This window comes from Canis lupus, chromosome 33 (assembly GCF_048164855.1).
Source record: "Canis lupus baileyi chromosome 33, mCanLup2.hap1, whole genome shotgun sequence".
Classification (NCBI taxonomy): domain Eukaryota; kingdom Metazoa; phylum Chordata; class Mammalia; order Carnivora; family Canidae; genus Canis; species Canis lupus.
This window is the reverse complement of record NC_132870.1, coordinates 14,759,024-15,335,739: the sequence shown is the minus strand read 5'-3', so window position 1 is coordinate 15,335,739 and position 576,716 is coordinate 14,759,024. Positions and strand designations below refer to the sequence as shown.

General features: G+C 34.5%; 3 long non-coding RNA genes and 1 pseudogene across 4 annotated transcripts; 1 reads left to right on the top strand and 3 right to left on the bottom strand.

Moving 5' to 3' along the window:
* Nucleotides 1-75,211: 75,211 nt before the first annotated feature.
* On the bottom strand, nt 75,212-76,538 carry LOC140623594 (G2/mitotic-specific cyclin-B1 pseudogene; annotated as a pseudogene).
* A 28,288-nt stretch (nt 76,539-104,826) lies between these two features.
* Nucleotides 104,827-120,467, bottom strand: LOC140623612 (uncharacterized). Its single transcript, XR_012023168.1, has 4 exons — nt 120,361-120,467; nt 114,467-114,522; nt 105,673-105,833; nt 104,827-104,968 (listed from the first exon to the last, which is right to left on the bottom strand). It is a non-coding gene; the product is annotated as an uncharacterized lncRNA (long non-coding RNA).
* An 18,534-nt stretch (nt 120,468-139,001) lies between these two features.
* Nucleotides 139,002-153,218, bottom strand: LOC140623611 (uncharacterized). 2 transcript variants are annotated; one of them, XR_012023166.1, is made up of 4 exons: nt 153,159-153,209; nt 143,905-143,930; nt 142,920-142,974; nt 139,002-139,176 (listed from the first exon to the last, which is right to left on the bottom strand). It is a non-coding gene; the product is annotated as an uncharacterized lncRNA (long non-coding RNA). The 2 variants fall into 2 exon arrangements; XR_012023165.1 differs by lacking the exons at nt 139,002-139,176; nt 142,920-142,974; nt 143,905-143,930 and adding an exon at nt 152,034-152,295 and having other exon boundaries at nt 153,159-153,218.
* Nucleotides 153,219-234,132: 80,914 nt separating this feature from the next.
* Nucleotides 234,133-552,458, top strand: LOC140623777 (uncharacterized). The gene is made up of 8 exons (XR_012023312.1): nt 234,133-234,183; nt 301,978-302,098; nt 342,273-342,345; nt 403,279-403,374; nt 475,533-475,715; nt 477,734-477,925; nt 551,970-552,110; nt 552,368-552,458. It is a non-coding gene; the product is annotated as an uncharacterized lncRNA (long non-coding RNA).
* Nucleotides 552,459-576,716: the final 24,258 nt, after the last annotated feature.

Genomic DNA, 576,716 nt, shown 5'->3' with positions numbered 1-576,716 from the left:
CTTTCAAATTTTGTGTGTCTGAAAAAGCCTTTTTTTTTATCCTTCACTTTTGAAGGATAATTTAATAAAATATAGAATCCTAGATTATCAGTTATTTTTCTCTTAACATTTTGATATTTCATTCCACTCTCTTGTATGCATGATTTTTGAGAGATCAGATATGATTCTTAATGTTTTTCTTCTATAGTTAAGGTGTTTTTACCTCGCTTCTTTCAGGATTTTTCTTCATCTTTGATATTCTGTAGTTTGACAATGATATTCATAGGTATAATTTTTTGTTGTTGTAGTTTTTTTGTCTTGTTTGTCTTAACAATTATCCTGCTTGATATTTTCTGAGTTTCCTAGATGTATGGCTTGGTGTCTGACATTACCTTAGAGAAATTTTCAGTCATCTTAATCATTATTGTTTAAAGATTTCTTCTGTTCTCCTTTCTCTTTCTTCTTCTTCTTCTGGTAACCCCATTACATGTATGTTACACTTTTTGTAGTTGTTCTGCAGTGCTTGGTTACTTTTTTTGTTTGTTTGTTTTTGTCTTTGTTCTCTTTGCATTTTTGTTTTTGAGGATTCTGTTGTCGTATCCCCTAGATCTGAGATTCTTTCCTCAACCATGTTCAGTCTACTAATAAATTCATTAAAAGCGTTCCTCATTTCTGTTAAAGTGGGGGCTTTTTTAGGGTTTTGTTTTGTTTTTGTTTTTGTCTCAAGCATTTTCTTTTTGGTTCTTTCTTAGGATTTTCACCTCTCTTGTTCCATTGTCCATCTGTTTTTGTATGCTATCTCCTTTACCTCTTAGATACAGTCCCTAGTATATTAATCATGGTTATTTTATATCACCAGTCTAATAAACTCCAACATCCTTGTGTGCTCTTTCTGATGCTTACCTGTCTCTTCAGTTGTGTTTGTTACCATTGGGTATCCCTTGAAATTTTTTCTTAAAAGCTGGACATGTCCTGCTATGTAAGAGGAATTGCTGCAAGTAGGCTTTACTAATGTGGTGGTGAAGCATAGGGGGAAGGTAGGCATTCTACAGTCATTTGATTAGGTCGTAGTCTTTTAGTGAGGTATACCGTGTACTGTAAACTTCATAAAGTTTCTCAGAACTTTTTTCCCCCCTCAGGTTAGACAGAAAGGCTAGAGTAGGCTGAGTTGCATATTTCCCTTCCCCATATCATTAGGCTCTGATAATACCACAGCATGCTATGCTTTGGATAACTAGTTTCCCCTGATGCCAGCCAGGATTTCTTAACAAAAACATGGTGTGGATATTTCAAATCATTCCTTCCTCTTCCACTACTCACTGCTCCCCGGCCCGCAAAAGCAGATGATATTTCTCTGATATTTATTATGAGAACATGGTCAAGCTTTTATAGGTAAATCTCACAGTATTTTGGGGTCCCACTATAACTAGGTCTCCCTAGAGTTTTTAATACTCAGTGTTTTGCACATTGAGCCTCCAGTAATTCAAAAATTACAGTTTAGTTTTTACTACCTGACACTGGTTCCCTTGGTGGCTTTTGTGATGTCTCCTCTGGTGAGCCATCCAACAGGCATTTGCTTGTGTCATTTCCTTTCTTATGGATCCAAGAGCTGTTTTCAGTGTACTCAATATTTTATTTGTTTTTCGGAGGGAGTGGTGACCTCCAAACTTCATACAATGGAACTGGAAGGTGAAAGTCCAGAATTTTTTTATGATTGAAATGTAAACATGATAAGCACTTAGAATAGGGCATACATTAAACATGATGTGTATTAGCTATAGTATTTTAATGTGTTATTTTATAATTTATCATGTTACTATATAGTCTTACTGTATTATGTAATATATTTTTATTTATTTATTATTTTAAAAAAGATTTTATTTATTTATTCCTGAAAGACATGAGAGAGAGAGGCAGAGACACAGGCAGAGGGAGAAGCAGGCTCCATGCAGGGAGCCCAACGCGGACTTGATCCCCGGTCTCCAGGATCACGCCCTTGGCCGAAGGTGGCGCTAAACTGCTAAGTCACCCAGGCTGCCCTGTAATGTATTTTTAAAAAATATTTTATTTATTTGAGAGATAAAAAGAGAGAGAACATGAACAGAGGGACAGGCAGAAGAACCTGATGTGAGGCCCAATCCCACTACCCCAAGATTGTGAATGAGTGGAAGTCAGATGCTTAACTGACTGAGGTACCCAGGTGCCCCATGTACTGTATTTTTTGATATATACCATTACTGTATTGCTATATTAAATATAAATATATCACAAAATATTATATAATATTGCTACTTTACATACTTACTATTTGTATAGTAGCAAGCAGCAGATTCCTTTTGAATTATACATACAAAACAATACACAAATGATAACTAAATAAACGTGACAGCTATGTTCTAATAAAGTGAACCTAACTGTGTAAAGAGTATTAGCCGAACCCCAGAAGCTCTTTTGTGCCTGCTTGTAAGAAATAGTGGACCCTCTAATGGCAACACTTCTTTGACTTCTAATAGTCTATACTAGTCTTAACCTGTTCAAAAACTCATTCGAACTCTATATTAATGGAAACAATTTTCTTTTATCACTGGCTACATTTTGTTTGAAAGATTTATTAATGTATGTATCAGTAGCTCATTCATCTTCATTGCTGAATTGTGTAAATAAACTACATACTATTTATTTATCTTTATTATTCTTCTTTCATTGGAAAAGACTGCTAAGACAGTGTTCATTAAATATACTAATAGTGGGCATGCTTGTATCATATCTAATATTTCTATAATTCATCAATTCACCATAAGGATGATGTTTATTTGGGGATTTCATAGATATTTACCAGATTAAAATTCCCGCATTCTTATCTTTCTAAAAATTTTTAAATGAATATTAACTGGTATCTGATGCTTTACTGCATCTATTGATTATATTAATAATTGATGATTTTCTTCTGTCTTTCTGTCAATGTGATGGATTTGATGACTATATAATTGAGACATTCAGGATAAAAATGAGAAAATATCTTTCCTTTGTGAAAATAACTGATATAGAAAATACGCTGTAACAAAATTTAAATTTTGATAATATTTAAGAAAAATGATTATTTGTATGCACTTTCAAAACAAGATCCACATGGTTTCCCGGCCTTTTGGCTAAGATCAAGTGCAAAACAAGATCCACTAGAAAATTAATATACTGATTAATAAAATTTATATATAAATAAAAGAATGGTTCCTAATAAGCCAAAAGAATGGTTCTGTGAAATTCAGTATTAGGCACTGTAAGAAAAAGATCAAATAATAGCTTCCATCCATAAACAAAAAGGATTGGTCTGTAAGGTACATAAAATATTATTTTTTTTCTGATCTGAGACCAACTACACCACAAAAGGAAAGTATATGCTACCAATAAAATACGCAGTTCAAAGTCATAATTTAAAGGCAGTTTTATTATGCTCACGTAAATTCAGAATGCAATATGATACTAAATTTGTGCTTTGGGATTACAAAAGCTGAAATAAATTAGAAAAAAGTATGAGCAACCTAGAATACAGAGATTTCTTTGCAGAATATGAATGATGCTTTCGATGAGGAAATTTAAATTTACATTTTTTCCCTTTTGTTAACAGTTGTTCTTTACATTTCTTTCTTGGGTATATTGTTGCATAACCTCAGTAAGCTTCCTTCCACACTCAGCATCATAGTTTTTAAAAACCAGATAACAACTATTTTATGTATTTTATACATATTATTATTATTTTTAAATATTTTATTTATTTATTTATTCATGAGAGACAGAGGCAGAGACACAGGCAGAGGGAGAAGCAGGCTCCATGCAGGGAGCCCGACATGGGACTCAATCCAGGGTCTCCAGGATCACGCCCCGGGCTGAAGGCAGCACTAAACCGCTGAGCCCCCCGGGCTGCCCTTCTAGACATATTTTTTATGTGTCAACTATCATGCTGGGCATCATGGATATAGATTAGAAAACCCCTGACCTTCTGGAGCTTCCGTTCTAGTGTATGTCTCCTAATACTCAGAATCAGGGTTTTGTGAGGGGGGCAGTAGATGGGATGAACACTGGGGTGTTATACTGCATGTTGGCAAATCAAACTCCAATAAAAAAAAATACAAAAAAAATTCCTTCACAGAGAAGATGATTAGATTATTATACTAGCAGTTTCTCTGACCTTGTCCTGGCCCTGAAGTTTCTCACGGGGGACAGTCAGGGCTCCCGGCCCTGGGGAGGCCACCATGGGGGACAGTCCCGGTCACGGGAAGACCCTTGCACAGGGTAACTAAGATAGTCCACCCAGGGGCAGTTAGCACAAAGCTTAAACCCAGTATCACTGAGACTCTCCTAAGTGACACTGACCCACTGACCCCCGAACCAGCTAAACCTCAGCTGAGGAGCACCTGTTCCGCTGCAGGGTCCAGCCGCATGGACACCGAAGCTCCGGGACAGCCCTTGCTTCATGCTCAGAGGCAGGGCTACTCTCCAGGCTTCGCTGAAACACCCTCTGAATCCAGTCGATTGGACCAGGGATCTAAAATCATATGCTCCAGGGCCACCCAGGTGGCTCAGTGGTTGAGCATCTGCCTTGGGCTCAGGGCATGATCTCAGAGTCCCAGGATCGAGTTCTGCATGGGGATCCCCAAAAGGAATCTGCTTCTCCCTCTGCCTGTATCTCTGCCTCTCTCTGTGTGTCTCTCATGAATAAACAAATAAATAAATCTTTAAAAAAATAAAATCATACGCTCCAGAATAAACAGGACCCTAAGGGGGGAGAATCAGGATTTAGCTGCAAAAAAAAAAAAAAAAAATTTAATAGTAGTAACTATTCACAAACACAAAATTTAGTTTGAACCCTTACGCAGTTCTTTAGGTTAATTTTTGATATGACTTTCTTTTAGAAATAGAAAGGATAAATTCTGATGTGATAGCCAAAGGCTGAATTTGAAATGATGTTACATAACATTTGGAAGGGATACATCTGGTGACAGCTTACTGGGTTTGAAAACATAGGTCTTACAAAAGTAACAATTAAATGCTTTCTAGATTTTGAAAATCAGTTCCAAAAAGTTGGGGTGAAAGTTCTAAAAACCCTATATATATATATATATATATATATATATATATATATATATATGACTGGCAGATATAAAAGAAAACTCTCTCAAACTGATTCTTTTGGCTTTTTGTGTTATCCACTAATCAGGAAATAAAACCCTATTATGAAACATATATATTGCTATTTTTATGACATATATTGTTCATTTCTTTGGCAAGATAGACGCATTGCCAAGTTTATATTTGGCTTAATATTTTTAAAAAAGCATTTGAGGAAAATAAACATAAAACTTGATTCCCAGACTGTACATTTTTTTGGCTATCTGTCATCGTAGGAATGGTAGATATCCTCCTGGTAAAAGTGAAAAAAGACAAAAATGCTTTTAAATATAAAAATAGCTTTGGTAAATTCAAGATACATTTGGCAGTTCGTTTTACAGAAATGAAGACCCATCCACCTATGAAAATATGTTATCAAATATTTTGTTTATACAAATATAATAGATGAGTTTTTAAAGTTACTTTTGTATTTCAATCAGGGAGTCTCAGTTATGAATTCCCTAAGCTTTTCCTTAATTCTAATGGCTTGGCAAAGAAATATACTGTTGTGGTGTGCTATTTTAATTCAGAGTGCTCAAGTTTCTGGTTTATGAGATATACAAAATTCTGACAAATCTTTCATTTTTTGTCTAGCATTTTTTATAACATATAATATGGAATAAAAATATCTTCTTAAGCCTCAATAGAGTGTATTTCTAAACCATAATTTTTCTCTAATTCAAACATGTCTATAATATTTCGTTTTAAAAGAACTCGTCAGTCATCAGAGAGATATTATTGAAATGTAACTATTTTAATGTTTTACTGCCTTGAATCTTATTTTGCCTAGATTTCCCTGAAGTGAGTGGGCCTCATCTGTAAGATTTCTTAGATAGCTTGAATTTATATTCTAGCCCTGGGAACTCTGTCTACTTTAACAGGGCACACAACTATCCTGTAGAAGTAGTGTTCAGAGATTTGTACCTTCTTTGAATATTTATTTCACATAGTTGCTGATTCTTAGGAATGTGGCATGAATAGAATTTTTTTTTTTTTTTGAAAAATGTGCCTTCAAAAAAATCTGCTTCAGGACTGCATAATTACCATAGGAATATAATGCCAATGTTTTCTTTTAAGAGAAAACAAAATATGTAAATTAACACTTTGTTTAGTCCCACCATGCAGTTGAATGAATTAAATTAATGAGAAACAATACAAGTATTATTTTCTTATCATGTTTATTTAAAATTATAAAATATAATTCCTGATCTTGTTACATTAAAGAAGTCAGTAGAATATTTGAGTTTTGAACTTTTGAACTGTGAAAACTTTGATATTTGCTTTCTTTGAAAGAAAATTGGAATTTTTAAGGCATGCCTTTAGTTTAGTTAATTTATTTCAGGGGATCATATTTATAATTTGTCTTTTGGTAATGTTGTCCTTCTGGGTACAATAAACTGTAAATAGGTTCTTCCTTCATGTCTGGCCAATTGGGTCTCAGAGAATGCATTTTCATACTATCTCATGGTACTAATTAACTTACTATGAAAATAATGAGATTCTTTAATCAATGCTAATTTTCAAGTGATTATGAGACACAGAAATACATTACAGAAAAAAGAAGGTTGTTAAAGTTTCATTATGTTCCAAACTTTAACGATTACTGATTGTATTTAATGAAATATAGAATTTTGAACTCATAAAGTTGACATTTGTTGGTTGTGAAACTTTGGGATTCATTCAGACTTCAATTCTCCATAGCCTTCAAAACAAAACAAAGCAAAACTTGTCTGTTTTATCAGAAATAAGCACCAGCATAATGGCTTTAGGAATGGCTTTATGAAGAGGCCTTGGAGCAAAGGTCTTTTCTTTTTTAGCTACAATTCTCCTTACTAAAGTTTTCTATATAATAAACCATATTTCAATATCTTATTTTCAATTTCTATTATACAACAGAGAAAAGGAAGAAATATTATACTCTTTTCTCCTTCACTTAAGACTTTATGGTAACTTCTTTCTAGTTAGCATATGAACAACTGAATATCCTACTGAGATAATTTATTTTATAAAATTATTCCTTTTATAATGTCTATCAAGTTTCATAAAGATATTTCAGCATGTTTATTATAGGAGGATTTTTTTTTAATTAAAGAACCAAATCTACATGTTCTTTTTAATCTATTTAATTTGTTATGACCAGAAGAGAATAGATTCAAATGGTTTGGGTTTTTTGGAGCCAAGTCTTTTCACAACTACCAAAATAATTACTAAATTTAGAATGAAAAATAATGTACTTTCTGTTTCCAACTATAATAAAATCATGAGGTTCAATTTTTATGTGCCCTTTGGGAGATGAGTTTGTTATTAATATTCTGAGACCATCAGAATATTAAACAATTATAGTTTTCCAGCTACATTTCTGAAACGTTACAAAAAAATTTCTAGGACTAAAATAGTAAATGCTATTTAAAGAATTTTCTGGTATCTATGAACAAGTTTCATGTTCTTCTAAAAGCAATCATGAGATAAAAACTTGGATTCAGGTACTGCATTTAGTAAAATTATTTGAAAAAATAAAAATGAGGGAATAGGGAAAATAATATTAGAGGAAAGAAAAAGCCAATACAGAGCATGTTAATGAGTTATTGAGATGTAATTCTGCGGGCACCCTCTGCAAAACTGTGTTGGATGTGCCTCAAGATCAACTCATTGAGGAATAGGGAAACAATATTTTGTCTCCACAGTTTCAGGTGAACTCAGAAGTTAGTCAAGGGAATGTGGAGTGCTTTATCACATAGAATCCACTGATATCTATATCTTGCATTATTCAGAATACTGATTCCACTGTGTCACTGGCATTTCAAAGTGGTGGCTGTCTTCAATGTCAAAAATAAAAGCGTGAAATGAGAGGGTTGGTGACATCTATCTGCTGCCATAAATAGAAGCCTTAATTAGTATTTAACACCTTCTCTACCTCCATTTTAGAGACTCATTATCTTAGTGTTTCTATTGTTCTATTTCCTTTGCCTCCTAGAGTAACATATATTCCAGAGCTTCCAGTTACATTGTCATTATCAGGTCATGATTGCTGCAAGAGCTACAAGATACACTAGGAGATATTTCAGTGAGTCTCCTACACTCCAGAAATGTTCCTTCATGCCTCCCTTTTTGTAGCAGCAACTCTAGTATTCGTTATGCCAGTTATAAGAATATGCCTCTCAGATCTCTGACTGCAGGGATACTTCATTTTCTGAGCTCTGAAATTAAACTCATGCTTCCCTTGGTCTATCCCCAGCCAATGACTGAGCATGTAATGAATCCTAAGGTAGACTCATTCCTGAGAAATGCAGGTTTCTGCTGACAAGCAGCTTTGGGTTAAGGACTCCCTGGCACCTTTGCCAAAGTGTAGAATTGTACTGTGTCTGAGATGCTTCTTCCTTGTCTTCTCTCTTCTTTACCTGGGATTGAATCTTCATCACAGCCTGATAGTTCTCTCTACTGCCTTTACAACTTTCCACTTTTTTTTCCCTACAGCAATTGCCATATTAAATATCTTTCATGGCTAATCCCATCTTAATGTCTGCATCCTGGGAGACTTCACCACACAAGTGATACCAGGACAAAAACGTTATAAAGTTTCCAGAGCAGAGATAGGGAAGGATGACTGTTTAAGGCAGGGGTACTGATGTCTCCCTCCAATTATGGACATCTCCATAGGGCTATCTCAACTTCAGAACTCCCATTGCCTCAATTGTTTGAGGTCTTTTTGGCAACATAATCATCACAGTTCAACCTCTTCCTCTTTCCAGTTCTGCTCTGTCACTGGCTTTCTGGTGTGGTTCTTGAGAACACTCTCCAATAAACCCTTTGCTTACAAATCTCCATTTTGGGGAACCCAACCTATGGCTGTGTGATGCAAGCATCTTTCATTGTCTCTACTATGGAGTCTTCTACAAAGTTTACATTGTTCATTAATGCTATTGTTTAAATAGTTTTTTTTTTTTTTTTTGGTAAGACTTTTTAGGAAAAATTGAGCTCTAGATTTGGGTTTATATGACACAGAGATGCCCTAAAGATAAAGAGATATTTGGAGAAACTTTGTGAATTTGCACAAAAGTTGATGAAGGATTCCCCCAGGCATGAGATTGGGAAGGGATTGAGGGAAGAATACCAAGCAAAGGGAGACTCCAATTGACATCAGATACTAATTTGATAATAATAAATCTATGATATTAAACTGTTAGATAATCTCTGCAAAGATTGTAATGTACTTGGAACCAGAACATCAGTGAGAAATAAGGCTGAAAATTAGACTTGAGTGTCTTTCCACTTGAAGATAACACTTGAAGCCATAAAATTACTCTGACACTCCCTGCTTTTATTTCCTGCTTTGCTATTCTTCATAGCTTTTTGTTTTTTATATTTAACATACTATATATTTTAGATATTAATCTTGTTTATTGTTTTCCTACCCTATCTGTGAGGTAATTTCTATGAAGGCAAGTTTTTCTTTTCTTATCACAATGGAATTCCCAGAACCGAGAATAACTGCTGCAAAATTGCCTGGATCATCATAGATTCTTAGTGATTATTTGAGCATAAATGAATATGAAAGGATCAATGAATGAATTTCAAAAGAGCTTAGATAAGGGAGTTCTATGACAGAAGCTGATTTTTTTCACTGAAGTATAAGGCAATTTATGTGCCTCTCCAAAAAAGAATAGTGTACTAGATCTGAAATTGAAGTAAGAAAGGTAAAGTTTCACTTTATCTTATATAAAATTTGTTGATAATGTTTTTTTAAGCTTGACTCCACTTAGAAGTCACTAACAATTCTGTTAAACTTAAATTCTGTTTCAGTTATTTTAGAGTGTGACCTGAGATTCATCATTCTAAAAAATGAACAAATGATGAGGATGCTGCTGAGCAGAGGCCATGCTTAAGAGCTGCAAGGTACTAAGGAATCAACATGTGGTGTATGTAGATAGATAGTGGTGCTTATTGAGAAAAACTTTGGGATTTAATCAACAGATTCGGCTTGTGAACAAATGATGACATGAACTAGCTCAATATTTTGTGGATCATAGTGCATGAAATTGTATTCATTTAATTGTCACCCCTTCAATTTAAATATATTTCAAATTTTTGAGGCAAATGTAGTCAGCAATATATTCAATGGTATGCCACAAACTGAGACAAAAATAATAGCAATGTCTCAGATTCTAGGTTGATGTGCCAAGTTAAAAAAAAAAAAAGAATGAGGACCAGTTAAATAGGAGAAAAATATTAAGTAAGACATGGCTATAAACTGAATGTAAAACATTGTTAGAAAAATTTATTTTTCTGAATATAAAGTTATTTTAATTCTAATCAAATTAAATGGCTGTAATTGGTTTAAAAACAGAAGCATGAAAAAAAAAAAGACAGAAACATGAATTTTCTCTTGTGAATTCCATTACAAGTCTATCATGGCAGTCCTTCTGGTGTACCCAAAGACTCGGCTACAGGGAGATTTACTCAGGTAATTATTTGAATAACATATTTTAATACAAATGCAAATTACTTATTTTTCAAGATATTCTTCATGACTCCTTAATAGTCCTTAATACTCCTTAATACTTGTTAGAATTTATCAAAAAGTGTGTTTCACTTTTATTTTTTAGTTGACACTTTGACATGTTTCAGTGATTTTACATATGATTTAAGACTAATTATTTTAATAAATTTATTATTATGATTTTGTTATTCACAAATTATTTCTTACTTCTTTCTTTTTTTTAGATTTTAAAAATTGTTTAATGGAACATAAACTCTTACTTCTTTCTTAACTTGTTACCTATATCATACAAATTGGTGAAGGAGTAAAATAGATGTAATTTCAGTGTAACTATGCAGATGCTTTACTACTTTTGCTTTATGGCTCTGAATTTGGAGACTTGTCAAAATTTGAGCTCATTCTTCTGGTTTCATAATCCAGAATAGAAGGAAGAATAAACATTCCTAGATAATTTTGTTATTTTTCTTTCCTTTTTAAACCAATTGCATTTAATAGGATGATGTCAAGAAAGAATTGAAACTTCAAAGTCCTCAGGCAAACATATACCAATAACATAATTATGGGGTTTTCTTTTTTAGTTTAATTTAAATATTGTTCACTTTCTCTCCTTTGACATTATAAAATAATTGTATTTTGAACACTATGAAATGTTAAATATGAAAAATGCAGATTCTGGTATTTAAAATCATATAGCTTTCAAGGACTATTTTGACATGATTGCAAAATAAAAGTTTGTTTCAAAGTTTGATTACCTATAATAGAAAGAAGAAAATTGAATTTCTATTGAAACAATTGAAACATTTTTATATATTTCAAGTTTATTTTCTCACCAATGAATTTTGAAATTAAAGGGATAGAGAAATTAAAGCCATTTTTCATTATTAAAGGATTAGAAATTGAGAGGTAAATTATTTCTTTAGTGCACTTAACTGTATCAGGAGAAAAACTTCATGTGAGACATTTAACAGAAATATACAATGAAGTAATCATAAGAAAATATTTTTAAAATATTTTATCCAGAGAAACTCCATGACACTGAAGAAATGGCAAATAGTTTAATTTTATTTCTTTGGCAATTCTATTTCTTTTTTTCTTTTTTCTGCTTTTAACTACTGTTTCAGTGGACTAGGTTAATATCTCAGAAACTAATTTATAGTTAAAATATGATTATTCATATTATTTCTTAGTTTCATTTATTTAATTATTTAAATGAAATTATTTAATTCATTTATTTAAGGCATGTGCAGAGAGAGATGGTAGAGAGAGGGTAGAGAGAGAATATCCAGCAGACTCTGTGCTGAGGATGGAGCCAGACATGGAGGTTGATCCCACAACCCTGAGACCATGACCTGAGCCAAGATCATGACCTGAGCTGAGATCATGACCGGAGCTGAAATCAAGGGTCAGACACTCAACTGACTGAGCCACCCAGCCAATTACATTGATTCTAAAAGATTTAAGGCATGTGGCAAAGATGAACGTCATTACCAGTAATTTTCTTTATTTTACTTTCCAATATCAAGGCATAATTGTCAAAAACTTGCAACATGACTCTCATACAAATATAGAATGATCACATTTCAAAGACTTTATTCAGCACATAAAGGAGGAAACCAGAATGTTAAAAAAGCTCTCCAAATTAGAATTAGTAGAATAAAGATTATATAGTACAGAACTGAAATAAATTTAATGAGATAGTTAACATCCTCCAGACCAATAAAACCATTACCTTTTGGGTGGTATTTGCCAGGAAAAAAATCTTCAACAGACAAGGTCAAGTTAACATTAAACTTCAAAGAGCCTGAGATCTCAAATTCTTTTTTTTTTTATAAATTTATTTTTTATTGGTGTTCAATTTGCCAACATATAGAATAGCACCCAGTGCTCATCCCATCAAGTGCCCCCCTCAGTGCCTGTCACCCAGTCACCCCCACCCCCCGCCCACCTCCCCTTCCAGCACCCCTAGTTCGTTTCCCAGAGTTAGGAGTCTCTCATGTTCTGTCTGAGATGTCAATTTCATAATAAATGGTAGGATAAAACAAAAGTACATTCTTCCGGAAATTAAATATTTTGGGGGTAATCCTGTTAAACAATGTACCAGTATGATATTGAAATAATATGCTGAGATCCCTTATGACAATTTCTGAGTTTTAGATACTTTTTCCTGACACTAACTACTAAATCAAAGCTTAAAATATTTTAAAGATATTTATTTATTTATTTTTTCATTCATTCATTCATTCATGAAAGATAGAGAGAAGCAGAAACATAGGCAGAGGGAGAAGCAGACTCCATGCAGAGCCCGATATGGGACTCGATCCTGGGACTCTGCTCAACCACTGAGCCACCCAGGCATCCCCAAAGTTTAAAATCTGATTAAAAATAAATTTGATGTGTGTGTTTGTATGTGTATATTTAAGTGATAGTATGAAGAAAGAGAAAATACTTAATTCTCAACATTCTAATTTGAGGGAAACAGTGATTTCGAGTAAATTCATTTGTAGAAAAGTAAAGACTTGCTTAAAAATGACATAATCCTTTTATTGTTATGTTGAATTTGGCTTGCTAGTATTTTATTGAGTATTTTTGCCTCTCTGCTCCTCAGAGATATTCACCTATGGTTTCCTTTTCTTTGGCATTATCAGGGTGATGCTGGCCTCATAAAGTTAGTTAGGAATTGTTCACTCTTCTAAGTTTTTGAAGAGTTAAAAAGGACTGCTATCGCTTCTTCTTTGAACATTTGGTAATGTTCACCAGTGAAGCCGTTTGGTCCTGGGCTTTTCCCTCTTAAGAGGCTTTGATGACTAATTAGATCTCCTTATTTGTTATTTGCCTATTCATACTTTCTGGTTTTTTTTATGGTATATTTATTTTATTGTATATTTATTTTATTTTATTTTATTTGAGAGAGAGAGAGTGAGAGAGAACAAGCAGGGGGAGGGGCAGAGACAGTGGGAGAAGCAGACTCCCTGCTGAGCAGGGAGGCTGATGTGGGGCTGGATCCCAGGACTCCAGGATCACAACCCAGGCCAACGGCAGATGCTTAACTGACTGAGTCACGGAGGTGCTCCATTAAAAAAAAAATCTAAGGCATCTGTTATAATGTATCCTCTTTTATTTCTGATTTTGAGTCTTCTTTTTTCTGAGTCTAGTTAAGAGTTTAAGTTCGTTTATCCTTTCAAAAAAAACCACAACTCTTAATTTTGTTGATTTTTTTTCTGTTTTCTATTCTGTTATCGAGAATACAAAAGATAAGTGTTGGTAAAGATCTGGAGAAAAGACACCCTTATGCACTGTTGGTGGGAATTTGCAGTGATGCAGCTACTATGAAAGACAGTATGAAGGTTCCCCAAAATGTTAAAAGCAGAATTACATGCTTCTATTTTTTTTAGTATTTTTCATAACAGCTAAGATATGGAAACAACTTGAGGGACCACTGATGGATGAATGGATAAAGAAAATGTAGTGTATACATATACAGTGGGATGTTATTCAGCCTTAAAAAAGAAGAAATATAATTTGTAACAATTTGCATGAACCTGGAGGCCATTATGTTAAGTAAAAGACAGACAGAAAGACAAATACTACATGACTCATTTATTGCCCATCTGTTCTTTCATACTGTCTATCCATTAGCATCCTTAATATATTAATCATAGTTATTATTTTTTAATCATGGTTACTTTAAATATCAGGTCTGATAATTCCAACATCCCTATCATGTCTGTTCCTGATGCTTGCACTGTTTCTTCAAATTGTGTTGTCATTTGGTATGCCTTGAATGTTTTTCTTGAGAGCTGTACAAGTTGTACTGGGCAAAAGGAACTGCTACACATAGGCCTCAGTAATGAGTTGGTGGGGTACTGGGGGAAGGTAGGCATTCCTCAGTTCTATGATTAGGTCTCAGTCTTTTAGTGAGCCAATGTCCTTGTACATAAACTTTATAAGGTTTCTTAGTTTATTTTTCCCCTAGGTGGGACAGAATGGCTAGGGCGGACCACTTTGGGGTATTTCCCCAAAAGGGTATTTCCCTTCCCTTAAATAAGTTCTGATAATACAGCAACATGTTAGGCTTTGAATAACTGTTTCCCCTCATGCCAGACCTTGTTAAGAAGAACAATGTGCTCTGAATTATTTTTAAATTTCTCCCCCTCCCCATCCTTCTGGAAGCCAAAGAGGCTTTTTCTCTGCTTTTTATTCTGGGAACCTGGTCAAGTTCTTGAAAGTAAACACAGAATTTTGTGGGAGCTCCCAATGATTGGGTATCCCTGTTATGTTGAACTCTTATAGTTGTACACACTAAGACTCCAGCAATTCTTTAGTTACATTTAAATTTTTCTTCTCCATGCACTGGTTCCTGAGTCACTTTCCACTCCTCAGTCTGTTCTCCTGAGTGGAAGCTCCCTGTATTAGCTAGTCTCTCCAGGGTTGAGAGCAGTGATTTATTCTGTGTCCTCCTCTCTTATAGATCCAAAAAGAGTTTTTAATGTTTAACTTTGGTCAGGCTTTTACTTGTTAGAGTGGAGTGGCAACTTCTAAGCTCCTTAGATCTGGAAACCCAAGTCCTTCCCACTGCTTCTTGTTAATGATTGCTTTATGGACAGCCAATGAGATGTGCAGTGGGAGTTGTTTGTGTGCTCTCTAAGAAATTTTAGAGGAAAATGCTGTTTTTGTCTTTCAATATGACTGTATACGTGTATGCTTTCGATTGTCGTCCTTTAGTCATGGGCAGAAAAACCTCAGATTAAATGCCCGGTTACTGGGGGATCCCTGGGTGGCGCAGCGGTTTGGCGCCTGCCTTTGGCCCAGGGCGCGATTCTGGAGACCCGGGATCGAATCCCACGTCGGGCTTCCGGTGCATGGAGTCCCTCTGCCTGTGTCTCTGCCTCTTCTCTCTCTCTCTGTATGACTATCATAAATAAATTAAAAAAAAAATTTAAAAAAAAATGCCCAGTTACTTAGGTTGGCAGATTAGAAAAATGTAAGGATCTGAGTTCCTGATGAAGTCGTTGTTCTAACCTGCTGACTTTGTATTATGAAAATAATAATTCTTGTCAAGTAATAATCCTGTGTCAAGTCAGTGTCTGTTACTTATAAGTACAGATACTTAAATTGATCCATGAACTAAAAAAATACAAGTGTAATAGCACATTTATAAATAAAATATGAGATTGTTACTTTTTACAATAATTATCTTATTAAATAATAAGCATAGGGAAAATAAATGTAAATAGGTCAAAATAAGAATTTTAACTCCACTTGTTTTTTTTTCCCCCCAAAAGAAAGACAGTTGTTTGGCCAGGTGTACTAAGTAAGAGAAATACAGATGGAAGAGTCATTATTTGGAGTTACAATCAATTAATCCAGATAAATCATGTGAATAAATCTCATTCATTATTTAATTAAATGTTGGCAGATCATTCGTCTTGCATGAAACAGATAATTGTTCAATGTTTTACTTATTTTTGTTGCATTTTCCTCTCTAAGCAGTTGGGAAACTTCAGACCTTAGCTTATGTTCCAGTTCTTTATTTCTCTTTGTTAAGTGGAGACTTGACCTTAACCTCTGTTTCTAAATACAGCATTGTGTTTTTTCCCCCCATGGCTACTGAACATAATTTTACTAACTGGTGGAAAATACAAGCCTAGGAGAAGAGGAAGGGGCAAAATGAGACTGAGCAAGTTCTAAAGCATTGATGTACTAGAATGGCTTGTAATAAGTATGGTTGCTGTGATTTCTGAATACTTATTCAGTGTTTTCTTATCAAAATAATTCCTTCATTCTTAGTTTCTACAATGTGATAAGGTTGCAGCATTTTATTCTAGAGGAAGGGAAATCTTTCTACTCTCTACACAGAAGTATGCTATTTAAAATGTTTCCAACTTCAGTGAAATTTGTACCAAGTGATTCATCTATAGTCATAAGCATCCAGTATTTTGATTACCAAAGCAATTTCTTCTGAAATTTTAGTTATACTTTCCTCTATGAGGCTGTTTAGTTTTTTTTTTCCATTATGTGAAGTATATTTCAATTTATATTTGGTAGAAGGTAGCTGCAAGAACATTATTTTAATTGTAGTGTATTATAAAATAATATTATATTATTGTAGACTCACTAAGTTCTACTGGAGAGCATTGGGGTGGTTTGTTATTTTAGAGATGTTTAATTTCTAGTATTGGAGAAAGACTTCAGGAGACATGAGATTGTAATACATTTGTCTGCATGTATCTTCTTGTTAGCTGTGATGAAATATTAGAACAACAGGACTCAAGTAATTATTTAAATGTATGATCATAAATCATTCAAAATAGAGCAGTATCCAGCAGGCTAAACATCAAGTCAGGAATTATTCTTATTTGGGAGTGATTCAGTTTAACAAGAAGGTAAATTAGAAGCTACTCCAGGGAACAGTAGGGTTATCTGCTCAGCTATGGAAGGATACAATATTCTCTCAGGAGGGAATCTGCAGATATATAGGTCTAAATGTGAGAATTTCACAGGACAAATATAAATCTTTCATGGCTCCAGATTTATTTTGCTAATTTGATATTTAGTAATTATATCATTTTAGCCCTTATAAGATTTCTCCTAAAAAATATAGTTCATAGAGTTATTCTTAATTAACAATGTTAATTGTGTTAATAAGACACAAAATTTGCATGAATACCTAAATTCCAGAAAAATTACATTTTAGTTAATAAATAATATGTAACGCTTTAATAAATTTCTAAGCAGAAATGCTCATGGGTGCAAAACTTGTAGTGTTGAGCAGTAAACTTGTAGTGTTGAGCAGTATTTTTTTAAATTGTGTCAGAAAGTTAATAAAAATGTTCAAAAGGAAGACAGCAAAGTCAATGAATGAGTGGAGGCAGAGTTCCTTGTATGGATAAGCACCAATATTTATACTTATTATACCTATGAAGTAAAAGGATATTTTTTTCATAAAAAGGTCTGAGGCATGGAATAATTGACAATCTATTCTAGGTCACATAGTAAAATTGGTTTATCAACTCCAAAACTTTCTATTCTACCAGATGATTTATGATGTAGCTCCACAAGGAAGTGCCCAGTCATAAAAATAAGGCTTTTTCCTTAAACATCAATGAATTTTCCATTGCCCTTGTACTATCTATTGTTGTTAAAATAGTAGGCCACACAAAAATTCCTTGTTAAGTGTGTATTTACATTTGGAAAAATCAATGACTTGAATTTTTAGAAATTGATCATAGTATAACTATGCAAAAGATTGCAACATGTATGACAAGATCTATGCTATCGTTCAAAGTGAAGGGTTCAAGAACATCTGTAAAATATTACCAAATATAAAACACAAGTAAAAGAGAGGCCAAGAAACCAAGATCTTACTTTCTCATGGTAACACAATATATTTTTTTCTCCTCATGTATCATTTAAAATAATCTGTGTCTAAAGTATTTTCCTTTTCTTTTTTTTTCAAAATTTTATTTAAATTAGTTAGTTAACATACAGGATAATATTGGCTCCAGGAGTAGAATTTGTGATTCATCACTTACATATAAAACCCGGTGTTCATCACAAGTGTCCTCTTTAATACTCATCACCCGACTTAGCCCCCCTACCCACTCCCTCCATCAATCCTGTTTGTTCTTTATTGTTTAGAGTCTTCTCTCTCTCTCTCTCTCTCTCTCTCTCTCTCTTTATGGTTTAGAGTCTTTCTCTTTTTTTCCTTTTCCTATGTTCATCTGTTTTGTTTCTTAAATTCCACATGTGAGAGAAATCATGTGGTATTTGTCTTTGACTGACTTATTTTGCTTGGCATAATACACTCTAGCTCCCACCACAGCATTTCGAGTGGCAAAATTTCATTCCCTCTGATGGTAGAGTAATATTCCATTGTATATACACACCATTTCTTTATCCATTCATCAGTCAAAGGACATTGGGCTGTTTCCACAATATGGCTATTATTGATAAGGCTGCTATAAATATTGGAATGTATATGCCCCTTTGAATCATTATTTTTGTATCCTTTGGGTAAATACCTAGTAGTGAAATTGCTGGATCAATTCACTAATAGGGTAGTTTTATTTTTAACTTTTTGAGAAAAGTCCGTATTGTTTTCCAGAATGGCTGCACCAGTTTGCATTCCCACCAACAGTGTAGGAGGATCCTTGCCAATATCTGTTATTTATTTATTTTTTTCCAATATTTGTTATTTCCTGTGTTAATTTTAGTCATTCGACAGTTGTGAATCTGTATCCTTGTCATATCTGAAAAAGGGTTAGTATCCAGAATCTGCAAAGAACTTACCAAAGTCAACACCCCAAAACTAAATAATCCAGTTAAGAAATGGGCAGAAGATATGAATAGACATTTTTCCAAAGAAGATATACAGATGGCCAGCAGACACATGACAAAGATGTTCAATAGTTCAATATCACTGATCACCAGGGAAATGCAGCATTTATTAATAAGAAATTCCTACTCTATTTCTTCCTACAGAGTGGGATTTAACTGTGTTTGCTCTGGAGCAATAGTAACTGTTAATGTCCAGAGGAACATCCACAAAACAATTCATGGGAATCTATTCATTGTAACAGAGACACACTTGGAGAAAAATGGTGAAATAGATGAAGATGTCCAGTCATTAACTGAAAGTTAAGAAACTGTGCAATGTTATTTTATCTGCAAACATAAAATATTGTGTGTAAGTAACTACATGTGCAAGTGTGTGTGGTTCCATAAGACAATGATGGAATTAAGAGATTTATAATTTAGAACTGGGCATGGGTGACAATGGGCACATACACAGCTGAATAAAGTCAGCTTTAACAATATTTTCCCATAGCTTAAATTACTTCAGCAATAATATTGGGCCAGTCAAAACAAATTTACCTAATTTTGAATTGATATTTTGTAACTTACTGGCTGTGTGGACAGCAGACTTAACTCTCTATAATTCATGTATAATTAATTAATGGAAATTAAATAAATAATATGGGAGTAAAACTACTTTCCATACAGTGCTTTTGATAGTTTTTAAATATAAATAATTCCTGGTGGTGTTAGGATATATTCTGCAACTGGATTGATATGTAGTGTTTGACAAACAGAGCAGGATATTTGAAATGGAAAAATGATTAATACAAAGCACAGAAAGGGAAAATTACCAGTTTGGTTGAAGTATGGAACTTATAAAGGGAACATAAGTATAAAAATGAGCTTTGGGGCAGATTGTGGAGTGCTTCATAGATATTAGTTCTCTATGGAAGTTTAACTGGTTGCTAGACTTGGGACATGGTGTGGCCAATTTACTGGAAGAAATATGCCTGGTTTAAAGGAGGAGAAAATTCTGAAGGAGGTGCAGCTCCAAATACAAGGCTGTTGCAGCTGTGCATATAGTATTGGACTGCAAGTGTTAGTTCTTAATGTATTTTGGACAGAAATTAGTCTCTCAAGACTTCAGTTTCTCTATCTATAAAGGAAGACTTTGGATTAGATGGATCATCATTCCTTATGATTTCTAAAACACTGGGAATATGATTTTCATAGATATGGATTTAAATTTGAATAGTGGCCATCTAAAGAGAATGGAAGATAAGAATACAAACAAAAAACAAAGCAAGCAAGCAAGCACACCACAGTGCAACAAAAGATATGGAACTTAGTTACTTATTGAATATGTTTTTGTCATTTCACAAGAAAAGAATTAGTAAACTTTTGCAATTACTAAATATATTTCTGATATTTCACCTTTTCTTTTTTCTATTTCTTATTTTTAAATTTCATACTTCTTCCCTAAATTTGCTCTGAACTAAAAACCAATTTTGAAAAAATCTGAAAGTTTGCCTTTGGGCTGCGACTAGTAATACAGGAGATTTTTTCAGAAGTTTATGAGAGAGTAAAAAAGGGTAAAAAAAAAAACAACTTACATCCTTACCTTGCACCCCTAGAGATTTCAAACAATATAAAATAATACTATAAAGGAAAAGCATAAGAATTTTTAGAAAAGTTAGTGGATATTATCTTCGAAGAAGGATGATTCATAATCTTACTACAGTTTTCTTTTAAAAATGAATTCTTTCTTATTATAAATTTACATAACCTAAAGATGATTGTATGCTTCTGTATAATAGCTTTAAATATAAACTCAGCCAAGGAAAATTCACACCCCTTTTCTTAAGTGTAGCATTTCTTATACCTAGAATATTTTCCATGAAGGGATGGCAGGTTACAAGTAAACAGAATTTCCTTTCTGGACTGGAGAATTCAGAGACCAAATGAAGGAAGTATGTAATGCTTGAGTGAATGGAAGATGAAGATTCATCTTTAAAAATGCAGAACAGTTTTATCTTCTACCTATACTCAGAGAGAAAAATATAAAGAGAGGTGCCTGAGTGGAAGAATGGTAGTTTCTCTTGTCATCACCAGCGCTGTATCAAGGAACTATAGCATATGTAGTTGTTCTTTTAAGACTCTTGTCTTTAGAAACAAATAATTTGTAAAAATATTCAATGTTCACTCATTTCTCAATTTTTAATTTAAGATATTCTAAAACTTAAAAAAAAAATAACTCAGGGAGCCGGGCTCAGCGGTTTGGCACCGCCTTCAGCCCAGAGGTGATCCTGGAGACCCCGGATCGAGTCCCACGTCGGGCTCCCTGCATGGAGCCTGCTTCTCCCTCTGCCTGTGTCTCTGTCTCTCTCTCTGTCTTTCATGAATAAATAAATAAAATATTTTAAAAAACCTAGCTGAATAAAGCTCTTTGGTGAAGAGCTCTATACACCTGACTTTTTGTCTTATTTTGAGAGTACTGTCTTATTTTATTTTTCCTCCTCCTTCCCTTTCCTGCATTAGCTTACTCTGGTATTATTGACCTTAGATATGTCTATTTGTCTTATAATTGGGACATTTTGTAATATTGTGGAATTCAGTGTTATTCAATTTTTTCATTAGCAGATATTTGAACTTCTGCTATGTACCAAAAACACTGTCCAAGTATTTTTTTTTTTTATGACTTTGAAAGATTGGTAAGAATACCAACATGCACAATCAGGAAAGGAGAGATTCCTCAATAAGTGATGTGGGGAAACTGGATATCCACAAGCAAAATAATGTAACTGGACCACACAACTTATAAAACTTAATTCAAAATGGATCAAAGACTTAAATTTAATGTCTAAAGGTGTAAAATTCACAGGAAAAACCATAGAAAAAATATCCTTGACATTGGTCTTGACAATGATTTCTTGGATAAGATACCAAAAACACAGGCAATAAGAGCTAGAATAAACGATCGAGTAAAATCAAAGAGCTTCTGAATAGCAAAGGAAATAATAAATTGAAAAGGCAAACTACAGAATGAGAGAAAATATTTACAAAACATGTATCTGAGGGCAGCCCCGGTGGCTCAGCGGTTTAGCGCTGCCTTTGGCCCAGGGTGTGATCCTGGAGACCCGGAATCGAGTCCCACGTCGGGCTCCCTGCATGGAGCCTGCTTCTCCCTCTGCCTGTGCCTCTGCCCCGCCCTCCCCCGTCGCTCATAAATAAATAAATAAATAAATAAATAAATAAATAAATAAATCTTTAAAAAAAACATATATCTGATAAAGGGTTAATATCCAAGGGCAGTTTTTAATTAAAAGTGACATCTGCAGAGCTATGAGAAGCTAAGCAACGACTAGCTTTTAAGCAGAGAAGCTGGAATCTCATTGGACTGGGAAAACAAAACTGAAAAGTCTACCAATGCAAATATTTTAGGACTCATATCCTGATGAGTAGCACAAACTAGTCACAGCAGACTAATTCATTGTTTCCCTTTAAGACATTTACCCTTCTATAGGCAGAGCAGCTGGGATGTGGAGAAAGCAAACGGAAAGCTGTTGATAAAATTCTGAATAGCTAAGCAGCATTATCGATGGTTCATGGTTCATGGAACTAGGAGAGAAAAATGTGTGTTTAGAATCCGGTAGAGGTTAATCCTGCTAAATAGCCCATTAATTTATTCAGGGCCCTGAGAGTTTAAATTTTAAAAGTAAGGGATAATTGGAGATTGGAGTTTTATTTAGTCTTCTAACTCATAGAAGACTAAATAAAACTCATCTGTAAACCAGTTCAGTTTCTGATTGTCTACCAGAACCTCACCTCTCCTATCACACGCAAAACTGTTCTGAAGATCATACAGAGAAACTCTGTATCTTTTCATACACAATTTCTGTCATTTAATTAAGAGCAACCAGATAAGCCTTTTGTGTTACACCATGATGCTATAAATACAAACAATTTTACCCTCCCACTATAAACAACTAGAAAACAGGGTTAAGTATGTGGGTGGCTGTATTTAGATATTGGGCAAAGACAGAACAGGACTTAAATCCTTCAAAGAAGTGAAACAAATTTAGATGTATAGAGAAAATAACAATGAGAATTACTATAGACTTCTCATTAGAAAAACTCTGAAGAAAGATACAGGGAAAGATACAGAGGGTTCAAGGAAACAAAACAAAACAAGTATCCTCTATAATTCTATATCTAGATTTACTAAAACCTTTTTTCTGACAAACAAAATTTGATACAATTTGTTGCCAACAGACCTGCATGACAGGAAATATTAAAAGTTCCTCAGAATGAAGAAAAATGAGACCAGATGGAATACTGAGTTTACACAAGGAATGAAAATGCCTAGAATGGTAAATATATACATAAATATAAAACGAACTTTAATTTTAGTTTTTAATATCTTTATAATATATTTAAGTAAAAATAATTTCGGGGGGTTTAGAACATTGATGTAAGTAAATATATATAACAATAAGGCATAAAGATCAAAAGAGGAGAAATAGAATGAAGTGTTGTCAGGTCCTTATGTTTTACGTGAAGCAGAATAACATCATTTGAAGATAGACTGAAAAGCATAGAAGTATAACCACTAGTGGAAAACACTTATATTTCACCAGAGAATTTAAATCTATAAAAATAATCAAATTTAATTCTACAACTGAAAAATGAGAATGTGATAAATGATTTTTAGTGTACATTAAACACAGTTGTAGAAAGGACATTTGATCTGGATTGTATATCAGTAGAACCATATAGACATATTTCTGTGGTGCAGAAAGAAAAAAAATAAAAATTTCAGATATGCATGTATGTATGAATATAAATTATGTTTGAAAAGGAGAAAAGCTAAAACATCAATGGCCAGGTAGAAAATGAACAGTAACATAAACTTAAAGAAAGTAGAAGGAAGGAAATAATAAAGATAAAATCAGAAATAAATTAATAAAAAAGAAACTTAGAATTGAGAGAAGCAGCAAAGCCATAAACTTCTTCTTTAAGAAAATGCATTAAATTAACAAACCACCTAAGACTGATGTGTGTGTGCATGTGTGTGTGTGTGTGTGTGTGTGAGAGAGAGAGAGAGAGAGAGAGAGAGACCAAGAGACAGAAAGACAGAGGTAGAGGGAGAAAGAGGCAGAGAAAGTGAGATAAAGAGAAACACACAGAGAGAAACATATTACCAAGATCAGGAATAAGAAAGAACAAATTTCTACTGATTCTGTAGGCAATCAATAGGCAATTCTAGCATATTATGAAGAACTTGATGCAAATACGTTTGAAAATTTAGGTGAAATGGATAAATTTACAGAAAAACACAGCATACCAAGACTTGACAAGTAGAAAATTTATGCAATTCTTTATCTATTAAATAAGCTGAATCTTGAATTAAAATTTTTCCACAATGTAAACTCTAGATCAAATGACTTCAGCAAAGACTTGTTTTGTATCTCTAAGAAATAACCCTAATTCTAAACAAACTTCCAGAGAATATAAAAACAATCTAAATTGTTGAATGAAGCCAGTATAACTTTGCTAATAAAATCTCAAGAAGATATTAAAGAAAAAGAAACTATGGGCCAGTTATCACTCTCATAAATATTATATATAAGAATTCCTTTAAAAAAGTAACAAATTTAGTCTAGAGACCTACACAAGGAGAATACATTATCCCTGATTTGGGCTTATATGAGGAAACCAAGGATATATAAAGGTTCAAAAATCAATTTGTTTTATCATATTAAAAGATTAAAGAGAACAATATTTTTTTCATTTCAACAAATGCAGATAAAGCTTTTGATCAATTCAATTCTCTTCTTGATAAAAATTCTTACCATGCTATAAATAGTAGGAACCTTCTTTAATTTGCCAAGGTTTATGTTAAACACAAAAACAGAAGTGACAGCAGCTTTGTAGATATTTTGAAAATATTGAAATTCTATACAATGTGGTTAAAAATGAGGCTAAAATAACTGCTATCACTCCTCTTCAACACTGCATTGAGTCTCCTACTATGAGCAATATGTCAAGAAGACATTTCTCCAAAGAAGGTATATGAATGGCCAGAAGGTGTATGAAAAAGATGCTCTACATCACTAGTGATTAGAGAAATGCAAATCAAAATTACAGTGAGATATCTCTTCATGCCTGTTAGAATGGCCATAGTAAAAAAGACAATAGATAACAAAAGCCGATAGATATGGATGTGGAGAAAAGAGAACCTTTGTGCACTGTTGATAGTAATGTAAGTGGTACAACCTACATGGAAAACAGTATGGAGGATCCTCAAAAAATTAAAAATAGAAATATATGAGCCAGCAAGTCCATTTTCAGGAGTATATCCAAAGGAAATGAAAATGCTAACTCAAAAAGATATCTGCTCACCCATATTTGTGGCAGTATTTACCATAGCCAAGATGTAGAAACAACTTGTGTCCATTGATGCATAAATAAATAAAGAAGTCATGGTATATACATACAATGGAATATCGTTCAGCCATAAGAAACAAGGAAAGCCTACCATTTGTGACAATATGGATGGAACTGGAAGGCATGATGCTGAGTGAAATAAGCCAGACAGAGAAAGACATACACTTAGGATTTAATTTACATGTGGAATCTAAACAACAGCAACAACAAACAATCTAACTCATAGAAAAAGAGATCAGGCATGTGGTTACCAGAAGTGCAGAGGAGGGAAGGGGAAATTGGAGGAAGGTGGTCAAAAGGTACAAACTTTCAATTGTAAGATAAATAAGTACCCGGAGTACCAGGCATGTAATGTATATCATGATGACTATAGCTGCTGCTGCTGTATGATGTGTAGGAAAGTTATTAAGAGAGTTAACCCTAAGAGTTCTCATCACAAGGAGATATGTTTTCTTCTTTCTTTACTTTTTATTGTATCTAGACAAGAAAATGGATGTTAGCTGTATCTTTTGTGGTAATCATTTTACAATGTATGTAAATCGGTCATGCTATACAGTAATGTATGTCAAATCTTTCTCAGTAAAACTGAAAAAAAAGAAACTGCAGTAGAAGATATATGTTTAGAAACCGAGGAAATGCAATCACCATTATTCACAGAAAATAAATCTATGTATTTGAAAAATCCTAAAGAATGAATCTATAGATGAAAACATTTAGAATTAATAAGTTAATTTAGCAAGGTCATCTGATAACAGGTCAACATGTATATAATGATTAATTGTAAAAATAATTAGAAAATTAATTTTAAAAATACGTCATTTTCATTAGCCTCATAAATCATTAACATCCTAGGATTAAGTCTAACAATAGATTTTTAAGTCCTTTAGACAGAACACATTACTGAGAATAACGAATTAACCAAATAAGTTGGAGGGAGTGATTCTATGCTCTTTGCAGAAGATTCAGTATGGTTAATGCTTTCAGTTCTTTCCATATAATTTATATATTAAATTTATTCCCAATGAGAACCTTAACAGGTATTTGAAACTTGAAAAGTTGACTTTAAAATATACATGGAAATGCAAATGGCCCAAAAGAAGGAGTTGAGGGGATTTTTATTACTACATATCAAGGGAGAGTAATTCTGATGATGTTCTGGTGGTACAAGAATAACAAAAAATTCTTGGAACAAAATAAAGAGTTTAAATAATGACAAAGGAGACATAGAAGTGCTATAAGGAAAGGATGTTCCTTTTAATATATTGTGCTGAGTCAATAGGATATCCAAGTGGTATAAAATAAATTTTTTGGCTCCTGTTTCATAACATATACAAAAATGAGTTATAAGTGGATTGTTGATTGAAATGTTGAATGTAAAACAGTCTATCTTCTAGAAAGTGCTGTCTAACAGAAATAAATATGAGCCACATATGTAATTGATTTTATCATATAGTTTATTTAAAACCATCTATCCACGATATTATCATTTTAACATATAATCAATGTAGAAAATTAATGAAACACATTACATTCTTGTTTTCAAAATTCTTCAAAATCTGGTATAAGTTTTAGATTTATAGCACATCTTAATTTTGACTAGCCATATTTCAAATGCTCATTACCCATTCATGGGTAGTAGCTTCTGTACTGGCAGGGCAGTCCTAGAAGATAACTGAGTATAATATCTGTATGATCTTTGGGTAGGCAAAGATCTTTTCATAATCACGGAGTCTTAACTATAAACAAATGTAGAACTTCAAATTTAAGAACTTGTATCCATCACAAAGAATTAAAAGTAAGAAAAGCAAGCCTCAGAGTGGAAGATGGTATATATTATATTAAATATAATGTAGCATATATATTTTAATTATACATACACATATTTCAGGATTTCTCAACCTTGGAACTATTGATGTTTTGGAACAGATATTCTTTGTAGTTGGTGGGCTATCCTCTTTGTTTAAGATGTTTAGTATTATCCCTGGACTTTTCCCATTGGATGATCTTAGCAGCCCTCCAGTTGTGACAAAAATGTCTCCAGACATTGCTATCTAGCAATGTTTTATCCCTAGGGAGATAAAATAACCCACAACTAAGAACAACTGATACAGAAAGTACATAAAAATCAATTAAAAATGACAGATACAATTCAATAGAAAGCAAAGGGGAAATATTTGAATATGCATTTTTCTTTTAGGGAGAGAAAGGGAGAGCAGGCTCCATGCTCAGTGCAGAGCCTGACACGGGGCTCTATCTCACAACCCTGAGATCATGACCCAAGCCAAAATCAAGAGCCAGGTGCTTAACTGACTGAGCCACCCAGGTACCCCTAGAATAAACATTTCTTAAAAGATTTTCAATTATCTACAAAGATATAAAAAACATTCTTAGTCTCATCATTTATTCAGGAAATGTAGAAAACATTCTTAGTCTCATCATTCATTTAGGAAATGCAAATTAAAACTACAATGTGATATGACTATACTGCCACCAGAAGGGCTAATTTATACACAATAACTTATACATGATACAAGTAGAGCAAATGGAAGTCTGGGACAGCTGGAAGCCTTATAAACTGCTGGTGGGAGCTTATATTTGCACAATCACTTTGGAAAACTAGCAATATCTACTGAAATTGAGCATATCAGACTCTCACCCAATAGTTCTATATACTTAAGTAGAGTCTTCTACAGATATATATATATATGACTACAAAGATGTTTGTAATAGCATTGTTAATAATAGCCTACACCTGAAAATGATTCCAATGTATAAAAATGTTGGATGGAATACGATATACCAATGGAAATAAATGCAGTACTTCTATTTGCAATCATATGGATCAATTTCACAATCATAATGTTGAGCAAACAAACCAGACATAATAAAATATGAACTCTATAATTCTATTAATAAAAGTTCAGATGCAGATAAATCCAATCTATGGTCATAGGAAGACAATTCCTTATGGAGAAGGGAGAAAATAGCATCTGGGATGGATGGGACACTTGGAACAATTAACAGGGCTGGTAATTCATCTCAGAGATGGTTATGCTGGTGTGTTTACTTTGTGAAAATTTATCATTGGTCCATTATTTTTGTTTAAAAAAAAGTCTACATTGAGCCTTCTAAATATTATCATTTAAGACTGAATGCCTTTTTAAAAAAGATTTTATTCACTTTTTTGAGAGAGGATGAGATAGCAAGAGAAAACAGGAGCAGGAGGTGGGGGATAGAGGGAGAAGCCGGCACCTGGCTGAGCCGGGAGCCTGAGATACAGGGCTTGATCCCAGGACCTGGGGACCATGACCTGAGCTGAAGGCAGACACTCAACCTACCAAGCCACCTAGGTGCCCCAAGACAGAATCCTTTTTAATAAATTATGAACTAGTATGTCTCATCTTGATCACTCTAAGTATTTATTAAAATATGTTTTAGGGCAGCCGGGGTGGCTCAGCGGTTTTAGCGCCGCCTTCAGCCTGTGTCTCTGCCTCTCTCTCTCTCTCTCTCTCTCTCTCTCTTTCTCTCTCTGTGTGTCTCATGAATAAATATGTAAAATCTTAAAAAAAAAGAAAATATGTTTTAAAAGACACATAGATAAATATCTAGAAAATAAACAAATATCTTTTTTAAGGAGTAGATGGCAGAAGCCTAAAAGAATATTGCAGAAATAATATTTCAGAAATGATAAATGTAGGCTTGACATTTTTGTACCTACCATCCTTGGAGTTTTTGGGTGGATGTGGCCCAAGGCCTGAACCACTTACTATCCTGCTTCTATAATGGGCTGCAGGCGCCTTTTTCCTCGGAACATGGTTTAGATCTCTGTGTGCTCAAGGGGCGTATGTAAGAGAAGTGTGTTCCTAAGCATGAACATACAAATCAGTAGTATTTATTTTTAAAAATAAATAGAGAAAACAGTGATTAATCTCAGTCTTTAATAAATTCATATGAATTATTTGAACAGTGTTATTCCCATGAAGCAACATATTGTTATTAATAAATGCCAAATATAGGACAAATTTTATGAAAATCTTTTAGATCACTTTTGTCTTCGGAAACCCAGAGCTTATGGGAAAAGATTAATGCAAGTTCAGTTGGAAAATTAAACATTTTATTAAATATAACAGAAAATGTTTTAATTAATTATTTTAATGTTATATATGAAGGACCAGTAGTATATTTAGCACATTCACAATAAATATATATTGAATGGCAGAATGAATGAATAAATTACACATGACTACCAAAATCTAAATCTGACCTTGGGAAGACTCCAGGGCAATAGTTCATTATCCTTGCAGGAAGCAGTCCAATTTTCTAAAAAGCAGCTTCTCCTAGTTATAGATATTTATATGATATCAATCACTTCTTTTCATTTTTGGTTTATTAGATAATTGACCAAACACAAAACAAAGCATAATGAAGCTCTTTGTCATATTAAGATGGAAAAAGGAAGCTAGGGTAAGAATTGAAACACTAAGATTATGTTTTCAACTGTGAAATCACCAAAATACTCCTGCAAAGGAAAGCTGGTAACTTTGAAATGGAAATGATTACTGAAATGCACTTCTAAAACCAAAGTTGAAAGAAAATCCCTCTTCAGCTTAACTAATTAGCACCTCCTCCCTTGAGTAATGTATTTGGTGGCTTCTTTAAACTTCAATGTCACCATTTTAAGGTGACATAAATGATAATATATAAACACTTTATCACACATCAGCCCTTGTGTTAGCAATCAGCATCCAAAAGAACAAACCACAAACGTTGGCATGAGTGTAAGAGTAAAAATTTTTTGAAAGAAATGGTTTTAATAAAGGTATGTCATATTTGTGTAGCTGTTTGCATTTTAAGCACTTTTATTTTTTATGATTCTCTTAACCACTACGTTTAGTGACTAGGATTATTATTTCTAATTTTTAGGTAAAGATATGAAGTGTCAGATAAACTTGGTGATATTCTCATGGTGTCTCTTACAGTTTCTCAGAGAACCAGCACTATGAATTGGTGTTGCATTTCTAGTCCAAAACTTTTATTTTTCCCCAATGCAACGTCAGTTCTTCTTGTTTTAATGACATAGTAGCAAGCTAATATTTATATATTTCATTTAAAAATAATATCAGTTTATATTAATACACTGGACTTTAAATGAATGATCATATACACATGATCCAAATCATTGAGTATTGGAAGTATTATCTAGTAGATTTAGGTAGATAAGACTGATAAATACATTTTGAAATCTACACAATTTTAAATTATTCAGAATTATTAAATTGATAAGAACTTAATATTTATTCATTGAACAAACAATTTGATTGAGGTAAAGTGAAATTCTACCAGTAGGTAGAGTGAAATTCCACCTCCTATAAATGGGGAAATTCTGAACTTGCAGTGGTCAGAGGCAAACAGGCAGGTATGGGAAAGGGACAGGTTATTTTGATGGGTCAAGAATCCTTCCAAACACATCCTTCTACATGGAGTCATGAGGACTGACTGCTTCTGCTTGCTCCTTGACAATTAACCTGAGTTGATAGGTCCTTCATTTATTGACCTACATTTTCTGAGTACTTGCTATGAGCTAGGCACTCTGCTTAGTGCTAGGGACATAAAAGATATGGTACAGTATGGCCCTTAATTAGCTCATAATCTCCAGGTGGAAACAAACATGTAAAGTCCAATATTTACAGTTCAATATAACAAGTGTTCTAATAGAGGTTTATAAAAATGCCATGGGAACCCAGGGGATTAAATTTGCAGCTAAGAAGTAGAGATGTGCAAATCTTAACAAGTAGGCAGCATTAGAGCAAAGCCTGTAGGATGAATATATCTCTAGGCATAGAGACAAAAGAAGCTATTCTAGACAGGGGAAAATTGCTTATATATTGGTATAGCTTGGAGTATTATTGGAAAGAGGGGAGTTGCGTATGGCTAGTGCTGGTGCTTAACTTATGCTCTGGAGACAATAGTAGTAGGATATGAACATGGATATATAGGTTGCTGTAAAGATCCCTATTTGTAATGGTGAAGAATGAAGACTTTGTAGGTGAAGGCAAACATTAGATTTGGGGAGAGTTGCTAGATAGGAATTATCATTTAGAAAAACAACTAGAGGCAAAATGCCAGATGCACTGCAAAGTCAGATGGAATTTTACTGTTTGGCATGTCAAATTATATCATATGAAGTTACAATATCTTAAATGTTTTAAAAATTTCATATCAGAATTAAAATGCTGACTATTCATCTCAAGATCACCAAGGGCTATAAGGCTTAATGAGAATGGTGAGTGCTGACACAATGTGATAGAGCTAAGAGGAACAGAGTGCAGTAAGAGCATTGCTCTAGATTACATATATATCTAGATCAACTTCTTTGTATTCATGTGACTTGTGCAAGTGACGTAAACTCTCTATACATGAATTCTTATCTGTAAAATGTGGAAAATGGTATTATCTTATTCATTTAGCTGTTTTGGTGATTAACTGTATTGTTGTATGTGAAGTATGTTAGCTGTAATTATTCCACAGTGGTTTTAAGCTAGGGGACTGTGGTGAGTTTTCCTCCCAGGGAGGAAGTGTCTGGAGACATTTTATTTCAGGTTGTCACAGCTGGGAGGGTATGTGACTATCAGTAGAGGCTGGGGTACATCTGAACAACCAACAATATACAGGATAGCCAGCCATGACAAAGAGTTATTTGTCTTATAATATCATTAGTGGCAAGATTGAGAAACTCTGCACTAGAAAATGCTAATTTTTCTGCCTGGGTTACTCAAAGGGAATTTTGGTCAGTCAGCTACGAAATAAAAGCTTAATTCACAGAATTGTTAGATCCAGATATGACACTGGGTAAAAAGATGGAAAAGTTCCCAATACAGTCTATCAGTCATAGTAATTTGCTAGAATCACAGAATTAAAAAAAAAAAATCAGAATGTAGAAAGCTTGTAGAATTTCCAGGACAGCCAGAGACCTGGGCTTTATTGCCTTAGAGCCAAGAACAAAGCAGCAAGTTATGATGCATCCAGAAAAAAAAAAACCCAAATCCAACAACACATAAAGTTGATACTGCTAACTGTTGCTTAGCCTGTTTGATACTAGGTACCAACATCCAGGTATTTCCCTGCAGACATCTCCAATGAACCAACTGCCTTTGCTGTGTGCCTGGCAGATCTGACTTTTCTCAGATGACCCCCACTTAAAAAGGCTCATTTCTTTCTTCTGGCCTTTTGTGAGTGCATCAGATCAACAGAGCAGAGGTAACATGAGAACTCTAGCTGCAAGGGAATCTTAAAAATTAGATTTTAAGCTAATCCAATTGATCTCTGGTCTATTTACTGTCTTACAGAAGGAAACAATCTCAAGTTACTTTAGTGCTCATTTAGTATCCTAAGTGTTCTTTACTTGTATTGTGATTCAAAATTTCCATCCTTAGGCATACGAGCTCCTACTGGTGCTGCCTGTACTCTTCCATTAGCTTTAATTATAAGATAAGGCATTTTTAGGACATACCTCAGATAACACACCCCTTTGCCTTAATGAACAGTTGATAAACAATATTTCAGTCATCAGACTAAACATCTGAATTTCCCATTCATCCAGAGACAGGAGGAGCTCATTTTTGAGTAAAGCATCTATGGGTGAATTGTGTCCCTCAAGAAAGATATGGTAAAGTATTAAATCTTGGTACCTCAGAATGTGACCTTACTTGAGGATAGCCTCTTTACAGAGATAATCAAGTTAGAATGTAGTTATTGGGTGGACCCTAAACCAATATGATTGGTGTCCTTATAAAAAAGGAGAAATTTAGATACAGAGGCAATTATGAACACACAGAAAATAATGTGAGGACACAAATGGAGAAAATGGGCATGAGACTATAGGGGCATCAACGAGCCAAGGAGTGCCAAAGATGGTTGACAAACTAGAAGTTAAGAAGCAAGGAAGATTCTCGCCTAAACTGTTACATAAAACATAGTTCTGCTTATACCTTGATTTCAGATTTCTAGCTTCCAGAACTGTAAGACAGTAAATTTCTGTTGTTTTAAGTTACCCATTTTTTTCGTACTTTGTTATGGTAGCCCTAGGAAACTAATACAGCATCCTTCCCTCAGGTTCCAAGGCCACTGAACCAACAGAGCCTATAATCATGAAAATGCAAAGCATTTGTCTCAGACCTATAAATAAAAGTAGTGTCCTCCAGTAGAATGGTGGGGTAGGTCATCAATTACTGTGTTTAAGAAGTGAAAGGAAAGGAAGATGAGGCTCCTCTTGAGGAATCTACAAGCTCTATGAGGGCTGGAACCTGGTCTTATTTACTAGTAAATCTTTAGAGTTTATAACCTTACCTACACATATGAGATGCTCAAAACTTCTGGCGAATTAAAAGTTGGAAATGAGAAGATGATAAGTTGCAGGTTTTGTTTTAATTTTAGAAATATTTTAAAGTTGGGCATATTTATTCATGATGGGAAGGAGACTATTTAGAGGAAGAAATCATAGATACAAACAATAAAAGTTAATTAACAAACCAAAGTACCAGTGTAAAGTTAATTAACAAACCAAAGTACCAGTGTAGACCAAAAGAGCTAGAAACAAAAGCCAGATATAGAAAAGTTAGCTTTACAAATGTGTCAGGATATTTCTTTTGGCAAATGAAGGAACAAATGAGCAGGTGAACTGTAGATATAATTCTAGAGGTGAAAATGTAGAAGTTGGAAGAGTTCATACAGGTTGGCTTCTAATTTCCTGGTAAAGTAGAGAGCTGGCAGCCTGCCAAGAATAAGTGGACAGGGTAGGGGCATAGGGCTATAAATATGGGCAGGATTTGGAATAGTCACTAAGAGAAATGAGAAAAGTTGTTGATTAGTATTAAGTAAAAGTAAAAGAATTGCCAAACAGAACTGAGGGGCCAACTGAGGTTGAAAATTAAATTTGTAATGGAGACAATCAGCTCAGTTATGTGATTTTCCCTAACAGCATTTGGCAACTTGGGAGCAAAAGCAGAGAAAATGGATGTTAGGGCTGGAGACTGGTGAGACAGGTGAGGCAGATGGTCAAGGGGATGATGGATGAGAAGTTGCTACCACAAGTGTATTCGAAATGATGGATCATGGGGTCCAGGGTGATTATGGAAGGAAGAGTTGCCAGGAGGGGCTGATGTAGTTATAGCATAAAAGGGAGTGACCAGACATAGGTTTCAGTGGGGTGAAACAGTAAGTTCATTGGGAGGAAGAGATTGAGAGGGGGGAAAGAGTCAGGGGTTGTGGTCAGTGTCCCAATTTCTTAGGGGTCACATTCATCATTATAAACAAATCTTTACTAAATGGGAAATAAGCACAGAGTCCCACATTTCTAGGCCAAAGATTGTATTCCTGTTGCTCATCTTCTTGAAGGAATAGAATTAGTGGCTATTATTTAGGTCATTATTTAGAACAGTTCAGTGAATAAAGTTTAAAAATTAGTGGAAAAGTAATTGCAAATTCCCTTCTGTGTGACTAAAAGCTGAGAACTTCGTATATTTACTGTCAAAAGTTTCCTCTTTTGTCCTAATTTCACCTTTCTAAAATACAAGCTTTTCTTTGGGCCTGCTAATTAATAATGAATTTGATTTCTACGGAAGGTCCATGTATTGCCAGAAAGAGGGTGTTTTTCTTCCTCTTAAAACAATTCAAAAAACTATTTCCTGCCCTTCGAACCTTTCTCAACTACTCACAGATAGGTTTTTTTGGACTGATTTCAGTTCCTAATGTAGATTTCTTAATCCTATAGTCTGAAATATGTTGTATCTTAGTGTTCTCAAGTAAATTGTATCTTTTGTAAATGACCATATTTCTAAAATCCAAAACTAACTGGTATAGTTGAACAAGTTAAAAACATAGTTTGTTTGAAAATTCTACTAAGTAAAAATTATTTTAAAAAACTGGAGTTACTTGTCCTAATAAGTAGCTTGGAAAATAATTAGGGTCATCAAAAATAGTAATTGTAACTTAAAGCTTCGGAGCTTATTGCCAAAAGGGTAAAAGGTTGATAGAATCAGATTCTAATAGAAACTTGCACCTTAAAGTATTGAAATGGACCAATAGAGACCAGCTGCATTTGCAGAATAAACTCATTTACCCAGTGGTGGCTAATGCCAGAAATAGTTAAATTCAATCTACATATCTCAGCTGAAGATGTAACATTGGAAAAAGAAAGGTAATTGTCTGCTCAGTTGAATCAATCTGAAACTGCTTCTTTAATCGTCTGTATATTTCTGCTCTGCAAAGTTTAGAAGGTATTTAGGATAATTTGAGAAAGCCCAAATGGAACAGAAAGGGAAACAAAAAAAGGAGGAAAAGATATATGAAACAGAACTGGAAGAACTTAACTTGTGTAATCGCCAAAAGAGAAAACTGAAGTGAGCCATGTTCACAATCTATAAATAATACCTCCTGGGTAACAATATAATGAAAGAAGGGAATTATTCATAGTCTCAGAAGACATGAGGACAAAGAGCAATGACTGGAAGCTAAAGAAAGCAAAATATAGGTTAAATATTAGGAACACAGTATGAAAGGTGACCTATTCCTGTTAGGCTAATGTGAATACAACACGTTTTGTCCTACAACATAATAATTACCTGAGAGATTATACAGTTTCCCAGAAAATTTCCTTTTCTTTTAATTGATAAAATTCTTCACCTTGATGTTAGAGCTTCATTAACCACTTAAAATTATTTATTTATTTGAGAGACAGAGAGAATAGGAGCGGGGGATGAGGGGTATGTGGCAGAGGGAGAGGGAGAAGCAGGATCCCCGCTGAGTGAGGAGCCAGAGGTGGAGCTTGATCCCAGGACCCTGAAAGCAAATGAACAACAGACTGAGCTGCCCAGGTGCTCCCATTAACCACTTTAACCTGAAAATTAACCAGTAGAACAACTCCCATTTGCAACTGAAAACATAAGCCAATTATCCAAATAAATGGGGAAAAAAGTAATTTTGAGAGATATATGCAAAATTTTAACTCAAGTCAAAAATATGTCATCCGGGGCAGGCTCAGGGCATGATCCCAGGACCCGAAATCGAGTCCCACATCAGGCTCTCTGCATGGAGCCTGCTTCTCCCTCTGCCTATGTCTCTGCTTCTCTCTCTGTTTCTCATGAATAAATAAAATATTTTAAAAAAATTTCATCCATGTTGCAGATTTACTACTGCATGAAAGCTCATAGAACACCATTCAGAAGATACTCAAAGAAAATCACTGACTCAGCCATATACAGCTAGTTAAAGTATGAAAAATAGTTTATTTAATGGAAGGATTTTTTTGAAAAAAGATCTGGGGAAGGTCTAGCAAATGGAGAGGATAACATTGAAGTTAATGGAGTAGATTTGGAATCAGAGAAATTTGGACTTGAATCTCTATTCCAGCATCAGCTGTGTGATCTTAGACATAACTTAACCTCTATTTCAGTACCACTATTGTACAATGGTGATACGTAAATCAGAGAGTTGCTGTGACTACTAAATTCCATACTCTGCTGCGTGCAAAGTGCTCCACTTGGTAGATGATAGCACTCTATGAATTGTCATCTTTGGATTGAATGTGATGGAAAATGATTAGAGGGATAAGCAGTGGATAGTCTATGCAGTGAAGACATATAATATGACCAACTAGCAGAACAAACTCCCTTTTCTACCTCAACTCTTTCCATTCCCTCTTCCCTTAGCCATTCATTTGTATTATGTAGGCAAATCTAACTGTTAAGTGGGAACCATCTGTTTGGCAGAAAATCTCTGTCAATGCCAAATTCCATCATGATCCCTATCAAAATCTTTCTGCTCAGCAAAGCAAACAAAAAGTAAGATTTCACATAGGAGAATGTACTCTTGTTAATCACGTTCAGTTTTGGTAAATATGGCTTGATATTTTCTCTTAAGATCAATATTAAAGTTACTAATCAGTGAATTCCCTACAGGTAGGAAGTATATAAAACTTTGATTATATGGAATATTTTATTCAGATAAAGCAGAGGGTAACTACAGACTTGTTTTCACAAAAATAAGAAGATATTGTAGCAAGTATCACTAAACGGAACTTTTGGTTGAAATGGGTGCCTAAGACTAGGAGTGACCATTGTCTTTATCTAAAATGATCTCTTGGAGTGCCTGGGTGGCTCAGTCAGTTAAGTGTCTGCTTTTGGCTCAGGTTATGATCCCAGGGTCCTAGGATGGAGCCCCACATCAGGCTTCCTGCTTCTCCCTCTCCCTCTGTGCTCTCCCTGCTTGTGCTCCCTCTCTCTCTGTCTGTTGAACAAATAAAAATCTTTAAAAAAAATGATCTGTTGATTTGGTTTTTGCTTGAACTATCTTTCTATAGTCATTATATGATCCTTCTTACTTATCAGAAACAAGCCCCATAGTTGCATGGACAAGAAATACAATGCTTCAATATTTTCTTAAAATGTGCTACTCCCACCAAAAAAAGAAGAATTTCAGGTCTAAAAAATTGTTTAGTAGACTGACATCAAACAGACATCAAAGAATGTGTTTAAATTTATCCTTAAAAAAAACTCATTTGAAATGTTGACACTGCTTCTGTTTAATTCTAAAAAGTATATGTCAAAAACTTAAAAATAAGCAAAAAAGAGTTAAATAAGGTAAGTAATAAAAAAGCCTATAACTTTATCTCTATGACTATGTCATTGGAAAGATCTACTTAAATAAGATGCAAGAATCACAAATAACAAGAATAAAAATAAATGATTTGATTACAACACAACTAGTAATTTCTATTTAACAAAGAGACAAAAGATACCATTACCAGATACAAGGATCTCCGGCAAAGCAATAAAATAAGACCAGAAACTCATCATAAAAAATGAGTTTATTATATGACAAATAATTCACAAACTGTGAATCCAAATAGCTAAGAAGTACTCAGAGAAGTTCTAAATTAAAGCAACAAAGAAATCCCTTATTGGATAACAATTGAATAATGGTTAACATCAAGTGTTAGAGATGTGGAAGTACTAGTGGATGAGCCTCTGCACTAACATAGGCACTAGGGAGCTATCTGGCAGCACTCTGTGACATTAAGGGTATGAAGTCCCTATGACCACCAACTTGCACTTCTTAGAAAATATCCCAGAGATTTCCTCAGGTAATATCATGAGAGGACACTCTTGAAGACTTCATCACAGATTTGCTTGTGGTAGTAGGCAATTGTATATAACCTAGTTGTTCATTTTAGGAGGAATATTATGCAAGGAAGAAAAGTAAGTGACTGGTAAGATGCACAATAAAATGAGTAAATTATAAAAACAGTAATGCAGGGCAACAGGGTGGCTCAGTTGGTTGAGCAGGGTAGGTCTCTTGATTTTGGCTCAGGTCATGATCTGAGGATCCTGGGACTGAACCTCACACTGGGTTCCCCACTCAGCATGGATTCTGCTTGTCCCTTTCCCTCTACTCCTCACCCAGCTCATCTTCTCTCTTTCAAATAAATAAATAAAATATTTACAAAAAACAGAGTGATGAGTAGAAAAAGGAGAGAAAGAAATAGACAAAAGTTTATAGAGCAATAAAATGTACACAAATTAAAATATATGCATATAGAACAATTCTAGATGTGTTTCATCTGTACACCTGTATGGTAGTACAGATAAAGGATTTATGATAAAGACATTAGTTTGTGAGGAATAGGAGAAGAGAAAGATGGGAAAAAAAGAAAGGAAGAATGAAATGAAATAAATAAATGAGAGAATTTACATTGCCATTGACCGTTGTATTTAAGGAAGTGAAAGAAATTATTAATAATTATTAACTCAACTTTCAGTACCAGGGGTTAAAAAAAGAGCAAGAAAGATGTGGTAAATTGTATGTAATGTTTATTAAAATTTGTATCTGTACTTGATAATTATTCTATGTAGAGTTTCATTGTAATGGCCTTCAGATAGCACACTATGCAAAATTGGCAATAAAATAAAACAACAGAAATTTAGAAGATGAAAAATACTGAAGCTAGTTTAAAAAGTATACTGGGCACTTCTGGATATCTGCCCAATTCTCAATAACACTGTTTATCTGACAACTGCCTCTTTCTTCTGCCCCTCCCCACTACCCCATTTGTCTCATTAACTGGAGTGAGATTCTGGCAGCCAAACCATAACCAGGAGGGTCAATAGGGACCTATCTCCCATGAATTTGGGAATTGGGATCCAGAGACAAGGACAGTATCTACATATCCAGGAGCTGAGGAGATGTGACCTGAGGAACATTTCAAGGGTTATATTCTGACTGCTTGTGTACAATGAGTTGATAAAAAAGCCAGCCTCTGCCCAGCACAGGGAGATGTGCAGAAGTACAGAGAGGGAAAGTAGGAAAAAGACTGTTGTTGGTTCCCTATTCTAGGTGGTGCTGCAACTAATTTCTCCTAAATATTCCACCCTTATTCCAATAAATTTTCCATTAAAAATTATTTAAGCTAGCTTGAGTTGGCTTCTGAAATCTTTAGCCTAATGAGATTGAGTAACCTATATCATATCTTATTTTCTCATATCTTTAACTTTCTCATCTCTCACCCTCAAGTCTAAAATGCCTAGGTCTGGAATCTTGCATGGGTTCTGGGTCTTATATTTTCATGTTTCCATGGCAGTGTTTTGAAGCACATGTTCATTTATTTAGGTGATAGAAAACAATAAAAGTGCCTTCTTCACAGGGAAAAATTTAAGAGCCGAGAGAACTTACTGACTCATACAACTGAAAGTTCAAGAGTAGTTGATTTTAAGAAAAGCTATCCAAGGATGAAATGCTTTTATCAGCAAGGTGACACTCTTTTCTGTGAGGTCTGCTTTCTTGTGTGTTGGTTTCTTTCTTTGCAGACTGCAATGGCAAAGACAATCAGAACAACTGTGTTATTATTATATTGTGATAGTGAACAAACACCAGTGAGTGCCTCTTCATAATTATTCCAGTGATTTCCAGTGGCCTGATTCGTGTCAAGCAGCTATTCCTGAACCAATTATAGTGACTTGGATTGACTTGTCTTGACCCAAAGCTCCTTCTGGATCCAGGGAGTGGTTGAGGATAGCTCTGTGCAAAACACATTGATTCAGAAGTGTAGGGGTATGGTTTCTCTAAGGAAAACAGTGTAATGCCAAAGGTAAAAGGGCAAAAGATGCTGGACAAAAACTAAAGTAACCAAAGTGATCATTTAAAGCTCTCATCTAATAAGTTTTTATAATTCCACATCAAGAAAACCTCCATTACCAGAGACAGAAAGAAAACCCAATTCAAACCTGAAATTTGTATTGGACTATATAAATATACCATACAAAATGCTCAAAGACCCATCAAATATGTATCTTATCAAGGGAAGGAGATTAAAAAAAACATGAAGGGTAATAGTAGCAGTTCTTGTTAATTCCAAGAATTATGGGAAAAATCATAAAATCTTCTAAAATATCCTATTTTGGTCTCTACTATTTTTATATTGAACATTTAAACACTTGCGTAGGAGGCAAAAAATTAAAAAAAGAAAAAAAAAACCAAACAACTCCAAACACTAACATTTTAACTTTTTTTCATTGACTACAACATTTCTTAGCTTTAATACAGTTTAAAAAATTTATTTATTTATTTATTTATTTATTTATTTATTTATTTGAAAGAGAGAACGAGTGGAGGCGCAGAGAGAGAGAATGAGCAGGGGACAGAGAGAAAAGGAGAAGCAGACTCCCTACTGAGTGGGGAGCCTGAGTGGGGCTCAATCCCAGGACCTTAAGATCATGACCTGACCTGAAGGCAGATGCTTAACCAACTGAGTCACCCAGGCATCCCTGTTCTCAAACAGTTTTTAAGTCAAAATATGTCTCAGAATCTCCTGACCAGTTTTTCCAGGTTGTTCGTGTTTAGGCTCCATCCTCACCAACATTCAAAGAGTTTTCTATTACATTTATGTTTCAATAGTGTCAAAAAATTACCCAAGATTTGAAAGCAAACAAACAAGATTACTGGGTGTGTTTTCAATTCAGTGCTTAGCCTGACTTTCGATTGTCTGGTCTCTTTTATAATTTTGTTGGGACAGAAGTTAATTTGTAAACTTTTTTTTTTTTTTACATAGAAATGTGAATATTTCTCTCCTATAGAAAAGATTAACTCCAAGGTTTGCAAAGATTCATGTTCCTATGATGTTTCACGTCACCACGTTTTTTTTCTATCATTGCCTATACATACCCAGCCTTTCAAATGCTTTTTGGCTTTTACCACTTGCTTGTTCTTTCATTAATTAGTAGGTTAAATAAAACTTATGGCACATCCTCCTTTTATATCTATATGAGTTTATGATGACTTCACCCTTTTGAAAATTATAGTTTAAAATAGTTTACTTTGCCATTTACTTATTATTTTACAGATTTTCACTGATAATTTACAAATTAACAATAAGTTTTTATTTGTTGAATTTATTTTTAATCAATTGAGTACCCATATTCTTACTTCATAATTTAAGAACTAAAGGAAAACAAAATTGCACCATGGTTTTCTTTTTTTTTTCCCTTTTTAGTATAACAATGTTTTGGGTTCAACTTGGGTCATTTGGGCCAGGCATTTAAAAAACGTCTTCCTGCAAGTGAATACATAAGAGTGAAACACCTTGTTGGCTTCAAGTTGTTTTAGTAATACAGCAATTAAAGTACACATTCAAGATTTCCTCTGAAATATTTGAAGGAGATACGGAGGTCATGTTAACACATTTATATACCATTTGTGGATATGTTGACTTCCATGTATGTAAAAAAGCCAAATAAAAGAGCAAATATAATATGCCACCTGCACTTCTAGGTAAGAGAATGTTTCAATTTTAAAAGAAATGTACTTACATATGAGTGCATATAAACAAAGGTTGTTTTTAGACTTTCAAAGCCACAATATATAGATGATTTACTATCTTCTCAAAACATCACATTAATGACCCACTTGCCCCATCTGAGGGATTCCTTCCTTTCCATAGGCAGTTTCCCTTAGTCAAATATTGTTATCCACAGGTAAACAATCTGGTTGTACAAAAATATTTATAGGCATCTTTTAAGTTTTTAATTTTAAAATTGTCTCTCTGTACTTAACTTTTATTCTTATAATATCTTTTTGTCCTACTCTATTCTTTTATTCCATATTAGATGGCCTTTACAAGAATTTTTAAAAATTTTTTATTTGCATTATGTAGTATACTTTGGGAGAATTATACAAAATAACTTATGCAATATATACTACATACATATATATCTATATGTATATACCATTTATCACATGGTGGTGACTCTTAAAACTGAAGCATAGAAGGTTGAAGCTGAACCACTCTCCATATAAATGTAAACAATCTCGGATAAAAGTTTTGAGGAAATGGGCAAGCTGGCAATTGAATATCTTGGTTATTGTATCAGCTCAGTTCTCTGTAGGATGCTTAAAACATCTTTGTTGAACTGAATCAAATAGAAACACAATATGGTATTAAGAAGAAAATATTTTTTCAAGTACTTTTCCTTAAGATTAGCGTACACAGAGCATACATCACTGTGCTTGCTTTTATTTGTAACTATTATATGATAAGGATAATTCAGATTTAAAAAAAAATCTTGATTCTTTTAGGAGCCTTGTAAGTGTATGAAGAGAGGGACTAAATTTGTTACCATTCAAGCTTCCACCCTGGAATTCTTTAGGACTTGCTTTATTTTAATTAGTGTCTAATAAATTAAAAGAGTTTATTCAATTGATATTGACTGTTATTCCTTATTATATAAGTGTTGGAACCAAAATGTGATTCATAAATAAATTGTATAAGCTGAATTATGGCTTTTATTTAATCTTTCATTTTTTTTCTATTTCTTTTTTGTAAAGATAGATTTATTTATTTATTTATTTATTTATTTATTTATTTATTTATTTATTTATGATAGACACAGAGAGAGAGAGAGAGAGAGAGGCAGAGACACAGGCAGAGGGAGAAGCAGGCTCCATGCCGGATCCCGACGCAAGACTCGATCCCGGGACTCCACGATCGCACCCTGGGCCAAAGGCAGGGGCCAAATCGCTGAGCCACACGGGGATCCCCCATTTTTTTTCATTTCTTCACCTTCTCTTCACTATACTTTATCTCTTCTCCTTTTATTCTTCAGAATGACATTATCTTAATGCTGCTTAGCGTCTAATATAAAACTTAGGTGCAAATAGGGAATGGTCATTGTACATTTTTTAAAAATGCTAACTCAATACTGAGATTATGCATGAACAGGGCATTATGTCTTTCTTGCCTTTCTTTTTTATCAGGTGTGATTTTTAACAGTCCAACTTGGTAAGATATGGATGGGTTAACCTAAAGCGGACTGTACAGATCATATCTGGAAATAAATTAAAGCATATTCTTTATTATCACTGGGTTACAGAGATAGATGCATCTGCTAATTTAATAGCACTTAGATATGCAATAACTCTAAACAAATTTTAAAGATTTATTTATTTATTTATTTATTATTTTTTATTTATTTATGAAGATTTCCTTACACCAATACAGTGAAAAGGATTCTTTATTGAGCAGAATTTGCTATAGTTGATATTAATGTATAGACTAGGCAGTCACCTAAATAGCAGAATTTGGATTCTGCTTTCAATAACAATTTCATCATCTCTCATCCCACAATTTTCACTTTATATTTTTGATTTGAGAAGCCATTTATTATCTTAAAAAGTTCCAAATTAAAAATTTCCTATATGATAGTTACATTAGAAAGTAAGCTTCATGAGCTACCACATTTGTACATATACTGTTCTAATGATTACTAACATCTAGCACACTTCCTGTCACATAAATGCACTCGATACCTGTATGAGGATTTTCTCTTTAAATAAGTGAATAAACGAACAACAAATAATGGAATAAACACATTTAAGTCTCATAATTACGAGTATGCTCTGGGCTTTGGATAATCAACATTCTGAAAGGATAAAAGGCATCTTTAAAAAAGGCATCTTAAGCACACTTGTTTTATTTCACAAATTTGCAAAATGCAAGTTCTGAATATATGTAAGAAGAAAGCACTGGTACAAGATAAATAAGCAAGAGCTACTGGATTGAGAAGGCACATGCATTTTTTTTATCTGGCTCACAGATTTATCAGAAAGTAAGTCTGAAATGAGTTATGTTTATTACTAATAATTTTTGTTTTTAGCATATGTTTTAAAAATCTTAAAACAGTGATGTCAGGCTTGCATCCAACCTTAGCTGGCCCCTATTGCAAGAAATATCAGGTATTTGCGAAATAGCTGGCTAAGTTACACATTTTGGTTTCAATCATAATGGTTTCAATCACTACAAGAATAATGTTACAGATTTAGGGGATTCTGGGATTTTCTAGAATTTTTAATTTTTTAAATAAAATTTCTGAAGTTTTGGACATCCGTATCTAATATGTGCTATTGATTCAATGCATTGTCCTTTGTAAGTCATTCCATAATTTATATTTTGTTATACTTCTGAGAATAATTTGGTATCAGATCTCTATTATAAATCATCAACATTTAAAAATTTTTCACAGCTCAGTCTTACTTTGTATTTATTTTATTATTTTAAATCCCTTTTGTGACATACCCTTAGGCAGGCATATAATTTATTTGTGCACATTTGCATGACAAAAAAGAACATTAGTTGTATGATATTAGCTCTTATCAGTTTTCAAAATATAAAAATCATTTTAGCAATAATTTCATATGTTTGTATATATACAACATAGATGTGTTATATGTGTTAAATAAATTCTATGTTATTTATATAATATATAATGAAGTATATTTTGGAAGGTATTAAGTTACAAATCAAAGTTCACTTCTTATATATTATTTGTGCAAAAGACCTTGTATGAACAACAAAAAAGGATCTCACATTTGTTGTTGAATCCTGAAGCTTATTTGTTACTTTATAACGTTTGTTTAATTATATTGGGTGGCTACCTTTATTGTAGGTAGATTTAATGTCAAATAATATGACATTGAGCATTAGACTTATGGGGCAATTTACATGTGAACTTTAAGAGGAAATCAAATAAACCATAAAATAAAACACTATGTATTTTGTCACTTGTAATTGTTAAAAAATTGAACAAGGAGAATGCAAATTGCTCATTGGTGTCAACTGCTGATTTGACAAAAAATAATAAAATATGAGTTAGAGGACAATTTTCCAAAGATCTAAATGTAAATGTAAAAATTTAGGCTGGAGAGGGAGTGCAGGTTTAAAAGATATGATGTTGTATCTGCACAACACATTTCGGCAAGTAACATATTGATGCATAAGGCCACAAGCAGCAGTTGCTTGACAGCTGGCTTCCCACACTTATTGTATAGTAAAACTGCTGGTTGTATTTCAGTTTTTCACCTGTATATACACAAACACAAGTATTGATTGTCATCCAAAGCATCTTGGAAAAGATAGGTCACTGACTTCCCCCAAGGAAAGATTACATTAAAATACTTTTCTTTTAAACTCTTACTTTTGGACTTCATTTTGACATAGCTGTCCTATACAGTTTGAATCAAAAGTCTATTTTGATATTCTTAGACTTCCAGCTAGACTCTGACATACTGATATAATTCATACCTTTCAACAATTGAATAGGAGAAAATCTTCTGGAACTCAACAGTATTAATGAAAGTGTAAATGGTTTACATATCATATCCTGCTCATAAAATTTCATCAGAACTAGTACTTTACATATAGTAGTAACAAAAATTTTAAATGAAATATAATAGTGAATAGAGGAACAAACTGTATGAACCAGTGATCATTATCTTTTGAACTCCTGTTGCCTGGCAATTCAAAGATGAAGCTTCCTCAGGGAACTTATGATATACATGTGAATTCAAGACAAACACAAAAAAATGCTAAATAGCAATATGATTGATACATAAAAATGGAATATGAAGGAAGAAATGTGAAATATAATGTGGATGTCCATGATTAATCAGCAAAAGAAAGAATCAGATCTTTAGCAATAAGAGTTCAGATTAGCCTAGGAGGTGTTACCTAAAGTTTTGTAATACAGAAAAAAATTGAGTTGACTCTAGAGAAAAGATTAGTTTGTTTGGGTAAAAAATAGATATCCTCTTAGGAGTCTAGAAAAATATTGCAACAAATAACTGATGAGCACTTGTGCACATGTACTTGTACACACACTTAGGGAAGCATGATGAGCTCTAGGAATGAGGCTAGACTTCCTTTTTCTCATTTTGCAGCAAATAATGAGCAAATCCCTGGTACCAGTAAAAAGTTGATGAGCATATTGCCTCTAAATCTAAGTAAATATATTTTATATAGTACAATATTTTTATATTGTAATTCAAGGTTGTGAAGGAGACAGATGTTCCAAACATGTTAGGTATCAGGAGAATAGATTCAGTCTTTTAGGCAATTTTTAGTATAAGTTGTGTTCTTTGAAAAAAAAAAAAAGATTTATTTATCTATTTGAGAGAGAGAGAAAGAGGGAGAGGGGACTGGGGAGAAGAGGGAGAGAGAGACTCTAGCAGACTCCTGGCCTAGCAATTCCACATCCCTGAGATCATGACCTGAGCTGAAATCAAGAGTGAGATGCCCAACCAACTGAGCTGCCCAGGCGCCCCAGATGTGTGATATTAAAACATATTCAGTTGTAAGGAAAGAAAAAACGACATACAATAGCAAGCAATACCACAAGACTACGTGGTGTTCTTCCTGTTTAACTTCCTGGTCAATAGTGAAATGGAGAACTGCAAGAGGTGACCTGACCAGAGAAATGGTAAATCTGATTCTTCAGACAACTGTCCACATTTTTTTTTAAAGATTTTATTTATTTATTCATGATAGACATAGAAAGAGAGAGAGGCAGAGACACAGGCAGAGGGAGAAGCAGGCTCCATGCAGGGAGCCTGACGCGGAACTTCATCCCAGGACTCCAGGATCGCGCCCTGGGCCAAAGGCAGGCACTAAACCACTGAGCCACCCAGGGATCCCCAACTGTCCACATTTTTAAAAGTGACATACATTCATTCTATTGAGCAAAGATAAGAATTTCATTTTATTTTTTAATTTTTTAAAACATAAGTATTTTAGTGCTTGAATTACATTTATAAAGATTTATAAGGCAGCCCGGGTGGATCAGTGGTTTAGTGACACCTTCAGCCCAGGGCCTGATCCTGGAGACCAGGGATTGAGTCCCATGTTCAGGCTCTCTGAATGGAGCCTGCTTCTCCCTCTGCCTGTGTCTCTGCCTCTCTCTCTCTCTCTCTCTGTCTCTCTGTCTCTCATGAAAAAAATGAATAAAATCTTAAAAAAAGATTTATAAATACATAAAAAGTTTTGCTGTAAATTCAACTTTCATCTCAGAAATCTAGGATTTCACCTGAGTGAAATTCCTTTGTATCGACATAGCTATTGGCATATGAAATTTTCTTGGGTATCTGGGGCTACAGTTCATCAAATGGCCATGAAGCAGGAATGACCGTGTCCAAAACCAAAAGGCATACAGTTCCTCAGAGGGATAGAAGAAGTAAGAAAGCAAACAAGTAATAGTGGGGGTCCTGTTGGATCCTGATTAGAACAGCCTCATCTAGCTAAATAATTTTGCCACTCAGAAAAGCCTCCTTGAATCCCTGTGTGACTTTGGTGGATTGAACATTGAATGCAAGCAGAAATCCAAAGTTAACACATACAAATACCCATCCATAACAAAATGAATAAACTCGGATAAATGAACAATTAGAAGAGGTAAAACTAGGGTGTTTCATTTGTTTGTTTTTGTTGTTGTTTTGTTTTGCTTTTAATTAAGCATTTTGACTACTTGGGTAAAAATAGTCAATTTGAGATGACAAGAAATAAAGACAGAATTATATACTAAGGTACAGAAGACTTGTTAGATATGATTGAAATTCAGAACCAAATAATTATTTGCATCTGGCCAGTAAGTGAAAAGAAAAACTAATGATCTAAAGGTATCTGATTTTTAAAAAATATGAAAAGTTGTGTGATGACTCAAATTTCTATTTATCTATATCCAGAGCAAAAGAATACTGTATATTTTTGTTTCACTAAAATGGATTTTAAATGAAACATAATTTGTTCAAAATTTAAAATCTTCACAGAGAAAGATAATTTAAAAAATCTCTATAATTGTGGTATAGTAAGACTATTAAATTCATATTTTTACCATGGCCCAATTGAGTTATGGAAAGCTTTTTCATTTTTAGAATGATGAACTCAGAATTTTAAAGATGGCTTATTATAATTTTAAAAAAGGGTGTGTAGGGGCACCTTACTGGTTCAGTCAGTAGAACATGCAACTCTTGACCATGGGATTATGAGTTCGAGCCCCATGTTGGGTGTAGAGATTATTTAAAAATAAAATCTTTAAAAATGGGAAAAAAATAAAAAATAAGAAGGGAGGTGGGTATAACACCAATGAGGCAAAACCAAAAAGGAAAATGAGATCACTGAGGATAATTTTAAAGAAAAAGGAGATAGAGATTACTATATTAGAAACATAATTCATTGCTAAAAAAACCAAGAAGTCCCCCTATTTTTCCTTAAAAACAGGAAAAATAAAATTATAATTCCAACATATCTATTAAATATGTATACATATTATATATAGATTTTTTAAAAAGTATATGTAAGAAATAATCATAAAAAATTAAGAAGGGAATGAGATTCAAAATCAGAGCCATCACTGTGAAACTTTCTTTTTATATGTTATTTATTACACATTGTAGATTATATAACTTTCTTAAGAATTAGATCATGTAAGTTAATGATTATTTTAAATTGATCAGTTATTTGAAGTTTATTATGATGTCAGGGAAGACATCTGATTAGACCAAAATAGAAAGCTATACTACACAATTTGTGAAATCTACCATATTTTTGTTTTTTCTGTCTTTTCATGCAGAATAATTACTGAACATCGCAGCAAGAGCTGTGACTTTTCCTAGTTACTAAACTAAATAAAGCACATTGGGCTTCCTGGGCTGTGATGAGAATGGGGTGGAATGAGGTTTGGAATTCAGTTAAGGATTTTTAAAGCCCAAAGAATAGATAATGTTCCCATTTAACCAAGCTTTGGATTTTAATCGATTTGGGGATAAGGACACAAACTCCTTTGTTTGCTGTTCCATGTCCTTAAATAGTCTCCTGGGAGGAAGTCATCAAAGTGTATTCTGTAAATGTGGAATTAACAAGGCAAAACTAAAGACACTTAGGTTTGCATCATAAATTGTGGCTATTGACTAAATTGTCTAGAGAGGTCTAATCTGTTTCTCTGATTATCTAAAAATTTAACCTTTTCCATTTCCCAGTTGGAAAATGTTGGTTTAGCTTTGTCAACATATCTAGTGCCAATCAAATAAAGGTGTAACTTCAGTTTAAAAAAATGAATTTTATGGAAGAAACAGTTCTCATTTATACAAAAATTGAGAATTGCATATGAAAGAAATTCCAATTTAAAAGAAAGCTGTTTGAGTATTTATGTCAGCTTTGTCTACACAGAGGTCTACTTTTTTATGTAAAAATAAGGTGATTATGGAAAATTATACCACTTTGGAGAGTTAAGAATTTGAAATTTGAAAAAAATACTTATAGAGCAGATTTTCTTCATAAGATGTCACTTCTTAAAAAGCATCAAAGCCTTAATCTTTCCTTATTTTTATTGAAATAAGAGTGGTTAATAGCACTTCATTGAGATTTGTGCAATTTCTACATTTATGTAATTTGACTGGTTTTTCTTATATGCAATTAACTTTTATGTTCCAGAATGATTTAGCAGTGATAGTAGTAAAAACCAGAAGTTAACTGTCAATTGTAGTAAATACCAGAAGTTAACTGTCAATTGGTACTCAGAATCATATTCTAATTGATACTTCAGCGGGGTTGCCTATTATTTGACTCACACACAAAAAAAGCTTTTACATTTTGCTTTTGAATTGGTTCATGGTAAACAGCAAAAAGCATTTATGTCCTTACCTGTCTGTGAGTCTAACAGGAAAAACTATTTGTTTATATATAGAATTCCTGAATAGAATAGTTTTATAATATTAAAGTAAGAGTGTTAAAATGTCATATAGATTTTAGGAAAATGAATGATTGAAACTAATTTTAATATTTTAATTCTGTTATACCTATTTTAAGACGAAGAACAAACATTTCTTTGATTCATTCAAACGGTTTTTGATTCATTTTGTAAGTGGGATAACATGATTTATGAGATGAAGTTATAAGGTGGTATCTTTTGCAAAATTGGGTGAAAACACTCTTGAAATGGAAGGTGATTTAGTGGTTAAAATATTTCTATTTGGACTCCTGTGGTATCTGTATCTGGAGGATTGACTCAGATCCTGGTTTTACATATTTGGAAATTTTATTTTATCAGTTTGCTCAGAGATTATTAGGGTGAGTGAATGAGGCTAACCAAATCCCTCAAGACAATTTAGTCAATTTAGTGATCTTAATTCAGGAAAACACTTACTTTACATAATACATAAAATACGTTTTATACATAATTGCATATTATACATACTATTTTTGTTTTTTAAATGTATCTTCAAAAGGGAATCAATTTGTTTAGAATCAGAGCAAAAGATTTGAATATTTTTATTCATCTTTAAACAGAAATGGGAAATCATTTCTGTTGCACAATGTGTCCACCGTGGCATGTTAAGACACAATTGAGTCTGATTAGAAGAATGCTGGATAAGCACCTTTGTTCTTGTTCTGTAACCTTTTTAATTCACAACGTATGTAGCTCAGCACCCCTCTGTTTGTAGTACAAGCTTCATGAACCTTATTTTTTTTAAAGATTTTATTTATTTACTTGAAAGAGAGAGCATGAGTGGGGGAGAGACAAACGGAGAGGGAGAAGCAGGCTTCCTGCTGAGCAAGGACTCAGGGATCCCAGAACCCCAGGACCGTGACCTAAGCCGAAGACAGACTCTTAACCTAATGGACCACCCATGTGCCCCACCCCCCCCCAGCTTCTTGAAGTTTAAAGCTCTAATATTATATCTTATTTTATTTTATTTTTTAAAGGTTTTTTTAAAAAAAACATTTATTCACAAAAGATACAGAGAGAGAGAGAGAGAGAGAAAGGCAGAGACATAGGCAGAGGGAGAAGCAGGCTCCCTGTGGGGAGCCCAATGTGGACTCAATCTCACGATTTGAGCCAAAGGCAAAATCTCAACCATTGAGCCACCTGGGTGCCCCTATATCGAATTTTAAGTGGAACACAATTTAGGATGGCTACTTTCTATTACATCATGTGAGGCATTTACCTATCAGTAATAAGCTATATATAAAAAATAATTAGGACCAGTTACTAGAGATTGTTATGCCATTTATCTCTTCTGTGTTGTTATTTTATAATTTCCATCTATATACATTGAGAGTTTCTAATCTCACCCATGAATTTTGTGGTACATCTCAGTTTTGAATTTATAGCTCTTTTCTCATTAAACCTATACAAGAAATTAGTTTTTTCCAAACTCTGGTCCAAAAACATTGGTTTTAACAAAGATTTCAGTAGTTTTTAGCAAGATGTAAAAGAGACTAAATTTTTTAAGGCTAAATATATTTTAATCTATTTTTGGCATTATAGCTCCTGTACTTTAATAAAAAGTTGTTTGTGATAAATATAAATTATAGTACATATATTTATTTTTTAGTGACCTTGGGAAAACAAAATACTAGCAATTATATATAGGAATAGCATCACTTCCTTTTTTCCTCCTCCCCTTCTTCCTCTAGGAACCTCTATTGAACTAAGAAAACTTTTCTGTTTTTTTAAAGGTTGGAAATAATCCTGTCCTAAGGTTTTAGGGATGGGTGCAAAGGGGTCACAAAAGCAGAGTGACACTTTTGAATGTCTAAGAATCATTCCCAGGAAGCAGATCTAGGAAATTTACCAGAGTTCCCAAATAGCTTAGTTGACTATTTTTCTATAAGAAGGACATTGTGGGAATGAGGAGATAATCTGGCAAGAAGTTTTTGAAATTTGGGGGAAGAAAATATAGCAAGGGCCTCAGCTTGGGTATATGAGAAATCCATACAGGAATCAATTTGTATAGCGGCTTTTTATTCCAAGGTCTCCAAATGCATATTTGCTTGGGGGACTTAGAAGCCTTGTGAGAAAAGAATTCATACTCCATCTCCCACTCATGGCAATATTGATTGGAACACTTGACAGAATTTAAGTGAATTTTTAAAGAACATTTTCCAAATGGGTGGTAGTAAGTGTCTATCACTACTTTTTATATTGTCTTTAACATTGTAGAAAAAAAAACCCAAATTTGTAAGCATTTTTGCCCTTATAATTTGGTGAAACATTTTCTGTGGCTTAAATATAGATTTCAATTTTCTTCAACATTATACTGTAAAATGTAATGTATTCTTTCTGGCATACAAGGCTTAGTGTCTATTTGTTAAAATCCATCTTTTATTTATACATACAGTATAAATTTTCATATAATAAATGATCTGATTTAGATCTGGCTTCAATCCTAGCTCTGCCATGTAAAGGCTGTATGATTGAGGGCAAGGCATGCAGTCTCATGAACCTTTATTTCCTCCTGTGTGAAATCTGGTTTCAATAGTAAATACTACATAGGGTTCTAATTAAGATCATATGAGATCATCCACAAAGTTCTCACTTCAGAGTATGGTGCAGTTAGTCGCACTTAGTGTCAGTCTAATTTAGTTATTTTTGTTGATAGCTATAGCATATTGTATTGTAGAAAAATAGCTTATTTTGAGCTCTGTCTTTGGGTAGACAATATGTCAATTTTCCTTCTAGTTTGCTTGTTAAAACTTCATTTCAGGGTGCCTGGGTGGCTCAGTGGTTGAGCATCTGCCCTTGGCTCAGGTTGTGATCCTCGGGTCTTGGGATCAAGTCTCACATCAGACTCCTTGCAGCCTCCTTCTCCTCTGCCTATGTCTCTGCCTCTCTGTGTGTCTCTCATGAATAAACTTTTAAAAAAAAAAAAAAACAACTTCATTTCACTTGACACCATTCTCAAGATGTATATTTCTCATTTTATTGATGTTTTATATATCACTTTACTTCCTTCCTAGATATAAGCTTGAGTTGCTTTCAATTTATAAAAGTTTAATTAATTTTGTCTTTGTCCTGTTACTGCTTCTGTTCTAAGGGTCTAGCTACTTTATCAAAACCTCTGTAACACTTCATCTACATCTCTACTTCTCCAAACATTTGTCTGTAATCAATATTTTTTCCTTTCCTTTTTTTTCTATTCTTCAGTAGAGTTCATATGCCTCCATTATGTGATGGGAATAAGAATACTGTTTTTTATCCCACTTCAATCACCCCTTCCTCACTTTTTGTAATGTGATTTATTTCCAAGCAGCCTTTCATCTATTATCACCTAGGGTAACAATAGCACTTAAGGATAAATATTTCTAGAAAAAGAAAAGTACATGATATAGGGAGAGTTTCTATCAGGCAGGGATATAAAGACCTTCCTATAAAAAGAAGACTACCTGGGCTTGAGAGAAAGTGTCTTGCCTTTGTGGCCTTTGTACTTTCCTATTTCCTTTAGGAAAAAAAAAAAAAAAGATTTACCTTCCATACAAAATGAGAGAATATATTTGATGCCCTGACCCTTTGCTTCTCATGCACATGTTTTTCATTCTTGTTAATTCATGTCTATTTCATTTAGCTCTTTTTTGTATTATTGAATTAGATATGGGAAGGGCAAATGCCATTAGAAAAAGAGAAGTATAGAAGATGGGAGAAGTTCTTATCACAAGGGGCAGGAAAGCCCTTCTTCAGACATTGGAAAGAGGAGTCAGGCATGATAAAAGCATGTTACACTGAGAAGGATTCCTTTTGAGTTCCACACCACAAAAGACAGTGAGACCAGGAGCAGTACCTGGTTTGAAAAGAAAAAAACAGAGGAATCTTGCGCGTTGGGCCAAAAGAGGAGAAAAGATTGGATGGCACAGTTAGGGAGTAGATCTCTGGTTCTCCACAGCCAGCATGTGGCAAGCAAAAGTCACAGGTATACAGGAGGTCTTAAGGGCCCATCAGTCCAGAAGTACTGGAGGATAAAAAAGTGGACTGGTGAGCTCACCTTGGAGGCTTATTGCACGGAGGGTAAGAATCATTATTCACAGAGGGCTGCAGGGCTGACTGCTCACACTAGGGGTTAGAGTTTGAGTGGACATTGCAACCCCTCCTCAAGGGCTCTATGGTACAAAATGATTGAAGAAGCAGAGTTTGTAGTGCACAAAAAGTCAGTTGTGCATCCTTCTAAGACTACCTGAAATGGAACCAAAGTTGTACCAGCTATGTAAGTGACACCTCACAGAGCACCAAAGCACCTACATACTTATTCAAAAAAGTGCTTGTATTATGAACCAAAAGTCTTCAAGTAACCTTTATTTTCAGGAATAACAAGACTTATACAAAGTAAAATAAACTGCTTTTGGTTAGGGAATTGAATGATAGCATCTAAATTTTAGCCCATGGGGATTATAATCCTTCTCTTGCATTTTGTTTCCTCGTAGTGTTTTATGTTCACCCTATTTGCATATCTATTTCCATTTTATGACAGTTCTTCTGGATTGTGTGTGTGTGTGTGTGTGTGCGTGTGTGTGTGTCTTTTCAAGGAACCAGCCTTTTTTTCTCCTTTTATATCCTGGAGAGGATATCAAAGGTAAAAACGTTAGGCAGGTTAAATTATATTCAGTGGCATTACTTCTGTGGAGTCTTGAGGTTGTTTCCTTTCCTTTCTACCACAAAAATAATACCAGGTTCTCAATAAATGTTTTTGAATAAATATTTGAGGGACTATATAGAGTTTATTTATTGTTTTTCAAGAGTCTAGCTACTGCTAAAAATATGAGTCACAGGAGAAGATTGATCAAGAAGTGTGACAACAAGTCACAGAGGCATAGTGAGCAGTTTCATTTGGGCTATCACCTAAATTGCATCAAACCAGCAACAGAAAGCCAGCAGACACATTAGACATTTTGCAAGCAGTTGTCTGACAGTCCCTGTTAGGTAAGCTGGACAGGTAGACAAGGCTGTGTGCCCACAAAGTAGTCACAAACAGAGCAGAGAGATCCAGAGAGGTCATCCCGTCTTAGCACAATTTCAAGGGTCTAATAAGGATGCTGAATCTAGCTATAGAAAAAAGTTAGTTGATGCGAACAGTAAGGAAAGGCTTAGTAGTCCAGGCTACCTAAAAATAAAGAAAAAAAATAAGAATGAATCAGTGAGGGATGGGATTGGTAGATATAAACAACTTGTTTTCCATTTTAATATAAGGTAATTTAGTAGGCCTGGGAGAGAATACAACTGCCTATAATTCTACATACGTGTAAAAATATGAATGCATATATACTCATATATATGTGTATATATTATATATGTATATATTATATGTATATATACACATGTATGTATGTATATATACATATAATATATAATGTATAAATATATTTATATGTATAAATATATAGTTTAGGTCAAATTGGACAAAATAAGGTTAATGACCTTATGAGAGCCAGAGTTAGGTATAATTGCAATGTTTCCTACTTATTTGAATAAAATAAATTTTAAAGTAGGTGATTGTAGTACTTATGTTCAGAGCTTTAAATAGACTTATTTTTTTAAATGATGCAATTATTGGCAACAAAAGAATGACAACTGGAGAATGTATTATTCCTATACTGTCATCATTTATTAACCTGCTCTCCTAATCACCATCTCAACATTCTACCACATAATGTAAATATAACAGTTCCCAGGAAATGCATAAAACATGACAACATCTTTAGTATCATTGTTTGTGTTTTGTTGTTGTTCCACTTATATGAAATATCTTTTTTCTAAACTATCTTAAATTGCATTCTCCCTTTGATTTGCTAACAATTATAGGACTTTGGGATGCCTGGGCAGGCTCAGCAGTTGAGTGTCGGCCTTTGGCCCAGGATGTGATCCTGGAGTCCCGGGATTGAGTCCCACATTGGGCTCCTTGGATGGAGCCTGCTTCTCCCTCTGCCTGTGTCTCTGCCTGTCTCTCTCTGTGTCTCTCATGAACAAATAAAGTCTTAAAAAAAAAAAAACAATTATATGACTGTAAGTAAAGGTAGAAGACTCCTCAGATAATATGAGATACAGGTGAGAATTTTAAGTGATTTTTAAATTAATTTCCAATTTAAAACTTTTGAAGCTTTCCCAAACATGTGCTTAAAAGAAGTGAAAGGCCTTCTTCTTTCTGGGATTCTTGTGAGACTCTTTGCAATTTTCACTTTAATTTTGACTGAGAATACCACAATAATGTGATTTTTTTGGAGTATGACCTTTACAGTTTCAACTAAAAACTAGAGCAGAGGGTATCGCAATCAAATGAAATAAAAAGCTAACCTAAAACTATCATTTTTAAGAATATTTTGCTCAGGATAAAGTTTGGGTGAGGGACTTTTTTTGAAATGAGATTATTCATTCCTTTTTTTCTTGAAGTGTACAATCATCTAGCCAAGCAGGGAGATACCAAGGAGTTATATATCTTCCCTTCTCTTTCCCTTGCTCTCATTTCTAGAAGTATAGCAGATAATGCTGCAGCTACCAAATGAAGTAAAGGGAGTCTTCTGAACCCAGTGCGTCCCCACTGCTTCCTATGTATCAGTTCAGTCATTTCCAAGGCAGGGTAGATGCTCTTAAAAAAAAAAAAAAGATTAAATGACAGTAGAGCAACTGTCAACTTCCATATAATCAGGTTCAATGAATCACACACAAAACAGCTCTCTTACTTTTCTCTTTTCATTGTTACCAAAACTCCTTCAGGTTTCTTTCTGTAGTATCTTACCACTTGAGCATTGCATTTTAGTCATTCTTCCATCAGCACCGTCATTCATAATCAATAACGATTAAAGCTCAATATCCACTTCACATCGTGCTGAGTGGTAGATTATATATGTAGAGAAGGGGGCAAGAGACAGTCATTTGGTCAAAGAGCGTACTTTTTAAAGCTTAAAGTAGAAAGTCAAGGGCAAATAATCACAAAATAACTTGTTTTTACTATATTTGCTGTATTTTTCCCCCAAAGTAATGATGACAGTTGTTTTACTATGCTATATAAAACGTAATTAATAGCTATCTATTGTTTTTTTTTTAAGATTTTTATTCATTTATTTGGGAGAGAGAGAGAGTGTATAGGAAGAGAGGAAGGGGCAGAGGGAGAGGGAGAAACAGACTCCCCACCAAGCAGAGAGCCTGCTGCTCCCTGCTGATCGGGGCTCAATCCCAGGACCCTGGGATCATGATGTGAGCTCGAGGCAGATGCTTAACTGACTGAGCCACCCAGATGCCCCACTATCTATTAGTTTTCAAAGTACAGTTGACTTATAAACATGGGTTTGAACCATGGGGGTCCTCACTTATACATGAGGCATTTTATTGTTGTTGTTGTTGTGTTTTTTTGGTCTTTTTTTTTTTTAATAAATGCAGTGGAGTACTATCTATAAATGTATTTTCTCTTCCTTACAGTTTTCTTGATAACATTTTGTTTTCCTTAGCTTACTTTAAGCATATAGCATGCAATACATGTAACATGCAAAATATGTGTTGATCAACTGTGCTATCAGTATGGCTTCCAGTCAACTGTAGGCTACTTAGTTGTTAAGTTTTCAGGATGTTAAAAGTTATAGGTGGATTTTCAAGTGTGTGGGAAGCAGTGCCCCTAATCCACGTGTTGTTCAAAGGTTAATTGTAATTGGAATTCACTTTTTTTTCAGTAAAATCTATTAGTATGTATTCATTCCCTTGGACTACTCGGCTCATGTATTTTATAATAAATACTAATACATAGAGATAGTTAATTGCCTCATTTATCTCCATTTGTTTATATATGTTATTTATATGCTTTAGATCTTTCATGCTCACAAAAACCCTCAGGAGTTTACAGATGGATACAGCTGAAGTTCATAAATCTTAAGGTAACGTGCCCAAGGGCTCACAGCTTATAAGTGTTAGAACTGGGATTACAATCATAGCAACTAGAATCCACAGCAACTAGTATGGGTCAACCATGACAATACAAAACCTATTAATTAAATGACCTTTCCTTGGTTAAAGCAAAGCTTTTTTTTTCCCTCCAAGAAATTGTGAGTAAATGATTCTTTAAAAATAGGTAGATATGGCAGATACTTGTGACTTCGTTTGAAAATGTTCTTTCTTCAATATATATTTAATATATATTTTTGTATAAGAACTGTGTTATATATATTAAATATGATATATTTATAATACGTATTTCTTATATATTGAAACCTAGAATTATTTTATTTTTATTTATTTGACAGAGAGAGAGAGAGCAGAAGCAGGTGGAGCAGCAGGCAGAGGGAGAGGGAGAAGCAGGCTCAATGAAGGGCTTGATGAGGGGTTTGATCCAGGACCTTGGGATCATGACCTGAGCTGAAGGCAGACACTCAGCCAATTGAGCCACCTAAGTGCCCTGAAACCTAGAATTATTAAGTGATTTTCTCAAAATTAGAATATTTACCATTACCTGATTTAAGACAAGAAAAGAGGTGTCAGAATCTTAGTTCACTTCTTTTGGTAGTACCTTGGACCACATTGTAAATAGTTTCTGTTAAGAAGAAGAAAACTTTACAAATGAAGTGCTACAGTGATTAGAGTTCATATGGTTATTTTCTTCCTTTTCCATATCCCTCTCCCTTTCTCTCCTCCTTTTCTTCCTCTTCTCCTTCTCTTCTTGCTTCTCTTTCTCATTTTAATCTTTGTCTTCTTCCTTCTAACCTATAGTTTGTGAGATAGAGAAATGTTAATGAGAGGAGAAATCCAGAGACCCTAAATAAACTGCCCAATGAACCCACTAAAATAGGATGTGATTTACATCCAAATACTACAAAGTTTTATTTTTAAAGATTGATTATTTATTTATTGATTGATTGATTGATTGATTGAGAGATAGAGCAATCAAGTGGGGGGAGGGACAGAGGACGAGATTCTCAAGCAGACTTTGTGCTGAGCACAAGCCTAACTCAGGCTGGATCTCAAACCCTGGGATCAATGACCTGAGCTGAAATCATGAGTTCACTGCTCATATGACTGTGCCACCCAGGTACTCCCAAGGTTTTATTTTTTAAGAATACAAAATAAGACATTAAATAAATTACAACAGGAGGGGCTCCTGAATGGCTCAGTTGGTTAAGTATCTGCCTTCAGCTCAAGTCATGATCCCAGGGTCCTGGGATGGAGCCCCACACTGGGCTCCCTGCTCAGTGGTGAGCCTGCTTCTCCCTCTCCCTCTGCCCCCTTGGGCTTCCCGCTTTTCCCCTGCTTGTGTGCTCTCTCTCTCAAATAAATAATAAACAAAATCTTTTTTTTAATTACAACAGGATTAGAATTGATCACTTGCTCACCTTGGATTAACATGTTTATGCCTTTTCATTCACTAAGAAAAAACGCTTTTAAATGCTTTAAAATTACCAATTTTCTTGGATTGATTGAGTTGTAAAATGTGATTATTCCCTCTTAGAGGAGAGTTATTTCTCTTGATTGGAGTAGAATGTTCAGCGTGAGGCTCAAGATCTTCAGAAAACAATTCTTATATCCTAATCCATATATCTCAAGTGAAAACACATACACAATGTCTATCAATTCCTCTATTCCAACTTGATAGCTTCCAGTTACCAAAGTACTTGGTGCATGGCTCCTGGGTGGTAGGAAAAGCTTAACAAATCTTAATTCTATACAGAGAATGCCAACAAGTAGTTATAACTCTAGTTGAGTTACCAATGACTTTCCTTTTGTGGAGGCCAAGAAAATAAAAGCCATTCCACCCCAAGTTTAGCGTTAGCACAAGTACAGCCATCTCAGGCCCCTGTGAATAAGAGCTGAACTTTACAAGAAAAACCACAGAATGCCCTTGACAGAGAGTCCCATATCAGAATGAGCACAGAGCTTTAATGCCCTCGACAGAAAGTCCCATATCAGGATGAAAACAGAGCTCAGAATGCCCTTGACAGAGACAGAAAGTCCCGTATTGGAATGAAAACAGAGCTTAAGAAATTCCTCCACCCCTTCTGAAAATCCCCTAGACCAACCCATAAAAACCCAGCTGTAACCCCCCTTGGGGTCCAAGTCCCTGCTCCGCTGTGTTGGGTATACTTGGACCCAAGCTCAAGCTTGTTAATAAACCCTCATGTACTTGCATCGGTGTCCTCCTTGTTGGTTTTCTCGGATTCGCAATCTTGGGCACAACACCTTTCAGGATTGTTTCTTTTTTATCTCTGCATAGAAAAGTAAGCAACAATTATAAAATTGATTTGCTTATCTTGGATTTGTATTTTATGGAAAGGACAACATTTGAGATACAATTTTTGTGTAGATTTTCTTGAAGCACATAATTTTCTCCAATATTTTAAACTTTTCAATATCCTTTCAACAAGGAATCTCATCATAATTTAGATGAGTCTCAGAGGTATGAAATTCACAAAAACCAATCGACTTAAAAAGGGCTTTAATTTACTTCAGCCTTACAGTAACATGGATCATCTTATCATTGTGAACCTTCCCTCGTTTCTATACAAACATATAAGCTTAATAACTTATGAAACTAATCATTTCATTTATCTAAAGCAAAAACTTGCTAAAGGTAGAAAAAAGGATAAAAATCTCAATTAGATTTGAAAAGCAAAGTCTATTATTTAATTAATTGAATTTTTAAAGTACTTAACACAACCTATTTTTTATTCTCACCAATATATGAACATACTTTTAATAATTTAATTATACAATTAAAACCTTTTAATGCTTTTTATTTAAAATTAAAAATAGAGGCTCAAATTACGATAAACCTGAAATCAGTGTAATCCTTTTTAAAACTTTCAAGGCAGGATGTCATTTATATGTTCAAATTTATTTTTTATCTGTAATACTTTTAGGCAAGTTAACTTTTGTCTCTTTAAAAAAAGTTAAAATTTAAACACTGATGATGTTTTCTTTAAGTAAATAATTCCTGTTCATTGGCTGCCGGAGGAAACAATAGGGGGGATGAGTTGTGTTGTTACTTTAATATAAAAATATATACATAATAGTGAAAGTCTCTCCATTTCCAACCACTCATTCTCCTTGAGTAAATGTTAATAGCAGTTTGTTATGTATCTTTCTAGACATATATCTTTCAAAATTAAACATTAACATGTACATTTAACCATTGATAAGACACTATAATTTCTGCTCCGAAACAGGCATATTTTCTTTAATTGTTTTGATAGCTGTCTCCTTCACAACGTGCTCCAAGTTTGAATTCCAACTAGACTGCTTAATAGTTTTATGATTAAGGTAAGTTCCTTTGTCTCTCTAGACTTTGATTTCCTCATTTGTAAATGGGATAATAATTGCTGAGGAGAATCAATCAACCTGGGATGAGTTAGGGGAACTTATACTCTATAAGTAGAGTTACTATGCATCCTTGCTTTTCCTATTATCCCCAATTATTAATAGTGCCCCTTTTCACTCTCAGAAATGTTCTGGTTTGAATGTTAAATGATATAGCCATACTTACAGGGTTGTTGAGAGGATTGAATAGGATAATGTCTGGTGTATTGTAAGAGTTCTATGTATTGAACCTATGATAAATTATATATATAGGGTTAAATCAACATATACATAAATCGCTTTAATGTTTTTACCTTCATTTACATATTTGACTATTAAAAACAAATTAGATATATGTAGATACATCTACACAATATATATCGGACATATATCTGACACAAAGTCAGAATTATTTCAGATCCAATAGATTTTAAAATTGGAACACATACGACAGGATCAAAACCAACTCTATGGTATGATTAAAATAGATTTCATAATACTTATTGAACAAATTTCATTATCTAACTAAAATATTGCAATATATGAACAGAAGCCATTATTGAACTGACATGCAATGATTGCACTTTCCATTTTGTCTATATGTCTTATATAAAAAAAGAAGGAATCTTTATTAGTTTACATCTCTTCATTAAAAAGTAATTTTGGTCTTCTGCAAATTTAATGTGTTTTTATTTAAATGAAAACACAATGGACAGATAATGCCAGTATTCAGGAATTAAAGTACCCATTTGGGGGGAAAAAAGGCATTAAACAAGGAAAAATGAAAGCCACAAAGGGGGAAAGTGTAATAATTAAAATTTTTCTTGGTCTGCAAGAAGTGCCTTTATTGTTTGTACCTTACAAATAGGAGGAATGAAGGGGAGACAGTGGGGAGGAGCGAGAATCCTCAGATGAGTGACATACACCTTCCCTCCCCCTAGAAGGACCCCACACCCGCCCAAATCAAACCTCACCTCACCTTAGGAGATATTTCTGTGTGCAGAAGGTTAGGTGGGGAGATGAAAACCACAGAAAGGAATTCTAAACACTTTCAGATATGGGGAAGAGTAGGGGAGGGAGGAGACGGCGGGGGAAAGAAAAGGGCAGCAAATGGACCCCGGCTGTGTCCGCCAACTAGGCCAGCACCTGTCATCCTGTGGCCAGGGAGGGGGTCCAAGACCACCACACTCTGGAGAACGAAACATGCTCGCCCTAGACATGCACACCCAGCACGCATGCACACACAGGCTCCACGTGCATCGGCGTCCCAGACGCACAGGGACCCCCACGGACACACACAACGTTCAGGGTACACACACGGACGCACAGCACTGCCACATGTTTGCCCCAAGGCTGCAGAACGCAGGACCTGGGGAGAGGGAGGGAACGAGGTGGCCTGGAGCTTCACTTCTCAGAGGCCCTCCTCAGGGCCGGGGACCCCCACTCCCAACTCCTCCACGACTCAGGCCACGGGCCCACACTGTCTGGGTGTGAACTCTGCACCGGCCGAGGCTGGCACCCTTCGCTGCACACGCAGAGGGGCGGCGGGCGGGCTGCGAGGCCAGCAACACGTCTGGCCGACTGGAGGGGAGCCCTGGCAAGGTCCCGGGCTGCAGCACGGTGAGCCGAGCCCCCAGAAGTTTCCCCGGCTTCATCCACAGGGTCAGGAAGGCGGCGTGGGGGAAGCGGGCCTCGAAGTGCCCACGCCCTGGCCCTGCCGCGTGGCCGGAACCAGCGCTGTCCCCATCCCGCCCCGTCGCGCAGCTTCCAAACACTCTCACCTGTTGCCGGACACTGTTGCTTCTCTCCTGTTGCTTTTCGCCCAGGTCGCTCCGAGCGTCAGGACAGCACGGAAGGCAGCGCCCCGGCGCCCCCCTGAGCACCTGCTGCCTGCAGGTGGGTGTGAGGCGGGTGCCCAGCGCCCCCTTGGCCGCCCCCCGCGACGCGCGTTGAGGTAATCGGGGCCGTCTCCAGCAGCTCGGAGGCCAGGTAACTCTTGCAGGCATCCAGAGGTACAGTTCTTTTTTTTTTCTTTTTTTAAAGATTTTATTTATTTATTCATGAGAGACAAAGACAGAGGCAGAAGGAGAAGCAGGCTCCCTGTAGGGACTCAATCCCAGGACCCCAGGGCATCACCACCTGAGCCGAAGGCAGACGCTCAACCACTGAGCCACCCAGGTGTCCCCAGACGTACGCTTCTTGTAAATTAGAAGTACTGATCATGTGAAACCAGGTAACACTCAAAAGTAGACTTTTAAATTAGTAAATTAATAGACTACATAAAGGACTAGAGAAATTGTCACAGCAAATGCATGAAACTTGTTTTGAATTTGTCTAATAGAAATAAACATTCAAGAAATGATGATTAATGATTTTGTAAAGCACCCAATGAGGGATGTATTGAAGGAATAGGTCATGCTTTGTAGCTTTTGGAAAAAGGAGAGACTATTCTGAGCTGACTTCTTCATTAACATTCAAATAAAGTGGAAAAGGATTGTAGCAAGAAGAGCAAAGGCAAGATAATAAAAATGAAGACAAGTGATTCAGCTTAGATTGGTAGGTTAAACATGTAAAATTTAGAAAAACAAAAGTAATAACTTTGCTGTGTTTGGCACAGGAGTGAACAATACTTCAGGGTAACTAAACATTTAAATATTAACCAATAGTTTATTTATTATTATTATTATTTTTTTTAACCAATAGTTTAACCAAAAAATCTTATTTAACTCTATTGGGAAGGCAAGGAATTGGAGAAAGATGAAGTAGAGATATAAAGGAATTAAATTCTCAACTGTCGGATCCCTGGGTGGCGCAGCGGTTTGGCGCCTGCCTTTGGCCCAGGGCGCGATCCTGGAGACCCGGGATCGGATCCCACATCAGGCTCCCGGTGCATGGAGCCTGCTTCTCCCTCTGCCTGTGTCTCTGCCTCTCTCTCTCTCTCTCTCTCTCTGTGACTATCATAAATAAATAAAAATTTATAAATAAATAAATAAATAAATTCTCAACTGTCAAAACATGAATTCATTGGATACTATTTAAGATCAAAAATCAAAACAGTAGTATAAACATGTTGGTAAATATCAGAAGAATGTAGGTGGTAGTCAATTTAAAAGATAGGAAAATAAGGCAGGGACTGCTATGTTTCATTTTAAGCATATTATTGCTCCTGATTATTATTTTATTCATATTTTATAAAAGGGAAGTATAATATAAAAAAGGAAAGCCAAGTAGAATTCTAAATAGTTAGTACTTAGATTTTTCTGCAGTAAAATTTTAGTTAAGAAACTCAGGTGAGGGACACCTGGGTGGCTCAGAGGTTTATTAGCTCCTGAGTTCAGCCCGGGGTGTGATCCTAGAGTCTTAGGATCGAGTCCCATATTGGGCTTCCTGCTTCTGGAGCCTGCTTCTCCGTCTGAGTGTGTCTCTGCGTGTCTTTTTCTGTGTCTCTCATGAATAAATAAATAAAATCTTAGAAAAAAGATTGCAAACAAACAAAAAAAAAAAAAAGAAAGAAAGAAAGAAAGAAACTCAGGTGAAATTGAACCTGGGAAAAACACTGGATCCAGATTCGTTATACATCCTGAATATTAGGATTGAGAGTTTATTTCACAGGTAAAAAAATAGTAATAAAAAATTTGTTATATTAAATATGTTTTAAAAGAAATTTCTCAAAGTCACAAAATACTTTAGTCATTGGTCTAAATTCATAACGTATTCCATTACTTCAGCAGTAGCAAACAAATCAGTTTTTATGTTTCTTATAAAAATAACTCTTTTTATTAAATTTATGTTACAGATTTGAGTATCTAGAACTTTGGAGTTTATTTTATATAATGGTTCCTTGTTTCATATAAGTTTTCATCATCAAAGTTAAAGTTTTGTAAGATCGAAGTATTTCTAGGTCACGGTAATAAGCAGAATGAAACACATCTGGTACAGGACAGTTTTTCCAGATATAATAGTTCAGAGTCAGACAATCTACAACCATAACTGCCCAATGAGAGATTTATCCACTTAGATAGAAGAGCTAATGTGGTGACCTGCATCAAATCAATCTGTATGTCAGATCCTTTCCATCACAGTAATGAAACATTAAAATAATATACTGCAAGTTACTGTATGTGACTTCTAACCTTTGCATTATTATCCAGGATTAAAATGTAATCATCATTATCCTCCTACTTATCCTTAAGTCTCTCTTCTAATGTCCTTTGCTGCCAAACAATTTTCAAATTTGTTGTTTAGTCAGCTTCTTTATAACTTTGAATGTCCCACTTCATCTTATAACTGTCATTAAGGTGTGATTTCTGCCCTGATAGGAATGGGGTCTGTCAAGTTAGTATGCAAGGTCTTAAAAGAAAAGAAATTTTGATGGTCTCTCATGGACATTCTGCATAGAGAATTTGAAGGCATAGGTAATGTCTCAAATATTTCTGCTGTTTAATTTTATTTATAATTTATATTCCATATTCAGAACCCCTCCCTCATAATTTTTGAATCACTATCTTATTCTTCAAATGTTAATGTACTTTAAGGGTCAGAAATAATTTTAGTGATTTACCTTCTAAAATGCTGTTATTTCATGTAGTTTCTTAGATAGACTCTGTTCTTTGTCCTCCTCAATTTTGCGGTTCTAGTTTAGATTTTCATGCATTATTTATACTAGATCAAGTTGCCAGGACAATTCCATTAGTAATTAGAAAGAAAAAACAATTATTTTGTATATGAACTTGTTTTGAATTTCCTTTTGAAGATTGCAAAACACTTTTAGTTCTTAAATCCTTACCATATTTCTGGAGTTAGATGGAAATTTGTTATTAGTACTTTACAAATTCAGTCACTGAAGTACAGAAAAAAATCAGTAAGTTGCTCAAGGCTTTGACGTTCCAAGTAGTATTTAGGGCTCATGTCTTTATATATCTCAATGAATCCACAGAACCCCAGCTAATCATTGAATTATTGAGAAAATTATAACTTATAATGCCAACTTATTATTGGGAATCTCTGAAAATAAAAAGGGTTACAGATTTCTAGATAGTTTCTTTTTGAAACTGAATTCTAAAAGGGAACTGACTCAGTTTCTACTCAGAGATACAGAGATCTAGAAAGATTATCATTCTTAAGCTTTTCAGCAACAAAAAAGCGAAAGGAACAGGAAATTCACAACTTTTTTGACCTGTCAGAGTGTGGAGGTGCAGAGCACAAAATCTTTTTTCTTTTTTAAAGATTTTATTTATTTATTCATGAGAGACACAGAGAGAGGCAGAGACCTAGGCAGAGGGAGAAACAGGCTGGCTCGCTGTGGGGACCCTGATGTGGGACTCGATTGCAGGACCCTGGGATCACTCTCAGGACCCTGGGATCATGACCTCAGCCAAAGGCGGATGCTCAACCACTGAGCCACCCAGGTGCCCATGCAGGGCACAAAATCTAAAGACAGACAGTCATTTGCAGGTATGAGACAAAAACAAACCACTTGCTTAATTGAACAAACTGTTCCTGGACTCCTATTAAAAAAAGAAAAGGTAGGATGCTTGCCAAATTGCTGGATACCAGATATGCACAAACTCCATCTAATACAAAAAGACAGGGAAAGACTAGGGAAATTGCAACATGGGAAAAGAGAACAAAAGCAGAGGACACAGAAGAGCACAGAAACCAATGTTGGAGTAGGAAGGAACTCTGAGACCTTTCTCCATTATTTCCAAGGAAAAAGAGCTTTCATCTGTTGGATAAGGACAAGTTGTCACCTTTAGACACTGGTGAAAATGCATTGATTGTAGCTGAGGAAAAGGAATAGGCAATGAACCTTCTAACATGGGAAGTTAATGCTGGCTCAAAGCTGCACTGGAAGGGAGAGGGATGTTGAGGAAATTGCAACCTGGAGACTCAGAGATAGACCTTCTTAATATTTAAAATTAATTATGGGCACCTGGGTGGCTCAGTGGTTGAGCATCTGCCTTTGGCTCAAGTTGTGATCCCAGGGTCCTGGGATGGAGTCCCACATCAGGCTCCCTGTGGGGAGCCTGCTTCTCCCTCTGCCTATGTCTCTGCCTCTCTCTGTGTCTCTCATGAATAAATAAATAAAATCTTAAAAAATAAATAAAATTAATCAGAATGATATAGACTGTTTCTACCCCCACGACCAAATGAAAAGTGTTGAATAAATGAAGAGATACTTGCAGGAAACAGACCATCTTTGAGGTGTAGCACAAAGAGAAAGCCTAAAGCTCAAGTGGAACAGATATTAGGGGGAAAAATTTGGCAAATTAACTCCTACACTAAATAAAATAATCCCTGAAGGAATTTGAAGCCTATGGTTTACTGAAATTAACCATAGCAACAACAAATTTAAAACCCATTCAATTCCTGGTTAGATTAACTCAACTCCATCCACTGAAGGCCAAGCAGAAGGAAAAGCATTACCATTAAATGACATAAAAACTCTGTTACAATGATAAAGAGTTTGAGGTTCTACCCTACTTGTAGGCCAACAAGTTAGCTTGTCAAAGTTCATGAATGCTGGCAGAAGATACAAGATTTCTGGTCTGAGCAATGGTAATCTTTTCAACACATGGTGATTATAGAATTGGATATCCATATGCAAAACAAACAACATCCTGTAAACATGCTTTATACTTTCCAAAATATTAACTTCAAATGAATATCTGTGTGACTTTCAGTTTGGCAAATAGCTTTCAGATATGATAGCCCCCCAAAATATTCATAACAGAAAAAAATGATAAACTGCATTATATTCAAATTAAAGACATTCTTGTTATAAAAGACACTTGATATATAGAGCAACTGGAACTTTCATACATTTATGGTGGAATTATACAACTACTCTGAGAAAATAGTTTGTCTATTTCTTATAAAATAGTTTGGCTATTTCTGACCCTATAATCCAGCAATTTTACTCCTTGCTGTTTGCCCAGGTGAATTCAAAATTACTCCATACAAAAACTTGTAAAAAAATATTTGTAGCAGCTTTATGGATGATCACTAAAAACTGGGAAAAAAAAAACAGAAAAAAACTCTGAAGTGTTTAAACAAATTAACAGACCAATGGTACCACTCTATACAGTGGAATACTACTTAGCAACAAAAAAGAATGGATTGTTTTAAACAACATGAATGAATCTTAAATGCATTTTGGTAAATGAAGGAAATAGGCCTTCAAGGCTTGATATTTTGTGATGTTTTCATTTCACTATGAAAAGGCTAAATTAAAGGGATGTATTATTGATTTCCAGAATTTGGGGTAAGAAGAGCACAGGGTAATTTTCGGGGTAATGGAATTGTTTTGTATTGTTGTTGATAAATACAGAACTCAATGAGTTTGTCAAGCCTATAGAACTGTACAAAAAGGTGAGTGAATTTTACTCTATGCAAATAAAAAAATCTACCAAAATATAGAGGAAATGCAAGGAGGAATGTAGACTGTGACAAAGGAATCTAACATTATTTCATATAAAGAACATAACAAATTATGGGGGTGGGAAAGAAAGAATCTTATCTAAGTAGCTTTATAAAATAGTGTTTTGATTGGATGTGCAAGCTAGAAACAAAAATAATGGTATACAAACTCTAACTCATAAAGCTACTTCTCATAAGGGCATGGGTTAGAAATCTTGAAACTACTTTATATCTATATTTGAATGAGTAAACAAATATATTATAGATAAGGAATATTGCTAGAGATAGAAGTAAAAAATAAGCAAAGAGTAAATAGAAAAAAAAAAAAACACCCCTGTGGTCCCGAGGCAGATCAGAAGTATTAGTATGGGAAAAAAATTATATATATATATATATTCATATATATGTGTGTGTGTATGTGTGTGTGCAAGCATACACACACGTGTATGTATAAATATATGTACATGTTGGGGATTCAGGGGTTTGTATGCATACATGTATTTCCTAGCTCTGTTTTCTGAATGAGCCTACACATAATGACATTCCAGTCCCAATCAGTGAACATATTGCCAGAGGCTGATTTCTAAATAACATTCTACAATAAAGGACCCAGGGCTTCTTAGAAAAGTGGTGGATTTTAAGGATGATACAAGGAAAATATGTTATTTCTGGAACATTTGTAGTCCTAGAAAGTATGGGAATTTCAATGAAAGAAAGAATGGGATCTGTTAAAAAGACACAGGAACCCATCTGAAAGAGCACCAGTGTTCAAAGCTGGAATGATTAGATCAGTGAAGATATAATGGTAATATTTAATTGAAACAAAAAAATAAAAGAAATACTTGTATGTCTAAACTAATGACCAAAACAAATGATGTAATGGTGAAGGGCCAGCTCTTCCTTACAGATTTCCAATTACTGAATTTAGAAAGAACAAGGGAAGTAGAAAAGGTCATTAGAATACCACAGTGATAATCACTATAGACATGAAACACCAGCAGTGGAAATTAAGGAGAAACAATATATATTTAAGGAGAAATGGGATATGAGCATTGTCTCAAAATATTTCCCCAAATAAATATTATTTAAGAAAAATACAATTGTAACTGTACTAGGTAGACATCTGGCAGATACCACCTTCACCAGGTAATAAGACATATTATCCGCATGCATACCTGATATTCATGAAGCGGTGAGGATACCTCATTGATGTGGTGTTCTTTCTCCAAATCCATAATATCAAAAAGCATCCAAAACCCCAAATTTGGGAGCATTCTATAAAATACCTGAGCAAAGCTTTTTAAAAGTGCCAAGGTCGGGGCACCTGGGTGGCTCAGCGGTTGAGCATCTGCCTTTGGTTCAGGTCACAATCCCAGAATCCTGGGATTCAGTCCAGCATGGGGCTTCCCGCAGGGAGCCTGCTTCTCCCCCTGCCTATGTCTCTGCCTCTGTTTCTCTGTCTCTCCATGAATAAATAAATAAAAGATCTTTAAAAAAAAAGTGCTAAGGTCATAAAAAGCAAGAAAAGACTTAGGAACAGTTACATAATGGAGCAGAGTGAAAAGACAAAGCAATGTAATGCAGCATAGGATCCTAGATTGGATTTGTGAACAGAAAAGAAATGTCATTGAAAAACTAGTAGAAATCCGAATAAACTCTGTAGTTACTAGTATTGCACCAATGTTAGTTTCTTACTATTAATAACTTCATTATGGTTATGTAACCTATTAATATAGGGTGAGCTGGGAGAAGGGAATATGGAAATCTCCTTACAATTTTTACAACTCTTCTTTAAGTTTAAAATCACTTCAAAATAAAAAGTTAAAATATTAAGTTTCTCAGTGCTGAATTTACTTTCAAATGAGAATCTTTCAGAATCTGCTGTATGCTCTTCTGCACAAGGCACTCTGTATTAAACATGATAAGACCATAATGTTCTGCAGTTAAAGGACCATGCATTTAAGATAAATATTTAAGTCTATGCAATATTTTGTTAAATTTTAGATTATAATAGCATACTTCATGCAACTCAAACCATGTCTTTGTTGACTATATCATTTCAAGTTGATCTGGATATATAACTTCTTTTTTTTCCCAAAGTTTTTATTTAAATTCCAGTTAGTTAAGTGTTATGATAGTTTCAGATGTACAATATATTTATTCAACACAAATACCTGGTGCTCATAACAATAAATGCCCTCCTTAATCCCTATCACCTATTTAACCCATGCCCCAAACCACCTCTCTTCTGGTAACCATCAGTTTGTATTCTATAGTTAAGAATCTGTTTATTGGTTTTCCTCTCTTTTTCCATATTATGTTCATTTGTTTTGTTTCTTAAGTTCCACATAGGAGTGAAATCTTGTGGTATTTGTCTTTCTCTGACTGATTTATTTCACTTAGTATAATATTCTCTAGTTCTATCCACGTTGTTGCAATGGCAGGACTTCATTCTTTGTTTATGGTCTCTTTGAATTGGTATTTTTGTATCCTTTGGATAAATACCTAGTAGTGCAATTGCTGGATCATAGTATAGTTCTATTTTTAACTTTTTGAGGAAACTCTATACTTACCAATTTGCATTCCCATCAAAAGTGTAAGAGGTTCCCCCTTCTCCCCATTTTTTTCCTTTGGATATTCTTTCCTGCTTTGTTGAAGTTTAGTTGACCATATAGTTAGGGGTACATTTCTGGATTCTTTATTCTGTTCCATTGATCTATGTGTCTGTTTTTGTTGCCAGTACCATACTGCCTTGATGAGTACAGTGTTGTAGTATAGTTTGAAGTCTGGAATTGTGATGCTTCCAGCTTTGCTTTTCTTTTTTCACTTTGGCAGTTTGGGGGTCTTTTCTTCCATAAAAATTTTAGTTTTGTTTGTTGTAGGTCTGTGAGAAATACTGGTGTTATTTTGATAGGGATTGTATTGAATGTGTAGATTGCTTTGGGAAGTATAGACATTTTAACAATATTTGTTCTTCCAATTCATGAGCATGGAATGAATGCTTTTCTACTTCTTTGTGTTTTCCTCAATTTCTTTCATAAGTGTCCTGTAGTTTTCAGAGTATATTATAGCTTCTTAAGAATGTATCATGACTACTATCCACTTTAAACATCAAGGCTCGCTGAAGTCAAAGAACATTGGATTTGAAGTCAACAACTGAAGTTTTATTCCTACTTTGCTGCTGATATGAACTGTCACATGATTTTGCTTTAATGAGTTTCAAATTAATACTGAGTTGTAAACTTTTTTTTTTAATTGAAGGGGATTGCAATGATCTTTCTTGGTCACTAAAGATTTATAAAAAATAAAAAGTATTTTCCCAATTATTATATAAGATTTCTGAAAATATGCAAAACCTATAAATATAGAAAAAAAATCACCATGTATTTATTTATCTTTGTTCTCATGCCTATGTTTACATTATAGGAACCACCCTACATAAATGACTTTATTACTTACTTTTTTCCATTAATATTGCAACAGAAAAATTTCCTGTTATCACAAGATTTTTGCAAGCAAATTTTAATTGCTATATAATAAATACTAGTACAATGACACATGCATATATGTGCACTGTTGACCCTTGAACAACAAGGTCATTGGGCATACTGATCCCCCACTCAGTCAAAAATCCTTGTATAACTTTTGACTTCCCAAAACCTTAAGTACTAATGTCTTACTGTTGACTAGAAGCCTTACTGATAATGTAAGCAGTCAATTAACACATATTTTGTTTTTTTTATTTTATTTTTTATTTTTTTAAAATTTTTATTTATTTATTCATGAGAGACAGAGAGAAGCAGAGACACAGGCAGAGAGAAAAGCAGGCTCCATGCAGGAAGCCTGATGTGGGACTTGATCCCAAGACTCCAGGATCATGCCCTGAGCTGAAGGCAGACACTCAACCACTGAGCCACCCAGGCATTCCCCATATTTTGTATGCTATATGCATTATATACTGTATTCCTACAATAAAGTAAGTTAGAGAAAATAAAATGATACAAAGGAAATCATAAGGAAGAGAAAATACAATTATAGTACTGTACTGTATTTATAATAAAAACTGTATATAAGTATACCTGCATGGTTCAAACCTGTGTTGTTCATGGGTCAACTGTATATATCTATAACCTCTGAATATTTGAGTGTTTTCAAGCTTTTTCTTATTCTAAGCAATCCCTCAGTGAACCTGTATATATTTTTCTGTAGTTGGGTTATTATTTTCTATTTGGAATTAATTAATCAAAGGGTGTTACAGATGAGTTTCTCCAGAAAGTTGGCTTTGAGACAGACTGGTGTTTAGGAAATACCCCTGTGGGGCAGCAAAGGGAAGGGTATAAAGTGGAGGGAGAAGCTGGGTTGTGGTATATTTTTAAAGTAATTTCAGGAAAATTAATATCAAACTCTGAAATTGAGATGGCCCTTCAGAGTTGTCCTGAGTTGGGGTGAGGGGCCATGCCTTTATATGAGAGAATAAACTAGTTATAGATACAAGTGCCCAAAGGAAGAGAATGAGACTAGGCAGCAAGTTTTCTTCAACAGTTAGTCTTAAAGAGGATTGTTTCCTGGCAGCACTTCTTTTCCTGAGGGACATACTATACCACAGGGTTCACCATAAGGGTTGTCACAAGTTTCAGAGTTTTTTTATACCTTCCAGTAAGTAGTTCTCCAAAACTATTGTACAATTGCAATGAGCACTGCTGTATTAATTAACAGCTATAAGTTGCCTTAAAATAATTCACATACATTTCTTAATCTGTTTAGTTTGTCTATGGAATTTCATGTAAGTATTTTAAAATATTACCTTTCTTTTTTATATACTCACTTTTATTTGCATTTTATGAAATTTTTAAATGTACTTTCTTTTTTTTTTAAAGTAGTTAACAAAAATTTATTCAACTAGCCATCAGAATTACAGATTACAACAGCCAACAAGATAGATAATTTTTTGCCAAATTCACAGAAATTGAAGATCATTACCTTCAGTTCTGGCAAGGACGCAGAGAAATCCAGCGCTTTTTGTACATTGCTGAGGACACTGAAAAGTCATTTGGCAGTACCTGCCAAAACTTAGAACATACATAACCAGGAGAACCCAGTGTACAGAAAGGAAAGTGTGTTATTTAATGAAAAATACTTTTGTCTGTAGGAGCAAAGAGGAAAAGCAATGTGAAGGTCACCAGAAGAATGGTGGAATACACTGCAGTATATACGTATGATGGAATGTAATGCCCAAATCCAAGCAAGGCCTATCTATGTTAAAATAAATTGTTTTTATAGAGAATGATCCCGTTTCTTAGAAATTCCTATAACAATTTAGATGCATGTCTGTGTTTATAGAAGGCATGAAGGATACATCCCAAACTGTTGGTACCTTCTGATGGATGGGATTGAGCTTGTAGGAGAGGGGGGTAAGGAGTAAATTAACTTTTTAAGATACTTTTGTATGTTTTGAGGATCCATTTTTATTTGATCAATAAAATGAAAAAGTAAAGTAGGATTAGAATATAGAGTTCTTATTTTTCCAAGTGAAAAAATTGATACTAGCTACAATTGATAATTTAAGAAATAGTGGTAGAAGTAAAAACTACCTAAGAGTTATGGCAGCAACTCAGAAGAAACAGAAAACGGGGGTCTAGGGGTTAAGTGGAAGACTTTTAAGCAGAACGAGGCTGCATATTCGCCATGCTTGGGCTTATGAGCAGTATGCCCTACAGAAGGGCTTTAAATGCCTTCATGACCATAGTAATCCATATTAAGAAAGCAAAGCCAGATACGTAAAACAGCCACCACACAAATAACAATTATGTATGTGATAAATTGAAAAGCACTTCTTATACTCCCCATCAGACCTTTAACACAACTTTTAGGTTATCCTCAAGTAGAAAAGTAGCCACATTCAAATAAGTTAAGGTATAAGTAGTTAAAAAGGACCACAAGCTTTATTAAAAGTAAGTAAAGGTAACATAATATATACAAATGGCACATGGTGCCAATTTTATTTGCAGATATTACAATACTCCAATGCATGTTTACAAGTTACACCTTTGCCACAGCCTCGGTTAAATCTTGAACTCCTGCAGAATTTAGCTGTGTCAGAGTGCTGATCTTAGCATGCTTAGAGATGGCATACTTGTTCTTGATAGTCATGTGCTTTGTAAGTCCACGATTCGCCATGACTATATTCTTAGCCAGGTGTTGCATAACATTTAGAAGGGATTCTTCAGTGTATGACAGATAATGCTGTAGAGTTGGTGTCCATTCACCGTTATCGAGAATTTTCAGCGCTAAGCAGAAAGCTCCTGCTGCAATCTGAGAAGGAGGAAAGTGCACCATATCGTAGTCCAACATAGATATATGTTCCATCAGGTATTCGGCCAAAGTATGTTGCTCAACATCAACTTCTCCAATCTTAGGTGCTCTCCGAAGGAAATGCAGGGGTAGAGGGCGGCCCAGACCAAAATTTAAAGATCTTAGAATCTTCATTTCCATCTGTCTGATTTGGTGTTTAGTGTGTTTTCAGTCACAAAGGCAAAGTCACCAATTTCTGGAGGGTACATTTCCTCATATTTGCTTGCAATAAACATGGCAGTGACACCAACCAGCTGCAGCATCTTCTTGGGCACACAGTTATTCTGCATGAACCGATCAATAATGGAAAGAGTCATGTACATGGTCTCCTGCAGTAACCTGAATTTCATCTGAACCTGTACTAGCCAGTCAATTAGGATGGCTCTCATGTTTCCAGTGACTTCACGACCCAGTAGGTGTTTTGGTTTGACTGCTTGTTCTTCCTCAAGTTGTCTCAGATAAGCATAAATATCTTTCACATATTCACTACAAAGGTTTGGATCAGCTCCATCTTCTGCACCTACATCGTTCCCTGCAAGAATTACATCAGAGAAAGCCTGACACAGATATTCTTCTGCAGAGGCACATCCAGATGTTTCCATTGGGCTTGGAGAGGGAGTATCAACCAAAATAGGCTCGGGAGAAAGTTTTTCTTCTTTAACCAGCTCAGGTTCTGGCTCTGGTTCCAGCATAGGTACAGGGACAGGCTCAGGTGCCTTCACCAGAGGCTTTGGTATTTTTTTAGCAATGACTTTTCCAGGAACCAAAGTTTTTGCTTCCTTTTTCAGAGGCAGTTTGGCCTGTGGTTGTTCACTGACTTTGTTACCAATATCTCCCAGAGCAGTTCTTGGCCTCAGGCCGGGCTTGGAGGCTGCAGTAGAGGACAGAGGCACCCACTTTGCCCCTGCCATACCGATCTTCGCCTTATTTTCAACATTTACTTTTGTGTTCCTGGTGACCCAGAGCGCCATGGGGAGAGGAGAGCGCGGGAGCCACTGACGAGCCAGAGCTGAGGCCTATGGGTCAACAGCCATTCCTCCGCAAGTACTAAATATGCTTTCTTATCCCAAAATTAGAAAAAAATATCTTACTATATCTTTACTACTTTATAGTTTATTTCCATATATAATCTCACAGAAATTTATTCTTGTATGTAATATAACATAGGAAATATATCTTGTTTCCAAACAGGTAGCCATTTCATGAATAACCAAACCTTTCCATATTGATTTGAAATGTCACCTTTATTACATAGTAAATTCTCATATACACATATTCTCTATGCTTTGCATTGATCTATTTGCCTATTCCTCCATCAGTACCACACTTTCCATTAATAAAGATTTATGGTGCAAGTCTCTCTACATTATTCTTCTTTTTTTCTCATTATTTTCTCAGCTACTTCACACATTTAATCTTTGAGATGAAATTTAGAATCAGTATGTCAAGTTATAAAACAACCACAAACAAAAAAAGCAAACAAATCAAAAAGAGATTTTGGATGGATTTTCATTCAATTTATGTATTAATTTGGAAAGAATTGGCATCTTTACAGTACTGAGTCTTTTCCTTCAAGGACATGATATCCATTTCATTTACTCAGGTCTTCTTTTATTTTGTCATGGAATTTTTCGGCTGATTTGGTATTCAGCTCATGCATAGATGAGAAATAGAATAACATATCTGTATAAACTGATTCTAGAAAGAGTTTGTGTCAGGATGACCTAGAATGTTGGCAGTCTGTTTCTGTCTAAATGTCCAAACTATAACATCTGTACCTTTAAATGTTTATATAAACTTTAGTCACCCCCAAAGTATAATCCTTCTTCACTTGCTTTGTTTGTTCTTAGATTTAGTATTATTTTGCGTAATAATTTTTGTATACAGCAGTATTTTGGAATCTCTTAATTCAAGAGCATTCACTGATTTAATTAAACTCAAAAAGCATAATAGGTTACTTGAATCCAAGGTTTCTTTTCTATAACAGTGTTCTTGGAGTTTTCTTATTCACAAAGGTAATTTTTAAACTATTATCCCTCAAATCTCTTCTGTTTCAAATTTAGGATAGATATGATTCCCAAAATAAAGTTTAATGTTCAGTTCTGTTTCCTTTTAATAATTTATATTTTATTCTAATATTAAATTATTTACTGTATTTTATGATTACACCATCAATAGGTTTCTTGTGAAAATTTTGGAGAATATAAACAAGCTCTTACCTCAAAATAAATTTGCTAATAATAGCAAACTTGAGAAGCCATTCTTTACAGATTGGAGTATTTCTCTATCATTCTTATATACACATGAATAAGGAGTTATTTTTGTGCCTTTAATAGTTTTTTTCACCTAAAGGTATATTACAAACTTTTCTATGACACTATTTTTAGACATGATCTTTTAAATTGATACATAGTATTCTACCCTATATTGTCATCTTTTATTGAGCTAGTCCACTAGATGTGGCTATTAGGTTGTTTTCAATCTTGTTTCTCATAAACAATGCTGGATATGTTCAGATGTTTATTTCATTAGTATCACTTCCTAACATTGAAATTACCAAAAAGAGAATATGGTCATTTTGTGCTTTGGATGTATATTGCCAAACTGTTCGCTGGGAATTTGGTATCTGTTTACAGTTTCATGTATATATATTTGAACTCTCATTATGTCCCAGACTCTTTTGTAGCAATAGAAACATAACAGTCAATGAAACAAACACATCTAGGACATCTTGGACATCTTGGAGCCTGCATTCTAGGAAGGAGAAGGAAACAATCAGATAAATAAGATTCATATATACCCACATTATATAATTGCTATGGACTGAATTGTCTACTCTCCCCAAATTCAAAGTTTTAATTCTCAATGTCTGTATTTGGAAAAAGGGCTCTTTGGAAATAATTAAGGTTAAATAAAATCATTAGAAAGGGATCATGACAAAACATGAGAGACTCCTAACTCCGGGAAACAAACAAGGGGTAGTGGAAGGGTAGGTGAGCGGGGGGATGGGGTGACTGGGTGACGGACACTATGGGGGGCACTTGATCGGATGAATGCTGGGTGTATACTATATGTTGGCAAATTGAACTCCAATAAAAAATATACAAAAAAATTTTTAAAAAGCAAAAAAAAAAAAAAAAGAAAGAAAAGAAAAGAAAGGGGTCATGATCTGACTGGATTGGTGGCCTGATAGGATGAAGAGAGAGTTATCTCTTTCTCCTTGTGTTCACACTGAGCAAAGTCCATGTGAGTGCACAGTGAGAAGGAAGCAGCTATCTGTCTGCAAGCCAGGAAGAGGAATCTTACCAGAACTTGACCATGTTGACATCCTGATCTCAGACTTCCAGCCTCCAGAACAAATTATCATACATTGGGTGTATTAAACACCTGACATTTTCTCACAATTGTGGAGACTAGAAGTCTGAGATCAAAGTGTCAGCATGGTCAGATTCTGGTGAAAGCCCTCTTATTGGCTTGTAGTCAGCCACCTTCCTCTGTGTTTGCATGTCCTTTCTTTAATGCATTTAATGCATGCACATAGAGTGAGCTCTTCTTTTTATAGAGCCCATCATCAGGGCCTTATCCTCATGATGTCATCTAAACCTAATTATCTCTCAAAGGCTCCTCTTCAAACATAATGACATTGGGGTTTTGGAAAGAAAAATAAAAAAACAAATGTTTGTATATGTTATATTTGAGATGCTTATTTGACATTTAAGTAGGAATGTGGGTTGGATATATAAGTCTGGGAATTAGTGAAGAGGTAGAAGCTGGAAGTCTTCAGAATATAGAGCGCAAACTGTGACACTGAATGATCACTAATGGAGAGAATTAGGGTAGAAAGGGTAAAATATCCCAGTGATTGAGCTCTGGTCCACCTTTATATTTCTAGTATGGAGAATTGAGGAGGAACAGGCACGGAGTAGGAAAGAAAGGCCAGCGTGATGGTAGGAGTGAATCCAATGAATGAAAGATCTTGGAAGCAAGTGAAAAAAAAGTGTTCCAAAGAGAAATGGCCAAATGCTGCTTGATAGAGCAAATTCAATGACCATTTCATTTATTATTCATTGGAGGTTATCATTGATAACCCCTATAAGAGCAGTTTCAGTGAAGCAGTGGCAAATCCTACGTGAGGTGGATTCTAGAGAAAATGAGAAAACACATGTATAGACAATGCTTTCAGGAAGTATTGCTGTAAAAAAGCACTTGATAATTGGAGTCAGTATCTAAAGAGAAATATTTTTAAAAAGTGATGTTTTAACTTTTTTTCTCATGTGTTTGCACATTTTTTATTCCTTGAGATGGGAAGAAATATATCTGATAAGAATGATCCAATGGAGAAGGAAAATGGATGATGTAGAAGAAAAAGAAGTATTGTCCTCAAATAAATGAGAGAGATGAAGGGACGATTTATTGGCAAAGAGTATTCATCCATAAAAACAATGAGACAAGAAAGAGTATATGGGTTCTGATGAAATCAGGTGAATGATCATGCTTTTCTTAAATATTTGGCAACGTTGAGAATGATTTCTTTTAAAAAATAGGTAAAAAACTCAAGTCATCCAGTTGGAGATAGGCCTTGAAGCTATAAAGCCAATGATCTTGAGATTTGCGCCAACATTTGGTCAAATAAAGAAGTAATCAGAAATTTGATGCCTTGCATTAAAAAATGAGAGAATGAAGCAAATTCACAGAAACAGCAAAAAATCCCCAACACTTTAAAAATTGACTGTTCAAACTCAGAAATTAATGACTTTGATACGACATTCTCAGCTCTTCATTGTACATTTAGCAATTAGGTTCCATAAGAGTCCTATGTATCCATCTAAACTTGAGCTAATTTGCCTAGAAGTCTATGCTTGATATCATATGGCCCAAAACTAAGTCATGTGGTATGTATTTGTGTGTGTGTGTGTGTGTGTGTGTACACATGCATGCCCAAATGTTGGTTGGTCTTTAAATTTTATTATGGAAACTTCTGCTTCTGACTATGACAAAATAGAGCACACCAGACCATCTTAATGACAGCAAATATAAAAACTAGAGTTAAAAAAAAAAAATCTTCAGTTTGTTTGCAGACATCAGAGAGCAATCAAGACAGCCAGATCTTGATAGGTGCAATTTCTGCAGAGAAGGAAACATATTGAGATGACATCTACATTTCCTCTTGGAGCACTTGCTTATTCTAAATAATGGACATAAATGCCAAAAATAAAGATGTATCCTAGAGCCTGTGGCAATCTCTGAGGGCTATGTAGATAAAAATTAGAGCTCAAGCCTGCCAAAGCAATCATGATATGAAAAGTCAAAATCTTGGGTAAAAGAAAAGTATTAAAAAGTTAGCCTGATATCTTTCCTGCAATTTTACTTTGAGTCATTTGCAGATTTTTAAACTGCATATGCCCAGGGCAAGTTATTTGGAATCTAAACAGAGCATAGTTAATTAAAGGATAAAAAGTTAAGCAATGAGTGCAAGAGATTATTTGTCTGGAGAGACAAAAGTTGAGCTCTCAGGACTAAGTATAGGAGACCTGGTAAGCAATCCAGACTTTCAGTTGAGATTTCTTCTTTGGTATTGCCCTAACAATAAGAGAAATCCCCAAATATGTCAGTTTCCACAAAACAAGATATCTAGCTAGAACTAAGTCATGGTGATCCTCCATATTCTATGCATTTTCCAGAAGTAAATATATCAAAACCAAAGCCAAAGCACAAATTATAAAATCATCCATGGACAAAAGACCCATTACCTTCAAGGAACAATAATAAAATTAAAAGCCAACTTTTCATCTGAAACCATGGAAGCCAGACAGCACAATGACATCTTAAAGTGCTAAAAGAAAAGAACTGGCAAACTAGAATTATATGCTCACTGAAAATATACTTCAAAGATCAAGTGAAATAGACATTTTCAGAAAACAAAAAAAGAGAAAATTTGTAGTAATAGTCTCTCACTAAAAGAAATATTAAAACTATTTTTCAGGAAGAAGGAAGATGATTTTGAATTGTTGTAGATTGTAAAAGTGGCCAAAATGTTGCAGAACCTCCCATCAAGGTCTGAGTCGATTTTACCCCAAAGTGAATCTATTTGCTAGGTTGTTATAAATTGAATTATGTACTCTTCCAAGTTTATATATTAAAGCCTTAACCCCCAGTACCTCAGAATGTGACCTCATTTGGAGACAGTCTTTTTATAGGTTATCAAGCTAAAGTGAGGTCATTAGTATGGTCCCTAATCTAATATACCCTTGAATAAAAGGGAGATTTGGACACAGAGGTATGGAAAGACCATGTAAAGAGACACAGGGAGAAGATATTGACAAGCCAAAGAGATAGCCCTGGATAGTCTTCCCTCACAGCTCTCAGAAGGAACTAACACTGCCAACACCCTAATTTGGGGCTCCTACCCTCTAGGATTGTGAGAGAATAAACTTCCATTGTTTAAGCCATCCAGTCTGTGGTACTTGGTTACAAGCAGCCCTAACAAACTGATATACAGGTGCACTGCTTTTGGTCAATGGAAACTGACAGACACAGAGGCTAGAAAAAGGACATGAATTGCTCTCTTGCCATCTTTGAAACTCTGAAACCAGCATGTGAAAACTGGTGGGCCAGCCTAGTGGAGGATGGAATTCCACATGGAAAAAAGTCTCAGCTACAACTTTCCAACTGAGGCATATCCTGATAATTTCTGGACAGGAAACAGGCCATTCTCAATCACTCTGCAATCAGTTGACCTACCGACCACAGAAGCATAAGAATAACCTAGCTGTTAGCTAAGCCAGGTCACAATCAGACTGATACACAGAAACTTGAGCCTAATAAAATAATTGTTTTAAGCCAACCACTAAAATATGAGGTTGTCTGTTTCATACCAAAAATCTAAGAAGTACACAGGAGTAAGAAAATTCAGGAAAAGGTGAAGATCTGTGGAAAAGGTAAATAAGTAAGTAAATAAAATTATTTTGATTGTCTAAAATAAATTAATAATGTCTTGTGGGCTTGAAAATATGTATCAAATAGGATAAAATGCAAAATGCCCTCAAAGTGTCAGGATTATAAATAAATGGTAAAGTGTTATTAGGTTTTGCCTTTATGAATTCTGTATTTGTTTGTGTTTTTAGGAAGATTTTCTCTGCAATGGCATAAATATTTGGCTGTTTTTGGTTTTTTATTTATGTGATTATGGGAAAATATATATATATCTAGATATTTTCTTCTAAGACATCTATTTTGTGTATCTGTTTTTATTTAAATATTCAATAATCTTTTTCAATTAGCTACAGCTTATTTTGAGGAGTGATATAGAATGCAGATGTTTTCAAATAGTTAACTAATTGTCCTAGTACTTTTAAAATATCATTCTTTTTAAATACACTTAAGATATCTATTAAGATATCTATCATATCTATGTATATATTAAATTTTATTTGTAGGGGTGATATCATTTAAAAACATTTCTTTTACTCCCCACAATAAGCCATATGTCCTACTAGTAATACTGCACAATTTCCACTGAATTTTCTAATGAACTTCAATTCTCACTGACATCATTTAGGAACAGACCCTCATCACTTCACATTTTATATTCTCTACCGGATCTTCCTATTAGCAAAAGGCTAAAATAAAATACTCTTCTCCTTCATATGCCATCTCTCAACTTAAAAACTTAACTCATTCTAGATCATTAATTAGGCCTACCCTTGAGGTGCTTGCATAAATTTTGCTTAGCTTACCTGTTGGAAGCAATTCCTCCTGGGTCTGTCATGTTTCTGTATGCCTGAACAGAGGATTGGCAGTTTTTGTTTCCAGACTATTGTTTCAAGGATATTTGTATAGCAAACAAACTTGAAAGATAGAGATGGTATCTCCTGGGGCAGAAATAGGTGTGTTTGTTGTTTGGGATAAAAAGGATAATATTCCCCTCTAGAATGAAATTTAGGCAGGTATTCTAGTAGCCCCCTTTAAAGATTAGAGTTTCCTAGGTTCAGGGTTTCTTAACAGTGACATAAACTCACTGCATCTACCTGGGCTGTTCACATTATATCAATGGGACTGGGAACAAGCAGAACCAAAGCAAACATGAAGTTCAAAATCCTGTTACATGAATAAAAAAAGTCTTTTTTCTCTGACTCAGGAATCTTGTGTCTTGCCAGGAGCCATAAAACTGTAGTAGGCTAACTTGTTAGCTTGCAAGTAGGGTATAATTCCAGGCTACTTCACTCAAGTAATAATACTCTTATCTGTGGAATTAGTTTCATAGTCTACTATTGGACTTCTAAAATGGTATGTTCAAAATCATTAGGTTCCAAGGTTGAAGGACACTACAAACATTTTCTTTTGCCATTTCTTTTTTATTGAGTTATAAGTGCCATATAACTGCAAATTTAAAGTGCACATGTTGATTTGATACATTTAGATATTTCAGTGTGTTTACACTGTAGAGTTAGTGAACCCTCTATTGTGTCACATAATTATCATTTATTTTTTGTTGTGACTACATTTAATGTATTTCCTTTAGCAACTTTGAAGTGCATAAACAGAGACAAATAGGCTCATAGCACCTTCCCTAAGTTCCCAAGCACAGTTTGGTATTTCAAACCAGGATAATTCAAACATGCAACAGCTGGTCTATTAAAATGATGCATTATTAAGATAATTGTTATGGATCTCTCTGGCCTTAGATATTACATTCATTGCTTATTTCAGCATTACCAATCTTCTGATCCTTTTGTTTTTTTTCCTGTTATTCTTTACATGATATTGTCTCATACATTTGAGATGATTTCTTAATATTCTCAAAGGCATAGCCTGAATTTACCCTCAAGTGCTTTAAAGTCTTGACTATTGATGGCATACATTCACCTTGCTCAGGTCCTGAGACTACACTTTAGCATTGACCACATGTGGTACAGTGTGCTCTATGTTCTTAGGCATTGCTATCTGTGAAAATAGTTTGTGTGCATATATGCATATATGTGTGTACATATATTTAAACCATGTATAGTTATAAATGCAGTTATAGTTATATAAAATCCTTAATATATTTAATGAAGACTTTTTACATGGACTTTGTCACTTAATTAATATACCACCAGTAGAAGATTTTATGCTCCCTTTTACAAAAAGGAAGGATTATAAGGCTTAAAATAATTGTTTTTTCAAAGGTATATAGTTATTCAATGATATAGTCTTGAATATAGGACCTCAAATTCCAAATGTCAGAGTTAAATGTAATCATGATTTATATTAATTACTTTGTACTAAGCATTATACTAATGGCTGAGGATACAAAGAGGAATAAATCAACCTCTTTGCCTTTAGGAGATATTGGAGAGTGTCTTCCTAATCTATATTTATCCATTTATATCAGCGACAAGTTTTCCTTCACAAATTCTCAACAGGCAGCCTTTTTATTAGAAGAAAATATCTGTATTACTTTCTCTGAATCATGTAGCATTTAAGAGTGAATATGAGTGAATAGTAACATATTTGTGAGCTGTGAGTGACCAGTCACCAATCTTGGCTTCGAATGTAGGTGTCTTATCAGCAAATTGTGTGGTCCTGACCAAAATCATAAAATTTCTGAGTATCTTTTATTCTTGGTGACAAATATGAATAACTACTAGAATAGTAGTTGATCCCTGCACAGGCAAAGATGGTCTCTGCCTCAAGGACTTGATTTTAGGTTAAACAGGGTATGTGGATTAAGGAGTGCACTTGTGATGAGCATCGGGTGCTGTATGAAAGTGTTTCATCTATATATTGTACACCCCAAACTAATATTACACTGTATGTTAACTAACTGGAAGTTAAATAAAGACTTGAAAAAAAATAGCACCTCCTGGTACACTTTTTCATTTTAAAGCCCCTTTCCCAGTTAACAGAAACTGCATTGTAAATATTTTACATGTCTATTTTCTGTTTTCTAGAATCTAGGTAGGCATCATGAGGCTGGGACTTTGTCTAGCTCTATTGTTTTCTCATGCACAGAGAAGTGTTTGACAGATAGTAAACATTCAGTATAAATGTGTTGAATAAACAAATAAGTTGATATATGTAGAAACTAAATGAAGTGTATACAGGATGCTGAAACACTTTCATGGTATTTTATTCTAATTTTATTCTTCTCTCTCCTTCTCCTTTTATTACAGATGAAGAATTATTCACAGGTGGATAACATAGGCAAAAAGATTATAAATAATAATAGAATATTATGGAAGTATATCATTTTTAGTCTTCTGTAATTTCATTTAGTTTTCACAAATATTTCTTTTCTTCTCCTTCCCTTCCTTCTGCAAATTTACATTAAGTACTCACTGTTCTTTTGTGGTGAGCAACTTCTCATTGCTAAGGTTTCAGTATGCTGATGTGGTTTTTAATTAAATGAATTGGGAAGTTAGACAAGTCAATGATGCCAAGTAGGACCAGTAAACAATCCCAAATTTCTCCAGGAAAAGGATTTGATGCAATTTCAATAGCAGCATAATGGAGGTACAAGAAACAGAGGTTTCCCAATGGGAATAAAGAAGTTGGAACAGAGGTGGAAAGTATTTTGTATGTTCTAGAAACTGTAGTAAGAGATGATGGATTAAATGGTGAAGACCCAGGAATGAAAATGAGAATATTTTCCCACTCCACTATTAAGATGAAGGATGTACTATTGGCAACCTACAGTAATGGACCCCAGGATGGCCTGAGAACAAAGCACGTGATTGAGGACCTGGCAGACGTAAGAATCTGGTATTGGTTTTATGGAACTACACTTAGCCAAGGCTTTGGCAATTTGAGAAAGGAAAACGTCTGTACCCTGAACAACATGAGTCACAGAGGTAAACATAATATTTTTTTTAAAAAAAGAAATATTCATTTTCTGTGTGTAATATCTGATGTAATATTTTAAATTATCACCATCTCTTAAAATACTTCTATAATTTTTGTTTTGTTTTGTTTGGAATTCTTGCTAGGGAGTATGTTAGTAATATCTCAGCAAAGAGCCTTAGGTATAAATTCTATTCCATTCTTTGTCTGGAACTAAGCAAATGTTAGCTAGTCACTCTCCCTTCATTACCAATTTAAGTTTGGAACTAGGTTTTGATTTAGAGGTCATTAAATTTGTTGGTGGTCACAGAACTTTTAAAGAACTGTTTAAGCAATACCTACTGGTTTTGGTCCAGGAAAATTCATACACACAGGCATAACTTTTGTCATATAATTTCAGAAGGACTAGAGACCTTTTAACACCTATCCATGAACCTAACGAAGACTCTAAAATGTTAGTTTCTTCTGTGGGAAAGGTGAAGTCCATGATGCTTTAGTTGTGATTAAGCAGTTACACCCCTATATGTCTTGTCAAGAGGTGATTTCTCCCTTTTGGTATCATCCTCTAGGTTTCCTGAATTTCCCAGGACATTGTCACTTACACTTTTTGTTTCGATGGTCAGTTACTTGCTCTATTCCTGGATTGTAATTTTTGTTCCTCTGGCAAGATGTCTAGACCCCTTTTAAGAGTTGGCACTAATAAGTATGTACTATTTTATTTTTGGAATCTGGATGGAGCCTCATAAGAGGGAAAGCAGGATACCCCAAAATATTTAGGCTTTAGTAGATTATTATGAAATCTAGCAATTGTATACACATGTGTTAACAAGCTGTCTAATATGGTTGTGCAGGATGTTTAATGTATAGAGTAAATCCCCATGTAGGACTATGTATTCTAGATTACTCTGAAATGTTTTCTGCTAAATCGTGCAACTCTATTTTGTCTGTTCAGCCAGATCTATGCATTTTTAAGCCAGTATTTTAAACCATAGACATAAGAATGAGAGAATGAACATTATATTTAATAAATTCTTTCTCATTGACTAAAACTCAATACTGTACATTTCACATAATATATTTGGTGTCATTAACTTTTACTTATAGTAATAACTTCAATAAACCAAAGACACTTCACTTAATTACAACAAATTTTTCCAGGTGGTTAAAAAAATAAAAATCAAAAACAATTAGCAAAATCCTGATTATTACATTTGTTTTTTATTTTTCCCTTAGCAACTAAGGTTAATCTTTAGCATATCATATATTTCATATTGGATCTGTTCATATTATTAACGTATTCCTTTTGATTTTTATGTCCTTTAAAGTGGCATTAAACATGAACCGTGAAGGTGCCTGGGTGGCTCAGTTGGTTGAGCATTTGACTGTTGATTTCAGCTCAGGTAATAATCTCAGCATTGTGAGAATGAGCCCAATGTCAGGGTTTGCACGCAGGTGGGAATCTGCTTGAGTTTCTCTCTCTCTCTCTCCCTTTCCTTTTGTCCCTCTCTGCTTGCTCATGTGTGTGTGTGTGCTCTCTTTCTCTATAAAAAAAACAAAAACAAAACAAAACATGAACCATGATTTGTATTTATGGTTAAAAAGCATCCCTGACCTTCATCTGTCACATTTACTGAATGAAAACATTTTAACATTTTAACTCAAAATGTTTACCTGCTTTTAATCCAATCTAATAATAGATTTATTTGGTATGTATGAAAGCTGCTTATCATAAGCAGTGGTAGTAAGTGTACAGGGAGATAGTACAGAGAATTGGATTTGAATCCTAATTTTGTCTCTCAAATAATGAGAACTCTTTGGGTGGTCACTTACATAAAACCCAACTGAAACTGACTCAAACAAGAATGTAAAAAATTAAAATGGAGGAGGTATTTATTAGTGTTCATATTTTAGCTACAACTCAATTTAGGAGTTCAAATGCTATATTTATATATATTTTCCTGTGGTAACTTACTTTTCATCATTGGTTCAATTTCTCTGGCTTTGTTTTCATTAGGCAATAGCTAATAGCTCCTGGATTCACTTTTGTGTTCACCGGGATTAGGAAGAACATATTTCTTTGGTAGATCAAATAAAATTTAGACTAATTCTTTTAGTGGTCACAAAGTCCTTTAGTTTTTGTTTGTCTAGGAAACTCTGAATGATAGCCAAAAGAGAGTGACACGATATATTCCATGAGCTGAATGGGAAAAATATGCAACCAAGAATATTTTATACAGGAAGGTTATCATTCAGAAAGGTAGAGATACAGAGTTTCCTAGATGAACAAAAACTAAAGGAGTTTGTAACCACTAAATCAGCTCTGCAAGAAGTATTAAGGGGGACTCCTTTGGTGGGGAAAAAAAGATCAAAAGTAATAAAGACTAGAAAGGAACAGAGAACATCACCAGAAACACCAGCTTTACAGTAAGACAATGGCACTAAATTCATACCTATCAATAATCACTCTGAATGTAAATGGACTAATACTCCAATCAAAGACATAGGGTGTCAGAATGGATGAAATGAACAAACACCCATCTATATGTTGCCTATAAGAGACTCATTTTAGACCTAAAGACACCTGCAAATTGAAAGTGAGCGGATGGAGAACCATCCATTATACTAATGGATGCCAAAAGAAAGCTGTAGTACTAATACTTATATCAGACAAACTAGATTTTAAACCAAAGACGACAATAAGAGATGAAGAACCAAAGACAGTAATAAGAGATGAAGAAGGGGATTATATCATAGTTAAAGGGTCAATCCATCAAGAAGATCTAACAATTGTAAATATTTATGCCCCTAACTTTGGAGTACCCAAATATATAAATCAAGGTAAAGAAACTCATTGATAATACAGTAATAGTAGAGGACTTTAACATTCTACTTACAGCAAGGACAGATTATCAAACCAGAAAATCAACAAGAAAACAGTGACTTTGAATGACACACTGCACCAGATGGACTTAACAGATATATTCAGAACATTTTGTCCTAAATCAACAGAATTTACATTCCTTTCAAGTGCACATGGAACATTCTCTGGAATAGATTGCATACTGGGTCACAAATCACCTCTTGACAAGTACAAAAAGATTGAGATGATACCATGCATCTTTTTAGACAATAACACTATGAAACTTGAAGTCAATCACAAGAAAAAAATTGGAAAGACCATGAATACATGGAAATCAAAGAACATCCTACTAAAAAATGAATGGGCTAACCAGGAAATTAAAGAAGAAATAAAAAATACATGGAAGCAAATGAAAATGAAAAAAAAAATCATAGTCCAAAACCTTTGGGATGCAGTAATGGCAGTCCTAAGAGTGAAGTATATTGCAATACAAGCCTACCTCAAGAAACAAGAAAAGTCTCAAATACACAACCTAACTTTACACCTAAAGGAGCTACAAAAGGAACAGTAAATAAAGCCTAAAGCCAGCATAAGAAGGGAAATAACAAAGATTAAAGCAGAAATAATATAAAAACAAACAAGAACCAGTACAATAAATCATTGAGTTTTAAAACTGGTTTCCTGAAAGAATTAATGAAAGTGATAAACACCTAGCCAGACTTATCAAAAAGAAAAAAGGACCCAAATAAATAAAATCACAAATGAGAGAGGAGAGATCACAATCAACACCACAGAAATGCAAATAATTATAAGAGAATATTATGAAAAGTTATATGCCATTAAACTGGGCAATCTAGAAGAAATGGACAAATTCCTAGCAACATACAAACTCAATGTGTATAGCAGCATTATCAACAATAGCCAAACTATGGAAAGAGCCCAAGTGTCTAGTGAATGATTAATGGATAAAGAAGTGGCATATATATACAATTCAATATTAGTCAGCCATCAAAAAGAATGAAATCTTGCTATTTGCAACAACATGGTTAGAGCTTGAGTGTATTAGGCTAAGTGAACTAAATCGGTCAAAGAAGGGCCAATAACATATGAAATTCCATATGTGGAATTTAGGAAACAAAACAGATGAACATAGGGGAGAGGGAAAAAAAACGAAAGAGGGAAAAGACATAGGATACTCTTAACGATGAGAACAAACTGAGGGCTGATGGAGGTAGGCAGATGGGCTGAATGGGTAATGGGTATTAAGGAGTGTACTTATGATGAGCACTGGGTATTATACATAAATAATGAATCACTAAATTCTACTCCTTAAACCAGTATTACACTGTATGTTAACTAAATATAATTTAAATTAAAATTTGTAAGAAAAAAATTGAAATGCTCTAATTGGATATGCCCAATTACCCCCACCCCAAAACTGAGAGAGGTGGGAGTCAGCTCTATTTAAAGTTCATGGAACTGATGAATTGAACCTGGGAAGCCACAATCTCCAGAGGAAAATTGCTTTAATAGTACTCAAAAACAAAGCAAGAATGATGCAGGATTTTTTCTTTCTTTTTTTTTTTTTTTTTTTTTTTTTTTGCCAATGTATTCATGCTACAAACCATTTACTGTCTGTGACTTTGGGCAAGTTATTTAATTCTTTGAACTTCAATCTTTCTAACTATCCAATAGAAATAATACTACATATCTTTATGAATTTTTATGACTATTATATGAGATAGGTTTTATACATCCATATATATATCACAATGATTAATATATAACAAATTCTCAATTAATATTAGCTTTCTCTTTTTATGTGTACTTTCCTAAACTGTCTGCTCTCTTATTTCAATGTCAAATGTATTGTGTGGTTATATTTTATCCAAAACATAAAAATCTCTTAGAATCTGGATTAAGCCTGTTAGAATATCCCTTTATCTCATCATCCTTTTTTCATTTTCCTTCCTTTCTTCATTCACTTTCTTTCCTTCCTTCCTTCCTTCCTTCCTTCCTTCCTTCCTTCCTTCCTTCCTTCCTTCCTTCCTTCCTTCCTTCCTTCTTTCTCCTCCATACTATCTCTGTAATAGCTATAATTATTACATTAATTTTTGAGAGCAAAGAGGATGAATTACAAGTGCTAATCACAAATATTGCATACTTAAAGCAGTCTGAATATCGAGTTTAGTGTTAGTTTTTGTGAGCAAGAACATTTAGAATCATCTCCCTAATTTGAACAACTATAATACCAATGTTTTCTAAATGAATAATTTCCTGTTTTAATATAATATTATTTGTACTTATCCTAGGTCAATTCATGGTAGTTTACATTATACTTAGCTTAAAATGTTCAGAGAAATGACCTAAATTAAATCAGTAATTCTTTCTGTGCCACTGCTATTAGGTTCAATTACTTGAGGACAGAGAATTAACATTATGGCTAACAATAGTTACTTATATAACATTACATCTTAATGAGGTTGAAGTGTTAACATTGGCCAGAGTTATGCCATGAAACTAGTACACATTAATTGAAAACTATGTTATAATCACACCTCAAATCAAATAGTCCAGACTCTGACAAGGGCATAATTCAAAAGTGAAGTCTCATCGCATCAACTGAGAACACTGCAAATGAACCTTGAAAGTTTTCACAGATTCATTAATTCTTTAACACAATTATGTGAAAATTAGTTTGAACTTCAAACAGCGATTTTTAACAAAACATTGTCCATGCTATATGAGAGTTACTATGAAGGGAATGATAGATACAAACTATAAAAAGTAAAGATTTTTAAAAAAATATTTTATTTATTTATTCATTCATGAGAGAGAGAGAGAGAGAGAGAGAGGCAGACACAGGCAGAGGGAGAAGCAGGCTCCATGCAGAGAGCCCAATGTGGGACTTGACCCCAGGACTCCAGGATCAGGCCTGGGCCAAAGGCAGGCGCTAAACCGTTGAGCTACCCCGGCTGACCTAAAAAGTAAAGATTTTAAAAAGATAATCTTTGCTTACAACAGTTAAGCTCACTTAGTTTTAATTGCATAAAATAATGTAACTTGAATTTGAGCAAAATATCTACCTATTGAGTTTAATTTTTTTCCTGGATATTTTGAATGTATATTTTAGCAACTTGTTTCTTCATATTATGCATATCTTCTAAGAGAATGCTTTAATACATTACAAAAACACAGTTTTTAAATAAAGTGCAATTCATTTGTTAAAGTATTGTAAAACTTGAAAACTCTGACTTTATAAAGTGCAGAAAGACTTGTTTTTATGTAGAAATATATCTTAATTCCAAATCAAATGCCATTTTGTTATACCTCTTTTACTTTATCTGCAGAAGAATGAACTATCACTCTTATTTTTAAAAAGATTTGCAATCTCCTGTATTTAGAACAGCAATTTCATGGTGATTCTGCTGTTATTTATTGATAGCATTAAAGGTGGGAGTGGGTGTTGAGGTATAGTTGGGGCTCCTTAGGACCTCCTTAAAATTTGTCTGTGATTGGCAAGTCTCTGTTTCTTTCTATGTGTTATTTTTCAAGAAACTTCTATATTGGGGAATTTATACCACCTGATTTGATAGCCTATATCTCTTCTTTTTCTCACTTTCTTTGGTCTTCATTTTTAAGTTCTATATTCTAGCATATTCCCTTGCTTTTGTCTCCCGAGCCGTCTACTGATTAAAAATAAAAAGAACTAACAAACTATTCTGGAAATTTTTTTTTTAAATTTTTTTTTTAAATTTTTATTTATTTGTGATAGTCACAGAGAGAGAGAGAATGAGGCAGAGACACAGGCAGAGGAGAAGCAGGCTCCATGCACCGGGAGCCCGACGTGGGATCCGATCCCGGGTCTCCAGGATCGCGCCCTGGGCCAAAGGCAGGCGCCAGACCGCTGCGCCACCCAGGGATCCCCTATTCTGGAAATTTTGTTTTAAAACATGTAAGATCAGGGGATCCCTGGGTGGCTCAGCGGTTTAGCGCCTGCCTTCGGCCCAGGGCGCGATCCTGGAGTCCAGGGATCGAGTCGAGCGTCGGGCTCCTACATGGAGCCTGCTTCTCCCTCTGCCTGTGTCTCTGCCTCTCTCTCTCTCTATGTCTATCATGAATAAATAAATAAAATCTTAAAAAAAAGTAAGATCAGGGGGGGTGGGGTGGTCCAGTTAGTTAAGTCCAGTCTGACTAGGCTTAGGTCGTGATCTTTGGGTCTTGGGATAAAGCCCCACACTATGCTTCTTGATCATCAGTCTGCTTGTCCCTCTCCTTCTGCCCTTCCCCTTTCTCTTCTTGCTCTTTCTTTCATACAGATAAATAAATAAAATCTTAAATATATATATATATGTATATATAAATGTAAGATCAGAATAGCCAAGTCAATCTTCAAGAATAAACTTGCTATATTGATAGTATCAGATATTAGTACCTAGTATTAAGCTACAGTAGTGAATATAGTGTGATACCAATAGAAGAGAAGACCAATAAATAAGGACTGATATTCTACAAAGAGACCCACACATACATGGTTATTGATTTATGACAAGATAGTATTGGAGTGTCAGGAAATGGGATATGTTTTCATTTACCAATAACTATAAATATTGAATATTTATGTGAAAAAATGTTGATCCTACTTGATACTGTATTGCAGATCAAAATGTGATCAATTAAATTGTAATGTTTCTACAAGAAAACAATGAAAGATATTTTAATACATTAGGATATGTAAAGATTTTTTAAGAAAACATAAAAAATACAGGCAGAAAATTGGTAAATTGGTCAACATTGAACATCAAGAATTTTTGTACTTCCAATGTCATCGTGGAAAGAATGAAAATTCAAGCCACCCATTGGGAGAAGATATTTGTCATCTATTATATGACAAAGAACTCATATCCTGTATATTTAGAGAAAAAACTCCTACAAATTACTAAGAAAAAGAGAAAATTCAAAAGAAAAATAGCAAATAGTATGACTAGATACTTTATAAGTGGCCATCAAAATGACTGATAATCATATTGACTAATGGTAAATTTGTTAGTCCTTAAGGAGATATAAATTAAACTCCCATTATAATACTACCATATACCTATTAGAATTACAAAAAAACAAATAAACACACAACAAAAAAGCTGACAACAAGTGCTGACAAAGATGTGGAGCAAACAGTTGATGAGATTATAGTTATTACAATCATTTTGGGAAGCAACCTCGCAGTATCTCCTAAATTAAACATTTGCATATGCTTCGAAGCAGCAAATCTCCCAAGTATCAATGCAACAGAAATGTGTGTAAATGTGCAAAGACAAGCTTAATTATGTCCACTGTTTATAATGGCTCCAAACTGATAGCAAGTCAAGGGAGTAGAAGTCATAAATTGTGGTATATTCCTACAAGGGATTACTATTCAGCAATGAAAGTGAACAAAATGATAACTGAGCAACATAATATGAAATACAAAAAGTATTAAGCAAAAGAAGCCAATCACAAGAGTTTATATTATATGAATACATGTAAAATGAAAAAAATAGGCATATCTAATTAGCATAGTAATATTTGCTGGGAAGAGAGAGATACTGGAAGGGAGGATGGCAGGAACTTCTGTGGTCCTGATAATATTCTATCTCTTGATGTTCATATCATTATAGGGATGTATTCACTTTGTTAAAATCATTGATTTGCACAGCTTTTGATTAGAGCACTATTTTGCATATATATTATATTTGTTTAAAACATTATATGAATTTCTAAGACATCTCTTTACTTATTTCTTTTTATTTTTCATATGAGCGTGTTCTTGTTTTATAGATGTACTGTCTTTTGGATCTCTTGTGCAGAGTGAAATTTTAAGATGCTAAACCCTCATATATTCTAGGATTTTGTTTCCTTCAGCTTTTTTCTATTTGTTTACCTTTATCATTTTTTTCCTGCAGTCTACATCAGATATGTGTTGATGTACAATTTCTATTCCTATTTAAAATGAAATAGTGGGAAGCATTATAATGCACTTAGTGTACATGGGAAGTCTTATTTATCTGCAAAGATGGGGTTAGGGCAGATGAGCAATTAACAAACTATTATGTTGGCATTTCCCAAGAATACAATTAGGAAAACTTTCCTTTGAAACACATTCACGTGGACTCCTCTGTTTCTTCTTCCTAAAAAAAAAATAATAATAATAATTTTGAAAGTAACTATGTTTTTGCATTTGTCCAAGATTAATGCTTAGACACTGTTTCCTTCCACTCCTGATAGTGAGTGCTGGTTTTATATTTAGGTGTAGGACCTGTAGGCAAGAGACTCTTGAATATTGTTGCAATTAATTCCCCAATTGTAGTCCTACATCTTATGTTTGCATGACAGCTTGTCCTAGAAATTTTCCAAAAATTTTATTGGGAGAGCGGTTCTCTACTTTGTTATAATCCCTGTACTCATTCTAATTTACAAAACCTTCGCTTTGATTCTTAGTCACTGCAATTCCATTCATAAGCCCTTTCCAGAAAATATTTGAAATCTTTCATCTTTTGGTAATCTTTCATTATTATAGGTTTATACTTCTAGTATCTTCTTACTATTATCTTTATAGTATTGTTGGAAGGAGAGTATAAATGTATGGACTTTATAACCTTGAGGGCAGCCCTAGTGGCCCAGCAATTTAGTGCGGCCTTCAGCCTAGGGTGTGATCCTGGAGATCCAGGATCGAGTCCCACGTCAGGCTCCCTGCATGAGGCTGACTTCTCCCTCTGCCTGTGTCTCTGCCTCTATCTCTCTCTGTGTCTCTCGTGAATAAATAAATAAAATCTTAAAAAAAATTATAACCTTGAATCACAAGGCAGATAAAAATATGTTTAAACACACACACGTGTATGTGTATGTGTTATAGTTAAAAGAGAATTGTAATTAGTCAAAAGATAAACCTGGATTTAAGCTTCACTATAGCCATATATCAAGTAGTCAATCTTGACTAAGTACCTAACAGTTTGGAGCTTAATGTGTTAATCTAAAATATGGAGATCTAAAAAATGTTAATCTAACACATGAAACATAATGCATAAACTTTGAAATGCTGCGTAGTTGTGAATGACTTATTTTGTATTTGTTGAAAATGAGTATCATTAAGCAAAAATATAAAAAAGCACCATATTGTGTAATTTAAAAAAATTTTGGTTCGTATTCAATACAGTAGTAATTGGTGAGTCATGCAGATTTTATTCTTCCTAACACTACTAATTATAATAATGAAGTTATTCTATCCATACCATAATATTTTCCTAAACCAATTAAGAAAAAATATTAAATTATAGTCTCTCTATTTCTGTTCAGTGTATTCAAATACCTTTACATATTGCAAAGCTCTTAAGATTAAAATTAGTGCACCATGTTTTTAACTCAGGAGATTGTCAGTATAAGAATAAAAAATATGACATATTTAATACATGAATAATGTGGGGGCTTTGTACTCTGTTAAATTAGGTAAAGGAGAAGTATGCTTCCTAGAATTCTGTCCCCTGTGTAGCTCTAGATTAGTATTGTTCACAGGAGAAATATCTGTAAAGTTTGAAAGGCAAAAGGGAAACAGCAGCCATGTGCAGCCTTGGCAGGTTAGTGTTGGCACTACAAATTTGAGTTGTCACACCTTTGATTAAAATACTTTTGTGACTTCCCAGGCTTTTAAAATATTGTACAAAATCTTTTATAAATATTACAATGGATTTCACTATCGATACCTAAAATCTTGTTTTAAATTTCCCTCCCAATCAGTCATTGAACTCTAAACAACCTGTCCTTAATTTAGTTCCTTGTATAAGCCAAGCATTTTGTCACCTCGGTTCTACAGTCACACATTTCATGGTCCTTCTGCCTGGAAAGATTTTATCTTCTGTTTTTGTCAGTCAGTCTTACTCCTGGAAATTCTTCAGGACTCAGCTCTGGACCCCTACTCTAAGCCAGTTTCTATTCCCTTGTTATACAAGGTATAGATCTCATTTATGGCACTTTGTAATGAGAAAAAATTGTACAATATTTTGTTTTATATGTTCTTCCTTCTTAGAAGCACAAATTGAACTGGAACTGTGTTTCATAGCAACATCTTCATAAGATTTGCTATACAGGCAAATAAATGAAGAGTTTCACGTCTACTCAGACTAGTTATAATTGTTAGAAGTAGAAAGATACATATATTTCCCATAGTGTTATGTTATATAAAAATACTGGGAAATTGTGTCTTTCTATACACACACATGCACAAACATATACACCATACCCTAAAGTTCTGACACAATTAAAATATAGAAATAGTGTATTTTTCTGTTAACACAAAATACACAAAAAGTCATAATGAGGAAGGGGAGGTTTTTTTTTTTTTTTTTTTTGGAAAGGGAGGTTTTAAAAACAAATATGCTAATATTTTCAAAGGAAAATAAACATAATAGTAAAAGATCATGCCATAATGGATTTTAATTTCATGTTTTATATTATTTTATAATAGCTTGCATGAACTCCATAGCACTGACATGCTAATTAACTTCGCATTGTATTAATGTTATGTAGGTAAAGATAGCTCATTAATTAAAATTAAATGAATATAGCCAGTTACCAAGTATCAATTATGAAAAAAATTATGAAAAATACCTATCAAACATACAAACTTTGTTTTCAATAACTACCTTTATCTTTGAATATTTATTTCAATTTTTCAAGTTCAATAAACTGATACTCTTAATATGTGTTGGTGGATCTCAAATCAATGTCTTATGAAAAAACACATTGTATTTACATTATAATTAGTTTCTACTACATGACTCAAACTTCATAGAATATGTGAATATAAAGAAGACTTAAATACATTTCCGATGTCCAATACTTTATATTAAAATTAAAAAGCTATGACTCCCATGTTGGAGAAACTAATATATTGTCATTGGTAATGGAATAATTTATAGTTTCCAGTTAATAGGCTCATAGTTCAGGAACTAAGCAAAATGGACTATTTTCAAATGCATTGCTTTATAATAGTGAGAAAATTTTCTTTCTCAATGAAAGTATACCAAAATCCCCTAAAATCAGATAAAATTCTTATAAACATTATATTTGTGTTGCTTACAGAAACAATTTAGAGTCTATAAATTATTCATATAGTACAATCTACTTGATTATTCTTTCTATAATACCTCCTCCTTATATAAAATTAGGACTTCATTATGGTAGTGATTCAATGCAATGAATTTCAGTGCCTGAATGATAGTGTGTCTTTAATTATGACCCACGTGTAGGAAATATTGCATGAAGGTAATTATTTGTCTCACAATGAAGAGGTTTGAGATGATCTAATTGATAGTAATGTATGTGCATTTGAGGGGTTTGATTAACATTTTTATTGATCAGCAAGATTGGAATTTAGTAACTGACTTGACAACATCGATTCCACTATAATTTACTAATCACTGCTGTTATTCTAGAAATGTTATTAGTAAGTTGTGGCACCATATATACACCTGTAATTAAGTCACTCATTCAATAAACAAATTTAGCCTCTACCACTATATTAGATGCTGTTTTAAGTTCTGGAAATACAATATTAAATAAGACTAAGAAGTTCTCTCTCACAATAATGCTGCCAATCTAATAACATATACACATAAAGTTTAAATAATAATGTAAGAAAAATGAAAGAAATAAATATTGATAAAAGGAAATACAATCTTGGGAGATGGTTCTAAAATTTGCCACAATACTTGTTTTCTTTAATTCTGACACATTATATATTTTTTAAAAATTTAAATTCAGTTAGCCAACATATAATACATCATCAGTTTCAGATATAGAGTTCAATAATTTATCAGTTGCGTGTAACACCAAGTGCTCACCACATCACATGCCCTCCTTAATGCCCATCACCCAATTACCCCATGACCCCCTACCTCCCCTTCAGCAATCTGTTTGTTTCCTATAGTTAAGAGTTTCTCATGGTTTTTCTCCCTCTCTGATGACTGTCCATTCAGTTTTCCCTCCCTTCGCTTATGATCAGCTTTGCTATTTCTCACATTCCACATATGAGTGAAACCATATGATAATTGTCCTTCTCTGATTGATTTATTTTGCTCTGCATAATACCTTGCAGTGCCATCCACATCAATGCAAATGGTAAGTATTCATTCTTTTAGATGACTGAGTAATATTCCATTGTGTATGTATCTTCTTTGCTCATTCCTCTGTTAATGGACATCTTGGCTGTTTTCACAGTTTGATTTCTGTGGACATTGCTGCTATAAACCTTGGGTGCCTGTACCCCTTTGGCTCAATACATTTGTATTTTTTAGGTAAATACCTAGCAGTGCAATTGCTGGGTTGTAGGGTAGCTCTATTTTTAACTTCTTGAAGAACCTCCATACTGTTTCCCAGAGTGGCAGTACCAGCTTGCAATTCCATGAACAGTGTAAAGAGGGTTCCTTTTTCTCCGCATCCTTACCAACACTTGTTGTTTACTGTCTTGTTAATTTTAGCCATTCTTACTGACATGAGGTAGTATCTCATTGTGGTTTTGATTTGTGTCTTCTTGATGCCAAGTGATGAGGAGCATTTTTTCATGTCTATTGGCCATTTGTATATCTTTTTGGAGAAATGTTTATTCATGTCTTTTGCCCATTTCTTGACTGGATTGTTTGGTTTTTGGGTATTGATTTTGATAAATTCTTTATAGATCTTGGATACAAGCCCTTTATCTGGCCTGTCATCTAAAAATATCTTCTCCTGCTCCATAGATTGCCTTTTAGTTTTGTTGACTGTTCCCTTTGCTGTGTAGAAGATTTTTTTTTTTAATTTATTTTGATGAAGTTCCAAAAGTTCATTTTCACTTTTGTTTCTCTAGCCTTTGGAGATATGTCTAGCAGGAAGTTGCTGTGGCTCAGGCTGAAGAGGTTGCTCTTGTCCTCCTCTAGTATTTTGATGGATTTCTGTCTCACGTTTAGGTCTTTCATCTATTTTGAGTTTATTTTTGTTTCTGATATAAGAGAATGGTCCAGTTTCATTTTTCTACATGTGGCTGTCCAATGTTCCCAAAACCATTTGTTGAAAAGTCTGTCCTTTTTCCACTGGATATTCTTTCCTGCTTTATCAAAGAGTAGTTGACCATAGAGTTGAAGGCCCATTTCTGGGTTCTGTATTTTGTTCTATTGATCTATGGGTCTGTTTTTGTGCCAGTACCATACTGTCTTGATGATTATAGCTTTGTAATATGGCTTGAGGTCTGACATTGTGATGCTACCAGCTTTGGTTTTCTTTTTCTGCATTCCTCTGCTATTCAGGGTCTTTTCTGGTTCCATTCAAATTTTAGCATTATTTGTTCCAGCTCTGTGAAAAATGCCAATGGTATTTTGATTGAGATTGCATTGAATGTGTAGATTGCTCTGGGTAGCAAAGACATTTTAACAATATTTATTCTTCCAATCCATGAGCACGAAATGGTTTTTCATCTCTTTGTATCTTCCTCCATTTTTTTTCATAAGTGTTCTGTGGTTTTTAGAGTACAGATCACTCCTTTGGTTTGGTTTATTCTTAGGTATCATGGTTTTGGGTGCGATTGTAAATGAGATCAGTTCCTTAATTTCTCTTTCTTCAGTCTCATTGTTAATGTATAGAAATGCAACTGATTACTGTGCATTGATTTTATATCATGCCTCGTTGCTGGATTCCTGAATGGGTTGTAGCAATTTTGGAGTGGAGTGTTTGGGTTTTCCACATAAAGTATCATGTCATCTACAAAGAGTGAGAGTTTGACTTCTTCTTTGCCAATTTGAATGCCTTTTACTTCTTTGTGTTGTCTGATTGCTGAGGCCAGGACTTCTAGTACTATGTTGAACAAAAGCGGTGAGCATGGACATTCCTGTTGTAATCCTTTTTTAAAATGTATTATTTATCTATCTATTTATTTATTTACATTCAATTTGCCAGTATATAATATAACACCCAGTGCTCATTACATCAAGTGCCCTCTTTAATGCCCTTAGCCCAGTTACCCTATTCTGTTGTGTTCCTGATCACAACAAAAGCTCTGCTTTTTCCAACTGAGAATGATACTTGATGTGGGCTTTTCATATACAGCTTTTATGATATTGAGGTATGTTCTCTCTATCCCTACACTATGGAGAGTTTTAATCAAGAAGGGAAGCTGTATTTTGGCAAATGCTTTTTCTGTATCACTTGAGAGAATCATATGATTCTTGTCCCTTCTTTTCTCAATGCGATGTATCACACTGATTTATTTCATGTATTGAACCATCCTTGCAGCCCAGAAATAAATACCAGTTGGTCATGGTGAATAATCCTTTTAATTACTGCTGGATCCTATTGGCTAGTATCTTGTTAAGAATTTTTGTATCCATGTTCATCAGGATATTGGTCTGTAATTCTCCTTTTTGGTAGGATCTTTGGCTTTGGGATCAAGTTAATTCTGGCCCCATTGAACAAGTTTGCAAGTTTTCTTTCCATTTCTATTTTTTGAAACAGCCTTAGAAGAATAAGTATTACTTCTTTCACTGTTTGGTAGAATTCCCCTGGAAAGCCATCCACCTTTGGATGTTGGGACTTTGTTGAGATATTTTTGATTACTACTTCAATTTCCTTGCTGGATATGGGTCTGTTCAGGTTTTGTATTTCTTCTTCAGTCTGGTAGTTTATAATTTTCTGGGAATGCATCCATTTCTTCCAGATTACCTAATTTGTTGGTATATAGTTGTACATAATATGTTCCTAAAATTTTGTTTCCTTGGTGTTGGTCATCATGTCTCATCCTTCATTCATGATTTTATTAATTTGGGTTCTTTCTCTCTCTCTCTCTCTCTTTTTTTTTTTTTGTGATAAGTCTGGCTAGGGGTTTATTGATTGTATTAATTCTTTCAAAGAACCAAGTTCTAGTTTCATTGATTTATTCTACTGTTCTTTTGGTTTGTATTTCATTGATTTCTGCTCTAATCTTTATTATTTCTCTTCTCCTGCTTGGCTTAGGTTTTATTTGCTGTTCTTTCTCCAGCTCTGTTATGTGTAAAGTTAGCATGTGTATTTGAGGCTTTTCTAATTTTTTGAGTAAGGCTTGTATTCCTATATACTTCCCTCTTAGGATTGCCTTTGCTTCATCCCACATGTTTTGAATAGTTGTGTTTTCATTTGTTTCCATTAATTTTTAAAATTCTTCTTTAATTTAGTGCTTGACCCATTTATTCTTTAGTTGGATGATCTTTAACATCCAAATATTTGAGTTCTTTCCAAATTTCCTCCTGTGATTGAGTGCAAGTTTCAAAGCATTATGATCTACAAATATACAGGAATAATCTCAGTCTTTTGGCACTGTTTGAGAACTGATTTGTGACCTGGTATGTGATCTATTCTGGAGCATGTTCCATGTGCACTCAAGAAGAATGTGTATTCTGTTGCTTTAGGATGGAATGCTCTGTATATATCTTTGAAGTCCATCTGGTCCAGTGTGTCATTCAAAGCCTTTGTTTCCTTGTTAGTTTTCTACTGAAATAATCTGTCCATTGCTGTGAGTGGGCTGTTAAAATAATCTATTATTGTATTATTATCAATGTGTTTCTTTAATTTTGTTATTATCTAGTTTATATAATTGGCTGCTCCCAAGTTAGGAGCATAAATATTTGTACTTGTTAGGTCTTCTTGTTGGATAAACCCTTGCTGTATGATATAGTGTCCCTCTTCCTCCCTTACTACAGTCTTTGGTTTAAAATCTAATATATCTGATATAACAATTGCTACCCCAGCTTTCTTTTGATGTTCATTACCATGATAAATAGATCTTCATCCCCTCACTTTCAATCTGAAGGTGTCTTTGGGTATAAAATAAGTCTCTTATAGACAGCATATGGAGGTTTTGCTTTTTTATCCAGTCTGATACCCTGTGTCTTTTGACTGGATCATTTAGCCCATTTACATTCAGAGTAACTATTGAAGGATATGAATTTAGTGCCATTGTATTACCTGTAAAGTCTCCATTTCTATATATTGTTTCTGTTTTTCTCTGGTCTATATTTATTTTGGCCTCTCTCTTCACTTATAGGATCTCCTTTAATATTGGTTGCAGGGATAGTTTAGTGATCACAAATTCTTTACGTTTGTGTTTGCCCTGGAATCTCTTTATCTCTCCTTTCATTCTGAATGACAACCTTGCTGGATAAAGTATTCTTGGATACACATTTTTCTCATTTAGTACCCTGAATATATCATACCAGTCCTTTTTGGCCTATCAGGTCTCTGTGGATAGGTTTTCTGACAATCTAATGTTCCTGCCCTTGTACATTAAGAACCTCTTGTCTCCAGCTGCTTTCAAGATTTTCTTTTTATCTTGAAATGTGCAAGCTTCATATCATATGTCAGGGTATTGATCTATTTTAATTGATTTTGAGGGGTGTTCTCTTACCTTCTGGACTTGAATGCCTGTTTCTGTACCTAGATTAGGGAAATTTTCAGCTTGACTTGCTCAAATATACCTTCTGTCCCTCTCTTTTTCTTTCTTCTTCCTCTGGGACCCCAAGAATTCTAATATTATTTCACTTTAATGTATTGCTGATTTTTCAAAGCCTCCCCTTATGTTTGTTTGTTTAATTGTTTCTCTCTTTTCCTCAGCTTCCTTTCTTTCCATCATTTTGTCTTCTATGTCACTGAATCTCTCCTGTCTCACTTACCCTAGAGGTTAGAGAAACCATTGTAGACTGCATCTCAGTTAAAGTGTTTTTTTTTTTATTTTGGCCTGGTTATATTTAATTTCTACACTAAGAGATTCTCTAGTGTCTTTTATGCTTTTTTCCAAGCCCAGCTAGTAGCTTTATAATAATTATTCTGAATTCTATTTCTGACATTTTACTTATATCCATATTGGTTAGGTCTATGGCAGAAAGTATTTACCTCTGATTCTTCTTTCTTTTTTTAAGATTTATTTATTTATTTATTTATTTATTTATTTATTTATTTATTTATGATAGACAGAGAGAGAGAGAGAGAGAGAGAGATTGAGGCAGAGACACAGGAGGAGGGAGAAGCAGGCTCCACGCCAGGAGCCCAAGGCGGGACTCTATCCCGGCACTCCAGGATTGTGCCCTGGGCCAAAGGCAGGCACTAAACTGCTGAGCCACCCAGGGATCCCTTCTGATTCTTCTTTTGCTGTGAATTTCTCCTTAGTCAGTTTGTCCAGAAAGGATTAGGTGAACAAGAGACAAAATAAAAAAATATCAATCGTGAGCTCAGCAAAATACACAGTAGACATATCTGAAGAAGTCAGAAACCAAAAAAGCAAAGAAAAAAGATAGGGAAAAGAGAGAATAGAATTACATAGGTGGATAAAATAGTGTGGTCCAGTTGGTCCTGGGTGTATTTTGGTCTGTTTGTTAGAGGACCACTAATTCCAAAATTGTGTGTGTACACACACACACACACACACACACACAAAATAACATTGAATACAGTGAAAGGAAGCCAAAAATGAAGAATAGTTATAAAATTTATTTATAAAATTTAAATGTAAAAATGAAAATTTAAAAAAGACTTAAAAAAAATGTTCCTGCTGGTCTTCTAGGGAAAGAGCCTGGTGCACTGATTCTCAGGTGTATTTGTGTGGGGGGAGTTGCACCATCCTGTGCTAGGGGGCAAGGTATAAGCTGCTTCATGTTGCTTTACATAGCTTTTGTTCCCTGGAGGTTTTCCATGCTGCTTTTAAGAATGGAAAAAAAAAAAAAGTAAAATGGTGGTGCCCCAATCTCCAGCCCCATAGACCAACCAAGATCTCAGCTCCCATTCTTCAGTGCACTCTCAGGGAAAAGCAGTTAAGCACCTTTGTGTGTGCTAAACTCTGCAGATTCCTGCAGTGTGCACCTCTGCTGATTCTCCAAGAAGAGGGAGAGAGGTCTCCCCATGGCCCTGGGGCTCACTGGGCCCTTGCTCAGGGAGCAGTTACCTGTTTGTGTGTGTACCCACACTGCTCCTCCCTGGGAAGGAGCAGCATCTCCCAGGGATTGTTGCTTGCTGGGCCCCTGCTTGGAGAGCAGTTGCCAATCCTGCTGCAGTTCATGGTTTATGGCAACACCTAAATGAGAGGCCACTCTGGGGCTTACTAACTCTAGACAGCTTCCCCCACTCCAATACTTGGGAACTCTGCTGAACTTACACACTCCCATTCTTTCTGTGACTCTGGGGATCCTGGGAACACACTGTCCCACCTAGAAGATACTGCCCTGTTTTGCCACCTGAGCACATTTCAGGCAGTGATGTCCCTCACAGGAGCAGACTTCTAAAAGTTCTGATTCTGTGCTCCACTGTTATATCACTTTTCAGTAGCAGGTTTATGGAGGCTCCCCCACCCGTGGTTTATCTTCCCATATAACCCTTCAGATTCATGTCTCCACACCACCTACCTTACAAAAAAGTAGTTGTTTTTCTACTTGTACAATTCCAGCAATTCTTTTCTTAGATCTCAGGTTGAATTCACAGGTGTTCAGAATGATTTGATAGATGACTAGTTGAATTCAAGGGACCAGATGAAACACATGTCCTCTACTCTTCTGCCATCTTCCCCCTGTCCAGCACATTATATAATTTTAAATGAAATTTCATTATGCTCACATTTTGTATATACAGTTGACTCTTGAACAGCATGAGTTTGAACTATGTGGGTTCACTTATACATCTTTAATACAGTTCAGTTATGTAGATGTATTTTCTCTTCCTTATGATTTTATTAATAGCATTTTCTTTCCTCTATCTTACTTCATGGTAGGAATACAGTAAGTAATACATAGAACATACAAAATATGTGTTAATCAAATTTTTATGTTATTGGTGAGGCATTGGGTCAACAGTAGGTTATTAGTAGTTAAGTTGTTGTAGAGACCAAAGTTATATGCAACATCTAACCTCCACATTAATCAAGCATCAACTGTATATATATATATATATTTGTATATTTCCATCTATATTGAATACAATCTCAGATGGATCATATCATTTACATTGTCTATCCCTGGTACTCTCTTGAATGCAGAAAGTACTTAATAAAATCTAATTCAGATTTAAATGCTTAGAATCCTTGGGCAAATGTGTGAAAACCAGAAATATGCTTACAAAATTACTTATGTAGCTAAGTACTACTATATTAGTACATCAGCTATGTGAACCTACAGCCATAGGTTGATGATGCATTATCAGTATTATCCTTCTTTTTTAAGGAGGGTAAAGAGCAGGCATAGAGTGATTAAAAGATAAAATTTGGCTGAAGTTAGGTTGTAGAGAATTGGAATATGAAAGACCCACATAAAACAAGGGGAGATACTGAGCTTAAACAATAGGGCTGATCAAGAAATGATAATGAGGAAGCCAGAACAGAAAACAGTGTGGTATCTAGCAGGGGCATCAGGGGTGTTGAAGCTAGGTTTAAAAACCAGCCAAAAATGTCTAGTTATTCTGGGTGATACTTTTTCTAGATTTTTAGGGCTTAAATTTTTGTGATGGAGTCCTAAATATTTTCTTTTGAAATACCTTATGTATTATCCTCCCTTAAAGAGAGGAAGTGTAGAATAGTAGATCCCTTGTGGTCTTTGGAGTCTATAGACTTGGGTTTGCAGCCTTGTTTAGCTCTAGGGATCCTTGGCAACTCTAACTCCAGTTTCCTTACTCATATTATTATGTCTAAAATTATGTTTTGGGGAATATTATTGGATTTAAGTATTCACATAGTGACTTGCATAAAGCTGCTATGTGAAATTCTATTTTTAAACCAGTTAAAGAATAATTTATTAAATACTTTCTGTATTGAAGGACTTATCTTAGATATTGGCAGTTGCTCAATAAATTTTTATGAGCTATTTTATTTTTTGTATTCATTTTATGTGCAGCTTCCCTGAATAATATTCATTGTGAGTTCACATATACTTTGTTTTGTTTACTTCATTTTTTACTTTGTTTTTATTATCATTTATTTATTTTTTAAAATTTGAGTATAGTTGATACAATGTTACATTAGTTTCAAGTGTACAACATAATGATTTGACAAGTTATACATTTGCTGTGTTTACCACAGATATAGCTACCCCAAGGGTAGCTACCATTATATCACTATTACAAAATCATTGACCATGTTCCTTATGCTCTCCTTTTTATTCCCATGATTAGAAGCCTGTATCTACTACTCCCTCCACCCATTTTGTTGAATGACAAACCATCAGTTTGTTTTCTGTATTTATAGTTCTGATTTTGCCTTTTGTTTTTTTATTCATATTTTTAGATTCCATTTATGAGTAGAATCATGTGGTATTTGTCTTTCTCAGTCTGACTTGTTTCACTTAGCATAATACCCTCTATGTCCATCCATGTTGTCTCAGATGGCATAATCTCATCCTTTTTATGGGTATGTAATATTCCACACAGTTTTAACCCTGAAGTATTCATAATACATCTAGTTTACCATCCATATTCTCCATCCTTTTAAGACAAAAGAATATACAAAAGAACTTTAAATATAACTGGGATATATTTCAAAAAGATATGTAGGAGTTTAGAACTTAATTTCTTCTAAATGTTTGTACATCATGATAAAACACATAGGGAAGAATATGAACAAATGATGAGAAGCAGGATAATTTATTAAGAACATTACCTAATCAGAACAGGAAATATTATTTTATTTTATTATTTTATTTTATTTTATTTTATTTTATTTTATTTTATTTTATTTATTTTATTTTTTTAAGATTTTATTTATTCATGAAAGACAGAGAGAGAGAGAGAGAGAGAGAGAGAGAGAGAGAGGCAGAGACACAGGCAGAGGGAGAAGCAGGCTCCATGCAGGGAGCCTGACCTGGGACTAGATCCCAGGACTCCAGGATCATGCCCTGGGCCTAAGGCAGACACTAAACCACTGAGCCACCCAGGGATTCCCAGGAAACATTATTTTAATTGTTCATTAAATCAATTTCCAAGTAAGGAAAAAATACGTGTGCTGAATTAATCATTTTAAAAATACACTTCAGTTTTTTTCTAATTTTTTTTTTGTAGACCATTACAGAAATTAGTGTGTAGTATTCGAACTTATGGTTAATTTAGTTATTAAGGACAGGATTCTCAGTGATTCTCTGTGAAGTCTTTATCTCTCAAAAACTTGAGTTTTTGCTCCTTAAAGACCTCATCTGAGCTTTAATTAGACTGCCAATGATCATCCATCTACATTTTTAAAATAAAATCATTAACACTGATGTTAACTGGGGTCTTGTTTGTCAGAAATATTCTTTCTTTTCTTCTCCTCAGTACTTTGTTGATTTGTGTTGGACACCAATTTTATCCCAATGCTACTGAAATATTTCATTAGAAAATTTTGATATCTTAAGTGTACTATAATACAAATAAATAAATGCTTTCATTTTTACCTTTCCATGAACTTGGAAAGGGAAGATTAGTAAGAAATCACATGAAATTAGGTATTTAAAAATATTTCATCAAGTTAAATTACAGAGAAACCTTAGAAGGCCTGGATTTGGGTAATTCAAATACCCTCGTACCCACATCCTGCTCTAAGAAGGAATTATGGTAAATTCAAGAAAATGAAAAGTTTCAATGAACATATGTAGATTCAGAAATACTTTGATCCTATCTGCACTTTACAGTGCCTTTGTATTGATAACAATGAAACTGACATCTTTAAAACACTTTGCACCAAAAAATATGGATACTTCATTTGGAATGAAAGAAGAATGAAAGAATAAAACATAGTACCAGAAGGTGGGACATAAAAATTTTATTCCTAGCTTTGCCACTAACAGATTTTATAAGATCTAATTTATCAGGCCTGAAGACTGGGAATCTTCATTTTTAACAGACACTTGGGTGATACTGAAAGAGATGTATATTTATTTATACATAATTATATTTACTTCTCCTTTGCTGAAGGAAATTGCCTTACCTGTCTTGCTAGTTAATTCTTTTCTTTTCCTTTTTCTTCACCTCTTTCCATTCTTTTCTTTGCTTTTCTCTCATTTTTAAGTAATCTCTATACCCAATATGGGATTTAAACTCATGGCTCCAAGATCAAGAGTTCCACACTCTTCTAAATGAACCAGGCAGGCACCCTGCTGGTTAATTCTTTTTAATTTTTGAAATTACAAATTAGGAAAAGGAGAATTGAGTTATATGCATAATTCAATCAAAAATGCCTTGAAATACAATTCTCAAAGAAGAGAGTTGAATGTGCAATCTTTCAGTAATCCTAACTTCCAGCAGACTTTTAGCAGGATCACACTTATTAGATGAAAAATGGGTGACTCAAGTCTGGAAATATATTATCAATATATATGAGGTGAAATTAGTTATACTTTAAAGAAACTCTTCCGTTTAATTTTTATGAAGGAATAAAAGTCAAACAAATAAAAATGTGTTAAATATTTGCACTTATTACTATTAGTAAGTGGACATATTTCTGGTTAAAATTTTCTGTGTCAAAATTTCAGTTAGGGAGGAGCTTAGAAGTCATTTAAAAAAATTCTTTCAACAGTACATTTGGTAAACATCTCAATTCACTTGCATTTTTGATGAATCAGTAGAATATAAAGTCCATGAAAACAAGGTTTTCTTTTAAGAAGCTAACAGTTGAGAATTAATCCCACAGGCTATATTAGATCACCTAAGGCAGGTGGTGAGAAAATAATCTGAAATTTAAGAAATTGAATCAAATTTTCAGTGTGTCTTCTCTGTAGTTTTATGAAAAGAGTAGATTGTCATGCTCTTCATTGGTCTTCAAAAAAAATAGAGATAGCTCTTAGATTTAGTTCAGAAATAAAAGAGGTCTAAAGTACACAATTAACCTATTAAGTGTAGATGCTGAGTATGTTAGTATGGTCAGAGATATCAAATTCAGCATATTCATTTTGGATTTTATGATTACCTAAATCATAAAAGTTCCATGAAGATTTGTATATATGGTTCTCAGCATTTATTACGGCTATTGTTAAATACATATTTGATAAGTAGATGAATGAATGAATGATAAGTAGATGAATGAATGTATGTATGTTATATACATACATACACACATAATCTGCAATTTGGGAGTGTCTGAATCAAAGTTACTATTAACAATATGTCTTATGATTTGTCTTATTGATTTTAACCATATAAGAAACATTAATTTTATTCCAGGGAATACCTTAATAGTAAATGAGATTATAGGGATGTTTGTTGTTTAGTTATTCTGCTGCGATAATTACACATGTTATTTTCTATAGTTTACTAATGAAAATGGAAGGTAGACTCAATAAAACTCTTTTAAACCCAAGAAGTAAAAATTGTGTTTTATTTCTATTGTATTAACATAATATTTGTAGGATATTTCCAGGTAGACACATGTTTTAAAATCATTCATGAATAACAATAATCAAAAAGAAGGAACAAAATATTTTGTCTTCGGGGGATGTTATTTGCGTTATTTTAGGTTGTTTATTTAAATTATATAGACTGCAGGTCACATGTTTGTTCTGTTTTATTTTCTACCGAGTCTTATATTTTTTCTCCTCTCTGTGTAAATTAGCAGCTTTCAAATAGTGTAAATAATATTTTTGAATGAGTTAGTAGATCAGTAGTGGGTATATTAACACCATTGGGTGACTTAATAGTTAATATATTGTGGCATCTCATAGACCTCTTATCAAGCTATAAAGAACTAAGTTTAGACTCTCAAAAATAAAGTTGATATGCAGTTTACACAACAATAAACTTTAAATAAGCTTAAACATAAATAAATTCTATGAATAAAAAGAAAGTTATAACATTTTACTTGTCTAACTTAACTCCATCACAGAAAGACTGTTTTTTTTTTTTTTTCTTTTCTTTTCTTTTTTGAATTTAGTTATCACACAATGCAACATTAGTTTCAGGTACACAACATAGGGATTCAACAACTCTATATGTTATGCCATACTCATCACAAGTGTAACTACCATCCATCGCCATACAATTCTATTACAATAACTCTGCCCATATTCCCTATATTGTACCATTTATTCCCATGACTTCTTCCATAACTGGCAGCCTGAATCTCTCACTTCCCTTCACCCATTTTGCCATCCCTCTACTCCCCTCCCCTGTGGCAACCATCAGTTTGTTATCTATATTTGTAGGTCTGATTTTGCTTTTTGTTTGTTTGTTTATTTGTTTTGTTTTTTCGATTCTATATTTAAGTGAAGTGGTATGGTATTTGTCTTTTTCTGTCTGACTTATTTTGCTTAAAATAATACCCTCTAGGTCCATCCATGTTGTCACAAATGTCAAGACCTTATCCCTTTTTTATGGGCAAGTAATATGTATCACATTGTCTTTATTTATCTATTGATGGACACTTAATTTATTACTTACATAAAAACAGAATTATAATATTTAACTTCTTGTTATCTTATTTTCCCACACATAAAATAATTAATTCACTGTATATTTACTTTTGTGTATACATGAGGTAAAAGGAAAATAAATACTGGATTTTTTTCTTCCTATTTTTCATTTTGGTGAATTGTTTTCACTGGCAGAAAGGTCCTGTAAATTATTTGTACAATATAGTATAAACAAGTATGTCTGGAAAAATAGATGATTATTTCACATGAAAAAGTGTTCAATTTATTTCAGTTTATTAGTCATCAAGGACGTGAGAATTAATCCATAATATGTTTTCATTATCCACTCATCTGAATAGCTAAAATTTAAAAAGTTGAAAACAACAAATGTTAACAAGAATGTGGAAAATATGAAACCAGCACACATTTTTGGTAGAAAAGTAAATGGTACAGTAATTGTTACTACATTTTACTTTCATTTAGCTGTTTAGTGGTTTTTTTTTTTTTTTTTTTTTTGATTGTATAATGTTGACATTTTACCTTGCATTTCCCTGAGAACTGAATTTGGAGCAATTTTTAAAAGTTTTTTTTTTTAACCTATTTTCTCTTTATGCTTTCTCTTCCTGTTTTCTGTACTTTTTAAAATTAGGTTTTCTTTCTCAGAGATCTTTATTTATTTTGAATAGAATTTTTTGTCAGATGTATGTACTGCAAATATCTTCTAGTTTGTGGTTTGTAATTTTACTCTATATGTTAAATACATTGTATTTCAATATATTATAGTTTAATGTATCAATATTTTCTTTATAGTTCATATATTTTGCGTCCTATTTAAGAATTATTTGCTTATCTTACTAAGAAAAAGAAGGAATCTTTTTATGTTATCTACAAAAAAGCTTCTGGTTTTATTTTTCAGTTTTAAATCTACAATGGAGTTAATGCAGTTGGCATTGACATTTGTATATGGTGTGGTAAGGGGCTGACATAATGTTTCACATATGGCTATCCCATTTACCCAGCACCATTGTTGGATCAAAGAACATCCTTTTCCCATGACTTTGTAATGCATCCTTCATCATAAATCAAGTGCTCATATGCATGTTCTGGATACTTTATTCTGACCCATTAATTTATTTGACTTTGTGTCAAAACCCACAGTGTTTTACATATTAGATATTGTAATAAAGCATAATTTCTGATAATAAGAGATCTTTGACTTTGTTTTCTTCAAGATTGTCTTGATAATTCTTGGCCTTTTGGCATTTTAATATAATTTAGAATATTTTGTCAATTACCAAGACTTGTTTGGCTTTTTATTGTAGTTACATTGATTATAGCTAATGTGGAAAGGACAACTTATTTCCAATATTCCCACCACACGTGTTTATTTAGTCTCAGTATTTAAAAGTTTTACATGAATTTTGTTAAGATGATGATGATGATGATTATGTTATATTGTTATTCTTTTAGATGGAATCTTTTAAGAATTTTTTTAAAAATCTTTTAAGAATTTTACTGTAGCTTATTTTGATCTCATAGAAAGAATTGGAAACCATTAATATTTTTTCTAGAAAGAATTGGTGCATGATTGGTGCTATCACTTTCTTAGCCATTTGCAAGGATTTCTCACAGAAGCCATTCAGACCTGGAAGATTTCTGGGAAGATTTTTCTTCCTCTCTTTTGAGAAATAAAGATTCAGTTTCCTTAATAAATTTAACAGTATTCAAAGTTAGTGATTTTTCTGAAAATTTTCTATTTTTATTCTAATTTTCAAATTTTTTATATAAAGTTATTTAAATTATATAATATATATTTAATACCTGTGGGGCCACCTTTCATTCTTTTTACTCCTAATTTTTAGTTTTTTCTCTGTCTTTTTTCTTCCCTCCTCCACTCAGTTTCTGTGTCTTTTTCTCTTTCACTATCTTCTTTCATTCCTCCTCCACTTCCTCCTTCTTCCCTCCCTCCACCTCTCTTCCTTTTCCTCTTCCTTGCTATAGGAATTTTCTGTTAATTTTTGAAAGATTAATTTTGTCATTGTGAGTTTTTCCATATTGTACATTTCTTTTATATTTCATGGATTATTATTGTTCGTAAGTTTAATTGATCACTTACTTTCTTTTGATTTCTGTTGATTTTGATGCACTTTGATTGAATGCCAACTGTTATATATTTAAAAAAAAACTTATTGAGATAATTTGAGGCTCTGCTGATGTTATCTTTCAATAGGAATTTACTTTAGGCTAGGGAAAGAATTTCAGCACAAGCTGAGAATGAATTGATCAGATACAGGGTTTCTGGCTAAGTTTGCCTGTCTTTTTTTCCCTTAATACTATATGATTAGTCAAGAGTATCAACTGAAAATATAATCTACATAAATGGGATTTTTATCATAGTGTGACTTAAACTCCAATGGTTATACCCTCAGCTCTTTGAGACTGATGGAAACTGCTATGCTCCTCAACTTGTAGGCTGCTTCTTGCAAATTGGCAAATGCTTCAGAGAGAAAAGTAATTCTAATTCTTGGGCTTAAATCTCCTCATTTAACTTCCCTCAAATTTCTTGTTCCCCAACTCTTAGTTGCCTTTATGGATTTCTAGGTATTTGAATTAATTAAAAAAAACAGATATTGGAACTTCTGGTTTCTGGTTCTGCATGTAAGGAGATTAGGGTTGTCATTCTGACTTGAAAACATGTAAAAAGCCAAACAAATTGAAAAAATCAACAATTATTCTTAGATTCATAAGAAAAGTGAGGTCACAGTGCAAACTCTTGGACCTAAATTTGGAGAAATTGACAGGCAAATACAGAAAACTACAGCTTACCAGAGCAGAAACTCACCAGCTGAAACCTCCATGGGAACCAGAGTCAGGTAGGCAAGAGTAGGAAAACCAGATCTGTAATTGACAAAGCACTAGATCCTCAGAATAGACAAATTTGAGAGTTAAAAACTACAAAAGAAACCAGTCATGGGGAAGCATTCACTTTTTTTTTTTTTTTTTTTTTTTTCTATCTCCAGGAGGTAGAGCAGGTTCTCAACAGCAAGTACCAGGTAAAAAGCCTTCATTCCTTGCAGGGGGAAGGAAAAAGCAACGATTTGAAATACCCAGGTATTCTGTTTTTCTTAACAAGATCTATCCCCAGAGGAATCTGTTAATTAAAGTCTAACTTGCTAGGACTTTATCAGAGCCTAACTGACCTGGGGGAAGGGAAGTAACCAACATAGCTCTAGCCTTCCAAAAGAGAAAAGAGAAATACAAAGCAACAGCCTATTTTCAACCATCTGTTTCACATCATGTGAGGGGGAAAAATCCTGAGAAGTACTTGTGAGTTTAGAGGCATAGGCTTACTAAGAAATTGAATCCTCATTATAACACTATAAAGCACTTAGCTCCCCTCCACACACTTATCACCACATTACTAAAGACTTATTTACAGAGGTTCCTTTTACCCAGTATATCATGCCTGGCTGTCAGAAAGTTACAAGGTATACCAAAAGACAGAACCCACAATTTGAAGAGATAGAGCAAGCATCAAAACCAGACATAGTGGGGATGAGATTAATAATTTAAAACAACTACAATAAATATTCTAAGAACTTTAATGTTTAAAGTAGACAGCATGTGAGAACAGATGGGTGTTATAAGTAGAGAGGTGGAAATCCTAAGAAAAAACAAAAGGAAATGTTATAAAAAAAATACAAACAAGTAAAGGATACTTTTGATGATCTGACCAGTAGATAGAACACAGCTGAGGCATGATTCTAAGCTTTAGGATAGATCAACAGAAACCTCCAAAACTGAAAAGCAAAGAAAGACTGAAAACAGACAAACAAACCAACAAACCACCAACAACCCACAACAGAATATACAAGGACCACAGGACAACCACAAAGGAATCACATGTATAATGGGAAAACTAGAAGGAGAAACAAGAGATAAAGGAAGAGACTATTAATATAGTAATGACAGAGTTTCTGCGAGTTAATGTCTGATACCAAACCACAGATGTAGGAAGCTCAGAGAACACCAAGCAAGATAAATGCTAAAACCTAGACATATTATTTTTAAACTATAAAAAAAGATAAAAATTTCCTAAAGAAGCTAGAGACTAAAAACACCTTGCATATAGAGAAAGATAATAAATACAGATGACTTCTCCTAAGAAGCCATCCAGGGGTGCCTGGGTGGCTCAGTCGGTTGAGCGTCTGCCTTCGGCTCAGGTCATGATCCCAGAGTCCTGAGATTGAGTCCTGCATTGGGTTCCCTGCTCAGTAGGGAGTCTGCTTCTCCCTCTCCCTTTGCCCTTCTTATATCTACCCTCCCACTGGTGCTCTCTCTCTCTCAAATAAAGAAATAAATAAAAAATCTTAAAAACAAAAACAAAAAACAACCATTCAAACAAGACAGTGAAATATTAAGGTGTTGAGAGAAAATTAAAAAAAAAAAACCCACTAAGCTAGAATTCTGTACTCTGTGAAATTATCTTTTAAAAGTGAAGGAGAAATATATTCTCAGGCAAACAAAAATTGAGGGAATTTGTTGCCAGTAGTTGTGACTTGCAAGAAATGTTAGAAATTCTTTAGAGAGATGGGAAAAAGAATAGGCCATCAACTTGGCTGTACATAAAGAAGGGAAAACATCAGAGGACTAAGTGAAAGCAAAATACAAACTATTTTATTTATAGTTTTAGAAAATTTTCTTACTACTAATTGATCTAACAGAGAATTCCTAAGCATCTTGAAGGAGAAGAATAAAGTTGGAGGACTGACACTACCTGACTTCAAGACTTACTATAAAGGAACAGTAAACAGGAAAGTGTTTGGTATTGGTGAAAGAACAGAAAATAAATCAGTGGAACAGAACAGAGTGCTCAGAAATAGACTGCTGTAAATATAGTCACATGATTTTTGACAAAACTGCAAAGTCAACACAATCGAGAAATGATAATCTTTTCACAAATAGTGCCAGAATAGGATAGCCATATGCAAACAATGAATGTAGGCACAGATTTCATATCCTTCATAAAAATTAGCTCAAAATAGGTTACAGACCTAATTGTAAAATGCAAAACCATAATACTCCTAGAAGACAAAATATTAGAAAATCGAGATGACCTTGGGTTTGAAGATCCCTTGTTAGATACAACACCAAAGGCACAATCCACAAACTATGTATTTGATTAGCTGGATTTGATTAAAATCGAAAACTTATGCTCTGTGAAAGATAATCCCACAGAAAACTCTGTGGAGATTCCTCAAAGAGTTAAAAATAGACCTGCCCTATGACCCAGCAATTGCACTGCTGGGGATTTACCCCAAAGATACTGATGCAGTGAAATGCCGGAACACCTGCACCCCAATGTTTATGGCAGCAATGTCCACAATAGCCAAACTGTGGAAGGAGCCTCGGTGTCCATCGAAAGATGAATGGATAAAGAAGATGTGGTCTATGTATACAATGGAATATTACTCAGCCATTGGAAACGACAAATACCCACCATTTGCTTTGACATGGATGGAACTGGAGGGTATTATGCTGAGTAAAATAAGTCAATTGGAGAAGGACAAAGATTATATGGTCTCAACATTTGGGGAATATAAAAATTAGTGAAAGGGGGGGCAGCCCGGGTGGCTCGGCGGTTTAGCGCCGCCTTCAGTCCAGGGCATGATTCTGGAGACCTGGAATCGAGTCCCACATCGGGCTCCCTGCATGGAGCCTGCTTCTCCCTCTGCCTGTGTCTCTGCCTCTCTCTCTCTCTGTCTCTCATGAATAAATAAATAAAATATTAAAAAAAAATTAGTGAAAGGGAATAAAGTGAAAGGAGTGAAAATATCAGTGAGGGTGACAAAACCTAAAAGACACCTAACTCTGAGAAACGAACAAGGGGTAGTGGAAAGGGAGGTGGGTGGGGGGTTGGGGTGACTGGGTGATGGGCACTGAGGGGGGCACTTGGTGGGATGAGCAATGGGTGTTATGCTAAATGTTGGCAAATTGAACTCCAATAATAATAATTTTTTAAAAAGAATGGTTACAAAAAAAAAAAAAAAAGAGAGAGAGAGAGAGAGAATCCCACAGAGAGGGATGAAATATTTACAAGACATACTTCAATGAAGAACGGCTATCCAAAGTATATAAAAAACTAAACTCAACAATAAGAACAGAAACTTATCATAAAATGGACCAATTATCTTTTTTTTTCTTTAACATTTTATTTATTCATGAGAGACACACAGAGAGAGAAAGGAAGAGACACAGGCAGAGGGAGAAGCAGACTCCATGCAGGAGCCTGACGTAGGACTCAATCCCGGGTCTCCAGGATAACGCCCTGGGCTGAAGGTGGTGCTAAACTGCTGAACCACCTGGGCTGCCCAAAATGCACCAATTATCTTAACAGACATCTCACCAAAGTGATGTATAGATGGCAAATAAGCCTATGAAAAGTTGTTCCTTATTATGGATCATTAGAGAAACGCATATTAAAACGAGAATGAAATACCACTACATACATATTTGAATGGCCAAATTCTGGAACACTGATAATATCAAGTGCTGACAAAGAGGTGGAGCAAGAGGAGCTCTCATATAAAGCTGGTGGAAATGCAAAATGGTCTATCCACTTTGTAAGACAGAGTGGCAGTTTCTTACAAGACTACACATACTCTAACCATATGATACAACAATTATAATCCCTGGTATTTACTCAAAGAAGTTGAAAACTTACAAAGACTTACATTACACATGGATGTTTATAGTATCTTTGTTCATAATTCCTAACACTTGGAAGCAACCCAGGTGTCCTTCAGGAGATGAATTGATAAATAAATATGGTACATCCAGAGAGCAGAGTATTATTCAGTGCTAAAAAGAAATGGTCTATCAAGCCATGAAGAGATAGAGAGGGGTCTTAAATACACATTATTAAGTGAAAGAAGTCAATCTTTTTTTAAAAAAAATTATTTATTCATTTGGGAGAGAAACAGAGATAGTGAGAACATGAGCTGGAGGAGAGGGAGAAGCAGGCTCCCCGCTGAGCAGGGAGCCTTATGAGGAGATTGATTCCAGAACCCTGGGATCATGACCTGAGCCAAAGGCAGAAACTTGACTGAGCCAGCCACACAGGTGCCCTGAAATAAGTCAATATAAAAAGGCTAAATACCATATAATTCCAACTATACGACATTCTGGAAAATGCAAAACTATGTAGACAGTAAAAAAGTCAGTGACTGTTAGGACTTAAGGACAAAGGAGGATGAACAGGAAGAATACAGAGGACTTTTAGGGCAGTGAGTATACTCCATATGACGCTATAATGATGGATACATGTAATTTCTTAGTTGTCTAAAATCATGGAATGTACAGCACCAAGATTGAACCTTAATGTAATTATGGACCTTGGATGGGTATGATGTGTCAATGTAAGTTCGTCATTGGTAAAAAAAAATGTACCAGTCTGGGCAACCCAGGTGGCTCAGCCGTTTAGCACAGCCTTCGGCCCAGGGCATGATCCTGGAGACCCGGATCGAGTACCACATCGGGCTCCCTGCGTGGAGCCTGCTTCTACCTCTGCCTGTGTCTCTGCCTCTCTCTCTCTCTCTCTGTGTCTCTCATGAATAAATAAATAAAATATTAAAAAAAAAAAAGGTCAGTGGAATAGAGTTAAACATTACTCCTACACGAGCTTCTGCTTTACTCATCAAGTTCTAAGCTGAATGGAAAAATATGATACATGTGAAGTTCTTGTCCATTTTTAACTAGAATAAGAATTTTAAGGAGTGACCTCTCCCTTTTCAGCCTGACCCAGGACTGAAGGAGAACTGCAGAGGGTGAATTCATGTGGCTTTACATGGAGTCTTTTATCAAAGTTAAGTACATGGTCTGGATCTCAATCAATACAAATATTGAGAGTTTCCACTTACATAGTAATTAAATTTTTGTGAGCATTGGATCTATAACTTAGTTCACTAAAATGGGAAAATATAATTTATTTTTATTTTACTGAGAAGAATCTAAGAGGTAATCATTGTTTTGTCCAATATGTTAAGACTGATGAATACAGAATAAAGATTAGAACTGAACACTACTGACATGATCTAATCTTTCCCTACTGTCATGCACTGCATATTGTGCCCTCCCCCCCCCACAATTTTACCAGTATGTAGAATATTGCACACACAGAGATCTCCTAGAGCTTTATACTGACAGAAAGGAGCTCTGTCTTATTCTCTGTACTCAAACTCCAGATTTTGTTTACAAAAGGCAAATCCAATCAGTGCTTTTGGAGTTTATGGGTCTTTATAGGATCCTTTCATCCTATAAAGTATTTCAAGTGGTTTTATTTCTGTCTTATCATTTCAAGTTTACACTACAATTCAAACAGCTCAGATCTTAGATAAAAACAAAGGATTAAAAGATGATTGCCCACACTGCAGTTTAAACAGACACTAGAATTTGCCCTGTTCTCTGCCACAACACTGTCAAATGTCTCAAAAAGCAGTGTACTAAGTCTGTCTTTGAATCTAATGCTTGAGTTAAAATTCTTTGGTTTAATGAAGATGAATACCTATTTTAAAAATAAATATAAATTTGGAAGAATTACTGAATCAGTATATCTTCATTTTATGAACTATTGATTAGGATAGATAAAATAAAAATCACACCCTTCTTACACATCAGGGATCATTCTTCTATGAGGGAGGATTAGCAGGTCTCTACAGAACAATGGACTACACGTACCAGCTAACTGTGACTTTCCATGTGGGCATAGTAAGTGGTGGTGATTTTGTCATCGTGGAAGCATCACTACCATATGAGGCTGTTCAGGAGGTGGTAACACAGGCCTGTGGAGACAAGTGTATCCAAGCATGCTCTCATTATTTTACACTCTGTATTGATTGCCTACATGGTCTGAATTGAAATGGAGTGGGAGAACAAACATGGGCGTATTTGCCTGGCTGCTTGAATGATTCAGATTAGGTTCTTCTGCCGGAATGCTCTGGCGGGTGGGAGCTATAGGTCAATAACCTTAAATTCAGACACAAAAACTTTCTCTGAGTTGGAAGGCCTCAAGGAGAAAAAAGGGAAGGGATATAAAATTTTTAGAGAAACTTCCAATCATTAGTTTTTATATAGGGATTGTGGCTTCAAATGAGCAGCAGTTTTAAATATGTTTGATCTATAAAAAAGCTATTCATTTAACTATTTTGTAGCCCTTTGCTTCTACTTTCCTCCCTCCCTGCCCTCCCCTTCTCTCTCTCTCTCCACTCTCCCTCTCAATCCTCTTTTTTTATCTTTTTCCAGAGCCAGGCTGAATTCTAAAGGATCTCTGCCCATTTCCTTGAAGGCCCTGATGCATTCACATCACGTCTCACTTCTAGAGCTAGGTATACCCATGAGTGTAGATAGTGTTTTCATTGTCAGTGTACACCAATGACCACATCAGTTAGTGAAGTCAGATCCTCTCTGACTGCAAGTATAGAAATCCCTTCAAATATAATATTCCCTGTAGTGTGTTTCCGTGGCAATTTACTTTCTCTGAAGAAAAACTCAATGTCTGAATCCTTATCAACTGGCCTTTTTTTTTTCCCCTTTCCTTCTCTAACACGCATAGTATTGTTCTCGAATAATAACTGATTTAAGAGTAATTGCAAACACCTCCAGGGTACTTATTTGGGGGAAAAAAACTTCAATGACATTTTCATAAATTTGTTGTTTCACCATGCATACTTCTGTAAATGGAATGACTCTATGGGGATAAAATATCGTGAGGATTGACAGGACAAACACTCTAATATACTTGTGGGTGGAATGCTGTTTGGGAAGTAGGCTGGCAGTGTGTTCACGCTTTGATGAGGCTACTGTAAGGCTATGTTTTTATTTATTTATTTATTTAATTTATTTGAGAGAGCAAGCAAGAGAGATAGCACAAGTGGGAGGGGCAGAGGGAAAGACAGGGAGAGTCTCAAGCAGGCTTCATGCTCAGTGCAGAACCCAACACGGGCCTCCATCAAATGACCCTGAAATCACGACCTAAGCCAAAACCAAGAGTCGGATGCTTAACTGGCTATACTACCCAGGCACAGGAGTAAGGCTATGTTTTTATGTGCATGATGGACTTACTGATTTGGTAGGTCTGATTCACTTTATCACAGGGCTCCACACTGTAGTGTTGGTATTTAGATCATTGCTCCTCACCTGGCTGTGATATCGGTGGTAAATTTTTAGTCAAATTCAATCCTACTGTGCCAGCTTGGCTTCAAATCCAAATTCATGAATATGGATCTGATTTAGGATGGATTTTATGTCATTACTTCCGTTGTTTGTATGTATATAGGAAATTTCCTCGTTGCTATGGAATAAAAAATATGTACTAATGTTTATTAATTATGTACTGATGCAACCAATGTTTTAAGCATTTTACGTTATCTTATTTAACCTTTAAAACAACACTATGATACAAATATTATTATACCCCTATATTATTCATAAGGAAACTAAACTCTGGCAGATGAAGAAGAACATTTTTGGGGGGGATGGTCTTCCTTTATTTACATTTACAATATGAAATAGAAGCTCCACATGAATGCATGCACAATCCCGTGGGCCTGGGGAAAGGGAGCTAGGAAAAAGTCACTTGGCAGCTCGGCTGGACCCAAGGTCTTTTTATTTAGTTATTTCTTTTTAATTGATTCAAAGTTTACTAGGTCATACAACATGGGTCACAAAAGCAATGGGAAATTCCAATGAGGGCATTATTTGTTGTTGGTTTCTTTTATCCAAATGGAGACAAGACACTTTCCCCATAGGCTGCACACTAAAGTCAAAAGTTAGCCGAGGTAAGATTGGGATCTTTATCTCTCTGCCTCCATAGTCCAATGTCTTGCCATTTTATCAAACTATCACATCCTATGAATAAATACACAAGTATGTCCCAGCAAGCTAGATAATTGAATTAAGACTTTTGTTTGGAAGTGGTAACTGACTTGAGGTCTCGACTCTTCAAGATGCAAGGTGCAGTATAGGTGGATTGTGGACTGTTGTGTGCTGTTTTATGTAACTGACACATCAAGACCTGCTGGGTAGTGTTTGCTGATTTCCATGGTATAAATACTCTCACTGTGGCTGATTTAAGCTACCAAACATACATGACTGAATAAAAAGTTGGGATGGTATTTATGTAGCAAATTATATTATATAGCATTTCTAGCATATGGTTATAATTGACATATAACCTCAAAATAATAAGAGATAATAGTGAATAATAGATACCAGTAAAATAAACAGGAAATTATGAGTTTTGGGTATTTATTCTCTATGATTTTAATGTAATTTATTTCATTGTAAGTTTATACAATTTAATTTTTAATAATGCCTGGATTTAATAACTAGCTCATGAAATTCCTGAAAACTTAACAATTGACTATCAATTCGAGCATACCACTGAATAAAGGAAGTTTTTATATTAATGCAAAAAAGATAATGTAGGCCTATCCTCAGCAAAGGTATAAACACATTACAATGAGGGAATTAATTGAATGGAATTGCAAATGGCCCTTTAGAAAATGGAATTAGCTTATAGCTTCCTGTGATCATTTCTTAGGCTCTCATATGTGCATATTTAGGTAGACTTATCATCGGTAGAACACTAAGTAAAAAAATAAGCTCTCATTAAAACATCACAGGACATCAACATCCTTAAAATAGCATTTTTTTTTTTTCCTACTGCTCCATCCCTTCCTCAGATCATCCCTCCATATGTTAACCGCTGGAATCAAAAATTGCTAACTGGAAAGTACAGTAGTTTAGAGGCAAGAAGTATGAAGTTTCAGCTTGGCTTTTCCAATAACTCATAGTGAGATTTGAGTAAAATGCAATCTCTCTGAGACTGGGTTTACTAAATTATTAAGTACGGGCATTTACCAGGTGATTCCTCAGGTCCCTTCCCGCCCTAACATTGTGTGATTAATATCTCTCAGGATATTTATTTGGCGGGTCAGATTGACCTTTGCTCACCATTATAGAAGTTAAAAACAGGCCATCAATCAGATGTACCACTTAGGTCTGCTTCCCCACCCCCACTACTGTCTTCACAAGTAGATCAGATTGAACATTTAGGAATCCAGTTTGATTTGCACTTCCCTGGGCACAGACAAGCATCATGACACTGCCTGGGTTGGTTACTATACTTAGTGTTTGAAGTAACTCCCTTTCTTGTTAGTGATAACATTCCTCTGATGGGCTCCGAAGAATCTGGATGAAATAAAGGTTGAAAAAATACATCTGAATGACATTCAAGTTAAAAGCTACAGGTGGTCACTAACATTAATGAAATATAATATGCCACACCTGCTCAGATAATCTTAGCAAATATTATAGTAAATCCTTAGTAAATTCTAGCAGCATTTAAACAAACAAAGAGAAAATTTGTTCCTTAAATCATGTGATTGGATATTGCCTTGAAATATCTCATTAGTTTTGAAAATATCCTTTCAAAATATGTAATTCCTTAGTTTCTATGATTTGATTAATCAACTAATACAAATTATCTTTTCAACAATGAATTGAAGCTATTCCTAATAAATTAACACAAGCATAGTAGTCAAACAACACATGTTAGGGCAAAACAAAAATGTCCTCTTTTAAACGAATGTGCTATAGTTTTGTTCTTTATTTAAAGTGCTTTGGAAAGAAAATGAATTGGCTATATACTGCAGCTTAATTGATAGAGTTGCTCATTTGTAAAGCAGGATAATGTTTAAACTCCAGGATAGCTGTTTTAACATTGACACTAAAGGCCAACCTAAACATAAGACCGGTTCTAATACCTCCCTATAAACTTTGTACCATACTGTATTTACAGACTGAAGTTACCTCATTGTTCATTTTCTTTATGATTTCATTCAATTCAGTTAACCTATTTGCTTACTTGCTTTATCTGCGACACTGGACTAGGTTTCAAGAGATTAAAAAAAAAGAGAAATTGTGACAAAGCAAATCAGAGTAACACGAAAAGTAGCTACTTGTTAGCTACGTAATTTCAGGAAAATTAATTAAACACTCTAAACCTTGATTATCCATAAGATGAGGATAATAATTGTACTTAAATCACATATTTGATATGAGAGTTATATGATAAATACATAAAAATATATTTGAACTGTCCTTAGAACATTCATGTAAATACATGTCATAAGAAGTTGTTGGTTTAAATGGGGGGGGGGAAGTAAATGAGTTTAAATTTATATATATGTAGATATTGGGGAAGTAAATGAGTTTAAATTTATATGTGGGGAAGTAAATGAGTTTAAATTTATATATATGTAGATATTCACCTATATCTATCTATCTATCTATCTATCTATCTATCTATCTATCTATCTATCTATCATCTACCTATCATCTATCATTTGTATATCCTGAATTTGTATATCCTGAATAGTTTCCTGAATTTTCTTTCCACCCTCATGCATATTTCTCACTGAGTTTTCTGTGTTAGCTACTAGAATTCCAGTTGAGAAAATAGAGACTTATTTCATCTTGCTTTTTGGCCACATTTGAAATAGACACTTTAACCAGGCTTGATTAACTCAATTCCTCCTTTCAGAAATTTGAAATTATATTAAAGAATTCCCAGTAAATATTGGCACTTTTTCCTGGAATGCATAGAGGACTGGTTCTAGAGAGAACCAGAAAAAAAGCAATCTGCAGAAAGAGATATGGGAAACCAGAATATTACAGAAAAAGGGAGAGTAATCTTAGTTTCTGAACTCATAACTCTTAATCCCAGACCCTAGCAAGGGCCTACTTCTATTCCTGCTGTCTGTATTCTTTCATAAATGTTTTCTTTAAGTTTGTGAAGATAATTTTGCATACTTACAAAAAAAAAATTCCCTGCAGTCTCTGCAATAAATAATAGTACCACGGTTTGGATTTTAAAAGACTTTAAATTACTGTATAATACTTTAGAGTGGCCACAGTAGCTCCACTGATGGTGCAATGGACAATTCTAGGACATATATTCCCAAGATCACAGTCCAAAAACCTCTTGAGATGTACAAGGATGCAGCCATCTAAATGGTCTTGCTTGGTACGACTGAAAATCTTTGTCCCACTGAAACTTCTATGACTTTTTGTTTGTTTCTAGAAATAGGGGATTCAAACTGCAAAAAGGGCTCTTATATTTTTTATTCAAGTATAACATACAGTGTTAGTTTCAGGTGTACAATATAGTGATTCAACAGTCCTATACATTACTCAGTGCTCATCAAGATAAGTGTACTCTTAACCCCTTTCATCTATTTCACCCATTTCCCACCCACTTTTGGTAACCCTCTTCTCTATATTTAATAGTTTCTATATTTTTTATTGATTGTTTCTTAAATTCCACATAGAATAAAATCATGATATTTGTCTCCCTCTGACTGACTTATATCACTTAGCATTAAATCCTCTAGGTCCATCTATGTTATCACAAATAACAAGATTTTTATTCTTTTTTATAGCTGAGTGGTATTCCAGTATGTGTATATGTATGTATGGGTGTGTACACATACATACATATATGTATACCACATTTTATATATATCACATCTTTATCCATTCATCTATGGACAAACATTTGAATTGCTTCAATATATTGGCTATCGTAAATAATGCTGCAATAAACATAGGGATCCACATATCTTTTTGAACTAGTGTTTTCATTATCTTTGGGTAAATACCCAGTGGCAGAATTACTAGACTATACGGTAATTTTATTTTTATTTTTTTGAGGAACCTCCATACTGTTTTCCACAATGGCTGCACTAGCTTGCATTCCTACCAAGAATGCAAGAGGGTTCCTTTTTTTGTTTACATCCTCACCAACATTTCTTATTTCTTGTCTTTTTGATTTTAGCCATTCTGGCAGGTGTGATGATATCTCATTGTGGTTTTGATTTACATTTCTTTGATGATTAGTGATGTTGAACATCTTTTCATGTATCTGTTGGCTATCTTCTTTGGTATATGTGCTGCCGAAGCAAGCACTATTGGCTATTTTCTTTGGAAAAATGTCTATTCATGTCCTTTGCCAGTTTTTAAATTGAATTATTTGGGGTTTTTTGGTGTTGAATTGATTAAGTTCTTTATATATTTTAGATATTAACCCCTATAAGATATATCCTTTTTGAATACCATTTCCCATTCAGCAGTTTGTTTTTCTTTTGATGATGGTTTCCTTCGCTGTGCAAAAGCTTTTTAATTTGCTTTTGTTTCTCTTGCTGATGGAGACATGTCTAGAAAAAATGTTATGGCCAATATGGGAGAAATTTTGCCTGTGCTTTATTTTTATAGGTTTAGGTCTCACAATTAGGTCTTTAATCCATTTTGAGGTTTTTTGCATATGATGTTAGGAAGTGATTCAGTTTCATTCTTTTGCATATAGCTATCCAGTTTTCCCAGCACCATTTGTTGAAGAGATTGTCTTTTTCCCACTGTATACTCTTGCTTCTTTGTGAAAGATTAGTAAACCATAAAAATGTGGGTTTATCCAAAGGATACAAACATAGTGATTCAAAGGGGCACATGCACCCCAATGTTTATAGCAGCAATGTTCACAATAGCCAAAATATGGAGAGAGCCCAGATATCAAGTGACAGATGAATGGATAAAGAAAATGTGGTATATATATATACACAGTGAATATACTCAGCTATCAAAAAGAATAAAATCTTGCCATTTGCAAAGACATGTATGGAACTAGAGAGTATTATGCTAAGGAAAATGAATTAGGCAGAGAAAGATAAACACCATATAATTTCAAACATATGTGGAATTTAAGAAACAAAACAGATGAACATAGGGGAAGAGAGGGAAAAATAAAATGAGATAAAAATAGAGAGGGAGCCAAACCTCAAGAGATGCTGAACTCAAGGAAATACATCGAGGGTTGCTGGAGGGGAGGTAGATTGGGGGGAAAGGGTAATTGGATGATGGGTATTAAGAAGGGCACTTGATGTAATGAACGGTGGATACTATAGGCAACTAATGAGTCATTAATTCTACCCCTGAAACTAATAATACAGTATATATTAACTACATTGAATTTATTTTTTTTTAATTTTTATTTATTTATGATAGTCACAGAGAGAGAGAGAGAGGCAGAGACTCAGGCAGAGGGAGAAGCAGGCTCCATGCACCGGGAGCCCGATGTGGGATTCGATCCCAGGTCTCCAGGATCGCGCCCTGGGCCAAAGGCAGGCGCCAAACTGCTGCGCCACCCAGGGATCCCTAACTACATTGAATTTAAATATTGAATTTTTAAAAACCCATGGGTTTATTTCTAGGCTCTCTACTCTGTTCTCTTGATCTATGTTCTATTTTTGTCCAGTACCACACTATTTTGATTACTATAGCTTTGTAGTATATCTCAAAACCTGGGATTGTGATATCCTCAGCTCTGTTATTTTTTTCAAGATATATGGGGCTATCTAAGGTCTTTTGTGGTTCCATATGTATTTTAGGGTTATTTGTTCCAGTTCTGTGAAAGATGGTGTTGATATTTTGATGGATGACAATTGTGTTAAATTTGTAAATTGCATTGGGTAGTATAAACATTTTAACAATTTTCCCCCAATCTATGGGCATGGAATATCTTTCCATTTGTTTGTGTCATCTTCAATTTCTTTCATCGATATTTTATAGTTTTAAAATACAAGTCTTTCACCTTCTTCATTAAGTTTATTCCAAGGTATTTTATTATTTTTGGTGCAATTGTAAATGGGATTGTTTTCTTAATTTCTGTTACTTCATTAATAGTGTATAGAAATGCAACAGATTTCTGTATATTGATTTTTGTATTCTGTAACTCTACTGAATTAATGATAAATTCTAGCAGTTTTGGTGGAGTCTTTAGGATTCTATATATTGTATCATGTCATCTACAAATAGTGACAGTTTTGCTGCTTTCTTACCAATATGATGCCATTTATTTGTTTTGCTTGTCTGATTGCTCTGGCTAGGACTTCCAGTACTATGTTGAATAAAAGTGGTGAGAGTGGACATCCTTGTCTTGTTCATGATCTTAGAAGAAAAGCTCTCAGTTTTTTACCATTGGGTATGATGTTTTTCATACATGGCCTTTATTAGGTTGAGATAAATTCCCTCCAACCATATTTGGTTGAGGATATTTATCATGAATGTATGTTGTATTTCATTAAATGCTTTTTCTGCATCTGTTGAAATGGTGATATGTTTTTTATCCTTTCTCTTATTGATGTTGATTGCTTTGTGAATATTGAATCACTCTTGCATCCTGAAATAAATCCCACTTGATATTGGTGAATGACTTTTTAAATGTATTATTAGATTTGGTTTGCTAATATTTTATTGAGGATTTTTGCATCTATATTCATCTGAGATATTGAACTGTAGGTTTCTTTTTTTGCAGTGTCTTTATCTGGTTGTAGTATCAGAGTAATGTTGGCCTCATGTAATGAACTTGGAAGCTCTTCTTCCTCTACTATTTTTGGGAATAATTTGTAGAGAAAAGCAATAACTCTTCATTAAGCATTTGGTAGATTTCACCTGTGAAGCTGTCTGGTCCTGGATTTCTACTTGATGAGAGTTTTTTGATTACTGATTCAATTTTATTGCTACTAATTGTTTTGGTTTATTTAAATTTCTATTCCTTCCTGCTTCAGTTTTGGTAGGTTGTGCTTTTCTAGAAATTTATCCTTATCTTCCAGGTTGTCCAATTTATTGGCATAAAAATTTTCATAATACACTCTTAGGATCCTTTGTATTTCTGTGCTGCTGGTTGTTAGTTCTTTCATTTTTTTTATTTTATTTTATTTTTTAGTCCTCTTTCTTTCTCTCTTTTCTTTGATAAGTCTGGCTAGAGGTTTATTAATTTTATTGATGTTTTTCATAGAATGAGCTTCTCGATTCATTGATCTGTTTTTATTTTAGTTTTTATTCCATTTATTTCTGCTCTAATCTTTATCATTTCCTTTCTTTTAATGGCTTTGGGTTTTGATTGCTCTTCTCTTTCCAGCTCTGTTAAATATAAGTTATGTTGTTGATTTGAGATTTTTCTTGTTTATTTAGTCTTGTACTGCTATAATTTTTTCTCTTATGACAGGTTTTGCTGCATCCCAAAGATTTTGGACCATCATGTTTTCATTTTCATTTGTCTCTGTGTATAGTTTTATTATCTCTTTGATTTCTTGGTTGTCCCATTCATTGTTAAGTAACATTTATTTAATCTCCATGTATTTTTGTTCTTTCCAGGTTTTCCCTGTGGTTGATTTTTAGTCTCATACTCTTGTGGACAGAAAAGATGTATCATAGGATTTTAACCTTTGTGAATTTGCTGAGACTTGTTTTGTGGCCTAACAAGTGATGTATTCTGGAAAATATTCCATGTACATTTGAAAAGAATGTATATTCCACTGTTTTGATGGAATGTTCTGAACATATCTGTTAGATCCAACTGGTCCAATGTGTCATTCAAAGCCACTGTTTCCTTATTGATTTTCTGTCTGGATAACCAATCCATTGACTTAAGTGAGGTGTTAAAGTCCCCTACTATCATTGCATTACTAGTGGTTTCTTTTATGTTTGTGAATAGTTGCTTTATGTGTCTGTTCCCTTGTTCCCTTGGTGCATAAATATTTATAATTGTTATATTTTCTTGTTGGATTGTTTCATTTATGATCATACAGTGCTCTTCTCTTTGTCTCTTGCTATAGTCTTTGTTTTAAAGTCTATTTTCTAGCATAAGTATTACTATCTCAACTTTATTTTCACTTTGCTTTGCATGATAAGTATATTTTCATCCCTCTGCTTTCAATCTGCATGTCTTTAGCCTGAAATCCATCTTTCATAGGCTATATATATCTTGATTTTTTCATCTATTCATTCACCTTATGTCTTTTGATTGAAGTGTTTAGCTTATTTACAAAGGAATTATTTATAGGTATGTACTTAGTGATATTTTGTTACTTGTTTTATGGTTTTTGTAGTTCTTCTTTGTTCCTTACTTGCTTTCTTCTCTTGTGGTTTGATGACTTTTCTTTAGTGATATGATTGGGTTCTTTTCTCTTCATTTTTTGCATATCTATTACTAGTACTTGATTTGTGGTTACCATTAGGTTTATATATAATATCTTCTGCATATAAAAGGTTTTTAAAAAGATTTTATTTATTTATTTATTTAGTATTTATTTATTTATTTATTTATTTATTTATTTATTTATTTGAGACAGAGAGAGAGAGAAAGAGAGCATAAGTAGAGGGATCAGGAGATGGAGAGGAAGAAGCAGGCTCCCAATGAACAGGGATCCCCTTGCAAGGCTTGATCCCAGGACCCTGGGATCATGACCTGAGCTAAAGGGAAATGCTTAACCACTGAGCCAACCAGCACCCCAGCATATAGCAGTTTATATTAAATTTATAGTTACTTTAGTTTTAACTCATTCTAAAGGCACTAAATATTTACTCCTCCCCCCATACATTTTCTGTAAATGGTATTATACTTTACATCCATTTATTTTGTGAATTCCTTGACTGATTTTTTTTTCCTTGACTGATTTTTATAGAAATAATTGATTCTACTACTTTTGTGCTTTAACCTATGTACTGGTTTTATAAATGATCAATCTACTACATTTACAACTCAAGAAACCAGTCATGTGAGCCCCTAGTTAATGCTCCTCTGAGATTGGTGCAGAAAGTCATGTATGTAGTTCCCAGCTGCTCCTCAGATGATTGGTTTCTTGAGTTATTTTCCTTCCTTGTTTCCAGATACTTTACATTCTATGATAATAAAACCAAGAGCCAACCAACTCCTACACTTCTTCATGGTGCCTGATGGTGTAGCCCCTTTGGGCCTCTCTTTGTTCCCAGATATTGGACTCTGAGTAATCATTTTGTCTCTCATTGGAATGGACCATACAGCATTTATTGAGTGTGGAGCTCAATGTGGGGCTTGATTCCAGGACTCCAACATCATGACCTGAGCTGAAATCAAGAGTTAACCACTCAACAAGTTGAGTGACTTAGATGCCCCTTTTAGTATATTTTTAATGTCAGTTATTGAGTTCTTAATTTCTGATTGATTCTTTTTTATATATATTTTTCTATCTCTTTATTGAAGGTATACAGAGATCCTCCACTCCTTTCTCAAGTCCAATAAGTATCTTTATGATCATTACTTTGAATTCTCAATCAGGCATATTGCTTATCTCTGTTTTATTTAGCTCTTTTGCTGTGATTTGTTCTGTTCTTTCATCTGGGACATATATCTCTGTCTCCTTATTTTGTCTAACTTTCTGTGTGTTTCTGTTTATTAAGAAAGTCAGGTACATCTCATTTTGACAGTGTTGCCTTATGAAGAAGAGGTCTTATTGCGCTCTGTGGTGAAGTGTCCCCTGTTCACCAGGAACTGGTACTTCATGTGTGTCTCGTATGTGTGTTGCATTTGCTTTACTATTGTGGTTGAATCCTGTTTCCCTTTAGTCCAGTCAGCTGCAATGGCCCTCTTTTCCTCTTGTGGGCAAAGTTTGGTCTCTGTGCTGTTAGGGGGTTACAACTGGATCAGACCAGATGCCTTCCCTCAGTGCATTTTCTAAAATTGCCAACACACAGACAGGCAGGGCCTTCTTCCTGCATTATCCCCTGAAAGGCTTTCATTGGTGGGCAGGTTCTGCAGTCAGACCACATGTTTTCCCCTAGTCTCTCTGTTGCAGTTACAGTGAACTCCAACTACAGTGCTCTCTCCTTTTGTGGCACCCTGTGAAGTTTTGTTGGTGGGCAAAGGGATCAGATGTCTGCCCCCAGACTGTTGTGGGTGGCTATCTTCCCCTTCCTCCACAGAGAGAGAGAGAGACAGCGAGAGAGAGAGGCAGAGACATGAGCAGAGGGAAAAACAGGCTCCATGCAGGAAGCTCAATGTGGACTCGATCCTAGGTCTCCAGGATCACGCCCTGAGCCAAAGGCAGATGTTCAACCGCTGAGCCACCCAGGCGTCCCTCCTCTCCCTTCTTTATGTCTGTAGTGTCCCTTCTGTAAGTGGTTAGTCTCACAGGTTAGTTTTGTTTCTAAATGGAATTTTGCCTCTCCTATTCTTTTAGGTGTGGTCTCCTTTCTATGAATAACTATAGAATTTGTTCTGCCAGTCTTCGGTTCATTTTCTAAGTTAGTTACACCAATGTGGGTGTTATCTAGGTGTGTCTGTGGGATGAAGTGAGCTAAGGATCCTCCTAATCTGCCATCTTCCTAGGTTACCCAGGATGATATCATTATTAATAAGAATTTATTAATGGCCTGTTATATGCTGGGCATGGTGTTGGACTCTGGACAAAAAGTTGTGAATACCATAAATATTAATAAAAGCATTTTGCCTCAAATCTTTTGTGCACATTAAAAACACCACCACCAACAACAACAATGATCCTGGAAAGAAATGGGAATGGGTGGGAAGAGTGTGATATGGAAATGACTTTTAATATTTATAATGAAATAAATTGAAGAAATATAGGATTCAATGAATCATCACACTAAAGAGCTCAGAGCATCTTGGTGATATTCTGATTCTCTGAACTTGAAAAGAATATCCAATGAGATTGGGAGAAAAGACAGAGGAGGCAGCACATTTAGAATGTGTTTATTTATAAAAATGCCTGCTTATCATTTTTGTTATCAATATCTTCCTTCTCCATCCTATAGGAATGTTCATTTCAAAATGTTCTATGCCAAAACATTTAAGTTAATTTTTGCTTTTTAGCCCAATATTCAGGATAGATCATGAATTCTCATGAGCCTAAAGATAGAACAAGAATACATAAACACTTGCATTCCAGAGAAATGTAGTTAGGGAAATAAGGATACATGTGTACAATCCTAATCTCTTTTTATTGAATTATATAAGAAATTAAAATTCCTACAGTGTATTTAATCCATCAAATTAAAAGCCTATGCTATGATATTGGGCAGCCCAGGTGTCTCAGTGGTTCAGCACCACCTTCAGCTCAGGGCCTGATCCTGGAGACCCTGGATGGAGTCCCATGTCGGGCTCCCAGCATGGAGCCTGCTTCTCCCTCTGCCTGTGTCTCTGCCTCTCTTTTTCTCTGTGTCTCTCATGAATAAATAAATAAAATCTTTAAAAAAAAAAAAAGCCTATGCTACCACATGAACAAGAGCTTTGTTTAAAGAAACTATATGTAAATGGTGACTTGGGGAACAGAAGGAAAGCATGAGAATGGAATGTAAGATATGGAAAGGGAATAGTACTAAGTACTCATATTAGTGCCTCCATTTGAGTAGCTACAACCATAGAGGAGAAAAGTCAAAATCTATGGGAAACAGGGATTCCTTGTTTTGCCTCTAATTTTAAGTGACCTAGATCCTAACATGCCTTTGTAGGACTTCAAAGAGGAATCTGTTTGGATTTTTGTATAGAAGAGAACATGTCCAAGGAGTATGAGTTTATTTTTTGTGTGGTAGAGAATGGTAAAAAATGATTTTAAAAAAGGTAAAAAATATTCCCAGTTTATTCTCTTTATTAAATATGTTTTCTTTAATAGCCCTTTTATTTGGTTTCACTATCTACTTTGGAAGACTGAGTAGATGAGGAGGATGTACTCAATCTCTGGGTATGTCTTATACAGAAAAGGGCAAATTGTGGGCAGGAGACAGAGCAGTGGAAGGAGAGTTAGTACACGTGTATGTCATAGGTGCAATGCCTTTAGTTATTACAGTCTAAAGTAACTCATAATTATTCCTAAAAATTGTCTCTTTCTAAAATCTGTGAAGAGGAATATATTTTTAACATTTTAAATTATTTGTATATATACTGATAAAGTATGACTAATTTGTAAGATGGAAATTATTTTTAGAGGAGAAAAGAGAAATGTGGCTTGCTTCAAAATTTTTCAAACTTAGGGAATCCTGGCCCCTGAGAACTGACATAAGGCTGAAATGATTCATTAACAGCACAGGACTTACCACCACACCTCATCCCACTCTTTACATCCTGAATCTCTGAACTGCTTGAAGGAAGGGACATTTGTTTTTATACCCTAGCATTTAACACCATTTCTGGCACAGAACTCATACTCTTTATTTTATTTTTCTTAAATTGGAATTGAAGTGAATTAAATTTCTTGGCAGTTTTTCTTATTATTGATATAGTTACTACCTAAGAATCTCAACTTCTATTTTTATTTTTTTCACAATATACTTCACTCTTATGTCAGATAGTTGCTACTCAGACATTTCCCCCTCCTTTGTCCTAGTATTAGTCAATTTTTTTCTGTGTTAAAACTGCCACAAAACTTAGTAATTTATAATAGTGAACATTTTATTTCTCATAATTCGGTATACTAAGTGGTTCTTCTTGGCTGGACTTGCTCAAGTAGAGGTGGGTAGGTTCTTGGGGGTCTTTAGTGGGTCTCTTTCTTCTAAGTGGTTTCTTCTCTTTCAGTAGCCTAGCTGAACTTCTCCATATACTGATTTCAAATTTCCAAAGCATCAAGAGAAAGTAAGCCCCAATATGCAAGAAATTTTGAAGTCTTTGCTTGCATCACATTTGTTTGGTCAATGCAAACTGCATGGCCAAGATCAGGTTCATTGTCATAGGAAAATGTTCAAGAGCATAGATACAAGAGGTTATGAATGAAATGGTTGCAAATACTTAATCTCATAGTGGGACATACTCATACTTTAAAAAGCTCATACTTGCACCTTGGAAACCAGGCATCTGATTCACCCACAATTCTTGAATCCTAATCCTATTTTTATTATAATTAATGACCCCTCATGAAGAAATTAAGAGTTAGCCTTCAAATTTCATAGTGCTTTATACTTTAAACTATAATTCCCTAAGCTTTCTGCTGTTGATAGCCTTCCTTATTCTCCCAGCTCTTACCCATTTCTTTCACTCCAGGATCTTCACTATATCATATTTTCATATTAGTTGCTAAGTGTTTAGAGACATATGAATATATTTGGTGATTTCATTTAAAAATCACATAGTCTGTTTGCCAGTTACATCACCTAGAATATTCTTCCTCATTCTTTTCCAGTGCTCTTTCTTTATCATACAGATTTCAATTCAAAAGTCACAAACTCGGAGCCAGAGCCTCAAATCTAAAATAGCTCTTTATTAGTCTCTCTTATGTATTTCTATGTTTTGTTTTTCTTTTTGCCCAAACAGTAGGTTATCTGATTCATTTATTATGTATTATTTATTTTCTTACTCCAAATGATACACAACATTAAGACCACACCAGTTGGTAAAATATGAAATAATTTCATACAGTTTGTTAAGTCTATTGCTCTGAAATCCCCTATATTGCCAAGCACTCAATCAACCAGTCCTCTCTGTGGACTCTCATTGGGTATCTCCATTATCTAGAAACAAAAGGTTAATTTTGACGTAGTAGGGACTGTAAAACTGCTACTGTAGTATGGCTCATGTCTATTCTGAATAACTAGCATCTGTGCTATAACAGTTATTGATATTTGTAATGATCGCAGCTTATATCATATTTCTTTACCCACCTCTACCATTGAGAAGTAGGTTTCTCTAATTTGTTTTTAGAGGCAAATGAGTTATTTTTCTGGAAGAACTCTATAACCCAGATCCTCTAAGTTTGAACTTTGACAAATTCAAGAAAAATAGAGAGTTTGGCATTCCTTTTTCAAGATAATATTCTATTTTCCTACTTTGAAGTCCTGCCTTTGTATGCCAGAAGTGGAATATTACCTCAACTTTTTCTGTTTTAGTTCTGCAGCAACTTTTTTCCCCTAAGATTTATTTACTTTTCTTGGGGGCGGGGGGAGAGCAGGGACAGGGGCAGAAGAAGAGGGACAGATCTCAAGAAGAATTTCTCTCTTTTTTAAAATTTATTTATTCGTGAGAGACACACAGAGAGAGAGAGAGGCACAGAGACACAGGCAGAGGAAGAAGCAGGCTCCATGCAGGGAGCCTGACATGGGACTCGATCCCAGCTCTCCAGGACCACACCCTGGGCTGAAGGCGGCGCTAAACCACTGAGCCACCCGGGCTGCCCTCAAGAAGAATCTCAATGGGGAGCCGCACTCAGAGTTCCATCTCATGAGATCATGACCTGAGCTGAAATCAAGAGTCAGACACTTAACTGATTGAGCCGCCCAGATGCCCCAGTTGTGTGATAACTTTTAATCTCTCCCCTGACAGATGAATATCTTAGAGGACTTACATAAATGTCAAATGCTTGGTTAAATAGAAAAAGATAGGGAGAAAGAGGGAAAGGGTGAGGGAGAGGAGAAGAGATAATGTTAGATAAAGGGAGAGGGAGAGAGAGACAAAGAAAGAGACAGAGAGAAAGAAAAAGAAAGAATATCATAGAAGATTCTTTCCAAAATATTGCTGCTTTTAAAATTTTGAATAAATTGAGATCTGACTGTTAATATGACGGCAAAAGAAATACTTTTAGATGCAGAATTCAACCAAGTTGAGAACAAGACATCTAAATTAACAACATGAAAAACTTTTTTGTATGCTACTACTGTATTATGGCTTGATAAAATTTATAATTATGTTCATCAATAAAATAGATTTATAGAATTTGATGTTTGAATAAATGGAAATGATATCCACATTGCTGGATATCTGTAAGCATTAAATGGGATTCCACACTTAAAAATGCTTTGCATCACCAAGATAGCAACATAGGATGGAGAAAAGATAATCCCTTCATTAATGGTGTTAGGATAATTGGCTATTTATATGTAAAAGAATAAAGCTGGACTCATATCTTTTACCACTCATGAAAATTAAGTTGAAATAAAGACTTAAATGTGTAAGACCTAAAAGCATGAAAGTCCCAGAATAAAACAGGAATAAATCTTCCTGACATGAATCTTGGTAAAGCATTTTTGGATATGACACATAAAGCAACAAGCAACACAAACCAAAATAAACAAGTGGGACTGCATCAAACTAAAAAATGTTTTGCACAGCAACAGAAACCATCAATAAAGTGAAAAGAGAACCTGAGAAAAAATATTTGCAAACCATGTATCTGATAAAGGGTTAATATGCAAAATATATGAAGATTTCATACAAGTCAAGATATAATAAGGCAGCCCAAAACAAAACAAACGCACTGGAAAATGAATAAAAGACCTGAATAAACATTTCTCCAAAGAAGATACATGAAAACCCCATAGGTACTGGAAAAGATGATCAACATCAATAGTCAACCAGGAAAATGCAAATTAAAACCATAATGAGATATCATCTCATTCCTGTTAGAATGGCCATCATCAAAAAGTGAAATGCTGGTGTGGATGTGGAAAAATGAAACCCCTGTGCAATGTTGGTGCAATTGCATATTGGTATAGCCACTATGGAAAACAGCATGAAGGATCCTCAAAATATTAAAAATAGAACTACCATATGATCCAGCAATTCTAATTCTGGAGCTATATCCAAAGGAAATGTATACACTAATTTGAAAAGGTATCTGCACCCTCATGTTTATAGCAGCATTATTTACAAAGCAAAGACATGGAAACAACCTAATTTTTCATCAGCAGATGAATGGATAAAGAAGTTGTGGCATATACTCAGCCATAAGAAACAAGTAAATCCTACCATTTGTAATTACATGGAGGACTTTGAAGACATTATCCTAAATGAAATAAGTCAGACAGTGCAACATGAATACTGTGTAATTTCACTTACATGTGAAATCTTAAAAACAAAACAGACAAATAAAAATCACAGATAATCAAACTCATAGAAAAAGAGATCAGACTTGTGGTTATCAGAGGGAGAAATTAAGGAAAAGGAGAATTTGGAGGAAAGTGTTCAAAAGGTTAAACTTCCTGTTATAAGAAAAATAAGTACTAGGGATGTAATGTACAACATGATGACTCTAGCTGACACTGCTGTATGATATATAGGAAAGTTATTGAGGGCAAATCCTAAGAGTTCTCTTTATAAGGAGAAAATTTTATTCCTTTTTAATCTTCTTCTTTCTTTTCATCTGTGCAGGGTTCTTCTTATTACTAAACTTATAACAAAAATGGTACTTATTATACCATGCCTGGGAAGTTCCTTATCCATTTTGGTATTCTTATTGCTTGGTGGTTCTAGGTACATAGTGTATTGTTATTTTTTGAATCAAAGAGATGAAGACTGCAATTATTTTAAGCTTCTCATGGACTTGGTCCCCTTTCTCCATTCTAGACGATCTAAATTTCCCCAAATACTGCATCCATTTAAATTTTCAATTCTTCAGAAGTAAGTTCACCTTTGACAATAGCCAAAAGAATGAACATCTAATTGGATGATATTTGCTTAGTTTAAAAAATTATGGACATAAACTAACAGGTATTGAGTAAATGTACTTTTATTAAAAATAAACACCAGGGGATCTCTGGGTGGCTCAGTGGTTTGGCGCCTGCCTTCGGCCCAGGGCGTGATCCTGGAGTCCCGCGTCGGGCTCCCTGCATGGAGCCTGCTTCTCCCTCTGCCTGTGTCTCTGCCTCTGTGTGTGTGTGTGATGAATAAATTAAAATCTTAAAAAATAAAAAAATAAATAAAAATAAACACCAACCTTAAATATTAGTTCAAATACTCAAAAATAACATTTTAAACAAAAAAGTAACTGTCTTCCCAAGACATTATGGGAAGGTTTCTGGTTATGCTACTTGTGAATGGTCCAGGTGGACAGTCCTTGATCAGCCTAGACAAGACAATCTGTCTTTGGATTTCAGTTTCTTACCATTAGCTTAGATTTTCTTGAACTCCTTAGTTAAGTAGTTACCTTCACCACATTTTAAGAGAAGAATTCCAAGTGTTAAAGTCTCCAAGTACTCAGATTAACAGACCATAGGGCAGCTAATGAAGGAAAAGTCTGGCAGTCAGGCTGGTACACATTGAAGCTCCCACATATTGTTAAAAGTTTTCAAAAGGAGGCTGATTTTGGTCTGTATTGTTTTAAACATTAGAGAGATGACTATTTTACCTTTTTTTACTTAAAAAATTTTTTTTGACTTTTTACTTTTAATAATTCCATACTTTGTTCTGTTTACCTCCAAAACTCAAGGGTGTTACCTGACCTAGACATAGCATATTCCTTTGCAAATATAAGCCTCTTAAAATTAATGACATTGTACTTTACTTTTGTAACAATTTTGGAGCAAGAAATCAATGTGTGAGAATGAAGTTTATTAAAAACTAGTATTGAGGAAATGAATGACATAAGAAAAAGTTTATCTTTTGGCGCTTAATTTAGGAGGAAAAATGTAAGCAGCACACGTGAGGGGGTCCCCAGATTGCTATAGATTGGCATTAAGTCAGCTGTGGAGGGAAGACTAGAAAGAGGATACTCAAACTATCTTTGCCTGGTACGTATTTTTCGGATTTTCCAAAACATCAAGAATTATATTTTCAAGGAGCATTGCAGAATTCACTTCAGTTATATGTATCGGCTTACCGTTTTCCTATGGTACATCATAACAATTCAGAAAAGCCTAACTGACACTCAAAAGTGGTTGAATATTACAACAGCAAGAAAACGAACCACTTTACACTCAAAAGACCTATTTGGCATTGCTGTGTTTTTGACCACTTTTCCCTTTCACTTTTGTGTTCTTCAGCTTATCCCCCCAAACTAACAGCTGTGGCCAAACACTTGGCAGCTGCCAGGCTAATCCTCAGATGCCAAGCTTTTGAACAGATTTTCTAGGAGCAGACTCGGGCTCTGTGATGGCTGCCTGCACACTCCCTTCCCATTAGCTGGTTCCTTGGCAAGTTCTTTGATTCATTTGATTTTTGGCAGAGCAACTTGCCTGCTGACTATGAAGTCTCTGACTCTGTCAAATACTTTAGTTGGGCTGAATGTTTATTTGACTGCCCTTCCTATCATGCCTAAAGATTAAAGTTTTCAAGATCTATGTTTAATGCCATACAGAGCTAAAAAAGAAGGGTTTTGCACAGTTGAGTTGTATGAATATGAAGGATGAGAGTAATCCTTAGCCTCAGGACCAATCTCTCATTGATTCTAGCTCTTTCCAGTGAGAGGTTTGTAACATAATGCTTTGACCATTTCTTGGCAGAGATTACTTTTCCCACCTTATGGAGTGGCAAGTTACCAACAGTCTCAAAGTAAAAGCTTGGCCCAGATACAAGGCACTCTCTTTCTCTCTTTCAATGGTGAAAATCTGGTCCATTATTTCCCTTTTACTACTCTCCTTTATGGATAAGTCAGCTGAAAAAAATCAGGAAAAGTCTGCTTTAGATACTAATTGGAATTGGCCTTCTATCACTCATAGACCTGAGTTCTGAAGTAGCCAAATGATTCAGAAACATTTCATCTAATTCATTCCCTGTCATTCTGCATGCATTTGAAAAATAGCACAGGTGGACAGTGCTCATTTTACAGTTATGTAATAGGAATTTTACATAGGTGAAATTGGGAAGATTTTTGAGAAACGCTTCTTAAAATAATTAATCAGTGCTTGTCTTCATGCTATACAGTAGTTCACCAAGACCAAAAAGAAGTAGATAATATATATAATGTATATTTGGGACAATAGCTAGTAAATAATGGATCTGACTCAGGCCAAAAGGATATGGTCTTACTTCCCGTTTTGAGAAAATGAATTGGAGCAGAAATCTGTGATCCCATTTCCTGTATGAAACATGTATACCAATGGTATAAACACTACCCAAAACCTCTTGTTCAAAGAGTGTTTGCTTTTATGGCATATTCAGCTAATTGTTCTAACCTTTCTATGTAGTTTTATTATTTCATAGTCTATTATGAGGAAAAAACACATAATTTTCTCCTAAATGTAATCTGTTCCGGAATATGTATTAGTGCTTATTATGTATAATACACCATCATCATCATAAATAGTTTAGGAATGGAAGACATTCCAAAGATATTGAAGGCACTTTCCTTGTCATTCAAGAATTAAGGTAAAATTAAAGATTACCTTAATTTGATTTGAATTATTCACTCTTTATATAATTTTACCTGTCAGGATAGACTACACTTGTTTCACATATTATGGTTTTGTAAGTTGAAGTTCTACAAGATAGTTTGCAGTAAAACAGTATATAAAAATATGTCCCTTTATATTTCAACAGGTAGATTTTAAATATAACTATTAAATATCTAGATAATAATAGGTTTGCACCTGGGTAATTTTTCAGTGAGTCAGGCACACACACACACATAGACACACAGACACAGACACACACACATGCACACACACACACTACCTTACAGTAAACAGCATTAATTTTACTATGCCCAGTACATTTTCTCTTAAAATTTATAGGTGTTCAAAAAAGATCTTGGTTCCATCTCCTCACAAAGTATACTTTTAAAGAAAAGAACAGTGTTTTTCTCTTTTTATAGGACACATTTTCTTAAATAGTTTATTATTTAATAAAGTATAAAATCTAGTATTATCATCTCTTATTGATACATATAGGTGAAGTATTACTGGCTTCTATTAGTAGACGGATTAGAATAAAAAAATGTAAATAAAGTTAACTATCAGTGTGTTTTCTACTCTCAAATACACAGAGTTGTCATGTAAAAGATCTAACTAACTAAAATTATACCTGTACATTATCAGTACTTTAGTGCCTAAAATGTATGCATATGCATAATTTGAGTACTAGGAAATCCAGGGACCATCTATTGAATATAACATATGGTATCATGAGGTGTTCACAAATTGCTTCAGGGCAAATGATTCATTTTTAGAGGGTGGTGGTAGAAATGTATAACTCATCAGCAGAAAAAGGAAAGGTTATGTAATAGGTGGCAGAAATGTATTGACTAACTCAGCAGAAAAAGGGAAGGTTATGAATTTTAGATGTTTTGGAGAAAATTAACATAATAGAAATAGAAAATACTATCAATTATTTGTATAATTAATAAATTTTTGAAGCCTTTCATCTCAAGAGATCTGACTGCCAAATCAAATGTTGTTTAGAATTGGATAAGAGAAACATAGTTTATCTTTCTAGTGTTTCAAATTTAAAAGAGACAGAGGGAATGATAGTCTGATAATTCCATTTGTGCAGTTTAAAGGATACAGTGCCATAGTTCCTGAGTAACTATAATCTGATAAAGCAGATCTATATTATAATCAGTTCGTTTGAATCCAAAATGGAGTATATATATTCCAAGCAAACACACCTAAGCCAAATGATATCACTACTTATGACTAGTACATTAATTTGTCTTCATGAAGAACAACTGACTGCTTAAGGTCAGAAACTGAGAATCATTACACACCTGTGCCAGTACTTTCATAGAAAGATGAATTGAAAGCTTTCAGCACAAAGTTAACCTAAGTAGGAAAACATCAAACTATAATTATGATATGGAGATATTTATTATTAGATATTTAATAGAAAACTTTTCATTTTTGAGAAGACAATCTCTGCCATCATTGTCATTATAGAACTGTAAATTACAGAAATGTAAATTTGGTGCAGGGGGGTTCTTTCTTGGTTAAGAGAGCAGAAGCAGGGATCCCTGGGTGGCGCAGCGGTTTAGCACCTGCCTTTGGCCGGGGGCGCGATCCTGGAGACCCGGGATCGAATCCCACGTCGGGCTCCCTGCATGGAGCCTGCTTCTCCCTCTGCCTGTGTCTCTGCCCCTCTCTCTCTCTCTCTCTCTCTCTCTCTGTGACTATCATAAATAAAAAAAAAATTTAAAAAAAAAGAGAGCAGAAGCAGAGTATGCATGGCATCTCTGGATCTCTTACCCAGCATTAGGTATTATTGCTTCCAATTTAGCAGCCAAGTCACTTAACAGCCAGAGAAAATGATTCCACCATTCACAGTCCATAGCCATAAGAAGCAGCGACCTTTGGGGAAATCTTCCATACACTGCTTGCTTTTCTATGCCCATCCATCAAGCAAATGAGCAATCTATTTCTGCCATGGTACACTGCCACTTCATTGAATTTCTGAAAGACACCTACCACTACCGATTTGAATATCAGCAAACAAAACCACAAATAGCTCCAATTTGTTCAATTTTGTAGGGTATTTTCAGGTAGTGTACAATATACGTGTTCAGTTGATTGTAGGGAAGGGATTTAGTTCTAAAAGAACTTTAGAATAAGTAATTGAGTGCCCCCAAAAGATTTATATGATATGTTAGGACAACTCAAGTGGGTCTGTGTAATCTCAGTCATATGTTATAATTCATTTAGCAGAAAAGAATAAAGTTACAAGTAGTTAGCAATAATTATACTTAGTCTGAAACTTACCTACGCAGTAGCACATCCAGAAAAATCTGTATTGCAGAAAGAAAAATGAGGTCCACATCTTTATGTAATAGATGTCATATACATATTTTTTTCCATTCTATTCTACTGAATAATTTGACAGATGAGCCAATAAAAACAATTCCATCGAAAAAACTAGAAATAAGTAACTTAAAAAATCACTATATATATTTTTTATCTTGAAATTTTAGTGATATATCTAATAAAGTTATTCAATTAATTTTTAAACTTTAATAGCATTTATACAGGTTTCAATATTATGCCTGGATTAAACTTTGGTTATAAATATAAAATCATTTCTAAAAGGCAGAATTTCTAGAGCACCTGAATGGTTCAGTCAATGAAGCATGTGACTTTGGCTTAAGTCATGATTTCAGGGTCCAAAATCTAGCCCTGTGTCCAGCTCTCACTCAGTGGGGAGTCTGCTTTCCTCTCCTGCTGCCCCTCACTCTGCTCATGCTCTCTCTCTCTCTCAAATAAATAAATAAAGTCTTAAAAAAATAAAAGGCAAGGGATCCCTGGGTGGCTCAGGGGTTTAGCGCCTGCCTTCAGCCTGGGGCGTGATCCTGGAGTCCCAGAATCGAGTCTCACATCCGGCTTCCTACAAGGAGCCTGCTTCTCCCTCTGCCTGTGTCTCTGCCTCTCTCTCTTTGTCTTTCATGAATAAATAAATAAAATCTTTTTTAAAAAATAAAATAAAAGGCAGAATTTCTGGGTGTAAAAATAGCATTACAATAAAGATATACTCTTAACAGTATATAAGAAAATGATTCAAAAGTTCTGTAATTTTAATATTTTATTATGATGTCTGAAGTGACCACTGCAGTTACAGTGACAAAATAAAATGGAAGTATATGTATTAAAATATTTTAATTTATCTAAAGTATTATCTAATGGAGAATTATCTTACTTAAATTTAGGCAAAATCTATCTTTAGACCTAAAAGATTTTTATTTTCATTCTGTCAACTACATCAAAAAATCTGCTCTATCATGATGTGATATACAGGAAATTTGTAGTGCATTTGAGGGAAAAAAAAGATAAGGGAGAATAAAAAGAAATATTTTCCACATAATAATGGAAGCTCACCTTGTACTTTGTTACTTGTGTAACAATGTCTACAGGCAATATCTCTAGCATTAAAATTATTACAGCGTCTCCTGAGCCTAACTGTAAACAATTTTTACAAGGAAAGATACTTTTCACTGATACAGGAAAAGAAGAGAAACAAACCTGGAATCATAAAATTCTTGAAACAGGGAAGCAATTTTATCACAAATTGAAGCCTTATATAAAGAAATTTTGTATGCTGTGCTTCTTTTCAGCAGTTACCTATGTCAAGCTGGAAATTATACATATAATGGAAAAGAATTTGATGGCTACAATGGTGAAACTATGTGTTTTTTTATGAACAGCACAGGAGAAACAGTTGGAAGAATTCTGAAGAGCACAAAAATTCTTTGCTAATATTTAGTCAAGATTGAATGAATTCTCATCAAAATAGGCTTAGGGGATCCCTGGGTGGCTCAGCGGTTTAGTGCCTGCCTTAGGCCCAGGGCATGGTCCTGGAGTCCCAGGATGGAGTCCTACATCAGGCATGGAGCCTGCTTCTCCCTCTGCCTATGTCTCTGCCTCTCTCTCTCTCTCTCTCTCTCTCTCTCTCTCTCTCTGTGTGTGTCTCTCATGAATACATAAGTAAATAAAATCTTTTAAAAATAGGCTTAAAATACAAAAAGGGGGTGTAAGAAAATGAATATTAGTGCCTTATCCATTGATAGAGGTGAGGGCTAGACTTAGAGTTGCAGAAAACCAGACCAGTGTTTTGCAGAAATTGCCATCTATTGATATCTCCTTTTTTGAATTCCTTTTGTAAAGAGAAATATCAACTTCCACTTACTTATTTTTAAAAATAAATAATAGAAGACATAACACTTTATACTCAGTAATGACATCAAACTGTAACTATATACTTCATTTCCTTAGAATTCCAATTAAGGAAGAATAGAAGGAGAAAAAGAGGTAAAAGACAAGGAAGAATGAGAGTGAAAGAGAAAAAAATAGAGACATAAACAAAAAACACGGAGTAGTACATAAAGAGTGAACTAGACAAACTTTATAACTGGACACCCAGCTTTAGAATGTCAATATCTGTCTAAAAGCACTTTGTTTATTAGTTGATTGCTATCCATAATTTTTAAAAAGACTATTTATTTATTTATTCATGAGAGACAGAGAGAGGGGCAGAAGCAGGCTCTATGCAGGGAACCCGACGTGGGACTCAATCCTGGGTCTCCAGGATCAGGCCCTGGGCTGAAGGCGGCGCTAAACCGCTGAGCCACCTGGGCTGCCCCTATCCATAATTTTTAACTGCTCAAAATATTAAATCACAAAACCACTGAAATATTAAATCAGATAATATTGAATAATTTACAGTGATTTTTCAAAGACCACCAAACTGGAGAACTACTCTTTGATGAAAACAGTGGTATTCTTGAGGAATTGTTAAAATTAAGAAAAAGACTGAATTCTTCACCCCAGGATTTGTAATTTTAAACTTTGTAGTAACAAAAAACTTATGGTTAAAAAAAAATACTCATTTAGACCAAGATATCAACAGTATTTTTCTTTGGGCAAATTTATCTATTTTAAACTTTCTAGTTTCATTTTTGGAAAAGGCAGACTATAGAATTAGCTACTACATGTTTTTCGTTTTTGTTTTCTGAGCCACAAGCTGTATTGTTAGACTGGGGATGAATATAAATATCCTGGTTAAAATTATGGAAGTAGTACACATTATTACTCATAATACTGAGTTTTACCACTTTATTATGGTTATATCCTATTTGTTGAAATTAAATCATATTTTTATTAGTAATAGGATTATGGAATTTATTGTCAGACCTGTTTCCAATAAACGATCTGCTACTTATTAGTTACTTAATTTCTTTGGGTTGTGATTATTGCAGTTGTGAAATGATGACTATATGATAATATGGACTTCAATCTGTTGTTAAGAGAAATATGTATGAGGATTAAAAAAGTGACAAATTTTATGGCTCAAACCTTATAGCCATTTATTATTATTACTTTATATACAATTACAAAAGACTTGTAGGTTTAGTCATGAAATGGAAGCAATACAACTTATAATGGCCATTTTCTGTGTAGCTTAGTGAATGGCCATTTAAGGCAGATTTTATCATGTTAAAAATGTTGACATTTTCTTTGAAGGAAAAAGATACAAGGATAAGGAAGTTTATTAAAATTTTTAAATTAAAAATGTAAAATAACAAATTTTGAAAGATATTTGTAGATGGAACATTGGAAACCAACTGATCATGCTACAATATCTCAGTACATTTTCAGAAATTGATACTATAGACAAAATCTCTGACAGAAATCTAATAAAATTTGAAATAAGTAATTATTTTTAAATGCCTTAAGAATTTTAAAAAGCTGTACTTCAAACTACCTTTCTTTGAAAAGACACTTGAATCTTCAATTTCATTTTATTTATGTAATAATGCTTTTGAGAACTCTTCATGTCTACATGTATGAGTTGTCCAAATACCCATATTCAGAAAAACAAAAATTGTAACTTTAAATACTTATAATGTTGAAATAACTAAAATAAATTAGCTGAGCATTCAGATCATTAGATTAGAAAAAAGGCACAGTGTAAACTCAAGGAAAAGTAAAAAAGCTGAAAATAATATATTATTCAAATATTATACATATAAATTACATATATGAATTTTAAAAGCCAATAGAATATGGCTACAATAACAGCTACTAGGTTGATTTATGATCTTTCTCATCTGAACATAATACATCAACATCTTACTAAAGATGCTACAGATCCCGTTTTCCAGGAGGTTTGGGATGGAGATCATGAGAGTTGGGTTTCCACCTTTTGAAATAAAAATATTTAATTAATCCAAATGGACAATTCAATAGACAATATAAATAGCCAATGCTTTCCTAAAAATATTAAGGAGATATCAACGACCTAGATAACAATTACTGACATACCACTGTATGTGCTTTGCTTAATGATCCTTTGAGTTATGTACTTTTTAGAAGCCCCTTTCTAGATGAAAAGTCTGAGGCATGGAAAGGTCAGTAACGTACTCATACATCTAGAAAATATGTGTAGGCTTTTTGTTTGTTTATTGTGATACACCACACACATACACTGATAAAACCATGATAATTAAATTATATAAAACTGGCACAAAAAAAAAACTGGCACAAGAAAAAATGGAGAAACAGAACATGGAAATTCTTAATAAAAGAGAACTTTTTCAACTGACAAGCAATGTTCTTAAATATGTACAAAATTTAGCTTCAGTTGTTTATGACAGTGAAAATGAATACCAATATGGTCTTAGATATAGTACACATCATATGTATGTACTATAAGAACATTGTACAATGCTCCCAAATGTTTACTATGTTATTCCATGAAAAAATGTTCTAAAAAGAAACTAGTACTTGAATACCACAAAAATGACTAGGAAGATGTCAAAACAGTCTTGTGTGGTCAAGAAAACAAGTAGAACACAAGAGCAACTATAGGAGGAGAAGCCACATTTTCCTTTAAAACATTAGATGACCCGAAACATATGAATAAGTAGAGGCTGAGCACTGAAAAAAAAAAAAAAAAAAAAGCCCGATTCACAATAATCCAGAGCACAGACTAAAAGCAGTATGAGCAAAATTTCTACTACAAAGCAGCAAATGGAATCGGGACAGCACAAAATTAAAAAAAAAAAAAAAGATAAAATACAATGAATGTAAACCACAGAAGCACAGTAGTAGCAATTCAGGAGAAAACGTAGACATTTCTTTGATAGTAAAGTCCTTGAAATAGAATGAACATCCTCTGGTTCCTCTCGAGTTCTTATAAAAATAGAATGAGTAAATAGGGATAAAATCTATAAACCTCTGCAATGTAATCATAAAAAGAAAAGAAGCGAATGAAATGCACAAGAGCAGAAAGCAAGAATGGATGGGACTAATACTTGAATGCTTACTTTCTTTTAAAAAAGTATTTATTTATTCATGAGACACACACACAGAGACAGAGAGAGGCAGAGACACAAGCAGAGGGAGAAGCAGGCACCATGTAGGGAGCCTGATGTGGGACTTGATCCTGGGACCCCGGGATCACACCCTGGGCCAAAGGCAAGCGCTAAACCTCTGAGCTGCCCAGGCGTCCCAAGTGTTAACTTTCTTTACAACATTTCAAGTATGATGCTTCATTTATTTTCAGGTATTCAATCTATATGAAAATTTAAATATAACAAAGATAAGGAAATTTGGGTTCAGAGAAAACAGTCTGGGAAATTTTAGGGATTTACTCAGAGCACACACAAATTAAGCAAACAAAGGAGCTAACTATGAAATCCAAGTATATCTGACTGAGAAAGCCCAGGATCTTTCCTCCACACATTTCTGCACCCAGCACAGTGTTTGGACAATAATGATGCTTAAGGGGATCCCTGGGTGGCTCAGTGGTTTTGCTCCTGCCTTCCGCCCAGGGCGTGATCCTGGAGTCCTGCATGGGGCTATCTGCATGGAGCCTGCTTCTCCCTCTGCCTTTGTCTCTGCCTCTCTCTCTCTCTCTTTCTCTCTGTGACTGTCATGAATAAATAAATAAAATCTTAAAAAAATAATGATGCTTAAAAATATTAACTGTGTCAATAATACCAAACAGCTTCCCAATCAGGGAACATAACACAATTTTAGTACTGATTAGGGCGGAGTCGTTAAAAATAAAGCAGGTCAAAAGTTAAATAAAATAAAATAAATGAGTAACATAAAATAAAATTGAAATAAAAAAATATGAATGTCATTATTTGGCATCTATATTTATGATTTTGTTTTTATTAGGCAGAATATATATATAAGGGATGGTGGATTTAGACAGGAATATGTGGAGAGAAGATTGAAAATATTTTCTGGAGCACAATTGAAATACAACAAAAACAAGATAAAATTTATAACCAATTTTGCTCATGAGATCTTGGTGTCCAAAATTCAACAGTGATTCATACTCAGAGAATCTGAAAAGAAAGTTTAGAAGGTGATACTTTTTCTTTCTTAAAGTCTTGCAAACAGACTTTTAAAAAAATTCTTCACTTAATAATGTGTTTTCTTTTTAAAAATATAAGATGTCTAAAATTTGTTTATGAGACATTTATCAAACAAGTGTCCAATATTGCTTTATTTTCATGCTTTATTGAAACTCAAATCATACACATTACTCATTATGCACATTTTAATTGATTCTATTTACATCCTTAGAAAAAAAATTGCACCTCAGCGAGAGTTAACTTAAGCTACTAAAAAAGAGAAATTTATTTTCTAAAATATTCTTCCAAAGTATGGGCTCAGAAAATCTGAAGACTTGTGCAGAATGAAGTGATTATTAAATAAGTTAATGCTGTAATTATTAATATCTAGACTATAAATATCTCTATTAATATCAAGTACTAATTATCCATCTCAATGACTCAAAAACTCTTGAAAATTATGTCACTGGAAGAAATGTTAATTGCTGTTACAGTAGATATAAGGCATATGTCAGCCAAATTATTGATATAAATTCACTTTTTCTGGTGTAATATTCTAGCTTTTTGCACAGAGCTAAAAGCAAAAGTATAAAACCTAGTGTTACCCTCAATTAGTCATGTTTTCTCTCTCCCTTTCCTTGTTTCTTTCCTCATTTTTTAATCAAGAATTGTCTAAGTGCTTTCTAAAGGAAAAAGTGTGGCATGTGTATTGAGCATACTTTTATGATCCAAATTTATAGGATTTTAAGTGGATAATATATTTATGATTGTAATTGAAGAGTTATTTTTGAGTGTGTTACATTTGAAACCACTGACAGTATTATTATTACTATGCAAAATACTGTCTCCATTTTGATAGCTAGCTATCAAGGATAGTCAAACTATTTTGAATTTTCAGGTAATAGTGAGATTGGAGTAAGATTTTTCTTCCAGCATAGTACCACAGGAGACTTATATAAGTCTCAGAAGGATGTTCAGAAAATTTCTGTTTGTGGCCAGTGAATAGTCCAAAGCCTTTTCAGCTGTATTTCATTGTGAGTTGACAGATATTGGCAGGAATGTGCAATGACTATAAAACTTTACATGTAACTCCTGAGAAAGCAGATTGTGATTTAAAAAAAAATGCATTGACCTTCATAAAATGTTTAATGGGAAACATGTTCTCAATCATGCTTTTTCACATATAGACTTGAATTCTTTTATGAATTACTACTTATAAAAGGCACGAATGTATATATAGAGTTGATTACTTTAACTGATTCTTTTATAAAAGCTAAGTTAAATCTTATTACCCATTATAGGGATTTTAGCAGGCTTCTCTGAATTATCTACAAGTGAATTAAAGTTCAAATTTGAGGATTTGTGAATTCTTTTATACCAAAGGATTGGCAGAGGAGCTGTGGAAACACTCCATAGAAGTGTAGCAAAAGATAAATGAGTTCTTTTGAGTTTGAGTTCTCTTTATATTTTGACTAATTTAAAAAATGAGAGGGTACTTTGTTTCTTAAGTCTAGTACACACAGTGAATGGAACATTTCATTACGATGAGGAATTCCAAGAAGAGTGAAGAAATCTCAAGGACAATCTTAAGAATATTTTAATGTGCTTTTACAAGCAAAGTAAAGTTATATTCAACTCAGATAAGCAGAATTACAATAGTTCAGGGACCTGGTACCAGCTCTGTGTTAGGCAACTCTTTCCTGGATTATATATTCATTACAATGATCACTCAGCAAAAACTTTCATTTGGAATGTGCCCAAAATATATTTATTTTAAGTGCAGATAAGACTATCATATAGGTGCGTCCAAATCTATTTTTCTCATGTAAGTCAGAAATAACATTTTTAAGGGCATATTTTCTAGACAGGAATACACTTAAACTTTATTAAAATGTCTTAAATACCTTTACAATCATTCTGGTTTATAGGATGTTAAAGATGTATGATCCAGAATCTTGTCAAGAATCATTTTGGTAGACTTGGAAACATATTAAATGAAATGTTTTTCCTTGAGGAGCATGGCAAATTGATATATTCTTTTACCAAAAGGTATGTATTGGGGATTCTCCCCTTTACTGTCCCTTATCCTTTGGATTTTATTTTCATTGATAGAATGACCATATAAATTATTATTATAAATTATTATTGGGGATCCCTGGGTGGCTCAGTGGTTTAGCGCCTGCCTTTGGCCCAGGGCGCGATCCTGGAGTCTCGGGATCGAGTCCCACGTCGGGCTCCCGGCATAGAGCCTGCTTCTCCCTCTTCCTGTGTCTCTGCCTCTCTCTCTTCTTTATGTCTATCATAAATAAATAAATAAATCTTTTTTAAAAATCAGTTCATTTTTGAGAGGGAGAGGAAATGAAATTAACATTTTTTTCTGAGACAGGCATAAACTAAGGTAGTCCTATAAGAACCAGAAGGTATGGTAACTTTAATCACATAGGAAAACATACCCAGTCTCATTAAATGCTTAGGGTGCTACTGTATAGAGGAATGGCAGAAATTCCTTTTTGCTCAGAAATATCCATACTCTTCCTTTCCTCCTGTACATATAGCTAGACCACATTTGCCAGGCTTCTTCATCATGCTAGTCCTTGGAATATAAGCAGGAGTTAAAGGTGCCATTTCCTCATCTGGCCTATAAATACCTTTCACTCTTGTCCTTTATGTCCTTTATTGCTGATATCTGACATGGCCATAACTTCTAGGATCATGCTGGAAACCATATTTTGAAGATGATAGAGCTTTTTATCAAGCTGGATCTTGAATGACTGCATATAGAATTATTCTTCTAAACCCTTTACCTATTCAGCACATTAATTTTGCAAGAAATCAACTTTTTACTATTTGCTATGAGTTCAATTTTAGCCCCCCCCCCCCATATGTTGACATTCTAACCCTCAGTAACCCAGAATGTGACCTATTTGGAAATAGAGTTATTACAGATGTCATTAGTTAAGATGAGATTATAGTTGAGTATGGTAGGTCCTTAATCCACTATGACTGGTATCCTTATAAGAATTGGGGATTTGGGGCAAAGAGACAGGCACACAAAAAAGGACATCATATGAAGACAGAGACAGACAAACCCAGATGGAAATTGGTCATGTGAGTACAGAGGCAGGGACAAGAGTAATGCTGCCACAAACTAAGGAATACCTGTAATACATGGCACTATCAGAAGCTGGAAGAAAGGAAGGATCCTCTCCTAGGAACTTTGGAAATAGAATTGTCCTCCTAATACCTTGATTCTGAAATTCCAGATTCCAGAACTGTGAGGAAATACATTTCTGATGTTTCTTAGTTTGTAGCACTTTGATATAGCAGCACTAGGACACTGATATAATATTTAAGCCACTATGGGCTTTTGTCAGTTTTTTCAGGATAGTGGTTAGTATCACCTGATACAGAAGGAAGGGCCATGATTCTAACATAGTAGGATTTCAAAAAATTATTATTATTCATATGCTAGGATGTATAAGCCTTCGAATTGGAAATAGAGGTCACAGTGGGAATGGACCAATTCTTCAGTTTCACAACTGAAGCAACTTTCCTCCCCTACAATTGTTTTTAGGTATTTCCAAGGAATGGAAAATTTGTGATCATCTGTTTTATTTCAGAATCAAATAACTTTGCCAAGAAAGAGTTATTTGTTACACAATCTGCATGAATTGACAGTAAATCTCTCTCTATGTATGCAAAAGTTCTTGTTTAGTTATTATCTATGCTTAAATACAGAAATTAAAACTAATTACTTTGAAATCACTTTCCTCTCCCAAACACAAGGAACATAAGATTTAAGCATATCACAAAATTATTCAGTAACTCTTTCCTGTGCAAACTTTTCTTTTCCTTCTTCCTCCTTAGCCCACACCTTAACCAAATAAACTCAGAAACAAGATCCATTTGCTAAGAAGTAGAAAAAAAAAGATTCTACTAATTTATAAAACAGGTTAAATAATCCAGTAATTTAGGATGGTTCAGTTTGTTAAGCATCTGAGGCTTGATTTCAGCTCAGATCATGATCTCAGGGTCCTGGGATAGAGCCTCTAGTCCAGCCTCTGAGCTCAGCAGGGAATCTGCTTGAGTGTCTCTCCCTCAGCCTCTACCCTGGCTTGAGTGTACACAATCTCTCTATCTCAAATAAGTCAATCTTTTAAAAATAATTTATTATTATTAATAGGTTTAGAAGGAAAAAAAGCTCAAATACTTTGAGTGCAAATCCACAAATGACAAACATGTTTGCAAACAATAGCTTGTGAATTGTGTATGAAAATGCTTGTGGCTGGAATGAGATTGCATTGTTATGTGAGAAAGACTAAAATGAATGGAGTAAATTTTAGAAAGAACAAAGCATTGTGATTACATTTAACATTCAAACAGGAGCAAAGCATCAACCAAGGCTAAATATCAGACATAGATCACCAGAATCAGTAAGACTTGTATGTATTTTTTACCGGGAAATACAACAAAAGCATCTGTGATACACTAAGTAAATCAACAACAGCAAAAACAACAACAAATCCTGACATAAACAAACAGGATCTAAGCTGATTACCACATAGGAAATGTATAAAGAGCAGTAATATCTGATGCAGTAGATAGAGTATCCCCGCACTGCATTCAGGAATTGCTAACACATGGCAGCTAACAGCAAATGCTCAGCCAGCTCTCAGCCAGAAAAACATGCCTTATCCACAGGTTATAGAATAAACACAGATGCAGCAAAATGAGTCACCAGAGGAAAACAAAAATCTAAATTGAAGGTAAATGAAGCTTTGTGCACATGCATGACAAGAAATCCATTGAGCAAAACTAATTTTATATCTGTGCCAGAATGACTGTCTTATATGTTGGGAATAGGGAACAGGAGGGAAAGGAAATTGTCATATAATAGTAGACCTTGAAGTGTACTAAAATAGAGAATGCCTTCTGTATTGGCAAAAAAAGAAAAAATATATTCTAAGAGGTAAAATTCATTCACGTTGCTATCAAAATGGAATGAAGAAATATTGATACGTAGAAGAGAGGAAAAGATGTATGAAAGAAGAAAATATTGAGAATAAGAAAAATATTCATGTAAAGATTCAAGAAAAGTAGATTAAGTTCCTAGAAAAATGACTTCCCTTGTAATGCACATAAAGTGACATAAAAATCAATTATTTGTACAATATATTTCATAAACTTACTATATAATTTCTATTTTTTTCAAAAGTTACCATAAAACTTTCCTATTATATTTGAATCAATTTTTAGTAGAGGAAGGAAATTAATTTCTGAACTGTCCACTAGCACAGGTTTTTCTATTCTTTTAAAACAAAAAAGTCCATAGAACTTTCCTTGTCATTTTAACCTGATCCATTCTCTATAATACGGCTATGTTGGGTATCTGGTACAACATTGGCAGGCATTTCTTGAGGGACATAGTTTAGCTCCTTTGGAAAAGGTTTTTAAGATCTATAATTTTTTCAGTTGATATTAACTGCAGAATTCTTTCAGATCAAATTGCTTATTAGGAAGTGGGAGTGAGATTTTCATGCCTCATTATGAGTTTCGTTGGTAACCTTGGTGTGAATTCACCTTTGCCACCTTGTCTTTTTAATGAGAGAGTAGATTGAGCAAATTTAAGTATTCCAAATCCTTTTCCAAGTATGTCAATAGCAGGAAGTGACCTTGGAAAGAATCTTGGCTTACCCATAACGGTGTCTTGGTAGAAAGCCATTTGGTCCTAATGGGAGCAGTGGGTTAGCTCATCCTGCCCATTTGGTACAGACCTGCTATCTTGGCCACATGCTGCTCAGTGTAACCATCCTCATTTATAGCCCTAGTCTTGGCTGCTGTAAAGTGAGAAGGAAAGAAGAAATCCCTGTCTCTCTCTATACTGATTCTCTCTTAGGCGAATCTTTGTTTCATTTGTTTAGAAGTCTGTAACAGGTTAAAGAAGCAAGTTCAATCAGTGAAGCAATCTAAAGTTTTGTTAAAATAGTATACCTACAGTGGAGACCTTATTGGAAACTGAGAAAGGCTGAAGATGCATTGCTAAAAGTTGTTGGTCTCCTTGGGAATGGAGAAAAATTTGGATTTTTATGAGAGAAAAGTATGATATAGTCAGATCTGAACAATGATGGCTACATTGTAGAAAGATCCTGTAGTTTTTAGCTTTTTAAATTTTTCCTTCCTTTTTGGAAATAAATAAAAAATTAGGCACCAACAGGAAAACAACAAAAAGAAAATACCCAAAGGAAAAGCAAAAAGCTAAGGGTAATATATGTGCCATCTAAAAAATAAGCTTTCCTGATTCTTTTTCTCATAAAAACACTAGCAAATCCATACATTTGGATCTTGATTCTCTGAAAAAAGAGACAGGAAGCAAGGGTTTTTTTTCAGTTGAGACTGAACTCAAAAATACACAAGTATTGGGCCCTCTTTCCTGGTGGTTCTGAAGCATTCCTCCCCCACCCCCCCCACTGCCAGGCCAATTAAGACCTTTGAACTCATTATAATGAAAGCTACTAATGACCTTAAAAACAATTTGAATCCAGAATCATGATCTGAACCTCACAATAGATTCCAATTCTGTTATTGCGCAGGACGAAACTAAGAGACTTTTAGGTGAAAGTTTACTTAGAAGGTTGCAATTCTTGTTGAGGCTTTTGTCAGTGTGGTGGCTTTCTATTGTTATCAATTTGGCTAAACTGAGCTGTTTCATATTATTCCTTTCCTTGACTGTTTCTGGTTAAGATCAGCCACAAGGCAAAAGTGTGCAAGATTTGAAAGGCAGAAGTGAGATGGTGGACATGTTTGTTCTTGGCAGTTTAAAGTTGATCATGCATGTCTTTGTGGATATACAGGTTCACTTGCTGATCTGGGCAACAACCAAGTTCCCATGGGATTTCTTCCTTGAGCTTCTCCAAATCCTAGTGTGATGAGGCAAGAGCACCACTGGAGGTCATCATGGGTTCTAATAAGATGTATACAGTTCCAGCTTGTTCCTTGGGTCTCCAGGTCACTGCTCTCCCACACGTTTCCTTCCAATTGCCTGTCCAGTGACTTCACAATCAACACCAGGTTAAAAAGAAATAGCTGAACTGAGATTACTTTACCAACTCCTACAATCTTGTAAGATTGCATCATTCTATGCATCTTTTATTCTACATTATTCCTAGTGGTTCTGAATGAATACTGGATGACATGGACTGTTGCCCCTAAATGCTTTCTATATGTCTAATTCTGATATATAAGGATCTATTCTCTTAAATTGTCATGCTATATTTTACAACTATATTGCTCAACTTTCCTTATAAACATAACTATCATTCAAGATTTTTAGAACCTTTATCAAAAAGAATAAAAATGATTTATATAATTTATAATTCAGTAATGTCTTCACTACCTAATAATTGTCTACTCCCTATTTCACACAAAACTGTTTTCCATTGTTCCATCTTTCCCTCAACCAAAAGAGATATCAGAAGTATCTCATATACAGTTTTTCTTTTCTTGAAGTCCATTCAGAAAGGCAAGCATTTCTTGCTATTGGTTCAGTTGTTTATTTTAATTAGGGTGATATGTCTTATATTATGTGAGATTATAATTAAAATTATTTATTAGGAAATCTCACGCAAAATATAACAAATTTTTGCAATTTAAGAAATTTACAGGCTACTAATTTACAACATTTTGATTTTGTCTAAGATGATTATTCATTCTTTTTCTTCCCCAAGTCAGTTTCTGTTTTACACTGTTGTCTCAAATTAATTAATGATAACATTCCTTTTTTATTTACCTAAATTAACAAAACACACTATTACTCTGATAATTAACTTAAAAATATCCCATTCTTTTATCTCTAGTTTATATTTGACCACAATGGAATAAGATAGCATGTTTTAAGAGTCATAGAGTCCTTCCTATCCTAATGTCCAAAGTCTAGTTTTACTTAGTTATGGAAACTCCAGAGGGTATTTGAAGAAACTGAGTAATTTCTCAAAGTAACAACTAATGCTATTTCACAAGGAATTAGACAGTTTGTCATATTTGAAATAAATTTCAAGTGGAAGAAAAATGCAAACAAATACTCAACTGTACCCAGTGTGTAATTTACGGGCAACAGTCATAAACACAAAACTATCGGCATTAAATTTCTTATCCTCATTTTGCAAAAGAGGATGTTAACAGCTGGCAATCTGTATTTGTTGGAAATTAAATATTACTAAATAAGGTTAAAGGAAAAAAAACCTGTCTCTGTGTGATTAGATTCCTTTTTATAGCACGTACTGTTTAATTCCAAAGGTTCTGGACCTATAATAAACCCAGCTGGTTTCTTATGTGTTAGCTATGTTTAAAAATACATTAGAGGTTAAAATATAATTTTCTAATTTCAATAGCACATACATATGGCTTTTTTGGCTTCCAGAATGATGCTAGGTATTCAGTTGCATTTGCTTTTCATGTATATAATTTTTAAAAAATTTCTGGATAAAATGCTTGTAGAAATATAGATGGATCCACATCTGAGAATGGTAATATCTTTCGTTTTGTTTTGTTTTAATTTTTGATGAATGCATACTCAGATAATGTGATTAGAACAAAAGATAAATATTTTACAAAATGTTACATAGCATTCACTTAATCTTTATCAGTTATCCCGAATATGAGCCATATTTAAATTACTAGATAGAATTAATCACTCCTAGAAAAATATCTCTTATGATGGAATAGCAACAGTGCAAGTAGTGATTATTGCTTTTCAAAGATATAGCTGAATAAAGCATTTCCTCTCTACTATGTGCCATTATAGATTTTATGGAATATCTATTAGAAAGGTTAAAGGCTGACTCCTCCATAACTTCAAATTTGACAGTGCAGGTTTGTGACCTTCAAAAGATGAATTTTAATGACTCTGAAATCTCTCTTAGATAAATGGAAATATAGCCACATGCATGAGAAACAAGGATAAAATAAAGAGCCTGACAAGCTAAATAAAATAGACAAGAGAGGTAGTTTTAACAGAACAACCACTTTAGTCTTTTGTTTTCTCTAGGAGACAGTTGGATGCCAGCTAACCACATGGGCATAACAGACAGTACTGTGGGCAGGAATATCAATGAGCTTGATTTTCCTAACCTTCAGGAAGTGGAGCAGGCTCTAAGGCAGCAAAATAAATTACCTTCTAGGGAAGACAGTGGCACACTTTGCACCCTTTCTCTTGCCCCAGAGCACCAGATAGGCAAGAGTTGACTCACTCTGTCTGGTAGATCCTTGACTTCACAGTTGGAAACTCCACCACCAACAGAGCCAACTGCTGCCACAATCGCTGGGGAATATTTTTGGTTAAACAGAACAAATTTTTCTTTCAGTCACCACACAACTTTAGCATGTATAATGGCATCAGTGCTGCTCCAGTTCTGTTGAGACAAATTTAAATCAGGCAGACAGACCATAGGGATTCCTGGCCTGAACATAAACCCTGATAGTTTTCTATGATATTTCCTTTATTCCTTCAACAGCAGAACTATGTCCCCCTTAGCTATTTGGCCAGGCAAATGCTCCATTTAACAGACAAGTTTTGCCAGTTCCAGCATAGTGCAGAGCAGCAGCACACCTCTAATACAGGAGTCCCCAAAATGCTAAGAAGAACCAGATAGGGTGGATCACAGGATTTCTAGTCTTTTTGTGTTTAAGGAACATTTCCAATACATAACTAAAGAAAGAGTTTTTAGGACAATGTTAAATGGGATGGAATATGATGGCCTTAGAATTAGTGTGTTGAGGGTTAGTAAATGAAAGAACACTAAAGGGGAAGAAACTCCCAGACATTGGTGTTTGCTCTTCTCTGCAGTATATTCTTCTGTATCTTTTTTTTTTTTAAAGATTTTATTTATTCATGAGAGACAGAGAGAGAGAGAGAGAGAGAGAGAGAGAGAGAAACAGGCAGAGACACAAGTAGAGGGAGAAGCATGCTCCATGCAGGGAACCCGAGGACATGGTTCCGGGTCCCCAGGATCACACCCTGGGCCGAAGGCAGGCGCCAAACCACTGAGCCACCCAGGGATCCCCCTATTCTTCTGTATCTGATTATTCATTGTACATCTCTGCCAAAAATATTGAGAGCTCTTTGTTTCCAGAAGTATGATGGGGAGGGGGAGAGAGGAAGACGGTTGAGTATTTTTGTGATTTGTAAAAGATAAATAATTTGCCTGGGGTAAAAAAGTTGAGATTGATATTTGGGGGGAGAAGATCACTGATTTAAGTATTCTTTATATTATCTTGCACAAAGCAGTTCAATTCAATAAAACAACAACAAAAAAATCAAAACCAACAGAAATCCTCTTTCCTGTGAATTAGTATGGATTCACAGTATTTGAGGTTGGGACTAATCTCTCCTTGTAATCATTCATTTAATAGATATTTATTTGAGACCCTACAATGTGCTAGGTACTAATCTAGGTACTATTTTGCCATGAACAAATCAAAGTCCCTGACCTCAATGGAGCTTCCATTCCAGTGTGGGCAATGGACAGAAATAACAAACAAATTTATTTTGTTTGGACAAAAAATAAACAAATCTAAAAATGATGGTAATGCATGCTATGGGGGCAAAATGAGGAAGAAAGATGAGGATAGCAGGGATGGGGGAAATGGGTTGTGATTTTTAAATATATTTCTTAAGAAGGGCCTTGCTGAAAAGGTGTATTATATGGATGGAGGTTTCTGAGATTTATCCTGCATAACTGACTACCCCTACCTGCAGGTACACAGGCAGCCTAAAGAATGTTGTTTGTGTGACTTGTGCTGCATAAGTGACCTTGGGAGCCTTATTAATTGACATTAGCCGGCTTCCACATCAGAATTGGCCCTTCTGGCCTGGATGCCAAGAGCTGTAAATCTTGCCTCATATCTCCTCCAGCTCCAGGCTGGGCTCATCCCCCAGAATGGAATCTGGAAGGGAGACAAGCACACTTTGCCCAGGCTCCTTGAATATACAAAGACATGATAATATAGGAATGAAGCTTGCTCCAAACTGCACATAGGCAAACAAATGTTTAACTTTGGATCCCATCATTGCTCTATAAATATGGCCCTTATGGGGATGATCAGTTGGAAGTCTTACCTGAGGGGAGGATGCTCTGCTCAGGCCTCTCAATGACTGGGACTCCAAGTCTGGCTGTCTCCATGGGGCTTCCCCAGCTAATGAAGTTAGATATTGTAAATACCCAATTCGATGTAACTCTGTCTTATTTTCCTTTACTTCTTACTATTGCCCTCATCTATGTAGATTTCCCCTGCCTTCTTTCTGTTTCTATTAGATTTTTATATTATAAATAATGTATTTTCTTCCCTTTGAAATTGAGAGTATAGCTGCTGTGAATCTTTTCTTCAGAACAGAAGGGACAATGGAACAATGGAACAAGGAAATTGAGAGTATAGCTGCTGTGAATCTTTTCTTCAGAACAGAAGGGACAATGGAATAAGGAGATGAGAGGGAAAACCATATGCATATCTTGAGTATTTACCTGGAGAGAACATTGAGCATTAAAGTACAATAGGAGTTGTGCTCAGGGTGATTAAGGAACATAAAAGAGGAATATCACTGCAGTGAGCAATGGGAAGGGTGGAGAAGATAGGTCAGAAATAAACACCATGAGTGCTCTAAGAAAGTGATATATTCATATAAGAATGATGTGGTCTGATTTACATTTTTAAACTATTGCTCTATTATTCTTTGAAAATAGTCTGAGGGAGCAGGGATAGAAGTAGGTAAAAACATAGGAAGCACTAAATTCTTAATTTAGGTATGAGATGTAATGTTAAGGTGGTGGCAGTAAAAGTGGTGAGAAGTGGGCAGCCCGGGTAGCTCAGCAGTTTAGTGCTGCCTTCAGCCCAGGGCATGATCCTGGAGACCAAGGAGTGAGTCCACGTCGGGCTCCCTGCATGGAGCCTGCTTCTCCCTCTGCCTATGTCTCTCTCTCTCTCTCTCTGTCTCTCATGAATAAATAAATAAAATCTTAAAAAAAAGTGGTGAGAAATGAAGGGATTTTGCTCGTATTTGAAAAATTAAAACAATAAGATTTGTCTGATAGATTACATGTGGGATATAAGAAAAAGAGAAATGTTAAAGACTCCCAAAAAAATTTTTAGCCTATCACTTGGAAAGATCGAGTTGCATTTATTGATTTAAGGACAACCACAGAAAAATAGGTTGGGGGCAGATATTAGTTTTGGACATGTGAAATTTGGAATGACAATTAGACATTCAGTAGTAAATGGTGAATAGGCAATTGGGCATGCAAATCAGAGTTTAGAGTTGTGTATGTTGGAGGTACAGGTTGAGCATCTTATGTATAGATAATATTTAAAGTTATGAGACTTAATGAAAAACTGATGCTTTTCCCTGCTTCCATTCTAATTAAGTACTTCATATAGCAGTTGAAAATAAACATTTTATATTCTGAGATTAAAGCAAACTAAGATTTCTTTAATTGTTTCCAATTCCTGAAAATAATAGAATCTTGAATATTGCTTTAAACCTGGGCTTTATAACAAAGATAATCATCCCTGAACTATGATATATTGATATCTGAAGATATGCATGATTTTTGTGAATATAACAATTAGAAAAAGTTATTAGGGGCAGCCGGGGTAGCTCAGCGGTTTAGCGCCGCCTACAGCTCAGAGCGTGATCCTGGAGACCCAGGATCGAGTTCCACATCAGGCTCCCTGCATGGAGCCTGCTTCTCCCTCTGCCTGTGTCTCTGCGCCTCTCTCTCCTCTCTGTGTATTCTTATGAATAAATAAATAAAATCTTAAAAAAAAAGAAAGAAAAAGTTATTATCTTCCTGCTTCCAAGAGCAGACTAATGTAAACTGAGTCCCCAGGATTAATTTGTGTCTTTTTTCCACCTTCATATTTCTCTGTTTTTTATTTGGTAAGTAGTCAGTTCTCTTGATATCTGACTCGCTTGTACACTTTTTTTGTTTTTTCAAAATTGCATCCTCTAGGAGCAAATCTAGATGGAGAAGTCCAACCTGAGGTTGGGCACTGGTTCTTGATCCTGGCTGTATGACAGAAACACCTGGAGAGATGAAACGACTGCCATCACCCCGGTATCATGCCAGATACCATGCCAAACTAATTTTACCAGATCCTTGGAGAAAAGGCTCATATATCTACTTAAAAAATCTATCAATAACCTTAGTGCGTAGCTAAGGTTGAGAATTATTTGAAGGTTGTAGAGATGAGAAGGAATGAGAATCAGAGAGAAAGAGATAGAAGGAGTGTTTTTCCTAGAAGTTAATTGAAGAAATTGAAGAAGGAGGGAGTTATCAATTGTAACAAGTGCTATCTATAGGCCAAGTAAAATAAGTACTAAAGCTTGGTTATTCAATTTAATAATTTGGCTGTCATTTGTAAATGTATAAAAGATGCTTCAGTGGTTCAAGAGAAAACAGAGATTTCCTTCGCTATTCAACAACTTTTTAGTTTGTGTAATCCCGTTTGTTTTAGTTGTGTTGCCCTTGGTTACCAGGGAGGGGAAGGATGGAGGAGGCAGTGAAATAGGCAGGTGAAGGGGATTAAAAGGTACAAACTTCCTGCTGCAAAATAAATAAGTCATGGGGATGTAATGTACAACACAGGGAATATAGTCAATAATACTGTAATAACTTTGTATGGTGACAGATGGTAACTAGACATATCATGGGAATTATTTCATAATGTATAAAAATATTGAATCACTATGATGCACACCTGAAACCAATAGGATATTGTATGTCAATTATACTTTAATAAAAAAAAAAGTAAAAGGAAGCAAGGGAATTAGAAAAAGGGTATACAGATAACCTTTTAAGGAGTTTTTCTCTAAAGGGGAGAGCAGAGGAATAGGTCTAGTCACTGGTGAGATTGTGGGATTAAGAATGATTCTTTTCAAAAGGATACCTCATGTTTACTCTGTATTTAAGAATGATTCTGTACATATAGTGAAAAAAATAATGATTTAAGGATAAAAGAGGTGAGTTAGTGAAACAGTGGACTCGAGTCCATGAAAAGGAATTGGATCTAGTGAATGAATGGTGGGTTTGGCCTCAAAAATAGTACAAAGGCTAATTCCTAGAAGGGGAAAATAGAATATGTGAACACAGATGCAACTAGGTTGATAACTCTACAGAAATAAGTTCTGTCTGATTCTCAGTGAAATATGAAAGAGATTTTCAAGTTAAGGTGATAAGAAGGAAGAGGTGTTAATGGTTTGAAAAAGAGAAGTTGTCCTGAGAGATTTCTTGACATGGGAGCCCCAGATCAGCAGCACATTCATCACTTAAAATGCAGATTTTCAGATTCCACCTTAGACCTACTGAATCAGGATCTGTTTTTAACAAGATCCTGAGATGATTTATAAAACGAGATTTAAGTTTGAGAGGCACTGATTTGGGAAAAAAAAAAAGGGTGGGAGAGTTAAAGGACTAAGAAAATATGGTAGGACAGCTGTGGAGCAGTCAGGGTTCACCTGAGGTTAATGATCATGAATTTAAAGTACAACCAATTAGCATGGTTATGAGTTTTCATCCAAAGAGTTCACCTATGTGGGTGCAGGTAAGAGCAGCAAAGAATTGTTTTACCTAGAGTTGATTTTTGTCAGGAGAGGACAGAATGATAAATAAGCAGAAGAGTTTATGGTAATTTCAAGAAAGTGATGATTATGATAATCAGACATTTAAGGTTTGGTAATGTAGGAAATGAAGACAAGAAGCCTTTGAGGACCAGTGAAATACTAAGATCAAGGTGATACTGTTCCCAGCTCTGGGGGTTAAGGGACTGTTGGAGCTGGAGTGCTCAATGGAGTAAACCAGATTTTTTTTTCTCATCTCTTGATAATTATCACCGAATGCTAAGATTATGCTTTTCACAATTGCTTACTTTTCTTTTGTCTTTTAAAATCATTCCTACTGTACTAGACATTATTCATTTTCTTATCACATTGAGTTTCCCCTTCCTCTGAGGGGAGTTTTATATCTCAAAGTATTATGTCTATTTGCAGCTCCTAAGGCTTTTTCTCTTGTACTCTCACAGCAGTGTCCTATCTCCAATTTGACTCTGATAGGGATGATTCAATCTCTTCAAAAACAGTAGTAGCAGGAGAGGAGGGTAGTTACTTACTAAGGGTCAGAGAAAAGATTGGAACTCATACCTGGAAAGATTATTGTCAATTTCCTGAAGCCAGAACAGATTTTGATTTGAAAACAAAAAAGACAAGGCTGAGTGAAATGCAGTTCTGAAAGAAGAGCCTTTAATTAAAAATAACAGGTAGCTATGAGAAGAATGTCTCAGCTTTAAGCTATGCTTCTGATCACATTTCAGAAAACACCATCTACCAACTATTACATTTACAAAACATGGAATTTAAAATATGGACCATTATTGCCCTAGAGGCTGGATAACCTGTCCAGTTGCACCAGACAAGTTAAACAGGTAAGAGAGATTTTATTCAAAACTATTGAAATAGGGTTAAAGACTGTTACAATAAGGGAGACTGAACTCAACTCTGCTGAAATAGAAGGTAGAGAATTTTAAGCACTGAAGTGAGTTGATAGAAAGGTAATGAAGGACATTATGGTACCTTGGTCAATGTGATTAGGCCATCATTGTTAATCGGCACCCATTGAAGTTAGTTAGTATCCTACCCTCTCACAAAGACTGGAAGATAGGAGCTTTTTCCTTCTTCTTTCCTTTCTCCTTTCCTTTCCTATTTTTTTTTTTTCAGAAAGAGAGAGTAGGGGGAGGGGCAGAAGGAGAGAGAGAATCTCAAGCAGGCTCCATGCTGGGCATGGAGCCAGATGGGGGCTCAGCCTCACATCCCCAAGATCATGCTCCAAACCAAAATCAAGAGGTGGACCCTGAACTGATTGAGGCTCCCAGGCAGCCCATTGATGATTACATTTAAAGGAGATGGCTTCCAGGTCCTTGAAACAGACATTCCTGGGTTGTAAGGTTGGCAAGAGGCTGGAAGAAAATTTATATCTCAAAGGAGTGGGGAAAGAATTTACAGTTGCAAGTTTTCTAAGAGGAAATTCAGGAGTCTATAGTTAGGAAAAACAGTCAAAAGTTTAGGCCATCTTAGAAATGGGGAAAGTTAAAGCCATCTTGCTTAAACCTTTCCCTTCAAAGCCCATCACCTGCAGATAACCTACTGTATAAAAGAGATTAGACCTGCATAAGCCATCTAACAGAAAACAAGGAACCCCCACATCTTGGTGTTGGTGGCATAAAGGGAAAGATTTGACTCTAGATATAAGTTGGACAGACAGAACCTGTTGAAAACTGCTTAAGGGACTCAGTGATAAGCATAACACTGATATGAACCTCCATTTCCCATTATAATCTATGCATCATTTTACTAGATGCTTTCAATGTTTTAATTATTTAGTGCGTAACATAAATATGTTATGTTTCATAATGACAATCAGCACAAAGTACAAAAAAGAGCAAACATAATAAAATGAACATGGCTACATTTTTCTGTTAGAACTTCCTTTACCTGTTGGCAAAATGTCAAAAGGTTTTACTCTGGAGTACTGTTTATATTTATGAAAGTTCCTAACTTTAAGTTTGTGATTTGTTAAGTTTCTATGCTATATTTTTTGGCACTACACTTGAAGGGATTCAAAATTCAAAACAAAACCCCAATTCGGCCTTAATTTGCAAATTCTGTACCAACGCCTATTCACTTTTTTATGATTTAGTAGGTCATAATCGGCGCTGTTTTGCCTTGAGCATGTACTTTTATATACTCTTTAAGCAATGATGTCAACATGTCAGGAATTGTTTGGCACCGGCTTGACGTTAAGCTAGGATTCTGACTTGTTGAAGCACATGTACCCAACTTAATGCAATACAGCTTTCTCCTGCTTAACAACAAGGAGGGAGCGAGGGTGCCCCATGCACTGTCCTATCACCCCAAATAGCAGAGTGCATAGTTAGTCCTCAAGAAATATTGCTGAATATAGATATATACTCTGTCTGCCAAACATTTTTTAAACTTATTTTACAAGAAAACATAAGGAACCTACTGTGTTGAAAGTAATGTCATAAAAAAGTTGTTAGAAAACTTGAATCATCTTAAAATTTATTCAAAGATTCCAGTATTTTGGAAATCCTTTGCTTTCTCTTTCCTTCCCTTGCTCTTTGTTTTCTTTCTTTTCTTTTCTTTTTTTTAAAGATTTTATTTATTCATGAGAGACAGAGAGAGAGAGAGAGAGAGAGAGAGAGAGAGAGGCAGAGACATAGGTAGAGGGAGAAGCAGGCTCCATGCAGGAAGCCTGACGTGGGACTTGATCCGGGGTCTCCAGGACCATGCCCCGGGCTGAATGCGGTGCTAAACCGCTGAGCCACTCGGGCTGCCCACCTTTCTTTTCCTTTAATAAAAATGCAAATATTTTTACCTCAGCAAATTATAGGAATGGTATCCACTTGTCATTCACATAACTTGTTACTTTGGTAAGTACTTTTTAAAAAGCTCATGGAATTTTTAAAAGATTTTTCAAAAAATTAACATTTTATATTACAGTTGAAGAAATTGAGGATCTTAGAGTTTGTATAACAGGTCAAAGTTAAATGGATGACTAATTATAATTTGAAAGCAGACATATATGACTTCAAAACTCGTGAACCTATTACTATTTTTCTGATGCCTCATATAGCCTCAATTATAGACAGGCACTAATTGAAATTTAGAATCAGATATAACTGTAAAGTGTGGGCAAACCTCCAGGAAATTAATAATATCTGCTTATAATGCTAAATTCAATATATTCCTCAAACACTACCAATTAGGATCTTGGTTATGTCCTAAGTAGATAAAATTTGCTTTTGATGTCTTCTGTACAATTATAATTGTTTATACTGAAAATATTTTTAAATGCTAATGTCAAGTAATAATGAAATGCATTCAGAAAATGTTGGAGAAAAGTGCTAGAAATGAAACTATATAAATACCTATTTATTTAGCTTAAAAGCCTGTTTTCAAAATATCTAGCACTTTCCAATCTTTTCTTTAACCTTAGCAGTTAGTTTTTCAATTATCATCACTTTTGGTATGGTTGTTTAAATCAGCATACATTGATTCTAATGCTAAAGTATAAAGATGATGGAGAAAGGAAAATCAAGAGAAAGAAAGAAAATAACAGAATTGCAAAAAAACAAAGTCACTATGTACTACTTAACAAAGTCACTATACCCTGTGATAAAAATTAACCATTTCAAATACTGACAGAAAAAAATGGCTTATGAGGAAAAACACATTTTATCTAATATTGCAAAGAATCTTGAATCTTAGTTTTGAGAGATGAAATGTAATAAAATGTGGGTTAATTTAAACAAAAACTGCCTAGGGAAGAGTTTAGTAGCTTGAAAGTCTGGCTGAGATGAATGTGACTAGGAAGACAAAAGGTACGCCAGAAAGTACTTTGTAAAGCCAAAACCAAAATACCTTTCAAGATCCATCCAAAACGAAAGCGTTTCCGAGCATGTGCAGATTTAATACCAGTCTGAGCAGATACCATGCTGTAGCAATGTTAATGATACCACCTTAAGATGATAACGTGGACAGATTTCAGTGTGAAGCAGATTACCATGAGCTTTTAAACGTTTGATGTTCTAACATAAGCTAAAGGCTTCATTAGTAAATGAAAATAAAACAAATAAGGAATGCTGGTGGAAGATCAAAAACATGCACCAAAGCAGAAGTAAACAGACAATAAAGTGTAGAGATACTTCTTTCATCTGCCATTGTTAGAGAAGAGCTTTTCCACCTAAAAGAAATATATAGATAATTGACATTTACCTCATTGAGTACAGCAATTATTTTAACTATTTTTGGTTTATATCACTTTAAAATTAGGTACATACTTCTGGGCCTTATTAAACAACAGGAATTAAGTATAATCTGACTGTTCTTTGATGACCTGGAATCAGTCAGATAAATGTAATTAATAGAAGTGCAGGCATGATGTTTAGACAGGTTTAATATCAGGTGCCTCCAGTTACTGAATCTGTGACTTTGGATAATTTACTCTCTGACCTCTCATTTATTTCCAAAATTAGAGATAAAAATACATACCCTGTAAGACTATTGTGAGGATTAAAATATTAAGATCTTTATAGAGTATTAGCATATAGTAGGTACTAAAGAATGTTAGTGATCATTTTGCCATGAAATGATATACAGTTGATGCCCTTATTAGTTATTGCACTTATTACAGAGACACCTCACGAGAGCATGAGTAGAAAAGGCTGATGTAAATGGCCCATGTTTGAAGCAATGAATTACTTGCATATTAAAAGGAGAATCTCGGGCAAAGAATAGTGAAAAACTCTAGGAAACAGAATTAATGAAATTGGGAAAAAGCAAAGGGGCATGAAACTAGGAAGGTAATTAAAGGATTCAATTTTGGGATATATTTTTAAAAATCATAAAGATGTTTGCATTTTGAAAAGTAGATCTTCTCTTTCCATACCTCAGTAAAATTTGCCACAGACATAAAAATACCATACGTGAATGTCGTAGTTTTGTTTTGTGTAATAAGTGTATGCAAACACCTAGTATGTTCAAATGTTCCCAGATGTTGATCTTGATACTATAGGCTCTTTAAAAGTATAATGCCTGTGATTTAAAAGCATCCATTTTCTACAATTGCACAACATTTTGTCTTTTTCTCAGCAGATCCCTTGCTTTTGTCTATATTTAAGTTATTTGCAAGGTAATATCACAGATTATGGTTTGCATGTCATGACAGTTTGTTTCCACAAAGATAATCTTTTCTCCTTTTTTTCTCCTTTTGGAGACCAGAAGCAAACAAAGAACTTTAATACCTATAATTAAACTGAAGTCCTACATCATTTATTTCCACAGATTAAAACAGTATTAAAAGAAAAACTATTATTTTTTTCCTTTAGAGTTGCATTGATTCTCTTTCCTTCCTATAAAGGGTGAATAAGTTAAAATTCCTGAGGAGAAAAAAGCAAGAGAGTCCAAAACTTCAAATCAGATCCAATAGTATTATCTATGAGGAATAAGTGTATTCTACAAGTTTTTATATCTGTGGTTTATTTTTTCTCTCAATGGTTGCAAATATTTCCCTTCAGGACAGTAATTCCACAGCAAATTATGGTGTGTAAATTGTGCCTATGTATATTATACATTTGCCATATATATGGTATATATAATATATACTCTAAATGCTGTATATGCATATATACCATATATTTATATATACCATATATTTATGTATACCATATATTTATATGTACTGTTATGCTGATTTTATTAATTTAATATTTATTAGTTATAAATATTATATATGCTATTAATATATGATATTTATACATACTATTATATATACTATATATTTATTCCTATACATAGAAAACTTATGGTAACATAAAGAAAAAATTCAGATCAGATGCTTAATGGAAACCTAATAAAATTTAAAAGAAAACTGGCAATGGGAGAAACATGAAAAAGTGAAACCCAATAAACAAGATACTTTTGGGGAAATGATTTTAAGAACAAATGCTACTTATTATATATACAAATTTTATTTTCATTTATATGTTGGCTGATTTTTAAAGGGAAATTCCAAAATTTTAGATGGATCTTTCTGGGCTGCTAAATCCATGGAGGACAAAGTTAATGACATTTTAAGATTTCCTAATTACTTTATAATTATGTTTTCAATAAAGTGCAAATTAATCAAGATGTATGCTAATTGTATAGAGGACTTCAACCATTTCCAATTGATCAACATAATAATGAAACTATGTTTAAAACCTGTATTGTGGGATCCCTGGGTGGCGCAGCGGTTTGGCGCCTGCCTTTGGCACAGGGCGCGATTCTGGAGACCCGGGATCGAATCCCACATCGGGCTCCCAGTGCATGGAGCCTGCTTCTCCCTCTGCCTGTGTCTTTGCCTCTCTCTCTCTCTCTCTCTGTGACTATCATAAATACATTAAAAAAAAAGAAAAAATAAATCTAAAACCTGTATTGTATAATGTTCCCTTTTGTAATTTTATCTCACAAGGCTTTTTTTTTTTTACATAATAGAAATATTCTGTTGTTCTATTCATTTGACTGATAGAGATGGCTAAACTGCTCTTACTAAGCGTTATATAGAAATTCAAAGAGTTGCTTTTTAAGAAACCCTCTGTTAATTATGGCATGTCAAAAATGTTTGCTGTGACCAAGTGGGAATGCGGTGTTTTTAGAGTGTCATACTTGTGAATGCACGTTGTGAAAGACCTAGTTAGAATGATAACATGCTATGGGAAGGAACTAATGGGATAAAGCTTTAAAATCAATCCAAAGCAGATAATAAATTTATTTTAAGTAATCAAGGAAATATATTCCATTGTTGGCATTTGAGGGATACCTGTAGGTAGTCACAGCATCAAAATTTAGGTCATAGTTAAAAATTCTCTGTTAATAAAGTTTTAACATATGCTATAAACTAACACACATTGTGCTGTTATTGCCCTCACTAGTCAGCTACCATTTACAGCAATTACAATAAGATAAAGAAAAAAATTGTTTTACATTCATTCATCGAATTTTGATGCTATTTAAATATTGTGTATAGATTTCTGACCTTATTTTATCACATCAGACTGAATAACTTCTTATAAACAATCTTATAAGATAGGTCTGCTGGCTATAAACTTATACCAGTTTCTGTGTTGTTTTGTTTTTCCTGAGAAGTCTTTGTTTCTTCTTCATCTTTAGGGACAACTTTTCTGGATATAGAATTCTGAGTTGGCAGGTTATTTTTTCTTTAAAAACTTGTTTTTCTTACAAGATTTTATTTAAATTTAAGTGAGTTCACATATAGTCTAGTATTAGTTTCAAGTGTAGAATTTGGTGATTCATCTTTTGTTATATGCAAAATACACCTAGTATTCACCTTAATGCCTGTCACCCATTTAGTCCATTTTCCCACCTTCCCCCTCTACCTGCCACAGAAACCCTATTTGTTTCTTATAGTTAAGAGTGTCTTATGGCTTATTCACTCTACATTTTTACCTTATTTTGCTTTTCCTTCCCTTCCTTTATGTTCATCTGTTTTGTTTCTTAAATTCTACATATGAGTGAAATCATATGGTATTTGTTTTTCTCTGCCTGACTTATTTCGCTTAGCCTAATACCCTCTAGTTCCATGCATGTCATTGCAAATGGTAAGATTTCATTCTTTTTGATGATTGAGTAATATTCCATTATATATAAAATCCATTATACTCACACACACACACACCACATCTTTACCTATTCATTAGTCAATGGACATTTGGGCTCTTTCCATATTTTGGCTATTGTGGATAGTGCTGATGTAAACATTTGTGTGCATCTGCCCCTTCGAATCACTATTTTTATATCCTTTGGGTAAACACCTAATAGTGCAATTGCTGGGTCATAGGGTTAGTTCTATTTTAAACTTTTTGAAAAACTGTTTTATAGAGTGGCTACACCAGTTTGCATTCCCACCCATGGTGTAAAAGGGTTCCCCTTTTTCCCCATCCTCACCAATATCTGTTTTTCCTGAGTTGTTAATTTTAGCCATTCTGGCTGATGTGACATGGTATCTCATTGTGGTTCTGATTTGTATTTCCCTGATGATGAGTCATGTTGAACATCTTTCCTGTATGTCTTCTTTGGAGAAATGCCTGTTTATGTCTTCTGCCCATTTCTTAACTAGGCTTTTTTTTTTTTTTTTAATTTTTTGGGTGTTGAGTTTGATAAGTTCTTTATAGATCTTAGATACTAGCCCTTTATCTAAAGTCATTTGCAAATATCTTCTCCCATTCAGTTGTTTGCATTTTAGTTTTGTTGATTGTTTCTTTTGCTGTGAAGAAACTTTTTATCTTGATGAACTCCCAGTAGTTCATTTTTGACTTTAAAAACTTTTAAGATCTCATTCTATCATCTACTTTTTTTGCATGGTTTTTAATAGAAACCATACACAACCATTCTTGTCTTTTTTCCTTTGTATGTAAGGTGACCTTACTTTTCTAGCCCACCCAGTTTGCCTTCAAAATTTTCTGATATATTTTTTTTCAATTTGAGTATGACATGCCTAGTTTGTTTGTTGTGTCACTATTATTCTTCCTGATGTTCTCTGTGGTTTGGTGTCCGTGAGTGACTTGGGTGTATGGTTTGATTTCTGTCACTGATTTTGGAAATTTTAAAGCCATTATTTTTTCAAATATTTATTTTGCTTTGTTTTCACTTTTATTTCCTTCTGATATTCCAGTTACACATGTGGTACACTTTTTGATACATTGCAGAACATGTATGCTTTGTTTCTAGGTTGTTTGTTTTTTTTTTTTTTACTTTTTTTCCCTCTTTTTATCTCAATTTGTATAATTTCTATTTTTATTGCCCTATTTTCAAGTTCACTTATACTTTTTTAAATTTAAATTCAATTAGCCAACATATAGTAAGTATATACTTAGTTTCAGATGTAGTGTTCAATAATTTATTGCTTGCATATAACTTATTCTTTCTTTGGCTGTTTGAATCTAATAAGCACATCGAAGGTATTTTTCATTTCTGTTACTCTTTATATATGTATGTTTTATATAATTTTTTGTTGAAGTGTTGTTGCCACACAATGTTAATTTCAGGTGTACAATAGTGATTGAAAGTTTGTATTTGTGCAATGCTCACTATAAGTGCAGTTACCATCTGTCACAATACAACACTATTACAATACTATTGGCTATATTCCCTGTGCTGTACCTTTTAATGCCATGATTTATTCATTCTATAATCGGAAGCCTATATTTCCCACTCCCCTTCACCCATTTTGTCCCTCTTCCCCCCCCTCTCCCCTCTGGTAATAATGTTTGTTTTCTGTATTTATGGATATGTTTCTGCTTTTTGTTTGTTAATTTGTTTTATTTTTTAGATTCTATGTAAGTGAAATCATATGGTATTGGTCCTTCTCTGTTAATGTGTTTTTAATTTCTAGTATTTCTATTTGATTGTTTCTAATATATTCCATCTTTGTACTGAAATAACCTACCTGATCTAGCACATTTGAGTATCTTTTCCATTAGAGTCTTCAACATATTAATTATGGTTATCTTAAAATCTGATATCCAATTTAAAAAAAATAAAAATTAATAATAATAATAATCATAATAAAATCTGTCTGATAATATTGGTATACTGTTATATCTGAGCCTGGCTCTGATAATTGTATTTTCATACTGCTTGTATTTTCATACTGCTTTCTTTTCTTGCTTTTTATAATCTTTTGCAAAATTTTGTTTATAGCTGGACAGGTTATATAGGACCATAGATACTGAGGTAATAGGTATGTAAAGTCAGTACATAAGTTAATCTAGTCAGAAGCTGTGCTGTTTGAAGTATGTTGTTGTTGCGGGGGCAGTAGAAGGCTCAGATTCCTCTAGTGACCTTGTTTTTTTCTCTACTCTTGGCTCAAGTCTCCCCTGAGATGTTCCTCAGAGAGAATCTGTCTTCTACAGATCTCCCAGCTGAAAAAAAGAAAAAAAGAAAGAAAGAAAAGAAAAATATATCCCAGCTGTAATTATTATTATTACAATAGTATTGTAATAATAGTATTATTACACTAGTATTATTGCAAGTGTGTTAGTGTAGTGGTAGAATGTAGGACAGGGAAGCATATGCAAAGGAGCTGAGTGAGTCTTAGTCTTTGGAGTACACAGTAGGCTCATTTCTTGGGCGTATGACCTTCACAAATGTATTTGTCCTTCCTCCATAATTCTATTGATAGTTTTTCTCCCCATTTCCTTTTGAGCTATGGTGGATATCCTCCAGTTTTTAGTCTTGGTCCTTGGGGTACTCTTCTTTGCAGATTAAGACTATTTTTTTCTCTTAGATGACATAGAGTTATGGGCTGAATGAACTGTGTTTCTTTCCCTCTCCCCACACCCCAAATTCATATGTTGAATCCCTAAACTCCAGTATCTCAGAACATTGTATTTGGACTTTGGGCCTTTAAAAGAGTGGTTAGATTACAAATCAGGTTATCCTGGTGGGCCTTAATCCAATCTGACTAGAACGTCTTTATGAAGAGGAAATTTGAACACACAAATGGACTCTGGGGATACAGGTGCACAGAGGAAAAACCAACTGAGGACACAGCAACAAAGGTAGCCATCTACAAGACAAAGAGAGAGACCTTAGAAGAAATCATTTTTTTCTGACACTTTGGTCTTGGAATTTTAGTCTCCAGAAGTGTGAGACAATAAAGTTATTTTATTTTGCTTATGCCACCCAGTCTATGGTATTTTGTTGATAGCCTTAACAAATCAAAACAGGGAGATTGACTGGATGGAGTTCCCTTCTCCAACTGAGATGGATTTTTGCATGTGTTCTCAGAATCTATTCTTTCTCCTTGTTTAGGAAGATGGTTCTTGGTCTCTATTCTCAATAGATGAGCTTTCTCAGGAATCTTCATTAGAGTTCCTGAACAAAAAAAATCTGTAAAAGAATAGGAATTCCCCTAATACTACATCCGCCAGGAAATTTTTACTCTGTTACTAGCTCATATTCTGAAAATTTCTAGTTTAAGATTATATGGTGTCCAGCGGTTTCTTCCACAGATACACAAATACTTGGCTCCTATCTCTCCCTGCAAGTGTATCCCTTTGGGATAGCCATTTGTCTTGTGACATCTATTATTTGATGGTTTCACATAATTTTCTGCACACATAATTTTCTGCATGTCCAGTTTTTTCTTCTAAGGGTGGAAACTTTTTCAGTTCATTGCATCTCTAAACTGGAAGTCATGTTAGGATATCTTAAAACTTATACATATTATATAAATAATTAAGCATCATTTACTGTTACAGACAAATAGAATCTTTCTTTAGTATCTTTATGTAATAGGGAAATAGAAACATGCATTGTAGGTGGTAAATACATAACTTTTTTCAATACTTGTATTCCACTTCTCATTTAGAGAAATTTTCTTTTTCTCCATGTCCACTAACCAATGGCATGTTTCCTAGGCTAGACTAATATATTGTTACTTGCTGAAAATTGGATTGTGAGCAGAAGGAAAATGGGAATTAAAATGGATATATTTCTAGTCATGCCAAGGGGATAAAATTGACCATAATCATCTTGTTATAGGAATGTTATTCTGTTTCTATTTTCTGGACTCAAGACATACTGTAGTGTCTATAATTTTAAGTCTAATTTTTTAGCGTACCTTGGATTCTGTGTTTCAAATGTCTTTCTAATAGAGTCCATTTTGCTCGATTTAGACAGAGTGAGTTTCTACTTCTTGCAATCAAATTAATCCCAACTGATAGTAGTAACTAATGATGCTGCTTTCTGACTTATTTGATTTTAAATAAAAGTTTAGATTTTCAATGTATTTCTATACATATTTTAGTTACCTCACTATAATGCTTGGATTTGTTTAAGTTTGCATTATCCTTAAGGCTTGTTTTTGGAGACAAAACATTAAGATACTGCAATAATTAATCCATGAAGTGGCTCAAGCATGGGCACACTCAGCAGGGGTGACTGAAACTGGGACAGATGTTTGCACAGTTCTGCAAAATGTATAGTTGTTTGGAACTCAACGATCTTCTGAGTTGACTGTGAGAGTTAAATACACATAAGCTGTTAACTTTCCCTGTAGTACTCCTACTTTCTTAGTATGTCCTAGATATCTGACTCTATGAGCTACTATTATCTCAGGGGTAGCACTGATGATGCACAATAGAAGATGGATGTAATAACTCCCACCATGCATCTAGTGAACAAGAGGCAGATTTAAGTTTTATGCTAAGATAAATAAATGTTTGTTTCTTATTTATACATATTATTTTTATTTATTTTTAATATGTTATTTATTTATTCATGAGAGACACACAGAGAGAGGCAGAGACATAGGCAGAGGGAGAAGCAGACTCCCTGTGGGGAGCCTGATGTAGAACTTGATCCCAGGATCCAGGGATCATGACCTGATCCAAAGTAAGACGCTCAACCGCTGAGTCACCCAGGTGCCCTATACATACTATTTTTATATAAATAAGATAAATTTTCAATAGGAAACACTTAAATATTAATATCAAAAGAAAATACTCAGTTTACTGAAAACAAAGATTCAAAATGAAAAGGAGGAAAAAAACCCCATAACTAATAGGCTAACAAATGAGCTTGTTTATACTTATAGTATTAATTACATTGCAGCATAACTTTGGTCTAAATTCTTCAGTCTTCATTTGGCCATGTGTGTCTTGAATGCAGTACTATATCTTTTATATTTGCTTTCTCAGCCCTAGTCCTGAGTCTGACATATACTAACTTCATAGTAGAGTTTTAAGGAATAGATACTTGAATAATGCTAAACACTAAAGTGAAAGCACTCAATCCATTACTGCCTTGAACTTTATTTTTTATGAGTAAGGTTGTTGGTACAAAGTCTTAAGAATGAGAAGCAATGAAAAATGGCATCATTGGCCCTTCCCATCATAAATGGTCTGTGTCTCTAGGTGTCTACTTCTAAGAATTAGGAAGGTAAAAGAGTAGCTAGACAATTTAGATAAAATTGAATTTTGCCTATATTAACTGACTTAAATGTAGTTTTGTTTTTTTTTAAAGATTTTATTTATTTATTCATGAGAGACACAGAGAGAGAGGCAGAGACACAGGCAGAGGGAGCAGCAGGCCCCCTGAAGTGAGCCCGATGTGGGACTAGATCCCGGAACTCCAGGATCACTTCCTGGGCTGAAGGCAGACAGTCAACAGCTGAGCCATTCAGGTGTCCCGACTTATATGTAGTTTAACAAGATATTATGGTAGATTTAATAATGCTCCCCTTCCAAGTTGTCCATATCCTAGTCCCAGGTCTGAATATGTTGCCTTGTATAACAAAAGATACTTTGCATTATGTGATTAAAGATCTTCAAGTCAGGGGAATATCCTAGATTATCCAGTTGGGGAACCACAAATGTCATTTTAAAAGGGAGGCAGGAAGGTTGGAGTAGGAAAAAAACAGCACTGAAGGAAGCAGGATGGGTTGATGTACTTTGCAGATGGAGGAAGAGGACAGGAGCCAGGGCATTTTACAATCCAGGAAAGGCAAGAAAACAAATTCTCTGTTAGTGCCCGAAAAGGAATGTAGCTTTTCTAATTTGTGATTTCTCCTCCATGAGCATGGTCTGGGATATCTGAGCTCTAGAACTATATGATAACTTGATTCCTTCATCATCATTGTCATTGTCATCGTTATCTCATAATTGTCATTATTTCTATCACTTTCAATATCATATTTATATTATTACATAATTATCCATTTGTGAAAAAGTGTACTTTAAAGAGTTTACATTGTAAAAGACAAAGTGTAGCAATTGTATTTTATTTAGGCTAAAGTGTTAGGGAAACATTAATTAATGAGGAATGTTTCAAATAAAAGGAAAAGACCTGGAGTTTTATAGAGACACATAAGAAGCAAATCATCTGTGAGTTCTATCGAAGTCATGATAGAGTTCATCATGTCAACCTTTTCTTTTGTTTAAAACAAATATTGTTAATTGATGAACAACTCTGAATTGATCATAAACTTCCTGAATGAAGTGAAGCAGCATTTAAGAAATAGTCTCTGGATGATTCTTATTGGTGTTTTTTTCTGTAGAATTAGTTCCATTATCTGATGAATGGTTCAAAGTTGAGAACATATGTGCTGACAATGGTTTGTTGTCTGAGAAGTCAGGCATCTTATAAGACGGAGGCCTAAAATGAAATAGGAATACTAATATAGACTATTTTAGAGTAAAGTGTCTGGAGTTAAAACCTAAGGTTAACCATTCTAGAAGATTCCAAGAGGTTGTTAGTGGTTATTCAGCCGTATTAGTTCAATTCTTGAAACTCTTTATAACATTATGTTCTTGATGTTGACTACAGCCTTGGTTACTTCTCACTTGCATGAACTTATTAGTATTTTGTCAGACTTCTTTATGGTCCAGACAACAGCTTGTCCAAGAAGAATTCTGGCCCATGCATGGTCTGTTGGCAGTAGTGAATCCTTTAAGATTTATATCAAATAGTTGGGCTTTAGCTTGCAAAGTTTTTTTAGATCCTGAGGAAAAGGGCTAGCCCCAAGGCAACCCAGAGTTATGATAGTGATCTGGGCAGTCACGTTTTACTTCTCTGTTACACTAAGTCTGACAGGAGAGAGAACTATTGGCAAAGTAAGTTTGGGGGATTATAGACAGTATTAGAGAAACTTGGTAAAATTGTAGTTTTGTTAGGGATTGACCCTTTGGACAAAGTGATTAATTAGATCCAGTCCAATTTACCAGTAGGTACTGAAACTGATGGAAGTCAACTGTGTCTCCACTAGATGAGGCAATTTACATGTCCATTAATTACCTGAAATTTAGAACAAAGTATAAAATATCTCAAAAGACAACAGACCAGGATTAGGATCTGACAACCCAGAAGGGGGTGCTATAGGTGGTGTGTAGTTTACTAATGAAACACAAAATTTCTCTGAAGGGTAACCTCTCTTTTGGTCAAAAGGAATCTCAAAGAAAGATTCTTTTTCTTCTTCTTTGTTGAAGATTTATTTATTTATTTATTCACTTGACAGATAAAGAAAATGATTGTGGGGAGGGGCAGAGGGAGAGAATTTTCAAGCAGACTCCCTATGATCACAGAGCCTGCTGTGGGGCTCAATCTCATGACTCATGAGACCATGACCTGGGCTGAAACCAACAGTCAGAAAGAAGCTCAACTGATTGAGCCATTCAGGAACCCAAAGAAATAATCTCCTCCTCCTTCTCCTCCTCCTCCTTCTTCTCCTCCTCCTCCTCTTCCTCCTCCTCCTTCTTCTTCTTTTCTTTAAAGATTTTACTTATTTATTCATGAGAGACACAGAGAGAGAGGCAGAGACACAGGCAGAGGGAGAAGCAGACTCCTCGCAGGGAGCCCAATGCAGGACTCCATCCCCGACCCTGGGATCATGCTCCTAGCTGAAGGCAGATGCTTAACCACTGAGCCACACAGGCATTCCAAGAAATATTATTCTTGATTACAAAATAAGAGAGGACTCATTTGATTGGGATTATTTCCAAGAGGAAAGCAATAGCAATTTACCATATTGACCTTCATAAATTTGGTGTGCTGGATGTTTTCATTAAAAATAATCTCAGATTGTATTTTTAAAAGCCTCGTAAGTCTAAAAGTAAAGCCAAGTACTGATGTGGTAGTAAGAATAATGCCCCACTCCTGCCAAAAGATATTTACATCCTAATCCTTGAAGTCTGTGAATCTGTTCCTTTACATGAGAAAGGGGAATTATGATTTCAGATGGAATTAAGGTTGTAATCAACTGACTATAAAATAGTGACTTTATCTTAAATTATCTAGGTAGGTCCAATATAATCAAAAGTTTCATGTAGAAGAAAGAAGAATAAAGTATCCAAGTCATACGATGTGATAAGAAATCAAACTGCGGGTGACATCAGTAAGATGGTGGAGTATAAGATATTAACCTTTATCTCTCCACAAAAAAACAGGACTTAGACAGCAAGTCATAAATGAAAATAGACCTGAAGATGCTCATGAGTCTAATTAAGAACGTATAGAAAAAAAAAAAAAAAGAACCTATAAAATGTCACTAAGGTGATGGAATAGGAGAACCCAGCCTCTAATCTCCCAACAAAGAACAATTAGCTATGCACAAAAAAAAAAAAAAAAAAAAAAAAAAGCTCTGAGAGAGCTCAAATATTTGCTCAACAAGGTTCAGCAACACGGTGGAACAAAAATCCTAAATAACCACACAAAAGGGTAGGAAGAACAGTTTTACTTTGCCTGCATCATTCCATCCTCCAGGTACTGCTCAGAGCCACAAGTTCCCCTCAGGGAAAAGAATGAAGTGAGCAACTGGCTTCCCCAGCATTTTGGGGCACTGCATGAAGGATCTGCTTCTGTTTCCCCCTACTCAAAGATTAGCAAAGCTGAGATATCTAGAGATGGCTAGGAATAAGGAAAAAAGGCAGAGGCTATTGTCCACCAACAAGAAGCTATAAGGCAAACAAAAGCATTTATTTGCAGTCTTAGGGATCACATTTTCAGTGGACTGAAATCGAAGGTATTTTCCCTTTTTTTTTTTAATTTTTATTTATTTATGATAGTCACACAGAGAGAGAGAGAGAGAGAGACAGAGAGAGAGAGAGAGAGAGAGAGGCAGAGACATAGGCAGAAGGAGAAGCAGGCTCCATGCACCGGGAGCCCGACGTGGGATTCGATCCCGGGTCTCCAGGATCGCGCCCTGGGCCAAAGGCAGGCGCCAAACCGCTGCGCCACCCAGGGATCCCTCGAAGGTATTTTCCAAATTGCAAGTGGACTGTAGATTTAGAAAGGTAAAAAACAAATTTACATAACTTATATTGAAGGAATTGTGATGGATGTTGACCCAGTTGAGCTGGCTACCTAATAAATGATCAGCTATTTAGTTAGATATTGTGTCTCCATTTCAATCCAAAGTAGAAAAATGTGTTACAAAACGTGGTCCAGATGCAACTAATTGCAATTGACAAAGTTCAAAGTCCATGGTATTCCAAAAATTGAAACAGGAAACAAGTATAGGCCTTGCTTTCTTAATTTCCTTCACCCTGTTTTAAATGACTGTCTTTGCAATTCTTACTTCAATTTGGAATCTTCTTTCACATTACCAGTATCAGCCAGGTGGTGGGGATTAACATGGTTCCCAGGGGTCCCAGTGGTCTGCAATGCCACGAATCACAGCAGCCTTCACTACTGAGGACTACAATAGCCCTTTTGGATGCTTTCATCAGATCCCTCAGCTTTCATCACTGACCACTTCCTCTTGGACCCCAATAATCTGCTCTGCAGAGGACCCTGACAGCTTTTACCACTAAGGAAACCAAAAACCAGTACAGTACTGGGGACCCTCTGTATGTTTCACTGCTAAGGTGTTCAAGTCACAGGTTTTTGCATTAGCAGAAGCTAGATGCCTGAGTTTATCCTTCTTTATCCCTTCTTTATCCCTCCCACCTTCTGCTAGAGTATAGGATCCATATACCTAAAGACAAGCCCCAGCCTCTGCACCTGTGCAGGTATAATATGGTTGCATAGGTTCCAACAACTGCCCACCCCCCACCCCCATTGTGCACAGGCTGGAAGTTAACATCTATAGTCACCCAACTGGGAATGGAGAGCCGAGAAACCCACAGTTGCAATGGATCTGGATCCCTACTCCAGAGACTGGCCTTCACTGCTGAATAGGCCTGCTGCTAGCCCCTGTACTCAGGCACCTGCATACTACTGGCTCTAACTCAAGTACACATGGACAGCCCGTGCCCCAGCAGCTGCTTGTGTGCTTGCAGTTGGCCTCAGCTCTTACTATGGATGCTTGCTGCAACCACCATGAAGGCATAGGCAGCCAGCTCCCACAGCCATGTGTGTGCCTAGAACCAGCTCTGGCCACCATTACAGCCTACTCTGATCCCTAGCAGCCGGACTTGAAGGCATTGCTGAAGACCCCAACAGCCTGTGGATCTAATGTAAGCCCCTATAGCTCTCACTAAAGATCACAGAATTGTCCATGTTGTAGACTCCAGATGCCTGAGCCAACAAGACACCACATACCCTTCAACCTCAACATGCCTCTATACTTGGTGTCGTGCATCACTAGGCTAGACTTTATTAAAGCAAAATACATTCTCAAGGTGGGATAACAGGCAGGTTCTGCAAAGTGAACTGGCCCCTAGATTGTTTTGGGATTGGATATTGTTTAGTGTCTCTTGGCTGGGAGAAGCTGTGAAGTACAGTGGGTTGATCTCTAACGGGGGCAGCCTCCAGTTATTTGGGAAACTCCTCCCACAGGTTGGGAGAGAAGTTTTTGACCTTATAAGGTTTGTACTTGAACACTCATGGCAGTCTTTGTCCATTGTGGGAGGGGGGGCGCTCTACCAGCAATGCAAATACATTGTAATGAGTCTAGGAGTTACCCTGAGGTAGAGGTGGAAGAGGAGAAGGCATGCTCTCCACCTGTGGCTCTTGATCTATATCAGACCCTTCCAAGCCCTGTGGCCTTAGAAGCCACAAGGTAAGGATAGTTTTGCCCCCAGGCTTTTAATGTGTAGTTTATTTATTTACCATTCTTGCCTTAGCTCATGTCTCTATCATTCCTCCCTCAAGAACTTGGGACTCTGCCTTAGGGAGTTCCTTCCATTGCTCATATTTAGTTTCTACCTAAAAGACACACATGCAAGGCTACAGGGATCAGGAAGAAACAGGGAAACATGAGACTACTAAATGAAGGCAGAAAACTTCCAGTAAGTGACTCTATAGAAATTTAGATTCATCAATTACGTGACAAAAAATTCAAAACAGTTGTCCTCTAAGTTCTCAGAGAGCTACAAGAAAACCAATAAATAATTTTATGAAATCAGGAAAATAATACAAGAACATTTATGAATCTATAGCAATATAGTGGAGCAAAATACGGGGTAACTGCACAGGAAAGATTTCTAGGGGCCTTGGTTTAGCTGAGATGACTGCAGACAGTGAGGGACAATGAAGAACAGGAATTATCAGGATCAACCATGCAGCAGGTGGGGGCAGGACCCCTGCAACATTGTTACTAAGGACCTGAACAGGCCCTGTGCAAGTCACAGATTCCCTGAAGCTTTCACAGCAGAGGGCTTCATAGTGTTTGTCAGCATGGGCCTCAGCAGCAGCAGAGGGCACAGGCAGGTTTTGTCACTAAGGTAACCAATAGCCATTTCTGTCGAAGTACAACAGCCAAAATCTATGGGATGAAACAAAAGCAGTTCTAAAAAGGAAGTTTATGACAATAAATGCCTACATTAAAAACAACAACAACAACAACAAAGAACTGGGGGTAGGGTGGATGTTATTACAGATTTATTCTGAAAAGTGCAGAATGCAGAAGGATGACTTTTGCCCAGAGATATTTTTTCCTGCCATAGGCTATCATTATTTTAAATGTTTACGATGCGTCAGAAATTGCTATGTGTGTTACATGGATTATCTAATTTAATCTTCACCATAATCCTATAATGTAGGTGTCTTTACTATTCCCTCTTTATAGATGAAGAAATTGAGAACCAGAGATGCTGAGAAAATTATCCAAAAGCTCACAGCTGATAAATGGCAGATTTGGTTTTTTTTACTTTATTATGTAGAATATTTATTTCCTTTGTTGACAATCTTTTTTTTTTCCAATTATGTTTACAACTGTAAATGGTTCTAAATGTGTTTATCTATACCAGTGTTTCGAACTTTGAAATTTTAAAACAGGCTGGTATAAACTAAAGCTAATGTATTAAAATCACTGATCCAAAATAGCATAAAAGGTTACAACTTTGGGTAAGATTATAGAGCACTCAATTTCAATGTGATCATCTGGAATCATCTTTACAGAAAAGCTGGAAGAATGATACAATGAATTCCTGTGTATTTTTGAGCTAGAACTAATGTCAATGGTTCAGTGGTTGCATTCTGTTTTTATTCTTTCTACCCTCCTCTTCCCATTTTCCTTCTCTGTCTCCATAATTTCCATTTTTACCTAAATCACTTGAGATTAAGTAGCAGGCATCATGAGATTTTTATTCTTAATTAATTCTCCTAAGAATTTACCAAATAATGTTTTTTTCTGGATTTATTGAGGTATAATTGACAAAATTGTAAAGTATTTTTTAAAAAAGTAAAAGAACTCAAACAGACTAAATTTATACCTGAGAATCCATTGATAGATAAATGGATGAGGAAAATGTAGTATATATTTGTAGGTATAGATACAGAATGGAATATCATTCAGTCATAAGAAAGAAGGAACTCCTGCCATTTGGAATACACAGATGAATGTTGAGGGCATTATGCTAAGTGAAATAAGTCAGAGAATGACAAATACTATATGATATCACTTATATGTGAAATCTTAAAACAGCCAAATTTACAGAAACAGAGTAGATCCATCAATTACATGACAAAAGAGCCAGGAGCTGGAGGTAGGGGAAATGGAAAAATATTAGTCAAAAGGTACAAACTTCCAGTTATAAATACTGGGCATCTAAGGTACAACATGGCAACTGTGCTTAATAATACTGTAGTGGGGCAGCCCGGGTGGTGTAGTGGTTTGGCGCCACCTTCGTTCCAGAGTGTGATCCTGGAGACCTGGGATCGAGTCCCACGTCAGGCTCCCTGCATGGTGCTTGCTTCCCTCTCTGCCTCTGCCTCTGTCTCTGCCTCTCTCAGTCTCTCATGAATAAATAAATAAATAAATAAATAAATAAATAAATAAATAAATAATCTTTAAAAAATAATAATGCTATATTATACACTTGAAAGTAAGAAGAGAGCTTTAATAGCTCGCCATAACACAAAAATTGGTAATTATATGAGATGAATGATATGTTAACTAACTTTAGGGTGGCAAACACAATACAGCTTTCAGTAATAAGAAGTATAAGTTCTAAGAATCTAATGAATAGCATGATGACCATAGATAATATTGTATACTTTAAATTTGCTAAGAGTGTACATCTTAGGCATTCTTACTACATACACAAAATGTAACTACATGAAGTGATGGGTATGTTAATTTCATTGTGGTAATCATTTCACAATGTATATGCATATCAATCACATCACAATGTATATTTTAAATATATATCATTTTGTTAATTATATCTCAATAAATCTGGGGAAAAAAGGGAAAGAATACCCAAAACAACTCCCACAAGCCATGAATTAGAAGAAAGAAATTAAAAAAAACTTAAAGTACTATAATATTGTTAAAATTATGAAATAAAAGCATACCAATAATAAAGTTCTCATATCCTTTTGGCTTTACAACCTATACTGTTCTTGAGATTGATTGCACAATAATGTGAACACACCTAACACTAAGAATGGTAATTTGGTAAAATACACATATTATATATTTTACTACAATTATTATTATTATTTAATTTAAGAAGAAGGAATGAAGGAAATAAATTGACCTCTACTGGCTGGTTTTGTGGATAGAGGCGGGTGCTCACCAGCCAAGAAATGAAGGAATGTGGGTGTCTTTGAGAAACTCTACAGGGTAAGGAAATAGGTTTTTCTCTAGATCCTTCAGAAAGAAATGTAGACCTGCCAATACCTTAATTTTAACCTAGGAAAATCCATTTTAGCCTCTGAACTATATAGAACTGTAAGATAATAGATCCGTGCTGTTTTAAAAATTCATGGTAATTTGTTATAGTAGCAATAAAAAATTATATTACCTGGCCATCACCTGAAACACAAATAAATTTGGGTAAATGTGTCTCTTCTTATAGTCCTCAAATGTACCAAGTTTCCTAGACTTGACAGGAAGTAAACTTCCTTTCTCATCTTTATGTCTGGGAATCCTAGAAGCCAGGTACCAGGACAATTTTCCCAAGAAAGTTTTGTGGTCATTGGCTTCATAAAATTAAACCTTAGTTCCTTAAAACTGTCTAGTCATATCTGATTAATTGAACATATCAAATATGATATTCCAGGCAAGGACTTGGTCACACATGTTTCCAGTTATGTCCTACTAACAAGAAAGATTATTGTTATATTCTTTATATAAAAATTATATAATCTTTATATAAAATTATAATCTTTGTTACATCTTTATTACTAGCAAAAATGGATTTGACAGGAAAGCTAGAACACAAACTATGGGCTAGTCCAACAGACAAAGAAGAGGAACATTATTCTATGAAGAATAAGGAGAAAGTCAGGAGGGGTTGTTTTCCATTTAACCAGGGTTCAGGGTAATGATGGTTTCTTATTGATGAGTTTCTAGGGTAGTTGATTAGGGAGCCCAGATTCTGATTGTGTAATAATAATCATATTTCCATAAAAATAAGTATATTTAGTAAGATTTTCTGAATCAGGCAGAAGGAAAAATACCATTTGTAAATATTTCAGTTTACAAAAGAATAATTTACTAAATTATCATTAATTATAGATAGCTTAAGAGAAAATACAGAGATTCCTTACATGTCCAGAAAACTAGCACATTAAACCATGAAATATTTCAAACATATTCTGTAATCATCTCCCATCAATTCACTCAGTCTTACGTAGTTAATCCTTTTAGTGGGCTTTCTTGGGTTAGCATCTCATGAACTTTCTGTTTCTTACTTGAAGCTTTAGAAGTTCTGACTCAGTCTGATGAAATGGATTTAAGCTTTTTAAACACTGCTATTAGAAGACTGCACTAAAAAATACCTTGTATAGTCCTTTTCCATGGATCTCTGGCACTGTTCTTTGTTAAAGGTGAAGGATTTTGGCTTGTAGCTAGTTGCAGGTGCTTTCAGGGCAACAGCAGAACAAAGCAAAAGTGATAACAAAAGATTTTAAAAGGTTGTGGCTAACTTAATATTGAGAATTTTCAAAACTTGAAATATTGGTCAAAAATTCATTCCAAGAATAATAACAGGGACACCGGGGTGGCTCAGCAGTTTAGTGCCTGCCTTCAGCCCAGGGCATGATGCTGGGGTCCTGGGATCGAGTTCCACATCGGGCTCCCTGCATGGATAGAGTCTGCTTCTCCCTCTGCCTGTGTCTCTGCATCTCTCTCTCTCTCTGCCTCATGAATAAATAAATAAAATCTTTAAAAAAATTAATAACAAAGGAAATTTGGTTGTTGCTATGGTATGCAAAACAAGAAAAAGTCAACCCCTCAGATTTTTGGACAGAATATTTATAAAACATAATCCTTAAACCTACTTAAAAATAGTATATATTATATCTAATTTATAAAAGTGAAAAACATAACATTTACAGGGAAAAACTTTGGATATAACCTATAAATACACTTTCATAAAGTACCACAAATATGCCAAACATATAGTTAGAATATATCAAGAATATATAAAGACTATAAGGTAAAGAAATTCTATAATTCTGGAAAGGTCCATGTTAATAAAATGTTATAGTTAAGTGATACAAATTTTAAATTGAAACCAATGATATGATGCTATATTTAAATAAAAGAAGTGAAAACCAGGTTAACATTTTAAAAATGTATTAAAAGTTAACTGAAAATTTGTGACTGAAAGACTGTACTTTGTCTAATATAAGAAAAGTAGCTACCAAAAGATTCTAATAAATATAAACATGTTATGGATAGCAAAGACAATGAAAGATCTTGATGAATTTCCCATATAGCATATATTTTCTGTGTTAATATTGCTTTATCGATACAAATTTAGCCCATGGAAATCTAAATGTCTCTCCTGATTTGACATTTCTGTCCACTCACTTCATCAATAGTAACATATTAAACAAACCTAATTATTTCTGGCACCCCTCTTTTTTTTACAAAATGAAAAAATAAATCCTTTGTGATTTTCCAGGAATCCTCTGCAAAATCATAAAGATAATTTTAAGTGCAAAAACTGATTTATTTTCCAATCTTTAAAAGCAATAGGCTATTTTTTAAGAAAAATGTCAAAGTTACAGAAAAAGTTGAACAGAAAGTATAGAGTTCCAATCTTCCTCTTCCTACCCCTCATCTTGCCCTATAATTAAAATTCTTAATGTGGCATATTTGGGGGCACCTGGGTGGCTCATACAATTAAGTGTCTGTCTTCAGGTCATGATCCTGGAGTCTGGGGATTGAGCCTCACATTGAGCTGCCTGCTTGTCAGGGAGTCTACTTCTTCTTTTCCCTCTGCCCTTCCCCCCACTTGTGTTTTCTCTCTTTCTCTCTCTCTCTCTCTCTCTCTTACTCTTTCTCAAATAAATAAATAAAATCTTAAAAAAATAATGTGGTGTATTTGTTACAATTGATGAACCAATATTGACATGTTATCATTGATTAACATCCATAGTTTAGATTAAGTTTCATTCTTCATGTTGTACAGTTCTACAGGTTTTGCCAAATATATGAGATGTCATATAGCAATAATTTTATAGTGTCATACAGAATAGCTTCACTGTGTGCCTTGTGCTTCACCTATTCATCTGTTCTTCTGACTTCTTTCCTCAAAGTAGCCCATGACAACCACTGACTTTTTTTTTGCCGTCTTCTAGTTTTGCTTTTTCCAGAATATAATATAGTTAGAATTATACAGTATGTAGCATTTTAGACTGATTTCTTTCACTTAACAATATGCACTTAAGGGTGCTCTGCGTCTTTTTGTGGCTTGATGGCAGCCGTTTCTTTTTATTTGAATCACATTCTGTTAGAAAAGTGCCTTTTCTATTCACCTATTGAAGGACATCTTGGTTTCTTTCCATTTTTGTCAGTTACAAAAACTGCTATAATCATTTGTGAGCAGGTTTTGTGTGGATATAAGTTTTCAACAACTTTGGGTAAATACCAAAGAATGTGATTGCTGGATCATATAGTAAAAGTATGCTTAGGTTTGTTAGAAACACGGTTTCTAAAGTGGCTATACCATTTTACATTCCCACCAGCAACAGTGAGATGTCTTGTTCCACATCCTTGCCAGTATTTGGTTTTGTCCATGTCTTAGATTTGAGTCATTCTGATAGATGTGTGGTAATATTTAATTTTAATTGTAATTAATCCTCAGTGACATATAATGTTGAGCATCTTTTAATGTATTTCTTTGCTATCCATGTATCTTCTTTGTTGAGGTGTCCATTTAGATCTTTTACCCATTATTTCATTGGGTTGCTTTTTTAATGTTCAGTTTTAAGTTCTTTGCATATTTAGGATGCAAGAATTTTATCAGATATATTTTTTGCAAATATTTTCTCCAAGTCTGTGGTTTGGCTTTTCCTTCCCTTAATAATATCTTTCATAGTGCAAAAGTTTTTAATTTCAGTGAAGTGCAGCTTATTTATTTTTTCTTTCATGGACTATGCTCTTGGTGTTGTATCTAAAAAATTCATTGTGAAACCCAAGGTCATCTAGATTTTCTCCTATGGTATCATCTAGAAGTTTTAGAATTTTACACTTTATATTTAGACCTATATTTGAGTTAATTTTTGTGGAAGTATAAGGTCAGTGTCTAGGTTCATGTTTTCGCAACTAGATATCTAGTTGTTTTAATTACATACCAATTGTTCCATTTGTTAAAAAAAATACTTCCTTTCTTCATTTGATTTTCTTCCTTTGTCAAATATCAGCTAAGTATATTTGTTTGGGTCTATTTCTAGTTCTCTATTCTGTTCCATTGATCTATTTGTCTTTTATTTTGCCTATATCACATTGTCTTGATACTGTAGGTTTTTTTGTGCGTGTCCATGTGTCTGATTTGTATTCATTCCACACATGGATTTGTGTCCATGTATCTGAAATGCCTTTTTGATAACTAAAAAAGAAAGATTGCTGAGAGAACTAAGAATAATATATGTGACAAAATAGTTTTGTATAAACTTCTTTTTTTAAGATTTTATTTATTTATTCATGAGAGACACGGAGAGAGAGAGGGGCAGAGACACACGCAGAGGGAGAAGCAGGCTCCACGCAGGGAGCCCCACGTGAGACTCGATCCTGGGTTCCCAGGATCACACCCTGGGCTGCAGGCGGCACTAAACCGCTGCGCCACCAGGGCTGCCCAGTTTTGCATAAACTTGATAAATACTTGTAAAGTGTGGGATGAGAAGAAATTGTTGTCTAGAAATAACTGTAAAAACATGGACTCTGAGAAATGGAGAAATTGACCATAGAAAGGGTCAGCCAAATCTATTCAATTAAGTTAATTTCAGTGTCAAATAACTCTTGAATTTGCATAGTGAATTTCTAAAGAACACTATAATATGAATTTCTTAGATACCCTGAAGTTCTAGGGTATCTTCTATAGTTAGTACAGAGAGCCAAAAATGCCCCAATTGACTTGGTTAGTCAAATGATAAAATGTTTAATTCATGGAGTAGTAAGTCAATATATTAACAACATCCCTCGGCTGGAAAAATTTTAGTGTTTAATCTGTAAAGTTAGAATACAACATTAACACAATGTGAACACAAGTAAAATGCGAACACAAAGATATAAGCTCTTAGACATGTTAACAGTGCTATATTGCATAAGGAGCTATGTAAGGGACTCTTTTTCCTTTTAGCTATGTAACTTTTTTCATTTTCTGTAATAAACATATTTACATATTAAGAAGCTTCATTGAATGGTTCTTCTGGGTGGCACAGTTGGTTAAGCCTCACTCCTTTCTGCTCAGGTCATGATCTAAGGGTCATGGGATCAAACCCCACCTCAGTTCAGAGCTCTCCCCTCTCCTTCTGTCCAACCCTCCCAAATCAATCTTTTTTTTTTAAACCTTTATTGAAAAATAATTTATGAACCATAAAATTTATTGAGAAATAATTCATATACCATAAAATTCACCTAAAGTTTACACCTCAGTGATTTTTGGTATATTCACAAATTTGCATAAGCATTGTTATGGTCTAATTTTAGAATATTTTCATCACACCCCAAGCAGACAGAACACCCATTAGCAGTTAATCACTGTTTCCTCTCTGCCCAACAGCCCTCTCAAGCACTAATTGACCCTCTATCTCTACACTTGCCTTTTCTATACATTTCATATGAATGAAATCATACAATATGTGGTATTTTTGTGACAGTTTTCTGTAATTTAGAATAAAGTCCTCAAGGGTCATTCATGCTGTTTGTATCAGCACTTTATTCTTTTATGATCAAATAATATTAGACATTTAACTTATCCATTCATCAGTTAGTAGACATTGATTCTGCTATTACAGAAGTGCTTCTCTCTCATATTCACTTTTAAAAACAAGAAGAAAATTATTAAAAAATTTGTATCTTCCCTGAAAAAAAAGTACATGGACATTTTCACATGTGCATATGTCTCTGTGTGTATTGTGATGTGGTGAAACGGTCTCCTGGGTTAGATGTTAGGGTTAAGAGAGAAGAAAAGTAATATGTAGAACAGTGATTATGTGGCTTATAGTTATTTCAGGGTCTCCACATCCTATCTGTAGACTCATCATTTCTGATAAAATGATAACCATACACTTAAGTGATAAATTGGTCCTTTCAATAAAAGTAACTCACCTTATATAAAGTTTTAAAGTTGATTAATGAGAAAAATCAATAATTTTTTGTTAGGTACAAATATACATACTTTATTACTTACTATACATATTACATATATAAAATATATTATATTTTATAGTAAGGCTATATAAAAAATTACCTAGACTCTAATTAAATGGGTAAACATTAAGACAGGGGCATGAAATCATAGATATCTTAATATCAGCAAAATTGAATTATCCAGATAATGTACTTAAAAATCAGCAAACTTGAAATTCCCAGGTAATATATTAAATAAAAATATTTTAAAAATTGAAATATATGAAAATTGGCTGAAATATTCAGAAAGCTCCAAGGAAATATATAAGGAAATATCTCAAATTACAAGAAAAGACAAAAAGATACAGAATTGGACAGTCTGTCTGGGAAATCCTATAAAAGAATTGCATAAAGGAAAAAAAACCCATAAAAGAAGAGGTAAAAACCTTATCAAATAAATAAGAAAATAAGCTTTAAGAACTAAAGGTCTCACAAAATAATCAATTAAATGAAAAAAGTTCCCATATAAAATTATAATTCATCATAGAATTTCAGAGGGATGGATAAGTAGGGATTCTTAAAACTACTGAGAAATAAAAACATATCACCCAAAGGTGTGGAATACCTTACAGTAGATCTACAGATTAGTGTTTAGTCTTCAAAATTTCTTGCTCCACATTTCTAAAGTGGAATTCTATACTCAGTCAAAAAGGAATATGAGGGAGAGAATAATGATACTTTCAGACATGAAGTATCTCTTTTTTTTTTTTTTTTAGGTTTCTTTTTTTCTTTTTTCTTTTTCTTTTTCTTTTTTTATAAATTTATTTTTTATTGGTGTTCAATTTGCCAACATACAGAATAACACCCAGTGCTCATCCCGTCAAGTGCCCCACAGAGTGCACAGAGTGCATGTCACCCATTCACCCACACCCCCCGAACTCCTCTCCTTCCACCACCCCTAGTTCATTTCTCAGAGTTAGGAGTCTTCATGTTCTCTCTCACTTTCTGATATTTCCTACCCATTTCTTCTCCCTTCCCTTATATTCCTTTTCACTATTATTTATATTCCCCAAATGAATGAGACGATATAATGTTTGTCCTTCTCCGATTGACTCATTTCACTCAGCATAATACCATCCAGTTCCATCCACATTGAAGCAAATGGTGGGTATTTGTCGTTTCTAATAGCTGAGTAATATTCCATTGTATACATAAACCACATCTTCTTTATCCATTCATCTTTCGATGGACACCGAGGCTCCTTCCACAGTTTGGCTATTGTGGACATTGCTGCTAGAAACATCGGGGTGCAGGTGTCCTCCGTTTCATTGCATCTGTATCTTTGGGGTAAATCCCCAACAGTGCAATTGCTGGGTCGTAGGGCAGGTCTATTTTTAACTCTTTGAGGAACTTCCACGCAGTTTTCCAGAGTGGCTGCACCAGTTCACATTCCCACCAACAGTGTAAGAGGGTTCCCCTTTCTCCACATCCTCTCCAACATTTGTGGTTTCCTGCCTTGTTAATTTTCCTCCTTTCTCACTGGTGTGAGGTGGTATCTCATTGTGGTTTTGATTTGTATTTCCGTGATGGCAAGTGATGCAGAGCATTTTCTCATGTGCATGTTGGCCATGTCTATGTCTTCCTCTGTGAGATTTCTCTTCATGTCTTTTGCCCATTTCATGATTGGATAGTTTGTTTCTTTGCTGTTGAGTTTAAGAAGTTCTTTATAGACCTTGGAAACTAGCCCTTTTATCTGATACATCATTTGCAAATATCTTCTCCCATTCTGTAGGTTGTCTTTTAGTTTTGTTGACTGTATCCTTTGCTGTGCAAAAGCTTCTTATCTTGATGAAGTCCCAAGAGTTCATTTTTGCTTTTGTTTCTTTTGCCTTCGTGGATGTATCTTGCAAGAAGTTACTGTGGCCGAGATCAAAAAGGGTGTTGCCTGTGTTCTCCTCTAGGATTTTGATGGACTCTTGTCTCACATTTAGATCTTTCACCCATTTTGAGTTTATCTTTGTGTCTGGTGCAAGAGAGTGGTCTAGTTTCATTCTTCTGCATGTGGATGTCCAATTTTCCAGCACCACTTATTGAAGAGACTGTCTTTCTTCCAGTGGATAATCTTTCCTCCTTTGTCGAATATTAGTTGACCATAAAGTTGAGGGTCCACTTCTGGGTTCTCTATTCTGTTCCATTGATCTATGTGTCTGTTTTTGTGCCAGTACCACACTGTCTTGATGACCACAGCTTTGTAGTACAACCTGAAATCTGGCATTGTGATGCCCCCAGCTATGGTTTTCTTTTTTAAAGTTCCCCTGGCTATTCGGGGTCTTTTCTGATTCCACACAAATCTTAAAATAATTTGTTCCAACTCTCTGAAGAAAGTCCATGATATTTTGATAGGGATTGCATTAAACGTGTAAATTGCCCTGGGTAACATTGACATTTTCACAATATTAATTCTGCCAATCCATGGACATGGAATATTTTTCCATCTCTTTGTGTCTTCCTCAATTTCTTTCAGAAATGTTCTGTAGTTTTTAGGGTATAGATCCTTTACCTCTTTGGTTAGGTTTATCCCTAGGTATCTTATGCTTTTGGGTGCAATTGTAAATGGGATTGACTCCTTAATTTCTCTTTCTTCAGTCTCATTGTTAGTGTATAGAAATGCCTGACTTCTGGGCATTGATTTTGTATCCTGCCACACTGCCAAATTGCTGTATGAGTTCTAGCAATCTTGGGGTGAAGTCTTTTGGGTTTTCTATGTAGAGTACCATGTCATCGGCAAAGAGAGAGAGAGTTAGATTTCTTCTTTGGCAATTTGAATGCCTTTAATGTCTTTTTGTTGTCTGACTGCTGAGGCTAGGACTTCCAGTACTATGTTGAATAGCAGTGGTGAGAGTGGACATCCCTGTCTTATTCCTGATCTTAGGGGAAAGGCTCCCAGTGTTTCTCCATTGAGATTTATATTTGCTTTTCGTAGATGGCTTTTAAGATGTCGAGGAATGTTCCCTCTATCCCTACACTCTGAAGAGTTTTGATCAAGAATGGATGCTGTATTTTGTCAAATGCTTTCTCTGCATCTAATGAGAGGATCATATGGTTCTTGGGTTTTCTCTTGCTGATATCATGGATCACATTGATTGTTTTACGAGTGTTGAACCAGCCTTGTGTCCAGGGAATAAATCCTACTTGGTCATGGTGAATAATTTTCTTAATGTACTGTTGGATAATATTGGCTAGTATCTTGTTGAGAATTTTTGCATCCATGTTCATCAGGTATATTGGCCTGTAATTCTCCTTTTTGGTGGCGTCTTTGTCTGGTTTCAGAACTAAGGTGATGCTGGCCTCATAGAACGAATTTGGAAGTACTCCATCTCTTTCTATCTTTCCAAACAGCTTTAGGAGAATAGGTATGGTTTCGCCTTTAAACGTTTGATAGAATTCCCCTGGGAAGCCATCTGGCCCTGGACTTTTGTGTCTTCGGAGGTTTTCAGATCCAGGAAATAGGGAGATCCCCCACTAAAATCAATAAAAACCGTTCAACACCTCGACATTTAATAGTGAAACTTGTAAATTCCAAAGATAAAGAGAAGATCCTGAAAGCAGCAAGAGACAAGAAATCCCTGACTTTTATGGGGGAAAGTATTAGGGTAACAGCAGACCTCTCCACAGAGACCTGGCAGGCCAGAAAGGGCTGAAGGATATATTCAGGATCCTAAATGAGAAAAGCATGCAACCAAGAATACTTTATCCAGCGAGGCTCTCATTCAGAATGGAAGGAGAGATAAAGAGCCGGAGCCTCTCCGAGCTGCTCCCGCCCCACAGCCCCCTCCGCGGAGCCGCCCCCGAGCCCCCCCCCCCCCCCGGAGCTGCTCCGGGTCCCCAGTGCGCTGCAGCCCTTAGGGAGCTCGGCGCACTCTCCCGGGGCGCAGGTGTCTGTTAGTGTCCCCGGGAGCCCGAGGGCATCCCCGCCCTCCTGGGTCCTGCTCCACCTCCCCGCGAGCCCCTTTCCCCCCGGGAAGGTCGGTGCAGCTCCTGCTCCTCCGGGACGGGGCTCTCCTGTCCTGGGGACACTCGCCCCGGCCTCAGCCCGGCTCCTCGCGGGGCCCCTCCCCCTTGGAGGCCTTTTGTGTCTTTATTTCTTTTTCCCCGTCTTCCTACCTTGATAGAAGCGCGAACTCTTCTCACCGTAGCGTTCCAGCTGTTCTCTCTTTAAATCTCAGCCCAAATTCGTAGATTTTCAGGATGATTTGAAGGTTATATAGGTAATTTGGTGGGGACAGGTGACTTGGGGACCCTACTCTTCTGCCATCTTGCCCCTCCTCCATGAAGTAATTTTAAAACTCACTCAATTCACTAGCTACTAGAGGATAAGCTCCACAAAATGATGACTAAATCAAGAAAGAAGATCATTAAAAAAAAAAAAAAAAGAAGGTTATATAGAATTTAGAATACAGAAAATGGAAAACACCTTATAGGTAAAAGTGATGCTCTAGATAAACATGAAGAGAAATCCCAGGATGACAGCTAAGCAGCATACCTGGAGAGCAACCAGCCACTGGTATAAGAAGAAAATTAGTCTGGGAGGGAGTGTTTTCAGAAGACAAAACAAACAAAAAACAATAAATAAACTTAAAAAATATGTTTATATAGTTATATGTATACTTATATATAATAAACATTTACATATAAATACATATTATATGTGAATTACAACATGGAGAGGAGGTTTATGTTTCTGTGGGTGATGAATGGAAAAGTGGAAAATAAACCAAGAAATTTAATTGTTCCAGTAAAATTAAAAATTGTATAGTCATTGATATTTATTTGTTGAATATTAAATCCTTAGTGGTGGCAAGTTATAATATTGTGTGTCCTAAATACCAATCCTTGAAATTTGGATGCTTCTATATTAGAACGGAATGAAGAAGGAAGGTGTGAGTATGAGTGGAGAATATTGTATATGAGAGATCTAAATTTTCATGTTCCAATTGTGGAAATGTTATATTCAGAACTCAAACATCAGGAAGTGGCAACAAATGTATATTAGCTACAAATGCAGAGACATCAGAAGAAGAATCATTTTGAAACATTGCAAATTATTGTCTTTCTAATATTAATAACTTAGTAAAGTGAATGAGGAGTGGGGCATGTATCTACTGTTTTTTTCCTTAAGACTTACTTATTTATTTATTTATTTATTTATTTATTTATTTATTTATTTGAGAGAGAGAGAGAGAGAGAGGGAGAGAGGAGAAAGCACAAGCAGGGGGAGTGGCAGACAGAGGGAAAGGGAGAAGCAGGCTCCCTGTTGAGCAGGCAGCTGATGGGGACCTTGATCCCAGGACTCTGGGATCATGCCCTGAGCTGAAGACACACTTAACCAAATGAGCCACTCAGGCGCCCCTGTGTTTTTTAAAGATTATAAAATGACTTAAATTTCAAGACTGATATGTATGTATTTAATTTAAAATGGAGTAAAAAGTAAATAAAAGACCAAAACTGAGGACAACTTAGTTATGGGAATCTCATGGTTGCAATTCAATAAAAGCATTCATCCATTTTTTTTTAAGATTTTATTTATTTATTCATGATAGTCACACAGAGAGAGACAGAGAGGCAGAGACACAGGCAGAGGGAGAAGCAGGCTCCATGCACCGGGAGCCTGATGTGGGATTCGATCCCGGGTCTCCAGGATCGTGCCCCGGGCCAAAGGCAGGCGCCAAACCGCTGCGCCACCCAGGGATCCCCATTCATCCATTTTATTCTCCATAATCAAGTGATCATTCACAGGTTATCTAGTGAATGACTAAGAAGCTCCTTTAAAGAGGGAGCAAGGATGCCTTTCTTGATACACATTCTGTTTCTAATGCAGCTAGCATCTTCTAATATATTCCTAGCTGCTTCATATAGATAGATATTTTCCATTAATATGTTTCTATTTAGTGCTTTGCAAAAATTAATTGCTACATGAATAATAGGGGCATACATAGGAATGAATTTGCTACATTTGTAGCTATTTCTATCATTATTATATTTGGCAGTTGTCTGCTTTCAGTGAGAAGAATAGCATTTTATAGCATCTTTAGTCCACAGATTTAAATGTTTTAGGTGATAACTTTTCCAAAAAGGCACTTTTAGGATTCACAGAGAGACACAAATTACCAGAGTATCAATTATAGTAATACATTACATAATAGGTATAAGCAATGCGGCATAAGAATCACTAGTCTCCTTCTTGTTATTAATAAAATGATGCCAATCAATCTCCATACATGTGGGTAGTGGCTCATGAGGTAGGTAATAAAAATGAACAAACACATTATTTCTATTAACACCTTAAGCCCACCAAACAATGTATATAGGGTCATATTCCCAACAAGAGAACAGGAACCTAATAGTGATAGTCTTTCTTCCTAGATTTTTTCAAAGATCTTATAAATAGAATGTGCCACTAATGTTTACAGAGAAGAGGTACCTTATGGGAGAATTTGGATATTAATCTGCAGAGTAATATCAGACAATGCTCAAATCATTATGAGCTTTCCAGGAAAGAATGTGCAAAGTAGCTCTTTAAGGTGACAATTTATGCCTCTCTTACAAAAAGAGGGATTCTTAATCTGAGGTTTATCGACTCCCGGGTCTGTGGATAGAATTCAGGGGTCCATATACAGAAGTATGAGAATTATGAATTATAAGAGGTAAAAATTAATATACATCACTGTATTATCAGCTGTGCATGTGACTTTGTCACTAGTAGAAATCAGACATTTTATATATCATAAAGCACTTACTGCAGATAGTTTAAAATATAGCTTATATTCATTTATATTCCAAAATTATTATAGTTATTAGGCATACCAGTGGAACTTACTATTTTAGATATTAATAATCAATGTAATTTTGTTTTTAATATTTTTAAAACTATATTTCAATATAATTTGGTTTGTATTTAACTCTATGTAGTTTATTCATTTAAAAGCATTATTCTGAAAAGGAGTCTAAGCTTTACAAGCCCCTTGAAGTGATCTGTAATAAAAAAAACAGTTCTGGTTCTCTGGTTAAATTCAAAGGTAAAAATTTTCTTGTGAATTTGAGAATGTTTCGGGATTGAATACTCAAGTAAATGCCAGAAAGTCAGATGTTATTTAGGAATGGCTTTGAGGATTTTTCCTTTTTCATATATATATGAATATGAATATATATATATATTTTTTAAGATTTTATTTATTTATTCATGAGAGACACACAGAGAGAGGCAGAGACAGGCAGAGAGAGAAGCAGACTCCATGTAGGGAGCACGATGTGGGACTCAATCCCGGGATTCCAGGATCACACCCTGAGCCAAAGGCAGGGACTAAACCACTGAGCCACCCAGGCATCCCCTTCCTTTTTCTTTTAGATAGAAGGGAGGAGGGCTGGGCATTTTAGAAGTCTTGTAGAACATGTACAGGTCTAATGTAGGAACATGAACCATAAAACTTTGTAGGCCTTTAGATAGTTTGAAATACTGTATTGTAGCATCAAGTCTGTGGGGGAGGAAGAGAGCTCTCCCTGGAGAGATAGAGATAATGGATAGGGATTCCAAGTGTTGTTGGGGACATTTTAAAATGGCCAGAGTGTGATTTAGCAGTTCATTTTCACTTCATTGATTTTTCACTGGTGATTGAATTGAACTTGTTTGTTCATCAGAAATTGCCTCTGGCACCTGATTTTTGCTCCATTTTCTTTTGGTTTCTCTCTCTCTCTCTTTTTTTTTTCTTCTAAATCATGTCATGTTAATCCTTATTGCAATCTAGCAACAGAATGTGACACTCTTGAGAAAGACCATGGGTCCTTATAGTCTTCTCCTATAGGTGCCCAGATTACTGACAGTCAATAAGAGATCAATACTTCCTATTTTTAAGTTAATTTAGTTTTTTATTAAAAGTTTTATTTTAAGCAATGCAAGAATTGAAAATTAAAAATACAAGATATAGATTGGGAGTATTTTCTTTTTCCATTCTTAATTTGGCATCTAGTCAACATACTCAAAGATGCTTGCTGAGTTTTCAAACCATATGTTACTGCTAGAAAAAGCAATTTAGAAGGTATCTCTAGCCCTATCAGTTGTAACCATTCTTCAGCAATCCTTTATGAGTGCATCTCATTGGTGCTCTCACTTAAAACATTTGTGATGTTTGTAAGTTTGATTTTTCTTCATATTGTAAATTGTAAACCAAAACAAATGGGGACTGGCTATCATGTATTTTATGTAAACCCTTGCATAGATTGTCTACAGCCAGGTGCACTGTCATTGATCAACAAATTTTAATTAAAAAATACGGGGGAAAATTTTTCATGAAGGAAAAAATATTGTGGCATATTATAGAGAATTTTTTCCCCTCAGTATTTATGTTTGTGTCACTTATTATGAGGATCCTGCAACACAGAGATCCTATTTTGCATCATGGTTAGGGATATCTGTATTTGAAAAAGAGTGATGACTTTATAGTAATATGTCTTTAAAAATATTTACTTTAGGCGTTCTTCTCTGGCCAAATTTTTTTGAAAGATTTTATTTATTTATTTGAGAGAGAGTGAGAGTGAGAAGCATACTTCCCGCTGAGCAGAGAGCCTGATGCGGGGCCCGATCCCATGCCCTTGGGATCATGACCAGAGCTGAAGGCAGGCACTTAACCAACTGAGCCACAAGGGCACCCCTCTGGCTAAAATTTTCTTGCCAGTTATTTCTCTGAATACTATTTTTTTGTTATTGCTCTATTTATTACCACACTTTTACTGAAAACAAACAAACAAACAAACCAAAACTCTACTTCATTGTATTCATTGATTCTCAATTTTTGTAGACACTTATTATCCTTCTGTTCTCCTTTGCTTCAGGTCTCATAATATTAAATGTTTCCTAGTGGTTTTTTAGTAGTACTGAGATGACTTCTAATCCAGTTCAAGTCATTTAATTATCTTGTCCTAGTTCTTCATTTTTGGCAATTTGATTACGAGTATTAGAATACATTTATACAATCCATAATTACTTACCAAAGAGAATAATAGCAAATGAATAATAAGAGTCTTTGAAAATTTCATCTTTACTTGATGGTGGATAACATTTTAACAAATTTGAATTAGAGTTGAAAAATGCCACATCATTTTTCCTTCACTAAAACTTGTTTTTTTCTTTAATATCCAAAGATATTTTATCTCTACTGCAGCAAAGAAAACAAGCCTTTAGAAATAACATTTAGTATTCAAAAAAGAAAATAAGGTTTTTAAAATTTATTTTTATTTTTTAAATATTTTACTTATTCATGAGAGACACACAGAGAGAGGCAGAGACAAAGGCAGAGAGAAGCAGGCTCCCTGTGAGGAGCCTGATGCAGGACTCCGTCCTAGGACCCCAGGATCATGACCTGAGCCAAAGGCAGATGCTCAACCATGGAGCCGCCCAGATACCCCAATTATTTTAAAGTAAGGAGTAAATCCAGATTATTCTTGCCACCTTATGTACAACTTTTTTTTTTTTGTTTCTGTATTCTTTCTTCTTTTTGAAAACTGATTTACAGATGATATATAATATTAGTTTTAGGTGTACAACATAGAAAATTGATTTTTTTATACATTATGAAATGATTACCTTAATATATTTATTAGCTGTCATTATACAAAATTATTACAATATTATTGAATATCTTCTCTATGCTATACATTACATCCATCCTATGACTTACTTATTTCATAACTGGTAGTTTGTACTCTTAATCCTCTTTTCCTATCTTGTGCATTTCCTCAACTCCTCTCTGGCAGCTACTAGTTGATTCTTTGTATCTGTGCGTCTGTTTTATTTGTTTTGTTTTTTAGATTCCACATATAAGTGAAATCATATGGTATTTTCTTTTTTTCATTTTCTTCCTTTTTAAGATTCTTTACTTAAATTCAATTTAGTTGATATATACTGTGTTATTTGTTTCAGGGGTAGAATTTAGTGATTCTTCAATTGCATATGACACCCAGTATTCATTACATCAGGAGCCCTCCTTAATGTCCATCACCAAATTACCCTCCCTCCTCCACCTAACTTCCCTCCAACAACCCTCAGTTTGTTTCCTAGGGTCCAGATTTTTTCTTATTGGAAGTTTTTATCATCTAGTTTGGGTGCTTTCTGTGATTATTCAATCCATTCATGTCAAAATAGTATATTTATTTAGAGCATGAACTTTGGACCTAGACTGCCAAGGATTAAATGCCGGTTCTGTTATAGGAACTATAATTTATTGAAGCCCATTACTATCAAGATACACCACTTGTTAGTTAAACACAAAGTAGGGACGCCTGGGGGGCTCAGCGGTTGAGCATCTGCCTTCAGCTCAGGCCACGATCCCGGATCTGGGGGTCGAGTCCCACGTCGCGCTCCGTGCGAGGAGCCTGCGTCTCCTTCTGTCTATGTCTCTGCCTCTCTCTCTCTCTCATAAATGAATAAATAAAATCTTAAAAAAAAAAAAACACAAAGTAGATCTATCTATAGGATAACTAAACTGCCTTGAAGATGGGAATATCCTAGACCTACAGTATCCTATCTTTCTGCTTGCCAGATTAAATTTGAACTCTCTGAAGGGCAGACATTTCCTATTGACATGTTCTTAACAAATATCTTTGTTTAGTTTACCATAAAACCTTAGACTTTCTAAAGAAAAATTCTGTTCTTGCATCAATGATTTAAGGCAATTCTTATAAGTGTCTATTGATATATATTCACCATAATTATCAAATTTATTTACAAAAAAAAAATACGTATTCCTGAACCCAACATGATAATCTTTGGCAGGTGAGAACAAGACATTTTTCCTTCTCTGTTTTGTGTTTTTAGGTATATTGAGATATCACTGACATATAACATTGTATAACTCTAAGTGGTACAATATGATGGCGTACATATTGTAAAACGATTACCACAATAAGTTTATACCTTCACCTTACATGATTATCCATTTGTTTTTTTCTTATTGTGGTGAGAAAATTTAAGATTTACTCTTGCAGGGAAAGAAAAATTCTTCTTCTACCCTTCAAGATCTTCCAGCTGTATTAAGAATTAAATTTAAATGAACATATTAGCAGGAGAAAAAAAACCCAAAGTTTTATTAAATGCACATGGAGATTCAATAGTGAAAGTGAGACCTAAAGTAAAGACCAATGCAAATAGTTTTTATACGTTTTAGATCGAAACAATGAATTTGTTCAGAATTAACAGGATAAAGAAAACAGGTGTTTGAGGGTTTTAATTAGTAGGAAATTCTAAGCAGAATTTAGGTTGAGGTAATAGATTAGAAAAGAAGTATCAAAGTTTGTTTCCACACATTTCTTGGCTTTATAGTTCCTGTCATTGGTGATAAGGATGTATTTTCTCCTCATAGTGTAGAGAGGATATATTTTTTAAAAGATTTATTCGTTTATGAATTTTAGAGAGAGAGCAAGTAAGTATAAGTTGGGAGAGGGGCAGCACAAGAGAGAATCCTAAAGCTGATTCCTTGCTCAACTTGGAGCCCAACAGGGTGGGCTGGAGTTGACACCTTAACCAACTGAGCCACCCAGGTGCCCTGGGAGGATATTTTTTTATGTGGGAGATTTGTTTCCTGCTTTCAGAAGACAGATGAGGATCTGCTTGTCCTTACACTGGCTATTTCTTAAGAAACTTTCATTTAAAATAATCAGTATGCCAAAGTGGCATATTTTGGGGTGGCCTGACATTGGCCGCTACGCTTTTAGCAACTTTCAAGCATACAATACAGTACTGTTATCTATAGTCACTATATTATATATTATAATTCCAGAACTTATTCATCTTACAACTGGAAGTATATATTTTTTGACATCATTTCACTATTTTCCCCATCCCCCAGCTCCTGGCAAACTCTGATCAATTGTCTTCTTTTTATGAATTTTAGGTTCCATATGTAAATGATATAAAGTATTTGTATTTCTCTCTTTGATTTATTCCACTTAGCTTGATGGCCTCAGGGTTCATCATGTTTTCTCAAAAGGCAGGATTCGCCCTTTTATATGGATGAGAAATATTTCATTGTAGATGTGGTACATGTGTGTATGTATATATATACACACACATTTTTTTTTATCCATTCATTCATGGACTCATTTCTATATCCATTAGGTTATTTCCACATCTTCACTATTAGGAATACTGCTGCAGTGAACATGGAGGTGTAGATTCTATTCGAGATGATTATTTCATTTCCTTGCATTGATATTTGTGCTTTGAGGAAGCAGTCTCATGTTCTAGTGTTTTTAAGCTGTCAGGAGGGACTGCTGACTTGCTTTTCTGCCCTGGTGGGCTGTAGGATGTGTTCCAAAGCTGCCTAATAACTCTGGCCATACTTCCTGGTTGAATTAAGCTAGTGACTTGCTTCTCTGTCCAGCAAAGCTCTAGAATGGGCTCCATGGCTGGAATGGCCTCCCAAAACTGAGCAGAACTAAGAACTGCTGACCAAACTTATTGGCCAGGTGAAGCCATCAGCTCCACTCTGTAGATGAAGATAGCCATGAGTTGGGTCTCTGCTTGGACATTATTACCAGCTGGAATTCAGTCTGCCAAGATTTGCAAACTCTTTGCTATGAGCCCTGCCTCCCTTCTCTGTCTCTGGCTGATTCTCCCAGTGATTCCCATGAAGCAATACCAAAGTAGGCTTCCTGAAACCATCCTATAATGCTGAGGAAGCTGTATATCCACTTTGGGCTCCCCTTTTTCCAATGGAGAAACTATAGATCCCCAGTACAGCATGGCACCCTTAGGGGTGATGCAGTTCAAGTAAAACTGTCCCTTTCACCCTTCCTATGTGTTTTACCCCCCACAACTTCCGTGGTTCAACAGGGTATTTTAGCCTTACTTCCAGGTTCTGGGATCTTTACAGAGGTTTCTAGTCTATAGATAATTAGTTGTAAGTTGCTTTTTCAGTGTAGGAATCTGAAGTCAGAGGCAGTCTGTTTTGCCATCTTGCTGATGTCACTCCATCTTTAATTTATGTTTTTAAATAATAAATTTATTTTTTATTGGTGTTCAATTTACCAACATACAGAATAACACCCAGTACTCATTCCGTCAAGTGCCCCCCTCAGTGCCCATCACCCATTCACCCCCACCCCCTGCCCTCCTCCCCTACCATCACCCATAGTTCGTTTCCCAGAGTTAGGAGTCTTTATGTTCTGTCTCCCTTTCTGATATTTCCCACACATTTCTTCTCCCTTCCCTTATATTCCTTTCACTATTATTTATATTCCCCAAATGAATGAGAACATACAATGTTTGTCCTTCTCCGATTGACTTACTTCACTCAGCATAATACCCTCCAATTCCATCCACATTGAAGCAAATGGTGGGTATTTGTCATTTCTAATGGCTGAGTAATATTCCATTGTATACATAAAACACATCTTCTTTATCCATTCATCTTTCGATGCACACCGAGGCTCCTTCCACAGTTTGGCTATTGTGGCCATTGCTGCTATAAACATTGGGGTGCAGGTGTCCTGGAATTTCATTGCATCTGCATCTTTGGGGTAAATCCCCAACAGTGCAATTGCTGGGTCATAGGGCAGGTCTATTTTTAACTCTTTGAGGAACCTCCACACAGTTTTCCAGAGTGGCTGCACCAGTTCACATTCCCACCAACAGTGCAAGAGGGTTCCCTTTTCTCCGCATCCTCTCCAACATTTGTGGTTTCCTGCCTTGTAAATTTTCCCCATTCTCACTGGTGTGAGGTGGTACCTCATCGTGATTTTGATTTGTATTTCCCTGATGGCAAGTGACGCAGAGCATTTTCTCATGTGTGTGTTGGCCATGTCTATGTCTTCCTCTGTGAGATTTCTCTTCACGTCTTTGGCCCAATTCATGATTGGATTGTTTGTTTCTTTGCTGTTGAGTTTAAGAAGTTCTTTATAGATCTTGGAAACTAGCCCTTTATCTGATACGTCATTTGCAAATACCTTCTCCCATTCTGTAGGTTGTCTTTGAGTTTTGTTGACTGTATCCTTTGCTGTGCAGAAGCTTCTTATCTTGATGAAGTCCCAATAGTTCATTTTTGCTTTTGTTTCTTTTGCCTTCGTGGATGTATCTTGCAAGAAGTTACTGTGGCTGAGTTCAAAAAAGGGTGTTGCCTGTGTTCTCCTCTAGGATTTTGATGGACTCTTGTCTCACATTTAGATCTTTCATCCATTTTGAGTTTATCTTTGTGTATGGTGCAAGAGAGTGGTCTAGTTTCATTTTTCTGCATGTGGATGCCCAATTTTCCCAGCACCATTTATTGAAGAGACTGTCTTTCTTCCAGTGGAGAGTCTTTCCTCCTTTGTCGAATATTAGTTGACCATAAAGTTGAGGGTCCACTTCTGGATTCTCTATTCTGTTGCATTGATCTGTGTCTGTTTTTGTGCCAGTACCACACTGTCTTGATGACCACAGCTTTGTAGTACAACGTGAAATCTGGCATTGTGATGCCCCCAGCTATGGTTTTCTTTTTTAAAATTCCCCTGGCTTTTCGGGGTATTTTCTGATTCCACACAAATCTTTTTTTTCCCACACAAATCTTAAAATAATTTGTTCCAACTGTCTGAAGAAAGTCCATGGTATTTTGATAGGGATTGCATTAAACGTGTAAATTGCCCTGGGTAACATTGACATTTTCACAATATTAATTCTGCCAATCCATGGGCATGGAATATTTTTCCATCTCTTTGTGTCTTCCTCAATTTCTTTCAGAAGTGTTCTGTAGTTTTTAGGGTATAGATCCTTTACCTCTTTGGTTAGGTTTATTCCTAGGTATCTTATGCTTTTGGGTGCAATTGTAAATGGGATTGACTCCTTAATTTCTCTTTCTTCAGTCTCATTGTTAGTGTATAGAAATGCCACTGACTTCTGGGCATTGATTTTGTATCCTGCCACGCTACCAAATTGCTATATGAGTTCTAGCAATCTTGGGGTGGAGGCTTTTGGGTTTTCTATGTAGAGTATCATGTCATTGGCGAAGAGGGAGAGTTTGACTTCTTTGCCAATTTGAATGCCTTTAATGTCTTTTTGTTGTCTGATTGCTGAGGCTAGGACTTCCAGTACTATGTTGAATAGCAGTGGTGAGAGTGGACATCCCTGTCTTGTTCCTGATCTTAGGGGAAAGGCTCCCAGTGCTTCCCCATTGAGAATGATAGTTGCTGTGGGCTTTTCGTAGATGGCTTTTAAGATGTCGAGGAATGTTCCCTCTATCCCTATACTCTGAAGAGTTTTGATCAGGAATGGATGCTGTATTTTGTCAAATGCCTTCTCTTCATCTAATGAGAAGATCATATGGTTCTTGGTTTTTCTCTTGCTGATATGATGAATCACATTGATTGTTTTACGAGTGTTGAACTAGCCTTGTGTCCCGGGGATAAATCCTACTTGGTCATGGTGAATAATTTTCTTAATGTATTGTTGGATCCTATCGGCTAGTATCTTGTTGAGAATTTTTGCATCCATGTTCATCAGGGATATTGGTCTGTAATTCTCCTTTTTGGTGGGGTCTTTGTCTGGTTTTGGAATCAAGGTGATGCTGGCCTCATAGAATGAATTTGGAAGTACTCCATATCTTTCTATCTTTCCAAACAGCTTTAGGAGAATAGGTATGGTTTGTTCTTTAAACGTTTGATAGAATTCCTCTGGGAAGCCATCTGGCCCTGAACTTTTGTGTCTTGGGAGGTTTTTGATGACTGCTTCAATTTCCTCCCTGGTTATTGGCCTGTTCAGGTTTTCTATTTCTTCCTGTTCCAGTTTTGGTAGTTTGGCTTTCCAGGAATGCGTCCATTTCTTCTAGATTGCCTAATTTATTGGCGTATAACTGTTCATAATATGTTTTTAAAATCGTTTGTATTTCCTTGGTGTTGGTAGTGATCTCTCCTTTCTCATTCATATTTTTATTAATTTGAATCTTCTCTCTCTTCTTTTTAATAAGGCTGGCTAATGTTTTATCTATATTATTAATTCTTCAAAGAGCCAACTCCTGGTTTTGTTGATCTGTTCCACAGTTCTTCTGGTCTCGATTACGTTGAGTTCTGCTCGAATCTTAATTAACTCTCTTCTTCTCCTGGGTGTAGGATCTATCTGCTGTTTTTTTCTCTAGCTCCTTTAGGTGTAAGGTTAGCTTTTGTATTTGAGCTCTTTCCACTTTTTGGATGGATGCTTGTATTGCGACGTATTTCCCCCTCAGGACTGCTTTTGCTGCATCCCAAAGATTTTGAACGATTGTATCTTCATTGTCATTTGTTTCCATGAATCTTTTTAATTCTTCCTTAATTTCCTGGTTGACCCTTTCATCTTTTAGCAGGATAGTCCTTAACCTCCACGTGTTTGAGGTCCTTCCAAACTTCTTGTTGTGATTTAGTTCTAATTTCAAGGCATTATGGTCTGAGAAAATGCAGGGGACAATCCCAATCTTTTGGTATCGGTTCAGACGCGATTTGTGACCCAGTATGTGGTCTATTCTGGAGAAAGTTCCATGTGCACTTGAGAAGAATGTGTATTCAGTTGAGTTTGGATGTAAAGTTCTGTAAATATCTGTGAAATCCATCTGGTCCAGTGTATCACTTAAAGCTCTCGTTTCTTTGGAGATGTTGTGCTTAGAAAACCTATCGAGTATAGAAAGAGCTAGATTGAAGTCACCAAGTATAAGTGTATTATTATCTAAGTACTTCTTTACTTTGGTTATTAATTGATTTAAATATTTGGGAGCTCCCAATTCGGCGCATATATATTGAGGATTGTTAAGTCCTCTTGTTGGATAGATCCTTTAAGTATGAGATAGTGTCCATCTTCATCTCTCACTACAGTCTTTGGGGTCAATTTTAGTTTATCTGATATAAGGATGGCTACCCCTGCTTTCTTTTGAGGACCATTTGAATGGTACATGGTTCTCCAACCTTTTATTTTCAGGCTGTAGGTGTCCTTCTGTCTAAAATGAGTCTCTTGTAGACAGCAAATAGATGGGTCCTGCTTTTTTATCCAGTCCGAAACCCTGCGCCTTTTGATGCTGTCATTAAGCCTATTCTCATTCAGAGTTACTACTGAAAGATATGAGTTTAGTGTCACCATGATATCTATTCAGTCTTTGTTTTTGTGGATTGTTCCACTGAACTTCTTCTTAAAGGGGAGTTTTAAGAGTCCCCCTTAAAATTTCTTGCAGAGCTGGTTTGGAGGTCACATATTCTTTCAGTTCCTGCCTGTCTTGGCAGCTCTTTATCTCTCCTTCCATTTTGAATGAGAGCCTTGCTGGATAAAGTATTCTTGGTTGCATATTTTTCTCTCTATTTCCTGGATCTGAATGCCTGTTTCCCTTCCCAGACTAGGAAAGTTTTCAGCTATGATTTGTTCAAATATATATTCTGGCCCTCTGTCCCTTTCGGCGCCCTCGGGAACCCCAATTAAACGTAGGTTTTTTCTTCCTCAGGCTGTCGTTTATTTCCCTTAATCTATCTTCATGATCTTTTAATTGTTTGTCTCTTTTTTCCTCAGTTTCCCTCTTTGACATCAACTTGTCTTCTATGTCACTCACTTGTTCTTCCACCTCGCTAACCCTAATCGTTAGGACTTCTAGTTTGGATTGCATCTCATTCAATTGATGTTTAATTTCTGCCTGATGAGATCTAAATTCTGCAGTCATGAAGTCTCTTGAGTCCTTTATGCTTTTTTCTCGAGCCACCAGTAGCTGTATAATAGTGCTTCTGAATTGGCTTTCTGACATTGAATTGTAATCCAGATTTTGTAACTCTGTGGGAGAGAGGACTGTTTCTGATTCTTTCTTTTGGGTGAGGTTTTCCTTCTAGTCATTTTGCTCAGTGCAGAGTGGCCAAAAACAAGTTGTATTGGGAAAAGGAGAAAAAGAGAGGAGAGATAGAAGGAAAGAAAAGAGAAAAAGAAAAAAGGAAGGAAGAAAAGAAGAAAAGAGAAGAAAAAGAGAAAGAAAAAGAAAGAAAGGAAAAAAAGGGTGGGGGAAGCAAACAAATCAAAAAGCAAAAACAAACAAACAGACAAACAAACAAAAAACCACGGGGGAGTATCTTCTGATTCTGTATACTTTAAGTCCCTTGACTTCCCCCTGGAACTTGTCCGTCTCGCTGGTCTTCTGGGGGAGGGGCTTGTTGTGCTGATTTTCAGGTGTTAGCACTTGGGGGAGCTGCTGTGCCCCTGCCTGGTGCAGGGTTCAGTGGGGGTTGTTTACCCCGTGAGGCCGCAGGAGGAACAACCGCAGTGGGGGCGGCCAGCTCTGGAGCCTGGAGTCAGCCCCCGCAGTAGCTCCGGAGCTCTCCGTCTGCAGGGCCTGGAGGCTCCGGGGCGGGGCCGCTGATCTGCACCGCTGGGGCAGGAGCGTCCTTGCTGTCCTGGGCCCTCCCGGCCTCTGCCTGTCCCGGGGGGAGGCCGGATCCTGGGCTGTGTCCTGGCGCCCTGTGCTCCTGCCCCGCAGCCCCCTCCGCGGAGCCGCCCCCGAGCCCCCGAGCTGCTCCCGCCCCGCAGCCCCCTCCGCGGAGCCGCCCCCGAGCCCCCCCGAGCCGCTCCTGCCCCGCAGCCCCCTCCGCGGAGCCGCCCCCGAGCCCCCGAGCTGCTCCCGCCCCGCAGCCCCCTCCGCGGAGCCGCCCCCGAGCCCCCCGAGCTGCTCCCGCCCCGCAGCCCCCTCCGCGGAGCCGCCCCCGAGCCCCCCGAGCTGCTACCGCCCCGCAGCCCCCTCCGCGGAGCCGCCCCCGAGCCCCCCGAGCTGCTCCCGCCCCGCAGCCCCCTCCGCGGAGCCGCCCCCGAGCCCCCCGAGCTGCTCCGGGTCCCCCGTGCGCGCTGCAGCCCTTAGGGAGCTGGGCGCACTCTCCCGGGGCGCAGGTGTCTGTTAGTGTCCCCGGGGGCCCGAGGGCATCCCCGCCCTCCTGGGTCCTGCTCCAACTCCCTGCGAGTCCCTTTCCCCCGGGAAGGTCGGTGCAGCTCCTGCTCCTCCGGGACGGGGCTCTCCTGTCCTGGGGACACTCGCCCCGGCCTCAGCCCGGCTCCTCGCGGGCCCCTCCCCCTTGGAGGCCTTTTGTGTCTTTATTTCTTTTCCCCCGTCTTCCTACCTGGATAGAAGCAGGAACTCTTCTCACTGTAGCATTCCAGCTGGTCTCTCTTTAAATCTCAGGCCGGGATCCCTGGGTGGCGCAGCGGTTTGGGGCCTGCCTTTGGCCCAGGGCGCGATCCTGGAGACCCGGAATCGAATCCCACATCCGGCTCCCGGTGCATGGAGCCTGCTTCTCCCTCTGCCTGTGTCTCTGCCTCTCTCTCTCTCTGTGACTATCATAAATTTAAAAAAAAGAAAAAAAATCTCAGGCCGAATTCGTAGATTTTCAGGATGATTTGAAGGTTATCTAGGTAATTTGGTGGGACAGGTGATTTGGGGACCCTACTCTTCCTCCATATTGCCCCTCCCCTCCATCTTTAATTTAATACAAATTTTGAACAAATCTCATGCATAGTAATAATTTAGAGAACCATTGGTTTATTAGATATCAGGCTCCTGTGTTGACTACATGAAAAACATGTTTATGTGCTCCTATAACACTCAGAAGCCTTAGTATGACAGAAGTTTTAAGAGTCCCAGTTAGACATTTTCCCTTATTATTTATAATGTTGTGGCCAGGTAATATGTCTTCTGTATTCTAACTCAGAAGGCCAAGTATACAGATTTTCCCACCCTTGCCCTGGATTTAGAGAAAATTCTCTGATACAATGGAAATAATAGCCTCTGTGCCTGGAAATGAAGTTTGTGATCAGCAGGGACTAGGAAGATATTCTTGGATATACGGTATATTAAGTTCCAGAAGAAGACCCATAAATAATGGCACAGACTTGAAATGGAGATGTAGTCTTATATACACATATGTATAAGTTCAAAGTCACCAGGATTTAGGTATGTAGTTGACCTTCATTTTACTCACAGGCTATAGGTGTCAAAGTCTTGCCAGGAAAATATTTCAGGCAAGAACTTTAATTAGGTGCTTTCAATACCCTTGGAAGGGTGGGGAACAAATGTCAGAAAGTACATGATGATCTCAGGAAATTTTTCAGTTGCAGAAATTATAGAAATCCAGTACTGCTAAATTCAGCTACCTGCAGTACCTAATTAATCAATTCATAGGGGAATATCTAGAAGACATAGCATAACCTTGCTCTCAGCCAAAGTCAATATCCCTGCCCACTGTTGTTAGTGGGACAAAAATAAATTTTTGTTCTTATCTGTCTCTAAAATTTTGTGAAAGTGACTTTCTTTGGCAGAATGTGAACTAGAACTCAAGTAAGGAGTTGGTCTGAAAAATGTAGTTTTCTATGCTCCTTGTCTGAGGGATACATTGAGATGATTTAGAGAATTTAGTACATTGCTGAATACAAGTACACATAAACCATAATTATATACATATATGTATATAGTCTTCTTCTTCCCTTTTTCTTTGATTAAGAAGACTGGGAAGCTTGTTAGAATCAGATTCCTAGTATATATACTTGAATATTTAATTTTTAAATCTAATTTAACAAAACTACTCCAACTACTTTACATAGTAGTATATTACTTAGAAATACATTTCAAAAGGTGAAAGACAATAAAAGGTTTTAACATACAGTGTGAAATGTCAATTTTGTAACAATACTTTTCTACATTAGTCTTAAGAAGTTGTGACTCTCTTCACTTTTTATAATAAGGGAACAAGTAAGGTTCTCCTGTACAGCAATTTTAATGATTCTAAATATGAATGACTACAAAATTTTAAAGAAATCTACCTTTTATTTCTGAGGTAGGTTAATTTATATTTTAACTATTTTTCTTACAGTGTAAATTATATTCATCATATAATTATCTTCATACAATATATCTCAGTGGAAATAATGTCTAAAGTAGGGAGGCAGGGCTTATTCTCAAAAATCCCTTTCTCATCTAAAATTTGTGAATCTCTAAAGTTTTGGTTTATTTAGGAAAAAGAAGCAGACAACATTCAGTTAAATTTTCCGAGTATTCAAGTTACTTCAGACTAAGTTAGATCCAGCCTGAAAGAACTATGTCTCCAAGGAAACTTAACCTTATTCTCTTTATAAATCTATAAATACTTTCTGGAGGCTGCCTCTCTTACTCTCAGAGGCTTCTCATAATTTTAGAGCAACTGGTGGAGAATTTAACAAAAGCATCTTAAGTTCATTTCTCTTCAGTTCATAGCTTCCAGTACAAGACGAACTTTTCGTGAAGTTACTTTTCTCCTTTTAATCCCTTTCCCTACTCCGTCAACATCATTTACCTCATTATTATTTCTTATTCTGATTCCTAGGCCTGTGCTGGCCTGCAATCAGAAGGATTCTTTCTTCATTCAGTGTTCCAGCTTCTCTTAGGCCAGTGCCCTCTTAGCTGCATAAACTTGGTCTTCTAGCATTCTCTGTACCTGTAAGTAGCAGGACGATTTTTTTTCTCTTTGGAATAGAACTATAAGATTGATAACCTGACAAAGCAATTACAGTAAAACTCTATTACAAAGCACTTTACTATTCACAGATTCGATCACACCTTGGGTCAAACTATGACCACTATGTACATTGTGCATTTCTCTTAATATAACATGGAAGGAGCTTACAAGGTGGATGTTATCTTATCCTCTGACATCAGCCTTATTACAGTGGTCTCTTTTATTGCATTGATTCATGTTGTTAGATAGAAAAAAAATTGCTTTCTATGCAATATTCAAGGACTAGTAGATAAACAATGTCACAAAATAATATCAGGCATCACTTTGTCTTGTAATATAACCTTATCCTATTATATATTGTCCCAGTTATGAAACATAGTTGGTGATTTAGAGTAGTAAGGCAAATATTTTAGAAATGATTGTCTATGAAAGATGTTATAAGAAGATAAGATATTTGCCTTAAATAAAAATATATATTCATATGACTGGTGATAGCAGATGGCTCTAATGCCTGGATGTCACATATCTTCATCCCATAGTTCTGTGCACTCAGATTCACCTTGTGCTAAGACTACCACTCCATGCATGGATCTCATGTCTTCAGGACCGACTTATCCTTTAGACTTAGTGCCAAGGTCCAAACCTTTGAGGAGTCCATAAAAGTATTTTAAATGTTTTAATATATAACAGTAATATATTTGTCTTCATACAAGTGCAGTCATAAAATGAAAATGTTAATTCTTTTTATGGTGCAAGGGACCCACCACAGTCATAATGTGACCACACATGCCTCAACTTTCTCCATGGTTGCCTCCTTCCTCCCACATAGCCAGGAAGTATAACATCCCCAGGGGCAACAGGTAAAAGTAATGGGCCAGGTGAACAATTTTGAAAGACACTTTTATGATTTTTCTAGAAGAATCAAATCTTTGTTGTCCCTGTATTATATCTTCACATATTCTATAAAGCACACGTGTATACATTTTTCTGTAGCCCTCCCTGAAGTATAGATTCAATTTATTGCTTTCCAGAGGGCATAAACTAAGACTGTCTCTGAACCTCACTGCCAATTTCAATCTTTTAAAGTACAAAGATGTTCTTATAGGTTTCTTCTTCCAGGTTATATTTTCTTTTATAATAGCAGATTTATCAAGATACCGTTCACATACCATAAAAGTCACCATTTTAAAGAGTTCAATTTAGTAATCTTTAGTGTGTTTGTAGAATTCTATCACCATCATTATTATCTAACTTTACAACATTTCCATCAGCCCAAAAGAAACTGTGTACCTGTTAGTAGTCTCTCATTCTTCTCTCCCTGCCAGCTCCTGGAAACCACTAATTTACTTCCTGTCAACATAGATTTGCCAACTCTGGACATTTTCTATAAATGGAAGCATATAATATTCAGTCATTTGTGAATTTCTTCACTTATTCCTTTTAATGGCCAAATGATATTCCATTGTATGAATGTTACTTTTGCTCATTCATTCATAAGTTGATAGACATGTGCATAGTTTCTGCTTTTTGGCTCTTACAAATGATGCTTCTTTGGACATTTGGTACAAGGACATATATTGTCAAGTCTCTTGGATTTTTACTAACATTAGAATTGGTCATATTGTAGCTCTGTTTAACTTTTAAAGCTATTTGCAAGTTATTTTCAAGTGTAGTCAACTCCTGAATAATAGATACTTGACCTGTGTGAGTCCATATATGCACAATTGTTTTTGATAAATACAGCACTCTAAATATATTGGCTCTTCCTTCTGATTTTCTTAATAATATTTTCTTTTCTCCAGCTTATTTTAACTTAAGTAAACAGTATATAATGCATATAACATAAAAATACGTATTAATTGACTATGTGAATAATACAGTTTCCAATCAACAGTAGGCATTGTAGTTAAGTTTTGGGAGACTCATAATTTATGCACAGATTTTTAATTATGCAGGAATCTGTAAAGGAGGTCAGTGTCCCTAACCTCTGCATTGTCCAAGGGTCAACTGTACTTCACATTTTCACATTCCCACTATTAATTTTGAGTGTTCTCGTTCTCCACATTCTCACCAACACTTGTTATTGCGTATCTTTTATTTTTGCCATTCTTGTAGATGTGAAGTGGTATCACATTACGGTTTTGTTTAGCATTTCCCTAATGACTACTTATGTTGAGCATCTTTTCATCTGCTTATTGGCCATTTGCATATTTTCTTTGGAGAAATGTCTATTCAAATGTTTTCCCCATTTTTAATTGCATTACTTGCCTTTTTATTTTTGAGGGCTAAGAGTTCTTTATACTGTCCATACAATACCATTGTCAGTAAATAATTGCAAATATTTTCAACCATTCTATGAGTGATCTTTTTTGGTATATTTTTATTGGAATTCAATATATTTTGCTATTTTTTTTGGAATTCAATTTTTTTGGTATATTTTTATTGGAATTCAATTTTCCAACGCATAGTGTAACACCCAGTGCTCATCCCATCAAATGCCTCCCTCAGAGCCTGTCACCCAGTCACCCCATCCCCCTGTCCACCTCCCCTTCCATTACCCCTTGTTCATTTCCCAGAGTTGCAGTCTCTCATATATTTTGTCACCCTCTCTGATTTTTCCCACTCATTTTTATTCCTTTCCCCTTTATTCCCTTTCACTATTTCTTATATTCCCCATATGAGTGAAACCATATAATGATTGTCCTTCTCTGAATGACTTACTTTACTCTCCAGTTCCATCCACGTCGAAGCAAAGGTGGGTATTCATTGTTTCTAATGGCTGAGTAGTATTTCATTGTATATATATAAAACATTTTCTTTATCCATTCATCTGTCAATGGACATTGAGGCTTCTTCCACAGTATGGATATTGTGGACATTGCTGCTATGAACATTGGGATGCAGGTGTCTCAGATTTTCACTGCATCTGTATCTTTTGGATAAATCCCCAGTAGTGCAATTGCTGGGTCATAGGGTAGCTCTATTTTTAACTTCTTGAGAAACCTCCACACAGTTTCCAGAGTGGCTGTACCAGTTCACATTGGACCAACAGTGCAAGAGGGTTTCCTTTCTCCACATTCTCTCCAACATTTGTTGTTTCCTGTCTTGTTAATTTTCTCCATTCTCACTAGTGTGAGGTGGTATCTCATCATGATTTTGATTTGTATTTCCCTAATGGCAAGTTATGTGGATCATTTTATCATGTGATTGCTGGCCATGTGTATGTATTCCTCTGTGAAATTTCTATTCATATCTTTTTCCCATTTCATGATTGGATTGTTTTTTTGCTGTTGAGTTTAATAAGTTCTTTATAGATATTGGATACTAGCCCTTTGTCTGATATGTCATTTGCAAATATCTTCTCCCATTCTGTAGGTTGTCTTTTAGTTTTGTTGACAGTTTCTCTTGCTGTGCAGAAACTTTTTATCTTGATTAAGTCCCAATAATTCATTTTTGCTTTTGTTTCCCTTGCCTTCATAGATGTATCTTGTAAGAAGGTGCTGTGGCCAAGTTCAAAAAGGGTGTTGATTGTGTTCTTTAAGATTTAGATGGATTCTTTTCCCACAGTAAGATCTTTCATCCATATTGAGTTTATCATTATGTATGGTGTAAGAGAATGGTCCAGTGCCCTTCTTCTGAACGTGGCTGTCCAATTTTCCCAGCGCCATTTATTGAAGATACTGTCCTTTTTTCCAGTGCATAGTCTTTCCTGCTTTGTCAAATATTAGTTGACCATAGAGTTGAGGGCCCATTTCTGGGTTCTTTATTCTGTTCTATTGATCTACGTGTGTGTTTTTCTGCCAGTACCACACTGTCTTGATGATCACAGCTTTGTAGTACAAAGTGAAATCCATCATTGTGATACCCCCAGCTCTGGTCTTCTTTTTCAATATTCCCCTGGCTTTTCAGGATCCTTTCTGATTCCACACAAATCATAAGATTATTTGTTCCAACACTGTGAAGAAAGTCCATGGTATTTTGATAAGGATCACTTTGAAAGTGTAAATTGCTCTGGGTAACATTGACATTTTCACAATATTAATTCTGCCAATCCATGAGCATGGGATATTTTTCCATCTCTTTGTGTCTCCCTCAATTTCTTTCAGAAGTGTTCTATAGTTTTTAGGATATAGATCCTTTACCTCTTTGGTTTGGTTTATTCCTAGGTATCTTGTGCTTTTGGGTGCAATTGTAAGTGGGATTGACTCCTTAATTTCTCTTTCTTCAGTCTCATTGTTAGTGTATAGAAATGCCACTGATTTCTGGGCAATGATTTTGTATCCTGCCACACTGCCAAATTGCTGTATGAGTTCTAGCAATCTTGAGGTGGAGTCTTTTGGGTTTTCTATGTACAGTATCATGTCATTGGCAAAGAGGGAGATTTTGACTTCTTCTTTGCCAATTTGAATGCCTTTTATTTCTTTTTGTTGTCTGATTGCTGAGGCTAGGACTTCTAGTTCTATATTGAATAGCAGTGGTGAGAATGGACATCCCTGTCATGTTCCTGATTTTAGGGGAAAGGCCCTCAGTTTTTCCCCATTGATAATTATAGTCGCTGTGGGCTTTTCATAGATGGCTTTTAAGATGCTGAGGAATGGGGATCCCTGGGTGGCGCAGCGGTTTGGCGCCTGCCTTTGGCCCAGGGCGCGATCCTGGAGACCCGGGATCGAATCCCACGTCGGGCTCCTGGTGCAGGGAGCCTGCTTCTCCCTCTGCCTATGTCTCTGCCTCTCTCTCTCTCTCTCTCTCTCTCTGTGACTACCATAAATAAATTAAAAAAAAATATTAAAAAAAAAAAAAGATGCTGAGGAATGTTCCCTCTATCTCTATACTCTAAAGAGTTTTGATCAGGAACGGATGCTGTATTTTGTCAAATGCTTTCTCTGCATCTATTGAGAGGATCATATGGTTCTTGGTTTTTTATCTTGTTGATGTGATCTGTCACGTTGATTGTTTTATGAGTGTCAAAACAACCTTGCATCCCAGGGATAAATCCCACTTGGTCATAGTGAATAATCTTCTTAATGTGCTGTTGGATTCTATTGGCCTGTATCTTGTTGAGAATTTTTGCATCTGTGTTCATCAGGGATATTGGTCTATAATTCTCCTTTTTGGTGGGGTCTTTGTCTGGTTTGGGGATTAAGGTGATGCTGGCCTCATAAAACAAGTTTGGAAGTATTCTATCCCTTTCTATCTTCAGAACAGCCTAGTAGAATAGGTATTATTTCTTCTTTAAACATTTGATAGAATTCCCCTGGGAAGCCATCTGGCCTTGGACTTTTGTGTCTTGGGAGGTTTTTGATGACTGTTTCAATTTCCTCTCTGGTTATTGGCCTGTTCAGGTTTTCTATTTCTTCCTGTTCCAGTTTTGAATTTTTCGTTTTCCAGAAATGCATTCATTTCTTCTAGATTGCCTAATTTATTGGAGTATAGCTGTTCATAATACACTTTTAAAGTCATTTGTATTTCCTTGGTATTGGTTGTGATATCTCTTCTTTCCATAATTTTATTAATTTGAGTTTTTTTTTTTTTTTTAATAAGACTGCCTGATGGTTTATCTATCTTGTTAATTCTTTCAAAGAACGAATTCCTGGTATTGCTGCTCTGTTCCACAGTTCTTCCGGTCTCTATTTCATTGAATTCTGCTCGAATCTTTATTAACTCTCTTCTGCTTGGTGTAGGTTTTACTTGCTTTTCTTTCTCCAGTTCATTTAGGTATAATGTTAGCTTGTGTATTTGAGGGTTTTCCAATTTTTTGAGGGATGCTTACATTGCAATGTATTTCCCTCTTAGAACTGCTTTTGCTGTATGCCAAAAAATTTGAACGGTTGTATCTTCATTCTCATTAGTTTCCATGAATCTTTTTTAATTCTTCTCTAATTTCCTGGTTGACCCATTTACCTTTTAGCAGGATGCTCTTTAATCTCCAAGTGTTTGAGTTTCTTTCAAATTTATTCTTGTTTTTTGAGTTCTAGTTTCAAAGCATTGTGGTCTAAAAATATGCAGGGGACAATCCCAGTCTTTTGGTATTTTGAGACCTGATTTATGACCCAGTATGCGGTCTATTATGGAGAAAGTTCCATGTGCACTTGAGAATAGTGTGTATTCAGTTGCGTTCAGATGGAACGTTCTGTATATATCTGTGAAATCCATCTGATCCAGTGTATCATTTAAGGCCCTTGTTTCTTTGGAGATGTTGTGCTTAGAACATCTGTCATTTGCAGAAAGTGCCGTGTTGAAGTCTCCTATTATTAGTGTATTATTATCTAAGTATGTCTTTACTTTGGTTATTAATTGATTGATATACTTGGCAACTTCCACATTAGGGGCATAAATATTCATGATTGTTAGCTCCTCTTGTTGGATAGATCCTTTAAGTATGATATTCTTACTACAGTCTTTGGGATAAACTTTAATTTATCTAATATAAAGATTGCTACCTCACCCTTCTTTTGAGAACCATTTCAATGGTAAATGGTCTCTATATTTTCATTTGCAGGCTGGAAGTGTCCTTAGGTCTAAAATGAGTCTCTTGTAAACAGCAAATAGATGGGTTTTGCTATTTTAACCAGTCTGAAACCCTGTATCTTTTGATGGGATCATTTAGCCCATTCATGTTCAAAATAACTATTGAAAGATATAAATTTAGTGTCTTCATAATACCTACTCAGTCTCTGTTTTGTGGATTATTACTTTGGGCTTCCTCTTTCTTTTATAGGGTCCCCCTTAATATTTCTTGCAGAGCTGGTTTGGTGGTCACATATTCTTTCAGTTTCCACCTATCTTGGAAGCTCTTTATCTCTCCTTCTATTCTGAATGACAGCCTTGCTGGATTAAAGTATTCTTGGCTGCATATTCTTCTCATTTAGGACCCCAAGTATATCTTGCCAGCCCTATCTGGCCTGCCAGGTCTCTGTGGAGAGGTCTACTGTGAATCTAACATTTCTCCCGATATAAGTTAAGAATCTCTTGTGTCTTGTTGCTTTAAGTTTTCTCTCTTTATCTTTGGAATTTGAAGGTTTCCCCTATTAAATGTTGAGGCGTTGAACAGGTTTTATTGATTTTTTTTGGGAGGGGGACCTCTCTATCTCCTGGATCTGAATTCCTGTTTCTCTCCCCTAATTAGGGAAGTTCTCAGCTATGATTTGTTCAAATATGATTTCTGGCCCTCCGTCCCTCCCAGCATTTTCTGGAACTCCAATTATACATAGATTCTTCCTTCTCAGGCTATCATTTATTTCCCTTAACCTTTCCTCATGGTCTTTCAATTGTTTTTCTCTTTTTTCCTCAGCCTCCTTCCTTGCCATCAACTTATCTTCTAGGTCACTCACTTCTTATTCCACCTCATTAACTCTTGTCATTAGGACCTCCAGTTTGGATTGCATCTCATTTAATTGATTTTTAATTTCAGCCTTGATTAGATCTAAATTATGCAGTCATGAAGTCTCTTGAATCCTTTATGCTTTTTCCATAGCCACCAGTAACTTTATAATTGTGCTTCTGAATTGGCTTTCTGACATCATATTGTAATCCCTATTCTGTAACTCTGGCAGAGAGTACTATTTCTGATTTTTTCTCTTGTGGTGAGTTCTTCCTTCTAGTCATTTTGCTCAGTGCAGAGTGGCTGTCTGAGAGGGCTGAGTGAAGAATATCAACCATGACTTAAGTAAATTTCACCCTACATGATTCTTTTTTTATTATTATTATTGGAGTTCGATTTGCCAGCAAATAGCATAACACCAGTGCTCATCCCATCAAGTGCCCCCCCTCAGTCCCATCACCCAGTCCTTCCATACCCCTTCCCACCTCCCTTTCCACTACCCCTTGTTCCTTTCCAAGAGTTAGGAGTCTCTCATGTTATGTCACCCTCACTGATATTTCCCACTCATTTTCCTCTTCTCCCCTTTATTCCTTTCACTATTTTTTATATTCCCCAAATGAATGAGACCATATAATGTTTGTCTTTCTCTGGTTGACTTACTTCACTCAGTATAATACCCTCCAGTTCTATCCACTTTGAGGCAAATGGTGGGTATTTGTCATTTTAATGGTCGAGTAATATTCCATTGTATATATAGACCACAGCTTCTTTAACCATTCATTTTTTCATGGACCCTGAGGCTCCTTCCACAGTTTGGCTATTGTGGACATTGCTGCTAAGTTCAAAAAGGGTGTTGCCTGTGTTCTCTTCAAGGATTTTAATGGATTATTGTCTCACATTTAGATCTTTCATCCATTTTGAGTTTATCTTCATGTATGGTATAAGAGAATGGTATCCTGCCACACTACTGAATTGCTGTATGAGTTCTAGCAATCTTGGGGTATAATCTTTGGGAAGCCATAGGGCCCTGGTCTTTTGTGTCTTGGGGGTTTTTGATGACTGCTTCAATTTCCTCCCTGGTTATTGGCCTGTTCAGGTTTTTTATTTCTTCCTGTTTAGTTTTGGTAGTTTGTAGTTTTCCAGAAATGTGTCCATTTCTTCTAGATTGCCTAATTTATTAGTGTATAGCACCCGAGGTGATTCTGATGAGGTAAGTGACCAGAAAATGAAAACAAAGATCAGAACAAAATGAAACAGAAGGACCAGTGAAAGTGAAAAACAAATTTTAAAACAAAGCAGTAAAAAATAACAGGCCAAGAAACCCAAATAAGAAGAAAAAAAGAAAAAGGAAAAAAAGAGAGAGAGAGAGAGAGAGAGAAAAGCAAAAGTAAAGAGGAAAAAAAAAAGAAAAAGAGAAGAGAAAGGGGAGTGTACTGGGAGATGGTGGTGGTGAAGAAGTTGTAGTGGAGGGAGAATGTAGTCTACCTGAGGGGCCCTAGAGGGTTTTCCTCTTGGTTCTGAGTGTATTAAGTTCTGTATGTTAGAAGTTGCTCAGTCCCAAAATTATATAAACTAGCAATACTTGTAGAAAGCCCCAACATTGACCATCAAAACATAAAGAAGCTAAAAGAGTGGGGCAGAATGGGAATGAAGAGAGAGTATAATCTCACAGAATGAACCAGCACTGTATTCCACTTGGTTCTGGGTGCATGCTAGTCATGTTTTAGAAGGTATTAACTTCTATCATTGTAGAACAAAATGGGGGAGAGAAAACAAATAACACAAAGCAAAAATACATATTTCGTATATCTCCCAAAATTAAATTGAGTATGTTGAAGGGAATCTAGAAGTGGAAAATATATCTAAGACATGTAATTGTAGAAATATGAAAGTCAAAATAAAGATACTTAAAAATGAAGAGGTGGTAAAATATTGTAGTTAAGGTGGGAAAAGAGAAAATAATATTTGAAATTTTTAGTCTGATATAAAAAACGAGTTATACTGGAAAAAGGGGAAAAAACGGATGGGTACTCTTTAGTTCCACATACTGTAAATTCCTTGACTTCACCTGGAACTTTGCAGCGCTTCTGGGTCAAGAACTTGCTCTTCCTCTGTCCTTCCAGCTGGTCTTCTGGGGGAGGGGCCTGTTGTGCCCCTCAGATGTATGTACCTGGGGGAGATGCTCTGCCCCCCTATTGGGTGCCGGGCTCCGTGGGAGCTGTGGACCCTGTGAGGCCTCTGTTCCCTGAGGCCCCGCCCCTCCCAGGCACAGGGTGACACCAGGAGGAACAACAACACTAGCGGCGGCCAGCTCTCCAGCTTTGGAGTCAGCTCGCACAGTAACTACGGCAGTCTCTCAGTCTGCCCTGGCCTAGGTGCTCCCTGCAGGGGTGCACTGATCTGCACAGCTTGGGGGTGCCCAGAGGCAGTAGACTCCTCACTGTCCTGTGTCCTTCCCACCTCTGTCTGTCCCGGTGCAATCGCAGGATCCTGGGCTCCGCCCGGATCCCCCGCCTGACCCCCGGCTTATCCCCGAGGCCCCGCCGGGTGCTCCAGCCCTTTACCGAGATTGGCCGTGGGGTGTGGGGTGCTCTCCCCCAGGCGCACCTCCTCTGTTAGTGACCCCGGGAGCCGGGAGGCCCCACCACCCCTCCTGTGATCCTGCCCGAGTTCCCTGCTCAGCGTCTTTCCCTCTGGGAAGAATCTGGTGATTTTCTCCAGGGCTGAGCTCTCCTGTCCGGAGGCTCTCCCGGCCCGGCCCCTTCCCCTTGATTCTTTTTTATTTTATTTTATTATTTTTTGTCTTCCTATCTTGTTAGAAGTGAAAACTCTTCCCTCTGTAGTGTTCCAGCTGTTCTCTCTTTAAATTTCAGGTCGAATTAATAGGTTTTCAGGATGATTTGAAATTTATCCAGGTAAGTTGGTGGGGACAGGTGACTTGGGGACCCTACGCCTCCACCTTCTTGCCCTGCAATTATATCTGATCTTTTAATTTTCTTGATTGTGTTCTTTGGATTCATTGTTTTTCTCTTTAATGAAGCTTATTTTAACTGTTTTCTATTTTTTCCTTTTATTGCCCATGCTTTTAGTATAATATCTAATAAATTATTACCTAACCCAAACTCACAAAGATGCCCTCCTATTTTTTCTCCTAAACTATCTTTTTACTTCTTGTATTAGGCCTATGATCCATTTTGAGCTAATTTGAGTAATTCATACATAGTATGAAGTATGGGAACAAATTCATTGTTTGCATGTGGATATACAGTAGATCTGGCACCATTTATTGAAACAGCTATTAATTTCCCATTGCATTTTCTTGGTGATCTTGTCAAAAATTAATTGACCATAATGTAAGATTTTATTTCACTATTCTGGGTTCTATTTCATGGTCTGTATGTCTATCCTTATACCAGTAACACATTTTGATTAATGTAGATTTCTAGTAAATTTTGAAATCTGAAAGTATGAATCTTACAATTTTGGTTTTTTTCCCCAAGACTGTTTTAGCTATTCTGTCACATGTATTTGCATATAAATTTTAGGATCAGTCCCTCAGTTTCTACTAGAAAAGTAGCTGGGATTTTGATAGGGATTGGGTTTAATCTGTAGATCATTTTAGGGAGTGTTAGCTTGCTATACTAATCTTTGATTAGTGAATACAGGATTTTTTTTTTTTTCATTTACTCAGGACCTCTTTACTTTCTTTTGACTGTTGTTTATAGTTTAAGTGTGTACTTCTTTTGTTAAATTCATTCCATTTTTTTCCCTGTTGGTGCTGTTATAAATGGAGTTGTATCCTTAATTTTATTTTCTGATTGTTTATTGTGAGTGTATTAAAATAGAGTTGATTTTATGTATTGATTTTGTATCCAGAAATTTTGCTTAACTTATTTATTAGCTCTATCCTTTTTTCTTAATGGATTCCTTATGATTTTCTAATAAAAGATCGTGTCATCTGCATATAGAGATACTTTTCCTTCTTTTCTAATCTGGGTGTTTTCTATTTTTTCTCTTGCCTAAATGCCCAGGGTAGGAATCCCATTCAAATGTTGCATAGAAGTAGAGAGCACTCATATTTTTTGGTTTTGCCTTGTTCCTGATCTTAGATGAAAAGCTTTTATCATTAAGTATGACATTAAATGTATATTTTTTATAAATATGCTTTATCATTTGAAGAAGTTCCTTTTGGTTACTAGTTTGTTCAATGTTTTTATAAAGAAAGGGTATTGGATTTTGCTAAATGGTTTTTCTATATCTATTAAGATTATCAGGTGGTTTTGGTCTTCTGAATAATTTGTATGCATAGATTGTTTTTTATTTTTTGAACCACGCTGGCCTTACTGAGATAAAGCCAACATGAATAGTGCCTGTAATTTTTCCTGGAAGTTATATTCAATTTGTTAGTATTTGGCTGAGTACTTTTGCATCTTAGGGGATATTAGTATGATGGCTTTTTCCTTGTGATAGCTTTGCCTGATTTTGATAGTAAGGTGTTGTTGGCTTCATTGAATGATTTGGGAAATCTTTATTCCTCTATTTTTTAGAAAAAAATCTGAATATTTGATGTTAATTCTTTGAACACTTGTTGGAATGCATTACCAGAGCAATCTGGACATGGGTTTTCTTTGTTTTTTGATTACTAATTGAATTTCTCTACTTTTATAGGCCTTGATTATTTCTTTTTAAGTTAGCTTCAGTAATTGGTGTCTCCCTGAGAACTTGTCCATTTCATCTAAATTATCACATTTTTTGTCATACAATTGGAGTACTTTATATTACCTAATAGTATTAGGTTAATTTTTTTTTTCTGTAAAGAGGATAATGATTTTATTAGTTCAAATCTTGTCTCTTCTTCTTGGTTACTCTTGCTAAAATTTTATCAGTTTTGTTTAAATATTCTCAAAGAAACAACTTTGGACTTTGTCAGTTTTCTCTACTTGTGTTTTTTATATCATTTATTTCTGCTCTATTTTTTATCTCCTTCTATGTGCTTTGGGTTTTGATTGCCCTTCTCTGGAAAGTTAGGGTGCTCATTTGAGATCTTTCATTTTTAATACAGATGATTACACCTAGATGCCTGGATCTACTTGATTTGTTGGTGTTGCTGATGCCCTCTGTTTCTGTACTCATCTGCAGCCTAGTTTTTCTATTCATTATATAAAATGGGATACTAAAGTCTCAAGTGGTTATTGAGTTGTTATTTTCTCTTCAATTCTTTCATTTTTTGCTTCATATATTTTAAGCATTTATATGTTTCTAATTGTTATATCTTCATGATAGATTGAATATTTTATCATAATTTTTGTTTTAAGTCTATTTTATTATATATTAGCTGTAGCTCTTTTATGAAATGTGGTATACCTATTTACTTCCTTTCACTTTCAACTTGTTTATGTCTTTGAATAAGCTGTATCACTTGAAGATAATAGTTTGTGTTTTTAAATACCTTCTGCCAATTGGCCTTTTAGTTTTTTTAGTATTAAATGCACTTAGGTTCAATGTATATACTAATAAGAAATTTAAGTCTGACACTTTTTCTATTTGTTTTCTATATATGTTAAGTCTTTCTTGAATGGGCATCCTTTTTCTTTTTCTTCTTTTTGCAAAATAGATATTTTCAAGTGTATTACTTTAATTCTCATGTTTCCTTTATTATATTTTAAAGTTATTTTCTTAATGTAACTCCTTAAAGTTTACAATTAACACCCTAAGACAATCTAGTTTATATTAAGGCAGACTTAATTTATATAATATGCAAAAACTGTCCCAATATATATCCAAACTTCCCTTATTTGTCCTATTTTCATATAATATACACTTTATATAAGTCCATCAACACAGTTTTATAATATTTATTTGTACAGAAGTGAAGTATTACAGAGAAAAATACATTTATAATGTCTATTTACTTATGCAAATATTTTACTAGTGTTCTTTATTTCTTCCCATGGATTTGAGTTAGTTTCTAATCTCTGGTCCTGAAGGAATCATTTTAATATTTCTTATAGGATAAGCCTCCTAGAGATGAAATCTCCTAGTTTTTGTTTATTAGGGTGTGTCTTAATTTTTCCTTCAATTTTAAAAGATAGTTTTGCTGAATACAGAATTCTTGGTTCACATTCATTTTCTTTCTGCACTGTGAAAATGTCATGCCACATCATCTGGCATCTATTATCTTATGAAGTGGCAGCTGCTAATTTTATTGAGATTTTCTCATATGTGATGAGTTGCTTTTCTCTTGCTCCTTTCAACATCCTTTGTGTTTTTAACTTTTGTTGGTAACACCCTAATGTGTCTATATGTGGATCTCTCTAGTTTATCCTTCTTGGAGTTATTCTTAGTTGGGCAGGTAAATATTTGTCATCAAATTTGGAGAGCTTTGTTTTTTTAAGATTTTATTTATTCATTCATGAGAGGCATAGAGAGGCAGAAACATAGGCACAGGGAGAAGCAGGCTTCCTATGGGAAGCCTGATGCCAGACTCAATCCCAGGACTCTGGGATCACACCCTGAGCCAAAGGTAGACGCTCAACCACTGAGCCACCAGGTGCCCCAAGAGTTTTTTTTCTTACTATTATTTATTCATATATTATTCCTGCTTCTTCACTTCTGTCTTGAGAAATTATGGATACAATTGAATATTAATATCTAATTATGAATATGTTAGTATGCTTGATAAGTCACAGAATGCTTAGGCTCTATTAATTTTTCTTTTTCTTTGTTAGTTGGGTTGGATAGTCTTTTATTTTTATTTTTTTTAATTTATTTATTTATGATAGTCACAGAGAGAGAGAGAGGGAGAGAGAGAAAGAGGCAGAGACACAGGCAGAGGGAGAAGCAGGCTCCATGCACCGGGAGCCGGATGTGGGATTCGATACCGGGCCTCCAGGACCACGCCCTGGGCCAAAGGCAGGCGCCAAACCGCTGTGCCACCCAGGGATCCCCTGGGTTGGATAGTCTTAATTGACTTATCTCCAAGTTCAGTATTTTTTTTCTATTTATTCTAATCTGGTGTGTAAACCTTTAGTGAAATTTTCATTTCAGTTACAATAATTTTCAACTACAGAATTTCTTTTTTTATGGTTTCTTTTTCTTGATTAATATTTATTTAGTGAGATGTTGTTCTCACAGTCTCCTTAATTCTTCAGACATGGTTTCCTTTAGCACTTTGGAAATATATCACTTGGCCTAATGCTGAATATTAAGCCCTATGTCTGGACTTTCTCAGGGTGTTTCTACTGATTGCTTTTTATCCGTCTATGTGTATCTCATAATATTTTATTGAAAATTACACATTTAAAATAGTATAATGTGGAATCTGTCAACTCAGACTCCTCCCTCCCCTAGGGTTTGTTATTATTGCTGTTTTGTTTTTGTTGTTCTTGTTGCTATTTGTTTTGTGTCTTTCCTTGGTTAATTCTAGAAGATCTATGTTTTCTATCTTGTGGCCACTAAGTCTCTGCTTGGTTAGCTTCATTGTCAGATAATGGTTGAAAAATTATCTCCTTAAATGCACTAACCAATAAATCTCCCACTCTTAACAGAAGAGCTCTGTATTTGTATTGGTGTTTACTTACAATGCTCTGGAAGGCAGTTTTCCACTCTGCCTTAACTTTCAATTTCTCTTTGTCAGAGCTTCAAGGTCAGAGAGAGTTGAGAGAGGAGGTCTTCTTTTGTCTCTGACAAGCACCTAACCCTTATAAATGGGCATTCTCTTTTTTGATTTCCAGAAATAGGTTGAAGCTTTCAAAGTCTTGTGTTAATCTCATTCTTCATTTTTCACTTTTAAGTTTTTGCTCACCCTCTTCTTTAGTCTCAGCTGTTATTGTCACTTCAGGAAGGTGAGTTTTTTAAATGATCGACAATGATTGTTTTAGATTAAAAAAACATGGTGAGGGCTGTTTGCCATGAATAAGCTCTGAGTCAAGTGAAATAAAGACAGATCTTGAGAATTAAGCTTTTTGGGAACCATGCAGATAGGTAAATAGTGACATTTCTCTGGGATGGAACTTTATGGGGAGTTCTTAATCCATTCTGTCTTCTTGTAATGATTCTGATTTTCAGAGGTGTTTTTGGCCAAGCTATTGGTTTTCAAAAGTACTGTGCAGTGGGGATAAAGTGATGGGCATAGGGCCTGTTTTAGCACTTTTCTTATTGATACCCTTTTTTCTTTCTTTTCTTTTCTTTTCTTTTCTTTTATGATATCCCACATAGTTTTAAGACATTGGTTAACTACTAGAATTCTGAAAAAGTTGATTTGGCCAATCTTTACCAGCATTTTTTTCTTTTTTTTTTTTTGCTTTTATGGAGGTATAGCATTTCAGAGTTCTTGCTCTGCCATTCCTGAAGTGCTTCCTCTTTAAATATATTTTTGGTCTACATGCCTACTGTCAACCTAAAAATTCTTAGTACTCGTATTCTTAAGTAAAGAAATATCTAAAAAGGGAGAAATCCAAAGCACATATATTATTCCATCCTGGCTTACTAAATTCAAAAGTAAATTTACCTTGGCTATGAATATACCAGGAGCCCCTAAATTTTTTTTCATTCTGGAAAAAAAAATATCAGATAACGTGAAAACAAAATGGACAGCATGTTTTTTAGTTTGATTTTTACTTTAAATTGCTTTCTAGGTCTGGAGCTTGCTCAGAATATTTCTAACAGATTACTTTCCACTTTCTTTAATAAAAGTATAATGTGTTCTGTATGGTGAATCAAGTGATGTAGCTCAATTCTATATGTAAACTGATGTTCAATATTGTGGGTTATATATTTCCTTTTTGTTACTACAAAATCACAGAACTTTCAGATATTCCTTTAAAAAATTATTAGAGAAAGAGAGAGTGCATGTACAAGTGTGGGGGAGGGGCAAAGGAAGAGGGAGAAGCAGACTCCCTGCTGAATAGGTAGTTCAACAGGGCTTGATTCCTGGATGCTGGAATCATGACCTGAGCCAAAGGCAGACTCTTAACTGACTGAGCCATCAAGTACACTCAGATGCCCCTTATAAACAGGTCTGCATCTAAATATTATCTACTTAGCTTACATCTGGAAAAAAGTCTTTATGTTCCTCTTATTTTATGGGGGAAATTATTTATGTTACTTTATTTAAGTTACAATGCCTCATAACCAAGATGTACTGCTGTATATCTCTTTGCTATCTTTTAATAAATCTTTTTTTTGTACAAAATTAAGAAAAAAAAATGACCCACATGGTTTTCCAAGAAAGATGAAAATTTACTCTCTGAATATAGATGATCCTAATTATAAGGTGGGGAATAATATACTGAAGGTGTGAATATCATTATTGTTATACACAAAGTATTTACATAGTAATTTCCAGGCAATAAATGGCTTCTTACTTCCTATGATTCTCATTTTCATTTTTGATCTTTTATTTACTTCTTGATCTGCACAGTATCAGCCACTTGCATTCTGTATTTATTCACTGACCCATAACTTCATCTATTTATTTCATACCTACTTGGTATCAGCTTTAAGCTTTTTAAATGAAGGAACTAGATCTTGTTCATTTTTTCTGCTTAATTTCTATCATGCTATATAAGGAGACAGACATAAAAATAGAAAAATATACAATAGTACAATGCATTATTATAGTATAATATACATATCTTTGAGATTATAAAATGATTGTTCCATATAAAACTTAACATTTGACCATTTTTTACTTTCAAAAATAGAATTTCATGTGATCTAATCTAATATAATTGTGTCTGGCATGAATAAAAGATTAGACATCAATTTATAGAACAGATGGAACTTGATCCCACTTCAGGATTTAATTTGGAAACACTGAATTTTATGATCATCACTTCAAAGTGTCTGCACCCCCATTTGCATTGCAGCATTATTCATACTAGTCAAGGCATGAAGATAATGTAGGTAGTGTCCATCAATGGATGAGTAGATAAAGACAATGTGACACACACACACACACATACACACACACACTGAAATATTATTCAGCCATAAGAAAGAAGGAAATCATGCCTCTTGTGATAAAAGGGATGGGCACTATACTGAGTGAAATAAGTCAGAGAAAAACAAGTACTACATGATCACAATTATATGTGAAATCTAAGAAAGCCAAACTCATATAAACAGAGTAGAATAGTGGTTGTCAGGGGCAGGCAGTGAAGGAAACGGAGAGGTGTTGGTGAAAGAGTATAAACTTCCAGCTATAAATTGAATAACTTCAACCAACCTAATGTAGGATATGCTATCAATAATTAATAATACTATATACTTGAACATTGCTGAGGGAATAAATTTTAAATGATTTCATTACATACCAGAAATATGGTGGTTACATGAGGTGATGGAAGTGTTAACTAACCCTATTTTGATAATCCTTTCATACTATGTACATGTATCTAATCACCATGTTGTATGCCTTATAGAACATCATATATCTTACCTAAGTTAAGCTGAAAAAATATGTAAAGAATAATAATTACTACCTAATCTTAAATGCAATTCTATTTTCCTCTTAAATTTATTTATGATAGATAAAATTTGTTTGTGTTTGGACAGATAACATTCAGTTATACCACATATATCAGTTAGGATGACTTTTGCTGGAAGAGATTGAAAACCTGACTTAAATTGGCCTAATGAATGAGGATGTTTTTAGCTTACAACTAGGCATCTAGAGGAATATATGTGTCAGGATTAGTATAGTTGGGTGGCTTTATTTTCTTGTGATTCCCTTATATAAGTTTTTTTGTTTGTTTATTAATTTGACGATCTTAAGTTTTATACCATGATATTCAAGGAACAGTGGAGGCCATCTTTTGTACTTGTTTTCTCTTGAGTGTGAGCCCTTCCTCTTTTTTTAAAAGATTTTTATTTATTTATTCATGAGAGACACTGAGAGAGAGAGGCAGAGACACAGGCAGAGGGAGAAGCAAGCTCCATGCAGGGAGCCCAATGTGGCACTTGATCCTGGGACTCCATGATCACACCTGGAGCCGAAGACAGATGCTCAACTGCTGAGCCACCCAAGTGTCCTTTTTTTAAAAGAATAAGTAATTAATAAATAAAATTTTAAACAAATATTGTATTTATTTATTCATGAGAGACACAGAGAGAGGCAGAGACACAGGCAGAGGGAGAAGCAGGCTCTATGCAGGAAGCCTGAGAGTGTGAGCCCTTCCCAGAAATCTCAGACTATTCACATATCTATTTCCATGGCTAGGATATCTTCTAATTGGCTTAGGCCTCATTTCTAAACCAGTTTATGTTAAGGGGTTGCGATTACCCTTAGATTCTTCAGACTACTCCAGGAAACACTGGTTTATGATATTCTTGGAGAGATATGATGGCCTTGGCAATTAAAACTAATGTACATTTGGATATTTCTATTCAGTACAATAAAAGAAGAAATGTAGTGAAAGAAGAAAATGACAGGCATATTTCAGCTATATACTCATGGAAAATGGTGAAATGTAGAAGGATTCCAAGGGAGAATTATACAGACTTTCATATCCTATGGCTAGAAGAAAAAGTGCTAAAAATCATGCTTATGATCTGAATGGGAACACATAGTAATGTCATGTTAATGCTTACCTAATGCTCAAAATTGAATATGACATTTTGTGAATTCAGGCTGCTATATTTCTAGATAAAATATATAATTTGAACCAATGGCCATTTTGTGCACTATATTGCTGATAACTTGGATGCACTGGTCTGGGAACTATTGTATAGAAATAAGATTTGCTCCTCTAATCACAAATTACCATGACCCATTTGGGAATTTATTTTTATGTGCAAAACTTTTAGCAACTGGTGGAATAAAGAAATTAACTCCTATAGTGTGAGGAGTGGTTGGTGGCTTTGCGGCAAGGAGGAAGGGGAAGTATGCTTCTATTAGAGAACACGATAAGAATCTACTAATCCTTTAGGATTATGGCTGCTGCTTTGTCATTTTGGATTCTTTTGACAGTAGACAAACAGGCAGGAAAAGGGAGTTTAAGTCTTTAATGTTTCTATTCATTAAGAGTATCCTGAGTGCCAACGTGAAGATTCTAGAACAGTTTAGATTGTTATTATATTCAGTAATAACTACTGAGACTTTTCTTTGCCCTAGTACTTATCTTTGTGGTGATGTGAGAAGAAGCGTATATCATCTTGTATGTAACAGGTTCTACTATAGGTGAGGATCACAAAAAATAAATTTGGCATTTATAGAAATGAAAGAAGCATCCATCCCTCCTCTTCTTCTAAAGGTCTCTTCGGAAATAGAATGAGAAGGATTCCGGGGTCTTTACACTTTGGAATCTAAATAAATGTTTAAAGGGGAAGATGACTTTTGTCTATAGCTTTATAACTCAAGTTATATCTCCATACTTTAGGGAGTTAAGGTAGGGGATGCAGTGGAGCAAATACTGGTGCCACATGTATATCCTGTCAATGAGCTCCATACCATTTCTGATAGTACTTACAACTCTTTGCTTAAAAGTTTTTGTTGGTTGGTTTGTTTGTTTTTACTGAAGACTTGGAAGTTACTTTGCACAGATAACAGTTTGAAATATCAGGATAATTAACACTCCTTGAGAGTATACATATGACATGATTAAAGGACTGGATGGAAAACCCAGCTCTTCTGCTCTTGCTGAGAGGCATGTTCTTACATTATTTCTCAAAGTTTTTCTATGAAAAAATGTAATCGAATGAGCTGAAAGCTTTGCCAGAGTGACCTCTAGGTACTTATCCCACAGGGATCTGTGTTGATGGTTAATAGATCGTGCTCTTTTTTTGGTAGTAAGGCTGCTGAATAAGGTATTGACATTTGCAACTTAAAAAAAGATAGCTAGTGAGAAAGACTGAGGTTAGCTCTCCAAATGAAAATTATTACCACTCACTCAGTTTCAGATCTGAGCTACTTCTCAAACACTGAGCATATGGGTGGAAGTAGAGGTTAGATCCCTTTGGTGAAGGACTTTTATTTTATACCACTTAGAAAGATGAACTGAGGCATGGGTGCTTCTTCTAATTTGTGAGGCAGCATGTAACATACTTGAAATACTGCTGCTACTCATTAATGGGGTGACTCGGAATACTTAGTTTTGAGTGAGGCCTAGAGCAAGAGAATACTTTGCAATAAGTATAAACCCAGTGCACATTGTCCCGCTGCCTGGGTCAAATGTGTGCCAGCATCTCATTATGAGCACACACTGGGAATCTTTCCAAATTCTGCCCCAGAACCTAACCTAATGCTCTAGGAACTCCATCTCCACATAAATACACTTCAAAGGTAAAGACTAGTTAGGGCACTGGGAACATTCCTTAACAAATGGATATTAAGAACTGTTTTATAAATAATCTGGAGTTCTGTATTTAAAGTGTGCAATATTTACCAATGTTTTATATGTTTCTTAGGAGTTAGCAGCAAAAGAAAGCCTCTATTGTTACAAAACAACCTCCACCCCAATTATACATTCTTACTTTTGTCTTTATTCTTTCTCTGTCTCACTCTCCCAACTTCCTCACTTGTATTTCTTGAGATAACCAACTAAATAAGCCACAAGAGACTCATAAATAACTATCTTCCAACATGGATTTATCAACTTTTAAAATAGTTTGTTTTCTAATTTGTTAATTTATAATGTTATAATTTTCATCTTTCCACTTTCTTTGGATTTAATTGTATTTATTTTTCTAACTTATAAGATGGTTAATGAGCTCATTGATTTTTAGGCTTTCTTCTTCCTAATATATGCACTCAAGGCTATTGATTTCTTTCTAATCACAACTACATGACATTTTGATATGTTGAATTTCTATTATTACACAATTGAAATATCTTTTTCATTTCCATTTTAACTTATAAAGTTTAATTTCTAAATATCTGATAATTTCATAATTAACTATTTTGTTGTTATTCTTGATGTCTAGCTTAATTTCACTATGTCTATATTATACATTTCATATAATTTCATTCCCTGAAAATGTTTTGAGATATGACTTAGAGCCTAATTTTCAGTCTATTTGGGTGAGTGCTCCAAAGGCACTTGAAGATAATATTTATTCTATTATTATTAGTTATATTGTTCTATATAGGTCAGTCAAATTAGGTTGATTAATTTTGAGCAGAATTTCTATATTATATTTGTGGTCTGCTTTTTCTGTCAGTTACTGAAAGGAATTTGCTAGATATACCATTCTGATTATGAATCTGTTAATTTTTATTTTCTTTCTTTTCTTTAAAAAAGATTTTATTTATTTATTCATGAGAGACACACAGAGAGAGATGCAGAGACATAGGCAGAGAGAGAAGCAGGCTCCATGCAGGGAGCCCAATGTGGGACTCGATCCCGGAACCTGGGATCACACCCTGAGCCAAAGGCAGACGCTTAACCGCTGAGCTACCTAGTCATCCCTGAATCTGTTAATTTTTCTGTTAATTTTTCCTTTTAGTTCTGTTGTCCTGCATATTGCTTGAAGCCATTTTATTTGGGTGCATGCTCATTGAGTGTTGTAATTTTCTGGTGGCTTAAAACCTTTAAGATTTTGAAATCTTCCTCTTCTTTTTCAGTAATATTTTTTTGCCTTAATGTCTACTTTTTCCAGATTCTAATATAGAAAAAGTCAGATTTTAAAACAGTATATGATTGTTTATCTTCTTGTCACTCTACTCTAAAGCTTCTGTGTCTTAAATGGAAGAGGAATCATAAACAGCATATGATTGGCTATTTCTTTGTTGTCTTTTGCATTTTTCAGGAGTTTGAAGTGACACATCTTAAATATTTGATTCACTGACACTCAAAATAATTATTGTTAGAGTTGGGTTTTATTTAGCATAATACTGATTGATTTCTATAGTCCCACTGAGTGTATGTTAATTTACTCATTTTTGTTTCTTTTGGATAAATAAAATAACTTAAAAATTCTTTTAATTTTTCTCCATTAGCCTGTTAGATATAAATCCTTTAAATTTTGCTTTATTAGTTGTGTTAAGTATCACTACATGCATTGTTGATTTATTAGTACTTCTAAATATGCTTACCAGTTAGATTTTTTAAGATACTCTATACAGCTTTAGGACTTTGGAATACTAACTCGTTTAGTTTCATCTTCTCTGTTGTGTTATTGCTATATATACATTTTAATTTTACACATATTTTATGATCTCTAGAACTTGTTATTTGTTTTACACTATTATTTAATTTTTACATATTGATATTTCTCCTTTTTACAGTTCTTCATTCGTTCCAACATTTCTGTATTTTCTGTCTCTGGTAGTTTTCTTCCTTTCTGAGAATACACTTCAATATTGCATTTAATTAATTAATTAATTTATTTATTTATTTATTATTTTTAGACAGAGAGAGGGCTGGTGGGGGTGCAGAGGGAGGAAGAGTGAGAATCTTAAGTAGGATCCACACCCAGTGTGGAGGCTACATGGGGCTCAATCTCACAACCCTCAGATCATGACCTTAGCTGAAATCAAGAGTCGATGCTTAACTGATGGAGTCACCTAGGTGCCTCTAGAATTACTTTTAATGGAGATCTACTGGTATCATATTCTCTCACCTTTCATTAGTCTAGTAATGTCTTTATTTCGCAATACTTTTGAAGTAACTAGTTTATGTTTCTAGGCTATATTGGACTAACCCTCTCAGAGATGTTAATTATAATTTCTGGATGCAAAATTAAAAAGTATTTGAAAGTACTAGAGAGTCACCAAAATTATAAAAAAAAAAACAAAATTAGACAACCAATTATTAAAAGGAAAAGCTGGTTGAGATTTGTGTTTATATACAATTTTATATACATTTTTAATTTGTATAGCTTGAGATATATCTATTCTTGGCAAGTCTTTCTGGTTTCAGAAGTTAAAGGAGAGAGCTTGACAAATGAGAATAAATCTTTTAAAAATAAAATAAATACTGACAAAAATGTCCCAAATATGATGACAAATATGAACTCACAGGCTGAAGTAGAATGGATACAAATAAACCATACCTAAACACATTGCAAACTATTGGATACCAAAAGTAAGAAGAAAATCTTTAATACTATCTAGAAAAATGATATGTTATATAAATGGTAAAAAAAAGATAAAATTACTAAGTATTTAGAAAGTAAAGCATTTGCAAATTATGGGTCAAAGAAGACATCAATAATGAAAGTATAAAATATTTAGAGTGGAATGATAATGAAAATACAACATATAAAAATTCATAGAATGGAAATAAATCAGTGTTTCATTAAAATTTTTATTTTTAATGTTTATATTAGAAAATAAGGGTTTAAGATGAATAATGTGAATTCCTAACTCTAGAAGCAATAGAAAGAAACTTAAATGAACATGAGTGGAGTAAAGAAATAAGCATATTAATAAGACATTGATGGAAAAAGTTGAAGAAGACTCAAATAAATGAAATGATATTCTGTGCTCATAGATTAGAAGAATTACTATTCATAAAATGTTCATAATATCCTAAGCAATCTACAAACTCAATGTAGTCCCTTTTAAAACTCCAATGGAGTATTTAACAGTAACAGAAAAAAAAAAAAATTCTAAAATTTATGTGGAACCATGACAACCCCAAATAGCCAAAGCAATTTTAAGAAAGAACAAAAAGGTGCAAACATCATGCTTCCCAATTTCAAACTGTATTACAAAACCATAGTAATCAAAACAGTATGGTACTGGTATAAAAACAGACACAGGGAAAAAAAACAGACACAAATCAATGGAACAGAATATAGATCCCAGAGATAAACCCAAACATATATGGCAATTAATTTATGACAAAGGAACCAAGATATATAATAGGGAAAGGACAGCATCTTCAGTAAATGGTTTTGGCAAAATTGGACCACTATTTTACACCATAGATAGAAATCAACTCAAAATGCATTTTAAGACTTAAATATAAGACCTGAAACGATAAAAATCCTAGAAGAAAACATAAGAGGGTAAGCTTGGCATTGATCATAGCAGTGAATTTTTGGATTTGACACCAAAATTACAAACAACAAAAGCAAAAATAAACAGGTGGCACATCAAACTAAAAAGCTTTTGCACAGCAAAGTAAATCATGAACAAAATGAAAAAGCAATCTACATAATGAGAGAAAACATTTGCAAACCATATATCTGGTAAAGAGTTATCATCAAAAATATACAAGGAACTAAAACAACCCAATAGCAAAACAACAAATAAAAAAAATGAGAAGATCTGAATAGACATTTTTCTGAAGTAGTCATACAAATGGCCACCTGGCACATGAAAAGGTGACTATCACAATCATCAAGAAAATGCAGATCAAAACCACAATGAGATATCATCTCACAGCTGTCAGAATGGATATTGTCAAAAAGATAAGAGATTGTAAGTGTTGTCAAGGATGTGGATAAAAGGGGACACTTGTGCACTGTTGTTGGGAACATAAACTGGTACAATCACTAAGGAAAACAATATAGAGGTTCCTCAAAAACTTAAAAATAGAACTACCATGCAATCCAGCAATCCCTCTTCTGAGTATATATCCAAAAGAAATGAAAGCAGTATACACTGGGTAGCCCTGGTGGCCCAGTGGTTTCGTGCCGCCTTCAGCCTGGGGTGTGATCCTGGAGACCTGGGATCGAGTCCCACTTCGGGTTCCCTGCATGGAGCCTGCTTCCCCCTCTGCCTGTGACTCTGCCTCTCCTCTCTCTCTCTCTCTCTCTCTCTCTCTCTGTCTGTCATGAATAAATAAAATCTTAAAAAAAAGAAAGAAAGCAGTATACAAAGAGATACCTGCCTTCCTACATTTAGTGCAGTATTAGCTCACAATAGACAAGATATGGAAACAAGCTAAGTGTCCATTAATGGATAAATAGAAAAAGAAGATGTAGTATATATACACAATGGAATGTTATTTTGCCATGATAGAGGAAATCCTTCCATTTGCAACAAATGGATGGACCTTGAAGGCATTATGCAAAGTGAAAAGTGAAATAAGTAAGACAGAGATATCTAAATGCTGCATGGTATCATTTATATGTGGAATCCTTCCCCTGCCTCAAATGAATCGAACTCATAGAAACAGAATAGAAAATTGGTTGTTTGGAGGGGGGGATTTGGGGACGTTAGTTAAAAGTACAAATTCAAAAAAAATAATAATAAAAGAAACATAATTTGGAAAAACTAAAAGAGAGAAGATAGGTAAGCCTAAAAGTTAAGTCTTTAAATTGATAATAAAATTGCTAAATTTTATTTATATATAAACATTTTGCAAGATTGATCAATCACATATTAGAGAAATCAAAATTACCAAATTCAGGAAAGAAGAGGTTGAGCACCATTTCTTTTGTTTTTGGCAGTTTGGGTTATCATTTTGTTTATTGCCTGTTTGATGCTTCCATCTACTTGTCTCTTGGTTATTAATTTACACAATTTTCTAAAGCATTTGGTGTGCTGCAGCAGATGAGACAAATTAAGCAATCCTGGGAATCCCTGGGAAAACCTAAAGATGATAACACAATAGAAAGCTAGGATTTTTATTGTTTGAATCAGGAGGAGCTTGCAGGTATTACACTGTAAAACACAGAATAAAATATGTGATCTATTTGATAGTCTAAGTTTGTATATTTGGAAATATATGCTTTATCAGGTAGGAATGGATGCATACAAATAATAACACACTGAACCAAAAAACAGTGGTTTAAAGATATAGGGCCTTGTATTACTCAAATAGCAAGAAGTCTAGAAGGAGGCATTCGGTGCTTTTAGGCTGGTTTAAATACATCATCAGGACCTCAGATTCTTTCTAAATTTCTGTTCCACACATGTTTAGCATTTTGATTTTTCTACCTCAGAGTTGTAGGATGCCTGCTGCACTTTTTGGCATTGTATGTATGTTTTAGGCAAGAGAATTGGGAGAAGAAGACAAAAGGGCTCTTTATAAAGCTTTGTGTTTTTATTTGGCATACACAATCATCTGTAGAAAACTTTCCTAAAGATCTCATTAATCAATATCAGTTTATAAGCCCACCTTTGAAAAATCATTGGTAAATGAGGATGAGATTATATTTCTAGTTAAGGCAGATTATGACTAATTCCCCAGAAGTACATCTATTATCAGGGAAAAAAGGATGAGAGTGAACAAGTTTTGGGTAAACAATGGGCCATTTTTGTTAAATAGATATGGTATACAATAATCATTTTCAATCTGTTCTCTTCAGAAATTCAGAGATCTTATAGAGCGATTTTAGTGTCCAGAAGGGTTGACCATGTACAGGTCCGTGTTCGACAAGCCTGTTTCAAGTATATAACCTAAAACTATTTTGTCTGCATCATGAATTGTGTTTTGCACATTTTATTTGAGAATAAGCTGAAAAAAGTAATCCATTCATCTATAGAAATAAATGGATTTATTGTTTTTCAGACTAGACTCCATATACACCTTGCACTTTGAGCTAAAATTTGAGCTTAGATACTGCTTCCTTCTCTTGTTATGTTAGAACGCGAAGGGAGATTTTTAAAACTTTTATAAAATTCAGTTTCCCCACCTATAAAAGGAACATCATAACAGTGCTTTTGTTTCATAGGGTTATTTGAGTATTAAACGAGATATATGTCCAGCACTATGACAAATTTCCGTTGAATGGGTATTCTAAATTGTCGGTCAGTGTCTATTATTTTAGAAAGCAACTGAAAAAGAAAATCAAACAAACTGACAATAGGGTTTCTGTGTGAAATGATCTAAACTTTTACCTGAATAAATTTACTGTTTGTTTATTTATGAATTGTTTGATTTTGACTGAGTTATCTAGAAGCAGACCTGAGACCTGTTTCAAGTACACAACTTACTGAAAGAGTGGTCTCAGGAGAAAGTTCGGAAGGAAAGAGAATAGTACAGAGAGCGTGGCTAGTAAAGAAGTGGTTTCAGGCTTTTGCTTCATCTAGATCTCTTGGGAAACGCGAGCATAAATTGTGCCATAGAATTGGTTCATTTGAAGCAACAAAGGCAGCCTTTTGTACTGGCTTATCATTCAATTACTGCAGGTTTCCCCTGGTGTGTAGGAATAATATTTTATATAAAAAGAACTCCCATTTGGCCAGTGGCTATCATTTAGGGAAAGGGGCAGCTACAAGTTTTAGCATCCAATATTTATTGTAGCCAGATTATGTGTACATAGATTAGCAAAGGAGATCTTCATGCGTTATCAGCGACGTCCACTACAGTCACCTATTTGCATCTATGAGCTCTGCTTGTCAAATTAGATTCATTCCATTCAGGTATACTTCCTTAGGTTTTGGGTTGGTCACAATTTTTGGAAAAAGAAAATACTAGAGGAAGTTAGTAGTGTGAATTACAGTTCTTGCTAATCATGGTTGGTCCCATGCTATTAACTGACCCTCATTATCTCCCTTTTTTACTTTCTCTTTTTAATTTTTGCCCACACTTTAGACAAGCAGTTTGCTTGTCTAAATGACTTTCCTAGTATGAGATTTAGATCCTCTTCTCTGAAAAATTTGAGGCCCTACTACCATCCCCTTATGACCATGTGTTGTCTGTACTGGCCCATTTTAATTTAAAACTTGGAATGGAAAAAAAAAAACAACACAAAATACCATGGCATATAATATAAGTGTCATGCTCTCTGTTATGTCCCTGTTTTGTAACAGAATAGCCCTATCTCTTCATAAGGATCAAAATCAATTATAATCTGCCAAAAAAATTCACCTTTCTTTGCCTGCTAGTCAACTGATGCATAGAATCCAAATTGTCTAGTCAGCAGCTATAGCTTTAAGTTTACTGAGACACTAATTGTGTCCTCTGGTGGAAGCATTCCTTTCTCTAGGAAGAACTTCACTTGGGATTTAGAGTTCTAGTGATGAGACACACAGATTTCCTAAATGGTTCAGTAGAAATGATGGTGAAGAGTATCAGTCCTAAATTTATCCCTACATCCTTTATCCCATGAAGGTTTACTTATTAATGATGGAATGCCACACAATAGCCATTGACTTCAATTGTGTATTTTCTGGAAGTGCTCACTGGCTGTTACCTCCAAACCACATGCAGTACTTCTGAAAGACTTTCTCTGCTATATCAGGCTGGTAGCTTAGGGATGTTGTCCAGTAGTATGAGGTGGGACCAGTGGATTTCCTGGTCATACACTGAATTCTCTGTGCAATAAGGTGAGTCCCTTGGTCTGAGACCTCTGATAGTAGTGTCTAGTAAGGCACTGTGCATAAGAAAAGAAAATCCATACCTGAAATAGATGTCAGTCCCAGTTGGGATAATTTCCCTTTCCATGGTCAAGGAGATTCAAGGAAATTGAACTGCCGTGAAATAGATGGTGGTCTCCTCAAGGAAGTTTCTGGTTGTATGTGTGGTTTTGATACTTAGTAACAGCAGTAGCTGTTAGAAGTGTAAGGTAGCCTCCATCTTTGCATCAAAAGTTCTCAGTTTATGATTACATTTTTATAATCATCAGGATAGATAAGGATAGAAGATGGATTACAGCTACTGACCAAAGTAATTCTGTCCACTGTGTTTTTTAATTTATTTTTTTAGTGTCTCTTTTGCAGTGAGTGCTCTTTGATGGGTATTAATATGCAATACAAACATTCTCTTTCTGTCAACTGACCAGTCAGCTAAGCCATTTTATTCTGTGAGTCTGTGTATATCTTTAAATAAGGCCACATCTCTTTTCAGAGATGTATATCTTAAGATGCACTGCCCTAAACTCTTCCCATTAGGTGAATTTCTTCCCACTATTGTCTTTTAGAGCCACTACTTAGTTAAGCTGTAAAAAGACACAGTCCGTTTTTATGATTGCCAGACCCAATCAGCATTTCCTCTATAATAATCAAGTCATAGGAAACCCATATATGTTTATATATGTGAACTGAGAGAGAAGTGTCGGTGCAAGATCGAGAGAGGTCTTGTCCACTTGTTCGGGCAGCTTGCACATGTCCTCTGTAGTTGTTTGCATGAATTGCAAATGCTCTACTTACATTTTATGGTGATTTCTGCTGGGATCATCTGATCTCATGCCTTGTTGGGTCCAACAGTACATGAATCTTGATGAATAATTTTGTTTACACACTTGTTTATTGTATAGTCAGATGCTCAATCTCAGCTTGGGCTCAGTAGAATTTAAGACACTGCTGTTTTTAAAAAATAAACTTTATTTTAGGGAAGTTTTACATTTACAGAAAAATTGAGAAGATAATTCAGGGAATTCTCATATACCCTTTATCTAGTTTTCCTTATTGTTAAAATCTTACATTAATATTGTAGATTTGTTATAATTAGTGAAACAGTATTGATATATTATTTTTGTCAATTTAATTGTCATTAAGCTGACATTTGATTGTCAAGTTTCCTAAAACTTATATTGGCCATGGTGGTTTCTCAGATTTCCTTGTTTTTGATGGTTTTGACAGTTTTGAGGATTACTGGTCAGGGATTTTATAAAATGTCTCTCAAGAGGGATTTTCTACATATTTTTCTTATGATTAGATAGAACTTATGTTTTAGGAAAGAACATCACGTCACATCAAAGAAATATGTTATTAATATGACTTATTTCTGTTGATGTTAACCTTGATAACTTGGCTAAGGTAGTATTTGTCAGGTTTCTCTACTATAAACTTACACGTTATCCCTCCTTCATCCTTTATTCTTTGGAACGAAAACACTATGCACTTTCCTTATGTAAGGAGTAGGGAGATGTACCTCATCTCTTGGAAGGAAAATATCAACATAAATTATTTGAATTCTTTTGTATGGGAGATTTGCCACTTCTCCCTTATTTATTTATTCAATCATGGCTTTTTTTTAAAGATTTATTTATTTATTCATGAGAGACCCAGAGAGAGAGAGAGAGAGAGAGAGGCAGAGAGAGAGGCAGAGACACAGGCAGAGGGAGAAGCAGGCTCCATGCCAGGAGCCTGATGTAGGACTTGATCCGGGGTCTCCAGGATCAGGCCCTGGGCTGACGGCGGCACTAAACTGTTGAGCCACCGGGGCTGCCCCTCAATCATGGCTTTGTATCAGCACAGACTCATGTATATGTAATACAACTTTGGGTTATAATTACTTTATCTCAAATTCATCATGACAGGGATGCCTGGGTGGCTCAGCAGTTGAGCATCTGCCTTCAGCTCAGGGTATAATCCCAGGATAAAGGATCGAATCCCACACTGGGCTCCTTGCAGGAAGCCTGCTTCCCCCTCTGCCTGTGTCTCTCCCTCTCTGTGTCTCTCATGAATAAATGAATAAAATCTTGAAAAAAAAATCATCATGACAGACTTGGCTATTAGTAGCTCTTTCCGTTGCTCCTGTCTCTTTACATACTCCCATCATCGTGGGTTTCCGCACCCAGATTTTATTTTATTCAGATACAATAAGATACTCCAGTATATTGTGTATTTAATTCTTCCAGCCCAAGGATCAACCCTTTCTCCAAGGAGCCCAAGGTTCTTTTATTGGAAAATTGTGTTAAAAAAAAAAAAAGAAGATCTATACACTAGGTGTGTCAGTTGCACTAATGTGTTGTCGGTTCTATATTCTCTTGGCTGACTGAACAAGTGTATATATGTATATGTCCCAATCAGAGTATGAACACATGTCTGTAGGTATTTCTATATGTATTTCTGCCCATATTAAGCTAAACTTGAGTTCCTTCTGATATCTCTGATTCAAATGGATTACAGCAAAAGTCATTCCAGCTTTCTCCCCTTAGGAGTGGCTTTTTGAAAGGTTTATAGTCCTTTCTGGCAAACAGCATAAATCCTTTCTCCAGAACCATAGGAGTCTGTGCTCTGACTTGCAACATTCACAATAAATCTTTCCAGATGTTCTACCGGCATTGTGACTTGTTTTACTCAAGCAAACACTTTATACCCCTAGTATCATGTGATCTGCATGTCCTGTTGTCCTGGTGTCAATCCTGCATATTCATAGCCTGGACTTGCTATACAATGCCTTTGTTTTCCCCCTTTAGGACCAAATTAAAACGAATATATTAGAATCATCTGGTAAGTGGTTTGCAAAAGTATTCCAAAGTATGGAATATGCTAACTCTTGAAGGTAACTATCAAGTGTTATGCTTCTTTTATGAGGTAGATGGTCAGAGTGCAAAATTTTATTCTTTTTATTGGATGGTATGTCCTAGTAAGCCCCAGAATACTAAACCCCTAAAATTTTCTCTTACTGGACAGGCCTCTAAATAAGGGTTTATTTCCCATTCCTTAATGCCCATATGGGCTTAACAAGTAATCCAGAACATTTGCTAGTTTTTGCCTCTAGGGTCCAATTAAAATGGCATCATCAACATTGTGGACTAATGTGATATTCTGTAGAATGTTCAGAAAGAACAAGAACAGGAGAATGAGCACACTCTTAGGTCATAACTGGAGATATAATCTTGTCTGTCTTTTGTGAAGATGACCTTTGTTCCTGCTTTAAGCCAGTTATGTGTGCAGGGGAAGGAGAAGTATTTGGCAAATCAGTTGTTACCTGTGCTCTGAGGTTAGGTGAAGGGGCTGCCACTGGCTGGGTACTACATTTGGGTAAGCCAGCTAGCTAGGCTCTACATTTAAGCGGGGCTGCCATGTGGTCTTCTTGGTCAGGCTAGGCCACTTGCTGTATTTCTTGGTCAGATGGGACCACTAGCTAGGCTCTATAGCCACCTCTGGCCAGACAAGATCTCAGGCTGTGTTCCCTTGAAGGGTAATGCCACTTAAATGATTCCACTATTAGGCATAGCTATGAGTTGGCCTCTAAGACTGGTCTGAGTTAGGTAGGATCTCAGGGTATTCTCTTTAACCAGATGGAACTCTGTGCTTAGGTGAGTTTATAGGCAGGGCTTCATTGTTGGACAAGGCCTCAGGATATGCTCAGTGATCAGGTGGAGATTTAGACTGTGTTCCAATGTTGGGCAGGGCTGCAGGATGGGCCTCCTCATGCTTTTTTCCACTTTTGGTAAGGTTGCTGGCTGGGCATTTTGGTTGGGAGGAACCTCCCACTATATCCTGCAGCTGGATGGTGCTAGATAGACTGTGATCTTGGGTCTGGTGGTGTCAGCTGGGCTTCCTTTTCAGGTGGGACCTCAAGCTATGCTCCATGATAAAGTGGAGTCACTGTCTGGGTTTCCTGACATAGGCTGGGTTCAGCAATCAGGCAAAGCTGTAGGCTTGACTTCATAGCTGGGCAGTATCAACCTTTGGATACTAAAGTTGTTCAGGACTAAAGTTCAAGCTCCCTCATTATTTGGGATCCAGAGAACACTTAACAATTGGGCAGTATTGCTGGCTTGGCTCCCACCCAGGAACAGCTGTAGAATGGACTTTGCAGCTGCCTGAATTCTCTGGTGAGGCTTCTTACTTGGGTGGGACTGGAGGCTATACTCAGAGTTGAGCAGGGCTTCAAACTTGTTTCTGTGCCTGAGTGAAAGGTAAAACAGTCTCCAGATCTGTTAAGACTTGTTTGATGGTACCTGGAACCAAGTAGAACTGCCAACCAAACTCCCTGGCTTAACTCATAGACCAGATCTGCTCTTCAGATGAGCGGAGATGCTTGTTGGGATCTCTCTGCTCAAGGATCACTCCAAGGAGGAATACAGTCTTAGATTTGAACACTGGTTACTGGGTTACTGTAAGCCGTATTCTTCTCTTTTCTTTCTGATTCCCAGTGGTCAAGCCCTGCAGAATCATCCCTGTCAGGTGAGACCACAATTTGTCTCCAGGGAACCATTCTGTTGGGGGAAACTAGATGTCAACCTTAGGCTTTCTGTTTTTCACTGGAGAAATCATGGGTTCAGGGCAGCCCTCTTATGCTGCTATTGCAGTACAGTGCCTATTTGGGGTAGGGCAAAGTGATCAGAGTCTAGCCACTTACTTACCCTTTCAGTGTGGTCTTTCTTGGTCTCTGTGGCAGAGAGGTATTTCAACCTCCCTGGGTTTTGGGATTTTCCTACTGGTATCTTGTCTATGCATAGTTGATAGTTGGTCTTCTTATGAGGGGGATTGAAGACATGAACAACCCATGTCATTATCCTGATGACATCACCCAGAAACTTTATTTCATGATAATAAACTATATTACCATTGTGAAGGAGAGTGTTTATTGTTCATTCTATATGTCAGGGAGTTCCTAAATGTGGAAAATAAAACTGTAGTTCCTATCCACTAGAGGTTCAGAGCTTAATTTGGTTATAGCATCTGGATTAGCAAATTTAGATTACTATCCTATATTAGATGACTGTGTACCAGGTAATGTGTTGGTTAATTAGAATATTCATTCTGACCCTACTGACATTTCTACTGAGAGATTTTTGTTGTTTAATTTAATATATAAAAATGTACTAAATGTGAGTGAAATTTGGGGATTTACCTATGTGACCGCATTCAATCTGTCATATAAAAGCATTGAGAAGATCATGCACAATTAATATGTGTATGTCTTTGAAACTTGTTTCTATTTATTCTTTATGTAGTGTAAATTAATCATGAGATTGGCTACCTTTCTACATTTGCTGTCATTTTAAGATTTATGTCATACACATGTTAATATGTCTAAATGATCTTTTCCCCAATTTTCCTGATTGTTGATTCATGTGCAAAGTTGTGAATCAGATTGAATCGCCTAAACGAATTCTCACACTCCCCCAAACTTCCTGTGTGTTTGCACCCTGTCTGTTTGAACGTTTATATTTAGAATTCTCAAACATGCCCAGGGAGTAAGAAATATACAACAGAAACATCTGTTCCTCTTGGCAAACTATTTCATGCTTTTTTTACTTTTGCAGGGTCAAGAAAAATACCCAGGGATTGTTTTCATATCAGAGGGGTTGAACATTTTTTTTTTTTGTAATCCTAGCTTTAATGCAATGATTTAAACATATGCACGCACATATGCATACTCAGAGACAAAAAATGTACACAATGGTGAGATTAATAGAAACAATTGATCTCCTTTTCTCCATATGTAATTTTTCTATAGTAGTTTTATCAGTTTATTGAGAGAAAATAAACCACTCTTCACCTATTCAGCCAGCCTTTCTGCTGCCCCATCCCTATTCTCACTCATTCGATTGTTAGATTTAACAACTATGAAAGAAATGTTTTAAAAATAAAAACAAATTGTCTTGGATGTCAGTTTATCTGGTTGCTCCTCAGTTAGCTAAGGTCAAAACTGTAAAGCTTATTTATGCCTTTTGGCAAATCTGGAGGCTGAATTCACTTTTTAGAAATATATTGTAAAGGTCACAGCTAAATGTGGTCTGGTTCCTGTTAGTTCTTCCTGGGCAAGACCTCAAGCTCGCATTTCCCATTCTGAGTAGCTTTTAAGGGGATGCCTTAGGAGAAGAAGGAATGATAATTTTAACATCCGTCCTCCCTTGTCTAATTCCCTCTTCAAAAATTTAAAATTCATTTAAGCCATTGGGGCCAATTAATTTTTTTTGAAGGCTAAGGATAGCCCCAAGACAAGACAAAGCCTTTCACATTAGTACTCATTTTATAGTGAATACCTCTAATTGTCTTTAGTTTGATAGAAATAAAATTGTTACCAATTGTGTTGGGAAATCATAAAGGTCTTGCTAATGGGAAGTGGCTTTAAAAGACAGGAGACATTACTATTAAGCTAATTATGGTTTGAATGGCACCTCAAATTGCTAGATATAAAACTAGCAAGTATAAGAAGGATTCAATATTTATCTAAGGTGTATAGTGTTAAGCAACTGTAAGAGGGAATACCAATGCCAACTTTTATCATCCAGAATGAAATAAATATGTCATTAAAAACATTTGCTCAAGAAGAAATATTTGTAGAATATACTTTCCTGCTAGTAAAATTGAAATAATCTATGTAAGTCATCTAATGTAATCCTTGCCACCTTGTATACATTCAGTGAAGAGTAGTGATCTTTGTTGGTTTAATGCTGGAATTCTTAGTCTATACATTGTAAGAAGATTGTGATTTTTTTTTTCTACTATTAAACTTAATTTAAATTTTGAGCTTCTATTCTACCAGGTACCAAGTACTAAATTTAGCAAATTGGTCTTCAATTCATAAGATTGTTTCTCAAGGGACTTAAAACCAGTGCAGAGGCTTGGGAGGCAAGATATACCTAACATATGATAGTTTATGATGGCTTGTACTGTGAAGTCCTCATTCACTTCTGCTTACTGATGGTGAGTTCACAAATACTCTTGGTTCATTTTGACACATTACTTCATCTTGCCCCAATAGCCTTCCAGGCTTATTAGATTGAGGTGCCATATTTGTCAGTGTGGCTATAGAAGCAAATGTTTTGTAGCCAACTGATCCATAATGGACACATGCAGGGGTTTTACCAAGTCATCTCAGAACTGGCTGCATAGAGAGCCCATGCAGATAGTTCTTATTGTCTTGGATCAGGCTAGAAAGAGGAAGACTTTGATTCTTGATTCTTTCTGTATCTCCACTGCAAAAGGTGGTTCAGCCTCTCATCTGCTCTAAAGTTCCCAAAACTGAAATCTATTAGTACCTCCCATCTTCACTACAGGATTTATACATGGGAGATAAGGTTCATTCTAGGGAATCATCTGCATTTAAACTTTTGTTTTGTTTCTGTCTCTTTAACTTTCCTGGACTAACTGTCCAGTCCCAGGGGTTGTGGTAGAAGTAAGGTAGCAGAAGGTACCCACCCCTCCACCCCCAGATTATTTCTGTTGAGTTTTCTAAATTACTTATAACATAGATTTTAATTTCTAAATAATTTAAGATTTAGGATTTTCATAAAAGCTTTAGCTTTTGAAATAAAAGGATGTTTCTTATCTTTTTGCTGTGAACAAATAAATAAATAAAGCCTCCAGGTGAATGGGAAAAGGCAAAAGCCATGTCAACACCTCAAAATATTATCCTTCTACATTTGTATCATACTTAATGATTACTACTTTTTATTAGTTGCTTATCATTTAATAGCCAATAGCCAAATACTAGTGTATTTTAAACAATATCTTCAAATTCAAATGTGAAGATAGATATTTTTATCTTTAATTTGGCTGATAAATAAATGTCAAAGAGGTCAAAGAAAAAATAAAAATCAATATATTTCCAGTTCCAATACTACCTTTTATACTTATGTTTTCAACATTCAAATTAAATGAGAAAACTACATGTGGTTTTGAGCAAATTAGATGTCTTCCTATGAACCAGGGGGAAGGTATGTATCATGGAAATGCTAAAAGTTTTAAGTAATAGGTTTATAAAAAAAATACTTTGTTTTCATTTTAATACATCGAGACCAAAGTCAGTTATAGACAGTAAAAAATGGAAATTTTCTTATAGTTTTCTTCCTGAGGGCTATATATAACTTCTATTTTAAAACTACTCAGTGTGAGAGACTTCTGCAAAATGGCGGTGTAGGAAGATTCTGAACTCATCTCCTCCTACAGACACACCAAATTTACAGCTACAAATGGATTGTTTTCTTCTAAAAAATATCTGAAAACTAGAGGAACTACTTCTCCACAACAAAGTATAAAAAGACCATACAAGATGAGTAGGAGAGGCAGAGACACAGTCTCATAAAACAAACAAACAAAAAAACCCCAAATCAAAAACCATTCTCCATGTGAACACAAAATAAGGAGGGAATTTACCACTCTGGTACTTCTGGAGGAGTGAGGCAGTGGTGCCCTACATCAGCCATATCAACCCCTAAGACCTGTACCAGAGAGATAAGTCCCCAGAGTGCTCAGCTTAGAAAATCAATGGGGCTGATGTTCAAAGGACTCAAAGTTCTATAAGAAACTGAGATTCACCTTTAAAGGGCTCTCATGCAGTCTCACTCACCACAAGACCCAGCATAAAAACAGCAATTTGAAAATTACCTAACCTATATGTGAAAGGGATTCATTTACTAAACTGAAAGATTCATTTACCAATCTCCTGGAGGGGCAGGGGACAGTTGAAATTCTCCCTGGAGTTGGAGGTGCTGGTAGATGCCATTTTTGCACTCCTCACCTATCCTGCTGGAGTACGTGAACTCCAATTTGTCACCATCCTTTCATCTTGCTAAAGCAGCCAGGGGCAAGCAGTAGTGGCACTAATACTTTGCCTTGCTAAAGCTGAGGAGCACAAGTGATTGCAGCGCTCTCCTACTCCCTCGCTAGGGCAGGTGAGCATGAACAATTGTGACATTACCTTGCTAACGTCAATTGCAGATGTGTGAGAAACTCCTATGCTCCTTGGTTGGTGCTGGCAAGCATGAGTGGTCATGACAGTTTCATGCTTCCAGCCTGAGACTGGGACACATGGACAGATAAAACACTCCTATTGCATTTCGATATGGTAAGAGTGAGCAGTCAAGACATTTTCATGCTGTCTTTTTGAAGCCAGCAACCATCCCTTGCCACCTACATTCTCCAGATAACCTAGCCAAAGTCATTGGGTACATGATGTCCGTACGTGATTGCCCCTTGATCCCATGGATCTGGTGGCCATGAGGCTGGCTACCTGAGTTACATGGTAATATAGCAATTGGAAAGGATTCTTGGAAGGCCACTGCTTTCAGGGCACTGCACAGAAAGCAGATTGACCCACAACCTCAGTCTTCCTATGAAAGAGGCTTATTTTCTTAGCAAGGAATTTCAGCCTGAGGGACAGGATTCAGGTTTTCCATACATGTACAGGCTAGGGAGGTGCTTCTGATGAATGTTAGCATGGAGACATCATTCTTGCATACCCTCTTAGCTTTGCTAATGTTTGATGAGATTCCCAGAAATAAGCTTATGCTCTTGTCTCTACTTTGCAACTGTTGTCCAGGGAAACCTCCAGATCTCTTGGACTGGAGACCAGCAGGGTTGAAAATCGTGGTGCACCAGGACAATATATATCTGTGTACTTCAAAAGCTGCCTCCTGAAGGTCTAGCTTCTAATCATCCTGAAATTAGGAGCTAAACAAAATCCATTTTTTGGAACACAGACAAGTCTTGGCATACCATCAATATCAGGGACATATCAAGAACCAATCAAGTAGTTTAGATAATCACAAAGGATTAAGAGATAAGATCTAGTGCAAGTTTGAACAAGAAGTTTCATCACCTATATAAATCCACTTCTTCAAGCCTGAGAGAGAGAGCCATTTAACCCAATACACAGAAACACACACAAGGAATCTAGAGAGAGCCATTTAACCCAATACACAGAAACACACACAAGGAATCTAGAGAGAGAGAGAGAGAACAGAGAAATTTATTCCAAATGAAAGAATAAGACAAAAATCTCAGAAAAAGGCCATAATGGTACAGAGATAAGTAATCTAGCTGATAAAGCAATCAAGATAATAGCCGTAATGATAGCCAGTGAACTCAAGAGAAGATGGATGAACCCAGTGAGAACTCCTACAAAGAGCTAGAAAAAAAAAAACAGTACCAAACAAAAGTCTCAGAGGTGAAGAATATAATAACTGAACTGAAAAATACACTAGAGGGTTTCAACAGCCTACTGGATGAAGTAGAAGAATTGGAAGATAGTTCAGTGAATTGGAAGACAAAGCAATGGAACTCAGACAGAACAGCAAAAAGAAGAAAAGAACTGTAAGAGGTGTGGCTAACTTAAGGGCCTATGGGCAACACTAAGCAGAATAACATTCACATTATAGGGGTCTCAGGGGATAATCAAGAGAGAAAGAAGAAAACTTATTTGAAATATAATGGCTGAAAGTTTCCCTAACCAAGGGAAAGAAACAGACATCCAGATCCAGGAATCCCAGAAAGTCCTAAATAAGATGAACTCAAGGGATCCCTGGGTGGCGCAGCGGTTTAGCGCCTGCCTTTGGCCCAGGGCATGATCCTGGAGACCCAGGCTCGAATCCCATGTCGGGCTCCCGCTGCATGGAGCCTGCTTCTCCCTCTGTGTCTCTGCCTCTCTCTCTCTCTCTCTGTGTGTGACTATCATAAATAAATAAATGAAAATAGCTATTTAAAAAATAAATAAATAAATAAATAAGATGAACTCAAGAGAGCCACACAAAGACACATTGTAATTAAAAATTAAAGAAAAGTTAAAGTTAAAAAGAGAAGAGAGAATCTTAAAAGCAGCAAGACAAAAACCTGTTATGTGCAAGGGAAACTCCATAAGGCTATTAGCAGACTTCTCAGCAGAAACTTTGCAAGCCTTAAGAGAGGGGCATGACATATTCAAACTACTGAAAGGGAAAAAAATCTTCCAACCAAGAATACCCAGCAGTTATTTAGAACTGAAGGGAAATAAAGAGTTTTCCATATAAGCAAAAAGCTAGAGAAGTTCATCTCCACTAAACTGGCCATAAATAAGAAATGTTAAAGGTTCTTCTTTAAGCTGGAAAAAAAAAATGGCACTAATTAATTACCAGAAAACATATGAAAGTAAACGTCTCACTGAAAAAGGTGAATATGGGGGGGCGGGGCAAGATGGCTGAAGAGTAGGGTCCCCAAGTCACCTGTCCCCACCAAATTATCTAGATAACCTTCAAATCATCCTGAAAATCTACGAATTCGGCCTGAGATTTAAAAAGAGAACAGCTGGAATGCTACAGTGAAAAGACTTCAGGGATCCCTGGGTGGCGCGGCGGTTTAGCGTCTGCCTTTGGCCCAGGGCGCGATCCTGGACACCCAGGATCGAATCCCACGTCAGGCTCCTGGTGCATGGAGCCTGCTTCTCCCTCTGCCCCTCTCTCTCTCTCTCTCTGTGTGACTATCAAAAATAAAAAAAAAACAAATTTAAAAAAAAAATTTGAAAAGACTTCACGCTTCTATCAAGGTAGGAAGACGGGGAAAAAAGAATTAAAGAAACAAAAGGCATCCAAGGGAGAGGGGCCCCGCAAGGAGCCGGGCTGAGGCCCGGGCGAGTGTCCCCAGGACAGGAGAGCCCCGTCCCGGAGAAGCAGGAGCTGCACCAACCTTCCCGGGCCGAAAGGGGCTCGCAGGGAGTTAGAGCAGGACCCCAGGAGGGCGGGGATGCCCTCAGGCTCCCGGGGACACTAACAAACACCTCTGCCCTGGGGAGAGCGCACCACACCCCGTGGCCGAGCTCCCTAAAGGGCTGCAGTGGGCGACCCGCTGGACCCGGCAGCAGCTGGGAAGGGATCCAGCGGCGGCTCCACACAGAGGGGGCTGCAGGGCCCTGGGAGCACGAATCCAACAGCACAGGCCCCGGAGCACTGGGCGGGGGGGACACAGCCCAAGATCCGGCGCTCCCCCCGGGACAGGCAGAAGCCAGGAGGGCCCATGACAGCAAGGACATTCCTGCCCCAAGCTGAGCAGATCAGCGGCCCCGCCCCCGGAGCCTCCAGGCCCTGCAGACGGAGAGCTCTGGAGCTACTGCAGGGGCTGACTCCAGGGCTCCAGAGCTGGCTGCCGCCACTGGGGTTGTTCCTCCTGGGGCCTCACAGGGTAAACAACCCCCACTGAGTCCTGCACCAGGCAGGGGGCAGAGCAGCTCCCTCAAGTGCTAACACCTGAAAATCAGCACAACAGGCCCCTCCCCCAGAAGATCAGCTAGACGGACAGGGGAAAAACAAATTATTGACCAAGCAGCACAGGAAAGTTCCAGGTGAAGTCGAAGGATTTACAGCATAAAGAATCAGAGGATATTCCCCCTTATTTTTTGTTTTTTTGATTTCTGTTTGTTCCCCCCCCCCTTTTCTTTTCTTCTATTTTTTTTCTCTTTTTTCACTTTCTTTTCTTTTTTCTTTTTCTTTTTTTTTCCTTCTTTCTCTTCTCTCTTTTTCTCCTTTTCCTAATACAACTTGTTTTTGGCCACTCTGCACTGAGCAAAATGAGTAGAAGGAAAACCTCACCTCAAAAGAAAGAATCAGAAACAGTCCTCCCTCCCACAGAATTGCAAAATTTGGATTACAATTCAATGTCAGAAAGCCAATTCAGAAGCACTATTATAAAGCTACTGGTGGCACTAGAAGTCAAGAGACTTCATGACTGCAGAATTAGATCTCATCAGGCAGAAATTAAAAATCAATTGAATGAGATGCAATTGAACTAGAAGTCCTAACGACGTGGGTTAACTAAGTGGAAGAATGAGTGAGTGACATAGAAGACAAGTTGATGGCAAAGAGGGAAACTGAGGAAAAAAGAGACAAACAAAAGATCATGAGGATAGATTAAGGGAAATAAGTGACAGCATGAGGAAGAAAAACCTATGTTTAATTGGGGTTCCCAAGGGCGCCGAAAGGGCCAGAGGGCCAGAATATGTATTTGAACAAATCATAGCTGAAAACTTTCCTAATCTGGGAATGGAAACAGGCATTCAGATCCAGGAAATAGAGAGATCCTCCCCCCTAAAATCAATAAAAATCATTCAGATCTCAACATTTAATAGTGAAACTTGCAAATTCCAAAGATAAAGAGAAGATCCTTAAAGCAGCAAGACAAGAGATCCCTAAATTATATGGGGAGGAATATCAGATTAACAGCGACCTCTCCACAGAGACCTGGCAGGCCAGAAAGGGCTGGCAGGATATATTCAGGGTCCTAAATGAGAAAAACATGCAGCCAAGAATACTTTATCCAAAAAGGCTCTCATTCAGAATGGAAGGAGAGATAAAGAGCTTCCAACACAGGCAGGAACTGAAAGAATATGTGACCACCAAACCAGCTCTGCAAGAAATTTTAAGGGGGACTCTTAAAATTCCCCTTTAACAAGAAGTCCAATGGAACAATCCACAAAAACAAGGACTGAATAGGTATCATGATGACACTAAACTCATATCTTTCAATAGTAACTCTGAACGTGAACGGGCTTAATGACCCCATCAAAAGGTGCAGGGTGTCAGAATGGATAAAAAAGCAGGACCTATCTATTTGCTGTCTACAAGAGACTCATTTTAGACAGAAGGACACCTACAGCCTGAAAATAAAAGGTTGGAGAACCATGTACCATTCGAATGGTCCTCAAAAGAAAGAAGGGGTAGCCATCCCAATATCAGATAAACTAAAATTTATCCCGAAGACTGGACTGAGAAATGAAGAGGGACACTATATCATACTTAAAGGATCTATCCAACAAGAGGACTTAAAAATCATCAATATATATGCCCCAAATGTGGGAGCTGCCAAATATATCAATCAATTAATAACCAGAGTTAAGACATACTTAGATCATAATACACTTATACTTGGTGACTTCAATCTAGCGCTTTCTACACTCAATAGGTTTTCTAAGCACAACATCTCCAAAGAAACGAGAGCTTTAAATGATACACTGGACTAGATGGACTTCACAGATATCTACAGAACTTTACATCCAAACTCAACTGAATACACATTCTTCTCAAGTGCACATGGAACTTTCTGCAGAATAGACCACATACTGGGTCACAAATTGGGTCTGAACCGATACCAAAAGATTGGGATCGTCCCCTGCATATTCTCAGACCATAATGCCTTGAAATTACAACTAAATCACAACAAGAAGTTTGGAAGGACCTCAAACACGTGGAGGTTAAGGACCATCTTGCTAAAAGATGAAAGGGTCAACCAGGAAATTAAGGAAGAACTAAAAAGATTCATGGAAACCAATGAGAATGAAGATACAACTGTTCAAAATCTTTGGGATGCAGCAAAATCAGTCCTGAGGGGGAAATACATTGCAATACAAGCATCCATCCAAAAAGAGGAAAGAGCTCAAATACAAAAGCTAACCTTACACCTAAAGGAGCTAGAGAAAAAAAGAGCAAATAGATCCTACACCCAGCAGAAGAGAGTTAATAAAGATTCGAGCAGAACTCAACGAAATCGAGACCAGAAGAACTGTGGAACAGATCAACAAAACCAGGAGTTGGTTCTTTGAAAGAATTAATAAGATAGATAACCCATTAGCCAGCCTTATTAAAAAGAAGAGAGAAAAGACTCAAATTAATAAAATTATGAATGAGAAAGGAGAGATCACTACCAACACCAAGGAAATACAAACGATTTTAAAAATGTATTATGAACAGCTATATGCCAATAAATTAGGCAATCTAGAAGAAATGGATGCAGCTCTGGAAAGCCACAAATTACAAAAACTGGATCAGGAAGAAATAGAAAACCTGAACAGGCCAATAACCAGGGAGGAAATTGAAGCAGTCATCAAAAACCTCCCCAAACACAAAAGTCCATGGCCAGATGGCTTCCCAGGGGAATTCTATCAAACGTTTAAAGAAGAAAGCATACATATTCTACTCAAGCTGTTCAGAAAGATAGAAGGAGATGGAATACTTCCAAACTCGTTCTATGAGGCCAGCATCACCTTGATTCCAAAACCAGACAAAGACCCCACCAAAAAGGAGAATTATAGACCAATATCCCTGATGAACATGGATGCAAAAATTCTCAACAAGATACTAAACAATAGGATCCAAAAGTACATTAAGAAAATTATTCACCATGACCAAGTAGGATTTATTCCCGGGACACAAGGCTGGTTCAACACTCGTAAAACAATCAATGTGATCATCATATCAGCAAGAGAAATCCCAAGAACCATATGATCCTCTCATTAGATGCAGAGAAAGCATTTGACAAAATACAGCATCCATTCCTGATCAAAACTCTTCGGAGTGTAGGGATACAGGGAACATTCCTCAACATCTTAAAAGCCATCCACGAAAAGCCCATAGCAAATATCATTCTCAATGGGGAAGCACTGGGAGCCTTTCCCCTAAGATCAGGAACAAGACAGAGATGTCCACTCTCACCACTGCTATTTAACATAGTACTGGAAGTCCTAGCCTCAGCAGTCAGACAACAAAAAGAAATAAAAGGCATTCAAATTGGCAAGGAAGGAGTCAAACTCTCCGTCTTCGCTGATGACATGATACTCTACATAGAAAACCCAAAAGCCTCCACCCCAAGATTGCTAGAACTCATACAGCAATTCGGTAGCATGGCAGGATACAAAATCAATGCCCAGAAATCAGTGGCATTTCTATACACTAACAATGAGACTGAAGAAAGAGAAATTAAGGAGTCAATCCCATTTACAATTGTACCCAAAAGCATAAGATACCTAGGAATAAACCTAACCAAAGAGGTAAAGGATCTATACCCTAAAAACTATAGAACACTCCTGAAATAAATTGAGGAAGACACAAAAGAGATGGAAAAATATTCTATGCTCATGGATTGGCAGAATTAATATTGTGAAAATGTCAATGTTACCCAGGGCAATTTACATGTTTAATGCAATTCCTATCAAAATACCATGGACTTTCTTCAGAGAGTTGGAACAAATTATTTTAAGATTTGTGTGGAATCAGAAAAGACCCCGAATAGCCAGGGGAATTTTAAAAAAGAAAACCATATCTGGGGGCATCACAATGCCAGATTTCAGGTTGTACTACAAAGCTGTGGTCATCAAGACAGTGCGGTACTGGCACAAAAACAGACACATAGATCAATGTAACAGATTAGAGAATCCAGAAGTGGACCCTCAACTTTATGGTCAACTAATATTTGACAAAGGAGGAAAGACTATCCATTGGAAGAAAGCCTCTTCAATAGATGGTGCTGGGAAAATTGGACATCCACATGCAGAAGAATGAAACTAGACCACTCTCTTGCACCATACACAAAGATAAACTCAAAATGGATGAAAGATCTAAATGTGAGACAAGATTCCATCAAAATCCTCGAGGAGAACACAGGCAACACCCTTTTTGAACTCGGCCACAGTAACTTCTTGCAAGATACATCCACGAAGGCAAAAGAAACAAAAGCAAAAATGAACTATTGGGACTTCATCAAGATAAGAAGCTTTTGCACAGCAAAGGATACAGTCAACAAAACTAAAAGACAACCTGCAGAATGGGAGAAGATATTTGCAAATGACGTATCAGATAAAGGGCTAGTATCCGAGATCTATAAAGAACATGTTAAACTCAACAGCAAATAAAGAAACAATCCAATCATGAAATGAGCAAAAGACATGAACAGAAATCTCGCAGAGGAAGACATAGACATGGCCAACAAGCACATGAAAATGCTCTGCGTCACTTGCCGTCAGGGAAAAACAAATCAAAACCACAATGAGATACCACCTCACACCCGTGAGAATTGGGAAAATTAACAAGGCAGGAAACCACAAATGTTGGAGAGGATGTGAAGAAAAGGGAACCCTCTTACACTGTTGGTGGGAATGTGAACTGGTGCAGCCACTCTGGAAAACTGTGGAGGTTCCTCAAAGAGTTAAAAATAGATCTACCCTACGACCCAGCAATTGCGCTGCTGGGGATTTACCCCAAAGATGCAGAAGCAATGAAACGCCGGAACAGGGATCCCTGGGTGGCGCAGCGGTTTGGTGCCTGCCTTTGGCCCAGGGCGCGATCCTGGAGACCCGGGATGGAATTCCACATCGGGCTCCCGGTGCATGGAGCCTGCTTCTCCCTCTGCCTGTGTCTCTGCCTCTCTCTCTCTCTGTGACTATCATAAATAAATAAAAAAATTAAAAAAAAATAAAAAAAGAAACGCCGGGACACCTGCACCCCAATGTTTATAACAGTGATGCCCACAATCGCCAAACTGTGGAAGGAGCCTCGGTGTCCATCGAAAGATGAATGGCTAAAGAAGATGTGGTATGTATACAATGGAATATTACTCAGCCATTAGAAACGACAAATACCCACCATTTGCTTCGACATGGATAGAACCGGAGGGTATAATGCTGAGTGAAATAAGTCAATTGGAGAAGGACAAAAATTATATGGTGTCATTCATTTGGGGAATATAAAAATAGTGAATGGGAATAAAGGGGAAAGGAGAAAAAATGAGTGGGAAATATCAGAAAGGGAGACAGAACATGAGAGACTCCTAACTCTGGGAAATGAACTAGGGGTGGTGGAAGGGGTGGTGGGCGTGGGGTGGGGGTGACTGGGTGGTGCGCACTGAGGTGGGCACTTGACGGGATGAGCACTGGGTGTTATTCTGTATATTGACAAATTGAACACCAATAAAAAATAAATTTAGTTTAAAAAAAGGTGAATATGTAGTAAAGATATTGGATTAATACCTTATAAATCTTCTTTGAAGCTCTAAAGCAGTAAAAAAAAGGGGGGGGGGGAAGTAGTAAAATTAACAAAAGCTACAATAGTTAATTAAGGGATATATATAACCTAAAAAGATGTAAAATGTGACATCAAAAACATAAAACTGGGTCTTATCAAAGAAATCAAAGCAGAAAGGCAAAATACCTAGAGAGTGATGAAACCAGAACTACAACATACAAAATTCCGTGATGAACCAAAAGCTTGGCTCTTAGTTCTTAGAAAGAAGTTTATAGCAATATAAGCCCACCTCCAGAAACATGAGAAATCTCAAATTAACATTTTAATTTTATAACTAAAGGAGTTAGAAAAGGAAGAACAAAGCCCAAAGTTGCCAGAAGGAAAAGGAATATTAAATTAAATAGAGACTAAGAAGATCATAGAAAAGACTGATGAAACTAGAACTAATTTTTTGAAAAGATAATTGAATTTGAGAAATATTTGCCTAATGTGACCAATAAAGAGGTCTGAAGTACATAAAATCAGATATGAAATAGGAGAAGTTACAACTGACATCTGGACCATTGGACAACCTGGAAGAAATGGTTAAATTTCTAGAAATACACAATCTCCCAAGACTGAATAATGAAGAAAGAGGAAATCCAAATAGACCAATTATTAGTTAAAATTGATTGATAATCAAAAGTTCCCTCCAAACAAAAGTCCAGGACCAGACAGCTTCACTGGTGAATTTTACTAAAATTCGAAGAAGATGTAGAGCCCATTCTTCTCACACTCTTCCAAAACACTGAGAAGGAAGGAACACTTAAAAACTCATTTCAAGAGGTCAGCAATACCTTGATACCAAAATCAGGCAAGGAGACCACAAAAAAAGAAAATTATATTTCCTGAGGAACATGAATGCAAAAATCCTCAACTCAATATTATCAAACTAAATTCAACAATATATTAAAAGGATCACACACAATGATGAAGTGGGATTTATTTCAGGGATGAAGGATGGTTCAACATCTGTAAGTCAATCATTGTAATACACCATATTAACAAAATGAAAGGTAAACTAATATGATCTTCTCACTGATGCAGAAAAAGCTTTTGATGAAGTTTAGCATCCATTTATGATAAAAACTTTCAACAAACTATGTGTGTAGGGAATATGCTTCATCCCATATGACCAAACCACAGCTAATGTCCAACTCAACAGTGAAATTGTAAAAGCTTTTCTTGAAAGATCAGGAACAAGATAAGGGCACCCACTCTCCCCTACTTTTATTCAACATAGTGCTGGAAGTCCTAGCCTGAGCAACTAGGAAAGAAAAATAAATAAAAAGCATACAAATTGGAAAGGAAGAAGTAAAACTAATTATTTGCAAGTGACATCATACTGTATATGGAAGAGTCTCAAAATATTCTCTGTTCATGGATTGGAAGAATAAACGTTGTTAAAATGTCCATGCTACCCAAGAAATGAATAATACAGGGAAAAAATAAATGGGCAGAAGACATGAATAGATATTTTGTCAAAGAAGACCTACAGATGGCCAACAGACACATGAAAATGTGCTCAACCTCACGTATCATCAGGGAAATGCAAATCAAAACTACAGTGAGATATCACCTTATACCTCTCAGAATGGCTAAAATCAACAATAAAAACAACAGGTGCTGGCATGGATGTGGAGAAAGGGGAACATTCTTAACGCTATTGGTGGGAGTGCAAACTGAAACAGCCAATCTGGAAAACCGTATGGAGGTTTCTCTAAAAATTAAAAATAGAACTACTCTATGATCTAGTAATTGCACTGCTAGGTATTTACCCAAAGAATATAAAAATACTAATTTAAAGGGATACACAAACCCCTGTGTTTATAGCAGCATTATCTATAATAGCCAAATTATAGAAATAGCCCAAATGTCCATTGATTGATGAATAGATAAAGAAGAGGTGGTATATATAACGGAACGTGTTCAGCCATAATAAAACATGAAATCCTGCCATTTGCAATGACATGGTTGGGGTTAGAGGGTATTATGCTAAGCAAAATAAATCAGTCAGAGAAAGACAAATACAATATGATTTCACTCATATGTGGAATTTTAAAAGCAAAATAAACAAGCAAAGGGGGAAAAAATAGAGAGGCAAACCAAGAAATAGATTCTTAACTATGGAGAACAAACTGATGGTTACTAGAGGAAAGGTAGGTGAAAGGATGGATCAGATAGGTGATGGGGATTAAGGAGTGCACTTGCTGTGATAAGCACCATATGATGTATGAAAGTGTTGAGTCACTATATTGTACAGATGAAACTAGTATTACACTGTTAACTAAGTGGAATTTAAATGAAAACTTTAAAAAGTTGCCCTCTTTAGTAAATTATTGTTTCTAATTTACTTAGAAATTATATTATTGAATGAAATGTTCAACTTAAAAATATGTCTGTACTACCCAAAGCAGTGTAAAGATTTAATGCAACCTCTATCAAAATTCCAATGGCAGTTTTAAAGAACTAGAACAATTTATTCTAAAATTTATATAGAACCAGAGAAGACCCTGAATAGTCAAAACAGTCATGAGAAGAAACAAAGTAGAGGTATTACATGGTCTAATTTCAAATAATACTACAAAGATATAATTATCCAACCAGTGTGTTATTGGCATAAAAACAGACATATAGATCAATGGAACAGAAGAGAGCCCAGAAATAAATCTCTGCGTTTATAGTGAGTTTATTTAAAACAAAAGAGGCAAAAATATACTATGATGAAAAGAGTATCTTCAATAAATGTTGGGAAAACTGGATAGCTACATGTAAAAGAATGACACTAGACCACTGCCTATACCTTATAGAAAAATGTACTCAAGTAGATTGAAGATTTTAAAATAAGATCTGAAACCATAAAACTCTTAGATATTTTCGAATTATATATCCAATAAGGTGCTAATATTTAAAATACATAAAGAACTCATACAAGTCAGAACAAAGAAACCCAAACAATCCAGTTAAAAAATGGGCAGAGGATCTGAATCGACATTCTTCCAAAGAAGACATACAGATGGCCAACAGGCACATGAAAAGATGTTCAACATCACTAATCATGAGCGAAATATGAATCAAAATCACGATATATCAGCTTATATCTGTCTGAATGGCAATTTTCAGGAAAACAAGAAATAAGTGCTGGCAAAGATGTAGAGAAAGGGAACTCTTTTGCACTGTGGTGGGAATATGAGTTGGTTTAGTCACTACGGAAAACAGTATGGAGGTTGCTCAAATAATTAAAAATAGAACTACCATATGATCTAGCAATTTCATTACTGGGTATCTACCCAGTGGAAATGAGAATACTAATTCAAAAAGATATGTGCATTGCTATACTTATTCCAGTATTATTATTTTATTATTATTATTAAATATTTTATTTATTTATTCATGAGAGACAGAGAGAGAGAGAGAGAGAGAGAGGCAAAGGGAGAAGCAGGCCCCATGCAGGGAGCCTGATATGGGACTCGATCTTGCATCTTCAAGATCATGCTTTGGGCTGAAGGCTGCGCTAAACTGCTGAGCCACCGGGCTGTCCCAGTATTATTTATAATAATAACAATATGGAAGCAACTTAAATGTCCATTGATGGATGAGTGAATGGAGAGTATGTGGAGGTGTGCGTGTGCACGTGTATACACATGCATAGACAGTAGAATATTAATACATGAAAAATAATGAAATTTTGATACATATGACATCATAGACGAAACTTGAAGGTATTATGCTAGGTGAAATAAGTCAGACATAGACAAATCCTACCTGATTTCACTTATATGTAGAATCTAAAAAATAAAGGAAGAAAAAAAATATCTAGACTCATGGATACAAAGAACAGATGGGGGATCCCTGGGTGGCGCAGTGGTTTGGCGCCTGCCTTTGGCCCAGGGCGCGATCCTGGAGACCCGGGATGGAATCCCACGTCGGGCTCCCGGTGCATGGAGCCTGCTTCTCCCTCTGCCTGTGTCTCTGCCTCTCTCTCAGTCTGTGTGTGTGACTATCATAAATAAATAAAAATTAAAAAAAAAAAACAAAAAACAAAGAACAGATGGTAGTTGCCAGAAAGGAGAAGGTTTGGGGATAGGAGCAAGAAATATCGATGAAGACAATCAAGAAGTATAAACTTGCAGTTATAAAATAAGTTATGAGGATTTAGTATGCATCATTGGGAATATAGTCAATATTTTATTAATTTTATATAGTAACAGATAGCAACTAGACTTATTGTGGTGATCATTTTGCAATGTACACAAATGTCAAGTCACTGTGTTTCATACCTGAAACTTGTATAATATTGTATGTCAGTTATTCCTCAATGGAAAAAAAAAAACTTAAGTGTGTTTGATTAGGTATATTGATAAGTTCAACCCCTTATAGAATTTTAAATTATATCTCAATAAATCTGAGAAAAAATTCAAATACCTTAAATGAAATTTTAAGGGTTCTCATGATCTTCCCCACCTCATTTGTCACTTCATTTACTTTTACCCATCAGTCCATAACATCCAGATACTGGGGTTCATCAATTTCCCTCATCGTACAAACTTATTACTCCCAAGTCTGAGAACCTGGTGTTTTCTCTACTGAGAATATTTTTTCTCCTTTACCTTGCCTTCTTTACAAAAATCTACTCATGTTTTATGTTCACTTTTCTATTCCAACCTAATATTAAGTTACCATGTAGTTATCCTTTCCTCTAGGGAGTCTTTTAATTTTCAAATTCCTATGTAATGCTGCTTATTTCCCATGTTTTAGAATTCAGTACATTCTATGGCACTCACTTAAAAATAAATTTTTAACAGTTTAATTGAGATATAATTTCCATGCCTTGTGATTCTTCCATTTAAATTATAGAACTCATTGGTTTTAAGTCTATTCACAGTTGTGCAACCACCACTGCAATTGATTTCCGTTAAATCATCATAAAAATAAACCCCATACACTTTGGTTATCACCTCTTAATTCCTGTTGGCTCTAGCCAACCACTAATTCACTTTCTGTGATTTGTCTCTTTTGGAAATTTTATATACTTTCAATTACATAAAATGTAGTTCTTCTGTGACTGGCTTCTTTCAAAGTTCAGTCACATGTTACAGCACTCCATTCTTTTTTATGGATGACTAATATTCTATCATATTGATGTACTACATTTTATTTTTTAAATAAATTTATTTTTTATTGGTGTTCAATTTGCCAACATACAGAATAACACCCAGTGCTCATGCCGTCAAGTGCCCACCTCAGTGCACGTCACCCATTCACCCCCAACCCCCACCCTCCTCCCCTTCCACCACCCCTAGTTCATTTCCCAGAGTTAGGAGTCTTTATGTTCTGTCTCCCTTTCTGATATTTCCCACACATTTCTTCTCCCTTCCCTTATATTCCCTTTCACTATTATTTGTATTCCCCAAATGAATGAGAACATATAATGTTTGTCCTTCTCCGATTGACTTATTTAACTCAGCATAATACCCTCCAGTTCCATCCACGTTGAAGCAAATGGTGGGTATTTGTCATTTCTAATGGCTGAGTAATATTCCATTGTATACATAAACCACATCTTCTTTATCCATTCATCTTTCGATGGACACCGAGGCTCCTTCCACAGTTTGGCTATTGTGGACATTGCTGCTAGAAAGATTGGGGTGCACGTGTCCCGGCGTTTCATTGCATCTGTATCTTAGGGTAAATCCCCAACAGTGCAATTGCTGGGTCATAGGGCAGGTCTATTTTTAACTCTTTGAGGAACCTCCACACAGTTTTCCAGAGTGGCTGCACCAGTTCACATTTCCACCAACAGTGTAAGAGGGTTCCCTTTTCTCCACATCCTCTCCAACATTTGTGGTATCCTGTCTTGTTAATTTTCCCCATTCTCACTGGTATGAGGTGGTATCTCATTGTGATTTTGATTTGTATTTCCCTGATGGCAAGTCATGCGGAGCATTTTCTCATGTGCTTGTTGGCCATGGGATAGAGGAACATTCCTCAAAATCTTAAAAGCCATCTACGAAAAGCCCACAGCAGATATCATTTTCAGTGGGGAAGCACTGGGAGCCTTTCCCCTAAGATCAGGAACAAGACAGGGATGTTCACTCTAACCACTGTTATTCAACATAGTACTGGAAGTCCTAGCCTCAGCAGTCAGACAACAAAAAGACACTAAAGGCATTCAAATTGGCAAAGAAGAAGTCAAACTCTCCGTCTTCGCTGATGACATGATACTCTACCCAAAAGACTCCACCCCAAGATTGCTAGAACTCATACAGCGATTTGGTAGCATGGCAGGATACAAAATCAATGCCCAGAAATCAGTGGCATTTCTATACACTAACAATGAGACTGAAGAAAGAGAAATTAAGGAGTCAATCCCATTTACAATTGCACCCCAAAGCATAAGATACCTAGGAATAAACCTAACCAAAGAGGTAAAGGATCTATACCCTAAAAACTATAGAACACTTCTGAAAGAAATTGAGGAAGACACAAAGAGATGGAAAAATATTCCATGCTCATGGATTGGAAGAATTAATATTGTGAAAATGTCAATGTTACCCAGGGCAATATACACGTTTAATGCAATCCCTATCAAAATACCATGGATTTTCTTCAGAGAGTTAAAACAAATTATTTTAAGACTTGTGTGGAATCAGAAAAGACCCCGAATAACCAGGGGAATTTTAAAAAAGAAAACCATATCTGGGGGCGTCACAATGCCAGATTTCAGGTTGTACTACAAAGCTGAGGTCATCAAGACAGTGTGGTACTGGCACAAAAACAGACATAGATCAATGAAACAGAATAGAGAACCCAGAAGTGGACCCTGAACTTTATGGTCAACTAATATTCGACAAAGGAGGAAAGACTATCCATTGGAAGAAAGCCTCTTCAATAAATGGTGCTGGGAAAATTGGAGAGCCACATGCAGAGCAATGAAACTAGACCACTCTCTTGTACCATACACAAAGATAAACTCAAAATGGATGAAAGATCTAAATGTGAGACAAGAGTCCATCAAAATCCTCGAGGAGAACACAGGCAACACCCTTTTTGAACTCGGCCACAGTAACTTCTTGCAAGATACATCCACGAAGGCAAAAGAAACAAAAGCAAAAATGAACTATTGGGACTTCAACAAGATAAGAAGCTTTTTCACAGCAAAGGGTACAGGCAACAAAACTAAAAGACAACCTACAGAATGGGAGAAGATATTTGCAAATGACGTATCAGATAAAGGGCTAGTTTCCAAGATCTATAAAGAACTTATTAAATTCAACACCAAAGAAACAAACAATCAAATCATGAAATGGGCAAAAGACATGATGTACTACATTTTATATTTCCATTCATCAGTTGATAAACATTTAGGTTGTTTTGTACTTTTGTCTATTATGAATAATGCTGTTTTGAACATTCATATATGAAGATTTTTTAAACATATATTTTCATTTCTTTCTCTTGGACATATAGGAGTGGCATTGTTAGATTCTGCAGTAAATCAATATTTAACATTGAGGAGTTGCCAACTGTTTTTCAAACTGGATACATCATTTTATAGTTTCACCAGCATGTGAGTGCTACAGTTATTCCATATCTTCACTAACACTTATTATCTTTTCAGTTTAGACATCCAAGTGGATATGAAGAGATAGATATCTCATTGTAGTTTTGACTTGCTTTTTCCTGATAGTTAATGATACTTAGCATATTTTCATGTGATTATCAGCTATTGGTACATTTTCTTTGGAGATGTGTGTATTCAAATAATTTGTCCACATTTTAATTGGATTATCTATCTTTTAATTTTGAATTGTAAGTGTTCTTTATATATTCTGTATATATGACCCTTATCAGATGTGTGCTTTGTATGTACATGATTATATTAGTTTTATTCATCCATCAGATGACAGATATTTGGGTTATTTAGATCTTTTGGCCATTATGAATAATGCTGCTATGAATATTCACATACAGGTTGTGTGTGGAATAAATTTTAATTTATCTTGGGTACCTGAAAGCAGAATTACTGGGTCAAATGGTAACTGTTTCATGATTTGAGGAACTTCCTAGCTATTTTCCTAGCTGTGGCATTTTACATTCTCACTAGCAGTGAATGAATGTTCTCATTTTTCCATATCCTTGCAAACACTTGCTATGCTTTTTTTTCATTTTAGCTATTGGATTTTTAAAAAAGATTTATATATTTATTTTTAGAGGAGAACATAAGTGGGAAGAGCATAGGGAGAGGGAGAGAGAAACTCAAGCAGACTCTGTGCTGAGCATGGAGCCTAACCTGGGGCTTGACCTCAAGACCCTGAGATCATTACCTAACTCGAAACCAGGAGTCAGCCACTTAACTGACTATGCACCCCTATAGTTATCCTTTTGAGGGTGAAGTATTATCTTATTGTAGTTTTGATTAGTATTTCTCTGATGGTAAATGATGTTGAACATCTTTTCATGTATTATCATGTATATCTTCTTTAGGGAAGTGTCTATTTAAATAGCATTCATTTTTGTTTTTATTTTTTTATTTTCTTATTTTATTTAAATTCAATGTTACAACATATAGCATTCATTTTTATAATAGTTTTTTTACTCCAAACAAATGAAACCCCTCCTTATTGGTTTCATTTTAGAATTACCATCTGAGACAACAAGGTGGGCACTCGATATTGATTCATAAATTCAACAGTATTGCAATCAAAGGACTTTAAGCTTTTGTCATGGAAATTGATAATTCTAAAATTCATGTGGAATACAAAGGACCCAAAATAAACAAACCAATTTTGAAAGAGGACAACATATTTGGTAAACTAAAATTACCCGATTTCAATGCATCATAATGCCACAGTCATTAATAAACTGTGGTATTGGCTAAAATATATACAAATATTCTACAAACATATCAACAGAATAGAATAGAATGTGTGGAAATACACCTACTCATATGGACAATTGATTTTTAACAAAAGTGCAAGTATTATTTAGTGAGAAAAAGGGTATATTTTTCAACAAATAGTGTGAGAGCAGTTGGGTATCCACTCCTTCCCCCAAATATTTTTTCTATGCAATACAAATATTTTCTCAAATTGTATAATTCATTTAAATGTAAAATTTAAAACTATAAAACATCTAGAAGAGAACAGAGAGAAAATATTTGTGATTTTGAGCTAGGCAAAGTTTTCTTAGACATAATACCAAAAGCTTGATGAAAAGAAAAATATTAAATTAGACCTCATCAAAATTATAAAAAAGTTTTGCTCTTTGAAAGACCCTATTAGAGACAACAATTATTGGAGAGGATGTGGAGAAAGGGGGAACCCTCTTGCACTGGTGATTGGAATGTGAACTGGTACAGCCATTCTGGAAAACTGTGTGGACATTCCTCAAGGAGTTAAAAATAGAGCTACCCTACAGCCCAGCAATTGTACTACTGGGGATTTACCCCAAAGATACAGATGCAGTGAAACACCAAGACCCCTGCACCCCAATGTTTATAGCAGCAATGTCCACAATAGCCAAACTGTGGAAGGAGTCTCGGTGTCCATCGAAAGATGAATGGATAAAGAAGATGTGGTTTATGTATACAATCGAATATATATTACTCAGCCATTAGAAATGACAAATACCCACCATTTACTTTAATGTGGATAGAACTGGAGGGTATTATGATGAGTGAAGTAAAGTCAGAGAAAGACAAACATTATATGGTTTCATTCATACATAAAAAATGGTGAAAAGCATTATAAGGGAAAGGAGAGAAATTGAGTGGGAAATATCAGAGAGGGTGACAGAGCATGAGAGACTCCTAATTCTGGGAAATGAACAAGGGGTAGTGGAAGGGGAGGTGGGCAGGGGGATGGGGTGACTGGCTGTAGGGCACTGAGGGGGACACTTGACAGGATGAGCCCTGGGTGTTATGCTATATGTTGGCAAATCGAACTCCAATATAAAAATATAGAAAGAAAGAAAGAAAGAAAGAAAGAAAGAAAGAAAGAAAGAAAGAAAGAAAGACCCTATTAAGGTAATGAGAATACAAGCTATAAATAGGGGCAAAATATTTACAAGTCATATAATACTGAAAATATTTATATGAATATTTAATTGAATATTTAAGGAACTTTAAAAACAAAAAAAGAAGCAACCTAAATTCTTAAAATGGTGAAATAATTTGAATAGTCTATCTAGGAGTACATATAGATACTCTACATCATGAGTCCTTAGGCCAGTTCAAATCACATTGATATACTACTACAAACCAATTAGAATGGATAAATTTTAAAACACTGGTTATGGCTAGCATTGGTGAGAAGATAGAACATTTAGAAATTTTATAATTATCTGAATAATTGGATACAACTGTGGATATGATTAAAACTTATTAATTTATTTAGCCAATATCAACAAACTCTAAAAATCTAAGTCATCTGGCAAAAAGTTTCTTTTTTTAAATAACTTTTTTTCCAACTCAATAGTTCTTGTATGGTGTTATCCAAGAGCGTATTAGAGCTTTTACAACTCTTTGACACCTCTCCTAAAGTTTTTGGCAAATTCTTTTGAGCAATAGATAAATGAAAGGACAATAAAGGAGACCATATTGAAGCACTAAAATTATGGAGCAGGAGTTTGAGCTCTTTGAATATTTAAAACAGGTTGGGAAAAGAATTAAAATACATTTCTCAGTCAAAAGCAGTCCAAAATGTACACATGAAAGCCTGTGTGATTTCTAGTACTCTCAACATCTGCTGATACTACTGGTTGAAACAGACAGGCATTGTTATTTCCATAATGATGATTATTGAATGTGGGCATGACCATAAGGCAGAGTATTAGATAAATGAACAGATAAACACAGGAGATGTATTTTAAAGATTAGTTATCTGCAACATACAACCAATTTATAGGCTTTAAACTGCAAAGGACTTGTTCAGCATCCAGTAATACTCAGTCCATAATACATAAAAAAAAAAAAAACCAACATATGGTTGTCAAACACAGCCGTTTAAATAACAGGGAGTGAATGAGTGAGAGATGTATTAGCTTTTCATGAATATATTAATGCTTATATATTTGTCATATTTTTCACTGAATTTAATGCTGTCCCACTTAGACCTTAGTCTTTTGGTATTTTGTGCCATGAATGTTAGAAGCACATTCTCAGTATTGATTCCTGAGAGAAACAGGAAAATAGAACAAAAGTTGAATAACTCACAAAGAGAACATGAACATTAAAAGGTTCCTACATAGGTAAAAACCACAAAAGCAAAAACATACCAATAATTAAGTAGTAAACAATACACATAAAGAATTTTTAAGTTATCATTGATGCTTTCAGTCATTAAAGTTCAATGATTCTTAGAATTATATGCAAAGGAAATAAAGAAAAATATCTTTACTGCATTAAAAGTGTTATCAGGAAATTATATAAGCAATTTTTAAGACCAGAAAAGCTATTTTCATCTAGCTATTTAAGCATTATCTATTCTTGCCACAGATTCACATTGTACTTTTTATGAAGCTGATTATGTACTAGGCACTGTCTATTGATTGTACCTACTTCTTTCTCCATCTGTCTGTTTTTCTTCATGATTTAACAATACAACATTTCTTCCATAATCAGACTGGTTGCCTTGCTCTCTATTTTCTCTCTAGAGTCTCTGTCTTCTTCTGCTTTGCTCTGAATTTCTATTTCATTTACCTTTATAAAACATTTTAAAATATATTTTATCATTCGATCCTCCCTCCACCAACTAAACATATTTAGTCTTGACTTCTCTAAACCCATGAACATCATGAGAACACAGGCTGTGGATATAGTAATTCTTGTTTTTCCAAGTAGTACCTTGTTTAACTACTGAACCTACGGAGTCATTAGGTATGGATACAAGAGAGTATATAGGAAAAAAAAAAGTGCATTTTGGGACGATAAGATGGAAGGGATACCCAGAGCTTCCAAATTCATCTTTTAAAAAATAATTTGAGGGACACCTGGGTGGCACAGTTGATTAAACATCTAACTCTTATTCTCAGCTCAAGTCTGGATCTCAGGATTATGAGTTCAAGCCATGCATTGGGCTCTGTGTGAGTGTGGAGCCTGCTTAGAAAGACAAAACCTTAAAACTTATTTCTAGAACATATCATTGGGAATATGATCCTCTTCTGGAGGAGGGCAAAAACTGGCATCTCAAACTTGAGATGACAAAAATTATGTTCTTATGATTTAGAAATTTTATGGAAAATAGAAAATATAAAAATACTTCACAGTATAAATTTCTTAACAGTGCACTAAGACACACAAATATATTTAAGATGTTGGTAATATGAAATATCATAAGACATCTTTCAAATATGACATAATGAAGTCTGCCTTTTATATGTTTGTCCACTTTAAATAATATTTACTTCTAAAAAAATAAAAGAATTTTCAAATCTTCTTCATTATATATTTATATGTAACAACTATAAATGAAGACTGGTATACTTGTGTTTTATTAGCCACGTGAATTCCATGAACTGTATTGCCTTTGATGATGCAATTTTCTGAAGGAGAAAAAAACAAATTCTAAGTAAAATTCAATCTTTACTTGATTTACTTGATATTTACAATCCTGAAAATGATAGTTTTTAAATCCATCAAAAATGTGTCAGAGTTAACATTAGGTTCAGGTAATTATAAACTGATTTCCAACTAGATGACTATCTTCTAGGATGTTAAGTTGTTATTCAGGCCAGTACATAATTCTTTGTGGTTAGGGAGTATCCCATACACTGCTTAAGCTCGAGCATTTCTGGCCTCTGACAACTAAATGACAGTAGCTTCCCTCATGATTATGAAATTATTTTTTAAAATATGGAAATTTATGAAATGTCCCTTGTGACATATAGTGCCAAAAGAGAAGCACAACCCTTGGGCAACATTCAGCAAACCCTACCTAACCCTCCCTAGCCCCTGCCAGCGACTTTAAAAGTCACAAAGATTATAAGAGAAGAATATTAAGAAGTTGTATAGATTTAAAATTCTTCATGGGATTAGTCAAGAAAAATAATTGTGGCTATGGCAAAAATATGAGAAAAGGCACAAATGAATATGATGTGATCAAAGACAGAAAAAGCAAATCCTAAAAATATTAAATAAAAATAAACTTTGAGAAAGGTAAGGACCTGATAATCTATGGCCGTAAGTTAATACTAGGCAAAGAATTTCTGGTTACAAATGCAAGTTTAAGCAAATGTATTTGTTTACTCTTACTGATAAACCTACAATAAAATGGCAATAAATAATTACATGTGTGTGGGTGTATTTGTGTATAAACACATGCATATCTACACCTGGAGCAAAGAGAGAACAATGAACAACTGATAAGGGATTTCAGTATAGTTTAAAAGGGTATCAAATTATCGGAAGTGCCATTACTGATATAACAAAGACAGAGAAACTAACCAAAAATAGGAATTCAAGTCATAAAACATTTCCTATCAATGAAATACATGGAGAATAATAAAAAAAAAGTCTAGACCCCTCCAATATAGCTATAAAATTCCCTAAATAAATCCATCCGTATAATTCATGGCTTAAAAAAGAAACCATAATGGAAATTAGAAAGTGTTTTGAATCAAATGAAAATACAATATATCGATATTTGTGAAATCCTAATAAAGTGGTATTTAGAAGGAAATTTTAAGACTAGAACCCTTTACATATCTGAAAAATATCTTTGTGGTATTGAGTTCATTCAATGTATTTTTTTTTTTTTCAGAGAGAGAGAGAGAGAGCATGAGCAGGGCAGGGGCAAGGAGAGAGAGAGAGAGAGAGAGAGAGAGAGAAAGAGAATCTTAAGTAGACTCCATGCTCAGGTTGGAGCCTAACACGAGGCTCTATCTCATAACTCTGAGATCATGACCTGAGCAGAAGTTAAGAGTCAGATACTTAACCAGTTGACCCTCCCAGGAACCCCTTTTGAAAAAAAATGTTTATGACACCAAAAGCATAATCCATAAAGGAGGAAAAAAGATATGTTGGATTTGATTTAACAATAACAATGCCTGCTCTTTAAAAACACTTTTAGAATAAAAGACAAGTCACATAGTGATAGATTTTTTTTAAATTTTATACCTGATAAAAACTTTTTTTTTCCCTTGATAAAAACATTTATCTAGACTATATAATGAAAGAGTTCTCAGGACTCAGTAAGAAAATAACAATTCTGGGAATATATTTGAACAGACATTTCAAAAAAGAAGGTATATGAATAGCATACAGTATTTGAAAAGATATTTAACGTTATTAGTCATTGGGAAAATGCAAATTAAAAACACAATTTGATAACAAATATAAATAAAATATAACAGGTAAATAAAGTAGGAAGACTGGCCATAGCAAGTATGAGTATGAATTGAAACTCTCATGCACTACTAGTGAGAATGTTAAATGATACAATCAATTTGCAAAACTGTTGACTTCTTAAAAAGTTTACCAAATACCTACTTGATGACCTACCTATTATACTCTATGATTTACCCAAGATAAATAAAAGGTTATATCCTTACAAAACTTGTACACACATATTTATAAAACATTTTTTGCAATAGATAGATCTGAAATCAACCATAATCATGATTAATAACTAATAGATACAGAAATAGTGGTAGAGCCATGTAGTGAATACTTCCTAGGAATAAAAAGGAAAGAGCAGTTAATGCACATATCAACAAAAATCTCAAAATAAGTATGCTGAGCAGAAAAACTCAGATTAAGAAAAGAATACATACCCTACAATTCCAATTTATAAAGTTTCAGAAAATGCAAACTAATCTATAGTAACAAAAAAGCAGATTGGTGGTTTCCTGGGGATACCTGAGAGGAAAAGATAAATGATCATGAGGAAATTTATTGAGGGTATGCTGATGGATTCTATTTTTATCTTCAGTGTGTTTGTTTGGAAATCATTCTTTTGAAGGACAATTTGGTGGGTGTAGAAATCTAGGATGACCTTTTTCTAGTTCTTTCAGCATTGCAAACATTCTCCTGATGGCTTCTCTATTATTTTTGTTCAGCTATCTATCATTTACTTACATAAAATTTAAGAGGGACTAACGGTGTTCTTGTTTCTTAGGAATCATGATGGTGGTTTCCATTGAGTCAGGAGGATGGGATGGTTAGTAACTGATTGTTTTGTGTAGTAGGGAAGAGAGGGGCTTCTGCAGTGCTAGAGATAATTGTTTTTTCAATTTTGTGTTGGTTACACAGATGTGTTCATTTGTGAAAATTTAAAAGTACACTCGTGTACTTTTCTTTATGGATGTTATACTTTAATTTTAGAAGTTTCCTCTTGAAAATGACAACCTAGTTTGATATAAGATCAATCAAATAGTAAAAAAAATCTTGGAAATGAACATATAACAGCAAGAAAATCAACTGAACATTTTAATGAGAAATTTCATAAAGTTTCACTGAAGTATAACAAAATTAAATGTTAGGGAAAATAGAAGATAAATGTTAAGAAAGTCACAGCATTAGTGCAGCAACAGATATCTAATACTAAAGATATAAGAAATGAATAAATTGAGAGGGAAAATTATCAAATAATGTTAGAAAAATTCGAATTTAGGGACGTGTCTCTAGATTTGATTCTATAGCAAGAATAAAGGGACACTAGCAAGTCACAATAATTTCAGGACATCAAAATAGAAGAATAAAAGTCATATTCAAAGTATCAAGATTTAAAACGACATTGTTAGCAATTTTGTAAGATAGAAAATAGTAGCAGAGAGCTTTCCAAACTCCATATTAAAATGTTTTTTTTTTTTTTTTAATTTTTTTTTTAATTTTTTTTTTATTTATTTATGATAGGCACACAGTGAGAGAGAGAGAGAGGCAGAGACACAGGCAGAGGGAGAAGCAGGCTCCATGCACCGGGAGCCCGATGTGGGACTCGATCCCGGGTCTCCAGGATCGCGCCCTGGGCCAAAGGCAGGCGCCAAACCGCTGCGCCACCCAGGGATCCCTTAAAATGTTTTTATGTGTACATATGTTCTATACTAATTTCTGTATTCATGTTTTATTGCCTTACTTCTGTTTGCTTACTGAGCTTCAACTCCACTGGCCATGCTGTTTCTAGAGTATATAAAAAATCCTCTAAGTTCTATGCTGATTAACCCTTAGTGTCCCATCTAAAATATCAATTCCCTCCAGCACTCTCCTACGTAGCTTTGTTTTTCTTCATAATATTTATCACTTCTTCACATTAAGTTACATTTGGGGTTTGTATTTTGTTTGTCACTGCCCCTTTATCTCAATTCAAAATGTAAGATCATTAAGAGTAAAGGTTTTAGCTTTCTGTTGTGTTCCTAGTGTTAACAACATAGTGTAGACATTTGGTAAATATTTACTGAAACAATCTTATTATCTCTTATGTTGATGTAACATAAATATGACTTACTCCTTTGCTATCTGCAGTTAGGAGCTAGTTAGAAGCAAATAATCTCAAAGTTTTACTCTATGAAATTAAAATACAATAACTTCAGAATTGTTTGAAAAGCTATATGCTGTCTATTATGTTTGGTAAGAATCTTTCATGGTTCCATATAACAAGGAGGAAAAATTTTATCAGTCACTTACAGAGGGAGATTATGAAGGATGTCATGTAGGCAAACCAGTATTCACCTAACCTACTAACACACTTAAATAAGTAGTTTTTGTTCTTGCTTTGGAGGATAGATAGGCCGTGTGGATTTTTTGCTTATGCTCCATCACTCAAACTGAGTACAAAAGGGCCTAAGTATTAGGGAGAATTAGTGAGAACAAATACTTAAGATAAGAACAGAACCTTCCCAATAAATAATTTGATTTCTGAATTATTCAGGTATCTGTATCACTTCTCAAGTCTTTAGGTAGATATTAAAAATACAAACAATAAAACCAATTTCTGTTTAGTAACATACAACAAATTCTTAGATAAGTTTTACATAGATTTCACGTATTTTCAACCTAATTTTTTAATGTATGAAGAATCAGTCATCATTGGAATTATTAGAATATTACAACAACTTAGAAATACTTTAAATCTAGTATCCAAAATATTATATGAAATTTTTTTCATATAATTATTCTAGAAACAGTGTTGGCAATTTTCTTTATTGTCAATTAAAACAGAAGGTGAAGAGAAGTAGATACATCTTATTGTTATTTAGGAATAGTAAGAATAAATTCAGTTATACAAATGGATCCAAATGGATCAAATCCATTTGATTTGATCGTCCCTTACCTTTAATGTATATGTCACAATAGACAAAGAAAATTATCCCATATATTTATTGCTCCCTAGTGCTAAAATGTTTATTTTAGTCTAATAGTCTTGTTACCTTGTTTACAAATGCATAAAAAGGTCCTGAAACATTTAAAAAATGTGAATACACGAATAATTTTCTCTTGTAGAAGGAACAGATGTGTCTTTTCTTGGTGAAATTCCTATCTTTGCAAATGTCAAAACTCTGAAGAAACTCATAATTTCTATTGCATTGTTTGAGAAAAAAAGTAAACATTTCCCCCATTTTGGCTATTACAACAGCAGTTTTCTGTTTTCTTTTTAAAATTTGTAATCATTGCTACGAATTTCTGATAGAAAATTGCTTGATTATTTTATATAATTACATAAGCAAAAATTACTTTAAGTTATGCCATATTACGTAAAAACATTAGACATACTCTTGGTCTCCTAAGTCTGATGTTGATAAGAAACAACTTGAAAAAGTTGATGAAACCAGATTGATTGATTTGTCAAATAATGGTGAAATATATCTGAGTGAAAGGTATGGAAATTGGGATTTTTTTTCCCTCTCCTTCTGAGGCAAGAAAAGAGTGTTCATAATGTATATATGTGCCCTTTTTTCTACACTGGGGTTTAGTTCTGAGGAGATATTTACTAAGAACATTTAAATGCACCCACTCACATATCTCTTATGTTTGTTTTAAAAACTCAGCCATAGATTATGCATGCTGTTATATAAATCTCTCAATGTGGTCATTTATACCTCCTGAGATCTTCCCACTAGTGGCCTAGATAAATTAGGAAAGGGTACATAGTTTAGAGGGTTAGATTTTCCTGGGGAGGCAGAAAAAAGTTTTTAGATTTTTGTAGCATCTCAGAAGACAATTTAAAATGGAATGAAAAAAGGATATACTTTTCTTTCTGGGATAGTCCAGTAAATTGAGAAATTAGATTCAATTTTGTGGTATGACTTGCATCTTGGAACAATGTTGCTTGCTACTTTTTTGTTATAATAATTTCTGATAATTGGAGGTACGGAAGAACCTGCTAATATCATATTTGGCATGCTATTTGAGTACCCAAATTACTTACTAAGTTTATTGATGAATCTGGGTGTTTATCTAACATGTGTTAAAAAAAAAAAGCTTATTTCATCTTCTTATAGAGGACTCAATTCCTCCAACAACTGTGATATGCAAAATTTTTACAATTTCTATCTGTGGAATTTTGATCAATTTCATATAGGAATTTCACAGTATAACAGAATACTCCAAAAACAAATTAAGAGTAGTTATAAGCAATAAAAATATATAATTTAATTGTACTGGTTCATTTCTCCAAGTGGAGGATACAAAACTATGTCATAATATGACATTGTCATAATAGTATAAAAGTTATACTATTTCTTGCACTTGAAGAAATAATAAAAAAATAGAGAACAATATCTCCCAATGTCTATTCCACAGAGTTAATAACTGAAGCATATCATAAAAACACTTTATGGTGAAATAAATTTGGACAATGCGAAGTTAAATAAAATTTTGCAGTTGGTTTTGCAACATGATCTCTCAAAGATGTTATCATATTAATATATATTTGAGTATATAAGAGGTTATTATAAATACTGAGCAGAACTTTAAAAATATATCTGATCAAAAAAGTATATTTTACCTGCAAATCTATAATACTAGTGTATTGAATTTATAAAGGGCCTTTCATCTTCTTGTGAAACTTTTACCTTTATCATTAGTTAGGCAAAGTGCTCCCTATATCATTATGCTATCTAGTTGATGTGGGATATGGCTATGTATCCGTATCAGAGATTTAGCATGACATTTCAGTCATTTCTGAGACTTTTTGCTAGGCGCTCCTGACTGTGTATACTATCTTGAGAGTGCCAATGTATGACTTTCCATTTCTTCATAAGTGAGCCACTCAACAAGTGATACTTTGAAATTAAAAGGTTCAACTCTGCTCACTCAAGTTATATGAAAACTATATTTTTATTTTCAATTCTTATCTATAAGCTATTGAAAATATTCCACTCATCTTGATAATTTTAGATGAATGTGCTCTATATTCCATATATTGCATCATTTACTGAAAATCTCAAATAGAAAAAAAATTATCTCTAAAGAACTTTACCCTATGACACCTACTGGACTTGAACTAAGTAATTCATCTATTATTGGAACATGTCCAGATAGTCTCATTAGAAGACTACCTATCAGAAGATAAATCCATACTGTTTCTCCCAGTTTCTTTATGAATTTGTACATTTGTAACACAATAGTTTGAAATCTTATTAAAGGAAGATTCCATGAATCTCAAAAATTATCCTTGACCAATTAAAAAAAAAAGATTTCCTATGACAAAAATCCATTCCTCAAAAAGCTATGTTATACTATAGTTTCTTCAATTTTGATTTCCACGGTTCTGTTAAATTTCTGTATGGGAAAATGAGGCTAGTAGAAATTGAACATGCTCTTCCACTTTATAAAATATATTAAGGACACCTACAGTTTCTGGTTCAACATTTAAAGAACTTAGAAGTCATCTCTCCTATTATTGCAACAAGAAAAAACTAAGCAAACTGAAAGCCAACTACTCTTCCTAGATCTATCAGAAAATTGAAGACACAGGGCAGACCACAACCCTGAATATTGAAGAAAAAGACAAACACAGATAATCAGAGTTCACTGTGAGCAGAAGTCACTGATGGAGCCTAATAGAAACACATAAAGAATAACTGACTAATTGCTAGAGACTGAGCAGGGACCAGTGTGAGAGATTAAAATTCCTGGAGTTGGGGAATCCCTGGGTGGCTCAGTGGTTTAGCACCTGCCTTCTGCCTAGAGCATGATCCTGGAGTCTCAGAATTGAGTCCTGCATCAGGCTCCCTGCATGGAGCCTGCTTCTCCCTCTGCCTGTGTCTCTGCCTCTCTCTGTGTGTCTCTTATGAATAAGTAAATAAACTCTTTAAAAAAATAAAAAAGAAAATTCCTGAGGTGGCCCTCTCTTTCATGAATTTTACCTTTGGAAGCCCCTTAAGATTCTCAAGGTGAAGATAGAAAAATTCCCTCATGCTTCTGACAAAGGGAGGGAAAAATAACCATTTCAAATGCATCATGAGTACTGTTTATTTAGCAAATGCTTGCCCTGAAGTTGAATCTATTTTATTTTTTTTTCCTATTTTAAAGGAGCCTAACCAAACTGGAGAAAGGAAATGTCTAACTCCAGCCCTATCCCCCAGCCTTCTAGTCTCACCTACGGGGGAAAAGAAAGCTGAGAAACACTTGTGAAGGTCACAGAACAGGGACAGGACACAACACAGCACAGGATCACTAAAAATTTTGAGATCTAAACATAAGCTTATATAATGCTTCCCCTTTCCTCAAACCTTATCACCCACATTAATAGGACTCATGCATTAATAGAGGACACTAGATGATAGAACTGAAGACCTCAGACCCTGTAGAAAATCTCAAAGACACAGAGGAGACATAAACAGGACACTAGAGAAAAATTTTAGCTTCTGAGACCTGAGCTAGAGCACAAAGTAAACACAGCCTACTACCAACCAAATAAACAGAAAACCCCACACTAAAGGCTTATTCAGTTCCTTTTATTCAATACATTATATTTGGCTTTGAACAAAAAGCAAGGCATACCAAAAGGCAAAAACACAGTCTTCAAAAATAGAGTAAGCATCAGAACCAGTCTGATATGATAGGAAATTTGAACATTTTCACATCAGATATTTAAAATAACTAAGACTATAAAAAATTTTAAAAGTTAAAAAATATTACTTTTTTCTGAGGACTTGAATGGACAACAGTGGACAGTACACTAGAACAGATGGGTAATGTAAGCAGAGAGATAGAAACTCTAAGAAAATCAAAAGGAAATGTTCAATAAAAACCAATGTAACAATCATTAAAAAAAAATGTTTCTGATGTGTTCAACAGTAGAGTGGGGATGGCCAAGGAAAAAAATCAATAAACTTGAACATAAGTCAATAGAGACTTCACAATCTGAAAAGTGAATTAGAAAAATAATGAAAAAAAAACAAACAAACCAACATCCTTAAAAGAGTAACTGAGAACCATGAGTCAATTACAATAGGTATAACATAAGTGTGATAGGAATGCTACAAGAATAAAGGAGAGAAAGGAACAAAAAAAACCAACTGAAGTTTATTGGCTGAGATTTTTAATGATAGACATCAAACCAAAGATCTAGGATCTTTAGAAAAGAAGCAAGATAAATCCCCCAAATTAAAACCTGTACCTATAATATTCCAACTTCAGAAAACCAAAGACTAAGATAAAATCTTAAGATGCTAGAAAGTGGAAGAAATCTTACCTGTAGAAGAACAAGGATAAGAATTATATTCAATTTCTCTTTAGAAACCATTCAAGGAAGAAGAGAGTGGATGAAATAATTAAAGTGTTAAAAGGAAAAACCACCAACCTAGAATTCTGTATAGAATGAAATTATACATCAAGAATGAAGAAGAAAAAATGACTTTCAGAAAACAAAAATGGAGGGAATTTGTTGCCAGTAAGCATCCCTTCCAAGGTATGTTAAAAGAAGTTCTTCAGGAAGAAAGAAAACAATGTAGGTCAGAAACTTGAATTGAAGTACAGAAAGGACATTAGAGAAGGAACAAATGAAGGTCAAATAAAAATACTATAAGCCACTTGAAGTCTAAAATAGAAGAATTATTATGTACATTTATGTCTTCCATATTTCAAGTCCTCACTTTAAAAAGTAGGAAAAAAACAGAAAAAGGAAGCTAGATATAGAACAAAGGCAAACATGGCATACTGCCAATAAAAAGGAAATTTTTAATAGATATTTAGAGAATAGATGGCAGACCAAAGATTCTCTGTTCTTGTGTAGGTTCTGTAGTCAGACAAGCGACTTCCTTGACTGTAGCACATCAGAGGAGGCTAGAATCTGGGGTATGTATGGAAGAAGCTATAGCTGAGAATTTGCAACTTTCCCTCATTAGATCCTCAGAGAAATTAAGCTCTTGGAAACTCCAAGGCTGATGAAGGGCAGGATAAGCTGATGGGTTTACTCAGAGTCTATATGAGAAGAAATTATTCCTTCAACCCTATTTTCACATCTTCATGAGCAATACACTGGGGAGGTAGCATCTAAATCCCAGACTAAAAAATGTCTCTAAAGAAGTTGCCTAAACAACCTTGAAGTAATAGGTCACTTTGTGTAACTTTTAACCCGCAGAGCAAATACTTCCACATTTTCACATCAGAGGTCTTCTGACTCAATGATCACCTAGTCTATCATCCTCACACACCACAGGTGTTAGGACTACTAATTGATAAAGCTCTTTTCCCACATATATACAAACCCCAATTAGAACTGTCTTACTATAATTTAAAATATAAATGAAAAATTAAGGACTGCCAGATTCACAGTGTAGAGTTCTCAGGATAAAGCAACATTTTTTCAGAGGCTAAGAGAGAAGGAGCAATGCTTCTTATGCCTTATACTCAGAGGTCCCATAAGTTACATATACCCATTTTGTTAGTCAAGTAATCAGTAAGGCCAGCCCAGAAGGGAAGATAAGTTAGATTTTACCACACAGTGAGGGGTGTCACAGCCATCTTTAATTTAACATACCCTGTTTACCCCATGTCATCTTTTGTTCTTCTCATTCTATTCCATCTGCATAAATCACCCAAAATTAAAATTTCAGTGAATAAATTTATACTAATTGTTAATCGAAGCTGATATTTAACTGACACATAGCATTATTGTTAAAATTTGAAATATTTCAGTTCCTGGTAAAATTAATGCCATCATGAGACCCAGATTGTTCTATTGTTCCAGTCATCAAAATCTCTTTCCTGACATCACCCTTAGTAATCCCAGGATCAAGCAATTAAAGTATTAATTTTTGGCTCATTGCAGAGCACCAGAATATGCCCAATTATGGCCAATTTATGTTATGATTAATTGCCCATACCAATATTCCCCAAAGGCATACTCCAGGGCACTGTAATTGCCTTTCTATGGGGATCTCAGAAGTTTCCCCATACACCACTTAGGTGCCAACATGGCCCTAAGTCCCAGGAAAGCACCAAGAGTTTGGCCTGGTGACACTCTGGCCCCTGGCTTTCTAGCCAGTTCATGTGCATGACAGATCCTATATCTAGGCCAATAACACTTAGGCCTTATCAGGATAGTTTAAATCTTGAAGGAAGTTCTGACATGTAGGAAACAAATGGTAGGTGCCCCCTTAACCCTCATATAGTATAACTGCCACTGAGAACTAATGCTCCCCTGAAGTTAATCCCATGAAACTCCTTGAAGAAACTGAGAAATCCTAGGAGACATAGGGAGAATAAGTAAGAAGGTAGTACCAAGGGCAACTGCAGGCTCTGGTCTTCTATGAATATTCCAGCAGCGTGGCATATCTCTTGCAGAAGCTAGAACTGTTCTCATGTGTGCATCTCAGTTTCAGAGGAATCTCATAATATGATTTCTCCTTTTCATTTTTTCCCATAGAATTTTGTCCCTCTTCAATGTGTTTGGTAAAACCATCACACAATTCCTATCATTAATAGACATTACTAAATTTTAATTTTACCAACAAAGAAATAACTAATTTTTCTAGAGCACTTACTCTATGAAGGACACTGTTATACATTTACATTAAATCATAAGAATAATAAAATTTTATCTAATCATTTACAGATGAGGTAATTGAGGCAAAAAGATATAACTTAAATGATAAATGGCAGAGTTAGGATTCAATATAAACAACTGATAAAAAGTCTGATCTCTTAAATGCCATGCTACACTGCCTCTGCAGGATTAGTTTTTACCAAATTAAATATGGCACTGTAATAAACTACCTTCATGACTTTTTCAATAATAGAGATATTGAACACTGAAAAAATAATCACAGACTGGGTTGAACATTTTGAATGTAATTGCTGTGAAATTAAGCAGAAAGGAAAGAGGATTCAGCACTATGAACATTATCATTGATGTTAAAAATTCTCTACCTTTTGAGACCACAAGTAATCTAATAACTTTCCATTTAATGAGGAAATTATTGGAAGAGTTCCATATGGTCCTTTATGACAAATAATTGTACAGACAAAGGCATTATTAGCTACTAGTAGCTCTGTCTCAGACACACATACAAAAAAGACAAACTTGTAACACCAACTAATAAAATATCAATTTTATTAACAATTTGTTCTATATTTGTTGTCACTTGAAAAAAAAGCGTAATTTGTTATTTAAAAGTAATTATATAAAGTATATATTTTATTACATATAGTTTATTTCTAATTTAAAAGGCTTATTAGTAAATTTTGGTACCTATTGGTTCATATGCTTATTAATATTGCTATAGTGAATATTAAATACTTTGACTATTATTGTTCTTCTGAAGAAAAATTTAACTTGGACAGGAGTTTAGATCTGTTATTGAGCACTTTATTTCCTCATCTGAGAACATGGACAGAACCAAAAATGAGGAAACATCAAGAAAAAAAAAATAAAAGAATCACCAATCTCATAAAACAGGGTAATATTAAACTCCAAGGAATTCAGGAAATAGAATAGAGTTATCACAGGAACCACTAATGAATATATTAGATTTATAAAGAAAGAGCAGATTGCAATTTAGTTATGAAAATGAAACACTTATAGTTCTTAGCAATTATAAATAAGTCAGCTACAATAATAATTCACTAAATAAAATTTTAGCATTGTAAACAATAAATTACTGAGCTAGAAGATCAAAGATCTCCACTTGCTGTGTGAAACATACAAAAAAGTTAATGAGTTAATGAGGAAAAAGTTAGGTACATTGATGATAGAATATGGTGACAACATTCCTGTTATAGGATTTCTAAAAACTAATAACAAGACAGAATAGAGGAAATAATAAAAGCAATAAAAGAAAAAAAATTCTATTCAAATTCTTAGACTGAAAGCATTGTCCAAGAGAAAGAAATGTTTAAAAACTATATCCAGAAAATCTGTTAAAATGTTAGAATTCCTGGAGCAAATGAAAAAAAGAAAAGTTTCAAAGGAAAACAAAATGTCTACCAACAAAGAAAAAAAGTATTAGTTTCTCTTCAAATATTGGATTAGGAATGCCCTAAAAGTTCTGAAAAATGTTCTTTTTGCAGCCTGTACTTCTATGTCTAACCAAATGATCATTAAAGCGCAAAGGTAAAATAAAGACTATTTGAGACATTCGAGAACTGAGAATAATTTAGCACTCAAGAACATATTCTATATTTTTAAATAATCATTTGTAGATATAGTTATAATCACACAGACAACCAATATGAGAAAGGACATCAGTAAAGCATATAATCAATCCTGAAATATTGAAGAGGTGGATGTGAAGCTTAATATAATTAAGGACTTATTTCTAGGAAGAAAATATCATAGCAAATAAAATTGATGAAAACTAGGAATTTAAATTATAGATAAAAGGAACAAAATATTCTGACTTCCTGTAAGTCTTCCCTCATTTAGGATGAACACACTGTTGATACTGGATTTTATTGTAATAAAAAAGCAGTTTTAATACAGTTACTGCACATTTAAGGTTCTCTCCTATATAAAAGAAATAGAAATAGCTTCCAAAATGCTAAAATAGAATTTTAAAAAACAAGAAATCAGTAAGTATGAGAAAAGAAAGACACAAGAAAAGATAATAAAGAGGGAACATAAAAACAACATGATGGCATTATTAAAAGACATCAGTTATTAAATTGAAATGGGATACATTTCCAATTTAAAGTGGTTATTTTGGGTAAACAAAGTAAAATGTAGGGATCCCTGGGTGGCGCAGCGGTTTAGCGCCCAGGGCGCGATCCTGGAGGCCCGGGATCGAATCCCACGTCGGGCTCCCGGTGCATGGAGCCTGCTTCTCCCTCTGCCTGTGTCTCTGCCTCTCTCTCTCTCTCTGTGTGACTATCATAAATAAATAAATAATTTAAAAAATTAAAAAATAAATAAAAAATAAAAATAAATAAAAAATAAAATGTAAAATATGCCAAATGGCGAGTGATGTCAACAAGATGGCCAGATAAGACATCTGTACCATGTATCTCCTGCACAACAGTAATTTGATATTCATTCATGGACAAAGTGGCTTTGTGAGAGCTTTGCAATTAAAGTAAGAGTTTCTAAAACACCAGTGCAGTCCAAGACCAAGGAGAGTCATTTTGATAAGGCAGGTTCACACCCTGGTAGCTGACTCACCTACCCTGGTCCTAGCTAGATACCTAGAAACAGCTCCATATTCCTAAGAAATTGACTACATTTCTGTTTGGCTTTGGGTCCCTCACCAGCTCCATACACCAAGAGACTTGGGAGAATTGAATGGGTAATAGGCATGTAGACTTCCTCCTGGCTATGGACCCTGAAGTGGCCTGTCAACTGACTCCAGCCCACTTTGCTGAGGAGTCCCCGGAGGTAAGCCTCCCAAACATGGTTAGTCTATAGATTATGAAAAGACTCTATAACTGGACTCCAGTCCATGCTACCCACACAGTGAAGAGTCAAGTGAACAGGTACCTGACAGACACAATTTTGTCTCCCCCGCCTCACACACACAGATCCTGAAAGGGCTCTATATTTGGCTTTAGCTCCTCCAGCCAGAGACCTGGCAGGAGACACTCCCATTTATGTTTTCAGAGCCAGGTCTGCAGACCTCATTCTTGGCTATGGATACTGAAACAGCCCCACTATTCAATTCTACCCTCTTTCAGCCACAATCCAGGATCAGTCTTGCCGATCTAGGGACACATTGACCAGATAGGAGACCTCTCAGGGACTTGGTGGGAGCTAAACCTGTCCGTGCATATGCTACTAGTCAGGTGGACTAAGAACTCAACTATGGACTTTGAAGTGGACCTTTTCCCAATACTTCCCTACTGAAGATACTGGAGATAGTCCTATCCATCCAGGATTTAGATAGGATCCACGTCTACCAGTGCTCATGATTAACAAGCATACCAACTGTGGATGCCACTACAGACCAAGTGAGAGCTTTAATGCATGGATAGGGAAGATGTGGTATACGTGTATGATGGAATATTACTCAGGCATTAAAAAGAAAGAAATAGTGCATTTGCAATGACATGGATGGAACTAGAGAGTTTTTATGCTAGGCAGAATAAGTCAGAGAAAGACAAATACTGTGTGATTTCATTCATATGTGGAATTTAAGAAACAAAACAAATCAACAAAGGGGAAAAAAGAGAGAAAGAAAGGCAAACCAAGAAAGAGACTCTTAGCTATAGATAACAAACTGATGGTTACCAGAAGATAGGTGGGAGGGGAGAGATGGGTAAAACAGGTGATAGAGATTAAGGAGTACAGTTGCTGTGATGAGCAGTTGTGTGGAAGTGTTGAATCACTATACTGTACACCTGGAACTGATATTACACTCTATCTTAACTAATTGGAATTTAAGTAAAAACTTTAAAAGGAAAAAATAATGGAGATATAAAAGACATTTTCAGAAAAGTAAAAATTAAGGGAGCTTATCACCAGCAGACTGGTCTTGCAAAAATGCTAAATGAACTTCTTTAATATGAAATGCAAAAACACTAAGTAACCAATACAAAAGTATATAAAAGTATAAAATTCAATGGCAAAAGTGATTATATAGTCAAATTCAGAGTACTCTAATACTGTAATTATGATGTATACATTACTTTTGTCTTTAATATAAAAGTTAATATTAAAAACAACTATAGCTACAATAACTTGTTAACTGACGGTACAGTTTGAAAGTTACAAAGAATGACATCAATAGGAAAAAGCATGAGAGGAGGAAGTTAAGTAGAATTTTAGAGTGATGAAGGAGTCAATTCATCAAGAGGGTATAATAATGGTAAATATATACACATCTGATATTGAAGCACCTACATATTTAAAGTAAATATTAACAGAACTGAAGGGAGAAATAATATATAATAATAAAAGGGGACTTCAATATCCCATTTTCAACATTGCCTAGATTACCTAGATAGAAAATAAATAAGAAGGGATGATGCCTGGATGGCTCAGCGGGTGAGCATCTGCCTTTGGCTCAGGGTATGATGTTGAACACCTTTTCATATGTTTACTTGTCATTTGTATATTTTCTTTGGTGAGCTGTGTATTCAGAGTTTGCTATCTTCAAATTTGATTCCCATTGTTGTTTTGAGTGTTATTTGTATTTTCTGGATAAATGTCTTTTATAAGATATTGGTTCTATATTTTCTTCCAGTCTGTTGCTTCTAATTTTTTAACAGTGTCTTTTGAACAGTGGAAATTTTTAACTTTAATAAAGTCACCTTATCAAATTTTTCTTCCATAAATTGTTCTTTCAGTGCTGTGTCTGAAAACTAATCACCAAACCCAAATTTACATAGATTTTCTTCTATATGTTATTCTAGAAGTCTTGTAGTTTTACATTTTTCATTTAGGTCTGTGATTCAATTAAAATTAGCTATTGTGAAATACATATACTATTGTGTAAGCTTAAGGTACAATATATTGATTTGATAAATATATATATTGCAAAATATTACCATAATGTTACTGAACACACCCATCACTTCACATAACTATTTTTTTAGAAAACAAACAAAACATTGATATTTATATAACTTTTATAACTTTATCTTTACCAGATTGTCATTAATTGAAATTATGTGTGGACCTTTTACATTCACTTCTTTCATTTAACAATGTACATTTATAATTCACTCACATATTTTTTGTGGCTCAATAGTTCATTTCTTTTTATTGTTGAATAAAATATTCTATTCTATGAATGTATTGCCATGTGTTTATCCATTCACCTGTTAAAGGATAACCTGGTTACACGCCATTTATGTCAATGATGAACAAAGTTTCAAAAAAATTTGTTTGTAGCTTTTTAAAATGTATATACCTTTTGTAACACTACCAGCAGGATGTGACAGAGATCTGGCTGGAATATCTGTCACCCCACTGATCACCAGGGTTATCCAACTGAACTGGCTGGGTAAGTGGGTGTCCCCTTCCACCCTCACTGCTCCATCTGTTTCCTTTCCAAAGCTGCATGCTCAGTTGAAAAAGACAACCTCCCCCATTAGAGGAGGACCATTCTTTAAGTCAAGGGTATGTGAGTAGCTGTCCTTCCCTGCTAGAACCTCCAAACAAGCTCTCAAAGTCCATTTGAAATACTACCAGCAATGATGAGAGCTCCTATTGCTCCATATCCTCTTCAGAATTTGTAATTTTCAGCTGTCTAGTAGTATTTTATTATTGCTTTCCCTAATAGGGCATGATCCTGGAGTCCCAGGATCGAGTCCCGCATTGGACTTCCTGCATGGAGCTTGCTTCTCCCTCTGCCTGTGTCTCTGCTTCTCTCCTTCTCTGCAATTTTTTGCACATGACACTGAAAACAAGCATAAACAAATTGGACTACATCAAATTAAAAAAAATAACAAACAACAAAATTAAAAGGCAATTTACAGAATTAGAGAAAATATTTTAATCCACATATCAGATAATTAATCATCAAAATATATTAGGAACTCATACAACTCAATTGCAAAAAGACTAATAATGTGATTTTTAAAAAGACAGAGAAGTTGAATAGACATTTTCCAATGAAGACATACAGATAGCCAATAGGTACACAAAAAGATGCTCAAGATTATTAATCATCACTAATCATCAGGGAAATGCAATTTAAAAGTACAATTAGATATCACTTTCTATCTGTTAGAGCAACTATTCTCAAAAAGACATGAGATAACAAGTCCTGGTGAGCATGTGGAGGAAAGGGAATCTTGTGTACTATTAAAAGGAATGTAAATTGGTACAGCTACTATAGAAAGTATATAGCCTTAAATAAGTTTATGTGAAAATGAATATATTGGATATATATTTAATCAAAATATGTAATTGGACAAACTTTGTAATTGGACAAACTAGTGCAATAGCAAAGTAAACTAGGACAGTAGAAAGAAGAAATTAATAAAGAGGAAAGCTTAAATTAGTTTACAATGAAACTAAGAAAAATATATTTGATCGGTAAACCTAAAAGTTGTGTTTTTGAAGTGAATGGTGAAATAGAAAGGAAAATGGCAATTCTTCGTAGAGGAAAAATGAATATAAACATAATTAAAAGTATATATGGGAATAGAATGCAACAATATATGGAAAAAAATTCTACAAGTTTTAGAAAACTTGAGACTATATAGAAAATTGTGTCCACCGATAACCAAACCATAGAAACATAAAGATTGGCAAAATTACCATCGCCCAAAATACCAGCTATAATATTTTCTGTATTAATTCCACATAGTAATCATTCAAGTAATATTCTATGTAAAATACAATTGATCAGTTAATAAAATGAAATATGTGATTCATTCTGACAAAAACAGAATAGCATCGTAAAATGTATAAGCTAACTTAATACATGAATGTCGATGCTGTTAGTTTCCTGTGGGTACTGTAACTAATTAAATATATTTGCCAGTGGGGCCATCTTCCTTTCTGGAGGAGAATCTCTTTTCCTGCCCTTTCAGCTCCTGGAGGCTGAAATGTCCCCCTTTCATCTTCAAAGTTAACAATAACCAGTCATGTCTCACATTGCATCTTATGACTCTGACTCTTCTGCCTTTCTCTTCTGCTTTCCTCTTGCACATTTAAAGGATTACGTTGCCCCATCCACCATCAGAGACAGCCCCTTTTATATTAACATCAGCTGATAAGCATCCTTAACTCCATCTGCAACCTTCATCCCTTCTTATTATGTAACCTAACATACTCACAGAGTCTGAGAATAAAATGTGGACATTTTGATGGGGAGAGGGGATGATTCTGCCTACCACATATAGCAACAACAATGGAGCATATATTATATTTAGAGATTGCTTTAAATCCTTTACACAGTACATTGCACAAGAGTGGGAATTCTGAAGCCAGAGCATATGGAAGTCCAGCCACTTAACCTTGCCATTATCTTCTGAAACCTCAGATGAAGCTAGGATTTATGACTGGATTTGTTTGTAAAACAATAACAATGGTGTCTAATGCATACAAATGTTGAGAAGATGAAATGACTAATGCATAGAAATAACTTAAAGCTTGTCACATAATAAATGCTCAGGCTCAGTGTGTATTTTCTTATTATTTAGCTTCTCATAAACTAATGGAGAAAAAAAAACATTACCTTCATTTTCATTTTCCAGATAAAGAAAATGCTTAAAAATAATTACATAAATTCATAAATGTTGCAGTTATGTTGGTGGTGGAAATGCATTTTAGAGCCTAAGCAATTCGACACTTTGGCCTAGGCTCTTATATCAGAAGTTATAACATTGCTTTAAGTGCAAACACTGTATTAAGATGTATATTCATTTACTTAGACTTCAGAAAAAATATAATTTTAAAACTGATCATTGACTCTCAGACCTTGACTCTAGATTCAAGGTCTATTCTGTGTTTTTAAAATAATATAACTTCAGAATTTTAACTGAAATTATCTATGAAAAACTTTCCAGACACATTTGATTGCTCTGAAGTCATGATTGAGTTCAGGTCGGTGAAATGGGAAGTGAAATGCAACTTTCAAATTGTACTCCTAAAGTATTCCTCAGAAATGTCAGATGCTTAATTTTTACCAATGCTGTCTCCTTCGCAGATATCCAGATAGCTTACATATCATTAAGTTATATATCTTTTCCTGATCACTATAATAAAATTCCAAATTCCATCTTCCCAACATTCCAGTAATATGCTGGAGCCAACTTATATAGTTTATGATAGTTGATGATTAATATTTTAGAAATTTTCCAGGTTGGTTGATATCACATTGGTAACTTAAAATTTGTGGGAATATTTACTCTATGGAAATTGGAGAACACTACAAAGTAGGATTTTTTTCCAGAGCTGGTTTTTAAACATTTGCCAGCACACTACTACCAATTCCTTTTATTTCTCTATTTTTTCATAGTATTTATGAGCTTCTAAAATATATCTATAGTATACTTATTTGTGTGTTTATTACATATTGTCTGTCTTCCTTATTATAATCTAAACACAAAGGTAGATTTTTAAATTTTATTCACTAATGTTATCTCTCTGATGTATCTATACTTAGAAAAGTGTAGATACCTAGAAGATACTCAATACTACGGATAGAATAAATGAGTCTTTAACAACATAAACCCATTCTTTGCAGTGGGAAACAAGTACCCCCAAAGGAGAGACTATATTTCCCAGATTCCTTTGAAGTTAATCACAGTGCATGTTCTTACCATCTGACCATCTTCTGACTAATAGGAGGTGACTAGAAGTAATGTGTTCAACCTTTGCACTGTGACCCTTATGGGGAAAGGACGAGCCTTTGAACAATTTAGAGTACAGCTACAGCCATGTGCCATCTTAGACCATTTGTTTGAGGCAGAATTTTACAGATATCAGGGTAAAAACATAAAATGGGTCCTGGATACCTGACATAGAAACACTTCAATAATAGTCCTGGTTCCTACTGCCAAGTGCCCTATGGCACAACTATAACAACACTCTGCTTTCTGCCAGTGTTATTTGGTCTTTGTTACAGTAGCCAGAATGCACATTTTAATTAAAATAGAAAACTATATACGTTATTGATTATTTATTTGCTCAGAATAAATGAATTGCAACTAATCCCTTTGTTATAATACTATTGGATTATAATGAGAAGATTTAGATTTAAATTCTATTACTAGCTTTCTTCTATGTTAGGTTATTTGTACTTGCTGATTCTTCTATATTCTATATGTGTTATTCTATAACACATAATCATTGCACTCTCTTTCCTAGTGAATTTCTTCAGGTTTAAGTTGAGATATCATTTCCTTAAGAAAGACTACCCGCAAACTCTCAAGCAAGATCAGTTTCTCCCAACATATATTATATATGTTATGTATTTTATATAATATTAAATGTTATATATAAATATTATATAAATTCTGAATATAAATTATATATTTATATATTAATATTGTATAATATATATTATATATGTGCTATTTAAAACAATTTTGTGTCATTAGTTACTGTGTTTCTATCACGAAAGGTAGAAAGCAACATGTCTTTTTTCTGATAGCCTGGCAACAGATAAGCATGCAATTAGCATTTGTCAAAAAATGAATTAGCAAAATAATATGTCTGAAACTGATTTTTTATTACAACAAAATGGGACAGGAAGATAATATCTGCCATGTTAAGTTTGAAGTGCTCAGGTGAGCATGAACTGAGTTAGTAGATGTTATGGTACTTTAATAATAATATAGTACGATATAAATGTAATATAAATATATATAATTAGATGAAAAACTAATTTTGTTTCATATGATACATCACTAGGTAACATAGGCCTTGCATGTTTTAATTTTATTAAACGATTTAATTTTGCTTACTTGTGTGCTCATTAGAAATATATAACAATAAACTAGATAAGCTTGCTTTCCTTTATTCTAATTTTGAAAAAGTAAGTGGTTATATTTTTCATTTATACATAATTTTGTTATTTATAGTCAAAGTAAGGTTTTGGGTTTGACACAATCTTAAGATAAGATGAAGCTATTGACCTTTTATAAGTATCCAATGACAACTTTTAATTTTTGGTAAACAAGATAAACAATTTTGAGAATTAGTGAAAAGCTTTGAAATGTAGTAATTCCCCTTAAACTCACATTTTTGAGCTAAGTATGTGTGGATCTCATTCCAGATGGTGACCTTTAATTTAAAACTTTCTGGGTTTATGCAATTTGAGCTCCTGAGAATTGCTGTCTACCAGCTGGTAGCAAAGCACCATTACAGAGTTAAAGGCAATCTAACTTCATTTATCACAGTTCCTAGGACTCATTTACACACACTTTTATTCATCTTGCCAGTCACCAAGTATTTCATTAATGCTTACTTTGTTCTAAACTCTAGATATACAAGGTGGGTTATACACAGCCTCTGTTATCAGGTTGCTTAAAATCTAGTGTGGAAGACACAATAAGCACATAAAATGTAACAAATATGTAAGTATAATAACTCCAGAAGTAGTTCTATGAACAAAATTAATGGGAAAAAGGGTGACATTGCAGTAATATTTCTGTAAATATGATGCAAATGAGGCAGCTGCATAAAGTTTTAGGTAAAATGTGTTTTAGCATATATTAAGTAGCCATTAAATAATTGCTAAAGGAGTGTATGCCTATAAATTGCATTAAGCAATGATTGTGCAAAGATATGGGTAAATAGGAATGAGCCATTTATGTTCATGTGGAATTATGATTTTTTGGAGTCCAATAGAAAGTGATTCAAATAACATTGTAATCTCTTCTGCAAAATAAGAATAATAGCTACAGTAATAGCATTATTGAGAGCCTTTAAGTGTTTTACGTATATAAACAGAATAACTTACATATGCTAGGAACTGCTTGAGAATATAATCTCTCTTTCCTTTTCTTTGGGTTTACCGTAGTGGTATATCTCACATGGTACAAATATTGAGTATTTTCCCAAGGGAAAAATATGAAGAATATAAATTAAATTTCTGACTCCTATTTTTTAATACCTTAGACATTATAAATAAATTAGAAGTAAGAAATTGTTTCTAAAACTTTGTAAAAAGAGTATTGATTGGGGAGGTGCTTGTTTTTTGTTTACTCAGTCTTCCTATGTTTTCCCTCTGGGTTCCAAATGTTTGAGTAGCACACTTAAACAATGATACATTGCCTTATTCAATCTATGAGAACAGGGCTGTATAGTTTTAAATTGGTCCCAATGGAACTAATAATATAGTCACTGGGGAATGTGCTACCAAAAACAAGAAAAGTTGTTTTTTGGTCATAGCTATGATTTCAAGCAACTTGTTTATGTCTAGCATGCCTAGTAAGAATATTAAGTATACATATATATGCAATATATTAATATATACATATTTACATATATAAAATTAAGTATATATGTATTAAATATATATTAATATATACATATTTACATATATAAAAGAATGCTTGCTAAATAACTAATATCTACAGAGCTCTGCAATATAATTGAATATTTTGTTGCTTATATTTAGTAATTTTATTAGATATATAGAAAAAATACTAGAAGTGTTTGTGTATACATTAAAAATATGGATATAGATAGTTAGATGTAGGGTAAGGTAAATATATAGAAGACCATACATTTGCACACAAATGTAACATAAACATACCAACACTAGTAATTTAGATGTATGAATATCCATTTGCTGTTTTGGTAGAACATTAGTCAATAACTTGTTAGTTTTCATTGTGGATAAAATATGAGAATTTTAACCTTGTAGAATGGCTTTTTGGGTTGTATAACCTACAAATAAAGTGGTAAATGTGAAGATATTTTAGAGAAGCAAAACAAAATACAACTATTCTAATAGTGTAGGCATCGACATGCATGTTGAGACTCGTGGTCAATACTTTCAAAATTCAAAATGTGTAATCATGCTTTTCTAATAGTAATAGCTTTTTCTTTCCTCTTCAGAGGAAATAATGATTTTTCAAAATTAGAATGGAAGGAAACTTAAAAAAAAAAACAGAAAACCTTTCAGATTTAGTACTACAACAATGGCTTATTTAGCCATACGTTTTCTGGTTAAGGGCTAAAGCAATCAAATAAGCAATTCAGAAGACTGATGCCTCCCTGTAGAAATGCCATTGTATTCCACATAGAAAAATGTCTGGTCTGTTTCTATGATTAAAGATAGTGCTTATGATTGATATCTGATTAAATAGATGTATATCATACAAATATAATGAGAATTAAGTATTGTAAAGAAATTGACATATTATTTATAAAGAAAAATAATCCACAATGAAAGTGAAATCAGTACATTTTCAACTGTAATATTACATATGTTTATCACAGCTCAGGGGAAAAGGCAGATTTTATTAGAAACTGACAGGCATAAAAGCATGCACTATTGGTACACCAGAGTCCTGCAGAGTTGATGACCTTATTATGCAGAAAATATATCCATCAGACATTTGATATCTCTAGTATGTGCAGTGAATTAAGGATAAATTTTATTTTTTAAAATTTGAAAATGGAAAACTTGAAATGGAAAAATCTGTAAATTGACACAATTATTTTAGGCCTAATTTTCCTACATGCTAATTCATAAAAGAACACCGGTTCTAATGCCCCCCCAAAAAGGCATAGAAACATAATTTTTGTCTTTTTTTAAGGGACAAAACTCAAATCCTTATTAGAAAAAAAAATTTTTTATCAAATCCAAGAGAGGTATTTCATCTACCTCAATATTGTGTACTTGTTTTGAATTTAATTCAGCTGTTCAAATATAAATGGGAAGACAATAAAAATAATTAAGAATAAAAAAAAAATTAAGAATATAAAATAAAAAATGAATTATAATAAAAATGAAGGGAAATAATGTGTTAATAATGATGAAATTTCCATATTCACATTATGTTGTTAATGTCAGTAATAATTACCTTCATTATTCTTTTTATATTCACTCTTTGTTATTGTCCTTCATGTCAGTCTCAATACCATATATTATAACTTTTAACCAAAGTAACTGACTTCTCTTTCAAAAAAACCCCATAAGCTGGTTATTTGAGAATAGCTGTCATACATAAACATTTTAGTAGACCTACAAAGACCGTAAGCCCACAGCATAAAGCCCCACACAGCCACATATTTTTTTATACTTTCTTAAATAGTAAAAGTGGATAATGACAATATTATTGTTTTTAACATAACCCAAATGTATAATTATCATTTTATTTTTTATTTTCTTATAATTAAATTTTAAATAGAAGAAACAAATATGTATAGTACGACCTGTCTTGATGACTTTGTTTCACTATGCTAAAGATTTGTGAACTATAAAGATGTACTATATGAACAACTCCCCTTCCATTACACATACACACACACACACACACACACACACACACTCTACATTCAATGAACAATAATGTGTTTTTTTAAAAAAATTTGTGGATATACCTATGATTATTACTGTGTTTCAGTCCATGTACTAAAAGCCACATTCATAATTTTCTCTAAGCAGATTCTCTCTACCTTGTGTCCAGCTATTATTGAACAATTTGATTACAATTCATAGATTGTTTTTTTTTCTAGTTGCAAATGTCTATGTTCAGAATGTCTTAAGTCTTTCAGACATTTAAACAAAGGTTAAGTGTATGAATTTCTGTTATTTGTTTACATATTACCAACTACCCAAAACTTATTGAGTTAACATAACAATTATCATTTTTCACAATTCTGTTCTTTGCTTGGACTTAGGTACATGTCCTTCTGTTTCATCTATATTGTCTTGAGTCACTCATTGGGCTATATTTAGCTGGGGCTTCAATCTACAAAATGGCTTTCCTCACATGTTCCATGTCTTAACTTGGATGGCTGGAACAAATTTAATTTGGTATCTTTCTAGTAGTATAATTTGACTTCTTAAATGTTGACCTATAGCATCAAGATAGCAAAAGTAGGACCTGTCAAACACCACATGGCATTAGCCTGGAATTGGTGCATTATTATTTTTCCACATGCTATTGCTGAAATTAAGTCACAAGGCCAAACCAGATTCAAAAGGAACAAGGATTCCACCTACTGAAGAAAGAAGTGTTATGAGGATTATAGCGTGGGAGAATTATTGGTGACCATCTGTAAGGCAATGTTGTAACTTCAAAATTAAGAATCTAGGCCAAAGTGTCAAATTGCTTAGGCTCTAAAAATGCATTTCCACTACTGACATTACTGCAATATTTATGAAATTATGTAATTATTTTTAAGCCTCATTCTATTTGTCTGGAAAATTAAAGTAATATTTTTCTCCATTAGTTTGTGAGAAGCTAAATAAGAAGAAAACATACATTGAACATGAGCATTTATTATGTGACAGGCTTTAAGTTATTTCCATGCATTAGTCATTTCATCTCCTCAACAAAAAGAGTAACAAAACAGACTTTCTGTAGTATCTCATGTGACAATGAATAGGTCTCTGCTTTCTGTACTAAGAGTACAGAAAATAGGGTCCAATTCACAAAACTACTGCCTCCCAATGGAAAAACTACATTTAAACTAGTATCAAAACTACACTTGGCTAAAAATAAAGAAAAAATAAAAAACAGAGAATCAGAGAGGCAGCAGAAGTAAAATTATTTTTAATATTTGTTATTTACTCTGGGAACCAAGAAAATACATGCTTGGACTTAATCCATGAGGTGTACATTTTTGGGCTACACAGTTTGTCTCTACAAGATGAGACCACTTGGACATCTTACTGCCAAAGCATAACTTTTTAAAGTTAAAAACTTGGGTGCCTGGGTGGCTTAGTTGGTTAAGCATCTGCCTTCAGCTCAGGTCATGATCCCAGGGTCCTGGGATCAAGACCTCCATTAGGCTCCTTGCTCAATGGGGAGCTTGCTTTTCCCTCTCTCACCTGCCACTCCCCCTGCTTGTGCTCTCTCTCTCTCTGTCAAATAAATAAATAAAATCTTAAAAACAAAAAAGTTAAAAATTCCTACACAGAGTGAGCATGTGTCAAAGATTTATTTAATTCATAAATGAGGCAAACAATAAAATGGCAAGACTGGTTTTGTTCATTATATAAATGAAGACACTGTATCTTAGGGAAGTTATTTGCTGAAAATCACATGGGCAATAAATGTTAGCTGTGGGAATAAGATCTAGGACAAAGTCTCATTTTACTACACACTCTCCCAAGTGAGATAATTCCATTCTTTAAAAACTTATTAAATTGTCTTCATGAAAAAGAAAATAGTCTTCACGGTATTTTGCTGAGATCATCATGTCTATGACTTCTAATTTGTCATCCTGAATAGCTTGGTGATATTATGTCTTTCTTGTGTATCATGTTTTATTAGCATTATTTTATATGTTCTCTAGACTTTCTGTAAGATACATTATACGTTTTATTTGCACTAATTCTTGTAACAGTTAAAGCCATTAGATCTGATTGTATGTAAGATACTGTTACAGTTATATGGACTTTTATAGCAGTAAAATTTATGTATAAAATAATTTTATTATTTTTCAAATACTGTGTATCAGTCAGAATTTTTTCATTGCAAACAAAAATTGGCTCTGGATAATTCAAGAAAAAAAGAAAATTATTGAAAGAGAATCTGATAATTCAAAGAATTCCTGGGAAGCTGGATGGGAGCAGGAGCAGCAGCTAAGATCAGGCCACAGGAATACTTCAGTTAGAATGGGAATTTACTGTTCTTATTAGCAGTGAATATTCTGGTGTTACTTACACTGCTGCTAGGGAATATATTAAAGTTTTAAATAAATATCCATTTGTTCTTATATGATTACATAACTTGTTCAAGAGTCACAATACTGAGTTGAAGCAACTATTGTCAAACTAGATCAGATGTCTACTCCATAAGTGCCAGAAGACATATAACCTATTTCAATTTCATACTGGGAGGCACAAGTCTCAATAGATTTTTTGCCCTCTATAGAAAGTGATGGTAAGTGAATTTTAGTCCAGAAAATGTTCACCTTTCTGGGATGCTAACATTTATTCATATACATTTTTTTCTTTCAGTGTTATATCCTAAAATAACAACAAAAATATACCCAAATATAAGGTTCCTGCAAAACATAATGCAAACATCCCTTTCAAAGAGAATCAAAGAAATGAATTTCTATGGTCAACTACAAGTCTAGGTGTAGTTGGACATCTCTAGTTAAAGTTACAATTATTCTATGTATTTTATAATTTATGGACTAATTTGTAAAGAAAACCACCATTAAATATTGGTTTTGTACAATATTGAAAGAAAAATTATTTAGAACATAAACATATTTATGACACAGCAAGATGGAAGGTTGATGAAAGAGTGATGTTTTAGTTACCAGTCACAAGGTCTAATAGCCCTAATGTATAATTCCCTTCTACATTCCTCACTGTATATACAGTTTACTGGTCAGTAGTATCTTATTGGTCAGCAATTTTTTTTTCTGCTAACACAAGCCAAGCCTTAATTCTGAGGGTTGAGAGCCATATACATTTATAGTTAACTATGTAATTTTACAGTACACTTCCAGTAATACTTACCACTCTATATAGTAATATAACATTGTCTCCTAGGCACATCTAACTATGTATTCACCAGATAAGGTATCACATAATTTGCCATCCAAATCACTGTTTTTATGAGTCAGAAGACACTACTGATGGTTATACTCAAACAACAGCTGTGCACAGAGAATATCCTGAGCAATTCTAGAATGTATTTTTATCCAATAAATGTCATTCCACTATTTTATACTATCTGTATAATACATAGTATATTAGAAGACATGAAACTCCTAAGGCATCAAGCCACTGATCTACTGTTTTCTAGAAAATGAGAAATGTTTTTTCAGAGAATATGTGTTATCAGGCATTCAGTATGCTCAAGGATAGTGCTGCTAATGGGGATGAAAATCATGGGTAAAAAACTCATTCAGAAAATATAGTCTCATATGTCTTTCTAAAACTTCCTTGTCACTAAATGTCCAATTTTGTTTATTCCACTTCCCTAATTATTTGGGTCATCTTGGCAAAATCTTAGACATAAAGAATAAACCACAATGCATCCTTATGTTAATCCATCTATCCTTCTGGGATAAGTGCTAAAAATTGGCCTGGTGGAAGATTGACCATCTCCACTGTTCTTAAGAGACATTCCTAAATGGGAAAGGCATGCTCCCTTCATGATGATAAAGATCTGTTATCTTTATGGCAGGCAAGATGCATTAGATACATCTTATTCAAGGGAGGCAGCTCAAGTCACATGGCCATCTGGTATGCCATTCCCTACTGGGACCCTGTAGCCAGTAAAAAAATATTTCTCAAACATTAGGCTCCTTGGGGTGCCTGGGTGGCTCAGTTAAGCATCTGCCTTTGGCTCAGATCATGATCCAAGGGTCCTGGGATGGAGCCTCATGGTGGGGTTCTCTGCTCAGCGAGGAATCTATTTCTCTTCTCCCTCTACCTGCTACTCCCCCTGCTCTCTTTCTCAATTTCTTTCTCTCTCTCTGTCAAATGGATAAAGAAAATCTTTAAAAAAAATCAGGCTCCTAAACTTATCCTTTTCATCCTCATCAGTCAATCTAGTGAAAAAAAAATATTTTGTTGTAGGAATGACCATTCCTGCATCTTTCAATACTTTTATGGTGATAATCTTAAATTTTCCTATGATTTTAGTATTGTTTTTAGCTTACTCTTTTTGTAGAAAGAGAGAGGTGCCTTATGTGGCTTTTTCTATCATAATTCACAAATTATTTACCTAAATATGTATTAGTGTCCACTAGATGACAGGGATTGATTTGGTGGTATTGGGTAAGTAGCATAGAAAAAGATAAAGAAAACAAAAACAAGCCCCTCTTCTCATAGAACTTTGTCCTAGCAAGGGTAACATGTAATAAATTCGCAAATACACATATTCACATACACACAAAGAAAATTTTAAATAACTTTCAGTCAACTGATTAAAGATAAAATGGCTTGATACAATAGAGAGACTAGAGAGTGAAAAGTATACATGAGGAAAGACTTCTTTAATGTGTGGCTTTTATTCCCCAAACCTGCAACTTTGCATTCTTGCTGAAGTCTTAGCAGAGTCTCCATGTGGGAAAACTAACTAATTGTGCTGGGTCTGTTTGCATTCTAGCTACCAAGAGGGCCCTGAAGTTTCCATAGTGGCAAGTAGGCCTCAACTGAGGTCAGCAGATTGTGGAGGAGGTCCAGAAAATGAAAAGGAAGTAGACTCTTGCTTTGAAAAAAATAACAATGTAAGAAATTCAATTTACCTCTTTGTATCTCAGCTTCCCTCATTTGTAAATTTGGGATAACAGTTTGAAATGAAAGTTAGGTGTGAGGTGACACATTTCATGCATAATTTATGGGTAATTTGGCACAGTTCAAGGCAAATGGTAACATGAAATATCGGTGTAAATAATAGGAGAATAATAGATGATGATCTTGTGAAGTTAAGGGCCCTATTACTGGTCATCACAGATAAATTTCAGTTGTTTTATTCATGTTTATTTTCATTTTGGTTGAACACTATCCTATTCAGATAGAACCCTATATTTTCTCTAGCATATAGTTTGTGCACAATAAAAATAATATATATAAATGAATAGAACAAACGATAATTCATAAAATAGAAAAATATGAGTTGTCTAATTCTCCCTGTGTCCTCATAAAAAGTTTACCATTGATCCCAAATTAGCAGACTAAGTTGTTCTTTATGCTTTGCCTTTTAACCATTTTCTATCTTTCTATAATCATATTTTATTTTACCTTTAGTCTTCTGACATCATTATTAGACATTGTTTAATATTTTATAATTCACCTTTTATTTTGCTTCATTCCTCTAACATTTGCCCAAGTCTTTTTTATATCTGAGCTCTCCAAAGAGCTCACTATGTCCTCATGTTCATTTCTTTAGATGACTCACTCTTCTGGCTCTTGTGTGGTATTTTGTGACAATACTATCAGTATTTTGTGTGATATTTCCCCTGGGTTAACTTCCTTTCTCATGTTTTTGCCAATGGGTTATTTTTCTATGGATTTAATTAAACTTAATTTCTAAAATTCAAAGGGAATTTGCATGAGAAAGCTTAGTAATTTCTTTCTTTCTTTTTTTTTTCTGCTTTCCAATTTCTTTTTTTTTAATTTATTTTTTATTGGTGTTCAATTTACTAACATACAGAATAACCCCCAGTGCCCGTCACCCATTCACTCCCACCCCCATCCTCCTCCCCTTCTACCACCCCTAGTTCGTTTCCCAGAGTTAGCAGTCTTTAGGTTCTGTCTCCCTTTCTGATATTTCCCACACATTTCTTCTCCCTTCCCTTATATTCTCTTTCTTTCCCTTATATTCTCTTTCTTTCTTTCTTTCTTTCTTTCTTTCTTTCTTTCTTTCTTTCTTTCTTTCTTTCTTCTTCTTTTTAGTAATTGCTTTCTTTGTAAGAAGAACATCATTCTGGTACATGGTTTGGGGAATGTCTTCTTCCATCTTACCATTGTAAACTACCCAGGTCACACATCTTCAGAGTAATTAATTTTTAGTGGAAGGAAAGATGAAAACACTCCTTTGAATCCAAAGCTTTGAATTTCCTGTGCTGAACTTCAAATTCCGTATCTCATTCCAGGTTCTTTCTGGTAGAGTTGGAAAGTACATTTATTGTCAATCAATAAATTTTGCATAAAAAGCATTTCAGATCTTTACATAACTAACTGTAGGACACACTGAATCACCTCAAATGTGAAGTACCACAGAGTTTAGCACTTGTATTTTCTGCTTAAGAGACCACAGGAAGATTAATGGCATAAAAAGAATAAAGTAGAATTATTCAAAAGGATGCACAGCTCAATATTGCCTATTTTTAATACATACTGTGCAATAAAACTGCTGGTTTCCCTGTTGCATGCAATGATAAACAAAATCTGTTTACAATTTGCTTGCCTTGACTCCTGTGGTAGAGTGTAAAAAAGTATATATTATTGAAAGAAGGAATTTGGAAATTTGGTAAGGTTTGTAGCATCTGTTCTGCTAAAAAGAGGCTTCCCCATTGATGTTCAACGTGGTGAAATATTTTGAACCCCTTGGAGAGTCATTGTTGTTCCTGGAGTCTGAGGCATCAGCAGTAACCATGAATGTCTCTGTTCATTTGTAAAGTGCTCTAGTCTATGGCCATACCACCCTGAATGTGCCCGATCTCGTCTGTAAAGTGCTCTAGCCAGAAAATTAAGCTGCAAGATGAAGATCTTGCTTCAGTGATCCATACTCTTGACATATTCAGCCTTTCAACCTGGTATATTTCAAACCTCTTTATTTGAATCTCTCCAGGGAAGCCAGTCAAAGAATAAAAATGGCCCATAAAGTAGCAGACTGCTTTTTGAATTGAACAAACAGCCTTCTGCAGTAGTTTTCTTTAGCCTTTGCTCATTGCCAGGACACTTCCAAATATAAGAAAGCCTTTCTTCTCATTTTCAAAGCATTACACAAGATGAACCCCAGCTTCTTCAAACAGCATCAAACTTCACACCATTCTATCTGAATCCAGAATAGCACTGAACCAAAATGATAGAAAATTCCTAGAATGCCAGGTATTGGGACTTTCTATTAAAAGGAAATGGGAATAAAAAAGAGAGACTATAATTCTTGTACACTAAAACAAAGTACCATAGAAAAATACTTAGGTTAGACTACTGATATTCTAAATATAAATTACATATGTTAGAAATAATTTTAAGGTTAGAAATTTCTGTATTTATAAAATTTTAATCACACTAAATGTGTTAGCATCATAAATGTTATATCAGGATACAAAACATCACTCAGTTTGAAGATAGTGCTATAACTTACATGCCAGATATATAAAATGTTTTATTATATACTTTTATATTATAGGTTAAATTGTGGCATGTTTGTACATATATGTGTGTCGATTATGTATGAAATGATGAAAAGTGGAATATATTCTATACATTAAAACCACACTAAGCACAGTGAAATTGTAGTAAAACAAAGGATTGAACTGTCAAGCTGATTTATGCAACTGCATGTTATTCGACATCAAACTTTAATAATTATTTCAAGAGTACAAGATAGAACCAATTACATACAGTTTAGCATTTTCTTCTGAAAGATCCCATCAAATACTACTTTCAAAAATGTACATTTTTTTCTATATTACAGGTTCTTTGGGGGTTCATATAGACAAGTTCTGTACAGTGTATATAGGAACATCGTTTACAAAGGAAGCCATTTTGTTTTGATGACTCCTGTGTCTCTAATTTATAGTTATACATATAGAAGAATATCTTATCTTTTCTATTTTCCAGCCATCCATGTGACATAAATCCATAAATATAGATTTATTTATAATAATACTCTTGACACAGCTGATGTATCTTGCTAAAAAGCATTTTTAGATAGGAGCCTCCATATCCTTTTGCTCACAAATGATATTAGCATATTTTCAGGAGAGTCTGGTTAAGATCATCCAGATGTCTCTTATGTAGAAAGGGAATGGGTAGTGGGTCACTAGCTGAAATTAACCCTTTTATTTATGGAAGTTAAAATCCTATATGAGGTAACATAGATAAAAGTCTTGAAAGTTACAGTACTCATGTTGTCAAATGATATACATCTCAGTATGTAGACATTAGATATCTATAAAAATTCCAATTAAATGGCTAATGTATCATTTTATACTGTAAGAATAAAGTATTAAATATTATATATGCATAATTAGAGAACAGAATAATAACTATAAAATGCTCCATGTAAGAAAGAAAATTTTTAAAAATTGGAAGAAGGAAATTTAATTTCTCCAGGAACAAAATAATGGTTGATTGAACAACTAGCATGACCAAGCAATATCAGCTAATGGATTTATTCACACAATGCTTGAAGTAGAAAGTTGAATATGATGTAGACCTTGAAAGACACATGTGACTTAGGCAGAGAGTAAACACATGGAGGCAAAATAAACATATCTACACTATCTATGAATGTATAGAGATAATGTATGGTAGGGAGACAATAGTGAGGACCTAAACTTATTGTAATGGGGTAGATGGAATTAGAGGTAGAATACAATTATGTAAATAACTTGGCATTAAATCAAGAAGAACCTTGGGATGCCTGGGTGGCTCAGCAGTTGAGCATCTGCCTTTGGCTCAGGGCATGATCCTGGATTCCTGAGATTGAGTCCCACATCAGGCTCACTGCATGGAGCCTGCTTCTCCCTCTGTCTATGTCTGCTTCTCTCTGTCTCTCTCATAAATAAGTAAATAAAAGCTTTAAAAAATAAATAAAATATGAAGAAACTTTTTGAGGAATCTGACAAAATTTAGTTTTGATACAATTAAAGTTAGAGAGTCATATGTACGTTCTTCGGCAGGATTTAACATGACATATTGATTTTTTAATCAATATTAATAAAGCAATATTTTTGTAATAGGGATTGATGAGTTGGCCCTGTAGGCAGAAAAAAGCTGTTGATTATAACAGGTATTAGGTAAGAAGAGTATTTTAGAGAATAAATGCAGAGATATTGAGAAGAAAAAATAGAGTTTAGGTTTTGGCTTAATACAGAGCAAAAGGAAAGCTGGAAACAATGATGGCTTCAAGTTTCTAGCCTATAGTGTCATAAAACAAACAAAAGGTAGAGATTAAGCAAAACATCTGGATTGATTAGTGAAACAAAGATGTATAAATTCAAGAACTGTCCATTGGGGCAATATAGAGAAAATAGGGTACCAGATAAATCAGGAGTGACCCTCTTCAAAACTGTTCATAAGGTTAGTAAGCCAAAATTACACTATGAGATACTAGAAAACATGTAGAGTTCTCAAATGAAAGGAAGATTTAAGGTTGGAATGTACAGTGAGTACAGTAAACAAAAATCAGATGAAAAAGTGGTGCAAGACATGAGATATAAAAAGTATGGTGATTCAGGAAATTAAGTTTAAATAGAAATGCCAAGTTGCTGGCAACCCTTTAATGAAGGAGCCTAGAATGAGCCAGTGAAGTGGAGATGACTCCTGGGAGTGGCATCATGAACCGAGTATTTAGGATTCCAGATTTGCTGGTTAATGACAAAGAAATGACAGCTGATGTGATATTAGAAGATATAGTTTTCAAAGCAAAAAGAATTAAGTTTAAAGAATGAAGAATAGAGCCTCTATCTGAGAAATTTCCATAGTTGTAAATTCCAAACAGGAGGGGCCAGGAAAACAAAGAAACTTTTAAGTCCTGTTGTCTACACAATGTGAATATATGTCTGTTAACATTTATCATAGAACTGCATCTTATAAGAAATACTCCCTTCTCATTCCCTGATAATGTGAATCTTGGGGAGGGTCACAGGAGGTACAAGACAAGTCATCACTGATGCTTTATTTTTATATTAAGATACTGAATGAGGATATATGACATGAGAGTAACCAATAAAAGAACCAGGGCTTTTGAATTTAGGCAATTATTCAATTAACTATTTTGTTTCTGTAGATCCGATTTTATATGTGTGAATCATTTAACTTTTTACCCAAAAAACTTCTTGTACTGTATATTTGGTGATGATTTTTTCATCATTTGTATGTCTTTTAAAATCTGTAATTTGATGTTATGTTTAAAGACTATTGCTGGACATAGAATTCTAGGCTGATAGATTCTATTAATACTTTAAAGATGTTGCATACTTTCTTCTCATTCGTATTGTTTCCAATGATAAATGTGAAGACATCCTTAGCTTTATCCTTTTTATTCATAATATTTTTTGTTCTACAGAATTCTTCAAAGATTTTTCCTTAATATTGGTTTTGAGGAATTTGGGTAAAATGCATGATAGTTTTCTTTGTGCTTTTTGTACTTGGAATATATTGGGCTTCTTGCATGTGTAGGTTTATAGGTTTCTTCACATATATAACATATTTGATCATAATTGCTTCAAATATTTTTTTTTATTCTTTTGTCTCTCCTTTGGGAATTTGACCTTCAAATAATATTAGAGTACTTGAAGTTTTCCTACTAATTCCCACTGAATTATTCTGTTCATTATTTTTAAAATATCTTCCCCTCATTTTCAGATATTTTTGATTGCTGCATTCATCAACTAATCTTTTTCAATATCTAATTTACTGTTAATCCCATCTTGTATATTTTTCATCTCAAACAATAAAGATTTCATTGCTAACTTTTTGAAGGAATATTGTTAATATGGGTCCCATCTCATATATTTTTCATCTCAAACAATAAAGATTTCATTGCTAACTTTTTGAAGGAATATGGTTAATATGGGAATAAAGGGGAAAGGAGAAAAAATGAGTGGGAAATATCAGAAAGGGAGACAGAACATGAGAGACTCCTAACTCTGGGAAAAGAACTAGGGGTGGTGGAAGGGGAGGTGGGTGGGGGTGGGGGTGACTCGGTGACGGGCACTGAGGGGGGCACTTGATGGGATGAACACTGGGTGTTATTCTTATGTTGGCAAATTGAACACCAATAAAAAATAAATTTATATAAAAAAATATTTACCAGTATAAAAAAAAAAAGCCTGAGACTAAGAGTCATGTGCTCTATCAACTGAGCTGGATAGGTGTCCCTCATTTTCTTCTAATTCTAACACTATATGACTTTTGGGTTTGTTTCAATTGATTGACTTTTCTCCTACTTATATATTACATTTCTTGCATTTTTACACGGCTGGTATTTTTAATTGCATGTCAGATATTCTGTATTTTATCTTGTTGCATATATTTGTGTTCCTTTAAATACTCCTGAATTTTGTTTTGAGATGCAGTTAAGTTAGAAACAATTTGATCATTTCTGGTTTTGTTTCTAAGATATTTTAAATGGGACAGGAGAAATGTTCCATCTAGGACAAATTATCCCCATTATAGAGATAGGAAACTTCTAGATCCTCCACCCAGTTATGAAGCTCTTCAGCTCTATGTGAGCACTAGACACTGCTCATTTTGCTTGTTTGTTTTTATTTCTGGTTTTGATTACTTCCTCAAATGCAAATGCTGATAACCTCAGCAAAATATGTAATGGGGAGCTTCTGCAAATCTCCAGAGTTTGTAGTTTTCTCCTGTACAGTTCTGTCTTCTAAATTCTAGTTGCTTTGTTTGCTCTGGACCATCATACCTGTCTCCAGAACTCATGGAGTCTGTGGGTCTCCACCTGCTTCTCCTTTTCTGGACTGTGGCATAGAAACTCTCTCACTGCAGTAATCTGGGATAAAGATAGGGTTTATCTTTTTTATTTTACAACCTGGAATGCCATTCAAGGAATTTACTAGGGTGTTGTTGAAACTGTTTCCCCATTATTTATTTTCCTATTTCTTTTCCTTTTTTTTTCTTTACTTTTTTCTTTTTTCTCTTTTTTTCTTATTTTTCTCTTTTTTTAATTACTATTTCCTGTAGGAAGATTAATCTAGTTCCTATTACTCCAGTATGTTGAAAAGTGGGCATCCACTTGGGAAAAAGAAAATTTGTTTAAATGTTCTCATATATTTTGATCTTATTAAAAAATTCAGAGCTTAGAATAAAAACATTTGCAAATCCTTTACCCAACAAAGGACTTATATCCAAAACATATTTTAAAAAACCCTTTATATGCAACAGTAAGAAAATAATCATCCAATACAAAAGTGGACAAAAGGCTTAAATAGGCAATTCTTTAGAAAGGATATACTAATGGCAAAGAAGCACATGAAAAGATACTCAACATTAACAGTTAGAAAAATACAAAGCAATACCATGAGAGCTCCACTACCTGCCTTGAATAATATCTAAAATTAAAAGTTTGAACATGTTAAATGTTGGAAGGGATATGGAAGGACTAAATTCTCATACATTGTTGGTGGAAATACAAAGTAGTACAGCTGCTTTGGAAATAGTTTGATGGTTTCTTAAAAAGGTAAACATATGCCTACAAATAACTGATATTTCCAAGTTTGTTATCTGGGAGAAAGAAAGCATGTGTCTATCCTAATACTTATATATAAATTTCAAAGAAGTTTTATTTGTAATAAATAAAGCAGAAAATAGCCTAAATCCATCAATATGAGAATGGATAAACAATTGCAGCAAATTTAGAAATAGAATCATGTTCTATTATAAAAAGGAATGAACTGTCTCAAAATAATTATGCCAAGTATAGTAAAGTAGATATAAAGAACCCATGCTATATGATTATATTCATTAAAATTCTAGAAACTGCAAGTTAATTTATACTGGAAGAACACAAATCTGTAGTTGCTAGAAATTGAAATGGTCTGGGTGGAGCTGGGAAGAAAGGATAACAAAGTGTCATAAGAAAACTTTTTGGGTGATAGATATGTTCATTATTTTAATTGTAATAATGATTTCATAGGCTTATACACATATCAAAAGTTATCAAATGGTACATTTTAAATACACAGCTTATTTTATGCCAATTATATCTCAATAAAGCTGTTTTATTTTTTTAAAAAAATCAGAGCTTACTATGGACTAGGCATTATGTGGATAATGGGTATGCAATGGTGAGCAAAGGGGACATATTCTCTGTGAATATTAATTTTCAGTCTGTTGAAGGTAATAAATATATAATTACAAGCTTTGATTAGTGCTATCACTGGAAGAAAGTGCCTGTTCAATTCCATAATGTAATGTTTAAGTCATTGACAATGGGAGTCACACTTTACCTTCTAAATCTTTTCATCTCATATATTTTATGTCATACAGTAGCCACTCAACAACTAGTTTTTAATTTAATTCACTAGTGATTCATGAATGAGAAAAGGTGCCAATCTAATTCCCAAAAAGGTTACTCAATGATATTGAAGATAAGAATTATAGGGATAAATTATGACTTATGTATACCTAAGATGAAGTTGGAAAACATGATGCCTAATTTATATTTGTAGGTCAGGAAATAATTCTTAAGGAGCACAGCTTAGCCTTAAATGACAAGTAACATTAGGGAAGAAAGATAGTTGAGAAGAGAGATTTTATAAAGAGTGATTAATATGCTCAGAATCATACAGGTAAAAAACATAGGTGTCATTATAAAACCTGATATAGTTGGAGTTTGGATTGCATTTGGTAAAAGAGCAAGTTAAGAAGGCCTAGAGGTAGCAATAGCAAGATAAAGGATTGTGCGCTAACATATTGGTCTTTACTTTATGCTAAAAACTATTGGGAGACAGTGACAACTTAAAGTAGCGGAATAATATAATGAAATTTGTATACCATAAAATCATTCTGGCATTGAGTAGAACTGGGGTTGTGGGGACTGACCTGACTGTTGTAGTGATGTAGCAATGAGTTTCCAACCTATAGCTGAAGCATTGAAAATAAAAAGAAGGGAATGAATTTCAGATGTATTAAGAATGGAAATAGAACTTGGTGACCGGCTGAATTTGGGTAGTGAAACAGAGGAATAAATGACTTAGGAAACTGAATAGAGGAGGAGCATATCCTTCAAGGATACAATTGTTAAAGGAAGGGGAAAAAAAAAAAAAAGGAAGGGAGTAGGTGTGGTGTGGAAGAAAGATAATTCTGACCTGATCAATTAAACTATCAAAATATTCTACACCTTGAGAAACAAATGAACAAAAATCTATTCGCCTATTTCACTACCCCAACAATAATAGGACTCCCCATTGTAATCTTAATTGTTATATTTCCAAGCATTCTAGTTCCCTTACCGGTGGATTTGGAGATACGTGCACAGAACTTCTAAGCCCTTCCTACTTTCTTTTCTGCAAGAAAATGCAGTAGCTTGCCAAGTATTTCCCTGAGCGCCCTGGCGTTTCCCTGCGCTCTAGTACATGCCAGCTGCTGGGTTTCCCACGAAGACCTTTACCTCGAATAAAGAGTCATGTGAGAAGAAGCTGAGGCCAGCTTCTGCCTTGGCAACAAGCTGTGTCCAGGGGCATCTTAGATCTTTGGGCTGTGTGGGGCGAGTCTGAGACGCAAAGGGAATACCTTGAGATGCCAGAACATAAAGTAGGAAGAGCTTCATCAACTGCTTGAAATTCTTGAATTTGAATTTGAAACAAGTTTAAACTACCTCATCAACATTGAAATTGCTCTGGCTCTGAGCTTCTTTATCTGTGAGGTAATACTTATCTACATTATTTAAGTCACTTTTAACATGATAGTTTGTTTCTTTACAGCACTCTAGTATACTCTAATACAGATAAACACTCTGAATGCAGAGGCAAAGGCCAGGAGCTTTGGAAAACAAAGTAGATGAGGAATATCATTTTGAGAGATATCAGCACTGATAAAATCATTATTACATATAATTCATTTTTAGTGACACAGATTGTATGTCCTATGTTATCCATTCAACATCTACTCCACCCTTCCCTAGTTTGCCTTCGTGGAATACAGAGGCTGGAAAAATAAAAACTACGTTTCCAAATTCACTTGGTTTCTAGATGTGATTTAGATTTGGCCGATCACATGCATACATAAGAGAGCGGAAGGCAGAAGTGCAGTGAAGGCCATATGGCAGCTTCTTCTGCTATTTTACCTGGCAAACATGGATATTAAGGCATTTGCTGTTTTAGGCAACACATCAACATTTGTGCCATAGTTCAGTAACTGGCACCATGAAAGCAGAAAGATGCTGGTGTAGGTCGTAGTAGATACAATGTGGTTCCAGAGACAACAACAAAAACTATACTTTTTTTTTTTTTCATCGTGCTGTTGTCCTGAATGTCTATAGATGTGTGAGTGTGTGAGTTCCTAACCATGGAAGATTTTGATTTTGCCAGTTCCCCATTGTGACAATGTAAATGTTCTAGGGTTTATAAGCTTATGGCCTTAAAAGAAACTTCATTGGTATACTGGTTCCCTGGAGTGATTGGAATAGTTGTTCTTGAAACTCAACCTAGCAGTTCCTTCTTCAGCCCTCCCACTGATTTCCTAAGCCTCTTAATATCCTACAATATACCTAATTAATATATTTAAAATCCTTAAACAAATTCCCTCTTTCTTAAACTACCTGGAGTAGAATTTTATTCTACTTAACCCTGACAAACATCAAAACTGTAATTAATTTATCATTATTACACACATTTTTGTATTAATTGTATATTTTTTGTGACAATCTTTTTTCTCCTGGTATTTAACAAAGTGCTAGGCATATGGCAATTCATAATTTTGTATAGATATATAAATAAAGATAAATTTACATAAATTCTAGTATCATAATTCATGTCAATAGTTTATTTTCAAAATAGTCCCTTCTTCTAGAGTATAAAAATAGCAACAAAGAAGTATGTTAAGCACTCATTGTGAAAGTTTTATGGGGAAATATGAAAGGTGAACTCCTGGCATTTAAAATACCAAATGTATTCAGACGTTCCTTTGAAGAAAAACGCTATGTAGTATATGTGTTTAATGACAGGTTGGCATGATATCAAAATAACCTTCTGGCAGTGAATAAATTGGTGAATACAGGCACAAGTGGCCTAGCTGATCTCACTCTTTGTGTCTCTACTGTTTCTAAATAAATTTTCCTATCAACTTGCAAAGAGTTTCTAGTCCCAAGCTTTTTTATTGGTTCATTTCCAGTTTAGTTTAAAAAATATTCTTTAACTTAATGTGGACAATTATTGGAAAGAAAAGAAGAACCTATAGAGACAAAATTTGAAATGCTGTCCACAGATAGTCATATTAAACTGAGGCTTGATGTCACCATTATTATTATTAAATATATTATTAATTTTTAAACTGCTGCTTGATGTCTATCAGTCTGTTAGCCATCAGGAAGTGTGGAGGCAGAGAAAATTAAGGCCATTCCACTTTAAGTTCAGCATTATCACAAGTACAACCATCCCAGGCCCCTGTGAATAAGAGCTGAACTTTACCTTACTTCAGTTACAGGAAGAAAACAGCTTACAGCTTAACATCCTAGAAAACCTGATATTTATCCTAGAAGCCCCTATTAGAATAAGAACAGAGCTCAACGCCCTTGAAGGCCCCATATCAAAATGTAAACAGAACTTGAGGAATTGCTCCACCCCTTCTGGAGGTCCCCTAGACCAGTCCTTAAAACTAAGCTGAAACCCACCTCGGGGTCCAATTCCCTGCTCCGCTGTGTCAGGTATACTTGGACCCAAGCTCGAGCTTGTAAATAAACCCTTGTGTGTTTGCATCGGTGTCGGCTCCTTGGTGGTTTCTTGGGCACCACAGAAGCAGGGCTGTCATTATACTTAAGCAGAAGAAGTGACATTCAGTCTAGTTTTGAGGAATTATGCATAGTGGTTAAGTCCTTTATCTTTATGCTCTGACTATATTGGTTCAAATCCCAAATCTATCACTTACTAGTCAAGTGACCCTGAGTAACTTAATTAACTTCTTGGAGGCTGAATTTCGGTACCTATCAATTATCTATCAATTATTCATATTTTAAAATAGTTAGAGGAGGATAAGCCCCATAGGAGTTACATAAAGATTAAATAAATTTTTTCTCCTAAAGTACCTGGCCTAGTGCTTGTCACATAGGGATAGATTTAATAAAGTTGTTTTTTAAATTATTGAGGAGCTCCCTTATTTGAAACATCTCTCTTATAGTCCTGTTAGTTGTTCCATCAACAATTTTAGTATTAATTTGTAAAGGTTATCTGAAGGAGAGATCCACTTAAATTTCATTGTTATAACAAGTGCATTCACTAAACTTTTCTAAGTGCTTGTGTCAGAGGATATAATATCCATCTTACAGAAAATGTGACCATATGGTGTAGGCATATATATTTTGAATGGAACAAAGGAAGGTGAGAATATATTATGATATCTATGGGGGTATAAGAAGGACAATTACAGAAAAGGGAGAAATGTTAGGTCACTGTAAAAGAATTCCTCTTAATTCAAACTTTTAAATAATGATATAATAGAATTTTTGAATGTCTAAACAAAGTTAACTGAGAAATATATCAAGAAATAGCATTTTAAGTACTCAGAAAACTAGTATTAAGGCATAATAACTACCAGTGATGTCTTATTTGATATCTCAAATATAAATGTTAAGAATCATTGATCCGATAATTAATCAAATTTACAAGATGTTCTTCTTGTCCAATCATATGTATATTTACGTAAAAAGTTACAGTGATTTCAATTAGTCTTCTAGTTGACTTTTTTGCATTACTTTGGCAAGACTTAATTAATTTTCAATGAACTGCCCAGGAGCGCTTGTTAAGGTATTGCAGGTATTACAGAGACATTGGATATATTAATTTCTAATGACTTGAGCTGTTAATATATTATTTTAGCAAGGTTTTTGGACAGTTAATTAAAAATGCTTAACAAGGCAGCATATTGTAAAGTACTTAAGGTAATCACTAAAGTAAGGCGCATTAGCAAAAAACACAAAAGAAAAAAGAAAACATACCCTGATCATAGCAACAAAACAAATTATCTTTGTTACACCAAATAAATGTACATTTAAAAATCATTTCAATTTCTAAAATTGTTGGACAGTATCAGTCACAGTATAGATTTCATCATAAACAGTGCACTGGTATTGCTGTAAATGTGTTATGTTCTGATAATACAGTCAGTAACTAATGTTGCCCCCTGAACAGAATGTTAGAGATATTACTTAATTGCTTTGTACCACCATTTACACTTTCTCAATATGTTTAATCATAATTTTCAAATATCAGTCTCACCATCACATTAATTTCTTTCTTGAAACAAAATATTTGTAATTTTTCTGTCTTCTGGGGGCCCATGTCATTAATATCTTTGAAAGCTGGGAACATGTTCTGAAGACAGAAGTTGCTATAAATAAATGCTTACAGAAATTTATATTGTTTAGGTTGATTTTGAGTGTATTTATTATGGCGAATATCAAAGAGTGATTTAATTCTTCATAGAAAGTTATAATTTAGGGTTAGATAACATCTTGAAAATTTGTACTCGTAAATATTTATTGTGTAAGCAAAAAGGCATTCATTTTATGGAGGGGATGTATAGTGGTTTTTCTGTTTTTTAGTTTTTTGGGGTTTTTAGTGTACCAATTTACCTTAGCTTTTTTATTTTTTTTATTTATTTTTTTTTAATGAGATTGTCCAAGTCTTTATCTTTTCACTATAATTTGAAGGGTTTTTTAAAGTTTTTATAAGGTTTTTACTTAAGTTCCAGTTAATTAATCTGGAATGTAATATTAGTTTCAGGTGTACAATATAGGGATTCCACACTTCCATACAATACCCAGTGCTCATCACTTCTTAAATCCCATCACCTATTTAACCCATTCCCCTCCAGACCACCCTCTGGCAACCATCAGTTTGTTCTCTATAGTAAAGAGTCTATTTCTTGATTTGCTTCTCTCTCTCTCTTTACCTCTTTGATTTGTTTCTTAAATTCCACACATGAGTGATATCATATGGTATTTGTCTTTCCCTGAATGACTTATTTTGCTTAGCATAACACACTTTAGCTCCATTCATGTCATTGCAAATGGCAAGATTTCATTCTTTTCTACAGCAGAGTAATATTCCATTGTGTGTATATGTATATGTATATGTATATATGTGTGTGTATATCTATCTTCCTTATCCATTTATCAGTCAGTGGACACATTTGAGCTGTTTACATAGTTTGGCTTTTATATATAATGCTGCTGTAAACATCAGGGAGCATGTATCCCTTTGAATTAGTATTTTTTATTCCTTTTTTAAAATTTAGATTCAGTTAATTAATGTATAGTATATTATTAGTTTTAGAGGTAAAGTTCAGCGATTCATCAGTCTTACATAATACCCAGCGCTAATTACATCACATTCTCTCCTTAATGCCCATCACCCAATTATCCCATCCCCCCACCAATCCCCTCCAGCAACTCTCAGTTTGTTTCCTAAGAGTCTCTTATGGTTTATCTCCCTCTCTGATTTCATCTTGTTTTATTTTTCCCTCCCTTCTCCTATTATCCTCTGCTTTGTTTCTTAAATTCCACATATGAATGAGATGGTATGATAATTATGTTTCTCTGATTGATTTATTTTGCTTAACATAATTCTTTGAATAAATATCAAGTAGTGAAATTGCTACATTGTAAGGTAGCTCCATTTTTTAATGTTTTGAGGAACCCCCATACTGTTTTCCAGAGTGCCTGCACCAGTTAGCATTTCCACCAACATGACAAGAGGGTTCCTCTTTCTCCACATCCTTGCCAACACTTGTTATTTCTTGTGTTTTGATTTAGCCATTCAGACAGGTGTGAGTTGACATCTCATTATGGTTTTGATTTGCATTTCCCTGATTACGAGTGCTGTTGAGCATCTTTTTTAGTGTCTGTTGGCCATCTGTGTATCTTCTTTAGAAAAATGGCTCTTCATGACTTCTGCCCATGTTTTAATTGGATTCTTCATTTTTTGGGTGTTGAGTTTTATAAGTTTCTTCTATATTTTATATGTTAACCCTTTATTGGATATCATTTTCAAATATCTTCTCAATTGCCCTTTAGTATTATTGATTGCTTCCTTGACTGTGCAGAAGCATTCTATTTTGATAAATTCCTAGGAGATTATTACTGTTTTTTCTTTCCCTACCTCAGAAGACATATCTAGAAAGAAGTTGCTACAGTGAATGTCAAAGAGGTTATTGCCTATATTCTGTTCTAAAAATTTTATGCTGGGCAGCCCCGGTGGCGCAGCGGTTTAGCGCCGCCTGCAGCCCAGGGTGTGATCCTGGAGACCCAGGATCGAGTCCCACATCGGGCTCCCTGCATGGAGCCTGCTTCTCCCTCTGCCTGTGTCTCTGACTCTCTCTCTCTAGCTGTGTCTCTATGAATAAGTAAATAAAATCTTAAAAAAATAAAAAAATAAAAATTCATGCTTTTAGATTTTATGTTTAGGTCTTTAATTCATTTTGAATTTATTTTTATGAAACAGCAGAAAGAGAAATTAAGGAATCAATCCATTTACAATTGCACCAAAACAAATAAGATATTTAGGGATAAACCCAACCAAAGAGGTAAATAGACCTGTACTTTGAAAACTATAGAAAACTTGAAAGAAATTGAAGATAACACAAAGAAATGGGGAGACATTCCATGTTCATGGATTACAGGAACAAATATTAAAATGTCTATACTGGGATCCCTGGGTGGCGCAGCGGTTTGGCGCCTGCCTTCGGCCCAGGGCGCGATCCTGGAGACCCAGGATCGAATCCCACGTCAGGCTCCCGGTGCATGGAGCCTGCTTCTCCCTCTGCCTGTGTCTCTGCCTCTCTCTCTCTCTCTCTCTGTGACTATCATAAATAAAAAAAAAAAAAAAAAAAAATTAAAAAAAAAATAAATAAATAAAAAAATAAAAAAATAAAAAATAAAATGTCTATACTATCCAAAGCAATTTCCACATTTAATATAATCCCAATCAAAATACCACCAGCGTTTTTCACAGAGTTACAATAAACAATCCTAAAATTTGTATGGAACCACAAAAGACCTCAAATAGCCAAAGCAACCCTGAAGAAGAGAAGAAAAGCTGGAGGCATCACAATTCCAGACTTCAAGTTATATTAGAAAGCTATAGTGATCAAGACAGTATGGTACTGGTACAAAAATAGACACACAGAGCAATGGAACAGAATAGAAAACCCAGAAATGAACCCACAACTATACCGGGTCACTTAATCTTTGACAAAGCAGGAAGGAATAGTCAGTAGGACATCTGGGATACGTGAGGGGAAATTGTTCACTCTTCTTGGAGAGTTTCCTAATCTGGGGAAGGAAACAGACACCCAAATCCAGTAGGCACAGAGATCTCCCATCAAAATTATCAAAATAAGGCCAATAGGAGGATATATCATAGTTAAATTTGCAAAATACACAGATAAAGAAAAATCTTAAAAGCAGCAAGACAAAAGAAGTCCCTAGCTTATAAGGAAAGACAAAGTTAGCAACAGATCTCTCTAAAGAAACTTGGGAAGCAAAAAGAGAGTGGTATGATATATTCAGTGTTCTGAATGGGGAAAATATGCAGCCAAGAATACTGTATCCAGCAAGACTGTCATTCGGAATAGACAGAAAGATAAAGAGTTTCCCAGAAAAATAAAAACTAAAGGAGTTTAGTTTTTGGTTGGTAAACCAAGCACAAGAAATATTATTATTGTTATTTTTTTTAAAGATTTATTTATTTATTTATTTATTTATTTATTTATTTATTTATTTATTTATGATAGACATAGAGAGAGAGAGAGAGAGGCAGAGACACAGGAGGAAGGAGAAGCAGGCTCCATGCCAGGAGCCTGATGTGGGACTCGATCCCGGGACTCCAGGATCGCACCCTGGGCCAAAGGCAGGCACTAAACCGCTGAGCCACCCAGGGATCCCCCACCAGAAATATTAAAGGGGACTGCCAAGTGGTAAAGAAAGACCAAAAGCTGCAAAGACCAGAATGGAACTCAGAAAATCTCCAGAAACAATGACATAATAAGGAATAAAATGACAGTAAATTCATCTATCAATAATCACTCTGAATGTAAATAAACTAATGCACCAGTCTAAAGATACATGGTGTCAGAATGGATTGAAAAATAAGACTAATCAATGTTCTATATAAGAAACTCATTTTAGGGGCAGCCTGGGTGGCTCGTGGTTTAGCGGTGCCTCAGCCCAGGGTGTGATTCTGGAGACCCGGAATCAAGTCCCACGCCAGGCTCCTGCATGTAGCCTGCTTCTCCTTCTGCCTGTGTCCCTGCCTCTCTCTCTATCTCTCTCCATCTCATGAATAAATAAATAAAATCTTAAAAAAAAAGATAAAAGAAACTCATTTTAAACCTAAAGTTACCTGATTGAAAGTGAGGGTATAGAAAACCATTTATCATGCAAATGGATGTCAAAAGAAAGCCAGAGTAGCCATACTTATATCTAACTAGATTTTGAACCAAAGACTGTAACATTGATGCAGAAGGGCACTGTATATAATAAAGGAGTTTATCCAACAAGAAGATTAAACAACTGTAAATATTTATGTCCACAACTTGAGGGCACCCAATTATATAAAACAACTAATAATAAACATAAAGGAACTTGCTGATAGTAATACAATAATAGTAGGGGAGTTTAACACCTCACTTATATGAATGGACATATCATCTAAGCAGAAAATCAACAGGGAAGCAATGGCTTTGGATGACACACTGGAATAGATGTACTTAATAGATACATTCATAACATTTCATCTTAAAGCAGTACAATACACATTCATTTTTGAGTGTTCATGAGACATTCCCCAGAACGGATCACATACTGGTCACAAATCAGGCCTCAACAAGTACAAAAAGAATGAAATCTTACCAAGCATATTTTCTGACCACAATGCTGTGAAACTTAAAATCAACCACAGGAAAATTTGGAAGGACCACAAATACATGGAGGTTAAAGTACATCCTACTAAAGAATGAATGGGTCAACCAGAAAATTAAAGAAGTAAAAAACACATGGAAACAATTGATAATGAAAATGTGAAGGTCCAAAAAATTTAAGATTCAGCAAAAGAGGTCATAAGAGGGAAATTTTTAGTAATGCAGGCCTACCTCAATTAGAAGGAAAAATCTCAAATAAACAACTGAACCTTACACCTAAGGGAGCTGAAAAAAAGAAAAGCAACTGAAGCATAAGGCCATCAGAAGAAGAGAAATAATAAAGCTTATAGCAGAAATAAATGATATAGAAATTTTAAAAAATTGTAGAACAGATCAATGAAACCAGTAGCTGGTTCTCCCGAAGAATTAATAAAATTAATAAAGCCCTAGCCAGACTAATCAAAGTTAAAGAGGAAGGACCCCAATAAATAAAATCATGAATGAGAGAGGGACAGTTATAACCAAGACCACAGAAATGCAAACAATTTTAAGAGAATATTATGAAATATGATGTAAAATATTATTAAAATTATGTGCCAACAAAATGGGCAATCTGGAAGAAATGGATAAATTTCTAGAAACATGTAAATTACCAAAATTGAAACAGAAAGAAATAGAAAATTTGAACAGATTGATAACCAGCCAAGAAATTGAATTTATCAAAAATCTCCCAACAAACAAAGGTCCAGGGCCAGATGGCTTCTCAGGGAAATTTTACTAAATATTTAAAGAGGAGTTAATACATATCCTTCTCAAATGGTTCCAAAAAATAGAAATGGAAAGAAAATTTCCAAATCATTCAATGAGTCCATCATTACCTTGATCACAAAACCAGATCAAGACCCCACTAAAAAAGAGAATTAAAGGCCAATTAACCTGAAGAACATGGACACAAAAATTCTCAACAAGATAATGGCAAATTGAATCCAATAGTACACTGAAAGAATCATTCATGATGATCAAGTAGGGGTGATTCCTGGGCTACAAGGGTGGTTCGATATTTGCAAATTGATCAATGTGATACATCATATTAATAAAACAAAGAATAAGAACCATATGATCCTGTCAATAGATACATAAAAAGCATTTGACAAACCGCAGCATCCATTCTTGATAAAAACCCTCAACAAAGTAGGGATAGAGGGAGCATACATCATAAAGGACATACAAGAACCACAGCTAATATCATCTTCAATGGAGAAAAACTGAGAGCTACGGTCAGGTACAAGACAAGGATGTCTACGAGCACCATTTTTATTTAACATGGTACTGGAAGTCCTTTCCTCAGCAATTGGACAATAAACAGTAGTAAAAGGCATGGGGGGGCGGGGCAAGATGGCAGAGGAGTAGGGTCCCCAAGTCACCTGTCTGCACCAACTTACCTAGATAATTTTTTTTTAAGATTTTATTTATTTATTCATTGTAGACATAGAGAGAGAGAGGCAGAGACACAGGCAGAGGAAGAAGCAGGCTCCATGCCAGGAGCCTGACGCGGGACTTGATCCTGGGACTCCAGGATCATACCCCGGGCCAAAGGCAGTCGCCAAACCACTGAGCCACCCAGAGATCCCCCCTTGATAACTTTCAAATCATCCTGAAAACCTAGGAAATTGACCTGAGATTTAAAGAGAGAAGAGCTGGAACTCTACAGAGAGAAGAGTTTGCTCTTACAACAAGTACAACTCATTTTTGCCACTCTGCACTGAGCAAAATGACTAGAAAGAAGAACTCACCACAAAAGAAAGAATCAGAAACAGTAATCTCTGCCATAGAGTTACAGAATTTGGATTACAATTTGATGTCAGAAAGCCAATTCAGAAGCACAATTTATAAAGCTACTCATGGCTCTGGAAAAAAGCATAAAGGATTCAAGATACTTCATGACTGCAGAATTTAGATCTAATCAGCCTTAAATTAAAAATCAGTTAAATGAGATACAATCCAAACTGGAGGTCCTATTGGTGAGGGTTAATGAGGTAGAAGAAAGAGTGAGTGACATAGAAGACAAGTTGATGGCAAGAAAGGAAGCTGAGGAAAAAAGAGAAAAACAATTAAAAGACCATGAGTTAAGGGAAATAAATGACAGCCTCAGAAGGAAAAAAAATCTACATTTGATTGGAGTTCCAGAGGGCGCTGAAAGGGCCAGAGGGCCAGAATGCATATTTGAACAAATCATAGCTGAGAAGTCTCCTAATTTGGGGAGGGTCACAGGCATTCAGGTCCAGGATATAGAGAGGTCCCCCCCCAAAATCAATAAAAACCATTGAACACCTCACCAGTTAATAATGAAACTTGCAAATTCCAAAGATAAAGAGAAAATCCTTAAAGCAGCAAGAGACAAGAGATCCCTAACTTATATGAGGAGAAATATTAGATTAACAGCAGACCTCTCCACAGAGACCTGGCAGGCCAGAAAGGGCTGGCAGGATATATTCAGGGTCCTAAATGAGAAGAACAAGCAGCCAACAATACTTTATCCAGCAAGGCTGTCATTCGGAATAGAAGGAGAGATAAAGAGCTTCCAAGATAGGCAGAAACTGAAAGAATATGTGACCACCAAACCAGCTCTGCAAGAAATATTAAGAAGGACTCGGTAAAAGAAAGAGGACACCCAAAGAAATAATCCACAAAAACATGGGCTGAATAGGTATTATGATGGCACTAAATTCATATCTTTCAATAGTAACTCTGAATATGAATGGGCTTAATGATCCCATCAAAAGATGCAGGGTTTCAGACTGGATAAAAAAAAACAAGACCCATCTATTTGCTGTCTACAAGAGACTCATTTTAGACCTAAGGACACCTACAGCCTAAAACTGAAAGATTGAGGAACCATTTACCATTCAAATGGTCCTCAAAAGAAAGCTGGGATACCAATCCTCATATCAGATAAATTAAGGTTTATCCCAAAGACTATAGTAAGAGATGAAGAGAGACACTATATCATACTTAAAGAATCTATCCAACAAGAGGACCTAACAATCATGAATATTTATGCCCCTAATGTGGGAGCTGCCAAGTACATCAATCAATTAATAACCAAAGTAAAGAAATACTTAGATAATACACTAATACTGGGAGACTTCAACACAGCACTTTCTGCAAATACAGATCTTCTAAGCACAACATCTCCGAAGAAACAAGAACTTTAAATGATACACTGGACCAGATGGATTTCACAGATATTTATAGAACTTTACCTCCAAATGCAACTGAATACACATTCTTCTCAAGTGCACATGGAACATACTTCAGAATAGACCACATACTGGGTCACAAATCAGGTCTCAATGGATACCAAAAGATTAGGATTGTCCCCTGCATATTTTCAGACCATAATGCTTTGAAACTTGAACTCAATCACAAGAAGAAATTTGGAAGAAATTCAAACATGTGAAGGTTAAAGAGCATCCTGCTAAAAGATGAAAGGATCAACCAGGAAATTAGAGAATTAAGAAGTTTCATGGAAACTAATGAGAATAAAGATGCAACTGTTCAAAATCTTTGGGATACAGCAAAAGCAGTCCTGAGAGGTAAATACATCACAATACAAGCATCCCTCAAATATTGGAAAAAACTCAAATACACAAGCTAACCTCGCACCTAAAGGAACTGGACAAAGAACAGCAAATAAAACCTACACCAAGCAGAAGAAGAGAGTTACTAAAGATTCAAGCAGAACTCAATGAAATAGAGACCAGAAGAACTGCAGAACAGATCAACCAAACTAGGAGTTGATTCTTTGAAACAATAATAGACAAATAAACCATGAGCCAGCCTTATTAAAAACAAAAGAGAAAAGACTCAAATTAATAAAATCACGAATGAAAAAGGAGAGATCACAACAAATACCAAGGAAATACAAACGATTTTAAAAACATATGAGCAACTATACACCAATAAATTAGGCAATCTAGAAGAAATGGATGCATTTCTGGAAAACCACAAATTACCAAAACTGGAACAAGAAGAAATGGAAAACCTGAACAGGCCAATAACCAGGGAGGAAATTGAAACAGTCATCAAAAACGTCCCAAAACACTAAAGTCCAGGGCCACATGGCTTCCCGGGGGAATTCTATCAAATGTTTAAAGAAGAAACAATACCTATTCTACTAAAGCTGTGCAGAAAGATAGAAAGGGATGGAATACTTCCACACTCATTTTATGAAGCCAGCATCAGCTTAATTCCAAACCAAAGACCCCACCAAAAAAGAGAATTATAGACCAATATCCCTGATGAACCCAGATGCAAAAATTCTCAAGAAGATACAAGCCAATAGGATCCTACAGTACATTAGAAGATTATTCACCATGACCAAGTGGGATTTATCCCTGGGATACAAGACTGGTTCAACACTTGTAAAGCAATCAACGTTATAGATCATATCAACACGAGAAAAAACAAGAACCATATGACACTCTCAATAGATGCAGAGAAAGAATTTGACAAAATACAGCATCCATTCCTGATCAAAACTCTTCAGAGTGTAGGGATAGAGGGAACATTACTCAGCATCTTAAAAGCCCACAGCAAATATCATTCTCAGTGGGGAAGCACTGGGAGCCTTTCCCCTAAGATCAGGAACAAGACAGGGTTGTCCACTCTCACCACTGCTATTCAACATAGTACTAGAAGTTCTAGCCTCAGCAATCAGGCAACAAAAAGAAATAAAACACATTCAAATTGGCAAAGAAGAAGTCAAAATCTCCCTCTTCTCAGATGACATGATACTGTACATAGAAAAACCCAAAAGACTCCATCTCAGGATTGCTAGAACTCATACAGCAATTCGTTAATGTGGCAGGATACAAAATCAATGCCCAGAAATCAGTGGCATTTGTATATACTAACAATAAGACTGAAGAAAGAGAAATTAAGGAGTCAATCCCATTTACAATTGCACCCAAATCATAAGATACCTAGGAATAAACCTAATCAAAGAGGTAAAGGATCTATATGCTAAAAACTACAGAACACTTCTGAAAGAAATTTAGGTAGACACAAAGAGATGGAAAATATTCCATGCTCATGGATTGGTAGAATTAATATTGTGAAAATGTCAATGCTACTCAGGCAATTTAAACATTTAATGCAATTCCTATCAAAATACCATGGACTTTCTTCAGAGAGTTGGAACAAATAATCTTATGATTTGTGTGGAATCAGAAAAGAGCCTGAATTACTAGGGGAATATTGAAAAAGAAAACCAATGCCGTGGGTATCACAATGCCAGATTTCTGTTGTACTGCCAAAGCAGTGATCATAAAGACAGTTTGGTACTGGCACAAAAACAGGCACATAGATCAATGGAACAGAACAGAGAATCCAGAAATGGACCGTCAACTCTATGGTCAACTAATATTCAACAAAGCAGGAAAGACTATCCAATGGAAAAAGGACAGTCTCTTCAATAAATGGTGCTTGGAAAATCGGACAGCCATGTGCAGAAGAATGAAACTAGACCATTCTCTTACACCATACACAAAGATAAACTCAAAATGGATGAAAGTTATAATGTGAGACAAGCATCCATCAAAATCCTAGAGAACACAGGCAACATCCTTTTTGAACTTGGCCACAGCAATTTCTTGCAAGTTATATCTATGAAGCAAGGGAAACAAAAGCAAAAATGAACTATGGGGACTTAAACTAGTTAAAAAGTTTCTGCACAGCAAAGAGAAAGAGTCAACAAAACTAAAAGGCAACCTACAGAATGGGAGAAGAGATTTGCAAATGACGTATCAAATAAAGGGCTAGTATCCAAGATCTATAAAGAACTTATTAAACTCAATACCCAAGAAACAAACAATCCACTCATGAAATGGGCAAAAAACATGAACAGAATTTCACCAAAGAAGACATACACATGGCCAACAAGCACATGAGAAAATGCTCTGCATCACTGGCCATCAGGGAAATAAAAATCAAAACCACAATAAGATACCACCTCACACCGTGAGAATGGTGAAAATAATAAGACATTAATGCTATTGGTTTCTTTTCCATCCTTCCACTTGTCCCTTTTAATGAAATATGAATTTTTGTTTGGGTTTCACAATGAGCAAAGATACTTTTCAAAATAAAAAAATGCTTATGCTTTCACTTTTTGAATTAAAGTGTTTTTCCCCCCAAAAGAGCCTGAAAACAGGTGATGTCTGTTAAACATAGCAACTTGGATATGGAAGAGGCATTTATTTTGTGATCCATATAGACAGAACTGTCTAGAAACTGATTGCCCAAAGTCAAGCTTCGGTCTTCTTTGGAAAGTAAACAATGAATTTTTTGAAGTATTTTGACAAAATAAAAACAAAACAAAACAATTGTTTCCAGCTGAAAGGACATAAGTGTAGGATGTGTACATTATAGTGCACATGTCAAAATTCAGAAGCTATAGTGGCTTTTGCCTCTAATCTAGGTAGTCCTGCTTTTTAACTGAAGTTGACATCAGAGTATGCTGTTCTTTACTCTTGCCAGAAGACTTGTGGCCCCTAGAAGTACTTTTTGCTCAATCTCTTCTGAAGGAAGAAGCACTCTCTAGAAGATTTTTTGAGACACACTTATATGTCAAATTTGGGTTTTCAACTTCATATTTTTCATTAAATGCAAATTATTTTTCCACTAAGCAACTGACTTCCAAAAACATCAGAGAATGTTTATACAATCAGAACCTGATACAATGCTTTACCCAGGGTAGTTTCTTTACCCAATAAATGCTCACTGAATTGAACTGAATTTACCTGTTTTATTTAACAGTAAATTAGATTATCCTGCTTGTACATTTCAGAAAAAGACATTAAATTCGTGTGATCGAATATAAACTAGGAACAAAGATTAAAGATGTGATATTTTACATGGTCTTTATTCATGCTAGTATATGAAACTGAGAAAGGAAATATAAAAAGGGTTCTAAGTGCTTTTCTTAGTTCAAGAAAAAAAAAAGCACAAAGTGATAGGAAGCACTAATGCATAGAATTGGGGAGGTAATTACCAATTAAGAGTCATCACTAACTACATAAATAGAAACAAATATTAAACAATAACAAAAAAAAAACTGGGACAGAATTTTTATTGGCCCACATATGTCTCATTTCTTTTTTATTTTTTACTATAAAAGATGGCCCTTCCATTAAGAGATCCTATAATATATTGACCTAGTGCATATAAACTGGGTAATTTTATAGAATGCCATTGACTTAAGTGTCTTTTTTTTTTTCATTAAATTGCACATTATTTGGCACAAATCAGTGTCATATAAATTATTCACAAATATTCAGGAACTTACCATAGTAAGAATGTGTTCATTTTGGATGACTAGCACGTTTAAGTTAATAAAAATTCACTTTTCAAATATGTTACATAAACCCACATGTACATAAAATGTGGCCTTTTATGTTTCCAGATTCGATAGATTGTCCATAAGAACACATTTGTGAATTTTAATGAATGCTTATAAACTCAAGTCAATGAATATTTCATGAAAATTCACTAATGATTTATGAGAATTTCACCATGGGTTAGTATTAACTTCTGAGAACTTCATATTGGAAATATTTTAGAATCAATGTAGAAATATCACAGTTATTTAGATGAAGTCTCCATTCTAATTGTATTATGTTAGCCTATCTAAATATATTACTTTCTTTCATCAACTATTTTATAATTGTAGTTAGCAGACACTATGAAAGCCTGCTTTTCTTACTGTACACACCATGCAATCAATAGATTCATCAAATCCAAATTTTTGATTTTCTCCCCATATATATTTATATGGCAATATTTAATTTTGTCTTTGGATAAATTTGATTATTGTCTTCTACTTCCTTGTTTTTCAATCTGTATCTGGTCCCTCTGATTAGGTTCCCTATCTTCTGCCTTAAAAAGAGTAGTTTAGATGAAATGGAGCCTCTCAGATAGAGATTGGAAAAGTGTTATGGCATTAAGATGGAAGTATACTGGAATATTTATTTAAAAATATGTGAAAATTGACAGGGGAATATTAGTTTATTGAGCAATTATTTTTTAAAGCATCAACTGATTATGAGTTCCTGTGTCAGATACTAGGAATAAGAGAATAACCAGAAGCAAGTATGATTTTCAAAGAGGTCAGTCAGAGAAAAGATTAACTAAATTATCGTATTATAATGCCAACGTATATAATAGATGTGGTTACTAGATACTCAGAGACAATAAAAGGGGGAATGAACCACAAGAAATTTTAGTAGAAAAATATTTGATTACATGGATTATAAACATTTCTAAATATTATTTTTTCCAAATACACTATATACTTTATTCATATACATTTGTATCTGTACAATTGGTGACAAATTTAATGTTAACTTATTTCATTTTTTATCCCAATATTTTTGATAATTAGATATATTTCCAGATTTATGGATCCTAACAATTTAAAATTAATCTTAATTTTATCATACATTATTGGATGAATGATTATTAGATGAATCTGTTGAAAAATAAATTATTTAACTTCCAAAAGCTAACATGATTGTTTTGTAGGTATATATACTTGATTTAGAAAGACTTTTGGTTTCTAAATTCACTAATTTATTTTTCCTCCAGAGCCATTTTTCAGGCCCCACAGAGTGATTGTGTTTTAAGAATAGAATTGCAAGGTTATATGAAAGATGAATTGGGAAAATGTGCAAGTTTATCTATAGTGTTTTTTCTTTTTAAAAAACAGATTTTCTGAGGTATATTTGATACACAAAAACTACATATATTTAATTTGATGAGTTTGGACATATGTATATACCCATGGACCCTCACCAAAATCAAAGTGTTGGATTTAGCCATTGCAACCAAAAGTTTCCTTGTGTCCAATTTTTGTTGTTGTTGTTATTTTATGTCTAAGTCTACCTAATATAAAATCTAGGCTCTTCCAAAATGTTTAAGTGTATACTAACTGTAGGTTCTATGCTGCAGCAAGTCTCTAGAACCAATCATCTTGCATAACTGAAAACACACCTAGTGAAAGAATTCATGTTTCCCCGTAACCCCAACCTTTGGCAACCAGCATTCTATCCTTTATCCTCTATTCTATGAGTTTGACTATTTTAGGTACTTCATGTAAGTGAAATCATCAAATATTTGTTTTTCTGTGACTGTCTTATTTCACTTAGCATAATGTCCTCAAGATTCATTCATGTCACAAATGGCAGGAATTTATTTTAAAATCTGGATAATAATCCATTGTGTTTTCTACATTTTCTTCATCCATTCTTATATTATCAGTTTGGTTGTTTTTATAACTTGGCTATTGTGAATAGTGCCCCCGATGAACATGGGAGCACAGATTATCTCCTTGAGATACTGATTTTAGTTCTTTTGGGCATTTACCAAGAAGTGGTATTCATTTGTGGATAATATGGCAGCTCTATTTTTACGTTTGAGGAACCTCCATACTCTTTTCAGTATGTTTTCCTACTGTACCATTTTATATTCCCACTAACAGTATAGATGGGTACCTGTTTCTCCACATCCTTAGCCACATTTTGTTTTGTTTTTGCTATTGAACTGTAGGAGTTCCTTTTTCATTTTAGGTATTAACCCCTTATCCCTTTATCAAATATATGATTTGCAAATACTTTCAGCCTGAGGGTTGTCTTTTTAAAATATTTGGGAAGTGGAGAAAAATGGAGATGTAATTTGATGATGAAAATACTCTATGATTATAGTTTCACTTTTAAAATAATTCAGATTAAAAAATAATAAAATAAAATAATTCAGATTAAGGCAGTCCTGGTGGCGCAGAGGTTTAGCGCCGCCTTCAGCCCGGGGTGTGATCCTGGAGACCTCGGATGGAGTCCCACGTCAGGCTCCCTGCGTGGACCCTACTTCCCCTCTGCGTGTGTCTCTGCCTCTCTCTCTGTATCTCTCATGAATAAATAAATAAAATATTTTTTAAAAATTGAGATTAAAATTGTTCTAATTAAATCAGTTTATCACTTTTTTGGTCTTCTGGCATAAGTTCCCAGATTTATTGCTTACTTGGTTACAAAGTGAAAGACAAGTAAAAAATTGCAAATGAAAACATTATAAGAATTATATTAAAACTTTACCCTTTGAGCCCTTAGAAAAAGGACTTTATAATTCTGTGCTTGTACTTGAAACATTGTTCTCAGGATGCATACTTGGCTCCAAAACCTGTTTACATTAGAGCTTTCATTCCTTCCCTTATCACATTTGACTTAAAAATTCTACCAGGATTCTTTTTTATTTTTTGCAGTTGGGAAATCTACTATTAATATATAATTACCAGGGTTTGCTGGTAGTTTTATATTTATAAACTATCCAATATATCATAATATAATACTTATATACTTATGTTACATACTTATGTTATAGTTTTGGTCCTTTTCTTGCTATTAGAAAATAAAGCAATAAACTTACACATAAAGTAAATTGAAAAGTAAAGTAAATTTCCACCAATAAACCACAGTGCAATTTTCTGTCAATAGGTTCCCTTCTGACCTTAGACCCAGGAAAATTTTCTAATGGGAAATTTACTAATAGCTACCTTTTCTCTTCTTAAAAAAGGAAAGTCTGCTCTTTTTCTGCTTAATGTTATTTTTCAGTAGCATTGAATATGAAATGAAATGGTCAGATGTAGAAGTGGAAGAATTATTTTAAATTACTTTAGATTTTCAACAAAAGTAAAATTCACTTAATATCTAAAGGAATACAAAAATGCATTTAAACAAACATTTGATGTGAATATATACATCATTAGGATATTGCAAGTATTTAATTATACTGGCCAATGATATTCATTAAAAGCAAGATTTCAAAATCATCTCCTGGCTTCCTTAAATACATAAAGTTCCAATGTATTTCCTTAACAACAACAACAAAAAAAAAGCCTGCATGTCACTATTTAAACCACTTAATGAATATTTGCTTTGGGATTTTAGAAACAGGCCCAATGGGTGAAACTTTTTCATGACTTACCATATAAACTATGTTGTATCAATTAGTTTTAGCTGCGTGACAAATCACTTCAAAATCCAATTTCTTAAACAACATTCATGTATCATTTCCTATGAATTGGTGTACAGTTTGGCTAGTTTTGCTGATGTAAGCCACCTCAACTGGGCTTGCCTTGACATCTGTGGTCTGTGGCAGGTCATCTAGGGCTAATTGATCTAGGATAGCTTCATACTTATGCCTGGCAATGGAAGCTACATATCAGTGGGGCTTATGGCAGTGATATGATCATTGTTTCTCTCAGACAACAGGCTACCCCAGGTTTCTTCACAGATGGGAGGGGGAGCACTATTTCAAAAGCATCAAGAAGAGGCAAATTCCAATGCTGAAACATTTTTCAAGTTTCTGTTTGTGTCCTTCTTGCTACTTTTCTATTAGCCAAAGCAATTTGCATAGCAATACTCAGAATCATTATGGGAGGCAACTGAGGGCAGAGATACTGGGACAAGTTAATAAATATAACAATCTATGGGCACTTTTATGCCTTCAGATAGTTTTTATTTTTCCCACAAAGATACATCATACAAAAGTTTATTTAGCAAAACGCTAGACGGGTATGGAAAGGGAGTCTGTATGAGGACTTGGCTTCAACAACAGAGAGAGGGAAACTAATAATAAAAAATGAAGCCAACATTACTGAGTATTGTCCATGGCTGGTATACAAACTGATATTTTCCTTCAAAAATTGTTTTCTTCCCTATTTTGGTCCCAGTGTAAACATTTATAAGCTATTAAGTGCCTGAGTGGTTTGAAATGCAAACTGATCCAAATTATCAGTGCCAACAGGCTAGGAAATAATAGCCAGCTGACCAAATATGGTATGCAGATAAAAATAAATTATGATTTCTGAAACCCCTGCAAACTTATTGAAAATTAATTTCAAAATGAAATGCAGCATCTGTCCAAATGGAATTTAGACAATTAATAATGTCATAAATCATTACTTTTTTATTTTTATTTTTTTAAGATTTTATTTATTTATTCATGAGAGAGAGAGAGAGAGAGAGGGAGGGAGGGAGAGACACAGGCAGAGGGAGAAGCAGGCTCCACACAGGGAGCCTGATGTGGGACTCGATCCTGGGTCTCCAGGACAACACCCTGGGCTGAAGGTGGTGCTAAACCACTGAGCCACCCAGGCTGCCCAAATCATTACTTTTTTAATATGAGAAAAGGTTTAGTCAACTCCACTATTATTACCCAGTAAACAGTGAAACTTTACAATGGTAAAACATTTACTAAACACTACAATCATTCATTTTTTTATTATTCATACTTTTAAAAATTTATTTATATGATTCAATTTCTATGATTCATTGTATTATTTGCATAATGAAAATGCTGACTTAATAGGGTAATTGCAGGAAATTATTAATATTTTTGATATTTAAAACTGAAAAATGCTATATATCTTCTGTTTCATTGCAATTAGATAGGTACATTCTTAAGAAACCATCCATTATCAAATCAATATTATAATATAAATTGAGTAGAAAACAGACATTTAAGCATTTTACAGTTTTTAACGCATTGCTTTGTTAAAGAATATGTAAAGCCACTCCAACAGAATATATTTATGTAGGAAAGCACAGTGTTTTTTCCAAAATACAGTAAAATATCCAGAAGATCCTAATCTCAAATTGAGTAACAATGGTGTTTAGTATGTTCAAGTCATATCCCATAATTAATTGGTTACCTTATATTTAAATCTGCTTTACAAATCCTGTGTATTCAAATATACAAATTAATCAGCAGCCACTTGAAATATTTCTGATGTACTACTTCACAGAATAAACTGTTTCCAAAAATATAGCCCAAATATTTTGAGTATCTACATCTTGTACTTTCATCCAACAATAGATATCAATGAAGTTTTGTAGGTTAACCTCAAAAGTCATTTGAAAGAAACATTTTTTTTGAAAATAATAACTGTAAATGAACTAGTGATTTCTGGAAAATGTGTGTGTGTATGTGTGTGTGTGTGAATTGTGCTTCTTATTTTAGATCTTTAACAAAATTTTAGTGTTTGGTATATATTGGACAATCTTCTCAGAATACAGTGTATATTAATATAGCCTCATGATACACTCATAAGGTAGTATATTGCAGTACAACCATTTTAAAGTGAGAAAAATGTAACAGGTTAACTAGCTTACCTAAAGTCACACACAATTATTACACATTGAAGTATGAAATCTGATCTTTGAGCTTTTCATAATAAGCAGTATTTATCTTGAAATTGAATAGCTAATTTGTAGGATTATATCTCCACCTTTGTTCCATTTTTCCTTTCTGAAATGCACCTACTATAGAAATTCTCAGAATTTTGATCTTATCTAGTTTTTCATTTCTTTCTAGATCTGGTCTTACAGTCCTTGATATTTAACTAGTTTTCTGGTTTCTTCAATCTTTTTCTTCAAATTTTGGTCTAATTTTTCTAGATGTTCCCTGTACTTAGGTCAGTCTGCAAAATGTTTCTTTTTTTTAATATTTTATTTATTTATGATAGACATAGAGAGAGAGAGAGGCAGAGACACAGGCAGAGGGAGAGGCAGGCTCCATGCCGGGAGCCTGACGTGGGACTCAATCCCGGGGCTCCAGGATCACGCCCTGGGCCAAAGGCAGGCGCTAAACCACTGAGCCACCAAGGGATCCCCTGCAAAATGTTTCTTTACCATTTTTAGAATCAGAAATCTTTATACTTCAATCACAGAATAGGAAAGGCATTTAATACTTTAGACAAACAAGTTTCTCAATTACCACTAGTTCCTACCAACGTGAGCTTATCTCTACTATCCATGAAGGTTTAGCCACTATATCAACTGAGGTCCTCCACGTGGCAGACGTCAGCACAGGATTGGACTTTCAAAGGAATTCCCTGGGGTAATCCTGTGTAGGATAGAGTAGAGGAAGAGGGGAGTAGGGAGTAGTCAGGCAGAGCTGGAAGCCTGCAATGCTGGTTTGATGCTCATTAAAGAAGAAAATAAAGGAACATTCAGTAGAGAGAGCCTCTAAGCACAATGTAGCTCTGAGAAAGTCTCAGACAGGCCAACTGGGAGTCCCAGGACAAAGATCACCTTAGAACAGTCCCAGATTGGGCAGGGATGGCTTAACTCTCGGAATTTCACTGGGCTCAGTCACTGGCTGGAACACTCAGAGAGAGAATGGCCTTGGCCCCAGCAGAAAAGGTAAAGTGAATCCAGAAGGTAGAGCTGAAGGACATTTGATGTAAGGAGCACTGGGTGTCCTTCCCAACTGTAGAGGTAGAGGCTGTCAGCTCACCTACTCTCCTTGCAGAAGGTCTCTCCTGAAGTGAATTCTGAACAGTGCACTACTGTGGCTGCCACAACTGCAATTTTACCAATGTTCTTCTGGTTTACTTTGCCCTTCTATTATTTCAGTTTTCTCCTCTAAATGATGGCATAAAATTAAGTCCAGATTTTTAAGGTTAATGAAAATATCAAATGAGAAAATATAAATGTAATTGTTCTCAAACAGAGGTGTTAAACAAATGTTATTATGTCACTCCATAGAGATAGTTCCTTACAACAAATATTTCTTTCATAAACTTAACAAACTTGACAAAGTAGATAATAAATTTGAGTTTTAGAAATCTACTAATCATCTTGATGCGTTAATGACATATAACTTAAGACAATTCTAACAAAAGTAGAGTATTGAGAGACATATTATACCAGAGGCCATGACTAGAATTTCAAGTAATATGTAATAGAACTTAACGTACTATTGTACTCTTGTACTATTGTATTGTACTATTGTACTCATATTACTTACGTAATATGTAATGTAGAACTTAACGTACTATTGTACTCTTGATGTTTATTTTCAAAAAGCTGGTCAACCACCAAAAATCCAGGTAGCCATACTAACAAATTGATTAGCAAGAAAAATGCACATCTTTAGATTTTTCTACAATATGAAATATTTTGTGAGTAGGCTAGAATATAGGTATCTGTTGAATATCCTGTTTCTACAAGTTTAGCGAGTTGTGGGGTGGTAAAAAGTTTATGTTAAATGAAAAAGTTTAACCCATTAGTAATCTATGAATTAAAATATAAATCTACAGTAATGAAATAAATGTAGTCTTTAAGTACATATGTATAAAAATAATGAACTATTTTTTTTCAATTTGCAAGAGCTGTTAGTTATAGTGATGAAAGAGAAAAGACACAAAGATGACATAAAATGGACACATGCTAAGGAGTGGACATGTCCAGTATTAAGAAATAGAACTTTTTTGCATAACAATGATATAAGAACAAGAGTAAATTAAAATTGCCAGAGAGGAAGAAATTAAATTTGCTGTATGAAATCTGGTAACTGTCTTTACAACTTGGCCCTAATTTGTAACATAAAATCTATATAAAATTCTCAAAAAATGTGCTTATAATCAGCTCCAAATCTGCAAAAGAATTTTCTCCTACCAGTAAAATACCTAGCTAGGCTTCTCGTCTCTGCAGTGAGTTTGACAGGAGAAAAGCAGTCTTCTAAGTTTTTAGCCCTTCCAATACCAATGCTTTCATGTAACCACATGATTTTAGACAATGTAAAAGTAATGTAAAAGTTTGTATTATAACTGGGAACATACAGCATTCCTGTTCAAAATCATGAGCTAACTTCCTCTCACAAACATGACAAATCTAAAGCTATATATGGAACAATTTCCTCTGACAAAACCTGAAAACTGGCAAAGCAACACTTTCACAACCTGCAAAAAGAAGGAAAGGACCTCAAAGTAGGTAGGAAAGGGCTAGAGATTCTTGCCATAATCCCCACCCCAGCACACCAACCCACAATCTGGGGGAACTCAAAACCTGGAGTTCCTTCCTGAGAAATAGAAGGTTCGTAACTTACATTAAGCACCCAACTTAAAAAAAAAAAATTATTTAAATTCAAATAGTTAACATATAGTGTATTATTAGTTTCAGAGGTAGAATTTAGTGAATCATCAGTTGTGTACGATACCCAGTGCTCATTACATCAAATGTCCTCCTTAATGCCCATCACCTAATTACTCCATCCCTTCACTATTCTACCCCCCAGCAACCCTCAGTTTGCTTCCTACAGTTAAGAATCTCTTATGGCTTGCCTCCATCTCTGTTTTCATCTTATTTTATTTTTCTTCCCTTCCTCTATGTTTGTCTGTTTTGTTTCTTAAATTCTACACATGGTATTTGTCTTTCTCTGACTGATGTATTTCACTTAGTGAATATTCTCTGGTTCCATCCATGTCATTGCAAATGGCAAGATTTCTTTTTTTGATTGCTGAGTAGTAGTCCACTGTATATAAATACTATATCTTCTTTGTCCATTCCTCTGTTGATTGACATCTGGGCTCTTTTCATATTTTAGCTATCATGGACATTGCTGCTATAAACACTGAAGTGCATGTACCCTTTGAATCACTATTTTTGTATCATTTGGATAAATACCCAGTAATGCAATTGCTGGGTCATAGGGTAGTTCTATTTTTATTTTTTTAAGGAACCTCTGTAATGTTTTCCAGAGTGGCTACAGCAGTTGGCATTCCTGCCAACAGTGGTAAACACCCAACATTTAAGACTGGCACCTAAGAGAACTGAGAACATACATAACACAAACTAAATCAAAACAAAACTAATAATACAAAAGAAATCCTACTATTAGTTCAAAGAAAATGTGTTAAAATTTCAGAGCACTAAAGTATAGTCAGTCTGAATTGCTTTATTCCCAAATATTATGTCTGAAGCTTTATGGTTTTGTTTGATCTAAGTAAAATAATTTTATAACCTACTATAGATGGTGCTTTCCTTTATCCAGATTTTATAAAGCCAGAGCTAGAAATGTTCTTGTGAATCTGAGTAGGTCAAACAAAGAAAAATTGACATTGAACTACATATCTTTTTGGTTTACAACTCAGTTTATTCATGATTAAAAATATAAGTGATGACTATAGCCTTTCAGAGTAATAGGAATTACCTTTTATCACCACAGCTTTTAGTACTTGACCCTGATCCTTGAGGAGAATGTTACAACTGACATGGAAAAGTGTTATTTAGGTGCTTACATCAAAGATATATATTGCTGAGGAACAATTTTTGAGTGAGAAGTTTATATAGTATCCCTTTATAACCCATACTAAAATTCATGATTGTAGTTGTCATACTTCTGGGGAGCTAAAATACTGTGCACTAGAATCTAATCAATATTATACTTCAGGTAGAATAAAGAGTGGTATATCTATATTTTTACAACCATTATTTTCTCAGAGCACATTACCTAGTATGTGTGGTAGTCATAGAAAAAATATAACAATATGGAGATTACAAAATGGTATATAAATGGTATATAAAATAATGATGCTGAGGTATTTCAAATCAAGTTTTCGTTCTTCTCTAGATTTTGTTTCTATGATATTAACCACAAGACTACAATTTGGAAGTAAAGCACACAACACAAATAATCCAAATTATCTCTCGTTTTCTTCAGATTCCTTTTTTCAATCTGATTTACACTGGCCTAAAGTGAAAATTAAAAGAGCAATTATAAGGAATGTTATTCACTTTCCCTAGATTGCTTTTACTGTATAAACATCTAGGATGTTTTTATTTACTATAAGGATCCCTTACTAGTAGGGGCAGAAGTACAAATCTCACACAGGACTTATCTCCTTTTGTTAGCTATAAGTAATTTCTGTTAGAAGGGATTTCTTTTTGTGGAGGACTGCTGAATAGTAACACTATTTAAATAGTCACTTTGTAACTTTGTTATGTAACTCATACAACTTTTCTTAGAAGGTTACTGGGAAAGACCAGGTTAGCTCACAAGGGATTAGTCAAAATCAAAGATCCAAATATATGATTTCTACATTATAAAAGGACTACCATAATAATGATGAATAAGGTAAAAATAACATTTTATATTAGATATTATATAGATAAAATTAATGTAATATATAATGTTTTATAAAGCATATTATATAATTAACATTTTTAGTACATCCTATGTGGCAGAATTTAACGAGCATTTTTATGTAATAATCTCAAAATCTTTTTATGAGCTTTATTATTAATACCTCATTTTATAAAAAGAGATGATGAAACTTAGAGGCATTGAATAATTTACCCAAGGTTATATAAAACGACAGAGTTAAGATTTCCTCTATACAATCAAATTTAGAAGCAGCTGTATATCTATGTAGCTACAACATCAAAAAAATATGTTCTCTTGGGAAGGAAAACATGTGGTGTTAAAAGTTCTATAATAATGAATGTTACCATAAAACCATTGTTAACAATATACAGGGAATAGCAAAAAACCCCAGGAACAGTTAACAACATTTTCATTATAGTATTCAGCACACAAACAAAATATTCACAAAGAAAAGTTTCCCTTAATAACCACAAATAGGAGTTTCCCCAGATTTGCTCCAGGACAAATTTGGTGGCTTAAGTTTTAGAGGGAGTTTATTCTTTGCTGTCATGTCATAGTTTCCATCATTTCAAGTAGACTGAAAATAATTAAAAATATTGCTACGAAGAATATTATTAATAATACAAGCTAACCTAGCCCACTGCTTTTTTTTTCTCTGTTTATACAATCTCTCAGTTAAATCTTCATTTTCTTTGGAATGTAGTAAAAATATATTCAGCAAAAAATAAGAAACAAAGTGTCCAGGACATAGGTTGTAGAGGTACAAAATATGGAGATATGTTACTTTCCATATTAATAAGAATATATATGTGAGATATAGAAAGTAGTAGAGATCTAGTAACAGGGACTCCTACAAATTCTCAAAAATGAAACAATTAACAAAAAATCCACATACTTAGAGGTGAATTTTAAAAAAGCTGAGTCTTCAGAAAGTATAAACACCAAAAATCATTAAGGGTTTTCTTTCTTAAACCATATAATTGTACATTACAATTAATTGCAATTTAATGAAATTTAATTGCATGTGTTTGTATAAATTTCAGTATAAAATTACTCTGTAGCACATCAAATGTTAATTTAAGAAAATTTTAAGGTTTGTGGAAAAATATGTCTAAAGTCAAGTTAAACTTAGTAAAGCTTCCCTTACATTTTAATTTTCCTTCAAGTTGTTATTTTTTTCATTGTTAGATATTTCTCTCAGCTTATTTTCTTAGTCTTTTGAGGTCTCAAAGTATTCAAAGATCACACAAGATTTTAAACACAATTAAGCACACATTAAGTGAAATGATTTAGTAACCATATTTTTCAACTAAATTGTTATTGACATCAACCATTTCTTCATGAAGTGCCACTTTCCACAATAAGTGTTATGGTCTTTTATATTAGTTCAAATGCAATTATTTGTAAAGCAGCAACTGCATTAGCATTAGAAATAATGGTCAAGATATAAAAAGTTAATATAATGCTTATAGAACAATCTCTTTGTGAATTCTGCATGTTCATACATAATATTCAGTGTTTAATACAAAAAACAGCATCTGCTATTGAGGAATTTCTTTCTCAGAAGACACTGTGTGTGAAAAAGTAAGCACCAATACAGTTTGTTCTCTTAGTTATTAGGAAATCTAATTGGCTATATTTAATAGAGTTAGTAAAACTTTCAATAGGATTCTGGAGTATAATATAATCTTACCAAAATTTTAAAATGATAGGAAACATTATTTCTGTATCCATCCGTATAATCTATTTATCTACCTACCTACTGTGGAGGCCGAGAAAATTAGGCCATTCCACCTCAAGTTTAGCATTAGCACAAGTACAGCCATCTCAGGCCCCTGTGAATAAGAAACTTTACAGAAAACAGACTGCAGCACGCCCTTGAAAGAAAATTCCCATATCAGAAAGAAAACAACTCAAAATGCCCTTGACAGAGACAGAAAGTCCTGTGTTGGAAGGGAAAGAGGTCTTAAGAAACTCCCCCACCTTTCCCCCATATCGGAATGAACAAAATTCCTCCACCCCTTCTGAAAATCCCCTAGACCAGCCCCATAAAACACAGCTGGAACCCATCTCGGGGTCCAAGTCCCTGCTCCGCTGTGTCGAGTATATTTGGATCCAAGCTCCAGCTTGTAATAAACCCTCATGTACTTGTATCGGTGTCGGCTCCTTGGTGGTTTCTAGGATTCACAATCTTGGGCACAACACCTACTCAAATATATCTATCTACCTATTTATCTGTATTGCTCAGAAATTTTGATACCTATTTATCTGTATTGCTCAGAAATTTTGAGGTTGGAGAAATCCTCCATTGACTTCTGTAGCCAGTTACTGAAACACACACATGCATTAGTATGGGCTATGAATACATAAAGATATAAATAGTGGTGAGATATCTTAAACCCTCTATAAATAAAACAAGGTTAGATGTACACAATAGAAGATTAGAATTAACAGCAGGAATGGAAACAATATTGAGGACATACTTTCATGTCTTCAAATAATCATTTTAGATTTGTAATCTCACATAATCTTCATAATTAGATGATGAGTTTGCCACTAGATTTTATAGATTTTGTAGAAAAGCAATGTGAATATGGTGTACAAGATGATAGGTAAGTAACATTATATGGCCCCCAATTTTTTTTGCCATCACTGCTAATATATTTGTTTTACAACATTGCTTCTTTCCCTGTTCCAGAAGAAAAGGTAACAGCAGATGCTTAGAAGATATTGTTATATCTTAGTATACTAACATCTGTATTTTATAGATTTCATAGATCTCTATATCTGTCCATATGCATATATGGATATACAACATATTTACATGCAGATAAATCTCCATGCTGGCAGTAGGTATAAATTAGCAAGTATATACTAAATTTATGAGAAAATAATAAAACTAATAAACCCTCTATCAGCTAGTATTCCTACATATAAGGACTTCATCTGTGTGCTTTTATATTGATTAATTTATTTAATCCTAAAGAGAACTTTATACTATTAATATCCCTGTTACAAAGATGATAATATTGAGGCCTAGACATGCATGATACATAGCTAGTAAGTAAAGAACTTAGTTATAAAACAAGTTATTTTTATTTGATACCCTGGACCTAGCTATTCTCTTGTGTTGCCTCTTCCTTGCCTGTAGTCACTAGTGTCAGAGTCATCATTAATACAGTCGATTTCTCTAGGGAACAAGGTCCAGCTCAGAACTTTTAAAAATTATATTGATGGTTTTCTGTTAAAATTAGACATAGACCTTTGAGAAAATATAAACATTTTAAACCTGTGACTATAATTTCAGTGTGGTGACTTAGTGTTGAAGGTTACTGAAAAAATGTGGCCTCCAATCTGGAGCCTGACACTCAAAGGCTCCACACCCCTTCCACTGTCCTTGGAATGCACTCTCCACCCACCATTCTCACAGTAGAAGCCATTTTCAAGGACACAACCTGGAGAAAGTAATGTGTTGCTGAGACCATCTGGATGGTATACTGGTACTGAACTCAGTTAAAGCCTCTATATAAGCTTTTAAGATTCTGTTGGGCAAGTGAGGAGATCTAGTCGTCTTGTGCCTGCCCAAGACAAGCCTCATATGTAAGTGTCCTTGCTCGCTAAACTTGCCATTTAGTTATCTGGAGTAGCTTACCTCATTCTTCAGTTTCTTCTTGCCTTTCATGTATGGGGACCAGTTCCAGATTTCACTCAGGAGGCTCCCAAGGTTTTGAATCAACATTGGTGCAGTAGAGGATTTCCAGTGTCCATCTTGGTCCCCAAAATAGGAAATTCCAAGTTCTCCATGAAGAAGTAAGAAGTAACTTATTCCTTCCGCATCTTATTTGCTCTTCCCTTTCTAGATTAAGATAGAGTAGTAGTAGTAGTTAATCTGTAGCACAGGCATTTTTATCTTTACCTGTTACTGGGTGCATAAAGTCAATGCAGAAGAAATTCCAAATTCTGTGTATTGCCTAAACTGTGTTTCAAATACTATTTTACCAGTTGAAACTGTAGTTAAGTACTTTGAGTAAAATTTGATAACTAATCATTGTTATTTAGAATGATCATATCACAGCCTAAGCCATTCAATTATTTCATTCATTTTTTATTTTTTTTATTTTTGCTTATTAGAATTATGCATGTATTGGATAATCAAGAAGGATTAAAAGAATAAATGTGTCAAGTTTGAAGAATGACTTGAATGGTGAGTTGCAGCATTAATAAATTACAACCCTGAACCTATATAAATATATAAATACATATTAATTTGCAGAACTAATCAGACATAGATCAAGTAATGTTTAGCATATGGCTGTGGTAATCCTGTCTGTCTATCTATCTATCTATCTATCTATCTATCTATCTATCATCTATCTAACATCTATCTATTCAGAAAAGTTAATATACTATATGACTTCAAGAAAAAGATTTTTGAAGGCAATGATATCAAACCTAAGAAAAGCATACCAGTCCTGGCAGATGAATGAATTATTAGGTTAATACCTATAACTTTACTTCAGATTTTTACTTGTGGTAAAATTAAATATATACTTCATTTTCTGTTTTCCATTTACTCTTTTCTCTATACTTTTTTATAAATATATTATGTACCATATAAATCCTTTTAAGTTTGGGACAGTTAGGATCATTTAAAGAAACTACAACTCTCACCAAGTCTGGACTAGGGAATTTATTGTGTTCCATTTTCTAGATTGTTATAACTTAAATTTCCATGAGAAAATCAAGTTTAGTTTGCATACCTGCAAATTGGTTATCAGAGTTGATTCTTTAAAAAATCACCTTTTAAATATCTAATATTTATTAAATATAATGAAAAACTCCAAAGCAAGTTTATAGTGGTAAGATGAATGCTGACAATGTAAACTTTCTGAACAAATACGTCTCATTGTCTAAGCTGTGCGAGACTTTCAAAGGACTAATGATACATTGATTTGTAATTCATCCAAGATAGTTTAATTATCTGTTTATGGTTCATCTACCATTTAAAATTAGACAAAATTAACAAGATATTGGATTTTAGATTTCATGAAACAATTTACTCATTTCTAGGCAAGCCATTCTATTTTTAAGTGATACCTTTCTAAAGATAACGAGGCCTCCTTCTATTCTTCATCCAATTGATGGAAAACGAAGGACAGAAATGTTGCCTGTCACACTCCTTGTTTATTTCTGAGGGTATATGAACTGAACTTCAACTTTTTATATTATTTGAATATTAGAATTTTATTATTACACTTTAATAAAAAGAAATTTAAAAGGTGGTCCACTTAATTTTTTCTCTACTAAAGGAATTCTCCGTATAATTGTATTCATTATGCCCAAACCAAGTATTCTAAAACTTGATTTTTTTCCATAATTATTTTGGTATTTAAACCTGCACTGAGCTACCAAATCAGAACTGAAATAAATCTACTTATAGTTTTTCATAGCCCAACAATGTGGATATGCTGGAGTATTAGAAGTGTGTTGCATTGAAAGGTGCTACTGAGGGACCCCTGGGTGGCTCAGTGGTTGATGTCTGTCTTTAGGTCAGGAAATGATCCCTGGGTCCCAGATAAAGTCCTGCATCGGGCTCCTTGGAGGGGGCCTACTTCTCCCTCTGCCTGTTTCTCTGCTTCTCTCTCTGTGTGTATCTCATGAATAAATAAAATAAAACATTTAAAAAAATATAAAGAAAAGAAAGGTGCTGCTGAACTCAGCTGAAAGTCTTAGTCCATATAAGATGTATATTTTTAAAAATGTGAAAAATTTTTAAAATTTAGAGTAATCTGGCCCCATGAGTTTCTGATAAGGGATAATAGATCTGTAATAGCACCTTCTGATCCTAGTTCTTGGAAAAAAAAAAAGAAACCATGAAAAACATAAGACAAACATTTTACTTCTACTTAAAAAGTGTGCCTTCCAAATTTGTGCATAGTCTCTATCATCCTCTATGTGTCCTCTATCTTGGTTTCTTCTTTTCTCTCTACTTTCTATTTTTATCACACTTTTTATACCTGCCTATCAACCTTTGCTAATGATGCAGCTCTCTTGTAGTGCATATTATATTCTATTAGTTATTCTTATTTCTTCCTAACCAGTATTTCTGACTAGATTATCCTTGTGTCTTAATCATACTTCTGAAATTTTCTGGAGTCTTACTCCTAAGTGATATGAAAAAAAATTACTGAAAGTTTGAGTTAGTAGACCAGGTATGCTGGGAGTTAAAGAAAGTAAAATTTCCATGGAAGTTAACTAAAATAAAATAAATTAAGTTTAAAGAGAGAAAAAAATTACAGTTCTTCTATAATAGATCTTGTTGGTTAACTACTCAAGACCTGTCTGTCATTCTGCCTTCTTTCGGAAAACAGAACCCTGCTATTTTGTAGCCCTCTTGCAAGAGTCCATGTACTTTTGTGAAGACTTCCATGAAGGTTAAATAAATCATAATGACCTCATTCCTTATTCTTATGTTTGTTTTATGGGAATTAAAGGACACATTAAGAGGGATTTCCAGTGGACTTTTAGAAAAGATTTGCATATCAATTCAAATTGGCAAAGAAAAAGTCAAACTCTCCCTCTTCGCCGATGACATGATACTCTATATAGAAAACCCAAAAGGCTCCACCCCAAGATTGCTAGAACTCATACAGCATTTTGGCAGTGTGGCAGGATACAAAATCAATGCCCAGAAATCAGTGGCATTTCTATACACTAACAATGAGACCGACGAAAGAGAAATTAAGGAGTCAATCCCATTTACAATTGCACCCAAAAGCATAAGATACCTGGGAATAAACCTAACCAAAGAGGTAAAGGATCTATACCCTAAAAACTATAGAACACTTCTGAAAGAAATTGAGGAAGACACAAAGAGGTGGAAAAATATTCCATGCTCATGAATTGGAAGAATTAATATTGTGAAAATGTCAATGTTACCCAGGGCAATTTACATGTTTAATACAATCCCTATCAAAATACCATGGACTTTCTTCAGAGAGTTAGAACAAATTATTTTAAGATTTGCGTGGAATCAGAAAAGACCCCGAATAGCCAGGGGAATTTTAAAAAAGAAAACCATAGCTGGGGGCATCACAATGCCAGATTTCAGGTTGTACTACAAAGCTGAGGTCATCAAGACAGTGTGGTACTGGCACAAAAACAGACACATAGATCAATGCAACAGAATAGAGAACCCAGAAGTGGACCCTCAACTTTATGATCAACTAATATTCCACAAAGGAGGAAAGACTATCCACTGGAAGAAAGACAGTCTTTTCAATAAATGGTGCTGGGAAAATTGGACATCCACATGCAGAGCAATGAAACTAGACCACTCTCTTTCACCATACACAAAGATAAACTCAAAATGGATGAAAGATCTGAATGTGAGACAAGATTCCATCAAAATCCTAGAGAAGAACACAGGCAACACCCTTTTTGAACTCAGCCACAGTAACTTCTTGCAAGATACATCCATGAAGGCAAAAGAAACAAAAGCAAAAATGAACTCTTGGAACTTCATCAAGATAAGAAGCTTTTGCACAGCAAAGGAGACAGTCAACAAAACTAAAAGACAACCTACAGAATGGGAGAAGATATTTGCAAATGACGTATCAAATAAAGGGCTAGTTTCCAAGATCTATAAAGAACTTATTAAACTCAACAGCAAAGAAACAAACAATCCAATCATGAAATGGGTAAAAGACATGAAGAGAAATCTCACAGAGGAAGACATAGACATGGCCAACATGCATATGAGAAAATGCTCTGCATCACTTGCCCTCAGGGAAATGCAAATCGAAACCACAATGAGATACCACCTCACACCAGTCAGAATGGGGAAAATTAACAAGGCAGGAAACCACAAATGTTGGAGAGGATGGGGAGAAAAGGGAACCCTCTTACACTGTTGGTGGGAATGTGAACTGGTGCAGCCACTCTGGAAAACTGTGTGGAGGTTCCTCAAAGAGTTAAAAATAGACCTGCCCTACGACCCAGCAATTGCACTGTTGGGGATTTACCCCAAAGATACAGATGCAATGAAACGCCGGGACACCTGCACTCCCATGTTTCTAGCAGCAATGTCCACAATAGCCAAAGTGTGGAAGGAGCCTCGGTGTCCATCGAAAGATTAATGGATAAAGAAGATGTGGTCTATGTATACAATGGAATATACATTACTCAGCCATTAGAAATGACAAATACCCACCATTTGTTTCGACGTTGATGGAACTGAAGGGTATTATGCTGAGTGAAATAAGTCAATCAGAGAAGGACAAACATTATATGGTCTCATTCATTTGGGGAATATAAATAATAGTGAAAGGGAATAGAGGAGAAGGGAGAAGAAATGGGTAGGAAATATCAGAAAGGGAGACAGAACATGGAAGACTCCTAACTCTGGAAAATGAACTAGGGGTGGTGGATGGGGAGGAGGGTGGGGGGTGGGAGTGACTGGGTGGCGGGCACTGAGCGCGGGACTTGACGGGATGAGCACTGGGTGTTATTCTGTATGTTGGCAAATTGAACACCAATAAAAAATAAATTTATTATTTAAAAAAAAGAAAAGAAAAAAAAAAAAGAAAAGATTTGCATATCATTAAAAAAGAATGGTAGACAAGGCCTGGTTCATTTCTAAGGGGGCAATCCTCCCAAGTCTATGTATTCAGATGTCTTCAATATTACCTTAAGTTTTCTGAAACATAGAAAAAGGACAACTTCTAAATCATTTGTATGAAGTGAATATACCACTGTTCTGACTGTTCTGTCACCCAGACAAGATAAGAATACATACAATAAACTCTACTACAGACAAACATGTCTTATCAATGTTGATGCAAAGATCTCAAACAAAATAGCTGGAAAATATTAAAACATTAAAGAAAATATAGTATGTCCCCACCTTAGGTTAAGTTCAGGAGTACAAAGATTATTCAGTTTTAGAAAAACTATTATAAGGTTTATCATGTTGATAGTTTTAAGAAAGAACATTTATGATAATCTCTACAAATTCTGATAAAACATTTGTCAAAATTTATCATCCATACCAATTTATTGATATTTGGGCTTTTTATTTTTTTAGTAGGTTCTAGGAAATAATTCAGGAAAGCTAAACAAAACACTTTTTAGTTTTCTTGTGTTTCATTAATTTCTCTGTTAGCTACCTCTGGTTTTTCTGACTTTTGTTTTAATTGTAATACTTTTTTTCCATTTTCATTTTTATTCTTGATCAGTTTTTCAAATGGATTGTCTGTTTGGTTAACACTCCAAAAAACAAACTTTTGACTTTGTTCATCTTATTTATACTTGTTCATCTTATTTATACTTGTTTTATTGATTTTTCACATTAGTTTTTATTATCCTGTCTTTCTACTATCTGTTCTTCAACTGACTTCTTTTATTGGCCACTGATTTCATTATCATTTCAGCTTCTCTCAGTCTCACTCTTTTGGTCCTTCCAGTGTTTGAATATTTTTAAGACTTCATTTGTTATTGAAATATAATTAATATACACTATTATTTTCAGGTGCACAGGATAATGATTCAACAATTCTATACATTAGTCAGTATTCATCACAATAAGTATATTATTAATCCTCTTTATCTATATCATTCCCCAAACACACACCACCTCTGGCAACCACAAGTTTGTTCTCTGTATTTAAGAGTCTTTTTTGTTTCTTTCTTTTTTCTTTGTTTCTTAAATTTCACAAGTTAGTGAAATTATTTGTATTCTTCTGTCTGAATTATTTCACTTAACATTATACTCTCTAGGTCCGTCCATCATCCAAAGAAAACAAAAGATTAATTTGAAAAGATATATGCACTCTTAACATTTATTGCAACATTATTTACAATAGTCAAGATATAGAATCAATCAAATTGCCCATTGATAGATGAAGGATAAATAAAATGTGATACACACACACACACACGTATATATCTATATATATATCTATATATATATATATATATTGAAATATTTCTCAGCCATTAAAAAGAATAAGATCTTGCCATCTCCAAACACTTTGTTGTTATACCAGTTTTAGGATTACAACTAATTGAGAGAAAGTATAGACATTTCCCACGTGTTCCCTTTCCCCATACATGCATAGTCTTCAAAATCACTCATCAGAAAAGCACATTTTAAAACAATCAAAGATGAAACTATATTAATATATAATAATTACCTAAAGTCCATAGTTTAAGGATCAATATTAGCATTGTATATTCTATGAGTTTAAACAGTTGTATGATGATGTATATCCATTATGACATACCATCATTATAGTACCACCATCAAGTACTATAGTATATATAGTATTTTCACTGTCCTAGAAATCCTCTACCCTCCTCCATCCCTAGCAACCACTGATCTTTTTATTGACTCCATAGTTTTGCCTTTTACATAATGTCAAATAGCTGGAATCATACAGTATATAGCCTTTTCAGATTGACTTCTTTCACTTAGAAATATGCATTTAAGGTTCTTCAATGTTTTTCCTGGCTTGATAGATTATTTCTTTTTAGTGCTAAATGGTATTCTATTGTCTGAATATACTAGTTCATTTATCCATTTACCTACTGAAGGGCCTTTGGTTCTTTTGAAGTTTTGGCATCATCAATAAAGATGCTATACACACCTGTGTTCAGGATTTGTGTGGATATAAGTTTTCAGTTCCTTTAGGCAAACACCAAGGAGCATAGTATGGCTATTATATCATATGGTAAGAATATGTTGAGTCTTATAAGAAACTGTCAGACTATCTTCCAAAATGGCTGTACCATTTTGCATTCCCAGCAGCAATGTATGAAAATTCCTATTTTTCTATACCCCCACCAGCATTTGGTGATGTCAGTGTTCCAGATTTTGACCATTCTGATAGCTGTGTAGTGGTCATTGCATTGTTGTTTTAATTTACATTTCCTGATAACATGTGGAGTGGATCTTTGTATATATGCATATTATATCTATATAATTTATTTTCTTTTTTTTTAATTTTTATTTATTTATGATAGTCACAGAGAGAGAGAGAGAGGCAGAGACACAGGCAGAGGGAGAAACAGGCTCCATGCACTGGGAGCCTGACGTGGGATTCGATCCTGGGTCTCCAGGATCGCGCCCTGGGCCAAAGGCAGGCGCTAAACCGCTGCGCCACCCAGGGCTCCCCATATCTATATAATTTAATGGTGAGGTGCCTGATAAGGTCTTTGGCACATTTTTTGGGAGGTCATTTACTTTTACTGTTGAGTTTTAAGAGTTCTTTGTATATTTTGGATAACGATGCTTTATCAAATGTATCTTTTGCAAATATTGTCTTCCAACCTGTGTCTTGTCTTCTAATTCTCTTGACGTCTTTCACAGAGAAGAAATTTTTAATTTTAAAGAAATCAGGTTATCAATGATTTATTTTATGGACTATGTCTTTGGTGTTTTATCTAAGCAGGCATCACCATACCCTAGGTCATCTAGGTTTTCTCCTATGTTATCTTCTAGGGAGTTTATGGTTTTGCTTTTTACAGTTAAATTTTCAATCCACTGAGTCAATTTTCATGGAGGGTATGAGGTCTGTGTTTAGATTCATTTTTTCTTCTTTCTTTACATTCAATGTCCCAATGCAAAGCACCAATTATATTGGGTGTTCTAGCACCATTAGTTGAAATAAGTGTCTTTGCCTCATTTTATTGTCTTTACTCCTTTGTCAAAATCAGTTGACTATGTGAGTCTGTTTCTGGGCTCCCTATCTGTTTTATTGATCTATTTATCTGCTCTTTCACCAATACTACTGTCTTGATTACCTTAGCTTTATAATAAGTCTTTAAATAGGATGATATCAATCCTCTAAGTTTCTTCTCCTTTAATATTACATTGGCTTTTTTTATTTTGCATTCTAACTTTCTTTTTTCCAATATAAATATCAGTATACTGTGGCATCCCACAGGATTTGATGTGTTAATTTTTAATAATCTTTTAGTTCTAGATATTTTAAATCACATTATATTTCCTCTCTTATTTTTGATTTATTTATATTTACATTTAAATTTCAACAAATGGGCAGCCCAGGTGGCTCAGCAGTTTGGCGCTGCCTTCAGCCCAAGGTGTGATCCTAGAGACCTGGGATCGAATCCCATGTCAGACTCCCTGCATGGAGTCTGCTTCTCCCTCTGCCTGTGTCTCTGCCTTTCTCTCTCTCTTTCTGTGTCTCTCATGAATAAATAAACAAAATATTTTTTAAAAAGGCTTTCTAAAAAAATTTTTAAAAAATAAATAAATTTCAGCAAATATCCCAAAATACCTTTTGAATATTGGCAAGCTAATTCTAAATCTCATATAAAAGAGCATAGCCATAATTAGTTAAGATTCTTATGAAGCAGATCTTCTCTGCCAAACATCAAGATGCACTGTGAGCTAATAGTAATTACAGGAGTATGATGCTGATATAGAAAAAATACAAAATGATAAGAACAATAGAAAAAATTGTCCAGATATAAATTTTCATGTATACTGAACTGAAATATGTGACAGAGGTAACATGGCAGATTGGTGAGTAAAGAATTAACTATTTAAAATATTTATAGATATGGAAAATAAATTGAAATCTTGTCTCACATTATATATAAAATTCAAACATAGATGGTTTAAGTATTAAAGCATCTAAATTGAAAATTGAAAAAAAATTAGGACTGCCTTGGTGGCTCAGTTGGTTAAGCATCTGCTTTTAGCTCAGGTCATGATCCTGGGATTCTGGGATGAAGCCTTGCTGAGCAGGGAGCCTGCTTTTCCCTCTCCTTCCACTGCTCCCCCTGCTTGTGCTGTCTCATGCTCTCTCTCTGCCAAATAAATAAATAAATATCTTTTTTAAAAAGTTTAAAAAATTAGTAAAATACTTACTGAATGCCCTTCTGTTATGGAGGATTGTGGGAATTTCAAAATAAGACCTAAATTTTTGGACTTGTTTATATTAAAACTGATGGCAGCAGTTTATGGAAATGTGCATTATAGTAAATGAAAATGAAACTACAAACAGAAAAGATATTTTGATTAGAAGTCCAGTGTGCTATCCATTGCACCACTGAGCCACCTAAGATATTTGAAATAGTCAACAAAATATTAGTATCAATAATATATAAGTAATCCCTACAAATTCAGTAAGGAAATGATAATGCAATAGGAAAACGTCTTTTTCTCTTTTAGAGAAGGGGAAACACACCTGGTACAAAAACATATGAACAGATATTATTCTTTATTAGATATCAAAACAATGCAAATCAATAGTACAGTTGTAGATACCATTTTTTAACATAGTTTGTCAAATTTTAAGTCTAATAATATTATCAAAACATAGATTAACAGGGTATCTTATAAATTGATATTTGCAAATACAACTTGATATAATTATTTTGGAAAACAAGATAATATTTACTTATAAATTTGAAAATAAATTTCTTATTAGCTGACATTCCTTTCAAGCATATATTCAATAAAAAAATTCACACTTGTATGCTAAGAAACATGAATATGAAAATTCAAAACATCAGTATTCATAACTGGAAATAATCTAAATACTTGAAGCACATAATAGAAGCAAAGATATATCCATTGTGCTATATTTACATAGTAGAATATTATATAGAAGGGAAAATTAATTAGATCCACAGAGAATAATAGAACTGAATTTTGATAATATTTAGTGTAAAAAAATAATTCAATGAAGACTTCACATAGTGTTATGCTCTTTTTATAAAATTAAAACCAAATATAGTCATGTACATATTGGATAATTTGTTTTAAATTTTTTTTAAATTTATTTATGATAGGCACGCAGTGAGAGAGAGAGAGAGGCAGAGACACAGGCAGAGGGAGAAGCAGGCTCCATGCACCAGGAGCCCGATGTGGGATTTGATCCTGGGTCTCCAGGATCGCGCCCTGGGCCAAAGGCAGGCGCCAAACCGCTGTGCCACCCAGGGATCCTGGATAATTTGTTTTAAAAAAACAAAAAAAAATGACAATATAATATTTGGATTATCTCAGATGTGGGGAAGCAAAAGCTAAAGTTGGAAGAAGAGTTGTTTTAAATTTTTCTCATAGTTTTATTTTTCCAGTTGGTGTTATTCCCAAATTAGATCATTAGCTGTGCTTTGCAGAGGTTATTTCAAGAATTTACCAGACTAGTAAGCTTCTAGGTGATATATTTATAAATGTTAATTATATTATTAAAATAAATACATAGAGTAAAAATAAAATAGAATATGTGTGGATTCTTAAATTAAATTCCCTGAGAAATAGACCTTGAGTCTAAGTTTTGAGAAGACATACTATATTTGGAAGCACCAAGAATCACCAACCTGGGAATGGAAGAATAGAACAGGAAAGGAAAATAAGTCCAAGCTGGTGCATAATGAATTAGTTACTTCCTAGGGAAACTGTGGGTTAATTCATGGGGTAGAACATTCCACAGAGTTGCCCCAAATTCTCCTCATGCCACTAGAGGTGGCCTTGAGGTAGAAAGTTAACAAGTATTTGGGGTGAGGAGCCATCATTTTCAAGAAACAATGAACAGTGAATGCTGGGGAGATATGAGCCAGACACCAATAGTAACTGCTTTAGTCCACTGAAATACATGTGTCCTTCACATTAAATTATTTTGTCCTCTCACTGATTCTTCAAGATCATGGTCAGTTGAAATTTGTAAATCAAAAAGATTGTCAATAATACAGTTAGTTGGACAAGCTATACTCATCATTGTTGCATTCATTTCTGGTGCTCCAACTGCTATACATACTCTCTGTCCTTTTTTATCCATTCTGGACCTCACACATCTTTGGTCAGCATTTGTGCTAATTTAGGTTAATTACCCAGTGAAATAACTTATAGTTGAAGTGTCTAAGCCCCTTTCATACTGTGCTCCTCTCAGGCTGTGATTGCTACAGTTGTCCATTTGTGCTGGAAGTATAAAGAACCCCACATGAATTTCTTTAGTTTACATCATACTCTTCCTTGTTTCCTTTACATAACAATAACCCTATCCTTTTATGATGGTCAGGGGCAAATAATCATGCCAGCATTGTAAATCCTTTCTTTGCTTGTCAGTCCATTATCATGAAGAGCTCAAGTTGACCAGACTTGAGCTATAGATTTAGGCTTATTGGAACTCTTATTATGTACTCTGGTAGAAGTATTACTCCCGTTACTGAAAACAGGACTTCTAATCCTTAAATGCTTAGGATTATGAAGATTGAAAATATAAATTCCCCAAATGCTTCACTGGTAATGATAAGATAAACCACTTCTATTTCCACAGACCCATGTATTCACAAACATAGCATCATATAATGTTGATGATTCTATGTCTAAACTGCAGGTTGTCATTCCTAAGCTTACACATTTACCATGACTTTTAAAGGGCATTACAAGTTCCAGTCAGGCCAGTATCTGGTAATACAAGTTGTTTTTGAACCAACACATCTAGAGTTCTTGCTACCATTTATTTGCCAGATCCTGTTAATAAAGTGTTATCAATACAATTGCCATCATATTTTTCTGCAGAATGTAAAAACAATCAAGATTTCTGGGCTACATTGAGATAGAAACCAAAAGTTCATCATAGCCCTGGGGTAAGACAATGAATGCATGCTGCTGTTCTTCTCAGGAAGTTCGAAAAAGCTTTTGATTTTTTTCTTGATAACATTGAAGAGCATTCACTAAATAAATTCATACTAAGAACAAGGTTTTTATTGTTGATTCTAGAAAACACATCCAGCATAACAGCTGTATGGGGGTTGCCACAGGGTTAAGTTTATAGAAATCTCCTATAAATTTGCATGATATATCTGATTTTTGCTTAGGCTAGTTAGTTAAATGGGAATATGATGAGACAACTAGGTTTATATTGTTTGAATCTTTAAGAGAAGTATTAATCTCTGCCATTCTACCCAGGATGCTTTATTGCTTTTTATTTGCAATCTGGGTTGAGATTTGCAGAGGTCAGCAGTTTCATGAGCCTTTAGTTGGTTTTTTCCTATCACGTTGTTAATGCGCATGTCAGAGAACTGATGAGATAGTTATGCCAGCTATTAAGTATGTCCATCACAATTAGGTATTCAAGTAACTGGGAAATGACTGCAGAGTGTTTCCATGAACCCATTAGACCCAATATGAGATGGCTTTGGGCCAGAAATTCATTTTCACCTCACTTATATATGCCCCCACTCTTACATGAGGCCATGATGGTGTTGTATGCTCCTAGTTTTAGTGTCAACACATAATCCGCATCCGATGGCTTTTGAGTGATCTGAGGTATTCTCTCTTCCCTCATCTGTCATTTAGGGAATAGCTACTGAATATACTTGCCATAGGATTTATTTTCTCTTCTATTGCTGAGTTCTGGGTCTCATAGCATGCTCAGGTCTGAAAACTCTCTTAAGGACAGTGATTTACCTTCAGTGTTGACTGCCATCTGCTTTCTGCTCACCTGCTTTTGATTAATTTTAGTTCTATAAATCAAACAGTATCCTCAATGACTGCCTGCATATTTGTCCTTAGGAATATCATTGTACACTGGCCATTGTGTACTGGCCTCACATCTCTGGGAATGAAGGTCACCTGCTTGCCATTCCATCATTAGTACCATGCAGTCATTACATAGACCTTGCTTGTGATGTTTAAATATTGCCACCTGCCCTCTGCTACTGCAGAATCCCATCATCCCCAATTGTCACTGGAGAGCCGAGTAGGATAGCAACAATTCTTAGTATCAATCTTGGTTTTTAAAGGACAGTCATCACTGAATGGATTAATGATGCTAGAACCTCACACTAGAACATTTCTTATCATTTTAGTGAAGAAAATGTTTCTTTGATCCTCCCTGAGATCATTATCAGCTGGTAAATTCTTTGGTCTTATGCAACAGATCCATTTAGCATGTCCTACCCTCAGAACTTTTGACCCTTTCTTCAATATGCTGCTTAGTTACAATGTCTCCACTTAATTTAATGTAAATCAGTGTTCCCAATTTTCATGGATCATTCTTCCAGCATATCAAGTTAGCTCCAAGAACCTAGGCCAGAATGTTACACACTAAGTCAAAGAGTCATGCCGCATCACTAAACTTCTCCATATCCAGACATATATTCCGCCACTATATTCCAGTCCCTTCAATATCTAATGTCGCATATATTCTCCTGTGGGTGTATGAGAGTCAGGTTATGGATCTTGTTGGAAAATAATTTATTTCTTCCCTTAACAAGACTGTTGATAATTGACCCTAATATTGGTCAAGAGGTAATGAATGAGTGGAGGAGGTGGCAGATCTTAGGAAGAACAAGCATCATCATATGAGGAAATCATCTCTGATGAAACTATTTCAGTTTTCAGGCAATGACAATGAGCTTTTCAATTGCATGGGTGAGGGGGCCTCTTTTCCTGGTGCAAATTACCTACAAAAGAATCTAAATGTTCAAGATTATCATTTGTTTGTGCTCTATTGTTCCATTCCTGGACTCAATATACTATTCCTTTTCTATTAGGGCCTGGATGTTAGCATAGTAGACTTTCTGGTACTGTGATTTAGTTTATTTTTAACTCTACCACTATTCCAGTAAAATCTTGGGCCTGATATTTAGCATAGTCTGCCTTTGCACTGCAGGAAAATAAAAAGGGTTATTTTAAAATGTTGTAAAGGAAGCCTTTTGGCTTTAACACTATGCTCTGAGTACCTGAGCCTATTATTTTCTTCCTACACAGGAACAATAGTCAACCCATACTTGATCCTTCTAAATACTATGGCCTCCATATTTTCTCAAGTGCTACAGCTATTTGCATAATCTAGTAAATTCCCTTCCACCACTCTTCTTAGTCTAACACACTTGAAAGTCTTAATAATGGTAGAGCTATAGCATATTAGATGTCATTATTACTCCAGTCATCCCCAGTAAAGGTATCCTTGTTGAATATGGCTAACAATTGATACAATTCTAGAATTTTAACCTAGATGTCTACTTTCTGGATCCCTATTTCCAGTACCAACTGTCTTACTTGTATGTCTTTCCTTCAGCTAAGGAAAACCATCATGCAGAGAGTAAACTGGTGTAGAGAGAAATCATTATTAACAAGAGCTGGAATGGTAGGTGTTGAGGGGTTATGGGGGAGGTATCCACAGTGATTGCTGCACATGGATTCTGAATGAAATTATATAATTAATGAAGGACTATTAAATCCAATTCTATAAAATTGAAGTCCAAAGGAAAAATAGTCTGGAAAATAGCATTCAGATAATTTGTTTTGATGACCCTTAAAGATATGATTAGGGACCAGGACTGAATAAATGATCAGCTTTCTTCTAATCACTTGGAAAAGATACCAGTATTCATTTCAAAAGGTTGCTCCTTCTGCAATGCTAATGCCAGGGTCTATTCAAATTGAATTAGTAGCCACTCTGAAAGTTCCATTTTTTGAAGTTTTGTGGGTTCTATTGGGCATTTAAAAAGATTAATAGCAACATCAAACATCCTTATAAGATGTCCCTTTCTTGGTGTAGTTAGCTGAAATGGATTTACGGCTTCACTTTAAAAAATAACTCAAATCCAAGTAAATTTTATTTTCCCAGATTCTTGCATAATCGGTGCTGCAATTCTATTAGCATGTTAGTGCTTCTGCTTCCAGACTTTCTGCCATGGCCCAACCAATACGAATCTATTTAGTCACAGAAAACAGGAAAATATTTTCCTGTCTCCTCAAGAAATCCATGATGGCTTTTCAGCAAGGCAAATATTCTGTTAACAGTAATTTCACATTGTAATCAAGGCAATATTGTTTCCAAACTGTAAGGAGGATCAGGTGGAAATTTAAATGATCATTTTCCATATGTTTTTGGGAGAGGAAAAGATAGAACAGTAAGTATAGCTCATACATTTAGAAATCCTTCCAATTACTGATCCTACATGTTAGTACTATTCTTCTGACCTCAGTTTCATGTTTGCTTCCTACTTTTCCAGTTATCTCAGCACCATGGAATTACATAATGACTTATTTTTTCCAAAAGTAATTTATTTGTTTCCTTGGTGACTTTACTATTATTATGGCTACGGATATTTTTATTTAGGTAAGATCATAGTAGTATCAGTAACCCTGAGTTCTCATTGTAGTTAGTTTATATCCACTTTTTTCATTATCTACAGCATGTTGCTTACTAAAAGTATAATCCCAGAGGTAAAATATTAAATGTTTGATTCTTTAGATGTTTTCAGCATTAGTTTCCACGAACAGAAATATAAATTGTTTTAGAGTTAATAATATCTACCTGGTAAATTTACTAGGTGCTACTTCTTTCTAAAACAAATTTCAAGGAAAGAATTGAAACTACTTCAGGAGAAATAATTATTAAAAAAGAAAGTTAGAGGGACACCTGGGTGGCTCAGTAGTTGAGTGTCCGCCTTTAGCTTGGGTCGTGATCTCCAGGTCCTAGGATCAGGTCCCACATCCGGCTCCCTGTGGGGATCCTGCTTTTCCCTCTGCCTATGTCTCTGCCTCTCTCTCTGTGTGTCTCTCATGAATAAACAAATAAAATCTTTTTATTTATTTATTTATTTATTTATTTTTAAAGACCTTATTTATTCATAGAGACATAGAGAGAGAGAGAGAAAGAGAGAGGCAGAGACACAGGCAGAGGGAGAAGCAGGCTCCATGCAGGGAGCCCGATGTGGGACTTGATCTGGGGTCCCCAGGATCACACCCACGTGCTGCAGGCAGCGCTAAACCGCTGCGCCACTGGGGCTGCCCAAAATCTTTTTTTTTTTTAAATGAAAGTTAGACTCTTAGGCATTTAGAAGAAAATGAAAGACAATATTGTTATTGATCAATCTAATAATCAAAAATTCTAGTAAAAATAGATTTAAAATTATTTGCTGGGTCTAATTATCCCTCTTTTATTGAGTTGTAATTTATAAATTCAGTTGTAACTCTTCTAGGAACAAAATATTTTATTTAAATTTTGTTTCATTTACATTGTAGATTTTCCATCTGGTAAGTTTTACCTATTTAGTTTCTTTATTACGAATAGGAAATTGGCTTTCTTTGTATTTTGTTACCTGCATAACAGTAAAGTAAAACATTTGATGTTGTCAAGTTTCAAAATGCATCATACTTTCCATTATAACTATATTGCTAAGGAATTTGGAGACTCCTTTAGTGATAAATATATAAAATATAAAGGTCTACTGATGTATTATTTTACCTAGAATTAATATATTTGCTTATTTTCAATTAAGTAGAAATGCTAGAACATATTTTGGTACAGTAGATTAAATAAAAAGCTGGCTTAGCGTATCTTTCCTAAAGAAATTAAACATCCTTTTAAACTATAACATTAAACTCATAGTAGAGGATTAGAATTCTAGTTTCGCTATGAGTCTGGGTTATAAGACTACATATGAGGTGATTCAAAGAATTATTTCTAGACAGCTGTGTCAGGAGCTGACCATGTGGTCTAATACTAGACATGATCTATTGTCTGTGGCCATTTCCTTCATATGAGCTGTTAATTGTCTCTTGGAAATGTGTCTGGTAGCTAGACATTAGTAAAGATATCATTGGTTGTTTTTAGTTTCTCTTTTCTCTTAAATGAAAGAGAAAAATGTCAGCAAACTCAAGTTTTTTATGTGATATGACAATAATTATTTATGAGGTTTTCAGTGAAAAAAAAAAAGATCATATTTTGCATGACCAGGCTGTTAGCACTGAAAACAAATTGTGCCAAATATATATATGTATATGTATGTGGATGCACAAACATGGATATCTGCCACCTTAATTGTGCTACCACATCCACCATAACAGAAGCAAATCTGTGGAGCTGTTGCCCTTGTCTATCCCTCTACAAAGCATATGGCCCTTGATAACTTCTTTTAGGTAGATCCTATTTATACCTAATCAAAGAAAACAAGTAGTGTTATTTGGCAGGAATTGGAATTTTTACAAGGAGGTCCTAGGAGGTCCCATATACCCTCTTAGGCATAATCTTGGGTAGCATTCTGGGCTTTTGGTTATGTTCTTAAATGTTAGCACCAGGTGGCAATCTTTTAACTGAGTAGTTTTAGCAGGAATCTCTTTAATAGATTAGAAGGAGAATAACATAATTTGCAAAATCTTAAAATGAGTCGATTATTTGAAAATGAGCAGTGTAATTGTCTGCAGACACTACAATAACATAACACTAAAAACTATTGCTTTTAATTTGCTTCCACTCAGATAATTTATCACAAATTTGATTCCTATAGTTAAAGTAATTATGCCTTTGATTTTTACTATAAGTTACCTAGACGAGGTTTCCACACATGTCTGGTAATAGTGACTTGACGTGCTTAATAAAAATGTTGTTTCCTGAGGCTTTTCTAACACATTGAATTGACATTCCAAGAGACATTTTAACAACCTCTCTTTTTAACAAGGGCACTTGATATACCTTCTTATAAGGTAAATTAGCAGGATACTGCATTAGACATTAAGATTCAAGGGGCCTAGAACCATTGCTGGCCTATAGTAGATACTTAATATAGATGTTAGAATGAGTGACATTAATACACACAATTCCTTTTTCAGGTTAGTACTGCTTCCAATAAAGATTACCTGCTTAAGCAGTGATTGGCATCTACAAGCTTCAGTGAATACAAGCCTGAGTTTTAGGGTATCTTTTAAGAATTCTCTTCTGTTTATTGGATGGTACTTAGGTACTCTTCATCTACAGATGATTCAGGCTAAAGTTTCCAAGCCTCTTGCAAGGTATTTCTTCCTATATGGTCTTCTACTTCTGAATTCTCAATGAAAATAACTAAGTCATACCAAAGCCACATCTGTCTGGCATTTTTTCCTACTTTTTTCTTTTCTTGGAAAATGAAAGAAAAAAGAGAGATCACTTCCTGAATATTAAAGTCTTTTAAATGGAGGCATTTAAGTGTAGACTAATCTCTAGTCTTTATTATGATTCTTTCAGTACATCTTTATTCTTGTGGTGCTATTTTGTGTATAATGTTGATACAGGGGAGCTTGGTTCTTGTCTCATGAAGTTGAAGAATGAATCTCGTGGACAATAGAGAGTGAGCAAAGCAATAGAAATTTATTGACCAGAGATACCGAGAAAGCTCTCAGAAGTAAGAGAGGTCCCAACAGGGTTGCCACTGAGGAGTTTTAGTGGCAGTCTTTTATTGAGAACCTAGCCAGGGAGCCTATGGCCTTGAGATTCTTGTGCAGTCTAGGTTTGAGCAGGGCCTATTGATAACACCTTAATGACATATTTCTTTGTGGTCTGCTGAGTTTCTGTGATTACTTAGTAGCATTAAATGGCGATACTCCCTAATGTTTTAGAGCTAGGGAGCCAGGTTTATTATTTTTTTCTCTGTTTTTACTGTCTTATCTCTGCTTTCTTGGGATGGGTAGGAACCTGACTTTGGGCCTTTTGGTGGCCTTGGGGTTTCTGAGAGCCCACAGATTTCTGGGAGCCTGACTCTGGGTCTTTCCCTTATCTTTCTCTGCCTACCCCCATCTGCCCCTAAATCATTCGTTCATCAGTATTGTCCTGATGATTTTTTAAATCATTTTAAAAATATTAACCTTGTTTTTTTCAATTAAAGTGGGAAATATTTGCACCTAACTTAGACACTGAGGTCAAGATTAAATAAGAGAACACATAGCATTGAGAAAAGCAGTTGTTCAGTCCTCTAACCCCATCTTGATTTTGTATGAATGTATCTTGGGCCCAGATCACTTTCTTACTAGGAGATAAATAGACCACACAGTCTGTGTCAGGCTTCTGACCTTGTGTGCAAAGATCTTTCCCTGTTGCAAGCCCTTTGAATATTCCTTTATTCTACATAAGTATGTAAATCATTGGCCCTCAAGCATAACCCCTGTTTCCAGACTCCATGGGGCTGGGAGATGAGATGAGAGACTAACTCACTACTAGAGATGATCTTGCCCTCTTTCTTATGTAAGTAAACTTTGTTCCATCCAGTGCTTGACTATATTGTGTTTTCCTTGGTAACTCTGATACCAATGCAGTGGGCAGAAGTATTTGTAGTCCTTCTTGGATTGATAACCAATGCACAGTGTTCTTCTTGACAGTGTCTGAATTTCAAAGAGTATTCATTCATAAACTTCTTCTTAATGGAAATTGTTTACCAGTTCTGTAATCAATTAAGTGACATGAGCCTCACCAAATTGATTAGGTCTGTGTCATTATTTCATATTATTCCTCAGGAAAGAACACTCTTTAAAATACACAAAGCATAGCAAAACCACTGGGGACAGCTAACAAGTAGTTTTCTCCAGAGGATGTTAACTTGAAAAAATTGCAACCCATTCTAAAATAATTTTCATGACAGAATGATGCTGTCAATATCTGGTTTGTTCTCCAAAAGTTCCATAGCCTGCCTCTTAAATCTTCTATATAAACATAGATTGCTACAACAAACCTAGTCTTAGTACAGCATAGCATTTGCTTAGCCATCTGTTATATTTACATAACCAGAGTCCAGGCTGCTCCCTGGGGCTCAACAACTTAATCAAGTACTCTATTTACACAGTCACATATTCCCTGAGAGCTGCCTCTAGTGATGAAGTTTACACAACTAAATCTATCAATTAGTTCTAGCTCCTAGCCAATTAGTTAATAAAAGTGGAAAGCTATGTGAAAGAGGAAAATCTTAGTTAAAAATCCTTTGACTCTTAAGAGATTATTTAAAAGTGCTGAAATTGATGCATTCCTTCATTTATTTATTTACTTTTTTGGTCAGTCTCAGAACAATTTGCAGCTATTATAGAGATTCAACTAAAGTAGTGGAGTACAAAGGGAAGGGGTTATATCGTTTGTAGAGAATTTGAAAATAATAAAAACCCAACTAAAAGTTGGTCTGCTTTTTATTACCATCAGCCATTCTAAAGATTTGCAGTGATAAAATACTCATTCACAAAAAACCAAAATCATCTTTGCTCTAAGGTCTAACTAAAACAAGTGCTGTACTTACCTCTGAATTCTATGTATGCATATATATTTTTTTATAAAATGTATATATATGTATATGTTATATTTATATATGTATATTATATATATATTGGTCTGTGCAGATATATGTCAAACAAGCACCACTTTATTACTTATCTTTTGATAATCATTGTATTCTACATGGAAGATAACTCTGAGTACTCAGTTATGTGATTTTCCCTGTATCTCCCAACCTAGATTTGTGTGTGTGTGTGTGTAAGTAGGATATTCAAAATAAATGGTGATTATAAAAACAAGGAATAGAAATTGAATTACTATAATTTTGTTATTCTGTGTGAGCACTTGGAACTTTTTTAAATCAATAAATGTTTTCTTTTTAGTTTTCTTTTATTTTAATTCCAGTTAGTTAACATAAAGTATTACTTCCAGGTGTATAATATAATGATTTAACACTTCCATACATCACCCTGTACTCTTCATGACAAGTGCACTGCTTAATTGCAATCATCTATTTGACCCTTCCCTCCAAACCCTCCTCTTAAGATTGTTCTCTATAATTACAAAGTTATTTCTTTTTTAAAAACTTATTTATTTATTTATTTATTTATTTATTTGTTTATTTATTTATTTGCTTACTTACTTAAGAAAGAGAGAGAGAGTTGCTTGTCATCAGTGGGAAGGCAGAGTGGGAAGAAGAGGGATAAGCCTACTCTGCACTGAGTGCAGACCCCAATTTGTGGCTGAATCCTAGCACCCCCTCAGATCAGGACCTGAGCCAAAATTAAGAGTTGGCCACTCAACTGACTGATCCACACAGGAGCTCCAAAAATCTATTTCTTGATTTGTCTCTCTTTCTCTTATTTTTCCCTTTGCTAATTGTTTTGTTGCTTAAATTTCACATATGAGTGAAATTGTATATTTGTCTTTTTCTGGCTGACTCATTTTGCTTAGCATGATATACTCTAGATCCATCCATGGTATTGCAAATGACAAGATTTCATTCTTTTTTTATGGCTGTATGTATTCCTTATCTCCTTTATCCATTCATCAACTGATGGACACTTGGGCTTGCATTCCTGTCTTGACTATTGTAAATAATACTGCTATAAATATAGTGGTGATGTATCCCTTTGAATTAGTGTTCATTAGCTGGATCATAGGGTAGCTCCATTTTTAACTTTCTATGGAAACCCCATACTGTTTTCCAGTGACTGCACCAGTTTGTATCCTTACCAATAGTGCAAGAGGGTTCCTTTTTCTCTACATCCTTGCCAATATCTGTTGTTTCTTATGTTTTTGATTTTAACCATTCAAACAGGTGTGAGGCGGTATCTCATTTTAGTTTTAATTCTCATTTCCCTGATGACAAGTAGTAATGGTGACCATTCCTTCATCTGTCTTTTGGTCATTTGTATTTCTTTGGAAATATGTCTGTTCCTGTCTTCTGCAAATTTTTTAATTGCATTTTTGTTTTTTGGGTCTGAGTCATCTTATATATATATATCTATATATTAGATAATAACTCTTTAGCAGATATGTCATTTGCAAATATCTTCTCCCATTCCTTAGGTTGCCATTTAATTTTGTTGTTTCCTTTGCTGTGGCTTTGTATTTTGATGAAATCCTCATTGTTTATTTTCGCTTCTGTTTCCCTTGCCTCAGGAGACATATGTAAATAGAAAGAAGTTGCTACAGTTAATGTCAAAGAGGTTACTGTCTGTGTTCTCTTCTAGGATATTTTATGGTTTCCTGTCTCACATTCAGGTCTTTAATTCATTTTGACTTTATTTTTGTGTATGTTTTAAGGAAGTAATCCAGTTTCAGTTTTTGCATGTTGCAGTTTAGTATTCCAAACACAATTTATTGAAGAGACTGTCCTTTTCCCATTGGATTTTTTTTCCTGCTTTGTCAAGATTAATTGACCATATAGTTATAGGTTCCTTCTGTTGCATTGATGCATGTCTATTTTTTTCCAGCACAATACCGTTTTGAGTACTATAGCTTTGTAATGTAACTTGAAGTCCAGAATTGTGATATCTCTAGCTTTGCTTTCTTTTTTTCAAGATTGCTTTGGGTATTTGGGGTCTCTTGTGGTTCCATACAAATTTTAAGATTGTTTATTCTAATTCTATGAAAAATGCTGGTGGTATATTGATAAGGATTGCATTAAAAGTATAGATTGCTTTGGGTAGTATAGACATTTTAACAATATTTATTCTTCCAACCCATGAGCATGGGATGACTTCCCATTTCTTTGTGTAGTCTTCAATTTATTAGTGTTTTATAGTTTTCAGACTTTGGTCTTTTACCTATGGTTAGGTTTATTCCTAGGTATCTTATTACATTTTTGTGCAGTTGTAAATGGGATTGTTTTCTTAATTTCTTTTTCTGCTTATTGGTTATTGGTATATAGAAATGCAACAGTTTTCTTTAGATTGATTTTATATCCTGTGACTTTATCAAATTTGTTTATCAGTGCTCACTGCTTTGGTGGAGTCTCTCAGATTTTATATATATATAATATATATATAATATATATATATATATTATATATATATATATATCATGTCATCTGTAAACACTAAAAGTTTTACTTCCTTACTAATTTAGCTGCCTTTTATTTCTTTTCATTGTTTGATTGTTATGACTAGGACTTCCAGTACTATGTTGAAAAAAAAGTGATCAGAATGGACATCACTGTCTTGTTCCTGATCTTTGGGAAAATGCTGTCAGCTTTTCCTCATTAAGAATGATATTAGCTGAAATTTTTTCATAGATCTTTATTATGTTGAAGTATGTTCCCTCCAAGTCTACTTTGTTGAGAATTTTTATCATGAACGAATGTTATACTTTGTCAAATGATCTTTTTGTGTCTACTTAAATGATCATATGATGCTTATTCTTTCTTATTTATATGATGTATCATGTTGATTGATTTGTGGATTTTGAACCACCCTTGTAACTCAGGAATAAATCTCACTTGATCATGGTGAATGATATTTTTTAATGCATTGTTGGATTTCATTTGCTAGTATTTTCTTGAGAAATTTTCCATCCATATCCATCAAGGGATGTTAGGCTTTAGTTCTCTTTTAGTGGGGTCTTTATATGGTTTTGGTATCAGGGTAATGCTGGCCTCAGAATGAATTTAGAATTTTTTCTTCCTTTTCTATTTTTTCTAACAGTTTGAGAAGAATAGGGTACTAACTCTTCTTTAAATATTTTGTAGAATTTGCCTGTCAAGCCATCTGGTCCTGGAATTTTGTTTGTGGAGAGTTTTTTGATACTGATTCAATTTCTGTGGTGGCTATCCATCTGTTCAAATTTTCTATTTCTTCCTGTTTCAGTTTTGGTAATTTACGTGTTTCTAGGAATTTCCCCATTTCCCCCAGGTTGTGCAATTTATTAGTTTTTTTTTTTTTAATTTTTATTTATTTATGATAGTCACACACACAGAGAGAGAGAGAGAGAGAGAGAGAGGGAGAGAGGCAGAGACATAGGCAGAGGGAGAAGCAGGCTCCATGCACCGGGAGCCCGATGTGGGATTCGATCCCGGGTCTCCAGGATCGCGCCCTGGGCCAAAGGCAGGCGCCAAACCGCTGCGCCACCCAGGGATCCCTGTGCAATTTATTAGTATATAGTTTTTCATAATATTCTTTCATGATTTTTTGTATTTCTGTGATGTTGGTTGTTATTTCTCCTCTCTCATTTGTGATTTTATTTATTTGAATCCTTTCTCTTTTTTTCTTGATAAATTTGGCTAGAAGTTATCAATTCTATTGATATTTTTCGAAGAACAAGCTCCTGGTTCTATTCTCTTTTTTACTTTCTATTTCTTTTATTTCTGCTTTAATTTTTATTTCCTTCCTTTTGCTGTTTTTTTGTTTGTTTTTTTTAGGTTTTGCTTATTGTTCTTTTTCTAGCTCCATTAGATGTAAAGTTAGGTGGTTTATTTGAGATTTTTCTTGCATCTTGAGGTAGGCCCGTATGGATATAAACCTTCTCTTAGAACTGCTTTTGTTATATCCCAGAGGTTTTAGACTGTTGTGTTTTCATTTTCATTTGTTTCCATGTACACTTTTGTATATATATGTGTGTTTGTGTATGTGTGTGTGTGTGTGTGTGTGTGTGTGTGTGTGGTTGACTTCTAATCTCATAGCATTGTGGTCAGAAAATATGCATGATATAATTTCAATCTTCTTGAATTTGTTGAGGCCTGTTTTGTGGCCTAATTTGTTACTTATTCTGGAAAATGTCCCATGTGCAATTGAATAGACTGTGTATTCTGGTGTTCTAGAATAGAATATTTGGAATATATCTGTTAAATCCATCTGTTCCATTGTGTCATCAAAGTCATTGTTTCCTGGTTGATTTTCTGCTTAGATGACCTGTCCATTGATGTGAATGGGGTGTTAAAGTCTGCTACTATTATTGTATTATTATCAATTAGTCCTTTTATGTTTGGTATATGTTTTATATTTTTGGGTTCTTCCAAGTTGGGTTCATAAATATTAAAAATTGTTATATCTTCTTGTTGGATTATCCCCTTTCTTACTATATAGTGTCCTTCTTCATCTCTTGTTACAGTCTTTAAAGTCTGTTTTGTCCATTTCCTATTCTGGCTTTCTTTTGACAACCATTTACATGATAAAAGTTTTTCCATCTTCTCACATTCAATCTGCATGTGTCTTTAGGTGTAAAAAGAGCTTCATATGCAGACTATAGATAGATGGGTTTTATTTAAATCCATTCTGTCACCATATGTCTTTTGATTAGAGCATTTAGTTCATTTATATTCAAAATATTGGTAAGTGTGTGTTTATTGCCATTTTATTACTTGTTTTGAGGATTTTCTCTAATCCTTTCTTATCTTTCTTTTATATTTTGCTGATTTACTTTAGTAATATAGTTGAATTTATTTTCTTTATTCTTTACATGTTTATTAATAGTTTTTAATATATGGTTACTATTAGGTTTGTATATAACCTCTTCTGTAAATAGCAGTCTATAATAAGTTGATGGTACTTCAAGTTTGAACCCATTCTTTTTTCTTCTTCCCACCTTTTAAGTATATGTTATTATATTTTATATCCTTTATTGTGTGTGGGTTTCTTGACTGATTTTTCACAGGAATATTCATTTTGACTGCTTTGTTCTTTCCTACCTCTATACTGTCACTCTTGGTGTTTCCTTTTCACTCAGAGAGTCCTCTTTCATAGCTTTACAGGGCTGGTTTAGTGGTCATGAACTCCTTTAGTTTTGGTTTGTCTGAGGAACTTTCTGATATTTTATTCAACTGGCAACCTTGCTGAATAGAATATTCATGTATGGCTGCAGAATTTTTCCCATTCAGCACTTTGAGTATTTTATGCCACTCCCTTTGTTACCAGTGTTCAATGTTTCCCATATTCATGTCTGAGAGAGCTCGAAGAATGAAAGTCCCAGATGAAGCAATGAGAGGTTGAGAAGCAAAAGCAGAAGAAGGACTCCCCCCCCCCCCCAAGGGCCTAGGAGAGAAAGAAAGATACCCTCCCTGCATGGGAGGGGCTTAGGGGAACTAAACCACAACAATGACATTGTCTAGGGGCTTTTATAATTCTTATCTGGTCAGGGGGAAGAATTTGTGGATCCCTGGTAACAGTTTTTCCATTGGTCATTTTATGGATTTTTCTATACAAGGCTGTGGCACCAAGATCTAGGTGACCATAGTGCTATGTCCTAGCTTCCTGTTAATCAGGCCTCAAGCCCAGTTCCCTGACTACCTATTAATTCCTCAACTCGTTTCACCCTTTTGCTTGCAAAGTTTCTCTTGAAAAATCTCCTGCTAGCCTTATAGGTTTTCCCTTGTAAGTTAATTACTTCTTTTGTCTTATGGCTAAGATTTCTTTTCTTTTCTTTTCCACTATATTTTGCTAATTTAATTACAATATGCCTTGATGTACATGTGCTTTTGTTGATTTTGATGGGTGTTCTCTATGCCTCCTGAAGGTGATATCTGTTTCTTTTCCCAGATTAGAGAAGTTTTCAGCTATTATTTCTTAAAATTAATTTTCTGCCCTCTTTTCTTGCCCTCCTTCTGAGACTCCTATAATATGAGTGTTATTGTATTGCATGGAGTCACTGAGTTCCCTAAGTCTATTTTCATGTTGTATAATTCTTTTTTCTCTTTTGTTCAGCTTGATTGCTTTCCATTACTCTGTCTTCTATGTCACTAATTCATTACTCTACTTATTGCATTCTGCTGTTCATTCTATCAAGTGTGTTTCTTATCTCATTTATTGCACCCTTTACTTCTGCTGTTACTCCTTGTATCTGCGTTAAGGATCTCACTAGTGTCTTCCACTCCTTTCTCAAGTTTGGTGAGTATCTTTATGATCATTGTTTTAAATTTCTTTATCAAGCAAGTTACTTATATCTGTTTTTCTTATATCTCTGGCTGTGGTTCTATCCTGTTCTTTCATTTGGGGCAAATTTGTTGGCCTCCTCATTTTGACTGCCTCTCTGTGTCTGTTTCTCTGTGTTAAGAAAGTCAGCTGTGTCTTTTGCTCTTGAAAGTAGTGACTTTATAAAGAAGAGGTCCTGGAGTGCACTACAGTACAGTGTCTCCTCTTCTCCAAAACGATGAGAGTGTCCTACATGTTGCTTACACCCTGCTGTTGTGCCTGAGTCACTTTTCCTTTCAGTGTAGTTATCTGCACTGACTCTTTGCCTGTTGTAGGTTATGTTTTCTCCCTAGTGAGACCCAGGCAGACCAGCTCTGAGAGTGCATGCCTCCTAGGGAACTTGAAAGTGGGGTGGCAGTGTTAGCAAAATTTGTGCTGGTCCACTAGTCCTATGCCTGATCCTGAAGCACTGCAGGAGCTGGAGGCTATGTGTGGGATTGGCCAAAGGTGTGAAGCTGGACACAGCATGTAATGATATTTGGGGCATATGGCTGGGTACAGTGCAACATCTGGGCACAGCATGGCAGCTGGCACAGTACAGTGGCTGGGTGTGGAGTATGTCAGCAGCTGTGCACCTGGTGGCTGGATGAGTCACATGCATGGCTTTAACAAAATTTGCCCTGACATCAAGGCCAAAGCTAGCAGACTTGGAGTGGGCAAGTCCTCAGGAAAACTCATGGGTGTGAGGAACTCCTCGCAGTTTAGGATAGCAAGTGTCTGTGTGGCCCACCTCCCACAGGTGGCTCTGTGTTTATGTTGGGGGGTGGGGTAAGAATATGGCAACTGCCAGTGCCTTCAGTTTTGGAGAAATCCCTCAATTCACTTGGAAGTCAGTATGAATATATCTTTCTCCCATTTGCCCCCAGCATCATATAAATTGCCGTTTTTATGTTATCTCTCTATACAGGCTGCTATCTGTTTAAGGGTGGTGACCCAGCTATCATTGACCCTCCTGATTCACTCAGTGTTGAGTCAGCTGATGTTTAAAGCTCCAGACTTAAAAAATCAATCAATCAATCAATCAATCAAGCTCCAGGCTCCAAGTCCCACCAGTTTTACAAACTCACAGAATTCAGCTCCTCTGGTTTTTAAGGTCTAACATTACAGGGATTAATCTTTCTGCATGAGTTCCCTGGTGTGAGGGCTGGTTTCTCTGTCTTCTTAGTGCATGCAAACTTCCATCTTTCTGACCTTCCTTACCTTTCAAATGTAGCTTCTACTCTATACTTAGTTGTGGGGTTTGTTTTGTCAGTTGTTGGATTAATCTCCAGTTTATTGATTAGATGTAGATGATCTCTAGTTGTTAACATGGGATGGGGTGCATTCAGGGTCCTCCTACTCTACCATCTTCCAAAGCTCCAATCCTAAAGTAATAAATGTTTTAGAACAATTTTAGATTTACATAAAAATTGAGCATATAGTTTTCATAGGCTCTTCCCTCTGTCCTGCAGTTTCCCATATTATTAAACACCTTGTATTATTTGTTACAATTAATGGACTAATATCAATTCATTAGTGTTAACTAAATTCATAATTTTTAAAGTTCATTCTTTGGTTGTAAAGTTCAATGAGTTCTAACATATGTGTAATGTTAGGTATCCACCATTACAGTACCAAACAGAATATATTTTAAAGGATTTATTTACTTATTCATGAGTGACATGGAGAGAGAGGCAGAGACATAGGCAGAGGGAGAAGCAGGCTCCCCACAGGGAGCCCAATGTGAGACTCAATCCCAGACCCTGGGATCACACCCTGAGTCAAAGGCAGATGCTCAACTGCAGTGCCACCCAGGTGTCCCCAAACAGAATATTTTCAATGCCCTAAAAACCCCTCTGCTCCATCTATTTACCTCACTCCCTGTCCTTTGAATCTCCTGAAAAATACTGATCTTTATATTTTCTACAGAGCTTTGCCTTTACCAGGATATCATGTAGTTTGAATCACACAGAAGTTGTCTTTTCACAAAGGCTTCCTTCATTTCACAATTTGCATTTAAGTTTTCTCCATATCTTTTTTTAAAGACTTTATTTATTTATTTATTCATGACAGACACAGAGAGAGAAAGAGAGAGGCAGAGACACAAGCAGAGGGAGAAGCAGGCCCCATACAGGGAACCCGATATAGGACTTGATCCCAGGACTCCAGAATCATGCCCTGGGCCAAAGGCAAGCACTAAACCGCAGAGCCACCCAGGCATCCCTTTCCAGGTCTTTTGTGGTTAGAGATTTACTTATATTTATTATTCTGCTTTTTAGGATAGCATTATTAGATTTAGAATTCTTATTTTTAGTATTCTGTTATTTAGATATACTAGAATTAGTGTCTCCCCTTAATCTATTGAAAGATTTGGTTGCTTTCAGTTTTGGACAATTATGAATTCATGTGTGTATGTGTGTGTATATGTGTGTGTATATACATTTTCAACTAATTTGGAGAAATATGTAGGAGCACAATTGCTCCATCATATAGTAATACTATGCTTACCTTTGTACAAAACTACTAAACTGTCAAAAGACAGTTTTTAACATTGCAGAATCATTTTGCATTCTCACCAGCTATTAGAGTTTCTTTTTGCCTTACATCCTCACCAACTTTTGATATTATTAGTTTTTACATTAAAAAAACTTTTAGCCATTCTAATATGTGTGTATTGGTACTTCATTGTTTGATTTGCAATTGCCCAATAACATGTTGAGATGTTTCAGATGTTTACTTGCCACCTGCATATCTTCTTCATTTAGGAATTAGGATCTTTTGCTTATTTCTTAGTTGACATATTTATTTTCTTACTATTGAGTTTTAATAGTCTTTTGTATAATTCGAACACAGGTTTTTTTTTTAGATATGTGTTTAGCAGGTATTTTTCTTCAAGTATGTAACTTGTCAATATTTTTAGCAGTGTATTTTGTATTTTGCAGAGCAGTTGTTCATTTTAATAAAGTCCAACTTAGCAATTTTTTCTTTCATCGATCATAGCCTACTGCCCTACTCTATGTCTTTCTCTCCTCTAACTCTTCCTTTAAGATTCATGATGAGGGGTGATCCCTGGGTGGCTCAGTGGTTTAGTGCCTGCCTTTGGCCCAGGGTGTGATCCTGGGGTCAAGCTCCCCCTTCATGGAGCCTGCTTCTCCCTCTGCCTGTGTCTGTGCCTATCTCTCTCTCTCTCTCTCTGTCTCTCATGAATAAATAAATAAAATCTTTTTAAAAAAGATTCATGATGAGACTGTCTCTAAAAATGAGACTATCTCTAAAAATTGGACCATGTATTAGTTTGCTAGGGCCACTGTAACAAATTACCATGAAAAGGGTATGATAATTTATTCTTTCATAGTTTTGGAGACTAGAAATCCAGTTTTGGAGACTAGAAATCCAAAATTTCCTTCTGGAGTCTTTCAGTACCCTCAAAGAGAAACCAGGTTGTATCTTTCACATTTTACTTGGTAATCTCCAGGCAAATATTCAAGTTTATTGCTTACAAGTTCTACTTCCCACTCAACAGTAGAACACAATTCAGCCAGTTTCTGCTGCTTTATCACAAGGGTCCACATTCTTTAGTGTCCAATATTTGCCCTTCATTTTCATCTGAGATTTACAAGAAGCATCTTTAATATTTCTAGCACCATTCTGTTCTTGATTATATATGTATTCTTTAAGATAAAAGCTTTCTCTGTATCTCACCTCACTTTCTGAGTCTTCACCAGAATCGGCTTTACTGTCCATATTTTTTACTAATAAAGCTATACTTTTTCTGTAATGTGCCTCAGAACTCTACCACTCTCTATGAATTACTCAATTTCAAAGCCAATTCCACATTTTGAGGTATCTGATAGAATGGCTTTCCACTTCCCAGGGCCAAAATCTGTGTTAGGGTTCTCCAGAGAAACAGAATCAATAGAAGATTACATCTGCATCAGTATATCTATGTCACCTCTCTGTATTTGTCTCTGTGTTTATACCTTTATCTTTATTTATATCTCTATCTATATCTATATCATCTATCTCTATCATCTATTCACCTATCTACCTATCTATCCATCCAATCATCCATTCATCCATTCATCTTTGAAGACATTTTATGCAATTGGACTTCATGATTATAGGGTTGGTAAGTGTTAAATCTTTAGGGCGTGTTGAGAGGCCAGAAACTCAGAAAGGAGTTAATACTCCAGTCTTGAGGCAGAATATCTTTTCACAAGGGACAGGTTATTAGATGAGACCCCATTCTCTTCCAATATAATCTTGTCCTAACTTGATTATATCTACAAAGTCTCTATTTTTAAGTAAGGTCACATGCACAGGTACCAATGATTAGGATTCAAACATACCTTTTGTGGGGACATAACCTACAACAGGACACAAAATTGTATGATAAACATCAAAAAACTATTACTGGTAAAAAAATAAGTTCATAAACTTCTAGTCAATCTGATATAAATAAAAGTAGTTTACTTTGTTTCACTTTTTAAAAATCAGAGTGATTACTAGATGAATATGCAGTATGTAAATATCATATGTTAACACTTTAAGAAGCCATTAGAAAAACCTGATAATCAGGGCACCTGGGTGGCTCAATCCTTAAACCTTTGCCTTTGGCTCAGGTCTTGGTCCCAGGATCCTGGGATTGAGCCCTGCACTGAGCTCCCTGCTCTGTGGGGAGCTTGCTTCCCCCGCTGCCTGCAGCTCCCCCTGCTTGTGCTTTCTCTTTTTCTCTCTGTCAAATAAATAAAATAAAATAAAATAAAATAAAATAAAATAAAATAAAATAAAATATAAAATAAAATAAAATAAAATAAAATAAAATAATAAAATAAAATAAAATAATAAAATAGAAAATCTTGGTAACCAAGCAAAACTAAGTTTTACTTACTGCTTTAAAGACAGATATCAATTTGACAATCTTAAGAGAGTCTCAAAAAGAAAAAAATAGAGAAGGCTATTTATAGAGTTTAGGGACCCAGGCTGGGTGATTTGAAAGTGGGTCTTAAAAATCAGGGAAAAGATTGAAATAGTACAGATTTTCTGACAATATAGTTTGGATTTATACCATTTGGAAGGAAATTTAAGGTGAAATTTGATGAACAAGATAGTTTAAACAAAGTACACTCTTCCAGGGACAAATGTTTTATATTAGGAAATATCATATATATATATGTTGGTTTTAGTGCACATATTTTTCAGCTTTCATATTTGGAAATTTCTCAGAAGTGTTTAGAATCCACCAAAACTTTAAAAAAAGTTTCTGTTTAAATTCCAGTTACTTAACATATAATATAATATTAGTTTCAGGTGTACAATATAGTGATTCAATACTTCCATACAATACTCAGTGCTCATAACAACAAGTGCACTCCTTAATCCCCATCACATATTTACTACATCCCCCTACCTACCTCCCCTTTGGTAACCATCAGCTTGTTCTCTATAGTTAAGAGTGTTTTTTTGGTTTGCCTCCCTCTCTGTTTTGTTTCCCTTTGTTCATTTGTTTTATTTCTTAAATTCCACTTCCCAAGCTAAATTATTTTCCAATGGGTCATTGTTTTAAAATCACATGGACTCTTGAATTTACTAAGATTTATAAAAAACAAAACAAAACCAAAAATACTTTTTTTTTTAAAAATAGAAGATAAGATTAATAGAGAAGTGGCCACAAATGATGATATTTTGATAATTTATTTAAAAAATGTATTCTGACATCCCTCATCCTCTCTTCTTTTTTTTTTTAAATCATCATTTAGAGAGAAGCAGCAAAACATATGGCAAAATTCAAAGGGAAAACGGGTAACAACAAAGCCAATATCACAAAGTCAAAACTGTCTGTTTGGTAAATGAAGAATAGCTTCAGGGATCTATGCATATAACATTTAGTGACCTTGCCTCAAGTTAGCAAACCAGGGATTTTTTTCCTTCACCAGTATTCTCTCACATGCCCTGGAGTACTGCTATCTCTAGAATAGAGTTGTCTCAATTTTCACAAACTGTCATGCAATGAGATATGCTTTTTTCTTTTCATATTTATGGGTAGCTAAAATTCCTGAGGGGATGAATTACTCAAGATAGTTAAAGATGGTAAGACAAGAAGTAATGGCCTGAAACATGAAGAGAGAATGCTTAAGCTAGATAAGATGAAGAAATTCTTAGTCATGAGGTCAATGAGGCAATCTAATAGGGTACCCAGGGAAGTAGTCCAGATAGCATCACTAAACACTATTCAGACTCCAGGGAAAATTAATGAGACAAGCTCTGGATGGAAGAATGAAAAATCTTATATTTTTAGGCGAGGAAGAAATAATCTCTTATAGGTAACCCAAGATGCAGCTTTTAAATAGTTCACCACCTATGTAAAAATGCTCCTTCTAATTGGTATTAAAGTTTCACATTTAAATAATTAATAGTACATTTCAAAGTGGTTTTTTAAAGGCTTCAAGCAGTAATTATGCAACAAATATTTACTGAGGGTCTACATTGTTCCAGGCACTTTTCTAGGCTTATTAATATATACTCAGAATAACATGTAGGGGCATGAAGTATTGATTTCTAATAAAGTTAATTGATGACCTCATTGGTGACCTCAAACAACATATGTAGTTCAAAACTAGAAAAGAATTGTCTCGATTTTCACAAACTGAATTCGAACTAATGCTTCACTCACTATAGCAGCACACAGAAATATACAATAGTGCTTCATAGATGTTTTTCTCTGAAAATGGCATGCTATTTCCAAATGCTTTAACTCCTGTCAATCAATATTGCCTATTTTTTTCCTTCTGTTTCATTATGCTATTCAACAGAGATAATTAATGGTTTATGCTTTATTTTTACAGATTAATTTCTTTATCCTATAATGATTAATTTTAAAACCTGTATTTTAAATAGCTATGTTATATAAGTAATGTAGATAACAGTTCATTCATGGATTATATTATATAAAGTTAGAGCAAAATTGAAGTATAATTGCTATATAAATCCTTAAATATTTAAGTTATACAATTTGATTAGTTTTGATATACATGTACACCTTGAAGCCATTACCACAATCAAGATAATGAACATAACTATTGCATGCAAAAGTCCTCCTTTCTAATCTCTTCCTTTCATCCTTCTGCATCCCATACCCATCACCAGACAACTATGGACCTGCTGTGTCTCAATACTAATTAGTTTGAATATTCTATAGCATTTTATATAAATGGAATAATAAAGAACCTACTCTTTATTGTCTGACTACTTTTACTCAACATAATTATTTTGAGATTCCTTTATGCTGTTGAATATATTAATAGGCCACTTCTTTTTATTGCTGAATAGTAATCCAATGTATGAATGTTCCTCATTTGCTTGTCTTTACACCTGTTCATGGATATTTTGGCTGTTGCTAGCAATTTGGGATTATTAAAAATAAAGCTGTTATGAATACACAGGTAAAAATCTTTCTATGGACATATGCTTTCACTTATTTTGGTAAACACCTTTGAATAAAATGACTAGCACCAAAAAAAAAAAAAAATGACTAGCACCTATAAAGTTTTGGGGAACTCCCAAACAGTTTAAAATATTATATCATTTTACATTCTGACAGCAATGGAACAGTTTTGTTATGGAGTCATTCTACTATGTATGTAGTAATAGCTCACTATCATTTTAAATGGCATTTTCCTAATGATTAATGGTGTTGAACATATTTTATGTGCTTGTTTGGACTCCATGTATCTTTCTTCATTATGTGAGTCTTCAGATCTTTTGTACAGGTTTAATGGCTTATGGCTTGTCCAGTGTGTAATTTGAACTTTTTTTTTTTTAATTCTCTTAGTGTCTTTCTGGGAGTTTAAGTTTGATAGAAGTCTCTTTATCATGTATTTATTTCATGGGTCATAATTTTGGTGCCTAAAATACATTGTCTAACTCAAGGTCACAAAGATCTACTCTCATATATTTTTCTCAAAATTTTATGTCTTTAGTTTTACATGTAGATCTATGATTTTACTTGAATTAAGATTTTTATATAGTGAAAAGATGGATCAAAATTTGTTTATATAAATATATATGTGTGTGTATATGTATCTGTGTGCTGAAAGGGTTGCTTTTCTTCAAAGAATCGCATTTGAACTTTCTAAAAAATAAATTGGCTGTTGATGTGTGGGTCTGTTTGTTGGTTTATAGCTGTGTTCCATTGATATATTTGTCCATCATTACCACAGTTTTCACTGTCTTGATAACTGTAGCTTTGTAATAAATCAGCTTGTCCGTACCAACACAAATCCTACTGGGATTCTGACTGAGATTACAGTTAAGGTATAAGCCAATATAGGCAAATTGACCTTTTATCCATGATGTTGCATTAATGCCACCTATCTGTTGATGTATTTAAGTCTCTGGCTTTAATTTCTTTAACAATGATTTATAGATTTTTTAATATGTATCACAACTTTTGTCATTTTTACCTCTAATTATTCCAAAATGTTCATGCTTTTTAAAAAAGTATTATTTTTCATTTTGACTTTTTAATTGGTAGTATATAGAAATGTAATTATTATTGTATGTTAGTATTGAGTCTTGCAACCTTGCTAATAGTATTTTTAATGGTTTTAAATATATTCCCAGAAGTATAAATGCAATGTTGAATATAAGTATTGAGAGCAGTTATTCTTTCTTTGTTAGCAGGAAATTAGCAGACATTAGTAGGAGAACTATTCACTTTTTACAATTAAAAATATTAAAGAAAGAAACATAGGATTTTCTCCAGCTTCCGTTTATGAGATGAGGAGGTGCCCATGTATCTGACCATGTTAATTAGAATGAATGTTATATTTTGTTAAATGCAATGTCAGTTAATATTGCAGTGGGATATTTTCTGCAAATATCCAAAACACTTTTAATGTCAGTCATGTTCTCAGTTGGGATATCTATGGGGCAGACAGGTTGAGAAGTCTATTGAATCACATGGGCAATATTTATAGGACTTTGAATGTGGTAATGGCTTGAACATAAGCACTGAAGGTCTTCTTTTTATGTGGGTCAGGCATTACTAGAGTTTCATACAAGAAAAACTGGCAATATAAATGACAAAAAAAAACACCCTTTGAAATGTAATCCTTTTTGGTTACATTTATCAAAATATGTATGCTAAAAATGCAATTTAAAACAACAAATATTGTTATTTGCTTGTCAAGTTTGTAAATATTTTTACTGGTTATGTACAGTGTTGATATCTTATAGTAAATGAAGCATTTTCAGAAATAGTTGGTAGGTGTGAAAATTAGTTAAAGTTTGAGGACATAATCACAACATGTTAAGGAAATAATCCAGTTTGCAAAACAAAATATATGGTATAATCATATATTTTTGTGGTATAGTTAACTGTAAAAGCTTCTCAAAAATTATTAGAGATATATGTAATGCACACTTATCATCTGAATGATAAATTATATGAATGAGTTTTACTTTCTTCTCTAAACTTTATGTTTCTGAAATTTTTATAAAACAGCCAACTATTTGCAGATGCATTTCTCAGGAACAGACTTTGAGCAGAGATTAGTCTGCAATATATTTACTAGGGGGTGCTCTGAGGATTAATGTTTTGAAGGAAGAGGAGGATACAGAATTGGGAAAGGAGGAAATCAACCTATGATTCAGTTTCAAAGAAAGCTTCAACCATTTTTTGAATGTTCTGGAAAGGAGTATCTTATTTGCATAAGAAAGTTACTATAATGTATTTTCTGTAAGTAACATGATTTTTAATGTTCCAAATCATGATTTCAATATAAACAGACTGGAGAAGTTATTGAATCACGTGGATAACATTTATAGGAGTAGCTAGATAGCAGTTAAAGGAAAATGACAGCCATTATAATTGTGTGCTAAAACCAAAGAAAGTATGCTGAAAGAATAAAATACAGGATATCAATAAAGATATGGGAACTATAAAATAGGTACCAAACAGAAATTCTGGAGATTAATATAACTGAAATGAAACGTTTACTAGAGGAGCTTTATAGAACATTTGTAGTGGCAGAAGAAAGAATAAGCAAACTTGAAGAGAAGTAAATAGAGATTATGTAATCAAAAGAACAGGAATAAAGAGAATAATACAGAAAACTGAACAGAGCCTCAGAAATGTAACACATTGTTAAGCAAACCATCATAAACATAATGTGAGTAGTCAATGAGAAGAGGGAGAAAATGGAGCAGAAAAAATATTTGAAGAAATAAATAATGGCTTAAAATTTCCCAAATATAATGAATAATATTAATCTGTACAATCAAGAAGCTAATAAACTCCAAGTAGAATAAATTAAACACATTCACATCTATATACATAACAGTGAAAATGTTGAAAGACAAAGGGAAAAATCTTAAATGCAGAAAGAGACAAATGACTTTGTAAAAGCTATTAAAGGAGTCTTGTTCTTGGAAGGTATTGATGGTGGACAAGACTATGAAGGAATACACAGTGGGGGTCTCAAAGACTCAAGGACTAAGAGCAAGCTCTTGCCCTTGCAGGCTGTATTTATTCAGTTCTCACACAAAAGCAGACAAAGTGTGCCCTCTGTTTTTCATCTCAATGTATTTTAGTGGTTGTTTACATATTAACTAGGGCCAGGCTGCTCTTTCTTACAGGACAAAAGGAGGAATCCAGACTGTTTACAGCTTGACCTTGCATAAGATAAAGCCTCCATCTGGACCATCAAGTACAGGACACCTTTGTTTGCAGAGTTTACTGTATGGACAGTTTTTTTCTGGAAACCCTCCCATGCAGTCATTCCCCAACAGAGTCTAACAATATTGATAGACTATATATATAAGCTTACAACTTAACAAAAGATTTTAAAAAATAAAAATTAAGCAAAGATCTTGTATAGAAATTTCTCCAAAGAAGGTAAACAAATGGCCAACTAACTCATGAAAAGATACACACCGTCGTTAGTTTAGGGAAATACAAATGAAAAGTACAATGAATATTACTTCATACTCACAAGGATGACTAAAATTTTAAAAAAAAGATGAAAATTGCTGTTAAAATCATGAAGAAATTGGAAACCCCATACATTGCTGTTGAGAATATATTGATGCAGGTCTGTGAAAACAGTTTGATATTTCCTCAAAAAGTGAAGTACACAGTTACGCTGTGGCCCAGCAGTTTTACTCTTGGTTTCATAACCAAGAAATTTGATAATATATATTCACAGAAACATATTACAAGAATATTCTTAGGAAAATTGTTTATAATAGCCACAAAGTGGAAAATAACCCAAATGTCCATGAATAGATAACAAAATGTGATATATCTATATAGTGGAATATTAACCCAACTATACAAGAATAAAGTACTGATACATGCTATAACATGAATGACCCTTGAAACTATAATGGTAAATAACAGAAATCAGTCACAAGAGACTACATAGTATATAATTGTATTGACATGAAATACCCAGATTTGACCATTCTATATAGGCATAAAGTAGATTAGTTATTGGTAGTGGTTGTTGGCTGGGGTAATGGGAAGAGATTGCAAATGGATGTGAGTCCTCTTTAGGGTGATAAAAATATTCTATAATTAATGGTCATAATAGTTTCACAATCTTGTGAATATGCTAAAAATTACAAGCAATCATACACTTTAAAATATCAACTTTTATATGTGAATTTTATTTTATTTATAAAAATTAAAAACAGAAAATTTGAATGTTTAAGATGAAATGATAACACTCTATTTTGGGATTTATAACATATATACAAAATGTATGATGAATAATAGCACAAATACCATGCGGAGAAAAATTTAAGTATATTCTTGCAAGGTTCATGTAGTATACATGAGTGGTATATCAAATAAACTTTATGTATTTTATAAATGATAAACCACTAAAAATAAAAAAAAAAAAGGAATTATAGCTAATGAGCCAACAGCAGTGATAAAATGGAATGCATAAAAGGGGGAAAAAGGAGACATGTAAGAATAGAAAAAAAAAAACAGAGGAGACAAATTGAAAATACGTGGGAAATTGGTAGATTTTAGCCCTGCTCTGTCAATAACCACTTAAATGTGAAATTCCTAAGACCAACTACTAAAAGGTAGAGATTGTCAGATTGGATTTGAAAGCAAAACTCAGGTACATTCTATATACACATAGATGTAAGGAATAAATACATTGTAAAGGGAGAGGAGACAGTGAAAGACTTTTAGAAATATACTATAGAATCACTAATAAAAGAAAAGCTAAAGTAACCATATTATATCCTGCCCCTAGCAACTGATATTTTTCCAGAAATGGTCATGTGGTTGAACTTGGCCCTATAAACTTGAAGTGAAGTACTTAGAGTTCATTTTAGAGAGATTTTCTGTCATATCTCTTCTTCATTCCCATTTGATGTAAAAAGAAAGATGACAAATACAAAACCAAAACACTTTCCCAGGCAGTCATCTTGCTACCATGTGGGTCACCAGCCTTGGATAACAAGGATAATAGAGTGGCACAGATGAAAGAAACAGGTGTTTGATGACATCATTAATTGATTGCCTAGATTTCCAGTTACTTCATATAAGAAACATTTTTATTAATTCATTCAAAATGATTTTTCTAATACACAATTCACCTCAGAATCTATTATTGATAATTTATTTTTTCTCTACTAAGAGAAAATTGAAAACATTTTGATGAAACTAATTAACTACTTGTTAACAAATTATTGATTTAATCATTAAGATGATTTAATCCTATACAATTGGGTTTGTGATTTTAAATCATTTTTAACAAATTAAATTTTGAATATGAAATATTTTGTAAAACCTATAATGCTAATGATTGAAATGCCATTGTTTACATTCAAATACATAGATTCATAAATAATATTTTATGTATTAGATGTATTTTTCTACCATTTGGAAAATATAATTTATTTCCATTAAAGTAAATTACACACACACAAAGAATCCATATTTATTTCTTCTTTCAGTGCTTAATCAACATTGTAACTAGGTTTATTAAAATATCACTTCCCAAATGAAAAGTTAATTAAGAGAAATCTTAATTATAATGAAATCATTGAATATTATCTTGTGACCCAATGCTCTACCAAACACACAGTGATATTCACTTAATGAAATCATATTGTTAATAGGTTAACAAAAAGGCTTTGGAGATATCAATTCCTGGTAGATCATAATTAATACTTTCAATAATACTTATGCATAATAAAATAAAATCATGTACTCTTTTCTCCTAAGTATTAATGTATATAGATGTATTTTTGCGTAACAAAATATATGTATTTTGTTGCACAAAGAGTATTAATGAATCTGGAGGTAATTATTTATTTATTATTTATTAAAAAAAAATTTTTTTTTTGGAGTTCAATTTGCCAACATTTAGCATAACACCCAGTGCTCATCCCGCCAAGTGCCCCCCTCAGTGCCCATCACCCAGTCACCCCAATCCCCCACCCACCTCCCTTTCCACTACCCCTTGTTAATTTCCCAGAGTTAGGCGTCTCTCATGTTTTGTCACCCACACTGATATTTTCACTCATTTTCTCTCCTTTCCCTTTATTACCTTTTACTAATTTTTATATTCCCCAAATGAATGAGACCATATAATGTTTGTCCTTCTCCGATTGACTTATTTTACTCAGCATAATATCCTCCAGTTCCATCCACGTTGAAACAAATGGTGGGTATTTGTCATTTCTTTTTTTTTTTTTTTAATTTTTATTTATTTATGATAGTCACAGAGAGAGAGAGAGAGAGAGAGAGAGAGAGAGGCAGAGACACGGGCAGAAGGAGAAGCAGGCTCCATGCACCGGGAGCCTGACGTGGGATTCGATCCCGGGTCTCCAGGATCACGCCCTGGGCCAAAGGCAGGCGCTAAACCGCTGCGCCACCCAGGGATCCCGTATTTGTCATTTCTAATGGCTGAGTAATATTCCATTGTATACATAAACCACATCTTCTTTATCCATTCATCTTTCGATGGACACTGAGGCTCCCTCAACAGTTTGGCTATTGTGGACATTGCTGCTATAAACATTGGGGTGCAGGTGTCCTGCGGTTTCACTGCATCTGTATCTTTGGGGTAAATCCCCAGCAGTGCAATTGCTGGGTTGTAGGGCAGATCTATTTTTAACTCTTTGAGGAAGGAGGTAATTATTTAAATTCTAAGATTCTTCCTAACAAGAATTCAGGAACATTCTAATATTAGATATATTTTAATTCTACTTTTGAGATTGTTTGTTGAATTTTTATGTGCTTTTTAATAAAAAGATAAAGGGATTTGCCTATTTAAAAATCCCCACAAATATTTCTAGATTTTCCTTCTGTTTTTATGTACCATAGAATTCAGTAAAAATCAGATGGGTGTTTTAAAGATCTGATTATCCTGGATCATATATTGTACCAGCTTTGATAAGAAAACAGTTTCTGAAACCAGAAAAAAAAAAAAAAACATATTTACGAGGTGAAAATGAAAATGTCATCGATTAATTTAGATACATTAATTAAAATTTTACATTTATCCTTAAAAAAAAAACCACTTTGGCATCTAAAGGAAAATAATTCATTAATGGAAAACTATTGGTTTAAAATTAGGATGTTGGGCAGCCCCAGTGGTGCAGCAGTTTAGCGCTGCCTGCAGCCCCGGGTGTGATCCTAGAGGTCCGGGATCGAGTCCCACATCGGGCTCCCTGCATGGAGCCTGCTTCTCCCTCTGCCTGTGTGTCTGCCTCTCTGTCTCTCTGTCTCTCTGTCTCTCTCTGAATAAACATATAAATAAATTTTAAAAAATAATAAATAAATAAAATTAGGATGTTTAGGGGTGCCTGGGTGGCTCAGTTGATAGAGCATTTGACTATTAATCTTGGGGTTGTGAGTTCGAGCCCCTTGCTGGGTGTAGAAATCACTTTAAAAATAAAATCTATAAAAATAAATAAAACAAAATACAATTAGAATGTTTATAATCCACTTTGATAAGGAATTCCTTAGTAAGTATTGAACAAAACAGTTAATTTTAGACTTTCTTATTTTTTTGTCAGTTAAGGAACTATCTCACTAAACTATTCCTCCTTTCATTAAACTAATATTTATTGAGTTTATTATGGGTGAGTGATATTCCAAACTCCAGGGATATAGGAGTAAACAAGATAATCTCAATCTGTTCAATTAACTACTGTAGTTTGTATTTTAGTAATAGATCCTATTCTCCATATCACTAAGGATAAAATATTAACAACTATATAATCATACTTGCTAATATGAGATTTAGGAATTTCTTCAGTAACATGTTAAGCATATATTAGCAATTCACATATAAAACTCTCACTACAATATATAGCACACTCTATCTCAGTATTTGCTACAGATGATGTCAAAATCTGGACACAAATATTTGTGTACCTCAGATTTATAAGCAAAATTTTAGAAAGACGGTGAATATACATAATTTTAAATGTTTTTTTCTAAACATGTAAGCATGTAAACTGAAGACTATATCCCTCATAAGTGAAAACAATGCAAATGGCTTATAAATACATTAAATGTTCTCAGAAAAACATGACTTATTGCATTATATTATTCATCCCATAGGAAAGTCATTTTATGAATCAACTATTTTATACTGAAAATATGCTTATAACTTCCTTTAGATACTAGCTATACACTGGGTTGACAATACCTCCCAGAAGTTCATGTTCAAAGGAACTTCAGAATGTGATATTATTTGGAAGTAGAGTTTTTACAGATGTAAATAGTTAAGATGAAGTCCTACTGGATTAGGATAGGCTCTAAATCAAAAGTCGGGTGTCCTAATAAAAAAGGCCATGGAAATAAACAGAAAACATACACAGGGAGAACACCATGTGATAATGAGGCAGCATTTATAGTGATGCACTTATAATCCAAGGAATACATAAGATTTCCAGCAACAACTAGATAAGAGGAAAAAGGTATGGAACAGATTCTTCTTCAGAACTTCTAGAAGATACCAATCCTCAATTTCAGACTTCTAGGCTCCAGAATTGTGATGGAATAAATTCCTATTGTTTAAGCTGCCCATTATGGTTATTTGTTATGGCAGATGTAGAAAACTAATATAAACTTAATATTAAAAATCCCAAGCATTTTCCTGTTAATTTCACATTACAAAGTATTTTTTAAAAGGTTAAGACAAGGATAATTCTCTTTCAATTAGAGGCTTTTATGGGTTTAAGTGACATATATTAAACGGTGTAATATTCTCATTTCATTGCTATTGTGACATTGTTTTTAATGACATATACTTCTTTTCAGGATATATTTAGCTAATATTAAACTTTTTTCAATTTTATTGAGAAATAATGATATGCAATACTATATAAGTTAAAGGCATATAGCTTGAGAGTTACATTTACTTACACTGTGAAATGATTACCACTGTAGATTAAGCTAACACCCTTCTTCTCATATAGATACAATAAAAATAAAACAAAAGAAGGAACAAATAATTGTCCTTGTGATGAGAATTCTTATGATTTACTCTCTACACTATGTTCCTATATGTCATATTGCAGTTTAATCTATAGTCTTGTGGTATGGTACCTCCCTGGTACTTATTTACCATATAAGTAGAAATTCGTACCTTTTTACAATCTTCCTCTAATTCCTCTCCTCCCCACCCTCCACCTCTAGCAACCACAAATCTGATTTATAGTTCTATAAGGTTATTTTTAGATTCCATATGTGAATGGAATTATAATGTTTTTATCTTTGTCTGATTTCATTTAGCCTTTAATATCCATCCATGCAAAGAGTAAGTTTCCTTGTTTTTTTATGGCTGAATGATCTTTCATTACATACACACACACACACACACACTGCAACTTGTTTATTCATTCATCTGTTGATAGTCATTTATGTTGTGTCCATATCTTGGCTATTTTAAATAATGCTACTATAAACATGGGGTTCAGATAGTTTTTTGAGTTAGTGTTTTCATTTCCTTTGGATTTATTCCCAGAAGTAGAATTGCTGGATCATATGGTAGTTCTAATTTTTTGAAAATTCTCTATACTGTTTTCCATAGTAATACCAATTTAAAGTGTCACCAACGATGCTCAGGGATTCCTTTTTCTCCACATCTGCACCAGGATTTGTTATCTTTTGTCTTTTTGATGGTGACCATTCTAACAGGTATGTGGTGATATCTTGTGGTTTGGACTTGCAATTCCATAATAACTGGTGATGTTGAGTATCTTTTTCATGTACCTGTTTGTCTTTTGTATATCTTCTTCGGAGGAATCTCTATTCAAGTCCTTTTCCCATTTTTAAAATTGTATTATTTTGTCCTTTTTTTTTTTTTTTTACTATTGAGTTATATAAACTCTGTAAAATATTAGATATTAAACCCTTAACAGACAAATGGCTTGTAAATCTTTTTTCCTATTCTGTTTTTTGTTGATGATTTCTTTGTTGTGTAGAAGTCTTCTAATTTGAAGTAGTCCCACTTATTTATTTTTTATTTTGTTGCCTATGCTTTAGGTGTCATATACAAAAAATCATTACGAAGACCCGTGTCAGTGAGCTTTATTCCCATGTTTTCTTCTGTTTTCAGCATAGGGGTCCAGATTCATTCTTTCACATGTGAATATATAATTATCCTAGAACCAATTATTGGAGAGATTTTTTTTTTCTCTATTGAGAATTCTTGGCTTCCTTATCAAATTTTAGTTGACTATAATAGGCTGAACACTTATCTCTGGGTTCTAAGCTCTGTTCCATTGGTCTATTCACCTTTTTTTCATGCCAGTCCATACTGTTTTGATTACTATAGCTTAATAGTATAGCTTGAAATTAGGAAATGTGATACCTCCTGCTCTGTTCTTCTTTCTCAGGGCTTATTTGGTACTTGGAGTCATTGTGGTTCCATAATATTTCTAAGAGTATTTTTTCTACTTCTGGAATAAATGCCATTGGAATCTTGAAAGGGATTGGATTGAATCCATAGAAGTCTTTAGGTAGTATTGATTTTGTAACAGTATTAATTCTTCCGAACCAAAAACATGGCATACCTTTCTATTAATTTGTTTCTTCCTTGATTTCTTTCATCAATGTCTTGTAGTTTTCTGAGTAAAGATATTTATTTATTTCTAAGAATTTTATTGTTTTTGATATTACAGTAAATAGCATTTTTTTTCAAAAGTTCATTGTTAATATATAGAAATGCTGTTGATTTTTTAGGTTAATTTTGTATCCTGCAATTTGACTGAGGTCATTGATTAGATCTCAGTCTTTTGACTGCATCTTTAGGATTTTTAATATATGAAATCATATTATTTGTAAAGTTGGACAATTTTACTTCTTCCCTTCTAATTCTGATACTTTTTTTTCTTGCTTGATTAAACTGGCTAGAGCTTCCAGTACTATGTTGAAATAGAAGTAGTGAGAATAGGCATCCTTGTTCTTGATCTTAGAAAAAAACTTTCAACCTGTCACCATTATCATATGTTGTTAGCTGTGGGCTTACCATAAATGGCCTTTATTACACCCCTAATTTGTTAAGAGTTTTTATCATGAGTGTATGTTGTATTTTTCCAAATGTTTTTTCTTGTGTCTTTTGAGGCGATTTTCTTTCATTTTATCAGTGTTCTTTATTACATTAATTTGCATATGCTGAACCCTCCTTATATCCCAGGGACAACCTTCACTCAATCATGGTGAATGATCCTTTTAATGTGCCAATGAAATCAATTTGCTGGCATTTTATCAAGAGTATTTACATCTATATTCATCAGAATTATTGATCTATAGTTTCTTTTCTAGTAGTGTCCTTTACTAGTTTTGATATCAGGATAATGCTGGCCTTGCAAACTGAGTTTGGGAGTGTTTCCTCTTCTTCGATTTTTTTGGAAAAGTATGAATAGGATTGCTGTTAATTCTTATTTAAGTGTTTTTGAAAATTCACCAGTGAAAATAATTAATTCACCGGCGACACCATTTGGTCCTAGGCTGTTCTTTGTTAGGAATTTTTTTTGTTGTTGGGAGATTTTTGATTACTGATTCAACTCATTAGTAGTGATTGATCTATTCAGATTTTTATTTCTTCCTGATTTAGTCTTTAAAAAGAGATTTTATTTATTTATTTATTTATTTATTTATTTATTTATTTATTTGAGAGAGAGAGCAAGCAGGAGTGGGGGAAGGGACAGAATGAAAGAATATCCATTCAGAATCCCACTGAGCATGGAGCCCTATGTGGGGCTTGATCCCACAACCCATGAGATCAGGACTTGAGCTGAAATCAAGAGTCAGACACTGAACCAACTGAGCCACCTGGGGAACCCTTCGTGATTTAGTCTTCATAAGTTGCTATGTCTCAAAGAATTTATCTATTTCTTCTAGGTTGTCCTGTTTCTTGGCATATGGTTGTTTATAGTAGCTTCTTATGATCCTTTGAATTTCTGTGGTATCAGTTGTAATGTCTCCTTTTTTGTTTATAATTTTGTTAATTTGAATCCTTTCTCTATTTTTCTTGGTTAATTAAGGATTTTTAAAAAGATTTTATTTATTTATTCATGAGAGACACAGAGAGGCAGAGACATAGGCAGAGGGAGAAACAGGCTCCTCAAGGAGTCTGATGTGGGACTCAATCCCTGAACTGGGATCATGTCCTCGGCCAAAGGCAGACACTCAACTGCTGAGCCACCCAGGCATCCCTAATCAAGGATTTTTAATTTTTTAATTTCTTCAAAGAATTGACTATTAGTTTAGCTGTTTATTTTTCTGTTATTTTATCTATGGTTTTCTGTACTTTATTTCTTCTATTTCTGCTCTAATCTTTACTACTTCCTTTCTTCTGCTAACCTTGGGGTCAGTTTGTTCTATTTCTATTTCATTAAGGTGTAAAATTATATTGCTTATTTGGGATCTTTCTTGCTTCTTAATCTATAAATTTATAGGTCTGAACTTCCCTTTTAGAACTGTATTTGATGCATCCCACAAGTTCTGTTATGTTGTGTATCTATTTTCACTTGTCTCAGGATACTTTTTTTTTTTATATATCTGCTTGATTTCTAAATGATCCATTGGTTTTTCAAGGGAGTGTTATTTAACTCCCATGTGTTCATGATTTTTTCAGTTTTCCTTTCATTGTTGATTTCTAGTTTCATGTTATTATACAGGATACTTGGTATAATGTTAACCTTCTTTAATTTGCTAAAGATTTGTTTTGTGGCCTAATATAGCATTTATCCTAGAAGATGTGCACTTAAGAAGACTGTGTATTCTGCTGTGGTTGGATAGAATGTTCTGTATGTCTCTTTTAGGTCCACTTTGGTCTATAGTATTGTTTAAATCCACTGTTTCCTTATTGATTCTGTCTGGGTGATCTATCTATCATCATCCTGGTTTTTCACGATCCTTTATTACTAATGTTGGTATCTGTGCATTTAGATAATCAGGCTCCTTTTATAGACTTTACAGGTTGTTTTAGCAGAGATCATTCTTCATCATAGTTCAGGTGTGTCTGATGTAGGTTTCTAGGTGTGTATGCTCATAATGTCTTTGGGCAGGTGGGGCCTGCTATTAGGGTCTATTTATGGGTGAGACAACTGTTTGAGTTCTGAGTATGGGATTCAGGGGTTGTTTCTCTGGCTGAGAATAGTTGTATAGGGCTGTTGTCTTGTTTTCTTGCCCAAGTGGGACTACAGGATGAGCACTACATAGGCTGTGCTCTCTGTTCAGAACTACTGCTTGTAGAGCTCTTGAGTGGGGTATGTAGTTCTTCCATGTGCTCTAGTTAGGTTCCCTGATTGGACAGATTGAAGGCTATATCAGGGATGTACAGGGCTACAAATTAGATTCCCTGCCTGGGTGCAGTGGGAGATATAGCTGTAAAGCTGGTAAAGCTCATTGTTTGTCTTAACTCAAGCCAAGCTGCACCCGAACAAAGTTCCCTGGTTAAACAGGATCCCTCGCTCTGCTTTACAAACTATCAACTCTGACTGCCCTTCTTTAAGCTTGAGTGCTGCTGGGCTACACAGCTTCCAGGAGTTGTCACCAGTCTTTTTTTTTTTTTTTTTCCACTCTCAGAACTGGCTTTGCTCTAGGGGTGATCAGCCCTTCCCTGTGTCTCTCAGATAGAGCACAATAGGATCAACATGGCTTCCAGGAATCGTGACTAACCCTTCCAGTCATATGGTGCTAGAAGACAATAGGTGGGGCAGTAACTCTGCTGCTTGCTTGGGTGTGGCCACGCTAGGCTCCAGGGCCAGCACATCTCCTCATTGAGGATGTGAATCAGGCAGATCTGTAGGAAGTTTTATTACTCTTCCAATGCAGTCTGTTTTGGTGTCTGTTGTGCAGAAGTGAGTGTTTCAGCCTCAATCAATGTTATAGGATTCTCTCAGTGATAGAGAGAGATATTTTTGAATAGTTGTTAGCGGTTCTTGTAAGGGAGAGTGAAGTCGGAAATAATCTATGTCACCATCTTGGTGATAGCACTCCCCTTATACTATCTTTTTTTTTTTTTTTAACTATGATAGTGATGATCATCATACATAACAAAATAGTACCAATAATTTTACCAAATGGGAGAGTTTAAATGCAGAGAATATCTGTAGAATATATTAGATGTTAAGAACAAATTAGCAATACAAACTTCATTTTTAAATTTATGGTGAAATTTGATAACTGAAGTTACTAATATAATATTGATAAGACAAAAATGTGGATAATATTAAGTGGTATATTAAATGTTTTCACATTAATTTGTCCTGTTTTATTGCAAAAATTGAATTAAACCCTAAAATCCTTTGGACTTGTTAAATATTATGAAGTCTTACAATGTTTTGATTGGATTACTTAACTGAAAAGCCTTTCATTTTACAAATGAGGAAAGATTTCAGAATATCAAAGATTTTCCTAGTGTCATCAGACTAGGAGCTTGTATTTGACATTCTACATTACACTAGTAAAGACTAACCTTATAGTTTTGAGGATATTTGCACAAAGATATTTCCATTATTTCAAATACATTTCTTGACGGTATTTGATTCAATATGTGCAATACATAAGAATATTGATAGCAGGAAGGAGCATGCAAAACTCTAATTACAATGATCCAAATCAAGTTTTCTTATTTAGATTACTATCATTGTGTGTCTTGTACTGTTTAACATTTTAAAAAATATAATTATATGATCAATATAACAACCATAAATGAAATAGGCATTTCCATGTTACAAAATATAAAAATGAAGCTTAGATCATTTAATTTGCCCAAGATCCCCAAGCCAGGAAATCCTGGAGTTACAACCAAACCCTGTATTAAAGCTCCATAATGAACCAGTTTCTTTCTACATTTATCATTAATTTTCCTTCATGCCAATTGAAAAATATTTTTGTGTTATAATCTCCATAGGAGTTTGCTACATTTTGCTATGAATGCATGATACTTCATATTTTCTTTACTTCACTTAAAAAATATATCTGCCCTTTCTTTAAAGTCTATTTTATAGACTTATCCACCCTTAGTCATTTAGTGTGTCCATAGTTCTCTGTATGGACCACAAGTATCTGGAGAAAGAGGAGGACTCTCTCTGATGAAGACATTAGATATCTTGAAATTTCCAGCATTGCCTTTAGTCCTTAGCTCCAGCAATAGATGGGAGATAATTTTTTTTTCTTCTAAAAGCAGCTCTGTTTATAATTCCAATGTTTTGCATACATATTTTTCATCAGATAGCCAGATTATTTCCTGGTTTTCCTCAGGGTATGGTTTTCTTTCCAGGCTTCCTCTCCTTCTATCCACTGCATGCAACCATATAAGCAAATATGGGCACACTAGCTACACTCACAAACACACATACACACACAGACAGAGACTCCTCTTTTGAAATTTCACTTCTGCTGAAAATACTGACAATATGCAGATCTACTGACTCAAAATCCAAATAAACTTGGCATTGATATAGTCCCACTTGTCTATATTTGCTTTTATAGCATGTACTTTTGGCATCATATCCAAAAAAAAAAAATTGCCTACATGAAAGTAAAAAGCTTCTGCACAGAAAAGGAAATGATTAATAGAGTAAAAGATATCTAGAAAATGGAGAAAATATTTGCAAACCATATTTCTAATGAGGGGTTAATATCTAAAATATATAAGAAACATGTACAACTCAGTATCAAAGAAACAAATAACCTGATTTTAAAAATGAGCTAAAAAGCTGAATAAATATTTCTCCAAAAAAGATATACAAATAGCTAATAGATAATGAAAAGATGCTCAACATCAGTGATCATCAAAGAAATGCAAGTCATGGTGAGATATTAGCTCCTACCTATTAGGATGGCCATTAACAAAAAAAAAAATAAAACAAATTTAAAAATCTCCCAAAAGTAGGAAATAAGTGCTGGTAAAGATATGAAGAAATTGGAACCCCTATGTACCTTTGATAGGAAATTAATACAATGTATTGACTATGAAAAACAGGATGGAAGTTCATTAAAAAATAGAACTATTGTATGATCCACCAATCTCACTTGTGAATATTTATCCAAAATAATTGAAACCAGAACCTGGAAGAGATATTTGCATTTTTGTGCACATTGATGCATTATTCAATAACTAATAGGTGGATTGTCTCTCAGCTGATGCCTAAATAAAGAAAATGTGATATATTTATACAAAAGAATATTATTCAGTCTTTAAAAAAGGAAATTCTATGTATGTTACAACACTGATAAAACTTGAGGTCATATTGCTAGTGAAATATGGCATTCACAGAAGGACAAATATTGCATGATTCTATTTCCATGAGGTATCTAAAATAAACTCTTCAACAGAGAAAATTTAAAAAGTGTTTTTTAGGGGCTGAGGGAGAAATGAGGAGTTGCTGTTCAATAGGTATAGAGCTTTGCCACGCAAGGTGAAGGAGGTCTAGAGATCTGTTTTACAACAATGTGGATATAGTTAGTTAACAGTACTGTACTATACACTTAAAAATTAATTAAGTGGTAGACTTCACATTAATTTTTTAGAATAATAGAAAAGACATCAGACACATTAATACCTAAAAAGAATATATACATCAGCCACAAAGTAATACAGAATATATAATTCATTGATTTGAAGTTAAAATAGGAAAATCTAATCTATGGAGATTAAAGTGAAAGCAATGTTTATCTTTAGAAGGATGTGACTGGGAGAATGAATAATGATTTGTGGAGGGTAGGTTAATGTTCATTATTTTGATATAAGTCATGGTTAGATGAATGTGTTCCCTTTGAAAGTTGACAGAGCTATCCATCATGATTTGTATATTTTTCTGTAGTATATTATACTCTATGATAAATAAAAATAAAACCAGTGTAGAGATGAAGGGTCAAAATATATTACGAAAAACCAATACAATCATTATGGGGTATGGGGCTGATTCAGTCGGTGGAGCATACAACTCTGGATCTTGGGACTGTGAATTCGAGCCCCATGTTGTGTGTAGAGATTACTTTAGAAAATAAATAAAGTATTTAAAATATCAGTTATGTAATAAAATACAAACAAAATAGGGTGCTATGTTTAGAAATGTGGCAAGGCCTTAGGTCAAATATACTGGTGGCAATTACTTCAGAGAGAGTGGAAAGTGCCACAGGCCTAAGGTAGGTTTTTGGATGAATGACAATACCATCACCATGTCTGGAATGTAATGAGTAAAGGGAAAAATGTGTAAAGATGATTTGGAGAAAAAAATAAGTGCAATATTTATGTAGGGCTAAGTCGGTGAGTGTAGGGCTTTGTATTTTTATGTTAAACTTAATGGAAATGTATTGAAAGAGTGTAAGCAAAGGAGTGACAAGACGTGAGTTATGTTTGAAAAATATTTCTATATGAAAAATGAAATGTATGTAGAGGAAAGGGTAAAATTGGACTAGAGAGATTATTTGGACCTGGAGAGAGATGATAGAGGCAGGGACTTTCACATTACCAGTGTAAGTAGTAATTATATCGAGTCTATTTAATCAGGGGAGAACTTTGTATTTAGTAAGAAAGCACATACTTTAAATTATTTATATGTGTCTATATATAGTATATATGGATGTTTATATAAAATACATGCAAACATAGACACATATAAATATATAAAGGCATATTCGACATTAATAAAATAATTTCTAATTATTTGGTCAAATAATTATTTGAATAATTTGGAACATATAAAATGAATAGGGTTTATTCATTTTGGAATATTCAAAATGAATACATGGGCTATTATTTATCCATAATTCAAATGTTTTTTTTCATAATTCAAATGTTTTAAAGAAAACCAGAAACATGACCTTTACAATTTAAACAATCATCAAACAAAATATTTGTATCACAGCCCTTAAGTAGCAAAAATTTGCTAGCAATTGTCACCTCTGGGGAGTCATACAGAATATTTGAAATTAGTATTTCAAATTATTATTGGTTTGTTGAGACTAATGCATTAAAACCCCATGTGTAGAAGTAGATGACACATACATTAACACAATTTCACTTACCAAAACAGTGTTGTATTCATTATTAAACATGTTTATGAAATGTCTGATGAAAAATAATTCCCTTTTGCTGCAAATAAAAATAAAACACCCCTTAAAATGTTACTCTTGTCTTTGGAGTAGAGGGCATGGGACTAAAATCAGATAGCAAGATCCTGAGAAATGTGTAGGAGGTTAAGATTGAAGGCATTTGCCATGGCTCCTCTTTCAAATTATTTGATGATAAAGAAAAGAAGATAATCTTCACATTTCCACAAATCAACATAAACTTTAATAACATATGTAGCATTTTCAGAAAATACATAGAATAAAATTTCTATGTAGTGAGATAACTATATGGTTTATTTTACTTCATCTACATGGCAAAAAAACATATATTATTCTTTAGGCTACGATGTGCATTGATGTCACACAACCTGGACTTAAAGAAAGTTTCAAGTCCCCTCAGTAACATCTGGCAAGCTAATTAACTTTATGAAAACATTTTCATCTATTCTTTTGTAAATATGGAGAATTGTAACCATTTCTTGGGATTTTTTAATAATTAAGAAAATAAAAGGTCTAAAAAAGATCACAAAATGGAATCATGCACTCTGGATACTTATTGCAGACATATTCAACTCACATAATGCTAATGAAAAGATAGGAGACTAATATGCCAATGTTAAGAAATTAGGAAATCTGATATAAAAATTTTGATGACTTGGGCACCTGGGTGGCTTCAGCTTGGGTCACGGTCCCAGAATCCTGGGATGGAGCCCAACAGGATGATCCCTACTCTTCGGGGAGTTTACTTCTCCCTCTGCCTCTGCCTCTGCTCTCTCTCTCACTCTCTTAAATAAAATCTTTAAAAAAAATTCTGATGACTGATATATTACTAAAAAATCATGCAATCTGAAAATATCAGGACTGAATTACTGCATAAATCTAAAAACTAGCTATCCATTAGAAGAAGAGTTAAAGGGAGAGGGAGTCAGGTTCTGGAAGACACCTAAAGAAGACACTGTGGGTGTTAAAGCCAGACTTCCTCATTTTGGTATTTTTATATTTGCTTTACCTTAGGTTCCAGCCATTGAACCAAAGCTCTAATTAGCTTTTATATTTTGCTTTCCTTTATTGTATTTCTTTTTCTCTTTTTCCTGATCTTTCTTTTTTGGGGGGGGGGGGAGGGGATGTATTTCTTAAATGAGCAGACATCCTATTAATAAGCTGCTACTGAAGTTAAAGGGACATTCAGGCATTTGCCTGACACAGATTATTGCTTTAACTTACATGTGAGGAGAAGGAGATCAGTCCTTGAGGCACACAAATTGTATAGTTGACTTTTGATGCCTTGCAGCAATCTGGGACTGTCAAAGTTTAAGGTGAACAAAAATAAGTCAATCTGCCAGCCAACAAAGATGAAAAATTACTCAGCTGTCTCAATTTCCATTCCAAAATTTACCTAATCCTTTTTCTTTTAGGAAGGTAAAGAGACTTCCCTAAAAATTTATAAACATAGATTTTAATATACATTGGTATGAGGTTCAAATCGTTGCCAACAGCATGATCCAAGACACTTCAAATTTAGAAACTAAAATAGACATCCTTGATTGGAACAAGTATTCCGACAAGTAAATCAGCAAAACTAACTGAATAAAAAAGCCAAATAGCAGGAACAAAAGACTCTACAATTTAGGTAGAGAAATTAGCAGATTAAATAGAACAAGTAAATATAAAATCTTGATGAGGTGATAAAGGGATTCACTTTTTTTAAAAAAAGGCTAGCATAGTACTCAACATATTAAGCTTTCAATGCAATTTATCAAATTGAAAAACTATTTATTTTGTTTTAAAATTAATATAAATTAAAACAACAATCAAAACCTTGTATACTTACAAGAGTTCCCTCCCACAAATGCTTTATTAAGGCCTGAGAAGATGCTCATAGTTAGGTGCTCATAGTTATTTCCTAATTATATTTTAGGCTCAGGCTATGTATATATATATATATATATATATACACACACACACACACACACAAACACACACATATATACACACATATATAATATATATAAATTTATATATATAAAAATATATATATACTTTTCCCCCTCATTGTTCTACTTGAGTTCCAAATACTCAATTTTCTTTTTTTTTTTTTTTTAATATTTATTTATTCATGAGAGACACACAGAGAGAGTGGCAGAGACACAGGCAGAGGGAGAAGCAGGCTCCTCCAGGGAGTCTGATGTGGGACTCAGTCCCAGCACTCCAGGATCACACCATGGGCCGAAGGCAGGCACCAAACCGCTGTGCCACCCAGGGACCCCCAAATACTCTATTTTCTTAAGCTTTTAAAATATTTTTCTTTCTACATTTTATGCTTGTCTTTCCTCTGTTTTGTTACTTTCTCTTAAGATTTATTTTCCCTGTTACCTTTCAAATTTTTCTATTACTGCTTTTCTTATATAAATTTGTTTCCAAATATCTGCAGCATGTTCTTTAATTTCTGTTAATATCAAAAGAAGAATAACTGGTCATTCCCATTGGTTTCTCAAAGATGCATATTCCTTAATATAAAAGATAAAAATAAATATTTATAGGAAAAGAGGAAACTCCCTCTTGTTTTTTTAGCATGGACAATAAAGATAAGGAAGTAACTAATTGAAATAAGACTATAAGATCACTATAAGTTTCCTTGTTCTTATATTGACATATTTCTTTGCACTGCTGATGGCAATTCCTGATACCAGAGAATTTCACTTATGGATTGAATTCTTTCTTGGAGGACTTCTTAAAGTGAGGTCATAGCTATTTATGAATTAGTCTTAAAGTGTTTAGTTAGTTACAAATACAATCATTTTCTACAGCATGGGGACTTAGAATCATATATGTACTTGAACTCTGTTATTGGACAATTACATCTTAAAAGTTGATTTATTGAAAAAATGGTTGGGTGAATAATATATGCAGTAGATTGTATTTCATGTTTTTACTTCTATTTGATATATGTTAGGGTCATTAAACTTTTAATAAAGGACCAAGAAACACTTTGAGATGTTAACTCTCCCTCTTAGAATAGCTGGATTTTGTATTAAGCTTCCTTAGGTATCAAGCTATTTCTATTAGAAAGAAAAGCTGATTGAAAAGCAAGGAAATAGTGAAATTCTTTGTTATAGCCAGGCCTCATAAAGATGCAGTGTAGTGGATAGAACAGGCTATGAAGATAGAATTTGGAATTGCAATATACTCATGCCTCTTGTAAACTAGATGAGGAAAACCAGAGATAATTCAGGATCTGGAGTTGCTCTAGAAACTAGGATATCCTATGATAATATTATATTGCTTTGGAATCTGCAGTAAGAATACTTCTTCATTTCAGTACTGTATCATTTACATGATTTACACATTCCCTCTATCTTTCTATTGCTATTCACCAGTTATTTCTATGTAGTAGTAGAAGTGGTAGTAGTAGTAGTAGTAGTAATAGTAATTTTTTTCTTTCTTTCTCTGTATAGTCTCTGCTACCTTTTTCTCCTGTGTCTTTCACTCTCAGTAGCTGCTAATAATAAAGTCTTCCTAAACATAACACTTCAAAGTTCCTCACCAAAAGAATCTTATTAAAGGCTTAATTTTGTCATCTCCTCTTGTCAACTAAAACATTTATTATTAAGAAATTTTATAAAGTCCACTGCCCAACATGTGGATGATGTTCCTCTGAGACAAATGCTCTCCCTTGACCCAGGTGGCTGTGGTTACAGTAGGAAAGTCATGTGTTAGGCAGCATGGCCACCAATACATTAAGAAAGGACCAGAGCCAGAGGAAACAATAGGACAGAGGACCTAGAAAGTGTTTTAGAAATGGAAGACATTATAAAGCCTGTCCTATCTGTTCCTCCAGTCCAGATTTTACAATATAGTCTCCACAGTGTACATTATCTGGCTTGCCATTTAATAGTTCTTTTTTTTTAAGATTTTATTTATTTATTCATAGAGACACAGAGAGAGAGAGATGAGGCAGAGACACAGGCAGTGGGAGAAGCAGGCTCCATACCGGGAGCCCAAAGTAGGACTCGATCCCAGGTCTCCAGGATCACACCCCAGGCTGCAGGTGGCACTAAACCGCTGCGCCACTGGGGCTGCCCCGACATTTAATAGTTCTGAGAACACTAATGAAAAGCCTCAAATATTAAATTAGGCTTCTGGAGAAGTCTGATGCATTGCAACTAAAACTGAAATAGCTTTACTCGTGCCAATAATTTAAAAAATATATTTTGACAGGTAAGATATCTTTTGGAAATATTTAAAATTTTATACAGATTTTGTAAAGCCAGTGTTTAGTGGATAAATTTGGAGAAGACTTTTAAAATTACTCTTAATATTGCTACCTAAATGTTATATATTTGTTGTGCCCAAGATTGCGAATCCGAGAAACCACCAAGGAGCCGACACTGATGCAAGTGCATGAGGGTTTATTTACAAGCTCGAGCTTGGGTCCAAGTGTACCCGACAGAGCGGAGCAAGGACTTGGACCCAAGAGGCTAAGAGGCGTAGCAGCTTTATAGGGGCCAGTGGCCAATGGGATTGTAACATAGGCAGAAAGTTGCAGTCATGTCGGTCCACACGCAGGTGGCCTATTGAATTACATCTTACCCTATAGCATCCATTTGAGCTGCCTATTACTTGGTCCAATCCGCACTTAGTTTTGGCGGGCACAGGCGGGGTTACATTGTTATGAGCCAATTTCCCATAAGGGTGTGCCCAGCGGCTTGACTAGGGTGGGGCAGCGCCTTAAGCAATAAGCAGGTCATGTGGGGGTCATACAGGAGGTGGCGGGTACAGCACAAAATGGAGTTAGTCCTGCTCTGCTTGTCCAGGGGTAGGGGATTTTTGTTAAATTTCCTGGGTCCCACACTATTCTGACTTAGGTTTCTACCATACTGAAACTCAATAGTCTAATATGATTTTATTAAAATTGCGTGTTAAACTGTCAAGTAGTGGATACAATTTATATATTGAAATGATATGATCACAGAAATCTAAAACAAGAAATCTACAGGTTTATTAAATTATGAAAAGATATTAAGTAGTATGGAATATTATTTTGTGTTGAGGGTTTTGGACCACTATCAGCAAAACTTTTTATTAACTGAAAAAGACATTGTATAAAGTAACCTGAAGGTTTCAAAGAAAGCACCTGTGCAAAAAGGATTATGTTTCAACATCTTTAATATTTGGAGAAGAAATACTAAGGATGAGAAAGGGTATACAAATAACTCAAGTTATATTTTGTAAAAATTGGGTATTTGCAAGATTATATTAGGAGATGTAGGTTTATATTAAAGAAGTATTTTTGACAATATAAATGGTTTTTAAACATCATTTTCCAGTACTATCCTAATAACATTTTGTTCCAAATACAGATAGAATTATAGATAATGTAAGAGTTATAAATCCGTTTTCACTTGAAGAAACTTCAGAATTATAACAGTTAGGATCATCATTTTCATTCCAGAAAACAGTGTGGCCTGTTGTAAAACCAGAGAGAAGAAGAAAGACAAAGGCAGAGAGAAAAATAATAGCAAATGTTCTTTGGAGAGCTCAACAATATATTGCAGCTGGTGTGGAGATTTCATACTATTCTTCATAAATAATCTGTAAACAAATCTAGCATTGTTGATTCTAAAAGTATACAAAATTATCAAAATAACAGTAATCTTAATCAGTTATAGTAAAAAAAAAGTGTTAGAATTTTTGTCACACCTGTTAGAAGTAACAAAACAAATGAATTTGCCAATAATGTGTAAAACATTTTGTTAAACCTGCATATGATATGGCAAACATGCCAAGACTTCCAGGCTATGTGTAGTTGGAATGCAGTAGATAATCTGGAGTTAAAAACATCCTTTATAACAGAAGCAAAAGAAAAAATATTGGAAGATGGGATTTGGACATATACATGGTGGTTAAAATTTTAAATATCATTTATGGAATCATTTATGGACATGGAGAAATAAATGTTGGATCTAGTCTTTTCTGTAAATCCAAATATACATATTTATCTTTGATTAACCAATAACATATAAATATATAAATTTAAAACACTTAGTTCTGTTAAATATTGTTACCTGTATATTATAAAAATAGAAACTATCAAAAGTACATTAATAAACTGGCCACTTTAGCAAAACATGTTTCTGTTTTCCATCCCTCATTCCAGTTTTTGGCCACATGCATACTTCTTAAATGTTATCAATCATTGAATAGATAGAATATTAAGTTTTAAGTTTTCATTATTAAATGCATTTTTCAAAATGATGCAGAGTTTATAACCATTAATTTTAGTGGCTGTCCATTAAGTTGATGTAGCATAATATAATTATTATCTTCCTACTGCTTCATATTTCATTGTTTCTATTATCTCTTATAAATAACAGTACAATGAAATTCATGTGCACATATTTTTATATTCTTTTGTATTATCTCCTCAGGACACAAAACATTCTGGAAATGCAATGTTGGTTCTGGTAGTAGAAATATAGAAGAAGAAGAAATGGAGCAATGAATTAAAAAATATGAACTTCTATTTCAAATCAAAGAAATTATCTCTTTTTTTTTAAGATTTTATTTATTTATTAATGAGAGAAACAAAGAGAGAGGGAGACAGAGACACAGGCAGAAGGAGAAACAGGCTCCATGCAGGGAGCCCGATGTGGGACTCGATCCTGAGTCTCCAGGATCATGCCCTGGGCTGAAGGCAGCACTAAACCGCTGTGCCACCCAGGCTGCCCTCACTCTGTGTTTTAATTGACATTGATGGGTTTTTATCTTAACCATAAGCTCAAGGTAGGCAACATTTAGATAAAATATTGACTAAATGATTAAAAGATACATGTCTTTATTCGATTCTAAAAATTATTTACCATATACTCAATTCACATCTAGGTCTCTTTGAATTATTGCGGAGGGGCATCTGGCAGAGGAGCATCTGACTCAGTGGGTAGAACATGCAACTTTTCATCTCTGGGTCTTGATTTTGAGCCCACATTCGACATAGAGATTACTTAAAACAAAGAAATAATTGTGGAATAGGAATTGGTGGTAAAATAAGAAAGTCAAAATAAGTGACACATGGACCTACCATCAAGAAGGACTTAGAGGAGAAAAAATAAATCGAAACTCAGAAATGTAAAAAACAGAGGAACATATATGTGATAAAAAATAAGATTATCCATTGAATCTAAGCAGAAGTCTGATGTATGGTGAACACATTGCTGATTATCACAAGATAGAGATGTCCTGTCAATCTCCAACCTTATTTCATTAAATAACTCCAGTTCATTTGTATATCTCAGGTCAGTTGTCAGCTGCTTGCCTTCTTGGCTGTCTCAAATTCCTCAGCTATATGTTGTTACTTTATTATGTAATTTTTCCTTCTGAGCTCTTAGTTTGTAATAACACATTCATTAGTGGTTAAAGTCTGACTCTTCAAAATTTGGTACAGTGCCAGAAACTTGCTGGTGCTCATTAAATATATGTTGCTTAACTAATTTGTTGATGGAAGAAAAGATCTATGCTGAATGGAAGTCGTAGAGCAATCTTCATGAAGGAGGTAAAACATGTAATGGACCTTGAAGAATTGAGAGGTCAAATATAAGGGTAATTTCTAGCAGGGAAATGACAGTAGATTGACAAGGATGGTAGTATTAAGGATGTTTGTTATAGCTGAGTATAAAATTTACTTATTTGTTTTTCAATATTTTATTTGTTTGAGAGAAGAGAGAGAGGGAGAGAGAGGGGGAGAGAGGGAAAGAGGGAGAGAGAGAGAGGGAGAAGAGAAGGGGCAGGGAGAAGCAGGCTCCCCATGGAGCAGGGAGCCCTATGCTGGCTCCATTCTGGGATCCTGGGATCATGACCTGAGCTGAAGGCAGAAGCTTAAATGATTGAGTGACCCAGGTGCCCCGAGTCTGAAATTTACATTGAGGTATAATTTCATGCTGCTGGGGAATATTAACAATATTGGTGAAATTAGATAACATTTATCAAGGTCTGTTCTGTTGACTTAATCCAAAACATGTAATGATTTTGGAAGATGAGATAAGAACTTTTAAGGGAGAGATGTTAGAAAAAATTCACAATCCAGAGGTGGGATATATTTTGTGTTTCTAGGATTTAGGATATGGCCAGAGTGTAATGGGATGTAAATGTCGATGGAGTAAAATGAGTTAGGGATCTTTGATGTTCAGCTACATAATAGATGATAGAAATGGATGTTATAGTTACTGAAAAATATAACCTGAGACTTACCTAGAAAGCATAAAAAGTGAACTTTAGAATAAATAGATTATGACATTGATTATATGACAAAAATGGGAATAAATGAAGTGGAAACTTTGGTCCTTTTTTATATTCGCCTTCCTTCCCCTTCCTCAGTGTTTTCTGTTCTTGACATAGCAAACACAGTAACTCTTCCAAAATGTAATTCAGATCTTAACATTGTTCTCCTCAAAACCCTCCAATAACTCTCCTTTCCCCTATGTAGGAACAACATAGGATATAACCTTCATGGCCTTGAACTCTATAAGGTCTGACCACATTTTGTCTCTGACTTCCCTTCCAACTAAGTACTCTACCTCCTACTCTATTCCAGATACAATACCCTCTTTGATTCTCACAAACCCTTATTTTTAAACTAGCTTCTTCTTTATATAGAATGTTCTTCTCTCAAGCATCCATGAGGCTAATGTCGTTACCTTTTGCACCTCTCTTTGCTCAATAAGCTCTACTCTGACCATTCTGTTCCAAAATGAAATGTGCCCTCTTTTCTTAGTTGAGGCAGCTATAACAAAGTACTATAGAACATGCCTTATAAACAGCAGAGATATATAGAACGTTCTCATAGTTCTGGAGGTTGGATTGGAAGTCCAAGATTAAAGTAATTGGATTCTGGTGAGAGCCTTCTTCCAAATTGCAGACTTCGCATTGCAACTTCACATGGTAAACAGAGGATGAAGCTCCCTGGGGTACATTTTAAAAAGGTACTAATCCCCATTCACAAGGGTTCTACTCTAATGACCTAGTTTTACCTCCTAAACCTCCCACATATTTGCGGATTAGATTTCAGCATAAGAATATGAAGGGGACACAAACATTCAGTTCATTGTGTTCTGCCCCTGCTCCCCCAACCCCAATTCTTATTCTTCTCACAGGCAAAATATATCCCAGCAATCCCCAAAGTCTTAACTCATTCCAGCATCAACTCTGAAGTCTAAAGTCCAAAGTCTCAAGTGACAATTCATCTCCAGGTAAAATTCCTCTCCAACTTTGAACCTGCTTGCTCATGCAGGTTTATTCTCTTTATTCTGTTCTTTTCTTATTTAATAGAAATTATAAAATTTTGACTTTCATTATAATTTCATTTTATTTTATATTTATTGTTTATGGTCCATCTCCCACCCCCAACTAGAGTGAAAGCTACCCCTGTGCAAAGATTTGTGTTTATTATGTTTACATGTATATCTCAAGGGCCTGGGATTCTACCTGGCATACAAAAGCACTTAATAAATAATATTCATAAATCAAATGAAAGAATTCACTTTGAAGAAGTTAAGGGAAAGTAGATAAATTAGAGATTAAGGTGACTTTGTAATACGTAGAATGATAGAAGGAAAAGGCAACACTGATTGTGGTATATTTGGGGAAGAGCCAAATTTGGTCATGAAAAAAAAAATGAAGATGATGTAGAGAGTTGGGCAAGATCAAAATAAAATTAATAACGATAAAGCATAGTGCACATAACATTAAGAAAAAAAGAGAAAATATATGTGTGTCAAATGTTTCAGCAGCCAATTCAAGAAATCGCTAAAGAGTAAAATGAGATTCTTGTCTTAAAATAACAAGTTTATTGAACAGTTTTTTGTTTATGGTAATATTTTTTTCTTACTAAGCCCCTACTACGTGCCAGATATACTACCAAGTACTTTTTATACTTTACCTCATTTAATCCTCACAATAGCCAGGCATAAATTTAAGAGATAATTCACTTTATCTCAGGATTCGATTAACTTGATATATACTTTGACAAACTGAAATCCCTGCTGTGTTCACTGAATGTACAAAATGCAATCTGGATTTGGTCTCAAGTGATCAGTAGTTAAAAGGTCTTGCTTGTATCATTAAACAATTTCAAAATCCAATTAAAAGGGAAAGCAAGCAATTAAGGAAAAAAAACATTTTTGGCACATGCCAGTCTCATTATTTGGGCAACAAATCTATCTCTAATTAAATTGGTATCTAGAGCACTCCATAAATTGCCATTTATTATGTCTTTCCTGAACTCATATTTCTTGTTCTATTCTAAGGAAATCTACATCTTAAAATATCTCTTTGTTCACATTATATTTTCCAATTATTATTTGCATCTCTACAGGACCATTGGAAAAAATTACCTGAAATATAGATGAGACACTATGTTTTCACTTTGTTTATAAAAAATAAGATTCATTTATACAAAAATACATGTGAAATATTCCCCAGGTAAAAATTCACTCTCAAATGAATGAACTAAATAAAGATCATATGATGAATGTTAACTATACTGGATTTTTAAAAAAATCCCACATTAGAAAAAATTTTTAAAAAATAGATCACACGATCAGGTAATCCCACTTCTAGATATTTATCTAAAAGAATTGATATCAGTATCTCAAAGAGATAGTAGCACTCACATAATTATTTCAGCACTATTCACAATAGCCAAGATATGGGAGCAACCTAAATGTCCACTGATAGATGAGTGGATAAAGACAATTTAGTATCTATACATATTATGGAATATTATTTAGTTATTAAACAAAGAAATACTGTACTATGTGACAATATGGATGAACCTGGAAGACATTATTCTAAGTGAAATAAGCCAGTCACAGAAGGATAATGCTGTATGATTCCACTTTATGATGTACCTACAACAGTCAAATTCTCAAACTCCTACTCAAGAGTAGAATGATAGTTGCCAGAGGATGGAGTTAGAGTGAAATGGGGATTTGCTAATCAATAGACATAAAGTTTCAGTTAAACAAGATAAATAAGTTTTAGAGATCAGCTGTAGAACATTCTACCTATAGTAACAATACACTTTGCACATGAAAACCATTTCTTAATGGTCTCATGCTAAATATTCTTACCACAATAAAATAAAAATCTTAAAAAATCTTTAGTACAATGAAATAGTACTAAAATAAAATAAATAAAATAAATATCATACAGTGCAAAATATCAGGGTATTTTTTTTTCAATAAGGTAATTTAGTATTAATCAGTGACAACAACTGAAGGCTGAGTTATTTCATATAGCAGCAAAGGATGCCTTGTAAGACTCAAGTTGATTAGATACCATTGCAAATATATACTTTATAGCCAATAAATGGATTTTAATATCTTGACCCATGAAAAACAAATTGACAAAAGCATTAGTAATGTTATTTTCACAATATGTATAGGAAAAATATTTGTAAAAATAAGTGTTGACAAACCAAAAAATTAAAATGTTTATTTCATTTTTTATTGAAGTATAGTTGACACACAGTGTTACATTATTTTCAGGTGTACAAATTAGTGATTCAACAACTCTATATGTTATGCATTACTCACCACAAGAGTAACTGCCATCTGTCACCATACAATGCTACTACAATACCACTGACTATATTCCCTTTGTTATACATTTCATCCCATAACTCATTCATTCCATAATAAGAAGCCTGTATCTCCTACTCCCCTTTGTCCATTCTGCCCATTCCCATTCCCCACCCTCCTCCCTTCTGGAAACCACCAGCCTGTTTCTCTTTTCATGGGTTTGTTTCTGTTTTCTTGTCTGTTTGTTCATTTGTTCTCCTTTTAGGTTCCACATGTAAGTGAAATCATATAGTATTTGCCTTTCTTTGTTTGGTTTATTTTACTTAGCATAACACCTTCCAGGTCCATCCATTTTGTCACAAATAGCAAAATTTCATTCCTTTTTATGGTTAAATAATATCCCGTTGTATGTATGTATTACATATCTATATATATCTATATATACACATATGTATGTATGTATATATCTAGATAGCTATATATTTAGATAGATATGTATGGATATTATATCTTTTTTATTCATCCATCAATGAACACTAAGTTTGCCTCTATACTTTGGCTATTGTAAATATGCAGTAGTGGAATGACTGGATTGTATGGTATTTCCATTTTTAATTTCTTAAGGAAACTCTGTACTGTTTTCTACAGTGGTTGCACCAAATTAGCTTCACATCAAAAGAGAACAAGTGTTCCCTTTTCTCTACATACTGCAAATGCTGGTTTCTTCTCTTATTGATACTAGCCATTCAGGTGTAAGGTAATCCCTCATTGTGGTTTTGATTTGCATTTCCCCAATGATTAGTGTTGATGAACATCATTTCATGTGGATGTTGGCCATTTATATGTCTTCTTTAGAAAAATATCTATTCAAATCTTCTGCCCATTTTAATTAGATTATTTTTGGGTGTTATCTGTATATTTTAATGTTAGCCATGTGAGATATATATATATATAATCTCACAAATATCTTCTTCAATTCAGTATATTACCTTTTCATTTTGTTGGTGGTTTCCTTCACTGTGCAAGAGCTTTTTATTTTGTCATAGTCCCCAAATATTTTGCTTTGGTTTCTCTTGACTGAGGAAACATATCTATAAATATTTTTACTAAATTAGATATCCAAGAAATTAGTGCCTATGTTTTCTTTTAGGAGGTTCATGGTTTCAGGTCTCAAATTTAGGTCTATAAGCTATTTTGTGGTGGGTTTTTTTTTTCCTGTATGTGTGTGTGTGTGTGTGCATCCATGTGTGCTGCAAGAAAATTGTTCAGTTTCATTTTTTTGCATGCAGCTGTACAGTTTCTCAGCACCAATTCTTGAAGAGACTGTCCTTTCTCCATTGTATATTCTTGCATTCTTTGTGGTAAATTAATTGACCATATAAGCATGGGTTTATTTCTAGACTTTCTATAATGTTCCATTGACTTATGTGTCTATATTTGTGCAGTACCATACTGTTTTGATCACTATAACTGCAGTATATTTTGAAATCTGTGATTGTGATACCTTCAGTTTTTTCCCTTGTCAAGATTGCTTTGGCTATAGAAGGTCTTTGTGGTTCCATACAAATGTTAAGATAATTTGTTGTAGTTCTGGGAAAATATTATTGGCATTTTGATAGAGATTACATTGAATATGTAGATTTCTTTGGGTATAGTATAAATATTTTAACAATATTAATTTTTCTAATCCATGAGCTTGGTATATCTTTCCATTGTTTGTGTTATCTTCAATTTCTTTCATCAGTGATTTATAGTTTTCAGAATATAGGTCTTTCAACCCTAGGTTAAGTTTATATATAGGTATTTTCTTCTTTTTGATACAATTATAAATGATACTGTTTTCTTAATTTCTCTTTCTGTTACTTTGCCATTAGTGTATAGAAATGCAACAGATTAGTATATGTTTGTTTTGTATCCTACAAACAACAAATTCACTTATGAGTTCTATGAGTTTTTGGTGGAGACTTTAGGGTTTTCTACATATGGTACCATGTCATCTACAAATAGACAGTTTTACATATTCCTTACCAATTTTTTTCACTTTTTTTTTTTTTTTTTTTTACTTTTTTTTTTCCTTACCAGTTTAGATGCCTTTTATTCCTTTCCCTTGTCTGGTTGCTGTGACTAGGACTTCCAGTGCTATGTTGAATAAAAGTGGTGAGAGTGGGCATCTTTGTCTAGTTTCTGAAGGTTCTTAGTTTTTTATCATTGAGCATGATGTTAGTTGAGGCTTTTTATATGCAACCTTTATTATTTGAGGTATGTTCCCTCTATACCGACTTTATTTAGGATTATGATGAACAGATGTTAAATTTTGTCAATTTTTTTCTGCATTTTTGAGCCAATCATATGGTTTTTATCCTTCCTTTTGTAAGTGAGATGTATCACATTGATTGATTTTTGGGTATTAAGCCATCCTTGCACCCTGGAATAAATACCATTTGGTTGTGGTGAATTATTCTTTTAATCTATTGTTGAATTTGGTTTGTTAATATTTTGTTAAGGATTTTTGCATCTATATTTATCAGACATATCAGCCTGTAGGGTTTTTTTGTTTGTTTTTGTAGTGTCTTTGGGTTTTGCCTCAGGGTAATGCTGGTCTCATATAGTTAATTTGGAAATTTTTCTTCCTCTCATATTTTGGGAATAGTTTGAAAAGAATAGATTTTAATTCTTCTGGATTCCAACAATTTTGGATCATTGTGTTTCATTTTTATTTGTTTCCATGTATTTTTTTCCTACATGATTTTCATTGACCCATTGATTGTTTAGTAGCATATTATTTAGCTTCCATGTGTTTGTGTTATTTCCACTTTTATGTGATTAATTTCTACTTTCATGCCATTGTGGTCAGAAAAGATGCCTAATATGATTTTAAACTTCTTAAATTTATGGAGACTTGTTTTTTGGCCTAACATATGATCTATCCTAGAGAATGTTCCATGTGCACTTAAAAAGAATGTGTATTCTGCTGTTTTTGGATAGAATGTATATCTGTATATCTGTTAAGTCCATCTATTCTAATGTTCATAGCCAGTTTCCTTCTTGGTTTTCTGTGTGGATTATCTATCCATTGATGTAAGTGTAAGCTAAAATTCCATATGATTATATTACTGTCCATTTCTACCTTTTTATCTGTTATTATTTGTTTTATGTATTTAGGTGCTCCAATATTGAGTACATAGATATATACAATTTTTTTATATTTATAATTGTTATATCCTCCAGTTGGATTGATTCTTTTATCATCATGCAATGCCTTTTTTGGCCTCCTGCTACATTCTTTGTTTTAAAGTATATTTTGTCTGATATAAATATTGATATCCTTCCTTTTTTTTTTTTTTTTGCTTCTATAGCATAAAATATCTTTTTCCATCCTTTCATTTTCATTTTGTATGTGATTTAGGTCTGAAGCAAGTCTCTTGTAGGAAGCATAAAGATGAATATTAGGTTTTTGTTTGTTTTCTCTTATTTTTTATTTCTTTTCTTTTTAATTTTATTTATTTATGATAGGCACACAGTGAGAGAGAGAGAGAGGCAGAGACATAGGCAGAGGGAGAAGCAGGCTCCATGCACCGGGAGCCCGACGTGGGATTCGAACCCGGGTCTCCAGGATCGCACCCTGGGCCAAAGGCAGGCGCTAAACCACTGCGCCACCCAGGGATCCCTTATTTTTTATTTCTTTTGTTTTTAGCTATTCCATCAATGCTGTCATTTGGTTGTTGCATTTTGGCCACTTACTTTTGAAGTAATTATTGATAAATATGTACTACTTTTCATTTTGTGAAGTGTTTTCTGGTTGGTTTTATAGTTTTCTCCTTTGTTTCATCTTCTCTTGCTCTCTTTATTTGTTATTTATGATTTTATTTAGTGTTATGTTTGGCTTCATGTCTATATTTTTGGGTACCTATTATAGGTTTTGGATTTGCAGTTATCATAAGGTTCCTATGTACTATCCTAGGCAGTCTATATTAAGTTAATGGTCATTTTATTTCAAACACATTCTAATGAACTTTGTTTTTACCCTCCCTCCATGTGTTATGGATATGTTGTCATATTTTTACATCTTTTTGTGAGACCCCTTAACTAATTTTCAGATATAATTGATTTTACTACTTTCGTTTTTTTAACTTTCATATGAGTTTTATAAGTGATTGCTCTGCTACCTTTACTATAAGCTTTCTTTTACTCATGAAATTTATTTTTCTCTTAATGTTCTTATTTATAATTATGGCCTCCCCCCCCAAACTTAAGGAAGTTCCTTTAATATTTCTTGTAAGACAGTGGTGTTGAACCCCTTCAAATTTTGTTTGTTTGGGAAACTACCTCTCTTTCAATTCTGAATGATAACCTTGATGGGCAGAATATTTTTGGTTACAAGTTTTTTTTTTTTCTTTCAGCACTTTCTCTGGCCTGCAAAATTTCTGCTGAAAAATCAGTTGATAGTCTTATAAGTTATTTTTTTTTTTTGTATGTAATTGTTTTCTTTTTCTTGCTGCTTTTAAGATTCTTTCTTTATATTTATTTTTTTTTACCTTTTGCATTTTAATTATGTGTCTTCATGTTAATCTTTTGGGGTTCATCTTGTTTGAGGCATTCTATGCTTTTTGAACCTGGATATTTTTTTCCTTCTCCAGGTTAAAAAAGCCTTCAGCTATTATTTCTTCATATAAGATTTCTGCTTGCTTCTCTCTCTTCTTCTGGTTCCTCTGTAATGTGACTGTTACTATATTTGATGTTGTCCCAGAGATCTTTTAACCTATTCTCATTTTTATTTTATTTTATTTTTAATTTTTTTTAAGATTTATTTATTTATTCATGAGAGACACAGACTGAGAGAGGGAGGCAGAGACACAGGCAGAGGGATAAGCAGGCTCCTTGCAGGGAGCCCGATGAGGGACTCGATCCTGGATCCTAGGATCACGACCAGAGCTGGAGGCAGGTGCCCAACCAGGAAGCCACCCAGGCATCCCTCATTTTTAAATTATCACCATCATCATTATTATTATCATCTGCTTTTTGCTATTTAGCTTGGGTGCTTTCCACTACCCTATCTCCCAGATCTCTGTGTAGAAAACAAAGTAATGCCCCTTTTTTGTTTTTCTTCTGAAGCTATTTACATTCTGCTGTGTAGTCTTAAACTTTCAAAATAGTGTATCATGATCCTTTTGATGCCAGGATGGATTATATGGTGAGTTATAAAGACAAATTAATCTGTGTTTCAAACTTGTCCATAGCTGTGTTATTAACCAACTAATAGTTTATTCCATTGAGCTTTATATTTTGTTTATAAGATGGTTATAATAATACATGTAACATAGTTGGTAATAAGTAGCTATTTTTTTTATTTTTATTTTTTTATTTATGATAGTCACAGAGAGAGAGAGAGAGAGGCAGAGACACAGGCAGAGGGAGAAGCAGGCTCCATGCACTGGGAGCCCGACATGGGATTTGATCCCGGGTCTCCAGGATCGCGCCCTGGGCCAAAGGCAGGCGCCAAACCGCTGCGCCACCCAGGGATCCCTATAAGTAGCTATTTAATAAAGGTTAGGTATTTGTTTAATAAGGAAACTATAAGGGCAAGAGCAAACCTGAAATCATGTATACTTTCTTTCTATTATGTCATTCAATGAACTCATAGCTCTCAGATGGAATGCAGATAACATTAAAGTAGAATTATTGTAAAAATTAAATAAGATCAGGTACATTAGATATATACATAAAACCAGATCCATAATATCTGAAATGTGTCTGTTACTTAGGTTCTGAGTAAGTGGTAGATTTTTTTTCATTATCATTATACTATCATCATCGAAACAATATGCAAAACAGAGAATTGCACAATAGTTTAATCTTGAAGGTGCCAATTTGTCATGTCATAATGATTACTAAAGCTATGAGTACATTTCAGGGAATAGAGAAGACTTTGTGCTGGTTTGCATGATAATGGAAGAATGGTATTAAACTTGGTCATTTATGCAAGGTAGCAAGATGTTTTCCATAAGAGGCAAATACTCTCTACATGTTAGATACTTGTATCAGCTAAGGTCAATTTTACAAATGGAAAAATTGATCCTAGTAATAGTAGTAAATACTCTAGAAAATCTCAACCAAAACAATAAAACAAAAATTCAAATTATCACCTCAATTATTTCACATCTTGACTAGACCATATTCCAAACAAAGTTTCCTTTCTAGTCATTTTAAAACTATTTATTATCATGTATGCATACTTTTAGTGGCAAATGGATAAAGAAAGATGATTTAAAATTATAAGGTCTAACATTTAAAAAAATTTAATTTAAACTCAATTTAGTTAACATATAGTGTATTATTAATTTCAGGGGTAGAATTTAGTGATTCATCAGTTTCATATAACACTCAGTGCTCATTACATCAAGTGCTCTCCTTAATGCCCATCACCCAATTATCCCATCACCCCATCCACCTTCCCTCCAGCAACCCTGTTTGTTTCCCATAGTTAAGAGTCTCTTGAAGTCTAACATTTTGATTAGAGTAAAATAATAATTGAAAATTAACAAACATGCTATTTGCCCTTTAGCAGCTTTACTTCTCAGAACAAGAATATTTTTCTGGTAAATTAGAAAAAAAAAATCATTCTATAAAATAATTGAGGACACAAAAACATTCTGCTTCTCGGAATTTTAGGTACTCTAAACCACTTCATCCAAAATCTATGAACACATAATTAATAAACTAGCATTTTATTAAAAACTAGAAATTTAATTTTATATGATTCTACTTTTTAAAATTCTCTACATTCATTTGTATTACAATAAAATAGTAGTAAATTATCATTTTATATCTGATACTCTTTTTTTACCTCTACACTGAAGTAGAAGTCAAAGAAATATCACAACAAATTTGATACTTGCTTTTCATGTAAATCATAGTGTTTGAGCCATTTCCTGAAGTTCCTACTTATGTAGATTACCAGAGGTCTATTGTTCTGTAAAATATTAGTAAAGCACTTAATTGTAAACCTAAAGATTACAGGATGATGGGGAAATAATCTAAGAGTTATGAGCTTCAGATTTTAATGTTTAAGAAGTAAGAGAGTATACTTCATCTTTCTCACAAATTTAATATGAGGGTACTTACAATCAGAGCATGAGCAATCTGAACTAGTTATAGAGATTCACCCTTGAAGTATGATGAAAGTGTGAAAGATGGTGATGACCAGGAAAGAAGTTATGACATAAATTTTACTCAATTCAGTCATAATACCATCTAAACATGTCAGGAGTGGAAGAGGACCTCATGCAATTGTTTCACCAAATAACCATGTTTACAAGTTTAGTTTATAAAAATGCATATTTGAGAGTTAAAAGCATAGCTAGTAACAATAACCAAACATAGCTTTTTGACACCAGGTTTTCAACTTTTTATAATCATTCAAAAGAAGCCAAATAAGAACAATAATTAAACTCAAAGAATAAACCATGTTAAATTTTTAAGAATTATGAAAAAGAAAACCTTGATTTCAGAGCTTCCTTAAGGGGCATATATTTAGAAAATTAAGCATCATGATTAATAATAAATATATATAAAAAAGAACCTCTGAGGAGGTTTAAAATATTTAGGGTATTATTTTTCCTTACAGGCCTATTATTATTTCATTATGATAGGAACCTCCTATTATTGTTCAAATCAAATCTTGTCATCCTTACCATTTGCAATCAGCTCTCCAGGTTCTGCATCAGTTGACCCAATGTAGACATGGTCTCCCTACCTATCTCCTTCATCACTGATACAATGTTTTCCCACTCAGATAGTTAACTTTCTATCTGCATATGTATCATTTCTGCAGGTGTCTAAGCAATAAAAAAAAAAATAAAGAATTGATAGAGTCTCTCCCATAAAACTATAGTAGGTGTTGATGTATATTCAGACAAATAGATCATTATACTGATTAGAGAGCAGAGCAAAGAAATCCAGATATTTATGAGAACTTAATATATGACACAATAGGCAGTAATAATCCATAATACTATTGAAAAATGGGTATCCATATGGGAACAAAACAAGTAAATTTGATGGTTTTCTCTTACCGTAAACAAAATTTTATTTTAGAAGGATTAAAGACTTAAATATGATGTTAGGATAGGGAAAGGTTTCCTTAATTAAAAAAGGAAAACAATTATTAGATTATATAAAAAAGGAGACAATACTGGAAATACTGATAAATTGCATTACCATAAATTTATAAACTGAAAAGATACATAAAAACTGGAAGGTGTTTTTGCAACACATATAACAAGAACATATGTACTTATATAAAATATGAACTATATATAAAACATAAAATGTGACATATGAAACAAAAATATTATATGAGTTTATGTTATATAAAAATTATTTTTAAACGTCTTTTAAAGTCACTAAAATCAAAACAAGTGGGAAAAATATCTAGGGACTGACCAAGTAAGAATTTTACTTACATATAAGTGACAAAATAAAAATGTACTCAATCTCATTTGTAATTTGGAAATACAAACTGAGCTAAAAATTAATTTGGCAAATATTTTAAAATGCATGACTACACAGTGGGTTGATAAAGATATGGATAAGAGACATTTTATTTGACTTTGGTTGAAATAAGACATATATGAGAATACAGATACCCTTGGAATATACTCTATCTTACTAATTTGAATGAGGAGACCTGTTACAAGAATACTTATCAAGCTACTGCTTGTAATTGGAAAAAAATGTGTGAAAAGCCTCAAATGTCCAATGACAATATAATGGATATATCTGTCATATATTTATACAGTAAAATATAATGTCTTATTTTAGTGATTAAGAATGAGACCTCTGAAGTCAGATTTTATAGATCTGAAACACAGGTCTGCTACTAATTATTCTATAATTATCTCACTTCTCCATATTTCAGTCTGCTCATATATAAAATATTGAAGAGAGTTTCTAGCACTTATGGTTCTTATAGAAATAAATGAATTTGTATATGAAAAGAGTTTAGAACAATTTCTGGAACATAATAAGCACTACAGGAGCATTAGTTCTTCTCTTATTGTTTTGTACAATGATGAAAATGAATGAAACTGCTTCATGGATGTTCACATGGGGGAATGAATGACATTCTTTAACATAATGTTGTTGTTTTTTTTTAAAAGATTTTATTTACTTATTCATGAGAGACACAGAGAAAGGCAGAGACACAGGCAGAGGGAGAAGCAGGCTCCATGCAGGAAGCCTGATGTGGGACTCGATCCCGGGACTCCAGGATCATGCCCTGGGATGAAGGCAGGCGCCAAACCACTGAGCCACCCAGGGATCCCCTAACATAATGTTAAATAATAAAAATGAGTGCCAGAAAAACATACACAATATGATACCATTTATATAAAGTTCCAAAACAATAATAATTCAAACAAGATAGCATTTGAGTATACTTACATTTATGGTGAAACTAAAAAGAAAGTAGAAAAGCAATTATGTATTTCATCAAAGCAATAACCTCTGAGTAAGGCTGAAAGATGGAACAGTGGCAAGAAGCATACAGGAGACTTTCAAGAAAGCAGTCATTTCATATGTTTTAATTGGGTAGTGAGTATACCAGTCATTCATTATGTACTACTGATAGGTTACAGATTATTTTATAATGTACACTATTTTGAACAAAATTGAAAAAGATGATGCATAACCACATAGCATATACATTTTCAGTATTACTAGAAGTAGGGTGATAAATCATCCCTGTTTGCCTTAAACTTAAGGGTTTTCCAGAATGCTATATTTCAGCGGTAAAATTGGGACAGTCACAGGAAAGCTAAGAGGGTCAGTCACCCTAGAACTAATTCTTTTTTAACTCTTTTTTTCCTTTTTGCTTCCACTTTTTTTTAAATATTAAATTATAATTGACATACAATGTTATATTAGTTTCAAGTGTACAATATATTGATTCAACAATTCTATACATTACTCCATGCTCACCATGGTAAGTGTAGTCACAATATGTTGCCACACAATGTTACTGAATATTATTGACTATATTCCCTCTTCCATACTTTTCATCTCCATGACTTATTTATCTTATAACTAGAAGTTTGTACCTCTTAATCCTATCTATTTCACCAATTATGCTATCCACCTAACCTCTACCAACCACCAATTTGTTATCTGTATTTAAAATTCTGTTTTTTGGCTTTTTTGGGGGGAGGGGGGGTTCCACACATAGGTAAAATCATATGGTGTTTGTCATTCTCCGTTTGACTTATTTCACTTAGCATAATATCTTCTAGGCCCATCCATGTGGTTGCGAATGGCAAGATATCATTCTTTTTATGGCTGTGCGTTATTCCATTGTATATATACTACTTCTTTATCCATTCATCTATCAGTAAACACTTCCCGATGTTTCCATATCTTGTCTATTGTGAATAATGCTGTAAGAACCATAGGACTGCATAAATCTTTTTAAATTAATGTTTTCATTCTTTTTGGGTAACTACCAAGTAATGTGGTTATGGATCATATGAGATTTCAATTATTAATTTTTTGAGGATACTTCATACTGTTTTCCAAAGTGATTGCATTAATTTATATTTCTATAAATAATACATAATGTTTCTCTTTTCTTCACATCTTGGCCAACAATTATTATTTGTCTTTTTGATACTAGCTATTCTGACTAGTGTTAGATGATGCCTCATTATGGTATTTGTTTTCATTTTCCTGACAATCAGTGAAATTCAACATCTTTTCATGTGTATATTGGTCATCTGTATGTCTTTAGAAAGATATCTGCCCAGGTCCTCTACCCATTTTTTAATCTGAATGTTTGGTTTTTTGGTGTTGAGTTGTATAAGTTTTTTAAATATATTTTTGATATTAACCCTTATAAAATATATCATTTAAAAATATCTTATAGGGTTCCCCGGGTGGCTCAGTGGTTTAGTCCCTGCCTTTAGCCCGGGGCGTGATCCTGGAGTCCTGAGATCGAGCCCCACATCAGGCTCCCTGTATGGAGCCTACTTCTCCCTCTGCCTGTGTCTCTGCCTCTCTCTCTCTATGTGTGTGTGTGTCTCATGAATAAATAAATAAAATCTTTAAAAAAATAAAATAAAAAAATAAAAATACCTTCTACAATTCAGTAAGTTACCTTTTCATTTTGTTAATGGTTTCCTTTATTGTGCAAAAGCCTTTTATTATGGTGTAGTCCCAACAGTTTATTTTGCTTTTGTTTCCCTTGCCTTGAAGAGGCATGTCCATAAATCTCTTGCTGAGGTTGATGTCCAAGAGACCACTGCCTGTTTTCTTTTTGGTGTTTTTATAGTTTCAGGTCTCACATTTAGGTCTTTGATCAATTTTAAGTTTATTTTGGTGTATAGTGTAGGAAAGTGGTTCAGTTTAATTCTTTTACATGCAGCTGTCCAGTTTTCCCCACACCATTTATTGAAAAGAGTGTCTTTCCTCCATTGTATGTTATCCCCTTTTGGTCATACACTAATTGGCCATATAGGCATGGGTTACTTTCTGAGTTCTCAATCCTATTCCTTTGATCTATATGTCTCTTTTTTTGTGTCGGTAGTATACTGTTTGGTTACTATAGTTTTGTAGTATATCTTAAATATGGGATTATGATAACTTTGTTCTTCTGTTTCAATATTTTTTTGGCTATTCAAGGTCTTTTGTAGTTCCATACAAATTTTAGGATTATTTGTTGTAGATACATTTAAAATACTATTGGTATTTTGACAGGTGTTGAATTAAATATGTAGATTTTTAGGTAGTATGGGCATCTTAACAATATTAATTTTTCACATCTATAAGTATGGGATATTTTTCCATTCTTTTGTGTCATTTCCAGTTTCTTTCATCAGTATTATAGGTGTTTTGTCTCGTTTGTTTTTTACAATTTTAGATTTTTATTTTAAGCTTTAATTTAAACTCCAGGTGGTTAACATGCAGTGTAATATTACTTTTAGGTGCATCATGCATGATTCAAACTTCCATATGACACTGAATGCTCATTACAAGTACACTCCTTAATCTCCATCACCTATTTAACCCATCCTGCTCCCCTTTTCTACTCTAGTAACCATCATTTATTTCTATAGTTTAGAGGCTGTTTCTTGTTTTGCCTCCCTCTCTTTTTTCTCCCCTTTGTTCATTTGTTTTGTTTCTTAAATTCTACATATGAGTGAAACCATATGGTATTTGTCTTTGTCTAACTGAATTATTTTGCTTAGCATAATACTCCCTAGGTACTCCATGACATTGCAAATGATTTTTGATGAAAACAATGAAATGTAAATGAAAAAGATATGTCATTCTTTTTTTATGGATGAGTAATTTTTCATTATATATATATATATATATATATATATATATATATATATATATATCACTTCTTTATACATGCAACAGTGGATGTACACTTAGGAGGTTTCCATAACTTGGCTATTGTAGAGAATGTTGCTATAAACATCAGGGTGCATGTATACCTTTGAATTAGTATTTTTGCATTATTTGGGTAAATATCTAGTAGTATAATTGCTGGTTGTAGGGTAGTTCTATTCTAAACTTTCTGAGGAACTTCCATACTATTTTCCAGAGTGGTTATAGAAGTTTGCATTCCACTACCAATGCAAGAGAGTTCCCCTTTCTCTGCATCCTTGCCTACATCTATTGTTTCCTGTGTTGTTAATTTTGGCCATTCTGACAGGTGTGAGGTGATAGCCTATTGTAGTTGTGATTTGTTTTTCCTTGATGATCAGTGATGTTGAACATTTTTTCATGGGTCTGTTATGTATGTCTTTGGAAAAAAAATTGATTCATGTCTTCTGCCCATTTCTTAACTGGATTGTTTTTTGGGTATTGAGTTTTATAAGTTCTTTACAGATTTTGCATACTAACCCTTCATCAGATATGTCATTTTCCTGATCCTGGAGTCCTGGGATCGAGTCCCATGTCAGGGTCTCTGCATGGAGCCTGCTTCTCCCTCTGCCTGTGTCTCTGCCTCTCTCTCTCTCTCATTAATAATAAATAAATAAAATCTTAAAAAAAATATCATTTGCAAACATCTTCTCCCATTCCTTCAGTTGCTTTTTAGTTTTGCTGATTGTTTCCTTGAATGTGCAGAAGTTTTAATTTTTTTTTATTTTTTACTTATTATTCTAGTAGTTCATTTTTGAATGAACTAGTAAGAGATATATCTAGTAAGAAGTTGCTATGGCCAATATCAAAGTGGTTACAGCCTGTGTTCTCCTCTAGGATTTTTATGGTTTCAAGTCTCATATTTAGCTCTTTAATACATTTTGACTTTATTTTTGTGTAAGAAAGTGTTCCAATTTCATTCTTCTGCATGTTGCTGTCCAGTTTTCCCAACACTATTTGTTCAAAAGATTGTCTTTTTCCCACTGAAAACTCTTTCCTCTTTTGTGAAAGATTAATTGACTGTATAGTTGTGGGTTTATTTCAGGGGTTTCTGTTTTGTTCCATTGATCTATGTGTCTGTTTTTGTACCAGTATCATACTGTTTGATTACTATGGCTTTGTAATATAACTCGAAGTCTAGAATTATGAAGCCTCCAGCTTTGCTTTGCTTTTCCAGGGTTGCTTTGGCTATTCAGGGACTACTGAGAAGTCTGATTAAAGACTTACAAGTTTTATTTAGCTTTTCAGAGAACAAGCTCTTGACTTCATTGATTTTTTCAATCGTTTTAAGCCTCTATTTAATTTATTTCTGCTCTGATCTTTATTATTTCCTTCCTTTTGCTAGGTTTGGGTTAGTCTTCTTTTTCTAGTTTCTTTAAGTGTAAGGTTAGTTTGCTTATATGAGATATTTCCTGTTTCTTGAGGTAGATCTGTACTGCCATAAAGTTCCCTCCTAGAACTGCTTTTACTGCATTCTAAAGATTTTTAACTGCTCTGTTTTCATTTTCATTTGTCTTCATGTATTTTTAAAAATTTCCTCCTTGATTTCTTCATTGACCCATTGGTTGTTTAGTAGCATGTTGTTTAGCTTCCATGTGTTTTTGTTTCTTCCAAGTTTTTTCTTGTAATTGATTTCTAATTTCAATCTTTTGTGGTCAGAAAATATGCTTAATATTATTTTAATATTTAAATTTATAGACACTTATTTTGCAGACTAACGTGATGTATTCTGGAAAATGTTTCATGTGTGCTTGAAAAAAAAGTGTGTTCTGCTATGATATATATATACTATATATATTGTATATGCAATATATACACATATCCACATATAAATTACCATATATGCATAATAATATATATACCCATATATATATTATATTACATATATTAGGTCCATTTGGTCTAATGGATTGTTCAAAGGCATTGTTCCTTGGTGATTTTCTGTGTGGATGATCTATCCATTGATGTAATTGGGGTCTTAAAATCTACTATGATTGCATTTTATCCATTTCTCCCTTTATGTCTCTCTTTAGGTTAATCTTTGTTTTATGATTACATGCTCAATTTTAAATGCATAGATATTTACAGTTGTTATATCTTCTTGTTTAAATTGATGCCTTTATCATTATGTAATGCCCTTCTTTGTCTCTTTTTACAGTGTTTGTTTTAAAGTCTATTTTGTTGGAGAAAGTATTGCTACGTTGGTTCTTTTTTTCTTTTTCTTTTTTAGGTTTCCATTTGCATAAAATATCATTTTACATTTCTTCACTTTCAATCTGCATGTGTCTTTAGGTCTGAAGTGAAACTTGTAGGCAGCATATAGATTGATCTTACTTTTTATCTACTCAGTTATCTTATGTTTTTAACTGGAACATTAATCAATTTATATTTAAAGTAATTATTGATAGGTATGTACTTATTGTCATTTTGTGAATTGTTTTACAGTTATTTTTGTAATTCTCTGTTATCTTCTTCTTTTCTGTTTCTCTCCTCTTGTGGCTTCACAGAATTTTTTTTTTTTTTTTTTTTAGTATTATGCTTGCATTCCTTTCTCTTATCTATTATAGGTTTTTGTTAGTGGTTACTCTTGCATTCATAATAAATATCCTATGTGAATAGTAGCCTATGTTAAGTTGATGGTTTCTTAATTTCAAACAAGTTCTAAAAGCACTAAATTTTTACTTCTCATTTTATGCATATAATGCTAAATTTTACATCTGTTTGTGTGTGTGTGTGTATCTCTTGACTAATTTTCATACATATGATTGATTTTACTACTTTTGTGTTTTAACTTCTACACTGGCTTTATAAGTAATTAATCTACTACCTTTAGTATATTTCATTTTTACCTGTGCAATTGTTTTTCTTTTCATAATTTACTACTTCTAGTTATTGCTTTTCCTTTAAAAAAAAAGATTTTATTTGTTTATTCATGAGAGACACAGAGAGAAAGAGACAGGCAGAGACATAGGCAGAAGGACAAGAAGGCTCCATGCAGGAAGCCCAATGTGGGACTGGATCCTGGGACTCAATCCTGGGACTTCAGGATTATACCCTGAGCCAAAGACAGATGCTCAATCGCTCAGCCACCCAGGCGTCCCTCTAGTTATTGCTTCTCCTTTCCACATAATGAATTTCTTTTAACATTTCTTTTAAGACTGATTTGTGATGAATTCCTTTAACTTTTATTTGTCTGGTAAACTATTTGTCTTTCAATTCTGAATGGCAACTTTGCTACTTAGAGTATTCCTGTTTGTAGGGTTTTTTTTCAGTACTTTGAATACATCATGCCACTCCCTTTTGGGTTATAGTTTCTCCTAAAAATTAGCTAAGAACCTGATGGGGTTTCATTTGTACCTAACTGTTCTCTTTTCAAGGTAGCAATACTTTCTCTTGCTGCTGTTAAGATTTTCTATTAAACATTACTTTTTGCCATTTTAATTATTATGTGTCTTGGTTTGGACCTCTGTGGGTTCATCTTATTTGGGGTTTCTGTATTTTCTGGACCTGGATAGTTGTTCCTTCCCTAGAGTAGGGATATTTTCAGTTGTTTTTTTTTCAAGTTTTCTTTTCAAGTTTTCTGCCCCCTTCTCTCTTCTTTTTTGGGGATCTCTATAATGCAAATATTATTAGTCTCGATGATGTCACACAGAGTTCCATTAACTTATTTTGTTTTTTATTATTCTTTTTTTTTCATTTTGCTGTTCAACTAGATTGCTTTCTATTATTGTGTCTTTCAGAGTACAGATGTGTTATAATCTATTATAGGTTTCCTTACTGTATTTTCATTTATTATATTCTTCAATTCTCATGAGTTCTTTTTTATACTTTCTATTTTTTAAGTTCTCACTGAGTTAATCCCCTTTTTTCAAATCCAGCAAGTAACTTTACAATCATTACTTTGAATATTTTATCAGGTATTTGCTTATTTCCATATCATTTAGCTCTTTTGTTGTGACTTTTTATTGTTCTTTCCTTTGGGCATATCCTCTTTGTTCATTTGTCTAATAACTGTCTGTGTTTGTTTTTATGTACTAAGTATGTCAGGTGCATCATCTCATCTTGAAAGTAGTAACCATATGTAGAAGAGGTCCTGTGGTGCCCTATAGTCAAACCATCCTTGTCACTAAAACTCCAGAATGTCCCCTATGTTGGCTATGTGTGCTTCCTGTTGTGGCTGAGCTGCAATTGTGTTCAGCCCAGCCAGCTACAATTTGCCTGCTGTGGATACACTGGGCAGGATTCAGTCCCTTTGCTGTTAAAAGGCATGGCTGTGGCCACAGCAGGCTTATTGGTGGATGATGCTGGCACTCAGCTTCGCTGTCTATAATTAGCCTCTCTGCACAAGTAGGACCATGGAAGGATATGGCTTCTCTCTTCTCACCTCACCAGGGAAGGAGTCATTTTGGGGTGTTATATGTCTTGGCTTGGGCTGACTTCTGGGTATAATGGGGTAAGAGCCACTTTGCCAAGATGCAGTGGTGAGATGGGTGTGCCGGAGAGCTCTGGGGAAGGGTACATGTGCTAGCAAGATAGATGGTGAGTATTAACACTGGCTTCTGCAAGTGTCCAGCTTTCTGGGGTGAGGGTGGGGAACAGAAATGGTGCCCCTTAGCATTTTTGTTCACAGGGAACTCTACTGCAGGTCCCTGCCCCCCAGCATACATTCTATGATTAATTAATAAATCTTCATATTTGCCACAGGCACTTTTCAATCTGCTTCTCCTACTTTGCTGTTTTCCACTGAATACCTTTTTCAATGCTTTTTGTGTGCTATTAAAAAATCCTTAGTTAACTTTTTCCTCAAAAAGAGTGTCAGCATTGGGATCCCTGGGTGGCGCAGCGATTTGGCGCCTGCCTTTGGCCCAGGGCACGATCCTGGAGACCCAGGATCGAATCCCACGTCGGGCTCCCGGTGCATGGAGCCTGCTTCTCCCTCTGCCTGTGCCTCTGCCTCTCTCTCTCTGTGACTATCATAAATAAAAAAAAATAAAAAATAAAAAAAAATAAAAAAAAAAGAGTGTCAGCATTAATATTTAGGTCAATGATCCATTTTTGTTTAACTTTCATAAATAATGTGAGGAAATAGCTTATATTCATTTATTTATGTATGCATTTATATGTTTATTTACTGATTTATCCATTGTGCATATGGCCACTCAATTGCTTCAGTATTATTTTTTTTTGAAAAGTGATATTCTATTTCACTGCTTTTCATGGCATCTTGGTCAAAAGTCAGTTACAACATATATATATAGACATACTTCTTGACACTATTCTTTCCTTCTTATCTACAAGTCTTTTTTTTTAATGCCAATGTCAAGTAGTCTTTACTCTAGACTTATAATAAATTTTGATATCAGATAATGTAAGCTCTCCAAGGGTTTTTTTTCAAAATTACTTTGGCTAACTTAGGTTCTTTACATTTCCGTGTAAACTGTACAATGGACTCATCAATTTCTACAATGTAGCCTGCTGAGATTTTTATAGGGATTGTGTTGAACCTCTAGAGCATCACAGAGAGAATTAGCATTTTAAGGAAAGCTGAAATATTCCAAGCAACAAAGTGTATCTTTCCATTTATTTAGTGCTTATTTAATTTTTTGTCAGGAATACATTGTACTTTTCAATTTACTAGACTTCACTTGTTTTATCAAACATATTTCCAATTTATTATGTCTTTAATTCTACTGTAAATACTATTCATTAAAATATTATCTCCAGCTGAACATTGCTAGTATGAAAAATACCATCAGTTGTTACGTGTTGACTTTGTACCCTACTAGGATGTTTTTGCTGGTTCCTTAGAATTTTCTGCATAGACAATTATGTTTCTAGATTCTGTGCATCAAGTTATTGATACTTCTTCCTTTGCCATCTAATTGCATTTTGTCAGCCACTCCTTACCTCCACAAGGCACTGGTTAAGACCATCAAACTTTAAAAAAATACAATATGGTGAATTATATTGATTTTCAAATGTTACATCAACTTTGCATTCCTGGGGAAATATGCCCCCCATAGTTTTTGTTGTATATTGTTAAATATGACTTATTAAAACTTTGTCAGGAAATTTTGTTTGTTGTTTTTAAGATTTTATTTATTTATTCATGATAGTCACACAGAGAGAGAGGCAGAGACATAGGCAGAGGGAGAAGCAGGCTCCATGCAGGGAGCCCGACGTGGGATTCGATCCCGCATCTCCAGGATTGTGCCCTGGGCCAAAGGCAGGCGCTAAACATCTGCGCCACCCAGGGATCCCTGTCAGGAAATTTTGTGTCTGTATTTATGACATATACTGATTTATAGTTCTCTCAGAATTTCTTCTTCTGGTTTAATATTAGGGAATTGTTGATCTCACAGAATAAAATTATGTGCAGATTTGATAATATTTCTTTATTAAATTTTGAATAAGTTAATAGTGAAAACATCAAGGATTGGAATTTTCCTCAAAGAAAATGTTCCACTGTATCCAACTTCTTCTTTTGATTGATTGATTTTGTATATATATATTTTTATTGGAGTTCGAGATGCCAACGTATAGCATAACACCCAGGGCTCATCCTATCAAGTGCCCCCCTCAGTGCCCATCACCCAGTCACCCCAACACCCCCACCTCCCTTTCCACCACCCCTTGTTTGTTTCCTAGTGTTAGGAGTCTCTCATGTTCTGTCTCTCTCTCTGATATTTCTCACTCATTTTCTCTCCTTTCCCGTTTATTTCCTTTCACTATTTTTTACATTCCCCAAATGAATGAGACCATATAATGTTTGTCCTTCTCCTATTGACTTATTTCACTCAGCATAATACCCTCCAGTTCCATCCACATTGAAGCAAATGGTGGGTATTTATCGTTTCTAATGGCTGAGTAATATCCCATTGTACACATATCTCTATCCATTCATCTTTCGATGGACACCGAGGCTCCTTCCACAATTTGGCTATTGTGGACATTGCTGCTATAAACATTGGGGTACAGATGTCCTGCCATTTCACTGCATCTATATCTTTGGGATAAATCCCCAGCAGTGCAATTGCTGGGTCATAGGGTAGCTCTATTTTTAACTCTTTGAGGAACCTCCACACAGTTTTCCAGAGTGGCTGTAGCAGTTCACATTCTCACCAACAGTGCAAAAGTGTTCCCCTTTCTCCACATCCTCTCCAACATTTGTTGTTTCCTGTCTTGTTAATTTTCCCCATTCTCACTGGTGTGAGGTGGTATCTCATTGTGGTTTTGATTTGTATTTCCCTGATGGCAAGGGATGTGGAGCATTTTCTCATGTGCTTGTTGGCCATGTCTATGTCTTCCTCTGTGAAAATTCTGTTTGTGACTTTTGCCCATTTCATGATTGGATTATTTGTTTCTTGGGTGTTGAGTTAATAAGTTCTTTATAGATCTTGGATACTAGCCCTTTATCTGATCTGTCATTTGCCAATATCTTCTCCCATTCTGTAGGTTGTCTTTTAGTTTGCTGTGCAGAAGCTTTTTAACTAGTTTAAGTTCCCATAGTTCATTTTTGCTTTTGTTTTCCTTGCCTTCATAGATATATCTTGCAAGAAGTTGCTGTAGCCAAGTTCAAAAAGGGTGTTGTCTGTGTTCAAAAGAAATAAAAGGCGTTCAAACCGGCAAAGAAGTCAAACTCTCCTTCTTTGCAGATGACATGATACTGTACATAGAAACCCCAAAGACTCCACCCCAAGATTGATAGAACTCATACAGCAATTCAGTAGTGTGACAGGATACAAAATCAGTGCCCAGAAGTCAGTGGCATTTCTAAACACTAACAATGAAACTGAACAAAGAGAAATTAAGGAGTCAATCTCATTTACAATTGCACCCAAACGCATAAGATACCTAGGAATAAACCTAACCAAAGAGGTAAAGGATCTATACTCTAAAAACTACAGAACACTTCTGAAAGAAATTGAGGAAGACACAAAGAGGTGGAAAAATATTCCATGCTCATGAATTGGAAGAATTAATATTGTGAAAAAGGCAATGCTACCCAGGGCAAATTACACATTCAGTGCAATCCCTATCAAAATACCATGGGATTTTTTCAGAGAGTTGGAACAGATAATCTTAACATTTGTGTGGAATCAGAGAAGACCCCAAATAGCCAGGAGAATATTGAAAAAGAAAACCAGAGCCGGGGGCATCACAATGCCAGATTTCACATTGCACTACAAAGCTGTGGTCATCTAGACAGTTTGGTACTGGCACAAAAACAGACACATAGATCAATGGAACAGAATAGAGAATCCAGAAATGGACCCTCAGTTCTATGGTCAACTAATATTCGACAAAGCAGGAAAGAGTATCCATTGGAAAAAGGGCCGTCTCTTCAATAAATGGTGCTGGGAAAACTGAATGAAACTAGACCATTCTCTTACACCATACACAACGATAAACTCAAAATGGATGAAAGATCTAACTGTGATACAAGAATCCATCAAAATCCTAGATGAGAACAAAGGCAACACCCTTTTTGAACTTGGCCACAGAGCTTCTTGCAAGATACATCTATGTATCCAACTTCTTTAGTAGATAGGAGGCTACTCAGTTTATGTATCACTTTTTACAAGTGCTTTGGTAATGAATCTATCTTTTTTCATCCATATTGTTGGATTTAAGCCTTTAATATGTATATAATGTTGAATCTTCAAATATTCTCATTTTGTAATTTTTAATCTTCTCTCTTTTTTTCTTACGTGTCTAGAGAACTATTATTATGATTGTTTCAAGAAGTATCTTTGATTACATTATTTTTTTTCTTATTTTTGTGTTGTCTATTTAATAATAGTCTTATCTTTATTATTAACCTTTGCTTACTTTGTTCTTATTTTTGAAATGTAATTATTGATATTTATTAAAATACTGCATCAAAATAATAAATATTTCTAAATTTAAAAATAATACTCTTTTTTAAAAATTGTATTTATTTATCCATGAGAGACTCAGAGAAAGGTGCAGTGACATATGCAGAGGGAGAAGCAGGCTCCCCACAGGGAGCCTGATGTGGAACTCCATCCCAGGACCGCGGGATCACAACTTGAGCCAAAGGCAGACACTCAACCACTGCGCCACTCAGGTGCCCCCCCCCCAATAATACCCTTAATGCCATCTCATAGAATAACCTGTGACAACTATGTCCTAATAATCTGTGAGGTCTAATCTTTTTTTCTCCTCTCCATGTATTTTTATTCACATACTCACATATACATATAGATGCATAGGTACACATACAAAACTCTTTTTCTGAGTCACTTTTGGTGAAGAATGCAATAAAAATAATATAGTGAAGCATATGAACTACAAATTTTTCTAATATCTACTTAAACGGAGATAGATATTTATATAAAATGGAATTTAAGTCAATAATAATAAAAATGCCACATCAAAAAATATTTTAGTCCAATCCAGTGATGAATAAATAATCACTAAGTACATATTCTCTCTTGGAATCATTTGATATTTAAACAGCAATGATATGCAGTCTGCATTCAGAATGCATGTTCATTTATGATTCCCATGAGGCTGCAGAAATCTTCCACATTTTGGGTTTGAGTAGATATTAGTGTAGGAGAAATTCCAACATAACAGAAGTACTAAAGGACATGTCCAATTTCCCTTCTTGAATCATTTGGGCTTGGCAATCTATAAGATTAGAGATTATAGAGAAAGCTGAACAAGAGTTCACCAGCAACAAGAAATTGAAATTCTCCTTAAATTCATACATGCTGCCCAGAATTTTTGCAGCTTCCTAGAAATTGTACTAATTCCAGATAACATAGCAATAATTTTCATTCACTGCAAATTCTGCTAACAACTCTTGTCAGCAAGAAGAGGAAATAGATTTGACCTATTTATTCACTAAGATTGTACTACCTGGAAAGAATTTCTGAGATACTTTAATTCCTCATAGAAATTCTAGTAGTTCTGGTTAACATATGAATTACAGAGAAATAATATGCCATTTTCTGGCTTGTTCTGAATTTACAAAAGTTAATAACAAGTTAAGGAGATCAAAAATTTAATCGTGACCTTTTCTAGCATATATTAAAATGATCTTAGAGGGAAAAAAGTGAGCAGAACCATAGTTCATTGGGTTGGTTAAATGTCCCTTTTTACCAAGAAATTTTATAGTCTTTCATTCTACTTAACAACAACCAGCCCTTTATTCATAGTGTGCTATATAAGGTGATTGTTTTTCATAATATGCAAGAGCTACTCAGGCACAAATTTTGTTGAAACTCACAGAACTTTATATGAAAGGAGTCATGGAAAATATCTAGTTTAGTATCTTCAATTTTATATATAATGAAATTGCCCTCAGAAATCTCTTCAATTTACCACCTTGCCTTTTTTCCTTCATTTTCAAGCCTAATCACATTCTACATTAAAATGATAGGACATGCACATAGTCCCAAATTTTATCAGTTATGCATTGAATTTCAGCACTGATGCTCATCCATTTCTATAATTATATATTTGTGTGTGCTGCCAAAAATAATTGGCATTGGGTTTTTTAGGTAAAGTTAGTATATAATAATATATAAGTTTTAGGTGTATAACATTATAATTTAACATCTGTATACATTACAAAAGTCTAGTTATCATCCATAAACATGCAGTTGACTCTCTTCACCAATTTTGCCCACCTCCCAACGCTGTTCTTTTCTGGTAACCATCAATTTGTTCTCTGTATTTATGAGTATGTTTTTGTGTTTTTTTTTTATTCTACTTATGAGTGAAATGAAAAAAATATATTTTTCTCTATCTAATTATTTCACCTAGCCTTAAGGCTCATCCATGTTGTCACAAATAGGAAGATTTCATTCATCTTTATGGTTGAGTACTCCACCATATATGTATACCACATTTTCTTTATTTGTTCATCTATCAATGGAAAAGTAGGTCGCTTCCATATTTTGGGTATTATAAATAATGTTGCAGTGAACATAGGGGTATATATATATATCTTTTAAAATTAATCTTTTCATAATTTTTAGATAAATACCAAGAAGTAGCATAGCTAGGTCATATGGTAGATCTATTCTTAATTTTTTGAGGACTCTCCATGTTGTTTGCTATAGTGATTGCACCAATTTATATTTCTACCAAGTGTGCAAGGATTTCCCTTTCCCCACATTCTCTCCCATATTTATTATTTGTCTTTTTGATAATAGCTATTCTAACTGATATGAAGTGATATCTCATTTTAATTTTAATTTCCATTTTTCTAATAATTTGTGATGTGGAACATTTTTTTCATGTGCCTGTTGGCCATTTGTATCTTCTTTGGAAAAATGTCTGTTAGATTCCTATCTATTTGTTTTGTTTTGTTTTGTTTTAGTTTGGTTTTTAGTTTTTTATTTAAATCCCAGTTAGTGACATACAGTGTAATATTACTTTCAGATGTACAATACAGTGATTCAAGACTTCCATACAACACCCAGTGCTCATCACAAGGGTGCTCTTTAATCCTCATCACTTATTTAACCCATGCTCCCACCCACTTCCCTTTTGGTAACCATCAATTTGTTCTCTATAGTTAAGAGTCTGTTTCTTAGAGTGCCTGGATGGCTCAGCTGGTTGAACATCTGACTCTTGATTTTGACTCAGGTCATGATCTTTGGGTCATGGGATCAAGCTCCCTGTTGGTTTTGTGATCAGTGTGGAGTCTGCTTGTCACTCACCCTCTGTGCCTCCCCTTATTTTCTCTCTCTCTGAAGTAAATAATTAATTATTAAAATAATTTGTTTCTTAAATTCCACATATGAGAGAAATCGTATGGTATGTGTCTTTCTCTGACTGACTTATTTCACTCAGCAATAGTAGTCTTTAGCTCTATGCATGCCATTGCAAATGGCAAGATTTCATTCATTTTTATGGCTGAGTAATATTCAATTGTAAATATTCCACCACTTCTTTATCCATTCATCAATGCACACTTGGGCTGTTACCATAACTTGGCTATTGTAGATTATGCTAGTGTAAACATCAGGGTAAACATATCCCTTCAAATTAGTGTTTTTGTGTTATTTGGTAAATATCTAGTATTGCAATTGCTGGATTGTAGGGTAGTTCTATTTTCAAATTTTTGAGGAACCTCCATACTAATTTCCATACTCTGCCCCTTTTTTGTAGCTTTTTGATTCTCTATTGTTGAGTTTATGAGTTCTGTATATATTTTGTATAATAACCCCTAATTGGATATATGATTTGTAAATATCTTCTCCCATTCAGTGGTTTGCCTGTTTTTTTGTTTTGTTTTGTTTTTAAAGATTTTATTTATTTATTCATGAGACAGAGAGAGAGAGAGAGAGAGAAAGAGAAAGAGAGAGAGGCAGAGACATAGGCAGAGGGAGGAGCAGGCTCCACGCAGGGAGCCTAACATGGGACTGGATCCCAGGTCTCCAGGATCACACCCTGGGCTGAAGGTGGCGCTAAACCGCTGAGCCACCCAGGCTGCCCAGTGGTTTGCCTGTTTTAATGATTTTTTTTTTTTGATGTAAAGATTTTTTTTTTAGTTTGATATAGTTACCTTAATTTATTTTTTATTTTATTACCCTTGCCTTTGGCATAAGATCTACAAATACATCACTAAGATCAACATCAAGTCTTGTTGCCTATGCTTTCTATTAAGAATTTTGTGATTGCAAGCCTTAAATTCAAATCTTTAATAAGTTTGGAGTAAATTATAGTGTATGTTATAAGATAAGGTCCAGTTTCATTCTTTTGCATGTGGCTAACCAGTTTTCCCAATACCATTTATTGAAGAGATAGCTATGCTTTCTCCATCGTGTGTTCTTGATTTTCTGTTATAAATTAAATTATTCATTTATGTGTGGATTTAGTTGAGTTCTCTATTCTGTGTCAGTGATCTATGTGTTTGTTTTTATGCCAGTACCATGCTGGTTTTGTTACTATCACTTTGTAGTATAGTTTGAAATCAGTAAGTGTGATACTTCCAACTTTGTTTTTCTTCCTTATGATTGCTTTAGCCACTCAGAATCATTTGTGGTTCCATACAAAGTTTAGAATTATTTGCTCTAGTTCTGTGGAAAATGCCACTGGAAAATAGGGATTTCATTGAATCCATATATTGCCTTGGGTTGTATGGACATTTTAACAATATTAATTATTTCATTCATGAGCACCAAATACATTTCTATTAATTTGTGTCTTCTTCAGTTTCTTTCATCAGTGTTATAGTTTTCAGAGTGCCAGTCTTTCACCTCCTTGGTTAAATGTATTCCTAGATATTTTACTATTTTCGATGTTAATGCAAATGGGATTGCTTTATTAATTTTTCTTTATGGTAGCTCATAATTAGTGTATAGGAATTCCATAAATGTCTGAATACAGACTTGTATCCTGTAACTTTACTGAATTCATTTTTAGTTCCACAGGTTTTTTTTTTTTTTTTTTTTTTTTTTTAGTATAGATTTCAGGATTTTCTATGTATAGCATCATGTCATTTATAAATAAAAGCAATTTTACTTCTTCCTGTTTGATTTGGATGTGTTTCATTTCTCTTGTCTGATTGCTGCAGCTAGGACTTTCAGTACTGTGTTGAATAAAAGTGGCAAAAATGGGCATACTTGCCTTGTCCTTGGATCTTAAAGCTTTTAGTTTTTCACCATTAAGTGTGATGTTATCTGTGGATTTTTCATATATGCCCTTTATTAAGTTGAGTTACAGTTCCTCTGTACTAACTGTTGAAAATTTTTGTGATAAATTAAGATTGAATTTTGTCAGATGCTTTTTCTGCATTTATTGAGGTGATCATATGATTTTTATTTTTCATTTTGTTAATGTGGTGTATTGAATTGATGGATTTGTGGATGTTGAACCATCCTTTGCATCCTTGGAATAAATACCACTTGATCATGGTGTATGATTCTTTCAAGGTTTTGTTGAATTTGGCTTGCCAATATTTTATTGAGGATTTTTACAGCTATATTCATCAAGGATGTTTGTCTATATTTTTTTGTGGTGCCTTTTTCTAGGTTTTGGTAATAAGATAATGCTGGCCTCATAAAATTAGTTTGGAAATGTTCTCTCCTCTTCAGTTTTTGGAAAAGTTTCAGATAGATAGGGACTAAATCTCTGAATGTTTGATAGAATTCACTAATGAAATCATCTGATCATGGACTTTTATTTGTTTGGAATTTTGCCTTACTGATTCAATCTCCCTAAAAGAAAGGTTCCTGATTTATCAATTTTGTTTATCTTTTCAAAAAATCAGCTCTTAGTTTCATCAATCTTTTCTATTAGCTTTTTAATCCCCATTTTATTTACTTCTGCTATGCTTTTTATCATTTCTTTTTTCCTACTAACTTTGGGCTTTTTCTTTTTTTTTTTTTTTGCTAGTTCTAGATATAAAGTTAAATTGTTAATTTGAGATTTCTCTTATTCCCTGAGGTAAGCCTGTATTGCTCTGATCTTCTTTCTTAAAATCATTTATGTTGTATCTAATAGATTTTTATATGTTCTATTTGTGTTTTCATTTCTGTCTAGGTATTTTTTTGTTTTTCCTCTGATTTTGTTGATGACCCATTGGTGTTCAGTAGCATGTTTTTTAATCTCCACATTTTTGTATTTTTTTTCCAGTTTTCTTCTAATTGATTTTTACATTCATTACACTGTGGTCAGAAAAGATACTTGATATAATTTCAGTCATATTAACTTTACTGAGACTTCCTTTGTGGCCTAACATGTAATGTATCATGGAGAATGTCCTATATGTTTTTGAATAGAATGTGTATTCTGTTGTTTTTTGATAGAATGTTCTATTTATGTCTATTAAGTCCATCTGGTCTAATGTGCTATTTAAGGAGATATATCCTTTTGATCTTCTGTTTGGATGATATATTCAATTATTTAAGTTGGGTTTTGAAGTCCCCTGCTATTATCATGTTCCTGTCAATTTCTCCCTTTGGATTTGTTAAAGATTTATTTATTTATGTTTAGAGGAGGAGAGAGACCATGAATGAGTGAAGGAGGGGCAGAGGGAAAGGGAGAGAGTAGGAGAGAATCTCCAGCAGATTCCTGCTGAGCATGGAGCTCCATCTCAAGGTCGTGACCTGAGCCAAAACCAAGTCAGATGCTCAACCAACTGAGATGTCCAGGCTCCCCTGCATTATACATTTTGGTTCTCCTATGTTGGAAGCATATATATTTATCAATGCTATCTCTCCTTACTAGATTGCTCTCTTTATTGTTGTATAATACCCTTCTTTGTTTTTTATTATAGTCTTTGTTTTAATGCCTATTTTGTCTGATCTGAGTATAGCAATACCAGATTCTTTTTGTTTCTTTTAGCATGAAATATCTTTTTCTTTCTTTCTTTCTTTTTTTTTTTTTTTGGAATATCTTTTTCTAACTCTTTACTTTCTGTCTCTATGTATCTTTAATTCTTAGTAAGTCTCTTGTAAAGCATAGAGAGATGGGTCCTTTTTATTTTTTTATTTTTAAAGATTTTATTTATTTATTCATGAAAGACAGAGAGAGAGAGAGAAACAGAGACACAGGCAGAGGGAGAAGCATGCTCCATGCAGGAAGTCTGATGTGGGACTCAATCCCGGGTCTCCAGGATCACTCCGTGGCTCAAAGGCAGGCATTAGGGAATATTATGAGCTCCTCTGACCCTAAGCCGGTGTTCATTTGACCTCTGTGTCTACCTGCCAACAGAACCTGGAGAAAACTTTACCATATGCAGGAAATTAAACAGAATCAGTGTGTTAGCCAAAGAATAAAAGATAAAAAAGAGCACTCCTCCTTTCCCTCCATTTTTGTAAAGTCAATCAATGAATTTCAGTCTGTCAGGATGGGTGGACCCAAGATCCAGTGAGTGATTCAGCTGATTCAAGGCTTATATTTTCCTTTATTTATCATCCATCCTCAATTAATGTAACTTCTTGTACTATTATGATTAATTTTATATAAAACCAGTTTACTTAAAAAAAAAAATGTGCCTATGTAATAAAGTCTACACACTGGCTAACTTTAAAAAAAGAAAAAAAAAAGCCACCCAGAGATCCCTGAGATGGGTCCTTTTTTTAAAAAAAGATTTTGTTTATTTATTCATGAGAGAGAGGCAGGCGGAGACACAGGCAGAGAGAGAAGCAAGTTCCATGCAGGGAGCCTGATGTAGGACTCAGTCCTGGGACCGTGGGATCATGCCCTGAGCCAAAGGCAGATGCTCAACCGCTGAGCCACCCAGGCGTCCCAAGATGGGTCTTTTTAAAAAAAAATTATCCATTCAGTCACTCCATGTCTTTTGATTGGAGAATATAGTGCATTTACATTTAAAGTAATTATTGATAGGTATACACTTATTATTTTGTTAATTGTTTTTTGTTTCTATAGTTTCTCTCTGTTTCTTTTTCTGTTTCTCTATTTCCTTGTGGTTTGATGACTTTCTTTAGCATTATGTTTAGGTTCCTTTCTCTTTCTCAATCTCTCTTCCTTTTTTTAATTTTTAAAATATTTTTGCTTGTGGTTATTGTGAAATTTGCATATAATAGCCTATGTATATAACCTTTGGTTTTAAGTTCATAGAAACTTATATTTGAGCACTTTCCAAACCATATTTTTACTCTTTCTCCCTTACATTTTATATTTTTGATGTCACATTTACATTTTTATTATGCATACATTAACTAATTATTGCAATTTTCACTGTGACTGCTTTTGTCTTTTAACCTTCATATTTGCTTTATAAATGATTGATCTACTATCTTTACTATATATTTACCTTTGCCATTGAAATTTTTACTTTTTTTTTTTTTTCAAGAGAGGGAGAGAGTGCAGGGAGTGAGGGAAAAGGAGGGAGGGGATCTTAGGCAGGCTCCAACCCCAGTGTGTAATCCAACATGGTGCCCAATCTCACAATCTGAGATCATAAACTTAGCCAAAATTAAGAGTTGGAGGCTTAATTGACTAAGCCACACAGATGTCCCAAGATTTTTACTTTTATAAACTCATTACTTATCTGTGCCACTGCTTTTAAGCTTAAATAAGTCTCTAAGATTTCTAGTAGGACTGATATAGTGGCAATGAACTCCTTTACAGTTTGCTTATCTGAAAAATCCTTAATATCCCTTTAATTCTGAATCATTGCTCGGTAGAAAATTCTTGGTTGGCAGTTTTTTTTCTTTTCCTTTCAACACTTTGAATATGTCATGTTACTCCATTTTAACCTGCAACTTTTTTGCTGAAAATTTAGCTGATAGCTTTATGAGGTTACACTTATTTCTTGCTACTTTTAAGATTTCTTTATTTAGTTTTTACCATTTTGATTATAATGTGTCTCAGTGTATATCTCTTGAGGTTTCTCTTATTTGGAACTCTCTGGAGTTCCCAAATATGAATGTCTGTTTTCCTTCAGCAGAAATGAGGGGAATTTTTAGCCATTAATTCTTCAAATAAAGTTCTTGGTCTTCTCTCTCTCTTCTCCTGTGACCCCTATAATATGAACATTATATTTAATGTTGTCCCAAAATTCCCTTAAAATATTTTATTTTTTAATTTTTTTTCCTTTGTCAATCTGTTTGAGTTATTTCCATTTTTATTTCCACCTCACTGATATGTTCTGCTTCATCAAGTCTGTTGTTGTACCCTTCTAGTATATTTTTCAGTGCATTTATTGTGTTCTTCAGTGCTGTAACTTCCATTTGGTATAAAAAATATTTTTTATCTCTTCATACAGAAAGTTCAACTTCATATAGAAAGTTCAAGTGCACACTGTGCTCATTTTTCTCTCAAGGTTAGTGAACATCTTTAAGACCATTATTTTAGACTCCTGGTTAGGTAGATGACTTACCTCTGTTTCATTAAGGCCTTATTCTGTGGTTTTATCCTTTTTTTTTTTTTTCCATTTAGAATACATTTCCTTGTCTCTTTATTTTGCCTGACTCCTTTGTGTTTAATTGTATTGGGCAAATTAGTTACCACTCCCAGTCTTGAAGGAATGATCTTGTGTAGGTGTCCTGTGGGGCTCAGAAGCACCATTTTCCAAAGCACCTGAACCAGGTCCTCAAGGGTTTTCTTTCTGTCAGGTGCCTGTGTCCACCTACTGTGATTGGATCACAACTATGGCTTGGGGTGGTAAGCAGGGCTGTCACTTGACCTGACTGTGTCATGCAGCCGCCCCCAAGGGTTAATGAAGCTCTTCACTGACTGGCTGTGACATGTAAGTATGACACAGAAGTGGATGGCCTCATACCTGGCCTGGTTGTGATATGCAGCTGTGTTATAAGTGGGGTTCTTGGCTGTCTTAGCTATAATACAGAGCTACATAATGGGTGTAGGTAGAGCCCTTAGAGGGGTGCACACTCTGGTGCAAACAGATTAGAGGGAAAATTCCAAATAGCTCTCACCATTGTCAGTATTAGAAGTTGGAATGAGGTCACAAAATGGCATCCACTGGTGTCTCTGCCCCAGAAAGAGTTCAAAAGATTTCCTGCTTCTCTTGCAGATGTTTTAAGATTAATTAGTGGGTTTCTTTCCCATACGGTCTATGTAATTTTCAGACTGGTATTTATGTGCAAGGATCCTGTGCAAGTGAATTTTTTAGTGAGCCTTTTAAGAGCACGTTTTCTGTTCCCTACAGTTCTGTGGTTTTTCTGGAGTTCATTTATCCTGTACAATATTTAGAGGTTGAAGTACTTGGTGTGGAGTACAGACCCCTTCTTTATCAGGAAAAATTTTATGTATTTTTGAGATCCCTTTTGCTTGTGAATTGCCACAGTGTTTTGTTTTTGTTTTTGTTTTTGTTTTGGTATAAGCATGTTTCTGAATCTCCTATGCATTTTAATGCTGCCTTTTATCCTTTGTTGTGGAGGCTATGTTTACTTAGATTTCAGGTCTATTTGGAGGGAATCATTATATATATTATAATTTTTGTGTGTCTATAGGAAAAGATGAGTTCAAGATCTTCCTAACACTGCAATCTTGAACCCTTCTAGTAGCATTTGGTTCTTAGTGTGTAGTGAGTCTTCCTCCTCATATATCATACAAACATTCTGAATACCTAAATTTACTTCCTTCATTTATTTATAATCCATATAGAAGTACCATAAAATACAGTCATATTCAAATTGGATAGAAATCTCAACTTTGTTAAAAGCAAATAAAATGACCCTATTGTATTCAGGGTAAGTTGTTATTTTCTAGGTTTGGGCACACTGTCAAATTGTGCTTTGAAGAATAATGATTTGATCACACACTCCAATTAAAAGGGTCAGTTCAGAGCCCATACTACCTACTGCAATCAAGATAAGAATAATTAATATTAGTAAATAACTATATTGAGCCATCAAAATCATAGCTAGTCTAATATGGAGTTGACCTTTAATGGAAAGGAGAAAAGTCTTTTAATTGAGACTAGACAGGGCTCTTCCATTTTCTTCTAATAACCTTCAAGTTTCACTCTTTATTTTAGATTTCCACGTAGCTTGAAAAATAAAACCTATATAAACATTTTGCTTGGGAATGGTTATCTCCTATAAAGCCAAATGGAAATCAAGTTGGAGATCATGTGAAAATAAATCATAAGATAAGCAACTTATATTTTCTTTCAGCCTAGACTATGAATAAAAGGAGTGTAAGGAAATTTCAAGACACACATATGGTCTTACTTAGCTGTGGAAGAAATAATTTATAGTTGAAACAAAATATACCCAAATATATTGAGCATTTCCCTGATGTATACCTCCTATACCTATAAATATTGTGACAATGGAAGCAAGTGGATGGCATAGTTGATTGTATATGGGAGTTGAAGATCTCTTCTTTCTCTTTCCAAAACTGACTATTACCTTGAATTATAAAGAACAAAATTTGACCTTCAGCTTTTATCATAAATTAGTATCTATACATGGAAATTTGAAATCTCAGAAACAAACCAAGAGGAAGAGAAATAAGCTAAGTTTAAAGAGATTAAGATTATGGAAAATGGCTTCTAAGGATTTCCTCCACGTGGATATCTAATCATTAAAGTTCCTATCTAAGGGGACATAGTAAACTCATTTGGACCTGCATCGGTAAGAATATAAGTCTCATAGGAGTGGATCATAATTAAAAATTTGTGGTACTTTTAGAGCAGATATATGGAAATTAGTGGTTGATCTTCCTTAACAGAAGAATCTCCAGCAGTAATTGAGGTGGTTCTCTATTCATTCTCTGTTAATATGCTCCTAGAAGGTATATTTCTTTTTTTTTCTAATAATGTCATCTATATTGATGAAAAAGAGAAGAAACATCAATTTACTTGTATGCTCTATTATGACTTATTTTGCTCAGTAAGACAACCACAAGAAAAACATTTAATAAAATTTATCTCCCCAAGTAATATAAACCAGTTATGTATACAATAAAGGGACCTTCCATACTGAATGTGTGGAGTTTTGGAATAAATACACCAATGGAAAAAAAAAACCCATTTCTGATTTTAGAGAAAAAGAGGGAAATGAGGGAGAATTAATTGTTAAAAAACAAATTATCACTTCTGATGACAGAATGAGGAATTGATATTAAGGGTGTTGGAGAACACAATATACTGTAAGAGTTATCAACATTTTCAACCTTTTTGTCATTATTGTCTAATCATTGATCATATTTCGAATTTATATGATCTATAAGCAGACTTTATCATGATTCATCAATCATTCCACCTTGACACACTTGACTTTCAGAAAACTTCCTGGTTTTCTTCCTTCCAAATTGATGGCTTGTTTTTCATCTCTTTTACTGCTTCTTTTTCATCTAACTGACATCTTAAAGCTGGTGGTTTCTGGCACTCAATCTTTTTTTATTTATTTATTTATTTATTTATTTATTTATTTATTTATTTATTTATTATAGTCACACAGAGAGAGAGAGAGAGAGGCAGAGACACAGGCAGAGGGAGAAACAGGCTCCATGCACCGGGAGCCCAACATGGGATTCGATCCCAGGTCTCCAGGATCGTGCCCTTGGCCAAAGGCAGGCGCTAAACCGCTGCGCCACCCAGGGATCCCCTGGCACTCAATCTTGATTCTCTTTTCTTCTTATGAAATTCACTTTTGGTGATTTATCAAGTCTTATAACTTTTTTTTTTAAAGATTTTATTTACTTATCCATGAGAGAGAGACACACACACACACAGAGGTAGAGACACAGGCGGAGGGAGAAGCAGGCTCCACGCAGAGAGCCCGATGTGGGACTTGATCCCGAGACTCCAGGATCACGCCTTGGGCGGAAGGCAGGAGCTAAACTGCTGAGCCACCCAGGAATCCCCAAGTCTTATAACTTTAAATATTATCTATATGTAAACAGCTCCCTTATCTATATGTAAACAGCTCCCTAACATGCATCTCTAGCACAGACATCTCTGTGAGAACTCCACATGGATTATACAAAACATCACAAAATGATATTACTATAACTAAATGATTTTCTTTTTAAAATTAGTATTTATTTTTTGCTGGACTTTTTCTTTTTGTCTTTTTTTATTCATTATTATTTTTCTTTTTTATAAGATTTTATTTATTTATTCATGAGAGACAGAAAGAGAGAGGCAGAGACATAGGCAGAGGGAGAAGCAGGCTCCATGCAGGGAGCCTGATTCAGGACGCAATCCTGGGTCTCCAGAATCAGGTCCTGGGCTGAAGGCAGCGCTAAACCGCTGAGCCACCTGGGCTGCCCATCATTAATTTTTTCTTATAGTCAGTATTTCTGTGTGCATAAGTTTGATCCAAACTTACAATGAGTGTTCTATAAATAAACAAAGCCTGGGTTTTTAGAAATTGGTTTATGTAGATTTATTACAATCATTGATATGTTTGAATTTATAATCTTACAGTCTTAGCTTGCATCTTCTATTGCAATATGTTTCTCTGCTTTGCCATCATTATAATATCCTCCTTTTGATTGTCAAAGTAATTTTTTGTACTAGTTAGAATGTTATTCTCTTTCTCTTTCTTTCTTTCTTTTCTTTCTTTCCTTTCTTTCTTTCTTTCTTTCTTTCTTTCTTTCTTTCTTTCTTTCTTTTCTTTCTTTCTTTCTTTCTTTCTTTCTCTTTCTTTCTTTCTTTTTCTTTCTTTCTTTCTTTCTTCCTTTCTTTTTAAAGATTTTATTTATTCCTGAAAGACACAGAGAGAAACGTAGAAAGGTAGGCAGAGGGAGAAGCAGGGTCCAGGCAGGGAGCCTGATGTGGGACTATATCCTGAGACCGCAGATCATGCCCTGAGCAGGGGGAAGGGACTCAACCGCTGAGCCACCCAGGCATCCCTATGTTTAATCTTTGTAGTTTTAGACATTTTATCATTAATTTTAGGTCATTAAAGTCTAAGATTAATCAATATATTTACTAATATCCCTTTATACAAGAACCTGAGAATACTTTACATACCTTTATATTTTTATACTGATTTTATCATGTAGATTATTTTATCTTTTTGAAACCCACAAGAGTTAATTATATCGTTTTTATAGCTGTCTCTAGATTTATGCACTAATGTATTTTTTTCTTTGTTCTTTATTTCTTTTTGAATCTTGGAATTTTCCTTTGGTGTTATTTTCTTTTGCCCACTACCTACTTAAAATTTTCCTTTGGTAACATTTTATTTGTAATAAAATCTCTATTTTTGGTTTTGGCACATGTCTTTTTTCACCTTATCCTCACAAAGGATATTTGTCAGTATAGGGTAAAAGTTCATGCCACTACTTTCTAATTTCTGTTGTTTCTTTTAGAAATCCAGCATCAGGGCAGCCCTGGTGGCACAGCGGTTTCTCGCCGCCTGCAGCCCAGGACATGATCCTGGAGACCCTGGATCAAATCCGACGTCGGGCTCTCTGCATGGTGCCTGCTCTCTCTCTCTCTCTCTCTCTCTCTCTCCTCTCTGTGTGTCTCTATGGATAAATAGATTAAAAAATCTTAAAAAAAAAAAAGAAATCCAGCATCAAAAAAAAAAGAAGAAAGAAAGAAAGAAGAAAGAAAGAAAAAGAAAGAAAGAAGAAAGAAAGAAACAAAGAAAGAAAGAAAGAAAGAAAGAAAGAAAGAAAGAAAGAAAGAAATCCAGCATCAGTATAATTTTTGTTCCATCAAAAACTGGAAGGAGAGTTGGGGTAAATCAGTGACAACTATTAAGGAAGGCACATGATTTGATGAGCACTGAGTGTTATATGCAACTGAAAATTATTGAGCACTATATCTGAAACTAAGTATGTACTATATGTTGGCTAATTGAATTTAAATTAAAAAAAGAAAGTAAATTAATTTTTCTCTGATACTATTATAGTCAATTTATATGATTTTTAAAAAATACTTAAAATCAAGTTTCATAACTTTTTATATATCCCTAAATCCCTATTTTGCTAATTAATTTGGTAAGTGATACATTTTTTAAAAAAGCTATCTAGGCTTACAACTTTTGATCTAATATCTAAAGAGCTTGAAAGTTGTTACTCCAAATCTTAGAACAAGGAAATATCTATCTCTCTTGAGGGGGCAGGGGGAAGGGCTGAAAAGCATTTCTGAAAGTTGCAGCTCTGGCTCACAAACCTGGTAAAATACTTAGACCTAATCATAGGATTACAGAATAATGTCTTCCCCTCCCCATAACTTACTGCCACATCAATAGGACTCCTATAGATCAGGCAATTACAGATCAGAAACTACAAAATTTAGACTCTATTTAAGAATAAATTGCCAAGGGAGCCCAAATAATACAGGGGAGACAAAAAAAAAGGATACTAGAGAAAATTTAAAAATTAGATACATATGGTTAAAACAATAAATACAACATAACTCCTACAAGTAAAACTAAAGCCTCACACTAAAGGCCTATTTATCTTAGTTCCTATTACACAATATATCATGTCTACTTTCAAAAAAATTTAGAAGGCATGCTAACTAAAAAGGAAAACAAAACAAAACAAACCCACAGTCTAAAAGACAAAGCAACAAGAGAACCAGACTTGCAATCGACAGAAGTTTGGAAGTGCAATATAGGTAGGTGAAATAACCATGATTAATACACTAAGGGATTCAGTGGAAAAATAGAAAATATTCAGGAACAGACAAGTAATATAAGCAGAGATGTGGAAACCCCAAAAAACAAGAAGACATATCAAATATTAAAAACTAACAGTAATGAATAATGCCTTGATGGGCCAATCAGTAGACTTGACACAGTTGAGGAAAGAATCGGTGAGCTTTAGCATATTCTAATAGAAATCTCCCAAAGTTTAATTTAAAGAGGAAAAAAAAAGAATGGAAAAGAAATGAGATATCTAAAAACTGTGGGACAATTACAAAAGATGTAACATGCAGTAAAAGAAGTGAGAAAGGAGCAAAATAAATATTTGAAGAAATAATGGGTGAGACATCCCTCAAATTAATGCCAGACATCAAGCCATAGTCACAGGCATATCAGAAAACACCACGCAAGTTGAAAAAGAAAGTGTGGGGAATCCTCACCTATAAAGGAAGAAAGAACAAAGAAAGATCAGAGTTACACTGGACTTCTCTTTACAAACCAGTCAAGGTAGAAGAGAATAGGGTTTAAAGTATTGAAAGAAAAAACCCACCATCCTGGAATATGTGTCCAGTAAAACTATTCTTCAAAAGTGAAGGAGATATAAAGAACTTTTTAGACAACAAAAGCTGAGGGAAGTTTTCACCAGCACATGTGACTTGTGAGAAAAGCTCTAAGTTCCTCAGAGAGGGAAAATAATACAGGTTGGAAACTCAGGTCTATATAAAGAGGAGAACATTAGAGAAAGAATAAATGAAGATGAAATAAACACTTATTTTTCCTATTCTTAATTGCTCTACTTGTTCATTGTTCAAAATAATAACAATGTATTGTGTGATTATTGCTTATGGATAAATGAAATAAATGATGGAAATGCTTTAAGGAGCAGGAGGGAGGAATTGGGGATAATCCATTATAATGTATCTGGACCATCCAGGAAACAGTGTAGTGTTATTTGAACATGAACTTATATAGTTGTAAGCATTTATTGCAAACTCTGGACAATCAGAATAAAAAATTTTAAAATAACTATAATTCATATGCTAAGAGAGAAAATGAAATTGTATAAAGAACTCAAATCACATAAGACAGAAAAAATATTGGAAGACAAAAAAGGAGAAAAGAACATGGGCAATAATAGAAAATATTTACAAGTACTATGGCTATTAATCTAAATGTGACAATAATAATAAATATGAATGACAATATACCAACAAAAAGATTTAATAAATCAAAAAAATCCATTTTATCTACAAAACTCACATTCAGTGTAAATACACATGTAGATTTAAAATAAAGGGATGGAGGAAGATATATCTTTGTGACACAGTTCAAAAGAAAGTAGGAGTATTTCTTTTAATTTTCGACAAAGGATACACAGAAGAAGGAAAATAATCAGGGATAGAAAAGGCATCACATAATGACTAAGGGGTTAATTCTCTAAAAAACATAACAATCTTTAATAAATATGTGTCTAAAAATAAAATTTCAAAATATGTGAGGCAAAACCTAATATAATTGCAAAGAAAAACAGAAACATCCATTAACACCTCTCTCTTCCAGTAATAGTTCCAGCAGAGGGAAATTCAGTAAAAATTAGCTGAACAGAACATCATCATCAGTCAACTGGATCTTATTCTATACGAGACACTGTTAGGAGAATGAAAAGACAAACTACAGCAAGCTACGGCAAAACATATCTTACAAAGATGTATCCAAAATGTATTAAAAACACTTAAATTTAATAATAAGAAAACAATCCAATTAAAAATAGGTAAAGATCTGAACAGACACATTGTTCAAGAGAAAATCAATAACAAAGATATTAAAAAGTGTTTACCAAGATATGACATTAGAGAATTGCAAATTAAAACAATAATGAGGTACTACTACATACCTATTAGTGTAGCTGTAATGGAAAACAAAACAAAACAAAACAAACAAACAACAACAACAAAAAAAACCCCTGACAATACCAAATGATGGTGAAGGTGTAGAGCAACAGGAATTCTTCATTGGTGGTGGGATGCAAAAAGATACCACAACTTTGGAAGATAATGTGGCAGTTTCTTACAAAACTAATTATAATCTTACTAAATGATGCAGTAAGCACACTCCTGGGTATGTACACAAATGACTTGAAAATTTATGTACACATGAAAGCATGAATAAGAATGTGTACAGCAGCTTTCTTCATAATTGTCAAAATTGGAAGTAACCAAGATGTCCTTCAAAATGTGAATGGATAAACAAACTGTAATACATCCATACAGTGGAATATTATTCAGTGATAAAAAGAAATGAGCTATATAAAACCACAAAAAGACATGGAATAACCTTAAATGTATGTTGCTTAGTGAAATAAGCCAATCTGAAAAGACTGCATGCTGTTCAATTCCAACTATATGACAGTCTAAAAAGGGAAAAATTATAGACAGAAAAAAAAATTAGCAGCTACCAGGGTTTCATGGAGGGAGAAGGATGAAAAGGAAGAACACAGGGGATGTTTAAGGTAATGAGTATCTTCTGTATGACACTGTCATGATGGATACATGTCATATATATATTTGCCAGAACCAAAGAATGTACAACACAGAGTAAACCCAAAGTAAAATATGGACTTTAATTAATTATAACAATGACAATAACAATAGTATGTATCAGTATTTCACCAGTAGGAAAAAATGTACCACGTTAGTGCAAGAAGTTAGTAACAGTGGAAACTTTGGGCAGGAGGAAGAAAGTAGATATAAAGAAATCTTTATATTATCTGCTCAATTTTCTTTAAGGCTAAACTGCTCTAAAAAATGAGGTCCGGGGCAACGGGGTGCCTCAGTGGTTGAGTGTCTGCCTTTAGCTCAGGGCGTGATCCTGAGGTCCTAATATTGAGTCCTGCATCGGGCTCCCCACAGGGAGCTTCCTTCTCCCTCTGCCTAAGTCTCTGCCTCTCTCTGTGTGTCTCTCATGAATAAATAAATGATATCTTTTTTTAAGAAAATGAGGTCCATTAGTATTTTCAGTGTTATCTATATTTGACTTAAAATTTTAATTATTTTCATTAGTGGCCATGGCTATTGGCCCACCAGCTACCAGAAATGGTAATGTGTGTATGTGCGTGTTCAATATTACTATAGCTGAGAAAAATATTCAGAATCGAAGATGATCTGTTCATAGCCAAAGTTAGACATTTTTAGTGCATAAACTGTACATGGCTAATTGCAGATTACTTTTACTGAAGAGAAAAAAAATTTCTGTAATAATTTTTCCATGTAATTGCCATAATAAGTAAAATCTCAGTTAAGTTCTCTGACTCAATTTTTTTTTGTTTTTACACAATTAAAATAAATTATTTTCACTAAAGAAAACAATTTAGAATTTGCTTCTTCTTGTATATGTCTCTTATTTTAATGGATCATTCTCTAACAATTATTATGTGAGATGGTTCTTTTGATGTAAATTTACAGCAATAAAACCAAAGAAAATGTGCAGTGACCATTTCTTATTTAATGATAGTTGAGAAAATTACTTAAACAGTCTAAAAAGGTGACAGATGTATTTAAATGACTGATTTTAGGTGAGTATTATCAAGCCTCTTTAAAGAATGATGTCATTGTAAGGACTATGGTGTTGAGTATGTCTTTCATTACCTACAATTAAAGCCAGATGATTAGAAAGTGCAATAATAAATTTTATTTTAGTGATCAATACAATCAATTTCAATTTTACTTAAATGTGTTCCAATGGACTTCATAGAATACTTTTATTTTTCTTCAAATTTGTTGTTTTTTATATATTGTTATTCCTTGTTGTTTTCCTCCTTTATAATAACAAACTGATGAGTTCAGTTTTCCTATGACCATGAACTAAAGCTGAAATCTATTTAGACAGCTAAAACTCTTTAAAGGTTTTTTATTTAAAATATTTAAAAATAACTCCAGTTATTTATATATATGGTGTAATATAGTTTCAGTTGTACAATTTAGTGATTCAACACAACACTGACTGCTCATCACAACAAGTGTACTTCTTAATCCCAATCACCTATTTAACCCATCCCTTCAGCCCTCTCCTCTGTTATCAGTTTATTCTCTATAGTTCATGTTTCTTGTTTTGCCTCTCTCTTTTTTCCCTTTGATCATTCGTTTCTTAAATTCCACATGAGTGAAATCACATGGTATTTGTCTTTCTCTGATTTATTCTCTTAGTATAATACTCTCTAGCTCCATCCATGTTTTTGTAAATAACAAGATTTCATTCCTTTTGTTGGCTGAGTAATATTCTAGTGTGTGTGTGTGTGTGTGTGTGTGTGTGTGTGTACCACCTCTTCTTTATCCATTAATTAGTTGATGGACATTTGCTCTTTATAATTTGGCTATTGTAGTTAATGCTGTGAACATCAGGGTGCATGCATCCCTTTGAATCAGTATTTTTGTATTCTTTGGGTAAATGTCTAGTAGTAAAATTACTAAACTGTAGAGCAGTTCTATTTTTAACTTTTGGGGGAAACTTCATACTGCTTTTCACAGTGGCTGCATCAGTTTGCATTCCAATTAACAGCGTAAGAAGGCTCACCTTTCTCCACATCCTTGACAACACGTTTCCTGCATCGTTAATTTCCATTCTGAGATGTGTGAGGTGATATTTCATTGTAGTTTTGATTTGTATTCCTCTGAGGATCAGTGATGTTGAACATTTTTTCAAGTGTCTGCTGGTCATCTATATGTCCTTTGGAAAAAATGTTTATTCATATGTTCCACCCATTTTTAATTGGATTATTCATTTTGGTGCTGTGGAGTTAAGTTCTTTATAGATTTTGGATACTAAACCTATGCTTGGATATGTCATTTGCAAATATCCTTTCCCCTTCCATAGTTATCTTTTAGTTTTGTTAATTATTTCCTTCACTGTGAAAAAGCTTTTTTTTCTGATGAAGTCCCCATAGCTTATTTTGCTTTTGTTTCCATTGCCTCATGAGATATATCTAGTAAGAAGTTGCTGTGGTCAAGGGTTACTGCCTGTGTTCTCCTCTAGATTTTAATGTTTTCCGTCTCATATTTAGGTTTGTAACCTACTTTGAATTTATTTTTGTGTATGGTATGAGAAATTCATCCAATTTCATTCTTTTGTATGTCGCTGTCCAGTTTTCCCAACACCATTTCTTGAAGAGACTTTTTCCCATTGGATATTCTTTCCTGTTTTATTGAAGATTACTTCATTTCTGGGTTTTTTTATTCCGTTCCATTGATCTAAATGTCTATTTTTGTTATAGTCTTGTGTAGTTCACTGTTTAACATTAAATACTAATATTTCTTCAGAATATTATGCTGGCAACAAAAGAGGAAAAAATATGAGGGAGGGCTAACATTATTTTCCTCAATCCAAAAAGAATGTTTTATAGTATAAAAATTTAAATTAAATTGCTAAACTTTTAACTTAATGAAATATATATTTATACATCCTCAATATTCAATTTCATTATATTTAAACACTCCTTTATAAACCAATCCTCTTCAGCAATTCTCAAAATGTTCAAACTCAGAACACTGTCATAATGAAGGTGCTGGATGCAAAGCAATGTTGCACACTACATTCCACTCCCCAATTATCTATGCTACTTTTTAAAATAGTAGATACTTCTGTCAATTTTAATTTCATCTTGGTTGAAACACAAAATGGTGTGAAGGCTAAACAAATGGCTGTCACAAACAGAGGGACACAAAATTCATAGGAAATTATCCAGTCTGGTAGAGGAAAGGGGAATTAGTCACCAAACTCATTTTTTAAAAGATTTTTATTATTTAGTCATGATGGACCTAGAGAGAGGCAGAGACACAGGCAGAGGGAGACGCAGGCTCCATGCCGGGAGCCTGAGGCGGGACTTGACCCCGGGATTCCAGGATCGCGCCCTGGGCCAAAGGCAGGTGCTAAACCGCTGAGCCACCCAGGGATCCCCACCAAACTCATTTTATTGTTCATGAGTATTATGTGCCAAACCTTTTTATAACATGTGGAAAATAATCCTATTTGTGAACCCAAACATCTTATAAAAACATTTAACTGAATTACCAGAATGACTGCAAGTAGCTAGTAATTGTAAATGTACTGCAGTGATTTTCTTATTAATAATAAAAAGAAAAATTATATGTAACAAAATGATGAATTAGAAAATGAACAGTTTATGCTTATCTTTTCTATTGTTAGGGACTCTTTGCCTTGAACTGAGTTGTGTTTCATTCAAATGGATTTTAGGAGCAAACATTTATATTTTTGTGCCATGGTGAGTTGAGTGGGGGAGTATTTGAATGTTTTTCTTTTTTCTTAGGGTAATTTGTTCCTTAATGTAAATGGATTCATACCTTGAATTCAAACATTGTAACAAGAAGAGGAGATAAGGGAGAAAATCTTGTATTTTTCAAGTCCAGAAAAAAAGTCTATAGTAAGTTTTATATTTTATGAGTTCTGAAAAATTTCACGCTTAGTGTAAAATAGTGTGGGCAATTTGCATTACTTCAGATATTTCTGATTTTACAAATTAGCCTCAGGAAATGAAAGCTACTCAATTCTGAGATCATCTCTGTTATTTTTATTAAGCATATTAATTTAAGTTTAACATATAACAGATATAAACTTATACTATGAAAATTACAGAATATAGGGCCACTTCAAACACAAGCCACTCATAGGCTCACCTGAGTGTTAATAAGAACCTCTGGACTCCTCTCTTTTCCTTTAGATAAACTTAAATGAGCAACTCTTAAGAAATAGTTTTATCTCATTTACTCTAAGGAGAGTCATGATATGAAGTAGTGATTCTTGAAGAAAATAGAGGGTTACAAATTAAATAAATTCATCTGAAAAGAGGAAACAACACATTTATAAATTATGTGGCTGAATCTTTTACTTACTGTTTTTTAAAATATAAAACCAAATATACCATTTTTCTTTTTTATATGTATTGTATTGTCTATTTTTCTATTCTATTTGTCTAATTTTCAGAGTCTATTAAAAATGTAAAGGCATACTTAATGCTTCCCACCAAAATTTGTAAAGTAACATATAACTGTATGAATAAAAATACAGAAGGCTGTATGTATATGAGAGAGAGGCACTCAAATTCATTTTGAAATATATCTTATTGGTTCAAACATAAGGCAACATTAACTTCAATTTCTGAATAGGATAGAGTAGTTTAGAATACAAAAATACCTCCATCATGAATAATTCACAAAGTTTGGTGAACTGTAAAAAAAAAAAAAAAAGAAAAAAGAAAGAAAGAAAAAAGTTGAGCTTTTAGAAATTACTTGTTTATAGGCATGAGAAAGTTACTGAAGCAGCCAGGATGCAAAAGACCATATTACCAAGAAGGGAGGACAAAACAGTTGAGCCAAAATTCTGCATTTGATTTTCTCCTGGAAGGCATTTGCCAATTCTGGGTATAAAGCAAAAGGCTGAGAATCCAGGCTTTCTCAGGCAGAGCTGCTGCTGGAGGACATTGAAACCATCAGAAATTCTGGCAGAGAGAAAATTATAAAACTAAAGACTTTAGGAGACTGAGCTTACGTGGCCATTCTTAGGGTGAAGCTTTTCCGCACATATAAGAGATCATAGTATTCAGATGATATTTTTGTGGTCCCCTTATGCTCACCACAAAATGACTGTTTTCTCAGAAGTTTTTCTCAGATGGGCTCACTGAGCATTCTATATCAAAGTGTTAGCAATTTGATATTTGGTATTGTATTAGTTTTCTAGGGCTGCTGTAACTAAACACCAAAAACTGAGTTCCTTATACAATACAAATTTGTTATTTTATAATTCTGGAGGCGAGATGTCCAAGATCAGGGTGTCAGGAAGGTTGTTCCTTCTGAGGAAGAGCCTGTTACATTTTTATCCCTTAGCTTATAATGGTTTGCTGACAATCTTTGGCATTTCTTGGATTATAGACATATCATCTTGATCCCTGCCTTTATGTTCCTATGGCATTTTCCCTGTTTCTGTATCCAAATCATCGATTTTATAAGAGCACCAGTTATATTAGATTAGAGTCTACCCAAATGATTTCATTTTAATTTGATTACCTATGTAAGGACCCTATTTCCAAATAAGGTCACTTTCTGAGATACTGAGGATTAGAGTCTCAGCATATTTTTGGGGGTACACAATTCAATCCATAATGGGCTACCTAGTTTTCAGGGATGTTGTAAGTACCGCTGACTTCTCAACATTTCTTTCTGCACAATTTCTGACAATATTGCTGGTGTAGGTGATTTGGCACTACTAACTTCTGTTTTGGTAATTATTACACCTTATTATTTAGCTTCGTTGCAGAGATTGTGGGTTTTATTATGCCTACTTGCTCTATTTGTATTTGTAAGAAATATTTTGAGATTCAGTGACTATAATATTACCATTCTGCAGTTAGCAGAAATAAAATCTTTAAAAATAATAATAAAGCTTACCTACTTATTAATTCAAAACCTCTAATAGATGTTATTATTCTCCCTATAAATTGAGCCTTTTGGTCATAAAATTTAACATCTTTTCAGATATTATATTCTGTTTCCTTGAATGTGTTGGCTTTTGTTGCTGTTGTTTTGGAATCTTGGATTTACATCTCATGGCATAGAATTTCTTTAAAAAAAAAAAAAGATTTATTTACTTATTTTAGAGAACGATGGAGACAGGAGCCCGACCTGGGGCTCAATTCCACCACCCTGACATCATGACCTAAGCCAAAACCAATAATTGAATCCTCAACTGAGCCACCCAACCACCCCCATGGCATAGAATTTCTTAATGAATTTTGTAATTTTTGTTTGAGATACATACTTATTCAAAGAGTTTAATTTATCTGTTCAATAGCCTTTGTTAGTTACTTTATTCCAAGGTCTTTGGAGTTTATGTCTCCAAATTAAATTTTGTACTTAAAGCTATAGGTCACAGGCTGGTTCTGTCTCCAACCTTTAACGTATGCCTCTGATTCTTTTTTCTGGATAGAACTATAAATTTTCTGTTTAATTGTAGGTGAATGAGTAGAGACATTTTATCTCCTGTTTATGATTCAGACATGTAACATCACTCCTCACCTCAACATAGAGGTCAGTGTCATTTTTCTGACATTAATGGTACATATTTGACCCCAGAATTCAGGCATAAAAACACTAGTTCTTAAAGCTTGTACCTAATGCCAGCTTTTATAGGACCTTGTGACTTCAATGCCAACTCAGAAGCTTGACTTTCCTTTCAATATAGGTTTCTGGAGAATAGCATCTTTGTTTTTACACATTGACATTTATTTTAATAGTTTTTTTTTAATTACCTCTCTTAAGTTTGAAGCAGATTGTCAACTTTCAAAATGTGTTAATGCTACCATCCTGTCTCAAAATTCCAAGAATATTCAGAAGATTACAAAGACATTCACTAGTCAGTAGCCAAGCATAGAGATCTTTCTTTTAAATATTAGCCCAATTAACTGCAGATTTATTATTGATCCCATTGTGACAGCTAACCAAGTCAGTTTGTCTTCTTACACATTCTTATATTTTAACTTCTGGTCCTATGTCTGACAATTTCCCTATCCTCACCAAAGTTCAGAATGGCCATTGTATTCTTTCAGTTAACCTAAAAATGAGGTTGTCCATATCTTCCTCTTAGGAAGATAATGAGTTTGTGAAGATAGAGGAAAACCACCTTACTTCCAAAGTAGACACTATAAGGATGAGCAAATTTCTTTCTTCTCTAGGTCACTTGCCAGATGGATCACCACATGCCTCCTAAATATTCCTCCTATGATTAATTAGTCACTTGGCACAACCAAATGTGGCTTAGTCATACTTTCAGAAATGAAACCCCTAAAAGACTATTTTTATATTTAGGTACCAAAAAGGTCACAGTTCATAAATCTGGCTGCAAGTATATTTTCACTAAGAATTTCATGATCTTGATACCATTAAGAAGTTTAGGAAAGTATTACTTTATCTTAAGATCCTGAATCATAATTCATGAAAGAGTTCCATAATTTTAAGTAGTATGATCTTGAAAAAATTAAGAAGCATATATATGACTACCAGCCATACAAATATCATTTTTCATATAATAATAATTTTAATACTTGAAACTAAATTTTATAAAAAATATGAAAAGTTTAGAATAAGTTATCCTAAAATTACATTGTGGCAAATCAGTGGAAGTATCTGCCAAGGTAATCAGAAATGTCAAGTTTAATTTTAACATGCTTGAAGCATTTATTTAACCATCTGCCTACCTCCCTTAGCAATATAGAAAAAAAATAAAAGAAATCATGTGGATATCAGTGAAACACACAAGGTAAGAACAGACTTCCAGTGATATGTCATTATGCTGTTTAAAAAATATACACTAGACTAACCTTACTCTAAATCATTAGAGTACAGAACTTAGGAACTCATAAGCAACAAACATACTAATATTGAATTAAAGCCCATATAACTTATATCAGAATTGTTGGCTAGAAAAGAAACACACAAGTAGTTCTTTTTTTTTTTTTTTGTATTTTATTTTATTTTATTTTTATTTTTTTAAGATTTATTTTATTTTATTTTATTCATAGAGACACAGAGAGAGAGAGAGAGAGAGAGAGAGAGAGAGGCAGAGACACAGGCAGAGGGAGAAGCAGGCACCATTCAGAGAGCCTGATGTGGGACTCGATCCAGGGTCTCCAGGATCATGCCCTAGGCCGCAGGCGGCGCTAAACAGCTGTGCCACCGGGGCTGCCTTTCTTTTTGTATTTTAGCTTTAAGAGCCTATTGTACCGGGATCCCTGGGTGGCGCAGTGGTTTAGCGCCTGCCTTTGGCCCAGGGCGCGATCCTGGAGACCCGGAATCGAATCCCACGTCAGGCTCCCGGTGCATGGAGCCTGCTTCTCCCTCTGCCTGTGTCTCTGCCTCTCTCTCTCTCTGTGACTATCATAAATAAATAAAAATTAAAATAAAATAAAAAAAAAGAGCCTATTGTACCTAATCACATACTCATGAAAATTCACATCAGTAATAAAACAAACCAAGTCCTCCCAGGTTATATGAATGCAGCCATCATGTCAAATCTTTTTTATACCAGTGCTCCTCAAATATATTTAATGGAAAAATGGTTTTGTAGCATGCTGATAGGCATTAGAGAAGTTCCCATTATGTCAGTAAGTTTGGTGGCAGGAAAAGTCCAATTTAACTGAATCCACTTACAGAATTTAATTGCATAGTAAATAATTTTAATATTTTGATTTGCACCCATATCTTACAAAATAAAATGAAAAAATAATGGAAATCAAGAGCATTACCTATTTAACAAAATTTAGGTTGGTAATATGCTAATTTTAGAAATAAAGGATGGCATCTTAATTTTTGCATTATTTTTCTACAATACCATCCAATAGTATGACTTCACACTTGACTTTTATAAAAAACTATGAAGAGGATCAATTTTGCAAAAATATCTGAAAACTAATTCAATTTTCTTAAAGGCATCTTAATATGTTGAAATTTAATCAGTCCTTGTGTTCTTTATAATATTTCCCATCTGTTTGCATTGACCATACTGTATTTAACTGTTAAACTGTAACTGTTTAATTATACAATACAATCAGTCATATACTGTGCCACTGCTGTGTTGGCTATTTACCTGTCTCTCAATTTCAAACTGCTGAGGGTGTGGAGTCTCAAACTATATTTCCCAGTCTACCTTGCTAGGAGCTTTCTCTAGGCACTGCCAATAGGAAATGGCAGTTGGAAATCACAAGCAGAAAAAAAAAAAGTGAAACCTCTGTCTTCTCTATAAATATGAGAGTTGCTGGAGGTTGCCTTGTGGCAACAGGAGAAATAAGTTTGGATTTCTGCAGCCTGAGCAGAGGCAGCACACCTGTTAACACCATAGCCGTGGCCACCACTGCATTTTTGGGGTGGAATCAAAATCAAATGCAACAAATTCTCTAAAAAATGGCTTGTGGTTCCCAGAATAAGAATGTGGCAATTCCTCAGTATTGCCTTCCTTTCTTTTGCCCATCCAATGACCTGTTGTTTTGCCTTTGCTCTTGCAGCCCCCTCCAACTACTTTAGAACCTTTTTTTTTTTTTTTTTTTTTTTTTCTGGATTAAACTCTGCCTGTTTGAAATTAGCAGAATGATTTCTGTTTTCTTGACTTTGCCACAATGACACAAGGACTGAAAGGTCGATCCCAAAGGGCAGGGATAAATTCTGTAAGGACTTTGGGAGTAGACACTAATTTTTAAGTGACTGTTTCGAGACTATTATAGTGTAAAGATTACTTTTATTTCCCCCAAACAAAAGGTACTTTGGGAGCTAATTTGATGACATTTTTAGACATCAGGGATGCCCTTTAGTCTGAGTAGAGGTTACAATAGTACATTCATTTCTGGAAAGGTGATTGGACTGAATTTTCCTAAAATTCAAATTAACCCCTACTACCTCAGAATATCACTGTATTTGGAGATAAGGCCTTTATAGACATAATTAAGATTGAATGAGGTCATAAGTTTGGCTCTAGTCCCAAATGCCTGGTGTCCTTATAAGAAGAGGAGATTAGGACATACTGAAAGAGACCCCAGGATATGTGACCACACAAAGAAAAGGACATGTGAGGACATAATGAGAAGGCTGTCATCTACAAGACAAGAGAGGCCTTAGTAGGAACCAAACCTGCCAACACCTCAATCTTGAACTTTTAGCTTCCAGAAGTGCAAGAAAATAAATTTCTATTGTTTAAGCCACACTGCCTATGGTATTTTGTTATAGTAGTACAAGCAGACTGAGAAAGAGGATGAAAATTAGGTAAATAGGTTTCTTTACAGTGCAAATCTCCATTGTGACCTTTTTTTTTTTCAATGAGATTATGCCTTTTTTTTTTTCCAAATTGCTCACTCACCTCTTTTTCTTCACAGAAAGTCTCACAAAACTGGTATCGGCAGGACACATTACAAATCTCAGCCCTATACTTTTTGCTCTTTGTCTCATTTCTTCCCTCTTTCCCCAAGTTTACAATTTCCTTAGTAAGATATTTAGGACCATGACTCTTGAATCCAGGCAGCACATTTTGCATGTTTACATAATGGTTGCTACAGACATACTATTGAAAGTTCTAATACGTACTTCTCAGACAGTTACTGCATCAATCCCTCTTCAAAAAGGTTAATTTCCATCTTTGAGCATGACTTCATGGCTCCCTTATTTCTTCCTCGATATACACCATAACAAAATCAGAAATTAACTAGACATCTCAAAGGTAACAAAAGGACATATTTATAATAATGTCAGATTTGAATCTCAAAAACATATCAGAATTTTTGTCTAAATCCAGGATATAAAACCCTCACAGAGTTGGAAGATTTATTAATTTCTTGTTTTTGTTTTTTTAAATAAAAAAAGAGTACATTTATTTTCATTGCTGTGTGAAAAGTTTCCCTAAAACTTTCAGTGTTTATTATCTCACAGAATTCATAAACTAAAAACTTGGAAGCAACTTAGTTGATAATTGGGGCTCAGAGTTTCTCATGAGGCCGTAGTCTAGATATTGGCCATAGCTGCTGTCTTCTCTGAAGAGCTGATGAGGGTTGGAAGTTCTGCTTCTTAATTGATGTGGTAGCTGGTAAAATGACTTTGTCTTTTATTAGCTGGTCTCTAGAAACCTTAATTCCTTACCATGTGGACTTCGTACTGTATAAGGACTAGCTTTCCCAGAACCAATGATCCAAGAGGGAGGAAAAAGTCACAAAGTCTTTAATGACCTACCCTTATAAGTGACATGCCATCACTTCTGGCATATTCTATTGGTTATAGAGACCAGCCCTTATTCAAAGTGAGAAAGGACTGAGTATATAAGAGTGAGAATATCAGGAGGTCAGGATCATTGGGTCCATCTTGGAGGCTAGCTACCATAATAGAAAAATGTAAAATAAGTTATCAAATTACATTTCAACACAAATTATTTATCTCTTCCTTAGGTTTTTACTTTAAATATCTTGTCAATATAATCTATTTCTTCGGATTTTTAATTCTGTGATTTGAAATATTTTTAAAATTCATGAGTTGTTCTAATAATTTTATAACTACAATATAATATTAAGAAAGCTTTCATGGGGCACTTGAGTGGCTCGGTTGGCTAAGTGTCCAACTCGATTTCAGCCCAGGTCATGATCTCAGGGTTGTGAGAACAAGCCATGCATGAGGCTCCACACTGGGCATGGAGTCTGCTTAAGATTCTTGCTCTCCTTCTCCCTATGTCCCTCCTTGCCCTCCACCTCTCTCTGTCTCTCCCTCTCTAAAAAAAGTAAAGGAAAGAAAAAGAAAAAAAAAGAAAAGAAAGTTTTGCTAACATTTGTGGAAAAAGTAGAACATCTGAAAATAAATGTGGAATGGTATGAACTTGTCTTGCCTCACTCAGATCTCACACACTTATTTTATAGAGACTTATTCTCGTGTTTCAAAAAAGTCATCATAATAGACTGGAAAATGGACAATAAATTTGCATATCACATAATGCATATTAGACTACTTCTGACAATCCAAATAATGAAAAGCTTTCCCCTCCCCTCAAAAGAGAAAATATTTTCCTCATGAATACCCTTGGGACTTTTAGGGATCAGAGAAATTCATTGTGTCAACCTCCATTAATAGAGAACTTGATAGCTATTTCCCCAATCTTGGTGAATGTCTTATCATACATTTCTTGAGACTTCAATCTGAGACATTCTTTCTGATTTCCAATTTCATTTTTTCATCCACATCCAATTCATGAGCAAATTCTGTTGATTCAACCTCCAAATTATATGATGAATCCATCCACTTTTATCAATCTCTGCCTCATCAATCCTATTGCAGGGCATTTAACATTCTTTCCTTTCTCTATGCAACACCTTCTTATCTCCTTTCCTACTATTCTTCTTCAATCCCATTTTGTCCTTACTGAGGAACCAGAGCCAATATTTCAAATGGAAACACAAAGGTAAAAATTTTCCATGGCTTCCCATTGCATTTATATTAATATCCAGACTTGTTACAATGGACTCAAGGCTCTTTACTATATTTACATTCGACTCATTTCTCACAAAGTTTCAAGCCCACTAGTCCTTCATTTACTCAAAATGAACACTTTTTTTTATGCCTTAAACTCTTTTTTTTTTTTTTTTTTTTTGCCTTAAACTCTTTACACATGCACTGTTTTCTTTAAAAAAGCTTTCCCTGGGATCCCTGGGTGGCGCAGCGGTTTGGCGCCTGCCTTTGGCCCAGGGCGCGATTCTGGAGACCCGGGATCGAATCCCACGTCGGGCTCCCGGTGCATGGAGCCTGCTTCTCCCTCTGCCTATGTCTCTGCCTCTCTCTCTCTCTGTGACTATCATAAGTAAATAAAAAATTAAAAAAAAAAAAAAAAAAAAAAAAAAAGCTTTCCCTACTCTTCCTATGATTGACTTTTCTCATTCTTTAAGTTGTGACTTAAATACTATCTCCTCATAGAAGTTTTCCCTGAATAATTGACTCTTGTTAGAAAGAGGTGAATTCTCTCTATAGCAATATCTTTTTCAACCAATAATCCCCAATCTTGTTAGTTCTTTATGGTAACAATACACACCTCATTGTTTTCCTTGCTTATTTTTGTATTTACCCATTGTCATCTAAAATGTACAAATTCTTTTCATTCCCCCAGAGACTAAAATGCCTACCACATGGCCTTGCATATTTGAATAAATAGGATAAATCTATACTCACAGATTCATTACAAATTATTATCCAAATTGAATAATTGGAGCAGTTCCTCTTTAGCAGTTCTATTCAGAGTCTGGCGATTAGACTTGTTAGTCTGTCCTATTGCCTTCCTGCCCTCTACTGTAGATAGCTTTTAGCAAGCAAAGAATTTTCACAATTCAACCAAATTCTTCCTAATTTCCACAATTACAGCCGCAACAGTTTTTCTGTATGGAAAGTAGCTTTTGATATCTGAAAATTAAAATAATCAAAATATTTTATTATAAGTCAAATACTTTTTATAAGTGAAAAACCTAAATGCTAACTGAGCTGGCTAACCAAAAACAAAATATAAACTTAACTTTAAAAAAAATACAAAACTAAAGATAGAATCATTTCTCTGTGGTCTGAAAGTTAGTCCTCTTAAAAGTTTTTTAGCCACTGGAACTAACATGGCATTAGAGCCACTTAAAACATTTGCAGATAACAGGAAATCCAACAAATGGAAACTAATAAAAGGTATTACCACAGTCCACCATTTATAAGCCCTTTAAAAAGTCTTAGGGTCATAAATGCTTCCTGGCAGTTCAAAAATCACAAATACTTTCAACATCTCAGAAGCAGAAAACACAGCAGGATAAAGTTTGTACTTTATTGGTACTGTTAGCCATGCCATTGGATGACCCTTCTCAGACAAATGTTGCCATATTTAAACAAAGTGCCTATGACATGGCTAACAAACAGGAAATGATGCAGATCAACAAATTCAAGACAGAGCAATCCCAAATCAGGAAACACTTTGTTCAACTACTTAAGACAACTTTTTGAGTTTTAAACATCATAAACAAAAATAATTTACATACCAATATAAGGCAATTTTTACTTTTTCTTGACCCATAACTCATGATGATAAAAATTTTACATTTATATTTATTATTTAACATTCTAGTCAGATTCAGGTTCTGAATTTTTCCAAATAGTAACTTTAAGTAAGTTTCAATCTTTCTTCCCTCACAAATAGTTTTACTCTTTCTTTATTTTTATTTTTTTTAAGTATTTTATTTATTCATGAGAGACACAGAGAGAGAGGCAGAGACACAGGCAGAGGGAGAAGCAGGCTCCATGCAGGGAGCCCGATGTGGGACTCCACCCCAGGTATCCACCCTAGGCTGAAGGCAGCTCTAAACCACTGAGCCACCTGGGCTGCCCACTCTTAATGATGTCTACTAAGTTTTTCCCTAATGATTTTTGTTTTTATTGAATATGAGAGTGTGATTATTATACTCTACTTTGGATTATTCAGTTGAAAGATTACTGATTCTTAATCAATAGCTAATGCTAATAGGATGTCTATTAAGTGACTTGCACTTTGTTAAGCTCTGTGTAAAATTCAATCAGATTTACATTCCTTTTTCTGTCTCCTGGAGATGAATCAGACAGAGATAAAGCTGAGCACCTCCAGGCCTCATTCTTTCCACACTGGTCCTTGAAAAAGCTCTAGTTTCATTTGGAAGTAATGCTCCCTCTGAGTTTGTTTCAGGGATGTCCTGGATCAAGGATATAGTCACCATCTCCAATGTTCCTCAAATGTGCTTTTTCAGAACAGAAAAGAACAGTGGAGCTGCCATGAGAAAGAGCTATGCTAATCCTACCGCGTACAAGACATTGTCTTAGCACAACTCACTTTTAGACCTTCCCATTTGCACATGACTGAAGGCTTACACTATATTTTTTATTACAGGAAAAATTCGAACTCTATGGTAGAAAAGTTATAGCTATTAAAGTGTGGTATCAAGTTGAAGTTGACTAAAAGTTTGAATCAATCCTACTCTAATGTTGACTTTTGTTATGAACATACTCCTTGAAATTATGATTCACATAGTATTAAGACAAGACAAGCCTGCTCTTAAGAAACATTGACAGTATATATTAGTTTAAAAAATGCATTTTATATTAGTTTATGGATAATCCTCCTCATCTTAACACCTTGCACCCATAAAAATGATTCCTCCATTATAACACCTTTTAAACACCACTACTTCAGCCATATTAGTTCTGAGGTTTTGTTAGATATTTTTCCAGGTTAATAAAACATCTAAATATCAGAAAGAAGATACTGTCTCCATTGATGTCTGAAATTCCAAGGAAGGCTTGGCCCATTAATAAAAACCCAAAGCTTTCCAGACTTAGCCATCATTTCTATCAGAGGCTTATTAAAGATAACACTAAGTACTTGTTTATAACTAAATTGCTAGAAACATGTTCCAACATGCCCAAGGAGGCAACCAGTCAGGAGACATCCTGCACAACAAATCTCTGTGGAATAATCTGACATTGTTGTTGGCCTCTTGTTTTCTCTGATGAACTAGAAACAGAGCATGGTTTGTGTTTTGTAGATAATCTGTGAGTTATGTGAGAATGGTGATCTCACATTCCTGGCTCAACAATTTGCTCATCATTGCTTTTCTACTCTATCTTTGTTATGCTTATCTGCTTCAAACTCAGGAACTATTAATTTACCTGTATATTTTTGAAGTTATTCTCTTAGCAGAACAAATGATCTGACAATTAATTCTTTTAAAACAGGCATTTGAATCAAAGGAAAAGTTGTTTCTAAATCAAAAAGGGAAATTTATAGAAACTATGTATTTTTGCTGGCATATATATAAAGTTGAGATATTTTTTCTATATGTATATGGTAACCAGAACTCTAAAAATAGCCCCCCAAGATTACCTGCTCTAATACTTGGGACTATAAATGTGATTATAATTCATGACTGTGAATATGTTATGTGCCATAGCAAAAAGGATTTTGCAGAGAGGCGCCTGACTGGCTCAGTTGGTAGAATATGTAACTTTTGACCTTGGGATTGTAGGTTTGAAGCCAATGTTGGGAATAGAGATTACCTAAAAATAAAATATTTTAATACAACATTTTTATAAAGAACTTTGCAGATATAATTATGATGAATGATTAATTTACTTTAAAATAAAGTGATTGCTTTGGATTATCATATGGGCCTAATCACATCAGCCCTTTAAAAGTAGAGAGTTTTCTACAGCTAATTAGAAAAGGGAGAAGTCAGAAAAATAAGAAGCCTGAGATTGACATGTTGTTGGCTTGAAATGGCATCATGTGTAAGGACTGGAGATTGGTCTCTAGGAGCTAAGAGTGGTCCCTGCTGACAGTTAGGAAGGAGGGACTTCATGTCTCGAAGTCCTGGAACTGAATTTAGCCAACTTATATAAGCCTGAAAAAGGATTCTTCCCCAGAACCTCCAGAGGAGAGCCCATCCTTGCCAACACCTTGATTTCCACATTGTAAGACCCTGATGAGAGATTCCCAGTTGAGTCTTCTCTTTGTGTCCCTACAGGACTTTGAGATATGTGTTGTCTTAAGCCACTAAATTGTCTAAATTGTCCAACAACCAAAATAACTAATACAGAGATATTTTGAATTGACCATTGGATTTCTTTTAGAAGTTATTATAAGAATTATTGTAATTATCCCAAATATCACAATATTTATTATTTTCCTTTGAATGAATTTAATGAAGATGTTCTCTATACTGTCAAATTAAACAATAGCTATCACTTAGGATATTTAGGATATTTCAGTTTATACATCTTCAATAATTATGTTATGATGTGTTATTCAACCATAAAAGTAAGCAAGAACCCAGTATGAGTGGTAGCTATAAAACATTAGGATTAAATTTTAATGAAAATTTAAAATAAAAAACTTTCATTCTAAAGTTTGTGCATTTGATTTATGCCACTCCTGTCCTCTACTTTATCTCTAAGCTCATAGAAAGTGTATAAAATGGTACTTAAAATACCAGTTTTCATCAGACTTGTCTTTTAAAGATTTTATTACAAAACCAAATTTCATATGAAAATCCCCTACAATGTATTGCATATATTTACTTGAATTTTTCCTAAGTAAATCCATTTTACAGCCATGTACCTCAGGCAGCACTGTTCATTATGTATTAACTCAATACTATGATTATTTCTGTGCTCTCAAACTCCTTGAAAAAAGTTCAAAATTAAGTTATAAATGAAGTATAATAAAAGGAATTTTACTTTGAGTATATCACCTATTTAAATCATAGGAATGTTAATCTATTTCCTGTCTAATTGTATTTCTCAAAGTTTCCTAATCCTTATTTTCTTAAATTTATGAAATAACATCTCAGAAACTATAGTGAGGTACATATCACCTTTTTAATTATGATTGTATATTACTGCGTCTATAAGGTACTATTTGAGATTTTATATCCCATTGGATCAGTTTTGCTTAAAGGGGTTTGACTCATAAATCAAATAATTTACTGCATCATATATTTAATATATGAATTAGTTTAATTCATTTTAATGGATATAATGAATTTAATCAATTTAATATGAACAGTCTTTGTACTGTTTTTCTAACCAAGATAGGATTTAAGGATACATTGAGAGGTGCCTACCAATGAGACATAATTTAAGAGATATTTTATAACCCATAAATACTTTGACTCCTTTCACATTTTCTACACAACCCCTCTTTCTGATGGAGCTTCTTTTTGACGGATATAAAATGTTATTCATTCATTGATTCATTGACTCATTCTTTTATTCATCAATTCATCTATATTTATTTGTTCTTTCCATAATTTTTTATCTGCATTTGTATGGATTATGGAGGCTAAATTGGTGAGCATGAAATATTTATTATATTATTTCTATTCCATTTTGAGGATAGAGAAAATGATTACAATAATATGTAATGTGTGCTAACTTGATAGATGGAAAGAGTAAGATGGGAACATGAATATTGTCTTAAAGTATTAGGAGATGCTTCCATAAGATGTGAAATCCAAGGGGAATCCTGAAGAACAATGTAAGTTAGATAAGTGAGGTGAGAAGTAACTATATTTAATTCTGTGACCTTTCCTGGAGAAAAACAGGGCAAATTCTATGTGTAGAAGATAAGAGAGGTTAAAGAAATTATGGTACCTTTAAGGAATAGCAAGCTTGGTGGCATTAGAAATATACCAAACTATGAAGTCCATATGGCTAAGAGTGTAGGGAATAAGGCTGGACTTGAAGTTAGGATGTTGAGGTTAGAAATATGAGTTTATCCATTCTAAGGAGCCTCACTATGTTGAGAAGCTCGGAATGCAGATTTTACTAATATAATTTAACAATATAGCTTGATATTTTGTCTCAGTATATTCTTATCACAGTGTTAAAAATTATAAAAATGAATTCCACATGATGTAGAAAATCTTTGGAAGCTACAGTAAATATATTCCTAAGCAGGAAGATTATTTTTAATGCTTTCTTGAAATGTTTGGTTACATGTATATTAACTAATTTATTATTTCATATGTGTCAGTATTAGCAGAGTAGTTTCCATTGGAATAACTATTCCAAGATAGCAGTGATCAAATCAGGACAATATATTTTAAAAATATATATATATTTCAGGGCACTTGTGGGTGAATAAGCAGTCAGAACTGAAGGTGAGCCAGATTTTAGAAGAGGATGTTTGAACCAAGTGAGATTTGCATTTATGTGGCTTTGCCTGAGAGGCTTCTTAGTCCTCATGGCTCGGGGTAGGTGGAACTCAAGAAAAAAATCCAGAGGATTATTGATTTGGGGAGTCAGTGGATGGAGATTAGGATATCCTGAGTAGCTGAGATACGAAGTATAATTTACCAAAATGGACAGAGCTGCAGAAAGGGTGACCCCAAATATTTGGACTTAAATTCCATCCAAATACTTGGCTGATTTATAAATGAGATATTTGATATGAAATTTTTCAACTGAGGCCTGTAAACTGAATGGCTGAAAAATTCAGCTCTTGCCCACTGCATGGAAAGATAGTTTAGAATATGAGTCCAGTAAAGTTAATTGCCTCTTACAACATAAAACAGTATTTTTCAGAGGAGAATAACAAAATCAACTGTCTCCGCAGTATCTCCCACAATGTTCAATATACAATAAAAAAATATTAGTTATGCAAAGAAACCACAAAATGGGACCCAAAGTAGAGAGAATATTTTGCTAATATAAATAGGTCTTTATATTTGTTGATTATCAAGGAGATAGGAACTTTAAATTGGATTAAGAGTCATGAATGTTAATTCAGCTAATATAAATATGCTCAAGAACTAATCCCAATAGATAACCTTATCTAATCTAATGTGTTACTAAATGTTATTTATATGTCCACATAAACCAAATGGTGTTGCTTGGTTAAGTGTGTTTTTAATTATGTAAGTGGAATTGGTTATGTATTTTGTTGCTTTATGCTTCTTTCATTGAACAAGATGTTTTTAAGATCTATAGATGCACCCATGGATATATCTATTTCTAAGACTTCGTACTTCTCCATCCCCTATATTTTATCTCACCTCCCTCCCAGGGATGACCATGGGGATTGACTATATTTCAACCACAATGATAAAATGAATATCCTGGTATTTTCATTTTATGGCCCTGTCTGATAATTACTTGGAGTATATACCCAAGAATAGATTTTTGTGTAATAAGGTATGTGAATACTTAGCATGAATAATGTTATATAGCTCTCCAAAATGATTGTACCAATCTACGTTCCTGGTAGCAGTACATAATACTTCCTATAGTCTCATATCTGCAACAAAACTTGAATTATCCAGCTCTCTAATTTATATCCATCTAATATGCATGAAATAAAATCCCCTTATCACAATAGTTTGCCAATGAATGTGACCATCTCTTCAATATGCATATTAGCCTTCAGGATTTCCTTTTCTATAAATTTACTGTTCATGACCTTTACCAATTTTTTCCTGATGGTTGTGATTTTCCAGTTGACTTGGAGAAGCAACACATATATTCTACATATTAATCCATTTTTAGTTTTGGACATTGCAAATTCCATCCCCTAGTTTGCCTAATAAATTTTTTTTGGTTAACTGTGTGAATATAAAACCGTAATTTTTATGTAAATATGTTTATATCGTCATACAATTCATTTCTGAAATTTAATTTTTTTTGAAATTTAATTTTTGAAGTTCTTCACTCCAAGTCACAATGATATCCTCTTAAATTTTCTTCTATTTCCTTTGTAGTTTTTCCTCTCAGTTTTATGTCTCTAACCATTAGAAATCCACTTTTGTGTCTATTTTTTTAAACAAAATTGAGGAACACTCAAGACAATCTGTTCTTTCTTAAGTTTAATTAGTAATTTATATTGCTAGTCATGATGGCATATACTGTGCTTCAAGAGTCTGTGTCGACTGTTCTTCCTTTTAGAGCTTTCAGAGTAATTTCCAGGTAAACTGACAATTGTCCACAACCTTGACTTCTGTCAGATAAATGAAATCTACAATAAGGTTATCCCATGTAGGTAGAAACTAGTGTGTTAAGTTTGGTTTAAGATTTTCATCTAATGGTGAACATTTCATGAAAAGACAGAGCCATGCTAAGAGAAACCAAAGAAACTTCAATCCCCTAAAACCAAAGCCTTCTTCTAAGGATCATGGAACAATGAACTATCTCACTTTATTTTTCCTTGTTATGTCTTCAACTTCTGTCTCTTATAAATCTAATTCATTATATGTGTGCTTGCCAACCAACAAAGAACTTTTACAAAAGACCAAAAAGACAACAACAGAAAACCCAAACAACAACGACAACAACAACAACCTTTTAGGGGTCTCCAATTCAAAAGGTTTCAACCAGAGCCTGAATTTCATGATTTTTAATACCAGTTTTCTATTATGTTCAAATTCTATATGTCTTCTGGTAGTTAAAACATTTTGAAAATTTATCTCTAATCTGCTATATTTTGTTCTATCATGAAATGCCAAAAATACTTTCATTTTTTAAGGTATATATTCTGTGGACAAATATTACACTTAGAATTTTTCCTTAGATGAAGATTGAATAAATAAATGGGACCGTATAAAATACAGAAAATATTGCGTGTTGAAAAAGACAATGCTTTTCTCATTTAATCTTCTGTAAGCTTTTCCTTAAAGATTTGTGGAAACAAAAGAATCATAAATCATTTTGCATGTACATTATCTGCGCTTGCAATTTCATTTTAATATCGGTCATCTTCACTTTCCATATCAATGTAACTTTGCCTGAAAAGTCTTTTGGTATTATATCCTTTTCTGTGCTCTGTTTTTTATCCTCACTTCCTTTTCCTTTTCACTCACTTTCTCTGAGTTTAAAATGAATTTTTAATAGATAGAATTCAGAGAAAGAAATATGGATTCATTATAATATTATTAGGATACCTGAACTATCTTGCAGGAAAAATATTTTAAAGCAAATATTGTCTATATTGTTAGTGAAATTTCAATGGCAAAATACCATAAAAAGTTTTTTTTTTTCTTTTTTACTTAGCTTTATCATTCCTGGTTAAAAGCATACAGTGGTAAAGTAAAATTGTAACTCTATTTCTTGAAAATGCAATACCTCATAATATAAGGGTCAATGGCTAAAGCATTGACTAAAGCATACTTAAGAATCAATTTGTGATGACACACAATTTAGTAATGACATTGATCCATCAAGCTTCTAATCCTTATGTAGAAAAAAATAGTTGGACTAAAGGACTTAGGTATTTTGAGAATGTAGAGTATTAATCCTCAGATAGTCACCCTTAAAATGTGAAATTATTTTTATTGTAAAACACACATGTGCGTACACACTTTCACAAACACCAAAAAGACATCAGAACATTATTTCTTCAAAACACATTTAAAATACATCAACAGAAGTAATGATAGAACTGCATCTATTAATGAAGCTTAAGATATTTTTTTCCTGATGTCATTGAATTTCAGGGATTCTTATTATCCGTGTAAGAAAATATTATAGCTGTTTAAATTATCCCTGTTTCATCTAAAACCTATAATAATCAAAATGACTGTGAATGATTTAGACTGCATGACAGAAGAAGTAGTGGTGATAAAATTGTGGAGTTAATGCATTGTGCAGATCAGAAATTTTTTGGAGTTAGATGTAAGAAGGCAGATTAATAAGAAATAAAGATAATGCATTTGGATTTATACTTTCATAAATCTTTTCCCTGAACAGCAGTAGGAATTTACAGAGGATACATCTAAACTACAGACAGTCCTCCAAAGATAATCAGGGCTTAGAAATCTAATTATAGAATAGTATTCAAGTTTTTATGTTGAGTTGGGTTCCTGGGATAGGATTTAACACATTCACATGATTATTGCCGTATTAAAAAGAAAAAAAAACAAACAGACCAAAACCTTCTTGTATGCGACTCACTAAAGGAGGAAATTCTGTTTCTTAACCATAAAGCTGCCCTTCAATATGCATAATATCTATAACTTGTGCTGACCTTCAGTTTGAAATTCTAACTAATTCAGCACAGAAATCATGTTTTGGTTTTTGAGTCAGTAGAATTTCTTTTATCATCAATCACTCTATTTTGTTAAAGAAATGGAAAGAAATGCAAAATTTGTGCTTTTCCTATGTGGTGGACAATATAATTAACTTGTTCAACATCCTTTCCAATCTTCTTAAAGTTTTCATTCTGCAACCAGTTCTGTCGATTCAGAGCTGAGGTATGTGAGAAGAGAAGTAAGGTACAGGTATTTATTTTACCAGATTTGAGCACAGTCATGATGGAATGGTTTTGAAGCTAGAATCTTTTTTTTTTTTTTTTTTATTCTACAGCTTACTATAGCAGAGCACATTCACACAGGAGACACTCCCTGTAGGCCTAGGCCCCGGGCACTATAGGACCTCTTCTTCGTAAGACCATTATTTTCAGCATAAAAAGAACAGCAAATGCAGCCTAAAACCTATAGAAGGAAGAAAATAGAAATTGTTGTGCCCAAGATTACCTACCTATCTGAGAAACCACCAAGGAGCAAACACCGATGCAAACACGCAAGGGTTTATTTACAAGCTTGAGCTTGAGTTCAAGTATACAGAGCGGAAGCAGGGACTTGGTCCCTGAGGTGGGTTCCAGCTGGGTTTTTGTGGACCTCCAGAAGGGGTGGAGGAATTTCTCAAGTTCTGTTTACACTCTTATATGGGGCTTTCAAGGGCATTAAGTTCTGTTCTCATTCTGATATGGGACTTTCTGCCACTCGCTTCAGCTCTGTTCTCATTCTAATATGGGGTTTAACTGGAGTAAGGTAAAGTTCAGCTTTTATTCACAGGGGCCTGAGATGGCTGTACTTGTGCTAACGCTGAACTTAAGGTGGAATGGCCTTAATTTTCTCGGCCTCCACAAAATAGTAGAGCAGGAATGAAAGATATGGAAACTAAAAATAAAATAAGCCAAACAACTAAACAAAAAACAATAGAACATATCAAAGAAACCAAGAGCTATTTCTTTGAAAAAAATTAATAAAATTGATAAACTTCTAGCCACACTTATCAAAAAGGAAAAAAAAAAAAGACCCAAATACCCAAATAAATAAAATCACAAAGGAGAGAGGAAAAATTACAACCAACACCACAGATAATCATAAAAGAATACTATGAAAAACTATATGCCAATAAATTGAAAAACCTGGAAAATGGATAAATTTCTAGACAAATAAATTATTAAAACAGAAGGAAGAAATAGAAAGCTTGAACAGACCAATAACCAGTAAAGAAAGGAGTCAATAATCAAAAAACTCCCAACAAGCAAAATTCAGGACCAGATGCCTTCACAGGCAAATTCTACCACACATTTAAAGAAGAATTAATACCTATTCTTCTGAAACTATTTCACAAAAGAGAAAAGGAAGGAAAATTTCCAAGTTCATTCTATGATGACAGGTTTACTGTGATAGCAAAATGAGATAAAGACACTACCAAAAAAAGAGAATCACAGGTCAATATCTCTGATGAATATAGATGCAAAAATTCTCAATAAAATACTAGTAAACAGAATCCAACAATACTTTAAAAAAATCTTTCACCACAATCAAATAGGATTTATACCTGGGTTGCAAGGGTGGTTCGATATTCGAAAATCAGTCAACATAATACATATAATAATAAAGAAAAGATAAGAACCATATGATCCTTTCAATAGATACAAAAAAGCATTTGAAGAAGTACTATATCCATTCATAATAAAAGCCCTTAATAACCTAGGCTTAAAGGGAACATACCTCAACAGAATAAAGGCTGTATATGAAAAACTCACAACTAACATCATCCTTAATGGGGAAAAATTGTGAGCTTTTCCTCCATGGTCAGGATTAAGAAAGGCATTTTCACTTTCACCACTATTATTTAACATAATACTGGAAGCCCTAGCCTCAGCAATCAGACAACAAAAAGAAATCAGAAGCATTCAAATTGGCGAGGAAGTAGTAAAATTTCACTATTTGCAGGTGACATGATACTCTATATAGAAAACCTGCAAGACTTCACCAAAACACAGCTAAAACTGATACACAATTTCAGTAAAGTTTCAGGATACAAAATCAATGTACAACAATCTGTTGCATTTCTATACACCAATAATGAAGCAGCAGAAAAAGAAATTAAGGAATCAATCCCGTGTACAACTGCACCAAAAACAGTAAGATACCTAAGGAATAAATCTAGCCAAAGAGAGGAAAAACCTGTACTGTCAAAAAAATAAAAAACTGATGAAATAAGTTGAAGATGACACAAATAAGTGGAAAGTTATGCTGTGCTCTGGGAGGAATAAGTACGAATAAAATGTCTATATTATCTATATCAATCTACAATTTTAATTTAATCCCTATCAAAATACCAACAGCATTTTTTCATAGAACTAGGACAAACAACCTTAAAATTTGTATAGAGCCACAAAAGACCCTGAATAGCCAAAGCAATTCTAAAAAAGAAAAGGAAAGATGGAGGCATCACAATTTCAGATTTAAAGTTATACTACAAAGTTGTAGTGATCAAAGTAGTATGCTACTGTCACAAAAATAGAGCACAGATCTATAGAAGAGAATAGAAAACAAAGAAATGAACCCACAACTATGTGGTCAATTAATCTTCAACAAAGCAGGAATAGGAAAAAGACAGTCTCTTCATAAATGATGCTGGGGAGATTGGACAGCAACATACAAAAAATGAAATTGGACCACTTTCTTATGCCATACACAAAAATAAATTCAAAGTGGATGAAAGACCTAAATGTAAGACAGGACACAATAAAAATCCTAGAAGAGAAAAACGGATTGTAGCTTCTTTGATATTGGCCATAGTAACATCTTTCTTACTATGTCTCTTGAGGTGAGGGAAACAGAAGCAAAAATTAACTATTGGGATTTCATCAGAATAAAAGTCTTTTACACAGTGAAGGAAACAATTAACAAAACTAAAGGGCAACTTATGGAAGGGGAAAAGATATTTGCAAAACATATGCAATGCAGGATTAGTATGCAAAATCTATAAAGAACTTATCAAACTCTGCACCCCCCAAATAAATAATCCAATAAAAAATGGGCAGAAGTCATGAATAGACTGGGTCAGAATCAAGTCCCACATTGGGTTCCTTGAGGGAAGCCTGCTTCTCCATTTGCCTATGTCTCTGCCTCTCTTTCTCTGTGTGTTTCTCATGAATAAATAAATAAATAAATTTTAAAAAAGAAATTAAGTTGTTAATGTTAAGCTATATGGTATCTTATGTTAGCTCCAAAGCAAATACACACAGATGCACACATAAATACACACTCAGACACACACACAAATGTGTATAGAAGTTATGCAAAAGAAACAGAGAAAGGAATCAAAGCATGTCAGTACAAAAAAAAAAAAAAATTAAACAAAAACAGCAAATACAGAAAAGCCAGGCAAAAGAACTACAAGACTAATAGAAAATAAGTAACAAAATGGCAATAGTAAATTCTAAACTTTCAATAATTTTAAAAGTAAATGGATTGAACTCACTAATCAAAAGAAGGAGAGAGGCTGAATGGATAAGAAAAAAAAAAGTTCCAACTACATACTATCTTTAAGAAAGTTATTTTTTTAGAAATGACAAATACCCACCATTTGCTTCAACGTGGATTGAACTGGAGGGTATTATACTGAGTGAAATGAGTCAATCGGAGAAGGACAAATGAGAACATTCATTTGGGGAATATAAATAATAGTGAAAGGGAATAGAAGGGAAGGGAGAAGAAATGGGTAGGAAATATCAGAAAGGGAGACAGAACATAAAGACTCCTAACTCTGGGAAATGAACTAGGGGTGGTGGAAGGGGAGGAGGGTAGGGGGTGGGGGGTGAATGGGTGACGGGCACTGAGGGGGGCACTTGACGGGATGAGCACTGGGTGTTATTCTGTATGTTGGCAAGCTGAACACCAATAAAAAATAAAGTTATTATTAAAAAATAAAATAAAATAAATAAATAAAATCTAGTTAGTTAACATATATGGTAAAATTGGCTTCAGGTGTAAAATTTGGTGATTCATCACCTACATATAACACCCAGTGCTCATCACAACAAACACCCTCCTTAATACCCATCACCAATTTAGCCCATCCTGTGCCCACCTTTTTCCATCAACCCTCAGTTTGTTCTCTGAGTTCTTATGACTAGCTTCCCTCTCTCTTTTTTTCCCTTCCCCTAAGTTGGACTGTTTTGAAGAACTCACTTTAGAATTCAGATCACATGTAGACTGAAAATAAAAGGATAAAAAAATGCCATACAAATGATAACCACTAGAGGAAAGTGGTCATACTTATATCAGACAAAACAGATTTCACATAAAAACCGGTCACAAGAGAAAAAGAAGGGCATAATTTAAAAGAGTCAATTTACCAGGAAAATATAACAATTATATTACAAATAACTTCAGAGATCCTAAGAATATGGAACAAAAATTGACATACTGAAGGGAAAAATAGTGAGAAATAAGAGTAGGATATTTCAATATGCATCTTTAGTTAATGGTTTGAGCTTCCAGACAGAATATCAACAAAGAAGGGGAGAAATTAAACAATACTACATACAAAATAAACCCAACAGACATACCTGGAACATTCTACCCAATAGCAGCAGAATACACCTTTCCATGTGCACATGGAACATTCTCACATGATTACATTTTCATTCATTTACAAACTCTTCACAAATGTAAGAATATTGAAGTTAATCAAATATCGTTTCTGACTCAAATGAAATGAAATTAGATATTAATAATAGAAAGAAAACTGGAAAATTCACAAAAACATGGAAATTACATAACACACTCTTGAACAACCAGGGCGTAAGAGAAAAAAATTTAAATAAAAGTAGACAATTCCTTACCATGAACTAAAACAAAAACGCCATATGCCAAATCTTATGCGGTACAACAAAAGCAGTACTGAGAGAAGTTTACTGTGATAAACCCCTCAAATAAAATAGAAAAAAAAAAACCCTCAAATAAGGAACTTAACTTTATACTTTAAGGAAGTAGAAAAGGAAGACAAACTAAGCCCAGAGTAGGGAGAAGTAAATAACAAAGACTAGAGCATACTAAAATAGAAATGCAATAGTATTTTCAATACAATAGCATCCTATGCTATTAAAAAATACGAAACAGATACAAAATTAATAAAACTAAGAGTTAATGTTTTGGAAAAAACAAAAAAAAAGACAAGTATCCAATCTTGAGAATGAACAAAGATGGAAGCATCACATTCCCTAATTTCAAAATATATACAAAGCTACATTAATCAAAGCAATATGGTATAGGCATTAGAACTGACATATCAGTCAAAGGAAGAGAATAGTAAGCCCAAAACAAAACAAAACAAAACAAAACAAAACAAACATGCATGTGGGGTCAAGTGATCTTTGACAATGTTGCCAAGATTTCACAATTGGCAAAGAATAGTTTCTTTAATAAATGGTATCGAGAAACTGGATATCCACATACTTAAAGGAATGAAACTGGATCCTTATTTTGTCATGGTAAAAAATCAACTCAAAATGGATTAAAGACTTGAATATAAACTTGGAACTGTGAAAATCTTAGAACAAAATAGGTAGAAATTTTCAGGATATTAATTTGGCAATGAATCCTTAGATATGACACCAAAATTACAGGCAATTAAAAATAACAAAGTGAGGGACTATATCAAACTAAAAAGAATCTGTGCAACAATATAAGCAATCAACAAAGTGAATGCAAACCTAAAAAGTGGGAGAAAATATTTGCAACTCAGGTATCTGATAAGGGGTTAATCTCCAATATATATAAAGAACTTCTAAAACTCAATAGAAAAAAGAAACCCAATTAAAAAAATGTGCAAAGGACTTGAATAGGCATTTCTTCAAAGAATACACACAAATGACCAACTGGTATACAGAAAAATGCTCAATGTTACTAATAATTGGAGAAATGCACATCAAAACCACAATTAATTATCACTTCACACCTGTCAGGATGGCTATTATTTAAAAAAAAAAGTTTGGAGAAGCTACTGAAAAATTGAAACCCTGTGTATTGTTGGTAGGAATGCCAAATGGTGCAGCCACTATGGAAAAAGCATGGGGGTTCCTCAAAAAGTTAAAAATAGAACTACAATATGATTAAGCAATCTTTTCTGTATATTTACCCAGAAGACTTGGAATCAGGATTTCAAAGATAAATTGATAATCTCATGTTCATTGCAACACTATGAATGGAAAAGGAAAATATGGTATTGACTTTTTTCATTTATTTTCTTTCTGATCCTCCGTATTTTTCAATACTACCATATTCAAGTACATTGATTCTTTGTTCTGTCTGCTTAATTCTGCCACTGAATCCCTTTAATGAAGCCTTCATTTTAGCTATTTTACTTTCTAGCTCTCCAATATTTGCCTGCTTCCTTTTTCTAGTTTCTACCTCATTATTGATATTCTCATTTGGTGTACAAATCATTTTCTTGATTCTCTTTGCTACTCTTTCCATGATTTTCTTTAGCTCTTATAGCATATTTGAATCAGTTTATAAAAACCTTTAGTAAACCTAATGTTTGTGTGTTTCCTCAGAAACAATTTCTGCTAATTTATTTTATGAATAGGCAATGCTTTGTATACATTGTATATACTTTGTATTTTTTCCCCTGACAGTGGCACATTTAAAATTATTATAATGTGACAACTCTGGAGATCTGATTCTTTCTCATCATCAGTTTTTCTTGTTTGTTATAGGTGGTATTTATTTGTGTGTTTAGTGACTTTTCTAACTATTTTTGTAAAATCTGTATTCTTTGCGATGTGTGCACCCTGAGGTATCTTTTCCTGTAGAACATGTTTAGCTAATGGTTAGTTAGAGATTTCCTTGAAAATAAGGGGCTAAAATGAAAATGAGAGCAAGAATGAAAGGAGGAAGTAAGAGGAAAGAGAGAGAGAGAGAAAGAGGAAAAGAGAAGGAAGAGGATAAGGCAGGAAAGGAAAAGAAAGAAAGATAAAGAAAAAGAAAGAAAGAAAAAAAGAAAGAGAAAGGAAGGAAGGAAGGAAGGAAGGAAGGAAGGAAGGAAGGAAGAAAGAAAGAAAGAAAGAAAGAAAGAAAGAAAGAAAGAAAGAAAGAAAGAGAAAGAAAGAAGAAAGAAAGAAAGAAAGAAAGAAAGAAAGAAAGAAAGAAAGAAAAAGAAAGAAAGAAAGGGAAAGAAAGAAAGAAAGAAAGAAAGAAAGAAAGAAAGAAAGAAAGAAAGAAAGAAAAGAAAAAACCTCTTCTAGTTTTGCAGATGAGTTCTGTGCAGCACACACTGTAAATGCTTGGCTAGGCTTGTTCAGAGCCTGGAGAGGAGACAGAGATGAAACTTTAGGATCTTCTCAGTTTTTTATATCAACAAAGGAGTTCATTGTTGGTGAGGAGATTTATCCAGATTATCATATAAAGTCACATTTTTACTACAGAATTTGGGCAAATGGGGAATTCATATTATTTCTATGCCAAATATTAAAACCTATGAAGACAACATCAAAATAATATGGTGATATCATTGAGGATTCAGAAGTATCAAAAATGGTTAGCTCTTCTTCTCAGAAAAAGAACCCATCAGTTCAGCTAAGATTCTAAATGGGGACAAAAAAAGAAATAATATATAGAAAAAAATGCTTGTTGTAGAAACAAAGACCATATAAGCTACACATATTTTTGTCTTTTTATTAGTTATATATTTATATAATTTAACTAATTTTCTTCTTTAGTTTCCTCTCTCATTTTACAGTACTATTTTATACAGGCTAGAGTAGTGATTACTGCTAGTAACCTTATTTTATACGTTGCTAGAAATCAAGGATGGATTGTTACTGAACTAAAAGGGATAATGAACATCAGTTAGACATGTAAATGTGACAGATGAAAGTTTGAGTCTCCTCTTTGGGAAAAGGGTGAGGACATACTAAGAACTGTTCGTGTTAAGTTAATTGGTAGCAGGCTGTTGCTGGAACTGTTCAAGAGTTTAAGCCTAAGAAGAATGTTTGATCAGATGTGGCCATTGAATAGCTGTTGATGGTGGCAAATACGAGGACTGGTTCACTGAGCATCCATTCCTATAATCTCTCAGAAGCAGATAGCAGACAGGTATGAAGTATTTACTCAGGTTTCTTTGTATCTAGACTTAGCATATATTTTATTTTATGACAATTGGATGCATTTATGCAAGACTTAGAGCAAATAAAGTCAGAATTTAGGGTATTCATTTTTCTACACAGGTCATGGCAGTGGCGGAATGATTCTGAAGCCAGCAGATTCTTGATTCATCAATTTTTGCAAAGAACAACTTTTTTGGTTTTGGAAGAAACACAATAGATCTGGGTGGTAAAAATTGCTCCTGGGACCTTAACCTAGTTACCCTTCTTCGTCTCAGCAATTATATACGGGCCAAATTTTCTATGGTAAGTCCTTTCTTTCCCAGTTTAGACAGACAATAATGCTTTCTGTTGGTTATAATTGGACACTCTTCAATATAGCCTCCAAATGAAAACTTGCATAATTTGACCAGAACAAAAGGGCTGAAATTCTAGTAAGAACAGCCAGTCACCTGACTGAATAAGAACATTTTAAAATACTTTAAAAGGTTAACAAGATTAGAAGTGGAAAATCCTTCTGTGAAATGACTAACAATATATTGCCAATCTGTTAAGCATAGGATTAGGCAGATGAAGATAAAATATGTTACAGTATCTCTTTAACCCACTGATGGTAAGTAGAAAATGAAGATAATATTATTGCAGTTTTTCAATAAAACAGACCTGTTGAAAAAGCTTGAAACCACACTCTGCAAGCATAGGCAGTAGACACTTGCTAAACAGCTTGTAATTATTTCATAGGGTTTATTTTATTTACCTACTAATATGATTACAACTGTCACTATTTTGGATATCACAATCAATTAATAAATAAAACCAGAAAGACTTATGTGATTTATCTACATGCATCCTAATTGTCTCAAAAGTACCATGTCAAAAGAGGTTATATAACACGAAGTCTACAGATACCAGCAATATTAAAAAGATGAAATGAGATAAACAATGATAACCAGGGGAGGGAATGATAAATCTGCAATGCTAGCTTAGTCTGTTTCACTTATCTCCTGCAGTGAAAAGTAACTTGCTAACTGATTTGGTGTCTCAATTCTCCCAAAAATACTGTGTGAAGATAAAATAAGACTGGCATTGACTACACATTTGCTAAAATGAAAAAAATCAACATTCAAATAATCTGAGGTTTACAGTCAGAAAAGGTGGTGGAAAATGTAGATATGTTCCTAGAAAGAAGTATGGAGGTAGTGCCAGCTCCTTCAAATCTCCAACAATCACAAATAAGAGTTTCCTACAGAAAGTATTCAAAATTCACTTTATAGCTGAATTTATAATTAAGGTAGTCAGAAATGTATACATTAAATAGAATCAGTCTCATGATAAACCATACACTTAGGATTAGTCTGTTCTATATCCAAAAAATCATAGTAAAAACTTAATATAGACATTACCTATTAGAATTTGTAGAAAAAAATCAAGGAATATGAAAAATTACCTTGTAAAGAATAGTCTTATTTATTTTTTCAAAGTCAGTCAAGCTAATTGATACTTTGCAAAAGATATTCAAATTAATTAGTTTAAATGGTATATTAATGTTTGTTAAATGTTTTATTTGATAAAACATTTGACTATTACAAAAACAAAATTTACAATTATACAAAGATCAAAGCACTAGAAATCACTAGAAATTATATGCATTTTTAAGAAGATTTTATTTATTTATTTGAGAGAAAATGAGTGAAGTGAGGAGCAAAGAGAGAAGCCAGCTCTCTGAGCAGGGAGCCCAATGTGGGGCTTGATCCCAGGACCCTGAGATCATGACCTGAGCAGAAGGCAGATGCTTAACTGACTGAGCCACCCAGGTCTCCCCATATTCATGTTTTATTTCTATGATATACAAAATTTGATTCTAGTTTTTCATACTATGTTCCAGTTGCTGTGAGTATCAGGAAACATTAGGAAATACGGTAGGAGTTGAAGCATTGCTTCTATGGGAAACAGTTAAGTTCATGCCGAGTGCCTCTGGTTACATTTTCATCAACTGATTCTGTTTAAAGACATCTTTTTTTTTTTTAAGATCTTACTTATTTACTCATGAAAGACACACGGAGAGAGAGAGACAGAGACATAGGCAGGGGGAGAAGCAGGCTCCTCGCAGGGAGCCTGATGTGGGACTCCATCCCCAGACCCGGGATCATGTCCTGAGCCAAAGGCAGATGCTCAACCACTGAGCTACCCAGGCGTCCCTGTTTAAAGACATCTTATTTAATATATATTGTCGATTCATACCATTGAATTAGTAGCCAGCTGCACTATAACACGTTTGAACAAAGCTTGTATGACACAGACTTTTTTTTTTTTTCTCCTTGTAGCTTTCTTGCATTTAGAAACACTAGACGACACCTCAGGCACTATACTCAGGGGCCATTTAAACAATGATAAAATCACCAACAGACAGCAAAAATATGTGAGAAATGTGGCGCTATATAGATTATGGAAAGGACACTTATTTGCAGTATGAGGATTGAAACAAGAAGGCACAGCATCACTTTGTTCAACCTCAGGTGAGAATGTGTGCATGGGGCTACTCAAATTTTTCACTGTTCTACATATTCTTGAATGACTGCAAAAATGCCACAAGTATTGATTTAGAGGTTACAAATAAATATTAAAAAGATAAGCACATAAATCACTCTGTATATGTGTGTAGGTATATGTGTGTGCACATGAACATACATGTATATATTTATAAATATGTATGCATATATATTTGCAGCCTAAAGTATAAAATATAACATGCAGTATACAAAATAATGCTATTAATAATGTTAAATTAAAAACAGCTTATAGATAAATTGCTAGAAGAAAATAAATAATCTACCATCCATCATTTCAATGGGAGATTTCAGATCACTTTACTTTGTCAATGACTGAAGCAGACAAAAAGAAAATTAAAAATATAAAATATTCATCACAGTGATAGTATAGATCCATTATTTTTACATGTAAGCAAATACTCAATTTCCTCAAGTATACATGAAGCTTTAATAGGCTATAAAATTATTTTTGGTAGGTCTTAAAGAGTCAGGTATAGTCTACATTATCTGTCATGCAATTAAATGAGAAATTGATAGAAACAGTAACAGACCAATAGATTTGGAACTTCCAAGGAAAAACTCATTTTGGAAACTGAAAAATACTTAGAACTTATCAAAAATAAAAGCTATATGCAAAAACTTGTAGGAAATGGTGTAAGTGGTTCTTAGAAACTTATTTAAATGCCATTAGAAAAGAAAAAGCAAAAAGCAAAAAAACAACAAACAAACAACTAAAAGGCCACTTAAGTGATTACATGGAAACAAATAATCTTAGAAAAAAGAGAAGAAACAAAACAATCCATATAAAAGAAGATAGAATAAAAACAAAATCAAGATAATAGAAAAGCAAATTCCTTGAAAAAACAAACTAGTAACATTGGCAATTACTTGTGAGATCTGAGAAAACAAAAAGAAAGCAAAAATTAAAACTATTAGAAATATAGAAGTGATATGCCAATACTGAAATACAAAAAATTACAACTATAAAAATGAGAAACTATGCCAAAATAATTGAAAACCAAGAATGGACAATCATCTAAAAAGAAATTAATTAAGAAATATTACTCAAGAAGAAATAGGAAATAAGAAACAACTATAATCACTGGAGAAGTTTAAACAATAATTAAAACTCTATTCACTAAAGAGAACAGTCTTAAAAGGTTTTTAGGAGATTGATACCAAGTATTCAAGTGACAAAAAAATTTCAATCTTATAAACATTCTTCCTGAGAAAAGAAAAAAAGAAAACACAAATGTATTTTATGACACCAAGTTACTCAGGGTGTCACAATCAGAAAAGGCCCTACCAAAAAAAAAAAAAAAAAAAATTACATCAATCTCAATCACAAAAATAGATGCAAAAATCCCAAATAAACTTTTACCAAACCAAATCAAACATATGATCATTTTACTACTTACAGCATAAGGATCCAAAAAAATTCAATAGCATTTATGATAAAAACTCAACAAGTTAGGATGGGAAGAAATTATCCTGATAAAGGATATCTTTTTCATTTATAACTCTACAGAAGATATTTTACTTACTAGAGAAAAAACAAGGATGTTTATTAATATTATGCTTGTCTGGCATACTCCTGAAAGTCCTAGTGCTATGAGAAACAACAAAACAAAAAATATATATAAGAAATGAAAAACAAAAAAGCATAGCTGTTATTATTTGGATTGTATAATTATCTGAATAAATAGCTAAACAGAATCTGTAGCAGAATTATTAGAAACAAAAAAGTGTAGTTTTGCTGACTGTAAATTTTAAAAATTCAGTTGTGATCCTTCACACCAATAATACTCACGTAGAATTTAAAGAAATATAAAAATGTAATATAAAATACATTATCATTCAGCAGTAAAAATATATAGAATCTTAGAATAATTCCAATTAAAAGTGTGTACTACTTCTTGGGCATAAATTTTAACATTTTCAAATATATGAAACAAGATTTAAATAAATGGAAGTGGAAATCTCATGAATAGAAATATCTAATCCCATGGAAATGTCATTCTAGCAAAATTATATTTTCAATGCATTTTCTAATTAAAATTTCAAGGTCCTTCATAACACTTGATAATATGATTCCAAAATGGAAGAATAAAAGACTAAGTATAACTAATTTAATTCTTTAAAAAAAAAAAAAAAAGAACTAATTGTGGGAAAATTCTCTTATCAGATAGCAGTATCTGTAAAGAACTACTGCATTTAAGATAGTGAGGTATTGGCACAGGAATAGATAAACCAATAAAGGAAGGCATAATTAGAACACCCCCCCCAAAATACTTATACATACCTAATTGCCTGGGTTATGATAAGAATTGGGATAATGTAGGAATTTTATATGAGTGGGGAAAATAATAAACTCAAAAATAAATAATACTAGGACAATTTATTATATTAAGAAATTTATTCTTAAACTTAAACTATAGATACACACATTAAATCTTAGTTGCAGATGGAAAATACATCTAAATTTGAAATATATTGGGGATCCCTGGGTAGCTCAGCGGTTTAGCACCTGCCTTTGGCTCAGGGTGTGATCCTGGAGTCCTGGGATTGAATTCCACATTGGGCTCCCTGCATAGAGCTTGCTTCTCCCTCTGCCTGTGTCTCTGCCAGTCTCTCTCTCTCTCTGTGTCTCTCCTGAATAAATACAATCTTAAAAAAAAAAAGAAATATATTATGAAATCTGTATAACTTCAATTTAGAGATGTATGTTAACTCAGTATTTGGATCAAACGATGCAATTATTTTGATACCTTTAATTAAATGATGATATATCAGTTAATTGTATAACAAACCACTATAAAATTACTGACTTAAAATAACAATCATTTATTTTTGTGCACGAGATACAGAAGGTTGGGAAATTCTTCTAATCTTGGTTGATTTGGGTTTGGCTTGTTCAGCATGTTATAAACTTGTGGCTCCTGGTTAGAATGGCCTTGGTGGAAATGATCAGGCTCTGCCCCATGTGGTCTCTTATCCTTCTATAAACTTACATGAACGTGTATTCATGGAAGAGGTAGGTTCCAAAGTCTTTTGAGATAATAAAAAAGCAAATTGTTATAACTGGCACAGTGTTATTTCCTCTATTGTATCAGAATGTAAAATATATTTTACAGAATGTAAAACATCCAGAGATAAGATTCAAGGAGTAGGAAAATATATTCTACCTCCTGATGTATGCAGCAGAAATGTGGAAATGCCAAGAAGGCAGATTTAGAGAATTGTGCAGAATTTTGTTCCATTTTGTAATCAATCTAACTAGAGAAAGTATAATTTCTTTAATTTATTTTAATTGGAAGTAAATATAACACCAAAGATGTTTCTCAGAAGACATCTTTTATCTTTTCAATATTAGATAATGTCATTTTCCCTATCACTGATATGCACTAATAATACATTAAAGGAAAAACAAGATAACCTTCTCTTCTAGAAATCTTCACTGTATCACCACACTTTCTCACCCTAATTTCTTTCTTGCTTTAGTGGGATTTAATGAAGACCAAATTACACATATGGTTATAAATTAACGAAAATTAATTTAACTCTTAGGGCAAATATTTCATGGTATTGCCAACTCAACACATTGTAAAAATGCAAGAAATGTGGGGATCCCTGGGTGGCTTGGCAGTTTGACACCTGCCTTCCGCCCAGGCCGTGATTCCAGAGTCCCGGGATCGAGTCCTACATCGGGCTCCCTGTGTGGAGCCTGCTTCTCCCTTTATGTCTCTGCCTCTCTCTCTCTCTCCTTCTCTCATGCATAAATAAATAGAATCTTTAAAAAAAAATGCAAGAAATGGATAAAACTTTTAAAAATTTAGTGAAAGGTATGTTTATAAGACATTCATAAGAGCATTATGTGTTCCATTGAATTGCATTACAATTTATTGTCAATGACTTACAAAATGTTAAAAACATGGTTTATTCTCTGATAGACTTCTCTTTTTTGTATTGTACTATGTCCTTAAATTACTTAAGCAGAATTAACTTAGGTGGGCAATGATTTTCAGTGGAATACAAAAGGAAGAAAACAACTTTTTGATATATTGTTCATAGCCAGAGATGCTCAAAGGATAAATGTTTCTAATTTCAAAATGGACCAGACATCAATTCTCTTTTGATTCTCATAAATTTTGTTACAAATTGATACTAAGGTATGTAATATTCAATTTTTATTGCTAAAAATCCACATTAGAGAATTCCTAAAAATATTTTTGAATAACAGTATAATAGCAGATTTTCAAAATAGTTACACTTTAAAAATATTAATTTTTGCCTAAGAAGGAATTAAAGATTTGTGGAATCTTTACAAATGTATGTGCCAAAATTATTATAAAACACTCTTGAGGGATCCCTGGGTGGCGCAGCGGTTTAGCGCCTGCCTTTGGCCCAGGGCGTGATCCTGGAGACCCGGGATTGAATCCCACGTCGGGCTCCCGGTGCATGGAGCCTGCTTCTCCCTCTGCCTGTGTCTCTGCCTCTCTCTCTCTGTGTCTCTCATGAATAAATAAATAAAATCTTTAAAAAAAAAAAAAAAAAACACTCTTGAAATTATATTCTAAAAGCAGTTTTATACTTGAGAACATGAAATAAAGTTCAAATATAGATGGCTAGAAATCTGCAATTATGTGCCAAATGTGCAAATATTTAAACGGGCTGAGATCTTTCATAACTTTGATTGCTTTGATAAAACATGGCAAAGGTAAAATGGTAAAACAGCTTTTAGTTTATTATAACTTTAAATAGCTTTTATTAAGATTATTGCATTTTTAAAAATCCATATCAGCTTTTGAAAAAGAATACACCAAAACATAGTTTTTTTGGTAATTATTTGTTTATTCATTTATTTTAGCTTTTTGTTGAGATGAAGTTTATATGTGGAAAAATGTACATCTTAACAGTATAATTTGATTAGTTTAAATAACTGAATATACTCATGAAACCAGTACAGCAGGCAAGATATGGCATATTCCCATCACACCAAAAAGGTTTATTATGTGATCTCATCAGTTCCCATTTCTCTAAGGCAATCATTGTTTGATTTTTAATACAATTATTTGGACTTGTTCTTGACCTTCATAAGAAGTGAATCCTGAGTTAAATTTAACTTATCTGCATGTATTTACATTTAAAGGTGTTTTCCAATGTTTTTTCTCCTTTAAATTATTTTTAGATTTATTGAGGTATAATTGACATAAAATATTATATTAGTTCCAGATGTATAACACAGTGATTTGTCATTTCTATGCATTGAAGAATGGTCACTACAGTAAGTTTCGTAACAATCTATCCCTTAGAAAGTTAATAAAATATTAGTGACTTTATTCTTATACTATACATTACATTTTCATGGCTTGTTTATTTTATAGTGGGCATTTTTTACTTCCTAATCCCCTTCACCCATCCTTCCTAAACCCCAAACTCTGGTGACTACCTATTGACTACCTATATATTCTCTACATCTATGAGTCTAGGTTTTGTTTGTTTGTTTTGTTTTATATTCCACATATAAGTGAAACCATGCAGTATTTGTCTTTCTCTGACTTAATTCATGTAGGACCCTTTAGATCCATTCATGATGTCACATATGGCAAGATTTCATTCTTTTTAGTACTAACATTCCATTGGATATATATGGATATATATGCCAAATCTTCTTTGTCCATTCATCCATCAATGGGTGCTTAAGTTGTTTTCCTATCTTGGCTCTACAAATAATGCTGTAATGAACATAGGTGTGTACATATCTTTTTGAATTAGTTTTTTTGTTGTTTTGGGTTTTTTTTGGATAGATACACAGTAATGGACTTGCTGGATCATATGGTAGTTCTTAATTTTAATTTTTTGAGGTACATCCATACTGCTTTTCATAGTGGCTGCACTAATTTGCATTACCACCAACAAAGCACAAATGTTCCCTTTTCTCCACATCTTTGTCAACACTTGTTTCTTATGTTTTTTATTTTAGTCCTTCTCACAGATGTAAAGTGATAATCTCATTACAGTTTTAATTTGTGTATCCCTGATAATTAGTGTCGTTGAGCGGCTATTCGTATGCCTGTTGGCTATCTGTATATCCTCCTTGGGAAAAAAATGTCTATTCAGACCCTTTGGCTATTTTCCTAAGTAGATTTTTTTTGTTGTTTTAAGTTTTATGAGTTCTTTATATATTTTGGAAATTAATCCTTTATCAGATATGTCATTTGCAAATATCTTCCCCATTCGGTATATTGTCTTTTCATCTTACTGATGGTTTTCTTCACTGTGCAGATGCTTTTTAGTTTGATATATTCCCATGTATTTATTTTTGCTTTTGTTTTCCTTGCATTTGAAGTCAGATTAAAAACAACAACAACAATAAAACATGTTGCTAAGACTGATTCAAGTATTTTACTACCCATGTTTTCTTTGAGGAGTTTTATGGTTTCAGGTCTTACATTCAAGTTTTTAATCTATTTTGAGTTAATTTTTGTGTTTGGTGTAAGATAAAGGGTGAGTTTCATTCTTTAACATGTAGCTGTCCAGTTTTCCCAACATTATTTATTGAAGAGACTGTCATTTCTCCATTATATATTCTTGCCTTTTTTGTCATAGATTAATTGATTATATATGTGTGGTATATATCTGGTATGTCTATTCTATTCTATTGCTTCATGTCTGCTTTTATGCTAATACCATACTGTTTTAATAACCTTAGCTGTGAAAGATCTGTTCTACTAGTCTTTAGGTCATTTTCAGAGTGAGTTACATCATGTGCAGTTGTTGCCTCAGTGTGTCTGTGGGACGAGACAAGTTCAGGGTCCTTCTACTCTGCCATCTTCCCAAATATCTTCAAAAACAGTGTTTAATTGTCAAATAGCTCATAAAATTTTTTGAGTTACATTTTGAATGATGGGCAAGAGAGATGGGTCATTTTTCTTATGGAACTCCATTTAACAGGTAAAACAAACTTTAAATAGGAAAATCATAGTGTAGTGAGTGGCAAGGAGAAATATAGGGAATTATTATCATAATCCATATTTTGTCCTCTCCTGTCTCAGAACCACCCCATATCTGTTCACTCCATGTATATTGTTATTCCCCCTTTATACGCCCTTCATATAGATAGTCAATTTTACAATGTTGATTTAGTTATCATATTTTTAAGAAAACTTTCTCTGGATTATCTTCTTTTAAGAATACTCCCAAGTCTGGATTAGAAACCTCCTTTGTTGGGCTTTATATTACTTGTGTATCCCTTATTAGAGCAATCCACATAGTCTATTATTATTGTCTGTTTGCATATTTGTTACTTCTACTAAGCAATATTCTTTTATTTTCATCTTAACTCTACTATGTTTCACACAAAATCTGTATGCAACTGCTACATCCACTCCCATGAAATAGACAAGCAAATTGAGATCCAGAAGGGTTATATATTTGGCAAGATCATGAAACTTAATAAAGAGTAGAGTCAAGATTAAACCAAAGTAAATGAAGGTTGACCATTGTGGGTAACCACAAATAAATCACCCTCAACAGAATCATGACTGGCTACTTTGATGAGAAATGCTTCCAGCAATAAAATATTCAAGAAGTAATAACTTGAAAATCATTATTCCTAATTGTGCTTTTCTTTTAAAATATCCAAAATTTTCCCATTAATAAATTACACAAATTCTTCCTGTATATTCTTATATGCCAACTTTCAGATAATTTCTTTTATAGTAATTTAGAGCCAAAAGATACAAGAAAGTGCTTTGTTAAACAAAGACAGAATTTTCAAGTCTTTTAATATCCCCAACATACATATCATAGAACTTATAGATTTCCCTTATGGTTTATTTTAATCAAAAGATATAGTTTTAGTACTCCACGAGGAATCACACACAGATAATATTGCAATTTCAAGAGAGAGAAGTTATCCTTATTAAGCCTGTTATTTAATTATTGATTTTACTCTGATCTTGATGGTTGAAAGGAATTTGGATATGGAGGGTGAATGATGCAAAATACAATATGTTGGTTTTATGTTTGTAACAAAGGATATTTTCCAAGAATATTTCTGCACATAAAATCCAGTTATGCTTGAAGTGATTCATTCTTTGTTACTCCTTTCTCTATTTCATACCTGTCAAGAGCATGATGCCCCTCTCCAGTAGCTAGCAAAACAGATCTTAAATGTAGAACAACCAATTGCATCTATCCACCCATGTATAGTCTATAATATTAAACGTAACCTCTATCCTGTGGGAGCCTCTATTTTTCTTCCAAGACAACTTGGAAGAAGGACTTAATCTTTCTTTAAAATAACTTTTATTTCTTTAAAATAACTCCTCCTACAGAGGCAATGGTGACTAATAGAAATTTCAAAGGGAAAGAGTATATGGCTTACACTACTCTAAGACATAAAATTTCCTTAATTCTCTTTTGACATAACTCCACTTTAAGCATCTACCTGCCCACAAACATGGTATTTTCTACCTGGATTGGTATATTCAGGAGTCAGTGTTGCTTTTTCCACCCTTCCCCTATTTTTTATTTTTCTCTAAGCATTTTGCTGTGCTTCTCTCCTTTTTTTTTTAAGCAAATTAATTTTACTGTCCCTTTTTCCCCAAATGCACATATTTAGATACTTTGGCCATTCATCAAGGAAAAGACTCTGTGCATTTCTGGGGTTCACCGACCTTAGAAAGGAGTAGAGAATTATAAATATCATTTTCTTCCTAATCAGTATCCTGTCATTCAAAGATCCTGTACCTTTGACAATGAAATCACATGGCCTTCTGATACTCTGAAATAACATTATATTGACTTCAGCTTCACCTGTTTTTAAATAGTGCTGATTCCCATATTTGGGGGGGTAATATACTATCATTCTTAAATAATAAACATGCATGCAGGAAACTTAGCTTGGTGACAATGAGTCATCAAGATGGGCAATTTTATAAAGGCAAGAGTGTAAAAATAAACTTTAAACACTCTAGTGGATTGAGTGGTGGCCACCTCAAATATATGTCTACTGGGAATTTGTGAATGTGACCTTATTTGAGAAAAGTGTCTTTTAGATGTAATTGCACTAATGATCTCAGGATGAGATCATCTTGGCTTAATCAGGTGGACCCCTAATCCATTAGAAGAGAAGACAACAGAAAGGCATGTAGACTGGGAGGTGATTGAAGACTGGGGCAGAGATAGTAATGATGTGTTTATGAAATAAGTATGCCAAGGCTTGCTGGCAGCCACTAGAAGCTAAGAGACACGCATGGTATATATTCTTCCTTAGAGCTTCTGGAAGACATCAACTCTGCTGGCACCTTAATTTTGGCTTTCTGGCCTCTAGAACTATGAGAAAAACAATTTCTGTCACTTTAAAGCATCCAATTTGTGTTATTTTGTTATGGCAGTCCTAGGAAGCTAATACAGATATTCTTTGTCTCAAACTAATTATATTACTTAACAATAGATATTTATTGCTCATAATCCCTTATTTGGTAGCAGTATGGTATAGAAAATCAGGGAATGACCTTAAAAACATATCAACAAATTTAAACTTACATCCCAATTTTACCTTTTATGGGCTTTGTCAATAATTCATATCCTTAATGTTTTATCAAAAGCATGATATAATAATAATATATTACATGAGGTGAGGGGTACATGACCTAATTTTCCTCCAACCTTAGTTTTAATTATTTTATTTATACAATTATATTGTTATAAATGTAATGAAAATGAACTAGTACTGTAAGGTTTATTATAGAATTGAGCAGTTCTGTGCTCTATTCCCTCTATAGCCCTATCACACTATTCTTATTTCCTATTATTTCTTCTTTCCTTGCCTTTTAAAGATGTTTATGTGTTAACTTTATAAGCCACATGAACCCACTATAGGCACTCATGATGTGGTTGTTTGCTCCCTCAAAGTAAGCTTGAGTATTTCTCAAACCTCTCTAATGTTTTTAACATTTCTCTGTTGAGATCAGACCCACCAAGATAATTTCCCTTTGAATGAACTCAAAGTTAAGTAATCATAGATCTCAACTTCATCTGCAAATGTCTCTTTCTAAGTAAAGTTATAGTTACAGGAGTGATATACCATCATATCCACAACATTTAAAAGGTCGGGATTTTATGGAGTCTATACAGGGGCAGGTAGGAATCTGCAGTGTCATCTTAGAGTCTTGCCTTCCATTATCTATAATGTATCCTTTATTGAAAAAAATATATATACTTTGTGGAAAATGATTTCATATATATAATTTGTTATAATACACACACACATTTACTGACATTTTCCTAAAATCTTGGTGGTGTTTATGGGTAAGCCAGAGAGAAAAGTATGAGGGAAATGTTTAGAACTTCAAATCTATCAGGGCTTACATTTCTTTTAGGTGATCTTACATAAAATTAACTGCTGGAATCCTATGTTTGGATAATCTTTCTGTTCTATAGAGAAATGACTCTACTTTACTCATACTATCACATCATCAAGATGTAACTATAAGCAGATCTTCATGATGATCTTGCAAGAATGTTTTGTCCCTAATTACTGTGTATCTGAAATAACATACAAAATACTACATGATAGACTATAGATCATTTCATAGAATTACCATAGCTCTACAGATTAACAATTTATTTACAATAGAGAAAGGTCATTTCTGAACTTACCATGCCAAGCAATTCTTAAACACATTGTTAGCTCAGAGATAAAAGCTGTCACTAAATTATGCTATTCTGTGATTTCCAATGATACGTCAATAAACAGGAATTAGAAATTCATATGAACAGAGCCAAAATATCCTTTTGGCAAACCAATATTTTGATATTAATGTCCCTTTAATTTTTCAGGATAGTTTCACAAGGTATAATGGGGCCGATACTGATGCCAAGAATATCACTTGGGAAGTTAGAAATGCAAAATCTAGGACCCCATTGCAGACTTATTTAATGAAAATGAATTTTAACAAGGTTCTCTAGGTGATTCAAAGGCACATTAAATTTCAAGAAGCAGTACTCTAGTTAACAACTCTCACTGTATGATGAGGGTACTATGTGTCAGAAATGGTACAATTTGTCTGAGATCCCATAGCTGGTTAAAGGAAAAGCTGAAAAGTAGTACCTAATTCTCTGGACTCCTAACCCATCACTCTTCCAACACCTTTATTTCTCATGTCCAAATAAGCCTTTAAGTTTTGGAGAACAAAGACATCAATTTAAGTATTGGACTCTATGCAACATGAGATTATTTAGGAATCCTACTTCTACATGGTAAACTAAATGGGATAACCACAATACAAAAGAAGCAAAAGTTCTCTTACACTGCTTATTTCTGAAAACAAAGAGTGACAAATTTCAGAAAGGCAGGTGAAAGAATAGGCTAATTTACTATGAAAATAGCAATAGCAAAACCCAACATGTATAAAAATAAGGTTGAATCACTTAACATTTGTATAGCTACTCAATGGCAAGCTTCACTTTCTTTTCTTCTTTTTTAAAACTATTTCTTTCAGTTCCTAATATCTACATAGGTCACATGGTACGGAATCAATAAACTTGTCATGCTGATCTCTTCAATGATTTTCTAAATCCAGGGAAAAATAATTTTGGAATTAAGGTGAAATGGTTTGCATTTCAATTTCTCATTATGCACAACTTAATAATTTTTGGTCCGCTCAATGATGTGAAATTATAAAAGCAGTATCTCTTGCTTTGTACTTGAAATAATAAGTAAACTTCAGGTGGAAAAACCCAGTGTTTTCAAAGATCCCAGGCAGCAATGCTTGACATTTATTAAATCACTTGTTACAGAGGAGTAGAATCAATTTGAACAGTTTCTACCTGTGTATGTATCATTTTCTCTTCTTAAAATGGATGTGTGAGATCAACATTGAACCTTTTTGCAAGGCTTAAAGGAGAGTGATGCGAGGTAGTTTATCATTTGATGCTAGAAAACTAAATACAAAGGGGGTACGTTTATTAAATATTTAGTTAAGTAATTAATAGGAGAATAGAAGGATCTCTGTTCTTTCATCCGTTAAAGAGTATATTAATCCAATAACAGTTCTAGATTGAATTATTTTCCTGTGGCAACTGTTAATTTAAGAGGTTTAAAGACTCTATTTTTGAAAAGGCAAGATGGCAGAAGAGTGGATGTCCTCATTTCATCTGGTCCTCCAAATATAGCTAGACAACTTTCAAACCATTCTGAACACCTATGAATTCAACCTGTGTTCTAAAGAAGGGAAGCTGAACACTACAAATGCAAAAGTGACTACTTCTTGCAAGAGAGGTGCAGCTTCCAGGGGAGAAAGAACTCACAGGGCAAACACCTTACACTGACCTGGCCACCTGACAAGGCACAGACCTGAGAGCCAGTGCAGCAGGCCCCTCCCCCAGAAGACCAGTTGGAAGAACAGGGGAACAGCAAGTTTACTGACCAAACAGGACTGGAAAACTCTAGGACTGAGAGAAAATAGTATATATAACTCAAGGTTTTTTTTCTTATGATTCATTTATCTTTCAGGTTAAAAATTTCCAACATTCTTTCTTTTTTTCCTGTCTTAACCATAATGTTTTATCAACTCATTTTTAAGTCTTTTCCTTTTTGACTTTCATATTTTTACAATTACAAGTTATAAATATATTGTTCATTTATGGCTACTTTCACAGCGTTCAATTTAATATTTGTGGGTTTTTAAATTTGTTTTGTATTGTTTTATAATTTTGGAATTTAGTACCTTCTAACATATGGACCAAAATACACTCAGAACCAAGTGGATCACTGTATTGGTCCACTCTGTGAGATTATATTCTCTCTCCCTTCCCACCCACCCCCCACTTTTTCTTTTTCTTTTTATTGCTGTTGCTGTTGTTTCTTTATATAAGTTTTGCTTTTTTATATAAATTTAGAATTCAGCACCTTCTAACATACAGGCAAAAATACACTCAGAACCAAGTATATCACTGTCTTGGTCCACTCTGTGAAACTATATTCTCTCTCCCTCATCATTTCCTTCCCCCCTTTTTTTTTTTTTAATTTTAGTTTTTAAATTTGTTCTTCACTTCTGTTGACTTTTTTATTTTCTGGCTCCTTACCTCTTCAGAATTGTCTAGTGTGTATTTTACTTAAATCATGGTTTATATTTTTGACTGTGTTCATTCATACAGCCATTCTGAACTGGACAAAATGACTGGAAGGAAGAATTCACCACAAGAGAGAACCAGAGGTAATACTCTCTGCCAAAGATCTAATGGATATGGATTTAAGTAAGATATCAGAGATAGAATACAGAAATTATGATTATAAAATTACTGGTGGATCTTGAAAAAAAATAAAAGACTCTAGCGAATCTCTTGCTGCATAAATGAGATCTAATCAAGCCAAAAGTAAAAATACCCTGAGATGCAATCTAAACTGAATTCTCTACCTGCTAGGGTAAATGAGGCAGAAGAGAGAGTAAGTGACATAGAAGACAAATTTATATAAAGGAAAGAAGCCAAGGAAAAGAGAGAAAAACAACAAAGAACCAACAAGGAGAGGCTCCAAGAATTAAGTGATAGCTTGAAAAAGAATAGCATCCATCTTATTGGGATTCCAGAGAACATAGAGAGAGAGAGGGGACCAGAAAGTATGTTTGAAAAAATCATAGCTGGAACCTCCCTAATCTGGAGAAGGAAACAGGCATTCATATCCAAGAAAGAGGACCTCCCCCAAATCAACAAAATATAATCAACACCCTGACATATAATAGTGAAGCTTGCAAATTTCAGAGATAAAGAGAAATCCTAAAAGTGGCTTGAGAATTTCTTGTGTCAAGAAGTATCTAATGTATATGTCTCTAATATATATGGGGAGAAATATGAGATTAACAGTAGACCTATCCACAGAGACCTGGCAGGCCAGAAAAGGCTGGCATGATATATTCAGGATACTAAATGAGAAAAACATGCAGCCAAGACCGGCAAAGCTATCATTCAGAGTAGAAGGAGAGATAAAGACCTTCAAGGACAGACAGAAACTGAAAGAGTATGTGACCACCAAACCAGCCCTCCAAGAAATATTAAGGGGGATCCAGTAAGCAAAGAGGGAGCCTAAAGAAACAATCTGCAGAAACAGGGACTGTGCAGGTAATATAATGACACTAAATTCATATGTTTTAATAGTTACTCTGAATGTGAATGGGCTAAATTATCCAGTCAAAAGACACAGAGAATCAGACTGGATAAAAAAGCAAGAGCCATCTATATGCTATCTACCAGAGACTCATTTTAGGCATAAGAACACCTTCAGATTGAAAATGAGGGGGTGGGGAACCATTTACCATGGAAATAGCCCTCAGAAGAAAGTTGAGGTAGCAATCTTCATATCAGATAAATTAGCTTTTAAACCAAAGACTAGAGAGATTAGGAGGGACACTATATCATATTTAAAGGCTATATCCAACAAGAAGACCTAACAATTATGAATACTTATGCCCCTAATGTGGGAGGAGCAATTATATAAACCAATTAATAGCCAAAGTAAAGAGACACATAGATAATAATACATTAATAGTAGACTTCAACACTCTGCTCTCAGTCAAGGACAGATCTAAGTATAAGATTAGCAAAGAAACAAGGGCTTTGAATGACACATTGGACCAAATGGACTTCACAGATACATATACAACAAAACCAAAAAAAGGCCTAAACCAAGCAAGAGAAGAGAAATAATAAAGATTAGAGCAGAACTCAGTAAAACACAGACCAGAAAAACTATAGAACAGATCAACGAAACTAGGAGCTGGTTCTGTGAAAGAATTAAAAGATAGATTAACCCCTAGCCAGATTTATTAAAAAAAAAAAAAGAGGAAAGACTCAAATTAATAAAATCATGAATGAAAGAGGAGAGATCACAAACAACACCAAGGAAATACAAACGATTTTAAACACGTATTATAAGCAACTGTAAGCCAATAAATTAGGCCATCTGGAAGAAATGGATGCATTCCTGGAAACCTAAAAATTACCGAACTGAAACAGGATGAAATAGAAAACCTGAAAAGATCAATAACCAGCAAGGAAACTGAAGCCATCATCAAAAACCTCCCAAGATGCAAAAGTACAGGGCCAGATGGCTTGGCTTCATAGGGGAATCCTAGCAAACATTGAAAGAAGAAATAATACTTATTCTACCAAAGCTATTTCAAAGATATGGAAAGAAAGTTTGACATCTTCATTGCCAATTTGAATGTTTTTAATTTTTTTGTTGTCTGATTGCTGAGGCTAGGACTTGTAGTACTATGTTAAATAGCAGTGGTGAGAGTGGACATCCCTGTCATGTTTCTGCTCTTAGGGGATGGGCTCTCAGTTTTTCCCCATTAAGAATATTTGCTGTGGGCTTTTCATAGATGGCTTTTAAGGTGCTGAGGAATGTTCCCTTTATCCCTACACTCTGTAGAGTTTTGATCAGGAATGGACATTGTATTTTGTCAGATGCTTTCTCTGCATCTATTGAGAGGATCATATTGTTCTTGTATTTTCTCTTATTGATATGATCTATCACATTGATTGTTTGATGAGTGTTGAACCAGCCTTTCATCCCGGAGATAAATCCCACTTTGTCATGGTGAATAATCTTCTTAATGTACTGTTGGACTCTCCCTCTTCCCAGATAACATGATACTGAAAATAGAAAACCCAAACGACTCGACCCCAAGATTGCTAGAACTCATACAGCAATTCGGCAATGTGGCAGGATACAAAATCAATGCCCAGAAATATCAGTGCCATTTCTGTACACTAACAATGAGATTGAAGAAAGAGAAATTAGGGAGTCAATCCCATTTACAATTGCACCCCAAAACATAAAATACTTAGGAATAAACTTAACCAAAGAGGTAAAGGATCTATACCCTAAAAACTACAGAATACTTCTGAGAGAAATTAAGGAAGACACAAAGAGATGGAAAAATATCCCATGCTCATGGATTGGAAGAATTAATATTGTGAAAATGTCTAGGCTACCCAGGGAAATTTACAGTTTCAATGCAATCCCTATCAAAATACCATCTACATTCTTTGGAGAGTTGGCACAAATAATCTTAAGATTTGTGTGGAATCAGAAAAGACCCCGAATATCCAGGGGAATATTGAAAAAGAAAACCGGAGCTGGGGACATCACAATGCCGGATTTCAGGTTGTACTACAAAGCTGTGATCATCAAGACAGTGTGGTACTGGCACAAAAACAGACACATAGATCAATGGAACAGAATAGAGAACCCAGAAATGGACCCCCAACTCTGTGGTCAACTCATCTTTGACAAAGCAGGAATGAATATCCATTGGAAAAAAGACAATCACTTCAATAAATGATGTTTAACATCCATTGGACAGCCATATGCAGAAGAAAGAAACTGGACCATTCTCCTACACTATACACAAAGATAAACTCAAAATGGATGAAAGATCTAAATGTGAGACAACAATCCATCAAAATCCTAGAGGAGAACACAGGCAACACACTTTTTGAACTTGACCACAGCAACTTCTTGCAAGATACATCTATGAAGGCAAGGGAAACAAAAGGAAATTGAACTACGGGGACTTAATCAGGATAAAAAGCTTCTGCACAGCAAAAGAAACTGTCACCAAAACTAAAAGACAACCTACAGAATGGGAGAAGATATTTGCAAACGACAGATCAGATAAAGGGCTAGTATCCAACATCTATAAAAAACTTATTAAACTCAACAGCAAAGAAACAAACAATCCAATCATGAAATGGGCAAAGACATGAACAGAATTTTCACAGAGGAAAATTGGCCATGAGCACATGGCCAACAAGCACTTGAGAAAATTCTCCACTTCATTTGCCATCAGGGAAATACAAATCAAAACCACAATGAGATACCACTTTACATCAGTGAGAATAGCTAAAATTAACAAGACAGGAAACAAGATGGGATGTGGAGAAAAGGGAACCCTTTTGCACTGTTTGTGGGAATGCAATTGGTGAAGCCATTCTGGAAAATGGTGTGGAGGTTCCTCAAGAAGTTAAAAATAGAGCTACCCTATGACCCAGCAATTTATGGGCATTTACCCCAAAGATATAGATGTAGTGAAATGACAGGACACCTGCACCTTGATGTTCATAGCAGCAATGTCCACAGTAGCCAAACTGTGGATGGAGCCACAGTGTCCTTTGACAGATGAATGGATAAAGATGTGTTATATATACAATGGACTATTACTCATCCAAAAGAAAGGATGAATACCTACCATTTACATCGATGTGGATGGAACTGAAGGGTATTATACTGAGTGAAGTAATCAATCGGAGAAAGATAATTATCATAGGGTTTCACTCATATCTGGAATATAAGAAATAGTGCAAGGGACCATAAAAGAAAGGAGGGAAACTGAGTGGGGAAAATTAAGAGGAAGACAAATCATTAGAAACTCCTAAATCTGGGAAACAAAGGGTTGCAGAAGGGGAGGTGAGTGGAGGGATGGAGTAACTGGGTGACAGGCCTTAAGGAGGGCACACAATGAGATGAGCACTAGGTGTTATGCATTATGTTGGCAAATTGAATTTAAATACATTGTAAGAAAGACTTTACTCTTTAAACCATTCTTGCATATCAAATCATCACTATTTGGAACTTGTAATAGGATGTCAGTGTGTATGTATATATGTGTGTATATATATATATATGTATGTATATATATGCATATGTGTGTGTGATTATACACAGTGTTTATAAAATCAATATAGTAAAATGATATTTCTGCCCTAATAAATTATTTAATCACTTCTAAATTTGAAATGGACTTAACTTTTAAAGTTTACTAGGAAGAATTTCATATATATTTGTATGTATATATATATATATTTATATATATATATATATATACAAACCCCCCAAGATAACAGTGATTCTCCCCATTGTCTAATATAAGTAAACAAATAATGCTGAGAACCAGTTTTCCTGAAAACAACTTAAGAGTTTTACATAATGCCTCCATTCCATATAGGCTTGCTTGCTGACTAGCATGAACCATATTTTTCCAGTTTCTGGAATACTTTTATTATTGTTTAAACTCCATCTGGCTAAATACCAAAAAAGAGCCAGAAGTATTATGTGTAGGTTCTATTGTAGACTTTTTGTTTTCTGTTAGTTATTTAATAGTGTCCTATTCTTTTTCTAGTCCTATTTTTCTTTATTTTGAAATGAGCTTGCGATATTGATTTTGATGGTAGTCTAACCTGCCTTTTATTTGATTTTTGCTCTTATTGATTCTGTTTTCTTCTCTCTCTTTCGTTTTTTGCTTATTGCATTTTTGAGATAAATGCTTCTTAGGTTACTTGAAAGGTCCTTGCTCTTATTCTGGAATGAATAATATCTTTTCTTTAGCAATGTCTTAAGGCTCTGAATTTTTATTTTGTTTAAATGCAAAAGGTTTAATTTTGTCCTTTTTTTTTCAAGGAAGATATGAGAAAAAATTATGAGGACAGTGTTACTTTAATACCAAAATCAGACAAAGATATCACAAGAAAATAAATTTACTGATTAATATTTTATGAATATAGATGTGAGAATTATGATCAAGATACTAGCAAACAAAACCCGCCAACATAAATAAATAAATAAATATATATTATACCATGAACAAGGGAGATATATTCCTGGAAAGGAAAGTAGGGTTCATTCAAAGTAAATTCATATTTATGAATTAATATAGTATATCTATTGAATAAAAGAGAATCATATGATCATCTCAATAGATACAGAAGAAGTATTTGACAAACTCTGATGTCTCTTTATGATAAAAATAAAAACGATGAATAGAATGTAACTTTCTCAACCTTATAAAGGGCTAAAACAAAAAACCCATGTTAATATCATATTTAATTTACAAACCATGATGTTTTCATTCTAAGATCATGAACAAGTTAAGGATTTCCACTCTTGCCATTTGTACTCATCATTGTATGAGAAGTTCTAGCCAGGGAAATTAGGTAAGAAAATAAAAATATTGAGATAAGAAAGATAAAAGTAAAATTATTTCACAGATTATATGATATTGAGTATCCTTAGGAATACAAGTATTATTAAAATTAATAAATTCACCAAAAAAATCCTAAGCCAAGGTGATTATTACCTATAGTAATACAATGCAATCTTATTTGTAATTACTTTTGTTAAAAGACAATTACCAAAGAAATCACTGAAAGTTATTCAAAAATAAAATGAAAAAACAAGTGGGAATTCAATATTTTCCTTATTAACTAGTAACAAACATATATCTTTAATATAAATGTTACTAGTTAATAAGGAAAACTTGAATAAATCAGTTGATCAAAGGAGTGAAACAATTTGCTGAAAGAGAAACACAGATGGCCAAGTGACATTTAAGAAGTTTTGAACATAAATGAGCATTTCACCAGTCATATCTGTCACAAAAAAATCTTGATCATTCTCAGCATTAGTAAATGTCTTAGGAAAACTTCTCTGAAAGCACAACTTGAGATTCTAGAATTTATGTTCTAGTGATTTCTTAAGAGAGGGCTCTTGGGAAATGAGAAGTGAAAGGAAGGAGGATAGGGTTTGAGAAGAAAGCTAGGAGAGAACGCAGTCAATGCAGAGGATGAAGAGACTAGTCTCAGTCCAGTTCTATGAGCAGCTGAGAGCACTAATTGCAGCAGTCTTTCCTACTTGTGAGACCTTTTGTCAGTTATTGGTTGTAGGCTCCACCTCTCCTCCCCTGATTGGAATGTAACCAATAAAAGGGGATTTGGGCAGAATGCTAATAATACATCCACTGTAGCAAATGTTTAGAGAACAGTTGTTTTTATTCTATTAATTAGAGTATACACCAAGACATATTGAAGAGTATTTTGGCAATACTTCCCAACAAGAGCTGTTCATGTACTTTAATCCAGCAAGTGTACTTCTGCAAATATAAATTAAATAAACGCTGTCCTTGCTCTACTGCAGAAAAAAAAATGTATGTATGTCAATGTTTGTTGCAGGATGTGGTAGGTAGAATAATAGAACCTCTATATCCTAATCCTCAGAACCTGTGGGTTCTTAGATTACATGGCAAAGGAAATTAAAGTAGCAGATGTAATTAAGATTGCTAATCAACTGATCCTAAAATAGAAGCAGCATGCTGGATTATCCAGGTGGTTCCAATGTAATCACAGGTTCTTTTAAAAACGGGAGAGGGTACAGAAGAGTCAGAATGTGGTAGTATGAGGAAGGTTTCATCTGCTATTGTTGGCTTTGAAGATTGGTGTACCTGAGCCAAGTAATGTTGGCAGCCTCTAAAAGCTGGAAAAGACAAGAAAACTGAGTCTCCCTGAGAGCCTCCAAAAAGGTATGTAGTCCTGCCAATACCTTGTTTTAGCCCAGTGGTATTCATTTCATATTTCTGACCTCCAAACTGTAAGAAATATGTGCAGTTTTGTGGTAACTTGTTACAACAGCAATAGGAAATGAATACACAGAGTTGTTGAAATTATTTATCATAAGAAAGAATCGTGCTGCTCATAATGGGAATGAGAAAAGAAGCAGAGGGATAAATCAATGATGTTGATGTAACAACAGTTAAACATTTGGGAGACGTTAATGTTAATGTTTTTCACATGGAAAAGAATAGTTGTAGGGGTTTATTTGGGAAAGCATTTTGTGAACTATAATAAATTTGAGGTCCCGCTCTAATATATTGTTAAAGATGTTATTTATTCATGACAGACACAAAGAGAGAAGCAGAGACCTAGGCAGAGGGAGATGCAGGCTCCCCAGAGGGATCCTGCCGTGGGACTCAATTCTGAGATCACGACCTGAGCCAAAGGCAGATGCTCAACCACTGAGCCACCCAGGCATCCCCCCACTATGATATTTAGATCAGCAGACAGGGCTGTCATAATGAAGCTTCAGTTTTAGTATTGGTATGAAAACCACATTTGAAAGGGTTGAACAGTGAATAAATGAAAGGAAATAGACTGCCTGTGATTGTTTCTAGGTTTGCTGTGAAAAGGTGGGGAATTTAGTAGTTCAAAGAGGTAGGAAGAGCTTAATAAGTGGAAAAAAACAGTAAAAAGGAAGAATTTGAAGTTTATTGAAAGGATAGGTAATTAATCAAGTTCTCAAAGGAAATTTGCAACAATACTATATGGAGTCTAGAGATCATTACTACTGATTTAATTTCAGTTGCTTTTATTAAAGGCATTTGTAAGTAAATGAAAATTCTGCGGAAATTAGTGGGACAATATTTGTGACTGCCTTACCATCTGTGTTGGAACGTATTTAAGGAGTTTCTAATTTAAGTTATTCCAATTTACGTAATAAAATGCTTTTATTCATTTTCCTCTTGAATACCCATGATGAATTAGATCAAACAAAAAGTCTGTTTTGGTTGGTTAAATGTTTTTTCCTCTACTTTCTCAGTGTCTTCCAATGTTAAACACTCAGATTAAAGCAACTAGTAAATTTCTTTTTAGGATCAAATACATTGTGATTAAGATTACTAATAGGCCTAATTAATTGTCTTATTAAGATCCAGGAACATCAGGAGGCTCAGTTGGTTAAGTGTCTACATTCCACTTAGGTCATGATCCCGAAGCCCTAGGATCAAGCCCCAAGTCAGTCTCCTTGCTCAGCAGGAGAGTCTCCTGTCCCTCCTCACCCCCTTTCACTCCTCCAAAATAAATAAAATCTTAAAAAAAAAAGAATCCAGATCAAACTTCTGGAATTTTAGGTATAAGACAAACTTTCTAGTAGAAAATAATATATATTAAAATATATATGTACATACATAGGTGTACATAGGTATTTATACGTGTAAGAAATATTTTCAGAGGATTTATAGATGACTTCATGAATTTGTATAGGTTATCAGCTGTGGTTGACCATAGTTCAAGAATATGATCCATTTCTGGGTCATGGAATTGAGTGGGAGACATTACAACTAAATGGTTATAAGGATGTCCAGTAGCTTAATGAACTAATAAAACACAGTAGAAGGATAACAAGGTATATGGTGACTTAAAATATATGTGAGAATATTCTCTATAAAAAAGTTTGACATAATACAGAGGCAAAGTGGAGCTATCTTTATAGGAGTATAACTTAAATGCCCAGAAGTTTATTTTCTTCCAAGGCAGTGGAAACATAAGAAACACTGTCTCAAACATATATAGATAACAAACCAATATTTCCATCATTCATAGAGGACTGGATTATAGAGTGTAGGAAGAAGTGAGTGTCAAGGTGGACTAAGAAACAACAATCGTGTAAGGTCAGTGCTAAGTATGAGACTAGATTGGTAAGAACATAGCAGCTGGAAGAAAGTCATTTTATCCAGTTTCTGCAGGATTAAAGAGAGAAGTTTTATTGACACCTTAGCCATGCAGCTTTCAATACAGTCCTTGTAGAAAAGAAAACAAGTTTAAAATGTGTGTAAATTTTAATGTATGTATAAATATGTAAATTATAAATGTATATATAAAATATTTGTAAATCTCCCCACAGAAGATGTAGTGCATCAACAAACTTAGTAGAATATCAGTCAAAACAACAATATAGATGAGCAATCAAAGAGTATTGCTCGGTTTATACCCTCAAAAGAAACTGAGGATGAGCAGAATTACTAGAATTTACCTCAGTAGGATTACAGTCCCTTACAGCTTCTAGACCCAAGCCAGATTACATTAGAGCCCATTGACTATTGGATAGGCTTAGTTCTGAGGAGAAAGGACTCTGCAGGACCATGGTTAGTATAGGTGGTGGTGACTATTTCAGTCCTACCCCCGCCCCCCCAAAAAAAACCTATGCTCATTTGCTTTCACAACTGTACACTGGTGAGAGAGATTGTGAAGATCATTGAAAACAAGAATTCAAGTTGATACCAACTCCCAGTATGAAGAAGAAAGCACAAAACCAGGAAGGCCTCTGAGATTTTGAAGCAACATATTCTACAACTGGGGAAATTGTTCCAAATCATGCTACATGGTACAAAAGCCTTCCAGCTGTGGGTGGAGCTCAGAAATAAAGTATCTACTGTGGTAGATACAAACTATTGATGGTAGGAAGGAAAAGATGCTTTGTGAAAATTTGACAAGCTTCAGTGGAAGACCATACTGCAGAATCAGGGTTTTTGAAAGAAAGTCATGCCATCTTGGTGTACTTCTGTGCTAAGTGACAACGCTGTCACAACTACCATTAAGAAATGGGCTCTCTAAAATCTACCTAGTCATAAGGTTGGATGGGTCAAGAAATTGTTCACTATAAAATGGAAGTTCTATATCCAATATTTGGCATGAGTAAACCTAAAGAACAAAAGCAATATGCACAAGTAGTTAGCCCCAACTATGAGTCAATGAAAATGATTACAGATGCAATTTAGGCCAACTCAGGAATGGTTTGGAAATCCTTTTTTGAAAAAAGGATAGCCCTGATGAGCAGAATTTCATGCAATGCATTTGGTAATTCATTTCATGTGTTCAGAGACCTGAAATAACCTATATTTAGTACACATATACTTACATATGTATCTATCTACATATGTGCATGTATATATGTATGATTATAAATAAATCAACCCCAGTACATATACACACACACACACACACACACACACAGACAATGGAAAAATAACTTTGATGGTAGTCAGAGGTCTAGGAGGAAATGAGACATCAACATCTAGAAGATGTAGATATAGATTTGGGAATACGTACAAAGTATGAAGACCTTCTTATTACATTATAAAGACCGGGGGGGGAGGGGCAAGATGGCGGAAGAGTAGGGTCCCCAAATCACCTGTCCCCACCAAATTACCTAGATAACCTTCAAATTTTCCTGAAAATCTATGAATTCGGCCTGAGAATTAAAGAGAACACCTGGAATGCTACAGTGAGAAGAGTTTGCCCTTCTATCCAGGTAGGAAGACGGGGAGAAAGAAGTAAAGAAACAAAAGGCCTCCAAGGGGGAGGGGCCCCGCGAGGAGCCGGGCTGAGGCCGGGGCGAGTGTCCCCAGGACAGGAGAGCCCCGTCCCGGAGGAGCAGGAGCTGCACCGACCATCCCGGGGTAAAGGGGCTCGCAGGGAGTTGGAGCAGGACCCAGGAGGGCGGGGATGCCCTCGGGCTCCCGGGGACACTAACAGACACCTGCGCCCCGGGAGAGTGCGCCCAGCTCCCTAAGGGCTGCAGCGCGCACGGCGGGACCCGGAGCAGCTCGGGGGGCTCGGGGGCGGCTCCGCGGAGGGGGCTGCGGGGCGGGAGCAGCTCGGGGGGGCTCGGGGGCGGCTCCGCGGAGGGGGCTGCGGGGCGGGAGCAGCTCAGGGGGCTCGGGGGCGGCTCCGCGGAGGGGGCTGCGGGGCGGGAGCACGAATCCACCAGCGCAGGCTCCGGAGCACAGGGCGCCAGGACACAGCCCAGGATCCAGCTTCCCCAGGGACAGGCAGAGGCCGGGAGGGCCCAGGACAGCGAGGACACTCCTGCCCGGAGCTGAGCAGATCAGCGGCCCCGCCCCGGAGCCTCCAGGCCCTGCAGACGGAGAGCTCTGGAGCTACTGCGGGGGCTGACTCCAGGGCTCCAGAGCTGGCCTCGGCCACTGTGGTTGTTTCCTGGGGCCTCACGGGGTAAACAACCCCCACTGAGCCCTGCACCAGGCAGGGGCACAGCAGCTCCCACAAGTGCCAACACCTGAGAATCAGCACAACAGGCCCCTCCCCCAGAAGACCAGCTAGAGGACAAGTTCCAGGGGAGTCAAGGGACTTAAAGTATACAGAATCAGAAGATACTCCCCCGTGGGTTTTTTTTTTGTTGTTGTTGTTGTTGTTTTGTTTCGTTTTGTTTTGCTTTTTGATTTGTTTCCTTCCCCCACCTTTTTTTCCCTTTCTTTCTTTTTCTTTCTCTTTTTCTTCTTTTTTTTTTCTTTTTTTCTTCATTTTTTCTTTTTTCTCTTTCTCTTTTCTTTCCTTCTTTCTCTCCTCTCTTTTTCTCCTTTTCCCAATACAACTCGCTTTTGGCCACTCTGCAATGAGCAAAATGACTAGAAGGAAAACCTCACCTCAAAAGAAAGAATCAGAAACAGTCCTCTCTCTCACAGAGTTACAAAATCTGGATTACAATTCAATGTCAGAAAGCAAATTCAGAAGCACTATTATACAGCTACTGGTGGCTCTAGAAAAAAGCATAAAGGACTCAACAGACTTCATGACTGCAGAATTTAGATCCAATCAGGCAGAAATTAAAAATCAATTGAATGAGATGCAATCCAAACTAGAAGTCCTAACGACGAGGGTTAACAAGGTGGAAGAATGAGTGAGTGACATAGAAGACAAGTTGATGGCAAAGAGGGAAACTGAGGAAAAAAGAGACAAACAATGAAAAGACCATGAAGATAGATTAAGGGAAATAAACGACAGCCTGAGGAAGAAAAACCTACGTTTAATTGGGGTTCCCGAGGGCGCTGAAAGGGACAGAGGGCCAGAATATGTATTTGAACAAATTCTAGCTGAAAACTTTCCTAATCTGGGAAGGAAAACAGGCATTCAGATCCAGGAAATGGAGAGATCCCCCGCTAAAATCAATAAAAACCGTTCAACACCTCGACATTTAATAGTGAAGCTTGCAAATTCCAAAGATAAAAATAATCCTTAAAGCAACAAGAGACAAGAAATCCCTGACTTTTATGGGGAGGAGTATTAGGGTAACAGCAGACCTCTCCACAGAGACCTGGCAGGCCAGAAAGGGCTGGCAGGATATATTTAGGGTCCTAAATGAGAAGAACATGCAACCAAGAATACTTTATCCAACAAGGCTCTCATTCAGAATGGAAGGAGAGATAAAGAGCTGCCAAGACAGGCAGGAACTGAAAGAATATGTGACCTCCAAACCAGCTCTGCAAGAAATTTTAAGGGGGACTCTTAAAATTCCCCTTTAAGAAGAAGTTCAGTGGAACAATCCACAAAAACAAGGACTGAATAGCTATCATGATGACACTAAACTCCTATCTCTCAATAGTAACTCTGATCGTGAATGGGCTTAATGACCCCATCAAAAGGCGCAGGGTTTCAGACTGGATAAAAAAGCAGGACCCATCTATTTGCTGTCTACAAGAGACTCATTTTAGACAGAAGGACACCTACAGCCTGAAAATAAAAGGTTGGAAAACCATTGACCATTCAAATGGTCCTCAAAAGAAAGCAGGGGTAGCCATCCTTATATCAGATAAACTAAAATTTACCCCAAAGGCTGTAGTGAGAGATGAAGAGGGACACTATATCATACTTAAAGGATCTATCCAACAAGAGGACTTAACAATCCTCAATATATATGCCCCAAATGTGGGAGCTGCCACATATATAAAACAATTAATAACCAAAGTGAAGATATACTTAGATAATAATACACTTATACTTGGTGACTTCAATCTAGCTCTTTCTACCCTCGATAGGTCTTCTAAGCACAAAATCTCCAAAGAAACAAGAGCTCTAAATGATACACTGGACCAGATGGATTTCACAGATATCTACAGAACTTTACATCCAAACTCAACTGAATACACATTATTCTCAAGTGCACATGGAACTTTCTCCAGAATAGACCACATGCTGGGTCACAAATCGGGTCTGAACCGATACCAAAAGATTGGGATTGTCCCCTGCATATTCTCAGGCCATAATGCCTTGAAATTAGAACTAAATCACAACAAGAAGTTTGGAAGGACCTCAAACACGTGGAGGTTAAGGACCATCCTGCTAAAAAATGAAAGGGTCAACCAGGAAATTAAGGAAGAATTAAAAAGATTCATGGAAACTAATGAGAATGAAGATACAACTGTTCAAAATCTTTGGGATGCAGCAAAAGCAGTCCAAAGGGGGAAATACATCGCAATACAAGCATCCATTCAAAAACTGGAAAGAACTCAAATACAAAAGCTAACCTTACACCTAAAGGAGCTAGAGAAAAAACAGCAAATAGATCCTACACCCAGGAGAAGAGAGTTAATAAAGATTCAAGCAGAACTCAACGAAATCGATACCAGAAGAACTATGGAACAGATCAACAGAACCAGGAGTTGGTTCTTTGAAAGAATTAATAAGATAGATAAACCATTAGCCAGCCTTATTAAAAAGAAGAGAGAGAAGACTCAAATTAATAAAATCATGAATGAGAAAGGAGAGATCACTACCAACACCAAGGAAATACAAACGATTTTAAAAACATATTATGAACAGCTATACGCCAATAAATTAGGCAATCTAGAAGAAATGGACGCATTCCTGGAAAGCCAGAAACTACCAAAACTGGAACAGGAAGAAATAGAAAACCTGAACAGGCCAATAATCAGGGAGGAAATTGAAGCAGTCATCAAAAACCTCCCAAGACACAAGAGTCCAGGGCCAGATGGCTTCCCAGGGGAATTCTATCAAACGTTTAAAGAAGAAACCATACCTATTCTACTCAAGCTGTTTGGAAAGATAGAAAGAGATGGAGTACTTCCAAATTTGTTTTATGAGGCCAGCATCACCTTAATTCCAAAACCAGACAAAGACCCCACCAAAAAGGAGAATTACAGACCAATATCCCTGATGAACATGGATGCAAAAATTCTCAACAAGATACTGCCCAATAGGATCCAACAATACATTAAGAAAACTATTCACCATGACCAAGTAGGATTTATCCTCGGGACACAAGGCTGGTTCAACACTCGTAAAACAATCAATGTGACTCATCATATTAGCAAGAGAAAAACCAAGAACCATATGATCCTCTCATTAGATGCAGAGAAAGCATTTGACAAAATACAGCATCCATTTCTGATCAAAACTCTTCAGAGTATAGGGATAGAGGGAACATTCCTCAACATCTTAAAAGCCATCTACGAAAAGCCCACAGCAACTATCATTCTCAATGGGGAAGCACCGGGAGCCTTTCCCCTAAGATCAGGAACAAGACAGGGATGTCTACTCTCACCACTGCTATTCAACATAGTACTGGAAGTCCTAGCCTCAGCAGTCAGACAACAAAAAGACATTAAAGGCATTCAAATTGGCAAGGGAGAAGTCAAACCCTCCCTCTTCGCCGATGACATGATACTTTACATAGAAAACCCAAAAGTCTCCACCCCAAGATTGCTAGAACTCATACAGCAATTTGGTAGCATGGCAGGATACAAAATCGATGCCCAGAAATCAGTGGCATTTCTATACACTAACAATGAGACTGAAGAAAGAGAAATTAAGGAGGCAATCCCATTTACAATTGCACCCAAAAGCATAAGATACATAGGAATAAACCTAACCAAAGAGGTAAAGGATCTATACCCTAAAAACTATAGAACACTTCTGAAAGAAATTGAGGAAGACACAAAGAGATGGAAAAATATTCCATGCTCATGGATTGGCAGAATTAATATTGTGAAAATGTCGATGTTACCCAGGGCAATATACACATTTCATGCAATCCCTATCAAAATACCATGAAAAAAAATACCATGGACTTTCTCCAGAGAGATGGAACAAATTATTTTAAGATTTGTGTGGAATCAGAAAAGACCCTGAATAGCCAGGGGAATTTTAAAAAGAAAACCATAGCTGGGGGCATCACAATGCCAGATTTCAGGTTGTACTACAAAGCTGTGGTCATCAAGACAGTGTGGTACTGGCACAAAAACAGACACATAGATCAATGGAACAGAATAGAGAACCCAGAAGTGGACCCTCAACTTTATGGTCAACTAATATTCGATAAAGGAGGAAAGACTATCCATTGGAAGAAAGACAGTCTCTTCAATAAATGGTGCTGGGAAAATTGGACATCCACATGCAGAGAATGAAACTAGACCATTCTCTTTCACCATACACAAAGATAAACTCAAAATGGATGAATCTAAATGTGAGACAAGATTCCATCAAAATCCTAGAGAAGAACACAGGCAACACCCTTTTTGAACTCGGCCACAGTAACTTCTTGTAAGATACATCCACGAAGGCAAAAGAAACAAAAGCAAAAATGAACTATTGGGACTTCATCAAGATAAGAAGCTTTTGCACAGCAAAGGATACAGTCAACAAAACTCAAAGACAACCTACAGAATGGGAGAAGATATTTGCAAATGACGTATCAGATAAAGGGCTAGTTTCCAAGATCTATAAAGAACTTCTTAAACTCAACACCCAAGAAACAAACAATCCAATCATGAAATGGGCAAAAGACATGAAGAGAAATCTCACAGAGGAAGACATAGACATGGCCAACATGCACATGAGAAAATGCTCTGCATCACTTGCCATCAGGGAAATACAAATCCAAACCACAATGAGATACCACCTCACACCAGTGAGAATGGGGAAAATTAACAAGGCAGGAAACCACAAATGTTGGAGAGGATGCGGAGACAAGGGAACCCTCTTACACTGTTGGTGGGAATGTGAACTGGTGCAGCCACTCTGGAAAACTGTGTGGAGGTTCCTCAAAGAGTTAAAAATAGACCTGCCCTACAACCCAGCAATTGCACAGTTGGGGATTTACCCCAAAGATTCAAATGCAATGAAATGCCGGGACCCCTGCACCCCGATGTTTATAGCAGCAATGGCCACAATAGCCAAACTGTGGAAGGAGCCTCAGTGACCATCAAAAGATGAGTGGATAAAAAAGATGTGGTTTATGTATACAATGGAATATTACTCAGCTATTAGAAATGACAAATACCCACCATTTGCTTCAATGTGGATGGAACTGGAGGGTATTATGCTGAGTGAAGTAAGTCAGTCGGAGAAGGACAAACATTAAATGTTCTCATTCATTTGGGGAATATAAATAATAGTGAAAGGGAATATAAGGGAAGGGAGAATAAATGTGTGGGAAATATCAGAAAGGAAGACAGAACGTAAAGACTGCTAACTCTTGGAAATGAACTAGGGGTGGTAGAAGGGGAGGAGGGCGGGAGGTGGGAGTGAATGGGTGACGGGCACTGGGAGTTATTCTGTATGTTGGTAAATTGAACACCAATAAAAAATAAATAAAAAAAAATAAAGACCATTAAAAGAAACTTCAACCAAGCACACAACTCTACCAGTCAGTTTTTTTTTTTGTCCTCAGTCACCAATTATTGACATGTCAAGCATACAAAGTGATTGGCCATTGTGGCAAAGATGGGCAACAACTGATATATATAACTTAATGATCAACCTTTCAATAAAGGAGGTCCTTGATGAGTCTAATATGGCACTTTTTCTCAAGGAAACAAACCAACAATTAGTGGCACATAAAGAATATTGATCTTCTCTATCTTGGGAGGAGCAGTAATATACTAAGAGATTAGCTAAATATTTTGGGTATGGGCTTCCTATTCTTCCTTCAGGATTTTAGCAAGCCAGCACCCATATTTGAGAACTTCTTATTTAAGCCACTGGTGAGGAATTACATCTAACATTGTGTCACACCAGTTTACGGCAGAGAGGCAGTTAAAAAAATAGTAGGTTCCACGATTATGGGGTAATGAATTGTAGGAATGCCCTGCTGAAAGCACATCTGGAGTAGCAGCTCAAAAATGTTTCACAAAGGTGGAATGAATCCTCCAGATACATTATTCACTTTAAGTTCTTAGTATGACACTATGTCCCAAGTAAGGAAAATACATACGTCTATGAAGAAAGGGGTAGAAGGGGTCCATTTGCTATCATTTCTAATGACTCACTTGAGGAGTTTGTATCCCTGTTCCCACAGTTTAGAACTATGCGAGGTTAGAGATCTGATTCCCAGAGGGGTAGTAATTCTGCCAGGGTTTACCGAAAGAGGGCAATTACATTATAAGGCATGCTTGCTTTTAGCTTATTTTGGGATTCTTGGGTCAAGGGTCAAACAGGCAAGAAGAGAAATCACTATAGTAGATATAACTGATCCTGAACATCAGAAGACGGTAGGGCTGCTTTTGCACAATAGGGCTAGTGTAGAATGTGTTCCTTAATCAAGTTTTACATGTGGATGCCTCATGGTATTCACTCCCTCAACCAATTTTGGTAGTAAATGAACAAGTGTGGTGATATCTAACAGAAGTATAAGCATAATTATAGTGCATGCTTTCTGAATAAATACTATGAGCCTAGGACAGGAGTAGGAACTTCATGTGGATTATTAGACTGAAGTTAATCAATTTACCAAAGGTCACAATGTAAGTAGAATGATTTTTCCTCACTCAGGTAGATTTATTCCATATAGACAGGTTGGTTTTCTGAACCACATATATGTGTATATCTATATATAGTATATCTGACAAGTGGCATTCATAGCATATTCTAATGGTAGAGCAGGCAAATCTGGCAAATTCTTGCATGGAATTTCATGAGTACCATTTATTATTACAGTTTACCACATATCATATCACATAACCTGTATCTTCTAACTTAGAATTCTTATAGCCCAGAACAACTCTTTCCACTTAGTATCAATTACTTGACATCCACATCAGAATTTTCTAATTAGGTTGTTGCCAACAGTGAAAATGAAGAATAGTGCAAAACATCAGGACATAGATTTTGACTATATGTAGATATCTATCTAAATTGATTCTCTCATTTCTACACACTGTGGAGTGTTAAATTCTGAATTTATTGAGGCTGTGACTTTGTTGGTGAAGAATCTGTTTAATTACCTAAAATGTTGTTGCTTGGGTATGTACCAATAAATAAGTAAAACAATACATCTGTTTTACAATCTCTCCTTTGAATTATTGCCCCTCTAAATGATTTCTAAAAAATTCATCAACAGTTTAAAAGGGGAAACACCTGGGTGGCTCAGCAGTTGAGCATCTGCCTTCAGTTCAGGGTGTGATCCCAGAGTCCTGTGATTGAGTTCCACATCGGGCTCCCTGCATGGAGCCTGCTTCTCCCTCTGCCTGTGTCTCTGACTCTCTGTCTCTCATGAATAAATAAATAAATCTTAAAAAGACCCCAACAATATAAAAGGGATATTTTATCTATGTCCCTTACTTTATAGTGAAATACAAGACCCAAAGTGCTGCTGGAATGCTTATTACTGCCGATGAAACTATTTAAACCCAGTTTTCGAATCTAGTGGCAGAATTGCCTTTTGGGCCTAATTTTCTTTTTATTATAATATAAATTTGACCCCTATCATGGAACATTTCACAATTGTAGAATAAAAGGCAATGCCCAGTACATTTTCTTGGGATTACAATAATTTTAAAATGACACAGGATTAACACCTGAAGAGAGAAAATATTTACTATTACAGTACATGTATAATGAAAACAAATGCTATGGGAGGAGAATTATGCATATAAATCATGAGTGAGTAGAAGCAGAGAGATGGAAGGAGAAGCATGGAGCAATGGCTTGAAATAACCTTACTAAATTATTGTGATTTTCACAAGTTCTTTTACAAAACCAGAGGAGAGTGGGAACCTCATGCTTTCATGTGATTATTTTAGGTTTAAGTTTTTTCTTTGACTAACTATTTATTGCAACGAGAAATGCTCTTTAAAGACCATTTTATCTTCCACACATTGTGGCAATCCTTGCAGTCATTTTTCTCTTTTAAACTTTGTTCCATATAATTGGATTAGTATCATTCTGTAATGCATTTAAATATCAGATTAATTCACTCCATGCTACTGGGGTTAATTTCTTGGTTTTCTTCTTAATAAACTGTCAGATGTTGCTATATTAGCAGGGGAAAGATTGGTGTCACAGAGATTCGTCACATACATTTTTAAATAGGACTATAGTATCCTAATTCTGCTTGATTACAAAATGCTCTTCTCTTGAGTTAAATCTCTGCAAATCTTGATTCTAAGTACATATTTACAAAGCTGAGAGCAAATACAATGTGTCATGATAGTTATTTAGATTCAGTTCCATGTTTCTGAATGGCAGAGACACAACTGTCAAAGGCCAAAGTGCTTTCTCTCCTGGAAATGATTGACAAAGGGCCCTATAAAATGACTAGGGATAGGATGACTATTGTTTCATGAGTCCTAGGATGTCTCCTTGATCCATTGCTGGTGCGAAATGGTATAGAAAAATAGATTTGTATAAAAAGTTAGGAGACCTAACCATCATGAATTTTTAGGATGACAGAATATTCACAGCTTAAATTCTAATTTTAGCCCATTTGGTGACCACAGATAGGAAACAATTCCTCTTGAAACAACAATGATTCCAATATAAAATTCTCACCAGGGATCCCTGGGTGGTGCAGCGGTTTGGCGCCTGCCTTTGGCCCAGGGCGCGATCCTGGAGACCCGGGATCGAATCCCACGTCAGGCTCCCGGTGCATGGAGCCTGCTTCTCCCTCTGCCTGTCTCTCTCTCTCTCTCTCTCTCTCTCTCTCTCTGTGTGTGACTATCATAAATAAATAAAATTAAAAAATAAAAATAAAAAAAATAAAATTCTCACCAAATGTGTAATAAAATTAAAAATAATCGCTATTTTTCTGTATTAAACAAGCACATGGATTGTTGACCAACATTTAAATAGAATATTTTTGAAAATATTCTTTAAAATCAGATTCTATAAAATACTCTGAAGGTAAATATTTACTTTATTAGAGCCTGTCTGAATTGTTGGGTAAGCATATGTCACACTTGGGTTGTGAATTAATAGTAAATTGAAAAATAGCATCTATCCTATGGTGATTCTAGAGCTGTTTATCCTTCAGCTAACTGCTTCAGCTCATAACTGTGCAGTTTAGAATTATCCTGTTTTTTTACTAGATTAAACTAGTATTTAAAAGATGCTGATTGTTTTATTTGTAAGCATGTTTATTTGTAAGCATGTTTTATTTGTAAGCATGATTAAACTAGTATTTAAAAGATGCTGATTGTTTGTAAGCATGTTGGCTGGTAGAATTCAAATATCTGTTCACCAAACTTAATGTTTCTTGCTGCTGAACACATAGCTGGTCTAAATTCTCTAGCCTTATAATTAAATGTAGGTATGTGACTGATTTCTAGCCTTTGGAATATGGACAGAGGTGATAGATACTGCATGACTGCCTGGCCCACATAAAACTTTCCCAGGGTATTGGTGTCCTTTTATCATCCTTCTCCTATGTGTATTACAAATTCTAATGCCCATGTGGTAGGTAGAATAATGCCCTCACCCACCCAAAACTGTCCACATCCCAATCCCACAAACCTCTGAATATGTAATCCTACATAATAAAAAGGATTTTGCAGATATGAATAAATTAAGGGTCTTAAAGTGGGACATTATGGGCCTAATGTAATCATAAGGGTCCTTGTAAGAGGGAAACAGGAAAGCCATAATCAGAAAAAGATGTGACAATGGAAGCAAAGATTGGAATGATGCGGGACCACAAGTCAAGATATATGGGCAGATTCTAGAAATTAGGAAAAAAGGCAAAAGAATGAATATTCTCTAGAACTTCTAGAAATGATAGAGCCCTGTCAATCTATTTCAGAATTTTGACTGCCAGGACTATAATAAAATACAGTTGTTTTGTTTTAAATCACTAAGTTTGTTATAACATCAATATAAACATAACACCCAAATATTTAAATATATTAGAAAACATAAGCAGTTTAGACATCAAGCCATATTCATGGACAATGAATCCAAGTGTAGCTTATTAAATGTATGTATTAGAAGATACATATTGGGTACCACTGAAATAGTTTTTATGTGGATTATGCTATTAACTTTTATTGTATATTCCCAAAAACTGCAGTTATTATCCCAATTCTAGAGCTAGTAAGTTTTCACAAAGCATAATTTTCTTTTCATAGTGTTCTATTACTAATCCTTATCTGACTTTATATACTATATTTGGATATCTTAGACACAACTAGGATTCAAATATTTATTTCCAATTAAGACTGTTATCTGGACCTTGGACCTACCTCCAAATGCCTTTTGGAAAATATCTGTTTGGATAAGCCATAACCATTTCAAACTAAATGTATTTAAAGTTAATTCAATCTTGTATTATTTATTTTTCCTGCAATGAATTCTCCATTCTATCAATGGCTTCACTATATACCCAGCTAGTCAAGTCAGGAACCTAGAATTATTCTTTCCATCCATTCCTCAAATACAATCAAAATCTTATGGAATACAAACCCCATATTCTAGCTGGTAAATCTGTTTCTCAGCAGAGTACACATTAGCAGTTCTGAAACTACACATAATTAGGTTTGAACATACATACTATAGATGATGAGGATTGATTTTTCTCATTTTCAGGGAAAAAGTTACAAAGAGAATTCTAGAATGGGTTATTTGGTAACAAACTGGCATCTGAGCCATCAATATGAGTATATATACTATACAAGTACATATCACATACACATACACACTGATAAAGAGGTAGATACAAATACATTTTTACGTATGTTTTTAGCATACAAATGTGCATTTCCTACCTCTGTTCATAGAGATGGCTTTGAAGTGGCATCACAGTAGCAATAAGCATACCCAGTACTCAGATCTGGGTTTCCAACTGCCCTTCTGAAATAAGAGCTCCTTAGCTGATCCTAAAATAAAACCAGGGAAAATAATTCTAGGGCACTGTGCTTAAAAAAAAAAAAAAAAAAAAAAAGGCGGACTTGTTAAAAGGACAAGGGGCCAAGTTGAAAGAGCTCCAGTAGTCAAACTGGAATAATTTGTGAAACAAGTAACATAGTATATGATTCAACCTCAATAAAATATAAAATAAATGTCTGAGTCATTTCTGGTATAAATTGTTGAATAATATATAAATGGAAAAAAAGGGATAGATTTCTTAAAATAATGCCAATTATAGGGCATCTGGGTGGTTCAGTCAGTTGAGCATCTGACTCTTGATCTTAGTTCAGGCCTTGATCTCAGGGTGATGAGTTCAAGACCTGCATTGAGCTACACATTGAGTGTGGAGTGTACTTAAAAAAATAGTTATTATAGAAGTAATAAAGGAAATAGACAATCACTATTAGAATATCTAACAGTAGTAATGGCTATGGGCAAGAATAGTAATTCTAAAGTAGAATTAGTAGGCGAAACTTGAAAGCTTCAAATTATTACCCCTGTGGTTGCACTCTGGTGGTTTTTAAAATGTCCATCAATTCTAAGAAGTGAAGCTTAATTTCCTTCATTTTGACAAGGGCTGTACCTATGACTTCATTTCTAATTAATAGAATGTAAAACAAAAAACTTTCCAGTGGAGAAATTTTGCAAACACCACCTTACCTAAGTGATTCAGATCATTGATTAGTGATCAATAATAAGACCTGTTGACATTGTGTATCCTCTCATATGATGCTACAAAAGACATTTTACCTTTACTATATTCTTCCTCTAAATAAACGGTATCAGTCTAATGAAAAGACATTGGACAAACCCATATTGAGTAACTTTATCAAAATAGATGATCAGTAGTCTTCAAAAATATTCACATCATCTAAGGCAGAGATTAAGGAAGTAATTAGGAGATATGAAAATGAAATAGAAGGTAATAATAGGTAGCCTGGATTGGATCTTGGAAAAGAAGAAGAATATTAGTGGAAAAGCTGAAGAAATAGGAATAAAGCCAATAGTTTAGTTAATAATGTTATATCAATGTTAATTTCTTAATTTTAAGCAATCCATTACGTAAGATGTTACATAAAATGTTGACATTGGAAGTAAGTTGGTTGAGAGATGTTCAGGAACTGTACTAACTTTGCAACTCTGCTTGAAGTATAAAATTACAAATATCCTATCAAAACAATGTACTTACTATACCTTAGAGATCTCCTGTTCTCATTTCTACTTCTAGTACATATGTTGAGATCTTACCAGTTCTTAAATAAATCACTAAAATTGACTCAAGTGACTTCCATGCCTGACCTGGTACCTTGCACTTTGTTTTTCTTTTACATTCTTCTAACACAAACGAGCTTTATCATATGCAAAGATAAACAAGAATATTTGCCTATGGTTTTACAGCGTCTTGTAGGTCTCATTAACTACCATATTTTTTAGCTTCCTTTCCCTCTGCTTTCATGTGTATGGCACAGTTAATTGGTGATCTTTCCAGTTCCTTGCATCTGCCAATCTCTTTCCCCCTTCTATTCTCTCTCATTGAGAATCCTTCTGCCAAAAATATTCCTTTCATTTTGTTAAGTAGATTATTTCTCCTCCCCCTGGAATTTTTCTCAAAAATAACAGTTCTTAGAAGATGTTCTTGACATCTCTGGTGTAAATTGCATTTTATTCTGGAAACATGCACATATATATTTTTTAAAGGAAGGACACTTTTTTAATCCACAGCTCTTTCCCTGGAGCCAGGCAATGAAGATATGTTCAACCATGTTTTACTTAAAGTGGTAAAATAAATATTAAGAATAAATTCAAATGGAAAGACAAAAGCAAATCTATAGTGAATAATAGAAACATGAAGAAAAATATAAAGTTTTAAATCATAGGATTCTATAAATGCCCACTTAAAAATTTCTATTTTTATCAGAGGTCTGGATTAAAATGCCGGAAACCATGCAAGAATCTCATCTGCTAAAATACACATAGCAGGAAAACATCATGTGAAGAAATGGACCCCAGATGGCATTGTGCTATAGAACTAAAGGCATTGCTGAGACTGCAGAATCAGATGTTTGTGTTTGTGAATATTAGAGCTCAGTAGTCTGAGAATCAAGTGCTAGTGTTATGGCATTATCTTCTCTCTTGTAGAACCACAAGAACTCCACAATTCAAAGTGCACTTTTACCTTCGAGAATCAGAGTCCCAGAGGATCTATTCTGAAGGCTTTTAAGGCTGCTATTGACTCTATTGAGACAATCTGGACAAGTCATTCATTTGCAGTGACTGAGGGTCAGCAAAGAAATTCCAGGGGAATAGCATGAAAGACACCTTATCTGAGGAACAGATGGAACTGACCCAGACTGTATAAATCTCTTTCAAACTGGCAATTTATAGACTAGTTTATTTCAGTCATTGTCAACAGGCAAGAGTTCATAATTTTTAAGTTGACTTTTAAAAAGGAAATTTTATTTTTGCCCCATTTACTATATACTGACTGTCCTACATTAAATCTTATAAGTCTTTATATTTAGAGTCAACATTTTGACAAGTATGTTTTTGATTGCTTTGAACATTGTGTTGAAGAAAGTAATGCTAAAAGTGTCAATGACCAAGGTCAAGGCAAACCTGTTTTTTTTTTTTTTAGTGCATTTTGTTCTTATTTTTATGCAGAAAGGTTGCCATAGAAACTAGTGAAGGAACTAAATTACTTGTTGATTCTGTATATGCCTTCTCTTCTCTTCTATTCTGATGCTTGAATGAGAAACTGAAGAGGGAGGATTTTATATCTTCATCTCCCCTTAAATGGAGAATAATTCTATAATTTGTTTTTTACTATTTTAAAATATGTTCTATTTAGAATACATTATTTCCAGTGACCTGTGTCCATAATTTCATTTTTATCACACAATTGTCAAATTTGAAGGAGAACAGAATAGAACTCCGTGCCTCATTTTCCTCAAAAAGTACCAGCTGCTGGGGTAATAAAATTGTAGTGTACTTGTGTTCAAATATTGATACTCAGAGTGGGCAGATATGAGATAGCAGCCAGTAATGATTCACAGTACCTGATCTGAAACACAATTAGCTGAAGAAAGTATAATTGATTTTTTTTTCAGACTGAATGATGGTCATTAACAAAGGCATAAGAGTATTATTGTAGTGGCACACTAAAATGCAGCAAGAGAATATCAATAAGGGTGATAGATGAAAACAAAAAGGATACCAGTCTCTTAAAGGAAAATATGATATGATAAAATGGAGCTGATTCAGCAGCATAAGAGTTATTCTGGCAGTATTACTGAAAGTAGTCGAAACTGAGTAATGGGCATTAAGAGGGGCATGTGATGTAGTGAGCACTGGGTGTTATACGCAACTGATGAATCATTAAATTTACTTCTAAAACTAATGATACACTATATGTTAACTGAACTTAAATTTAAAAAGTACTAGAAATGAAAAACACAAGGTGAAAATTGTGAGTCTATACTGAAGAGTCAGTGTCTAGTTATGAATATTTTTAAAGTAGAATCAAACATGGCTGCTAAGAACAGAGATCTTTGGTGGGTAGGTGTATTATGGATTGTGTGTGCCTTCTGTATTTCTCATGCATACATCCCCCAAAAGATATCTGCATAGGTATGATTTCTCAGTTTGGAAATTAGATCTCTAGAGTGAGAAAACTAACCATGCTAAGAAAGACCATCCCAAGAGACTAAATACTCTAAGGAGATATAAACCACAGGGAATTCACAAAGTCTGTAGCATAGGAACACAGGAAATCCAATATTGAAGAATAGATAATAATAAGTAAAAGTACTATATAGGAAATATGTATGTATTTACATATAAATATGTATTTTATTATATATTATAAATATATATATAATATATATATACAGGTCTCTGGATTAAAGTAATGAACTAGATTTACATATACTCACAAAAATTGAGCTCAAAAGCATGAATATAAAATAAGACAGGGCAGCCTGAGTGGCTCAGTGGTTTAGCGCCACCTTCAGCTCAGGGCATGATCCTAATGACCTGGAATCAAGTCCCACGTCACGCTCCCTGCCTGGAGCCTGCTTCTCCCTCTGCCTCTGTCTCTCTCTCTCTCTCTCTCATAAATAAATAAAATCTTTTAAAATAAGACAGATTATAGCATAAAAATGTATATTTTAGGAATACATATATTTAAATAAAATCATGGACATTGGGGGAAGCCAAGAATTAGAAAATGGAGTATAAAGTGAGAAAAATAAATTATTTAAGTACATGTAAATGAAACTCTTCAGTATATGGTGAGACGCTCAAAAAAATAAGTTCATCACTTTAAATGAAAATTAAAAGAAAAAAAGATTTGACAAAACCAAAGTGTTCTGTGCCACTCTATGGTGGAGAATGAAAGGAACCACAGGGAATAAAAATACTCACATGAATTGAAATGAGGGGATAGGGTTATTGTATTTAATTTTCACAGAACAAGATGAATCTACCTCAGAGAACCCTCTACTTTTTGAGGAATTTCCAGAGTTGAGGATCTTAGAAGAAATGTTTGCTATATCTTTTTTTTTCCTTTTGTTTTTCTAATATATTCAAATTCTACCTTTCTTTAGAGAGTACATCAGTCCTACTATACTTATTTGAGGGAGAGGGCATGGACAGCTTTGCCTTAAGCAGATCCCCAGCAAAGGTTTAAACAGGTTCATTATACTGGTGTATCTAGCAGAGAAGGCTGGTGTGAGAAGAAATCCAGCTGAGCTCTGCCCTCCAAGCTCTTTGTCTAAGGTGGAGCTTCTTTAGTCCTGAGGTGGAGCCCTTTCTAACATGTGCAAAGATGGGAGCTTGCCAAGCTGCCTACCTACAGAGCTGTGTTCTTCCAACAGGATCAGCTTTTTGTTTTTCTTTCCTAGCTGGCACAAAAGTGACAAGTGGGTTATAAGTATGTAGTACTAAGTTTAACCTGACCAGAAAAAGAAAAAACATTAATGATTCTGTGTAAGTGTAACTCAGCAAGATATTACTTCATATTATTAGGAATTAAAAAAGAAAATGAATTCCCTGAAATGAAAGTTCAAGGGAAATTGACTTACAGAAGGACATTTGGTCTCATCTATATCTGAGTTATGTTGTTAGGTCTGTCATGTAGGAACTAAAGGAATATTGGTTGTCTTTTGATAATTTGAGTGTAGATTCTTTCATAATTCTTTCTATATGAGTTGCAGAGACTTTACAATGCTGTGCAAAAAGGATTGGGAATAAAGTAAATTAGAAGCTCACCCTTGAAGTCTAAATCAATTTCTGACTTCCATCATCATAGAAATTCATTTTAAATGAATTAAGAAGAAAAAAATTAAAGATCTTATACTCTTGAGGAATTTTAAAAATAATCGTGGGATGGAGGAAGCCTTCTCAAATAACAGAGAAATGCCCAGAAGTCCTAAGGGAAAGAGCGACATAACAAAACATAGGAAAATCTTTCTCTTACACAATGAGAAGTATTATACAGTACACTTTATAGACAAGCATACAGTGCAAAAATACTTAGCATATGTAAAACAAGAAGGAAATAATCATTATTATGCATGATGTCATTTTGCAAGTTGGTAAAGAAAAACCCTACCCATGAGAAAAATGGTGTCTTAATTCAAGCCCCACTAGAAAAGGACCCTGAGGACAGTCTTAGGTACAATATGCAATGCTTTTTTGTCAGATACAAACTCAAGGCAGAAAGTTTGATGGAAATAGATAAGACAGGGAGAAGAGAAGAAAATCAAGGTCAGGAAATTCAAAAACTATGTCCATCTGACCAAAGAATAGAATGGAAATGTATTTACCGGTTCCATCCTGTTTCTTTCTCATCTGTCAAGGTTCCTTCAAGTAGAGTTAGCTCCTTACCATTCAAGCTTGCATGTTTTAGCCTTATTGGGAAGTCAGTCTCAATTTTTGTCCTATGTTACCTTATCCAAGTCCAAAACTTAAGGGGAAGAACCAGAAACTCTGGACAAATGGCAGGTGTGCCCTAAGGTAGCAGAACCAGATATAGACCCATCGATTTGTTAGCTGTTGAAATAGATAACAGTTGAACATGTTGAATGAGGCCAAGAGATCCTTATGAGGGATAGATAATAAAAAGTGATAAAAGAAAATAAAAAGAATCAAGGCGTTATAAAAATCGGCAGCAATCATATGAAAAGATACCTTCACTAGAATATGGAAAATGCTATTTAAGTACAAAATATACATACACACCGGATCAACAAAATTTAAGAGTGCCTGCCACTATTAAAAGGTTTGTAAAGGGTCTTCCTTATGTAGTACTGGAGGTAGTATAAACTGCTGCAGTTTCTTTGGAAAATAAAATGTATTATATATCGAATATTAGCCATAAAACCATGGGCAATGGAAGATGTTGATATTAAGGAATCTAGGGGAAGGCTGTACAGAAACTCTATTATCATTGCAGACCTCCTGTAAATCCCAAATTATTTCAAAATAAACATTTAGATTTAACCACAGGTGGTACCTCCAAGATCAATATTTCGTGCTATCTATAGAATAAATACAATTCAAAGCTATATTGCAAATCAATGAAGTCATATTTGTAATAGCAAGAAAAAATTAAAACCACTAATACTCATCAATAGTAGAATGTTTAAAGTAGATTATCTGTTCTCTGATATTGTATATTGTTTTAAAACCAAAGTGGGCTGTGTGTATTTTTTTTGGCCTGTGTTATTAGTATGGAATTGTCTCTAATATAGATTTTTTAACTGGCAAAAATGTTAAATATTATACTATTTATATAAAAACTCTTGTATGAGTAATTCAAGGATGTGGATGTACTATATATATAGATATCTATAAATATATATGTATTAAATTAAATTTCAGTGTCTGAAATGACACCATACCATATGCTTATATGATGTACTGGAAAAGGTATAATTATAAACAGACCAATGGTTACCAGGAGTTTTTGGGAGAGAGTTAATAAATGAAAACAGGGAAAATTTTAAAGCAATAAAGCTATGATGTAGCATAATGTAATAGTGGATAAATAACATTATGCATTTGTCAAGATCCATAGAACTTCACAATGCTGAGTGAATTTTTAATATATGTGAGTTTTAAAAAGTTGTTTAAAGTTGGGAATCCTAGAATGAAATGCAAACCATAAAAAGAATCTAACTGAAATAGAAACTTAAGCAACAATCTCACTAAAAATGATGTAAGAAAGGTGATGACTTTGGAGGTGAGTGAAGACTGTAAGAGGAAAAAGAAAATGCATATGTAAACTGTACTCTAAATTATTTTTCATAATACAGGCTAACAATTCTGAAACCACTGTATATGTATAGAAGAATTGACTAAGTAAATGATGGCAGTTTCTCACTGTTGGAGTGAAAAGTTATAGATAAACAAGGACAGAAGAGTAGATCCATTGTTCATGTGGTAATAGGTTGGAGGCGAAACATTAATATAAATTATGTTTACCTTAATATACATTCAGATGGATCCATGTGGAAATGTTTATGGATATGTATGTATAAACTGGTTACTGTATACATATACACTTTCTTTCTGTATTAGCTGAGATGGCCTAGAAGCAGTGACACCCCAGGAGCGATAAGCATGCTTAGATCTTTGTTTCTAATATTATATAATATTATATTATTTCTAATATTATATATACAATAGTATGCCAAGATCTTTGTTTCTAATATTCTAGTAAAAAAGTTGCCTGAGTTCTTTGGAGAAATAGCTAATTTTAGAACTGGGGCAAGAAGTATACAAGAAGAATCTAGAGCATCTTGTGGTACCAGAAAGTAAGGAAGTACTAGAGTTAAACCACAGCAACAGGGGTATGTGAAAGGGATATAACAGTCAATTGAAAGAACACTAATATCCAAAGCTGAAACAATTTGAGCAATACAATAGTATTGGATAATAACTCGATGTATAAAAAAATACTCATACTGACCTAAAAAATTAATAAATAGAGGGAGAAGAGCCAAATCTCTTATGCAGAAGAAATCCAAGTAATTTATGGAGATACTTTGCCTGGAAAGAAGTGGGGATTAACTATACATTTTATTGTTGGTTGAACATAGTAACTTCCAAAGAACATTGCATATGTTTTACAGTGGAAAAAACAAATAAGCATTACCTACAGGTGAAAAGCAATAGTGAAAAGTCATGTTTATAATAAACACCCTTGCTACAATGTGATGAGAAGGGTACTTAACATCTGGTCTTCCGCAGGAAAGCTAAAAACCCCAATTTAATTCTGAGAAAGAACTATCAGACAATCAGACAAATCCCAATTGAGAGGCATTCTAAGAAAAAAAACCCCTAAAAACTGTCAAAGTCACTAAAAAAAAAAACATCTGAAAAGTGCCATGACCTAATGAGACATAATTACTAAATCTAACGTGGCCTCCTTGAATGATGGAAAAGAACATTAGGCAAAAACTAAGGAAATCCAATTTAAGTATAGACTTGATAATAGTGCATCAATACTTCATTAATTATGATAACTGAACCTTATTAATATAACAAGTTAATAGTTTGCTAGGTATATGGAACTCATATCTATAAGTCTTATTTTTTAAATATAAAATATTATAAAATTATTTTAAAAGTTCTATGTGTAAACAAATCCTAGAAATTTATATGTTCCCTTAGGAGACCTACTCCTATCCTACTCTATTATCAAGCCCTTAACTCCACTATCTTTTTGCCTTTATGTATTTAGAGCTTTGAATATGCTCAGTTAATTGTTACTGAGGAGTATAGTATCCTTACATATTAGTGATTTAATTTATGAACACATATGACTACTTAAAAATATACTATGTTTCACTGCACATACTTTTATTCATACAAGATATTTCTACCATGATAAAGATTTTATCATTTCAAAACAGACAAGAAGTTGAAATCTACTTTTATTCCTGTTTTACTCATTTATCCTGTGCTTTTTAAGCTGAACAGTATATGCTTAGCAAATTTAGCAACATATGCCTTGAATATACTCAGTGTCATGTTTAATCAAGTCACTTTTCTTTCCATTATTCTATTTTCTGAGTTTCACCATTTTGATGGGAGATTGACATCTAGAAAATAAATTTTTAAAAGGAGAATAACAAAATACATGCTTTCTGTAAGATCAAAGACAATGTAATGGCAAAAAATTGAAAGTTTTCTTAGTTGTAGTTTATAGACTAAAGGTTAATTACACATATAGAATCATGAAAACACAGACATAAACTCTTAAACATTTTATATTAACTTAAACACATGTATGTATTCATTTATCAATCTTCATATAGGCTCAAGGCCTTTTTTTTTTTCTTTAATAAACAGGTCCACTATGTAGGTTTTTTTTTTTTTTTTGCTTTTAATACTATCCTCATAAAATCTCATGATTTTTATGATTTCCAACGTCTTAAAAGTGTAGAGAAGTGTCCAGAAACTCCACAAGTAAATTGAGATTAGCATCCTCTTGTAATATTTTCAGGTTCCTTCTAATCTTCTACATTGTCTTGTCCATACTTAATTTGTCTGCATTTTTTAGTGACTTGCTTTTATGAAGTCCTTCCAAAGCATTCACCTTAGATTTCAAGAAAATACATTCTTTATATGAATTCATTTTTATTTGTTGACATAACACTGAATTACATGGAGTTATTACAGTATAATTGGCAAAAACTGATCTTTGGACAACCACATTTGAATTTTGATAAGATGCAATTAATTGGTAAAGGCATTAACTGACCCAGCAGACAGCAGTCTGTAAGTGTGAGTGTTCAGCATACAGGTGGTATGAGCTAGAACTCCTATATTGTTGGGAGAAAGAGTAAAATGGTGCAGCCTCTGTGCAAAATAGCATGGCACTTCCTTAAAGCTAAACATCAAATTACCATATAACCCAAACATTCCTCTAGATTCTGCTAGAGAAATGAAAGCATATGTTTATGTAAAAACTTGTACATGAATGTTTATAATATTCATAAGAAAAAGTGAAATGAACTCAAATGTCTATCAACTGACACATAGATAAACAAATGTTGTACAGCGATATAATGGAATATTATTCACCCCAAAAAGATGTTATTAAAAAATGTAATTCACCATACTAGCAGAATAGAATAAGAAAACATGTGCATATGCCCATGGTTGCAGAAATAACATTTGACAAAATTCAGTACTCATTTATAATAAAATTGTCAGCATACTAGGATGGAAGGGAACTTCCTCATTCTGATAAAAAGTAATCTTCAAAAACAGTTTCAGTGGACAATAGCCAATGTTGAAAAATTGAATGCTTTCCCATTTTGATCAGGAACAAATAAGGAAGGTCCACACTTAACCACCTGTGTTCATAACTGTACTGAAAGTTCATGAATGTAATCAAGAAAGAAGAAAGGCATACAGATTTGGAAAAAAAAAAACAGTAAAATTTTACTTTTTCTGTCAACATGATTCTCTATAGAAAATTCTGTCAACAAGGAATCCATAATAAAAGCTGCCGGAACTTCTGATGAATTTAGTAAGGTTCTGTTATATATAGTTAATATGTAAATTCAAATACATTTCTCTAAAAATGGTTTAACAAAGACAAATGGAAATTTAAAAGTGCTACTAACTATGGTGTCAAAACACGCAAATTACTAAGACAAACATTCAAGCACATGTGTGTAAATTTGGCTCATTAAAATCTATAAAACATTTCTGGGGAAAACTAAAGAAATGGAGAGTTTTATCATTTTTATATATCAGAAAATTCAATATCAACTGTCTCCTTAATATTTATGGCAATGCAGGCAGCAATTAAAAGTAATCAACAGCATATAAAATTAAAATGTAATCCCAAATTTATGGTATTAAAATTTAAAAATATCTTTAGTGCAATACAATTTATATAAATTTAAAACAACTATATGTTCACACAAAAAATTTTCAAACACTTATGTAAACAAAAGATTATACTATGTTGTAGGTTGGATCAGGGGACATCAAACTATCAAACTATACCCATGAGGCAAATGACAGCAACTTGGTCTTTTTTTTGGGGGGGGGCTTGTTTTTTGTTCTTAACAGTTTTATCAGAACACAGCTATGTCATCTAGTTATGTACTGTCTACATCTCCCTTTACTCTAAAAGGGCAGATTTGGGGCAGATGGTATAGTTTCAACAAAAACTGTAAGGCCTGCAAAGCTGAATATGTTTACTATCTGGCCTTTTACGGAGTTTGCCAATCCCTTGGCTACACTACTGTGGTATTCTGAAAAAACTCCAAAATATTGTGGCTCAAAACAAGACTTTTTTTTTTTTTTTTTAGTTTGTGTGTTTTCATTTTACTTTATAAGCAGCACAGGCTCAAAAAACATTACTGTTGCAGCCACCAGTGTTTCTGCTTCTTAGTCTACACCACAAGATAACAAAACCTAGGTTGCCTTTATCATCATGACTGAAGCTGGCTGACCAGCACCATATAGTTAATTTCATGGGTAGATAGAGAGGAAACAAAGTGTAAGTATGTTTGCTTTGAGTAAATGATGTGAAAGTAGAACTGATTATTTCCACTTATATTTCATTGCCAAGAACTTAGGCATATAGCCATTATCTACCTGCAAAAAAAGACTGATAAGTACAGACCATGCTAAACCTTTGGAAGCATTGCCTTGTTAACTAGTTAATATTAAAAAAAAAAAAGAGCAAACAGATAAGGATGAAAGTTACCTGTCATTGATAAAAAACATATCCAATACTTTGCCCCAACAGGAAAAGGAAAGAAGTAGAAATGGGTGTTGAAAAGGAAAAATAATGACATGAGGTCTGAGAAAACAGGGAAAGTCTTGGCCCAATCATGTAATCAAGATTCAGGAATGTGTTGACACCTGAGTTGTATCTGATTATCAGGAGGCCAGATACCTAGTCTTCCATCTCCAGAATGGTTTGGTATGCTGAGTTGAAGCTCAGGAAACTAGTATGATATGAAGATCTCCTTCAGTGTGGCAAATAGAACCTCTCTTTGGGGATATTTCTTTCCCTCGTGAGCAGTTGTATGCCTCTATAGAGGAACTTTGGAAAAACTGGTAAGCTTGTACCTCTATGTATGAGCATGCTGTGTTGTCTCCTATTTAAGTAATTATCTTTATAAGTTTCTCTTTCTTTTACCATTAAAGAAACATTAGTTCTTAACTATATCTGTTTTATTGCCAAGAGTAGTACTATCCTGTTGTGACAATCAAATAAATACTAAATTAAACAGCTTTCTTAGAAACAACTAACATAGTTAATCCTAAGAAACTCTGATTAAGGAAAAAAGAAGCAAAACTATACCTTTCTAGGATTGACCAAGGAAATGGAACTACATATATGAAAGAAATGCTAAAAAACATTATATTGGGGAAAAAGTTTCCTAGATAATACAAAAAAAATTAAATGAGCAAAGGGAAAGAATGGGTAATTCACACAAGAGTAAAACCAAACTATTGTTAATTTATTATACGATGTTTCCCCTGATTACTATTCAAAGAAATGCAAACTACAGCAATAATTAGTGTATCTTTCAGATTAAAAAACCCTAAAAAATTCCAAAAAATTAATACAATCAAATGCTAGTTAAGATATGGTAAACAATCTTATTAATTACTAATAGTGTTACAACAATATCCATTAAATTATAATATATACATATTTTTTCTTATGAATTCTACTTTTGAGAAACTATCCAACTGAAACAAAAACACAGGTATTTGGGTGTTTGAACAATAATATTGTTACAGTACCATCTATAGAGTCAAAAACTGAAAATAACTGTTGATTCAGAAAATATATTTAAATGATTTACACATCAGTGTAAATAAAACTATTAAAAACAATCAAATTTATATTTCTCTATCACAGTAATTAGGACCAATTTTCGTCAACAGAACAAAAAACCTGACCGTTTAATTTAAAATCTTTCTGTTTTGGTTAGTTTGGATAATGGCATGAAATTATTTCACTGATTCAACTAGCATATGTTCCTTTACTGATTAGAAACACAAGGAAAAATTAATAACTGATCAGCAGGAGATAAACAGGGCAGGAAGAGATTCATAAATTTCTTAAAGAAAAGTGTCCTTATTGAAGTCACCTATAAGCTCAATGCTAAATCCAATGGTCAATTTACATTTCTCATCATACTTAAGCAGCATCATTATCACTTCTTTTTTGGTAGACTTTACTCAGTTTCAGATGTCACAATTTTTCTCTTATCTCATTGATTGTTCCTTCTCAGTTTGCTTTGGTAGTTTCTTCTCTTGTTCTTAATATTCTAATCTGGAATTCAGTGCATGGCCTCTATTATTTTTTATCTATACTCATCCGCTGTTTGACCTCATCTAGTCTTATATCTTTATATGCCATCTTGTGTATTAACAGCTAAGTTTATATCCATAGCCCTGACCCTTTCCCTGATCTCCAGATATATATCTGCCTACTTGACATCTCCACTTAGCTGTTTAATGGAACCTCAATGGCAAACTACAGCTTTACTTCTTACACTTCCCTCCCTCAAATTTGTTTCTCCTGCAGCTTCCCCCATCTCATAAATTGTAACTCTATCTTTCCAGTTTCTCACATTTATGACCTTAGAATCCTACTTCATCTATCAGGAACTGCCAAGAACCCTATTGCTTTCATCACTGAAATGCATCTATAATTTGACAAGTTCACAGAGTTTCTACTTCCATTACGTTGGTGGAATCAATATAATCTCATAACTTAAAAAAAATAAGGAATACCCATACAAGGAAACCAAATATGTTTTCATAGGTCTATTCTCGTCACTCCTACAGTCTAGTATTAACAGAGACTAATCTGTTGTGGACTGAATGTTTGTGCCCTCCATTCCCCATTTACATGCTGAAGCCCTAATCTTCAATGTTATGGTATTTGGAGGTGAGACCATTGGGAGGTCATTAGGTTTATATAAGGTCATGAGAGGGATCCCTGGGTGGCGCAGCGGTTTGGCGCCTACCTTTGGCCCAGGGCGCGATCCTGGAGACCGGGGATGAAATCCCACGTCGGGCTCCCGGTGCATGGAGCTTGCTTCTCCCTCTGCCTATGTCTCTGCCTCTCTCTCTCTCTCTCTCTCTCTCCCCCCCCCCGTGTGTGTGTGTGTGTGTGTGTGTGACTATCATAAATAAATAAAAAATTTTTTAAAAAGGTCATGAGAATAAAGCTTCCATGATGGAATTAGTGTCCTTGTAGCTTTCTCTTTCTGACATGTCATTACATAGCAAGAAAGTAGTTGCTTACATGCCAGGAAGCAGGTTCTCAACAGAAACTGAGTCTACTGATACTTGGATCTTAGATTTCCCATCTCCAAGAATTGTAAGGGATAATTGTTTGTTGTTTAAGATACCAGTCTTTGGTGTTTTGTTCTAGCACCCCAAAATGACAAAGAGATAATCCTTTAAAAATATAGTTCATGTCACCCCTCTGCTAAAAATTGCAATGGCTGGCCATTTCCTCACAGTAGAAGTCAAAGTCCTTAAAATCTCTTCTAAGTCTTTAGATGATGGGGCTAAGATTACTTTTCCAACCTCATCTTCTATTTCTTTCCTTGGCTCTCAACACTGCAGCCACACTGACCTCCAAAAACTTCCTTAAACATATCAAGCAAACTCCCACCTTCAGGAGTGTGTTCCACCTCTCCTCTGTGTAAAGATGCTCTTGCTCCAAACAGCTATTTGCTAACTGCCACACCTACTTCAAGTCTCTGCTCAAGTTATACCTTAATGGGCCTTACCTTTACCACACCATTAGTACTACATTTGTTCCATCTGCTGTAACACCAGAACCTGTAAATCCACTTGTCCTGCTATACTGAAACTTTTTTTTCCATAGAACTTATTATCTCCTAATGTATTTGTAATATTCTTAATTTATTATATTTATTTTTGACTGTCGATCATTAGAATGTAAGCTCACCAAGGCAGAGATCTTTATTTTGTTCTCTAATATATTCTAATCATGTGGAACAGTGCCTGCCTGGCACATATCAGATACCCAGTAAATGTTGGATGCATAAGTGGGTGGGTGAAGGAAGTAGAGAGATAGACAAATTTCTTAAATTTAAATGCTATTCCAAAATATGTATAGATTCAAGCCATCTATTTAATGTGAACTTTATGAGATGAAACTATGAATTTAGAGAAAATGTATAAAATACTAGTCTTGTTCTACAAGAAATTACAAGGAACAAAAATATTTCTCAGCATAGGACTTGGTATTGTTTGCAGCCGAGGCCAAAAAAGAAGCACCTTGGCAAAATTTTGCTTGGGTCCAAAAATGTAAATTTATCACATATTTATACTGTTTTACGTCTGAGTTGTTAGACAACATTTATCTCTCTAGTTCTTTGAGAAAGTATAAAGTTACAAAAAATGGGTTCAAGTAACACATTTATAAAATCAAAACCCATGTACCTAAAAGTGCATATCTCTCTGTTTTGGTATGCAAAAGAAAAAGTAAATGGCATGCTGAACTTGGCTTTAGAATAGGATAATAGAACTTTAGTCATTTAAAAATTATTATTTTAAAGATTTATTTATTTAGAGAGAGTGCAAGTTGGGGGAGGGACAGTGGGAGGAGAGAGTCTCAAGCAGACTCTTTACTGAGCATGGAACCTGACTTGGGGCTTACATTCATGACCCATGAGATCATGACCCGAACTGAAATTGCGAGTCAGACACTCAATAGACAAGCACCCCTTAAATGATTTTTATATTGGAAATTTTTGTTGGTTTTCATATGAAAAACATTTGGTTCTTGTAAATATAGGGTTATATAGTCACAACTGGCAGGTTGTTTTCATATCATTTAATAAACTGTAAGTACAGTAATGATAAAAATAATTAGTTCATATTTGACAAAACCTTATCCTTGGTTCTTGATTTATTTGTTCTACTTATTCAACACTTAACTTACTGATAAACCAGAGTGTAAAGGAAGGAGTAAGAACCATGTGAAGAAATTATTCCCAGCTGATGATACAGCTGATGACGCATATGAAACACCTAGGGGACTCTGGAACAGATGCAGCCTTGGGAATAATTCCCCCCACCCCATCCCAGAGAGTAATTATAAACCACAAGTATACTGTTTTAAGTATTCTATCACAAAATGGGCTCATTCATACCTCTTCAAAGATTTTATAGCAGTACATATTTAGTAGGACCTGTGTGTGTTTAGCATATGTGGTTTACACTCTGTGAGTAATTCTGAACATCTATCATGGGGTTATTTAAAAAAATGAAAGTGCTAGTGTGCTTGCTCCAACAGTCAGAGTCCATCTAGTTATTCAGTATTTGCATTTTAATGCTGATTTGTTTCTCTTATTTAGTATATAATCTCATTTTCTTATAACAACTGCTTGAGCTAGGTATTTTATCTCTGTTTTAAGTTAAAAGCTGTACTGTTACTTGCAAATTGGGGCATTTGCTGGATCTGAGTAAATATTCCTCCAAAATTTCAACATCTTGTCACATCTGTCATTGACTCACACTTTACCGTCTTCTCTACAGAGATAGCTCTATGTGACCTTCAGTATCTTCAAACCTCCAAACACACTGAGCACTCAGTTTGAAATCTGATTGAACTTAGGACAGGTATAGAGAGGTAGGAGCCAAGATGACAAATCTATTCCTGAATTTGAAGGTCTTTACTTGCCTTGAGGAGATAATATTACATACATGGGTAACTGGTTCATAGATTACTTTGTTCCATGGATTAATAATGCAACTCGCCTAATGCCCAAAACTCAATGAAGAAATAAGAATAATGAATTTCTGATAAACAAGACTGAATAACCATGTGGCTAAAGAAAAGCAAATGAAGTGGAGAGTGGTACAAGAAAGGTGAACATAAGACAGGTAGAGGAAATCAGGGTATAGAGGCTTCACACAACGTCATCAGTGTTGTGTTGTTTTTTTTTTTTAAGATTTTATTTCTATTTATTCATTATAGACAGAGAGAGAGAGGCAGAGACACAGGCAGAGGGAGAAGCAGGCTCCACATCCCGGGAGCCCGATGCCGGACTCGATCCCGGGACTCCAGAATCGCACCCTGGAGCAAAGGCAGGCGCTAAACCACTGAGCCACCCAGGGATCCCCGTCATCAGTGTTTATTTTCTTCTCAGTGCAATGAGAAACCAAACAGTAGATTAATTTAAGTTTTTACTTATTGAATACATTAGCATGGATTGCTAGAGATTTTGAGACAAATTGTGAGTCAATTGTGAGCTAAATGCAGGGATTTAAATTCTTTCCTCATGCTAAAAACATACACTTATTCTCAGTGACCAATCTCAGGAATTATATGTTGTAAATTTATTTGAATAGTTTTATAGGAACAAGTAATAATATTTATAATTGAGGATTAATTATCCCTACAAGTATAGTCTACTTTAGGCTTTAAAATACAAAGAGAATTATAAATCTGGTTTTAATTTCAAGTTTATTAGGCTTATATAGTATAAGTACAATTAGTCATTGTGTCTGAGGGGGCATGGAAAATATATTGAAGAACAATATCTTATATATTGATTAAAAAGTCAAAAAGCAAATGATTTAAAGCATTGCACATTCATGCAACTTCTTATCTATTAAGAATTTTTCATTAGGCTTTTTTAAAAAATGAAGTATAATTAACATACAACTAGTTTTGGGTGTAAAACTGATTCAACAATTCTATACATTACTCAGTGCTCATTAGTCAATAATCAGTATAGTCACCATACAATGTTATTACATTATTCACCATATTCCCTATGCTGTAATTTTCATTTCTTTGACTTACTTATTTCATAATTGTAAGTTTGTACCCCTTAATCACATTTATCTATTTCACTCATTTCCCACAATACCTTCTAGGTCCATTTGATGCTGTCATGAATATCAAGGTCTCATCCTTCTTTATGGCTAATATATGTATATATACACCACTACTTCTTTAGCCATTCATCTATTGATATGGAATTGCTTCCATATTTTTGCTATTATAGATAACACTGCTATAAACATAGGGATACATAAATCTTTTCACATTAGTGTTTTTGCTTTCTTTGAGTAAGTCTCTAGTAGTTAGGATCACTGGATAAAATAATATTTATATTTTTAATATTTTAAGGAACCACCATACTGTTTTCCATAGTGGCTGCACCAGTTTACATCCCCACCCACCAGTGCATGAGGGTCCACTTTTTTCCACATCTTTTCCAACACTTCTGTTTGTTGTCTTTTTTGAGTTGAGCTATCATGACAGGTTTAATGTGATATCTCATAGTGGTTTTGATTTTACTTTTTCTGATGACTAGTGATGTTGAGGATCTTTTCATGTGTCTGTTGACAATCTGTGTGTCTTTGTTGAAAAATGTATATTCAGATCCAGTCCCCATTTTTAGTTGGATTTGGGGTTTTTGAGTGTTGAGTTGTAGAGGTTCTTTATATATTTTAGGTATTAACATTTTATCTAATATATCATTTGCAAATATCTTCTCCCATGTAGCAAGTTTCCTTTTCATTTTACAGATGGTTTCCTTTGCTGTGAAAAAACTTTTTATGTTAGTATAGTGCCAATAGTTAACCTCAAAGATCTAAAGCAATTCTGAAAAAGAAGAATAAATCTGGAGGTATCACAACCCAAAATTTCAAGTTATACTACAAAACTGTAGTAATCAAAACCGTATGGTACTGGCACAAAAGTAGATACATAGATCAATGGAATAGAATAGAATAGAGAGCCCCAAAATAAACACAAGCTTAGTCAATTAATGTAAGACTAAGGAGGCAAGAATATACAATGGGGAAAAAGTCTCCTTAATAAATGATACATCCAAAAGAATGAAACTAGACAGCTTTCTTACACCATGCCCCCCCCACAAAAAAATGGATTAAAGGCCAAAATAAATGTAAGATCTGAAAGTGTAAGAAAAAAAACATAGGCAGTGATCTTTGATATTTATCTTGGAAACATTTTCCTAGATATGTCTCCTCGGGCAAGGGAAATAAAAACTTTTTTCTTATTTTTGTTTTTCTGAAAATGTCTTTATTTTGCCTTCATTATTTCACATATAATCTTGACTGACAATTCACATACCATAAAGTTCATTCTTCTAAAGTATATAATTCAATGTTTTAGTATATTCACAGAAGAGTATGATCACAACCACTATCAATTCCAAAATATTTTCATAACTCTCTATTAGCATTCATTCCCCATTCCCCAATTCCCCACCCTCTGGTACCCACTAGGCTATTTTCTGCTACTGTGGATTTGTGTATTCTGGATAGTTGGTGTAAAAGGAATCCTACAACATGTGTTTTTTTTGTATCTGGCTTCTTTAATTTAGCATAATGTTTTCCAAGATTGTCTACAATATAGCAATTATCAATACTTCAAAAAAAAAAAACTTCATTCCTTTTAGTGGGTGAATAATGTTCCTTTTGTATACATACACCACATTTGTTTACCCATTTATTAGTTGATGGATATTAGAGTCTATCACTAAGCTGTATTTTTAAAATTATTTTTAATATGATTGACACAAAATGTTATATTAATTTCAAGTATACAAATTAGTGATTTGACAAGTTTATACATTGTGTTATGTTCGCCATAAGTGTAGCTACCATCTGTCCCATTATATCACTCTAACAATATCATTGACTGTATTTCTTATTCTGTGCCTTTTACTCCTGTGACTTATATGCTTCTAGTTATGGAACATTTACCATTCCCCTTAAATCATTGTGCCAAACTCCCCACCTTCCTCTCCTCTAGCAACCATCAGTTTGTTTTCTGTATTTATAGGTCTGACTCTGCTTTTTGTTTTTATTCACTTGCGTTTTTTTCCTTTTAAGATTCTACTTATGAGTGGAATCATATGCTATTTGTCTTTCTAGGCTGACTTACTTCACTTAGAGTAAAATCCTCTGGGTCCATTCATGTTGTCACAAAATACAAGATCTTATCCTTTCTTATGGCAGTTTAATATTCCATCTTCTATATGTATATAATATACGTGCCTTATATATATATATGCATCCCATATATATGTGTAAACATATATGTATGTCATATATATGGAATACACACACACACACACACACACACACCAATTTTTAGCCATTCATCCATTGATGGGCATTTAGGTTGCTTCTCTATTTTCACTACTCTAAATAATGTTGCTGTAACACAGAGATGCATGTACCTTTTTTTTTTTTTAAGATTTTATTTATTCGTGAGAGACACAGAGAGAAAGAGGCAGAGACACAGACAGAGGGACAAGCAGGCTCCATACAAGGAGTCTGATGTGGGACTCAATCCCGGGACTCCAGGATCACGCCCTAGGTTGAAGTCCAGGCACTAAACCGCTGAGCCATCCAGGGATCCCCGTATGTATCTTTTCAAATGAGTGTTTTTCTTTTCGTTGGGTAAATCTCTGGAGATGAGATTACTGGATCATATGATTCTTTTATTTTTAACTTTTTTTTGAGGTAACTCCATACTATTTGCCAAAGTGGCTATATCAGTTTAGATTCCCAACAGTGCATGAAGTTTCTCTTTTCTTCATTCTTACCAACATTTTATTTATCATTTTTATTCTAGCCATTCTAACAGGTACAAGGTCTAGTTCATTGTGGTTTTGATTTACATTTTACTGATGATTAGTGATGTTGAGCATCTTTTGAAGTGTCTGTTGGTCATCTGTATGTCTTCGGGAAAATGTCCATTCAGGTCATCTTCCCATTTATTTTTCCTTTTTTTAAATATATATATATATATATATATATATATATATATATTATGGAAGTTTGATTTGCCAATATATAGTGCAACACCCAGTGCTCATCCCATCAAGTGCTCTCCTCAGTGCTTGTCACTCAGTTACCCCAACCCCATGCACACCTCCCCATTCACTACCCTTTGTTCATTTCTCAGAGTTAGGAGTCTCTCATTTTCTGTCACCCTTTCTGATTTTTCCCCACTCGTTTCCTCTCCTTTTCCCTGTAATCCCCTTCACTATTTCTTCTATTCCCCATATGAGTGAAACCATATGATGATTATCCTTCTCCAATTGACTTACTTCACTCAGCATATTACACTCTGATCACATCCACGTCGAAGCAAATGGGTATTTGTCATTTCTAATGGCTGAATAGTATTCCATTGTGTATATATAACACATCTTCTTTATCCATTCATCTTTCAATGGACATTGAGGCTTCTTCCATAGTTTGGTTATTGTGGAAATTGCTGCTATAAACATTTGGGGTGCAGGTGTCTCAGCTTTTCACTGCATCTGTATATTTGGGGTAAATCCCCAGTAGTGCAATTGCTGGGTCATAGTGTAGCTCTATTTTTAACTTCTTGAGGAACCTCGACACAGTTTCCAGAGTGGCTGTACCAGTTCACATTACCACCAACAGTGCAATAGGATTCCTCTCTCTCCACAACCTCTCCAACATTTGTTGTTTCCTGTCTTGTTAATTTTCTCCATTGTCACTGGTGTAAGGTGGCATCTCATTGGGGTTTTGATTTTGTATTTCCCTGATGGCAAGTGATGCGGAGCATTTTCTCATGCTTGTTGGCCATGTCTATGTCTTCTTTGTTGAAATTTCTGTTCGTGACTTTTGCCCACTTCACCATTGGATTATTTGTTTCTTGGGTGTTGAGTTTAATAAGTTCTTTATAGATCTTGGATCTTTATCTGAACTGTCATTTGCAAATATCTTCTCCCATTCTGTAGGTGGTCTTTTAGTTTTGTTGACTGTTTCTTTTTGCTGTGCAGAAGCTTTTTAAATAGTTTAAGTCCCCCTAGTTCATTTTTGCTTTTGTTTCCCTTGCCTTCATAGATGTATCTTGCAAGAAGTTGCTGTGGCCAAGTTCAAAGAGGGTGTTGCCTGTGTTCTTCTTTAGGATTTTGATGGAATCTTGTCTCACAGTTGGATCTTTCATCCATTTTGAGTTTATCTTTGTGTATGGTGTAAGAGAATGATGTAGTTTCATTCTTCTGCACATGGCTGTCCAATTTTCCCAGCACCATTTATTGAAGAGACTGTCCCTTTTCCAGTGGATAGTCTTTCCTGCTTTGTTGAATATTAGTTGATCATAGAGTTGAGGGCCCATTTCTGGATTTTCTATTCTGTTCCATTGATCTATGTGTCTGTTTTTGTGCCAGTACCAAACTGTCTTGATGATCACAGCTTTGTAATACAGCTTGAAATCCGGCATTGTGATGCCCCCAGCATTGGTTTTCTTTTTCAATATTCCTCTGGCTACTCAGGCTCTTTTCTGATTCCACACAAATCCTAAGATTATTTGTTCCAACTCTCTGAAGAAAGTCCATGGTATTTTGACAGGGATTGCATTAAATGTGTAAATTGCCCTGAGTAGCCTAGACACTTTCACAATATTAATTCTTCCAATCCATGAGCATAGGATATTTTTTAATCTCTTTGTATCTTCCTCCATTTCTTTCAGAAGTGTTCTGTAATTTTAGTATATAGATCCTTTACCTCTTTGGTGAGGTTTATTTCTAGGTATCTTATGTTTTGGGGTGCAACTCTAAATGGGATTGACTCCTTAATTTCTCTTTCTTCAGTTTCTTTGTTAGTGTATTGAAATGCCACTGATTTCTGGGCATTGATTTTTTATATCATGCCACATTGCTGAATTTCTGTATGGTTTCTAGCAATCTTGAAGTGGAGACTTTTGGGTTTTCTATATACAGTATATGTCATCTGGGAAGAGGGAGAGTTTGACTTCTTTGCCAATTTGAATGCCTTTTATTTCTTTTCGTTCTCTGGTTGCTGAGGCTAGACTTCTAGTACTATGTTGAATAACAGTGGTGAGAGGGGACATCCGTGTCACATTTCTGATTTTAGGGGAAAGGCTCTCAGGTTTTCCCCATTGAGAATGATATTTGCTGTGGGCTTTTCATAGATGGCTTTGAGATGCTGAGGAATGTTCCCTCTATCCCTACACTCTGAAGAGTTTTGATCAGGAATGGATGCTGTATTTTGTCAAATGCTTTCTCTGCATCTATTGAGAGGATCACATGGTTCTGTTTAATTCTTGTTGATGTGATCTAGCACATTGATTGTTTTATAAGTGTTGAACCAACCTTGCATCCGGGGATAAATCCTACTTGGTCATGGTGAATAATCTTCTTAATGTACCGTTGGATCCTATTGGCTAGTATCTTGTTGAGAATTTTTGCATCTGTATTCATCAGGGAGATTGGTCTATAATTCTCCTTTTGGTGGGGTCTTTGTCTGGTTTTGGAATCAAGATGATACCAACTTCATAAAACAAGTTTGGAAGTATTCCATCCCTTTCTACCTTCAGAACTCTTTATTAGAATAGGTATGGTTTCTTCTTTAAACATTTGATAGAATTTCCCTGGGAAGCTATCTGGCCCTGGACTTTTATGTCTTGGGAGGTTTTAGAGGACTGCTTCAATTTCCTCCCAGGTTATTGGCCTGTACAGGTTTTCTATGTCTTCTTGTTCCAGTTTTGGTAGTTTGTGGTTTTCTAGAAATGTGTCCATTTCTTCTAGATTGCCTAATTTGTTGGCATATAGCTGCTCATAATACATTTTTAAAATCATTTGCATTTCCTTGGTATTCCTTGGTGGTGATCTCTCCTTTTTCATTTGTGATTTTATTATTTTGAGTCCTTTCTCTTTTGTTTTTAATAAGGCTGGCTAATAGCTTATCTATCTTATTAATTCTTTCAAAAACCAACTCCTGGTTTTGTTGATCTGTTCCACAGTTCTTCTTGTTTCTATTTCATTCAGTTCTGCTCAAATATTTATTATCTCTCTTCTTCTGCTTGGTGTAGGTTTTATTTGCTTTTCCTTCTCCAGTTCATTTAGGTGCAAGGTTAGCTTCTGTATTTGTTTTTTCCAGTTTTTTGAGCGATGCTTGTATTGCGATGTATTTCCCTCTCAGGACTGCTTTTGCTATATCCCAAAGATTTTGAATGGTTGTATCTTCATTCTCATTAGTTTCCATGAATCTTTTTAATTCTTCTCTAATTTTCTGGTTGACCCTTTCATCTTTTAGCAGGATGCTCTTTAACCTCCACATGTATGAGTTTCTTCCAAACTTCTTCTTGAGATTGAGTTCAAGTTTCAAAGCATGGTCTGAAAATATGCAGGGGACAGTCCCAATCTTTTGGTATTGGTTGAGACCTGATTTGTGACCCAGTATGTGGTCTATTCTGGAGAAAGTCCATGTTCACTTGAGAAGAACGTGTGTTCAGTTGCGTTTGGATGGAAGGTTCTGTATATATCTGTGAAATCCATCTGGTCCAGTGTATCATTTAAAGCTCTTGTTTCTTTGGAGATGTTGTGCTTAGAAGATCTGTCATTTGCAGAAAGTGCCATGTTGAAATCTCCTACTATTAGTGTATTATTATCTAAGTATGTCTTTACTTTGGTTATTGATTGATATGCTTGGCAGCTCCCATATTAGAGGTATAAATATTTATGATTGTTAGGTCTTCTTGTGAGGTAGACCCTTTAAATATGATATAGTGTCTCTCTTCATCTCTTACTACAGTCTTTGGGATAAACCTTAATTTATCTGATTTGAGGATTGCTATCTCAGCTTTCTTTTGAGGACCATTTGAATGCTAAATGATTCTCCACCTTTCTTTTTCAGGCTGTAGGTGTCCTTGCATCTAAAATTAGTCTCTTGTAGACAGAAAATAGATGTGTCTTGCTTTTTTATTCAGTGTGAAACCCTGCGCCTTTTGATGGGATCATTAAACCCATTCACATTCAGAGTTACTATTGAAAGATGAATTTATTGCCATCATAATACCTATTCAGTCCATGTTTTTGTGGATTATTTATTTGGGCATCCTCTTTCTTTTACAGAGCCCCCTTTAATATTTCTTGAAGAGGTGGTTTGGTGGTCACATATTCTTTTAGTTCCTGCCTATCTTGGAAGCTATTTATCTCTCCTATTCTGAATGACAGCCTTGCTGTATAAAGTATTCTTGGCTGCATGTTCTTCTCATTTAGGACCCTGATATATCCTGCCAGCCCTTTCTGGCCTGCCAGGTCTCTGTGGAGAGGACTTCTGTGAATCTAATATTCTAATATTTGTCCCTATGTAAGTTAGGGATCTCTTGTCTCTTGCTGCTTTCAAGATTTTCTTCCCCCCTCCCCCTTTTTTTTGGAATTTGCAAGTTTCATTATTAAATTTTGAGGTGTTGAAGTTTTTATTGATTTTGAGAAGGACCTCTCTATCTCCTGGATTTGAATGCCTGTTTCCCTCCCCAAATTAGGGAAGTTCTCAGCTATGATTTGTTCAGATATACTTTGTGGCCTTCTCTCCCTCTCAGCCTCTTTTGGAGTCCTAATTATACGTAGATTCTTCCTTCTCAGGCAATCATTTATTTCCCTTGGCCTTTCCTCATGGTCTTTTAATTGTTTTCCCTTTTTTCCTCAGCTTCCTTTCTAACCATCAACTTGTCCTGTATGTCACTCACTCTTTCTTCCACCTCATTAACCCTAGCAGTTAGGACATCTAGGTTGGACAGCATCTCATTTAATTTATTTTTAATTTTGCCCTGATTAGATCTCAATTCTGCAGTAAAAAAGTCTCTAGAGTCCCTTATGCTTTTTTCCAGAGCTGCCAGTAGCTTTATAATTGTGCTTCTGAATTGGCTTTCTCACATAGAATTGTAATCCATATTCTGTAACTTTGTGGCAGAGTGTACTGATTCTGATTCTTTCTTTTGTGATGAGTTCTTCCTTCTAATCATTTTGTTCAGTGCAGAGTTGCTATATGAGTGGGCTGAGTCAAATTATCAACCACAACCTACGTAAATTCCACCTTAGATGATTCTGACAAGGTCAGAGACCACAAAATAAAAAAAAAGATCAGAATAAAATGAAGCAAAATGACCACTAAAGTGCAAAACAAATTTTAAAATAAAGTAGTAAAAAACAAAAGGCCTAAAATCCTAAAGAAGAAAAAAAGAAGAAAAAAAAGTAAAGAGGAAAAAGAGGGGAAAAAAGAAAAGCGGGGATACTGGGGGGATGATGGTGTTAAAGAAGTGGTAGTGGAGAGAGAATGTAGTCTACCTGAGTGGTCCTAGAGGGTGATTCTCTTGGTTCTCAGTGTATTTTGTTCTGTATGTTAGAAGATGCTCAATCTCAAATTTATATAAACCAGCAAAATTTATAGGAAGCCCCAACACTGACCATCAAAATATAAAAGAGGGAGTAGAATGTGAAGAGAGAATATAATCTCACAGAATGAACCAGTACAATATTCCACTTAGTTCTGAGTGCATGCTGGTCATGTTTTAGAAGGTATTAACTTCTGCCATTGTAGAACAAAACAAGGCAGAGAAAACAAAAAAACATAAAACAAAACCCATATCTCATATTTCTCCTAAAATTATATTGAATATGTTGAAGGGAATCCAGAAGTGAAAAATACATCTAAGACATGTAATTGTAGAACATGAAAGTCAAAAAGAAGAAACATAAAACTGAAGAGCTGGTAAAATATTGTAGTTAAGGTGAGAAAAGAGAAAAAATATTGGAAATTTTTAGTCTGATATAAAAACCAGTTGTAATGGAAAAAGGAAAAAAGAACTAAAAAAAAAAAAAAGTTGGGGGGAACCCTCTAGTTCTATATACTATATTCTCACAATTTTCCCTTGGTCCTGGAGCTTTCCAGTGCTGCTTGGTCAAGAACCTGCTCTTCCCCTGTCCTTCCAGCTGGTTTTCTGGGGGAGAGTCTGCTCTGCTGATTCTCAGGTGTGTGTACCTGGGGTAGATGCCCGCCCCCTGCCAGGTGCCGGGCTCAGTGGGAGCTGTTTACCCCGTGAGGCCTCTGTTCCCTGGGGCCCCACTTTCCTAGGCACAGGGTGACACAAGGAGAAACAACAATACTGATGGCAGCCAGGTCCCCAGCTCTGGAGTTAGCTCCCCACAGTAACTAATGCAGTCTCCCTATCTGCAGTGGCCTAGATGCTCCCCAGGTGGCGGGGGCTGTGCTGCTCTGCTGAGCTTGGCAGAGCCCAGCAGCAGGAGAGTCCTAACTGTCCTGTGCCCTCCCAGCTTCCATCTGTCCCAAGGGGAATGGAGGATCACTGGCTTTACTGCTCTGGCACCCTGGGATCCAGGGCCTTGTGCTGCTGGAACCACGCTCCCAGGGGCTGTGACTCTGGATGGAATGGGGCACAGATGCCTCCCTCTGGAGCCATCTGCCTAACCCATTGGCTTCTCCCAAATGCCTTGAGGGCTGCAGCACTCTAGCCCTTTACTGAGATTGGTCCATGGTTTGTGATGGAATATTCTGTATATATGTTATGATCATTAGTCCAATGTGTCATTCCTTTTTTTAATTTTTAAAAACTATTTTTTCCAGTGTGTCATTCAATGACATTGTTTCCTAATTGATTTTTGGCCTGGAGATTTATCCGTTGATGTAACTGGAGGGTTAAAGTCCCCTACTATTATTGTATTACCATCAATTTCTCTCTTTATGTCTGTTAATATTTGTTTTATGTATTTGGGTGCTCTACTGTTGGTTGCATAGATAATTATTATATCCTCTTGTTAAATCAGTCTCTTTATCATTATGGAATGTCCTTGTTTGTCTCTTGTTACAGTCTTTGTTTTAAACTCTATTATGTCTGATATAAATATTGCCACCCTAGCTTTGTTTTTGCTTCCATTTGGACAGTGGATGTTTTTCTATCTCTTTACTTTTAGTCTATATGTGTCTTTAGGTCTGAAGTGAGTCTCTTTTAGGCAGCATATGGATTGGGTCTTGTTTTTATACATTTTTGTACCCTATTTCTTTTGATTGGACAATTTAGGCTGTTTATACTAAAAGTAATTGAGAGGTATGTGCTTATTGCCATTTAAAATTTCTTTCTGGTTATTTTTGTACTTTATTTCTTCTCTGTATTTTTATGATTGATGACTTTATATAGTGCTGTTTGGCTTCCTTTCTCTTTTTTTTTGTGTGTGTGTGTGTGTATGTATGTATGTATCATAGGTTTGGGGTTTGGTACCATGAGGTTCATATATAACATCCTAAATAGATAGCAATCTATATTAATTTGGTTATTTAAGTTCAAACACACTCTAAAAAGAAAAAAAAAACACTTTTATTTCTATTTCTTTTTTCCCTTCTCTTTTTTCCCTTTTTTCCTTTGTCTTTCACATTTTTTGTATATCTTATCATACTTTACATCTTTCTACTCATAATTTTCTTATGTCTAATTGTGTTATTTCTTTTCCACTTAAAGATATCTTATTAACACTTTCTGTAAGGCTAGTTTAGTGGTGATAAACTCCTCATCTTGTGTTTATCTGGGAAATTTTTCTTTCCTTCAAATCTGAAACCCTGATGGGTAGGATATTTTTTGGTTGTAGGTATTTTCCTTTCAGCACTTTGAATATATCATGCCTCTCTCTTTTTTTGCCTGCAAAATTGCTGCTGAAAAATTAGCTGTTAGCCTTATAAGTTTTCCCTTGTAGATAACTTTTTGTTTCTCTCCTGCTGCTTTTAAGATTCTTGTTATACTTAATCTTTGACATTTTAATTATTAGGTACCATGGTGTGGACTACTTAGGTTCATCTTATTCAGAACACTCTGTGCTTCTTGGTCTTGGTCCTAGGTTAGGGAAGGTTTCAGTTTTTATTTCCTAAACTAAGTTTTCTACAACTTTCTCACTTCTTCTGGGACATATTCACATATATTAACAAATAATGTGAATATTTGCTTGATGCTTTCCAAGAGAATGCTTATCATATCCTCATTTTTTAAAAAATCTTTTTTTGTTGTTCAGCTTATGTGCTTTCTATTAGCCTGTCTTCCAGTTCACTGATACATTCTCCACATCCTCGAATCTGTTGATGCCCCTTGTGTCTGTGTGTGTGTTTGAATTCAGTTGTATTCTTCAACTTTGATTTCTTTTTTTTTCTAATTTCTTGTCTCTTTATTGAAGACTCCTTGAGTTCTTCCACTCTTTTCTCCAGCCCATTGAGTATCTTTATAATTATCATTTTTAATTTTTTTCAGGCATATTGCTCATCAGTTTTATTTCAGTGTGTGTGTGTGTGTGTGTGTGTGTGAGGGTTTTTCTTCATTTTGGAGCATATTCCTCTGTCTTCTGATTTTGCTCAACTTCATGTGTTTGTATGGATGAGGCAAAATAGCTAGTTTTAAACTTGAATGGATGGTGTTGTGTGTGGTGTCATCCATATAGACTGCCTGAGGACTTTTGCCTGCTGGCTGGAACTGTGGCTGCATATGCTAGTTACTCGTTTAAACCATGGCTCTTTATAGAAATAAGAAAAAAAAGATAAGAATTTTTAAAAATAATTAAAAAAAAACAAGAAAAACAAAAAGAACAAAAGTAAAAACAAATGATAAAAAAAATGGGAGAAATGTTTAAAATTAAATTTAAAAAAAAAAAAAAAACATTTTTTTTTTTTTTTTCCCTCCCCAGGACCACAAAGTCTGGTATGGGCTTGCTGAGGATGCAAACTTGCTGTGATGACCAGACCTGCTGATTATGATGTCCATACCTTGTCCCATTTAGGCTTTTAAGTAGAGAGGGGAAAAAAATGTCATTCTCTAGTCTCTCTGATTTCAACAAACCAGAGTCCACAGCCCACACCAGACCCAGCCCCTTTCAGCATTGAGGGTGGGGATTCCTTTTGTTGTTGTGTCTCCATCTCTTTTGCTGTTCTCTTTTGCCATTCTGTCTTTGGTTGTTCAGAAGCTGTTTAGTTGGCTCTCAGTTCTTTAGGAGGAATTGTTCAATAAATAGAGGTAATTTAATGTGTTCCATGGAGGAGGTGAGTTTAGGGTCTTATCTTTCCAAATTGGACTGGAATTATCATTATGGTTTTAAGTCAATAACACTGCTAAGAATATGAATGTACAAGTTTTTAGTAGACATATGTTTTTAATTATCTTGGATACATATCTGAAAGTGGAAAATGCTATGCCATATGGATATTCTATGTTTAATTGTTTAAGGATCTGCCAAACTAGTTTGAGGGTTCCAATTTCTCTACATCCTTATCAACACTTCTCATTGTCTGTCTTTTGGATTCTAGTCATTCTGGTGGGTACAGAATGTTCTCTCCTTAGGGTTTTTATTTGCATTTCCCTAATGGCTAATGATATTGAGACTATGTTCACATGCTTATTGACCATATGTATACCTTTCTTTGAGAAAAATCCTTTCAAGTCCTTTGCCTATTAAAAAAATGGGCTTTCTTTATATTTCATTTGTAAAAGTTCTTTATATATTCTCCCATATTATCAGTTGCTTTTCAGTTTCTTATACTGTTTTCAGAAGCATAAAAGTTTTACATCTTGATGGAGTCTAATTTATATATTTTTTTCCTTTTGCTTCTTGTGCTTTTGGTGTTCTATAAAAGAAAAAAGAACTTGCCTTTTCCAATGTGTTGATTTTTTATGCCGACATTTTCTTCTAAGTGTTTTGTACTTTTACCTCTTATGTTTAGATCTTTGATCCATCTTGAGTTCATTTTTTATATGGTGTGAAGTTTGTTTTTTATATTCTTTTTGTTTGTTTGTTTTTTTGTTTTTTTTTTTGTTTTTTATATTCTTTATATTATCTATTGAGATCTTAATTCTCTTGTTCAATGATGTCATGGAGGGTCTTAATCCCTGATCCAGTGGTAGAAACTGACTTAATGTTTGTGCCTCCTCCACACTCCCAATTCATATGTTGAAGCCCTACCCTTCAGTATGATCTGGAGATTGAGTCTCTAAAAAAGTAATTAAGAGTAAATGAAATCATAAGGGTGAGACCATGATCCAATAGGATTAGTGTCTTTATAAGAGAGAGACCAGTCAGCTTACTTTCTTCCTACACATGCATTGAGTAAAGGCCATGTGAGGACATTGAGAAGGTAGCCTTCTGAAAAGCCCAGGAGTAAGTCTTTTCCAGAAACTAAATCAGCCCAAACCTTGATCTTAAACTTGTAGCCTCCAAGATGGCAAGAAAATAAATTTGTTAATAAGTCAACCAGCCTGTGATATTTTGTTAAAGCAAGCTAAAGAGACTAATGCAGAAACACTGCACTGTTACCCCCAATATACATAATCCTGCTCAGTTAGCTGATTATTAGTCAAATTATGGCTCTTCATATGATCCCAAGCCTTGAAAATGAAATATAATGTTTTCCTCAGAAAATGATAACTTACCCTGCTTTCTTGAAATTACTTGATTTACTGTACCAAACCCCAAATCTGGAACTGTGGCTGTTTCATAAGATTTTATAGCTAGAAAAGTCTCTCAAATATTTCTCAGTAAAATTTATCACTTCACTCATGAGAGATAATCCTTGGGAGAAGTGACCAAGGGTAGTGAAAGCTACACATGATTTAGGGGTACAAACACATATCCAGAATAGAATTCCAGGCTTTTCTATAATATACTATTTTAACTTTCAATAATGAGGCTCCTCCACTTCTGTAAGCTAAGTGGAACCTCATCTGTATCATTTTTTCTTTGCAGTGGTTATTGTGAGGTATCTTCATTCCCAGCTTTATTTTTTTTCATGGTTATAATCTTAATTTCTGTTTTTGTTATTCCACATTAGGATAACTGGCATGTTCACTGACTGCTCTGCCTATTCCATTTTCCCTACAATATGATATTACACACCCATATATTCTTAAAGATTAGCATTCAGTATATTAGTTTATTATTTAGAAAACTTCAGAGTTTTCCAGTGTTTTTAAAATTTGAAAACTCGGGATCCCTGGGTGGCTCAGTGATTGAGTGCCTGCCTTCAGCCCAGGGTGTGATCCTGGAGTCCCAGGATTGAGTCCCTCCTTGCATGGAGCCTGCTTCTCCCTCTGCCTGTGTCTCTGCGCCTCTCTCTCTCTCTCTCTCTGTCTCTCATGAATAAATAAATGAAATCTTAAAAAAAAATTGAAAACTCCTTAGCCTGATTTTGTAGGCCCTCCATAACTTTATCTTAACCTTTGTACATCAATATTGGTTTCCTATCCTTTATCCTATTACATAACTCTGTATCTCTATTACTTAGGAGTTCTCAATCAGGGGTGATTGTCCTCTCCTCTAGGGGCATATAGCAACATCTGCAGACAGTTTTTGTCATTACTACATGGAATGAAGGGTGTTAGTGGCACCTACTAGGTAGAGTCCAGGAATGCAGCTAAATATAATATACAGCATAGCTGCCCATAACAAGACAATATCCAGGCCCAATATCAAGAGTGCCAAGGCTGAGAAACTCTTATAGCCTAAGTGTTAGCATGCTTTTTTTCTTTGAATATCCTTTCCTTATTTTCTTTATATCTTACCTCTTCTTCAAGGTCAGCACACTTTTTATTGGATCATTTGGCACTATTACATATGACATTGACATGTAAAATCCAAACTTTTATATGTCATATGTACTTCAAAATATATTCTACTTTCAACAGTCAGATTTATTGTTTTTATCTTTACTATATGTATTGTGTAATTTCTTTGTATTAAGAAATGAAAGTATGGGGGTACCTGGGTGGTCAGTCATTGAGCATCTGCCTTTGGCTCAGGATGTGATCCCAGCATCCTGGGATCAAGTCCTGCACCGGGCTTCCTGTGGGGAGCCTGCTTCTCCCTCTGCCTATGTCTGCCTCTTTCTCTGTGTCTCTCCTGAATAAATAAATCTTTTTTAAAAAATGAAAATATGAAATTCTAACATACTTCTGAAAATCAGATTTATTCCCATACTATTGACTGTAATGATTAGATGATATAATTTAAATTAGTAATTACAGTTTAAAATAAAAAAGAACATTTCTGTTAATATACATAGTTGGATATTCTTTCATATTTTGTTATAATGCAGATTATTTCTATTTATAGCTTATGAGGAAAGTATATTCTGATTGTTTCATGAAATTTTACTTTGATTCAAATGTAGTAACTTTCTTTGTGGGTGGAGAATAATCCAACTATTTTATATATAATTCTTAGTTTGTAGGGAGGAGGAATTTTTTTTTCACTTTTTAAATGAATAGAAAGAGTCTATTTTCAAACTATACCTGCTTTTTCTATTCCTGTTATAAACCTTACTCTTGCAACATTTAAAATTAGCTATAGTGCTGGATAGCAATTTAATCCTAAAGAATGTTCTTCTGTCTTTTCTCCTCCTTAAAGTGTGTGCTTCTGACAAAGAAAGGCTTAGAAAGAGGAAAATATATAATGATGGCATTTTTCATTTGTATTTTAAAGGGAGGGTGACTCTTCATGCAAATCTATTCAGTAAAAATTTACATGATGGAAAATGAGGAATAAACTGCTTTTATGCATCATGAAATCCATGTACTGTTTTATGCAGCTATAAAATAGATGACTGCTTCACATAATGCACATGGATGCCAAGCAAATCTAAATAGTGCCTTCTTGTTCCCAAGTGTCAGGCAGTCCAATTGAGTAGACATTGGAAGAGGAAACTAAACTAATCTATAGGGTTTTATTCTATAAAGATATATCTCACCTTTGTGTTCACGAGGAATTTTATCTTAAGCATGGAAAGGTACCTGTATTGTATGCCTGATAATGAAAAGGTACATTGATTTTTACTAAAAGTATTTCTCTTCCTCTTAATTTAAAGAGAAACTATTTCAAGGCCTGAGAAAAGCCTTTCTATCTTCCTTAGTTAGCTAAGGAAAAGGGTCTATACCTCTGAAATAGAAAAATAACTATCAACTTACACTATTTGGAAATAGATGTAATATGAATTTTTCTTCTAAAAATTAAAATTAGATGCACGTAAGTATGGTTGGCTGGTTTGTAAAAACACAAGGAGTTTCAAACCTATGTTCAATGAGATCATTTTGTATCTCATTGGCATTTAAAAACTTTCAGATACTATTTTCTTTACTTAAGAATGTCTGAGCACATGTAGGCAAGAACCATTGCATGACCTAGGGAACCTAGGTATGCTAGCTTTTTAGCTTATATTATCACAGTAAAACCAAAATTACAGTGTAGTCTCACTGGCATGCTACTGATACTCTAGAGTATAGATTGTAAAACCCTTTAGTATTCCATGTCTTTGATTCTCCTAGTGCCCCTCCCAAGTTCCATCACAGTTGATGGAAATCAGGTCGACATAAAACTCAATAATCAAAGGAAAAATGCAATCCTGAATCCTAAAGCTGATCACTGCTATCTACTTCCCTGACTAATCTTAATACCTATATTCCTTCTCCTCATTTCTCTGAGAGTTTATATATGACTATTTTACCTATTACAGATTAAATTTTAATTTAAGCATATGAATATTGAAATATTACAAATTACTTTTATTTCATTTAAATACTATTGTAATAATAGTTCTCCATTCAGGTATTTATGTGTATTAGTGCTCACTTTTTGGATTTGTTTTAAAATTTTCTTTCTGCCACATAGCCTGGACTAGGAAACTTACAAAAAGTTTTGCGTTTAAAATCTAGTACTATCTCCATTTTACAGAGAGTGAACTGATAGAGGAAAAAGCTATTTCTGCCTAAGCTATCACTCTATAGGTGATAGAGTCAGGATTTGAACCACATCATTTGGTTTGGGTTTGTAACAAAGAAAATAATCCTTCCCAAATATATTGCATGTTAAAATATTGCATTGCTCTTGAATATGGCCACAACTCCTATTATATACTTCAAAGAATGTTTCCTTTGAAAAAAATTCTATGAGCTATTTGAAATATTGTTAGGGTTTTTCTTAAATGCACTTAAAGTGCTACATGTAAATCAAGTGTTAAAATAATAATAAAAATAATATGCTGCCATATTTTGAAAGGCTGGTACTAGAAAATAAAGACATAAGTATCATACTGCTTATTTTTAAGTATTTTACTGTGAATAAGTAAGTTTGTTTAAGTACTATGGGAGTACTAGAAAAGTCCCTGGTTTCTAATAAGAGAAGCTATTATAATTCAAATATTTAACCTATGACCTATACAGACATATCTTCCTTTTTTTTTTTTTTTTTTTTTTGGCAGTGAAGTGTCTCACCCTTGAGCAGTAGAAGTTTAAAAAAATTAAAAAAAAACAAAAAACAACCCACAACAGACTCTGTTCACTCTATCTCAAAAATATAAGCCATTTTTTCAACCTGAAACAACTTACGTCCTCCTCAAATCAAAATTCCATCTCTCTAATCTTTAAATTTTTACTTTATAGTCTCTTTACTATAATATATATATACCTAGATTAATACCACCATTCTACAATTAAATAAAAATTTTAGCACTCATATAATATGGAAAGTCTCAGGATTCTGTTGAAGTTGTCAAATGTTACATAACAAGTTCATTGATCTATCTTTGTCAATAAGCTAAGTTTCTTTAAAACATGAATGCAGGCTCCTATTTCCTTTAAAAATTAACTCAAGGGGCACTTCAGTGGCTCAGTGGTTGAGCGTCTGCCTTTGGTTCAGGTCCTGATCCCAGGGTCCTGGGATTGAGTCCTGCCTCAGGCTCCCCGCAGGGAGCCTGCTTCTCCCTCTGCCTCTGACTCTGCCTCTCTCTCTATTCTTTCATGAATAAATAAGTACAATCTTTTAAAAAATGAAATAAAAATTAACTCAAGACCTGATATATCATTGTATATATAGCAGTTATGCATAGAAGAAAAAAAGAGTAGCATCCAGATGATATGCTAAAAAATAGGGAAATACTCTTCATGTCTTTAAACTCAGTCTCTCTATTCTCTACTTCAGTACACCCACTAATATTCATAAGTGAAACACAGATTCTTTCCTACCTAGATATTGATATTGTATATTTCAAAATTAGAACTAGAAACTTTCATTATCAAAAGTGTCCCTATTAAACTGAACTCAAGCCCAAAATATCACATGCTTGCATTATTTTTAAGAGTTATAGTTAAAATACATCTAAGTTGACATTAAAGATTTCTCCCAATTTTAGAGAAGTTAAAATATCAAAGCGGTATGCCTTAGAAATGAATAAAATAATTAGCTGTGTTTCCAAACATTACTACACCATTTTTGTACATCTATTTTCTTTTTTTTAGATTTTATGTATTTATGGGGGGGGGGAGAGAGAGAGAGAGAGAGAGAGAGAGCAAGCATGGAGAAGGGGGAGAGGGAGAAGAGACTCTTAAGCAGACTCTACATTGAATGAGCAGACTGACACAAAGCTCGATCCTTGAACCCTGAGACCATTGCCTGAGGTAGAACCAAGAGTCAGATACTTAACCAACTGTACCACCTAGGTGCCCCATTGTACCTCTAATTTTGGTATATGAATACACATATATCAGTTGAATATGTACCTAACTCTTTATCACCCATCAGGTCATGTGTACTATCAATTAATATAAATAAATTTCAGAATGCTTATGTTTTGTTTTTATTTAAATTTAAAAGTAAATCCATTTAATTAATAAATTATGCAAAAAGACAGTAAAAGTAGAAATTATGTTTTATGTGCAATCTAAAAATAAGGTTTTATTCTCTTAGAAACTTACCTATAAAAATTCTAACTCATGTTCTTGAGAAACAAAGTTTAATTAATAAAAATATTTATAGGTTAAATTAGTCACAATGAGTTAGTATTGTATTTTTCCAATTAATTTTTCCAACTTATAAAATAAATAAATACATAAATTATAGGCAAAGAAATTTTAGTTTCTGAAATCCATGTGTTATTTCAACACAAGACATGATTATATTATTGTCTATTTCATACAATTGGATAAGATGGTTCAACTTTATAAAAATATATTTTCTTGGTTGAAAAAAACAGAATTCCTTTGTGAAAACAGTTTGGCCCCTGGGTGGCTCAGTTGGTTAAAAAAAAATTGTCTTTAGTATATGATAAATAAGTATGGTATCAGGGTGTCCTTCCTAAATTGATTGCAGTTTTTGCTTGAATGTCAACTTTTTTTTTAAGATTTTATTTATTCATGAGAGACTGAGAGAGATAAAGGAAGAGAGAGAGAGAGAGAAACAGGCAGAGACACAGCCAGAGGGAGAAATAGGCTCCATGCAAGGAGCCCCATGTGGGACTTGATCCCAGGACTCCAGAATCACACCCTGAACCAAAGGAGATGCTCAACCACTGAGCCACCCAGGTGTCCCAAATGCCAACTTTTTAAAAACTGAGTCTTTATTATTTTAAGCAATTATAGATTTATTTAAAAATTGAACAAAAAGTGCAAAGAATATACCCTTTACCCTCCTCCCAATTTCCCCAATTATTAACAAATTAGTGTGGTACATTGGTTGCAATTGATGAATCCACATATTTATATATTATTAACTAAAGTCCATAGTTATACATTGGGGTTCACTCTCTGTTGTACACTCTGTGAAATTTTGGCAAATGCATAATGAAATGTATCAACAATTATAGTATCATACAAAAGAGTTTCATTGTCCTGAAAATCCCATGGTCTGCCTATTTATCTCTCTCTCCCTCCAAACTACTGAACTTTTTATTTTCTCTATGGTTCCTTTATATTGTTTTTGTGACTTAATAGCTTATTTGTTTTTATCACTGAATAATATTCCATTGTATACCATGATTTGTTTATCCGTTCACCTACTGAAACACATTTTGTTTCCAAGTTTTGGCCATAATGAATAAATCTGCTATAAACATTCATGTGCAGGTTTTCATGTGATTATAACTTTTCAACTTATTTGTGTGAATGCCAAGGAGCCTAATGGATGCATCATTTATGTTTTGATTTTTAAGAAACTGCCAGAATGTGTACCAGAGTAGCTCTACCATTCTGCATTCTTGCCATCCAGGAATAAGAATATCTGTTGCTTTATATACCCAACGAGTGTATGATAATGTCAGTGTTTTAGACAGTGTTTTTGCCATCCCCATAGGTGTGTAGTGGTATCTTGTTTTCGTTTGTAATCCTGTAATGAGCTATGATTTTGAGCATCTTTTCAAGCGCTTGTCATCTGTATATCTTTATTGGTAAGATCTCTGTACATGTCTTTTGCCCATTTTTTAAATTGGGTAATTTGCTTTCTTTTGTTTCAATTTTAAGATTTCTTTGTATATTTCAGATACAAGTCCTTTTTCTGGTATGTGTTTTGCGATACCCTACCTTATCTGGCTTGTATTTTCATTTCCTGAAGCAACTATTACTTTTAATAAATAAGCTTTTAATATTTCTTGTAGCATTTGCAGAATTAGTTTTTAACACTCAATTCATGTTACAACAAAGTTTAGAACCATTCATTTGATTCATTTGAGAACATTAGATTAAATCTTCCAAAATCAGCCATCCTTAAGAGACCATGGGTTTTACATAAATGGGGGTTTGTTTGTTTGTTTGTTTGTTTGTTTTAAAGATTTTATTTATTTTTTTTCATGACAGACACAGACACAGAGAGGCAGACACACAGAGGAAGAAGTGGGCTCCTCACAGGAAGCCTGATGTGGGACTCTATCACTGGACCCAGGATCACACCCTGAGCCGAAGGCAGATGCTCAACTGCTGAGCCACCTAGGTGTCCTGGTAAATGAGTTTTTAACATTAAAACCCTGGCAATTATAATAGTTGGACATCTGGCCACCTGTAAAAATGAAAGTGAATAGTGATCCAATAAGGTTGTCATTGCAGGCAGCTTTTGGTCTTTATTTATTATACAGGTTACAGAATATGCTAATTAACAAAAGATATTCTAATGGCAGAAAGGAACTTTAACTCTGATGTAGGCCAGTGTTAATTGTATTTTTTGTTATTACTGTTGTTTGATTTTTGCTTGTTTTAAGGAAGAAAGACTGTGATGACTCTCATCATTTAACTCTGCTTCAGTCTTTATGTGTGCATTTCAGAGGCTTTAAGTTGTAACTTAAATACGGTAAGTAGCAAATTAGGAGACTTATAAAACATTTTATGAAAATGGGGCTTGATTCAACCAATATAAATAAGCATGACAAACTTGGGGGTAAGGTTCAACACCGTTACCTGCCAGGATTCTGACCCCAATTTAGAGGGACTCTGAACTCTATGCTTAGAAGCAACTGTCAGCCCTGGCTTTAGCTTCCCCAAGGGTGTTTTCTTTTTTTGCACAGTACTTTAAATGTTACTGAATATGTCAAAACATTATTTTTTAAATCAGGAGTTTTCATGTTAAAATCAACCCTTCCAGAATCCCTTTTACGTTCATGGCAAAGTTCTGTGGCAAGAGCAACAATACCACTGTCTTTTGAAAGGCTTACTTAAAATTTGCCACTGAAACTTCATTCCTACCCCATTGTTTCACTTATTTTGTTACTTCCTGGTAACTGGGGGTACTGGATTTTGCAATCCCTATTCTTTATACCACATTTTATGAATGATCTTTTGAATTCTACAAATGATGGAAATGTTTTAAAATTTGAAATTTGGCCTTGGGGTATTTTTGTAGAAAGTAATTAATATGTATCAAAGTCAGCCTGACCATTTGATGACTGAATCACAGTACCCTACATATGGATATCTGACACCTTCATTGCAAATGTCAAATAAATACATATAATCTTATCAGCTGTGTATAAATTTATTTTAGTGGGGAAAAGGATTTTTAAAAAGAAAATAATATAACAAAAATCATGTTCATTTAGTAGTTCATACACAGTTTAGAATTTATAGAATGGAAACAGACCTAATTATTCAATATTTATTTATTGAAAACTTATTATAAGTCAAATACTGTGCAAGGGACTGGAATAAGAAAATGGAACGATGCTAAAAGTTATCTTTTTTGTAAAGCTGTGGTGAACTTTGTAATTTTCTTAGGAACTTCTATATGTGGTTTTTTTAATGTAAAATATTAGTTGAGATTGTCATCTCAAACCTTAGGGAAATTCTCTTTATTGAGGGATTTTTTCCCCTTCAAGCTGCATTTTTTTTTTCTGTGTGCATTTATTACCTAGCAACCAAACCATAAAAAAAAAAAAAACTAATGTTAGGTATTAGATTGATAGGGTTTTTTTGCTAGCTATAGTATAAAATATTTTTTTATGATGAAATCCATAGAAATTTCCTCCACAACAACAAAGGATTTAAGAATTATTGTACCAGCTTGCTCACTTCAGGAAAGCACATTTCAGCTTTCAGGGATTTCTGATTGATGTTCTTTGAAGTGCTGAAAATATCATGCTAGTAAATGATACCCTACAGACTAAAATCATCTTTTCATCTGTAGAACTATAGGCCAGTATGGTATAAACCTTCCTGTGACAGACTGACTACATCCCACTTGGCATCAAATGACAGCATCATTTCAGATCATGGTGGAAACCTCAACAAGTGCAGCTAGTGAGAAACACTTACCTTGGGCAATGCTTTCCATTTGGCTTTCCTTAGATATGTGTTTAATCTGTGAAAGCCTTTTATTTCAAAGAATGAATGCCACTCTAAAATCTGTTTTATAAGCTCAATGTTAACATCAAAACTTGAGAGACATTGTGCTCAGTGGTCAAGACCTTGGGCTCTGAAGCTGGATTGGCCAGATTTGAATCAGGATTTTACATGCTAGTTGTGTGACCTTTGATGTGTTACTATTTAAACATTCTGCATCTCAGTATCCTCATTTGCTAAATGAGGATAAAGGTAACATCTATTTCATAAGGTTGTTTTGAGATTAAAATGAAATTACTCAGGTAAAGCACTTAGAGTAGAACAGAGCCAATAATCGAGATAGTAGAATCACTGTGGAGTTTATTTAAGTTTCTCAAGACTCAAAAATCTGAATGGGACCTTTGGCATGCTTAGTAACAAGTACATTTAATGTATAATGACTTCCTGCACCATTTTCAAGAGTGATCCTTTGAAAAACTTTCTGATGTCTTCAAATCTCCAACTCCTCCTTTCGCTCTCCAAGTTGACCTTCTAATCTACTTTACTGTAATGATTGAAGCTCTGTAAAGGGAAATCTTTCAATGCCTTCTTTTCCATTGATCAATGCCTTTGGGACATTGTGTTCCTACTCTAATTGTGCTTTATGTTTAGGAAGAACACTTCCCCTATCTTACCAAACTACCCTGTTTTTATTGTTGATTTTATTTTCTCTTCTCTTTGAGCTCAAGTTTTGACTCTCCTATTAGCTACTATATAGTATATAAGTGTTCCCCAACTCACTTATCTTATCCAAAGTGACTGTGTTTCCAACATCAGGGACAATTTTACTTCCCTAGTTGTTATAAATCAATTAGCATGGTTATTGTTTGGTATCTGCCTCTATTAGTGTTCCAATTTGGACAGTAAGTTTCAGGGTCATCTTATAGGCTACGAATATACCTATGCCTTCCTTTGGTCACCAAATAATTAAATGTGAAGACTTGCATTGTTTAACACTAAAACGAGATCTCCCTGTTAAGATTCCTGTTTCCATTCTTCTCAGACTTTTAAACAATTTCTTCTCTTCTCTAACCCCTAAATATAGACATATCAAGCTTGATATCCAACTTTCTTTCCTTTTTTTCTCCTCTCCTTTCTTTTTACTCTTCTCAATATTTCAACTACTTTTTCTCTGCCTGGAAGTCTCCATCATATTTCTGTATTTCTGAACACTCTGCTGAATCATAGGCCTAGATTCTCACTTCCTTGCATATTTTCTTCTGTATACTGTACCTTCTCTTCAAATCCAAATCTGTTTTTCAGTTTTTTTAATGCAGAATAATCAGACAAGCTGCTACCTGGTCTCTGATGCCTTCTTTTATGAATTCACTTTCATTTTGCTGCCAGAATAATTTCTCTGAAGCTCAGATTGCATAGAAAACAAACATTTCTGGAAACCTATCCTGAAATTCAAGGCCCTTAATAATATGGCTCAAACCAATTTTCAAACATTTCATTGTAGATTCACATCTGGTAGGACTCAGTTTTATTCTGTAGTATTTGAATATAGGGTTTTCTTTTGTTTAAACATAAATGTGTTTTGGGAAGAGGCCAACTAGGAGAAGTGTTTTACAGATGCTGAAAATAAAACCTTGTGAATTTTGATATTTTGGATCTAGGAGATGGATAAAAGCAGAGAGTCTGAACAATTAAAACCCAGAACTTTGAGAGATAGGCATTGAGATTTTATAAGTTGTACTGTTGATAGATTGAGTCCTTTTGTAATATTGAACAATATAAACGTGCCAAATTGTGTAGAGGTGTTTTCTGACTGACCTTTCAGAACAGTCTAGTCAGTAAAGTTAATCATATTTTTGATATTTCCATATGGTTTGACATAGTGAGTGTCCTCTCATTTCCTCAGTTGGCTTTCAAGATACCATAAATACTTCTCACTTTCCTCTTAATTTACTGGCTTCATTGTTAGTGTTTTCCCCCCACAGAAGTCAGTCTGGATTCTCTGTTCTATTCTCAAATTACCATTCCAGATAGTCAGCCATCAGCAAGGATGGATACCTACCATTTGCTCTGACGTGGATGGAATTGAAGGGTATTGTGTTGAGTGAAATAAGTTAATTGGAGAAGGATAATAATCATATGGCTTCACTCATATGCAGAATATAAGAAATAGTTAAAGGGACTATGAGGGAAAGGAGGGAAACTGAGCGGGGAAGAATTAGAGAGGAAGACAAACCATGAGAGGCTCCTAACTCTGGGAAACAAACAAAGGGTTGCAAAAGGGAAGGAGAGAGGGGAGATGAGGTGATGGGCACTAAGAAGGGCACTTGGTGGGATGAGCACTGGGTGTTATACTATATGTTGACAAATTGAATTTAAATTAAAAAAATAAACATAAAAAAATTCCATCAAGTCTTATAGTTTAGAATCCACATGATAAGGACTCTAAGCTTAATAATGATAATCCTGACCTCTGTCCTGAGATACAGAATATTGTCAATTACTTTGTCAACAATTCCACTTGGATGTCTAATAAGCTTTCAAAATTAACAGATGTGAAAAAATGGTATAACTACTCAGCACTTGCAAATGAACAAAAAAAATTCCTTATATGGTGGTTTAATTTAGTATATATTTCCACCTCTGTTTGGTTTTTATAGGTCAAAAATCCATGATTGATTCTTGATTTTCATTCCCATGACCCCACATCCTATCCAGACTAAAAATTCCTGAAAGAGCTACCTTCAAAATAGAAATCAAATACTAACCACTGCTATAAAACATAAGCCACTATACTTTGTGTGGAATATTGTGTGGAATATTATTTCCTCACTTGTACTCTTATCTCCCTATAGTCTATTCCTCACATACTAGCTACAGTATTTTGTAAATACATGTAAGATTACATCATTTCCCTGTTCAAAGACATGAAAGACTACTCTACACAATTAAGTTAAAAGCCTGTGCTTTTCAAAGCCCTAGATCATCTTGCCCCATGTTCTTTTGAATTTTCTCCCATAATCTCCCCTGAATCATTCTGCTTCTCCCACACTGATGTTATTGTTTCTCTTTAACCATATATAGTTGTTTGCTTCTTTATAGCTTCCATATTATCTTTTCCTTTTGCCTGGAGAGGTTTTCCTTCATACCTTCTCTTTGCTCTATTGCTTCATTCAGATCTTTGCTCAGATATCTTCCTCCTCAAATAATTATTTTACTATATTGAGTCATTATCCTCCATCAGTCTGTAATTTATGTTTTTTTAATATAGAACTCATTATAACCTGTCATTTTTAGATGTATTAGTATTTCAATAAAATATACTTTCTATGTGGAATTTTATTAATTTTAACCCAAAAACTATCAACAATACTGATAACCAATGTCTAGCACAAAATAAGTATCTAATAAACACCATTTGTACACATGTTAAGTGAACTTTGGGTGGTAGAGTCTTGTTAATATATATCTTGGCATTATTACAAAATCTATTTTCGATAGAGGACTATATCTCACTGAGTTGAAATCTCCTAAATTGCTTGTTAGAAATTTGAGTTGAGGCAATGTGTATAATAATTGTTGAACCCAGAGTTTAGAAGAAGCCATAAATGTTTAGCAACTCACATGCTACTGGAATTATTTTTTACATCTATATGTCTATATTTAAATACTTTCATTCTTGGGGCACACTATCTTCCAAAACAGTCCTAACTATTATAAAATTATTTTGTATTCTCAGTTATCACTTATTATGTAGTCTCTGCATCCCATTGATTTCAACATATTGGTCTTGGTTTATCTTAAAAGCGCTTCTCTAATTACAGGCAAACCATTATATTTCTGTACTTTAGTTAAGAAAGTCTCTTTAAAAAATTTTCCATATTTTCTACAAGGCACAGAATGGTTAGTTAAAGTTGTTTTAGTACATGGCACTTGACATTTTTACTCAGGAACACTTGACATCGCCCCCAAAATAATCCACATCATTAGAATTCAGGCTGTTTTTGTTTCTTATATTTCCTTCTTTTTAAACAGAAATGTGCAGAACACACATCCTATGTCATCCCTGAGCTTCACATTCTTCTCATCCTTACTCTTAAGCTATACTTCCTCTCTCACTGCATCTCTAAGTCTCATTGCATTTCCAACATACTCTGAGAATAGAAGTCAGAATGAGAATTAGAACCGTGATGTCTCTTGCACATATTATTTGATTATAAACGTTAATGGCTTTTACATTTTGACATATGAAAAAAATCCTCCGTGTCAAAACAGCTATAATTAGCTCGGCCCTTCCACACCATCCTCCTCTATTACTGGCAATGAACAAAATAGGCAATTATATTAACACAAGATGAAAGAAAGGCCCTTCATCTCACCCAAACCTTCTTTCTGTTTTTGTTTTCTACAAACTCTCACTCTATGCCCTGGCTACTTATACTACTCCCTTTCATTCCCTAAACATTTGCATGCACTTTTGATATCCTTTTACCTTCTGCTTTTGGTTTACATGACAAGCTCAAAGGGAAATCCTTCTGGAGAGACTTCCCTAACTACCCAAAAAGTTGATTTTTTTCTGCCCTACTCCATGATTGTTTTGTATATACCACCACTGTGGCACTCTTCACATTGCGTTGTGATCCTTGATATTTATATCCATCATTCTTCTAGCATGCGGACTATGCTAAGGCCTCTGTCTATGGTCAGCTAGAGATTTGCCACCATTGAGAATATGCAGCTGTGAATTACATTGCAATGCACTCATCAGAAATTCATATCCAAGATGGGTCTCCAGTTTTGGGATAGCAGCAAAGAACAAAGAATAGGTAGATCCAAATCCACAGTCTTTCTGAAGTCACAGCTATTCTGGGCCAACCTTGGTATAAATCCCTGCAAAAAAGAACCACAGGAGCTTCTTCTAGCTGATAGGGATCATGTTTTAATTCTCTTGGCACATGGTACACGTTCAATTGCTAAGTAAAGATTGTGTAATTGTGTTGGGGTTCCTCTCACTCCTTTATTACTTAGGCAGAAGAAGATAGTGACATCTTCTGGTGAGCAGGTATATAATTAAGATTATTTTCTACTTTATTCTTAATTATTTTATTTTCTCCTTAAAATTAGTGGAAGAGTAGACAACTAAATATAGTGTGATTCAGAGCCCTACTACACTGAGTGTCAAATATTAGGCCAGTTTTTCACTTGAGTCAAAAAAATTATTTTTCATTTCTTACACATTTATTCATTCTCTCTGAGCACCATTATGTGTTGGGTTGTAAGAGAAGTCAAAATCACTGACCTCCTGGAAATTTTATTTAAATAAATCCATAGCTATTGAGATTTATGAACCATATTCATCAATCAATAACAGTCTTAGAAATGTTATAGAATCCTAGAAACTTCATTATTTATGGCAGAGTTTGGCTACCTTATTAATAACCTGCGTTTCTTTTTCTTTTTTCCTGAGCATTTATTTAAACTATATTTTTCAGGCTCTATTGCAGGTAGGCATGGCCGCAGGCTAAATTCTATATGATGGAATGTGAGATGTTAGTATATATCATTAAAACCTGATCCATGAAAATCTGCTATATTGGACACTCCATAGTCTTTCCCTTTCTGCCAGATTAATGCAGGGAAGCACAGTGACATTGAGACATTTGAAACCAAAATGTTGTAGATGATAAAACCATTATGTGCCAAGAGCCTAGGTCTCAGAATCAGCCCTTGGAAAAAAAGGCATCCACTCTTAGGGGCTGTTTTCATCTTTAACCTGAGCAAGAAATAAACCACTATGACTTTAAAGTTTATTTTTTAAAATAGTAACTTACCAATAAACCCTTCTTAATTCTTCCTCATCCATATGGAGTAACATCAAAATCACAAAACTTAAAAGAGCATTGAATTTAAATTCAGGACAAAACAAAGGGGACATTGGAGAGATAAATCATTCCTTTTTGCAGCTAGATTCAATGGAATGGGAAAAAAGGATTGTGATAGCTAACAGGAAGGAGGAAAAACAGGGTAAGTCCTTTGGGCCTGTTGCATCAAACAAAAAGGAAACATGAAGATCAGGATTTCAAGCCTGAGAAAGGGCATTTCTTAATAAGGGAAAATACCATGTTAATCTTCTTGCATTTCTGGAATTAAAACTCTTTGGGAAAAGGGAGTTTGAGAGTAGCCTTCCACTTATTATTATATATCCCAGGACTTTAAATACTGCCTGCCACAAAGTAGACACTCCATAAAAATTTGTTATGTAAATGAGTGAATTTCTAATACTTAAAGTCTCTCAGCCTAATCATGATAATGTTCTGATTAAATATAAACACATTCTAATATGACAATTGATTAGAGAACTGTCATCATAATTGCCTAACAGGTTCTCACATTTCCTATGAATATCTTTAAAGCATTTACAATTCTGTTAATGTAACTAATCATCCAGAATTCCTAAGGGTGATACCAAGTCCAGCATCTGTTCCTCCTCTTAACGGTTGAAGCAATCATTTTAGACTTTTTATAAGGCTAGAAGATGGAGGAACAACTTTTCCATTAACTGGTGGTGATTTAAGAAGGGGAGAGTGACAGCCATTAGAAACGACAAATACCCACCATTTGCTTCAACGTGGATGGAACTGGAGGGTATTATGCTGAGTGAAGTAAGTCAATCGGAGAAGGACAAACAGTGTATGTTCTCATTCATTTGGGGAATATAAATAATAGTGAAAGGGAATATAAGGGAAGGGAGAAGAAAAGTGTGGGAAATATCAGAAAGGGAGACAGAACATAAAGACTCCTAACTCTGGGAAACGAACTAGGGGTGGTGGAAGGGGAGGGGGGTGGGGGGTGGGGGTGAGTGGGTGATGGGCACTGAGGGGGACACTTGACGGGATGAGCGCTCGGTGTTATTCTGTATGTTGGTAAATTGAACACCAATAAAAATTATTTTATTAAAAAAAAAAGAAGGGGAGAGTGAGCTTAGGAAATCATTCTGGAAAAGAGGACAGCAAGGAACACCCTTTATATATATATAAAAAGATCCAGTCAAAACCCACAAATACACTGCTCCATCTCCAGTGCTTGCCACTCAATCAGGGTTCCATGGCATCCTTGAATTCTGTGAAATGTCAGTAATAGTTCTTCAGGAGATAGTGATTGGAAAAAACACGTCTTTTTTTTTTTTTTTTTTTTTTTTTTCCTTGTTAGCATCACATATTGAGTGATGGTAGCACTTGTAGTGATCATAATGATTAATCCCCTTTGGTAATTTCTTTAGAGGTTTTTGGTCTTCTAGTCAATGGGCAATAGAACTATGATTATTTGGTTGAGTTAATTTTCAGATTTTGATATTATATAGATGTAGTAATAGATGTAACACAAGGTGAGCATTGTCCAGTTGACTGTTGAACAATTTGGAGGTTAAGGGGTCCCAGTCTCCCTGGGCAGGTGAGAATACATGTCTAAATATTCCTCCAAAACTTGATAGCCTACTATTGATCAGAAGTCTTACCGATGACATAAAGAGTTGATTAACATATATTTTGTATGCTATATGCATTACATACTGTGTTCTTACAATAAACTTGAGATAGAGAAAAACTGTCATTAACAAATCATCAAAAGAGAAAATACATTTATGGCAATGTGTTGTATTTATTGACAAAAATCCACATATAAGCAGATTTGCACAGTTCAAACCTGTGTTGTTCAAGGGCCCACAGTATTGTACAAAGGAGAGTGTGTAGATTGGTAGCATCAGCTTCTCTCTTAAAAATTATCTTCCCAATCTCCTCTTATGCAAACAAGTTCTCTGTCCAAGGAAAGAATTAGGAGGGAAAATTCATTCTAAAGCTGGAAGTTTTATGTGCTAATCATCTACCCTTTCCTACTCTATTATAAAATGTTATGATAGGTGGATTGCATTGGTCAGAAATGAATCATTTTGTCAAGGTTTCCTATTTCTGTGATCTCATTGTTGGTTATCATCTATTTTCTATTCTGCCTTATATTTCTTCTTTTATATTTGTATTCAAAAAATATGCTTAATGGTCCAATGAGACAATTTGTGAAAACATGTTGTGATATGGGGAAAAGAGGATTCTAAGTCTTGTCGTACAGATATATCTGATAAATTTGATGATGAATGATTGCACAACTGTATGAATATACTGAAATTTCCTGAATGGAATACTTTTAAAGGTGAAGTTTATGGCATGACAATTATTTCTCAATAAAGTTCTTATCTAAAAAAATCATGATGAATCTGATTTATTTCACTACACTACTGCTACAAGGGACATGTACACAAAAAATGCCATATTTACAAGAGCTGCTTATGGATGAGTACTGCATGGACTGGGGTGCTAATTCAAACTGTCCTATTCCACTATCTGTTGTATATGTGAAAAAACTTACAAATAGCGATGGCTCCAGAAAAATCAAAACAACATTTAACCATAAAACACAGGAATTTGACACTTAAAAGTGTTTATTTCTTAATGGTCTGTTAGAATATTGAAGCAAACAGTAAAACTCTTTTAAAAAATCAAATTGAGTGAAAAGCACTAAACACAAGTTATTTACTAGCAGAATGTTTTAGAAAACTAGAAGCCAAGTAGTTGATAAGAAACTAATACACTCATCATATAAAATTATAATGAGTAAACAGCTTAGGATGAGATGAGTATGATAAATTGAAGTTTTTCTCAAACAGTATGATAGGTCAACATTTTGTGATTATTACATGATACTTCTATTTAATCAAAGAAAATTTGGATAATAACTGAAAAAACAATAGCTTCTCTATCTAGGTTGTTCATCAATAAATGCAATGTCATGTGTCACCCAATACATTGTTACTATTACTACTTTTAACAAAGCTAGATTTTAAATTTATTAATATTATACACCTAGGTATAGTTTTAAAAATATTTTTCTATTTCATGCTCTTTGAAATACCTGAATCTGAAGTATAGTCTTTCATTAATTTCAGAAAATTCTCAACCATTAACATTTCAAAAAACTCTTCTCTTTTTTCTATATATATCATATATAGGATACCGTGTGTGTGTGTGTGTGTGTGTGTGTTTAAAATTTCCCACAGTCTTGCTGGATTTTTTTTTTTTTGTATTCTGTTCTTCCTCTTTGCATTTCAGTTTGGGAAGTTTTTGTTAACTGATTGGCAAGCTCTCTGTCTACTCAACTATGTCCAGTCTACTAATGAACACATCAAAGGCATTCTTTATTTCTATAACATTAAAAAAAATATTCCTGGTTTTATGACATATAATTGACATTCATCACTGTGTAGGTAGTAAAGCATAATGGTTTCACTTAAATATGTTATGAAAAAATTATCACAATAAGTTTAGTTAGCATTTATCATCTTATATAGACACAGTATAAAAAGAAAAATCTTTTGTGATGAGAACTCTTAGGATTTTCTCTTTTAACTTTCATATCTTACAGCGGTGTTAACTATAGTCATTTGCTGTGTATTACATCCTTAGTGCTTACTTATCTCAAAACTAGAAGTTTGTACCTTTCACAATCTTTCTCCAGTTCCCCCTTATCCCAGCCTTTACGAGAGTAAACATAATCTGATCTACAAGTTTATTTTTGTTTGCTGCTGCTGCTGCTTCAAGATTTCACTTATGAGCGAGATCCTACAGTATCAGTATTTCTGTCTTGTTTCAGTTAGCAAAATGCCTTTAGGGTTTGTGCATGCTGTCACAAATGGCAGGATTTTCTCCTTTGTGGATGAATAATGTTCCATTGTAGGTGTGCATATATGCATACACATACACATACTCGACTGTGTTATTATCCATTAAAACATTGATGGGGGATGCCTGGGTGGCTCAGGCGGTTGAGCATCTGCCTTTGGCTCAGGGCATGATCCCGGAGTCCCTGGATCGAGTCCCACATTGGGCTCCCTGCATGGAGCCTGCTTCTCCCTCTGCCTGTCTCTGCCTCTCTCTCTCTCTCTCTCTGTCTCTCTCATGAATAAATACATAAAATTTTTTAAAAAATAGTTGATGGACACAGGTTATTTTCATGTCTTGGCTACTGTAAACAATGCTACTAAGAACATGGGGGTGTAGATATCTTTGTGAGTTGTTTTCATTTCATTTGGATATATTCCCAGAAGTGTAATTGCTGGATCATATGGTAGTTTTATTTTTAAAATTTTCAGGGTCTTCCATAGTGGCTACATCAGTTTACAATCTCTTGAACAATGCACACATGTTCCCTTTCTCCCATATCTTTTCCAGCAATGTTATCTCTTTTCTTTTTTATCATGGCCATTCTGACAGATGTGAGGTAATATCTCATTGTGTTTTGATTTGCATTTTTCTAATGATTTAGTAATCTTAAGGTCTTTTCATGTACCTATTGATTTTTGATATATCTATCTTCTTTCACAAAATGTCTATTCAGACCTTTGCCCATTTTTTAATTTGGGATTTTTTTTCTACTAAGGTTATATGAGTTGTTTATACATTTTGGATATTAATCCTTTATCAGATATATGATTTGAAAATTATTTTCTCGTTCCATGAGTGGTCTTTTAACTTTGCTGATTTTTTTATTTTGCTGTGCAGAAACGTTTTAATTTAATATAGTCCCACTTTTTTGTTTTTTTGCTGTTTGTGCCTTGGGTGTCATATTAAAAAAATCATTGCCAAGATCCATGTCAATGAATTTTTTCTGATGTTTTCTTCTACAAGTATCATGGTTTCAGATCTTACACTTAAGCCTTTAATCCATTTTAATTTTTATGAATGATACAAGAAACAGGTCTAGATTCATTCTTATACATGTGAATATTTAATTTTCCAGCACCATTAAGTAAAGAGACCATCTCATCTGCATTGTGTATTCTTGGCTTCATTGTCAAATATTTATTAGCTATATATGCTTGGGTTTAATTCAGGGTTCTTTATTCTGTTTCATTCATCAATTTTTCTGTTTTTGTGCAAGTTTTGATGACTAGCTTTATAGTACAATTTGAAATAAAAAAGTGTGGTGCCTCCAACTCTGTTCTTTCTTGGGTTTTTTGTTTTGTTTTGTTTTTTTGTTTTTTGTTTTTTTTTTCCTATTTAGGGTCTTTTGTGGTTCCATATAAATTCTAGGAGTATTTTTTACTCCTTCTGGAAAAAATGGAATCTTGAGAGGGATTGACTGAATCTACATAAGGCTTTGGTAGTATGGGTATTTTAAAAACACAAGTTTTTCCAATCCCTGAACACAGAATATATTACCAGTTTTTTGTGACTTCTTCAATTTCTTTTATTAATGTCTGATTGTTTTCAAATTAGAGAAATTTCTCCTCTTTGTTTATGTTTATTTTAAACTATTTTATTGTTTTCCATACTATTACAAATGGGGTAGTTTTATTTATTTTTCAGATAACTTGTTAAGGTATAGAAACACTACCGTAATTTGTATGTTAACTTTGTATCCTGCAACTTTACAAAATTTGTTGGTTAGATCTAAGAAATTTTTGGTAGTCTTTAGAATTTTTTTTATCCATAAAACAATTTCATCTGCAAATAGAGAAGAAATTACTTCCTCCTTTCCAATTGTGATGCCTTTTATTTCTTGCCTGTTTCCTCTGGTAAGGATATCCAGTACTATTTGACTAAAAGTGGTGAGAATGGACATCTTTATATTGTTCCTGATGTTAGAAGACAAACTCATACTTTCACCACAGAGTATGACACTCCCTGTGGGCTTATCATATATAGCCTTTATTATATTGAGGTCATCCTTTTTTTAAAGATTTATTTATTTATTCGAGAGACTCAGAAAGAGACAGGCAGAGACACAGACGGAGGGAGAAGCAGGCTCTTCACAGGAGCCCGATGTGGGACTTGATCTTGGATTCTGGGATCACAACCTGAGCCAGAGGCAGCTGCCCAACCACGGAGCCACCGAGGCATCCCTGAGGTCATCCTTCTATACATAATTTGTTGAACGTTTTCATCATGAACAGATGTTGAGTTTAATTATGTTTTTGTGTGTGCATCTATTGTAATGATAATAGGACTGTTTTATGCTATTAATATGATGTTATCACATTGATTTGATTATGTCAAACAATCCTTCTATCCCAGGAATAAATCCATCTTTATCATGGTGCACGATTTTTTCTTAATGTGCTGCTGAATTTGGTTTGCATGATTTCATTCAGAATGTTTACATCTATATGCATCAGGGATATTGGTTTTATTTCCTGGTGATGACATTTTCTAGCTTTGGTAAGCAGAGTAACTTCGGCTTCCTAGAATAAGTTTCTTTTTTTTTTTTTAATTTTTTTAAGATTATTTATTTATTTATTCATAGAGATGCAGAGAGAGAGAGAGAGAGAGAGAGAGAGGCAGAGACACAGGTAGAGGGGGAAGCAGTCTCCATGCAGAGAGCCTGACGTGGGACTCGATCCAGGGTCTCTAGGATCACGCCCTGGGCTGCAGGCCGCGCTAAACCGCTGTGCCACCGGGGCTGCCCCTAGAATGAGTTTGGGGGATCCCTGGGTGGCGCAGCGGTTTGGCGCCTGCCTTTGGCCCAGGGCGCGATCCTGGAGACCCGGGATCGAATCCCACGTCGGGCTCCCGGTGCATGGAGCCTGCTTCTCTCTCTGCCTCTCTCTCTTTCTCTCTCTCTCTATCATAAACAAATAAATTTTAAAAAAATAGAATGAGTTTCGAAGTGTCCCTCCTTTTCAATGATTTGGAAGAGTTTAAGAAGGATTGGCCTTAATTCTTCTTTAAATGTTTGGCAAAATTAACCATGAAACTATCTGGTCTTGGATTTCTCTTCATTAGGGAGATTTTTAATTAGTTATTCAATTTCCTTAAAGTAATTGGTCGATGGAGACTTTTTATTTCTGATGTAGTCTTTGTAGTTTGTATATTTCTAAAAATTTTTAAATTTTTTCTAGCTTGTCCACTTTCTTGGCATCCTATTGTTCACAGTATGTCTTATGATCCTTATATTTCTATGCCATCAATTGTAAGGTCTCCTTTTTCACTTATAATTTTGTTGATCTGAATTATCTCTGTTTTCCCTCAGTTGGTCTAAGGAAGTTGTATCATAATTTTACTTTTTCAAAGATCCAATTTTTAGTTTGAGTTATCCTTTCTATATTATTTTCTCTTCCTTATCTCATTTATTCCTACATTATTCTTCATTATTTTCTACATTTTGCTAACTTTGGGCTCCATTTATTCTCAGTTCCTTGAGGTATACAGTTATATTTTTGTCATCTTTCTTATTAATATAGGTGTTTATTGCTATGAACTTCTAAGAACTGCTTTTGCTGAATCCATAAGTTTTGGTATGTTGTATTTCCATTTTTATTTGTCTGAATATCCCTTTTTATTTCTTCTTTGACTTGTTCTTTGATCTATCAGTTGTTCAGGAAAGCATTTAATTTCCATGTATTCATGAATTTTCCAGTTTTCCTCTTTTTTGGGGACAGGGGGGATTACTAGTTTCATACCATTGTTGTTAGAGAAGACAGTACAATTTCAATCCTGAATTTGCTAAGGTGGTTTCTGTGGCCTAATATGAGGTCTGTCCTAGAAAATGTTCCATGTACACTAGAAAAGAATGTGAATTCTCTGTTGTCAGATAAAATGTTCTGCATATATCTGTTGGATCCATTTGGGCTATAGTTTCCTTATTGAGTCTCTGCCTGGCTGACTTCCATTGTTGAAAGCAGGGCATTAAAGTCTCCAACTATTTTTTTTTCCAACTATTATTATATTGATGTTTTTTTCTCCTTTTAACTCTGTTGGTTTTGCTTTATGTATTTAGAAGCTTTTGGCATTGGGTGCATGTATATTTATAATTGTTATGTATCTTTATGTATTGACCCCTTTATCATTATATAAATGACATTCTTTGTCTCTTTTTATCATTGTTAGCTTGAAGTCTATTTTGTCTGATGTCAATATTGTTACCTTTGTTGATTTCTTTTTGTTTTTTGTTCCCATTTGCTTAAAATCTTTTTCGATCCCTTCACTCTCAGTATGTGTGTCTTTAAAAGTGTTTATTGTAGGCAGCATATTATGAGATCTTTTCTTTTAAATTCATTCAGCCATTCTCTTTGATCAGAGAAATGAATCTATTTTTGTTTAAAGTATTTATTGATAACAAGGATTTACTATTATCATTTGGTTTTTTGGTTGTTTTATAATTTTACTGTGCCTTGATACTTATCCTGTCATCTTTTTTTTGTGTGTTTTAATGTTTGCTGGTATCAGTATGCCTTACTTCTTTATCATGTTCTTTTGTGCAATCACTACAAGTCTTTCCCTTGTGGTTATCATGAAGATTACATAAAATATCCTAAAGCTTTAACATCCTATCTTAAAGTGATAACGATTTAAATTTAATATAATTCCTAAGCTTTACAGTTTACTTCTCCACCTCATATTTTAGGGTATTGACTTACAATTTAAGTATTTTTAATTGCATAATAAATAATAGACTATTGTGCTATGATTATTTTTACTACATTTTTTACTTTTAAACTAGAAGTGTACATGAATTAGGTACAGCATTATCCTATTACAGAATCCAATTTTGACAATATATTTACCTTACCCGTGAGTTTCAAACTGCCTTATGTTTTCATGATTTAATTAGTGTCTTTTTATACTTATTCAAAAACTTTCCTTAGCAATTCTTTTAAGGAAGGTCTACTGGTAACAAGTTCCCTCAGCTTTTGTTTGTTCAGGAAAATATTTATTCCTTCGCCATTTCCTAAGGACATTTTCACAGGTATAGTGTTCTTGGTTGACAGTCTCCCCACCTCTTCCAACCCCCACCCCCCAATATTTTGAATATGTCATCCTGTTCTCTTTTGGCCCAAGAAGTTTCTGTGGAGAAATCCCCCAATGACCTTATGCAGGTTCTTTTATATGTAACTTCTTAATATTGTTTTGCTGAATTTAAAATTCTTTCTCTTTGACATTTGGCAATTTGATTTTAATGTGTCTTGATGTAGCCCTATTTGAGTTCAACCTATTTGAAGTCTTTTTGATGTTTTGGATCTGGATATATACTTCTTTCCTCAGGTTTGGGAAGTGGTCAACCACTATGGATTTAAACATACTTTCTATTCTCCTTCTGAAAATTCTCATAATGTGAATAGAGTTTCTTTTAATTGTGTCCAATAAGTATCATAGGCTTTCTTCACCCTTTATTTTATTATTTTTTCTTTTTTTTTCCCTGACTGGATAATTTCAATTGTCCCATTTCCTGGTTCTTTGAGTCTTCTGCATGATCAAGTCTGCTTTTGGAACTCTATTAAATACTTCAGTACAGTTATTGTATTTTTCAGTTCTAGGATTTCTTTCTTTCTTTCTTTCTTTCTTTCTTTCTTTCTTTCTGTCAATTTTCTCATTTTGTGCATGCATTGTTTCCCTAGTTTCATTTGGTTGTTTGTGTTTCTTCTTATAACACACAAAATTTTTAAAAGAAGATAATTCTGAATTCATTTAAAAAATCTTTTTTAGGGCAGCCCGAGTGGCTCAGCGGTTTAGCACCACCTTAAGCCCAGGACCTGATCCTGGAGGCCTGGGATTGAGTCCCACATCAGGTTCCCTGCATGAAGCCTGCTTTTCCCTCTGCCTGTGTCTCTGCCTCTCTCTGTGTCTCTCATGGAAAAATAAATAAAATCTTTAAAAAAAATTTTTTTATTGGGGTACCTGGTTGGTTCAGTTGGGAAAGCATGCAACTCTTGATATCAGAATCATGAGTTCAAGCTCCACATTAGATGTAGAGATAATTTAATTGAGAATAAAATTTTTAAATAATGCTTTTATTAAATAAATTTGACATGTAACATTGTATAAGATATATGGAATGTTATTTTGATTCATTTATATATTATAGCATCATTGCTGTGGTGATATTTATCACAATGCATGATTATAGTAATAGTATTGTTTGTATTCTTTACACTGTGCATCAGATCTCTGTGGCTTATTTAATACTTGTTACAAGTTTGTATCCTTAAACACCATCAAACTATCAAACCCCCTTCATCTCCTGGTAACCAACATTTTACTCTGTTTTTAAAGGCTTGATATTTTTTAGATTCCACATATAAGTGTTACTATACAGTACTTGTCTTTTTCTTTCTGGCTTATCTTAACATAATATGCTCGAGGTCCATTCCTGTTGTCACAAATAGCAGATTATCCTCCTTTCTCATGGCTAAATAGTATTTCCTTGTGTATATGTACCACATCTTTTTATTCATTCACCCACTGGTGGACATTTGGATTGTTTCCATATCTTGGTTATTGTGAACAATCTTGTGATAAACATGTGAGTGCATATATCTCATCCAAATCCTGATTTTATGTCCTTTGGGTATATAGCCAGGAGTGGAATTTCCTGTATTGTATGGTAGATCTAGTTTTAATTTTTTGAGGGAGCTCCATATTATTTTCCCTTGTGGTTGGACTAACTCAGATTCCTAATAATAGTGTATAAAAATTCCCTTTTGCCACATCTTTGCCAGGACCTGTTGTTTCTTGTCTCATTGATGATAGCCATGATGTTAAGCATCTTTTCATGTGCTCATTGGCCATTTTGATTTCATCTTTGGAAGAATGTCTATTTAATTCTTATGCCCTTTTTTTATTTTTATTTATTTATGATAGTCACACAGAGAGGGAGAGAGAGAGGCAGAGACTCAGGCAGAGGGAGAAGCAGGCTCCATGCACCGGGAGCCCGACGTGGGATTCGATCCCGGGTCTCCAGGATCGCACCCTGGGCCAAAGGCAGGCGCCAAACCGCTGCGCCACCCAGGGATCCCCTTATGCCCTTTTTTAACTCAGATTTTTGTTTTTTGTTATTAAATTGTAGGAGTTCTTTATTTTGAGTATTAATTGCAAAAATGTTTCTCCCATGATATACTTTGCCTTTAGTTTTTCTTGGTTTCTGTTTTTCAGGGGCTGCCTCAATTATACTCTCAAGCTTTAGTATTTTCTCAATGATGTCCTATCCAGGAATAGTTGTTAGTCTTTGTGATGGAGAGCAAAGTTAGGAATGACCTATGTTGCCATTTTGGTGACATCACTCCATTGTTTTATTTTTAGCATTGCCCTTTGAATTTCCATTTCTCTACTTATTTATCCAGCTGTTCTTGAGGGTTGTCTACTATTCCTATTGGGGCCTTCAAGATATTAATCACAGTTTAAATTGACTGACAATTCCAAAATCAGTGTTACAACTGAGTTTTATGCTTTGTTTCTTCAGACTGATTTTCTTGCTTTTTACCTTGATTTGTAATTTTTGGTTGAAAGCTAAATATTATGGACTGAATATTTGTGCCACTGCCCATTCATATGCTAAAATCCTAACTCTCAATGTGATGGTATTAGGAAGGGACATGTGGTCTGTGGGAGGGGATTAAGGCATGTGGGTAGAACTTTCATGAATGGGATGAGTTCCCTTATAAAACAGACCCTAGAGGGCTTTCTTGTTTTTTCCACCACGGGAGAATAGAACGAGAAGTCAGCCATCTGCAGACAGAAAGAGGATTCTTACCATAAACCAATCATACTGGCACCATGATCTCAGACTTTCAGAATCCAGAATCCAGCAGAAATTAGTTTCAGCTTTTGATTAAGCAACTTATATTGTAGTGTTTTTGTTATAGCAGCTCAAACAGACTAAACCTTAAACATAATGTATTGTGTAATAAGAATTGAGATAGTGTGAGGTTTTATGTTAATCTAGCTAATTTTGTCCTATATTTATTGTTTTCAATGGCGATAAACACCAGTCTTTAAATTCCTCTAGTGTCCTTGTTTTTGTGACTTTGCCTTCTGTAACTACTTCTCTTCAGGAAGTCTACACCTTGTAGCAATTTCAGCTGTAATGCACTGTTAATATTGGAGCCCTATTGGTATAGTGGTAAATTGTGGGAGAGGGGAAACCTTCTAAAATCTTATGGTGCAATCTAACTTCACTGTCCCTGGGTTGTGACACTTACACAAATTTCTTAGCTTCTCTCCACCTGGTAAGTAAGACAGAATAGCTAGAGGGGACTGAAGTAAGATAAATAAATGTCCTTCTTACAGATGGTATAAACTTCCAATAGTCTTTTCCATGGAGAGTTGGCTTTTAGGGAAAATGCTCTGAACATATTTCTCAGTGATTTTTCTCCCCAGACAGAACTCCAAGGAGATCATTCTTGGACCTTCACTAGAACTTGGTAGATTTCCTGAAGGTAAAATTCATGAAAGTATGAGCTCTCCCCAAGGCTATGATCTTAATAGTTTCTTAAATGATGCTGGTCTAAACTCAAACTCCAGCCCTAGGTGTCTGCCCTAGGTAAACTGATTTGGCTATGATTCTTGATTTACTAATTATATATTTTAGGGTTGCTGTTTGCCTTGTAACCTTGTTTTCTTGCCCTGGGTCTATAAAAAATCACTGATTATCAGTTTTCTTAGATTTTCTTGTGTAAAGATTGGAATGGTAATTTCCAAGATCTTTAAATGTTGGTGTTTTAACAGATAACCTGTCAATAATGTTTTAAGAAGTTTCCTTTAATTCTTAGCTGTTTTTTAATGAAAACTGAGTTAATTATTACCAAAGGCTTTTTATCATTTGAAATAATTATGTAATTTTTTTCCTTTAATACCTATGATGAATTATATTGACTTCTCCAGTTTTAAAAATGCATGTTTACATTTTTTGTTATGAACCCTACACAATTAAGATAAATTTGTTTAATGGTGGTTCAGTTGTCTAAGATTTAGAATTATTTCCTCTATATTATTTACTAAATGAACCTATGATTTTCATTTTTCTTTTTGTTCATAAGCAAGGTGTGTCTACATTGCTCTTACCTAATTTGGAAACAAATTTATAATAAATTTATAAACTGAACTTGGTAGCTTTGGATTTTTTCAAATTTATAGAATAATTATATCATTCAGGAATTAACTGTTCCTTGCAAATGTGGTAAAAATGTGCATCTTTTTAATACTAAGCTGTAAAGTTTAATTGTAAATGAATTGGGCCAGTGACTATAGCCCTAACCCCCTCCTTCCTCGTGCTCCTGTGAACCATATCTTAAGCAAATGTATCAGGAAATCACTTAATTGTTTCCAGGAATTTGTTTGAGAATACCATGAAAAGCTTACACATTTATTTCTAGTAGTGATATTCCAAATATATAAGGAAATCCAGTGCCTAGTAAGGCAAATTTGCAAGACTTCGCAGTCATGTGACTTTCTAATTGCCCAAGAATCCATGTACATTTTGTAGGAAAGTTACATAAACAAAATGAATTGAATGATTTTAAAAGATATGTGAACTATTATGATAGCTTTTCTTGCATATATTATCTATTTTAGTTTTTTAAAAAATCTTTTTGTAGTAGGAATTATCAACTGCACTGTCACATGTGAGAAAATTAAGAGTTACAGAATTCAACAATTTTGCAAACTCTGTATAAACAGTAACTTATGCAGCCAGGTTTTAGAATTATTTCTCCAAAGTCTATATTCAATGTCCATTTTTTCTATGTTATATATGTAAGCTAGTACTAGGATAACTTACAGTGATCCTATTTTTCTATCTCAAACCTCTGTTTCAAATATATGAAGCCTGCTTAGATTATTTGGAAACCCTTAACTCTGGAAGAAATCATTTTTCTTTTTTTGTGTGTGCGTGTGTATATAGAACCACTGTCAGAGCAGCCATCTGACACTCTTACTGGCCATGTAACTTGGGATAAATTCTTAATGCTTTGTATCCTTAAAAGTAAAAAGAAGAAGAACATGAATAGCTATCAAATATTATGAAGATTAAATAAAAATATCCATGTAAGTACTGGGTATAGGGCTTGCATGTATAGAACATCACACTGTAATTATTAGGCATTCCTGAAATTAATAATAATCCATTTCAGGCCAATAGACAGGGCTCCTAGCCCTGTTATAGCACTACTAGGACTCTTTTATGTGACTAAATGAAACATAGATCTCATTTTATTTTTATCATTTTGTTTTTGTATCTTAGCTGTGAAACACACAATTTGGCAGATAGTAGGGAACCAGCATATAGGTGGGTTGCATATGCATGAACAAAGCTGCTTAAGCATGTAATGTAATAAAGTTAACAGAATGCCTTTATTCTGGAATACTAAAATTGTCCAAAAATGTTTAATTGTAGATAATTCTTCTGAATTAATACAACCTTATTAATTTTAAATCTTATATTGGATTTTTTTTAACCTGCCGCAAAGCATGGGGGAAGGCCTTTCAACATCAGAACTCTCAGTGGAAAATTGAGAATCTATTATTACTAATATAAACTTTAAGGCTTTCATGCACACACTGAGAAAAAGCTTTAATAGAAGGTAATTTGTAAGTATTATATCATTAAGGAATTATTGGAGAGAAATAATTGGAACATCTTGACTCTACATTATAACATAATAAAAACAAAATAGCAAAGACTTCAGCTATTTGTCCTTATATTCCTGTTTTCTATTATGATATACTTCTCAAATGCTAAGCATGTGACATTTTTCTGCCATCTCTGTTACCAAATCCAGTAAGAGGCAGTGGTTTCTGTTCACCATATTAGTATTAAAAGTAAATAAAATCTTGAAATTTTAGTAAGCATTCCAATGAATTTTGTTTTTAATAGATAATGAAGTAGCACAGCACAGGAAGCCTGTGTGTGTTTTTGTTAAATATATTAAAAAAATAAAGTTCTTTGAAAGCTTGAAACATTTTTTAAACATGTAGCAAACTCATCATGCTAAGTCACAATCTTATCTTCGGCAAGATAAACATTGAGTAAGACTTGATATAATAGCCTAAGAACCTGACACTAAAGATAAAATTTCCTGTATTTAAAAATACATTTAAGAATCCAGGAATTTGAAAGTCTTAGTATAAATTCATTCATTATCAAAGCAATGTTTAGGTCATGGGATCTTTAAAATAAAGATGAATCTGAAACTTCCAGAGATTATAGAATTTCTGATATTTTGTTAGAGATTTCTCTCAAAGAAGAGGTTTTTTTGTTTTGTTTTGTTTTTTGTTTTTTGTTTTAATCATCATCCTCCCCACCACCACCATCATCATCAGTATTCTTGGGTTGATAGACTTTGACAGAGGCAAGCACTACAAAGAATTCTCACCCAGTAAAAGGAAATCCTTCAATATATTGTTTGAAATATTTAAAATTATAGTTTTAGCAGCATGGAAATATGGCAGGTTAGCTATAGTTTCTTCACCAAAAATACTCAAATGTAGGAATTTTAAAAACAGTGGTAACGGCTAGTAAGAAGGTGCTAGAGTTGTATCACATTTACTCATGTTAAATGTTACTTGGGTTTCAAAGCTTTCCAGACATACTTTTGAGTCATCTGTTTGTGTGAAAATAAAACTCAGCCTGTGACCTAATGTATCCATTATATACTCTAAAATCAGCCATTTAGTTGAAACATGGCACCACTTCAAATTTCCAGGATATGGTTACATTTCATTGTTCACCAGAATTTGAGATTGGATTTATATGTATATACTTTTTTCTATCCAGCACTCCTTTGATAGAAAGTACAGAATGCAGAGTGCAAACTGTGGTATAAGAGCTAAGAATACCTTAAATGTGGTTTCTATTTAAAAGTTAATCTTTGGGGCAGCCTGGGTGGCTCAGGAGTTTAGCATCGCCTTCGGCCCAGGGCCTGATCCTGGAGACCGGGATCGAGTCCCATATTAGGCTCTCTGCATGGAGCCTCCTTCCCTCTGCCTGTGTCTCTGCCTCTCTCTCTCTGTCTGTCTCTCATGAATAAATAAATAATAATAAAAAAATCTTTAAAAAATAAAAAAATAAGTTAATCTTTAAGTATTTCCTTTTTCGTGTATAAGAACTCATGAAGGAATAAACAAAATTAACTAAAGCCCTAGCACTGAAACACAGCATGTATAAACATCTAATATAATTTTATCTTGTTTTTCATTCTTTTCTGGTCATATGATTACCAGTGTATTATCAGCAATGCTTTTAAATGAATCAATACTCTTCTATTGTGAAATTCTGGGTCGATATCTAGAAATAAAACTAAAGCACTACCCTTGGCTAAATTACTATCTGAAGCTAACTTTCTGTATAAAGGCTAGTTCTAGTTTTCTAAGTCATCTTCTGAAATGTGATTTAATTTTTAAAACTTACTTAAGCCAAAATACTTACTTGTCACTTCCATATGTTTTATACTGTGATGCCTGTTCTACTGATAGTATCTCTACAAATGGCAACGCATTAGTTATGTTAGAGGAATAATAACTGTGAAATGGAATAAGATGTATAAGAGCCATTTAAAATAAGATTAAAAATGAGAATATTTGAAGGAATGTATAAGCACTATATATATAATATTCCATTTTCAAGATTCTAAGATGATTATTTTCAGTTGAAAATTTAAAGAGAAATAGCTGTATAATTTATCTACAAGAACATACTGATTGATTATAATCATAACGAAAGGGTTTGTGATTACCAACAGAATGTAGAAATAGAGTTTATGAGGTCTTATCAAGTCTTCAAAATAACCCCTAAAATTTAATACCTTCAGTAATTTAATAAAAAATAATCAATACAGTAGTTCATGATGTTTTATATAGACAATAGCAGAATCAATGAAAAACTCTTCATGTGGTCAGGAAAATGGATTGAGTCTTAAACCATAAGGTTATATTACACATAAATTATAAAATATATCCTGTT